This window comes from Dendrobates tinctorius, unplaced genomic scaffold, assembly GCF_039654945.1.
Source record: "Dendrobates tinctorius isolate UK_male_01 unplaced genomic scaffold, ASM3965494v1 ptg000083l, whole genome shotgun sequence".
NCBI classification, from domain to species: domain Eukaryota; kingdom Metazoa; phylum Chordata; class Amphibia; order Anura; family Dendrobatidae; genus Dendrobates; species Dendrobates tinctorius.
The window spans coordinates 10,128,099-10,704,814 of record NW_027361751.1 but is presented as its reverse complement, the minus strand read 5'-3'; the positions used below and the strand labels follow the sequence as shown (position 1 = coordinate 10,704,814).

The following is a 576,716-nucleotide window of genomic DNA, read 5'->3' as shown; positions in this document are numbered from 1 at the left end:
GTGCTCACTATGCATCTAGATAAGTTCCTTATGGGGTCTAGTTTCCAAAATGGGGTCATTTGTGGGAGAGCTCCAAAGTTTAGGCACACAGGGGCTCTCCAAACACGACATGGTGTTCGCTAACAATTGGAGCTAATTTTCCATTCAAAAAGTCAAATGGCGCTCCTTCCCTTCTGAGCCATGCCGTGTGCCCAAATAGTGATTTTCCCCAACATATGGGGTACCAGCGTACTCAGGACAAACTGGCAGCAGCTTTTGGGGTCCAATTTATCCTGTTACCTTTGGGAAAATAAAAAATAGCGGGCTAAAAATTCATTTTTGAGGAAAAAAATGATTTTTTATTTTTACTGCTCTGCATTATAAACTTCTGTGAAGCACTTGGGGGTTCAAACTGCTCACCACACATCTAGATAGGTTCCTTGGGGGGTCTAGTTTCCAAAATGGGGTCACATGTGGGGGAGCCCCAATGTTTAGGCACACAGGGTCTCTCCAAACGCGACATGGTGTATGCAAATGATTGGAGCTAATTTTCCATTTAAAAAGTCAAATGGCGCTCCTTCCTTTCTGAGCCATGCCGTGCGCCCAAACAGTGGTTTTCCCCAAAATATAGGGTACCAGAGTACTCAGGACAAACTGTACAACAACTTTTGGGATCTAATTTATCCTGTTACCCTTGGGAAAATAAAAAATAGCGCACTAAAAATTAATTTTTGAGGAAAAAAAATGATTTTTTATTTTCACTGCTCTGCATTATAAACTTCTGTGAAGCACTTGGGGTTTCAAACTGCTCACCACACACCTACATAAGTTCCTTGGGGGGTCTAGTTTCCAAAATGGGATCACATGTGGGGAGCCCCAATGTTTAGGCACACAGAGTCTCTCCAAAAGCGACATGGTGTACGCTAGCGATTGGAGCTAATTTTCCATTCAAAAAGTCAAATGGCGCTCCTTTCCTTCCGGGCCCTGCCATGAGTCCAACCAGTGGTTTATGACCACATATGAGGTATTGTTGTACTCAGGAGAATTTGCCCAACAAACTTTATGATCAATTTTATCCTGTTGCCCATGTGAAAATGAAAAAACTGAGGCTAAAAGAAAATTTTTGTGACAAAAAAAGTCATTTTTTTATTTACGGATCAATTTGTGAAGCACCTGGGGGTTCAAAGTGCTCATTATGCATCTAGATAAGATCCTTGGGGGGTCTAGTTTCCGAAATGGGGTCACTTGTGGGGGAGCTCCAATATTTAGGCACACAAGGACTCTCCAAACGCAACATGGCAACTGCTAAATATTCCAGCATATTTTCCATTCAAAAAGTCAGATGGCGCTCCTTCCCTTCTGAGCCCTGCCGTGCGCCCAAACAGTGGTTTATGATGACATATGAGGTATTGGTGTACTCAGGAGAAATTGCCCAACAAATTTTAGGATCCATTTTATCCTGTTGCCTTTGTGAAAATGAAAAAAATTGATGCTAAAAGAATATTTTTGTTGGAAAAATTAAAATGTCCATTTTTTCCTTCCACGTTGCTTTAGTTCCTGTGAAGCACCTGAAGGGTTAATAAACTTCTTGAATGTGGTTTTGAGTAGCTTGAGGGGTACAGTTTTTAGAATGGTGCCACTTTTGGGTATTTTCTGCCAAATAGACCCCTCAAAGTGACTTCAAATGTGAGGTGGTCCCTAAAAAAAATGGTTTTGTAAATTTTGTTGTAAAAATGAGAAATCGCTGGTCAACTTTTAACCCTTATAACTTCCTAACAAAAAAAAATTGTCTCCAAAATTGTGCTGATGTAAAGTAGACATGTGGGAAATGTTAATTACTAACTATTTTGTGTCACAAAACTCTCTGGTTTAACAGAATAAAAATTCAAAATTTGAAAATTGCGAAATTCACAAATAAATGCAAAAATTTACCACTAACATGAAGTCCAATATGTCCCAAAAAAACAAGCTCAGAATCGCTACGTTCCATTGAATACGTTGAAACGTTCCTGAGTTATTACCTCATAAAGGGACACTGGTCAGAATTGCAAAAAATGGCCAGGTCATTAAGGTCAAAATAGGCTGGGTCATGAAGGGGTTAAAAACAATGTGATAGGTAAATCTCTCAGGGTGACCAGGTAAGGTAGACCAAAATTAAGGTGACCCCCTCTGTATAACACGGTGAGCTGGGATATCTGCAATCAGAAATAGTATCTTGATTTCAGTTATATCACTCACTTCTTTCCATTACAGGAATAAATGTCTTCAACAATCCATCGTAATAAACAATTCTAGACAACATAATTAGCAACTGCTAAGTCAATTACAGAAAATGCATAGAAGTAATTCTGTGAGGTGATACTTGTTGAACGTATAGTGCTGCTAACAACAATAACAATATCTTTGCCGAACTTCATACCCAAGAAATTTAAAGAACAGTTGACAGTTCACAGAGTGCTTTAAGAACAAACATAAAGCATAAGGATCAATAGAAACCAAAACAACCAAGTATCAGCAAGTCCATAAGGGTATTCTCAAGTCTTTAATTAGCATTAATTAGTTAGACAGCATGAAAATAAGCAAGTTTGCAATTGACTTGCTATTTTGATCTGCTGTTATTCTCCTACAGTTAGAGCTTTTATAGTGTACAGCTGGGTTTTTCTGGAGACTGGCATCCAGAACATGGTGTGAGCAGTAGTTACATTAACTCTTACTATACCAGCTACATTTATCCAACCCATTGGTCAACTGTTCACCTCCCTCATTTCCTCACCAGCCTGGCAGCTTTCAGAACAGGTCTGCTAACCTTGGCCAAAGGACTTGGCGCTGAGCTATGGGCTAGTTCAAATGCCTTGCTTTCTCTCTATATATGTACAGCTATATTCCCTTTCCTGAGTCCCTATTCTTTTGCATGTTTGTCACATTTAAATGTTTCAGCTCTCCAAACAAACTTAAACATTAGACAGCGATAACACAAGTAAACATAAAATGCAGTTTTTAAATTAAGGTCTTTATTATTAAGCGAAAAAGAACTCCAAACCTACAGGGCCCTGTGTTAAAAAGTGATTGCCTACTAAACCTAACAACTGGCTGAGCCACCCTTAGCAGAAACAACTGCAATGAAGTGTTTGCGATAACTAGCAATGAGTCTTTACAACGCTCTGGAGGCATTCTAGCCCATTCATCTTTGCAGAACTGTTGTGATTCAGCCACATTAGAGGGTTTCCGAGAATGTGGCCTTTTTTAAAGGTCATGCCACAGCATCTCAATTGGATTATGGTCAGGACTTTGAGTAGGCCACTCCAAAGTCAAAATATGTCTCAAGTATCAAGACATTCCATAAACCACCAAAACAATAGTTTAGAAACTCTAGAAAATTTATGCCATACAACTATCACGGTCACGCGCGGCTGGACACAGCGCCCCCAGCAGGGCGGATTTAGATGACATGCGTGACCCTGAATACACTGCCTCCAGTTGGGCGAATTTAAATAATAACACGTGCAGCTGGATATGCCGCCTCCAGCAGACGAATTTAGGTAATACACGTAACACGTAATCTGGAAACCCCGCCTCCAGTAAGGCGAATTTAAACAATAAGGGAAAACCTGGGTAACAATAATAATGGTGGCCCTGCGATAGGGAATGGGGACATGGAGACCTCATGCACTCCCCTGAGTCAGTGTCTCTACACTCCTAGCGTTTCCTAGGCCGCTTCCGCACCGGGCGCCGCTCAAGATACCTTTAAACCCTAGCTCGCCCTTCACCAAAACCCTCACTAGTGAAGTGGACGGTGCGGAAACTAATCCCACCACTGCACTAAACACACATAAGGAAAAGAGACAAAACAGGGGAACACCACTTAGTTTTGCTCTGTTGCTTACGCTCCCAGCAATAGAGCCCACCACCTGCGAGCATCTTTTCCTCTGACTGGGTCCAACACCATAGTGCAGCCTTGGAGCAAACAGAGTCCACCACCTGCGTGCAGCTGTCCAGAGAACAGAGTCCAGCTTTCCGCAAAGAGTCCAGCATCTTGAGTCCAACTTTTCAGCAACCGAATCCAGCATCATGTGTGCAGCTCTACACCATAGCTGCCACTCCACAAGCCATGCAAGAACTCCTTGCTGACACCATAGCTGCAACTCCACCAAGCCATGCCAGCCCTCCTTGCAGACACCATAGGTGCCACTCAAGGACTCTCACTGAGCTGCCCGGGACTCTCCTTCAGCTCCATCCTTCACCCAGGCTTGCATGTAACTGAGGACTAATCACCAACAGTGATTGACACACCTGACACTCTCTTATAGAGCAATCACACCTGTAACATAATTGTGTGCACAAACTAAAGTTACCAAGTGCAATGACGCTCACCACCACCGGGGGGCAAATTTAGAACAAAAGACACCACAGTGCAATAATCCTAATGGCCACTGGGGGCAAAAACCAAACCTTGGCACACAGCCAAAGGAAAAAAAGGTTACTTTGTGCATTTAATCTGTCAGATCCAACCTGGATCATGACAACAACAAATCAATAAGTGTGCCAGAGGAGGAGCCATAGAAGGCATATCGAGAAAGAGGGAGGCATAGTGGATTTTTAAACTTAACACCAGCTTGACCCTAGGACTCAAGTTAAGAAGAGATAGTATGCCACACTATTAATTCTCCCCTATGCCTTCAAGTAACATTCCATCAAAACATATGTTTAAATAAATGGTATTACTAATAAATATTTTTCTATTTGTATTTCCTTTGTGAATTTATAACTTAAACCATCAAATAGCATAATGGTGAACATGCACTAATTTGATCAATGTTCATACACATTCAGCTTTCCGGATGTCTAATACATCGCACAAATAGAACATTATTGTAAAGCAAATTAAATACAAATCTTACATTGAGTTTCCTTCATAAGGGTTCCCTTACAAAAGCACACAACAGTCGTTTTCATCAGAATTCTGACAGTTTGAATATTTTATTCTATTTCTGCTAATCTGTTCCGATTGTGACATTCGCAGAATTTTTAAAATTATAACTTGTATTAGTCAGCATGTTTTTATTGTTACTGTATGTTTGTCAAATCACTAGTATCAGTTGTGTGGATCTCACTTTTATGAATTGGAGCTAATTAAATAGCAAACAGATGTGTTATCTGGATCAAGAATAGTTTACTTATGCAAAGCATCTAAAGATACCTGAAACGCGTAGATGCTATCAATGCTATCACTGATATGAAAATGTTATACTTAATCCTTTGTATCTAAAGGCCCCGTCACACATAGCGATCTCGCTAGCGAGATCGCTGCTGAGTCACAAGTTTTGTGACACAACAGCGATCTCACCAGCGAGATCGCTGTGTGTGACAGCGATCAGCGACCGGCCCCCCTGCCGGTATTGCTGATCGCTCTGTGAAACCTCTGGACATTTCTTTCGTCGCTGATCTCCCGCTGTCCAGCACGCATCGCTGTGTGTGACAGGCGGGAGACCAGCGATCAGCGATAAAATAATAAAAAAAAATAAAAAATATTACAATTCTCACCTTCCGACGTCCCGCGCAGCATTCCCGCCTCTCTCCACGCTCCGGTCCCAGTAATCCTTTGCAAGAATGACCGCGAGACGTCGCGATCCCGCGAGAACGGACATCATCGCGGTCATTCTCGCAAAGGATTAATGGGACCGGATCATGGAGAGAGGCGGGAATACTGCGCGGGACGTCGGAAGGTGAGAATAGCAATATTTTTTTATTTTAATTCTATTTTTGACATGAATCAGCGCTGAACACAGCGATGCCGCATGCGCGGCGTCGCTGTGCTAATCGCTGGTGAAGCTGTCTGTGTGACAGCTCACCAGCGATCACATAGCGATTCACCAGCGATCCTGACACGTTGATATCGTTGTCGGGATCGCTGGTAAGTCGCTATGTGTGACGGGGCCTTTACTTAGGGTACTTTAGTAAATAGATTGCTTGCACGTGAGCTGAATGAGCCATCCACAACCGGAGTCCTCCATACATCTGTGACCTCATCTCCCAGTACTTACCTGCACGAAACCTCCGATCCTCACAAGATCTTCTGTACTCCCCTCTTATCTCCTCTTCCCACAATCGCATACAAGACTTCTCCCGCGCATCCCCCCTACTCTGGAACTCTCTACCACAACATATCAGACTCTCGCCTACCATGGAAACCTTCAAAAAGAACTTGAAGACCTACCTCTTCCGACAAGCCAACAACTTGCAGTAACCACCGATCCACCAAACTGCTGCACGACCAGCTCTACCATCACCTACTGTATCCTCACCCATTCCTTGTAGATTGTGAGCCCTTGCGGGCAGGGGCCTATCTCATCCTGTACCAGTCGTGACTTGTATTGTTTAAGATTACTGTACTTGTATGTATTATGTATACCCCTCCTCACATGTAAGACGCTATGGAATAAATGGTTCTATAATAATAATAATAATTCCTCCATTTCAGCCAGTATATTGGACATGGTTGAGATCATTTTGTATCTGCTGGTGGCTGTGCCCCACCTGAAATAGTGATGATAATGATTGTGTTTTAGACAAGACCTTGGAACCAGATTGGGGTGTTCAGGAAAAGATGTCATCGGAGGAGGAGAGTGGTGGTGTCAGCCATAAAGAGCTAAGTTGACACCCAGCCAAAAGAACTTTTTCGAGACAATATGCTTCTTAGCAGGTCAGCTCAGAAGTAGACCTGACCAGGACAGTAGGACATCTCCCTGAATATGGGACTGTCCCACTTGATCCGTGACATTTGCAATGTATGCATATAGTGTATTTAAATATTCTATTATTTATTTAGCTATGAATATATATATTCACTAAATGCTGTTAGGCAAAATTAATCTAACACACTGTATTTTTATAAATGGCAGTCCAAATGCAAATGTGCAGTATATGTAAAAAGTTTACCTTCTTGCAGGTCACATTATGAAGCATTCGCTCTACTGTACTGTATAGAGAGGTGAAAAGTTGTTTTATGTTTGTTGTTTGAAGGGGGAATTTAATAAAGGAGTTATCTTGCATGATATTGATTAAAGAGAATAGGAGTTGATGTACCGGACCCAGCTGTGGTTACTAAACATTGATAGGAATGGTGCAGGACATCTCCGTTTAACATGTATGTAACACCTCTTTAAGCTGCCTCTGTTGTCAGGGTGTCCGGTAGTTTTCACCTTCAATATGGCGCAGTGCTTCTCCTTGAATCTTGCTGGGAGCTCTAAGGGTAAGCAGGACGATCTTCCCCTTTTGCCAGGGGGTCGACTTATCGTACAGGGAATAACAGGTGTAAAAAGCAAGGGGCATAACAAAAATAGCAAAGACATTATATCACAGAAATGGTACAGATATGTGATATTCTACTCTTAAATGTAAAGGATATGCTTTGCATCAGGTCTGAATGTTGTGCTATCACAAGGCAAACCCAGAGAGATACAACAGTACATCTTTCACACCATAAATTCCCCAATTCTACTGATGTTGTTGGTCCACAGTTAAAGAAGACACTCACCCTTTAAGTGACAACACACTCCTAACAAACAATACTTTATCCACAATGTTGGCACGCTTTCAGGAATCGTTGGTGCACTTAACTCAATAAATCCAAAATCTCTTTTCTGGATGGTTCTCCAAGCACTGATTAGGCAAGAATGGGTTGTCATCAGTCAGTATTTTTTCCCAGAAGCTGATATCCAGCTAACAGGGCAAAGCGCAGAAGTCTTGAAAACTAAGGGTCAGTGCTGTACATATTGAGTCTTTGCATAAACTTGATGTATTTGTCAATAAGTGTAAAATCTTATGAAATGTTTTCAATTGTACTTCAGTAACCATAAAATAATCTAAAAGATCTAAAACATTGAAGCCGCAAACTTTATGAAAACCAAAATTTGTGTCAATCTAAGAACTTCTAGCCATGAGTGTAGGCTGGGGATCTTACAACAGGTATAACAGTGTGTCAAAAGATCTCAGAGTGAAAAAAATGTATCCTATGAAGTTTTTCTTAACTAAACTTGCTTATATGTGCATGTAGTGCACTCTCAGTGTGTTAATATATTTCCCTACGGCTACCTTCTCAGGGATCCAGTGGCATTCTGCTCTGCTTCTCAGTGACGTTACGCTGCATTTTGAAGTGGCTTTTACAATGTAAACGTCAGAATGAGGTTCCATAGACTTACATTATAAAAGAGACTTCTGACTCACATATAGAATCTGAAGCGCAATGATGTCACTGAGATAAGGAGCAGAACAGCGCTGGATCCCAGAGAAGGTGGCGGTAGGTGAATATATTAACACGTACACAATACATTACATACAGAGATTTATTTTAGAAACATCTTCATGGGAGCGCCTCTTTAAGAATTCTAGAGGAGAATGAGGATGGGGAATATTTTAATTTCAGTATTGGGTTCTCACTCCTCTGTATACTCATCTATGGTCTTCACATTTTCAGCTTACTTTCTAGATCTGCCGATGTTTATGTTTACAGAAGGATCCACTTTGTGATCGATACGTTGTGATTTCTATCTTCAGCACTTCATGCTATAAACTAATGTTGACTCATCAACTGTTTTTAAAACAGCAACTACACCCCAAGGAGCTTTTTAACAAAGTCGGCGTTTTGGGAATCTCGGTGACATCACAGATTTAAAAACAGAACCAAATGAACCTTGTCAGGCTGGATGCACAATGCGCAGCCAACCAGCTGTGGAAACAATAGTTGTTCATAGACAGGCACCAGCTGTTTTAGCAAGTCAGCCGGAGTGTTCCTGGATGCTTTATTTGACACTTGGAATGTATCCCAGTGGTTTTCTTGGATTTTTAAAGCAGAAATTTCTGCTCTCAGAGACATCACTCATAGGATTAAAACCCGCTATTTCAATATTTGGCTTTGGTATTAATATGATTTAACAATGAAGAAATGAGATGTGAGTAATGTGTCTGAAGTACCTGCACATTGAAAATGACAAACTAATCATTATTAACAGTGTAATCACTGCTGAAATATTAGCTATAAAATCTTCTGGACTATTTACATACATATAAGATACTAGATTAAGGCCCGATGCTATCGCATCGAGAAGATAGTGACACACCTCTTGCCATGTTAACCCTCAATACACACACACCTCCTCAACACACCACACCGCCTCAACACACACTCCTCTCACCTTTCACCATCTCCACTCACATCCACTCACTCTTTCACTGCACATACGACCCTTTCTCTCACTCCGTCTCTCATACTCACACTGTCATCGTCGCTGCTCCATGATCCCCGACATCTTCTTCCGCCGGCGCCATCCTGGATCCCGACGTTGTCCACGCCGGCGACATGTTCTTGCGGCCATGCCATCTTGAGTATTCTGAAATCCTGCGAGTGGACATTAGTGGAGATAGTGAAAGGTGAGAGGAGTGTGTGTTGAGGAGTGGTGTGTTGAGGGTTAACATGGCAAGAGGTGTGCTGTGACGTCACCAGTTACAACTGGACGGAAGTTGTTACAACCCGGAAGCTGCTTAGCGCATTTATTATAGTAGATTAAGGCCCGATGCTATCGCATCGAGAGGATAGTGACACACCTCTTGCCATGTTAACCCTCAATACACACACACCTCCTCAACACACCACACCGCCTCAACACACACTCCTCTCACCTTTCACCATCTCCACTCACGTCCATTCACTCTTTCACTCCACATACGACCCTTTCTCTCACTCCGTCTCTCATACTCACACCGTCATCGTCGCTGCTCCACGATCTCCGACATCTTCTTCCGCCGGCGCCATCCTGGATCCCGACATTGTCCACGCCGGCGACATGTTCTTGCGGCCATGCCATCTTGAGTATTCTGAAATCCTGCGAGTGGACATTAGTGGCTCACCATTGTCATTTTGAAACACGACTGCTACTTCACTGACAGTGGGATTATTGTAGCGTCGAGGGTCTTGAGTACGATCTTGTTTAATAGCCATAGTGATGTTTGGCATGACAGTTCCGTTTTGTAGAGATTTAATTTTTTTCTTGTTCTTCCACATCACGTAACATTTGATAAGCTTCCACAAAAGGATTAATAGTTTGGATTTGAAGGGCAATAATGTTCATCAATGTAGGATGACATTTTTGATTTTCTTTACATCGTAAGCGTTGTTCGTTTGCGGTAGTGGTATCGAGAATGTAAAGTTGGGCAAATGCGCGTTGCTGGTCATCTGAGGGATGTAGTGTTTCAGTTCTATGATAGATCTGGCCATGTATGCGGAAACAGTATGGGCCATATCCAGGAGGTGGTGAAATATTTGCACCCATGGAGGCAAAAGCAAAGGAACTGTTAATACTTCAAATATTATCCATGAAATTTTTGCTAAATTCACTTTGCCCTTTCAGCAAACGTGTAAAGACATCAGGATATTGTAGTATGGGTACATGGACTTTACCCTTCTGACAGCAGAGCGTAAAGTTGTTATCAGAAGGTATCTCTGCTACAAAATGCAAAGCTTCGCAATGCTCACATACATGGGTCATGTCACCACAGCTGTGTTCGGTAATACTATTTTCATCATTAGTGAAAATGTGAGGTTGTAGTAGAAGTGCATGTCCAACCGATGGGGTGCGCCTAGTTTTGAGACCAACGTATATTTGTCTTGGTTGCACTTTCTGCGGGCTAACTGCAGCTTGTATGTGAAGAAACTGTGCGTTGGTATTGACTAATGGTGGTATTGATAGGGAAGAAACAGATTGCTGATTAGTTATGTCAGTGAACGGCATATAGGATGAAGTGTGGTAGTAACTTGTTCCACATGCTGATGTGGAAGCATCCTGTTGTGAGTCTACTAATAATGATGAGGAAGAAGCCGTCTGTTGTTGGCGGTGATGGCGTGTAGAGGCTTCTTCAGCCAATGTAATAGATTTAGAGTTAGGGGATTCGTGTGTGAGACGACGGAGTTTATAAGCCTTAATCTTGTCAAGTCGATGCTGTTTTTCCTCAGGAGTCTCATTAGCACGGCGTTGTTTTTGTCGTAGTGCTAGAGCTGCTTTCCTTTCACTGGCATTGGCATACTGTGCATCGGTATTGGATGGTGGTATTGATAGGGCAGAAACAGATTGCTGATTAGTTATGTCAGTGAACGGCATATGGGATGAAGTGTAGCAGTAAATTGTTCCACATGCTGATGTGGAAGCATCCTGTTGTGAGTCTAATAATAATGATGAGGAAGAGGCCGTCTGTTGTCGGCGGTGACGGCGTGCAGAGGCTTCTTCAGCCAATCTTATGGATTTAGAGTTAGGGGATTCGTGTGTGAGGCGACGGCGTTTATAAGCCTTAATCTTCTCAAGGCGATGGTGTTTTTCCTCAGGAGTCTCATTAGCACGGCATTGTTTTTGTCGTAGTGCTAAAGCTGCTTTCCTTTCACTGGCATTGGCATACTTTTTGTTATGACTCATGTTGGCACAGGTAAAGGAGTCTATTTGGCAGTTATCTGGCAGTGAAGAAGGCGTCCTGGAGTATTGTAGAGTAAACAGATACTAATTGACCCTGTAATTGCCCAGCAGTAGTTATGAAGTGGTAGTGGCAAATTGGCCCTGTAGTTAGACACCGGCAGAGGAGCAAGGCAGCAGTAGTTATGGCGGTAGAGGCAAATTGGCCCTGTAATTAGACACCGGCAGAGGAGCAAGGCAGCAGTAGTTATGGCGGTAGAGGCAAATTGGCCCTGTAATTAGACACCGGCAGAGGAGCAAGGCAGCAGTAGTTATGGCGGTAGAGGCAAATTGGCCCTGTAATTAGACACAGGCAGTGAACAGTCAGAGGAGCAAGGCAGCAGTACTTATGGCGGTAGAGGCAAATTGGCCCTGTAATTAGACACCGGCAGAGGAGCAAGGCAGCAGTAGTTATGGCGGTATTGGCAAATTGGCCCTGTAATTAGACACCAGCAGAGGAGCAATGCAGCAGTAGTTATGGCGGTAGAGGCAAATTGGCCCTGTAATTAGACACCGGCAGAGGAGCAAGGCAGCAGTAGTTATGGCGGTAGAGGCAAATTGGCCCTGTAATTAGACACCGGCAGAGGAGCAAGGCAGCAGTAGTTATGGCGGTAGAGGCAAATTGGCCCTGTAATTAGACACAGGCAGTGAACAGTCAGAGGAGCAAGGCAGCAGTACTTATGGCGGTAGAGGCAAATTGGCCCTGTAATTAGACACCGGCAGAGGAGCAAGGCAGCAGTAGTTATGGCGGTATTGGCAAATTGGCCCTGTAATTAGACACCAGCAGAGGAGCAATGCAGCAGTAGTTATGGCGGTAGAGGCAAATTGGCCCTGTAATTAGACACCGGCAGAGGAGCAAGGCAGCAGTAGTTATGGCGGTAGAGGCAAATTGGCCCTGTAATTAGACACCGGCAGAGGAGCAAGGTAGCAGTAGTTATGGCAGTAGAGGCAAATTAGCCCTGTAATTAGACACCGGCAGAGGAGCAAGGCAGCAGTAGTTATGGCGGTAGAGGCAAATTAGCCCTGTAATTAGACACCGGCAGAGGAGCAAGGCAGCAGTAGTTATGGCGGTAGAGGCAAATTGGCCTTGTAATTAGACACCGGCAGTAAACAGGCAGATGACCAAAGCAGCAGTAGTTATGGCGATAGAGGCAAATTGGCCCTGTAATTAGACACTGGCAGAGGACAAAGGCAGCAGTAGTTATGGCAGTATAGGCAAATTGGCCCTGTAATTAGACACCGGAAGAGGACAAAGGCAGTAGTTATGGCGGTATAGGCAAATTGGTCCTGTAATTAGACACCGGCAGAGGAGCAATGCAGCAGTAGTTATGGCGGTACAGGCAAATTGGTCCAGTAATTAGACACCGGCAGTAAACAGGCATAGGACCAAGGCAGCAGTAGTTATGGTGGTACAGGCAATGCCAAGCGTCCGCACAGCAAGTCGGCGTGAGGTAAATGACGCAATTTCACGAATGCAAGATGGCGTCGGCGAAATCTCGCGAGATTTCGCCGACGTCGTTAACACCTCTTGCCATGTTAACCCTCAACACACCACACCGCCTCAACACACTCCTCTCACCTTTCACCTCCACTCATGTCCACTCACTCTTTCACTCCACATACGTTCCTTTCTCTCACTCCGTTTCTCATACTCACACCGTCATCGTCGCTGCCCCGACATCTTCCTCTGCCGCCGCGATCCAGGATCCAGACGTTCTCCAGGCCGCCGACATGTTCTTGCGGGACGCCATCTTGGATTTCGTGAAATTCCGCGATATTCAAGATAGCGTCGCCGCAACAACATGTTGCTGGCGTGGACGACATCGGGATCCAAAAAGATGGCGTCGGCGAAATCACGCCAGCGACATATTCTTGCGAGACGCCATCTTGGATGTCGTGAAGTCCCGCGATATTCAAGATGGTGTCGCCGCAACATGTCGCTGGCATGGGCGACATCGGGATCCAAAATGGCGTCGGCGTAATCTCGCGAGATTTCGCCGACGCCATCTTTTTGGATGCCGATGTCGTCCACGCCAGCGACATATTGTTGCAGCAACGCCATCTTGAATCTCGCGGGATTTCACGACATCCAAGATGGCGTCCCGCAAGAACATGTCGGCGGCCTGGAGAACGTCTGGATCCTGGATCGCGGCGGCGGAGGAAGATGTCGGGGCAGCGACGATGACGGTGTGAGTATGAGAAACGGAGTGAGAGAAAGGAACGTATGTGGAGTGAAAGAGTGAGTGGACATGAGTGGAGGTGAAAGGTGAGAGGAGTGTGTGTTGAGGCGGTGTGGTGTGTTGAGGGTTAACATGTGCGTGTGTGTGTGGTGACGTCACCGGTTACAACTGGATGGAAGTTGTTACAACCGGAAGCTGGTTAGGGCATTTATTATTATAGATGGAAAAGCCTCCATTGATCCTACTAGCCTTAACTTCCCTCTAAATTTGTTCCGTCCAATTATGATTACAGTTTAGATAAAGGAACATGAACAGATTTACATCCAATTTGCTTTCTCAATCCAATATATTAAACTTGAACATGAAACAATACTATGGAGTCTCCCTGGCTTCAGTTAAGGGCCTGTCACACTAAGCGATATCGCTAGCAATATCACTATAACGTCACTGGTTTTTGTGACGCAGCAGCGATATTGCTAGCGATATCGCTATGTCTGATACTTACCTCCGACCGCTCCCCCGCTGATTATCGCTGATCGCGCGAGAACGTCCTGGACCGTTTCTCGTCGTCAGATTCCTGCTGTGACGACGAGCGACGCGTGGATGCGGGCGGGAGGATGTCAGGATCGCCTCGTCTGACAGGTAAGTAACTACCCCCGACCCCTGCTATGTCGCTGGTGAGATCTGCCTGTGTGGCAGCTCACTAGCGACCACTTAGTGATGTACCAGCGATCCTGACCGCGTCATATCGCTGGTCGGGATTGCTGGTGCAACACTAAGTGTGACAGTACCTTTAGATTTCTGCAATCTATGTGACTGCAGATTTCAACATGCACACTGTCAGGATTCTGGTCTGTTTTCTGCTCGAGCAGGCTGTTACATGACTGCAGGGAGGTGATTTGCATAGTTGCAGACTGTCATGTGCATACTTGAAATTTTTCGATATTCCCTCATTGTTCTATTCTGTGACTGCTGTAATACATAGTCATTGCATGGACCAGCATGATAAGGTGCTGGTTGTGGCATAGAAATCCAACCCTTAATGGAAAGCTCAGGAAAATACTTAATAAACCTTTTTAATAGGTTGAAACGTTACCGTTTATATCCCAGAACAAATTTTGTTTTACTTTTTCACCATGGACTTGGATGCCATTTCTTACCACCTACTGGATTATCTTCAAGTGGGTTCCTTGGAGCTTTTGTACTTTGCGTCTGTTGATAGAGTGCCGTTGGTTGCATTCTTCATTCCTGTAGAGCCCTGGAAAATGCAACTTGAGGGGTTTTCTCAAGTTGTATCTTGTGCAGCTCAGATTGAGGCTATGGGCCCACGTAGCGTTTAAATCCGGACACTGAAAACCGGACTCCTTCCCAGAAATCGCACAGTTTTTTCTGTGCGATTTTACCGCGATTATGTTCGCGATTTTGCCGCTATTTTCGCGTGCGATATTTAAGCACTTTCCAAGCAATTTGAAGCATCGCTTGGAAAGTGATTGACAGGTTGGTCACACTCGTCAAGCATAGTGTTTGACAAGTGTGATCAGGTTTTTACTATTGAGGCTGCCTATGCGGCATCAATAGTAAAAGAAAGAATGTAAAAAATAATTAAAAAATAAAAAATCGGGGTATATTTACCTTCCGACGTCCCGCGCTGCCATCCCGGGCCTCAGCGTTCCCAGTAATGCCTTGTGAGACCTGTGATGACGTTGGTCTCGCGTTGCTATAGCGATCTCACGAGACCGCTAGAGTCACGCGAGACTACGTCATCACAGGGCCTTGCCGCAAGGCATTACTGGGAACGCTGAGGCCGGGAAGGCAGCGCGGGACGCCGGAAGGTAAATATACCCCGATTTTTTATTTTTTATTCTTTTTTTTACAGGGCTATGGTACCCAGGGCCTGGAGGACAGTCTCCTCCACACCGTGGGTACCAACCGCACATGAGACGCTTAACTTCGCGCATGGTGGGCATAGCCCCATGCCGGAAGTAAGCGGTTCTCATGCATTCCTATAGGTACGGAATCGCGGCAATTCTTTGCGATTCCGCACAAAAGAATGAGCATGCTGCGATTTTTTCCGCGATGCAATTCCGCCGCGGAAAAAAGCGCAGCATTAGCACAGCATGTGCAGAATGCCATAGGAATGCATGGGGGGCGTTCTGTACACAATTTTTAAACGTTTTCGCAGTGTTTTTGCACCGAAAATCGTGGCAAAAACGCTTAAAAATCACATCGTGGGCACACAGCCTAAAGCAGTCTCCTTACGGTTTCCTTACTTCTTGGTTTCTTGCAGGGTGGGCTTCCCTCCTTGAGTGATGGTTCTGGAGAAAAGTTGAACCGTAGGGTTGGTAGAAATATAAATCTCAGCACAAGTTCTGTTGTTAAACATTGAGCCATCAATTATTCTGGAGTCTATACTGTTATCTCTATATTTATACATACAGGATGTACTATAGAGGGGGGGAAGAAAGTGCACACAATAGTGACCCTATCAGAGGAGAAAAAATATCTAAAAAATGGTATTGTTCACACAGGAGGATATGGGGTACCACCTAAAAAATAACAGTTGCTGCTGCCTCTTGCCTGGGAGATAACTCACAGAATAGATTAATCAGCAGGAAAGAAACACTGTAAGAATAGGCTGCGTGGCTGGATTAACAGCTCTTGCTGATGTAGCAGTACAAAAAAGTTGTTTTATTTAACCACACTTTTCAATGCCAAACTGATATCTTTTTCAAGTAAAAAAAAACCCCTGACGAAGACGTCACCAAAATGCGTGTCGGGGTGGTCGCATCATAAGGGAGTCCCGGCTGCCATTGAAGTATGTATTATCCATGTGCAATTGTCTTGTACTTATGTTGACTACTGTGAACATAGTATATATACCAGGGCTGTACAACCTACAGCCCGTGGGACACGTGGCCCGCCGAGGAATGTTGTGGGCCTGAGGAGTTGACTAGGAGTCGCCGCTCCTTTCGTCATATAGTCAAATCTGTTCGCGTTTAAAAGACGAGAATACATTTGAATACTGTGTTGCGCCAGCACTGGGACAGAGCAGAGTGACTGTCAGCCCTAGCCCCAACATGCAGCAGCGTGATGATGTCCACACACTAATGACCTCATCACACTGGTCTCTTTTTCAAGTTAAAATAAAAAATTATATAAATATACACACACAGTGATGTGAAAAAGTGTTTGCCCCTTCCTGGTTTCCTATTCTTTTGCATGTTTGTCACACTTAAATGTTTCAGATCACCAAACAAATTTAAATATTAGAGAATGAGTAAACACACACACACACATTGATCCAGGTTTTCATCCTGATGAAGAGGTCCTGTGAGACCTCAAAATGTTTTGACTTTTAAAACCTGCCTAAAAAATGTTATTAATGTATACATCGCTGATCCGTCATCAGCAGCGCATGATTGATACCTCCAACCTTTCTCCCATAATCGGTTTGTGAGGTATTCCCATTAATTTCAAAACCAAGAATTCTATAATCTGCTTATGATGGTGAAAAGTAACACCTAGATTGAAAGGCTTGCAGTAAAAGTAGTGTGCTAAGTCTTTGATGGCAGATACTTTAGACTTCTAAATGAAGATCATATCGTCGACATATCTGCCGTGCTACCATATGTGTTCAGTGAATGGATTCGCAATATTATAGATGTAGGATTCCTCTCACCAACTAGGGAGTAAATTAGACAGAGAGGGGGAGTGATAAGCTCCCATTAAATCTTCGTTTTTCTTTAATATATAATAACCATCAAAGCAGAAATAGTTCCGAATTAAGAACTGAGTGACATCTAAAATGTATTGTTGAAGTTCACATGTGAAGTCACTATATTTCTTTAGATGAAAACTTAATGCTTCAACAGCCACTTTATGATGGATAGACATATATAATGAGACAACATTTGATACCACCCATGAAAAGTCAGGTTGCCATATCATGTCTTTCATGATATTTAACACATTAGTGGTATTATTTAGGTAATCAGGGACTCTCTGGACAAGAGACTGGAGATGCTGGTCTAGCCACATCACCAGCCTCTCGCTCAGAGACTTGAATCCCGAGACAATGGGACACACAGGTGGTTATGTGTTTTCGGTAGTGCGCAAAGTATTGGTGTAACAGGATTGATAATTTTAAATATTTGATTTCTTTCTTATTGAAGCACGCAATACAGTGGGGCAAAAAAGTATTTAGTCAGTCAGCAATAGTGCAAGTTCCACCACTTAAAAAGATGAGAGGCGTCTGTAATTTACATCATAGGTAGACCTCAACTATGGGAGACAAACTGAGAAAAAAAAATCCAGAAAATCACATTGTCTGTTTTTTTTCCATTTTATTTGCATATTATGGTGGAAAATAAGTATTTGGTCAGAAACAAGCAATCAAGATTTCTGGCTCTCACAGACCTGTAACTTCTTCTTTAAGAGTCTCCTCTTTCCTCCACTCATTACCTGTAGTAATGGCACCTGTTTAAACTTGTTATCAGTATAAAAAGACACCTGTGCACACCCTCAAACAGTCTGACTCCAAACTCCACTATGGTGAAGACCAAAGAGCTGTCAAAGGACACCAGAAACAAAATTGTAGCCCTGCACCAGGCTGGGAAGACTGAATCTGCAATAGCCAACCAGCTTGGAGTGAAGAAATCAACTGTGGGAGCAATAATTAGAAAATGGAAGACATACAAGACCACTGATAATCTCCCTCGATCTGGTGCTCCACGCAAAATCCCACCCCGTGGGGTCAGAATGATCACAAGAACGGTGAGCAAAAATCCCAGAACCACGCGGGGGGACCTAGTGAATGAACTGCAGAGAGCTGGGACCAATGTAACAAGGCCTACCATAAGTAACACACTACGACACCATGGACTCAGATCCTGCAGTGCCAGACGTGTCCCACTGCTTAAGCCTGTACATGTCCGGGCCCGTCTGAAGTTTGCTAGAGAGCATTTGGATGATCCAGAGGAGTTTTGGGAGAATGTCCTATGGTCTGATGAAACCAAACTGGAACTGTTTGGTAGAAACACAACTTGTCGTGTTTGGAGGAAAAAGAATACTGAGTTGCATCCATCAAACACCATACCTACTGTAAAGCATGGTGGTGGAAACATCATGCTTTGGGGCTGTTTCTCTGCAAAGGGGCCAGGACGACTGATCCGGGTACATGAAAGAATGAATGGGGCCATGTATCGTGAGATTTTGAGTGCAAACCTCCTTCCATCAGCAAGGGCATTGAAGATGAAACGTGGCTGGGTCTTTCAACATGACAATGATCCAAAGCACACCGCCAGTGCAACGAAGGAGTGGCTTCGTAAGAAGCATTTCAAGGTCCTGGAGTGGCCTAGCCAGTCTCCAGATCTCAACCCTATAGAAAACCTTTGGAGGGAGTTGAAAGTCCGTGTTGCCAAGCGAAAAGCCAAAAACATCACTGCTCTAGAGGAGATCTGCATGGAGGAATGGGCCAACATACCAACAACAGTGTGTGGCAACCTTGTGAAGACTTACAGAAAACGTTTGACCTCTGTCATTGCCAACAACGGATATATCACAAAGTATTGAGATGAAATTTTGTTTCTGACCAAATACTTATTTTCCACCATAATATGCAAATAAAATGAAAAAAAAACAGACAATGTGATTTTCTGGATTTTTTTTTCTCAGTTTGTCTCCCATAGTTGAGGTCTACCTATGATGTAAATTACAGACGCCTCTCATCTTTTTAAGTGGTGGAACTTGCACTATTGCTGACTGACTAAATACTTTTTTGCCCCACTGTACTTAGTCCTTCATCTATTAACTTGGAGAGACTCAAGAGACCTAGCCATACGAGATTTGTTTTTTTTACGTACATTGTTACGACATCGAATTTGTAATCCCTGATTATCTGTTTGTTAATATTTGCTGTAATTTTCTAGTAAGAATATAGAGAAATTTACATTTTCATAGTCTCTATTTGTTTGCAGTGTTATGGCTCTCTCTAGTGGCCAGAGTCATAATCTCAATCTTATCGTGTTGTTTTTTCCATTCTTAATGTCTGAATCTCCTCCCTTTTGCAAAGCATTATGGTAGGTTTTCCTCCACTTTCCTCCATTTTCCTTCAGCCTGTATCTGAGAAGGATCTCTCCCATTGCTTCCCACTTGCAATTGCATTGCAGGTAGGTGTTTATGTTCTTTGTAGCTAATTCCTGTCCTAATTTCAGCCTGGTTTAGTCAGTCCTGCTCCCTGGTCAGCTACTAGTGTGTAAATGTTCATTCACAATGTATGTCGTGTATAATGTGTATATGTGTTGTACTCTGTACTGATTATGTGTATTATATTGTTTTCAGTTTCACTACATCATTATACCATCAAGTTCAATAAAAGCACAGACTCAACTACAGTCTCCATATTGGACCCCGATATAGCGGTTTAGCTGTCTGTTTAGCTGCAATAGTCTGCTTCATTCAGTGAGGACAGAACAATTGTACTGAAAACTGGGGGAAAAATCCAAGTAGTATGAATTCGTGATTTTTTGTTTTTTCATTTTTTGAGGGTTTTGTTCATCATTTTCTAACATTTTCTTTATGTTGCGGGGGGAAAATGAAATAGTAAATTTGTGTTTCTGGGGTTGTGCTTAAAGCTATGGCCTAAAATATTGCAATGGCATGCTTTGCGCACAGTATCATGTGTCCCTCTTTTTCTTCTTGGAAGGTTCGGAGGTGTGTATACACCAAAGAAGCACAGTACAACATAACATGATATTTAGCATTTTTAAATAATGCTTCATTACAAAACTCCTGCCCCAGGCAAATCTTGCAAAGTTGTAGAAAGTCAGCACAGTTGAAAAAGTCAGTATATCTACAGTATCTTATCTCCTGCATCTGTTAGTCCAAACCATAGTAAACATTTAGACCCGAATTAAAATACATAGAATTTATGCTTGATAAGGTAACTTCATCCAAAATATACATTTTGTATTTTATTCCTATAGTAATTTACTAATCACATATTAGGGTCGCGTCACACATAACGACGCACCAGCGATTCCGACAACAATATGACCTTGTCAGGATCGCTGCTGTGTCACTACATAATCACTGGTGAGCTGCCAAACAGGCAGCTTCACCAGCGATCAGCACCAGCGACACGCGGGTAACAAGCAATTGAATTGCTCGTATTAAAAATAAATCTACATCATTGTTATTAAAAGTTATCACTTTTGGAGGTCTATATACCATAGGCATACATTGATATGAACCTAAAAGCTGAGATGTAACCAGGACAATCAATGTGGTTCCAGAACTAATGGTGTAACAAGTACCAATGGGGCTGGCTACAATATTCTGATTGCCTACAACATGTCTTTAAAATAAGTTCTAACACCAGAATTCTTAATACAAATAGCATACATTATTAAACAGATCTGTAAATCCTAATGAGGCTAGTGTACTTACTTTGAAAATCCTTGTTAGATTGACCTTAAAATTGTTTATTATCGCCTTCACCCCAAAGTCTGTTTTCACCTTCTTGACCAGGCCAATTTTTCAATTGTGACTAGTGTCACTTTATGAGGAAATTTCTCTGGAACATTTGAACGGATATTAGTGATTCTGAGATTTTCTTGTGATCTCGTAATATTTTGTACTTCATTATAGTGGTAAAATTTGTTCGATTCAACTTGCATTTCTTTTTGAAAATATCAGAAATTTGGCAAAAATTTCACAATACTCAAACTTTTCATTTTTATGTCCCTAAACCAGAGCGTTATGTCACACAAAATAGTTAATAAATAGCATTTCCAACATGTCAACTTGAAACATAATTTTTTTTGTTAGGAAGTTAAAAGGGGAAAAAAGTTGATCAGCAATTTGTAATTTTTCCAACAAAATTTACAAAACCATTTTTTTAGGGACGGTCACAGGGGGGCATTCTCTGCGTCTGGAGGAGAAAAGGTTTTTCCACCAACATAGAAGAGGATTCTTTACTGTTAGGGCAGTGAGAATCTGGAATTCCCTGCCTGAGGAGGTGGTGATGGCGAACTCAGTTGAAGGGTTCAAGAGAGGTCTGGATGTCTTCCTGGAGCGTAACAATGTTGTATCTTAAGGGCCTGTCACACTAAGCGATATCGCTAGCAATATCGCTATAACTTGTGACACTATAGCGATATTGCTAGCGATATCGCTGTGTGTGATACTTACCTATGATCCGCTCCCCCGCTGGTTATCGCTGATCGCGCGAGAACGTCCTGGACTGTTTCTCATTGTCAGCTTCCTGCGATACCACATGTGTGGTAGAAAACTATTGTTTGGGAACATGGCAGGGCTCGGAAGGTGAGGAGAGACAACTGACTTTTGGAGCACAAAATTGGCTGGAACAGATTGCGAATGCCTGATATTCACCCATGTCTGGCACTTCTACGGGTCCAGGTGTGGACACACCTAGACCCATAGAAGCACCAGACAGGTGCGAAACGGTCGTAGTCCACAATCTCCTCTGCACCCTGCATTCTCATGCCTCCCCAATGGATGTCCCGATGCATTGAAAAACAAAGGACTTTCCATTTTTAAAAGGAGTGGTGAGTGCTGTCCTTTCTGTTTCTTCAAATGAGTGTCGCATTTTATTTGTTAGCTAGCACCATGATCTTCCTTGCTTACAAAAGCAATAAAGGGAAATAGTTTAACATGTGTGGCAAGTTGTTGGCTGGTGTCTAAGCTCTTCTGTTGACCAAAAAAAGAACCACTACCAGCTTCCGTCACCAATCGTTTATACATACCGATTGGACACCCATTACAGGTAGCGTATGGCTTCAGGAGTGCGGTTTACAGAGCAAGAGGAACAGAGCTATTAAATTTTATATATTATATAGTTTATATATTTCATCTGGAAAGGTAAGTAGTGTTTAGCAAAAATATACAAAGATGATACAAAATGGGAACAAAACATTACAGTATATTACATGAAATAAGAAGGAATAACTAAAGAGAATAACTAAACCTGATGTTGCAGTAATGGCTCCTACCTTTGTGAAGGGAAGAACTCCAATTAGAAAAATGTTACACTCAGATGGCAAATGAATGTCTTCCAGAATGAATAAAGACAGAGACCCAAACTTTCATTTTTATTAGCTCAATGCTACGCCACACATACCTTGATAAGCACATATGCGATGAAGCCCTTAAACATTTTTTAAGCAAGCCTTTATACCTTTATGAGTCACATGCTTACATGCTTAGTGAAAGTCCACCTGTGTGCAATCTAAGTATCACATGGTTTGTCAGTAAATGCATACCTTTTCTAAAAGGCCACAGAGGCTGTAACATCTTTAAGCAAGATGAACTACTAACCAAGCAACACCATGAAGACCAAGGAAATCTCCAAACAAGTCAGAGACAAAGTTGTTGAGAAGTACAAGTCAGGGTTGGGTTATAAAAAGTATTCCAATCTTTGATGATACCCTGATCACCTGTAGCACCATCAAATCTATTATCATCAAATGGACAGAACATGGTACCACAACAAACCTGCCAAGAAAGGGCCATGCACCAAAACTCTGAGCCCGAGGCAAAGAGTGCATAAATCAAAGAGGCAGAAAAGAGACCAAAGGTAACTCTGAAGGAGCTGCATAGTTCCCAAGCAGAGACTGGAGTATCTGTCCATATGAGCACAATAATCTGTATACGTCCATGCAGGTGACCTTTATGGTAGAGTGGACAGAAAAAAGCTTTTACTTACATGCAAAAATTGTAAGGTTCCTTTTGAGTTTGTTAAAAGACGTGGGAGACTCATCCAATGTATGGAGGATGGTGCTGTGATCAGGTGAATCCAAATTGACCTTTTTGGCCACCAAGATAAATGATATGTCTGTCGCCATACCAACACAGCTCATCACCCCATGAACACCATCCCCACAGTGAAACAGTGGCAGCATCATGCTGTGGGGATGTTTTTCGGCAGCAGGGACAGAAAAATGATCTGAATCGAGGGGAAAATGGATGGTGCGTAATACAGGGATATTCTTGAGTAAAATCTGTTTCAGTATGTCAGTGATTTGAGACTGGGATAGAGGCTCGCCTTCCAACAAGACAATGACCCAAAGTCAAGCCACGGTGTATGTATGTATATATATCACAAAGTTGAGTCCACCCCTTACATTTTGGAAAATATTTTATTATATATATATATTCATGGGACCATACTGAAGATATGACACTTTGATACAATGTAAAGTAGTTAGTGTACAGTTTGTATAACAGTGTAAATTTTGAGTGACCTCTAAATAAGTCAACACACAGCCATTAATGTGTGAACTAGAATAAAAGTGAGTACACTCCAAAGTGAAAATTGCCAAATTGTGCAAATATTTTGTGTGGCCACCATTATTTTCAGGCACTGCCTTCCCTCTCTTGGGCATAACGCTCACTATAGCTTTACAGGCTGCCACTGGAATAATCTTCCACTTCTCCATGACGACATCACGGAGCTTGTGGATGTTAAGAGACCTTGATGCCCCACAGGTGTTCTATAGGGTTTAGATTTAGAGACATGCTTTGCCAGTCCAGCACCTTAACCCTCAGTTTCTTTAGCAAGTCAGTAGTTGTCTTGGAGGTGTGTTTCAGGTCATTATCATGTTGGAATACCAGCCTGAGGCCCAGTTTCCCTGCTCTGCTTCAGTATGTCACAGTACATGTGTTAGGAACGGCGGAACGCACCAAATATAAATAATAGGAGGTGCGTTTGCCGCCCGGGGTCCACCGTGCGGTAGGTGACTAGACCGCTGCTGGACAATGGCAGATGCACCAGAAGGTGCCGTAGTGCGCACGGGTTAACGACACCCAAACACTAGGAGCGGCTCTGTTCAGACACAGAGTCGCTTGGCAAAAATATATGCAAAGACGCTGGCCCTGTTAACGTCACAGGAGCCGGCGTGTGGCGTCGCAGCCGCGAACACCAATAGCTGCTGATATTGCAGGGCAGCGGCAGCTAAGGCCGCAAGCATCAGCGCCAAGAACCGGGCGCCGACGGACGCTAGTGTAGGCGTGGAGCAAGTGGCGTGTAGCTTGCCACAACCCTGGAGCTGACTATGCACACTCAGTCACCACTCGTAATATCAGAGGGTAGGGGTTTCATAATGAGTCAGACACCAGTCCATGCATCCATCACCATACACACAGAATAATATGCTACACTAGCGCATGGCCGAGCCGCCATGCGGGGCTTTTATAGCCATGCGCTTCCAGGACCGTCCAATACTTTAGGAAGGACCAATCAGATCCGACACAGGACCTGCACATGTGACCCCTGCTCTCCAGTGAGAGGGCACGTTGCGGGCATGCCCAGTAGCACGGCACGAGGACTTAGTCTCTGGAGCGGTTCCCTGCAAAGCAGGTTGCGCTACCATTGCTGCACCGGAGGTGGCAGCAACATCCAGGCTCACAGAACGAGTCTGAGAAGAATGCCTGGTTCGCCGTGATTGCTGAGCAGGAGTCCGAGCGGTCAGAGGAGAATGGGAGACCGCAGGATGTCTGGCTCTGGATTCCCGCTGTGCAGTGCCAGGAATCCGATGCCTAACAACATGTTGGCATTCATGGTTCCATGAATGAACTGTAGCTTCCCACAGCCAGCAGCTCTAATGCAGCCCCAAATTGTGACACTCCCACCATCATATTTGACTGTAGGCAGGACACACTTGTCTTTGTGCTCCTCACTTGGTTGCCGCCACACACACCTAACAGCATCTGAACTAAGTAGGATTATCTTGCTCTCATCAGACCACAGGACATGTTTCCAGTTATCCATGTCCTTAGTTTGCTTGTCTTCAGCCAAGTGATTGCAGTCTTTCTTGTGCATCATCTTTAAAAGAAGCTTCCTTCGGGGACTACAGCCATGCAGTCTAATTTGAAGCAGTGTGCGGCGGCGTATGGTCTGAGCACTGACAAATTGACCCCCCATTACTTTAAGCTTGGAAGCACTCATACATCTATTATTGAATAGACATCCTCTTTATTTGATGTTGAGCACGTGTACTCAATTTTTTTGGTCAACCATGGCAAGGCCTGTTCTGAGTAGAACCTGTCTTGTTACACCGCTCTATGGTCTTGGCAACCATGCTGCAGCTCAGTGTCAGATTGTTGGCAATCTTTTCTAGCCTAGGCCATCTTTATGTAGAACAATTCTTTTTTTTCAGATCCTCAGAGCGTTCTTGGCCTTGAGGTGCCATGTTGGACTTTTAGTGACTAGTATGAGAGAGTTTGAGAGCGATAACACCAATTTTATCAACTGTGCTCCCCAATCACAGCTGAGACCTTGTACCATTAATGACTCACATGACAGGGAGGGAAAATGGCTAATTGGCCACAATTTGGCCATTTGTTATTTAGAAGGCGCAAAAAATTTACTCTGCCTACTTTACATTGTATCAATGTGTCATATCTTCAGTGTTGTTCCATGATAAGATATAATAAAATAGATACAAAAATGTGAAGGGTGTACTGTATGCATGTGTATATATATATATATATATAATATATATAATATAATATATTTGCTTTGTAAGAGAGATAAACAGAATTTGTCACTCCTCACATAAGGAATGTCTGCCACAGCACCGAGTCAGCTCATTTACTCAAATTTTGCCCTTTAGCATGAGACAAAATCACTGAATCAGGGAGAACGTAGATCTAAAAGAAACACCATCTGTGCTTTCTCATAGGGTCAGTATATTAGAATTGAGTCAAAAGAATAGTTACTGTACACATATACTTTGTAGAAGACTTTGTTCATATTGTGAGTGTATCTTTGGTTAGCTATATCCATAAACTTCTATGAACCTGACATATGCCAAAACTGTGGCTATTATGTTCTATTCACACATCAGTAAAAAGAACTGTTTTTATCTCATTTTGCTTCCATGTCGAAATCCGGTTTTTATTCACAAATACTTTTAAAAGCTGAAGGAGATAAAATGTCTAAACATTTTTATCAACTGACGCTTAACAATGGATCATTTATAAATGGATGGATATGGGATGGAACTCTGATGTTCAGAGACTGTCATCAGTTTTCCATCTTTTTAACACAGATGCCCATAGATTTTTTATTTTTTTTTAATCTTTTCCAAATAATTTTATTGAAGCGTTTTAACAATGATGGGGTAGGATAGGGAGATTGGGAGAGGGAAAGGGAGGGTGGGGGGGAGGGGCATGGTACCAAGTGGTCCTATCATATTCATGGTAAACTGATAGTTTATGTTTCAAACAATAACAATAACATTTTGCAATCATGTATGCAAATCTAGCAACCACATAAGACAATAGCTTGATGAACTTTAACTCAGAGGAAATAAGATGATCCATCTGAACCATTTACTTGTGAATTTATCAAGTTTGTTGTTAACAGTAGCCATTTTTATCTCAAAGGACTTGTGGCGTGAGATTCTCTCTTTAATGTCCAGAATTTTCGGAGGATCAGGTCTCTTCCAATGAAAGGCTATGGAGCTTTTTGTGACTAGGAGTATATGGATGATTAACGGGATGGCCGAATGTTCTATATCTTGAGAATTGAGGGACAACAAGGCTAATTGAGGAGAGAGTGTGATGGGTTTGGGGAGAAGAGAGTTAATGAGGAGGGATATATCTCTCCAGAGGGGTTTCACTAAAGGACAATACCAGAACATGTGTAGAATGTTTCCATAGTGACCGCAACCTCTCCAACATAGTGAAGAGTTTTCTGGGTTAATTTTAGATAGTCTAGCTGGGGTATAGTACCAACGAGACAGGATCTTGTAGTGGGTCTTGTAGAGACATTGATATAGTGGCTGACATGGAGATAGAACAAGCGTGTTCCCAATCTGGTATGTTAGGAGTTAAGTGGAGTTCTTGCTCCCATTTCAATAAGTTACTAGTTTTGACTAGTTCGTGGTTTTTATTCATCCACATGTAAATGTAGGGTATGCTCCAGAAGATTTTATGGTTAATGTTATTGAGCATATTAATGGTGGGATCTGAAATTTTCGATTTTATCCCTATGAATTTTATTATGATATCTTTTAGGATTATATTTTTGAAAAATAAGGAATTCTAAATTTTTCCTTTATTACGCTAAAAGGGGCATTAGAGTGTTCTCCGTAGAGGTCTCCAAGTTTTCTTATGCCATAGTCTGCCCATACCGGAGCTACTTCTTGTCCAAAAAGGGATGTAATGATGTGGAGTGAAAGGGATCTAAGTGGGTTATTATTGTTAGATCCTTTTTTTGTTTTAGCAAGTAGCTTCCAAGCGTCCAGTGTGGCACGGAAGATGGGGTGTGATGGGGAAAGGTCCCTCTTTAGCAGAATTGATTCCAATACGAGACGAGATGGAGAATTGTTGTTATTCAGAATGTATTCGAGTTCGTACCATGCTGGAGGGTCAGGGATTGGCCACCAATAAAGGCTTTGCTTAACTAAGAAGGAGGAATAATACGCCGATATGTTAGGCAGGCCAGCTCCACCGAATCTCCTCTTGCTATAGAGATTGTTTGCCGCAACCCTGGGTCTCTTGCCTCCCCAAATGAAATTGTTGATTTTGATTTGTAGATGTGTTAGAAATGAGGTAGAGATAGGCAGGGGTAGTGATCTGAAGAGATATAATATTTTTGGAAGGATGTATGCTTTGAAAGTGGTGATTTTGCCCCACCATGATAAGCTTTTTTTACCATAGATAAGCAAGTCATCAGAGATGGTTTTATTGAGGGAGTTCATGTTAAGCGGAATCATCAGAGATGCGATATTGTTTGAAAATTTTAGTCCCAAATATGTGATGTGCTCGAGTGACCAGCTCCAGGAGGATAGATGTTTAATGGTTTCTGTTTGATTGTCATCCAGATTTAGGGGGAGAATTTTGGATTTTTGTTCGTTGATCTTGAAATAGGACACTTTTGAGAATGTAGACAACAGGTCTTGGATTTTAACTATGGACTTGATTGGGTCGGATATGGTTAAAATTATGTTGTCAGCGAAAAAGCTGACTTTGTAATCTTTATGGCCCACTTTTATACCTGGGATGTCGGGGTCTTCTCTAATTAGTTGGGCTAGGGGTTCCATGGCCAGGGCGAACAGGAGAGGGTATAGAGGGCAACCCTGTCTTGTGCCATTTGCTATCTGAAAGGGTTGTGACAAGTGGTTGTTCACATAAATCTTGGCCAAGGGATTATCATAGAGAGCATTAATACTTCTAATGAATTCTTGGCAGAGGCCGAATTTTCCTAGGGTGGCGTTTAAATAATCCCAATTTAGTCGATCGAAGGCTTTTTCTGCATCTAACGAAATTATTGTAGCTTTTGTTTTCCTTGATTAGTTTGATTAGGTTAATCAGCCTTCTCGTACCATCTGTTGATTGCCTATTAATGACAAATCCTATCTGATCGTTGTTTACTAGTTTCGGTAGGAGTAAGCTTAATCTGTTTGCAAGGATTTTGGTGTAGATTTTTATGTCCGTATTAATCAAAGAGATTGGCCTGTAGTTTCTCATTGATGTTGGGTCTAAATTTGGTTTGGGGATCAGAACGAGGGTGGCTTTGAGCATTTCCTTGGGGAAGTGTCCGGAGTTAGAAGCGGTATTGAAGATTTTAGTTAGATGTGGGGCTAATGTATCAGCGAAGGATTTATAATAGTCGTTGGAGAACCCATCTGGGCCTGGGGCTTTGAATGATTTAAGGTGGTTTATAGTATCCAAAACTTCTTTTACTGTGAAGGGAGCAGACAAAAGGTCTATATGGGTTTCTTCTAATTTTGGGAGGTTTGTTGATGCCAGAAAAGCATTGATATCGGATTGTTTGGGGCGGGATTGTGGGGAGTTCTGGTTAAAGTTGTACAGGTTTTTATAGAATTCTGCGAATGAATTAGCTATGTCTTGTGGGTGGGACGGGAGGATGTTATTAGTGGATGCGATAGCGTCTATTCCATGCCTACGTCTATTGTTTTTGAGTCTGCATGACATGTACTTTGAGGGACGATTCAGGTTTTGGTACTGTTTAAATTGATTGGTTTTGATTGCGGAATCGTAGAACGAGAAAATTAATGCTCTGAGCTCTTATCTGAGCTTGGAAAGTTCTGTTTGGATATTGGAGCTGGAATTGGGGTTGTTGGTTAGGTGTGTTTCTTTACCTTTTATTTGGTTCTGTAAGTTTGTTATTTTTTCCCTATTTTCTTTTTTTAATTTTGAAGAGATCCGAATCAGAACTCCTCTTAGGACTGCTTTATGGGCGATCCAGCAGGTGTAAGGACTATTGAGACCTGCTTCATTCTCCTCAAAGTAATTTGATAATGCTGAACCAATTTCTGATTTTATTTGTGGGATATTTAGTATTGATGAATTACACTTCCGTAGGAAATGGCGATTGGTGGCTGGGCCTTGTGTAAACATTGCAGTTACCGGGGCATGGTCAGATATTGTTTTTGGGAGTATGGAGACCGAATGAAATTTGGGGTGGAAAAAGATATATGCTAAGATCAAATCGATTCTTGAGGCAGTATGGTGGGGGTCAGAGAAATGGCTATATTCAATAGAAGAGGTATTTATGCACCTAAATAGGTCGAATAACTCATTACTATACAGCCAATTGTTGAGTGATTTTGTTTTGTGCCTATTTTGGGCTGAGGAGTCCATCTTTCCGTTAGGGACCATACTAAAGTTGCCCGCAAGGATCAATGAACCCTTTTTTACTTTACTGATTTTTTTGAGTAATTTGTTCAGTAATTTTATTTGTCCTTGGTTAGGAACATATACATTCACAATGGTGTAAATTGAGTCATTCAGAGAGCATATCAAAATATGGAAATGTCCTTTTTCGTCCTTAATTTCCTCGATAAGTTTGAAAGTAATGGTATTTTTAACTAGAGTAATTACTCCAGCTTTTTTCTTGGGACCTGAGGCTTCAAAGGTATCTGGGAAATTTTTATGTGAGAAGCTTGGGTGTGAGTCCTGTTTGAATTTAGTCTCTTGTAGACACACAATGTCAGAGCCCAACTTGTTTTCCTCATGACGGATTGCATACCGTTTTCTAGGGCTGTTGAGTCCTCTGACATTGTAGGTGAACAAGCTGATCCTCATGTCTGAAGGGTGCTGTGTTGTGATAGATTGAACCAAAAGTTACTGTGGTTACCAGACACGTTATAGCATATATTAAGTGAAACCTTAGATTTGTACCGGTGTGTGTATTGGTAGATACCTGTTAGAACAATAGAACAGAGAAAACACAAAGTAATACAATAGTAAACTTAGCTGAAAATTTTTAGGGCCACCTGAAGTAGGCCGCACCAGCGGTCACTACTTAACCTTTAGGGGGAAAAGTTCGTGGAAGAGTGTCCCCGATGTCATCTTCTATGATATTGGTGGTAGGCATCTCGGGCCCAATGGGTGAAGTGACGAACCTATAGTCTATGGGAAATAAACTAGACAAGAAAACTGTTATATGGTAAGTCCTGTTTTGTTTTACAGGCCAAAAGTGAGAAAAACTTGGGAAACTAGGTGCTGAAATGCAATGCAAATTAGGTTATCATACACAACACTTTGACGCAATGTTAGACTTTTTCAACAAAGAGTTCCAAGCAAGACGATGGATCAAGTTGTCGCTTTAGCATCCGGGAAGGAGGTTGGTTTGTTCGTGGGCTTGATGTTCAGGTCTTTGAGGAATTTCCTGCCATCTTCTATGGATAGTAGGGATGTGGTCTTGCCGTTGATGTGGACCAGTAGCTTTAATGGGAATCCCCATTTGTATGGGATGTTGTTATCTCTAAGTGGGGTGGTGATGTCTCTGAAAGACTTTCTTCCCTCAATCGTGGCCTTTGAGAGATCCGCATATAATTTGAGGTGTGAGTATGGATCAGGGAACCCACCATTGTCTCTGACTATGATTTGAATTCGTTCTTTAATGTGGAAGAATTGGATACGAAGGATAGTATCTCTTGGGAGGTCTTTTGGTAGATGAGTGGGCTTTGGCAGCCTGTGTATGCGGTCAATGGTCATGTCATGACTCATGAGCTGACAAGGTTGGGTCAATTTTTTTGAAGACCTTTTTAACATATTCTTCTAGGTTACCAGGGGTGACAGATTCAGGTGTCCCCCTGATTTTTATGTTGTTCCGCCTACTTCTGTCCTCCAGGTCTGCTAGTTTGTTTTTTAGCTGGGTGAGTTCAGCTTTGATTTGCTGGTTTTCTTCATGGTTTTCCTCAGTTTTCTTTTCCATGGTTACCATCCTAGCTTCGTGACTCTCTAATTTTTGATTGAAAGTCTCAAAAGTAGATTTAAAGATCTCCATCTGGGATTCCAGGGTTGACTTCAGGGTGATTTTGAGGTTGCTGTTTATTTTATCTGCCAGAGGGGCCATGTAGGCCTCGATGGTGTCGTGGTCTATTTTGTCCGATGTGTCCAATTTTAGCCTCGATTTTTCGGGGCTTAACTTTGGCGATGATGACCATGAGTCGTCTTCATTTACAGAGTCATTTATGGGGTCATTTAGAGATGAAAATTGTTCGCTCCAGGCCCCTGGTTTTCCCCTTTTCGCGGAGACTGATGTGTCCATGTTGGTGGTTGTTTTATGAGGGGTTCTGGATCTAGTAGGGCTGGTCGTATTGTTTAGATCATCAGAAGGGTGTGATTTATACCCCTTGTCCTTGTCGGACCTGATTGGTATAGAAGAGGTGGAGGCAGATGTTTTGTTTTTGGCTGTTTTGTTTGTTTTGCCTCATTTTGTCGTTGTAATTCCCTACTCAGGGTTACCGATAAAACAGATAAGTAAAGGTAGTTGGTATTGGTAGTTGGGAGTGTCCGGAGGATGTCAGAAGCGCAGACTGTTATTTAATGGTTTTTAGACCCTTAGAAGGTAGTGAAGATGGGGGTCGGATATCCAGGAGATCTATATGACCCTTATAATCCGAGTATGGATAGATTAGGCAGTTCTGTTTTAACAGTGGTGGTGTTTGGAAATTAGGATGTAGCAAGGCTTATTTAGTATGCCTTCGTGTTTGTTGTCTGCCCAAGAGGTGATATGTGCCTGTATAGGGCTTGTATAGATGCAGCGGTTAGCCTGTGGTATTTAATGTGTCTGAACTTCTGATCTCTAATTGCTATTAGCAGGGGTGATGACCAGCAGCAGCGGTGGCTGTTTTTGTTTGGGGTCTGAGACTGTTCAACTCCCATGTGAGTTTAATCAGTATTTTATTAATATTTTAATAATGTTTTAATAACACTTTATTAATATTTTATTTCTTTGTTACTTTGTTATTTTATTATTACTCCCCCGGGGGATGCTGTTATGTGGCGCCGCTTGGAGCTGAATGGACTGGTCAGCCTGTGAAGGAGTGGGGGCTGGGCGCGTCTGCGCAGTGAGAGTCATTCAGTGGCTTGGCTGCTGCAGCAGGATCCCCTGCAATCAGTGGTAGTGCGGGTGAGGAGATATGCGCCTGTGCACTGGCTGAGTATAACTAGCCGCTTTGTCACAGCGGCTGATTTGGCGGTAGCCGCGGCTGTTTCTGAGGTTCTGTGCAGGCAGAATTGGCCGCGGGGAGGTGAGTCCTAGGGCGGGTATGGGCCTCGGGGCCCGCTAGTGCCGGCGGTGATTGCGGGCGGCTTGAATTGGATTGAATTGCGGGCCGCTTCAGTCTGGGGGGGATCAGCCGGGACCCGAGACCAGTGCGCCTGCGCGTAGCATGGGTAAATCCAGCCACGTTACACAGCAACAGATTCCACTGCTGCCGCGGCTCTCATACAGGCTCCGTGTGCTGTGGGCGGCTTTGTTCCGTGGATTGGCGGGGAGACTGAGACCCTCCAAGCCCTGTGATAGCTGCGGGCAGTTGATGTCTGAACCCCCGATTTGCCGCTATTGTCTTGCGGTGCTCGGGGTTATCCGCCAGGGCAGGAGCTAGTGCGCCTGCGCAGTGGCTTTTCTCTCAGTGAGCGCCGATGCGCCTGCTTCTGTCAGCTTAATATAATAGCGATCCTTACCGTGGACGGTTGTGGGGAGGATCTGGGTCTCAGAGGTTGTTGCGCAGGTTGATGGGGGATCTCGGTTTTCTTTTTTTTTCTTTTTTCTCCTTGCCGCGGGGGCCCCCGGGGGAGCCGCAGTGTGGGAGGGAGGTGGGTGCAGCTGGAGGATGAGGCACTGGAGGCTGTATCTTCACATATACGGATCCAGTCAGTGTAAAATTGAGAAGTAAAGTCTTTTATGGACCGATGTGTGTCTGGATGGATGTTGAGGGTGGTTTATCCCAGATCTTCTTATCCGTTTACAGGTCCAGAGGATGCAGATTTGGTAGGCCTCAGTAGGCCTCTTTGGTGCAGCCTAGTCTCCTGAGCACAGGCAGAAACCTCTTGAATCCTTGTAGGATACAGTTCAAAAAGGCCTGGTGTTGGACTGGGGGTATACCCGTTGGCTCCTTTGTATGGATATATCCAAAAAGCGTTTTTTTAACAGTGGATGTGTATAGATTTAGATGATGAGCACCGGGAGCACTCAGACTCCACGTCCTATGCCATTAGCAGTCCAGGCCACGCCCCCCATACCCATAGATTTTAATGACTGAGTCTGATCTGCAAAGCGGAGGAGAATAGGACAGGCTCTGATTCTCATAGATAAGACATGTGGATCTATTTTTAAAATGGATAAATGAACCAAAATGGGTCTGTGTGCTGTTTGTTTAAAAACTGGACAGGGTATGGACATGTACAACGGATATGTGACTGTAAACTTAGAGAAAACCTGACACCTCCAAAACCACTATTTACCGGCCCATATAGTGGAAATCTGCAGATAAAAAGCTTTTATATCATGTCTGGCTGCCTCACTGGAGCAGTGGGTACAGGTTGAAAATGAAATTGTTTTCTCCCTGCAGCCAATCATTTTGACAGTTGTCAGTCACATGATTGTTCAGTCAACAGCTATCCAATGTCTTAGTTTTATATAGTGATTTTTGCAACAGACTAGAACAAAGAGAAACTTAGGCTACATCTCCACGAATAGGAATAGCAGTGTTTTGGAAGCAGCACATTTTGCTGCTTTCTAATTGCCACATTTGTTTGTCAGTACATGTGGATTCACCGCATACAATGACATTCAATAGGTCAAAATCCGCAGTGGAGAGTAGTGTCTCTCTACAGAAATTGACATGCCAAACCTACAAAAGACATGATGAGAAAAACCCTGCTGTAATTAAATAAATAAAAAGCAAAAGTGCATTTAAGTAATACAGAGTTCTAAGAAATACTGTATTTGATCAAATATAGCATAAAAGCTGTCCCACCATCGAAAAGTTGACTCTGTGGTCAGGGCGGTCCTACACTGTCTAATATTAAAAACCTTATCATGTGTCAAATTTGATGACAGTGTGTGAATAAGGGCAGACAAAAGGACCGGGTCCCAGCCATTGGACACCAGTCGGGGAAGCCTTTAAATATAATTTCCAGCTCAGGAGAGGGAGGCCACAACCTGGCTTGCACAGAATGCAAAAATACAAAGAAAAAAACACAAAAATTGAGCTTGGTTTGATCTGGTAGACATGCAGCACATAAACACATGTTCACATTGGTCTTAAAGCATACAAAACCTACAAAAGACAAAATGACAAAAACCCTGCTGTAATTAAATAAATAAAAAGCAAAAGTGCATTTAAGTAATATAGAGTTCTTAGTATTACTGTATTTGATCAAATATAGCATAAAAGCCATTCCACCATAGACAAGGTGACTCTGTGGTCGGGGCGGTCCTACACTGCACTTTTGCTTTTAATTTATTTAATTACAGCAGGGTTTTTCTCATTTTGTCTTTTGTAGGTGTAGGGAAGGTGACCTGATGTACGAACTTGTCTGTAGGGAGAAGAGGTGGTTGGTGCACTTTAGATGGATGTTTGTATTAGCAGAAGGGGAACAGCTGGTAAAAGTGGAGAATGAGTGTAATACCAGGGTTTGACCAAAAGATGGCAGGAGAGAGCTGTGAGAACAGGGCTAAACAACAGCTTAGGGCTTAGGAAACTGTACAGTCATGAGGGCGGGGTTACAGGAACTCTAGAGGGAAATCCCCAGGGTGAGAGAGGGGATAAAAAGGAGAGAGAGGGTTCCAGAGGGAGTCCAGGGAGAGGAGCTCAAGAAGAGAGGAGGCAGAAAGGCGAGGCAGACATCGGAGGGGAGCTTCTAGAAGGGACTGAGGAAAACAGATGCTCAGGGGGGGTGGCCCCGACAAGAAGAACCGCAGGACAGACAAGGCCCCGGGGGTACCAAACAGATGACGTACTCGGACTGGTGAAACGCTGGCGGTAGATAGGCCTAGGGCAGCAATAGTGGAAGAGCCGCAAGGGACGCCACTACAAAAGGGAAGAAAGGTGCAGGTACCCGGGCCTGTGTATGGAGAACTGTGGAGTTGCTGCGGTGTATTGCTACGGTTGTCGTGAGGACAGCCAATAAAGAAGACCTGCTGGACGCAATTCTGTCTCCGTCTCGAGTCTGTTCGCGGCTTAAAGCGGACCACCCCCCGGTCGGCTCATGTACCTACATTTGGCGTAGTCGGCAGGATCATCACCGCCAGTACACCATCTTCAGCGGTAAGCCTGCCCTGAAGATCTAAAGGACCCAAGCGGAATGGGTTGAAGATTTCCCCTGTGGATTACAAAATTGGACTGTGATCAGGACTGCTGGTTGTCATCAGGCGGATCCGGAGCGGAAAAGGACTGGACAAAATGGCTGTGGCATTTCAGAGCCAAAAAGAAGCCTAGGAGTTTGCTGCTGGATTGGACTGTCAGGGGCTGTACCGGGCCTTCCCCTGGACACCTGCCAGAGAAGAGGAGTGACCCCGGATCCTGCTGGAGCAGCCTCCGAAAGAACCACAGCGGAGTCTCCCCGCAGAACCATCGGGCCTGGAAGCTGGCCCTGCCGGATGGCGGGGTGAAGAACATCGGCTGCTGGAGGAGCTGCGGGATGTACTGTCAGGAGCCGCGGCTCCGGGGAAGGTGAGCATTACCCCGGCTCAGCTGCCGCCGCAGGCAGTTCCTGCTCCCACGCCCCGTGCACGAGACAGGCCCCAGGGCCTCGACACTGGCCCTCGGCCTTTTCGCTCGGACTACTGCTCTCCAGCGACCCCGGCTCCTGATGACTTGGCAGCTCCTGCCGGGTCGATCACCGCTTCCTCCCCTGGCCCCGAGCCACCCCGCCCGGCGGCGCATCAGCCCGCGTCGCCGGTGCAGAACCAACCCGCGGCCTCCCCTGCTGCGCTCCATCTTTCAGCGGCGGCCTATCCTTCGAGGCCTACCGCCACTTCGGCCCCGCTCCATATCACCACGGCGGCGAGCCGCCAGCCTCTGCGGCCTACTCATCGGCATCCGCCGCCGCCGCTGCTCCATCCTTGGCTGCGGCCTACTCCACGGCAGCCGCTACAACGTCCTTGGCCCTGGCTGCGGCCGACTTGCCGGAGACAGCGGCCGCCTTTGCCCCGTTCCTGACCCTGGTGGCGGCCTATTCTCCGGCACATGTGGCTGCCCCTGCCGCACTCCAGTTCGCGGCTGCGGCCGGGTCTCCTGGCTCTGCGGCCTATGCTGGGCCTGTGGCCGGGTCACTGGGCTCTGCGGCCTATGCGGGGCCAAATGCCATATGCATTATCAGGCCTCAGCTTCCCCGCTCCGCCTCACACCGGCCGACCTCCCCGGCGCCGCACCTGTGGCTGGATCTACAGGAGCTGGGGGCCGGACGGAGTGGAACCACCACATCTCCGGAGATGAGCGTACCCCTGCCGCTTAAAGATGCTGTGACGGGGCTCTCTTCAGCCAATGCCAGGGACTGGTTTCCACGTAAAGATATGGTGCAGGATGCGTGCCGCGGAACTATCTTTGGCCCCTTCTTCCCCCTTCTAATGCATCTCTCAGGAGGGAGATGTACTCCTAGGTCCTGGGCAATAAGAACACTCGGGGGCCCAGAGACACTTCAAGCATCCCGGAGACTCCACGGCTGTGGAGTTCCCTGCTGATTGGTGAGACATCAGTCACCAGGAGGTGGTCCGGAGTATCCTTCAGAATGGACTACCGGGACTGCTGTGCACTGTTGTGCAGCCTGGGGACTGTTCCGCGTCCCCTCGGGGTAAAATACCCTACTCCTGATGCAGCGGGGATCCAGCGAAGGAGTGCTCTCCTTAAAGGAAGGGGGAGCACTACTGTCCTCATATGTTTACCAGTTTGAAAAGTATAATGTTTTACTTAAAAAAAAGTTTGAAAAAAAAGAGAGTGTTCTGATAAATATGTATTGCGGTACTGGTAGATATAAGTAATAGAATCAGTAAGCAGTTTAAATATAGTATGATAATTAATATAGAATATTGCAAGAGATAGAGCAAATGTTGTAGGAGTAGTGTCTATTGAAACTATATGTAGTAAATTTGAAATGTTAAAGTGTTGTTTTAAAAAAAAATGTTCAACAGGTCCCGGGTACTCGCAGTAAGAAAAAAAGACACCGACCATGACTATTTAAAAATTACGGGACAGAGAGGCAGAAGAAATTGAACCAGACACTGGTCCCTAAGTCAGGTCCCCAGTACCACGTATACCCCAGAAGGATAGGAGGATGCTGACCATGACCTGGTAGGTTAGGGCCTCGGTCATGGAGTTCCGAATAGAAGAGGGTGAGAAGGGTGTAAGGGGAGAGCAGTGGGTGGTACGCACCCATAGAGTAGTCCAGGTGGACCTAGCCCAACCAGAAAGGAGTTGTCATGTTGCGTGCATGTCGGTGGGCAGCTGTAGGCTGCTCGGAGCATGGTGCTCCCGGTTGGGGTCGGCCCCCCCACGTATGGTGGGTTTGGCTCAACAACCGGTCCGACAAAAGACAGAGGAAAAGCTTCAAAATGACAAAGGTAGGGAATGAGATTGTCGAGGATGACAATAGACAAAGGAAGGGGGAGTGTAGGGAAGGTGAACTGATGTACGAACTTGTCTACAGGGAGAAGAGGTGGTTGGTGCACTTTAGATGGATGTTTGTATTAGCAGAAGGGGAACAGCTGGGAAAAGTGGAGAATGAGTTTAATACCAGGGTTTGACCACAAGATGGCAGGAGAGAGCTGTGAGAACAGGGCTAAACAACAGCTTAGAGCTTAGGAAACTGCACAGTCATGGGGGGTGGGGTTACAGGAACTCTAGAGGGAAATCCCCAGGGTGAGAGAGGGGATAAAAAGGAGAGAGAGGGTTCCAGAGGTTTCGAGTCCAGGGAGAGGAGCTCAAGAAGAGAGGAGGCAGAAAGATGAGGCGGACATCGGAGGGGAGCTTCTAGAAGGGACTGAGGAAAACAGACGTTCAAGGGGGGTGGCCCTGACAATAAGAACCGCAGGACAGACAAGGCCCCGGGGGTACCAAACAGACGACGTACTCAGACTGGTGAAACGCTGGCGGCAGATAGGCCTAGGGCAGCCACAGTGGAAGAACCGCGAGGGACGCCACTACTAAATGGAAGAAAGGTGCAGGTACCCGGGCCTGTGTACGGAGAACTGTGGAGTTGCTGCGGTGTATTGCTACGGTTGTTGTGAGGACAGCCAATAAAGAAGACCTGTTGGACGCAATTCTGTCTCCGTCTCGAGTCTGTTCGCGGCTTAAAGCGGACCACCCCCCGGTCGGCTCACGTACCTACATAGGTTTTGTTTGCTTTATGGCCATTGTGAACATGCGTTTATGTGCTGCATGTATGCATGTATACCAACTCAAACCAAGCTCAATTTTTATATTTTTTTTTTTAGAAATTGACATGCTGTGGCTCGTAAACCGCTTCCGCACCAGTAAATAGAAAAACAATGGGCATGGGATTTCTATAAATCACATCCACTGAGCTTGCCATACAGAATGCAGCATTTTGGATGCAGCACAGGTGCGCTGCTTCCAAAAGGCTGCTATTCCTGATCATAAATAAATCATTATCACCCAAGGGTATAATATACTTGCAATACAAATATATAAGCAATCATCTTTAATTTTTCGGGAAACTTAATGTTTAAAATTCCTGCAGCGCCACCACTGAGAAAATGAAGCATTACATGATACTGCTTTAAAATCAACGGGCTATCCATTTAATACTTGGAAATGTGGGGTCCTATTTTGGGTTCTCTTAATTCTGGATAATACAGTAAATAAAATCACCCTCCCTCATTTAATTCTTAATTTGTTAAAATAATATTTGAAAATAGGTCTTCCAAACAGGGCAATCCATCTACCTATATCCTTTCCTATAAATAATGTAGTACCCGGTAACACAACATTAGCAAATGGAAGTTTGATGACATAACAGCTGGCGTAGCTGATGCTTTCCTAGTGAAATCATCTGCAATGATCTGATGTCATTACGACTGCATGCATTACTTTTATCAAGCTTTTACCAGCAAATCTTTTTATTCAAGAAAAGACATAAAAGATGGTTGTTCGGTTTGGCTTTCTTAAGCTTCGTCTAGATCTGGAAGCTTAGCGTTACTACTGAATGGCTTTGTCATTCCTGCTTCTCCTTTCTGTGTTCAATAGAAGAATGGATGAGATTCCGCTGAAAAGATTGGCTGAGGTCATCAAACCAAGCAAGAACTTAAGCACTGCAATGTAAATTTTTTTTTACGCCTTAACAGAACAGCATGTAAAGTTATTGCTAGTATTAGTCATTCATTTCAGCAATACAGATAGCATTAATATTTTTTTAAATAAATAAATAACCTTGGTTCCAAGACTTTTTATAATAACAGACCTTATAAAAAAAAGGCCCTTGGCTGGTTGATGGTCCAAAACAGTCCCTGCATTTCTATTTGTTCAACTGTGTCAGCCAAGGGTAATGGCTCATTGCAGACTTCTGTGAGCACCAGAGGCAGGCTGGCAAATTTAAGCCTGGGGCGCATTTACAAAGCAGTGGCCCTGGAGTTGCAGCAGCCCATCCTTAGCTTAGCTTGCTTATCTCTGGCTGCTGTATTAAAGCAGAAGAGGTAATTGGATTTAAAAATAACGGTTGCTGCTTTAAAGATATGGGAACAAAATCAAGTTTATTACATAGATACAAAATGGGAGGAATAGGGCTAAGCAATAGCACATGTGAAAAAGACTTGGGTATACTAAGAGATCATAAATTAAACATGCGTCACCAGTGTGATGCAGCAGCAAAAAAAGAAAAATACAACTCTGGGATGTATTAACAGAAGCATACAGTCTAGATCATGTGAAGTCATTATCCCCCTCTACTCCTCTTTGGTCATATCTCATCTGGAATACTGTGTCCAGTTTTGGGCACCACATTTTAAAAAGACGTCAACAAATCGGAGCAAGTTCAGAGCAGAGCAACCAGAATGGTGACCGGTCTGCAAACCATATCCTATGAGGAATGGTTACAGGATTTGGGACTGTTTAGCTTGCAAAAAGAAGACTGAGAGGAGACTTAAAGGGAATCTGTCACCTATTTTTTCGACTATAAGCTGCGCGTCCACCGCCATCAGGGGCTTATCTACAGCATTCTGTAATGCTGTAGATAAGCCCCGATGTAACCTGAAAGAGAAGAAAAATGAGTTGTATTGTACTCACCCAGGGGCAGACCGGGTCCGGTTTTGGTCCGGAGGGTTTTGCGGTCCAGTCCGGTGCCTCCCATCTTCTATCGATGACGTCCTCTTTTTTTTCTTTGCTTCCCGTCGCAGTGCCAGCGACTTTGTCACAGCTCCTATAGATTTAGTGAATGTGCCCTAAACATATGAATGCTTTTACACACATTCACACCCCAATACACTATTACATACTATTCCACAGACATGTACATATACAAACATATAAATATACACAGACATACACATACTGGCAAATAAAATGCAGCTTCTTCCCTGCAGAAAAAAGAGCAGGAAAAAAAAAATGCAAAAACACAATGTGTGAACTTAGCCTAACTGTGCCTGCATGACCTCTCACTGTACTGATTGCTCTTCATACCTCTTCCCCACTATCCCTCACCATATCCCTTGTTTAATATGTTCTGTAACCACACTGTACCATCTTACTATGACCAAGACAGATTTGAGCTGGATTTTTTTCAGAGTGTGTGATATATGCATAAAGCAGGGGCCTACTTCAGCTGGATCAGTGTCTGAGGATGCACATCCAGCTGAAGCGTATTGCAGCACAGGGACCCTCTGGCTCCCTGCGCTGCAATACATGCAATCACAGGCCGGCAGCTGATGTCGGCATGCCAGGCATTGGCGTCACATGGCAGTGACATCATGCATCACCATAGCAGGCATGCCAATGTCAGCTGCGGACCTCTGCGCTGGCTATAGAAGAGGACTTTGAATGTTGTGGGATAGGAGGAAGTTGAAAATAATACGTGTTTTTTCTTCAGAGGCGGAACAGGGGTCATAAATATCAGAAAGGAATCCAGGGTGGGGGACATATATTCCAGGAAGAGGGACATATATACCAGAAGGGGGCCCTCGATGGTGGACATATCTAAATGGATGGGAGACATATATACCAGGTCGGAGCCCAGGATGGGCAACATATATATAATGATGGGGATTATGCATACCAGGTGTCTGGAAGGGGGACATGTATATGTAGCCCTAACCCTAATGGGAAAATGGAAATAAATATATTTTTAATTTTATTATTTTTCCCTAACTAAGGGGGTGATAACGGGGGGTTTGATTTACTATTTATGGCGGTTTTTATTCTTGGCAGCTGTCACACGTTAAAAGACGCTTTTTATTGTAAAAGTAGTTTTTGCAACACCACGTTTTGAGAGCTATAATTTTGCCATGTTTTGACCCACCGAGTCATGTGAGGTCTTATTTTTTGCAGGGCGAGTTGATGTTTTTATTGGTACCATTTTCGGGCATGAGACTTTTTTGATCGCTTTTTATTCCGATTTTTGGGACGCAGAATGAACAAAAACCAGCATTTCAAGAATTTCTTTTGGGGGGTGCGTTTACACCGTTCCGCGTGCGGTAAAATTGATAAAGCGGTTTTATTCTTTTGGTCAGTACGATTACAGCGATACCTCATTTATGTCTTTTTTTATGTTTTGACGCTTTTATGCAATAAAAACAATTTTATAAAAAAAATAATTATTTTTGCATCGCTTTATTCTGCGAGCTATAACTTTTTTTTTTTTACTGATGATGCTGTATGGCAGCTCATTTTTTGCGGGACAAGATGACTTTTTCAGCGGTATCATGGTTATTTATATCCGTCTTTTTGATCTCGCGTTATTGCACTTTTTGTTCGGCGGTACGATAATAAAGCATTATTTTTATTTTTAATGGGTTTGCTAAAGGGGTTAACTAATGGGACAGTTTTATAGGGCGGGTTGTTATGGACGCGGCGATACTAAATATGTGTACTTTTATTGTTTTGGTTTTTTTTATCTCCAAAAAATGAATTTATTAGGGAATATTTTTTTTTTTAAATTTATTTAGTGATTTTTTTTTTTATAAATTATTTTTACATTTTTTTTTAACTTTATTACAATGTCCCAGGGGGGACATAACTGTCATGTGACAGATCGCTGATCTGTCACATCACAGATCGCTGTGACAGATCAGCGATCTGTCACAGGCAGTGCTGCAGGCTTCCTCATGCCTGCGCTTTGCCGGCAGTGAGGAAGCCGCCTCCCTGCAAACCCCCGAAGGTCCCTGCCACCATTTTGGATCCGGGGACCTGCAGGGAAGGAGGCCCCCGCAGCAGCGCTGCACATTGCGCTGCTGTGGGGGTCTCAGGGAAGCACGAAGGGAGCCCCCTCCCTGCCAGTGCTTCCCTAAACCCCCGGTACACTGCGATCGTGTTTGATCGCAGTGTGCCAGGCTATAAAGTGTCGGGGGCGGTCCGTGACCGCCCCTGACACATAGTGCCGGGTGTCAGCTGTGATAATCAGCTGACACCCAGCCGTGATCAGTGGCGCTCACCATGTGAGCTATGACGTACTATCCTGTCCATGGGCATAGGGGCCCGGGTCCCATGGACGGGATACTACGTCAGATGTCAGAAAGGGGTTAAAATAAAAAACAAAAACCGGAGTTTGATCACTGATGTGCGTCAGCAATCAACGCTCAACGGCTGTAGGGGTCACGGATTGCTTTCCGCGCGGACACTAACTCAATTCAGTAAAAATACTGTAGTAGACAATGATTACTACAGTATATTTTACTGTGCATAATCTAAATGGTTTTTTGATTTAAAGAAAAATAAAAAACTCCTAAAAAACGAGAAGGTGATCACTGATGTCCGTCAGCAATTAGTGCTCAATGGCTGTGGGACGCACGGATTTATCTATTCCACGCGGACACTAACTAAATTCAGTAAAAATACTGTAGTAGACGATGATGACTATGGTATCTTTTACTGTCCCTTACCTAAATTATTTTTTGATTCTTTTTTTAAAATAAAGCAAAAGCTCCCAACAACCATAGGATGATCACTGATGTGCGTCAGCGATCGGTGATTCACAGCTGTTTATCATGTGATCGGGTCACCAATGGGCGGGATTAGTGACGCGCTACCGGTAAGCGCAAGTTAAATGCCACTGTCAGAAATTGACAGCGACAATTAAACAGTTAACAGCCACTGGTGTATCGAAATTCCACCCGCAGCTGTTGCGGGCACATGTCAGCTGTATTGATCAGCTGTCATTTGCCCGGAAAGGTGCATGTTCAGCGCCGGAGCCCACACCAAACAGGGGGAATCTAACATTGGTGTACTATTGCGTCCATGTCGGAAAGGGGTTAAACTGCAATGCTCCTCTGGGAAATATGCAAATTGTCTCTTCGCAGAGGACTAGAGCTCTAATGCCACCTATAGAAAGTAGCAATTCTAAAACTCAATATTAACTTTCTAACGAGCCTTGCAACATGACTTTGGATAAAAGCCAAAACCGGAATCCTATTTTGCAGACACTGTGTTTCAGGGTACTGAACCTCGTCAGTGCAAAGTGTATTATCTGGTTTGGCTGGGTGAGAGGCATCTGACAGATATCCAAGGGGTAACGTTTCTCTTTGCGGAGCGTGTCATGTTAAGCCTGACATGCCGAGTTAAAGAGACTCATGCTGCAATGCTCCTCTGGGAAATATGCATATTGTCTCTGTAAGCAGGTTGCCGGATGCAGTTACAGACAGAAGGCAGAGCAAGGGTTAACAAGTTTAATAACAGGGGAATACTCCACGCAGGGAGGTAAAGGATTAAACAGGGGATTAAACAGGACACTTAGCAAAGGATATTTTGAGGTAAAGAATAAAGGATCTAGTAACGGCAGTTACTGTGAAACACTTGTGTCAGAAGTTCCTCAAACTGTAACTCCTGCTGGGAACTCTATAGCGACGGCAACGGCTGGTGCGGTGTCTTTTTCAGGAAGTCCTGTGGGCATCAATGCCCCGTCATCTGGCGGCAGAGGTCGGTATCCAGTACCTTCTGCTGAGCCTAGTCCATATGCTGCAGTGGCTGAAAAGGGACTACAGAGTACTATGTGAGCCCAACGTGGCTCAGCAAACATAAACTGGCAAAACTCAGGGCACAAGTGTCAGTCCCGTACCCGGTCCTTCTAGTATGGCACGTGCATTGTACTCACAGACCCAAAGCGTTTGGCACTTTGTTCTCTGTAGTCACCACGCACTGCACCTCGATCTCTGTCAGCTACGGGGCTACACTTCTCTCTCTATGCTGCTTGTTCCCGCCAAGACTGAAACTCCAAAAACAGCTGGCGCGATGTTTCTCCAGCGAGGTCATGCAGACCATGGTTCGGCGACGAGGGCATCAGTGAACAGTCCTGAACTCTGCCCTGGCTTTTAGGCTGACGTGCGGCACTTAGCTGAATGGGTCTCACACTCTACGTCTCCTTCTCTCTGGTTCCCACAGCTGGCGGTGGGAGACGATAAACACTGACCTGCACGTGACAGGTGCTCCCAGGACGGAGCATTTCTCTTCCTGGCTGTTACTGAACACACGGCTTCCCTGAGCGCAGCAGTCCCTCTCTCTCTGGATTGCTGCAGCACTCCCGGCTCTGCGCGCTGCTCTGGGTTCGCGCCAAACTGTCCTGCTGTGCGCGCTTTCCCCTTTTATCTCCCCGCCCCCCTCGGTCAGCAGGAAGGCCTGCCTCGCTCGAGATTCCCTCAGGCAACAGGGGAAGGTCCGCCTTGCTAAAGCTCCCCCTCCGGAAACTGGGGATGCAGCCTTTCTAGTTCCAGACCCAGCATGCAGGTACCTGCGGTCTCGTCGTCCCCCTTACATCTCTTCAGAGAGGAAGAGAACTAGAACTCTAGTGCCACCTATAGGAACTCTAACCAAAAAACTTGGAGTACAAAGTTCAAATATCAATAAAAAGATATAAATTTATTGAACTCTCAATATATTCAGAGATTATTAAATGAGTGCACACATCAATCAAATAAATTCAAGATCAACCCGACATTAAAAGTGCTTACCCATAGTAAATGCTGTCAGGACACGACCCACTTCGCCACCGACGCGCGTTTCGCCTCGCTTTCTCAACTTGTACGTCAAGTTTTTTGGTTTGACATTATATTTAGGAGTGTCCTTTCTATATATGCCTGAGACCTAACCACATGCTTAGTTGTCTTGTGGCATTTCTTTGTATATAGTGTCTTATATGGTCCTAAACTGCCACCTATAGGAAGTAGCAATCCTAAAAGTCAATATCGACGCTCTAAAAAGCCTTGTCACATGATGATAAAAGCCAAAACCAACAATTTTACTTGCGGAGGGTGATGTGTAAAGCCTTGCTTGCCAAGATGAGGAGACTTTTAAGCCTTGCATGCCAGGCTTGACATGTTACTCTTCGCAAAGAGAAACGTTACACATTGGATCATGGTCAGACACCTCTCACCCAGCCAAACCAAATCTGACTATTTAGTTTAAGGTTATAAGCATTGAAAGTTTGAAAATCGCTAATGTTTCTAAAATATTCATCAAATTTATGATACAGTACTTTAACAAGAAAAAGAAAAAACTTATCAACCTAAATTTGCCTCTAATAAAAAGTACAATGTGTTATCTGGGAAATGTAGAAACATTCCAGAGTTATTACCACATAATATGACACAGGTCAGATTTGGAAAATGGGGTTTGGTCATTAAAGGGGTTGTCCACAACTTGGACAACCCTGTCTTGATCTAAATGTTTGGTCCTGATAAAATAATAAAAAAAACTAAATTCACCTCCCGTTCTGGCGCTGTTCCAGCTCCCATCCCTGATTCGCCGCTAGTTGACAATGCACAGTAGTGTATCAATGAAGCTGCCAATCAGAATTGTGGGTGGGGTAATACACAACTCAGCATTCTGACTACTGCTACATTTACAAAAGAGAAAACAGATTCTTTCAAAACTACAGCAAGCAGCCCAGTAAGTAGCAGATAGCTGGAAACAAGGAAACAGGGTCTCTGCTCCTATATCCTGCTGATATCAGATTACATAGCAAAAAGCTGGGGGCAAATTCTTTTAACCCCTTTCTGACATCAAGCGTAATAGTACTCCGATGTCGGACTCCCTTCCTTTGATGTGGGCTTCGGGACTCAGCCCACATCTTTCCCAGGACATGTCAGCTATTTTGAACAGAGAAGCAGCAGCCAACAGCACATCAGATGATCATTAGGATGCACGCTCAAAGTCCATAGACCCAAATGGACAAAGTACTCACAACAGAAAATAAAAAAGGAGCAGCATCCAGTCGAGGTGAAAAAATAGAGAAAAGCTTTATTCTGCCATCATACAGAGCAGCTGACATGTGCCTGCAATAGCCGTGGGTGGAATCGCAATCTACCCGCGGCTATTAACCAGTTAAATGCCGCTGTCAAACGCTGACAGCGGCATTTAACAAGCGCTTCCGGCAATCACGCCAGAAATCCGCCCACCGGTAACCAGCGTTACGTGATTGTGGTTCACCGGTGTGTTGGCATGACAACCGGAGGTCTTCTGGAGACCTCTATGGTTGTCAGTGCTGGCTTGCTGTGAGCACATAGTCGGCGCACATAGCAAGTGTGATCATCGCTTCTATGTAACAGAGACGATCGGGTAGTGGCAGCTTCTAGTCTCCCCTGGAGACTATTGAAGCATGCCAAAAGTAAAAAAAAAATGTTTTTAAAAATATAAAAAAATTTAAAAGTTCAAATCACTCCCCTTTCGCCCCATTCAAAATAAAACAATAAAAAAATCAAATATACACATATTTGGTATCGCCGTGTTTAGAATTGCCCGATCTATCAATAAAAAAACGTTTAACCTGATCGCTAAACAGTGTAGCGACAAAAAAAGTAAAAACGCCAGAATTCTGTTTTTTAGGTTGCTGCAACATTGCATTAAAATGCAATAACGGGCGATCAAAAGATCATATCTGCACCAAAATGGTATAATTCAAAATGTCAGCTCGGCATGCAAAAAATAAGACCTACCCAACTCGAGATCACGAAAAATGGAGATGCTGCAGGTATCGTAAAATGGTGCAATTTTTTTAACAAAGTTTGGAATTTTTTTTCACCACTTAGATAAAAAAGAACCTAGACATGTTTGGTGTCTATGAAACTGTAATGACCCGGAGAATCATAATGGCAGGTCAGTTATAGCATTTAGTGATCCTAGTAAAAAAAACAAACAAAAAACAAGTGTGGATTGCACTTTTTTTTGCAATTTCACTGCACTTGGAATTTTTTTCCCGTATTCTAGTACACTACATAGTAAAACCATTGATGTCGTTCAAAAGAACAACTCGTCCCACAAAAAACAAGTCTCATATTGACAGAAAAATAAAAAAGTTATGGCTCTGAGAAGAAGGGGAGCAAAATACGAAAAAGCAAAACCAAAAAAAAAGCTCCGGGGTTAAGGGGTTTAAGTTCATGGAATTTAAATTGCCATAACTGTGCATACATTATATCTCACTACATCACTACCCTCACCAAGCGCACACTAAATAACTTCCTATAAAATTGTCCTTTTTATGCTTGATATCTGTGTCAAAGGCTGTGATGCAGGCTCATTTTTGCCTCAATTCTAGAGAGAGGCACCAAACAACATGTAAATGAAATCTAAAAGTATGTGCATATGGTATCTGCATAGAACATCTTTTTCAGGTGGCTGCGCTCCAAAACTCGCCTGAAAACGTGTTTGCTTAAGAAATGCTGAAAAGAATGAACATATGCACTGCAATGTCAAAACGACTAGCTGATCATATGTTCAGTCTTTTTGAGCTCATTTCAACCTCTTCAGGCTTTGAAAGCTGCAAACTACTGAGTTGTAACTGTTTTTATGCTTTTCCCATGTTTGATGTATTCTTGGTGCAGACTTATTACATATTGAAATGCGTCCATTCTAAACGGGACTGCTAGAAATTGCCAAGCACAGATCTAGACGTTTCTCACCTGTCCGCAGGATAACTGGAATACCCTTTTAAATGTATTCTTCCTGCTTGACTCACTTCAAAGACTGCATGTGAAATGTAAAAAGATAAAAAAGATGTTTTTCGGTGCTTGCGGTAATCTATTTGAGATCAACGGAATTCATTGGGCAGCTTAGGGTACCGTTACACTTAAAGATGCACCAGCGATCCCGACAACGATACGACCTTGTCAGGATCGCTGGTGCATCGCTACATGATTGCTGGCAAACAGGCAGCTTCACCAGCGATCAGCACCAGCGAGGACGCTGGTATCTAAGGTAAATATCGGGTTACTAAGCCGCGCGTGTCACTTAGTTACCCAATGTGTACCTTAGAAACTAGCATCCTCACACCGGGAGCTGCGAGCACGCAGGTTTCTAAGGTACACATCGGGTAGCTAAGTGACACGTGCCGCTTAGTAACCCGATATTTACCTTAGATACTAGCTCCCAGCGCCTGCTTAAAGCGCTGGGAGCTTTGCTGATCGTTGGCTCCCGCTGTCACATGCGCACTTGCCAGCGGGAGAGCAACGATCAAAAAATGGCCCAGGACGATAGTGCACGATCAGTGATACCCGGCGGGGGGACCGGTCGCTGATCCCCATCACACACACAGCAATCTCGCTGGCGAGATTGCTGTGGCGTCACAAAATCAGTGATCTCGCTAGCGAGATCGCTGTGTGTGATGTGGCCTTTACAGTGAAGTGTGGGTATGCAGCTTCAATGACCGGTGGTGAACTCTATGATTAAGATCTGCGCTCTCAATTCCTTATTGTGTCCTGCTCTTCAGCCTGGGCAGTCGCATCTTGGCACCGTTTAGATTGTAAAGCAGTTATCACGGAGCTGGATTACGATGTGGGATAGTATATCAAACAGGAGAGGGATATTGTGGTTTATTATTTTTCTTTTTTACAGAAGACAAAGGCTTCAATAGAGTGGGTGTGAGATGGTATTATAATTGTTTCTTTTTCTGTTTTTTCCAGGTTCTAGGTCTTCAATGGAATGGGAAGGTGAGTGTAAATGTGTTTTATTTTTAAATAAATGTGTTAAATAGGGTGATTTGTATTTTTGAATAAATGACTTTGTTCTTGCTGTGTTTATTTACAATATAAATATGGGGTTAGTAATGGATAGGCTTCTTATAGATGCTTCTCCATTACCAACTCCTGGGATTGATGTCACCTGACAATACAAAGGTGAAATCAACCCCCCAACCCTATTACCCCACTTGCCACCACCACAGGGCAACAGGGAAGAGCAAGGCTAAGCACCAGATTTGACTATTCTTATGGATGTGCTGTTTCTGGGGCAGCTGAAGGCTGATGTTCGTAGCCTGGGTTTGGGGGCCACATCTCTGAGCCCTTCCCAGGCTGTTAATATCAACCCACAGCTGTCTGTTTCTTTAGAATTTGTTGGTTTGAAATCATGGGGGGACCCTAAGTCATTTTTTTCTGTAGTTCCCCCATAAATTCACCAGTAAAAGCTGCACAAACAGCTGTGAGCTGTTATTCATAGCTTGGGAACCTTATGGGGTATTGACCTGTGTCCCAAGTTATTAACATCAGCCCCCAGTCGTGGGCTTTCCCTCTGCTGGTTATCAAAATTGCACAGGAGCCCACACCTTTGTTTTAATTCATTATTTATTTTATATAGGAGGAACATGCCTGCAGCTGAATACAACTCCCATCAATGTCTCCTGGTTGCGCTGATCTCCCTTCAGCAGCCGGCCGGAGCCTGGGAACAGTGCATTGTACCTCTTCTTCCCAGGCGCCAGTACGTGTCATGTATGTGTGCAGCTTACATTTTGTCGGTGCTGCGCAAAAAAAACTGACATCTCTGCCGGTTTTTCACACGGACACACAGTCTGTATGAAAATTCTAACATGTGCGCACCTCCATTGAATACAATGTGTGTGTATGTCCGTATTTGCGGCCCATTAAAAACGACCGCATACGGACATACAAAAAAGACGTATGAAGAAGGCCTTAAACAGATTTTATTTGTTTCCAAACAAAGCTTCACTTTCTGAGATTTGTTTTTCACAAGAACAAATGATTCTTTTGGACTTTAATAGCTTTGCACTACTTAGGTCTGGTTAAACCATCCTCAATATATCAGGACAAAATTAGTAGGTTTCCACACAAATAAATGAGTTACATTCCGTAGACAAAAGAAATAACTCTAGTATTCAGACCAATGACACTGCTCCCCATACATTTATTATGTAGAAAATGCTATTTTTGAAACTCTCTATCAGGAAAATATTACAAAATATATCAGGCAGAGTTCACATTGCATTGACATTTCCCAGCTTCCAACAAAGTACCTTGGGCATTCAGCCATCTTTTCTGTCTCGTTAATGAATTCCTCAGTGACGATCAGTTGCCTGCTGGTCTTGCACTGAATATAATGTATTGTTTGCCAAAAACATCTGCTGCCAAGTCCGAAAAAAACATTCCTTGTATTGTTTCTGCATCCAAAAAAAATAAATGATGGAATCTTATTAACACCTTGGTTCCATCCAAATAGTGAATAACGGAAGCATCGTGACACGCTATCTCGAAGACTTTAAATACTTCTGGAATACAGTAAAATATTTGTTAATTCCAGAAAAGCTATGTTATTTATTAGGTAATACTTGTTGATTCTATCAGCAGATATATACTGAATGAGACTGTAACTACTGCAAAATAAAAAAGTAGTGTACTTTAGTGGTGAAGCGTAATAGGAAATGCTAGGTGAAATGCCGAGAGACAAAGAAGAAAACTAATACTAATACTAAGAGAACTAAGTAATGTAATAGACAAACCATTATTTCCTATATTTAGAGACTCTATAGTGACGGGGTCTGTTCCACAGGACTGGCGCATAGCAAATGTGGTACCAATATTCAAAAAGGGCTCTAAAAGTGAACCTGGAAATTATAGGCCAGTAAGTCTAACCTCTATTGTTTGTAAAATATTTGAAGGGCTTCTGAGGGATGTTATTCTGGATTATCTCAATGAGAATAACTGTTTAATGCCATATCAGCATGGGTTTATGAGGAATCGCTCCTGTCAAACCAATCTAATCAGCTTTTATGAATAGGTAAGCTATAGACTGGACCAAGGTGTGTCACTGGACATGGTACATCTTGATTTTTCCAAAGCGTTTGATACCGTGCCACACAAGAGGTTGGTACACTAAATGAGAATGCTGGGTCTGGGGGAAAATGTGTGTAAATGGGTAAGTAACTGGCTTAGTGATAGAAAGCAGAGGGTGGTTATAAATGGTATATTCTCTAACTGGGTCGCTGTAACCAGTGGGGTACCGCAGGGGTCGGTGTTGGGACCTATTCTCTTCAACATATTTATTAACAATCTGGTAGAAGGTTTGCACAGTAAAATATTGATATTTGCAGATGATACAAAACTATGCAAAGCAGTCAATACAAGAGAAGATAGTATTCTGCTACAGATGGATCTGGATAAGTTGGGAACTTAGGCCGAAAGGTGGCAGATGCAGTTTAATAATGATAAATGTAAGGTTATACACATGGGAAGAAGGAATCAGTATCACCATAACACACTGAATGGTAAACCACTGGGTAAATCTGACATGGAGAAGGACTTGGGGATCCTAGTTAATGATAAACTTACCTGGAGCAGCCAGTGCCAGGCAGCGGCTGCCAAGGCAAACAGGATCATGGGGTGCATTAAAGAGGTCTGGATACACATGATGAGAGCATTATACTGCCTCTGTACAAATCTCTGGGTAGACCGCACATGGAGTACTGTGTACAGTTTTGGGCACCGGTGCTCAGGAAGGATATAATGGAACTAGAATGGGTACAAAGGAGGGCAACAAAATTATTAAAGGGCATGGGGGAACTACAATACCCAGAGAGATTAGCAAAACTAAGATTATTTAGTCTAGAAAAAAGACAATTGAGGGTCGATCTAATAACCATGTATAAGTATATAAGGGGACAATACAAATATCTCTCCGAGGATCTGTTTATACCAAGGAAGGTGACAGTCACAAGGGGGCATTCTCTGCGTCTGGAGGAGAAAAGGTTTTTCCAACAACATAGAAGAGGATTCTTTACTGTTAGGGCAGTGAGAATCTGGAATTCCCTGCCTGAGGAGGTGGTGATGGCGAACTCAGTCGAAGGTTTCAAGAGAAGTCTGGATGTCTTCCTGGAGCGTAACAATATTGTATCTTACAGTTATTCTTAGGTTCTTTAGAAGGACGTAGATCTGGGGATTTATTCTGACAGAATTTTATAGGCTGGACTGGATGGACTAATGTCTTTTTTTCGGCCTTACTAACTATGTTAGGAGGTGCAATTTCACAGTTAGTTATACAGGAAAGATGTATATCTTTGTACCGTGTTAGCCAGTAGATAAGGAGACCCCAATCAGAGGACTATAAAACATCCGGACTCCTTATCTATGTACTGGTCCAATATTTATGTTTCTCCCTCTCCCATATTGATAGTTCTGCTTCACGTCACTTGTCTTATCCATTGCATTTTTTCTGTGTTGTATTGTGCATAAATATGTGACTCTTCAGATTTTGTATTAGTCTAGCCTGAAGAAGACACCTGAGTAGTCTCGAAAGCTTGCAATGTGTTACCATCTTTTCAGTTAGCCATTAAAAGGTATCAACCACTGAGGACTCTCAATTCTTAATATTTTTCAGTTAGTTATAGGAATCATTCAATGTTTGTGGACCATTTGCACAGTACCAAAGATAAATAGTGATATTCATCCCTGATATCTCATGTTTTAAATATCAAAGCCAAGGATAGTCATGAAAACTAATAAAGTTTGACTATAATGGTTGGTTTATCATTTGACAAATACCCTATTTGAAACTAAACTGACCCAAACCTAATACAGATAAAGGTATACGTCTGATGGTGTTTGCTTCTGTCGTGGGACAAATACAGCTTGCATTACAGTCGTTGCGGTGGTGCATTAATATGGTAATGGTGGTTCTGGTGCTGTATTTAACACCAGAACCACTACCAGTAAATGAATACAACATAACAGCTATTAATAGTACATATGACTCTGGTACAATCATCAGTACATGAATATATATGAATACAGCACCAGATCCACCCTTAGTATATGAATAGAGCACAAGGATCACCATCAGAACAAAAATACTGCACATGAACCTTCATTAGTATATGAATATGGCAGCAGAGTCATCATCAATACATGATTGCACTGCCACAACCCCAATCAGTACAGGCATAAACATAAATAAAAATAAATCATCTTTATTTTCATATAACACTAACATATTCCGCAGCGCTTTACAGTTTATATATATGCAGAACCACCATAAGGTCTTGATTACAATAATAAAGCTTAATACAGTGATATGTTGCAGTGTCAGGTCATACTGTGCTCTGCTTTACCCTTCTCTCTGTCCATATTACTAATGTGCCACTTCTTTACTCTATGCTCTCATTCTTCTCTCCATACTACCTTCTCCAAACTGTGTCTTTTCATATTGTTCCCCAACAAAGTATGATGTGGTTACCACAGCCGGACATACATTATGATATCCACATGCATATACAATACGATGTCCACCACAGTCCCAATATGTAGTATAATGTTCACCACAGGGCCCCATCGGGTAAGATGGCCCCTACAGCTCCCCATACAGTATGATAGTGCCCATAGTCCCCACACAGTATAATGTCCCCCACTGCCCCTCTTACAGTATGAGGACAAACACAGTTCCCCATTGAGTATAATGTACACCACACCCCTCAAATATTCAGTATGTTGTCCACCACAGCCCCATAAAGAACGGTCATGACAGTCCCCACTAGTGATTAACGAACGTGCTCAGATAACGTGTTATCCAAGCATGCTCGGGTGTTATCCGAGTACCTTCGGCATGCTCAGATAATATGTTCGAGTTCCTGTGGCTGCATAGTTTGGGCACTGGGTGGCGTGATGTAGCAATGTCATCATGCCACCTGACATACCTTTCATGGCACCGGCCTCAAGCACAAGTTGGAAGTAGCCTGCATCTTTTTGGACTAATGGCAGTCCACGGAGATGATTAGAGCTACTCTACTTCTGTCCCAGGTGGCATTCACATCATCGATTGTATTCATGTCTTGAAGACACAAAGGAAGTTGAATGCCAGGACAGAATACCAGCAGGGGTGCAGCAGAGAGAGCAGTGTTATTGACTCACTGACACTGCTCACCTGTTTGCCTGTACTCAGTCATCACTGTGCTGAAAGTCAGTGGTCATAGGAAGGTGTTGGGTGGCACAGAACTGTTGAGATGTTTTGTTTTATTTTTAATTGTGCCCCCCCTCAGGGAGGCTCTAGGCAGGTGAATAACCTCGCCTACCCTTTGGCCTGCCCCTGGAGGGGGGTCCTTTTTTCTGTCCAGCATCACAGAGATTTACAGAAGTGCATTATTTAAAAGATCTCTTAGGCTAGTTTCACACTAGAGTATTTCACATGCAGTGCATGGCGCCACTAAGCCCCGCCCCCTGCCCACCCCGTCCGGTCATCTCCTCCTACTATCGCACACAGCTGCATGCGATCTGCGCACCCTGTCTTTAGCATAGGGTGCGCTGACCATGCGCTGGCCGTGCGCTAGTAGGATTTTTGCGTGCGCTGTGCACTTTTGAAGGTGCGCCGGTGTGCGCCGAACGCACCATGTTGCATTTTGGCACGCTCGACGCACATTGAAAAGTACGCAGCGCACGCAAAAATCCTACTAGCGCATGGCCAGCGCACGGTCTGCGCACCCTATGCTAAAGATAGGGTGCGCAGATCGCATGCAGCCGTGTGCAAGAGTCGAAGGAGATGACCGGATGGGGCGGGCAGGGGGCGGGGCTTAGCGGCGCCGTGTGCTGCATGTAAAATACGCTAGTGTGAAACTAGCCTTAGAGTTGATGAGGCTTGAAACGCTCCCGGAAGAAGCGAGCAGCAAAATGGCACCTGTCGGATGTGAGGGGAACACAGCTTGTCCTACAGTCTCTTAACTTATTCTTATTTCAGGTAATACACCCCTGTTATTTATAGCAGTCTGCTAGGTGTACATTTGGTTATTGGAGTCTTTTGGACATGTTGTATTAAGGGAAGACTTCATTGTATGTCTACTAAGTGTGCAGAGCATGCGGGGACACCGCCACTACAGAATGTTCTTCACACTGCTTCTCCTTCTGGTGGTCTTAGCATGGAGAGATATACAGCTCTGGCAAAAATTAAGACCACCACATCAAAACCCTGTCATGGGCAGCCCATTCTCCAGACCTGACCCCCATTGAAAACCTCTGGAATGTAATCAAGAGGATGATGGATAGTCACAAGCCATCAAACAAGGAACTGCTTAAATTTTTGCGCCAGAAGCAGCGTGAAAGACTGGTGGAATGCATGCCAAGACACATGAAAGCTGTGATTAAAAATCATGGTTATTCCACAAAATATTGATTTCTGAACTCTTCCTGAATTAAAATATTTGTATCATTGTTTCTAAATGATTCTGAACTTGTTTTCTTTGCATTATTTGAGGTTTGAAAGCTCTGTGTTTTTAATTTTGACCATTTCTCCTTTTCAGAAAAAGAAAATAATTTATTGCTTGGAAATTAGGAGACATGATGTCAGAAGTTTATAGACTTAAAGAACAATTTACATTTTACTCAAAAATATACCTATAAAGAGAAAAATCAGACAAACTGAACATTTGGAAGTGGTCTCTTAATTTTTGCCAGAGCTGTATAATGGCCATGTTTACATTAATTTTCCTTCATTGTTAACCAGCCTTTAGCATACTTTAGGAACCTTTCCTGTAAAATACCTTGTGTAGGTTATAGCTATTTTTGCTGATCATTGCATATTGCATAGCACATTCCATTGGCTTAATATTCTATATCCCCATTGGCCCTTTATACATAATCATGCTGTGTCTTTTCCCCTCGATTTTTGGAAGTCTTTGGCCTGTCTTTTTTTATTGCTTGTTTTAATGTTGAAGTACTAATGAAATAGTATATTTTTATATTAATTCTTGTTGGAATCTCTTCCTATCTATCGGTTATGGGCTGTATAAGATTTTGTTGCGTCATAAATTTTGAATTGTCTAAGATTCATTATTGGACATCTGGGAACCAGAATGGTCATTATATGGTGTAGGACTGGAAATGGGTGTGGCATTTGGGAGACGGAGCCATCCAATATTATCATAACTATATATGTGTGCGTAGAACTGTGTGTACCAATAAAATAGAAAAAATAATGGTGGAAGATATTATTAGAATGACATTGCTGGAATGGCGTTGCTGCAGGAGCCGAGTGTGAAACAGGACGGGGGGTGGTAGCTGCGGGTGAGGCACTCGTCTTCTCCTGTCATGCCCCGACACTCTATATTAAAGAGTGGGTTCTGGCTACGTGCTGGTGTTACTGCTTTCTGGGCTGCCGATGGTGTTGGCTGTTCTGGACCACAAATTTCACAGATTAATAAAAAAAGAAACTTCCATTCCAACATGGGGACCTTACTAAATTTGATTGAGATAGTGGGTACACAGCATTAACCACGTTTCCTTCTCAGTAAGAAACGTTTTCGTTCTAACTCTATCCTTCCTATGCAGGTTACTCCAGGGCTCTGCAGCTTCTAGGCCACAGCCCTGATCAGCAAGTTTCTCTCTACTTACACAGCAGTTCTGTGTCCTATCACTATGGATAACTTGGATTTACCGCTCGGGAACTCCACTAGTCCCATTCTCTCAGTCCCCGGTTTGTTACCTTCGGCACTAGCAAGCGCTCGGGTTTTTCGTGACTGGAGGTCTTAGCTAATAAGGCCTTCCAGAAGGTCTCTCAGTCTTTTCAGTAACTCTCTCTAGGATCTCGCTATTCCTCGCTCCAGTCTCTTCTAACTGTGGATCACCCCTTGGCAGCACTGCACACTTGTTATTCTCCAAACTCTATCTAACTCTAAGCAGGAAGCACAGTCCTGTCCCTATCGCTAAGCTCTGCCCCTTAAGTCTCAATACTTAACTACTTCTGACCCTGCTGTCTGTTGCTGGACAGAACTAAGTCCATTACACGCAATGCACTACATTACTTATCTTACACTATACATTCTCTATAAAACTAATACACACTATGTATATTATACTAACAATACTTATCACACTCTATACATTACACAGGCAAACACCACAATGCAATACATGACATAATATATGCAAAAATGCATTACATAATACACATGATGCCATTGATAGTAACATAGTTTTGAGGGCTGAAGGAAGACCTTATGTCCATCTAGTTCAACCTATTTTTAGTGCAGCTGTTCTGCATTGTTGATCCTGGGGAAGGCAAAAAACCCACAGAATAGAAGCCAATTTTCTCCATAGGGAAAAAAATTCCTTCCCCTAAGCTGGGTCAACCATCTACCTATAATATTATGTTATTCGTAGCCTTCTATACTGTTACTCACAAGAAAAGCATCCATTCCTTTCTTAAGTTCATTCAGTGAGTTGGGCATCACCACTTCCTCAGGAAGAGAATTCCAGAGCCTCACTGCTCTTACTGTGAAGAACCCTCTTCTATGCTGGTCCAGAAATTGTCTTTCCTCTAAACGAAGAGAATGCCCCCTTGTTCTTGTCACAGTCCTTGGTACAAACAGTTCATTGGAGAGATCTCTGTATTGCCCTCTGATATACTTGTACATGTTATGAATGGGTCACCGAGGAGGAAAAAACAAAACAAGCTAAGTCACAGAAAACCAGAGAGGTTGGTAACTATGCAGATTGCAGATCCCTGATCCTAACCACACAACTAGCAGCAGCCGTGGAGCGTTCCTACTATGAACCTAGACGCTTCGTCACAGCGGGAGGACTAAATAAGCCAAAAGCAAGAAAAGGGGAAAACTAACTGCCCCAGAGCAGACCCCAAAGGAAAGACAGCCCCCACACATGTATTGACGGTGAAACAAGATGAAAACACAAACACAGGCAGGAAAATAGGGGCTGAGCAAACGATAGGGCCCAAACTAACTAGAAAGGATAGGAAACGAAAGACACTGTCTGCAATCTGCCAAAAACCCTACAAAATAAAGTCCAACACTTCTGATAAAATTAACCCTGAAGTCACTAGACTTCTCCCACTATATCAGCACTCTGAAATATTCTGAGACAGAGCAAAAAAGGCCAATCTAATAAGGGACAAAAAGCAAATTGGCAAATACAGATAAATAAGAGTGGAAATTCAGCACAGCCCCAGCCGGGGCTGGCTGACCACAAAAAACTGAATAGACCAATAAAATCAAGAGTGAACATTAGCAGAAAAACTTAGCTTGAGCAGACTGGAACACAGTTGAGAACCAAGACCTGAGAAGCAAGAAGGAATCACCAGCACCAGAATAGGGCGTCGGCTGTCTTAAATCCAGTCTGAGATTCCTGAGGTCCAATCGTCATCCTCCTTATCAGGTGGCAGATCTCCACTGATTAAATCAGTCTCACTACCTCCTGTTACCACCAGAAGGAGCCTGGAAGGAGAACTCACAACTGGTAGACCAGAAAATGAACTCATAACAGTACCCCCCTTGAGGAGGGTTCACCGAACCTTCATCCATGCCACCAGGCCGATCAGGATGGGCCCGGTGAAAAGCACAAACCAATCTATTGGCATGAATATCAGAGGCAGAGACACAAAAATTATCCTCCTGGCCATAACCCTTCCATTTGACCAAAGACTGGAGTCTCCGTCTAACCAAACGAGAATCCAATATTTTCTCTACCTCATATTCCACATTGCCTTCAACCAACACAGGGTCAGGAGGTGCTGCCATAGGAACCACTGGCTCATCAAACCTCTTCAACAGAGATTTGTGAAATACGTTATGGATCTTGAACGTAAATGGAAGAGCCAATCAAAAAGAAACAGGATTAAGAATCTCCAAAATCTTATAAGGTCCAATAAATCTTGGCGTAAATTTTGGAGATGCAACCTTCATAGGAATATTCTTAGATGACAACCAAACCATATCACCCACTTTAAACCGGGGACCAATGGTCCTACGCCGGTTGGAAAATCGCCGGTCCTTTTCCTGAGAGAGTGACAACTTATCCACCACTTGGACCCATATCTGCTGCATTCTCTCAACCAGTGTCCACACCTGGGCAGGACGAAGATTCCACTTGCCCTGAAGAGAATCGAGGATGAAACCTAAAATTACAGAAAAAGGGTGACATCAAAGTGGCAGAACTAGCTCTATTGTTCAGCGCGAATTCGGCCAAGGGCAAAAATGAGACCCAATCATCCTGATCAGCAGATATAAAACATCTTAAATAAGACTCCAAGGTCTGGTTTGTTCTCTCAGTCTGTCCATTGGTCTGGGGATGAAATGCGGAGGAGAAGGATAACTGAATTCCCAGATTGGAACAAAAGGCTTTCCAGAATCTGGAAACAAACTGGACTCCTCTGTCGGACACAATGTTCTCAGGAATCCCATGTAACCGAACCACCTGTTGTAAAAACAAGGGTACCAACTCAGCGGAAGATGGCAACTTTGGGAGTGGTACAAGATGGACCATCTTCGAAAATCTATCACAAATCACCCAGATAAGTCATTCTCTGAGAGACAGGAAGAACAGAAATAAAATCCATTGAGATATAGGTCCATGGCCTCTTGGGCACCGGCAGGGGCATCAGCAACCCACTAGAATGAGAACAGGGTTTAGACCGAGAACAAGTCCCACAGGACTGTGCAAAATTCCTGACATCACAAGATAAGGCGGGCCACCAAAAAGACTGACTCACCAAATCTCTGGTACCAAAAATACCTGGATGACCAGCCAATGCGGAGCAATGAATTTCAGACATCACTCTCTTTTTCCACTGGTCAGGAACATACAATTTTCCCATAGGGCAACGCTCAGGTTTATCCTCCTGAAATTCCTCCAGGGCGCGTCTCAAATCAGGCGAAAAGGCAGAAAGAACTACCCCCTCACCTAGGATAGTAGTAGGCTCGGTCACATTAAGAGAATCAGCAACGAAACTCCTAGAAAGTGCGTCTGCCTTAACATTCTTAGTGCCCGGAAGAAAAGAGACCACAAAATTAAAACACGTAAAAAACAAGGCCCATCTAGCCTGTCTAGGATTCAAGCGTTTGGCCGACTCCAGATAAATCAAATTCTTGTGATCAGTGAGGACCACAACTTGATGTCTAGCTCCCTCCAACCAATGTCTCCACTCCTCAAACACCCATTTCATGGCTAACAATTCCCGATTCCCCACGTCATAGTTGCGTTCACATGAGGAGAACTTTCGAGAAAAGAAGGCACAGGGATTCATCTTAGAAGTCACAGGGTCTTTTTGGGACAAAACAGCTCCTGCACCAATCTCAGAAGCATCTACCTCCAGCTGAAATGGAAGTGAGACATCAGGTTGCCGTAAAACTGGAGCTGAAGTAAATCTCCGCTTAAGCTCCTGAAATGCTGAGACAGCCTCAGGAGACCAATTCAGCACATCAGCGCCCTTCTTGGTCAGATCAGTCAGTGGTTTGACAATACCAGAAAAATTACCTATAAATTTCCAAAAAAAATTAGCAAAACCCAAAAACTTCTGGAGGGCCTTCAAAGAAGTAGGTTGAACCCAATCATAAATGGCCTGTACCTTGGCAGGGTCCATTTCAATAGTCGACGGACACAAGATAAATCCCAAAAATGAAATCCTCTGTACACCAAAGAGACATTTCGATCCCTTAACAAACAGGGAATTCTCCCTCAAAATCCGGAACACAGTCCGGATGTGTTCCACATGAGAATCCCAATCACTAGAAAAGATCAAAATATCACCCAGATAGATGATCAAAAACTTATCCACAAAGTCACGGAAAATATCATTCATAAAGGACTGGAAGACTGAAGGGGCATTAGTGAGCCCAAAAGGCATCACCAGGTGCTCAAAATGTTCCTCCGGAGTATTAAACGCGGTCTTCCATTCATCCCCGTGCTTGATGCAAATAAGATTATATGCCCCCCAGAGGTCAAGCTTAGTAAACCAGCAGGCACTCTTAACTCTGGAGAATAAATCAGACATCAGAGGTAACGGGTACTGATATTTAACCGTCATCTTGTTAAGGGAACGATAATCAATACACGGTCTTAATGAACCATCTTTCTTGGCAACAAAAAAAAAAACAGCACCTAAAGGTGACGAGGATGGTCTAATATGACCCTTCTCCAACGACTCCTTAATATAGGATCGCATAGCATCATGTTCGGGTACTGATAAGTTGAAAAGCCGACCCTTGGGAAATTTACACCCAGGCATCAACTCAATTGCACAGTCATATCTCCTATGAGGAGGCAAAGACGCAGACTTACTCTCACTAAATATGTGACGACTCCTGGAGTGGACCCTCTTGGTCGTGACACCAACCCTCCCAGGGCGAGCTGACCTAGTGAAGACCACCCCCTATACAGGGAGTGTCAGGAGCAAGCCCCAGGGGGTGAGGCACCACGACTGCTGGCACCAGGCGGCCGGCTCACAGGAGACACGAGTGGGTGAGTGTGTCTGCAGGAACGTGTAAAGCGTGGACACGGGAACACGTGGTATACAGAGACTTCGTTTGTCCGGGTGTGAGTGAAGCAGGATGCGTGCAAGGAGCACGTCAGAGCACTGAGTCAGGCAGTAGGTGTGCCAGGAGGTGTAACAGAGTACAGGAGCAGGGTGTGTGCCAGAGGGCACAACTGAGCATAAGACAGAGCGCAGGATTGGTAAGTGTGCCAGGAGGCACAACAGAGTAAGAGACTGAGTACAGGATCAGAGCATGTGCCAGGAGGCACAACTAGTATGAGACAAAGCACAGGGTCCGAGTGTGTGCCTGGAGGCACAACTGAGTATAAGACAGAGCAGAGGGTCAGAGCGTGTGCCAGGAGGCACAACCAAGTACAAAGCAGAGTGCAGATTCAGAGTGTGTGCCAAGAGGCACAACAGAGTGCAAGGCAGGGGACCTGAATACAGCGCACAGCCAGGCAGGGACACGGCAGACCAAGCCAGGAAGCACAACAATAATCAGGCACCTCCCCTAGGGGGAGGTCGTCTGATATAGCACATGACTACTACTGGTTCCGGGTCAGGACCTAGCCAGAAAGCATATGACCACTACAGGTTCCAGGTCAGGTCCTCCATTACCACAGAGAGGACCGAGCCCTATACAGCACTGACAGGAGCGCGCAAGCGCAAACGTGACATGTAGGAGGAGACCCGGGGACGAGAGCTGCGCGTGCGCACCCGACGGGACCCCCGGAGTGACCGCGGCTCCGGAAGAGATGACGTCGGGACCGAGGTCCTGCCCCCAGGTGAGCACGGCGTGACAAAATACATCAGAAAAATTGGCCAGATAATCAGGAATATCATGAGACTGAGGAGAGGTGGAGAAAACAGGAGCGTCCCTAAGTACACACTGACAACCCCAACTCTCCACAGTCCCAGATTTCCAATCCAAAACTGGATTATGAGTTTGCAACCAGGGAAAACCTAGAACAATAGTATCATGCAAATTATGCAGCACCAAAAATTTACAATTTTCTTGGTGGTCTGGGGCAACTCGCATTACCACCTGGGTCCAAAACTGAGGTTTATTCTCCGCCAAAGGAGCAGCATCAATTCCCCTCAAAGGAATAGGCATCCGCAGAGGCGTCATAGAAAAACCACAACGTTTAGCAAAGTCCAAATCCATCAGATTCAACGCTGCTACTGAATCCACAAAAGCCTTAGTGGAAAACGTGGATAAGGGGCAGATCAGAGTAATTGCCAAAAGGAACTTAGTTTGTAAACTGCCCACAGCAAATGTGTGTGCAAAACGTTTCTCTCGTTTAGGGCAGACAGAAATACTATGAGAGGCGTCACCACAGAAAAAACACAGCTTATTACGCCTTCTAAACTCCTGACGTTGCGCCCTAAACAAAACCCCATCACATTGCATAGGTTCAGACATTTGTTCAAAAGGTGGCAGCGCCTCCCGTGTAGTTTTACGTTCACGTAAACGCCAATCAACTTGAATGGTTAATGACATAGAATCATCCAGACCAGAGGGAACAGGAAATCCCACCATAACATCTTTTACGGTCTCTGATAAACCCTTCCGAAAGAGAGCTGCCAATGCACTATCATTCATTAACTATCATGTAGTAAGGACCTCCCACTTTTGGAATTTTTGACAGTATAACTCTGTAGAATCCTGACCCTGGTTTAATGCCAACAGGGTTCTCTCAGCTTGATCAACAGCATTAGGTTCATCACACAACAACCCCAAGGCTTGAAAAATGCATCCACATTGGTCTGAATAGGATTTTCAGGTGTCAGTGAAAAAGCCCAATCCTGGGGATCGCCGCGCTGCAAGGAGATGACAATTTTAACCTGCTGCACAGAGTTCCCTGATGAGTTATGTTTCAAGGCAAGAAATAATTTACAATTATTCTTAAAATTCAGAAATTTAGACCGATCCCAGAAAACACATCAGGAGTAGGGATCTTAGGTTCAGCAGCATGTGACTGAATGAGGTAGGTGGAAATTCCCTGCACTTCAACAGCAAGTTGCTCCACACGATCAGACAATTGCTTAATCTCCATTAGGAAAAAAAAATTCTCCTTCGGCCCCAGAAAAAAAGAGGAAAAAATACATAAAACAAAAAAAATTCTGACACTTTTTTTTTCTTCTTTTTTAACAATTTTCTCCTGCTTTTGAGTACCCTAGAATCTGCGGTATGTCTGGTGATTCTGTTATGAATGGGTCACCAAGGAGGAAAAAACAAAACAAGCTAAGTCACAGAAAACCAGAGAGGTTGGTAGCTATGCAGATTGCAGATCCCTGATCCTAACCACACAACTAGCAGCAGCCGTGGAGCGTTCCTACTATGAACCTAGACGCTTCGTCACAGCTGGAGGACTAAATAAGCCTAAAGCAAGAAAAGGGGAAAACTAACTGCCCCAGAGCAGACCCCCAAAGGAAAGACAGCCCCCACACATGTATTGATGGTGAAACAAGATGAAAACACAAACACAGGCAGGAAAATAGGCTGAGCAAATGATGGGGACCAAGCTAACTAGAAAGGATAGGAAAAGAAAGACACTGTCTGCAATCTGCCAAAAACCCTACAAAAATAAAGTCCAACACTTCTGATAACAAAATTAACCCTGAAGTCATTAGACTTCTCCCACTATATCAGCACTCTGAAATATTCTGAGACAGAGCAAAAAAAGGCCAATCTAATAAGGGACAAAAAGCAAATTGGCAAATACAGATAAAGAAGAGTGGAAATTCAGCACAGCCCCAGCCGGGGCTGGCTGACCACAAAAAACTGAATAGACCAACAAAATCAAGAGTGAATATTAGCAGAAAAACTTAGCTTGAGCTGACTAGAACAGAGCTGAGAACCAAGACCTGAGAAGCCAGAAGGAATCACAAGCACCAGACTAGGGCGTCGGCTGTCTTAAATCCAGTCTGAGATTCCTGAGGTCCAATCGTCATCCTCCTTATCAGGTGGCAGATCTCCACTGATTAAATCAGCCTCACTACCTCCTGTTACCACCAGAGGGAGCCTGGAAGGAGAACTCACAACTGGTAGACCAGAAAATGAACTCACAACATGTACATATATATTAGGTCTCCCCTAAGTCTTCTCTTTTCTAGAGTAAATAGACCTAATTTTGATAACCTTTCTGGGTATTGTAGTGAACCAACTCCATTTATCATTTTAGTAGCCCGCCTTTGAACCCTTTCAAGTTCAGTAATGTCTTCCTTGAGCACCGGCGTCCAAAATTGCACACAATACTCCAAGTGTGGTCTGACGAGTGATTTGATGTCTTCAGGGGTAGGAATGTGACAGCATAGTCCACCACCCTTACAAGTATGTAAGTGGTTTTATATTGAGCTCCAGAAAGGATTTGTTGGTGTTGTCCAGTAGTGAACAACCCCTATAACCTCTACTTATCCATTTATATCTTGTCCATATACAGTAGATGTTCATAATAAAGTCTGGGTCTCATATATATTTAATTTTTCTATCTATAGATCAGCTGATCATCTTCTGGCTGACTTCTGACTCTCCCTAACAGTTGATGTCATGGGGAAAGAAGGATCAGGCATGTTGAATTTCAGCTCTTCATCCTTTTGTTCCTGTATGAGATTCCCTGACGTGTCTGGCCTAATTCTTCTTTAGAATCCTTTGCCTATTCTGGCTCCAAACCGAACATGTCACAATATCACATTGCTGTAAGAGAAGTGAATGTTATGTTCCCTCATTGAGAAAAAAAGCTGTTTCACTTTGAATGGATAGGGCCAAATCAGAAGAACGTGGCAGATGATTGACAATTTCAAAGCTGATTTCATTGAGTTTTTGCTAGGCAATAGAAGACTTGTGGGCGGACACATTGTACTGCAAAAACACGATGCCTTTGAAAAGTTTTTACTGAAGTTCCAGTCTTCACCTGACATAGTTATCTTTTTTAATCACAATTTCAAAATGAAATAATCTTTTCTGATAACACTTAGGACATGTCAAAGTTAATACTTGTTTCCATGACAATAAAATCTATTATTGCCTTCTAGAATTATTCAAGGTCAGCTATTTACCACTCAGACCTGTCAATAGTTGAGAGATTGATGGTATCCTGGCTATCAGCTGCAGGAATCCCTGCCAACATGAGTGTAGGCCTTTGTGTCTTTTGTCTGCCTTGAGGTGTTAAAGACAGTTCACCTATTATCTAGATAGCAGGGGGTCACTTAAAGCACCTCATCAGTATTTTTTTATTTCATTGCTGGATTGGTGCCATTAAGTTACCTTCCCCTAGTATTATGCTTACCAGCTTCTGTCCTTAGCTCTTCCCGCCTGCAGTCTTGTGACCCCATCTTTTAACTCACTGGAAGTCAGAAGTAACAGTCACAAACTTTTAATGTAGGGCTTTGGGGTATAAGGGGTAAGGTTTCTCCTTGTGGAGAGCGATCACTGCTTCCAACAGGTGGCGCTAGAGAGTTCTCTTTCTCTCTGAAGAGGCAATTTGCATATTACATTTCCCAGAGGAGCATTGTATGGCAAATAAGCCTCCTTACCTTGACAAGTCAGAGCTGATATGTCACTCTCCATAAGGAGAGACCTTACCTCTTAGACCCCAGTTCAGAGCCGCTCACCTTGCCTAATCAATTCTCATACTTTGTACTGATGAGGGCCAATAGACTGAAACACCGTACCTGCAAATTCTGATTCTGATTTGGCTTTTATCCTAAGTCATATTGCAAGACTCGTTAAAGCTTTGATTATGACTTGTAGGATCGCTGTTTCCAAAAGGAGGCGCTATAGAGTTCACATCCTCTTTTTCTCTGAAGAGGCAATTTGCCATGTAAGGCTGTGAAAGCCTTGTCATGTCTCTCATAGACTTACACTGAGCTGTGACCTCTTGCTCTCCTAGCAAGCACTAGGTCATAAACTGCTGTAGACCAACCAGACTGGCACCGATAGCAGATGAAAACAGTGTGTATGGTACTAGGGGCAGGGAATTTAGATTAATGGCACCACGCCATTAAAAAAAAATGATGGAGTGATGTTTTAAGTAGTTATCTCAATGCTGAGATCAGATGTGGTAGTTGGTTCAATTGCCATTAATGCTAGGTTCACATTGCATTAGGGGCATCCGTTTAACGGATTCGTTAAATGGATGCTCTAATGCAGATGTCATTTTTTACATCATTTTTGCCCATAGTGCTAACGTAACGTGGTAGCAGCTCATTACCATGCGCTACCATGAGTTAGCCATACAGGTCTATGCACAGTGCATGCGTCCGTTCACTGTGCGCTAGACCCGACGCACTCGAAAATGCTGTAGACCGCGTTCGAGGGTACGTCATAAAGTAATGCATCATCGCTAACGCATGCTAAGGATGCGTTACTCTAATTGTGGCCAACGGGTGCGTTAATGCATCCGTTACATAGAGTTAGTGCCTCTATGTAACGGATGCGCTCAACGCATGGCCCCTAACGCAATGTGAACCACCCCTAATACTGAGAGAAGTATTGTGAAGACAACATTGTCCAGAGGCTTTAGTGACATAAACAATGGCCAGTTTTGAAATAATCCTTAACCGTTCCTTGCCACAAAAAGTGAATAGCAACCACGAAATGTAATTTTCCTAAAATGCATTGCAACTTCAAACTTTCGTACCCAAAAGAATGAACTTAAACAGTTACGTATGGTGTAACACAGTTGCTTGAAGAAAAGTAGAATCATGTTGTTTAACTAATACTTGTCTATTACTGTCTCTTTAAAAAGAAGTTGTCATCGGAAAATGAACTTTTATTGAAATCAGGTTTTAAGTGCAACATATACTGTATATATTTTAATTTCAGCAATTTTTTTTCCATATCGCAAACTGTATTAAAACTTAAAAATAGAAATCTTGCAACTTTCACATTGGCTTTTTTAGACACTAACTTCATGTTGTGGCAGGATACGCACACGTACATGAGCAGACTCTTACCTTCTGTTTTGTTCTGAGGCATCTAATGAGCTTTTTGAAAGCCTCAGTGTCCACTGTGAAAAATACAGGATTACTAATTTTGTTTTTTTTTTTTATAAAGATTGTGAAATGAAAAAAAATTGCCAAAAGTTTGTGTTTTTCTTTAATGTTACACAAACCTGAGTGAAGCATTTAAATGGAAACTTTCAACCACAATTGTATGCCACTAAAGTGATGCTAAGAATTGGATCAACGCTGCGCATAAGGAATTCAATAGATTTAATGATTTAATGCAGTCTAAAGTCTAAAGGGCCTGTCACACTAAGAGATATCGCTAGCAATATCGCTATAACTAGTGACGTTATAGCGATATTGCTAGCGATATCTCTGTGTCTGATACTTACCTCCGACCGGCTCCCCCGCTGATTATCGCTGATCGCGCGAGAACGTTCAGGACTGTTTTTCGTCGTCAGCTTCCTGCGGCGCTTCCTGCTGTGAGGACGAGCGACGCGTGGAGCCGGGCGGGAGGACGCAGGATCGCCTGGTGTGACAGGTAAGTAGCGACCCCCGTCCCCAGCGATGTCGCTGGTGAGATCTGCCTGTGTGGCAGCTCACTAGCGACCACCTAGCGATGTACCAGCGATCCTGACCGCGTCATATCGCTGGTCGGGATCGCTGGTACATCGCTAAGTGTGACAGTACCTTAAGAAAACTTGTAAAATGTATGATTTCTCTAGGTAATTCCCAACGCTGAAAGGAATGAGGGCTTCCTTGAATTGATATAGGATACACATCATATTTTGCTTGGAAAATTAAATACTGTCATGAAAAGGCACCATACAAGACCAAATATGTTAAGAATCCAAACAGTATGAGAAGTTATTAAATCTGACACCTCATTGTGTTTGTCAAGGCTGAAAATCTTGCCGAGTATTTGGATGCCAGATTAAGAGCACATGTTTTAATGCTACGAGAGGGAAGAATAACCCAAAACAATACTTCATTAAAATTGTTTTTTTTTTTATTATTTGATGACATTTTATTGGACCGGTTCATGTTCTGTGCACAGAACTTAATTTGTAATGTGTCAAGCAGGAAATCCTCAGCAGATCTTTAAAAATAAACTAAAACCAATCTAAACCTATAATATTCCCAACAGACCTGGGTCATGCTCAAAAGTTTGGTCTTATAATATTTCAGCCGTTTAAATATATAATAGAAAAATGTTGCCTTAAACGCAATGGATTTCTACTGGATGGCCATCCTCTACCCCACGACTACCAGGACATGAAAGATATGTATTGTTTTGACAAGTAGTAAATATATAGTTACTTCTTTATCGTTCTAGGCCCATGTAATAGAAAAAAGAACTAGACAATCATGGCAATTAGGCAGCAAAATACCATTTTTTAATATTTTTTCAGTGCAGCACATACCTGCACTATTGCTATCTTATATATGTACACAAATAAATAAAAATCACTCTATGATGAAGGACTTCCAAACTATATATCACATAAACCCAAGAGAGCAACAAACTGAGCATATAAATATAGGAAGTAAAGAAGTAAACAGTAATAGTTCATTTAAATAACATCGGGGACTTGGTTAACATTATTTTGATAAAAAAGTGTAAAGGCCGTCCTACCACAACAAGGTGTACCCAGTCTGGACGGTTCTATCCTGTCTCTAGCATTTTCTTGGGTTTTGTCTTTGAAATGGTAACAATTTGAATGTGCTCTTACACATTGCATGTATACCAATTTATATTCCAGCTCATTTGTTTGGTTTTGCTGTAGTTTCTTGTACCTTGTACAATCAGGAGCCTGGGCCCTCTTTTGAGTTAGGCAATTCATCTATATAGCTCCCCATGAACAGGTGGCTGGACAGTCAGGCCCCTGTTCTGTTCAGCCGTTATTCACACTGAGGTTGGCTGACACAGGGGAAATTTTTAATACAAGAGACAGGATAGGACCGTCCCAACTGGGTACGCCTTGTCGTGGTGTGATGGCTTTTACGCTTATGGATCAAGATAGTGTTAACCAAGTAGCCTATGATATTTACATGTACTATTACTATTTACTTACTATAAGGTATATGATTATTTTGTTTCTTTTCTTGGGTTTTGTCTTTGAAATGGCCACAGAGTAAACGTACTCTTACACATTGCATGTATACCAACTTATGCTCCTGCTTATTTTTTTGGTTTTATTGTCGTTTTTGTATTTTGCAAAAAGGGGACATGGCTCCCATTTTTGAGCTATGCATTTAATCGAAATAACTTCCCATGGACAGGTGGCTGGATAGTTGAGCCCCTGTCCTGCTCTGCCTTTATTCACATTGAGGTCGGTTGACACAGGGAAAGATTTTAATACTAGTGTCATAGAACCGTCCCGACTGGGTTCACCTTGTAGCGGTGGGCTGGTTTTCAGGCTGTTTGATCAAAATAGTGTTAACCAAGTACCATATGTTATATGGATGTACTATTACTATTTATTTACTTACTACAACTACATCGTAGTTGGTCATTTTGTTTTTTCTTAGGTTTTCTCTGTGAAATGGCCACAGTGTGAATGTGCTCCTACACATTGCACGTATATCAACTTAAGTTCCGGGTCATTTATTTGGATTTTTTATCTATATATATCACACAAATGAAATAAGATGTGTTCCCGTGAGATAAGGTTGTGCATATGTATCAGGCACAACATTGATATTAAGCTTAAAGCTGATATAGAAAATTAGTCATGGCTGCTCCTCCTGCCATCAAAAGAAGGGAAAAAATCCAGTAAACTGCAAACCAAATATTAGGCAAAAAAGGATATAGTCAGGGTGTGGCCATCCTATCAGAGGGTCATTAAAATCATGTTGAGAAAACCTGGGATAAAAAACTCCATTTATTAAAGGAGGTATAAAGGTTTATTACGAAAGTCTGCAGCCACTTTATGTGAAGGAAAAGAAGTTTGTAGTGAAAACTTAGAGTTGTTGAAATAGAATGACACATAAAGACACAGGGCACAATTCATCACTGCACGTCCAGCTTTTTTTGGAGTGTGAATACCTCTCAATTAGTGACATTTTGTGACAAAGTCATCAAATAATTTGAGCCTTTTTTCAAGTTGTCATTTGTGGTTTATTTAGTTTTATGATTTTTAAATCAATAAGGTTTTTCTCGATGTTTGCATAGATTCATGAAATCGGATTTTTTGGAAAAGTCACAAAACTTAACTGTACCCCAGACCTACTACTATGTAACTCTACTCTTCTGTCACAGAGCATGACTAAAGCACGCTGGCCGAAACGAGTTGTTTTTTTCTGTAGTGCTGCGCTGTGTCATGCTGATATGATATGACTTTTAATATGCTTAAATAAATGTGAAGTTTTATAATTAGCTGTTTTTCCCTCATTGCTGGAGAACCACTTATTTCCCTGCATGATTATATCTGCCAAAGAAGGGCGGCTCCATGCGGTGTATTCTGTTGATGAAGGGCTTCAGATTGCGGACAGCTCACTTGTCTTTGTTCCCTCTTCTCCTTTTATGAGTCTCAAACATTAAATCCTTACCCTAACGTTACTACCTAAACTACAGTCAACTATCTTATACTAGCTACCTTATGTACTAAACCCTAATCTATATGTCCCTACATTACCTGTTATACTCTAAGCATAACCATATCACAATACATTACAATATATACAAAGACGCAGGACGTAATACACAACGCGATTGGTGTCTCCAGGGGCAGGAACGCGACAGCACAGCCAAACATCCTTACAATAAGGCCGGTTTCACACGTCCGTTTATTTCCAGTACTGGAAAAAATGGCACCTGAGATATCCATGTCCGTGTGTCCATGTGTGTAATACGTGTGGTACACGTGTGGCAACGGTGTGCCGCATCAGAACCACACGGACGGCTGCCGGGGGAAAGCGCTACAGTAAGTGCTGTTACGAAGAGAAATAGACATTCCAGCTTCCCAAATTAATTCCTTTATTCATGCATACGTTAAAAACTTAGCAGGCAAATGTGCTCCTCCATAATACAGTGGATACACTAGTACAGCATAGGGTAAACAGCAATGCGTTTCGACCCCACAGGTGGTCTTTGTCACAGCTGAGTACTAATAATTATCCACAATACTTATAGCTGTAAGGAGGCAATCAATTTGCATGAAAAATATCACATGATCTCACTACGAAGGTCCTAAAACAGCCAGGTGTATGTTACAAAGAGTATCAATATTGTTTAAATCACACCTATTCATCCATAATATCAAAAAACATTTAAAAAAAACAAAAGCAAAGACAAACATATAATATAAATGAGAACAAGCTAATAATTTTTGCCAATGTATCATCTTCATAAAGAATAGGCAAACATTTATGAATAATTTTTTTGATTTGATTAAATTGCAAGCTATACTGTAAACTAACAAAAGTTTTTCTCTCGTTTACATTATTCTTCTTTTTGTTTTTACTGCTAGTTTGCAATAATTCCCTTCTGTCCCTGTTTTGCACTATAGCTCTGGCTCTTTTTATTGTCCAATTTGGGTAGCCTCGCTTTACAAATTTTTCTTGAAGTGCATTAAACTCCTCTTTCATGTTTTTTCCTCTGGAACAATTTCTTTTATGTGTTATATGTTCCCTTACAGGTATCAATTTAATAACATGTTTTGGATGGCCACTCTTAGCATGAAGTATTGTATTGCCGCTTATTGGTTTGGAATGAGTTCTAGAAACCAAGTCAGAACCCACGATACCCTGCAATTCCAGATCCAGAAAGGAAACATTTTCTTTGTCATATTTATGGGTAAATCGAATGTTCATGTCATTAGAATTCATATAATCCACAAAGGCTGGTATGGCAGACACATCCCCCTCCCATATAATGAGGGTATCGTTTTTGTATCTACCATACCAGCCAATGTACCTCCCAAACGGATTATCCAAAGAGTAGATATATTTTTTCTCCCAATAAGCCATAGTGAGAATCGCCAAAGATGGTGAATATTTTGTCCTCATCGGAACTCCTGATTTTTGCAGATAGATATTCCCATCAAAAGAAAAAAAAATTACCGTATTTTTCAGATTATAAGACGCACTTTTGTTCCCCCAAATTTTGGGGGAAAGTGGGGGGTGCGTCTTATAATCCGAATGTGTGCTGTACAGGGGGGGCGGCTCTGGAGTGGTGTCAGGGGGCTGGGGTGGGCTGGCTGCGGGCTGCAGAGACAGTGGGTGGTCAGTGCTCCTGCTCATTAGGCTCATGTAATATTCACTGCACCCGCTGTCCATCACCTCAGTGCTCTCCCCTGGCTCTTCCTGTGTCTGTGGCAATAGGACCTGCGGTCACGTGACTCCCAGCGTGCAGCACTGCGGTCATGTAATGGAAAGTCCTGAAGCTACAATGAAATGCCTGTATGAGCAGCTCCTGGACGTCAGCACAGACACAGGAAGAGCCGTGGGGGAGCTGGGAGCAAGGAGCCATCATCGGAAGGTGAGTTAACTGTTTGGTATTTTATCAAGTGCAAGCCGGCAGCACAGGGGTGCATATCCAGGATGGGATGGGGGGCCATGTGAGTGCCAGCAGCACAGGGGGGCATATCCAGGGTGGGATGGGGGCATGTGCGTGCCAGCAGCACAGGGGGGCATATCCAGGATGGGATGGGGGGCCATGTGCGTGCCAGCAGCACAGGGGGGCATATCCAGGATGTGATGTGGGGGCCATGTGCATGCCAGCAGCACAGGGGGGGGCATATCCAGGATGGGATGAGGGGCATGTGCGTGCCAGCAGCACAGGGGGGCATATCCAGGATGGGATGGAGGGGCATGTGCATGCCAGCAGCACAGGGGGCATATCCAGGATGTGATGTGGGGGCCATGTGTGTGCCAGCAGCACAGGGGGGCATATCCAGGATGGGATGGGGGCCATGTGCGTGCCAGCAGCACAGGGGAGCATATCTAGGATGGGATGGGGGCATGTGCGTGCCAGCAGCACAGGGGGGCATATCCAGGATGGGATGGGGGCATGTGCATGCCAGCAGCACAGGGGGGCATATCCAGGATGGGATGGGGGGGCCATGTGTGTGCCAGCAGCACAGGGGGGCATATCCAGGATGGGATGGAGGGGCATGTGCATGCCAGCAGCACAGGGGGGCATATCCAGGATGTGATGTGGGGGCCATGTGCATGCCAGCAGCACAGGGGGGCATATCCAGGATGTGATGTGGGGGCCATGTGCGTGCCAGCAGCACAGGGGGGCATATCCAGGATGGGATGGGGGTCATGTGCGTGTCAGCAGCACAGGGGTGCATATCCAGGATGTGATATGGGGGCCTTGTGTGTGCCAGCAGCATAGGGGGGCATATCCAGGATGGGATGGGGGGCCATGTGCATGCCAGCAGCACAGGGGGGATATCCAGGAAGGGGTGGGGGGGTCATGTGCGTGCCAGCAGCACAGGGGGGCATATCCAGGATGGGATGGGGAGCCATGTGCATGCCAGCAGCACAGTGGGGCAATGTGCCAGTGTGCCAGCAGCACAGGGGGACCATGTGACAGCACAAGGGGGCCATGAGCCAGGATGGGGGTTTAATAGATGCCAGGATGAAGGACATATATATGATTTGTAAGACAGACACTGGCATTATAAGACAGACCCCCATTTAACATAAAAAAATTCTCTTTTTCTTCAACAAATTTGGGGGTGCATCTTATAATCAGGTGTGTCTTATAAAGCGAAAAAAAAGGTAATGTTTTAACAGAAAAAAAAACACTATCAAGAGGTATTCTATCAATTCAGCTGTATAGTTACTTTGATTTTCCAAAGAGAACCAAAGAGCTTCCTTGGTCAGCTCATGTGGGATGCATGTATATAATGAGATGACATCGCAGCTGAGCCATGTAGAATCTTTAGACCAAATTTTGTTATCTAGTGCACTTAAGACATCCCTAGAGTCTTTTAGGTGTCCAGGTAATTTGAATACAAAAGGCTGCAGGAGAGAATATGTAGCTCTGTGTGACCATTCTTCTGCAGATGTCTTTTCCACAACACCCCTGATTTTCAGGGCTGCTCTCAATTCACCACAGGAGCAACCACAGTAGGCCCCTATCTCCTATTGGGTCCAAATCCCCAATCCTCTCACCTTCAGTAGACATCATGTCCTCCTGCAGCGGAGGTACATGCTTAAGTAGACACACATGCCAGAATTGCTCTCATTTAGACTAATTTTGCTTAAAGGATATCTACACCTTCGCACAGAACTGTTTTTGTTTTTATTGTTCATTTACTTACTAGATGGAAAAGTTAAGCATAAGCAACTTTCTAAATAGTCTTCATTAAAAATTTTTTGAAAATTTTGCTTCTGCAGTGTCTGTAAAACCTTAACAAGAATCTGTCAACAGGTTTTTGATATTTAATCTGAGAGCGGCATAATGTGAAGGCACAGACACTGCAGAAGCAATCAGTGTTTTATTAGCAAGAGATTATCATTACAGGACTAGGTTTCAGTGCAGGGTAGTCAGCCTTATCTGTGAAACCCCACCCCAGCATTGATTGGGAGCTTGCTGAGAATGTACACAGGGAGCTGCCAATCAGGATTGTGGGTGGGGTTATATACTGCTCAGCACCCTGACCATTGCTATGTCTAGAACAGATGTAAGGGGGTCATAGAAGCTGTCTTGAACCTCCAAACATGTCCCGGTTTAGTGGGTATAATTTTATATATATTGTTGGCTCGTAATGTGTAAAGATGTGTAAATAATACTGATTTGTATATATTTCTAACGTGTAATATAAAGAGAACGTAGTATTTTTATTAGGCCACTAGATGGAGACATGATAGTGTATATAGTATAGGACAAGAGTTTGATAGACAGTAAGTAGTTAACATAGGAGGGGTTAGCTGAGGTGTAAGGCAGGAATAGTACCTGATTAGAGTCAGTCAGGGCTAGGTAGCCTGAAGTGCTCGGGTGGGCTAAATGCCCAAGCTACTCAGCACCCTGCAACATATAAGGAGAAGCTCAGCCATCCAGAGTCAGTGGACTAACTTAGCTACAGATACAGCAGCGGCAGCAGCTACAGGAACTTGGGCTACAGGAGAAGTCACCGCAGCACAACAGGGCAGGTCGATCACCATGTGGCAGGTCATTGCTTGGGCTGACGCCCTCAGATCCGGGGCGAAACAGCTGAGGGAACACCCGTATGCAGTGAGGCTGGCCAGGGAGGACGCTGAGGACCCGTTGGAAATGGTCCGACCCAGGCACGTGCAGTGTGACAAGGAGTGCTGGGAAAGAAGAAATAACGTTTAACGTACAAGCTGTTTTTGAGTTGCACCTGGACTGTATCTCTGTTTATTCAGAAGTGGCCAGAGGTGAATTTAAAGAATGGAGAACAGACCCTGATGGTGCAGGGGACGAATAGGCAAGTGAGCTGACAGTGAAACATGATTTTTATGTATTGGAAAGCCAGGTCACACAAGACCTGATGAACTCAGCCACGAATACGGCCCTGGCTGACCTCCACACAGAGAAGACAGAAATTTTATCCAAACTACACCAAGCAGCCCAGTAAGTGATATATCTATGGATTTAGGAACTCTGCACCAGCATCATGCTTCTCTCAGATTGCAAATCAAAAATCTGCTGAAATATTCCCTTTAGTTTAGCTAACTGCTTTTGCAACACTGAAAGTATCTAAAGTCTAATGGTCATCACATAAAACCAATGAGGAGGAAAACATACAGTATTCAGAGGACATAAGTACACTATTGTGCTTTGCCGATACATGAAAGCAAGTAAAGACAACCCTGGATACACGGAACTCAAATCTAGCCTATATTAAAGACAGAGACACTCCCACAAGAGATACAGTGGGGGAAATAAGTATTTGATCACTTGCTGATTTTGTAGGTTTGCCCACTGACAAAGACATGAGCAGTCTATAATTTTAAAGGTAGATTAATTTTAACAGATAGAATATCAAAAATAAAATCCAGAAAGTCACATTTCTCTTCCTCAAAACAAGGCGAGTTGAGTTAATGCCAAAGACCCAATAACTCACAGAATCATCCAGGTTTTCATTGGCAAACTTCAGACGGGCCTGCACATGTGCCTTCTTGAGCAGGGGGACCTTGCGGGCACAGCAGGATTTTAAACCTTTACAGTGTAATGTGTTACCAATGGTTTTCTTGGTGACTGTGGTCCCAGCTGCCTTGAGATCATTAACAAGTTCCCCTCATGTAGATTCAGGCTAATCTCTCATGTTTTTCATGATGTCCCAGATCGATGTTGATTGACAGTCATTTTGTATTTCTTCCATTTTCTTACTATTGAATCAACAGTTGTCTCCTTCTCACCTGTCTTACTTTATGCTATTGTAGCTCATTCAAGATTTGTGCAGGTCTATGATCTTGTCCTTGACATCCTTATAAAGCTCTTTGGTCTTGCCCATGTTGTAGAGGTTAGAGTCTGACTGATTAATTGAGTCTGTGGACAGGAGTCTTTTATAAAGGTGACTATGTAAGACAGCTGTCTTTAATGCAGGTAACAAGTTGATTAGGAGCGTCTTACTGGTGTGTACGAGCCAGAACTCTTAATGGTTGCTGGGGGATCAAATATTAATTTCTCACTGCAAAATGCAAATATATTTATAGAATTTATACAATGTGATTTTCTGGATTGTATTTTTGATATTCCATCTCTCAATGTTAAAATTAATCTACCCTTAAAATTATTGACTGTTCATGTCTTTGTCAGTGGGCAAACTTACAAAATCAGCAAGGGATCAAATACTTATTTCTCCCACTGTAAGTCTGAAACTTGGATTAGTCAGCAAGCTGCCTAACGGGATGTCTGAAAATGAATGAAGGAATGACAATTGCAGACTAAAGCAATTTTAATAATTAAAAGTGTCCTTAGGCTCTATAGTGAATGTATCATCACAAAGGATGTATTGTTTAAATCAGGTTCTTGAATTTCTTAAAAAAAAAAAAGAGTCCGTACTTTTTTTTCATATCACAATATGTATTTACAAAAAATGACAACTTACGATTTTCAGAGTGGCCATTGTGGCTATAGTAGAATTAGACTTCTTGTAGTTTGTAGAAGACAATGTGATACTCAGAGGTGGTCGCATAGTTCTGTGTCATCTGCAATAGACTGTGCACCTGGAATGGGTAAGGCTTTATGCATAGTCTTTGGGTTGCGTTTTTGGAGTTGAAACTGAGCAGAAATTCCAAGTTTTTGAGGATTTTTGCTTTTTTGAGAAGGATTTGAATGTTACTGCTAAAAAAAAAAATGCCTAAAAACCTTCAGTGTGGACATACCCCAACATTTTTAGGTAGTGGGTAAAATATTAGGTTAAAGGTGAAGCCTAGTAAAAGTTAACATTGTTATTAATATTTTTATTCTAGTTCAGTACGTGACTTAAAATTAAAGGAGAATTTCCCATCTCGGTCATTTATCTCAGCCATGGAACATATGCCTCTATGTCCCTTGGCCTTCAGATCTATGGACACAGCCAAACAGGCGGAGTTATGTGCCTTTTACTGCTATTAGTAGGAGTTGCAGAAATAACATAGAACAGCCAGGGATGGCTATTTCAATAACCCTGACCACTTGTGGTTAGTACATATTTATACACAGATATTCCCAATGAGAATACCGCATTAATAACCACCCAAATATCCTCTGGTCTTCATTGATGTACTGGGAGAGGACATGACATAAAGGCTTTATATATGAATAATTGCTCTATTTAATCTGACAAAGTATTGAAACAGCAGAGTATTGCTTATGTTGGCAAACTAAAGAACTAGATAACATTATGGAGGCATACAGTCATATGTTAGTTTGGGCACCCCTATTAATGTTAACCTTTTTTCTTTATAACAATTTTGGTTTTTGCTACAGCTTTTTCAGTTTCATATATCTAATAACTGATGGACTCAGTTATATTTCTGGATTCAAATGAGGTTTATTGTACTAACAGAAAATGTGCAATCTGCATTTAAACAAAATTTGACCACTGCAAAAGCATGGGCACCCTTATCATTTTCTTGATTTGAACACTCCTAACTACTTTTTACTGACTTCCTGAAGCACTAAATTGGTTTTGTAACCTCATTGAGCTTTGAACTTCATAGCCAGGTGTATCAAATCATGAGAAAAGGTATTTAAGGTGGCCACTTGCAAGTAGTTCTCCTATTTGAGTCTCCTATGAAGAGTGGCATCATGGGCTCCTCAAAACAACTCTCAAATGATCTGAAAACAAAGATTATTCAACATAGCTTTTCAGGGGAAGGATACAAAAAGTTGTCTCAGAGATTTAACCTGTCAGTTTCCACTGTGAGGAACATAGTAAGGAAATGGAAGAACACAGGTACAGTTCTTGTTAAGCCCAGAAGTGGCAGGCCAAGAAAAATATCAGAAAGGCAGAGAAGAAGAATGGTGAGAACAGTCAAGGACAATCCACAGACCACCTCCAAAGACCTGCTGCATCATCTTGCTGCAGATGGTGTCACTGTGCATCGGTCAACAATACAGCGCACTTTGCACAAGGAGAAGCTGTATGGAACAGTGATGCGAAAGAAGCCGTTTCTGCAAGCACGCCACAAACAGAGTCGCCTGAGGTATGCAAAAGCACATTTGGACAAGCCAGTTACATTTTGGAAGAAGGTCCTGTGGACTGATGAAACAAAGATTGAGTTGTTTGGTCATACAAAAAGGCGTTATGCATGGAGGCTAAAAAACACAGCAGTCCAAGAAAAACACTTGCTACCTACAGTAAAATTTGGTGGAGGTTCCATCATGCTTTGGGGCTGTGTGGCCAATGCCGGCACCGGGAATCTTGTTAAAGTTGAGGGTCGCATGGATTCAACTCAGTATCAGCAGATTCTTGACAATAATGTGCAAGAATCAGTGACGAAGTTGAAGTTACGCAGGGGATGGATATTTCAGCAAGACAATGATCCAAAACACCGCTCCAAATCTACTCAGGCATTCATGCAGAGGAACAATTACAAGGTTCTGGAATGGCCATCCCAGTCCCCAGACCTGAATATCATTGAACATCTGTGCGATGATTTGAAGCGGGCTGTCCATGCTCGGCGACCATCAAACTTAACTGAACTGGAATTGTTTTGTAAACAGGAATGGTCACAAATACCTTCATCCAGGATCCAGGAACTCATCAATAGCTACAGGAAGCGACTAGAGGCTGTTATTTTTGCAAAAGGAGGATCTACGAAATATTAATGTCACTTTTATGTTGAGGTGCCCATACTTTTGCACAGGTCAAATTTTGTTAAAATGCAGATTGCACATTTTCTGTTAGTACAATAAACCTCATTTGAATCTAGAAATATAACTGAGTCCATCAGTTATTAGATATATGAAACTGAAATAGCTGTTGCAAAAACCAAAATTGTTATAAAGAAAAAAGGTTAACATTAATAGGGGTGCCCAAACTGTAAGAGGAGAACAGTTTGCAGTTTTGATTATGCAACCATTTAGCTAAAATCATTGGTATCACTCTGCCATCTAGTGGTCGGGCTTATGTACTGCGTAAATTACTGCGCGCAAGCAGTTTAGTTTATAATGATTTAGAAAAGCATTTATGTTAAATCATTAAACACATTTAGTCAGGCATTTGTATCAATAAGGGTACCATTCTCTAGTCTGTTACAGATTTTTTTAAGTCTAAATGCATACAGAAGTTTGTTAACACGAAAATTGGAACACTATTCAGGTGTGTTTTTAAGGATCACATGGGCCGAGGAGCCCAAACACCAGTGAAAATGGTTTCCATCGCTATGATGTTTCATTCTCCAGAGAGTCGCAAAGTGTTTGCTGGCACGGAACTCAGGGTCCCTCATATACTTCAGGAACAGAGAGACTTCAGTTTATTTTCTTTACATACATTACAACTGACTACCAACTTTTCACTAACTCTGCCCTGGAGCTGCCTTATGGACCCCTTCCAGTGAGTCTGCAAATGTTGACATGTTCAATAGCAATCATAGTTATATCAGACTTCTAACTCATTCATAAATGAATATAACCCAGTCCCACCCATATCTGTGGGTTCGGGAAATATTAAACTCATAGGTGAGTATTAGAACATCATGGTCAATCATCGGAGAAGAGTTTCATGCCTATGATTAGGTTCGAAGTGTTGTGTGTTTATTCTCCTCTGTTATTCTCCAGTACCTTCTTGTGCTTTGGCTTGTTATTTAGATTACGATTGAAGTGTTGCAGTTTTTTTTACGCTGCGTAGTTTAAAAAAAAATGCAAGTAACCTATTTTACTTACAACAAATGCTATTTGCACTTACTGTGATGTAGAAAAGACTAAAACTTGTCCATCAGAAGTTGCTAAAAAAAACCTTCCACATTAATAATTAATCACACGCGCACACTGCAATATGCAGCATGTCGGCTGTACAACAGAAATATTATAAATACCTATCAGGAGACATCTTTCAGATGCTGTAAATCTAATAGATGTGCCTTTTCTTGGTGGCTGTGGGCTGCTATTTTTAAGCTGGGGGGGCAATATCTATGGCCCCTTATCAGCCTGAGAATGCCAGCCCCCAGCTGTCTGCTTTAGCAAGGTTGGTTGTCAAAAATGGGGGGACCCAACGCCGTTATTTAAAATTATTAATTAAAAAATATGGCATGGGTAACCCTCTATTCTTGATAACCAGCCTTGCTGAAGCTGACAGCTGAAGGTTGCAGCCCCCAGCTGTGAGTTTTTCCTGGCTGGTTATCAGAAATACAGAGGAACCACACCATTTTTTTTTTTAAATTAATTATTTACAGCGCAGGCGCCACCTGATGAATACTCTCAGTAGTCCATCAGCTGACAGCAGTGACTGGAGGTAAACTTTATATCTCCGATCACAGCTGAGCACTCACGCTGTCCTTTGACAGGGTGGGAACCATGGCTCTCTAACCGGTGGGGATGATTTCACTGCCGATCAGAAGGCTATATAATATATACAGTTGCTATCAGGATCCTGTCAGCACCGGCGAACTGCCACGGCTGAGCAGGATGACTCACCCACACTGCAGGAGGGCCCGGGGTCAGATGCTGCGGGGGGAAGCTTAGGCAGACGGGACCTGGGACACTGAAGGTAGCTGGAAGCAAAAGGACCTACGATCATGTGACCACAGGGGGCGGGGCTTAGCATTCTGCTGCTGGAGATGAGTGCAGAACACTACAGGGACCCTGGAGTAGAGGAGAGGGGAACTCAGGTCGGACAAACGGGGGTCATACATGGAGAGGATGGCGCGGTACAGGAGGGGCGAGCAGAGAATAGTCAGAACGTAGTCAAGGAGTCATACACGGAGATAGCAGCATAGTACAGGAGGGACAGGCAAAACTCATAACGGGAACAGAACCAGATCAAAACTAAGCAAGCATAAAGCAGCACAGGCACAAAGCACAGGCACAAGCATACCAGGGTCACACCCACTCCGCCAAGGGTCAAAGTATAAGTGATGAGGAATGACTACACAATGAGGCTATAAGAAGCCTCCCAGAATCTTACAATGAGGCCATCCAGATTAACCTCTGAACTACCTAATCCCACAAACTAAGCAGATAATGACAGTTGCTTCTAACAAAATTAGAATATCATCAAAAAGATAATGTATTTCAGTTCTTCAATACAAAAAGTGAAACTCATATATTATATAGAGTCATTACAAACAGAGTGATCTATTTCAAGCGTTTATTTCTGTTAATGTTGATGATTATGGCTTACATCCAATGAAAACCCAAAAGTCATTATCTCAGTAAATTAGAATACTTTATAACACCAGCTTGAAAAATTATTTTAAAATCCGAAATGTTGGCCTATTGAAATGTATGTTCAGTAAATGCACTCAATACTTGGTTGGGGCTCCTTTTGCATCAATTACTGCATCAATGTGGCATGGCATAGAGGCAATCAGCCTGTGGCACTGCTGAGGTGTTATGGAAGCCCAGGTTGCTTTGACAGCAGCCTTCAGCTCATCTGCATTGTTAGGTCTGGTGTCTCTCATCTTCCTCTTGACAGTACCCCATAGATTCTCTATGAGGTTAAGGTCAGGCGAGTTTGCTGTCCAATCAAGCACAGTGATACTGTTGTTGATAAACCAGGCATTGGCACTTTTGACAACCAGGCTTGCTAAAGCTCACAGCTGGGGGCTGGTATTCTCAGGCTGGTAAGGGGCCATGGATATTGAGCCCACAGCCTAAAAATAGCAGCCCGCAGCCACACAGAAAAGGCGCATCTATTAGATGTGTCAATTCTGGCAGTTTACCTGGCTCCTGGCTCTTCCCACTTGCCCTGTAGCATTGGCAAGTGGGGTTCATATTTGTGAGGTTGATGTCACCTTTGCATTGTCACGTGACATAAAGCCCATGGCTTAGTTTTGGAGAAGCGTCAGTAAGACACCTATCCATTACTAATCCTATAGTTACTTGGTAAATAAAGACATAGCCAGAATAAAGTATTTTATTAGAAATAAAACAAAGCACTCTTTTCCATTTTTATTTAAAAATAACAAACACAGTTATACTCACCTAACGCCTAATTCCACCGAAGCCCTCGTTCTCCTGTAATAAAACAAAAATAAAAAACAATATCCCTCACCTCTCCGTTGTTCTGTCCCACGCTGTAATCCATGTCTGGGGGATAATTAGTTTTCAACCTGGACAGTGCCAAGATGCGACCGTCCAGTCTGAGAACCAATGGTGAATGAGCTGCTGCAAGCGCAGCGTCAGGGACCCGCACTGACGTCATCGAGGTTACTGGCGGTCACTGAGGCTCTGTTTCCAGCCGGGCTGAACCTTGGTGAGATTTCCGTTAGCTCACGGTGCTAGCAGGAATCTCACAGAGGTCACCGGATCTCACTGGTTGAGGGGTATAGTTCGTAAAATGGAGTCACTTATGGGAGGTTCTGCTGTTCTGGCACCTCATGGACTCTCCCTTTGGGTCATGGCACCTGCAAAACGTGAGTAAAATATGGTGCTCCTTGCCTTCTGTGCTTTGCATTGTGCCTGGAAAATATTTCCTGATTACATGTAGGGTATTGCCACACCTCAGTTGGACCTCAGTTTGTTGTAAAAAAAATCTATTAGGCCTTAGAAAAATTAAAAACTTGGGGCTAAAACAACATTTTATTGGTAGAAATGTAATTTATTCTTTCTTCAACACTCAGTGGTATAAAATTCGGTGAGGCACATGTGGTGTCAATATGATCTCTGCAACCATTGGGGAGTTTAGTTTGTAAAATTAGTTCACATATAGCGAGTTTCTGTTGTTCTGGCACCTCAGGGGCTCTGCCAATGTGTGTCACGATCCAATTTTGGATCTGTGGCAGCTTTGGCTTTTCTTATTAAAACTTTTTTCCTTTCAGGCCATCGTGGTTTAATGTCAGTTTTTCCCCCCGGTGGCTGCTTGTGTTATTACATTGCTGCTATATTTGCTGATGTCTGTGGTGACCACTCCCACCTTCCTTCAAAAGGTCACCTGATGCATCAGCTGACTGTTGGTGATACAGGTCCTTTTGGATACCAACCGTGCTGAAAACAGGAGGTTGCTGGTGCAGTGGTGCTTCAGCTGAATGCTGTGATCTGGTGCCTTATTCTGCTGTGCGGCGCATTGCAGCAGAGAAAGCTAAGTGTTGTTTTTGTGTTTCCTATTCCCTGTGGTGTTTGTCTTACTTTACCTTGTGTTGTCTTAGTGCAGCAGTGGGACCAGTGTCTTCACTTGCGAATTCCCTACTTAAGTGAGGGTTTAGGTATCCTGCTCGGTGACGGCTTGAAAAAACCCAAATAGGGACGTTAGTAAGAGCAGGGCACATCCTCAGATGAGTGCAGGAGGTGTCCATTTCCCCATCCCCTATCACAGGGTCCACCGTTTAAAGTTTCCCTGGTATTTCCCAGTGTGTTTTTTGTTTTGCTGCTTAGTGACCGACCGATTGGTGGGTCGTGTCACACTGGGCCAGTCACTCCGTGACAATATGACATGGCAGCCTCAAGCCATTCCAGCAAAATCTGAACTCCAATATGACGCCTCTTCCCTTCTGAGATTTCCTTTGTGCCTCATACATATGGGGTATCAGCGTACTCAAGAGAAATTGCACAACAAAGTGTACAGTTCAATTTCTCTTGTTACCCTTATGAAAATGCAAAATTTGGGGCTATGATTTTATTATTTTCACAACTCAACATTATAAACTTCTGTGAAGCACCTGGGTGTTCAGGGTGCTCACCATGGCTCTAAATACATTCCTTGATGGGTCTAGTTTCCAAAATGGGGTCACTTGTTGGGGGTTTCCTCTGTTTAGTTAGATCAGGGGCTCTCCAAACGACATGGTGTGCTATCTCAATATCTCAATTGCAGCTCTGCCATGCACCCCAAACAGTGTTTTATCCCCACATATGAGGTATCAGTATACTCAGGACAAATTGCACAACAACTTTTGGGGTCCGACGATCAGGGAGACCTGCGCTGAAGGGCTAAACAGAGGCTGCCAAATGGACAATTCTAGGTCATATGCACCACTTAAATAAATGAAATGCCGGTACAGCAATAATGCAAAGATAAATACAACGTACTAATGCACTTAAAAAATGATAATAGCATAAAGTAATCCTGAATCAGACAGGAAAGCACTCACCAAAAGACATGATGATGACATGAGTTGCAGAGGATGATTAGCATGAACGTGGTGCCAGTGCTGGCCTAGAAGTGTAGAGCTGCAAGGAGAAATGAGCTGAGCGTGCTCTGTGATAAGCAGGGGTGCAAGCTGCAGCAGCTGTGGCAGTTACATACCAACAGTGGTGACCTAGGCACAATGAAGAGCGGTATTGCCATAAAGGATCTGTGCACAATGGGCGTCCTTCCAGATAAGGAACGTGTGCGCGAGGCACAGGGGAGGACAGGAGGTGAGGGAAGCGGGAAAGGGAAAGCGTCCATAGAAACCCGCTTGGAGACGGCCGCCTGTGAGTACCTATGCGTGTGACGTCACAGCCTATACAGGGCAATGTGCAGGCCAAAAAGCTAACCAACGCGTTTCGAAGGCACAGTCAGCCTTCTTTATCACCCTTCTTCACCTCTCCTCCTACACTCCCCCATCCTGTATGCTCGCCAGTCCTCTGGCGAGGGTCTTCATAGGCTCGGGTTGGCCTTTTGAGACAAAAGTTCCTGTTGCCATACGAACTCATCCTGTTCGTAGCGTTCGGGGGGTTTGCTGGCTGTTGACCGCTCGGAGCGTCTTAGTTCGACTCTGGTGGAGCTTTCTGGGGTGGTGGCCAGTGGTGGACTGGCCGATTCTGGTGGGCTGGTGTGACTTGCTGAGATATTGTTCCTTGGATGGCCCGCTTGTACCGCTGGGCTATCTTCTTCGTCATCTAGGTCCCAGACCGTAGGCATTGGTTTGGGGGCCTGAGGAGTGGGTTCGGGTTGCACGGGATCATTGGATGTACAGGGCCGCAACATGTTACGGTGCACAGTACGAGTGGGAAGTGCCCCGTCCCTTTCAGGTCGTATCTCGTACACAAGTATAGGAGTAACCCCGGCACACTAATAACATGAAAGTAAAGTCTTCTCAACGACAGTCTTTAATTGTTGTGATTTTATTGATTGTGAAAAAAAAGGGTGGTGTTACAATCCAAAAAAGGGTGGTGTTACAATCCAACGTTTCAGCTCTACATCTCGAGCTTTCATCAGGGATATGACTACAATATATACAATAAAAGAACAAAAATCAATAAATAAACTTTATAAAGTATTATAAAACCAAAAATCTAGTGATAGGTGATACATAAGGTGGGGACAGTGTCAAACTTCCTTTGTGAAGGTGTGTATGGATCTATAATGATGTGAGGCCAGTGAGTATGTATTGTGGTGTGATACGGTGAACATGTGAGAGGTTGAAAAGAGGAATAGAGTGAAGGTGTAAGGAGTTGAAAAGCATGAATGTGTAGGTAGTGTTGAGAAAGGGCATTAGGGGACAGTGAAGTGGAGTGGGAATAAAGGTGAGGTCATCTAAGGAGGCAGTGTGTAAGGGGTACTCTTGGAAATGTTAAGGCATAAGGTATAAATACCTAGATCCTTGGTTTTGAGGTGTGTGTATAAGTGGTATAGGTTTGCCTTTGTAATCCAGCTGCTGGAACGGTACCTATAGTAACCACTGAGAAAGGGTATAGGTTAAGGAATAGCAAGGTATATAGAAAGAAAAGATATAAAAGAAAGTTTTAGGGGTCACATACCGATGTGTAGGGTCAGCACGTGACTCCCGTCCTAAGGACAAAAATCTCGTACACAGGCCCATCGGGGCTTATTCGGCGCAATACTCGGTAAGGACTCTCTTCCCACCGGGGTTCTAGCTTGTTCTGGGGGCACTGGTCTTGTAAGAGTACTCGATCCCCAGTCTGAAAGTCGGTTGGTGGAGGTAGAGTCCCCCCTGGGTGCTCTAGGTCCTGGAGTTTTGTCTGGACGATGCGGTGAAGGGTCTGTAGCCGGTGTCGGTGGTTTCGGACCCATGATGACACTCCAGACCAGGCTTCGGGTTCCTCCGGGTTTAGTTCTACCTCTGTGATCCCTTTGCCTTCTTGCTCGAATAGCAGTGAGTAGGGGGTATAGCCGGTAACTCGGTGCACCCAGTTGTTATAGACCCACACTAGTTCAGGGACTTACTCAGGCCAGCGGGCCTTCCGGTCACTCTCCATGGTACGCAACATTTGAATTAGTGTCCGATTAAAGCGCTCGCAGGCCCCGTTTCCCTATGGGTGGTATGGTGTGGTCCGAGATTTATTGATACCATAGAGACGATGTAGCTCCTCCATGACTTTCCTCAGGAAGCATGCTCCCTGATCTGAATGTATCCGTTGAAGGCAGCCGTACACTTGGATAAAGTTCTTGCAGATTGCATAGGCGAACCGCTCCGTCATGGCCCACACTACCGCGAGGAGCTCGAGCTTAAAGGAGCTGTAATTGTCAGGGTTTCGCTCGGAGTCATGAAGTGATCGGCTACCATACACGATCACTCTCTCCCGGACGTCCTGAACTTGTGACAATACAGCCCCTAGCCCGTGGAGGCTCCCGTCGGTGTGTAGTATGAATGGTTGCGAGAAATCCGCATAAGCTAACACTGGGGCACCCCAGAGCGCAGCCTTAAGGTCTTGGAAGGCCTCTTCTTGCGGTTGTTGCCACTGGATTTTCCATCCATTCGCCTCGGCAGGAGCCCCCTTTAGCAGGTCCTGCAGGGCTCGGGCCTGGCGTGCAAAATTCTTTATGAAACGACGATAGTATCCAGACAGCCCCAGGAAGGCCCTCACGTCTTCTATCGTCTCGGGGGTAGGCCATCCCTGGATGGCAGCAACCTTTTCCAGGGACGCTCGGCAGAGACGACATGCCCCAGATATTCAAGCTGGGTACGAAACAGGTGGCAATTCTGGGGCTTCACCTTCAACCCGTACTTCTGCAGCCGGCCGAGTACCTGCCCCAATTGCCGCAGGTGGTCCTCAAATGTGGCGGCATAGATGATTATGTCGTCCAGGTATATCAGCGTGGCCTCGAAGTTGAGATCCCCCAGACACAGCTCCATCAGCTGCTGAAAGGTCCCCGGGGCATTGGCCAGCCCAAACTGCATTCGATTGAACTCGAACAGTCCCATAGGAAGAATGAACACCGTCTTAGCCCTGTCTTCTTCCGACATCAGCACCTGCCAATACCTGCTGGCCAGATCAAACGTTGAAAAGTACTTCGCCTTTCCCAAGGCGGACAGGGATTCTTCTATACGAGGCAACGGATACGAGTCTTTGATGGTATAGACATTCAGCTTTCTATAGTCCACGCAGAACCGCAGGGTGCCATCCTTTTTGCGGACCAACACGATGGGAGCCGCCCATGGGCTCTGACTCTCTCGTATGACCCCCTTCCGCAGCATTTGGGCCAGTAAAGTTTTTACCTCCTGGTATAGTTGTGGGGGAATTTGTCTGTATCATTCCCGTATAGGGGCCGTTCCTGCCGTGGGAATTCCATGCGTGATGGCTGTGGTGCATCCAAACTCATCCTCGTGGCTAGCGAATACCCCGTGATACTGTCCTAGTAGTGTTTCTACCTGGAGAAGTTGGGCAGGAGCCAGGCCAGAGAGTTCAGCCCACATTCTTTCCAGGATGTTTCGGCCCTTTTCCTGAGTCGAGGACTCGGGAGCCTGCAGAGTTCGAATAGTCAATGCCCAAGGGTCCTTGGGTTGCACCTTCAATTGCACCGTAGGGGCTTTTCCAACGACGTCACCAGCTTGGCCATCTCGACCCAGGGCCTTAAGACGATGTCTTGGTCTTCTAGGTTGACATAGCGCACCAAGACGGTCCCTCTCCGCACAGTGGCCAGGGAGCGGGCCACCAGTATGCCAGGAGGCAGGCGTTCCGAGTAGCATGGCTCCACCTGCATCTCCACTACCTCCAAAGGCACCGGGGCCCGGATGGGCAGGGCCACCATTGTCTGCCAGGGGGGCAGTATGAGCGGGGGAGCCGCTGGCGCAATGACTTTACCCAGTGCCTCGCTCTCCTGGCAGTTCTCCTGGAGAACTCGAGCCTCCCGCACCAACTGCTGGAAGACCTGCCCTTGGGCCGTGCGGGAACCCCACTGGTTCAGAGTCTCTTGCGTGGGGTCATTGAGGAGTAAATTGCCAAACTAAAGCAGGATGTTCATGCCCAGGATAACTGGATGTTTGTCATTGGTTTCTTAATGAGTCAGGACCACTCCCCGGCATCCATATGCCCTCCGGGCCGCTTCCCCAGCAGCTGTGCAGGGCCGACCGCCTGATGGCCCTGCACAGTGAACTGCGTGCGGCCGTGTCTGCTGTGCTGTGATGTGGCCGGCAGCAGACACGGCCGCGCACTTGTCTATCTCAGCTGCAGTCTGTGGCTTTAAGCTTATGAGACAGACTGTGTTGTGCTCACAGGCGGCGCGATGACATCATTGTCTCGCGTCGCTCTACAGGCCAGAAGAGGACATGGAGGCCGTGGTGCCAGGAATCAGAAAAAGGTGAGTATAAACTTTATTATGTTTTATATGAACGGGCTGTGGGGCCATCATACTGTATATATGGGGTTGGGTTGGGGCCATCATACTGCATATATGGGGGAAAACGGGGGCCATCATCCTGCATATATGGGGGTTGAGGCCATCATACTGCATATATGGGGGCTGGGGACATCATACTGCATATATGGGGGAAAACGGCCGGGGGCCATTATACTGCATATATGGGGGGCTGGAGACATCATACTGCATATATGGGGGAAAACGGCCTGGGGCCATCATACCGCATATATGGGGGCTGGGAACATCATACTGCATATATGGGGGCTGGGGACATCATACTGCATATATGGGGGAAAACGGCCGGGGGCCATCATGCTGCATATATGGGGGATGGGGACATCATACTGCATATATGGGGGAAAACGGGGGCCATCATACTGCATATATGGGGGCTGGGGACATCATACTGCATATATGGGGGAAAACGGGGGCCATCATACTGCATATATGGGGGCTGGGGACATCATACTGCATATATGGGGGAAAACGGGGGCCATCATACTGCATATATGGGGGCTGGGGACATCATACTGCACATATGGGGGAAAACGGGGGCCATCATACTGCATATATGGGGGCTGGGGACATCATACTGCATACTGTATATGGGAGATAACTGCGGCCATCATACTGTGTATATGGGGAGAAACTGCGGCCATCATACTGTATATATGGGGGGAAACTGTTGCCATCCTACATTAGCTTCGCAAGTGGCCTGCCCTTCGCCACCCCAGATCGCTGCAGCTTGCCCCAGTCTGGGGGCTGCGGCCCATCCGTCCAAGGACTCCACCAGGGCCTGTGGGGCTCCCGTGTCATCAGAGCGCCGGAGCGCGTGAAGACTTCGTCAATGCCTCAGCAACTGGGCCCAGCGACTGCTACGCCGAAAGACCACCATCCCGAATGGCGAGGGACGTCTGGACAGCTAAGTTGACTATATAATTAAGGACCCGTAGTCGGCCATATCGCAGCCCTATAGTGACCGGCTATTGCCGGACGTAGTCGTGTTCTACCCCGTTTGTGTTTGCTTGTATAGAGCCCCTGCGAGGGCAACCCTTGTTACCCCTTTTGTTGATCATGCCGTTACTGAGGAAAGTTCCCTCTAGTCCTATAAACGTTATTATAGAAAGCACCAAATCGTCTCGCGACTCGCCACTGCATCCTGCGTACCTGCAAGTACCACAGTAGTAAGCTCGGTTCTGCCCCCATATATCTGTAGTAAGCTTGGTTCGGCTCCCATATCTCTGTAGTAAGCTTCAGTTAGTTTCCTTATCTACGCAGCAATCTTGGTTCCGGTCTTGTGTCTATGTTATCATCTTGCTTCTGTTACAGTATCTATGTAGGCAGCAAACTTGGTTCTGCTTCCATATATATGCAGCTAGCTCCGTTCTGTTCCCATATCTATGTACCACCCTGTTTTTAAAGCCTGTTATCTCTGCTTCTTTAATGCACCGGCCAGAGATAAGCAGGGCAAAAGCACCGCAACTGGAGGGCCACTGCCTTGTGATTGCCCCCCAGGCTGAAAAGTGCCAGCCAGCCCCTGCCGGCGTCCGAGGGATTTGCCACACAGCATCATCTGCACCCAAACCACCCCGGCGACAGGGACTGGTAATTGATTGGCGGCTACCAGTTTTATCATGGGTCCTCACTGGGGTCTCACTGTCTCAGGGAAATGCTGCCGAAAGTAAGTTGCAGGCATGGTCGTTACTTGCAACCCCGTGTCCACTAGGCACCGTATGGCACGGCCCTCGACTTCTGCCCATACCACCGGACACTTTGCAAACAGATCTTCGGGACTTCCACCAACCCATGTCGTGGCCTTTGGCTCCGAGCGGCTTCCCCCCAGCCCAGAGCCCTCTAGTTTAATGGCGGCCAGGGTGGGTGCTCCCACGCTGCAGACATTCTCGTGAGAAGTGACCCAGCTCCCCGCACTCATAGCACTGGGGCTGTGAGGGCCGGCCGCTCCGAGCATTGCGAGGCCCTCAGGGCCCGGGATTGAAACTAGGCCGCTCAGACGTGACCTCGGTTCTTCTCTTCACTTTGGCCAACTCGCCCCTGATGTTCTTCAGCTCTTGTTCCATCTCTTCTATCCATTGGGGCTCTCTGACAGCAGTCACAGCGGCCTCCACACTCCGGACCTTCCCCATGGGGACCGTCATTCCCTGCTCCTGCTCTCGTGCACGCGCCTGACTTCCCACCTCAGAGAAAGCTAAATGTGAGTTCACTCGAACCTGTTCCCGTGGTGCCTGCTTTATCAACGGGTCTTGGAGTCCAGTCACTAACAAGTCTCGTAGGGTAATGTGTTATGAATGAGTCACCATAGGAGGCAAAAACAGAAATACTAGCTAAGTCCAGAAAACCAGAGAAGTTGGCAGCTATCGGATTGCAGACCCCTGAACCTATCAACAACAACTAGCAGTAGCCGTGGGGGGTTCCTACGGTGCCCTAGACCCCTCGATCACAGCCGGAGAACTACATAGCCTAAAGACAGAAAGGGAAATCTAAACTGCCCCAGAGCAGACCCCAAAGCAATAGGCAGCCCCCAACATATAATGACGGTGAAGCAAGATGAAAAAACACTCACACAGATAGAAAGATAGGCTGAGCAAATGATGGGGCCCAAGCTAACTAAATAGGACAGGATAGGAAAGCTGCTGTCTGCAATCCGCCAAAAACCCTATCAAAACAAGGGCCAACAGGCTGATAGGGAAAAAGGCCCTGAAGACGCTAGGCTTCAAAAAGACTATATCAGCACTCAGGTATTTTCTGAAGACAGAGCAAAAAGGAATTCAACTCACCCCAGCAGGGAATGGCAGAAATTCAGAAAAACAAGGCAAAAACAAAACAAAACACAAATGCAAAAAGCAGTGCAGAAAACTTAGCTTTTGAGGAGCAGGAATCAGTCTGGTCTCCTAGAATCCCTCAGAGAGATCACCAGCAAGGCAGAAGGGCGTCGGCTGCCTTATATCCAGTCAGCAATTCCCGTCACCCAGTCATCATCATCATACCCAGGTGCTTGGTAATCAGCCTCACTACCTTCCTTCACCAGAAGAGGGAGTTCATCAGACCTCAATGGTGAAGGGGAAAATGAACTCACAACAGTACCTCCCCCTTGAGGAGGGGTCACCGAACCCTCATCCACGCCACCAGGGCGATCAGGGTGAGCATGATGAAAGTTACGCACCAATCTTTTGGCATGAATATCAGAGGCAGAGACCCAGGAATTATCCTCCTGACCATAACCCTTCCACTTAACCAAATACTGGAGTCTCCGTCTAGCCAGACGGGAATCCAGTATCTTCTCTACCTCATATTCCATGTTACCTTCAACCAATACAGGGTCCGGAGGTGCCACCCCAGGAACTACTGGTTCAACAAACCTCTTCAACAAGGACTTATGAAACACATTATGGATTTTAAATGTGACAGGAAGAGCCAAACGAAAAGAGACCGGATTAATAATCTCCAAAATCTTGTAAGGTCCAATAAATCTAGGCTTAAACTTAGGAGAAGCCACCTTCATAGCGATATTTTTTGATGATAGCCAAACCATATCACCAACCATAAACTGGGGACCAATGGTCCTATGTCGGTTGGAAAACCGCTGGGCCTTTTCCTGGGAGAGAGATAACTTATCCATCACTTGGTCCCAGATCTGGTGCATTCTCTCCACCACAGTGTCAACACCTGGGCAGGCAGAAGGCTCCACCTGCCCTGAAGAAAATCGAGGATGAAACCCAAAGTTACAAAAAAAAGGTGACATCAAAGTGGCAGAACTAGCTCTATTATTTAAAGCAAATTCGGCCAAGGGCAAAAATGAAACCCAATCATCCTGATCAGCGGAAATAAAACATCTCAAATACGACTCCAAGGTCTGGTTTGTTCTCTCCGTCTGCCCATTGGTCTGAGGGTGAAAAGCAGAGGAGAAGGACAACTGAATTCCCAGCTTGGAACAGAAAGTCCTCCAAAATCTAGACACAAACTGAACTCCTCTGTCAGATACAATGTTCTCAGGAATCCCGTGCAAGCGAACCACCTGTTGCAAAAACAGGGGCATTAACTCAGAGGAAGATGGCAACTTAGGAAGTGGTAGAAGATGAACCATCTTAGAAAACCTATCATAAATCACCCACATAACAGTCATTCTCTGAGAGACAGGCATATCAGAGATGAAATCCATTGAAATATGGGTCCATGGCCTCCTGGGGACTGGCAAAGGCATCAACAACCCACTAGAGCGAGAACAAGGTTTAGACCGGGAGCAAGTCCCACAGGACTGCACAAAATTCCTGACATCACGAGACAAGGCGGGCCACCAAAAAGACCGACTCACCAGATCTCTAGTACCAAAAATACCTGGATGACCAGCCAATGCAGAGCAATGAACTTCAGACATCACCCTCTTCTTCCACTGGTCAGGAACATACAACTTTCCCATGGGACAACGCTCAGGTTTGTCCTCCTGGAACTCTTCCAGAGCACGTCTCAAATCGGGCGAGATGGCAGAAAGAACTACCCCTTCGCCTAAGATGGTAGCAGGCTTGGTCACCACAGGAGAATCAGCAAAGAGGCTCCTAGAGAGAGCGTCAGCCTTGACATTCTTAGTGCCAGGAAGAAAAGAGACCACAAAATCAAAACGTGTAAAAAACAAGGCCCACCTAGCCTGTCTAGGGTTCAAGCGTTTGGCCGACTCCAGGTAAATCAAATTCTTGTGGTCAGTGAGGACCACGACTTGATGTTTAGCTCCCTCCAACCAATGTCTCCACTCCTCAAATGCCCATTTCATGGCTAACAGTTCCCGATTCCCCACATCATAGTTACGTTCAGATGGAGAGAACTTTCGGGAAAAGAAAGCACAGGGATTCATTTTAGATGTTACAGGATCCTTTTGGGACAAAACAGCTCCTGCACCAATCTCAGAAGCGTCCACCTCTACCTGGAACGGGAGTGAGACATCAGGTTGCCGCAAAACCGGGGCAGAAGTGAATCTTCGCTTCAGCTCCTGAAAGGAAGAAACAGCCTCCGGAGACCAATTCAACACATCAGCACCCTTCTTAGTCAGATCAGTCAATGGCTTGGCAATACTAGAAAATTTTGCTATAAATTTCCGATAAAAATTAGCAAAACCCAAAAACTTCTGGAGGGCCTTCAAAGAAGTGGGCTGAACCCAATTATAAATGGCCTGTACCTTGGCCGGGTCCATTTCAATAGTTGACGGAGACAAAATAAATCCCAAAAAAGAAATCCTCTGTACCCCAAAAAGGCATTTCGATCGTTTGACGTACAGGGAATTCTCCCTCAAGATCCGGAACACACTCCGAACATGTTCCACATGAGAATCCCAATCCTTGGAGAAGATCAAAATATCATCCAGATAGATAATCAAAAATGTATCCACAAAGTCTCGGAAACTGTCGTTCATGAAGCACTGGAAGACAGAAGGGGCATTAGTGAGCACAAAAGGCATCACCAGGTACTCAAAATGTCCCTCCGGAATATTAAACGCCGTCTTCCATTCATCCCCATGCTTAATGCGAATAAGATTATACGCCCCCCTGAGGTCAAGCTTGGTAAACCAACAAGCACCTTTAACTCTGGAGAATAGATTCGAAATCAGGGGTAACGGATACTGATATTTAACAGTATTTTTGTTGAGGGAACGATAGTCAATACAAGGCCTTAATGAACCATTTTTCTTGGCCACAAAAAAAAACTTAGCACCTAAGGGTGAAGAGGATGGTCTAATATGACCCTTCTCCAACGACTCCTTAATATAGGATCGCATAGCCTCGTGCTCGGGTACAGATAAATTGAAAAGTCGACCCTTCGGAAATTTACAGCCAGGGCTCAGCTCAATTGCACAGTCATAACTCCTATGAGGAGGCAAAGGCGCAGACTCATTCTCACTAAATACATCATTTAATAGTAATTTTGTTGAGGGCACGATAATCATTACAAGGCCTTAATGAACCATCCTTTTTGGCCACGAAAAAAAAAAACCCAACACCTAAGGGTGAAGAGGATGGTCTAATATGACCCTTCTCCAACGCCTCCTTAATATAGGATCGCATAGCCTCGTGCTCGGGTACAGAAAAATTGAAGAGCCGACCCTTGGGAAATTTACACCCCGGGCTCAGTTCAATTGCACAGTCATAACTCCTATGAGGAGGCAAAGACGCAGACTCATTCTCACTAAATACATCATAAAAGTCCGCCAAATAGTCAGGAACATCATGCGACTGAGGAGAGGTGGAAAAAACCAGAGCCTCACTAAGGGCAAACCGACAACCCCAACTCACCACAGACACAGATTTCCCATCCAAAACTGGATTATGAATTTGCAACCAGGGAAACCCCAGAACAATGGTATCATGCAAATTATGCAACACCAAAAATCTGCAATTTTCTTGATGGTCTGGGGCGACCCGCATTACCACCTGGGTCCAAAACTGAGGTTTATTTTTCGCCAAAGGAGTGGCATCAATCCCTCTCAAAGGGATAGGCGTCCGCAGAGGTGTCATCGGAAATCCACAACGTTTAGTAAAATCCAAGTCCATTAGGTTCAGGGCTGCTCCCGAATCCACAAAAGCCTTGGCAGAAAATGTGGACAGGGAGCAGATCAGAGTAATTGCCAGAAGAAACTTAGGTTTAACACCACCCACAGAAAACGTGTGTGCAAAACGTTTCTCTCGTTTAGGACAGACAGAAATAATATGCGAGGCATCTCCACAAAAAAAACACAGCTTATTACGCCTTCTGAACTCCTGACGTTGCTCCCTGGACAAAACTCTATCACATTGCATAGGTTCAGACACTCGTTCAACAGGTGGCAACACCTCTCGTGCAGTCCTGCGTTCACGTAAACGCCGATCAACCTGAATGGCTAATGACATAGAATCGTCAAGACCCGAGGGAACAGGAAATCCCACCATAGTATCTTTTACGGCTTCTGACAAACCCTTCCGAAAGAGAGCTGCCAAGGCATCATCATTCCAGGTAGTAAGGACCGCCCACTTTCAGAATTTTTGACAGTACAATTCTGCAGAATCTCGACCCTGGCTCAATGCCAACAGGGTCTTTTCAGCCTGATCAATAGCATTAGGTTCGTCATACAACAACCCCAAGGCTTGAAAAAATGCGTTCACATTAGTCAGAATAGGATCATCTGGTTTCAAAGAAAGCTCCCAATCCTGGGGATCGCCAGAGATGACAATTTTAACCTGCTGCGCGGAGCTCCCTGACGAGTTAGGTTTCAAGGCAAAAAATAATTTACAATTATTTTTGAAATTCAAAAATTTAGACCGATCCCCAAAAAACACATCAGGAGTGGGGATCTTTGGTTCAGCAGCATGTGAATGAGCAAGGTAGGTGGAAATTCCCCGCACTTCTGCAGCGAGCTGCTCCACATGATCAGACAATTGCTTTATCTCCATTGAGAGAAAAAAAAATTCCCCCTACGGCCTCAGAGATCTAGAGGAAAAAATATACACACTTTTTTTTTTTTTTTTTACAATTCTTTCCTGCTATTGAGTACCCTAGGATCTGCAGTATGGCTGGTGATTCTGTTATGAATGAGTCACCGTAGGAGGCAAAAACAGAAATACTAGCTAAGTCCAGAAAACCAGAGAAGTTGGCAGCTATCGAATTGCAGACCCCTGAACCTATCAACAACAACTAGCAGTAGCCGTGGGGGGTTCCTACGGTGCCCTAGACCCCTCGATCACAGCCGGAGAACTACATAGCCTAAAGACAGAAAGGGAAATCTAAACTGCCCCAGAGCAGACCCCAAAGCAATAGGCAGCCCCCAACATATAATGACGGTGAAGCAAGATGAAAAAACACTCACACAGATAGAAAGATAGGCTGAGCAAATGATGGGGCCCAAGCTAACTAAATAGGACAGGATAGGAAAGCTGCTGTCTGCAATCCACCAAAAACCCTATCAAAACAAAGGCCAACAGGCTGATAGGGAAAAAGGCCCTGAAGATGCTAGGCTTCAAAAAGACTATATCAGCACTCAGGTATTTTCTGAAGACAGAGCAAAAAGGAATTCAACTCACCCCAACAGGGAATGGCAGAAAATCAGAAAAACAAGGCAAAAACAAAACAAAACACAAATGCAAAAAGCAGTGCAGAAAACTTAGCTTTTGAGGAGCAGGAATCAGACTGGTCTCCTAGAATCCCTCAGACAGATCACCAGCAAGGCAGAAGGGCGTCGGCTGCCATATATCCAGTCAGCAATTCCCGTCACCCAGTCAACATCATCATACCCAGGTGCTTGGTAATCAGCCTCACTACCTTCCTTCACCAGAAGAGGGAGTTCATCAGACCTCAATGGTGAAGGGGAAAATGAACTCACAACAGTAATATCGATGGGTCCTACCCCAATGCCGTCCTTCCGCTCGATGGCTGTGTATAACTCTTGAAAGACATTCATATACTGGGTGATAGTCTCCCCCTCTCCCTGCATTTGACTGAACAACCGGGTCCTCAACTCTCCCACATCTGTCAGATCCCCATGGGTCTCTTCCAGTATCCGCAAGGCCCTAGCAAAGGTGTTGCGGTGTCCCGGGGGCCTCAACATTACTGAATCCCGGGCCTCCCCTTCTAATGCCATGAGAGCTACCTTGGCTTCCAGGTTAGGGGTCATCGGAGGCATTCGGAAGAGGCCTCGCATTCGCTCTGCCCAGCTCCACAGCATGGTGTTGGAGCCTGAGAACCTGGGCAGGTTGTTTGGCATAGCCCCCAGAGAAATGCTGGACCGGGGTCCCTGGTTGCTTGCTGTCCACAACGGAGGCAGCGGGATACCGCCTGGGAGTGGGAGAGTGGAGGCCGCAACTCCCTGACAGGGACTGGCAGCGGCGGTGATAAGTGGTAGTTGATAGGCCACAGGCGCAGTCTGAGGCCGCACTGGAGGATCCGCAGCGGGCACAGGCCCAGCCTCTACCATGGATTGGAGCGGGGCGGTGGCAGCTGCAGGCGGCAAAGGAGGAGTCACCGCCGTGGTCAGGAGTGAAGTGGCGGTGGCTGCGGGCAGCAGCGAAGAGGCCGCAGCCGCGAGCTGGAGTGAGGCGGCGTCAGCCGCAAATGGCTGCGAGTAGGCCGCAGCCGAGAGCTGGAGTGAGGCAGCAGTCTTCTTTTGTCGGTAAGCTCGGCGCCGTCTCCCTGTGGTCCACCAAGAGTCTCCCTGCGGTCCACCAAGAGTCTCCCTCCTGTCGCTGTCTTCCTCTCTGAAAGCTGCTCGTGACTCTCGCTCTCTGGCCCTCCCCAAGTCTTCACCTCCTTCTCCCTCGTTCTGCTGACTCACCCAGTCTGGCCCTCTCCGCCCCTCTTCTCTGGACTCCTACCCCAACTGCCCTGTCAGTCTCAGCAGTCCATCCCCTAGCTCTGCTCCCTGGAAGCAGATACCCCAGGAACCTGGAAGATGGTCCCCTTGGTTCCGGCATGGGTACTCAGCGGAGGCCTCTCCTCCTACATACACACGGTCAGTAATCGGCAGCACTGCGTCCAAAGTGCTGCATGCTTTTGAACACAGGTGATTCCTCGTGTGTTCATTGAACCATGCGGAATCATCACATCCAATACATTGTCCGGGTGAAATTTATCTTGTGGAGACTGAGGATCTCCGCAAGATAAATTATTATTTATTTGAATAGCACCATTGATTCCATGGTGCTGTACATGAGAAGGGGTTACATACAAATTACAGATATCGCTTACAGTAAGCAAACTAACAATGACAGAGTGATACAGAGGGGAGAGGACTCTGCCCTTGCGGGCTTCCATTCTACGGGATGGTGGGGAAGGAGATGGTAGGTTGGGTGGTTGCATCAGTTCCGATGTTGGTGAGACGGTAGCTCTGATAGTGGTGAGGAGGCAGCGGGGTCATTGCAGGCTGTAAGCTTTCTTGAAAAGGTGGCTTTTCAGGTTCCGTCTGAAGGATCCGAATATGGTTGTTACTTGGACGTGTTGGGGCACAGAATTACAGAGGATGGGGGATATTTGGAAGAAGTCTTGTAGGCGATTAGGTGATGAGCAAATAAGTGTGGAGGAGAGAAGGAGGTCTTGGGAGGACCAGAGATTACGTGAGGGAAGATATTGGGAGATTAGTTCAGAGATATATGGAGGAGACAGGTTATGGATGGCTTTGTAGGTCAGTATTAGTAATCTGAACTGGATACACTGAGGGAATAAGAGCCAGTAAAGAGATTGGCAGAGTGCAGAAGTGGAGGAGTAGCGAGGAGAGAGATGAATTAGTCAGGCAGCAGAGTTAAGGATGGACTGAAGAGTGTTAGCAGGGAGGCCACAGAAAAGGATGTTGCAGTAGTCGAGGAGGGAGATGATTAGAGCATGCACAAGCATTTTAGTAGATTGAGGGTTAAGGAAAGGACAGATTCTGGAAATATTTTTGAGCTGGAGGCGACAAGAGGTGGAAAGAGCTTGGATGTGCGGTTTGAAGTACAGGGCAGAGTCAAGGGTTACTCTGAGGCAGCGGACATCCGGTATGGGGGAAAGCATGATGTCATTAATTGTGATAGATAGATAGATAGATAGATAGATAGATAGATAGATCAGGTAAGGAAGATCTGTGAGATGGAGGAAAGATGATGAGTTCAGATTTGTCCACATTGAGTTTGAGGAAGCGAGAGAAGAAGGAGGATATTGCTGATAGACACGGGGATTCTGGACAGCAGAGAGGTGACGTCTGGGCAGAGAGGTGCATCTGAGTGTCATTAACATAAATGTGGTACTGGAATCCGTGGGACTTTATAAGTTGTTCCAGCTCAAGTGTATAGATAGAGAAGAGTAGGGGACCTAGAACAGAGCCTTGGGGAACTCCAACAGAGAGAGGGTGGGATAAGAAGGTAGTATGGGAGTGGGAGATGCTGAATGTGTAGTTGGAAAGGTATGAGGAGATCCAGGATAGGGTGAGGTTTTGATGCCAAAGGAGGAGAGGATCTGTAGTAGGAGGCAGTGGTCAATTGTGTTGAAAGCAGAGGACAGGTCTAGAAGGAGCAGTATAGAGTATTGTCCTTTAGCTTTGGCTATAAGTAGGTCATTAGTAATTTTGGTCAGGGCAGTCACAGTGGAATGATGGGGACGGAAACCAGATTGTAGATTGTCAAAGAGCAAGATAGTTGAGAGGTGGGAAGAAAGTTCAACATGGACGTGCTGCCTCTCCCTTGTGCCAGTCATTACACTTGCTACCCATCCACTCCAGAATCCAGTACAAACTTATTACCCTCACCCACAAAGCCCTCCATGGCTCAGCACCACCCTACATCTCCTCCCTCATTTCAGTCTACCACCCTACCCATGCCCTCCGTTCTGCTGATGACCTGAGGTTAGCATCCTCAATAATCAGAACCTCCCACTCCCGTCTCCAAGACTATATATGTGCTGCGCCAATTCTTTGGAATGCACTTCCCAGGTCAATACGATTAGTCCCCAATCCCTACAATTTTAAGCGTGCCCTGAAAATGCATTTAATCAGACTCAGCACCACCCTACATCTCCTCCCTCATTTCAGTCTACCACCCTACACATGCCCTCCGTTCTGCTGATGACCTGAGGTTAGCATCCTCAATAATCAGAACCTCCCACTCCCGTCTCCAAGACTATACACGTGCTGCGCCAATTCTTTGGAATGCACTTCCCAGGTCAATACGATTAGTCCCCAATCCCTACAATTTTAAGTGTGCCCTGAAAATGCATTTAATCAGACTGGCCTATCGCCTCAACACATTAACCTAACTATCCCTGTGTGGCTCAGTCAAAAGTTTTACCATAACCAGGTTCCCTGCATCATGTTCCCACATGCTTTATGCATCTATTAGCCCTCTGTGTCTGTACTGTTACACACTTAACATTATGGCTGGTCCAAGCAATCAGGGCAATTGTTACCACCCTCCTTTCGTGTCTACCTTTTTTCCTCATAGATCGTAAGCTTGCAAGCAGGGCCCTCATTCCTCTTGGTATCTGTTATGATCTATGTGATTATTGTTATGCTGTAATGTCTACCGTCTGTACAAGCCCCTCTGAAATGTAAAGTGCTGAGGAATATGCTGGTGCTATAGAAATAAAATTTATTATTATTATACTATTATGCTGCTCCAGGAGTTTGGAAGCAAATGGGATGAGCGATATTGGGCGATAGCTGGACATAGCGGTTGGGTTGACGGTTGACTTTTTAAGGATAGGTGTGATTGTAGCATGTTTGAAAGCAGGCGGGAAGGTAGATGAGATGAGAGAGTGAGTAGATGGTGGTCAGAGAGAGAGAGAGAGGGGAGCTTGTGAAGTTAGGTAGAGAGCAGAGACGGGTGAAGATTAGGTCTAATGTCTAATGTATGTCTGTCTGGGTGGGTGGATGAGGAGGACCACTGAGTAAGTCCAAAAGATGAAGTAACGAACAGAAGTTTGGAGGCTGTTGACTGAGGGGTATCAGTGGGGATGTTGAAATCACCTATGATGATAGTGGGAATGAAAGTGGTAAGAAAGTGAAGAAGCCAGGTAGAAAATTCATCAATAAAGGTAGTGGCCGGGGTTGAAGGGAGAGTAGATGCAGACAGAGTGCACTTCAAAAGAGGGGAGGATAAATGAGGGTAGAGCTGGGATTGGGTTAAATGTGCAGTTAGCAGAAAGGAGAAGACCCACTCCTCCACCATCAAACAATGTAGGATAGATCTTCAGCTCACCTGGTTCAGCCTGCCCAGTCCTCCTTTCCATAATCTCGGTGCACGGAGTGGATCTATCCCCATCTGGGAAAAATGCTCAATGAAAAAAAGTTTTTTATAGTTCCAGCACACGATGTGAAAAAAATTAAGAAAAGCCTTTATTTAATCCATAATTAAAAAATGCAATTCCAGTGATGATAAAAGCATGTGTAGGCTTACGCGTTTCGGATCATATTTGACCCTTAATCATAGCATAAAATACTGAATAAATGTTGCACTTATCAAGGAAAAGCAACCAGAGAAGGCTGCCTTGGGTAACACCCACCAAAATCAGCTGTGAAACTGACATCACTAATTCAAAGTTAACAATAGTACCTCACTGGTTTAACCCTATGATGCATTCATCTTATACAAACATATTACAATGTGAATTCTCACTTAATAATAATCTGATGATTAAACCAAAAACAAAAACAAACAAACTTCAGCCTCCCTAGTAGCTGGGATTAAAGGCACATACCACCGCACCCGGCAAAAAAAACTCCAAAAAAAAAAAAAAAACCTCCAAAAAAAAGAGAATTCACATTGTAATATGTTTGTATAAGATGAATGCATCATAGGGTTAAACCAGTGAGGTACTATTGTTAACTTTGAATTAGTGATGTCAGTTTCACAGCTGATTTTGGTGGGTGTTACCCAAGGCAGCCTTCTCTGGTTGCTTTTCCTTGATAAGTGCAACATTTATTCAGTATTTTATGCTATGATTAAGGGTCAAATATGATCCGAAACGCGTAAGCCTACACATGCTTTTATCATCACTGGAATTGCATTTTTTAATTATGGATTAAATAAAGGCTTTTCTTAATTTTTTCACATCGTGTGCTGGAACTATAAAAAACTTTTTTTCATTGAGCATTTCTCCCAGATGGGGATGGATCCACTCCGTGCACCGAGATTATGGAAAGGAGGACTGGGCAGGCTGAACCAGGTGAGCTGAAGATCTATCCTACATTGTTTGATATTGTTACTGTCTGAACTTTTTTCGTGCTCCCTGGTTTGTTAACGCTGAAGGAATTTTTTATCCTTCATCAATAACAGCGTTACAGCTGCCCATAGGAGTTATAAGTGTTTGTTGCACTCTCCTAATTCCCCTTTCATTTGAATTATATATTTTCTGATAAAATGGAAGTCACTTTCAAGGACACTTTATTCCTGAGTTTAAATGACAAATCCAAATTGGAAAAAGTGGCAACTATAGTCTCCAAAAATAAGGGAAATCCCAATATGGAAGGTCAGGCAGATTTAAGACATAACATGCAACAATTGGAAAAATTCTTGTCTACACGCCTGAGAACCTGGTGGGATCATATCATGCTTGAAAAGTATGTAGAAAATTTGATGATTCCCAGAGGACTGAGAATAAAAAAAACAGTCTACTGTTCGATTTGATGAAGTTTTCCAAAAAGAATGGAATGACATTTTGACGGGATGTTCCCTTAAGCTTATGGAGCTTCTTATAGATTATGAACAAAAAAAAGTGAAAGATCTTGATTTAAAAATTAAAGAAATTGAAAATTCTTTGACAGAATCTTTTGATAATGCCACATATAAGAAACTGAGATCTGACATTATGGATAGATTGGATAAATTAGAGGACATTATTGTTGAAAATAAACAGAAAAAATATGAAAGAGATGTCAAAGATTTTGAGACCGGACATGTGTATGACTGGCGACCCCCGCAAAGACCTTATAGAAATTTTAGGTTTTCTAAGAAACCAAAATCTATTTTGAAAGGTCAAAGAGTTAATAGGATTTCAGAAGGTGGAGGAACATCACGAGTTACTTTCAGCTCCTCTGAACTTGAAACGACTGATGGAGAAATGGAAGAAGATGAAAATGATCGCTATAGTTCAGGGGAAGGATCTAGTGGGGCAAAAAACGGTGTAACCCCAAATATAGATCCAAATCAAAATTCTATAGAAGAGCGGGGCGTAAGCACAGAGTTAAAACACAGAAAATACAATTACAGAATGAGGTATCGCAAATAAATCAGTTTACGGTCCTAAATCAATCTGCATGTATCCTTACTAATAATGAATTGAAAGTACTGCGCAAAGGGCTCAATTTTGTGCCTAAGAATAATGGAGATTTTTTTTCTACAATTTTGGATGTCAACAAATTTGTGAGAAGATTAACTATCAAGAAACATTTTTTTGATCAGGATCAATCAGCTGCTGAAATCAACACTCCTCTCTTACCAGTTAATGAATATGCAGGACTTACCTTCAGAGAACAATTTGCCTTGACTGAACTTAATTCCTTATCTGATTCTTCACAAAGGGACAATTTTGTCAGTGACAATAGTGTGGTCTCTAGAGTGCCAAATGTGGATTTTTATCCCTTACAATCAAGAGTCCACATTATGGATGAATTTCAGCTCTCTGTGGAACGGGAATTAAAATCTGTATTTTCTGATAATAACAAGGGGGATAATTTATCTAATGGAGAAAGAAAAGCTCTAAAAAACATACAAAATAATCCAAACATTGTAGTGAAGAATGCTGATAAGGGGGGATCAGTGGTAATATTGGATAAGACCCTATATGTAAGAAAGGTTAATAGTATTTTAAATGAAAGTCATGCTTACAAGAAAATAGATGGAGATCCAACGGAAACTATAAAAATTAAATTGGAAAAAATTTTACAAGAAGGATTTGATCTAGGCATTCTTAATTTAAAACAAAAAGAATTCTTATTACCAGTAAATCCCAAAATTCCCATTTTTCATGCCCTACCTAAAACCCATAAAGGGCTTTTTCCTCCTCCTTTCAGACCTATAGTGTCAGGTGTGGATTCATTATTAGAAAGACTAGGTTCTTGGTTAGATGAGAGATTGCAACCATTGGTAGCTATGTCACCTAGTTATTTGAAAGACAGCAAACATGTGCTATCAGTAATGTTAAATCAGAATTGGGATGAGAATTTCATGTGGATGACTTGTGATGTTAAAACACTGTATTCTTGCATTCCACATAATTTAGCTATGCAAGCATTGACAGATCAACTAAATATATATTCCAATTATTCTGATGTAATGAAAGAATATATTTTAGATGTTACTCTATTTTTGCTTCAAAACAACTACTTTAGATTCTCCCGCCAGTTCTATGTGCAGTGTCAGGGTTGTTCCATGGGAGCTAAATTCTCCCCATCCCTGGCTAATCTGTACATGAACTGGTGGGAGTCGAAATTTATTTATTCTGAATTTAATCCTTATTCAGATTATATAGAACAATATTTACGATTCATAGATGATATTTTGATAGTGTGGAAAGGATCAGATGACCTAGTGTCCAGCTTTAAAGATTATATTAATGATAATAATCTAAATCTGTCTTTCGTAGTAGATACCAATAGGGATATGATTTCCTTTCTCGACATACAATTGGGTGGTGATAGTCTGAAGAAAAAAGTAGATTGTCAGCTTTTTCGTAAACAAATTTCAGGAAATTCCATTTTGCATGCTTTTAGTCAACATCCACAACATGTGATTAGGAATATCCCCACAGGGGAATTTATCAGAGTCCGTAGGTGTTGTACCGATGACAGCAAGTATAAGGAAGAATGTGATAATATTAAAAAAAGGTTACAACACAGGGGTTATAATCTTAAAATGGTTAAAAAAGCTGAAACTAAAGCCAATGAAAAAAGCAGAGATCAGTATTTATTCCAGTCGAAAAAATCAGATAAGAAAGATTTTTCTAATGAAATGATTTTTTCTACTACATATCATAGTAATTATTACAAAGTAATTAATGTTGTTCGTAAACATCTACCATTATTAACTACTGATAGTACACTTAGGGAAATTTTGAAAAATGGTTGCAAATTTGTCCCCAAAAAATCTTTGACGATAGGAAATATAATCTCTCCTAGTGAACTCAGTGAGAACACAGATAAAATAGGTTGTACATGGTTATCTACTAAAGGTTCATTTAGATGCGGGCAGAAGTTATGTGGTTTATGTAAATTCATGATAAATAATAATAAGTCTGTTATAAGTAATGAGGGTCAAGTATTTAAGCTCAAAACTTTTATGAATTGTGCCACTGATTACTGTGTTTATATCATCTTTTGCACGACATGCAGAAAACAGTATGTAGGATCCACAAGTCGTAGCATAAGAAAAAGATTGTCAGAACACATTTATGACATCAATAATATTACTACCCGTAGTCTTTCGGGGGCTTCTAAACATTTTTTGCATGAACATAAGGGAGAATTGAATAGCCTGCGAGTAAGTGCTTTGGAATTTGTTCCTGCTCCTCGGCGTGGTGGCGATAGAATTAAATTACTCCAGATGATTGAAGCTCGATGGATACTAAAACTTAATACTAGATATCCAGCAGGGTTAAATTTGAAGCATGAATTGATGTATCTATATTAATATGGTTTTTTTTTTTTTGGAGTTTTTTTTGCCGGGTGCGGTGGAGGCTGAAGTTTGTTTGTTTTTGTTTTTGGTTTAATCATCAGATTATTATTAAGTGAGAATTCACATTGTAATATGTTTGTATAAGATGAATGCATCATAGGGTTAAACCAGTGAGGTACTATTGTTAACTTTGAATTAGTGATGTCAGTTTCACAGCTGATTTTGGTGGGTGTTACCCAAGGCAGCCTTCTCTGGTTGCTTTTCCTTGATAAGTGCAACATTTATTCAGTATTTTATGCTATGATTAAGGGTCAAATATGATCCGAAACGCGTAAGCCTACACATGCTTTTATCATCACTGGAATTGCATTTTTTAATTATGGATTAAATAAAGGCTTTTCTTAATTTTTTCACATCGTGTTCTGGAACTATAAAAAACTTTTTTCCATTCCTCCACCATGTCTGTTGCCGGGCGAGGAGTGTGGGTGAAGTGGAGGCTGCAGTGACACAGCACAGTAGGGGAGGCGGTGTCAGAGGTTGTCAGCCATGTTTCTGTGAGGCCGAGGAAGGCAAGAAAAAGAGGTCATGAATCACATGAAGCTTATTGCTGATGGAGCGGGCATTCCAGAGTGCTCCAGAGAGAGTAGGGGAGTGGACGTCAAGGGCACAGGTTTTACATTGGAGAGATTGTGGTAGCTCATATTAAATAGGGAGCAGTAGGAGGGGGAATTAATCAGAGGTATGAGCTGTGGGCGTCCAGGATTGGGAGATATGTTGCCAGCAGTGAGGAGAAGCAGAAAGAGGGAGAGCAGGTGGGAGAAAGAGTGGCCTGCTTGTTTTATGTTTTATTAGGACAGATCTGAGGTTAAGGAACAGGTTAAGGAACAGGTCAGCAGAGGAGGTCAGATGGGGATGTAAGAGGGAAGGGGAGATGAATATTTGGTTAGACGGTGCTGGGGTTTGGGGATAGCAAAGGAGAGTGAGGATTAGTGGAGCAAACACTGTGAGGGCATATGTAAACATGGTGAAGGAGTAAGATGGGTTAATAGAAAAGCTAGGTCCAAGTAATAAGAAATGCTTACTCGGCAGACATACCCAAAAGAGACAGATACATAGTGTGTGTTACGTGACTCCTGCCGTGACTAAATACTGTTGAATTAACTGCAGCTTCTGGATACTTAGCTGCACGTATACTTTTCTGCAGGGGGACGCGTGCCAGACCCCACATGCGTGCAACCCTTAGAATGCTACTAAATAGACATGCTACAGCCTGCAATGATTCTCGGTCTACTGTACCACCGCACAACCTGCTCTACCCTCTCCTACTGTATCCTCACCCATCCCTGTAGACTGTGAGCCCTCGCGGGCAGGGTCCCCTCTCCTTATGTACTTGTGTGTCACTTGTCTTACACATGTTTATTATTATACTTGTCTATATTTCCCCTTTTCACATGTAAAGCGCCATGGAATAAATGGCGCTATATAAATGCATAATAATAATAATAATAATAATAATAATAATAATAATGCTGCGGTCTGGAAAGACGCGCCATATGTCCGTCTCCGCAGGGAAGCCGCGGGTGCCAGTGCACGCATAGTGGGCATGGGATTTCTTGAAATCCCATCCACTATGCTGCAACATCTAGATGCTGCGAATGTATGCAGCATCCAACCTGCAGCATTTACTGACCGTGGAAACATACCCTAAAAGTAAATCCTTGGAGACATGTTCCAAGCTCTTACAAAGTAACTCTGATAACACGCACATGCAGATTAACCTCTTCATGACCGGAGGTATTTTTGTTTTTGCGATTTTGTTTTTTGCTACCCTTTTTCCCAGAGCCATAACTTTTTTCTCACTTGGTCAATATGGCCATGTGAGGGCTTGTTTTTTGCAGGATGAGTTGTACTTTTGAAAGACGCCATTGGTTTTAATATATTGTGTACTGGGATACGGGAAAAAATATTCCAAGTGCTATGAAATTGCAAAAAAAAGTGCAATCCCACAGTTGTTTTTTGTTTGGCTTTTTTTAATAAGTTCACTAAATGGTAAAACTGTCCTGCCATTATGATTCTCCAGGTCATTACGAGTTCATAGACACCAAACATGCATACATTGTTTTTTATCTAAGCGGTGAAACAGAATTCCAAACTTTGTTAAAAAAAAACAATTGCGCCATTTTTCGATAGCGATCAGGTTAATCCTTTTTTTTTATCGATAGCAGCGATAACAAATATGTGTATGTTTGATTTTTTTTTTAATTGTTTTATTTTGAATGGGGTGAAAGGGGGGTGATTTGAACTCTTTTTTTTTTATTTCTTTTATATTTTTAAAAACTTTTTTTTTACTTTTGGCATGCTTCAATAGTCTCCATGAGAGACTGGAAGCTGCCATAACCCGATCGACTCTGCTACATACAGGCGATGATCGCCTGCATGTAGCAAAATACCTCACTTGCTATGAGCGCCGACCACGCGATGGCACTCATAGCAATCCGGTAGTGACAACCATTGAGGTCTCCAGGAGACCTCTGGTTGTCTTTCCAACCCATTGGTGACCCGCGATTATGTGACGGGGGTCACCGATGGGCGGATTTCCGGTGCGATTGCTGGAAATACATGTTAAATGCCGCTGTCACCGTTTGACAACGGCATTTAACGGGTTAATAGCTGCGGGTGGATGGCGATTTCACCTGCGGCTGTCAGAGGCACATGTCAGCTATTCAAAACAGCTCACATGTGCCAGGAAAGATGTGGACTCACCGCCGGAGCCCATATCAAACGAAGGGAGTCCGACGTGGGTGTACTATTACGCCAAACATCGGAAAGGAGTTAACGTATGGAAGTAAAGCAGATTAAATAGTAAAATTAGTTTATTTCAACTTGAAACAAAAATGTCTATATTCTTAAATACCTTTCCTTCTGATTATGCACTGCAATTCCCAGCAAGTCAAACAGAATATGGCTACAGCACTGGTTACATACTAACTTTAGTTACAGTAAAGTTATAGTAATATTCATTGAGGTAGTATTGCATGTAGAACAGATTTAAAGAGGTGTCCACAACTTTAACATTGATAGCCTTAGGGCTCATACAAACATGCGAGAAACTCGGGCGAGTCTCGAACATCAATACTCGGCACTGCCGCCGGCACTCGGATCAGAGTGTTCAGCTGCATGTATTTCTATGCAGCTGAACGCTCCGATCCGCGTGCTGGCGGCAGTGCCGGGTATTGACGTGCGAGACTCGTCCGAGTTTCTCACATGTGAGTGTGAGCCCTTAGGATCAATGTCTGTTCTGTGGTGATGCAAAACCTGGCACCCCTGCCGATCAGCTGTTCTGTGTTGGCGGTGGCCAGAACTGACCAGTTACAGAGCTTCTCCATGTGCTGTATCATGGCTATGGCCAGATAGAACACATCCACCTGCTATTCAAACAAATAGGAGGCAGTTATACAATACCCCGTCGTTCACATAAAAAAAAATTATTTAATGCTAGAATTTTCTGGTTTTGGTCACAATGCCACAAAAAAACTGCATTAAGAAGCAATCAAAGCATCATAGGTACCTCAACATTTAATATATATAAATACCAGATGTTTTGGAAAATTGCAACTCAAGTAATTTTTTTGTTATGAATTTCTCAATTTTTCACCTCAATAAAATAAAATAAAAAGAACACAAGCCCAAGCAACATTTTTTATTTTCCTGCTGACAAAGTTAAAGTTACAGCCATGGCCGGACTGGCCATCTGGCAATTCTGGCAAATGCCAGAACGGCCTGTCTGGTCATGGGTTACCTTGTCTGCAACGTTAGCAGAATCAGTGTTCTCAAGACACCCATACTGTTAAGAGTTGTGGCGGAGCACAAATTCGCTGACTCCGTCACTTAGCCCAGCAGGCCACATGTATCATTACAAATATTAGTCTTGTAATAAATCTTCCTTTCCTCCATCCAGGGTAATATTAATAATATATACGCATCTGGTGCTTTAGGACAGGGACAACATGGGCCTGTGTGATTTCAAATGCCAGGGCTGAATTTCAGTCCCAGCCTGTACCTGTGTATCTGGTTACAGCTCTTAGAAGAAGGGGAGGGAAAAATGAAAGAGCAGGAAAAAAAAAGGTAACATTCCATGATTGCACACTAAAGGGGTTAAAAGCTTGGCCATGTCAGTTAGAGGCCGTGTGTGTGTGTGTGTGTGTAAGTCAGTGCTGCTGACTTCTTATACTATTATTTTACTTAGACCAGGGTCACACATGCAAGAAACTCGCACAAGTCTCGCATCTCAATTCCCGGCACTGCCGCCGGCACTCTGGACTGGAGCGTTCGGCTGCATAGAAATACATGAGTCTGGCGGCAGTGCCGGGTATTGATGTGCGAGACTCGTGCGAGTTTCTCGCAAGTCTGACCCCGGCCATATACCTGGATCTGTTCACATTTTTTGCCTCAGATTTATATTATTACTTTCCCACTGTAGAGCAGCAGGAACTACAGAAATTAGTGAGAGGTAGAAATCTTCCTCCTTTTATTAACCTAAGACTTCAGTGCCTCTGCTCATCCTGCAGCTGCCAGACATCAACCACTGTCCAGTCTCTGTGACTGCACTCACTACACTGAGCAGCCAATCACAGTTATGTATGTGTTCATTTGGGAGGAGCCCAGTCACAACAGAGCATTACCAATCATTCCCCACTTGTACACACTGCTCTAAGTTCTCTTTGATTCCTCTCAGCCCCCAGTTAGGCGGGAAGAAACAAAGCAAACAGCAGGGGGGGGAAATATTGGCTCAGCTCCCAGTGGTGAGCCAGTATAGGGGGGATGAAGAGGCAGCGGCTACCTGCATGCCGGGTCTGGAACTTGAGAGGCTGCATCCACTGTTCCCAGGGGGAATCTTTAGTGAGGCAGACATTCCTCTGTTCCCGATGAGAAGTCTGAGTGAGCTGGACCTTCCACCTGATCAAGGGGGGTGGGGAGAGCCAGAAAAACACATGCATCAGCGGAGGAATAAAAGGAAAAAGTGTGCGAAACAGGTCTGTGTGGTGCCAGCGTAGAGCTCTGCTTTAACCTCCAGAGAGTGCCGGGGCTGTGATAGGCTGTTCTGCAACAGACCTGAAGGTCGGGCACTGCTGCATTGAGGGAGGTAGTGTGCCCAGTAGCAATCTGGAGAGAGAGATCACTGCAATGCAGAGCCATTCAGAGCAGAGCCGTGCAGAGCAGAGCCGTGCAGAGCAGAGCCGTGCAGAGCAGTGCACACAAAGCAGAGCGGGTGTTGCAGCAACGACAGAGAGGAGTGCTCCGGCCAGAAGTATTGAGTTCGCAGCAGGAGCTGCAGTTTAAGGACTTCCTGACATACAGCACATGCTAACGAACTACCATTATCTGAAATTTAGCTCTCCACTTCACCATATCTTTTGCCTTTTATTCTGTTTAATCCCCTATTTTACCCTTTACCTCCCTGCGTGGAGTATTCCCCTGTAAATAAACCTGTCAACCCTTGCTCTGCCTCCTGTCCGTCACTGGATCCCGTGTTCCTGCTGTAACCTTACACCGGCCCCCGTCATTCACATCAAGAGCCGGCTCTTTGTCTCGGATTGTTCACCAATTTTTATTTATTTCTATTTTTTGTTAAGTATTTTTTGGATTGTTCACGAATGACACATCACTACTCCAAATGCGACATGGCGTCCGATCTCAATTCCAGCCAATTTTGCATTGAAAAAGTCAAACAGCGCTCCTTCCCTTCTGAGCTCTGCCATGCACCCATACAGTGGTGTTGTGAGTTCATTTTCCCCTTCACTACTTAGGCCTGAGGAACTCCCTCTTCTGGTAAAGAAAGGTAGTGAGCCTGATTATCAAACACCTGAGTCTGATGATGATGACTGGCTGAGTGGAGTTACTGACTGGATATAAGGCTGCCGACGCCCTTCTGCCCTGCGGGTGATTTCTCTGTGGGATCCTTGGAGACCAGTCTGAATTCCTGCTCCTCTAAAGCTAAGTTTTCTGCTCGGCTTTTTGCATTTGTGCTTAGACTTTGTTTTGCTTTGTTTTTCTGGATTTCTGCCATTCCCTGCTGGGGTGTGCTGAATTCCCTTAGCTCTGTCTTCTGAAAATACCTGAGTGCTGATTTAGTTTTTGAAGCCTAGCTGCTTCAGGGTCTTTTTCATATCAGCTTGTTGGCTTATGTCTTTGATAGGGTTTTGGCAGATTGCAGACAGCAACCTTCCTTTCCTGTTCAGTTTAGCTAGCTTGGGCCCCATCGTTTGCTCAGCCTATCTTTCTATCTGTGTGAGTGTTTTTTCATCTTGCTTCACCGTCATTATATGTTGGGGGCTGCCTTTTACTTTGGGGTCTGCTCTGGGGCAGTTTAGATTTCCTTTTCTGTCTTTAGGCTATTTAGCGCTCCGGCTGTGATCGAGGGGTCTAGGGCATCGTAGGAACCCCCCACGGCTACTGCTAGTTGTGTTGATAGGTTCAGGGGTCTGCAATCTGATAGTTGCCAACTTCTCTGGTTTTCTGGACGTAGCTTCTATTTTTGTGTCTGCCTCCTACGGTGACTCAATCATAGCACAGTGGTTTACCCCCACATATGTGGTATTAGTGTACTCATGATAAATTGCTCAACAACTTTTGGGGCCCAATTTCTCCTGTTACCCTTGGAAAAATAAAAAAAAATTGGATCTGAAGTAAATTTTTTGCGAAAAAAGTTCAAAGTTGATTTTTGAAAAAAAAAAATTTCAAAAATTCCTGTGAAGCACCTGAAGGGTTAATAAACTTCTTGAATGTGGTTTTGAGCACCTTGAGGGGTGCAGTTTTTAGAATGGTGTCACTTTTGTATATCTTCTATCATATACACCCCTCAAAGTAACTTTAAAAGTGATGTGGTCCCTAAAGGTACTGTCACACTAAGTGATATCGCTAGCAATATCGCTATAACTTGTGACATTATAGCGATATTGCTAGCGACATCGCTGTGTCTGATACTTACCTACGACCCGCTCCCCCGCTGGTTATTGCTGATCGCGTGAGAACGGCCTGGACTGTTTCTCGTCGTCAGCTTCCTGCGGCGCTTCCTGTGGAGAGACGAACGACGAGCGTGGAGCCGGCAGGAGGACATCAGGATCGCCTAGTGTGACAGGTAAGTAGCGACCCCCGTCCCCAGCGATGTCGCTGGTGAGATCTGCCTGTGTGGCAGCTCACTAGCGACCACTTAGCGATGTACCAGCGATCCTGACCGCGTCATGTCGCTGGTCGGGATCGCTGGTACATCGCGAAGTGTGACAGTACCTTAAAAAAAATGTTGTAAAAATGAGAAATTGCTGGTCAACTTTTAACCCTTATAACTAATGTCATCTTCAAGTTGTTTAACTTTTCAGAATAACAGTAATTTTGACCAGGGGTGCCCAAACGTTTACATGCCAGTCAAAGATCACAGCCAGGGAGGTCATAACTGAACCACTCACGCTGTTTTGTTTTTATAATGAACAGCCCTCTGCTGCCCCCTATCATCCAGGCACACAATTAATCAACAATTAACGTAGTAGGCTGTGGCTGTTCCTACTAAGGCCAGTTATTGTCAAAATAATAGTGAGCAAATGGTATATACATATCCAATTCCCATTCATGGAATATGCGTATATATCCCCGATAGGGTCACTACTAGCTCCACGATAACCCAAGAACTACTCGCTGCCACCCTCAGTTATTTTTATACAGGTTGACTTAATGTCTGGTTCTGGTAGGGTATGGCTTCTGGTTGTTGGTTAAAGAACAAAAGGAACAGAACTATTAAATTTTATATTTTAGCCAGAATGATAGACAGTGTTTATAAAAAATATACAAAAGATTTTACAAAGGGGACAAAATGATACAGCACAGAGAGCTAGATAAAATAAAAGGAATTAACAGAGAAACTTACTACACTGGTCACAGAGATGGCTCAGCTAACAGATGGAAGCAATTTGATTGAAAATGTCTGGTTAACAGGATCAAGCCTACACTACAGGATTTTATGAAATTCCCAGAATCGCAGAAGTTCAACATTGCCGCCATATTGTTTATCCCGGTTTTACCTTTCCATAGATAGTAAACATGACATGGCTGATGTCAGCGATCTCGCCATTTTTGATTTGGGGCTTATAGGCAGGTATCATAGTTATGAAAAAATATGCATATTGTACCCGAGTAGTCCTGATGTTGAAGATGTATGTCCCATCACTATTGAATTTATTCAAATTCCTAACTTTCTGTCAGAGTCACAAAGTCTGGGGGGAAGCGCTTTCATCATACCAGCTTTTACAGAAGGAACAACAGTTAATCTGGATCCTGGTTTAATCACCTGTCGAATCTATAAATTTCAGTCTCCCGCACAATAGACATCCTCATTGGCACTGCAGGGGTCTTCTGCTTCAAAAGAAATTTGAAGCTGAAGCTTTTTGCATTTTAATTAGGATTTGTCACTTCCCAACTATACGAAATTTACCCACTTCCCCATGTCCATAGTGCAGTTCTGTTTCTAAGAGACTCGCTGGTGAGTCGCTAAGTGTGACGGGGCCCTTAGACTGTAAGCTCTTCTTCCTACTGCGATTCCATGTGAGACAGGAGGACAGAGGGGGGTAAATGCCCCCTCAATAGTGTGATTTTAAGGATTTTAATCTTTTCTATGACAATGCCATTTATGTGAGAGTCCTGATAAGATATCAGACTTGATATAGCCTGTAAGAGTGTAACTTGCAAAACTCGCACCATATTTGTATTTGATATGGAGAGGGACTTATTTGTTCCCCTTAGGCAACAGGGCCCAGGTGTACTCTCAATTAATTCTCAGGTCTTCTGTAGGCAATAGGACCCAGGTGCACTCCCAAACCTTTCTCTGGTCCTCCTTAGGCAACAGGAACCTGGTTCACCCTGAAAGCTTTCTCTGGTCCTCTTTTGGCAACAGGAACCCTTCAAACTTTTTATTCTGGCAACAGGAATTAGGTTTACCCCCAAATGTTTCTCTGGTCCTCTTTAAATTCTGCTCCCGTATCTATTAGCTCACTTCAAATACAGACGGTATCACAATGCTCATTATAGAATCAATCTTTATTTGTATGCAGCAGAAGGAAAAATACTCTTTTCTTTGTTTGCTGTTCATTAAATATCTTTGTGTTTAATTACAGGTAGGATGGATGTCTGTCAGGTAAACTTATACACACAGGATAGATTCATGTACATACGGTCAGGTGACATAGAGCATGCCCTTTCACAATTATACACACAGCATCAGCCCATGAAACATCTGTAAAAAGGTTGTTTGGTTGGAAATTGGACACACAAAGTGGCAGCATACAGTACAATGGGTTCACAATTGTAACATATATACAACAAGCAGGCAGGTTGGGATGTCCACAAGTAGGCAACTGAGCTTAAAGACCTAAACATTAGGCCAACAGTAACTCTTAAACTTAAAGGGCTTGGTAACCCTAAACCAACATTCTCATAATGGAACATTCCTGCTGCTAAATGGATCCTCACTTCTCGGAACAGAATGTTTTTCAGAATGGATTAGTCCAATGATTGGTATCTCTCACATTTACATACATTTTATGCCTCCATTTAGGAACATAATAATAATAATAATAATAATAATATATCCCCCAGTCATTTATATCTGGCTGACAAGAAAAAAATGTAAGTGTTTGAATTCACACGTCCACGTCATGCTGGAACATATATTGGGAAGCATGGCGCCTAGTGAAGCTTGCTTACTTGGATGCAGAGCTGGAGTCGTAAATATTGGTAAGAACCTTGCCGAAGTGAAAGGCGAAACCTACAAAACTGTGTTGAAAAGACTGTCTCCTAAGATTAGTAGTTCTATGGTTCAGAATAACATTAGTGTGAGATTACAAAAATAGTTTTGCTTCCTTGTGACAAAATAGAAGGAACAGAAATGAACAACGCTTGTCAAGATAGACTGAACAAGGTACGAGACGCAGAGGTGGTCATGTAGGGTACAAACGACAAATCTGGTCAATTTCATGTGAATTGTCAAAAAAATTTCCATTTATTTTCTGACTTCTAAACCTTGAAACAAAAGTAATTTTATATTTTAGGTGATGCTGGATATTTTTTTTCAACATTTTTGAAGGATATAAGACTTGCATTAAATCAAGGCGTCTCTGCACCCTCCTTTATTATCTCCATCAAAGATGATGCACATGGTAAGGTCGTCCATTTAGGTGACCTTCTTTCATTTAATATCAGGGCTTAAAGGGATTTTCTTTGATAAATACATGTTTATACAGAAACACAAAGAAAGTAAGAATCATACTATATGTACTGTACATATATAGTTATATAGGTCCATCTATTGAAGGGGACATATCCGTAGTTCATAGGTGATATCCAGTGTATCAACAGGCTGCAGCTTGATTTTCTGTTTTTCTGAAGTTTTGTACATGTGGTTGCACAGCAGGGCATCCACACTGGCTATATAAGTAAGGAGTGATTGAGTCATATAACTACTGTATATTGCAGGGCCACATCCACATAAATTCACAAGGATGACGCATCAAGTTGTGGTCAATGTTTATAATGGATGCAATCCACGGAGAGTAACCTACCAGAACTTTGCAGTGGAGGAGATCTGGATTTATTTTTCATATTTTGGAAACAATTTGTAATTTTGAAAAACACCTTTAAATATTAAAGGTGTTTCACCACCTGTCCTACTCATCACATCCCACAAAAGCCTGATACCTAATGCAAAGCGTCCGTCTGGATATGGCTACAGGCACTATTGGTTGATTTGACTTGTGGAATTGGTTTCAGGGGACCTCTGTTTTCTTAATACTCACTACCTATCAAATTTATGGGCTGTCTTGTATACTGGCCAGGATGGGGAAATCCTTGTAGACAGTTTCCCTATGTGTTATTATCTAATATATTTGGAAGCAGAAGCAATGTGAAAATCCAGCATGGAAACGGCTAAAATGCTTAGCTTCTTGAATATATATATATATAACATTGAGTCAGTGACAATACTCCTCCTCCATAATAATGCAATTATAAATGAGAAGATTCTGGCTGCCAGGAGCTGCCACAAGGGGGAGCACACCGAGTACAGAAAGGGACAAAGGTGGATATAGAGCTCCATATCTGAAAAAACGTATTGGTTATAAATAAATAAATATATATATATATATATATATTTTTTACCACTTCCACTCCCTCTTTATTAACTAGTTGCTTTATTTCATGGTTTGAAATACAAAGTAACAATTTGTGATAAAATCGTTCGCTTATAATTTAAAGACATTGCACATAGGTCCCGGCAAATGGAAACTGTTGGCATATTTTTAGTTCACAAAAAAAATGCGTAATCAAGAGAAAGTTATAATAATTTTGATCAAAATAGTTGAAAGGGATATATTACATGCTGGTAGCTTTATTGAGGACCAGTTCTAATATTACGGTTGTAGATCGTAGATATTGCTACATAGATTTACTGAAATAGCCATCAATAAACATGTGGGGACATTGGTAACAAATGGAAAATTAATCCAGCTATTGTTGAGACTCTGTGTTTTGATCTATTTTTCATGTTCTTGGAAGAGGGATGGGTTGATGCTCTTTGGTCTCAGTGCAGAATCCAGATCCCCCCCCCAATATTATTGGGTATTTATGATGAAATGTCAACATGCCTCTGTATTACTCATCTGGGCCTTCACTCTCACCAGAGACTAAACTATGCCACTGAATCTTTTCTTAAAGGGGTTATCCAAGAATATAAAAAAATAGCTAAAAGAAATGTCATTGTAAATAAATTCCAAAATACATTCAATTAGCAAATCACAATTCTTTAGTCTAGGGAGGCTCTCATTATGGAATTAAAGTGGCCACCTTGTTATACTGTCAGGTACCTGACCTAGAATGTTAGGACAGGAGCCTCTAAGCATGTGCAGTATGTAACTCTGCCCCCTCCCTTCATATGTAGGATTATCTGCATCACTAATACTAGTGGGGATACCACAGGTGCTGGAGTAATATCAGGCTGCTTACACTGCTGTCCACCCTATCCATCTGATCTAATAGTGGAGATACCAGGGGTGTTACAGTAATTTTAGACCACTCACACTGCTGTCCACCCTGTTCATCTGATCTAATACTGGAGATACAAGGAGTACTAAGGTAAGAAGATCCTGCTCACACTGCTGTCCACCCTGTCCATCTGACCTAACACTGGAGATACAAAGAGTACTAAGGTAAGAAGAGCCTGCTCACACTGCTGTCCACCCTGTCCATCTAATCTAATACAGGAGATACAAGGAGTACTAAGGTAAGAAGATCCTGCTCACAAGCCTGTCCACCCTGTCCATCGGATCTAATACTGGAGATACAAGGCGTACTAAGGTAAGAAGAGCCTGCTCACACTGCTGTCCTCCCTGTCCATCTGATCTAATACTGGAGATACAAGGAGTACTAAGGTAAGCAGAGCCTGCTCACACTGCTGTCCACCCTGTCAATCTTATCTAATACTGGAGATACCAGGGGTGTTACGGTAAGAAGAGACCATTCACACTGCTGTCCATCCTGTCTATCTGATCTAATACTGGAGATAAAGACACCAATTTACATCCCAGCAGCCGTGGCTCACAAAGCCAATATACCATATAGAACACAAAAAAACAGGCTAAGATACCACCGAAATAATAAAAAATTAGTTTTATTAACAATACATTAAAATATAACTAAAAAAGGAAAAGATAGCACAGGTACAGTATCAGTAGGTGGGTAACCCAGGTAATATCATAGATAGTTCCATATTATTATAACACAGGCACAGAACATCGGTTACTGATACAATGACATCATATATAGTCCATCTTGGCACCGTCGGGTGTGGTGAGCTCCCGGGTGTTTCAGGTAATTATATCAGAATAATGTCCGGGTTATAAATTCTATTATATTTGTTATTATGTATATGAACTATCATGTTATAAAGGGGTAGCGTTGATAACATGACCATATTGGCACTGGACTTTGTAGTTTTTCTTTCACTGCTTGTACTATGCACTTATTTATCAGATGCACTTGTTTCTGCATAGAGTTGTGTGATGAATTTATTTATTAGTACTACAACCCTAGTGCCAATGTTATGGATTATATATAATGTAATTGTATCAGTACCCGATGTTCTGTGCCTGTGTTATAATAATATGGAACTATCTATGATATTACCAGGGTTAACCACCTACTTATACTGTACCTGTGGTATCTTTTCCTTTTTTAGTTATATTTTAATGAATTGTTAATAAAACTAATTTTTTATTATTTTGGCGGTATCTTAGTCTGGTTTTTTGTCGGTGTTATACTAACATTGGAGATACCAGGGGTGTTGTGATAAGAGGCTGATCACTCTGCTGTCCATCCTATCCATCTGATCTAATATTTAAGATACCATAGAGGTTGTGGTAAGAACAGGCTGCTCCCACTGCTGTCCATCTGATCTAATACTGGAGATATCAGGAAGGCTGAGATAAGAAGAGGCTGGTCACACTGCTGTTCATCCTGTCCATCTGATCTAATACTGGACATACCAGGGGTGTTATGTTATGAAGAGGCTGCTCACACTGCTGTCCATCCTGTCCATCTGATCTAATGCTGAAGATACCATGGGTTTTGTGGTAAGAAAAGGCTGCTCTCACTGCTGTCCATTTGATCTAATACTGGAGATACCAGGAGTGCTGAGGTAAGAAGAGGCTGCTCACACTGCTGTCCATCCTATCCATCTGATCTAATATTTAAGATACCATAGAGGTTGTGGTAAGAACAGGCTGCTCCCACTGCTGTCCATCTGATCTAATACTGGAGATATCAGGAGGGCTGAGATAAGAAGAGGCTGGTCACACTGCTGTCCATCCTGTCCACCTGATCTAATACTGGACATACCAAGGGTGTTGTGTTAAGAAGAGGCTGCTCACACTGCTGTCCATCCTGTCCATCTGATCTAATGCTGAAGATACCATGGGTTTTGTGGTAAGAAAAGGCTGCTCACACTGCTGTCCATCTGATCTAATACTGGAGATACCAGGAGTGCTGAGGTAAGAAGAGGCTGCTCACACTGCTGTCCATCCTGTCCATCTGATCTAATACTGGACATATCAGGGGTGTTGTGGTAAGAAGAGATAACTCACACTGCTATCCATCCAATCTTTCTGAATTACCATACATGGTATAGATTATCTCCAGTGCACAGCAGAGAAATACCCTACTGAGCATGCTCACTGTCACTTGTGCAGTAGACTACTAATAGTAGTAGTAGTTCTAACATTCCAGGACAGGTTTCTGTCTGTGTAAAAGGACAGCAGCCATTTTAATTCTATAGTGATTAGCTCCCTAGGCAAAATTATTTTGATTTGCTAATTAAATGAATTTGGGAATTCACTTATAGAGACATTTACTTTAGTTATTTTTTATTCTGTTCCCAGAGAACGCCTTTCATTGTCATATTACAACTTTTTTGAGCCAGCCTAAAGGTCCACTTCACTCACCAATTGCTGAATTACTGATCTGCTAATTTTTTTTTTTAAAATGTTCCCTACTACCATTAAAGCAAGAATTTTATCATTTAGCTGTTTTCATAGAATCATAATCTTATGGTCAGTATTTAACACCCCATTCTGACATGGATTTTCAAAGTAAGAATACCAGCCTCAACAGGTCTAAGATATCCATTTAATAATTTATACAGTTTATATTAAAGAAGTCAAGTGATAGAGCTGCTTTAATGATACACGTGGCACATCTATTTTAGTTTATATGCAAGATTTACTTTTCTAACTAGAGAAAGCCACCATCTACTGTATGGCACATAGCTGCTTATCTGGGCACCAGAACTGTAATATGTGGCATTACTTTTCTGTGATAATGAAACAATACGAATTAGATTTTACCTAAAATGTGTCTGATATTTTTCAGCCAATAATTTTGAGGGCCAGACAGACACACAAGCATAGACATGTTTATTTGGATGACACACAATGTGTAGAACCATGTTTTCGGCCTGACCTTTGGCATTATTCCTACGTGCCTGATTTCCAAGTGCATATTAATGGGCCCATGGTGAGCTAGCCATTCGAAAATAAAAAAGCTAAAAAGGCATCATAAAATGGAAATCCTATGTAAAAATCTACTTAACTGAAAATAATTTGGACAGCTCTATTTCTACACACATAGCACAGCAAGGACATCTACAGTACATTTTGTTAACATGATGTGTTCGGGCTCCTCAATGACATTTTGAGTATATTATTCCATTTTTTTTTTCAGGGAATACATAAAAAATTGTATCCACAATGGCTTTTGTTTCCATTTACATCAACACCTGGTTTCTTGTGTCTGGCAGTCGAAGTCCTACCAGACCTCCGCATACTAGCACAGCTGAGGCCAGTAGTATAGGTATGGCTTTAGTGATTCCCACAAGTGAACCGAATATTAAATTTCCAAGCACTGCCGCTGCCTTACATACTGCATTCAGAAAGCCGAAGCCGGTGGACCTGCAATAAAAAACATATTGTAAGACCAGACAGATTCAAGAACTGGATACAGCCATAATGGAGAGGGGGCCTTATATATAAAATCTCAGTGTGGATCTCCAGTGTTTGCCATCTTGATTTTTATTTTTTTCCTCGAGAAATTATCTAAAAGCCACAGTAAAATCTTTTTTTATGGACACACTGGATTTTAAGTGATACATATCCACAGCCTATAACACTGATATGAACACAGTAGCAACCTTCACCGTGAATTGTAAAATGTTGATAATTACCATCATAAAAATCTGTGCAAGCTCTTCCAGCTAAAAAGTCATGTATGCAACAAATGTTTGCGAAAAAAGTGGCCTATGCTTTACGTTATGTCCAGTAATTTCTGGACAGTTATCAACCCTTGTTGTCGGTTCAGTCATCAACTTAACCTAAAAAGTCTTGTCCAATTTTGCCCCTTCCTACATTTTTTCTGTAATTAATAGATACCAAATATTTCCTTTGCTTGTGCCTTACCTCCATAAACATGTTGTGTGAAAATGAAATTTTGATATATCCCTGTATTTTTTAATAAAAGAATTATTGCCCAATCACACTTGATATCATTCCATTAATTGAAAACACTAGACTCTAATTTCACCTTAAAATTGTATGCTAATCCTAAAGGTTCACATACTTTTGTCACTCACAAGCATGCGATACTGAAAAATTTTTCCTCAATAATAAAATTACAGTCTTTTTTTTGTTTTCACTTATTTGTTTGATTTGATTCTCTCTATCTACTATTAGGACTTGTGTGAAAGTCCGATCTAATCATCTTTCATCCATCTCGCATATCTTCCCTACCTGATCTATCTATCACTATCTAATAAATGACATTACACTTTCCCCTGTACCGGAAATCATCTGCCTCAGAGTAAAGGCCCCTTTACATTTAGCAATGCACCAGCGATCCCGACCACGATACAACCCGGTCAGGATCGCTGGTGCATCGCTAAATGGTCGCTAGTGAGCTGTCACACAGGCAGATCTCACCAGTGATGTAGCTATGCTTGGCGGTCGTACTTACCTTTCAGACGAAGCGATGACCGCCGTCTTCCGCCCGCGTCCATAGCTCGCTCGTCGGCCCCACCAGGAAGCCGACAACAAGAAATGGACGTGGACGATCTCGCGCGATCAGCGATAGCCAGCGGGGGAGCCGGTTGGAGGTAAGTATCACATGTAGCGATATCGCTGCTGCGTCACAAAATCGGTGACGCTTTAGCGATATCACTAGTGATATCGCTATGTGTAAAGCCCCCTTTACTCTTGACTCTGCCCTGTCCTTCAAACTGCACATCCAAGCTCTCGCCACTTCCTGTCTCCTCCAGCTCAAAAATTTTTCCAGAATCCTTCATTTCCTCAACCCTCACTTTAACAAAATGCTTGCACATGCCCTAATTATCTCCCGCCTCGACTACTGCAACATCGTCCTCTGTGGCCTACCTTCTAACACTCTCGCAGCTCTCCAGTCCGTCCTTAACTCTGCTGTCCAACTAATTGATCTGTCTCCTCGCTACTCTACTGCTTGCCTTCTTTGCAAATCCCTTCACTGGCTCCAAATTTCCCAGTGTATCCAGTTCAAACTACTAACACAGACCTATAAAGCCATCCATAACCTTTCTCCTCCATATATCTCAGAACTAATATCAAGATATCATCCCTCACTTAATTTCCGGCCGTCCCAAGACCTCCTTCTGTCCGCCACACTTATTCATTCCCCACCTAATTGCCTCCAAGACTTCTCCTGAATTTCCCCAAACCTCTGGAATTCTGTGCCGCAACAAGTCCGATTATCCACCACGTTCAGATCCTTCAGACAAAACCTGAAAACCCATCTCCAAGAAAGCGTACAACCTGCAATGACCACACTGCCACCTCAACACCATCGAAGCTACTGGAACCCCTGACCTACTGTCTCCTTCCCTATCATCCTGTAGAATGCAAGCCTGCAAGAGCAGGGTCCTCTTCCCTCTGTATCAGTCTACCATTGTTAGTTTGCCTACTGTACGTGATATTTGTATTTTGATGTAACCCCGTCTCATGTACAGCACCATGGAATCAATGGTGCTATATAAGTAAATAATAATAATGTAGTTTTTGGCCAAATTTATACAGGAATATAAAAATTTTGAAGGGTTCACAAACGTTCAAGCACTATAGTTAGTATACTATAGTTACAAATGATATGTACAGTATCTGTGCTGAAATTATGTGTTCTGTATCATAATGTTAGCCTATAACCCAACACTTCAGTCATCCTCTTGATCATGCTTTATTTTATTTATTTAGTTTACTCATTTATATAGCGCCATTAATTCCACAGCGCTTTACCGACATTATTGGCACTGACCCTGATGGGGCTCACAATCTAAATTCCCTATCAGTATGTCTTTTGAATGTGCGAGGAAACCCACACAAACACAGGAAGAACATATAAACGCCTTGCAGATGTTATCCTTGGTGGGATTTGAACCCAGGAGCACAGCGCTGCAAGGCTGCAGTGCTAACCACTGAGCCACTGTGCCGCCCTGTCTTTTTTATTGCCTTTATTTTTATCTCTCATCTTGAATATGCATGTCTTGCACTAACCGCAAAGTCTGTCATCCAGACGTTGTCTGGATCCAATTACTTTGACAGATTGTCACATGTATTTTTGGATAGCCTGTTTGTGTATGGTTTATAAAGGAGATATGTAAATTAAGACAATGATGTTAGCCAATAATTAAATGATCCATCAGGATTGAAAAAAATCAATCACTCATAACGGAGCGCCAGATGCTTTTTTCTAAATTGAATAAAAGAGAAAATTAAAGCAGAACCTCCAGGGCTGTCAATCTCGTTTTGCAATGTTCCCAAAAGTAATTTAACCAATACGGGCGACCAATCAACAAAATGTAGGACTTTTGCTTTGACGTCTATACCGCGACTCTACTAATGAGATTATATTTCAGATTGCAAGTTTGTCTTGTCTGTAGCCTTACCTCTTGTCTGTCGGGTATAGCTCCACAGTCACCACATCCAGAGAATTCCAGGCAGAAATAGTAAGACCATTATAGACACACAACATTCCCACCATCATGGACTCACTGGTACCGAACCAGAGGAAGAAACAGCTTATGCCAGACAAAACCATGGATCCTCCTGAAAGGAAATTCAGCAGGGAAAATATATTAGACATATAGGACCCTATTCATTAAGATTAGCATTTCATAAGCTTGTCTTAATGAAGGTTCATGCAGGAGTAGAATCATAGAATCGTAGAGTTGGAAGGGACTTCTTGGGCCATCTGGTCCAACCCCCTGCTCAAAGCAGGATTCGCTAAATCATCCCAGTCAGATGTCTGTCCAGCCTCTGTTTGAAGACTTCTATTGAAGGAGAACTCACCACCTCTCGTGGCAGCCTGTTCCACTCATTGATCACTCTGTCAAAAAGTTTTTTCTAATATCTAATCTGTGTCTCCTCCCATTCAGTTTCATCCCATTGCTTCTAGTCTTTCCTTGTGCAAATGAGAATAAAGATGATCCTTCTACAATGTGGCAGCCCTTGAGATATTTGTAGACAGCTATTAAGTCTCCTCTCAGTCTTCTCTTCTGCAAGCTAAACATTCCCAAATCCTGCAACCTTTCCTCATAAGACAGGGTTTGCAGACTGGTCACCATTCTGGTCGCTCTTTTCTGATGCACCCGATTCATTAAGAGGAGCACACGACTTAATGAATTCAGCTCATCTTATCAGTAGCGTGCACCTCCATGCACCTCACCAAAATGTTACTCCACAAGTACACTTCTGGCATAAGATCCACCATCAGTGTAACTCTTAAAGAATTTGTTGGGCAGACTTCGTCATGCCCTGTCCGGTCCATGCTGAATACACCAAGAGTCACAAAAACAGTTTTGCAATGTTTCAAAATTTGTACACTAGAAATCTATAAAAAACACTTTGATAAATCAGGGTCATTATTGCATTAGCGCCTTTTTTGTCTAGTTTTAGGTGTTTTTCTGCAGTTTTTCATTTGCTCCTTTTTCTAATTTTAATTTGCAACTTTTTTAAAAGTCATACATTGTTTTGTAAATGTACTTCAGAGTGATTTTATGTATGCCAGAAAAGTTGTGCAATGTTTGCACCATTTTTCCAAGTGTGTGACTCTTTACACTAAAAAGTCCCCCGGCCAAAGAAAAATAATTTTTACTTTGCACAAAATTTGTCAATTGCGTGAACTTGGTTTAAAAATTGACAATGAATACCAAAAGTCAAAGAAGAAATGTGACTTAAAAAAGCATAAATTATAAATTTTGACCTTAATATTTAATTGTGGGGCAGCCTCTGAGCCATACTGAAATATCTGAACCAAGTCCACTACAATTGCAATGTAACTTGACCTTTTACTATAGAGTGTTTTGAAAGATGTGTTTGGGCAACAAAAATATGCAGTGTTAAAAAGGACCAAATACTCATCATGTCATGTCAACTTATTCTTAGATTACCATTCCAAGCAAAGTTAATTTAATATGGGATGCCTCCTTTTATCACTACATAAGGGGCAGCAGCCTCATATTCCCATCGAGCCATCAACTCCATAGGATCAATTCAACTTTCAATCCTTTGATCAACAAATTGACTATGAAGGGTATATTTATTGCAGGTAGCCTTCAAGAAGTTGTTCGATAGTTCAAGATGGATGGCTTAACCTCATGATTAGAGTTGAGCGATACCGTCCGATACTTCAAAGTATCGTATCGGATGGTATCGGCCGATCTTTAAAAAAAGTATCGGTATCGCCGATTCCGATACCGGAAGTCCCATTCAAGTCTATGGGACTTCCGGTATCGGAATAAGAAAAACCCTTTCCTGCCCTTGTACAGCCTCTCTGGGGTCTGTACGGGCCTTTCGGGGGGCTGTGCCGGCCTGCCAGGGGGTCTGTGCAGGCTCCGGTGGTCTGTGCCGGCCTGCCGGTGGTCTGTGCAGGCTCCGGGGGGCTGTGCCGGCCTGCCGGGGGGCTGTGCCGGCCTGCCGGGGGGCTGTGCAGGCTCCGGGGGGCTGTGCCGGCCTGCCGGGGGGCTGTGCCGGCCTGCCGGGGGGCTGTGCAGGCTCCGGGGGTCTGTGCAGGCATCGTCCGATGGGACTACAAGTCCCATCGGGCGATGCCTGCTACCATGACAGTGATTGACACATTAGCCAATGATGGGACAGTAGTAGTCCCATCATCCGGCTAATGTGTTAAATGTAAAAAAAAAAAAAAAAAAAAAAAAAAAAAAAAAATTACATGCTACATACATACAACATGCATACTACATACATGCTACATTCATACTACATACATGCTACATTCATACTACATAAATACTACATGCAACATACAGTACATACTACATATATACTACATGCATGCTACATACATACTGCATGCTACATACATACCACATATATACTACATACATACTACATGCATGCTACATGCATGCTACATGCTACATACATAACACATATATACTACATGCATGCTACATACATACTACATGCTACATACTACATATATACTACATGCATGCTACATACTACATGCTACATACATACTACATATATACTACATGCATGCTACATACATACTGCATGCTACATGCATGCTACATACATACTACATACATACTACATGCTACATACATACTACATACATACTACATACATACTACATGCATGCTACATGCATGCTACATACATACCACATACATAACACATATATACTACATGCATGCTACATACATACTACATGCTACATACATACCATATACATACTACATGCATGCTACATACATACTACATGCATGCTACATACATACTACATGCTACATACATACTACATATATACTACATGCATGCTACATACATACTACATGCTACATACATACTACATATATACTACATGCATGCTACATACTACATGCTACATACATACTACATATATACTACATGCATGCTACATACATACTACATGCATGCTACATACATACATACCACATACATACTACATATATACTACATGCATGCTACATACATACTGCATGCTACATGCATGCTACATACATACTACATACATACTACATGCTACATACATACCACATATATACTACATACATACAATACATTCATACAATACATACATAGACATACAGTACATATAACATAGAGTAACATACTTACCAATACTTGTCACATTGTTCCCCGAAGCCATTGTCTTTTCCGGAATAAATATTAACATAACAAACCACAAAAATACTCACCCACGATCCGAAGCAGTCCACGAGTGTGTCCCACGACGATCTTGGGTAGAGAACTGCAGCATCAGCTGTTGCTGCCGTTCTCTACGGGCTGCAGGAATCCAATGACGGAAGGTAGGTATCCTTCCGCACTGTATTCCTCCGCCACTTAAAAAAAAAAAAAGTCCCTAGTCTCACTTTATGCCATTGCTGTGTGGGAATTTCCCACGCAGCAATGGCATAAAGTGAGACTAGGGACTTTTTTTTTTTTAAGTGGCGGAGGAATACAGTGCGGAAGGATACCTACCTTCCGTCATTGGATTCCTGCAGCCCGTAGAGAACGGCAGCATCATCTGATGCTGCAGTTCTCTACCCAAGATCGTCGTGGGACACACTCGTGGACTGCTTCGGATCGTGGGTGAGTATTTTTGTGGTTTGTTATGTTAATATTTATTCTGGAAAAGACAATGGCTTCGGGGAACAATGTGACAAGTATTGGTAAGTATGTTACTCTATGTTATATGTACTGTATGTCTATGTATGTATTGTATGAATGTATTGTATGTATGTAGTATATATGTGGTATGTATGTAGCATGTAGTATGTATGTAGTATGTATGTAGCATGCATGTAGTATGTATGTAGCATGCATGTAGTATATATGTAGTATGTATGTAGCATGCATGTAGTATATATGTAGCATGTATGTAGTATGTATGTGGTATGTATGTAGCATGTAGTATGTATGTAGCATGCATGTAGTATATATGTAGTATGTATGTAGCATGTAGTATGTATGTAGTATGTATGTAGTATGTATGTGGTATGTATGTAGCATGTAGTATGTATGTAGCATGCATGTAGTATATATGTAGTATGTATGTAGCATGTAGTATGTATGTAGTATGTATGTAGTATGTATGTGGTATGTATGTAGCATGTAGTATGTATGTAGCATGCATGTAGTATATATGTAGTATGTATGTAGTATGTATGTGGTATGTATGTAGCATGCATGTAGTATGTATGTAGCATGCATGTAGTATGTATGTAGCATGCATGTAGTATGTATGTAGCATGCATGTAGTATGTATGTAGCATGCATGTAGTATGTATGTAGCATGCATGTAGTATGTATGTAGCATGCATGTAGTATGTATGTAGCATGCATGTAGTATGTATGTAGCATGCATGTAGTATGTATGTAGCATGCATGTAGTATGTATGTAGCATGTATGTAGTATGTATGTAGTATGTATGTAGCATGTAGTATGTATGTAGCATGCATGTAGTATATATGTAGTATGTATGTAGCATGCATGTAGTATGTATGTAGTATGCATGTAGTATGTATGTAGCATGCAGTATGTATGTAGCATGTATGTAGTATGTATGTAGTATATATGTAGTATGTATGTAGCATGTAGTATGTATGTAGCATGCATGTAGTATGTATGTAGCATGTATGTAGTATGTATGTAGTATATATGTAGTATGTATGTAGCATGTAGTATGTATGTAGCATGCATGTAGTATGTATGTAGTATTTTTTTTTTTTTTTTTTAACATTTAACACATTAGCCGGATGATGGGACTACTACTGTCCCATCATTGGCTAATGTGTCAATCACTGTCATGGTAGCAGGCATCGCCCGATGGGACTTGTAGTCCCATCGGACGATGCTTGCACAGACCCCCGGACATCAGCACAGCCCCCCGGCAGGCCGGCACAGCCCCCCGGCAGGCCGGTACAGACCCCCACAGGGTGCACAGACCACCGGCAGGCCGGCACAGCCCCCCGGCAGGCCGGTACAGACCCCGGGCAGTCCACACAGCCCCCCGGCAGGCCGGCACAGCCCCCCGGCAGGCCGGCAGAGACCCCCGGAAGGCCCGAAATGACGGCGCATCATGATGCGCACACACCGCGCATCATGATGACGTCAGGCCGTCAATCAACTGAACTTCCGATTCCGATGCCGAATTCCGATATTGAAAAAATATCGGAAGTCGGTATCGGAATTCCGATACAGCAAGTATCGGCCGATACCCGATACTTGCGGTATCGGAATGCTCAACACTACTCATGATAAGCCATCCATATTGTGATGGACGAGGGAGACTCCATTTTGATTTTTTAATTTCAGGCTCAATAGATTATCCAGAGATCTCCCTCCACTTCTGAATTATGACCCCCATCCATGGGATAAGTACACAAATTCCCAAAAGAACAGGAACATGCCATATGGCCAGAGAATTAGAGACCCCATGTCAATTAATGTGAGGAGGAACACAGCTGGGACCCCCTGCTGTCTTTTGTGCAAGGCGGCCCACATCAATCAGCTATCAATGGAAAGCATAGACAGTTAAGCACCGATACATAGAGATGAATTATGAGAATACCGTGAATCTGAGGGTTGAGTCCAATATACCACCAGAATCCTGGGAGCCCTCTGCACACCCCCCTGTGTCTCATCTTGTCTAGCTGTCCCAGATACTGAGCTATTGAGACTGACTTTCCAGAACCACTTAGCCGACTCAAGTTTGGACACTCCATATCGGTCCAGGCCCAACTAACCCGTTGAGACGTCAGTCGTCCTTGGACCTCCCACTAGGAAGTTATGTCCCATCCTAGATATTGGGAATTATTTCAGCTTGGAGGTCAAGGGAGGAGATTTCAGTTCGACCCAGAGGGATGGTGCAAATATGAGAGGGGGTGAGCTAGGGGTTAAAAGCTAGCTACACACCATTAGCCAGTGTCATTATTCTGCCACAAAAGCCGCGTCACATCATGCGTGGAGACGGACCAGAAACTAAGAAAGTACCTGTGGACTCGACTTCCCTGGGCCCACATGCTATAACAAACTGTAACATACAGCTAACTGTAATCACATACCTGGACCCTACTTTTATCTGCACTTCTGGCTATAATATTTGTATATTACCCTGTATATATTTGCATTATCCAGTGCACCTTTCGACAATTAAAATATCAATTAATTTTGGGCTCCTCTTTTATCTCAAATCCCGATTTCCCATGTCCTTGAATACGGCTAGTACTTATACACTACCTGGGGTTGGTTTCTGACCCGACAAAAGCTTGTTAACAGACCAGGCTTGTATCTAATGAGGAACTGGTGGCAGCATACTATTCTGTTGTTATTGGGGGATACTGGCTGTGACGGATCAGAAGTTTATATATACTGTATATATGTATATATATATATATATATATATATATATCTGGCCAGGGACTGGGATAACCAGTACATAACAGGGCAGCCTGTCCGGCGACTACTTATCCTAGGTGCAGTTCCCTGACTGACCTGAGGGTACCGGTGGCACCGGAGTGCTGTAACTGTGTAAGCTTCGTCACAGATTGGTGATGGCAGGGGGATATCTGTATCCCCCGGCTCTCATTTCCTCACACATATCATAATCAATATGCTTGCAGCGCTGCCAGCAGGCGGCAGTAAATCGCTCCATACACTGTGTAATGGCTATTCAGCTTCTATTCAATTTATTCCTAAGGACTCATGCACACATCCATGGATCTCAGTCCAATCACGGACCAAAAAAACACAGAATGGCTGCGGATCTCCCAAGAATGACAGCTTTATAGAAATATATGAAGCTGTCATGCTTGGGTTGGCAGACCCGCAGTCACTCCGGGCATTGCGGTATGTGATCGAACCGAGATCCATGGATGTCTGCATGAGCCCTAAGGTTTGTCCAAAAGTGTCTAATTAGTGGACAACCCTTAATTAGTCCATTTGCGAGAAGACTAATCTTAGTGTAACATACCCAGCATGGTTAATCTCCCAATTTTGTCCATCAACAGTGCAGAGACTATGTTGCCAGGAAGGACAGCAAGCGTTCCCAGGAAATTCACAAAGTAGATCCAGTAGGCACTGTAGTCGTCGTCAAATGTGATCTGACATCCCACCTTTGGATCATGAAATGTGCAGTTTATCAATTCACTATCAGTGAACTTGTATTTTTCAAGGTCTGGAAAAAAACAGATGCATATCAGAATAAAGGAGATTTCCTTTTAATTATAATATTCAGACTTTCCAGTTTATATGTCTTACAAGTAAGCTGTCAGCAGGGTTTCACCCAAAAAACTATTTACATGCTCATGTAGCTGTTTCAAAGACAAGTCCAGAAATACCTTTATATGGCCAGTCCATTCCTCCATAACTGAAAAATCAGACTTTTAATTGATATGCAAATGGTGCTTGAAGAGCTATGATAGATGTGAAGTATCTGACACTCCTGCTCTATTCCCCACGCAGTGCTGCCTCCTCATGCTTGACTGACAGGCCTCTATGTTGTGTGTCTTCAGGCAAAAGAGCCATTGGGCAAGCAAGAGTAGGCAGTGTTGACTGGGGAATAGAGCTGGAGCGACAGAGGCTTCAGATCTACCACAATCAATTTAAGTGCTCATCTCTCAGTATTGGAGGAGTGGACTGATCACGTAAAGGTCATAGAATCATAGAATGGTAGAGTTGGAAGGGACTTCCTGGGCCATCTGGTCCAACCCCCTCCTCAAAGCATGATTCACTAAATCATCCCAGACAGATGTCTGTCCAGAGTCTGTTTGAAGACTTCTATTGAAGAGAACTCACCACCTCTCGTGACAGCCTGTTCCATTTATTGAACACCCTAACTGTCAAGAAGTTTTTAGTAATATCTAATCTGTGTCTCCCATTCAGTTTCATCCCATTGCTTCTAGTCTTTCCTTGTGCAAATGAGAATAAAGATGATCCTTCTACAATGTCTTCTCTTTTGCAAGCTAAACATTCCCAAATCCTGCAACCGTTCCTCATAGGACACGGTTTGCAGACCGGTCACCATTCTGGTCGCTCTTCTCTGAACTTGCTCCAGTTTGTTGATGTCTTTTTTAAAATGTGGTGCCCAAAACTGGACACAGTATTCCAGATGAGGTCTGATCAAAGAGGAGTAGAGGGCAATAATGACTTCACGTGATCTAGACTGTATGTTTCTGTTAAAACGCTGTTGGCTCATGTTCAGTCTGTGATCTATTAGTATATGCAAGTATTTTTCACATGTGCTGTTGCTTAGCCCTATTCCTCTCATTCTGTATATGCTTTTTTCATTTTTATTGCCCAGATGTAGTACTTTGCATTTTTCCATGTTAAAAACCATTCTGTTAGTTGCTGCCCACTGCTCCAGTTTATTTATATCTTTTTGAATCCTCTCTCTTCTCTAGTATTAGCTACCCCTCCTAACTTTGTGTCATCAGCAAATTTAATCAGTGTACCCTCGATTCCTTCATCTAAATCAATGATAAAGATGTTGATTAATACAGGGCCCAAGACAGAGCCCTGTGGTACTCCACTTGAGACATTCTTCCAACTGGATGTGCAACCATTTACGACCACCCTTTGGATCCGATCACTAAGCCAGTTATGAATCCATCTAACAGTTACCTTGTCCATTCCATACTTAGTCATTTTTTCAATAAGGATTGTGTGAGATACTTTGTCAAATGCTTTGCTGAAGTCAATATATACTATATCTACAGCATTTCCCTGATCCACCCAGTCAGTGATTCTATCATAGAAGGAAATTAAGTTAGTCTGACATGACTTATTAGTTACACACCCATGCTGACTCTGTTTCACTTCACTCTTATCCAGTTAGTTACATACATGTTGTTTAATAATTTGTTCAAAGATCTTTCCTGGTATAGATGTCAGACTCACCGGCCTATAGTTCTCTGGATCCACCTTCTTCCCTTTTTTGAAGATAGGAACAACATTTGCTCTTCTCCAGTCTTCTGGGACTTCTCCTGTTCTCCAAGAATTTTTGAAAGATTATGAAGAGTGGTTCAAAAATTTCTTCTGCTATCTCCTTCAGTACTCTGGGGTGTAATTCATCTGGACCTGGAGACTTGAATTCATTTAGGTTAGCTAAGTGTTTCCTCACTATCTTTCTGTTTATAGATATCCTGGATTCTTCTATTCCCTTAATAGGACAGTGAACATCAGTTGATGTTACATTTCCTTTCTGAGAGAAAACAGATGCAAAATAGGAATTTAAAAGTTCCGCCTTCTCAACATCCTGTCTTACTATTTCATCATTTTCATCCTGTAAAAATCCTATAGCATCTATGACTTTTCTTTTACTTTTGACATATCCCCCAAATCCTTTTTTATTGCTTTTGACATCTCTTGCAAGCCTTAATTCATTGTAAGATTTAACTAATCTGATTCGTGCCCTGCAGGTTCTGCAGACAGCATTATATTCTTCTTTAGATATGCCTCCCTCTTTCCATTTTATAAACATTTATTTTTTCCTTTTTAGCATGTGCTTAAGTTCTGTGTTCATCCATCCTGGTTTTTTAACAATTGTGATTTTAGAATCTCATTTTTCAAGATTTCCCATCCTTCCTGATTATTTCTCCTTAAAATCTGTCTTTCTGAAATCTAACCTTGATGTCTGAGTCTTCAAAGGTCTTCCTCCTCTAATTATCCAAATTTCTATAAAAGCATGGTTGCTACCTCCTAGGGTCACAGCCACTCTTACCTCCTCAACCATTTCCTCCCTGTTTATAAGGATTAGATCCAAGGTAGCGGTTCCCCTTGTTTTCTCTCCTACCTTTTGGAAGATAAAGTTGTCAGCAAAAGAGGATAAGAATTTCCTTGACCTGTTTGTTTTGCCCGAGAGAGATTCCCTTCAAATGTCTGGATAATTGAAATCTCCCATGACAACTATGTCATATTTTTTGGAGAACTTGGCCATTTGATGCATAAAGAGTTCATCCATATCTTCAGCTTGCATAGGCGGCCTATAGTAAATGCCAACAATGGTGTCCTTTCCATTGTTCTGTCCTTGTATTCTTACCCAAACAGAACTCCCAGTCTCTGAAGCTTCAATCTCTGTGCAGATATACACTTTTCTAACATACAATGCGACACATCTTCCTCTTTTAACAAGTCTGTGTCTTGCACATAAGTTGCATCCTTCTAGTCTTGTATTCCAATCATGTGTATCATCCCACCAAGTTTCAGTGATTCCAATGACATCATATTTTTTTTCCTGCGTTAGTAGTTCCAGTTATCCTTGTTTGTTGCCCATGCTTTGTGCATTTGTTTACAAACATTTTAGTTTGTGATTGGTTTCTCTTTCTTCAATATTTTTATTATTTAGATTTTTTTTGTCTTTGTTCTTCCTTTCCACTTCTAATAGCAGAATTCTCAATAGTGTTTGTCAGGTGTATGGCTTTTTCTGGCCTTTTGCTTCACTTCCCGCATTGTTCTAGTTTAAAGCTCTCCTGATGAGTGTAGCAAGGCGACTTCCAAATACATGCTTTCCAGTCTTCGTAAGGTGCACCCCATCTCTAGCAAGTAGTCCATCGTATAGGTAATTCACTCTGTGATCCAGAAATCCAAATCCTTGCTGACGACACCATCGACAAAGCCAGTTGTTCACCTGCAGAATCTTATTCCACTTCCTTGTTCCATGGCCATCCACTGGGAGGATGGAAGAGAAGACCACCTGCGCTCCCAGTTCTTTCACTTTCTTACCTAAGTTTTCCAAGTCTCTGCAGATGGTTTCCAGGTCGTTTCTCGCACAGTGTCATTTGTCCCCACATGTAGTAGCAGGAATGGGTAGTCATTTGTAGGTCTGAAGAGTCCTGATATCCTGTCAGACACATCTTTAATTTTTGCACCTGGAAGACAGCACATTTCTCTTGAAGTTATATCCGTTCTGCAGATAGCGGCCTCTGTTCCTCTCAATAGGGAATCCCCCATGACCACAACTCTCCGTTTATTCTTCACAACATTTTTCTTTCTCCAACCAGGAGGAATCTGAGGGCGTACAACGTTGTTGTATGTGGGCAAAGTACCAAGAAATGCAGCTCACCAAGGTGTTGTTGAACTTCTCTTTGAAAGAACTACATGCACATAATAGTTTGAGGAGTGAAATCCTGCTAATAGATTCCCTTTAAATGATTAAATTAACCAGCTTTATTTATGCAAGTTAGATTTTGGTCTAAAGCTATATGAAACCATCATACGCACTATAAAATGCAGTTATTACATCTTGGTTAATTTAGTTTCCATTCTACAATTCTTGTAATTCTGTTGTACACCAGATGTCACTGTTCTCATATGGACCATAAGTGGAATATTACTGCAGTAATAAAGGAATATGATATATTTTAATATATATAAACGTATATGAATATATATGTGTATAAATATAATACAATACTGTTCAAATGCTTTTAACAATACTTTTAAAGGTATTCTTAATTAGCATTTTTCCATATCTGCCTAAAGCTATTTGTTTATACTGTATATTTCCTTTTTCATATAAATATAACTTTATTAATATGCCCACTACTAAGAATTATGTTTGATTACAATAAATAAGGTGAACAGCAGCATGACTGTATTGAATTTTTGCTTGCAATTTCGCTCGTAGCAGTGAGGCAGCACAGTGGCTCAGTGGTTACCATTACAGCTCTGGTGTTATGGGTTCAAATTCACCCAAAAATGACATCTGCAAAGAATTTGTATGTTCTACCAGTGCTTCTGTGGGTTTCCACCCACAGTCCAAAGATATAATGATAGGGGATTTAGATTAAGATATCCAATGGGGTGTAAGGATTCACTTGCTTTTAGCCTGCTGGCAGTGTTCACCCAGGCACGAAACTTCTCAGTGCAAACTTGAAAGTTTATTAGAGTTCATAAACTGTCCAAGTGAAAACAAAACAGCCTTTTCCTAGCAAAAATAATAAACAGGACAAAAACAGTCCATATAGCAGTTATGACTTCATGGAGCTGGCTCGCCCATTCATAAGCACATTCATTCTTAATTAGCCACTGGCAGAGACTGCCCAGTTTACAGCAGGTATTTCACCTTCACACAGATAATTTCCCAGAGGAGCATTGTACGGTGAATAAGCCTCCTTAACTTGGCATACCGAGGTGGGTATGTCACTCTCCACAAGGAGAAACGTTACCCTTTACACCTCAGTCGAGAGCCTGTCATCCAGCCAAATCAGATCTCATACTTTGCACTGATGAGATGCAATACCAAGAAACACCATGCCTGTAAATTGAAATTCTGATTTGGCTTTTATCCCAAGTCATATTGCAAGGTTCATTAAAGGTTTCATAGTGACTTGCAGGATCGCTGCTTCCAACAGGTGGCGCTATAGAGCTCTAGTCCTCATCCTCTAGGAAGAGGCAATTTGCATATTTACCTTCACACTCTGAGACAAGTCCCAGAGGTGTTCCGTGCGAGCCATGACATCAATGCACTTCAGCTCATCATTCAAACTTTGATGGTCATGACTGCTGCCAGTGGAGCGTGACGGAACTGACATACAGCCCCACCCACATGACTGCAAACCAGGAATTTACATAGAAGGAAACTAGAGATTAAAGTGTTTTGTGTTACTTTTCAAGTGGGGCATTTAGCTGTACAGAAACACGATAGGTATGCACGTTACATGACCTCTGCAACATTGGGAACAGTTTAGTTGATCAAAATGACGTGATAGGTTCCCTTTAAAACAGTCGGCCATATTTTCACAACATAAGCTGGGCTAACTTTAGAGATCACTGACCATCCTACACAACTGTGTCTGTAAACTAATCAAGAGTTAAATGGGTTGTCTGGTAAAATAAAATGTACCACCTGTCCACAGGATTGGCGATAACTTATAGATTGGTGGACCATCACTGATATATAAGATAGCAACTATTTCTTGGATATGTCACAACTTTTTTTCACCGGACAACCACTTTATGCCTATGTGTAGCTGCAAAGGATTTCTGTACATATCGTGAAACTAACAAAATCTGTGTCAATAAAGACTGAGATGTTGCATCCTATTCCGGTCTCCCTTGTTTGTTTGTTTTTTATGGTCACCTCCTCCTACTCTGTAGCATTACACCATGTGGTGTAGTGACCACTGTGTCCACTAGGGGGCACTGTATGAATGTCCCAGGAGAGAGGATGAATGGCAGAGTACTGAATGACCGTTGTGTATCTCAAGGTGGGTGGCCTTGAGATGGAGACTTATGTGTGTGTTGATCAGCAGTGATACTGCTGAGGTGCTGTTTAAATGTGTCCAGGAGAAGTCTCCAGGTAGCTGGGGAGATGGGCAGGACTAGTTACCTACAAATCCACCCAGGGGTGTGGTTAAGAACGATAGTGTAAAGAGTGTGAGAATGGTTCAAGGACCTGTGATGAGGTCATAGCCATGTGACCCGGTGGGCGTGGCTACAGACCATATAAGGTGGCATGGGTAGGTCACATGGATGAATGCAGGGACCCGGTTGGTCCGTTTGGAAGGTCTCGCTGGGAGATGTGTCTGCCTCCTTGAAGTGTCTGTGTGTAATGGCTGCACGTGTCTGAGAATTCCCAGAGGAGGGAATGGACATCTGCAGCATGGAGAAGCAGCCATGAGGTAAAACCCTGATGGGGTGAGAACTGTGAGGCTAGAAAGCCTGCACAATGGACAATGCATAACCTGTGTGAGTACAGGATAATCAGAGTGGAGCTCTGTCATGGACGCTATGCCGTTTGATATGAACTTTATGTTGCTGGTCATGGTTTATGATGCGTAAATAAACCGCTTGGACCATGATTGTTTTATGGAAAACCTGTGCCGGATGTGATTTATTGGCTGCCAAGCGAGTATCCCCTACCCGAATGACAGCGCTACCTCACATTTGGTGGAGATTGCAAAGGGCAATGTTGTAGCCTTGTTGCTAGGGGCAACGGAAGAGGACTGCAAAACTCAGTTGCTAAGGGCAACGGTTCCAAAGCACTTGGTGCAGTGCTGGCAACGCTGAGCCAGGAGGGCGGACGGTTGTGAAAGCCGTGTAATATGCTGACCGGCCACGTGTGTGAGCAGAGCCTGTGACAGCCTGTACTTGGGGAAGCCACTGCCCGACTGTGGTTCTGGAACCGTGGGGCGGCCAAGTGAGTAAGGCACTGTCCAGATCGGTGAGCCCAGTGCGGCCGCTTCCCAAGGAGAAAGAGACTGGTGATTGCTAGGGTGCCTCTGCGGAGAAGAGGTACCCGAGGACCTGTGTGGCCGACACAGGTAACGGACAGGTGTTCGTGTGGTACTGACCTGGGTCAGTGAGTAAGACTGTACCTGGAGGGTTCAGTGAGGAAAGGTCCTGGAGGGTCAGTGTTGGGAGATTCTAGGAGAAAGAATCAGATCCCGGGAGCACGTGGTATGCCCTTGGACCTGGTGAGGCGCGAGTGTTGGGCAGTCTCAGGCGGAGACGGATGTCCTGAAGAGCATCCGCCGAGCCCCTGGACCTGGTGAGGCTGGTGTGTGGGGAGACCCTGGGAGGAGGGTCGCTCCCTGAATCGCACCCGGTGCACCCTGTGTGTTGGACGGTCTCAGGCGGAGACAGAACATCCTGAAAGCACACAGACAGGACACGTGAGTTTTGTGTGGTGTTTTTTTTTCTCTTGTCTCAACTCAGCTTGCGGTGGCTCAGTGGGAGTCAAGAAGGTGACAAGCGGCTTGCTGTAACTCAGCGGGGTTACGAAGGGGACAAGCGGCTTGCTGTAACTTGGCGGGGTTATGAAGGGGACAAGCGGCTTCCGGTTACTCGGCGGGGTTACGAAGGTGACACCAGCAGCTGTGTGTGAATGGCAGCCGGTGGTGTCGAAGATTGGTGACAGCAGGAGCTGTGGTGGCGCCAACAAGGACTTGGTGGTATCGTAAGTGACATAAACTGTGTGGTGTGAACTGTGGTCTGAGAAGACCGGTATAACGGACATGGGGAAATCCCGAAAGAGGGCGGTGGCCCGGGTGGGAGCCCAAAAGGGGGTGGAGTCCCAAATTGGGGTGGTAGCCCAAAACGAGGTGGAGTCCCAGAGGGGGCGGTGACCCAAATTGGGGTGGTGGTCCAGAAAGGGGCCGGTGGGGCAAAAGAGGAACTGCAGTGTTCGTGTATGTTGTTTCCAGAATGTGGGATATTCTTTCCGGATGATGACTGGCCACAAGTGTGTACCGTGATGCTGCACCGGGAAGGAATCTCGGGAAGGTTGGACTCAAAGAGTCAGGTGACTCTGACAGGAACTCCTCTCACTTTCTGTCTGACCGAGAAAATGGTCCAGGTTCGCTGTAAACATGGGGTCATGGTGAACTATGTGGAAGACAGAGTAATGTTTGTGGGGTTCGGAGGCAGTGAGGGCCAAGGTGGAGGTATACCACCAGACATAGTGTATGCCTTGGAGTGGGGCCGGGACTTTGTCAGGTTTGATGACATATGCCAGGAGGTTGGAGACGTTCCTACTGTTGGGCTAACCGATATTAAGACGGTGATGGCTCCTGACGTGGAGAGGTCAGAGGTAGAAGTGACCAGGAAAAGGAGTACGTCTGCCCCACGGACGGACCTGACGTCTCGTGACAGGACTGACGTTGACCTGGTTGATAAGATGGTTGAAGTATTAACACGGTTAATGGGTAACTGGAGGGATTGCTCGGCAGGTCGGGGTGACTCAGACTCTGGGGGTGACTGTGGCTCTGAGAGGGAAAGGGAGCACAGACTAGAGGAGCTAGAGAAAGAAGTCTCTGAGCTCAAAGGTCACATGGTAACGTGGCCAGGACTGAATAAGGCCCTCAGAGAAGAGGTGGAAGAACATGTCAAACGAGAAGGAGTCCTGAGACAAACGGCCGAGCACAGGGTCGAGGAGCTTGAGAAAGAAGTCTTGGAGCTCAGAGGTCACCTGTCCACCTGGCAAAGTGTGAACAAGGCCCTTAGGAAAGAGATGGAGGAACTCAAAGAAACTGTAAGAGATCTTCGGCGGTAGAGGAAACTGGAAGAAGACTTACAGCGGTTGGGCCTGAGTGACAACAAGACGGAACTGCCAGTACCAATCGTGGCAAAGGGTCATGAAGAGATAAAATCTTATGAAGTTGGTGAGCAAAGAGCTGAAGAAGACTGTCATCCGGTCGGCTCATCTGTAGTGAGGGAAGTGTCCGTTGAAAAGTCAGAGCCTTCGGTCCAGGAAATGAGCAAGACCACGACCTTCAAGTCTGTGATTGATGTACTAGAAGACATGCAAGAAGAATGCACTGAGGAAGGTGTGCATGAGGCTTTTAAGGAGGCGGTCAAGGCATGTAAGGTGCACTGCGCACCTGAGACTCGGCAGTTGGTGATAATATCGGCCAGGGAAGATACAGCAAACCGGGTAGCTGTCCTGAAAGAGATGTATATGCAATGTCTCCACACCAAACAGTTGGTCAGGCGGAGTAATATGAAAGCTGCTCGTCGCCTAGAGTTAGCAAGAGAGGCTATGGATCAGCTGGGTTTGCAGAAAGATGTAGTTCCGGTTCCCAAAGGTCTGATTGGGAGAATCATTGGAAGATTCGGGAAGGTAATGCAAGACCATGTGAATATCTCCGGTGTGGCGAGGGTGAGGATCCCTCCTGATGATGAAGACCAGATATCCAGTGAAGAGGGTAGGATTCCCATCATGTTGGTTGGCTCCGTGGAAAGCCTGAGAAACTTTCGGATGCTATTGGAGTATTGAGTGGGGTACCTGCAAGAGATTGAGCAGTTGAGGCTGGACCATCGGCGAATCAATAAAGAGGTACGGAACACCAGGTGGCGGCCGCCTTCAACCCCAGATGTAAGGACCCGAAGGTTCCTTCAAGAAGTGACATGGCAGATGGCCGAAGAATGTCAGCAAGTGGTAGTTCAACTGGCAGGATGATGTTGAGAGACCGTAGTTCCTGTGAGACACTGAATGAGTCAGACTCAGGTCAGACAGTAGGCTTAACTAAGACTTATGACCGTACTGACTGGGGGTGCTGGTCGGGGAACGGAACAAACAGGGAGAGGAATGTGGTGACCAAACAGTGTCTGATGATGCAGACAGGCTGTGACTGGAGGGCCAAAGATCAGGGCTGATATTCTGACCGCTGGGGGCGGGGGAGGCCTAACGTAGGAATGAGGCTGTATGACAGATGGAGACGGTTCTCTCGCCCTGGGGGGCAAGATGTAGTGAGTGCCCGGTCTCGAGATCCTGGGGTTATGCTGTGTGTTCAACCCCACAGGTTTGAACAGAGGGGGATGTATGTGGTGTAGTGACCACTGTGTCCGCTAGGGGGTGCTGTGTGAATGTCCTAGGAGAGAGGATGAATGGCAGAGTACTGAATGACCGTTGTGTATCCAAAGGTGGGTGGCCTTGAGATGGAGACTTATGTGTGTGTTGATCAGCGGTGATACTGCTGAGATGCTGTTTAAATGTGTCCGGGAGAAGTCTCCAGGTAGCTGGGGAGACGGGCAGGACTAGATACCTACAAATCCACCCAGGGGTGTGGTTAAGAACGATAGTGTAAAGAGTGTGAGAATGGTTCAAGGACCTGTGATGAGGTCATAGCCTTGTGACCCGGTGGGCGTGGCTACGGACCATATAAGGTGGCATGGGTAGGTCATATGGGTGAATGCAGGGACCTGGTTGGTCCGTTTGGAAGGTCTCGCTGGGAGATGTGTCTGCCTCCCTGAAGTGCCTGTGTGTAATGGCTGCACGTGTCTGAGAATTCCCAAAGGAGGGAATGGACATCTGCAGCATGGAGAAGCAGCCATGAGGTAAAACCCTGACGGGGTGAGAACTGTGAGGCTAGAAAGCCTGCGCAATAGACATTGCATAACCTGTGTGAGTACAGGAAATTAGAGTGGAGCTCTGTCATGGACGCTTTGCCGTTTGATATGAACTTTATGTTGCTGGTCATGGTTTATGATGCGTAAATATACCGCTTGGACCATGATTGTTTTATGGAAAACCTGTGCCGGATGTGATTTATTGGCTGCCAAGCGAGTATCCCCTACCCGAATGACAGCGCTACCTCACAACCACCAAACCAATACAAACAGAACGATCATAAAAACTCTAAGTAGATTTTACCATAACCAAAGTTTAATTATAAGCTCAACAATGTTTTAGTTAACTAGTAATATTACAAATGCATTTAATTATTATTTTGAACTGTTAAACTGTAAAGTGCTGTGGAATATCTTGGCTCCCCTTTTTTTTTGCCTCTCTTGGCTCTACTTATTTCCCCCCACTCTCTTTTTTCGCTTCAACTGCTCTCCTTCTTTTTCCTCTGCTCTGTCTTTTCTTTCCTATACTGTTTGTTAAAAGTTAAAAAAAGACCTTCCAAATTGACCTCTACTACCAGGTCCCCGGATGTTAAGGACTCATGGACGATTCCTTGGTTGGGAGTTAAGTTGTATTGCTTGCATTCATCTACATGTCTGGTTTCAATTATTATGTTAACTTGGATTTCGTTGTGAGTCTTTAAATAAAGAATTATAATATATACTGTATATATATATATATATATATATATATAATAAAAAGTGGCATAACTTGAAGCCATAGAATAAAATTTATACTATGAGTAATTTATAGTTCTGGTTTCCCTGAATGGGACCATTTGGGCCCTCTTGGGCTCCAGCGATGAGTGCGGTCACTACAGCTGCACATGGCCGAAGGGCGGTATGCTGATCAGCACTCTCTTCCTGTAGCACCAGGGTCCTGGAAACATCAGTGTGAGGTTTGTATGATCTCCCCAGGATTTGCATATGTGGAATATAAGGAAAGTAAGTTAGATTGTGAACAGTTTGGGATGGAGTGGCACTGTGTAATCACTAATACATATACGGGCAATATTCTCACCTGTGTTTACAAAATGTGATTGTATGATGGTGCAGTTTCTAAAGTAGGTGTTCAGCGACGTCACATCCTCAAAATAACATCTCTCAAACAGCGAATCTTGAAATACAACTGATTTAAACTTCATTGAAATGAATCTGTGAATACAACATTATACAGAATGTAACTTAACATTAATAGAACAAAGTAAAATAGATGTAAAATATAAATTAGGTAAGATATGATTATTGTACATTTCTAAGATGTAACAGTATACTGTGATCTGATATGTTTTTGTACAGTATATTATGTTATGTTCAGACAATGATGTTGTAAAGAGGAGCTGATAGACAACTTAATGCAACATGAGACGCTTCCCAGTAGTAACCTAATCAAGGTACATGACTATTTAATTAAAAGCTATACGATGAGGAACATAAAATTGTGAAGGAGAAAATGAGATCTTGGGAGGAACAGAGATTACGTGGTGGGAAGGTATCAGGAAACTAGTTATGAGAATTGCAGAGGAGACAGACTGTGGATGGCTTTGCAGGTCAATATAGTAGTTTGAATGGGATGCTATGGAGAATTGGGATTTTCAGAGGGGAGAAACAGAGGAGTAACCAGGTGGGTTATTCAGACAGCAGAGTTAAGGACGCACTGGAGAAGGTGCAAGAGAGTTAGCTGGGAGGTCACAGAGGAAGATGTTGCAGTAGTCGAGGTGGAAGATGATGAGAGCATGCACTAATATTTTAATAAATTCAGCTTTGAGGAAAGGACAGGTTCTGGAAATAGTTTTGAGTTGGAGGTGGCATGAGGTGGAAAGAGCTGAGAGGTGACGTCTGAGCCAGAGAGGTAGATCTGAGAGTCATGAGCGTATAGCCGACACTGGAAGTCATGGAACTTTATGAGTTGGAATCACAGAGTGGGGTCCTAAAACAGAGTCTTGCAGGACACCAACAGAGACGGCGGGATGAGGAGGTAATATGGAATGGAGGATGCTAAATGTGCGGTTAGAAAGGTAGGATGAGATCAAGGAGCGGGCAAGGTCTTTAACACAAAGTGAAGAGAAGATCTGTAGCAGGAAGGAGTGGTCGATGGTGTCGAAGGACGAGGACAGGTTTAGAAGTGGGAGTATAGAAAATTGTCTGTTAGCTTTGGCAGTAAGCAAGTCATTAGTATTTTTGGTTAGGGCAGTGTCAGTGGAGTGGTGGGGACAGAAGCCTGATTGTAGGTCTTCAAAAACTGAGCTACATGAAAAGTGGGTAGAAGGTTCATCATACACATACTGTTTGAGAAGTTTGAAGGAGAACAGAAACAGCGATATGGGAAAATAGGTGGAAATAGAGGTCAGATCAAGGCATGGGTTTTTCAGGGTAGCTGTGATTGTGGCATGTGTGAAAGCAGAAGGGAAGGTACCAGAAGTTAATGATAGGTTGAAGAAATGGGTTAGGGCTGGGATAAGTTTGATGGTGAGGTTGTGGAGGAGGTGGGATGGGATCAAGTGCATAAGTGGTGTGGTCCAATTTTGAGAGAAGATGAGTAAGTTTTCTTTCAGTGATGTTGGGGGGAGGAAGGTTATGTGGAAGGGCAGTGTTCTGTTATACACTTTGGTTGTGGTAGTTGAGTAGTAAAAACTTGCCTGGTTTGGCTGATCTTGTATTTAAACTGTGAGTAAAAGTCTTCTGCAAAGATGAGGGAGGTTGGAGTGGGCAGTCGAGGGTGGAGGAGGGAGTTAAAAGTATTGAATAAGTGTAGAAATCGCAGGAACGTGAGATATCATGGACAGGAGACAGACCAAGAGTTAACAGGGATTTATTAACAAAAGGGATACTCCATGTAGGAAGTGTAAGGACATGGGGGGTATGTTAGGACGGAGGACAGGTCAGGGAGTTTGGAAGGGGAAAGGCAAGAACGAATGAGAGTTTGGTAGGAGGGAGAAGGACTTAATTGCAGCATCTCGGTGCCCCAACAGTGACACCGACAACAGCGGCGCGTGACGTCTCAGCGATGTCTGCAGAAGACGGGGTTCTAGTCCACGGGAGGGGCAAAGGATCCTTGAAGGTTGTGGGAGATTCCCAAACTCATGAACGCCACAAGCTTTGCTCAGTCCAGTACGAGGGACCGCCAGAATGAGGCTCCGCTCCACTGTGTGTGCAGGTATCTGGCTAAGGGGCTCTGGCCTAGTCACCTGCTTCTCACTGTCCTGCGCACACGTTACAGTCTCTGGTTGAGGATGTGAGTCACCTCCAGACACGGAGGTAAGTGGGATGCTCACAGTCTGTAGTCCACCCACAGTAGAACGGTACACCAGGGATCTGTCAAGTCAGCCTGCGCCCAATGAATGCTCTGCTCTCACAGCTGACACTGCGCCCGACTGTCCGCTTAGCTTTTCTGCCTGGACTCTGACCTTTTTCCCCCACACAGCGCTTTTTAGCATGGCTCCGCCTACCGCAGCCATATGGAAAGGTCGGTCCTTCTCTGAAAGACTTCCCCCCTGCAACATTGGTGACAGTCCCGGTAGTTCTGGAATCGGTGCGAGCAAGATATGCCCAATCTTGTCCTTCCTCTTACATAAGTGTTTGAGATTGTGGGATAAAGATATGAGGGTTGTGAAGTAGTTGTGTTCAGCAGAGGTGAGGGCCAACTTAAAGGTGAAAGTTTCTTGTTTGAAAGTAGTGAAATCATATTGTAAGTGTGTTTTCTGTGATACTGGGCAATTGCCAAAGCTTTTTAGTGAGGTTTTTGTTCCAGGGTTGTTTATTGATTTCCCATACTTTGCCATGTCTGAGAGGGGCAACCAAGTCAATAGCTGATGCAAGGGTGGCGTTGCTCAAAATGGTGGCACTGTAAGGCTTCTGCAGGGGTGTGCTCATTGCTGGACATGGGGGGCAGGTGACGAGGACTCAGATGAGAAAGTGAGTAGATGTTGGTCAAATAGGTCAAGAGGTGAGGTTGTGACTCAGAGGCTAGATATGGAGCAGAGGCAAGTGAAAATAAGCTATAATGTATGTCTGTCTGTGTAGGTGGCTGTGGAGGACTACTGAGTATGACCAAAGGATGAAGCAAGCGCCAGGAGTTTGGAGGCTGCTGAATGGTGGGTGTCAGTGGGAATGTTGAAGTTACCCATGATGGTAGGAATGACAGCAAAGAGAAAGTGTAGAAGCCAGTTGTATAAGTGGTCAATGAAGTTGTCAATGAAGGCAGTGGCAGGCCCGGGGGCCGGAATGTAACACCCACTTGGAGGTTGGAGAGAGAGTGAAGATGGACAAAGTGTAGATGTGGTATTGGGATGAAGGTGAGGTTCTTAGAAAGGTGTGTAGAGAAAAAATGAGATATACTGTATATATATAATTTTTTTTTAATATAGATAGTGATATAAACAATAAATATAAAAACAAATATTTAAAATGAAAACTTAATTTAAACAATATTTCATTTTCTGATTTCCTTTAACCCCTTCACCCCCAAGGGTGGTTTGCACGTTCATGACTGGGCCAATTTTTACAATTCTGACCACTGTCTCTTTATGAGGTAATAACTCTGAAACGCTTCCATGGATCCCGGTGATTCTGACATTTTTTTCTCGTGACATATTGTACTTCATGTCAGTGGTAAAATTTCCTTCAAATAACTTGCGTTTATTTGTGAAAAAAATGGAAATTTGTCAAAAATTTTGAAAATTTCGCAATTTTCCAACTTTGAATTTTTATGCCCTTAAATCACAGAGATACGGCACACAAAAAACTTGATAAGCAACATTTCCCACATGTTTACTTTACATCAGCACAATTTTGGAACCAAAATTTTTTTTGTTAGGAAGTTATAAGAGTTAAAAAATTGACCAGCACTTTCTCATTTTTGCAACACCATTTTATTTTTACGGACCACATCACGTTTTAAGCCACGTTGAGGGGTCTATATGATAGAAAATACCCAAAAGTGACACCATTCTAAAAACTGCACCCCTTAAGGTGCTCAAAACCACATTCAAGAAGTTTATTAACCCTTTAGGTGCGTCACAGGAATTTTTTGAATATTTAAAAAAAAAATGAACATCTAACTTTTTTTCACAAAAAAAATACTTCAGGTTCAATTTTTTTTATTTCACCAAGGGTAACAGGAGAAATTGGACAACAAAAGTTATTGTGCAATTTGTCCTGAGTACGCTGATACCTGATATGTGGGGGGGAACCACTGTTTCGGCACATGGCAGAGCTGAGAAGGGAAGGAGCGCCGTTTGACTTTTTCAATGCAAAATTGGTTGGAATTCAGATCGGATGCCATGTCACCTTTGGAGAGCCCCTGATGTACCTAAACAGTGGAAACCCCCCACAAGTGACCCCATTTTGGAAACTAGACCCCCCAAGGAACTTATCTAGATATGTGGTGAGAACTTTGAACCCACAAGGGCTTCACAGAAGTTTATAACGCACAGCGGTACAATTAAAAAATCATTTTTTTCCACAAAAAAGATCTTTTCACCCCCAATTTTTATTTTCCCAAGGGTAACAGGACCCTAAAAGTTATTGTGCAATTTGTCCTGAGTACGCTGATACCCCACATGTGGGGGTAAACCACTATTTGGGTGCATGGCAGAGTTCGGAAGGGAAGCAGCGCCATTTGACGTTTTTGGCTGGAATTGAGATCGGACACCATGTTGCGATTGGAAAACCCCTGATGTACCAAAACAGTGGAAACCCCCCACAAATGACCCTATTTTGGAAACTAGACCCCCCCAAGGAACTTATCTAGATGTGTGGTGAGAACTTTGAACTCCCAAGGGCTTCATAGAAGTTTATAACATACAGCTGTACAATTAAAAAATCATATTTTTTCCACAAAAATGATCTTTTGACCCTCAATTCTTATTTTTCCAAGGGTAACAGGACCTTAAAAGTTATTGTGCAATTTGTCCTGAGTACGCTGATACCCCACATGTGGGGGTAAACCACTATTTGGGCGCATGGCAGAGCTCGGAAGGGAAGCAACGCCATTTGATGTTTTTGGCTGGAATTGAGATCTGACAACATGTCGCGTTTGGAAAGCCCCTGATGTACCAAAACAGTGGAAACCCCCCACAAATGACACCATTTTGGAAACTAGACCCCCTAAGGAAGTTATCTAGATGCGTGGTGAGCACTTTGACCCCTCCAGTGCTTCACAGAAGTTTATAACGCCCGGGCGTGAAAATAAAAAATTCGTATTTTTTCCACAAACATGATCATTTAGTCACCAATTTTTTTATTTTCCCAAGGGTAACAGGAGAAATTGAACTCCAAACGTTGTTGTCCAATTTGTCCTGAGTATGCTGACACCCCACATGTGGGAGAAAACTACTGTATGGGCACACGTCAGGGCTCGGCAGCGAAGTAGTGACGTTTTGGAATGCAGACTTTGATGGAATGGTCTGCAGGTGTCATGTTTCCTTTGGAGAGCCCCTAATGTACCTAAACAGTGGAAACCCCCCACAAATGACCCCATTTTGGAAACTAGACCCCCTAAGGAACTTATCTAGATATGTGGTGAGCACTTTGAACCCCCAAGCACCTCACAAAAGTTTATAATGCCCAGGCATGAAAATTAAAAAATTGTATTTTTTCCACAAACATGATCAATTAGTCCCCAATTTTTTTATTTTCCCAAGGGTAACAGGAGAAATTGGACCCCAAAAGTTGTTGTCCAATTTGTCCTGAGTACACTGATACCCCATATGTGGGAGAAAACTATTGTATGGGCACACGTCGGGGCTCGGAAGGGAAGTAGTGACGTTTTGGAATGCAGACTTTGATGGAATGGTCTGCGGGTGTCATGTGCGTTTGGAGAGCCCCTGATGTACCTAAACTATTGAAACTCCCCACAAGTGACCCCATTTTGGACACTAGACGCCCCACGGAACTTATCTAGATGTGTGATGAGCACTTTGAACCCCAAAGTGCATCACAGAAGTTTATAACGCCCGGGCGTGAAAATAAAAGAATTATTTTTTCCACAAAAATGATATTTTTGCCCCCAATTTTTTATTTTTCTAACGGTAACAGGAGAAATTGGACCCCAAAAGTTGTTTAGCAATTTGTCCTGAGTAGGCTGATACCCTACATGTGGGGGTAAAACACTCTTTGGGTGCATGGCAGAGCTTGGAAGGGAAGGAGCACCATTTGACTTTTTCAACTCAGAATTGGCTGGAATTGAGATCAGACGCCTTGTTGCATTTGGAGAGCACCTGATGTGCCCAAACAGTGAAAACCCTCAATTCTAACTCCAATCCTAACCCCAACACACCCCTAACCCTAATCTCAGCCCTAACCCTAGCCCTAACCCTAGCCCTAACTCTAGCCCTAACCCTGACCCTAATGGGAAAATGGAAATAAATACATTTTCTTTTAATTTATTATTTTTACCTTACTAAGGGGGTGATAACGGGGGGTTTGATTTACTATTTATGGTGGGTTTTATATTTGTCAGCTGTCATACGCTAAAAGACGTTTTTTATTGTAAAAATAGTTTTTGCATCACCACATATTGAGAGCTATAATTTTTCCGTATTTTGACCCACTGAGTCATGTGAGGTCTTATTTTTTGCGGGACGAGTTGATGTTTTTATTGGTACCATTTTCGGGCACGTGACAGTTTTTGATCACTTTTTATTCCAATTTTTGGGACGCAGAATGAACAAAAACCAGCGTTTCATGAATTTCTTTTGGGGGGATGCGTTTACACCGTTCTGCGTGCGGTAAAATTGATAAAGCGGTTTTGTTCTTCGGGTCAGTACGATTACAGCGATACCTCATTTAGGTCGTTTTTTTGTTTTGTCGGTTTTATGCAATGAAAACTATTTTATATAAAAAATAATTATTTTTGCATCGCTTTATTCTGCAAGCTATAACTTTTTTATTTTTTTGCTGATGATGCTGTGTGGTGGCTTGTTTTTTGCGGGACAAGATGACGTTTTCAGTGGTACCAAGGATATTTATATGCGTTTTTTGATCGCGCGTTATTGCACTTTTTGTTTGGTGGTATGATAATAAATCATTATTTTTTGCTTCGTTTTTTATTTTTATTTTTTAAGGGGTTTGCTAAAGGGGTTAATTAATGGGACAGTTTTATAGGGCAGGTCGTTACGGACGAGGCGATATCTAATATGTGTACTTTTATTGTTTTTTGTTTTTTTTATTTCCAAAAAATGGATTTATTGGGGGAATTTTTTTTTTCTAATTTATTTGGCGATTTTTTAAAAATTATTTTAACACTTTTCTTTTTTTTTTTTAACTTTATTACATAGTCCCAGGTGGGACATCACTGTCCTGTGACAGATCGCTGCCCCCCCGCAGCAGCGCTGCGCATTGCGCTGCCGTGGGGGGCTCAGGGAAGCATGGAGGGAGCCCCCTCCGTGCCGATGCTTCCCTTTAACCCCCGTTACAACGCGATCATGTTTGATCGCGGTGTGCAAGGGGTTAATGTGTCGGGGGCGGTCCGTGATACTTTCTAGAGTCTATAACCTTAAAAGTAATGGATGATTCAGCCGGAGATTTCTGCCTATGCACAGTGTACACAGAAAGTGGCCAATCAGTGGGCAAGGTTATACAGAGCTCTGCATTCAGAGAACTGGTAGATCTGCAGCAGAGAAAACAGGAATTGTATGAAATTGCAGGAAGCAGTCCAGTAAATCATACATTGCTGAGATTAGGGTTTCTACTCCTACATCATGATGCTCCCAGATGGGGTAGCAAAAACCTGGTGAGAGATTCCCATTAATGGTTGTTCGAGAAATGTACAGTAACATGCAGCCTGGCATTGTCGTGTTCACAAACGGGTTGTGACAGAGTCTGCTTAGGCTGAGTCGTTTTCTTGAGCGTGGACCCTCTGGGTCGTGGCACCCACCCACCTAGGGTGAGCTAACCTTGTGAGGAACCACCCCCTATGCAGGGAGTGTCAGGGGAAGACCAAGGGGGTGAGCCACCATGACTGCTAGAACCAGACGGCTGGCTCAGGTAGACACTAAGTGTAAGTGTCTGACGACAAAGGACGTGCAGGAAACAAGAAAAGACAAGACGTGAATTCAAGGTATCTTCATTAAGGCAAACTCAGGGTAACATCAGGTGCAAGATGTGATAACAGAGAAAACACAGCAAGGTGCGTGCGTGGCACGCCAAGGTCCATGGCATGGTACGTGCTAGATGGCACACCTAGGTACAAGCAAGGCTCAATGGCATCGGACTCCGGACAGCTGGCAACGATCGACAGGATCAGGGCATCAGGCTGCGGACATCAGCTCCAGACATCAGGCCGCAGTCGACAGGCTTGCGATCTCTGGCAGCGATCGGCAGGTTCCGGGCATCCGGCAGGCAAAGCAGGGTTCAGGCAAGGAGGCACGACAGAGCTCCAGACATGGTGTGTGTTAGGGAACACGCCAAGGTCCAAGGCAAGGTTCCAGGCAGGGTGCATGCTAGGGGCACACCGGAGTCCAGGGCAAGGTGCAAGGCAAGGTGCGTGTGTAGGGGACACGCCAGGTTCAAAGTTCACACACACACACACACACACCGTGTTTTGTACTTTGTAGGGGACACGCCAGGGTTCAAAGTTCAAAGTACAAGACATGGCGTGTGTGTAGGGACGCGCCAGGGTTCAAGGTCCAAGGCAAGGTCCTGCGCGTGCCAAGGGACACGCCAGGGTCAGGGTACAAGGCATAGTCTTGCACGTGCAGAGGTGCACGCCAAGGTCAGGTTCAAGTCAAGGGCCTGCGCGTGCTAGGAGGCACGCCAGGGTTCAGGCTAAGGCCTGTGCGTGCAAGAGGGCACGACAGGGTACAAGGCAAGACCTGCGTGTACTTTTACAGAAGCACGGGGAGGTATGCCAAGGAGCAGGCTAGGGCCTGCGCGTGCTATTAGAGAAGCACGCAATGCACAGTGCGGGGCAGCGTGGGTGCAAGGAAGCACAGAGCACGGCTGGGGCACTGGCTAGCTGGTCGGGCTGAGGCTCAGACTGTCAGGCAAGACTGAGGCGAGCACGGCTGAAGCACAACAGGCGGACACAGCTTGGTCACTGGCCGACGAGCACGGCTGTGGCACAAACAGGCAGGCACGTATAGCGTGGCACGGCTGAGGCACAAACAGGCGGGCGAGGGAAGGCCAGGCATGTGCATAGGGCATGTGAAGAAACAAGGCAAGGCAAGAAACAAGGCAAGGTACAGAACAAGGAGCAGAACGTAGGTGGAAGCACAGAGCCGGGTCAGAGAGAGTATAGCGCTAGCAGCAGAGCGTAGGCCGAAGCCCAGAGCCGGGTCAAGGGAGATCCTTGAGACTAGCCAGGAAATGTGCTAGAGAGCACCATAGGACAGAGTCTAGCAGCGGAGCGTAGGCCGAAGCCCAGAGCCGGGTCAAGGCAGAACCTTGAGACTAGACATGGAATGTGCTAGAGAGCACCAGGAGACAGAGTAAGGAGAACCAGGCAAAGACAGGGAACATGAGAAGTACTACAAGGCTCAGAATAGCAAAGACCAGACATGGTGAAACAGGCAAAGCAGAGAACATAGGAAGTACTGCAGAGAACATAGGAAGTACTACAAGGCAAAGCATAACAAGGACAAAACACGGCATGAGAGACAACACAAGACATGGCACGAGACAAGAGGCAGAATACAAGCACAGAGCATGTGCAGAGAAGCACTACAGGGCAGACTGCAGGGGCACAGAATACAGGGAGCGACCGAGCAGACCAAGCAGCCATGCAGGGAAGCAACACGAAACTCAGGCCCCGACCATAGGAAGGGGCGGTCTGATATAGGGCATTAGCACCTGCACTTCTGGGTCAGAACCAGGAGAGGACTTCCGGTTCAGATCCTCCTGGATCATAGAGAGGCTAGCTAGATCAGATTCTGCTGGACCATAGAGAGGGTCACATGATCAGGGCCTCCAGGACCATTGAGAGGATTGCTGGATCAGATACTGCTGGACATAGAGAGGGTCACCTGATCAATGAGTCCAGTACCATAGGGAGGATTGCTGCAGGCAGAGCAGAGACGGATGGTCACATAACAACGGCGTGCAGCCATGAGGTAAAGCACACATGCGCACTAGCAATGGGAGGCATCCATGAGATGAGGCGCGTGTGCATACTGCTCCAGGCATCTTGCAGCACAACAGTCACGAGGTGCGTGTGCACACTGCTCCATTGATCCTGCAGCATAAGACATAATGGGCATAATAGTTCGGTGCGCGTGCACACTGCTCCAGGAGTCATGCGGCATACCAGACATGGCGGGCATGACAGTTCGGTGTGCGTGCACACTGCTCCAGGGGTCATGCGGCATAACAGACATAGCGGACATGACACGGGTCCTGGGACACTTTTATGTTCATTCATAAATGTCTCTTCATGACATTGTCCACAAGGACTACAGACTAAACTCTGGTTATCGTTGTATCTAAGACAAAAGTGGGCATATCGCCGAAGAGGATAGACCTCTTTTCCAGCCTATATTGCCATCTTGCTCCACACCAAGATAGCCTTTGAGAGCAGTAATGTGAGATCAATGGAACACCTGTAGCTGGATGACTTATTTCACTTTTTCTACAGATTAGGGTCAATAATAGCTATTCTTCAAATCTGACAAGATCACGTGGGCAATACCATAAAGAGGCCTTCATGAGGGAACGTCGCACTCTCTGGATTATGGTGTGGGGTTTCTCAATGTATGGTAGCAATACCACCTCTTAACTTCATTCCAGGTACAATAACAGCTCAGCCGTACATTGATTTGGTCATGGAATGCTGCAGTCATTTCTCCAAAATGTGCCACGAGCCATTTTTCAACATGACAATGCCATGTTTCTTGTGTTACTGTGAACAGCCTAGATGGCCTAAGCCTGCTGGCATGGCCTGCAGTGTCTTCGGATTTGTTTCCCATCTATCACGTATGGGACGTCATTGGTCAGCAATTGCAAAGATAGGGGCCATCAGTGGATCTTGATGATTTTGTGCCCAAATACACTCAGAGTGGCAGAACATTCCTCAGACAATCATTAATAACCTCAATGATAGCAGCCAAGATGTATAACTATTTCTGCACATGGAGCTCAGATTCCATACTATATAAATCGAGATGTTTTAAAAATGTTTTCATTTTTTTTCATTTGCATATCATTAACATGTCAATCAAACCTGTGATTTCCATAACTCCACGACTTTTCTTACTTGGTGTTGCAATGCTAAGGAATGTATATTTCCCATCATTTTAGCATACGGGTGGTCTGTTACCTGGGTTCCCCATATTTGTAACCGGTTATGTGCATTGCACTAAGGAAAATAAGATTACTATACTATTGATGAAAGGAAGAAATGAAGATTAATACTTGTCATTGATGAAATCTCCATTTTTATGGACTTGGTTTTCAAGAGTAAAGTTAAAATGATAGTTGGAAATATTCTCTCCAGTGAAGTATTTCACTCTCAGTGCGTATTCATCCGCTTGCAGGTGTTTAATGACGTCGGAGAACCAGACAGACAACCCGTAGTATCTGAGGAGAGAGAGAAAGAACCCTATGAGATAATAAAGCCGTCCGAATGATATTGGTTGTGGTCTGACTATGCAGGTGCGCTAAGCTCAGCAATGCAGCAATATCTTACACAGGTGCTTAAAAAAATACATTGTAGGTAAGTACGAGCATCGAGGGCTCTTCAAACAGCCGGTTGGAAAGCATGCTGATAGATGGACCCCTAGGACCTAATATTGGTGGCCTGTTCTAAGGATAACTGGCCAATTTTTAAATAGTAGAAGAAAAACTTGGCAATCAAGTATGAGTGCCGAGTTTTTCTTCTACTATTGTCGAGATTTGGAGCCCTACTCTGGAACCTCATTACGTGCTACCGGCATGCCATATATTATTCAATCATTGACTAATTTTTAAAGGCTGGATAACCCCATTAAAAGAGCCTGTGACCCTGATTCATCTATGGAGCGTGTAGGAGTGAAATCCTGCTGATTCATTTAGAGACAAACTGATTAATCTTACAAGCGGCATGGGCATATATGCCTCGTCACAAATCCTACTCCTGTCAGCAGCTGGAGTAAGATTTCTGGTGAAAGTAACGTCACAGTTTGTAATTAATTAGATGAACTGTGGTGTCTTGCCCACCTTGTGTACAATTCCACCTCATTTTGGAGAAGCTGGAAGAAACTGGCGTGAAAACTCCAAAAGTCACATTTCTTTTTTTGTGCAACTCCATGTTTTGCAGCTTTTCGAAGCAATTTACGCCAGAATTCTGACATAATTGCTTCAATGAATTGGGGCCTACGTCTCCAGAAACTGTGTCGCTCCTGTTCATTAATTCTGCGCTTTTTCAGCTTTGTTCTTTTCAATTTAACGAAAGATGAGCGGCAAAGCAGACACGGAAAAAAAACGGAGCAGGTCTTATTTCCTAATAAAAAAAAAACCTGTATTTCTATTTCATATATAGTATTCCTACTGAGAAAATTAAAAAATTAAAAAACCTTTGAGGATAATTAATATTTGGACATTTATCAAGCTAAATTTGATAGATTTTTTGCATAATTGAGGCACAAAGAAAACCCTGTCCTTCTTGACTTGCACTATATTTATGATGCACCATAGAAACTTTTTAAAACTTTTCTAGGAAAGTGGTCCCGCTAAACAGAGGTATTACTTTATGTATGACATCATGTGTCAAAATTAAAGCGCACATTTTGGCACAAAATAAGCCAATTAATCGGTGGTGTAAACTTAGGGGTCAATTTGACAAGCACTTCATCTTGATTGACAAAAGTGCCAAGATTACGACCGAACTTTCGACTGTCGACAATTCCTCTTACTCCAGAGCACACTTCATCAAGACCGGCATCCACGGCCATGAAGGCTAGACAGTCTTAAAATCTTAAAATTAGACAGATTTCTCAAACAACATAGTGAATTTTAAGACTGTCTAGTCTAAGCTTGAATTTTCTAAGAATTAGACAATTTTGATAAATTTGTTCCATTGTGTAATAGATGGAAATTTGGCAAAAGAGTAAAAAAAAAAAAAAAAATATTTGTTTTTTTTCTGTGTATACTTGTTGAACAGAAAGCTTTAAAATGGATCGGTCACCAGATTTTACAATGCAAACTGCACACATTATTAAACAGATAATATATTATATCTGATGAGGCTTATCTCTTTATTTTGAAAATCCGTGTCAAAATAGCTGTTTAATCCTGATATTAAAATGAGTATTTTATGAGTCTAGCTGTGGGAAGAAATTCCTCATAAAGACTTCACTGATGACAGCTGCAGCTTGTACTGAGCAGTGTGAGATTTCAGCAGCAGCAACAGGAGGAGGGACACTGAGGAGCCATCAATCATTCTAGGTGGGCGAAGTTTGAGTTAAAGTTTCATAAAGAATTTCATAGCCAACAAACTTATAAGGCTTAAAAGATCTATTGAAGGGATTGTCTCTCAAAATAATGTTTTAAATATTTAATGGAAAGTGTGAAAAGAATTGCAATACACATTGATTAAAAAGTGTGTGGAATTGTAAATACATTACATTTTATTTTCAGAAGTGCCATAGAGTGTTTTTCCTCTTGATGAAGCATAGGGCTACTCTCATTGGCGGATGTACATACTCAGGGGCTTCTGAGCTCTGTCCTTGCTCATGCTGCATATTGATTTTACTGTGAAAAGGCTGATAATTTGTGATAATGAGAGGAGGAAAACTACAGTATGCGGAGTAAATGTAACAAGCGGGAAGGAAAGAGAGATGAAAGCTAAGAAGATGATAGAAAATAAATAGATAGAAGGATAGATAGATAGATAGCTAATAGATAGATATATAGATAGATAATAGAAAAATAGTTAATAGATAGATCTATAGATAGATGGATAATAGATAGATAGAAGGATAGATAGATAGATAAAGAGATATATAGATAAGTAATAGATACATAGATAATATATAGATAAGAGATAGATAGATAGATAGATAGATAGATAGATAGATAGATAGATAGATAAGGCGTTATAGGCTGTTGCTTCTGAATTAAAAATGGACAAGCTCATAGATACCAACATTGGAAAGGAGTGATGAGTAAAGAGGTAGGACGTGGTGAAAATTACACTGGAGAGGCATTTTTTTGCATTGATAATTCAAAATAAGTAAATGATGTATATTATTGCAGAGTTGTATTTATTTTTTAATTCGTTGGCTAACCACTGTAATGAAGTTTGCAGTTTGTATTCTGAAATCTGGTGACAGATGCGCTTAATCTAATTACCGTAAGTGGTCAGTACTCGGGGTGATGATAAATAAGGATTAATGGATGAGTAGAGCCGTTTCTTGTATCTTCATGACTCTCGTGCCAATATTTGATGATTTTGAAATCCCTACAGCGTTTTCATGCAACATATAAAAAATACAATAAATTGCAGTTTTTCTAAACGTAAAAGAACTTTATGGGACCAAAGGTAAAACCTACCCGAACGACAACGAGAGCCATACTACTGTCAGTTTGATTGTGTTTTCCTTGACAGGATAGTCAAAACATTTCATGAACGTTACCCAAATCTGTAAAATAATGAATAATATCAACAATAATGTAAGTAAATGATAGATCGCATCACAATACAGCACATTTCACATGAGAAGATAAGGGTAATTAGGGGGCTAGGAAATTACAGGCTTTCATTTTAATTAATTTTCATACAGAATGTGAAAAGGAAGAAGTGTAGGAGGGACCGTCATCTACTGGCTTATTAGTGAGATTAAGTATCTTCAGGTTAAGTTACCCTGCCACTCATTACACAATGCTTCTGCTCTTACAGAGAGATAAGTACAAGTTTGGGGAAATTTCGACTGGATGCAGAAAATAATTCTTTAGTGGGCACTTTCCGCAAATCTTAATTTTTCCTTCTATATACATTGTAGCTGTGGGAAACAGTTGAAGCTGTGGGGTGACCTACAATGGGTATTATACTTTAGGGGGGCGTAAGGGCACTTATACTAAAGAAGATTCTGTGATAGTGTAAGAAGGAGGAGGATTCTTGAATAGTGTAAAATCTGTGACAGAGCTCATTATTATTATTATTTGACTCAATTATATAGCGCTATTAATTTTCAGTGTTTAGTAGACATCATTGTTGTCCCCATTGGGGCTCACACTCTAAATTCCCTATCAGTACGTGTTTGGAGTGTAAGAAGGAAACAGGGAACTCACATAAACAGGGGGCGAACACACAAACTCCTTGCAGATTTCATCCTTGGTGGGATTGGCCAGGACCTCAGCCCTGCAATGCTAACCACTGAGCCACCGTGCTGCTCGTCTACAGTTGGGTCCCATTAAGATGTGTGACTGCATCGTGTGCATCCCTTGTTGTTATGTACCTGGTTATTTATAAACTTAAAGGGTGTATCTATTTCAGTCTTTCGTGGTTGAGATTAATATTAATGTGCCAGCCACAATTTGTCTCGGTTACAGAAAAGTGTGATTTTTGCAAATTTTGAATTTCTAAATGAAAAGAAGTTGCTATCTTCATGGCTTGATTTTATTTTCAGACTGTTTATTATCTCTCTACAAAGATGTGATGATGTGTGAGTATCTCTGGTATGTTCCGATGGTGTTGTTAAAACTAGAGGAGCGAACTTGTCCGGAAAACGTTCGCCAATCTCAAATTCGGCACGAATGTTGCACATTCGGATTCGTGTTCGGAGTCTCAAGCTTTTTTCCTAAAAATCGGCAAAAGTCAGCCAAAGTTCTGTAAATGACCAAGTTCACTAAGGACTCTTTTAGACATCAGTGTTTCCGGTAGCAGCACGGGCCGCAAAACGTCCTGCACTCGTGCACACTGATGACACACGGATGACATCCCTGTGACATCAGTGTGACACATGCCGGCACCAGGGAATTAGCAGTACTGTTCACGCTGTTCCCTGATGCCGGGTGCTAAAGTGAAGACAGCTCCCATCGTGGTATCCTGCTCGAGCCGTAAACCATGTCTGGGGATAAACAGTTTTCAAGCTGGACGATACCAAGATGCAACCATGCAACTGGCCGGAACGGTTTGGTGAGTTTTTTCAGCCAAGTATTTTTGCTGGACAAAAAAATGCAGCTTCTTATGTCACATGCACATGTTGAGTTTTTTGCCTCAGTAGAATCATAGAATCGTAGAGTTGGAAGGGACCTCCTGGGCCATCTGGTCCAACCCCCTGCTCAAAGCAGGATTCGCTAAATCATCCCAGTATTTGTAACCTAAAACCACAAGTGGAAAAATCAGAGGAAAAGTATAATAGAAATACGTCACCACTTCTGTATTTATCACCCACTCCTGGTTTTGGGTTATAAATACTAACCTAAAGTAACCTAATTTATTTAATTAGAGTAGGAATTCTGCAGAAAATCTACAACATAAAAAACTCACCCAAAACTCATCTAAGGGCAGAGTCACACTGGCGAATTTTTCATTCGAGAATCGGATCGTAAACCTCGCACTGGCTATCTGCTCTCCTGATCTGAGCTTGACAGCTGCATAGTAATCCATCATGCTGTCATTCTCAGGTCAGGAGAGGTGCCGGCCAGTCCGTGCTATGCGATGCGATTATCGCAGGAGAAATTGGCAGTGTGACACCAGCCTAAAGCATTGATCCAGCTATAGCAATAGTGATTTCAGCTGTGAGTACTAACTTTGCACTCATGTAACTATGCCCCTGGTTATGGGTTCCAAGCATCATTCTTGCCTGCCAATGTCCTGGCCATATATCTTCCTCCTTGGACATATTACTGTGTATGATATGGTATAATCACTCACCTCCTACCTATCCTCTTGCCCAGATTGTTTTATAAAGAAGCCAGTTCTAGAACCTAATAGGTTTGAGAAAATAATGTGCCGGCTGGCACGATGCCCTTCTATTTGGACTGCCATCTGCTTAATATTTTAAAGGATGAATGCGCTGGACTTAGTGTAACTTGCAGTTTTGGTAGCTAATATTAGCTAATGCTGGGCTTGCTTTTTAAGACTGCGGGCAGATTTTATCTAAGTAAGCTTGATTTACCTAGTCAAACAGAAGGAATGGATTTGTTGATATAATCACAAAAGATAACATTGCTGGTATCTGGCTAATCACAGATTAAGCAGACCTCTGATGCTGTAAATCTAGATGACTTTAATACTGGTAGATCTGTATCACTGGTTCCATACTGGACTGAATCCAGAATAGCATTAAAGAGGATTATATCAGAGATTGTATTTTGCTTTGGGATGATGTAAAGGATAGACCCATGTTTTATTGAGTGCTTAAAAACAAGTTATCGCTAGTGATGAGCGAGCGTGTTCGCAACTACTTGGTACTTGATCGAGTATCAGGGTGCTCAGGCATGCTTGATACTTGAGGGAGTATGTTGGGTGCTCGAACGCCATGCTCGAGTCCCCGTCTCGCATGTTTTGCGGCTATTAGACAACCTATAAACATGCAGGGATTACCTGCCATACACGGTAATTCCATAGCCATGTTGACTACAGGCATTACTGTGATTGGTTGGCCGCATTGCATCATCAGGTCTTATAGAAAACCTAGTGACGTGAAGCTCGGCACACTGTCCTCTCTGGAATCAGAGGATAATCCCACCTACCGCTCCGTGCCTATGAACATTTTTACTATCAATGATGCTGGCACCGAGAGATTGGCATGGGTAGCAGTGAATATTCATTTTGAATTTACATCTGCTTACCTGGCCAGCGCATGGCTCTCACTTCTCTGAAGCTGACATCAACTGGAGAAGTGAGGGCAACAAACGTTACATATCATGAAAAGGTTGCCCAAGCCCTATTTCAGGATACCATTAGTTTAGTACAAAATAAAGTCAAGTGACAGATTCCCTTTAGCATATTATATAAATACATTTAAAAAAAACAGCTAAGGTAAAGCAGACAGTCAAAGGCCTATATTATCAAGCTGGGAAGTTCCATACTGTTTGGCCCTTCCCAGCCTAAAAATACCAGCCCACAGCCACTCCAGAAGTGGCGCACCATATATTAGATGCATGGATTCTAGTGCTTTACCTGGCTCTTTCCAATTGTCTTGGTGCGGTGGTGATGAGCAATAACTATTGTCATCACAGTCTCTGGCTCTTGAGGAGTGCAGAGTGAAACCTGGCAGAGGCTGCAGATAAACCTAATGTCAGGAACACCACACTACACTCGCTCACTGAGCCAGTGCGCATGTCCTGAGTACAAAAAAAAGTGCGCAAAGATACTGTCAGAGACACCGCACTACACTTGCTCATAGAGCCAGTGCGCGTGTCCTGAGTACAGAAGCAGTGCTAAGAGTTACCTGGGGAGCAGGGCAGCAGAGGTGACAAAGCGTGCTTCAAGCTAATAGTGTCAGGGTCCAGTCAGCGCTGGAAAGTAAAGAGGCACGGGACCTGCGGACACTGAAAATGAACAAGCTTGCACAGGACCTATGGTCATGTGACTGCAAAGGGGCGGGGCTTAGCGTCCTGCTTTCAGATATGACAGTACACCATACAACAACTCAGAGTCAGGCAAAACGGAGGTCACAACAGTACGGGCAAACGAAGTACAGGAGGGACAAACAGATGGGAGGTCAGACAAAGCCAAAGGTCATACACAGGATCGCAGTACAGTACCAGGGATGAGACAGAACGGATAATCAGGGCCAAGCAGAGATCAAGACCAAACAGACATAGGAGGTACCAGGCAGAATCCAAAGCGATATCCAGGGAACAGACCGAGTCATACACAGAGAATCAAGTAACCAGAACACAGCACTAACACACTCAGGGGTCACTACACAATGCCAAGGGCAAGAGTATAACTGACAGGGATGGGAGCGTCCTGAGGCTATAAGAAGCCTCCCCCAGAACCAAGGAGAGGCCACAATCATAGCCCCAGGTGTGCAGGTAAGCCTGCATCGGGATCACAACCTTTAACCCCAGAAATGCCAGTCATCAACACTGGTTCCAAACATTAACCCCACGTGTGAGAGTCAAACCCGCACTGAGATCATGACAGATACCTGTGGAGCAGGGCAGCAGTGGTGACAATGTGTGCTTCAAACTATCAGGACCTGAAGCATGTGACTGCTGGGGGCGTGGCCTAAGCTCCACAGAGCTTGGAGCTGCAGGGAAACTCCTAGAAAGGTAACTATGGGACAAGTTACCAAGGGGCATTGACAGGGGCGGAAACCAGGTCAAGCAGGGGTCAATGCATGAGATAGCAGGACAGTACCAAAGGGTTAGACAGAGCCGATAGTCAGGGCGTAGCAATAGATCAAAAAACCAGAACGGGCAATAGACGGTACAATAGGGGAAAATGGTAGCGGAGTAACAATAGCCAAGCCAGGAGGTCAGAACCAGAGAAGACAATAGTACCTAAAACGTGAGACGGAGTTCAGAGTGAGGGGACAGGCCGGGTCATACACGGGAATCAAGCAAGCAATGCAGTACACGCACAACAGGGGGGTCGGTCAGACACACAGCCATAATAACAGTATAGCTGATAGAGAATGCTAGTCTGGAGTGAGCATAAATACCCCTCCCAGATCAAAAGAGAGGCTGGCAAAAGTTAACCCTGTGAGAACAGGGCATTAACCATGTCCTAACCATGACAGTACCCCCCTCTTAATGGGGGGCCACTGGACCCCCAGGTTTCTCAGGGTATTTGGCACAAAAAGCCCGCACCAGTCGATCAGCGTGCACCGAACCGGCCAGAACCCATGACCGATCCTCAACGGAATATCCCTTCCAATGGATAAGGTACTGAAGTCTCCGGCGCACCCACTGCGAATCAATGATGCACCCTACCTCGTACTCCAGTTGACCCTCTACCAACACTGGTGGAGCCACAGATGAGGGATCTTCTCTAACTGTTCCCACAGGTTTTAATAGAGACCTGTGGAAGACGTTAGAGATTTTGAAGAAGGTGGGCAACTGTAATCTGTATGCCACCGGGTTGATCACCTCTACAATCTTGTATGGGCCACTAAATTTGGGGCCCAACTTCATAGAGGGTATTTTAAGTTTGATGTTACGGGTGGACAACCAGACATTTTCCCCCACTGTCAACGCAGGAACCACCCCTCTTCTCCTGTCTGCAAAATGTTTGAACTTCTTCTGGGCTTTGGAGATGTTCCCCTGCACCTCCTTCCAGAGGGTTTTTAATTGTTGTACCATCCCCTCAGCACCAGGGCAATCCGAATCCATATGGGAAAATTCCCCCAAACTGCGGAACAAACCCATAATTGACCTGAAAGGGAGACTTTCCGGGAGACTGATTAATCCGACAGTTGAATGCAAATTCTGCCATGGGTAATACCTCACACCAGTCTTCCTGTCCGGAGGAGGCCAGGCATCTCAGAATCTGGTCCAATGACTGGTTGGTGTGTTCAGTTTGTCCGTTGAATTCTGGGTGATAGGCAGAGGAGAATGACAACGTGACCCCCAACTTCATACAAAACACTCTCCAAAACCTGGCCACAAATTGCACACCCCTGTCCGACACCACGTTCACAGGCACTCCATGCAGTCGAACAATGTGCAGTATAAACAAGCGGGCCAAGTTTTCAACAGATGGTAATGCAGGTTATGGCACAAAGTGGGCTTGCTTAGAAAATCTATCAACCACTACCCATACCACTGAGTTGCCCTTCGAAGGTGGAAGATTAGTGATAAAGTCCATGGACAGGAGTGTCCATGGTTTATCCGGAATTGGCAAAGGCACCAATTCCCCGGCCAGACCTGAGAGCTTTTAGAGCGCGCGCACACCCCACAAGTATTCACAAACCTTTTTATATCAGTACCCATAGAGGGCCACCAAAAACCCCTAGCTATTGCCCCCCGGGTAGCTGCAATACCAGGGTGTGCACTTAATACAAAAACATGAAATTCTTGAAGGAGTGTGGGATGGAATTGTTTGGGTACAAACAATTTACCTGGGAGTTTATTCCTGGGAGCTTGTGCTTGTGCCTCCAGAATCTCTCTCTGTAACTCAGAGGAGATTTTGGCTACAACCACTCCCTATTGAAGAATGGCGGAAGGAGGTTCTGGAGGGGACACAGAATCAAGACTTCGGGATAAGGCATCCGCCTTTACATTTTTAGACCCTGGTCGGAATGTGATGGTAAAATGAAATCGAGAAAAAAAAGTGCCCACCGAGCCTGTCTGGGGGTCAATCTCTTAGCAGACTCGATAAAGGCCAGGTTTTTATGATCAGTGACGACCGTAATGGGATGAGCGGCCCACTCCAAAAAATGCCTCCATTCTTTGAAGGCCAATTTAACTGCTAACAATTCCCTGTTACCGACATCATAGTTTCTCTCGGCCGAAGAGAACTTCTTAGAGAAAAAGGCACAGGGTTTGAGGTTAGTCAGGGTAGAGGGGCCCTGTGACAATACTGCCCCCACCCCCACCTCCGAAGCGTCGACCTCGACGATAAAAGGTCTTGAAGAATCGGGTTGTACCAACACAGGGACTGTAGTAAAACACTTCTTTAATGCCAGGAATTAATTTTTTGCGGCCACGGACCAATTTTTTACATCTGCCCCTTTAAGAGTGAAGTCCGTCAAGGGTTTCACCACTTGCGAGAACCCTTTAATGAACTTCCTATAATAATTAGCGAAGCCCAGAAATCGCTGCAACCCCTTCAGGTCATGAGGCTGCACCCAATCTGTAATGGCCTGAACCTTCCCTGGATCCATGCGGAATCCCTCCCCGGATACAATTACACCCAGAAAAGATAGTTCTTGCATAAAAAATTAGCACTTCTCCAGCTTAGCATACAAATGGTTCTCCCGGAGTCTCATAAGAACCGTACGCAGATGGTGCAAGTGTGACTGACTGTCCTCAGAGTAAATCAAGATGTCATCCATGTAAATGACTACGTAACGTCCAATCAAGTCAGAAAGAAACACATTAATAAAATTCTGAAAAACCGCAGGAGCGTTAGTGAGGCCGAAGGGCATAACCAGGTTTTCAAACAGCCACTCAGTTGTCAGGAATGCTGTTTTCCATTCATCCCCCTCCAGGATCCTTATAAGGTTATAAGCCCCTCATAGATTGAGCTTAGAAAACCATTTGGCTCCCATGAGTTGATTGCATAGATCAGGAATCAACGGGAGAGGGTACGTGTTCTTAACAGTAATTTTGTTCAGTTCTCAAAAGTCGAGGCACGGTCACAACCCACCATCTTTTTTCTTTACAAAGAAAAACCCCATTGCCATGGGTGAGACCTAGGGCTGAATATGCCCCTTGCGAAAGCTTTCTTTAATGTACTCTTTCATAGCTTGGCGCTCAGGCCCGGACAAATTAAACAAACGAGCCTTGGGTAATTTGGCTCCAGGTACTAAATCGATAGCACAATCATATGGTCTATGTGGTGGGAGCGCCTCAGCCTCGCTTTCGGAAAACACATCTTTAAAGTCTCTCAGGTACTCCGGAATACCCTCCAGACCGACAGATGACACAGATACAGATTTTATCGGATTGACAAAAGGAACCGGGTTACAACACAGATCAATATCATTACATCCCCATCGGGTGATCTTCCCCTTCACCCAATCAATAAGAGGAATGTGGCATTGCAACCAGGGCATTCCCAGTACCAGTCCTGCAGGCAGATTATTCATAATGAAACAACATAAATTTTCCACATGAGTGGAACCCACTTTCATAGAAAAAACTTCAGACATAAAACAAATTCCATCCCGGGTAAGAGGGGATGAATCCACAGCCACAATTTTAACAGAGTCTTTTAACCTGACTGTCCCTATCTTATTAAGAGTCACAACTTGGGCATCAATCAGATTAATGGAGGAACCACAGTCGACAAAGGCGGTGGTCATAACAGGACCGCCAGCAAGTTCCAATTCAACCTGGAGCACCATTTTTATATGTGAGAAAAAATGTACCTGGGAGTCTGGACAACCTCCTCAATTGTTGCCCAGACTCAGTCGTTTCTCTGATGTTTTCTCTGAAGAAGGAGAGGAGGGGCAATTCCTTTTCCAATGTCCAGAGGCTCCACAGTAAAAGCATAGTAGGTTGTCTCTACGGTGCCTTCTCTCTTTCTCCTTAACTGAGACTGACCCAACCTCCATGGGCTCAGATACAGGTGCAGTGTCACACAATTTGGGGTACAAGGGAGACTCTTGTTGCATCATTTCTCTAGCACGGAGTCTCTGGTCCATATGGACCGCCTGCATCATGGTGTCCTCCAGAGTATCAGGAGGCGGATTAATGCCAGAGTGTCCTGCGGACAGTCAGACACGCCCCTGCGAAACAACCCTCTCAGGGCAGCATTGTTCCAGGATACTTCGGATGTCCAACGTCTAAACTCTGAGCAGAACCATTCAGCAGAGTGCCTCCCCTGTGTCACACTCATCACCATATCCTCTGCCAGACGCACTCTATCAGGCTCATCATAAATGTGCCCCAGAGCCTCAAAGAACAAATTCAAAGACATACGTTCAGGAGCAGAGGAAGAGAGAAAGAAAGCCCATGCCTGTGGAGCCCCTCGAAGTAGAGAAATGATGACCCCCACCCTCTGGAACTCATCCCCGGAGGAACGGGGCCTTAGAGAAAAAAAAAGCTTGCATCCTTCTCTGAAAGACCTGAACTCCTTTTTATCCCCAGAGAAAGGGTCTGGCAATTTGACCGGAGATTCGGGGGACGCTAATGACACATCTCTACCCCCAGAACTAGAAGCCCCTGCATCGACAGCCCCCTGCACAGTGACCACCAACTGTTGCTGGGTATGGGCCATCGTGCGCTGTTCCACATTGAGTTTATGGAACATTTGGGTCAGGTGCTTGACCTGATCAGCCAAAGTTTGTATGGGATCCATGAGGGCAACACACTTTTTTTGTTTTCCTTCAGAGAAAAAAAAAAGAACTGAAACGGTCAGCTATAATGTCAGGAACACCGCACTACACTCGCTCACTGAGCCAGTGCGCATGTCCTGAGTAGAAAAAAACCGTGCTCAAAGATACCTGTGGAGCAGGGCAGCACCGGTGACAATGCGTGCTTCAAACTATCAGGACCTGAAGCATGTGACTGCTGGGGGCATGGCCTAAGCTCCATAAAGCTAGGAGCTGCAGGGAAACTCCTAGAAAGGTAACTACGGGACAAGTTACCAAGGGGCATAGACAGGGGCGGAAACCAGGTCAAGCCGGGGTCAATGCACGAGAAATCAGGACAGTACCAAAGGGTTAGACAGAGCAGATAGTCAGGACGTAGCAATAGATCAGAAAACCAGAACGGGCAATAGACGGTACAATAGGGGCAAACAGTAGCGGAGTAACAATAGCCAAGCCAGGAGGTCAGAACCAGAGAAGACAATAGTACCTAAAACGTGAGACGGAGTTCAGAGTGAGGGGACAGGCCGGGTCATACACGGGAATCAAGCAAGCAATGCAGTACACGCACAACAGGGAGGTCGGTCAGACACACAGCCATAATAACAGAATAGCTGACAGAGAATGCTAGTCTGGAGTGAGCATAAATACCCCTCCCAGATCAAAAGAGAGGCCGGCAAAAGTTAACCCTGTGAGAACAGGACATTAACCATGTCCTAACCATGACAGTACCCCCCTCTTAATGGGGGGCCACTGGACCCCCAGGTTTCTCAGGGTATCTGGCACGAAAAGCTGCACCAGTCGATCAGCGTGCACCGAACCGGCCAGAACCCATGACCGATCCTCAACGGAATATCCCTTCCAATGGATAAGGTACTGAAGTCTCCGGCGCACCCACTGCGAATCAATGATGCACCCTACCTCGTACTCCAGTTGACCCTCTACCAACACTGGTGGAGCCACAGATGAGGGATCTTCTCTAACTGTTCCCACAGGTTTTAATAGAGACCTGTGGAAGACGTTAGAGATTTTGAAGAAGGTGGGCAACTGTAATCTGTATGCCACCGGGTTGATCACATCTACAATCTTGTATGGGCCACTAAATTTGGGGCCCAACTTCATAGAGGGTATTTTAAGTTTGATGTTACGGGTGGACAACCAGACATTTTCCCCCACTGTCAACGCAGGAACCACCCCTCTTCTCCTGTCTGCAAAATGTTTGAACTTCTTCTGGGCTTTGGAGATGTTCCCCTGCACCTCCTTCCAGAGGGTTTTTAATTGTTGTACCATCCCCTCAGCACCAGGGCAATCCGAATCCATATGGGAAAATTCCCCCAAACTGCGGAACAAACCCATAATTGACCTGAAAGGGAGACTTTCCGGGAGACTGATTAATCCGACAGTTGAATGCAAATTCTGCCATGGGTAATACCTCACACCAGTCTTCCTGTCCGGAGGAGGCCAGGCATCTCAGAATCTGGTCCAATGACTGGTTGGTGTGTTCAGTTTGTCCGTTGAATTCTGGGTGATAGGCAGAGGAGAATGAAAACGTGACCCCCAACTTCATACAAAACACTCTCCAAAACCTGGCCACAAATTGCACACCCCTGTCCGACACCACGTTCACAGGCACTCCATGCAGTCGAACAATGTGCTGTATAAACAAGCGGGCCAAGTTTTCAGGAGATGGTAATGCAGGTAATGGCACAAAGTGGGCTTGCTTAGAAAATCTATCAACCACTACCCATACCACTGAGTTGCCCTTCGAAGGTGGAAGATTAGTGATAAAGTCCATGGACAGGTGTGTCCATGGTTTATCCGGAATTGGCAAAGGCACCAATTCCCCGGCCAGACCTGAGAGCTTTTAGAGCGCGCGCACACCCCACAAGTATTCACAAACCTTTTTATATCAGTACCCATAGAGGGCCACCAAAAACCCCTAGCTATTGCCCCCCGGGTAGCTGCAATACCAGGGTGTGCACTTAATACAAAAACATGAAATTCTTGAAGGAGTGTGAGATGGAATTGCTTGGGTACAAACAATTTACCTGGGAGTTTATTCCTGGGAGCTTGTGCTTGTGCTTCCAGAATCTCTCTCTGTAACTCAGAGGAGATTTTGTCTACAACCACTCACTATTGAAGAATGGCGGAAGGAGGTTCTGGAGGGGACACAGAATCAAGACTTCGGGATAAGGCATCCGCCTTTACATTTTTAGACCCTGGTCGGAATGTGATGGTAAAATGAAATCGAGAAAAAAAAAGTGCCCACCGAGCCTGTCTGGGGGTCAATCTCTTAGCAGACTCGATATAGGCCAGGTTTTTATGATCAGTGACGACCGTAATGGGATGAGCGGCCCCCTCCAAAAAATGCCTCCATTCTTCGAAGGCCAATTTAACTGCTAACAATTCCCTGTTACCGACATCATAGTTTCTCTCGGCCGAAGAGAACTTCTTAGAGAAAAAGGCACAGGGTTTGAGGTTAGTCAGGGTAGAGGGGCCCTGTGACAATACTGCCCCCACCTCCGAAGCGTTGACCTCGACGATAAAAGGTCTTGAAGAATCGGGTTGTACCAACACAGGGGCTGTAGTAAAACACTTCTTTAATGCCAGGAAGGAATTTTTTGCGGCCACGGACCAATTTTTTACATCTGCCCCTTTAAGAGTGAAGTCCGTCAAGGGTTTCACCACTTGCGAGAACCCTTTAATGAACTTCCTATAATAATTAGCGAAGCCCAGAAATCGCTGCAAACCCTTCAGGTCATGAGGCTGCACCCAATCTGTAATGGCCTGAACCTTCCCTGGATCCATGCGGAATCCCTCCCCGGATACAATTACACCCAGAAAAGATAGTTCTTGCATAAAAAATTAGCACTTCTCCAGCTTAGCATACAAATGGTTCTCCCGGAGTCTCATAAGAACCGTACGCAGATGGTGCAAGTGTGACTGACTGTCCTCAGAGTAAATCAAGATGTCATCCATGTAAATGACTACGTAACGTTCAATCAAGTCAGAAAGAAACACATTAATAAAATTCTGAAAAACCGCAGGAGCGTTAGTGAGGCCGAAGGGCATAACTAGGTTTTCAAACAGCCACTCATTTGTCAGGAATGCTGTTTTCCATTCATCCCCCTCCCGGATCCTTATAAGGTTATAAGCCCCTCATAGATCGAGCTTAGAAAACCATTTGGCTCCCGTGAGTTGATTGCATAGATCAGGAATCAACGGGAGAGGGTACGTGTTCTTAACTGTAATTTTGTTCAGTTCTCGAAAGTCGAGGCACGGTCGCAACCCACCATCTTTTTTCTTTACAAAGAAAAACCCCACTGTCATGGGTGAGACTCAGGGCTGAATATGCCCCTTGCGAAAGCTTTCTTTAATGTACTCTTTCATAGCTTGGCGCTCAGGCCCGGACAAATTAAACAAACGAGCCTTGGGTAATTTGGCTCCAGGTACTAAATCGATAGCACAATCATATGGTCTATGTGGTGGGAGCGCCTCAGCCTCGCTTTCGGAAAACACAACTTTAAAGTCTCTCAGGTACTCCGGAATACCCTCCAGACCGACAGATGACACAGATACAGATTTTATCGGATTGACAAAAGGAACCGGGTTACAACACAGATCAATATCATTACATCCCCATCGGGTGATCTTCCCCTTCACCCAATCAATAAGAGGAATGTGGCGTTGCAACCAGGGCATTCCCAGTACCAGTCCTGCAGGCAGATTATTCATAATGAAACAACATAAATTTTCCACATGAGTGGAACCCACTTTCATAGAAAAAACTTCAGACATAAAACAAATTCCATCCCTGGTAAGAGGGGATGAATCCACAGCCACAATTTTAACAGAGTCTTTTAACCTGACTGTCCCTATCTTATTAAGAGTCACAACTTGGGCATCAATCAGATTAATGGAGGAACCACAGTCGACAAAGGCGGTGGTCATAACAGGACCGCCAGCAAGTTCCAATTCAACCTGGAGCACCATTTTTATACGTGAGAAAAAATGTACCTGGGAGTCTGGACAACCTCCTCAATTGTTGCCCAGACTCAGTCGTTTCTCTGATGTTTTCTCTGAAGAAGGGGAGGAGGGGCAATTCCTTTTCCAATGTCCAGAGGCTCCACAGTAAAAGCATAGTAGGTTGTCTCTACGGTGCCTTCTCTCTGTCACGGGGGCTTAGTTCAACTAAGGCTGAAATACCTGGGGCCCCTGTGGTGTCCCTTTACTAGGGGAAACCCTGTCTGACCCTCAACCCAGGGTTTTTGCTGAAGGTGCAAATGCCTGAGCCTCCAACCTTTCCTTATCTCCTGCTCAGCCCTGCACTTAACCCTCCACCCTCCACCCAGTGAGAAGTCACCACCAAAGCTCCCACACAAATAATGACAGACAGGGAGAACTTAAACTGCACTGCGCCGCACACACACAGGAATAAACAGTAATGTGAACAGGGCACAACTAAACACAAATATGGGAAGGAGAAAGGATAACGACGGATCATACGACACCAGATATGAATCTCTCTCTCTTGAACACCTCCACTCCAGACCGGAACCACTTGGTATGAAACACAAGCTATAATCGGCGACGCCCATAGGCCAGCATGACTATTTAAAGACCGTGGGCGTGACTAACCATCCAACCTGGTCTCCAGCAGGATTAACCCCCGAGAGCCTGAAGATCAGGCCGGCGCCACTGAGGCTATAGTGGCTGGAGGTGGAACTACCTCTGCCTGCCGGATGCTGTGGTGTGAACAGCGTCCGACATGACAGTACCCCGTCTTCTACGAGGGACCCCAGGGCCCTCAAGACTCATAGGACCCGGCTTGTCCGGATGACGACGGTGAAAAGAACTGACCAGCCGATCCGCATGTATGTCTGAGGCTGGAACCCAAGACCTCTCCTCTGGACCATACCCCGCCAGTGCACCAAATACTGAAGAGTACGGCGTACTACTCGAGAGTCCACTACCTTGGCGACCTCGAACTCTAACTCGCCATCCACCATGACTGGAGGTGGCATCGGCGTCGTGTCCACCAAGCCTACCACCTTTTTCAATAAAGCCCTGTGAAACACGTTGTGTATCTTGTACACCGCGGGAAGTTCCAACCGATAAGCTACTGGGTTAATGATGGCAGAAATCCTAAAAGGCCCAATAAACCTTGGACCCAGTTTTAAAGAAGGGATTTTGAGTTTTATGTTCTTCGTAGCTAACCACACCCATTCACCCACACACAGGTCCGGACCTGGCACGCGTCTACTGTCAGCCACCCGTTTGTACCTGGCACTCATGCTCAACAAACGCTGTTTCACCCGCCTCCAGACTGATGACAATTGGGCTCCTAGCTGATCCTCCTCCGGGACACCCCCGGAGTTACCCTGACGTAAGGTACAAAACTGAGGATGTTGACCGTACACACAAAAGAATGGAGACTCTCCTGATGACTCTTGGCGGTGATTATTTAATGCGAATTCGGCCAGAGGAAGGAAAGTAGACCACTCCTCCTGGTTGTCGGACACAAAGCATCGTAAATACTGTTCTAGATTTTGGTTCATGCGCTCAGTTTGTCCATTAGACTGTGGATGAAACGCCGATGAATGTGACAACTTGATCCCCAACCTTGAGCAAAAAGCTTTCCAAAACCTCGCCACAAATTGCGTACCCCTATCAGATACTATGTCAGACGGTACTCCGTGGAGTCTGACCACCTCCTTCACAAATACCTGAGCCAACGTCTTAGCATTGGGCAAAGAGGACAACGCCACAAAATGCGCCATCTTTGAAAAACGGTCAACCACCACCAGGATGACCGTGTTCCCTGCCGAGGCTGGCAAGTCAGTGATAAAATCCATGGAGATTTCTGTCCATGGCCTATTGGGTACCCCCAGAGGCTGTAGCGTGGATTTTGGGCCACCAGAAACGACGCAATACCAGCTCTAAGGTGCCCTTCACCCCTGGGTGACCAGCCAGTACCGAATCGTGGTGTTCCTTCAACACCTTAGGCCGAAGATGCAGGGGTACAAATGATTTGTTGGCGGGAAGTCCTGGTGGTACCTCCTCTTGGGCCTCGGCAATCTCCGCCTCTACCTCAGTCGTGAGAGCCGAGACCACTACCCCTTTCTGGAGGATGGGTACCGGCTCTTCCCGAGGTTCTCCCCCCGGAAAACACCTAGACAAAGCATCCGCCTTGGTGTTTTTAGCCCCGGGACGGTACGTCACAAGAAAATTGAAACGAGTAAAAAACAATGCCCAGCGAGCCTGCCTAGGAGACAGACGCTTGGCCGACTCCAGGTAGAGCAGATTCTTATGGTCGGTGATAACTGTGACCTGGTGAGCCGCCCCCTCCAAGAAGTGTCGCCATTCCTCAAAAGCCAGTTTGATGGCCAACAACTCCCTGTTGCCGATATCATAATTCCGTTCGGCCGGCGACAACTTCTTGGAGAAGTAGGCGCATGGATGCATCTCGCTCAAGGACGAGCCTTGAGACAGTACTGCCCCCACTCCCACCTCCGACGCATCAACCTCTACCACAAAAGGTTTAGACACGTCTGGTTGCACCAGAATGGGGGCTGAAGCAAAACTATTCTTCAGACGCTCAAATGCACGTATAGCCACCTCAGGCCAGTTCGCCAGATCGGCACCCTTTTTTGTCATGTCCGTGAGCGGTTTGGCGACAGTCGAAAAGTGTTTTATAAATTTCCTATAATAATTCGCAAACCCAAGGAACCGCTGGAGTGCTTTCAGACTCTCCGGCCTCTCCCATTGCAACACCGCTTGCACCTTAGCGGTGTCCATTTTAAAACCAGCTGCGGACACAATATATCCCAAAAAGGGCAACTCCTGGACAAAAAATAAACATTTTTCCAGCTTAGCATAGAGCTGGTTCTCCCGGAGCAACTGTAACACCTGCCTAACATGCTGCAAATGAGTGTCCCGATCGCTAGAATAAATGAGGATATCATCCAGGTATACAATCACAAATCTCCCCAGGACATGAGCAAAGACATCATTAATAAAATGTTGGAAAACGGCAGGCGCGGTGGTCAACCCAAACGGCATAACCAGACTCTCAAAATGACCCTCAGGAGTGTTAAACGCCGTCTTCCACTCATCCCCCTGACGGACCCTTATGAGGTTATACGCCCCCCTGAGGTCCAGCTTGGAAAACCATTTTGCCCCCGCTACCTGGTTGAACAAATCCGGGATCAACGGCATTGGGTAGGGATCACGGATAGTAATCTGGTTTAACTCTCGGAAATCCAGACACGGGCGTAACCCCCCATCTTTCTTCTTAATGAAGAAAAACCCCGCGGCTACAGGCGAGGACGAAGGCCGGATGTGACCTTTGCTCAGACTCTCCGCGATGTAGTCTTTCAGAGCTTGTCTCTCAGGACCAGAAATATTAAACATCCTGGCCTTAGGTAATTTGGCCCCGGGTTTTAACCTAATAGCACAGTCATAGGCTCTATGTGGAGGCAGTTCTGAGCAACCCTTCTCAGAGAAAACATCCGCGAAATCCTGCAAAGCCTCCGGCAGGCTGGGCGTCACGGCGGACACACATGTGGCCAAGCAATTGTCTTGGCAGAAACCACTCCATTGTACTATGTCCTGAGTTTTCCAATCAATTACCGGGTTGTGCCTGGACAGCCATGGAAAACCCAGGACCATTTGAGCTGGGAGATTACGGAGGACCCTACATGTAACCGACTCAGAATGTAGGACCCCAATGTGGAGTTTCACCTCTGCCACAAACTCAGTAATCTCCCCTTGAGGGAGGGGAACAGCATTAATGGTCACCACCTGTATGGGATGAGGAAGTTTTTCGATCTTAAACCCGGCGGTGTGTGCAAACTCCTCATCTATGAGATTGGTGGCGGAACCGCTATCCACAAACACTGATATAGGTAGCTCTCTGCCGGCGACAATAACCTTGGCAGGGAGCATACATTGAGATACCATCATGGAGGATATGCATACGCTCAGTTGGGTCTCCTCCATACCCTCTGAGCTTAACAGTTTTCCGCCGGTGTGACCCTCTTAGGTAGTACCGGGCAAACGTTAACATAATGACCTCCTTTACCACAGTAGAAACATGCTCCGGACTTCCGGACTCCCGGAGCGCGAGGCTGAACCTGTGCCACGCCAGCAATCGGCATAGGTTCAGGGGACTCATCTACTTCAACCACACCTGCACCTCTGTTTTCCCCCAGAGGTAGCGTCTCCTGTGCCCCCTGACGAAAACGGCGATCAATACGTATCACCAAACTCATGGCAGACTCCAATGATGCCGGAGTCTCATACATCAGGAGGGCTTGTTTCACCCTCCCTGATACTCCATGAATAAACTGGCTCCGCAGTGCTGGGTCATTCCACTGTGTGTCTACAGCCCAGCGGCGAAATTCCGAACAATAGTCCTCTGCCAAGCGCTCCCCCTGGCGGAGGGCGCGGATTTTAGATTCCGCTAGAGCCAGTCGGTCAGGGTCATCGTAAATGAGCCCGAGGGCAGAAAAAACATTATCGACCGAATGAAATGTAGCAGAGTCAGGTGGTAAGGAAAATGCCCATGCTTGGGGGTCACCACTCAGTAATGACAACACCAGCCCTACTCGCTGGGCCTCATTACCTGAGGATATTGGCCGCATGCGGAAGTATAATTTGCAGGCCTCCCGAAATACGACAAATTTGCTGCGATCGCCTGAAAATCGTTCTGGCAGCGGAAACTTCGGCTCTGCACCGATACCTGCAGATGCCGTTTGCACCTTTGCTACTACCAGGCCCTGCTGCTGAACTGCCCCATTCAACTCGGAGACCTGTATGGACAGCGCCGCCAACTGGCGGGTTATGGAATCTAATGGATCCATGGACTCCTGAAAAAATGTGGGCCGATTATAATGTCACGGGGGCTTAGTTCAACTAAGGCTGAAATACCCGGGGCCCCTGTGGTGTCCCTTTACTAGGGGAAACCCTGTCTGACCCTCAACCCAGGGTTTTTGCTGAAGGTGCAAATGCCTGAGCCTCCGACCTTTCCTTATCTCCTGCTCAGCCCTGCACTTAACCCTCCACCCTCCACCCAGTGAGAAGTCACCACCAAAGCTCCCACACAAATAATGACAGACAGGGAGAACTTAAACTGCACTGCGCCGCACACACACAGGAATAAACAGTAATGTGAACAGGGCACAACTAAACACAAATATGGGAAGGAGAAAGGATAACGACGGATCATACGACACCAGATATGAATCTCTCTCTCTTGAACACCTCCACTCCAGACCGGAACCACTTGGTATGAAACACAAGCTATAATCGGCGACGCCCATAGGCCAGCATGACTATTTAAAGACCGTGGGCGTGACTAACCATCCAACCTGGTCTCCAGCAGGATTAACCCCCGAGAGCCTGAAGATCAGGCCGGCGCCACTGAGGCTATAGTGGCTGGAGGTGGAACTACCTCTGCCTGCCGGATGCTGTGGTGTGAACAGCGTCCGACATGACACTCTCTTTCTCCTTAACTGAGACTGACCCAACCTCCATGGGCTCAGATACAGGTGCAGTGTCACACAATTTGGGGTACAAGGGAGACTCTTGTTGCATCATTTCTCTAGCACGGAGTCTCTGGTCCATATGGACCGCCTGCATCATGGTGTCCTCCAGAGTATCAGGAGGCAGATTAATGCCAGAGTGTCCTGCGGACGGTCAGACACGCCCCTGCAAAACAACCCTCTCAGGGCAGCATTGTTCCAGGATACTTCGGATGTCCAACGTCTAAACTCTGAGCAGAACCATTCAGCAGAGTGCCTCCCCTGTGTCACACTCATCACCATATCCTCTGCCAGACGCACTCTATCAGGCTCATCATAAATGTGCCCCAGAGCCTCAAAGAACAAATTCAAAGACATACGTTCAGGAGCAGAGGAAGAGAGAAAGAAAGCCCATGCCTGTGGAGCCCCTCGAAGTAGAGAAATGATGACCCCCACCCTCTGGAACTCATCCCCGGAGGAACGGGGCCTTAGAGAAAAAAAAAGCTTGCATCCTTCTCTGAAAGACCTGAACTCCTTTTTATCCCCAGAGAAAGGGTCTGGCAATTTGACCGGAGATTCGGGGGACACTAATGACACATCTCTACCCCCAGAACTAGAAGCCCCTGCATCGACAGCCCCCTGCACAGTGACCACCAACTGTTGCTGGGTATGGGCCATCGTGCGCTGTTCCACATTGAGTTTATGGAACATTTGGGTCAGGTGCTTGACCTGATCAGCCAAAGTTTGTATGGGATCCATGAGGACAACACACTTTTTTTTTTTCCTTCAGAGAAAAAAAAAAAGAACTGAAACTGTCAGCTATAATGTCAGGAACACCGCACTACACTCGCTCACTGAGCCAGTGCGCATGTCCTGAGTACAAAAAAAACGTGCTCAAAGATACCTGTGGAGCAGGGCAGCACCGGTGACAATGCGTGCTTCAAACTATCAGGACCTGAAGCATGTGACTGCTGGGGGCATGGCCTAAGCTCCATAAAGCTAGGAGCTGCAGGGAAACTCCTAGAAAGGTAACTACGGGACAAGTTACCAAGGGGCATAGACAGGGGCGGAAACCAGGTCAAGCCGGGGTCAATGCCCGAGAAATCAGGACAGTACCAAAGGGTTAGACAGAGCGGATAGTCAGGACGTAGCAATAGATCAGAAAACCAGAACGGGAAATAGACGGTACAATAGGGGCAAACGGTAGCGAAGTAACAATAGCCAAGCCAGGAGGTCAGAACCAGAGAAGACAATAGTACCTAGAACGAGTGACGAAGTTCAGAGTGAGGAGACAGGCCAGGTCATACACGGGAATCAAACAAGCAATGCAGTACACGTACACCAGGGGGGTCAGTCAGACACACAGCCAGAATAACAGTATAGCTGACAGAGAATGCTAGTCTGGAGTGAGTATAATTACCCCTCCCAGATCCAAAGAGAGGCCGGCAAAAGTTAACCCTGTGAGAACAGGACATTAACCATGTCCTAACCATGACACCTATGAGGTTTCATTCTGAAAACAAGGCTCCATAGGTTTTGGATGATGTGGAACCTTGTTGTCATCCATGTGCTATGGCAGACCAGCGTGGTAGTTTTATATTTTTCTTTAATAAATTGGTGTACCAGGGAAAGAATCAAGGAGTTCTTTTAAATAAAGATTTTAAATATTTTTTGTGTATTTTTTTACTGCTGGGTTAGTAATGTGGGTGTCTGACAGACACCCCTCCATTACCAACACCAGAGTTTGATGTCAGTCAGCTGCTGACATCAACCCCAAACCTAGTACCTCAATTGCCACCGCACCAGAGCAGTTGGGAAGAGCCAAGGTAAAGCATCAGAACTGGCACATCTAATGTGATGCTCCACATCTGGGGAGGCTGTGGGATGGTATTTTTAGGCTGGCAAGGGCACAATAACAATGGACTTTCCCAGCCTGATAATATCAGCTCTCAGCTGTCTACTTTACCTTGAGTGGTTATCAAAAATAGGGGAGACCCCACATCATTTTTTTCATTTATTTAGTCATAAAAAGCTGTCCGATAAGCTCCACACACAATAACAATGGACCTTCCCAGCCTGATAATATCAAGTTTCATTTGTCTACTTTATTTTAACTGGTTATCAAAAAATAGGGGGGACCCCACGCATTTTTTTTTTCATTTATTTATTTAGTCATAAAAAGCTGCCTGATAAGCTCCACACACAATACATTAAAGGGTGCAATGTCATATGTTGTGGTGTTGTGAAATAATCTATCTATCTATCTATCTATCTATCTATCTATCTATTCTAATCGATCTCTTTAAGTAAGCTTTTTTTCCCCTTTTTTGAACTAGCTTGTATTGTACTCTGAAATACTTTGGTGCCCTTACACTCCTTCAAAAATGACAGAATCCAGTTTCTGTCACTAGTTCGTAATCACTCAAAGATCATCCATGTATTTTTTTCTGGCATCAACTTGCCTAGTATACTGTGTGCAGTCTATTGACTGGTGAAAATGTCTACAATGCAGATTGTACATTAAAGCACAGATTACCTTTAATTAGTGAAATAACCAGCCATAAATGACTTATCCAGAGGTACAGAGAATATAAAATTAAGAGATCCACTAACTGAAGACCAGGATTTTATTGCTTACTAAAGACTTAACATAAAAAAATCCCACAAAGTATAACCTTAATTAGATTTGTATTCAAATTCTACCAAATTCACAATGAACTCCTGCATGAACGGCAATAACCCAGATAAATCACCTGACATTGTAGAGTAGGTGTCATGGTTTCTCTTATCTGAGTGTCAGGATGCAGCGAATGACAGTTCTATGTCAAATCTAGGAATAGAGCATGCTGAGCTGTCAGTGTTTGGAGTGACAGTTTAGCCGTCCAATCAGGACTAGGGTGTGTCGGGGGGTGTTCATCCATGTGTCTCTTGCCCAGAGTAATTACTTGGCTATGTACTCAGCTCTCTGCCTTTGATTGCTGCCAATTGTAGCTTTGCACTTGAGGATTTGTCTTGACCGTCAGTTTGCCTAGACCTTTTGAGACTCATTATCTGCTACCTTCTTGGAATATTGACCTCGAACTGTTTCCTGACTATGCTTTAATCTCACCCCTCTGTCTTGTCTCACCCCTCCATGAGTAGTGACTAGCGCCACAGTAGGTTATTGGAGGTATTAGTGTAAGTACAGTAGGACATAGGACTAGGTACCAGGGCTCAACAGGTAACATACATACAGTATCTTAGGCATAAAATAAAGGAAGCGATACGCACCTGGAAAGTACATAATAATGAACAATAAGGAAAAATATAAAGATCTCTTTATGTTATACCCTGTAAAATGCCCTCAACACATAGAAGAAACAAGTGTTGAGTTGACTGAACAGCATCACTATACAGTATGTGCCAATTAGTGATGAGCAAACAAGCTTGGATAAGTTGTTATCGGAGCATGCTTTGGGCGTGCTCGAATAACATGTTGTGCCTGTTTCATAGGCAATACATGCATGTGTTGCATCTGTCGAACAGCCACGAGACATGCAGGCATGTGAGCTCGAACATATTATTCGATCACGCTGAAAACACTCGGTTACTACCCAAGCATGCTCAAATAACACCTTATCCGAGCACATTCGCTCATCACTAGTGTCAATCCAGAATAAATTACATCAATTTTTTAGGATTTAGTAGGAAGTCATATCAGATATTTTTTTCCTCACGGTTTATTATTAGGTTATTTTCCCAGTGTGTATCGCTTCAATTTTTACACCTGAAATATGCATATTACCTAATTTTGTGTCCCTAGTGCTATTCTTAATTTATTTTTGTAGTCTATCTAATTATTTATTAACCTTTATATCAAGTTTATAGTTCTTGCTGGACAGTAGCAAGGTTCTTAGTGTAGGAGTATACAGCAGCTGTAGGCTTATGTTGTTAACTACTTGAACTTTAAGCAAACAGCAGAAGGCGCTGTGTGAACTTTGAGAGTTTTGGAGTGTTCTATATGATCTCTCTTGTTTTGTAGGTATCACTTCTTTTCTTTTATCCTCCATGATGAGATGAAGAGAGCACTGGTAATTCTGCTGAAAGCTAAAATATGCAATACTTAGTTGGATTTAATCAGTTCACTATTCTTATTATTTAACTTACACCATACAGTTCAGTGCGAATCCTTACAAAACCTCTTCTGTACCATGTACCCGTGTCTGTCTCAATTTCAATGAGCTCATCGATTTGTTTTGGAGTTTTGATGCTATGAACCTGAAAAAGAAAAACAGGCCAACATATTGTAGAAATCCAGAACTATCGGTGAGCAGTCAGCATTCCGTTACAGACTGAAAGTATTTTGTATATGGCACCAACATATTCCATGTTGAACAAAATTGTCACAATTCACATCAGTCACAGTTCCAATGGGGCTCAAAATAGAATTTCGGGCACATTAGAGCCAATTACTAGGGAAGTGACAGTAGGTTCCCTATCAGTATGTTTCTGGATAGTGAGAGGAAACCTGAGTACCCACAGAAACGCTTACAATCATATGGAGAACATACAGTTTGAGAGAAAATGGTTTGAGAGAAAGCACTGGAGACTTCTAAGGTGGCCAGCAATGAGTCCAGACCTGAATCCCATAGAACACCTGTGGAGAGATCTAAAAATGGCAGTTTGGAGAAGGCACCCTTCAAATATCAGGGACCTGGAGCAGTTTGCCAAAGAAGAATGGTCTAAAATTCCAGCAGAGCATTGTAAGAAACTCATTGATGGTTACCGGAAGCGGTTGGTCGCAGTTATTTTGGGTAAAGGTTGTGCAACCAAGTATTAGGCTGAGGGTGCCAATACTTTTGTCTGGCCCATTTTTGGAGTTTTGTGTGAAATGATCAATGTTTTGCTTTTTGCTTCATTCTCTTTTGTGTTTTTTCATTTAAGACAAATTACATGAAGAAAATAATACCAAAGAATTTGTGATTGCAATCATTTTCAGGAAGAAACTGAGTATTATCTGACAGAATTGCAGGGGTGTCAATACTTTTGGCCACAACAGTATAAATTCCACACATTACCTTGTCTTTCTGTTACTCACCTTACATAAATGGCAACTAACAACAGAAAGTAGTAAACATGGGGCACCTTTAGACACCCTGCAATAGGATTCTCTTATAGGGAGTCTGTCACCAACAAAACACTAATTATATCACTTATAAATATACAGTATGTATGGGACTAAATCCTTTAGTATACATTACAGTGGTTGTATTTGCAAAAAAAATACGGTATTTCAGATGCAAATGAAGGGGTTTTGGCACACTAGGGGTGGCCAAGGGCTTAGTGTACCGTTACACCACTTCAGTTGACATACTGAACACTTTATCATATCTTGATTGACATAGCTACCTGAACCTTGAAGGAGCGTAGCAGTACACAGAACCCTCAGCCATGCCAAGGGTGCAACAAAGCATACAAAATATTGTTTTTCTGATAGCTAAACCACTGAAATCTATACTACAGTAATGCTTTTTTATAGGGGCTTACTTCTCTGCATACCAGTATAAGTGGTTTAATTAACCTTTAAGGGATGCCAGACTTCTTTTATATTGAACACATAACACACAGAGCCATATTACAGATCCATGTTTAAGGGGTTATCCACTAATTAGACAACCCATTACTAAAAATTCCCTAATGTAGGATCAAAAGAAAAGACAGTCACCTCCCGCACCAGCGGCGTGCCAGCGATTCCAACACCAAGTCTCTTAGCGCTCGAGTGACTTTGACATTATTAATTATACATTGACATTATTATATCGAGTGAGTGCTGAAGCCAATCTGATCAGCACATTTCTCACACTTCTATCAGACGTCCAAGTTTCGTCCAAGGAACGTGTGAGTGAAGTGGCCGCTGATTGGCTGCAGCACTCAGAGGGTATGGTAATGACTCGCGAAAACTAGGAGACCTTGTGCCCATATCACTGGCTAGGCACCGATACGGGGTGAGTATCTTTTAATACTCTTTTAATTTTACACTGGAAAATACAGGATTTAAGAAGAGGTGTGCAAATAGAAAACTACTCCTTAAATGTATCAACATTACAGTGCCCATAACACTGGCAGATATTCCAGGTATAGTGCATAAACAGTTACCGGTACTTGTACCACATATTTATGTAATTTTGGATTGGAGCATATAAGATAAAACTTACTGTATATCTAGACAATTGTATTTAATGTCTACTTAATATGGGCATAGGTTGTGAATTTGTAACTTAAGGATCTGTTACATGGGTCAATGATTTGCTAAACAAGCTTTTCTACAAGTATTTGTTCCCAATCACTGCCCCATGTTTACATGTTCACCAGCCATACAACAAGAATCATCGTTGGGGGGCATCACATTGCCTTGAGAAAGCAGGAAAGTGGTGGCTCACTAAGGCGACTGAATGAACAGCCAATGACAGATCCATGTAAGACCTCATTCACACATCAGTATTTTTCACATACACAAAAGAAAAATACTACCGGTATCATTAGTGTTATAGCTCTGGGTGTCATCACTGATCTTCACAAATGGATACATAGATAAATTACAGAGCTTTTCATCCTTTCAGTGTTAACTATGGACAGCAGACGGATGACACACAGATGTTTTTTAAGGACCTATAGATTGGTATTGACATTTTTCATCAGTAATACTTTAGAAAAATGGACATGTCTCTGTGAATTTTAGGGTTCACTCCCATTAGCATATAATAAAAAAATTGGTCCCATTGTCATCCAGGAGAGTGGGGCGATTTTTTCTCACTTGTCATCCGTGTGCTCGCTGTATGAAATCCGCTTTTTTACTCAGCAGCAATTACTCTTTTACAGGACCATTTACAGTTTCCTATGCTACAAAATTGCAATGTATCTGTAAAAATTGAATGTCATACATGTTAGGGCAAGTTAGGATAGGATATGGGTTGAACTTGATGGACTTAAAGTCTCCCTTCAACCTTAATTACTATGTTACTATGTTACTATGTTATACTGATGGTCCGTATGGCATGCAATTTTTTTTCTCGCACAGTCTAATTTGAAAGTTTAATTACAACACGCTACGTTTTTCCTCACACCGAGTACATGTTGTATGTGTGAAAAACATGGATAGAACATGCGTGTGCAACATGGACATGTGAATGAAGCCTAAATGGAAGCAAACATGCACTGATGTCTGTTATTATCTGCCCCTGTAATTGAGCCTTTAGTGTACGTTAACATGATCATAAAAGCAGTTAGTGATGAGCAAATGTGCTTGGATAAGGTTGCCAAACAAACAGGCAATCCCTGCTTGTGTTGTGTCTGTCTGTCGCCAGAAAAGATGCAGCTGCAGGGACTCGAATATATCATCCGAGCACGCCCAAGATACTCAGATAACACCCGAGCATGCTCGGATAACACGTTATCCGAGCATGTTCGCTCATCACTAGCAGACACATAATAGGAGATGTTGAGATATATACTGCAGATGCTAGGATATATATTACCAACTAATTGGTAGGAAGAAAACGTTTCATGACACTCACAGTAAATACTTTCTCTGGTTGTCCGCGAGCCCTCATATTTGTGTCATGAATTTGTTTCAAGATCATCCAAGCTTCATCATGTTTTCCAATCTATAAAATGAAATAAATTACAATAAAAAAGACTAACTGGATGCAGCTAGAAAACTTTTTTTATATACATATATATATATATATACAGTACAGACCAAAAGTTTGGACACACCTTCTCATTCAAAGAGTTTTCTTTATTTTCATGACTATGAAAATTGTAGATTCACTCTGTGGAATTATATAATTAACAAATATTGTGAGACAACTGAAAATATGTGGGCAAAGCCGTAATCAAAGCAAAAGGTGGCTACTTTGAAGAACCTAGAATATAAGACATATTTTCAGTTGTTTCACACTTTTTTTGTTAATTATATAATTCCACATGTGTTAATTCATAGTTTTGATGCCTTCAGAGTGAATCTACAATTTTCATAGCCATGAAAATAAAGAAAACTCTTTGAATGAGGTGTGTCCAAACTTTTGGTCTGTACTGTATGTAATGTATATACCGGTAATATATAATTTTGGTCTAATAGATCAGCTATAATGGGAAAAGGGGCATATCAAGGGGAAACTGCATAGAATAAATCTCTAAAATCTAGTCGGGTAAAAACTTATCTTCTTTATTTCAACATGTCCAGTGAAACTCCTGGAAAATCACTACACAGAATGAAAACTGTAAACATGATCCTGCAAGGGCTAAGGACTTGGCACTGAAACGCATCTGCGGTTTTAATTTTGTGTGGTGATTTTTAATATGACGGAATAAAAAAGATTATTTTTATCTGAGTGGATTTCAGAGCTGGATTTATGAATTCTATATATCTTATGGCACTTAAGGCACCTCAATTCCTGAGCGCGGTTCCTAAGATCATAATTGGCTGGCATTTGTTCGGTGAGCTGACAATCTCCCTTTTTCTATTTGTCTAAATTTTGTAAAATCCTCTAAATCTGCATAATCAGTGTCACCTATAAATCTGACTACAGACATAAAATAGATCTAAGAATATGTTATATTTAGAAAAATTACAATAACTCAACATTTAGCTATCGATGTTCCTCATTAACATTTCTACAGTGGTAAGGAGATAAGGGGCTGCCAAATACCTCTGGCCCAGTTTATTTTGGCAGAGTCGAATAATTTTTCAAATTATAATCTGGTCTGCAAAATATCTGTTTTCCTCAAGTTGATAGTGGACAGAATAGTGGATCCCGAAGAAATGTGACTGTCACCAAACCCTTGTCTAATTTTGCAGGTCCACAGTATCAAATCTTCTATTACCAGATACTGGACTTCTTGTATATCTTATGGAAGGAAGGGTAAGGCCATGAGAATAAATTGAGTATTTGGTGAGTTTCTTACCTCAGTATTTATAAGTCAAAACCAGGAGTGGGACAATCAGAGGAAAAGTATAAGAGAAATGTGGTAGGGGCCGGGGTTGGGGGGTAGACCGCTGCTTACCAGATTAGGCAAAGATGAGACGGAGACAGATTCCACTTGTAACAGTTCCGGATTTTATTCGTCATCCTCCTGACGACCACAACCATGCACCGCAGCTTCTTTACAGCACTCTATCTCCAGGCCCTTTGCTCCAGTCGAAGTGACGTCCCTCGTGGATCTTTCACTGGGGTTGTCCTAGACCAATCTACCGCCAGCTCTTCACCTGCCCGAGGTCGTCGTCCAATCGGTACCCCCGGAGCCTCGTCTGTCCTGCGGTCCGTCGGGTCATGGCCACCCCCCTGACTCTCTTCTCTGTCAGTCCCCTGGTCGAGCTCTTCCACTGTTTCCGGTCTTCTGTCCTGAGTCTTCCTTTCCTGAGCTCCTGCCGGGACTGGCCTCTCTAGAACCCAAACCAGTTCTATTTATCCCCTCTCTCACTGAGGAATTCCCCTCTTGGGTTCCTATCTCCCCGCCCCCCATGACTAAGCGTTTTCTTGAGCCATAAGCTGATGTTCAGTCCTCAACTACTTTCCCCTGCCATCTTGTGGTCATTTCTCAGTACTACACCCTCCTATCTACCTTTCCCAGCTGTCACCCTTCTATCCTGTCAATCTCCGTCTCTGGTGCACAAACCGTCCCCTCCTACTGTCAGTCACGTCTGTCCGTCAACTCACCTTCCCCACAGAAACACGTCACCACTTCTGTATTTATAACCCACTCCTGTTTATTTCTTACAAATACTGAGGTAAAAAACTCAGACGCTCAAATGTGTGCACGTGGCCTAAGTATTCTACGACACCTGTAGTTCATATTTCAATTCTCACCTCTAAAAGGAATCGTGGACTTTCTGGCATAAATGTAAGAGCCACGACTGCAGAGACACATGGTAGTGCACATACGATGACAAAAACTCTCCAGCTGTGGAACTGATAGGCTGATCCCATACTAAAACTCCATCCTGAAAAAAATCAGAAATTCAGCCAGATTAGTATTATATGACAAGCACACTTACTACGGCTGTGTAATAATTTGAACTCTAACCAGTGACAAGATCATATATAACCCAGGTCTGGATCCAATAGATCCTTACACACGAAGAGGGCTATGTATTGAAGTTGGGGCAGAAACAGAAAGATTCTCATCCAACCTAGACCAGTTCACATATAACATTTGCATCAGGCCTATACAGATGCCAACACGTATGCAAAAATGTGTTAGTAGCTGTCGGTAGGTATTTTCAAATGGTGCTGGTCCGGATTTCAAGCTGCATTGAAAAAAAAACAAAGCATACAGGTCCGGTGTAACAACTAATGAGCCAGACATGAAAGAGCAATCCTATTGAAAACAATGGTGGTTGCAGGTAGTAGCAGATGGAGCGTTTCCTATACAAATTACTGAATGACTTATGACACCTTTGCTAAGTTTTTGATGATGCCATGAAAATATATTCTGCTTTAAAGCAGGGTTCACATATTTCCACTGCATTAGGCGCAGTATCATCACTGATGACAATTACACATCAGTTGCCAACAGGATTTCTTGTCTTCCTGATGAATCAGTCTACCGAACCGACACTTGCACTTGTCCAGCATAACAACTGATGCAACGGACAGGTGGGAAGAATCTCATTGCAAACAATGAAATATGTTTATCTCTCAGTTTCCATCTGGTGTTTTATTTAAATGTCAGATCTAAATGGCAATGCAGTGTCGTATGTATGTGCAGGGGGTGAAGAAGCCAATACCCTACCCTATGCTGTTAGCCGGAATAATCAATAATGCAGCAGACCAAAGGGCAAGGCTCCATATGCATCTTCCTGATCGCTTCCTGGCTTTTGGGAGATTTTATTACTTCATCTCTTCCTAAATACTGTATAAGTCTACATTCTCATGATGAATATTTGGTGGCTTTTTGATGTTGCAGATTTTCTCCAGCATTTCTGTACTGCACCTATTAGCTTAATTAGGTTACCGTACTTGTTTTTTTTTTCATTACATTTTATTTCATTTTATCTCTACTTTTGTCTTTTTGCTGTGCAGACCTGGTTGGCCTTCATCTGCACTTGCTTTTTCTGGCTTCATGGGAGTGATCCAGAAATGCTCAGGTACGGATTGCACTTAAAGTGGTCTTGCTTTTAATGTATCTAGGAGGCCGTAATGGCACAGTGTTTATTAAAACGTAGAGAAGGACCCCCCACAGGAGATTACCTTGGCGCGGCGGGGTGGCTCAATTGAATTGATCAATTTTTTTGCCAAATATCTCATTATCTCATCAGACTGTAAGCTTGCGAGCAGGGCCCTCACTCCTCTTGTTATTTGTTATAATCTACTGTATGTGATTATTGTTATGCTGTAATGTCTATTGTCTGTACAAATCCCCTCTGAAATGTAAAGTGCTGCGGGGCTGGTTTCACATTTGCGTTTTTTTTCGCGGTAATTTAGCGCTAAATAGCGCATGCGTTTTTTTTCCTATACTTTGCATGGGATGCGCTTATGTGCGCTTACACATGCGTTTGTACGCGTTTTACCGCGCATGCGTTTTTTTGCGGTATGCGCTCGGGCGCACAAAATGCAACTTGTTGCATTTTTTGTGCGTCCGATTTGCCTCAAAAAACGCATGCGCGCGCAATGCGTTTTTTTACAGCAAGACACCCATTATAAGTCTATGGTGAGCATATGTGCGCATTGGCATGCTTATGTATGCGTTTTTTTGCACATGCGTTTTTTTTTTTACCATTAGTTTAGACAATGGAATTTAGGGGTTTGGGTAAAGTTAGGGTTAGTTAAGGGGGTTTAGGGTTAGGGTTAGGGTCAGGGTTAGGGTTAGGGTTAGGGTCAGGGTTAGGGTTAAGTATGGTTTGGTTAAGGGTTAGGGTCAGGGTTAGGGTTAGGGTTAGGGTCAGGGTTAGGGTTAAGTATGGTTTGGTTAAGGGTTAGGGTCAGGGTTAGGGTTAGGGTTAGGGTTAGGGTCAGGGTTAGGGTCAGGGTTAGGGTTAAGTATGGTTTGGTTAAGGGTTAGGGTCAGGGTCAGGGTTAGGGTCAAGTATGGTTTGGTTAAGGGTTAGGGTCAGGGTTAGGGTTAGGGTTAGGGTCAGGGTTAGGGTTAGGGTTAGGGTTAGGGTCAAGTATGGTTTGGTTAAGGGTTAGGGTTAGGGTCAGGGTTAGGGTTAGGGTTAGGGTCAGGGTTAGGGTTAGGGTTAGGGTTAGGGTCAGGGTTAGGGTTAGTAAAGTCATGGTTTGGGTTAGTGTGAGGGGCCACCTAATGTTGGAAAAAAACGCAAACGCGGTAAAAACGCACTAAAAACGCATACAAACGCATAAAAACGCTGCGTTTTTTTCATGCATGCTCATAAAAATGCTTGAAAAAAACGCAGCAGTTGTATGCTTTTGTATGCGTTTTTCAATGCGTTTTTTTGCGGGAAAAACGCGCTGCAAAAAAAAGCAAGTGTGAAACAGGCCTAAGACACGGCATTTTTAGCACAGTGAAAACACACAGCATCAAAAACTCACCAAAAAATCGTGGAAGCTTAACCTTACTTTATTGACATTTTTCTGTCCATTAGTTCCCACTTATAAGGCTACATTCCCATGATCAGAAATGGAATTTGGTGAGTTTTGACGTTGCAGAATTTCAACACCATTTCTGCACCTACTATGTAAATCATATTTCTTGCATTTTTCATTACAGTTTTGTGTATTTTTTTTTAACATGCATTTTTATTGAGTTTTTCATGCTGTGTTTTTTTTGTCCCTGGTGTGTCATGCATTAAATAAAACTGCTTTGCTTTTAAAACTTTCTGGTATTTGACATTCTCAGGTGCGGATTTTTTGCATCTAATGTAACTCTATGGTGAAATTCCGCACAGAAAACTCTACGTACCCGCAAGAGAAATGCACATGCTGCTGATTGGAAAAATGCACCGCAGGTCACTTTATGCAACAAAAAAAAAGAAGCACAGTGGACATGAGATGCACCAGTCCCAGCAATGCAGAAGAACTGAAGGCTGCTATCAAAGCAACCTGGGCTTCCATAACACCTCAGCAGTGCCACAGGCTGATCGCCTTCATGCCACGCCACATTGATGCAGTAATTAATGCCAAAGGAGCCCTGTCCAAGTATTGAGTGCATTTACTGAACATACATTTCAGTAGGCCACTGTTAGCGTGGGTAGTCTGGAGCCGGAAACTCCACGAGTGGACCCTCTGGACCGTGGCACTGAGGGGCCCCGGGCGAGCTGCCAGGTAGAACCGATCCCTATACAGGGACCGTTAGGAGCAGGCCCAGGGGTTCGAGTACTACGGTAGCCGGTACCGAGAGGGGCGGCTCAGGATGGACCGGAGTAGGACTGTGGGACAGAAGTATAGATGACGGAACAGGAACACTGGAGGCAGGACTGGAGTAGGACGGCAGGACTGGAGTAGGATGGAACAGGAACACTGGAGGCAGGACTGGAGTAGGACGGCAGGACTGGAGCAGGATGGAACAGGACCACTGGAGGCAGGACTGGAGTAGGACGGCAGGACTGGAGTAGGATGGAACAGGAACACTGGAGGCAGGACTGGAGTAGGACGGCAGGACTGGAGCAGGATGGAACAGGAACACTGGAGACAGGACAGAGAGGCTGCTGCGGAGAGCAGGCAAGAACGGAACTGCAGGAGCTGAGAGCACACGATGCAGCGAGGCCAGTGCTTGGAAACACAACAATCAGGCACCTCCCACAGGGGGAAGCGGCCTGATATGCTCCTGTCTGGTCTGCCATTGGTCAGGGAGGTGCTTCCAGGTCAGGGCATAGCCAGAGCACAAGAAGCTGGAGGGAGGCGTGGCCGCGGCCTATGGCGCATGCGCATTGCATGCAGGGATGCCGCCGACCGCGCACCTGCCAGAGGCGACCTCCGTGGATGTCGGGCGGCGGGGGGCTGCAGCGTGGGAGCGATGGCCGGGTGAGTACGCAGGGACGGTGTAACAGTACCCCCTCCCCTAAGCCGCCCTCCCCGGACATTAGCAAGAAATCTCTTGAGGATGCGGGGAGCATTGATATTCTCCTGAGGCTCCCAGGATCTCTCCTCAGGACCAAAGCCCTTCCAGTCAACAAGGAAAAATGTCCTACCTCTAACCTTCTTCATGGCGATAATGTCCTCCACTTCAAAGACATCATCGGCACCCACCGGCTGAGGACCAGAAGCAGGCAAGGAATGGAAGCGATTCAGCACCACAGGTTTCAGGAGAGAGACATGGAAGGTGTTCGGGACCCGGAGCGAAGCAGGCAACCTCAATTTGTAGGAGACTTCATTGATACGTCCAAGAATTTCAAACGGACCGATGTAGCGTGGCCCCAACTTGTAAGAAGGCAGTTTCAACCGGATGAATTTGGATGAGAGCCAGACCTTGTCCCCAACACGATAGGGTGGAGGATCCAATCTCTTCTTGTCGGCAAAGTTCTTCATCCGATCAGCGGATTTCTTGAGTGACGTTTTGGTCTCGGCCCAGATCTTGGAAAACTCGGAGGTCAAAGCATTGGCCGCGGGTACCTCGGAGGCAGGAGTTATTGGCAGAGGAACACCAGGATGTCTGCCGAACACAATGAAAAATGGAGACTTGGCCGAGGACTCACCGGCATGGTTGTTGTAAGCGAACTCTGCCCAGGGAAGTAAGTCAACCCAATCGCTCTGGTGTGCGTTGGAGAAATGACGTAGGTACCCAGTCAACGTCTGGTTGGTGCGCTCCACCTGCCCATTGGACTGTGGATGGTAGGCTGAGGAGAAGTCAAGGGAAATGTTCATGAGCTTACAAAGCGATCACCAGAACTTGGAGGTAAACTGAACCCCTCGGTCCGACACTATGCGTTGAGGTAGTCCATGGAGTCTGAAGATTTGGTGGACAAAGACTTTAGCCAGCTCCGGAGCCGAGGGGAGACCGGGCAGAGGAATGAAGTGGGCCATCTTGGAAAAACGATCCACCACCACCACCAAGATGACTGTGCAGCCAGAAGAACAGGGGAGGTCGGTGATGAAATCCATGCCAATGTTTTCCCAAGGGACCGCAGGAATGGGCAACGGCAGCAGCAAGCCGGACGGAGGTCTTCGTGGCACTTTGTTTTTTGCACAGGATGGACAAGAGGCCACAAAATCGAGTACATCTTGGCGAATTGTGGGCCACCAATAGTGACGCGAGATAAGATCCAGGGTCTTCTTGATCCCGGCATGGCCAGCCAGTTTGGAGGAGTGCCCCCATAGGAGGACTTTTCGCTTGAGGTTCTCAGGCACAAGCGTCTTGCCAGGAGGAGGAGCAAGCCAGTTCATTGGAGCCACTGTGATGATCCTAGTGGGGTCAATGATATGCGAGGGTTCCTCCGTGGTTTCGTGTGGCTGAAAGACCATGGACAGGGAGTCGGCTTTGGTATTTTTGTTGCCAGGATGGAAACGGAGCTCAAAGTCAAATCGGGCGAAAAACAAGGACCATCTGGCCTGACGAGGGTTAAGTCTCTGGGCAGACTGGAGATAGGCCAGATTCTTGTGATCCGAGAAGATGACAAAGGGATGGACAGCTCCTTCCAGGAGGTGACGCCACTCCTCCAAAGCCAACTTGATGGCCAGGAGTTCCCGGTCGCCGATTGAGTAGTTACACTCGGATGGAGAAAAGGCCTTTGAGAAAAAGCCACAAGGGTGCAGACGACCGGAGGCGGATCTCTGGGACAATACTGCCCCAGCACCTGTCGAGGAAGCGTCCACCTCGAGTACAAAAGGTTGGTTGCTCTCGGGGCGATGCAGAACCGGAGCTGTGGAGAAGGCCCGTTTTAGGGTCAGAAAGGCCTCTTCAGCCTCCGGAGGCCAATCCTTGGGAGTAGCCCCTTTACGGGTGAGAGCAGAAATAGGTCTTGTGATGGCGGAAAAGTGAGAGATGAATTGCCGGTAATAATTGGCGAATCCGAGAAATCGTTGAATTGCCCTTACTCCAACGGGGCGAGGCCACTTGAGAATGGCAGACAGCTTCTCGGGATCCTTCCTTAGTCCAGCGTTGGAGATAATGTATCCCAGAAACGGCAGGGAGGTCTGTTCGAAGAGACATTTCTCAATCTTCGCATACAGGCGGTTCTCCCGAAGACGCTGTAACACCAAGCGGACACTCTTTCTGTGGGACAAGATATCCGGCGAGAAGACGAGGATGTCGTCCAAGTATACGACCACACAGGAGTACAAGAGGTCCCGGAAGATCTCATTGACGAACTCTTGAAACACCGCAGGAGCATTGCAGAGGCCAAAGGGCATGACCAGGTACTCGTAATGGCCGTCTCGAGTGTTGAAAGCCGTCTTCCACTCGTCTCCAGCCCGGATGCGGACCAGATTATAGGCTCCTCTGAGGTCCAGCTTGGAGAAGACCCGGGCTCCTCTAAGACGATCAAACAGCTCCGGAATGAGTGGAAGGGGGTACCTGTTCTTAATGGTAATTTCATTCAGACCCCTATAGTCAATGCACGGCCGTAGAGCTCCGTCCTTCTTTTTGACGAAGAAAAACCCGGCTCCCGCGGTTGACGAGGATTTCCGTATAAAACCCTTGGCGAGGTTCTCTCCAACGTATTCGGACATAGCTGTGGTCTCAGCGGGAGACAGGGGGTAGATTCTGCCCCTTGGGGGAGTTGAACCAGGAACAAGTTCAATTGGGCAGTCAAAAGGCCGGTGTGGAGGAAGGACCTCTGCTTCCTTCTTATCAAAGACATTGGCGTAGGAACTGTAGGCTGGAGGAAGACCCAGAAGGTCTGGGAGCGGCCGAGGAGCGGCCACCAGGTGGACAGGAATCAGACAGCGAGCTTGGCACTGGTGCCCCCAGTGGAGTATCTCCCCAGAAGACCAATCGAGGACAGGCTGATGAGTCCTTAACCATGGGAGACCGAGTAGAATGGCATGGGAGAGCTTAGGCAAAACGTAAAAGGCTATCTTCTCTCGATGTAAGGCACCAACTTGCAACTCCACTTCCTCAGTGACCAAGGTGACGGTCACCTGTAGCGGTTTGCCATCCACCGCGGCAATCTGGAGAGGGTTAGATAGGGCAACCATGGGAATTTGATATTTGTCCACCTCTTCTGGCCGAATGAAGTTACCTGCCGAACCCGAATCCACGTAGGCCACCTCGGACCCACGTCTCTCCCCTGAAACCAGAAGCACAGAAATAGTAAGAGGTTGAGAGGGACCATCGTCGCCTAGGGAGGCCTCTCTTACCTGACCTAGGCGGAGGAGTTTCCCTGTCTCTTAGGACAGGTGCGGATATAGTGCGATAAAGCTCCGCAATAGAGGCACAGACCTTGTGCCCGCCTCTCTTGCTGACGTAACTTGGTCAAGTTGAGACGGTCAATCTGCATGGGCTTGACTGGCCGAGGACTGGCAGAACGGATGCAAAAGGGGACTGGCCTGGTGAATCTCCTCTCTCTCGCTGACTCCCGAGCGCGCTCCTGGAAGCGTAGGTCAATGCGGGTAGCCAGCGAAATAAGGTCCTCTAAGGAGTTCGGGGTCTCTCGACCTGCGAGTTCATCTTTTATTCTGCCTGAAAGACCGCGCCAGAACGCCCCTACCAAAGCCGTGTTATTCCAGCCGAGCTCGGAGGAGATAGTGCGAAAGCGAATAGCGTACTGACCGACCGTGAGAGAACCCTGATGTAGATTAAAGAGTGATTCAGTGAGGACAGCTAACCGACCCGGCTCATCGAAGACCCTGCGAAAAGTATCCAACAAAACCGGAAGACTCGAGACAACGGGATCGTCACGTTCCCAGAGGGGATTCAACCAGGACAGGGCCTCTCCCTCCAGATGGGACATAATGAAGGCTACTTTGGCCCGGTCAGAGGGATATTGCTGCGGCAACCATTCAAAGTGGAGACTACACTGATATAAGAACCCCCTGCAGCGCTTAGGGTCCCCAGTGAAGCGAGGCGGTTTGGCGAGGCGGGGTGTTGGGAGAGCTGTAGGAGCGGGGGGAGGAGTCAAAGCTGTGGCAGCAGAACATAGGGCCGACAGGCGGCTATCAAATGAGGCCATGTGAGACAAAATATGGGCTTGGGTATCTTGTTGCTGGACCAGCTCCTGTTGAAGACTGGTCAGTAACGTGGCAGTTCCAGGATCGGTCACCTGCAGGGCCGACAAACGGGTGTCCATGGACTTCATGATGGACATAATGCGTCCCTGATTTTCCCGCAGGAAGAGTAACTCTTTCTGGGTGGCAGCTGTGGTACCGGTGGGATCCATGGCCTGATTGTACTGTTAGCGTGGGTAGTCTGGAGCCGGAAACTCCAGGAGTGGACCCTCTGGACCGTGGCACCGAGGGGCCCCGGGCGAGCTGCCAGGTGGAACCGACCCCTATACAGGGACCATTAGGAGCAGGCCCAGGGGTTCGAGTACCACGGTAGCCGGTACCGAGAGGGGCGGCTCAGGATGGACCGGAGTAGGACTGTGGGACAGAAGTATAGATGACGGAACAGGAACACTGGAGGCAGGACTGGAGTAGGACGGCAGGACTGGAGTAGGATGGAACAGGAACACTGGAGGCAGGACTGGAGTAGGACGGCAGGACTGGAGCAGGATGGAACAGGACCACTGGAGGCAGGACTGGAGTAGGACGGCAGGACTGGAGTAGGATGGAACAGGAACACTGGAGGCAGGACTGGAGTAGGACGGCAGGACTGGAGCAGGATGGAACAGGAACACTGGAGACAGGACAGAGAGGCTGCTGCGGAGAGCAGGCAAGAACGGAACTGCAGGAGCTGAGAGCACACGATGCAGCGAGGCCAGTGTGCTTGGAAACACAACAATCAGGCACCTCCCACAGGGGGAAGCGGCCTGATATGCTCCTGTCTGGTCTGCCATTGGTCAGGGAGGTGCTTCCAGGTCAGGGCATAGCCAGAGCACAAGAAGCTGGAGGGAGGCGCGGCCGCGGCCTATGGCGCATGTGCATTGCATGCAGGGATGCCGCCAACCGCGCACCTGCCAGAGGCGACCTCCGTGGATGTTGGGCGGCGGGGGGCTGCGGCGTGGGAGCGATGGCCGGGTGAGTACGCAGGGACGGTGTAACAGCCAACATTTCGGATTTTAAAATCATTTTTCAAGCTGGTGTTATAAAGTATTCTAATTTATTGAGATAATGACTTTTGGGTTTTCATTGGCTGTAAGCCATAATCCTCAACATTCACAGAAATAAACACTTGAAATAGATCACTCTGTTTGTAATGACGCCATATAATATAGGAGTTTCACTTTTTGTATTGAAGAACTGAAATAAATTAACTTTTTGATGATATTCTAATTTTGTGAGAAGCATTTGTATTTGCCCCCAATATGGCCATAAACAGTTTTGCAAATAAATAAAATAAAACATAAAAAATGATCTGCAACATCTAGAATAAGTTTGATGAATAAAACTAAAATGAAATGCATATTCATTGCCTATAAAAGAGATTAGAAAAAGGTGACTCATCACAAAAAGTCTTTCCATTTAAGATTTCTACATTCCCTTCTAGTCCATTGTATTTATTATCCTGTGTCCTTCAGTGACATGTCAGTAATGCCTGCTGAGCACTGCTACCATAGTACCCTGACTATTCTCCATCCAGACGATATCCCATCTATCACTAAGTCTACAGTGCATGTTTATCTCCGTCACCCCATAAGTGCACTGAATGTAGATTTCTACTTGGCTATAATCACGGCATATTGCAGAAAGCGGCCTTGATACAATGATTAATGAGCTGTGACTGAGTCACTTTTTCCATCCAAATATTGAGGCTGCAGAGAACGTGTTTCAGCCCTTTGTGTTACGTGTTTATCTTATCTGCTACAGTCATGGATTCAACCATTTAATTACTTTTCCTTTTACACTTGCAAAGGGCTTTTTCTCTTATGGTCTACCAACTGGCTCCAGCTAGTTAATACACCGAATTTATGGAATATTATCAGTGAGGGTCCTCAGTGAGGATAGCATCAAATTGGCTTAATGACCATATTCTTTAGCTTCCTGATATGCTTCTTTTTTATTTGATCCTCTATTTATTACAATGGTTTTCTTTTACTCTCAGCCAAAGAAACATTGGGATGCCTGACATTATCATTGGACACATAATTGGATTCCGACCACTGCTCATCCATGTACAGCAAACTTTCCTCTCGTTGTCCTACCACTGGCTCTGCTGAGCAATGGTGCATATAGAAATCTGCCCCCCCACCTCTCTCGAATTTGTTCCAAGCTGTCATTAAACAGAACATCTAGTTCCCTGGGCATGACAGAGGGGTGTCTCGCCTAACCAATTAGATGCCAATGTCATTGTTCACCATGGCATCTAAGGACCTAAATTGCTGCAATCAGAGCTCTCTCAAATCTCTGCAGTTTCCGGCAGGTGTCTGCTCTGCTGTGTAAAACAGATGGCACCTGCTGGGTATGGAGCTGGATTGGCATGTAATCTGAATCCTCCCAACAAGAGATGAGTGAACCCAAACTTAAAAGTTTGAGGTTCGTACCAGACAGATTTCTCACGGAAGTCTGGAGAGAGGGAGAAAGAGAGATTCAGGTTCTGGTTGAAGTTTGGGTACGGTTAAGGTAACTGAACCGAACTTTGGAATAAAGTTCTGGCTGGGTACCAAAACCCGAACTTCCATGGGTCCACTCATCCCTACATCTGAATTCTGGCCTACAGATACGGCATATGATGGGTACAGTGTCTGTAATTCAGGCAGGTGATGAGATCCACTGCTGTTGACATTTCTATACTGATGCATATACAAGCTATCAATCATCTTAACGGGACAGGTCTAAGTTAACTGATAAGTCTAAAAACATCTCCTGCAAGACACCAAGTTTGTTCCTAAAGACTACTCCAAGGACATGATCTGGGAGTTCCTTGCACAAAGTTAATACTACTGCTCCCCGTTAGCGTTGATAGTTCACACTCTGTAGAAAGTTCTTAATGTGTTTGGGGTCATTGCTCCTCATTAGCATTCTGTTTTAACTATTTATTTTTCAAACTGCACAGATTAGAGGAACCTGGACCATACCCTTCCTGAGAGGCACTTCAAGGCGAATATTACAAAATCCTTTGCATCATATCCTTTAGTTTAGCCCTAACCACATCCAATACTGACATAGTGGAATCGTGCAATTTTAATAAAGGAGCCTCCACTTCCAATATTCTATATGGTTTTAAGCCTACTTTGTATAAAAAAATTACAAAAATGACAGACATGCATACCATCAATGGAAGTCAATTTGCATTCTGTTAGTTTAACATTTGCCACTGTCGACTACTGTAATTCAGAAATTGGCAATGTAAAATATTTAGTGTAGGCTAGCCTCATTTAAGCAACTACCTGGCTTGCCAACCATCCAGAAATTCCTGGACAGTCTGTACAATAGGCTGTTCAAACCAAGTACATGCACTCAGTGCACCATGGCATTGCCAAATATTTAAGTGCACCTTCCCACATTCTTGTTTTACTTTTACCTCCACTCCCCCTTCTATGATTGGCAGCTTGGGCTTCATAGAGCCAGAAAAAAGTCTCCACCTTTATATGGAAGCCACGCAGTTGGGAAGGTGTCGTTAAATGTTTGGCCACGCCATGGTGAAACAAGCTCCTGTACTTACTTTGAACAGCCATGTTGTGGAGATAAACTCCCTTTAATTAGAGGAAGTTGTACAGATTATAATGATTGTGGTCAGAATTTAACAGTTAGAGTGAATGTCTTCATATAAGAATAAGGGTCTGTAGAGTTACATATTGTAAAATCCTAATGATTTACTATGACTTTCCGATGTGTCCTTGAAAAATTTTGGCTGTCCTTTATTTTTTGACAAGCTATCCTGAGAAAATGAAAAACAAAAATTGGCAAATTTCAAACCCCAACCATGTAGCTCTATATATACAGTACCTTCGTAGATACATACAATTTAAAGAAACCATTATTATATCGCAATTTTAAAAAAAATAAATAATAAATCCTAATTTTATAGTATATGAGCACAATAAACCCCTTAACTAGTAAAACAACAAAGTTTTGCAGAGATTTACCCGTGATAAAACTAATTCACTGCAGAAATTCAATATCACCTTCTCAGTCCGCTGCCTGCATGGAATGACTAAATGAATCACAAGGAATCACTAATCAGTCAAAGTGTTGGATTTTAAAGGAGAAACTTTGAAGCAAATATAGTAAAACAAATTACAGTAACGTCTCATACATATTGATGAGCAGGTCCGTGGATGTTCGGGTTCAACAGGATCGAAGTTTTTTTGGTTGCCACGACATTGCATTAAAATTAGAGATGAGCGACTTTGCCTTTTTTAGGGCCGAGTCAGGTTTCATGAAACCCGACTTTCTCAAAAGTCGAGTCGAACCAAATCGACTGACTATCGGTAAAAGTCGAAAGTCCAACTGAAACATGAAACCCAATGCAAGTCAATGGGGAAGCAAAGTCGGCAGGGAGTGGAGGACAGTAAACACACCTATATGCCGGACCGCTTTTTTAAAGTGTGCGAAATCAATCTCTCTCTCTCTTTCCCTCTCTCTTTCTCTCTCTCCCCGGACGCTGCACATGTCATCTCGTTACCCACAGTGTACGTCCTTGCTCAGTGGCTGAAATATCTCACATACAAGCATTCTGGGAAATCCGACAATGGCGCGCGTTTTGCCGACCGAATGGCCGACTTCACGCTGTGGTCGGGTTTCGGTCGGCGAAACCCGACTTTCCCATAAGTCGGCGACTTATGAATCTGGCCGACCTGTTTCGCTCAACTCTAATTAAAATACAATAACGGGCGATCAAAAGAATGTATCTGCACCAAAATGGTATCATTAAAAGCGTCAGCTTGGCACGCAAAAAATAAGCCCTCACCCAACCCCAGATCATGAAAAATGCAGATGCTACAGGTGCAAATTTTTTTTTTTTGTAGCAAAGTTTGCAATTTTTTTCACCACTTAGCTAAAAAAAGAACCTAGACATGTTTGATGTCTATGAACTCGTAATGACCTGGAGAATCATAATGGAAGGTCAGTTTTAGCATTTAGTGATCCTAGCAAAAAAGCCAAACAAAAAACAAGTATAGGATTGTACTTTTTTTGCAATTTTTTTCCCATTTTCTAGTACATGACCTGGTAAAACCAATTATGTCGTTCAAAAGAACAACTCGTTCCGCAAAAAATAAGCCTTCAAATGGCCATATTGATGGAAAAATAAAAAAGTTATGGCTCTGGAAAAAAGGTGAAAACACAAAACTTAAAAAAGCTCTGGTCATGACGGGGTTAAGAAACTTCTTTACTGCCAATAGAGCAGTTTTGCCTGCAGAGAAAAATGGAGCAAAAACGCAACATGTGAACATAGCAGCAGATTTGGCCCTGCGGATCCACAGTAGGTTCTCATGCGGTGTACAGTACCATGTAAGTCTATGTAAAACAAAAACCGCAGTGCACATGCTGCGGAAAATTCCGCGTGGAAACTCAGCTGTTTATTTTTCGCAGCATGTCAATTCTTTGTGCGGATTCTGCAGTGTTTTTACACCTATTCCATTCTAGGAATCCGCAGGTGTAAAAACGCAGCCCAAATCCGCACAAAAAATGCAGAAAATCTGCAGTAAATCCGCAATGAATCCGCAGGTAAAAGGCAGTTCATTTTATCTGTGGATTCTGAAGATTCTGCGCGGGAAAATCTGCACAGGAATTTGCAACGTGTGCACATACCCACAGTGATCTACATTTTGTTACTGTAGAGTTGAGCAAAAAAGAGTTTTAGGACTCTGGCACAGTATGCAAGTCGGAAGTCATATTGCTATCGTAATAGTTCACACACCCAGCCAGGATCCCCATTTTTCTGCAGCGCTGCGGCATGGATGCAACCTCTGCCCAAGGATGCCCTGCCCATTACACTGATTGAAAGATAAACACGGCACTTCTGGTGGCTGGTGGCGGTCTACAAGTTGGATCCAATCCCATCAAGATATACGAAAACTTGTCACTCGGGTGTGATAAATAATGGTGACTATGTATTACGCCTGAGTGTAAAGTTTTCATATCCTGCCCATTACACTGGCCACCTCTTGTAATTACTAGGACCCCCATATCATGACTAGGCATAGGGTCCCATTACATTTAGCGATGCACCAGAGATCCCGACAACGATACGACCTGGTCAGGATCACTGGTGCATCGCTAAATGGTCACTAGTGAGCTGCCAAACAGGCAGATCTCACCAGTGATGTAGCAACGAAAAGCGATCCGTCGGCGGTAGCTCTTACCTGTCACACCTCAGCGATGATGACGACTTCCGCCTGCATCCATGCATCGCTAGTCGGCGCCAATGGGACGCCAATGAGGAAAATATGGCCCAGGACATTCCAGCGCGATCAGCGATATCCAGCGGGGGGGCCGGTCGCAGGTAAGTGTCACACAAAGCGAGATCGCTAGCGATATCGCTGTTGCATCACAAAATTGTTGACGCTTTAGCAAAATCGCTAGCGATCTCGCTATGTGTGAAAGGTCCTATAGTCATGACATTGTGAGATAAGATTAAACTGTGCAGGATGCTGGCATCTGGGTGCCGGACGAGGACTAGGTCAGGCAGTGGCTGTGTATCAATGTGGACTCTAGACCAGGGATCTCCAAATCTTTTTGCCCAGCTTTATTATCAAGAGATTCTCCTACCAAGAAATAATTGTTCGCAGAAAAGTACTGTGTAAATGAGTGTGTGTTAGGCTCATGTCGCTGGTTGGGAGGTGAAGATGAGACAACATTACAACAGGTCCATATTATAAATTACACTCTGATTCCAGTGCTTAGTGTAATTTTACAGTACGTTTGCTACGTAACAAACTCTGGGAAAATGGTCCTAATTCTGATGAAGTCTGGCGGCATAATAACCCCACCAGGAGCGAATGATAAGCTGGTGGAAATCTCATTAGAACAATGTGGTCATGTGAGGCGACTGCACTGACTTCATGGCTTACTGAGTCAGCGGCTCGGGAGATTTATATACCCACAGCTCTGCAGAGTCCTTGATTGGGTTTGGTTGAATGCCGCCATTCAGTGAGAATGCGTTACGCTGAGAGGGAATTAAAATTTCCCATGAATCAGCAGCAGACCTGTCATTGTACAGGCTGGCAGGCGCCATTAATGTGAGGGCTATTCTAGATGCTAAGTATACAGTGTTGCTTGAGGAATCGTGTACAAAGCAATTCATTGCATGATGTAAGCTACAGCTTTAATCGCACTCAGTGAAGAAGACATTTATAGGCTAAACTTAATGGCGCTCAGATATGGAGCTTCTCTAACATACCTACTTACCACTGACATTCCCAGGGCATAAAGTTCTTAAAGCAACCTGTCAGGTTGAATAACTCTAATAACTACAGATATAGGGTTAATAGTATTGGAAAGGTTTCCGGTCACCTTATAGAAAGTGTGGCACCCGGGAAAAAGTTAACTTTATTACTCATGGGAGCCGCCGGCTTTCAGTCATATAGGTATACCATCACAGCTATAGTCATCGCTCAAAGCACTGTGAATGGCAGCCTTAAGAACACTCCGGAACCGTGACTGAAAGCAAGCTTTGTAGTGCTTCAATGCAGAATTGACTGTCAAAGTGCCAGTTCTGTGAGCGGTGACAGTAGTCTGTATGATGAAAACGATCGACTTTTATTATTTATACATTTGTATTAATTATATTAAACCTTTTGCGCTTTCATAATCAGTAGGCAGAAGAGAATACATGATATGTGTCTTCCCTGCATTTCTGAGCATCTACTGTAGGTTATTGATTACCAACACTATCTATATTGGGACTTTCAGAGTAGACAGACAGAAGCTACATGAAGGCAAAAAGAATCTTTCCACCTGTGTATTTTATTGTATTTCATTTTTTCCTTAATAGTTTTAACAAAAGCACGCAAAGATTTGGTGCTACGTATCAAAGCAAAAACTTGAACGCAGAGGTGGATGAGGTCAAATAAGGACAGGACAACAAAAAAAAAGCGAGAGCAAACGGCAAATAAGATTAAAGGACAGCGTCTTTCAAAGGCATGAAGAGGGCACATATCAAAGGGAGGCACCACAAATGCAGGACGTGTATACTGACGAAAGAAATGACCTGGCCTGAGGTTACATATTAGATACTGATGCAGTCCTCACAAAGAACATTACAATTCTGCCAGGCAGTCAGACCTGAATAAAGAATAAAAGACAAATGTTTGTTATATTGAAAAGCGATTTTTCACAATAGTTGATAACAAATATTCTACCTAATTCCTTGCTATGTCTGTAAAATATTTAGACAAGTGGATCAGGCATGTATGTATATGATGGTACTACAGTTTCCACCCTTTACCTTTCCGTGAATTACGTTATTGACTCCAATTTGTCCCTATACGCAGAGGCGTATCTAGGCTTCCTGGCACCCGGGGCAGGAATTTGGTTCGGCGCCCCCCCCCCAAGTACATATGCGACTTGCACTCTTAGCCATGTACCCACGAGCTGCTCTCCCTAATGCTCTCAATGTTCAGTAAAAAACTGTAAGCAGGAAGAGAAGCTCGTTGTCAAGTATGAAAATCGCATATGAGTGAAGTGTCCGTGTGATGACTACTGGAACCTGCAGAGCTGAATCCTGACATTGCAGCTTCTGAATTCTCACAACGAATGCACTGCACACTTTTAGGATTCTCCCTTGCCGATATACAGTCATGTCAGCACAAGCATGTGATTTATATACTTCTGGCCACATTCCGACTAGACGTGCCCGGCCTCGCTCCGTTCATTTTCATTGAGTGAGGCCACACATGTCTAGTCAGCATTTGACCGCATGTATGTAAATTACCAGCATGATAGAATCCTAACAGCGTTCAGTGAGCACTGTGAGAATTCAGAAGTCTGCAGTCACATAGAATGACTGCAGACTCCGTACAAACCTGGACAACCCCTTTAATGTTCCTAACAAATAAAAACATGAGAATAAGTCAGCATCACAAATAATATTTACATCCAAGTACCTTATAGATGACGTCTCTGGAGTCGTTCTCCTTTTCTTCTTCTTGTCCATACCCCATGATGAGTTTTCTCACCCACATCTTGTCTCTGCAGACTTCCATAATCTCCGGTCTTCTGCAGCAAATCTCCACATGACGTCCTTAAAGATAGAAGTGTCATTATAATGCCCCTAAATACAAATATCTGCAATATACTGTGGCCTCACACTATTCCCCTCCCTCCTCTAACATCCCTCAGTTCACCATACTGTCTCATCATGTATTTTCCCCCTCACTCTCTATACTGTCTGCTCACACATACCCCTGACTCCCTTTACTGTGTCCACATATATTAACCCGTTCGCTCCCCATACTGTCTGCACCCAACCCCCATACTGTTTCCTCATACATACTCTGTGTCCTCAAATCTCCCCACACACATTAAATCCCCCCATCCCCACTCCAAATCCCTCACACATTAATAACCCCCCATCCACACTCCAAATCCCTCACACACATTAAGTAACCCCCCATCCACACTCCAAATCCCTCACACACATTAAATAACCCCCCATCCCCACTCCCAAATCCCCCCACACATTATGTACCCCCCACTCCAAATCCCCCACACATTAACCTCCATCCCCACTCCAAATCCCCCACACATTAAATAACCCCCATCCCCACTCCCAAATCCCCCCCACACATTATGTACCCCCCACTCCAAATCCCCCACATATTAACCCAATCCCTACTCATTAACCCCCCAAACAATAACCCCCATCCCCACTCATTAATTCCATCCCCACTCATTAACCCCCGTCCATACTCCCAAATCCCCCAACACATTATGTACCCCCCCACTCCAAATCCCCCACACATTAACCCCCATCCCCACTCATTAACCCCCCAGACATTAATTCCATCCCCACTCATTAACCCTCCACAAATTAATTCCATCCCCACTCAATAACCCCCATCCCCACTAATTAACCCCCCCACTCAATAACCCCCATCCCCACTCATTAACCCCCCACACATTAACCCCCATCCCCACTCATTAACCCCCCACACATTAACCCCCATCCCCACTCATTAACCCCCCACACATTAACCCCATCCCCACTCTTTACCCCCACACAGTAACCCCATCCCCACTCTTTAACCCCCACACAGTAACCCCCCCACTCATTAGCCCCCATCCCCACACATTAACCACCATCCATTAACCCCATCCCCACTCATTAACCCACTCACTACACATTAACCCCATCGCCACACATTAACACCCCCCATCTTCGGTGGTTTCTTCAGCTCCACATTGGAGCAGACTTACCACCAGCGGTCCAGCGCTGAGCGTTCACTGAGCACTCTGGGCGCCGGGGAGTGACGTCAGCAGCGTGATCACATGACATGTCACGCTGCTGACGTCGCTCTGGCCCGGCGGTCAGAGCTGCAATTGTACTGACGTCTATACAGACGCCAGTACAATTGTTCCCTGGGAGCCGGCACGCGCACCTTCTCTGCGCCAGCTGTCAGCTTGACAGCTGACACAGAGGACCGCCGACTCTCAGGCCGGGGGGCGGCAGAACGCAGCCGCCAGGGAGGACACTGCGGACCACTGCATTGCGGCCCGGACTGCGCCCCCTGCCGGCTGCGCCCGGGGCAACTGCCCCGGTTGCCCCCCCCTAGATACGCCCCTGCCTATACGAATTCAATGTGTTATAGCAGCGCACTAGGCAAAACATCGACTGACCACAAAACACATAGAAGTACATAGCATAAACATCTCCTAACAGAGTATTTCAAAATTGCTTTTTTGAAAGTTAATTATCTTTCGCCATTTATCGAAGTAATGCCAACAGTGAAAATAGGGAAGGACACATCCATATAATATAACACATATAAAAGTCTATGGATCCATATTGTACCTCTATTTTCCTCATATTTTATGCTCCTGATAGTTTTCCGCAATGGTAGTCTCAGGAGAGCCACATAGTGGACTTTAGACTTTATCATTAGTATCATGGTGTAAGGTACCAAGCGAGGTAGTCGTGGACGATCTGCTGCTCCGGCACGCTACAGGAAAAGCGTGTTCCAGTCCTGAAGTGCTGTTAGGTGTGAAGTGCATCACATTCACTTATGGCTCATGGGCCTCCGCTAACTCCAGGCTTCCATCTTCAGGAACTGCCGCACACAATCCAGGGGACACCAAGTGCTTTTCAACAGTTAAACTTTTACTGAACAGTTCACAGTGATTCCAGTGGAGCATGTGGGTTAGAGCTCAACAGGTTACAGTCTTGCCCTCAGGTACCGGACATAACTTCCGCCCAAGCACTGATTCCCAATAGAGCATTCTTTTCCCTGGTGTCATCATCTAGGGATCCCTCTCCACCAATGACAGTGCACCTGGATTCCATCATCCTCCACCTTTGATGATCCGTGTAAATCTTCCCCTGCAGGTGCGATGTGCCAATCATGAGGTCCCAGACCCGACGAATGGATTCGCATGAATGAGTTGTATGGCAGTCCACTGCCCAGAGTCATAGGCCCATGTTGGCCATAGCGATCCACTGCACTTGAACTCCACGAAGAACTTGCTTTAACCTTCCACTACTCGTAACCACGCACAACCAGGAAGTACCACTCCTTTTATTAACTATATTCCCATCCCGTATGTGGGCCTGTACCTGACAATAACTATTTCTTATCTATTTCCTATCTCCTACTTTATATAACTTATAATCATTGCTTACTTTTACCTATAAACACTTGTCTTTATACACTATCATGGGGTTTTTGCATTTGCCCCGCTTTTCTACACATTACCATGACGTATTACATAGGGATTATTCACATAGACATTAAATGCATAAAAACGCATAACACTGTTCACATAACACATAAGCATATGGCATTTGTTTTCAGGGTAGGGACAGGGTAAAATAGTCCACATCCTCACAATAGTACAGCAGTGCATTTATAGAAAAGCACTGGCGGACACAGACAGAAGAAAGCCCCTGTACAAAAACAATATATGGGCCCTTTGCAGTCCAATAATTCATCAGAATACAAAATTCCACCTGCTTTGAGCTAAATGTGGGCCCCCATACTTCTTGGACCCCTGTGCAGCTGCACACATTACATCAATGGTATGTCCGCCCCTATATAAGAGGTCCTCTTGTCCATAAGCATGTGCACATCCATTTTCAGATGTGTCTTTGTCCTTAGAATAAAGCCTACCTTACTCTCATTTTGTTTAATAATATCCTCTATTTTCATGGCAACATGCCAAAATGAAGTGCCAACTGCACAGAACCACAGTTTTTGCTCTTCCAGACATTTGATTTTCTTCATTTCTGCACTGAACTTGAAGTGTCAGCTGGAAAAAAATGGTTTGTTTCATTTTCACCCATACCCCTACTCTGGAACAATAATGCTCTATCCCATAGTCCCCACCATATTAGCTCCTATTGCTGAAACAACATTTGGTGCATCTTCTCAATGGTGGGTGGTGGCCCAGAAATACTATTCCAGTCAGGAACTAGAGTAGCCTTTCTGCTGTGCAAAACACCGGCATTTTTGATGAATTCAAGAGAAGGACCTGGTCACGAGTCGACCCATCCCTCCCAGACTTAACCCCAGTATTTCTGCAAAGCTGGTTCAAAGTGGCGTGAAAATGACAAAAGTGGCAAAATGTTTACTCATCTAACACTTTTCTGGCGTAAAAACTTTGATGAATTTGCCCCAAAGTCTATCACAAATGTAGACAATGAGGTTAATTTGTTACCTCCCACTAGGTCGAAGGGCTATAGAGATTCAGAGAAATCTGAGCCACCATAAAGTAATGCTTAAAAAACTTCCACCTTAATTCCAATATTGAAAAAAAATCACGAAAGTGAGGAGACAAGGTGAGACAATGTTTCAGCCATATTTGGCCTTTCTCAAGCCTAAAAAATACAACAATGATTTTTGGAATAAAGATGGACGTTTTTGAGGATTACATTATGGTGCCTCAGATTTCTCAGAATCCTCATTTAAACGCACAAATGGATAAGCTAAGAGACAGTCATACACTTACTCTGCACAAACAGTGTTAAGAAGAGAAATTAGGTATACACAGTAAATGGAAGGCACCACCAGAAAAATTTATATTTATATGTAAGAGCAAGAGGTCTCACCAGGGTATGCAAGTAGACATGTAATAGAGCAAGAAAAAGTCAAACCCATAAAAGGGAGCACCTCAATTGCATAAGAAATATATATATATATATACCAAATATACTGTATGTGTAATACAAAATTTGAATTTTTATTATTCACCAAAAAAATACATACAGAGACAGAACAAAACACATGCAATATAAAAACAATTAAAATTGCATCTGTGTGCAAAGGAGACTCAAGACCAAATGCCACACCTCAGTATAAAGGCAATGGCAAACCACAGCAGGCTCCCATAAAAGGCGCTGAATGAATAAATATAACTGGCTTCAGAAATGTATGCCTACCAATGTACAAGCATGTATCACAAAAAACTTATATAAATATAATATGGGCAAAAAAATTGCAAATATAGTGACAAATGACAAAATTTAACAATGAGTACACAATACCAAAAGAGGGTCCAACAGCATTTGTGATCAAAAAATTGGTTTGAAAAAATATCCAGTTGCTAATATGAAACAATGGTAACCCCTCAAAGGGGGGAATTTTATCACTGAGTCAAATGTGAAGGACATATAACGAAGAGAAATGTCCAAGAGATGGTAAGACTGAATAAGTGTGTAAAAACACACTAAGGTGCAGAGAAGCTATTTTTCCCTGAGGAAGCCACCTCTTGTGTGGCGATACGCGTGGGATCTCATCCCACACACTGGCTCCCCTTATCCCTGGTGGCGCTGCTGGCTTTTTTTCATGTTTCTGGGACATACCATTGGCCTTATTCTCAGCTTCTCTGCACCTTAGTGTGTTTTTACACACTTATTCAGTCTTACCATCTCTTGGACATTTCTCTTCGTTATATGTCCTTCACATTTGACTCAGTGATAAAATTCCCCCCTTTTTTTCATACCAATTTTTGATCACAAATGCTGTTGGACCCTCTTTTGGTATTGTATACTCATTGTTAAATTTTGTCATTTGTCACTCCCTATACAGAGGGGCAAAAAAGTATTTAGTCAGTCAGCAATAGTGCAAGTTCCACCACTTAAAAAGATGAGAGGCGTCTGTAATTTACATCATAGGTAGACCTCAACTATGGGAGACAAACTGAGAAAAAAAAATCCAGAAAATCACATTGTCTGTTTTTTTTCATTTTATTTGCATATTATGGTGGAAAATAAGTATTTGGTCAGAAACAAAATTTCATCTCAATACTTTGTGATATATCCTTTGTTGGCAATGACAGAGGTCAAACGTTTTCTGTAAGTCTTCACAAGGTTGCAACACACACTTGTTGTTGGTATGTTGGTCCATTCCTCCATGCAGATCTCCTCTAGAGCAGTGATGTTTTTGGCTTTTCGCTTGGCAACACGGACTTTCAACTCCCTCCAAAGGTTTTCTATAGGGTTGAGATCTGGAGACTGGCTAGGCCACTCCAGGACCTTGAAATGCTTCTTACGAAGCCACTCCTTCGTTGCCCTGGCGGTGTGCTTTGGATCATTGTCATGTTGAAAGACCCAGCCACGTTTCATCATCAATGCCCTTGCTGATGGAAGGAGGTTTGCACTCAAAATCTCACGATACATGGCCCCATTCATTCTTTCATGTACCCGGATCAGTCGTCCTGGCCCCTTTGCAGAGAAACAGCCCCAAAGCATGATGTTTCCACCACCATGCTTTACAGTAGGTATGGTGTTTGATGGATGCAACTCAGTATTCTTTTTCCTCCAAACACGACAAGTTGTGTTTCTACCAAACAGTTCCAGTTTGGTTTCATCAGACCATAGGACATTCTCCCAAAACTCCTCTGGATCATCCAAATGCTCTCTAGCAAACTTCAGACGGGCCCGGACATGTACAGGCTTAAGCAGTGGGACACGTCTGGCACTGCAGGATCTGAGTCCATGGTGGCGTAGTGTGTTACTTATGGTAGGCCTTGTTACATTGGTCCCAGCTCTCTGCAGTTCATTCACTAGGTCCCCCCGCATGGTTCTGGGATTTTTGCTCACCGTTCTTGTGATCATTCTGACCCCACGGGGTGGGATTTTGCGTGGAGCACCAGATCGAGGGAGATTATCAGTGGTCTTGTATGTCTTCCATTTTCTAATTATTGCTCCCACAGTTGATTTCTTCACTCCAAGCTGGTTGGCTATTGCAGATTCAGTCTTCCCAGCCTGGTGCAGGGCTACAATTTTGTTTCTGGTGTCCTTTGACAGCTCTTTGGTCTTCACCATAGTGGAGTTTGGAGTCAGACTGTTTGAGGGTGTGCACAGGTGTCTTTTTATACTGATAACAAGTTTAAACAGGTGCCATTACTACAGGTAATGAGTGGAGGAAAGAGGAGACTCTTAAAGAAGAAGTTACAGGTCTGTGAGAGCCAGAAATCTTGATTGCTTGTTTCTGACCAAATACTTATTTTCCACCATAATATGCAAATAAAATGGAAAAAAAACAGACAATGTGATTTTCTGGATTTTTTTTTTCTCAGTTTGTCTCCCATAGTTGAGGTCTACCTATGATGTAAATTACAGACGCCTCTCATCTTTTTAAGTGGTGGAACTTGCACTATTGCTGACTGACTAAATACTTTTTTGCCCCACTGTATATGCAATTTTTTTGCACATATTATATTTATATAAATTTTTTGTGATACATACTTGTACATTTGTAGGCATACATTCCTAAAGCCAGTTATATTTATTCATTCAGCGCCTTTTATGGGAGCCTGCTGTGGTTTGCCATTGCCTTTATACTGAGGTGTGGCATTTGGTCTTAAGTCTCCTTTGCACACAGATGCAATTTTAATTGTTTTTATACTATATATGTTTTGTTCTGTCTCTGTATGTATTTTTTTGGTGAATAATAAAAATTCAAATTTTGTATTACACATATATTTGGTATATATAAATATTTCTTATGCAATTGAGGTGCTCCCTTTTATGGGTTTGACTTTTTCTTGCTCTATTAGGCTAAGTGCACACGTACCGGAACTCTCGCGGAAATTACCGCGAGAATTCCGGAATTCCAGTCCGCGGGAAAATCGCATTTTAAATTCCCGCGATTTTCCCACGGAAAAACTAGCATTTTGCAAGCGTAATTAGCTTGCAGAATGCTAGCGTTCTCCAAGCGATCTATAGCATCGCTTGGAGAACTGATTGACAGGTTGGTCACACTCGTCAAACATAGTGTTTGACGAGTGTGACCAACTTTTTACTACTGAGGCCGCCTATGCAGCATCAGTAGTAAAAGATAGAATGTAAAAAAAAAATAAAAAACGGTGCTATTCTCACCCTCCGACGTCCCGCGCATCCGTTCCCAGTAATCCTTTGCGAAAATGCCCGCGATTACGTCAGTTCTCGCGGGATCGCGACGTCTCGCGGTAATTCGCGATGACGTCGCGCGAATGACCGCGAGACTTCGCGATCCCGCGAGAACGGACGTCATCGCGAGCATTTTCGCAAAGGACTACTGGGACCGGAGCGTGAAGAGAAGCGGGAAGACTGCGCGGGACGTCGGAGGGTGAGAATAACAATATTTTTTATTTTAAATTCTATTTTTTGCAGGGATATGGTACCCAAAGCCCGGAGGACAGTCTCCTCTCCTGCGGACCGTGGGTACCATCCGCAATTGTTCTGCTTACTTTCCGCATGGTGTGCACAGCCACATGCGGGAAGTAAGCGGAACAATGCATTCCTATGGGTGCGGGATCGCCGCGATTCCGCAAATTAATGAGCATGCTGCAGTTTTTACCGCGAAGCGATTCCGCCGTGGTAAAAACCGCAGCATTAGCACAGCATTGCGGAATCCCATAGGAATGCATGGGATGCTTATTTTTCGCGTTTTCGCGGCAAAATCGCGCGGTTAATACCGCCGCGGAAACGCGAAAAAAATGCAATGTGTGAACTCAGCCTTACAAGAAGAGAAATTAGAAGAAAATAAAAAACCGTGGGATGCACAGCTATTATTTTCAAGAGGACTCGCACACTCTGATGTCTTTTACGATACAATGCATTGAAAGCGGGTGATTATTATACCTCAACCCACGCAGTGTCAGTTATAATTTATCACACAATACCTCTTATGCAATATAATTATGCAGATGAGCTTCAAGTAGATAGAGTAGATAATGCAGACACGAGATGACATGAGGCATGACTTAAAAAAAAATGATAGCTTCAGCATACCTTAAGAATAATGCTTTTAGAAAGCTGTTTAGAAGTAAGTTTCTGACATCCTTTATTGTCACATATCTTATCTGGTATAATGAACATTATTTCACCTGCTTATAGTTACATGTTACTGGACTTTCAGACATCTTGACTTCATTCGATGAATAAAGTGATAATTAGACATTCTCTCTTTGCGCATCAGCTATGTTCTCTTACCTTTAGAGTAAAATGTGCCTTAATGACGACCTGTCACTTGCACAAAAATTGAGTTGAACCCTTTGCAAAAATACTCTATTTGCGCTATGTTGCGCCTTTGCTTTCGGAGTGCAGTATGTGAAATCTTTGCTTGCACAGTTCAACTGGGGTCCACACCCTCCCAGATGCTGTCATTCACAGCTGACCAGCTGATCTAGCAGTATCATGCGCTGTTGAGATTGGCAGCATTTGGACGGGAGAGGTGAAAGCACCAACCCAGAGAAGACTGAAAAAATGCCCAGCTGGACTACAAGCAGAGATTTCACATAGTTCACTCCATAAGCAATGAATGTGAATATCTCTGCAATGGATCAATGCTGTCATTGCTCGTCTTCTGGACTTGATCCGTTCATCTCTGGCTGTTGGTCGGTTTCCATCCCCACTGGACCACAGTCTGTGTTTTCTCTGTCCATTTGCTAATTATGCTCTTGTCTTGCTTTGCCTTTTTTTTGCGTGCTGCTTCTATGTACAATGAAGGAAATAATTATTTGATCTCTTAATGATTTTGTAAGATTGCCCACTGACAAAGACATGAACAGTCTATAATTTTAAGAGTAGGTTAGTTTTAACATTGCGAGACAGAATATCAAAAGTAAAATCCAGAAAATCACATTGTATGAATTATATAAATTTGTTTACATTTTGCAGTGAGAAATTAGTATTTGATCCCCTACCAACCATTAAGAGTTCTGGCTCCTACAGATCAGTTAGACGCTCCTAATCAACTCGTTACCTGCATTAAAGATAGCTGTCTTACATAGTCACCTTTATAAAAGACTCCTGTCCACAGACTCAATTAATCAGACAGATTCTAACATCTACAACATGGGCAAGACCAAATAGTTTTCTAAGGATGTCAGGGACAAGATCTTAGACCTGCACAAAGATGGAATGGGCCTCAAAACCATAAGTAAGACGCTGGGTGAGAAGGAGACAGCTGTTGGTGCAATGGTAAGAAAAAGGAAAGGAAGAAATGCAAAATGACTATCAATCGACATTGATCTGGGGCACTATGCAATATTTCACCTCGTGGGGTATCCTTGATCATGAGGAAGTTGAGAGATCAGCCTAAAACTACACGAGGGGAACGTTTAATCATCTCAAGGCAGCAGGGACCACAGTCACCAAGAAAACCATTGGTAACACATTACGTCGTAACGGTTTAAAATCCTGCAGTGCCCACAAGGTCCCCCTAGTCAAGAAGGCACATGTGCAGGCCTGTCTGAAGTTTGCCAATGAAGACATGGATGATTCCGTGAGCGATTGGGAGAAGGTGCTGTGGTCAGATGAGATAAAAATTGAGCTCTTTGGCATTAACTCCAACTCGCCATGTTTGGAGAAAGAGAAATGCTGCCTATGACCCAAAGAACACTATGCCCACTGTCAAGCATGGAGGTGGAAACATTATGTTTTGGGGGTGTTTCTCTGCTAAGGGCACAGGACTACTTCATCGCATCAATGGGAGAATGGATGGAGCCATGTATCGTAAAATCCTGAGTGACAACCTCCATTCCTCTGCCAGGACATTAAAAATGGGTTGTGGCTGGTTCTTCGAGCAAGACAATGACCCAAAACATACAGCCAAGGCAACAAAGGAGTGGCTCAAAAAGAAGAACATTAAGGTCATGGAGTGGCCTAGCCAGTCTCCAGACTTTAATCCCATAGAAAACTTATGGAGGGAGTTGAAGCTCCGAGTTGCCAAGCAACAGCCTCAAAATCTTAAAGATTTAGAGATGATCTACAAAGAGGAGTGGACCAAAATTCCTTCTGACGTGTGAACAAACCTCATCATCAACTGCAAAAAACATCTGACTGCTGTGCTTGCCAACAAGGGTTTTGCCACGAAGTATTAAGTGTTATTTGCCAGAGGGATCAAATACTTATTTCTCACTGCAAAATACAAATAAATGTATATAATTTATATAATGTGATTTTCTGGATTTTATTTTTGATATTCCATCTCTCAATGATAAAATTAACCTACCCTTCAAATTATAGACTGTTCATGTCTTTGTCAGTGGGAAATGTTATGAATGGGAAACCGAGGAGGAAAAACAAGACAACAAGCTAAGTCTCAGAAAACCAGAGAAGTTGGTAACTATGCAGATTGCAGATCTCTAATCTTAACCGCACAACTAGCAGCAGTCGTGGAGCGTTCCTACGCTGGTCCTAGATGCCTCGTCACAACCGGAGAACTACATAAGCCTAAAGCAGGAAAAGAGGAAAACTAACTGCCCCAGAGCAGACCACAAAAGGAAAGACAGCCCCCCACATGTATTGACGGTGAAACAAGATGAAAATACAAACAAAGGCAGGAAAATAGGCTGAGCAAACGATGGGGCCCGGCTAACTAAAAAGGACAGAAAAGGAAAGACACTGTCTGCAATCTGCCAAAAACAACCCACAAAAATATTGTCCAACACTTCTGATAGCAAAATTAACCCTGAAGTCACTAGACTTCTAAACCTATATCAGCACTCTGAAATATTCTGAGACAGAGCAAAAAAGAGGCCAATCTAAAAAGGGACAAAAAGCAGATTGGCAAATACTGAATAATAGGAGTGGAATTTCAGCATAGCCCCAGCAAGGGCAGGCTGATTACGCAACAAACTGAATTGACCAACAAGCGCAACTGTGAACGTTAGCAAAAAACAAACTTAACTTGAGAAGACTGGAAGAGAGCTGAAGTCCAGGACCTGAGAAGCAGACTGAATCACCAGCACCCGGATAGGGCGTAGGCTGTCTTATATCCAGTCTGATACTCCAGAGATCCAATCTTTATCTTCTTCATCAGGTGGCAGATCACTACCTCTTAAACCAACCACACTACCTCCTGTCACCACCAGAGGGAGAACGGAAGGGGAACTCTCAACTGGTGGAGCAGAAAATGAGTTCATGACAGGGCAAACTTACAAAATCAGCAAGGGATCAAATACTTATTTCCTTCACTGTAGGTATTTTCACTTTCTCATTTTGGTTTTTCCTGGGATGGACTATTTATACTCTTATGGCACTTTTGCTGGCTATATTCCAAGTTTGATGGTGTTTAGAAATCCAGTTTGGTAGTTACGGATTATCTTCCCTTACTAATCTCTGTTGCTTTTTTTTACAGTTTGTTTTGTGTGTCTTCCTCACCAGTTCCCATTTTATTTCTTTTACTTTTAGGGTCTGTGAGGTTTTCCACGTATTCTGTTTGTTGTATGGTTCTTTTTATTTTCTTCCATCTTTCCTGTGTGACTATATAAGCATACTCTCTGATTCTCACACCCAGAGGAGACAGGACAGAGACGAAAGCATAACTTGCATGAAGCCGAAAAAATTGAGAACTTACTTCTATCCCTGTCGAAGCAGTCCCTTAACTTTACCTTGTGCTCCACTGCTTCATTGGGATTAGTGAGTTGTTGATGACACCCTGATGTCCATAACTTACAGGTACATAGTTTGAAGTTGTGCAGCCAAAGCTTTCATAGAATCCATGATGACGCACCTGCACACACTAAATGGACTGGCTAGGCTGTTTATAATGTTATCACTGCATAAGAACTGTCATGATCCATGCTGGATCAGGACTGATATAAAGCACAGGTAACCTTCTTTTTTCCATAAGCTGTGTTTAAGGTGTTTTTGCCCCGGTTGGCCATTAGGATTATTGCACTGTGTCGCTTGTTCTAAGTTTTCCCCCCTGTGGTTGTGAGTGTCATTGCACTCTAGTTTCGTTAGTTAAGTGCACATGATTATAATGCAGGTGTGATTGCTGTCTGCTATAAAAGAGTCACAGGTGTTGCAATCAGGGTTGGTGATAGTGTTCATTTCAACCATCCTTGGTGGAGGAAGGAGCTGGAGAGCAGCTCTGACAGAGCCTGGTGTGAAAGGATTCATAAGGGATTCTGTTATGAATGAGTCACCGAGGAGGAAAAAACAAAAAGCAAGCTAAGTCCAGAAAACCGGAGAGGTTGGCAACTAGCGGAATGCAGACCCCTGATCCTATCCACAACAACTAGCAGTAGCCGTGGAGAGTGCCTATGGTGGTCCTAGACGCCTCGTCACGGCCAGAGAACTAAATAAGCCTAAAGAAAGAAAGGGAAAATCTAAACTGCCCCAGAGCAGACCCCAAAGCAATAGACAGCCCCCAACATGTATTGTCGGTGAAACAAGATGAAAACACAGACACAGATAGAAAGATAGGCTGAGCAAACGATGGGGCCCTCACTAACTAGAAAGGACAGGAAAGAAAAATGATGCTGTCTGCAATCACGCAAAAAACCATGCCAAAAAAAATGTCCAGCACGTCTGATAGAAAAAGGCCCTGAAGTCGCTAGACTTCAAATCACTATATCAGCACTCAGGTATATTCTGAAGACAGAGCAAAAGAGATCAACTGATCAGAGACAAAATGGGGATTCAGCCCAGTCCCAGCCAGGGCTGGCTGAACACAAAAACTAAGTAAACCAGACAAAAACTCATATGAACAATAGCAGAGAAAACAGCTTTAGGAAGGCAGGAACCAAACTGGAAACCAGGAGCCACAGTCAGGAAAAATCACCAGCAAGAAACTAGGGAGTCGGCTGCCTTAAATCCAATCAGAAACTCCTGATGTCCAATCGCAGTCCTCTTCCTCAGGTGGCCGGTCTCTGCCATTTAGATCAGCTTCATTACCTCCCTTCACCAACAGAGGGAGTCCAGATAGAGAACTCACTGCTCCTCTGTCAGCACAGCCAGCTCCATAACCCTCACCAGAAGCCAGAGGCAAACACGAAAATGAGCTCACAACAGTACCCCCCCCTTGAGGAGGAGTCACCGAACCCTCATCCACGCCACCGGGCCGATCAGGATGGTCCCGATGAAAAGCATGAACCAATCTATTGGCATGAATATCAGAGGCAGAGACCCAAGAATTGTCCTCCTGGCCATAACCCTTCCACTTGACTAAATACTGGAGTCTCCGTCTAGCCAGACGAGAATCCAGTATTTTCTCTACCTCATATTCCACATTACCTTCAACCAATACAGGGTCAGGAGGTGCAGCCATAGAAACTTCTGGCTCAACATATCTCTTCAACAGCGACTTATGAAGCACGTTATGGATCTTAAACGTAACAGGAAGAGCCAATCGAAAAGAAACCGGATTAAGAATCTCCAAAATCTTGTAAGGTCCAATAAATCTTGGCTTGAACTTTGGAGAAGGCACCTACATAGAGATATTCTTTGATGACAACCAAACCATATCACCCACTTTAAACCGGGGACCAATGGTCCTATGCCGGTTAGAAAACTGCTGGGCCTTTTCCTGGGAGAGAGACAACTTATCCACTACTTGGTCCCAAATCTGATGCATTCTCTCTACCACAATGTCAACACCTGGGCAGGCTGAAGATTCCACTTGCCCTGAAGAAAATCGAGGATGAAACCCAAAGTTACAGAAAAAGGGCGACATCAAGGTGGCAGAACCAGCTCTATTATTTAAAGCGAATTCGGCCAAGGGCAAAAATGAAACCCAATCATCCTGATCAGCAGATATAAACCATCTCATATTGGACTCCAAAGTCTAGTTTGTTCTCTCCGTCTGCCCATTGGTCTGAGGGTGAAACGCAGAGGAGAAGGACAACTGAATTCCCAGCTTGGAACAAAAGGCTTTCCAGAATCTGGAAACAAACTGAACTCCTCTGTCCGATACAATGTTCTCAGGAATCCCATGCAACCGAACCACCTGTTGTAAAAACAAGGGTACCAACTCTGAGGAAGATGGCAACTTTGGGAGTATTACAAGATGGACCATCTTAGAGAATCTATCACAAATCACCCAGATAACAGTCATTCTCTGAAAGACAGGAAGATCAGAAATAAAATCTATTGAAATATGGGTCCATGGACTCTTAGGCACCGGCAAGGGCATCAACAACCCACTCGAGCGAGAACAGGGTTTAGACCGGGAACAAGTCCCACAGGACTGCACAAAATTCCTGACATCACGAGATAAGGCGGGCCACCAAAAAGACTGACTCACCAAATCTCTGGTACCAAAAATACCTGGATGACCAGCCAATCCGGAGCAATGAACTTCAGACATCACTCTCTTCCTCCACTGGTCAGGAACATACAATTTTCCCATAAGACAACGCTCAGGTTTGTCCTCCTGGAATTCTTCCAGAGCACGTCTCAAATCGGGCGAAATGGCAGAAAGAACTACCGCCTCACCTAGGATGGCAGTAGGCTTGGTCACAATAGGAGAATCAGCAAAGAAACTCCTAGAAAGGGCGTCTGCCTTAACATTCTTAGTTCCTGGAAGAAATGAGACCACAAAATCAAAATGCGTTTGGCCAACTCAAGGTGAATAAAATTCTTGTGGTCAGTGAGGACCACAACTTGATGTCTAGCTCCCTCCAACCAATGTCTCCACTCCTCAAATGCCCATTTCATGGCTAACAATTCCCGATTCCCCACATCATAGTTGCTTTCAGATAGGGAGAACTTTCGGGAAAAGAAGGCACAGGGATTCATTTTAGACGTCACCGGATCTTTTTGGGACAAAACAGCTCCTGCACCAATCTTTGAAGCATCTACCTCCACCTGAAAAGGAAGTGAGACATCAGGTTGCTGCAAAACCGGAGCAGAAGTGAACCTCCGCTTCAGTTCCTGAAAGGCCGAAACAGCCTCTGAAGACCAATTCAGCACATCAGCACCCTTCTTAGTTAAATCAGTCAGTGGTTTAGCAATACCAGAAAGATTAGCTATAAATTTACGATAAAAATTAGCAAAAACCAAAAACTTCTGGAGAGCCTTCAAAGAAGTGGGTTGAACCCAATCATAAATTGTCTGTACCTTGGCCGGGTCCATTTCAATAGTTGACGGAGACAAAATAAATCCCAAAAATGAAATCCTCTGTACACCAAAAAGGCACTTCGATCCCTTAACATACAAGGAATTCTCCCTCAAAATCCGGAACACAGTCCGAACATGTTCCACATGAGAATCCCAATCCCTGGAAAAGATCAAAATATCATCAAGATAGATGATCAATAACTTATCCACAAAGTCCCGGGAAATATCATTCATGAAGGATTGGAAGACAGAAGGGGCATTAGTGAGCCCAAAAGGCATCACCAGGTACTCAAAATGTCCCTCCGGAGTATTAAACGCCGTCTTCCATTCATCCCCATGCTTGATGCGAATAAGATTATACGCCCCCTTGAGGTCAAGCTTAGTAAACCAGCAGGCACCTTTAAGTCTGGAGAATAAATCAGAAATCAGGGGTAACGGATACTGAAATTTAACCGTAATTTTGTTGAGGGAACGATAGTCAATACAAGGCCTTAATGAACCATCTTTCTTGGCCACGAAAAAAAACCCAGCATCTAAGGGCAAAGAGGATGGTCTAATATGACCTTTCTCCAATGACTCCTTAATATAAGATCGCATAGCCTCATGTTCAGGTACAGATAAATTGAAAAGTCGACCCTTGGGAAATTTACACCCAGGTCTCAACTCAAATGCACAGTCATAACTCCTATGAGGAGGCAAAGACGCAGACTTGCTCTCACTAAATACATCATAAAAATCAGCCAAATAGTCAGGAACATCATGCGACTGGGGAAAACAGGAGTGTCGCCAAGAGCACACCGACAACCCCAACTCACCACAGACACAGATTTCCAATCCAAACCCAGATTATGGATTTGCAACCAGGGAAAACCCATAACAATGGTATCATGTAAATTATGCAACAGCAAAAATCTGCAACTTTCTTGGTGGTCTGGGGCAACCCACATTATCACCTGGGTCCAAAACTGAGGTTTATTCTTCGCCAAAGGAGTAGCATCAATACCCCTCAAAGGAATAGGCGTCCGCAGAGGTGTCATAGGAAAACCACAGCGTTTAGCAAAATCCAAGTCCATTAGATTCAAGGCCGCTCCTGAATCCACAAAAGCCTTCGCGGAAAATGTGGATAAGGAGCAGATCAGAGTAATTGCCAAAAGAAACTTAGGTTGTACACCACCCACAGCAAATGTGTGTGCAAAACGTTTCTCTCGTTTAGGGCAGACAGAAATAACATGAGAGGCATCTCCACAGAAAAAACACAGCTTATTACGCCTTCTAAACTCCTGACGCTGAGCCCTAGACAAAACTCCATCACATTGCATAGGTTCAGACATTTGTTCAAAATGTGGCAGCGCCTCCCGTGTAGTCTTGCGTTCACGTAAACGCGATCAACTTGAATGGCTAATGACATAGAATCGTCAAGACCACAGGGAACAGGAAATCCCACCATAGTATCATTCCATGTAGTAAGGACCGTCCACTTTCAGAATTTCTGACAGTATAACTCTGCAGGATCCTGACCCTGGTTCAATGCCAATAGGGCTCTCTCAGCTTGATCAATAGCATTAGGCTCATCATATAACAACCCCAAGGCTTGAAAAAATGCATCCACATTAGTCAAAACAGGATCTTCAGGTGTCAAAGAAAACGCCCAATCCTGTGGATCGCCACGCAGCAAGGAGATGACAATTTTAACCTGCTGCGCAGAGCTCCCCGATGAGTTAGGCTTCAAGGCAAGAAATAATTTACAATTATTCTTAAAATTCAAAAATTTAGACCGATCCCCAGAAAACACATCAGGAGCAGGGATCCTTGGTTCAACAGCATGTGAATGAGTGAGATAGGCGGAAATTCCCCGCACTTCAGCAGCGAGTTGCTCCACACAATCAGACAATTGCTTAATCTCCATCAAGGAGAAAAAGAAAAATAAAGAATCCTCCTACGGCCCCAGAGGAAAAGAGGAGAAAATATACATATAAAAAAAAAAAAAAATTCTGACACTTTTTTTTTTTTTTTTTTACAATTCTCTCCTGCTTTTGAGTACCCTAGAATCTGCGGTATGGCTGGTGATTCTGCTATGAATGAGTCACCGAGGAGGAGAAAACAAAAAGAAAGCTAAGCCCAGAAAACCGAAGAGGTTGGCAACTAGCGGATTGCAGACCGCTGATCCTATCCACAACAACTAGCAGTAGCCGTGGAGCGTGCCTACGGTGGTCCTAGATGCCTCGTCAGGGCCAGAGAACTAAATAAGCCTAAAGAAAGAAAGGGAAAATCTAAACTGCCCCAGAGCAGACCCCAAAGCAATAGACAGCCTCCAACATGTATTGTCGGTGAAACAAGATGAAAACACAGACATAGAGAGAAAGATAGGCTGAGCAAACGATGGGGCCCTCGCTAACTAGAAAGGACAGGAAAGAAAAGCTGCTGTCTGCAATCACGCAAAAAACCCTGCCAAAAAAAATGTCCAGCATGTCTGATAGAAAAAGGCCCTGAAGTCGCTAGACTTCAAATCACTATATCAGCACTCAGGTATATTCTGAAGACAGAGCAAAAGAGATCAACTGATCAGAGACAAAATGGGGATTCAGCCCAGTCCCAGCCAGGGCTGGCTGAACACAAAAACTAAGTAAACCAGACAAAAACTCATATGAACAATAGGAGAGAAAACTTAGCTTTAGGAAGGCAGGAACCAAACTGGAAACCAGGAGCCACAGTCAGGAAAAATCACCAGCAAGAAACTAGGGAGTCAGCTGCCTTAAATCCAATCAGAAACTCCTGATGTCCAATCACAGTCCTCTTCCTCAGGTGGCTGGTCTCTGCCATTTAGATCAGCTTCATTACCTCCCTTCACCAACAGAGGGAGTCCAGATAGAGAACTCACTACTCCTCTGTCTGCACAGCCAGCTCCATAACCCTCACCAGGAGTCAGAGGCAAACCCGAAAATGAGCTCACAACAGGATTCCCTTAGCTCTGACAGAGCTTGGTGGCAGCGATACAGGAGGAGAGCTGCATGCTGGTGGTGGACTCTGTTGCCAGGAGCAAGTGCAACAGAGTGAAGCTAAGTGGTGTTTCCCTGTTTGTGTATTTTCCTTAGTGTGAATTAGTGCAGCGGTGGGGCCAGTGCAGGCGCCACCCAGCTCCCTAGCAAGGGATAGGTGCAGCGTGTGCTAGGTCAACAGGTTCATGATCGGTGCCCGATGCGGAACCGGCATAGGGAGCGTTAGGAGCGTTAGGGACACTGACTCAGGGGAGTGCAGGAGGTCTCCACGTCCCTTTTCCCTTTCACAGGGCCCACCGTTGTAAATGTTTCCCTATCCCCTGTGTCTTGTTGTGTTAGTTACCGGCCTGCGGGCCGCGTCACACTGGACAATTACACGTGCCGTGTCCTGTTGTATTAGTTATCGGCCTGCTGGCCATGTCACACAGGACGGGGCACGTGACAAGAACTCACACAGGTTACATATAGCCCAAGAGAAATGATAAATGTGCACACTACCGGTACCTAATCAGACTAGGCAATCCCTAACCTGGCCCTGATTTGTACTTGCCTGACCACAGAGGGTGGCACTCTAAGATTATGCAATGGCACCCCCAATCAATGTCAACTGACCCTGTTTGACTGTGTGAGCAGGTCCTTAGCCTTTCTTCTCACCCTCGGCTTGTTTGCACAACTTGCAATTTACTGGATATCTATATATAGTGTTATATATTTTTCATTACTTACTTAATAAATTTTCTATTAGTTACTATTTTTTGCACTAAGCACTATATATTTTTACATATCTACTTTCACTAGCAGTGACATTGTACTATTGTAAAATAGAATCTAGATAAAGAATGTTCACCATTTTTAGGGAATTCATACTTCTCCTATTCTCTAATCATTAAACTGTTCTTTTCTTCCTGTAACACTACATCAATTGCTGTATTTTGGCAACATTTTTTTTTACATATCTTTTGATTCATAGGAATAATGTAACCATAACCACTCATTTCTTAGGTGATATTCGTAAGACTACCTCCATGCAAATGTTTAAAATGTTTTTAAACGTCAATAATAATAGATCTATACATTTATAAATTACCATATTTATGGTATGTGCAGTCTTTTTATGTTCAATAATTGTATATTTGACTACAACCAGTATACTTTTTTTTAGTGGATCTTCAGTGGATTAAACTTATTCTCCATTCATTTGCAAAGTACTTGAAAGTACATAGTACAAAAAAAGTTGTATAGTGGGGTTTGGGGTAGATAAATAGGTTCAGAGTGTAGCTTTAAAGGAAATATGACAAGTTGCCTCAGTCCCCAAACTGCCACCAAATATTTATGAATTAATATTTATTAATATATTTCCTTTCTATTACTTTATATTGTTTAATGGATTTCTGAATATTGCAAAAAACTATTTTAAAATTGCAGTGACAATATGCTAGTTAATGGCTGACTAGTCATGGGGGCGTTATTTTCTCCAGACATGATTAGCTTGGGGAAATAATGCCCCCACCAATATTCACCCACTAATTAGCTTATCACCAGCACAATTATAAAATAGTTCCAATATGCAGAAATCAATTAGATAATAAAAAGACTTGTTAGGAATAATAATAACATAGCAATGAATGCATAATGGCGGTTTGGGGTACTGGGCAAACTGTCTGGTTCACTTTAAAAGACAAAATTTCATTTAAAAAAAAAAAGGTTTTAATAGATAACATTTTATAATATCAGAAATATTTTAATTTATTACAGTATTAAAAGGAATTTATATTATTTTTCTCTTCTATTGATGGAGATTATATTGAACCAAAATTAAAAATACCACTCTAACATACTCACTTTCTTTGTATTGTCTTTGTTATTTTTTGCATTTTTCTTATTACAAAAGAAAAACTTGAATGAAAAAATTCTTTGGGGTATTGAGTACACTGGTCTCGTGTTATGGATAGGTCAGATCCCCTAAGGCTCCAGGTTAATTGTTATACTCGATTTTGTTTGACTCTTGCCTTGGGTCTTCCCGTAATACACCTACATTCCCCATATGAAAAGCAAGAAACACAAAACAAAGGCTTATTTGAGTTTTCTCACGAACCAGTAAAAGAATCAGATTTGATATCTTGTTTGGAAGTCTTCCCTTAGCTTAAGATACTCACATTCTGTAGTTTACTGATGATAATAATAATAATGGCTTTTTTGGGCAACCAAATGTCCTATGTACAGTGAATACTATATACCGGTAAATGTAGTAAAATAGCTCAGAGAAGTAAAACTCAGAACTAAAAACTCGGCATGGTTTATTTCCATTCAGTACATTCTTCATTCTGACCCATCCAGGTCCCTTATGACATATTAACCAGTGTGCCTTGAAGAAAATATTTCCACTAATGGAAGCTCTGTATTGTATTTCAGAAACCTTTGGATGTGCACTCAGGCAGCTGCAGAGAAGAGAAAAAGCGCTGCGGCCTGAGCTATGTGTAACGAACCATATCATGCTTGAATGATTTCCTACAGAGTAGCCACTTCGGTAATAACACTCAGGAGATGGTATTGACTCAGCGTACACTAGCTCTTCCAGAACCGGGTATTTTCCTTAAAAATACCAAAGTATTCAATTATATTCCAAGTAAAGAACATACAAACCTTTCTGAAAATTCTAAAAATGAATTTAGATAACAATTAAGATTTTGCAATGTATCTAATAAATATTTTTACTAATAACATTTTTTTTTATTCAGTAGAGTTTTGCTGTGTAAGGAGGTCGAGGAGATCGCCGGTACCTGCGTGCTGGGTCTGGAACTAATAGGGTTGCATCCTCTGTTCCCGGGGGGGGGGGGAAACCTGAGTGAGCCGGACCAACCTCTGAACCCAGGAGGGCAGGCAGAACCTGAAAAGGGTGCACAGCGTCGGAAGCATAAGAGGAGAAAACGCTCAAAGCAGGGGAGTCTGGCGCCGGCAGAGAGCAGCGCAGATGGCAGCGTGGTGAGCGGTGCGCAGAGTGGTGAGTGGCACGCCCTGCTTCCCCCACCAGAGAGGACTGGCTTGGTGACGGGCCGTGTAGATGGAGCCCCCGTTGCCTGCAGAGAGAGCTGAGCAGAGGAGAGCCGTGCCAGGAGAGCAGAGCCGTGTGAGCAGAGCAGAGCCGTGCCAGCAGAGAGAGCCGGGCCAGAAGAGCAGAGCCATGCAGAGCAGAGCCGTGCCAGCAGAGCAGAGCCAAGCCGGGTGCAGCAGCAGCAGCCAGGGAGAGTAGTGCTCCATCCGGGGAGCACCAGCGTAACACAGACCAGCAACCGCTGGTGCCCACCATCAACAGTGGGGACCAGAGAGAGAGAGAGACAGGCAGTGTATGCCCGGTGACCATCAAAAAGCCAGGTGCCAGACTCTCCAGGATCGTGAGTATCGTGCGCGGGCTGCCTAGAAGAGACCGGGAGCATGACCATTATCCACACCACGACTGTGATAGAAAATATCTGCCCAGACACGTTGACCTGACTTTACCAGCACATATTTTGCGGAGCCACGCTGGGCTCGTATAGGACTGAGGCCCTCACCATTGTTTAGCCACTGCAGTATATGGACTAGGTGCAGTGGAAGGTACCGGAGACCAACCACTGTCACCAGAAGACGGGGTATTGTCGTTTGCCAGACCCCACTAGAAAAGACACCTTGCCCACCATTGCCGGCACTCTTAAGTTGGCAGCAGGAGCTACAGTGTTAGGACTTCCTAACACGTTTACTACCGAATTGCCGTTATTTGAACTGTTGCACTTCACTTTGCCATTTATACTGTTTAACTCTTTACCCCCCTGCGTGGAGCATTCCCCTGTAAATAAACCCTTGCTCTGCCTCCCTCCACTGCATCCCGCATTCCTGCAATTTCTACAGCTGGACCATTTTTTTTAAGGAGTGAGCAATAGGTCTTAGACATGTTGTTAATTCTGGACAGATGATTACATTGAAGATCCATGTCCTTGTAAGAGGTGCGCCAAACTTGTGGTAGGCCAAAACGTCAGTATAGCTAACAGGAAAGAAATTACCTGGCTGGGGATTCTTTTTTTGGGGGACATGGAAGCACAAACACAACAATGTGTCTTTTAAAGGAATCTGACAGGTACCCCCTGCCCCCAAACCACCAGCATATGTGTATTTCTATTTTTACAACAGGTGAAATAAGTATTGAACACATCATCAATTTTCAAAGTAAATATATTTCTAAAGGTGCAATTGACATGAAGTTCTCATATGTTGATAACAACCAATCCAATACTTATTTTACCTTTTATATGTTAACACCCTACCTAACAAACCCTTTATCATAGAATCATAGAATGTTAGAGTTGTAAGGGACCTCTAGAGTCATCGTGTCCACCCCCCTGATCAAAGCAGGATTCAATAAACCATGTCAGACAGATATCTGTCCAGCCTCTGTTTGAAGACTTCCATTGAAGGAGAACTCACCACCTCTTGTGGCAGCCTGTTCCACTCATTGATCACCCTTTATAAGTGATTACAGTTTATGACAAACAAGAATGTTAAAAATCTGTTTCCAATATGCGAATTGGTTTCAGACAAGTTGAGGGGGTGTTGGTTTCCCCAAACTAGTCATTACAATATTTATGTTACAGACAGTACCCCTGAGGGCATTAATAACATTATTTGCAAAAGATGGCATCACCGCTGGCTCTCTGCAAGTCTTGCACATGCTTGGGGCTTTAAGCATTTCATGTCAGTGCGCAGTAAAGACAGGTGTACATTTCTCGCCTTCACTGTGCACCGTAACATGATTATTGAGACCAATATGTGAAGTGATAGGGAATATGACCGTCACCTACCATTAATCGTTTGCATGTTCTAATTTGTTAGTAATGTAGAATATTATTGCCAACAGTACTAATCACCAGCCTCATGAGGCCATTGTTTCTCCTGCAACAGATGGATGACTGTGGCTTAAACTGGTTTGTGCAGGATTTTTATTCTGAGGCGGTGACCCCTGTTCTTTGAGGAGAAATAAAGGCAGCAATTCTGTTGGCAGAGACTGGTGTTTTGTTACATGGACTCTGTTCTACTGGTTTGAACTGCAATTTGGACAGGACGAGACAGAGCCCCAGGGGGCAGTACAAGCAATTGGGAAGAAGTGACTGACAGGAAGGGGTTGGTTCGGTGGCCATCTTGGGAGAGCTTGGTGCTAGCTGTAAGAAGGAGGATGTGTGACGTCTCCATCGAGTGCCATCCGCAGAGCCAAAATCCCCAGGATCCGACATCTGTGACACACCCTCCAGCAAGTCAGCTGGGGTACCACACAAAGATTAGAAACATGTCATTCGCTGTTCACACAACCGTTGTCCAGACGGGCTCATCTCTACAATGACACAGAGACTAAACACAGGTCAGAAAAACCTGAGCTCAGGCCCACTGCAAGGATTACGCTGGGAGCATGCATGTGTAAGGAAAAGGACCGGATCAGGGGTACCCTTTCCGTTGCGGATTCGGAACTGTCGGGGCTGTCACCCAAGTTGCACGGGGGAAGGTAAAAAACCCCGGACCGACCTTTGCATTCAGTGTTAGGGGGCGCTGCTACACAAAAGGAGCTGCAGCATGCAGGAAGGGAGGCAGACTTGTCGGGAACGTGCAGCGCACAGGAAGACATAGGGCTCCGACCTTCGTGCAATGGGATGGAGCAGGCCTAAACCTTACAGGCCTCAGACTCTCACCTAGAGACTACCAAGGGATATCAGTGAAGTGTATGCTGACACCTGGGACCCTGAGTAACAAAGTTCTCTGTCAGGACATAGATGCGCGCGTGTTGCAACCAGAAAGCCGGGTGACCAGCTGTAAACTGAAACCTGATACACCCGCTGGCATCTGCTGAGTAATAGCATACTCTGGCAGTGTTAGAGACTGTGATTGACTGTACCTCGAATTCTTCTCCTGGACCCAGGACTCCCATCAGGACAACGAGGATTCACAGTCACTGCCAGGACCCTATCAGAGCAACAAGGATTCACTGTCGCCGCCAGGACCCGGAGTGCCATTTTTCTCAGGACGACACTGGACCCCTTGTGCGCCATTGCCTTGGTGACACTGCTTGAATCCGGGATTTCAGAATCTGTCATCGTCAGACTGATAAGAGTTACATTACTGAAATTCCCCTTTAAATTTCCTGTACCTGTTTCATTGCACATTAACATTTCCTGTCCAAATCAGTTTTGTCCTCTTCCTCACTGCGTAGAGCATCCACTGTTAAAATAAATCCCACGTTAAGCCTTGCTCTGCCTCCGGTCCATTACTGCATCCCGCAACCTGCTCACACATGCACACACAATTAGTTTGGCGCCAATCTGTTAGATTCCCTTTAAAAGTGCTAACTTTACTCAAAATGATACCTCGAGGTGAAGAAAAAGATTGCAGCCTTGGCCCAGAGGTGCTAGTGTACATAAGATGTCCAGAGTTTCAATAAAACCTTTTTTCTACTCCATCTCTGGATACTATCTATCCACTTGCAGCACCTGGTCAATGGCGCAGTCATTTTTCTAAGTATCTCTTCAATCCTGGTACTCTGCATCAGCAGATGGAGCTGCAGACGTTCATTGTGAACCCACTTATACCTTTCACAGTGTTGTGCCTGCCCTGCACAACTTAACCAGGTGAGCATTGCATAATCATGCACTTAATACCCTGGTTTATTGATCCACACATGGAGTGCTTTTCTTTATTTTACTCAAAATGAGGCACAGTCCTTAAATGTTTCTGCAAAAATAATTATGCAATTAATTCTTCTACGTAGGCCTCTTTTGGTCACTTCATCACTACAGGACTCACATACACTCAGTCCAGTCCTCTGGACCTCTCACTCTGGGCTGGTTCCTTTGTGAGTGCTGAAGCTCAGTCTTCAGCAGTTGTTTGAATGTACACACATGCAGCTGTACCTCAGGCCCCCAATCTTGCAATAACTTACTTTTTACTAGGAGTAGACGACTTCTATACTGCAAAACTCCTCATATGGCCTTTCTCCTGCCAGCTCCTTCAGTCAGAAGACATTCTTCACTCCCTGGTTGCTAAATCTCCGTCTTCTCAGGAGACAAATTCTCCTCGCCTTACCTGAGGGTATGTGCGCACGTTGCGGATTTGCCTTTGTAAAATTCTGTGCAGATTCTGCCTCTCTTGATAGAAAACGCAGTTGAAAATCTGTGCGGTTTTGATGCGGATTTGTTGCAGATTTTCATGTGGTTTATTTGCGGATTTGTCTGCAGAATTGCAAACTAAAAAAAGATATATTATTTAGGAAAAAAAAAAAAGAATTGTGGTGTCAGCTCATTGTCCAACCTCTTCTTTTACATTCTCCATTGAAGACCATAATATCATTACATACCATGTTCAAATATAAGGTTTACACACGCAAAACAAATATAATTGAATATATGTGTATGTGTGTCAGCCAGATACTCTCATTAATAAAATGGTACATAAAGAGTTAAAGACACACACACACAAAATTTGTGTGAAACGCAATATGTTTATTTAAAAAAAAAAATGTAAAAAAAATTTAGTGGGCTCCCGCATAATTGTCATAACAAGCAGAGGGAAAGCCGATGACTGAGGGCTGATGTTAATATTCTGAGAAGGAGCCATCAGTCAAAAAGGTTCCCAGGCTTTTAGTATCAGCTCACAGATGTTTGCTTAGCCTTTACAGGCTAGTTTACAGGGGAACCCCAGAAAAAAATTGACAAGGGGTCCCCCTATAAAATCAAACCAGCAAAAGCTAGGCAGACAGTTGTGGGTTGATATTAATAGAAGGGGAAGGGGTTATGTATATTGGCACCCCCTAGGCTAAAAACATCAGCTCTCAGCCGCCCTAGAAATGGCACATCTTATAGATGCACCAATTCTGGCACTTAGCCTCACTCTTCCCTCTTGCCCTGTAGCAATGGCAAGTGGGGTAATATTTCTGGGGTTGAGTTCACCTACGTATTGTCCAGTGACATCAAGCCCACGGATTAGTAATGGAGAAGCGTCAATAAGACACCTATCCATTACTAATCCTATAGTGATATGGTAAATAAAGACACAAGTCCTTTAATTGAAATAATCACACAGACTCCTTTACTGAATCTTAATTTACCATACTTACTGCATCGCCTAATCACCGACTCCCTCGATCTCCTGCAACAAAAATAAAATAATAAACCAACACAAATACTCCCTGTCCGACGTAGTCCATTTACCGAATGTCCCTCCCTCAGTGTATCACTAAGAGTTCACCGGAGTTCAAGCTCTCACATACGGCACTACTGCTGTGTGAGAATTTTCTCAGGCAGCGGTGCCGCAAATGACAGCACAAACACCGGTGACCTCTGACGGCAATGCAGTGATACACTACGGGAGGATACCTCAAGTCAGTATATCACCGGGGGTCGAGTAGAGTGGTCACATCTCCTGATGTGACTGTTCTACACGTGGGATCGTCGTGGGACACTCTTTATTAAATGGACTACGGCGGAAAGATAAGTATATGTTGATTTATTATTATGTTTTTGCTGCAGAAGATCGAGGGAGTTGGGGATTAGGTGTTTGGTGAGTATGAATGTTTTACAATTGAACACAGTCACCCTATGATGGGACTAATACTGTCCTATCATCGGCTCATGCTGTCACTGTTATATGTCACAGCAGACATAGCCAGATGGGAGTGGAAGTCCCATCAGACGAGGCCTGGCTACACACAGACACCCGCAGACAGATGACACACACACAGACACCGCAGACAGACACACACATAGACATCCACAGACAGACACACACTGACACTGCAGACAGACTCAAACACCTGCAAACAGACACACACGCACATATTCTCCGCTGACATATATTCTCCGCTCACACAAAGTCTCCACCCACGCACATATTCCCCTCCCAGACACTCTTCCTCCTTCCTTTCCACAGCATTTTTAGCACGGAAATCCGCAGCAAATCAGCAGACCTTTCTACACCTGCGGTTTAGCTGCGGACTTGACTGACTCACTGCAAGTCAATGGGTGCAGAAACGCTGCAGATACGCAGAAAGAATTGGCATGCTGCGGAAATTAAGACACTGCGAATCAATGTGGAATTTTCCAAAGCATGTGCACACCAATTCTGAATTCTCATTGATTAACATTGCATGAGCTACCCTTTGCATATTTGTTGCAAATCTGCGCGGAATAAACACTGTGGATCCGCAACAAAATCCGCAACGTGTGCACATAGCCTTATGGCTCTGTCTCTCTGTTATCAAGACATCACCAGCTCTTATGTTCCTAAAGGAATGGCTCTCTATTAGTATGGTCTTTTCCTCAGGTATTTACTGGTGTGTAGAATTTCCAGGACAGTCATAAAAGCAGTCTAACTTCCAGAACATGGAGTGATATCACATTTACATGTTGCTCGCTTTATCAGGCAGTGTAACTAGACTCACGCCATATGCCCTCTGCAACTGATCACTTGGCCCAATGGAGAAGCTCAGAGAGCTAGGCTGCAACCATCCAATCACCAGGCCCATGGAGACATTCGGTGAAGCCAGGTTGGGATAATCAGGTCACCTGGCCACGTACCTCAATGGACTATCAGCTTCCTAAGCTTGTCGTTACATGATCTCTGTGGGTGCCCGCCAAAATCACAATGCCACTGGTGGGGTTAGTCAGCTCTGGAATCTCCAAAGTCGCAGCTGCTCTAATCCTGGCGAGCCAGCGGAAGGGTGACACTCTGTAATTTGCTGGGAGTCTTCTTTATTTTATTGACTGTTGGTAGCTAAAAAAGTATTGTCACACTGTTTTGCCCTCACTGTTGTGAGTTCATTTTCCCCTTCGTCACTGAGGTCTGGTGAACTCCCTATTCTGGTAAAGGAAGGTAATGAGCCTGAGTATCAGGCACCTGAGTCTAATGATGATGACTGGCTGAGTGGAGTCACGGACTGAATATAAGGCTGCCGACGCCCTTCTGCCCTGCGGGTGATTTCTCTGTGGACTTCTAGGAAACCAGTCTGATTCCTGCTCCTCTAAAGCTAAGTTTTCTGTTTTGCCTTTTAGTATTTGTGTTTTGTTTTTGTTTGCCTTGCTTTTCTGGATTCCGCCATTCCCTGCTGGGGTGAGCTGAATCTCCTTTTGCCGGTTGCTCTGTCTTCAGAATATTCCTGAGTACTGACATAGCTTTTTGAAGCCTAGCGTCTTCAGGGCCTTTTTCACTGTCAGTCTGTTGGCTCTTATTTTCATAGGGTTTTTCACGGATTGCAGACAGCAGCCTTCCTGTCCTTTCCTATCTAGTTAGCTTGGGCCCCGTCTTTGTTCAGTCTATCTTTCTGTCTGTGTTGTGTTCTTTCTTCTTGCTTCACCGTCATTATATGTGGGGGGCTGCCTTTTGCTTTGGGGTCTGCTCTGGGGCAGTTTAGATTTCCCTTTCTGTCTTTAGGATATTTAATTCTCCGGCTGTGATCGAGGGGTCTAGGGCATCGTAGGAACCCCCCACGGCTACTGCTAGTTGTGTTGATAGGTTCAGGGGTCTACAATCCGATAGCTGCCAACCTCTCTGGTTTTCTGGACTTAGCTAGCATTTCTGTTTTTGCCTCCTACGGTGACTCAATCATAACACCTCACCCTGTGTTGTCTGAGTAGTATTCTGCCCATGGGGAAGAAGAGCAGACATTCGGTGGGATGAGCCCTGAGCCATGCGGTCTTTCTAAAGACAGTTGGGCCAGCGGATGAGAGCACCCACTGACCCTCATTTCTCCACACTAACTTTACAGATTAATCTGTCAAAATTATTTTTTTACTATTCTGACTCCATTACTAAGCTGAAAGTGTAGGGCGCTTGAGTTACCATTTCTAGGCTATCTCCTTCAACCGTTACTCACTCAGAATGATGTCCACAAATAGCTTGAGCTTGACAGTAGGAGGCACGTAGGAAGATTCCAGAAGAAGGTTTATTTTTCAGCTGAATTTTTGTAGATATGCACACATACAGATAAGGCTACTTTCACACTAGCGTTTCTTTGTGCTGCGCCTCGTGCACATTCCAAACGCATGCAAAAAAACGCATTAAGCGTTTTGCATTCGTTTGCTTTTTTTGCGCATGTGATTTAACCAGTTTGTCGCCATGTTAACTCTAAAAACGCATATGATTTTAAACGCATGCGTGCGCATATACTAGCGCACGCGTGCAATCATATAGACTGTAATGTTGTTTTTTTGCGCATTCTGTGCGCATGCGTTTTTTGGCAGTAGTTGGGCGCACAGAAAAATGCAACATGTTGCGTCTGGCGCGCCTAGGCGCACAACTGGAAAAAACGCAGAGCATGAAAACGCACATGAACGAATACAAGCGCTATACCATGCGCCCGCCTTGTTAAAGATAGGGGAGCAATGCGCATGCACACGATAGCGCATGAGGCACAGCGCTTAAAAACGCAAGTGTGAAACCAGCCTAAAAAAAGTATTTTCAGAAACAGGGATACAATCACATGAGCTTCTAAGATGGCTGGGGTTCACCAAAAAAACTAATTTCATTAAAAATTAACTCTTATTAACCCCTTTCTGACATGAGACGTACTATCCCGTCCATGGGACCCGAGCCCCTAGGCCCATTGATGGGATAGAACGTCTAGCGCGATCAGCGGCGCTCACAGGGTGACAGCTGACACCCGGCACTATGTGTCAAGGGCGGTCACGGACCGCCCCGACACGTTGACCCCTGGCACACTGCGATCGAACACGATTGCAGTGTACCGGGGTTTAGGGAAGCATCGGCAGGGAGGGGGCTCCCTCCGTGCTTCCATGCGACCCCCGCAGCAGCGCGATTTGCAGCGCTGCTGTGGGGGCCTCCTTTCCTGCAGGTCCCCAGATCCAATATGGCGGCGGGGACCTTCGGGGGCCTGCAGGGAGCCGGCTTCCTCATGCCTGCAAAGCACCGGCATTAGGAAGCCTCCAGAAGTGGCTGTGTCAGATCGCTGATCTGTCACATGACAGTGATGTCCCCCCTGGGACAGTATAATAAAGTTAAAAAAAGTGTAAAAATAATTTATAAAAAAAATCGCTAAATAAATAAAAAAAAAAATCCCTAATAAATTCATTTTTTGGAAATAAAAAAAAAACCAAGACAATAAAAGTACACATATTTAGTATCGCCGCGTCCGTAACTATCCGCCCTGTAAAACTGTCTCATTAGTTAGCCCCTTTAGAGAACCCCTTAAAAAATAAAAATAAAAAATAATGCTTTATTATCATACTGCCGAACAAAAAGTGCAATAACGCGTGATCAAAAAGACGGATATAAATAACCATGGTACCGCTGAAAACGTCATCTTGTCCCGCAAAAAACGAGCCACCATACAGCATTATCAGTGAAAAAATAAAAAAAGTTATAGCTCGCAGAATAAAGCGATGCAAAAAAATTATCTTTTTTTATATAAAATTGTTTTCAGTGCATAAAAGCGCCAGAACATAAAAAAAGACATAAATGAGGTATTGCTGTAATCGTACTGTCCTGAATAATAAAACTGCTTTATCAATTTTACCGCACGCGGAACGGTGTAAATGCACACACCAAAAGAAATTCTTGAAATACTGGTTTTTGATCATTGTGCGTCCCAAAAATCAGAATAAACAGCGATAAAAAAATGTCACGTGCCCGAAAATGATACCAATAAAAACGTCAACTCATCCCGCAAAAATAAGACCTCACATGACTCAGTGGATCAAAATATGGAAAAATTATAGCTCTCAAAATGTGGTGATGCAAAAACTATTTTTACAATAAAAAAGCGTCTTAGCGTGTGACAGCTGCCAACTATAAAAACCCACCATAAATAGTAAATCAAACCCCCCTTTATCACCCCCTTAGTTACGGAAAAATAATAAAATTAAAAAAAGTATTTATTTCCATCTTCCCATTAGGGCTAGGATTAGGGCTAGGGTTAGGGTTAGGGATAAGGATAGGGCTAGGGGCAGGGTTAGGGTTAAGGTTAGGGCTGAGATTAGGGTTAGGGTGTGTTGGGGTAAGGGTTGAAGTTAGAATTGGGGGGTTTCCTCTGTTTGGGCACATCAGGTGCTTTCCAAATGCAACATGGCGTCTCATCTCAATGCCAGCCAATTCTGCATTGAAAAACTCAAATGGTGCTCCTTCCCTTCCAAGCTCTGTCATGCGCCCAAACAGTGCTTTAACCACACATATGAGGTATCAGCCTACTCAGGACAAATTGCAAAACAACTTTTGGGGTCCAATTTCCACTGTTACCCTTAGGAAAATAAAAAATTGGGGGCAAAAATTTTTGTGGAAAAAAATATGATTTTTTTATTTTCACGCCTGGGCGTTATAAACTTCTGAGAAGCACTTTGGGGTTCAAAGTGCTCACCACACATCTAGATAAGTTCTCTGGGGGGTCTAGTTTCCAAAATGGGGTCACTTGTGGTGAGTTTCAACAGTTTAGGCACATCAGAGGCTCTCCAAACGCAACATGACACCCGCAGACCATTCCATCAAAGTCTGCATTCCAAAGCGTCACTACTTCCCTTCCGAGCCCCGACGTGTGCCCATACAGTAGTTTTCTCCCATATATGGGGTATCAGCCTACTCAGGACAAATTGGACAACTTTTGGGGTCCATTTTCTCCTGTTACCCTTGGGAAAATAAAAAAAATTGGGGACTAAAAGATCATGCTAGTGGAAAAAATATGATTTTTTTATTTTCACGCCAGGGCATTATAAACTTCTGTGAAGCCCTTGGGGGTTCAAAGTGCTCACCACACATCTAGATAAGTTCCTTGGGGGGGGTCTAGTTTCCAAATTGGTGTAATTTGTGGGGGGTTTCCACTGTTTTGGCATATCTGGGGCTTTCCAAACGCGACATGGCATCCGATCTCAATTCCAGCCATAAAAGTCAAATGGCGCTGCTTCCCTTCCGAGCTCTGCCATGCGCCCAAATAGTGGTTTACCCCCACATATGGGGTATCAGCGTACTCAGGACAAATTGCGCAATTACTTTTGGGGTCCTGTTACCCTTGGAAAAATAAAAATTGAGGGTGAAAAGATCATTTTTGTGGAAAAAATATGATATTTTAATTGTACGGCTGTACTGTAATGATTGGGTCATCGAGGAGGAAAGCAAGACCAAGCTAAGCCACAGAAAACCAGAGAGGTTGGTAACTAAATGGATTGCAGAACCCTGATCCTATCCACACAACTAGCAGTAGCCGTGGAGCATACCTACGGTGATCCTAGATGCCTCGACACAGCCGGAGAACTAAATAAGCCTAAAGCAAGAAAGGGGAAATCTAAACTGCCCCAGAGCAGACCCCAAAGGAATAGATAGCCCCCATACATATATTGTTGGTGAGATAAGATGAAAACACAAACGCAGATAGGAAAATAGACTGAGCAAAAGATGGGGCCCACACTAACTAGACAGGACAGGAAAGGAAAGACTCTGTCTGCAATCACGCAAAAAACCATGCAAAAAATGCCCAACACATCTGATAGAAAAATACTGAAGTCACTAGACTTCGCCCACTATATGAGCACTCTGGTATATTCTGAAAGCAGAGCAAAAAGAGGCCAATCTAATAAGGGACAAAAACAAACTGGCACAAGCAGTAACATAAGGATGGAAATTCAGCACAGCCCCAGCTGGAGCTGGCTGAACACACAAAACTGAAATAGACAAAACCAGATCAAATGTGAACAATAGTGTCATGATCCATGCTGGATCAGGACATATAAAAAGCACAGGTAACCTTTTTTTTCCTAAGATGTGCTTAAGGTTGGTTTTTGCCCCCGGTGGCCATTAGGATTATTGCACTGTGGTGTCGTTTGTTCTAAGTTTACCCTCGGTTGAGAACTTACTTCAATCCCTGTCGAAGCAGTCCCTTAACTTTACCTTGTGTTCCACTGCTTCATTGGGATTAACGAGTTGTTGATGACACCCTGATGTCCATAACTTACAGGTACATAGTATGAAGTTGTGCAGCCAAAGCTTTCATAGAATCCATGATGACACACCTGCACACACTAAATGGACTGGCTAGGCTGTTTATAATGTTATCACTGCATAAGAACTGTCATGATCCATGCTGGATCAGGACTGATATAAAGCACAGGTAACCTTCTTTTTTCCCTAAGCTGTGCTTAAGGTGTTTTTGCCCCGGGTGGCCATTAGGATTATTGCACTATGTCGCTTGTTCTAAGTTTTCCCCCCTGTGGTTGTGAGTGTCATTGCACTCTAGTTTCTTTAGTTAAGTGCACATGATTATAATGCAGGTGTGATTGCTGGCTCTGCTATAAAAGAGTCACAGGTGTTGCAATCAGTGTTGGTGATCGTGTTCATTTCAACCATCCTTGGTGGAGGAAGGAGCTGGAGAGTGTTCCTTGCAGCACTGTCTTAGCCTGGTGTGAAAGGAGTTATATGGGATTTCCTTGTACCTCTGACAGAGCTTGGTGGCAGCGATTCAGGAGGAGAGCTGCATGCTGGTGGTGGACTCTGTTGCCAGGAGCAAGTACAGCAGAGTAAAGCTAAGTGGTGTCTCCCTGTTTGTGTTTTTCCTTAGTGTGTATTAGTACACCGGTGGGGCCAGTGCCTGCACCACCCAGTTCCCTAGCAAGGGATAAGTGTAGGGTGTGCTACGCCGACAGGTTCCTGATCAGCGCCCGGTGCGGAACTGCCATAGGGAACGTTAGGAGCGTTAGGGACACTGACTCAGGGGAGTGCAGGAGGTCTCCACGTCCCCTTTCCCTATCACAGGGCCCATCATTGTAACTGTTTCCCTTCCCTTTGTCTTGTTGTTTTAGTTACCAGCCTGCGAGCCGTGTCACACAGGACAGTATCACGTGCAGCGTCCTGCTGTTCTAGTTACCGGCCTGCTAGTCGCGTCACACAGGATGGGTCCACGTGACAAATAGCAAAAGAACACTTAGCTGAGCATGCAGGCATTGAGCTGGAAACTAAGACCTCAGGAGGCAGGAAAAAATCACCAGCAGGGATAGAGGGAGTCGGATGTCTTAAATGTAGGCAGAAACTACAGATCTCCAGTCATCCTCCTCATTATCAGGTGGTAGGCCTCTGTTAATTAGATCAGCTCCATTACCTCCAGTAACCACCAGAGGGAGCCCGGAAAGAGAACTCACGACTAGAGATGAGCGACTTTGCCTTTTTTCGGGTCGAGTCGGATTTCATGAAACCCGACTTTCGCAAAAGTCGGGTCGAACGAAATCGGCCGACTATAGGGAAAAGTCGGAGGCCGACTGAAACACGAAACCCAATGCAAGTCAATGGGGAAGCAAAGTCGGCAGGGAGTGGAAGACAGTAAACACACCTAAAGTGCCCATTTCAATGCCAAAAACATCAATTCTTATAACTGAATCTTGTCAACCTTAATTTACTTCCTAATAATAGTTACGCATTGAAAACTGGGGGTTATTTGGCTAATGTTGTGGGGGGGTTGGGCTGGCTCCAGGTTTTCGTGTTCCCTGGGCCAAAGAGTGTCAGTGTGCCCCTTTAACACATACCACAACTCATGATACTCCGATACACCACAGAAATATAGGTATAGTACAATGACACATACTTCACTGCTTACATGACATGACTGATCTCTTTTAAATTGTACAATAGCTCAAAAACAGGACAGTACAGTATATTACTCCATACAGTGTTATGGCAACCACATTGTGCGCCATACAGAATAATGAGCCCCCTATATTTCTCCATACCAAATAATTAGCCACATATAATGTTCCATACAGTATCTGATGAGCTCCACATAATGCTCCATATATAATGGACCCCATTTGTAATGCTCCAGTGTATAATGTGCCCCTTAGATGCTGCTCCAGTGTCTGATCTGCCCCATTTACAATGCTCCAGTACATGATTGGCCTCGTGGATGATGCTCCAGTGTATGATGGGCTCCAATAATGCTCCATATATAATGGACCCCATTTGTAATGCTCCAGTGTATAATGTGCCCCTTAGATGCTGCTCCAGTGTCTGATCTGCCCCATTTACATTGCTCCAGTACATGATGGGCCTCATGGATGATGCTCCAGTGTATGATGGGCTCCAATAATGCTCCATATATAATGGGCCCCATTTGTAATGCTCCAATGTATAATGTGCCCCTTAGATGCTGCTCCAGTGTCTGATCTGCCCCATTTACATTGCTCCAGTACATGATGGGCCTCATGGATGATGCTCCAGTGTATCATGGGCCCTAATAATGCTCCATATATAATGGGCCCGATTTGTAATGTTCCAATGTATAATGGGCCCCTTAGATGCTGCTCCAGTGTCTGATCTGCCCCATTTACATTGCTCCAGTACATGATGGGCCTCATGGATGATGCTCCAGTGTATGATGGGCTCCAATAATGCTCCATATATAATGGGCCCCATTTGTAATGCTCCAGTGTATAATGTGCCCCTTAGATGCTGCTCCAGTGTCTGATCTGCCCCATTTACAATGCTCCAGTACATGATTGGCCTCGTGGATGATGCTCCAGTGTATGATGTGCTCCAATAATGCTCCATATATAATGGACCCCATTTGTAATGCTCCAGTGTATAATGTGCCCCTTAGATGCTGCTCCAGTGTCTGATCTGCCCCATTTACATTGCTCCAGTACATGATGGGCCTCATGGATGATGCTCCAGTGTATGATGTCCTCCAATAATGCTCCATATATAATGGGCCCCATTTGTAATGCTCCAATGTATAATGTGCCCCTTAGATGCTGCTCCAGTGTCTGATCTGCCCCATTTACATTGCTCCATTACATGATGGGCCTCATGGATGATGCTCCAGTGTATCATGGGCCCTAATAATGCTCCATATATAATGGGCCCCATTTGTAATGCTCCAGTGTATAATGGGCCCCTTAGATGCTGCTCCAGTGTCTGATCTGCCCCATTTACATTGCTCCAGTACATGATGGGCCTCATGGATGATGCTCCAGTGTATGATGGGCTCCAATAATGCTCCATATATAATGGGCCCCATTTGTAATGCTCCAGTGTATAATGTGCCCCTTAGATGCTGCTCCAGTGTCTGATCTGCCCCATTTACAATGCTCCAGTACATGATTGGCCTTGTGTATGATGCTCCAGTGTATGATGGGCTCCAATAATGCTCCATATATAATGGACCCCATTTGTTATGCTCCAGTGTATAATGTGCCCCTTAGATGCTGTTCCAGAGTCTGATCAGCCCCATTTACATTGCTCCAGTACATGATGGGCCCTATTTTTAATTAACCCAGGCATGGTATGTGAAAAGAGCTCCATGGAGTAATCTGAGGTGTGTGCTTCCACATCCTTCACTTTAGGTGTGGGTGAAGGACACAAGGAAAGGGGTTGCTCCTGACTAGAAGCCTGCAGTTACGACTCAGTGCTTGCATTTTTTACAACTTCAGAAGAGGAGGCGATAGAGCTGGAGGCTGTTTCAGCAATGTAAGCCACAAACAGTTCCTGATACTCCGGCTTTAAAAGCAGTCTACCTACTACACCATGACGCTGGCTCAACACCTCCTGCCTTAGCAGCTATTGTGTTTTTGGCACTACCAGCAGATGCACCACCACCACCATCAGTACCAGGTGGCCCTCCACGCCCACATCCGCGTCCTCTTCCACCATAGTTCCTCATGTTTTTGAAAATGGACCCAAAATACCAGTAGATATATGGTACTGTATCAGAAGCATACCGCTCTATACAGTCTATGGATAACAGTAAATCTCCGTATATATTTCGTGAAGCATACACAGACGCTCACAAGCTCAGTATGGATTACCCAATAAAATAACAAGTTGACAAAGGGTACAGTATCACCAGATACAAGGTATATATAGTATAGTGTAAACATTCTGATTCTCCGTATACATTTCAGGAGGCAGACACAAACGCTCTCAGGCCCAGTATCGATTACACAAGAATATGAAAAGCTGTAAATGTGTTATGTAGCACAAGAGTACAGCTATATACAGTGTTTGGGTAATCTTAAAGTTTCAAATATATTGCCGGAGTAACAGACAGACGTTTACAGGCTCATTATGAATTACACCAGAATCTAAATAGCTAAAAAGGTTACTGTATCAGAAGCATTCTGCTGTATACAGTGTTGGCCAAATTGAAAATATCGGTATATATTTCCGTAGTCACCCTTAGACGCTCACTCAGTTTGGCTTTGACCATAATAAAAAATGTTGTGAAAAAGGTCCTGGATAACAAGATAGCAAGTATATATTTTTTAGGGTACAATTGAAATCTCCGTATAAATAGTCCCGTAGTCACTCTCAGACGCTTACACAGTATGGATTTGACCGTAATGCTAAATGTCGAACAAAGGTACTGTATAACAAGATACAAACTGTATCTAGTATAGTGTAAAAATGTGTTTCTCCGATTCACCGTATATATAGAAGGTGTAACCCACACATGCTCACTCACTATGGATGATGTAGGGAAGGTGGACTGACAGACAAACCAGCCTGTAGTGAGAAGCAGAGGTGTAGCGCAGTGTAGGTGTGAAACCGCTAAGATAAAGAGAAAGGGTGCAGTGTTTTAGCTTGCCCATTGGAGGGCAGTGGAGAGTGTAGGAGTGGGACTGAATAACTGCCATTGGTCAGAGAAACTGTTAGGTGATGGTGGGCGGAGTTACCAGAACTGGAAGTATAAAAGGCTGAGGGAAGGTTCTGGAAGAGTCAGTCAGCGAAGGGAGCACAGTAAAGAGGAAGTTCTGCTGAGGAAATAGAGACAGTGGAAAGGCTCCACAGAGGACTGACAGTTGAGGCGGTCACGGGGGAGTGGCCCAGAGTACGGTAACCGCAGATGAAGACGGCCTGGGGCTATCATACGGGCGGTGTACTCAGACCGGTGCAGCGCTGTGGTGGTTGGGCCTAGGCCATCCACAGTGGAAGAGCCACAGAGGACACCACGATTATAGTTACAAAGGAAGTGAAGGTACTGGGGCCTGTGTACAGAGAAATGTGAAACGGCTGTGGTGAATTGCTGTTGTCGACAGAAGGGTGGGCACTAAAAACGGACCTGTTCAATACAAACTCTGTCTCAGTCTCGTGTTTGTCAGCTGCAAGAAGAGGGTCCCCCCACAGTTGGTTATCCTACAGATGATACCTTAATGCAAATTTTTGAAACAAGGTACTGTATCAGCACATACCAGGTGTGTCCAGTCTAGGGTTAAATTTCTGTCTATACTTCCAGAGTCAGACACAGACACTCACAGGCTCACTATGTATTACACCAGAAATAAAAAAGTAGAAAAAGGGAAAGGTATTCATAGCATACACCAGTATACAGTGTTGTGGTACTTTTAAATCTTCATATATATTTCAATCTCAGTAAGCCAGTCAAGAATCTCCGCTACTGGAAACTACATGGATACAAGTATAGACGCAAAGTCGAGTGTTAGCAGAAATTTTGGACTTAATCATCACGGGAAAACCTCCCAGAAGATGTTGGAGAGGCGATGCAGACCTTCAATTACTGTGTCTGTGGAGAAAGCGAAAAAGGTTCTTTGTGAAGAAAGGATGGCTTTATCGCAGTAGCGTGGACCACATCACCGTTACTCGTCTTCATCAAATTGTGATCACAGGGAGAAATGTACCCATGGTCCTCACTGCCTATCATGATGTTTCTGGTTATTTTGGAGTGCAAAAGACAGAAGCCACAGGCCGTAGGCGATTCTATTGGATTGGCATGAGAGAGACATTGAAAAATGGTGGCAGGAATGTCACAACTCTGTGACTATCACAACTGTGAAAGGTGATCATAAACCACCATTGCATCCGCTTGTAAGTTGACGTCCATTTCAAATGGTAGCTATTGATCATCTGAAGGTAGAGGCCAGCAGGACAGGCCATAGCTACATCTTAACCATCATTGATCAATACACCAAATTTCTAGTGGCCGTCCCTGTGAAGGATTTAACTGCCCAGACTACACAGCGGTGGAGCAGGGAGAGGAAGTATTGCAACCTGCAAGTGCTGTGGCCATGACAAAGCAGGGGGGGCACAATCGTGGTCGACGGTACTAGCACAGGGCCCCTCATAGTACGCTGGTGTGTCTGACGGCGAGTGGGCTCTCCCACCGTCTGAGACACTGTATTGTGCTATGAGGGGCCCTGTGCCATTGCCGTCGGCCATCAGTGGGCCCATCCACCTATTCAGAGCAACGGCACTTGCCTGGGTGAGCCAGGTCTTAACCCCAGCCGTTGGGGGAGGGGTGGGCAGCCCAGTTAGGGAGGTTTAAAAATTCGCATATGTAGATGTGTTGGCTGGACATTCAGCTGCTGCAAAGGACGTAATTGGGCAAGTCCGAGGAAGAGGAGGAAAAAACCGAGGCTCTTTTCTGGTAATCTATGTGTCATCAGGGGAAGGTGGGACAAAATCCTTTGAAACCCATGCATGGTTCATTTTAATGAAGGTTAGATCATTTGGGTCGACAGGATTGTCAGGATTGATCCAGCAGCACTGAAGACTAGAGTTGAGCATTCCGATACCGCAAGTATCGGGTATCGGCCGATACTTGCTGTATCGGAATTCCGATACCGACATCCGATATTTTTTCAATATCGGGCATCGGAATCGGAAGTTCAAAGTTGATTGACAGCCGAAATGACGTCATCATGATGCGCGGTGTGTGCGCATCATGATGCGCCGTCATTTCGGGCCTTCCGGGGGTCTCTGCCGGCCTGCCGGGGGGCTGTGCCGGCCTGCCGGGGGGCTGTGTGGACTGCCCGGGGTCTGTACCGGCCTGCCGGGGGGCTGTGCCGGCCTGCCGGGGAGCTGTGCACCCTGTGGGGGTCTGTACCGGCCTGCCGGGGGGCTGTGCTGATGTCCGGGGGTCTGTGCAGGCATCGTCCGATGGGACTACAAGTCCCACCGGGCGATGCCTGCTACCATGACAGTGATTGACACATTAGCCAATGATGGGACAGTAGTAGTCCCATCATCCGGCTAATGTGTTAAATGTTAAAAAAAAAAAAAATAAAATACTACATACATACTACATACATACTACATGCATGCTACATATATACCACATATATACTACATGCATGCTACATACATACTACATGCTACATGCATGCTACATACATACTACATGCATGCTACATGCATGCTACATACATACTACATACATACTACATACATACTACATATATACTACATGCATACTACATACATACTACATGCTACATTCATGCCACATACAGTACATACTACATGCTACATACATACCACATATATACTACATGCATGCTACATACATACTACATGCTACATGCATGCTACATACATACTACATGCTACATACATACTACATATATACTACATGCATGCTACATACATACTACATGCTACATACATACTACATACATACTACATGCATGCTACATACATACTACATGCTACATACATACTACATATATACTACATGCATGCTACATACATACTACATGCTACATGCATGCTACATACATACTACATGCTACATACATACTACATACATACTACATGCATGCTACATACTACATGCTACATGCATGCCACATACATACTACATGCTACATACATACTACATACATACTACATATATACTACATGCATGCTACATACATACTACATGCATGCTACATACATACTACATATATACTACATGCATGCTACATACATACTACATGCTACATACATACTACATACATACTACATGCATGCTACATACATACTACATGCTACATACATACTACATACATACTACATGCTACATACATACTACATACATACTACATGTTACATACATACTAAATGCATGCTACATACATACTACATGCTACATACATACTACATACATACTACATGCATGCTACATACATACTACATGCTACATACATACTACATGCATGCTACATACATACTACATGCTACATGCATGCTACATACATACTACATGCTACATACATACTACATACATACTACATGCATGCTACATACTACATGCTACATGCATGCCACATACATACTACATGCTACATACATACTACATACATACTACATATATACTACATGCATGCTACATACATACTACATATATACTACATGCATGCTACATACATACTACATATATACTACATGCATGCTACATACATACTACATATATACTACATGCATGCTACATACATACTACATGCTACATACATACTACATACATACTACATGCATGCTACATACATACTACATGCTACATACATACCACATACATACTACATATATACTACATGCATGCTACATACATACTACATACATACTACATGCATACTACATGCATGCTACATACATACTACATGCTACATACATACTACATACATGCTACATACATACTACATACATACTACATGCATGCTACATACATAGACATACAGTACATATAACATAGAGTAACATACTTACCAATACTTGTCACATTGTTCCCCGAAGCCATTGTCTTTTACGGAATAAATATTAACATAACAAACCACAAAAATACTCACCCATGATCCGAAGCAGTCCACGAGTGTGTCCCACGACGATCTTGGGTAGAGAACTGCAGCATCAGCTGATGCTGCCGCTTTCTACGGGCTGCAGGAATCCAATGACGGAAGGTAGGTATCCTTCCGCACTGTATTCCTCCGCCACTTAAAAAAAAAAGTCCCTAGTCTCACTTTATGGTAAAAGCTGTGTGGGAATTTCCCACACAGCTTTTACCATAAAGTGAGACTAGGGACTTTTTTTTTTAAGTGGCGGAGGAATACAGTGCGGAAGGATACCTACCTTCCGTCATTGGATTCCTGCAGCCCGTAGAGAGCGGCAGCATCAGCTGATGCTGCAGTTCTCTACCCAAGATCGTCGTGGGACACACTCGTGGACTGCTTCGGATCATGGGTGAGTATTTTTGTGGTTTGTTATGTTAATATTTATTCCGTAAAAGACAATGGCTTCGGGGAACAATGTGACAAGTATTGGTAAGTATGTTACTCTATGTTATATGTACTGTATGTCTATGTATGTATTGTATGAATGTATTGTATGTAGCATGCATGTAGTATGTATGTAGTATGTATGTAGCATGTATGTAGTATGTATGTAGCATGTAGTATGTATGTAGTATGTATGTAGTATGTATGTAGTATGTATGTAGCATGTAGTATGTATGTAGCATGCATGTAGTATATATGTAGTATGTATGTAGTATATATGTAGCATGTAGTATGTATGTAGCATGTATGTAGTATGTATGTAGTATGTATGTAGCATGCATGTAGTATATATGTAGTATGTATGTAGTATGTATGTAGTATGTAGCATGCATGTAGTATATATGTAGTATGTATGTAGTATGTATGTAGTATGTATGTAGCATGCATGTAGTATGTATGTAGTATGTATGTAGTATATATGTAGCATGTAGTATGTATGTAGCATGCATGTAGTATGTATGTAGTATGTATGTAGCATGCATGTAGTATGTATGTAGTATGTATGTAGCATGCATGTAGTATATATGTAGTATGTATGTAGTATATACACTCACTGGCCACTTTATTAGGTACACCTGTCCAACTGTGTGTTAAGACTTAATTTCTAATCAGCCAATCACATGGCGGCAACTCAGTGCATTTAGGCATGTAGACATGGTCAAGACAATCTCCTGCAGTTCAAACCGAGCATCAGTATGGGGAAGAAAGGTGATTTGAGTGCCTTTGAACGTGGCATGATTGTTGGTGCCAGAAGGGCTGGTCTGAGAATTTCAGAAACTGCTGATCTACTGGGATTTTCACGCACAACCATCTCTAGGGTTTACAGAGAATGGTCCGAAAAAGAAAAAAAATCCAGTGAGCGGCAGTTCTGTGGCCGGAAATGCCATGTTGATGCCAGAGGTCAGAGGAGAATGGGCAGACTGGTTCGAGCTGATAGAAAGGCAACAGTGACTCAAATTGCCACCCGTTACAACCAAGGTAGGCAGAAGAGCATCTCTGAACGCACAGTGCGTCGAACTTTGAGGCAGATGGGCTACAGCAGCAGAAGACCACACTGGGTACCACTCCTCTCAGCTAAGAACAGGAAACTGAGGCTACAATTTGCACAAGCTCATCGAAATTGGACAGTAGAAGATTGGAAAAACGTTGCCTGGTCTGATGAGTCTCGATTTCTGCTGCGACATTCGGATGGTAGGGTCAGAATTTGGCGTAAACAACATGAAAGCATGGATCCATCCTGCCTTGTATCAACGGTTCAGGCTGGTGGTGGTGGTGTCATGGTGTGGGGAATTTTTTCTGGGCACTCTTTGGGCCCCTTGGTACCAATTGAGCATCGTTGCAACGCCACAGCCTACCTGAGTATTGTTGCTGACCATGTCCATCCCTTTATGACCACAATGTACCCAACATCTGATGGCTACTTTCAGCAGGATAATGCGCCATGTCATAAAGCTCGAATCATCTCAGATTGGTTTCTTGAACATGACAATGAGTTTACTGTACTCAAATGGCCTCCTCAGTCATCAGATCTCAATCCAATAGAGCATCTTTGGGATGTGGTGGAACGGGAGATTCGCATCAGGGATGTGCAGCCGACAAATCTGCGCCAACTGTGTGATGCCATCATGTCAATATGGTCCAAAATCTCTGAGGAATGCTTCCAGCACCTTGTTGAATCTCTGCCACGAAGAATTGAGGCAGTTCTGAAGGCAAAAGGGGGTCCAACCCCTTACTAGCATGGTGTACCTAATAAAGTGGCCAGTGAGTGTATGTAGCATGTAGTATGTATGTAGCATGCATGTAGTATGTATGTAGTATGTATGTAGCATGCATGTAGTATATATGTAGTATGTATGTATGTAGCATGTAGTATGTATGTAGCATGCATGTAGTATATATGTAGTATGTATGTAGCATGTAGCATGTATGTAGCATGCATGTAGTATATATGTAGTATGTATGTAGCATGTAGCATGTATGTAGCATGCATGTAGTATATATGTAGCATGTAGTATGTATGTAGCATGCATGTAGTATATATGTAGCATGTAGTATGTATGTAACATGCATGTAGTATATATGTAGTATGTATGTAGTATGTATGTAGCATGCATGTAGTATATATGTACTATGTATGTAGCATGTAGTATGTATGTAGCATGCATGTAGTATGTATGTATGTAGTTTTTTTTTTTTTTTTTTACATTTAACACATTAGCCGGATGATGGGACTACTACTGTCCCATCATTGGCTAATGTGTCAATCACTGTCATGGTAGCAGGCATAGCCCGATGGGACTTGTAGTCCCATCGGACAATGCCTGCACAGACTACCGGAGCCTGCACAAACCCCCCGGCAGGCCGGCACAGCCCACCGGCAGGCCGGCACAGCCCCCCGGAGCCTGCACAGACCACCGGCAGGCCGGTACAGACCCCGGGCAGTCCGCACAGCCCACCGGCAGGCTGGCACAGCCCTCCGGCAGGCCGGCAGAGACCCCCGGAAGGCCCGTACAGACCCCCGAGAGGCTGTACAAGGGCAGGAAAGGGTTTTTCCAATTCCGATACCGGAAGTCTCATAGACTTGAATGGGACTTCCGGTATCGGCATCGGCGATACCGATACTTTTTTTAAAGATCGGCCGATCCATTCCGATCCGATATTTTGAAGTATCGGACGGTATCGCTCAACTCTACTGAAGACTCTTTCAGATAACACACTAGCAGCAGGACAAGCGAGCTCCTGTAAGGCATATTGTGCCAATTCAGGCCAGGCGTCCAGTTTAGAGGCCCAAAAGTCGAAGGGGAATGACCAGTGAGGGAGAACATCGATATGGGAGGAAAAGTAGTTTGTAACCATAGTTGACAAACTGCTGCCTCCTGTCACTTTTAATCGATGCAGTATTAGCAGTCGTGTGAGCGGTACTTGAGAAATCATTCCACAACATGGTCATTAAACTCCTGTCTCCAACACCACTTCTGCTGTGTGCACCATGAACACCTCTTCCATTGTGCCCACTACGGCTCGTGGGAGAACCAGCACCGCTGCTGTGTGCTGAGAAAGCCTCAAACGAACGGTTTACCAGAGTTGCTTGTTTGTTTGCCAATATTATCTCCAGGTTCTCCTGTGGCATGATGTTGTGTAATTTGCCTTTGTAGCGTGGATCGAGGATGCTGGCCAGCCAGTAGTCGTCATCTCTCATCATTTTGGCAATGCGGGGGTCCCTTTTTAGGATCCGCAAGGCATAATCGCACATGTGGGCCAATGTTCCAGGTGTCAATGATGCACTGCCCATGGTGGGTGGAGGAGCAGTTTCTGGCAAATCCACATCCCTACAGTCACGCACAAACACTGTCCCTGACCTTGAAATGCCAAAATTTTCTCTTGCCCCCTGAGAAACATCCTCCTGCCCAAACTAATCATCCCCCTCATCCTCATCCTCCTCCTCTTCCTCTTCCTCTTCTTCCTCCACCTCGTCCAGGACAGTTCCCTGAACAGACAATGGCTGACTGTCATCAAGGCTTCCCTCCTCCTCCTCCGCTGCAAACGCCTGATCCTTAATGTACGTCAAACTTTGCATGAGCAGACGCATAAGTGGGATGCTCATGCTGGCATCGTTTGTGCTTACCAGCCGTGTGCATTCCTCAAAACACTGAAATACTTTACAGAGATCTTTCAGCTTTGACCACTGCACACCCGACAGTTCCATGTCTTCCCTCAAACTGCCTGCCCCTGTATCCTCCCACAAATGCATTACAGCTTGCCTCTGTTCGCACAGCCTCTCAGCCATGTGCAGGGTGGAGTTCCACCTTGTTGCAACGTCTATGATTAGGCGGTGCTTGGGGAGGTGGAGCAATCGCTGCAGCTTCTGCATACGACCGGAGTGTACGGCCGAGCGACTGATGTGCGAGCATAGTCTTCGCACCTTATGGAGCAGGGATGTTAACTCCAGATAATTATTAAGGAAGCACTGCACCACTAGGTTCAAAGTGTGAGCCAGGCAAGGTATGTGTGTGAGTTTTGCATGGGCTATGGCTGCCACAAAATTACGGCCGTTATCACTGACTACCTTGCCTGCCTCAAGATGTAGACTGCCCAGCTATGTCGCTGCAAGTAGTCGGCCAGTACCTCAGCGGTGTGTCTGATGTCGCCCAAAGAGATCATCTTTAACACAGCCTGCTGATGCTTACCACTAGCTGATTGTCTGTAAAGGTTATGTTGAGGGCTTCCGATTTTGTGGTATTAATTTTAAAATTAGACAGTCGTCTAAATTGAGGAAGTATATTAAGGATATTTGGGAATGCCTGTGAAGGGTTGGTTATGAGGATAGCCACCGGTTTTCCTAAGGGTAACAGGACCCTAAAAGTTATTGTGCAATTTGTCCTGAGTACGCTGATACCCATATGTGGGTGTAAACGACTATTTGGGCGCATGGCAGAGCTCGGAAGGGAAGCAGCGCCATTTGACTTTTTTGGCTGGAATTGAGATCGGACACCATGTTGCATTTGGAGAGCCCCTGATGTGCCAAAACAGTGGAAACCCCCCACAAATGACACGATTTTGGAAACTATACCCCCCAAGGAACTTATCTAGATGTGTGGTGAGAACTTTGAACCCCCAAGGGCTTCACAGAAGTTTATAACGTACAGTGTTGTGAATTCGCTCTCTGGCCTACCTCTGGTTACTAGTGAAGGTAGTGGAGCTGGTTATATTGACAGAGGGGTCGCGAGTAGAGTTGAGCGAAACAGGTCGGTCAGATTCAGATTAATGTTACCCAGGTTCCCCCTCGCTGAGGTGAGTGGCGAGCGGCAAGGTGTGTTAGAGCCGCTGCAGCAGCAGTTATCAGGGTCTGGGGCCTCTGCTCAGGCAACCAGGAAATCAAAATGGCGGCTTTGGCAAATTGTGGGTCTGGCAAAAGCCCCTTGAGTCATTGCTGGGGAGCGGGACTTGTTCATACAATCGGTCGTAACCAGACAGGTGGGTGGAGTTGGTGATCCCCATGGTGCTGTCTGGGGTTCCCCGAGGTGAAGGGGTACGTCCCTGTAGTGAGCAGACTGGTGTATGGTCCGCGGGGCTCACGCCAAATCTTCCATACCATTGAAGAACCCGCCCCTCCTGGTCGTGTGGAGGCGACCAGCGAGTGTATTTTTCCTCCATATTCCTGCGGCTCTGGCAAAGTGCCCCCTAGAGTCGCTGCTGGGGAGCGGGACTTGTTCATACAGGCGGACGTAACCAGACAGGTGGGTGGAGTTGGTGATCCCCATGGTGCTGTCTGGGGTTCCCCGAGGTGAAGGGGTACGCCCCTGTAGTGAGCAGACTGGTGTTATAGTCCGCGGGGCTGACGCCAAATCTTCTATACCACCGAAGAGGCCGCCCCCTCCTGGTCGTGTGGAGAAAGGCGACCAGTGAGTGTATATTTCCTCCATATTCCTGTCCCCTTCTCCTCCAGGTGTGAGCGGCAGGTGTGCTGCGGGGGAGTAGGGACAAATCTCAACCCTCACCATTAACCAACCCTAGGAGGCGCAGACCTCATGGTGACAGGGTAGGAGGGTGGTGTCCCTTGGTGAATGTCGGGAGAGTGAGTGTGGTGACAGCAGGGGGATGCCTCTGTTGTCGTGTCCAGAAGGAGTTCACCAAATATATGACAAACGAATGTGTGCAATAAACGTTCAGGTCCGGACCTGTGTGTGAACGAGCATGTATGGGTGGCCACCAAAAAACATCTTGTGGAAGTGTGTTGTGGAGTCTGATCAGCTCATAGCAAACATACACATACATAAACTCGTTCCCCAGGTCGGCGCTGTGGAGATGAGTGGTGCCTCCAGAACATACATTGCCAATACCAGCGGTGCGTTTGTCATTAACCTGAAGTGTCAGGTAGTGGAGGGGTGAACTCAGGATCTGGGCGTCCCCGCTGTAGGTGTTTCCCTAATGAGGAGTGGTCTTGAGGGTCCAGAGGCCCCTCATTAAGGAGGGGGTACTGTCATGATCCAGGCTGGATCTGACAGTTTAAATGGACAAAGTTGAACTTTTTTTCATTTGGCTAGGTGCCAAAGTGATGTGATTGCCCCTGGTGGCCATTAGAATTATTACACGTGGTGTTTCATTCTAAGTTGCCTGGTGGTGGTGAGTGGTATCGCACCTTAGTTTTAGGGTTAATGTACACGCAATTACAAATCAGGTGTTAGGCTCTATAAAAGGGAGCCAGGTGGGTTCAATCACTGTAGGTGATATTGTGTGTTAGTCATTCACAAGGAAGCCTGGGTGAAAGAAGGAGCTGAACATGAGTCCTGCGCATCCCAGCCAGAGGGGACGAGTGGCAGCTAGGTGGTCTGCAAGAAGGGCTGGCATGGCGTGGTGGAGTCACAGTTTATGGTGTCGGCAGGAAGTGCTTGCATGGCTTGGTGGAGTGACGACTATGGGGACAGCTGCAACGGGTGGTGGCATGACGTGGTGGAGTCACAGTTTATGGTGTCGGCAGGAAGTGCTTGCATGGCTTGGTGGACTGATGACTATGGGGATCGTTGCACTCAGCATGCGGGACTTGGTTGTTGAGAGCTGGACTCAAGCATGCTTGACTTTTTGGGCAGGAGCTGAACTCATCTTTGGGACTCTGTTACTGGACTTCTGCAACTGGTGGTGGACTCTGCTCCAAGGCTGCACTATGGTGAAGGATCCAGTTATGGTGATGGATCCGGGTGGAGGAGAAGATGCACGCAGGTGGTGGGCTCTGTTGCTAGGAGCATACGCAACAGAGCAAAGCTAAGTGGTGTTTCCCCTGTTTTGTCATCTTTCCTCATGTGTGTTTAGTGCAGTGGTGGGATTAGTTTCCGCACCGACCAATTCCCTAGTGAGGGTTTAGGTCAGGACGAGCAAGGGTTTTTAGGTTCCTGTTGCGCGCCCGGTGCGGAACTGGCATAGGGAACGTTAGGAGTGCAGGGACACTGGCTCAGGGGAGCTCAGGAGGTCTCCACTTCCCTATTCCCTATCGCAGGGCCCACCATTGTTAATGTTACCCAGGTTCCCCCTTTATTATTTAAATTCGCCTTACTGGAGGCGTGGGTTTCCAGACTTGTATATGTGTAATGTCTAAATTCGCCAGTTGGAGGCAGTGTATCCAGCTGCACGTGTTTATTATTTAAATTCGCCCCACTGGAGGCGGTGTATCCAGGGTCACGTGCGTCACATGGGTTCGCCTTGCGGTACTCGCTGCGTCCAGACACACGTGACAGAAAGCAGATTTCCTCACAAAGGATAAGCATACAATATCTATGTCCTCAAGGTTGGGGAATGTTTAATTGAACTAGGAAAAAATATATATGGATAGTGAATATGGTTGAGAAAATATGTCATGCCAACTAGTACAGTGTCAACCATCCAATTAACAAACAGAAATTCAATAAGCCAAAGATACACATTAGTTGTCATTAGCAATGGACAGTCAGATAGTCAGTAATCCAAAAACCATTAATTTTGTTAGAAGGGGGTTAAGGATAATTTAGCTGTAATTCACTCTCCAATCTTCCTATTAAGAGTCCCTTCCTTGCTGCGGAGGTTGGCACCCTAAACTTAAGCGCAAATAGTGCCCCCGCTCACCGACGATTCACCCTCACTGGCCCTTTTGTATCTCCCTCCAACAGTAATGCCCACCAATAGGTACAAGCATAAGCATAAAAGGGGGGATTTGAGTGGGTGGATGGGGTAATAGTCTTGGTGTATACCCCATCTCCTGCAAGATGGCTGGACCATCATTGTAAATACACCATTGTAAATACACACCTGTACTCTGTATCTCCCTCACCTCATTGTAGATTGTACGCTCTCACGAGCAGGGTCGTCTTATTTCGTCTTATTTTGCTTTAATTATTGTATTGTTAGCGTTGTTACTTATGACTTGTGTTTTGAAACTGTTAAACTGTGAAGCGCTGCGGAATATGTTGGCGCTATATAAATAAAGATTATTATTATTATTATTATTATTATCTCTGGATAACTCAAGAGTATTGAACCCCTTAAACAACATCAAATTGCAAGGAGTATGGGACTCTTATTGACAAAAAACTCCTGAGTTATTCCATTAGGTGCATAGCATAAGTAAATAGAGTCATGCAAACACAAAAAGGATAACTATCCTGGTTTCTCAGTATATGTAAAAATATCAGCAGATGTGTACATACCACTAAATCCTGGTTCCAGTAATCACCATGATAATGTTTCAGCAGTATCCACAACCTGTTAGTTTCCTATCCAAGCAAACTCTGGATCCTTGTCAAGTAGAAACTGATCTTACAGAAATCAGTGTGGATAGCTTCACCAACTATTGTACAGTACCCAAAGTTTAACGACACATATAATCAAAATCAATGATAGCTGATAGACTTATCTGATATGTTCATAGAAATATGAAATCGGCCTCGACGCGTTTCCTTCCCATGATTAGAGTTCATCAGGAGGCACATGGGGATTTCAGTGTTCATTCATAAAATAAGAGGTAGATTTGACTTGAATTTTCTTAGACCATAACTTGTATTTTTTTAGACCCACAGCTCTCAAGACTTGGCTGACACTTTGCTTTCCTGGAAACCCATAGGGTTTCTCCCAAGTTGCTGAACCAAGGTTCCCTTATACAACTCACCTGCTAAAAGTATTCTGTGGCCACCACATAAACTCTTCTCCTTTGTTGTTTTCCTTCCCTGTCTGTTTGCTTCTCCTCTTCCACATACACACCCCTGGTGAAGATCACCTTGACCAGAGTGGATGTCCTGACTTCTTTCTTTCTCTAAACTTACTTACTAACTGAACTTCCTATTCCTGTCACTAACCCACAATCCCCAATCCTCCTCCCCAATGTGGTCTGGCCTTTATAGTTAACCTTGTCTACACTACCAACGGGAAACTGCAGTCCCAGGAGGATTACTCATAAATATAATACAATACTGTACAATACATGTAAAATAAATTTAGCCACTAGGGAATGTCAGAAGATTGGAACACCATCCCCACCACTCTCACAAGCTGATCTGTATCGATGCCAGGTTTTGGACCCCACTAAGCTTATACCGATGAGCTATCCTATGCCCCTTTACTGAGTTCAGCCCAGGTTATAGATTTCCTTAAATTAATGGCCTTTGTTGGTATGTATTATGATTCAGCAAGAAAGAAATAACTAGAATATTACACCCCAGATATATAGTCAAGATAGTTTCCACAACAAACAATCTATATGCCATCAGTTCAAAATGAGAAACAGCTGGAAATGTTGGTTTGAGAACAAGACAATTTGGGAAGTAATATCTGCTCTGAATTCTGAGTATGTAGTTTAGAATGCAAGGGAAGATTCGCTGCAGAAGCACTGGCTGACAAATTAGCAAAGTCCAATATAATCTTTCAAACAAATAACTAAAGTCTACTAAGTTATTTGAAAATGTATTAATTCCTATTTAAAGAGGTTATCTGGAGTAGAATTTTAGCTCTCTGGTAGCTGATTGGATACGCACAGACACAGGGTTTTTGTTTTCTTGGCCTTTTTCCAGAGAATATGAATGACAACATCAAAATGTTTTCTTCCACTCATGGTTAGTGGTTGGGTGAAGCCATTTATTGTCAAACTACTATGTTTTCTCTTTTTAAATCATAATGACAACCCAAAACGTCCAAATGACCCTGATCAAAAGTTCACATACTCCATTTCTTAATACTGTGTGTTATCTCCTCTAACATCAATGACAGCTTGAAGTCTTTTGTTGTAGTTGTGGATGAGGTTCTTTATTTTCTCAAATGATAAAACTACCCACTCTTGTTGCAAAAAGCCTCCAGTTCCTGTAAACTCCTGAGCTGTCTAGAATGAACTGCGAGCTTGAGATCTCCCCAGAGTGGCTCTATGATATTGATGTCAGAAGACTGAGATGGTCAGTCCAGAACCTTCACTTTGTTCTTCTGTAGTCAATGACAGGTAAACTTGGCCTTGTGTTTTGGATCGTTGACATGTTGGATAGTCCAAGTATGTCCCATGCACAGCTTCTGGGCTGATGATTGCAAATGTGCCACAAGTATTTGCTGATAACGTGCTGCATTCATCTTTCCTTCAACTTTGACCAAGTTTCCTGTGCCTTTGTAGCTCACACATCCCCAAAACATCAGCGATCCACCTCAGTGCTTTACAGTACGAATGGTGTTCACTTCATCATAGGCCTTGTTGACCTCTCTCCAAATGTAACGTTTATGGTTGTGGTCAAAAAGTTCAATTTTGGTCTCATCACTTCAAATTGCTGAAGGACTGTATTGTATTATTTACTATAAGCTGGAACAGGAACTCATAACAATAGTGGCTACAGAGAACCGAGTTTGGTTATTCAGTGACCAAAAGATTTACACTAACGAATTATAAAGACACAGACCTGAAAACACAGTTCAGGAGCTTAAATTGCCTGCAGTTCTTCCCACGGCTTACTGCAAGGAGCCAACAGAAACCAGAAGTTAAAGCCCAAGTTCCTAGCCTAGACAACACTGAAAGTTCTAGTGACGTACACACGATGTCACCCTGCATAATTCACAACAAAAAGGTGGCACCACCCAGACACAGAATCAAAAACAAAGGAGGTAGGTATCAATGCGGATGTCACAGTATCCCCTCTTACTGGGGGACTCTAGACACTTAAAGGGGTATTCCCATCTCCAAGAACCTTATCCAAATATATAATAGGTGTAATAATAATACTTACAAATACCTCCAACTAGAAATGTAGTATAGTTCTTCTGATTCACTAAGATACTGCAGTAGCTTAGTTATACATGGTTAAGACCACTTGTATAGTGACAGTTAATTTGTTAGCTTTAAGTGGTCATAACTATGGATGTCACGGTACTGTTGCAGGACGTCCTTGGGCTAGGGGCTCCTTCCCTTTCCCTAAAGCTCTTGACACCCTAGGTATCCTTGATCCCCGGATTACGTCTATTGGTGAAAACGCCAGGGCCTCGTGCCTTGATGAGCTCTTAAATCAGCCCTCATCTGTCCCCTTCCCAACCCAGGGAAGTTGGGAGTCGTAGAGCATAAGAATACACAAACCCGACTAACATGGAAAGATGTTAAGAGATAAATGAAAATATCAGGAAAGCTCCAGGAGCGCTCAACTGAACAGATTAACCCCTGCACTGCTAGCAGAGACCTACACTGTTTAATATGATGGTGTGGTGCTTCTAATCAGTGTAGGAGTATGTGAAATCAGACACCACGGTCTTCTGACCCCTCTCTGTCATGGTAAACCTGTGGCAATGAATTCCTAAGCTACTGCAATGATCTGCACATGGGTGTAGTGCTGTGGTAGCACATTATACAGTGATGAGGCAGTGACCCAGCAAAGTTCAAAGCAAAATGTCCCTTTAATGTTCAACTCACAAAAACACAGCACACGACATTCTCCGGATCGTAGCCGTGAACCATATCCTCTGGATTACAGTCACTAAACATGCCAGTCCACCTCCGGTTCACACCCGGGCACAAGACAGTTCATCTCCGGATCACAGCCATGCGCAGGACAGTCTACCTCCAAGACCTGTTGTCGTGGGCAACTACACCGCCATGTATCTCTTTAATGTTCAAATCACCGCTGTTATGAAAGAGTCACCAAGGAGGAAATTCAAAAACAAGCTAAGCCACAGAAAACCAGAGAGGTTGGTAACTAAGCGGATTGCAGACCCCTGATCCTATCCACACAACTAGCAGTAGCCGTGGAGCGTACTTACGATGATCCTAGATGCCTCGTCACAGCCGGAGAACTAAATAAGCCTAAAGCAAGAAAAGGGGAAATCTAAACTTCCCCTAGAGCAGACCCCAAAGCAATAGACAGCCCCCAAACATGTATTGTCGGTGAGACAAGATGAAAACACAAACACAGATAGAAAAATAGGCTGAGCAAATGATGGAGCCCACACTAACTAGAAAGGACAGGAAAGGAAAGATGCTGTCTGCAATCACGCACAAAACCCTGCCAAAAAAAGTCCAACACTTTCTGATAACAAAAAACCTGAAGTCGCTAGACTTCAATTCCCTATATCAGCACTCTGGCATATTCTGAAGACAGAGCAAAAAGAGACAAATCTGATCAGGGACATAAAGCAAACTGGTATAAACAGAGACATAAGAATGGAAATTCAGCACAGCCCCAGCAGGGGCTGGCTGACCACAAAAACTGAGTAAACCAGACCAAATCTCATGTGAAAAAATAGCAGAGCACACTTAGCTTGAGAGGGCAGGAACAGAACTGGAAACCAGAACCTCAGGGCAGGAAAAATCACCAGCACAAAATTAGAGAGTCGGCTGACTTAAATCCAGTCAGAAACTCCTGATGTCCACTCACAGTCCTCCTCCTCAGGTGGCAGGTCTCTGCCGTTTAGATCAGCTTCATTACCTACTGTCACCACTAGAGGGAGCCTGGATGGAGAACTCACGACTCCTCTGTCAACACAGCCAGCTCCACCACCCTCACCAGAAGCCAGAGGTAAAACAGAAAATGAGTTCACAACACACCGCATTACAAAGTACAACATATCCTCCAGATCGCAGCTGGGAACCATATCCTCCAGTTTGCAGCCGATAAACAAGCTGTCCACCTCTGAGACCAGTTGCCATGGGCGACTATACCGCTGTGTACGCTGTGGGTGCCAGGTCTTCTAGCTGCCTTGGCTGTTTGGCTCCGCTGGCCTGTGTTGCCTCACACAGGTGGAGCTCTGCAGAGCCTCCTGCTCTGTACTCCTACCAACACCAGACTGACACTGACACTGAACCAGACACACCCAAACCCTATACTACAGGGTTTTTGTCTAGAATATGAGGCCTTCAGCCACATGGAAAACCTGGGCCGGGAATCAAATGGACTGCACAACTATCATCCTGCAGTCTGTTTCAAAACACAAAAGCCCAGAGCAGGTTTTCTTACATCTGTCCTGGCCTGGACATAAAGCATGCCCAGGACCAATACTCTCTTTTATTCTGCATTGCAATCACAGCTACACCTGTGGCTGCAAATCACTCCCATGGCCTCAATATGCCACCGTGCGCATCCTGGGGGGAACATACAATGACCCCTACATGTAACACCGGTCACTGCCACACATATCCCCCTCTGTTCAAACCTGTGGGGCTGAACACTTGTCACTCCACATGGGTGCATGACAGGGCATCCGCGTGACCCTGTGACACCCCTACCCGACACTGTACTGAGAAACCAAATTCGGGACCTGAACCATCAGTTGACACAAGCATCCATCCCCTTTGTGCTTCTCCTCCATACTTTGTTATGTGACCACTCACCTCCCCATTCTCCGTTGCCGAAGGCATGCTCATTTTCCTGACTAACAGTAGATTAGGGCCAGTTTTGGGTGGTCTTTACTTTGTTTATTGGGGTTCACAAACCCCACTGCTCATCCTGTGACCTAAGTACCTGCCTTCGGGCCCTTAATACCATTTCCTCTGTACTCTTACCCATGCCTCGGTGACTATGTCATGCCAAAATGCCAAGGTCCACCCCGGCCACCCCAGGCATACATCTGTACCACGTTGCACCCGAACCCAAGCCTCCTGACGCTGCGGTTTAGCTAGAGGTCTATCTGATTTTACCCTGAACCCTGGTCACATCCTTGGCCGGTGTCAGAGGGTTCCTCGTGCGTACATACCTAGTCACCTCCATGACCACACGTTCCTGATTCCGCCAAGTTTTCTTTTTATATGTGCGATATTTATACCTGCGTCTCTGCGTGGTACCCTGGACCTGAGCTGTCCATAACTTACCAGGGGACATTTCCAGCTCAGGGTTCGATGGGGTCCCCACGACCTCTTCTGCCACAACCTCTAAGGGGAACCTATCAGGGTTACACTCTGTCCCTAAGTTGGTGACCCCTATGGCAGGTATCCCTGACTCGGGATCTTCGGGTTCTACCCCTGGAACAACATTTACCTTGAGAGGGTTGACCCTTGTCTCCCACAGGGACCAGAACAGGGGCAAGTCTCTTCCCAACACAGTTGCATATGTAAGGATCTTCACCACTCCTGCCACATGTTTAATGTCCCCACATGATGTAGAAAAATTAACCTCCATGGTCAGGTACTCCCGGATTTCCCCATAGATACCCATCATCTCCACTTTCTATCCTTTGGGGTTGTCCCCAGCAACAAGGGACCCATAGATCAAAGTCACTATGCTTCCCGAGTCCAGGAGAGCCTCTGTTTGTTACCCGTTCACGAGTACATGGCACAGCTGGACATCGCTGTCGGCAGTGCCCATAGTGGCGGTACAGACTGGCTGGGTATACATAGACACCCGGCGAGCAAACCTGCAGTCCATGGACTCAAATTTCAGGGGGCAGTTGACAGCCACATGTCCGGGTCCTTAGCACTGCCAACACTTAATCGCTGTGGCATGACTATACCTTGGAGCCGCTTTAGGGGAAATGGGACTTTTATTACCCCTTCATCAAGGGCTCGGTCCTGGTTAGCCCCAACAGTGGTTTGTGGACTTTTCCCAATACTGCTGTACAAAGGCCTGAGTGGCTGTATACCACTCAATCCAACTTATCAGCTGGTCCAGAGTGCCCAGGTCCCATTGTGCAACCCAATGCCACAGGGCGGCCGGCAGAGCCCTCACCAGCCAGTCAACCACCACCCTCTCTACTATCTGGGTCGGGGTCAAAGTCTCAGGCTGGAGCCATTCCTCCACCAACTGCAATAAGTCAAACACCTGAGACCTGGCGGGATGAGTCTCTTCAAAGGACCACTGGTACACCCTCTGATCGCCCATTACCTTAGGGGTCTCTTCTTGACACCGCAGATCGCCCCTCACCTTAGGGGTCTTCTCTTTACACGGCTGTTCACCCCTCACCTTAGGGGTCTCCTCTTTACACCGCTGATCACCCCTCACCTTAGGAGTCTCCTCTTTACACCGCTGATCAATCCTTACCTTAAGGGTCTCCTTTTTGCTCCGCTGATGCTCCAGTAGCTGCCACTGCAGCGCCTCTTGCTTCTGCTGCAGCAACTGCAGCATCTCTTGCCGCTGCTGCTGCTACCGCAGCTCCTCATACTGCTGCTGGTCAAGTAGCTCCTACTGTTGCTGCTGGAACTGCAGCACTTCTTGCTGCATGAGGACCACCTGTTTCAAAAACTCCTCAAATTCAACAGCAGACTTGTTCACTGACATGTAGCACGCTTTGGGGGTATGACTCAGTTCACACTGCCTGCATTATCCACCATATGTAGTGGTGTGGTAGCACCCTATGCAGTGATGAGGCAGTGACCCAGCACAGTTCAAAGCAAAACATCCCTTTAATGTTCAACTCACAAAAACACAGCACACGATATCCTCCGGATCGCAGCCAGGAACCATATCGTCTGGAATGCAGTCACTAAACATGCCAGTCCACTTCTGGTTTACAGCCGAGCACAAGACAGTCCACCTCTGGATCACAGCCGGGCATAGGACAGTCTACCTCCGAGTCCTGTTGTTGTGGGCAACTACACCGCCATGTATCTCTTTAATGTTCAACTCAGCGTTACACAGTACACGATATCCTTAGGATTGCAGTCGGTTCAGTCCCTTCAGTTTGCAGCCGATAAACACACCAGTCCACCTCCGAGACCAGTTGCCATGGGCAACTATACCACTGTGTACGCTGTGGGTGCCAGGTCTTCTAGCTGCCTTTGCTATTTGGCTCCGCTGGCCTGTGTTGCCTCACACAGGTGGAGCTCTGCAGAGCCTCCTGCTCTGTACTCCTGCCAACACCAGACTGACACTGACACTGATCCTGACACACCCAAACCCTATACTGCAGGGGTTTTAACTAGAATCTGTGGCCTTCAGTCACATGAAAAACCCGGGCCAGGAATGAAAAGGACTGCACGATTAACATCCTGCAGTCTATTTCAAAACACAAAAGCCCAGAGCAGGTTTTCTTAAATCTGCCCTGGACACATAGCATGCCCAGGACCAATATTCTATTGTATTCTGCATTGCAATCACAGCTACACCTGTGACTGCAATGCACTCCCATGGCCTCAATACGCCTCCGTGTGCATCCTGGGGGGAACATATAGCGACCCCTACATGTAACACCGGTCACTGCCTCACATGGAGTAAGTGTCATAATGAATTAGAAGAACTATACTACATTTCTGATTGGAGGTATTTGCTAATATTATTATATCTATTGGGAGATAGGAATACCCATTTAAGGCCAGGTTTATCAGTGAAAGACTGATGGAATTTCCTGATAAACTTGTCATTCTTGTAACTTTTCCAGTGTACTAGAAATTGCAAGGATCTACGTGACCCAGCAATCAAGGATATTTTTAAATTTATCCTCCAAACTGTCTCTAACCAGCAAAGGAGGTTTACTTATTGGATTACCAACAGGATGCACAGCTAAATGGTATCTTTTGAGTTGTTAAAGGAGAATCTTTCGTTAGGATCAATCTTCCTAAGCCATCTATATGGGCATGTAGGTCCTAGAAAGTTAAATAAAATGATACCTCAATATCTGCAATCTGATATTTTAATCAAGAAAAATTCATGTTTTTCATATATATGTAAATGATCTTATTTTAAATAAAAGGGGGCGTTACCATTGTGAGACATGTAACTAACACAAAACAATAAAGCTGAACTTTGTCTTCTTGCAAAAACATTTTTGCAGCTCTGCTGAATTGTAACTGCCTATGAGATGGAAGTTGAAGCTGAGAGGAACCTGCAGATGTGTCAGGTATAATCACACATAGCTTACACGGCTTTGCAATGAGATCAGGAGAGCAGAGATTGGTTATCACACATCACTTTTGTAACTCCCCCTTCATGTAAAATGACCTTTAGAGGCAGATTCTCATGAGGATCAGTCTCCGGTTCATAGTCCTGAACAGCTCGTTTATTTATAAGAAAAATGTGGACTTCTCTGGAATAAGACATTGGATCGCAGACATCAAGGTATAATTTTATTCAGCTTCCTACGACCCACATGCCCATATAGACTGCTTTGGAGGTTTGATCCTACTAACAGATTCCCTTTAAATACATTGGTTATCTGTAAGGAACAGAGAAGATTTAAACAGCATGCCAAGACCTCAATTATTTCATATGGACAAATATACTTGGGGCCTAGCTTAGCAAAGAGTACCTTAAGTTTAATATTTTTAGCTAACAACCTCACCTTATCCCCCAACCCCAAAATAGGGTCCAGTTTTTTAATTTTCTAAATGCAATGAAAATACACAATGTTTTTAATGAATAACTTACTTAAAGCAGTTGTCCACTACTAGGACAACCCCTTCTCGATCTAAATGTTTGGCACCAATTAAATAAAAAGCTTATTCTCACCTGACACATGAGCCCGGCACCCAATCAGCGCTCACGTCAGTGTTCCTGCCTTCGAACAAATTTGAGGGAATGAGAGCAGCGACAGCCCTGATTTCCTCTTGATGTTTGATTTGTGCAAAGGCGGGGCCAGTGAGGCAAGCCCTGATTGGGTGCCAGGTTCGCGTGTCATAACATCCGCATGGGAAGGCAAGTGCCAACATCACTGGAACGACATCAGCACGGAAAGTGAATATGAGTTTTGACAAAATAACACTGTTTATTGAACCTGTCCACCACTACCCAGATAACAGTCTACCTTTCACTGGCAGGGGGGAACAAGGAAATCAGAATCTTAAATAGCCAGCAGCCAAAAGTTAACCCTTAAGTTCTCAGCCTAGATGGCCCCACAAGTCCCAGAGACTTAAGGTCCCGTTACACACAGCGATGTCTCAGCGATCCCACCAACGATCCGACATGGATGGGATCACAGGGACATAATTAGGCTGATCGCTGGTGACCTGTCACATAGCCAGACTCACCAGCGATCAGGACCAGCGAGCAAGCTGGTATCTAGGGTAAACAGCGGGTATCCAAGAGCTGCGCGGCTCTTAGTTACCCGCTGTTTACCCTAGATACCAGCGTGAAGCGTCGCTGATTGTTGGTCTCCCGCTGCCACACGCAGCGATGCGTGCTGGGAGACCAACGATCAAAAAATGGCCCAGGACGATCCTGCACGATCAGCGATACCCGGCGGTGGGCCGGTCGCTGATGGATGTCACACACAGCGAGATCGCTGGAGAGATCACTGATGCGTCACAAAATCAGCGACCTCGCTAGCGATCTCGCTAGCGATCTCGCTGTGTGTGATGGGGCCCTTACACAGGACCATTGTAATTTTGCCCAGTATGGCCTGCAATGAAGCCACGGTGCAGGGTAGCAAAAGAAATAGAGGAGGCAGGCACCACCATGGATGTCACGTAATAAGAGAACCTGTCCCTTATTCATGCTGGCTTGGATTTAGTCAGCATCATTCTTCTGACAGGTTCTTTTAAATGGGGTATTTCCACAGCAGGCACATGATTTACCATGATTGTCTAATAGATTCTGGTCCCACTAGACATGAGTGAAACGATTCTTAATGAATCAGTCGTCACAAATTTCACAAAAAATTTAGAATTCACCATAGAGTTCTGTGAGAGGCCTAATGCCATACTGTAGACTCTGATAAGTGGCCAAAGAGATGACATGAAGGAGTGAGCGGAGGGCTTGTCAGTAAGCTGAAGCAGCAGGACAGGTGAGGGGCAACTCTAGGACAGTGAATGCAAGATTTTATTATTTCTAATCCCTTCTTTACCATCCATTTATTATGCTTTGGGATCTGGAGAGAGATCGGAGAATAATAAATCTCTTTTCATGGCAATTTAATTTTCCATTCAATTCAAGTGAATCTGCCCAAAAAAAATTTAGGGAAATTTGTTCAACTCTAGGTCCCACTTCAATGGGACCCTACTTGTCTTGAGAACGAGGTGCTGTCTTGCACTACTGGGAATTCACATGTTTATGAAACTCTTGCCAATGATTTCTAGGGTCATTTTGAAAATATTTTCTGAACTCCCATCAAAGTAAATGGAGTGAGCCATGTATGCGGGCCACTCTCCACCGATAGTCTCGCTAGACTAGGTCCTTTTCTCAAGATGGGTGTGTGTCTCACATAGATGGGATCTGCATCGATTAGACAATTACGGTCAATCCTGTTAATATGCCATAAATGTCTGCGCTTCGAAACTATATATTTAGCTGTCGAAAATGTATTCAAAACCTTTATGCAACTGGAAACAAAACTGAAAAGGCACAAAAAATGTATTTTACTATAACCTATCAAAATAATGTATGGAAATACATATATAATAATTTATGGAATTAGCAAGTACTTTGAGCTTTAGTTGTGGAATATTAAATGCAGTGACTATAAATCTCACAGACTTTATTCCCAGCAGGAGTTATACATCAGTCAGTAAACACATGTACGATATTATTTTCATGCTGTTCACATTTCCTCAACATTTTTTGATAAGCATCGACTGAATGCATTTTCCAGAATGTTATATTTTTTCCTTTAATAAAACATCTGCCCAACATTTTTCATTTCACTTTGGGCTTTACAATCTGGACATTTAAATTCCTTATTACCTTTTTTTTTCTCGAGGAAACATTTGGTGCTTTTCCATTAATTTAGCTTCCTGTAGGCTACTGGTGCCATTTTTACAACTGGGTAAATTAAATTGAGCATAAAGTCATGAAAACAATATTCATCAAACATGAAAGTTGTATTAAACTTTACATATTAGATCGGTTTTATGCAACATAAAAAAAATCTCTGTTGTGTCTGCAATTTTGCTCAGTACATGTAATTAACATACATTTTCAGAAAATAAAGATATATAGCAATTACGGTACTGCTAATCCAATATTCCTGCTATTCCATAATACCTGTAGCGACCTCACCACTGTCAGGTGAGTTCGCCCATGCATTTCAAGAAATGCCTATATACTTTAATAGGAATTGTTGTAATGCTTCATTTTTCCTTTAGGGGTGCTGCAGGAAAACAGAACATTTGCTACCAGGTTCTCTCATATATTTCCTACAAGCGATACGGAGTCAGAGTCCACCAATATGAGTAAACATAACAATATGTTTATTACAAAATGCAATGTACAGGCCAAAAACAAATAAGTAAAAAAGTCAATAGCTACGACAGGGATGTTGGTAGCTACTGAAGTGTAAAAGGTACAAGTAATATAGGCGTCCTATACATATATACCCTAGTTTAAAAATATACTCATATCCAATAGTAGTGCATATAATAAAGGGATATCAGTATAAATCAATAAGAACTGTATTTGTTATGCATCCAGTGTAGAATAGCCAGTGCAAAAGAACTAAATCCCTAATAGCCTGTAAGCAAATAGAGTAGGAAATAACATAGTAACATAGTTAGTAAGGCCGAAAAAAGTCATTAGTCCATCCAGTTCAGCCTGTAAAATTCTGTCAGAATAAATCCCCAGATGTACGTCCTTCTAAAGAACCTAACAATAACTGTAAGATACAATATTGTTACGCTCCAGGAAGACATCCAGGCCTCTCTTGAACCCTTCGACTGAGTTCACCATCACCACCTCCTCAGGCAGGGAATTCCAGATTCTCACTGCCCTAACAGTAAAGAATCCTCTTCTATGTTGGTGGAAAAACCTTCTCTCCTCCAGACGCAGAGAATGCCCCCTTGTGACCGTCACCTTCCTCGGTATAAACAGATACTTGGAGAGATATTTGTATTGTCCCCTTATATACTTATACATGGTTATTAGATCGCACCTCAGTCGTCTTTTTTCTAGACTAAATAATCCTAATTTTGCTAATCTCTCTGGGTATTGTAGTTCCCCCATCCCTTTATTAATTTTGTTGCCCTCCTTTGTACCCGCTCTAGTTCCATTATATCCTTCCTGAGCACCGGTGCCCAAAACTGTACACAGTACTCCATGTGCGGTCTAACCAGAGATTTGTACAGAGGCAGTATAATGCTCTCATCATGTGTATTCAGACCTCTTTTAACGCACCCCATGATCCTGTTTGCCTTGGCAGCCGCTGCCTGGCACTGGCTGCTCCAGGTAAGCTTATCATAAACTAGGATCCCCAAGTCCTTTCCCATATCAGATTTACCCAGTGGTTTACCGTTCAGTGTGTAATGGTGATATTGATTCCTTCTTCCCATGTGTATAACCTTACATTTATCATTGTTAAAATGCATCTGCCACCTTTCGGCCCAAGTTCCCAACTTATCCAGATCCATCTGTAGCAGAATACTGTCTTCTCTTGTATTGACTGCTTTACATAGTTTTGTATCATCTGCAAATATCAATATTTTACTGTGTAAACCTACTACCAGATCGTTAATAAATATGTTGAAGAGAATAGGTCCCAACACCGACCCCTGCGGTACCCCACTGGTCACAGCGACCCAGTTAGAGAATATACCATTTATAACCATCCTCTGCTTTCTATCACTAAGTCAGTTACTTACCCATTTACACACATTTTCCCCCAGACCCAGCATTCTCATTTTGTGTACCAACCTCTTGTGTGGCACGGTATCAAACGCTTTGGAAAAATCAAGATATACCACGTCCAATGACTCACCTTGGTTCAGTCTATAGTTTACCTCTTCATAAAAACTGATTAGATTGGTTTGACAGGAGCGATTCCTCATAAACCCATGCTGATATGGCGTTAAACAGTTATTCTCATTGAGATAATCCAGAATAACATCCCTCAGAAACCCTTCAAATATTTTACCAACAATAGAGGTTAGACTTACTGGCCTATAATTTCCAGGTTCACTTTTAGAGCCCTTTTTGAATATTGGTACCACATTTGCTATGCGCCAGTCCTGTGGAACAGAGCCCGTCGCTATAGAGTCTCTAAATATAGGAAATAATGGTTTGTCTATTACATTACTTAGTTCTCTTAGTACTCGTGGGTGTATGCCATCCGGAGCCGGAGATTTATCTATTTTAATCTTATTTAACCGGTTTTGCACCTCTTCTTGGGTTAGATTTGTGACCCTTAATATAGGGTTTTCTTTGTCTCTCGGTATTTCACCTAGCATTTCATTTTCCACCGTGAATACCGTGGAGAAGAAGGTGTTTAATATATTAGCCTTTTCCTCATCATCTACAACCATACTTTCCTCACAATTTTTTAAATGGGTCTACACTTTCACTTTTGATTCTTTTACTATTGGTATAGTTGAAGAACAGCTTGGATTAGTTTTACTCTCCTTACCAATGTGCTTCTCTGTTTCCTTTTTGGCAGCTTTAATTATTTTTTTAGATACTGAATTTTTCTCCTTATAGTTTTTTAGAGCATCAATGGTGCCATCCTGCTTTAGTAGTTTAAATGCTTTCTTTTTACTGCTAATTGCCCCTCTTACTTTTTTGTTTAGCCACATTGGGTTTTTCCTATTTCTTATAGATGCCGAGAGACATAGAGTGTCACCGGATGTGGATCATTATAAACATCTAAGACATTCTAAACAAGATGGTATCATAAACATACAAAGTGAAAAGATTCACCCACTCAGACCATATTTCCCAACATAACCCATGTGGATCAGAGCAATTAGCAGCCCCAGGTTCTCTCATATATTACAGTTAATCAGTGGAGGTACTAGCAACTTGAAACTCTATGCTTGTCTAATTATCGGGGTATTGTTCTAATAAAAAAAAGTAAATACTAATTGAAAAACCTGTGTGGAGACAGAAAGGAACATCCCAACGCGTGTTTCGCATTTAGCTTTAGCAAGGTGGTGTGGGGGTGTACTTTATGAGCTGCTAGGCTCTATAGGTCGGAGATGTTACCAATGTGAGACAGGTAGATCAGGACTGTCAGTCATTGCATAACGCCTCCTTTCATTTAAAATCTCTGGAGGCAGATTCTCAGGGAGATCAGTGTCCGGCCCATAGATCTCAACAGCTAATTTTACATATTAAGAAATATAGATTAAAAACATATGCGACATGCACAAGTGTGAACATGTTAAGAAATATTAAACATAATTAAACATAATTAATAATAATTATAAACAATAATAATATAATATATAATAATAGATATAATAATAATATAATAATATAATATAATAATATAATAATAATAATAAACAAATCTTAAACATAATTAAACATATTAAGAAATTTGTGGATTTCTCTGGAATTAAACATTGGATTGCAGATATCAAAGTATCACTTTATTCAGCTTCCTATGACATACATGCCAATATAGACGACTTAGGAGGGACAATCCTACTGATAGATGCCCTTCAAGGTAAGGTTACATCTTGTTCCGAGAAACGTATAAGTTGCAATGCAATACACAGCTAAAAACACTGAATTGATTTAGTTTGCTCCTGTTGTAGTTATTGCCCCCACCCTCTAAAAAAACATATTTGCCACCATCTGAAACCAGATGCAAATAATTAGATTAATGAAGCTCAATGAGAAAGTGTTCTGTCATAATAAGACACTACTAGGTTGCGTTCACATATTGAGATTGTGTTGCTTTTTTTTGTTGGTATCTCAGTAGAACAAGAATATTTTTGCCGTGATTTTGGAAAATCGCAGATATGGCTGCAATGTGTGAACACAGCCTTAAAGAGGTTATATAAGTTTGTAAAATTGCTGACTTATTCTGTCATTCGGCTGTTTGAAGAAGCTGCAATGTTCGGGTGAAATTTGCAACCTCTTCATTGCTTACTTTTCGTTCCTTGCGTGCTTAGTATTGCAGCTTTGTTGTATTCACGATAATGAAGCAAAGTTGCATTCCCTAGCACAGCCTGTCCAAATTATACGTCATTCTGGTGTATGTAGCAATGTACGTGGTACATGGAACAATATGTCCCAGCGCTCACTGAATGCTAAGGCTCCTTCAAACAGATGAACTTTGCAGGCAATGGAAATGGGATAGCAAAAAATAACTTTCTTTGAAACCAAGTATAGCATAGGATTGTACTGAACTTTCTACTGAAAATATGATCATCCAGTGTCTTTGGTTTTGAGGCGATGATTTTAAAATTGGTTAAACCACTAGAACACAAATAACACCTTACCATAATGTGGAATTATGGCCCACGCCATGGCTGAAGCATATATTCCTCCAATCATCCAAAACATACACAGCCAACTGAGATGTTCTCCTCGCTTTTCTCTTGCAAGGACTTCTGAAAAGTAGGAAAATGCTGTTGGAAGTGCTCCACCAATCCTGTAAAGATTATGAGATATGTCAATTCTAAATACTGTTTACAGGAAATATTCACATTCTGTGCATTAATTTTAGACATGCAGCAAGCTTAAGCCATTCTACAAAAAATAACTTAGGAGTTTATAGATTAATATTGACGTTGAATTCTATGTTATTTATCACCTGTCCAAATTCCCATTATCTAAAACATGAAAAATTGGTATTTTCGAGCCATCACAGACACAATAAAGTAGAACTCCACATCATTAATCATAGGAGAAGATCCAATATTATGTGACAGCTATTATTGCAATTAATTATTTTGGGAGTAGATTTGTCTGTGAGCTATAAGAGCCATGAAGTCTTGTGACAATCTAAAAGATCGCATTGATCATTTGCCAAGTATTTTACCCACAACCCTCTGTGATAGACAAAATATCAAATATGGCTAATGTTCAGATCAAGCGATGAAGCTATCACTCACAAATCTGATTAATGCATGAATCAAGAAAACCTTCATGGACAGCGGCATTTTTACCATGGCTATGGGACATTGATGCATATCCTAGTTATATGCTATAAGGTAAAAAAAAAATTGTAATAGCCCTTTAAGCCTGTTTTCACCTTCCTGACCAGGCCATTTTTTTCAGTTCTGATCAGTGTCACTTTATGAGGTAATAACTTTGGAAAGCTTCTGAAAATGTTTTCTCGCGACATATTGTACTTCATGATAGTGATAAAATTTGTTCAACATGACTTGTGTTTATTTTGAAATTTTCAAACTTTTCATTTTTATGCCTCTTGTGTCTTGTGTGTATATTCGTGTATAAACCGACTCGAGTAAAAGCTGACACCCCTAATTTTGCCACAAAAAACTGGGAAAAACTTATTGACTCGCGTATAAGCCTAGGGTGGAAAAAGCAGCAGCTACTGGTAATTTTCAAAAATAAAAATAGATACCAATAAAAGTAAAATTAACTGAGACATCAGTAGGTTAAATGTTTTTGAATATCCATATTGAATCAGGAGCCCCATATAATGCTCCATACAGTTCATGATGGGCCCTATAAGATTCTCTATACAAAATACACCCCATATAATGCTGCACAAAGGTTAATAATGGCCCCATAAGATGCTCCATAGAATGATATGCCTCATATGCTGCTCCATAAAGGTTATGGCCCCATAAGATGCTCCATAGATTATGCCCCCATAAAATGCTCCATAGATTATGCCCCATATGCTGCCCCATAAAATGCTCGATTATGCCCCATATGGTGCCGCTGCTGCAAATAAAAAAAAATGACATGCTAACCTCTCATCGCTGGGGGCCAGGTGCCGGTGTCCTGAGCAGGCGGGGACAGGTGATGGTGTCACCGCTGGCTCAGGGCCCCGGTACCTGCAATATTCACCTATCCCCGGTCCATCGCTGCCAGCCGCTCTGTCTTCCAGGTCCTCTGTCAGTGACGTTCAGGCAGCAGAGGGCGCAGCATGCACTAACTGCATCATCATGCCAAATGCAGCCTGAACGTCACTGATAGAGGACGCAGAGGACAGAGCGGCGTGCAGTGAAGGACCGAGGACAGGTGAACATCGCAAATACCTACCCCCTCCCGGCACGGTCTCTGCAGCCCCTGCGTCTCCGGCAGCTCTTCCTTCCTTCAGCGGTCACGTGCTACCGCTAATTAAAGTCATGAATATGCGCATATTCATGACTTTAATGAGCGTACCACGTGACCACTGAAGGAAGGCGTAGAAGAAGCCTGGGGGCTGCAGAGATGCACTGGGTGGGAAGTATGATCTGACACCCCCGCTCCCCTTCCCCCCACCAACCCCCAGTATATGACTTGCGTATAAGCCAAGAGGGGGACTGAGCCCAAAAAAATGGTCTGAAAATCTCAGCTTATACGTGAGCATATACGGTACAATATTTAATAAAGAATATTTCTCACATGTCTATTTTATAGAAGCACAATTTTTGAAACATCATTTTTTTTATCAGGAAGTTAGAGGGGTTAAAAGTTGACCAGCAATTTCTTATTTTTCCAACAAAATTTACAAAACTATATTTTATAGGACCACATCACATTTGAAGTGATTTTGAGGGGCCTATATGACAGAAAATACCCCCAAATTACATAATTCTAAAAACTGTACTCCTCAAAGTCCTCAAAATCACATTAAAGAATTTTATGAACCCTTCAGGTGTTTCACAGGAATTAATGCAATGTGGAAAGAAAACATGAACATTTTGTCATTTTAATTTTTTTTCACAATAATTTAAATTTATCTTCCCTTTTTTTATTTTCTCAATGGTAACAAGACAAATAAAAAATTGTTGTACAATTTCTCCTGAGTATGAGGATACCCCATATGTGAGGGAAAGCTACTGTTTGGGCGCATGGCAGGGCTCGGAAGCAAAGGAGCACTGTTTGACTTTTTGAACGCAAAATTGGATGGAATCGAGAGCGGACGCCATTTCGAGTTTGGAGCGCCCCTGATGTACCTAAACAGTGAACCCCTCCCCCTTCAAGTGACCCCATTTTGGAAACTAGACCCCTCAAGGAATTTACCTAGATGTGTGATGGGCACTTTGAACCTCCAGTTGCTTCACAGAAATTTATAACGTTGAGCTGTGAAAATAAACAAATCACATTTTTTCCACCAAAATGTTCTTTTAGCCCCATTTTTTTATTTTTACAAGGGTAAAAGGAGAAAATGGACAACAATAATTATTGTGCAAATTCTCCCGAGCACACCGATTACCCATATGTTGGGGAAAACTATGGCTTGGGAGCAAGGCAGGGCTCGGAAGGGAAGGAGTGACATTTTGTAGAGCAGACTTTGATGAAATGGTCTGTGAGAGCCATGTTTTGTTTGGACATCCTGTAATGTGCCTAAACAGAAGAAATCCCTAACAAATGACTGTATTTTGGAAACTAGACCTCCCAAGGAATTTATCTAGGTATGTAGTGAGCACCTTAAACCCCCAGGTGCTTCACAGAAATTTATAATGTTGAGCCGAGAAAATAAAAAATCAAATTTTTTCCTCAAAAATGTTATTTAGCCTTAATATTTTTATGTTCACAATGGTAACAGGAGAAAATTGACCCCAATATTTGTTGTGCAATTTATTCTGAGTCTGCTAATATCCAATATGTAGTGGAAATCTATTGAATGGGCACATGGCAGGGCTTAACATTTTGGAGCGCAGACTTTGATGGAATGGTTTGTATGCGCCATTTCACTTTTGGAGTGCCTGTGATGTGCCTAAACAGTGTAAATTCCCCACAAGTGACCCTATTTTGGAGACCACACCCTGTTACGGGCTTGCGGAACCACAAAATAATAAAGATGGAATAAAGTGTGTTTGCAGCCCGGGTGTCATGATCCATGCGGGATTATGACAGATAAATGCACAAGTAACCTTTTTTCTTCCTTAAGCTGTGTGCTTAAAGATAGTTTTGCCCCCGATGGCCATTAGGGTCATTGCACTGTGGTGGTTTCAGTTCTAGTTTTGCCCCCGGTGGCCGTTAGGGTCATTGCACTCTGGTTACTTTAGTTTAGTGCACGTGATTATAAACCAGGTGTGATTGCGGTGTTGTTGGTACAAAAAAGGGGGTGTCTGTGGCTCGTCGTGGTGGTGGGGTATGCTTTTCCTGTGGGAAGCCGGGCCATTTCTTGGGAGCCTGCCCAGTGCGTGCCAAGTCTCCAGGCGAACCTATGAAAGTAGGAGGTGCTAGTTTGTGTTCAGGCCTGCCTACGGTTCAGGGAGTGGTGGTGGCATGTTTTTTCTGTGGGCAGACTGGTCATGTCCTTAAGGCTTGCCCAATGAGCGCCAAATTATCTGTGTCATCTCAGAAGCCGCATGCCCCTGGTCGTTTGGAAGGGGACGACCAGGGAGTGTATATTTCCTCCAATTTGCCCTCCCAATGTACTATGTCAGCAGAGGTGTTGGCTGGCGGGGTATCGGAGGTAATAGATTGGCGGGCGAGGGAAGTAGTCGGCTGGGGCAGTCGTGTGAGGGCTGCTGCCTAGGGACTACTGTCTCTGCCGTCTCTCTTCAATCGACCCCTTCCTCTCCAGTGAGAGCAGCAGGTGCGCTGCAGAAGAGTAGGGGCAAGTCTCAACCCTCACCATTAGCCAACCCTGGGAGGCGCAGACCTCGTGGTGGAAGGGGTTGGAGGGTGGCGTACCCCTTGGTGAATTGCAGGGGTGTGAGTGTGGTGACACAGGGGGACGCCTCTGTTGTCAATCCCAGAAAGAGTTCACCGAATTGTGACAAACGAATGTGTGGCAATAAACGTTCAGGTCCGGACCTGTGTGTGAACGAGCATGTATGGGTGGCCACCAAAAAAGTCCAGTGGAAGTGTGTTGCAGAGTCTTACCAGCTCGAGTTACCCCCAAACATGCACATACACAACTCGCTCCCCAGGTCAGCGCTTTGGAGATGTGTGGTGCCTCCAGAACATACATTGCCAATACCAGCGGTGTTCGTTTGTCATCAACCTGACGTGCAGGTAGTTGCAGGGGTGAACTCTGGATCTGGGCGTCCCCTCTGTTGGTGGTTCCCTGATGAGGAGCGGTCTTGAGGGTCCAGAGGCCCCTCATTAAGGGAGGGCTGTTGTGAGTTCATTCTCTGGTTCACCAGTTGTCAGTTCTCCTTCCAGACTACCTCTGGTGGTGACAGGAGGTAGAGAGGCTGATTTGATCGGTGGAGATCTGCCACCTAAGAATGAGGATGACAATTGGATCTCAGGAGTCTCAGATTGGATTTAAGACAGCCGACGCCCTATTCAGTTGCTGGTGATTCCTTCTGGCTTGTCTGCTCTTGGTTTTCAGCTCTGTTCCAGTCATCTAAAGCTAAGTTTTTCTGCTAATGTTCACACTTGATTTTGTTGGTCTATTCAGTTTTTTTGGTGTGATCAGCCAGCCCCTGCTGGGGGCTGTGCTGAATTTCCACTGTTAATTATCAGTATTTTGCCAATTGGCTTTTTGTCCCTTACTAATTCGGTCTCTTTTTGCTCTGTCTCAGAATATTTCAGAGTGCTGATATAGTGGGAGAAGTCTAGTGACTTCAGGGTTAATTTTGCTGTCAGAAGTGTTGGACATGATTTTTGTAGGGTTTTTTGCAGGTTGCAGACAGTGTCTTTCCTTTCTTTTCCTGTCTAGTTAGTTTGGGCCCCATCATTTGCTCAGCCTATTTTTCTGCCTGTGTTTGTGCCTTCATCTTGTTTCACCGTCAATACATGTGTGGGGGCTATCTATTCCTTTGGGATCTGCTCTGGGGCAGTTAGTTTTCCCTTTTCTTGCTTTAGGCTTATTTAGTCCTCCGGCCGTGACGAGGCGTCTAGGAACATCGTAGGCACGCTCCACGGCTACTGCTAGTTGTGGGGTAAGATCAGGGATCTGCAATCTGCATAGTTACCAACCTCTCTGGTTTTCTGTGACTTAGCTTGTTTTGCTTTTTTCTCCTCGGTGACCCATTCATAACAGAGGGTACTGTCATAATCCATGCGGGATTATGACAGATAAATGCACAAGTAACCTTTTTTTTTCCTTAAGCTGTGTGCTTAAAGATAGTTTTGCCCCCGGTGGCCATTAGGGTCATTGCACTGTGGTAGTTTCAGTTCTAGTTTTGCCCCTGGTGGCCATTAGGGTCATTGCACTCTGGGTACTTTAGTTTAGTGCACGTGATTATAAAGCAGGTGTGATTGCTCTGGCTCTGAGCTATAAAAGAGTGTCAGGTGTTGCAATCACTGTTGGTGACATTGCTCATTTCCAACCAAGTCTGGTGGAGGAAAGAACTACAGAGAGGAGTTCCTTGCAGCTCAGGAGAGCTCCGGTGTAAAGTCTGGTGAAGGAAGGAATTACAGAGAGGTGTTCCTTGCAGCTCTGACAAAGCTTGGAGAAGTAGCAGCAATTCTGGAGGAAAGCTGCATTCTGGTGGTGGACTCTTGCTGTGAGCAAGAGCAACAGAGCAAAGCTAAGTGGTGTTACCCCTGTTTTGTAACTTTCCTTTTGTGTGTTTCAGTGCAGTGGTGGGATTAGTTTCTGCACCGTCCATTTCATTAGAAAGGGCTAGGTGCACGGCGAGCTAGGGCTCTTAGGTTCCAGCTCGGCGACAGGTGCAGAGCCTGTATAGGGACTGTTAGGAGTGTAGAGACAGTGACTCAGGGGAGTGCATGAGGTCTCCACGTCCCCGTTTCCTATCGCAGGGCCCTCCATTGTATCGGTTTCCCTGGTGTTTCCCCTTATTATTTAAATTCGCCCTGCTGGAGGCGGTGTATCCAGTTTCACGTGTAATTCTGAAATTCGGCTGCTGGAGGCGATTTATCCGGCTGCACGTTATATTATTTAAATTCGCCCTACTGGAGGCGGTGTATCCAGGGTCACGTGTGTGAGAGAAATTCGCCCTGCTGGAGGCGGTGTGTCCAGCCACACGTTGACCATCACACCGGGGTCCACCGTGCAGAGATGACAAACTGCTGCTCGGTAATGGCGGACGCTATAAGAGTAGTACTAACACCGGCGGGTAACCACTGGCCCAGTGTGAAAGGAAGCAGACTCTGTTACTTCACAGAGCCGCACTACCACACAAAGTAAATGCCGGAGCCTGTTAACCTCACAGGACTCGGCATGGTGAACACTAGCTAAGAGACACAGGACTCTGCCCCAAGGACACAGAGTTAGAGTCCCTCTAGTCCCACTAGCGTTCGACACCGCAACTGCGATGCCAGAACTAATAATTTAATTGCACCACGTACGCACTGCACTGGTTCAGCGGGACGCCACTAGCCACCATGAGCAGGGAGGTAAGCGCTTGACATGCGCACGGCGCCGCTGCGAGGAACGCTGCTGCTCTTGCGGTGCAGTGGTGTCTTGTGCTGAATGGCACTATTTGGCCCTAACGCTCGTGTGGATAGCGGGATGCTCTGTGGCACAAAGCTTATGCCACTACTGGCGCTGACTCTATCACCCTAAACCCTAACTCATACACAACCGAGGGTAGGAGTTTCCTTATTGAGTCAGTCACCAGTCTCATACATCCGATCTGGCGAATTACTTCAAAGAAAAAATTGACCAGATGCGACAGGAAATTATCTCCCAATCACCTCATACCATATACTGTCCTCCCTCCCCCACTGCATCTAGCTCACTCTCTGATTTTGAACCAGTCACAGAAGAAGTAAGCAAGCACCTTGCATCTTCTCGCCCAACCACTTGCACCAGTGACCCATTTCCGTCACATCTACTCCAGTCCCTTTCCCCTGCTGTCACTCCTCACCTAACTAAAATATTTAACCTCTCTCTTTCTTCTGGTATCTTTTCCTCCTCATTTAAGCATGCCATCATACATACACTACTTAAAAAACCATCCCTCGACCAAAACTGTGCCGCTAACTATAGACCTGTCTCTAATCTTCCCTTCATCTCTAAACTCCTGGAATGCCTGGTCCACTCCCATCTTTTCCGCTATCTCTTTGATACCTCTCTTCTCGACCCTCTCCAATCCGGTTTCCGCTCTTTACACTACTGAAACTGCCCTCACTAATGTCTCTAATGATCTACTAACAGCTAAATCAAATGGTCATTACTCCATGCTAATTCTCTTGGATATCTCTGCAGCATTCGACACTGTGGATCATCAGCTCCTCCTCACTATGCTCCATTCCATTGGCCTCAAGGACACCGTTCTCTCCTGGTTCTCCTCCTATCTCTCTGACCGCTCCTTTACTGTATCTTTTGCTTGTTCCTCCTCCTCTCATCTTCACCTTACTGTTGGGGTTCCTCAAGGATCAGTCCTAGGCCCCCTCCTCCTCTCTTTGCACACTACCGCTATTGGTCAAACAATCAGTAGATTTGGTTTCCAGTACCATCTCTATGCTGATGACAGCCAATTATATGCTTCTTCTCCTGACATCACGCCTGCCTTTCTAGAAAACACCAGCGATTGTCTAAATGCTGTGTCTAACATCATGTCCTCACTATATCTGAAACTGAACCTGTCAAAGACTAAACTCCTTGTGTTTCCTCCCGCTACTAATGTACCTATACCCGACATTGCCATTTCCGTGTGTGGTTCCACTATTACTCCCAAGCAACATGCCCGCTGTCTTGGGGTCATACTTGATTCTGAGCTTTCCTTTGCCCCCCACATACGATCACTGGCTCGCTATTGTTACCTGCACCTCAAAAACCTTTCTAGAATTCGACCTTTTCTTACTTTTGACTCCGCAAAAATTCTTACTGTTTCTCTTATTCATTCTCGTCTCGACTATTGTAACTCTCTTCTAATTGGTCTCCCTCTTACCAAACTCTCCCCCCTCCAATCTGTCTTGAATGCTGCAGCCAGGATCATATTCCTCGCCAATCGTTACACCGACGCCTCTACCTTGTGCAAGTCATTACACTGGTTACCCATCCACTCCAGAATCCAGTACAAACTTATTACCCTCACCCACAAAGCTCTCCATGGCTCAGCACCACCCTACATCTCCTCCCTTGTTTCAGTATACCACCCTACCCGCACCCTCCGTTCTGCTGATGACCTGAGGTTAGCATCCTCAATAATCAGAACCTCCCACCTCCAAGACTATACACGTGCTGCGCCAATTCTTTGGTATGCACTTCCCAGGTCAATACGAGTAGTCCCCAATCCCTGCAATTTTAAGCGTGCCCTGAAAACGCATTTATTCAGACTGGCCTATCGCCTCAACGCATTAACCTAATCTATCCCTGTGTGGCCCAGCCAAAAGTTTTACCATAACCAGGTTCCCCGCATCATGTTCCCACATGCTTTATGCATCCATTAGCCCTCTGTGTCTGTACTGTTACATACTTAACATTATGGCTGGTCCATACAATCAGGGCAATTGTTACCACCCACCTTTCGTGTCTGCCTTTTTCCTCATAGATTGTAAGCTTGCGAGCAGGGCCCTCATTCCTCTTGGTATCTGTTATGATCTATGTGATTATTGTTATGCTGTAATGTCTATTGTCTGTACAAGTCCCCTCTGAAATGTAAAGTGCTGCGGAATATGTCGGTGCTATAAAAATAAAATGTATTATTATTATTATCCGTCATCACACACTACTATCAGAGTCTATACTAGCGCATGGCCAAGCGGCTATGTGACTCTTTTATAGCGGCGTCCTTCCGGGACCTTCCCAGTGGACCAATCAGAGCAGGAATGGGACCTGCGCATGTGACCTCCGACCTCCAAAGAGAGGTCGTCCCACGGGCATGCTCAGTAGGCAAAACACAGGATTTAGTCCCTGGAGCACCTGCTTGCTGCTGACTCAAACGTGGTGTTACAGCAGAGCCTGAAGGAGCAACCAGACGCCTAGCATTAGCCTGGGCAAGACGCCTGGACCGACGTCTCTACTGAGCAGGAATCTCTGCGGCCGCAGAGGAATGGGAGACCGCAGAGGACATGGCTTGAGATTCACCCTGTGCAGTGGGGGAAACTCAACGCCTAAAATTCCCCCCCCTACGCCCCTTAGCTTTGCTACGCTCAAAGGCCGCAATGAGTAGTGGAGCGCGGATGTTCTCCACTGGCTCCCAGGTCCGATCCTCTGGGCCATGACCCCTCCAATCCACCAAATAATACTTTTCTCCACCACCATGCAGCCCACAATGGCACTCACCTGTTAAAGAAATGGTTAATCTTAGTTCTCTAAAGCCTAGAAAAATATCAGAAAAACAAGTCTTCGTAACCCATGACACCATTTTAATTGTAATCATCTGTCTACGTGGTTAGATGCTTCTGCCAGTGGTCAGCTCCAAATTCCCCTCATCTATATTTGAATAATGTCTGAACATGCCGAGGCCAAGTATCTTCTTGGCCAAAAAGCACTAACAGGATATGGTTCCACGAATTGTTAAATTGACCTAAGGGAAATGCCAAAACCCCCACATATTCCCGTCACCGCCAATTAAAATAATCTCATAACTCATGATATAATTGACATATCATTATATAACTTATCTTTCTTGCCAATTATTGTACAACAGTATCTGTATTTTGCCAATTGTTACACAATGTTATGGAATTGTCCATATTTGTCCATTTCCTCTTCTGATTTACTATATAAGATCAAGCCTGCCCCTTTAATAAAGGAGATTTACTTGATAGACAAGCAACCTGCATCTCTCATTTTATTTCTCCCAATCCTAGGTACCTAGGCAAAAGCTCCTCCTGAGCTATACCCGAGGAGACATAGAAATCCCTTCTCTGAAACACCTCAGACTCATCCAAGGACAAGCTTGATGTCCCAGCAGATGACTCAGAGAACCGGGACATGTGAATGGACTTAAGGAGAGAAACATGGAAGGTATCAGTGATACCCAGGCGTGGGGGAAGCGCCAGCCGGTAGACTACAGGGTTGACCTGTTAGAGGACCTTGAAAGGACCAATGTAGTGAGGTGCGAACTTAGTGGACTCGACCCACAGCCAGATGTTACGGGCGGAGAGCCACATTAAATCGCCAGGGGAGAAGGTTGTAGCAGGGCACCGGTGTGCATCGGCGGAGGCCCTCATTCTCTCCTTGGAGGCCAAGATGGCATCCTGAGTGCGGTCCCAATTGTCACGTGCCTCCAACCCCCAATCTGCCACCCTAGAATCGGTGGAAGACACGGGCATGGGAACAGGGACGCGAGGTTGCTGGCCATAATTGAGGAGGAATGGGGTCTGACCGGGGGAATCGGCCACAGCGTTGTTCAACGCAAATTCTTCCCATGGTAGCAGGGATGCCCAGTCATCCTACTTTGCTGAGACAAAGTGTCATAGGTATGTGACCAGGGTCTGGATGGCCCTCTCTACCAACCCATTCGTCTCGGAATGATAGGCCGAGGAGAGATTAGCTCAATGCTGAGGAGACTCCAGAACTGAGACACAAATTGTGGGCCCCGGTCACTGACTACCTTATCCGGCATACCATAAAGGCGAAAGATATGTTTAAGAAACAGCACTGCCACACCCCGTGCACAAGGTAACCTTGCAAGAGGCACCAGATGCACCATTTTGGAGAAATGGTCGTTGACAACCCAGATAACCGTGCTGCCCCTGGACTTGGGCAGACCCACCACGAAGTCCATGCCAACCATCTCCCAGAGCCTGTCCGCCATTGGCAGGGGGTGAAGTAGCCCAGCGGGTCGTTGCCGGATAGACGTGTTCTGGGCGCAGGAGATTACGAATGTAGTCTCCGACGTCCCGGGCCACATGTGGCCACCAGTACGTTCTCGCCAAGAGCTCAGTTGTCCGCTTCGTCCCGAAGTGTTCACCTACCCTGGGTGCATGAGCCCAAGAGAGGATCTCCGGTCGCAGACCGGCAGGGACAAAAGTCTTGCCAGGAGGCACCGACTCTAGGGCAACCAGAGCCACGGTCCTCAGGCTCTCAGATGGGGCGATCAGCCAAGGCTCTGTCTCCTCCTCCTCCGATGACACTATGGAGCGAGAGAGAGCATCAGCCTGGACGTTCTTCTCACTGGACAGGAAATGAAGGGTGAAGTGGAACCTGGAGAAAAAAAGCGACCATCTGGCCTGGCGAGAATTTAGCCGCTGGGCCGTCTGCAGGTACACCAAGTTTTTGTGGTCGGTATATACCTGGAAGGGGAACCGAGCCCCCTCCAGATGTCTCCACTCCGAGAAGGCCAACTTCATTGTCAGCAACTTCTTGTCCCCAATGGAATAGTTCCTCTCCGCCGGCGAAAAGGTCTTTGAGAAAAAGAAGCAGGGTTGCTTCTGACCTTGAGCGTCCTCCTGGAAGAGGACCGCTCCAGCACAAACGGAAGAGGCATCCACCTCCAAAATAAAGGGTTTGTCCACATCGGGACAATGTAGAATGGGAGCGCTGGCAAAATGAGTCTTGATGAGGAGAAGGCCTTTGAGACCTGTTCCGACCACACCATGGGATTGGCTCCCTTCTTGGTGAGGGCGACCAAGGGAGCCACCAAGGTGGAGAAGTGGGGAATGAACTGGCGATAGTAATTTACGATCCCCAAAAAGCGCTGCACCGCTTTAAGGGAATGGGGTTCTTGCCAGTCCATTACTGCCTGCAGTTTGGCAGGATCCATAGCCAAACCCTGGGCAGAGATCAGGTATAGCCCAGGAAAGGCAAGGACTCCTGCTCAAATAGGCACTTCTCCAAGTTGGCGTAGAGGGAGTTAGCTCGTAAACGGGCAAAGACTTTGCCAATCTCTCTCCGGTGGGAGTCCATATCTAGAGAGAAGATGAGGATGTCATCCAGATAGACAACCACCAAGGTGGATAGCATATCCCGAAAGATATCATTGACAAAGTCCTGGAAGACAGCCGGCGCATTACAAAGACCGAAGGGCATGACCAGATACTCATAATGGCCATCCCTGGTGTTAAATGCCATTTTCAATTCGTCCCCCTCACGGATGCGTATCAGGTTATAGGCCCCTCACAGATATAATTTGGTGAAAACTCTCGCTCCCCGTAATCTATCAAACTGTTCTGATATCAGGGGTAAAGGATATTTGTTCTTAACGGTGATGGTGTTAAAACCAGTGTAATCGATGCAGGGATGCAGTTCTCCATTCTTCTTCTGGTCTAAGAAGAATCCCGCCCCCGCTGGTGATACTGACTTCCTAATGAATCTTCTTGCCAGATTCTCCGTGATGTATTGAGACATGGCCTCTGTCTCCGGGAGAGACAAGGAGTAGACTCGACCCCGGGGAGGCTCAGCACCCGGCAAGAGTTCAATAGGACAGTCATAGGGGCGATGCGGTGGAAGGGTCTCCGCCGCCTTTTTGGAGAACATGTCTGCATACTGACAATAGTGTTTAGGGAGCGAGGAAAGATCTGCGGGGACCTCGGTGGAGGCAACCTGAACGCACTCCCTCATACATCTACCCTCACATGATTTACTCCAACCAAGAATCCTCCCCGAGGACCACTTTATATGGGGAGAGTGATACCGCAACCAGGGGACCCCTAGAAGAACCTGGTCGATACCCTCTGGCATGACAAGGAGGGATATCGTCTCCTGATGAGATGGAGACACCGAGAGTAATAAGTGGGCGGTCTGGTGGGTAATCTGTGAGGGTAGAGTTGCGCCGTTCACCACTCTGACGGTGACTGGTTTAGGTATCATAACCAGGGGTATTGCATGCCGTTGAGCGAAGGCAGACGACATAAAATTGCCCTCCGCTCCGGAATCCATGCAAACCTCCACCGCCAGAGTGGAAGAACCAAACTCAAGTGTCCCCTTAAAGGACAGCTTGGAGGAAAACGCCGCTAATTCTAGTGAGCCGCCTCCTACGGCCACTAGGCGTGAGCGTTTTTCCAGCCTCTGTGGGCACCGGTTGGCAAGGTGACCGGACTGCCAGCAAGCATGACAGATCACAGGAGCTCGAGCGGACTAGGGCCTGGATCCCTCACAGGAAGCCCCCTGACGCTTGGACGCCCGATCGGGAGATTCCAGAGGTTTAGCAAAACTGGGTGCCAACCTAAACCTCTGCCTACACTGGGACTGCTCCAACCTTCGCTCGGCAAAGCGAAGATCTATACGGGTGGAGACGGTGATAAGCTCCTCCAGTGTGGCGGGAATCTCCCTGGTGGCAAGGGCGCCCTTCACATGGTCAGCCAAACCTCTCCAGAATGCTGGAATGAGGACCTTATCTGGCCACTCCACCTCAGAGGCCAGCGTCCGGAACTGGATGACAAAGTGGCTGACCATGGACGAGCCCTGTGACAATGCCAGCAGCCGGAGCGCGGTGTCATGGGTGACTCGCGGTCCCAGGAAGACCTGCTTCAGAGTGCCCAAAAACTTCGAGGCACTCTGTACCACATGATCACCACGCTCCCACAGTGGTGTGGCCCACTCCAAAGCCCTGCCCGACAAGAGGGAAATAATAAATCCCACCTTAGCCCGCTCAGAGGGGAATCGTGCAGCCAGCAGCTCCAGCTGTACAGTGCACTGGATCACGAAACCCCTACAAGCAGCACTATCACCTGAGAACTTCTCGGGCAGTGGGAGACGGGGCAGGAATGGCAGTGGGCACACGGGAGACAGCCTCCGTGGCTGCCTGAGCGACCGCGGTAAGATCCACAGCTGTGGTTGAGCACTCGAGAGCAGCCAACCTGCACTCCAGCTGCTGGATGAACCTGTGGAGTCGCTGCTCGTCCGCCATTACTAGCCAGACCTTGGCGCTAGTATAATGTTACGGGCTTGTGGAATGCACCAAATAATAAAGATGTAATAAGGTGCGTTCGCAGCCCGGGGTCCACCGTGCAGAGATGACAAACTGCTGCTCGGTGATGGCGGACGCTATATGGAATAGTACTAACTAACACCGGCGGGTAACCACTGGCCCGGTGTGAAAGGAAGCAGATTCTGTTACCTCACAGAGCCTTACTACCACTAAACGTAAAAGCCGGAGCCTGTTAACCTCACAGGAGTCGGCAAGGTGAACACTAGCTAAGAGATACAGGACTCTGCCCCAAGGACACAGGGTTAGAGTCCCTCTAGATCCACTAGCGTTCGACACCGCAACTGCGATGCCAGAACTAATAATTTAATTGCACCACGTACGCACTGCACTGGTTCAGCAGATGCCACTAGCCACCCTGAGCAGGGAGGCAAGCGCTCGACTTGCGCACGGCGCCGCTGCGAGGAACGCTGCTGCTCTTGCGGTACAGTGGTGCCTTGTGCTGAATGACACTATCTGGCGCTAACGCTCGTGTGGAGAGCGGGATGCTCTGTGGCACATAGCTTATGCCACTACTGGTGCTGACTCTATCACCATAAACCCTAACTCATACACAACCGAGGGTAGGGGTTTCATAATGAGTCAGTCACCAGTCTCATACATCCGTCATCACACACACAACTAACCATCAGAGACTATGCTAGCGCATGGTTGAGCGGCCATGCGACTCTTTTATAGTGGCGTCCTTCCGGGACCTTCCCAGTGGACCAATCATAGCAGGAACGGGACCTGCGCATGTGACCTCCAATGAGAGGTCGTCCCACGGGCATGCTCAGTAGGCAAAATACAGGACTTAGTCCCTGGAGCGTCTGCTTGCTGCTGACTCAAACATGGTGTTACAGCAGAACCAGACACCTAGCATTAGCCTGGGCAAAACGCCTGGACCGACGTCTCTGCTGAGCAGGAATCTCTGCGGCTGCAGAGAAATGGGAGACCGCAGAGGACATGGCTTGAGATTCCCCCTGGGCGCCTAACACAACCCTCAAGGGATTTATCTAGAGGCATAGTTATAGTAAAGATCATAATTAGAGATGGGCAAACCCGAACAGTAAAGTTTGGCATCTGAACACCTACTGTTCGGACACAAGCACCAAACATGGACTTCACTAGGAAGTCCATGATACTGTTTGGCTTTGGCCCCTCGAACACCGGGTGTTTGACGTCCTGTGCATGACAGCGTGGTAAACACTGGTTCTGATTGGCGGAAAAATCATCACTGCCGGTCAGACAGACTGTCAAAAGACAGTGTGAGGAGGCATAAACTTTACCTCTGGTCACTGGTGTCGGCTGATGGGACTACTGCTCCCATCAGCTGACACCTGCTGCTGCTAACAACAGTGAGAGCAGGAGTGACTGATAGGTGTATTCATCAGCTGCCGCCAGTGCTATAACTGAAAAATTAAAAAAAAAAACGGCATGGATTCCCCTGTATTTTTGATAACCAGCCAGGCAAAACTGACAGCTGGGGGCTGGAACCCTCAGCTCTAAAGTTTAGTAAGGTTGGTTATCAAAAAGAATGGAGACGTGGGGTCCCCCCCCATTTTGACAATCAACCTTGCTAAAGCAGATGGTTGGAGGCTGGTATTCTCAGGCTGGTAAGGGGCAATGTATATTGGCCCCCCCCAGCCTAAAAAATAGCAGCCCGCAGCTGCCCAGAAAAGGCGCATCTATTAGATGAGCAAATTCTGGTGCTTTGTCCGTCTCTTCCCAATTGCCCTGTAGTGGTAGCAAATGGGTTGATTTCACTTTTGATTTGTCCGGTGACATCAAGCCCACGGATTAGTAATGGAGAGGCGTCTATAAGACAACTATCCATTACTAATTCTATAGTTGTATGGTAAATGAAGGCACAGTTATCAGCTGGGCTTCTGAACTACGGCCACTGAAATTTCTCACAGTGAACTGTGGTGAACTCTTTGAGCTGAGCACTGCACCGTGAGACTTTCTCACTGTGCCAGTGGTGATCTCACTGAGGTCACTGCAGTTCATTTGCCCGGCTGGGAACGCAGCTTCAGTGACCTGCATTAACCTCGATGATGTCTCCGCTAGTCACTGATGCTGCGCTCGCAGCAGCTTATTCCTCAGTGGTTCTCAGACTGGACAGTCGCATATTGGCACCGTCTAGGTTGAAAACTGTTTATCCCCCTGACATGGATTACGGCGGGGGACAGAACGATGGACAGGTGAGGGATATTGTTGCTTTTTATTTTTGTTTTATTACAGAAGACAAGGGGTTTAGGGCGTTAGGAGAGTATAACTGTTGAATGTTATTTTGAAATAAAAATTGAAAAGTGTGTTTTGTTTTATTTCAAATAAAGAACTTTTTTCTTGTGTGTTTATTTACAGCACAACTATAGGATTAGTGATGGATAGTTGTCTTATAGATGCTTGTCCATTACTAATCCATAGGCTTGATGTCACATGACAGCCCCCCATTCAAATGAACCCAAACCCGACCATCCAGGTTTTCGCCCATCTCTAATTATAACGCTTTTGATTTTACTGGTGTATGAATTTATAATGTGGTGGTATATGTAAATTGTGCAGAGTACATCAGATTATAAAAGTGTATTGTGTTAACGGCGTAAAACCAAATGTTATTAATTTATGGACGTATGGTATGCCTCAGGTTTCTCAGGGCTTGTTTCACAATGGTAAATTGTGTCTTTTCGTATTCACTTCTTGGTGCATACTCTGCATCTTTTTTGTGTTCTGCCCTTCTTCGCTGTTTGGCAAACCTCTCCGGGGGGACCAATAAGCTCCAAATTTTTTTCTCCTTTAGGAACTTTAACACTATTTTAAAAAATTGGCATGGGAGTCCCCCCATTTTTGACAACCAGTAAAGCTAGTAATGGGACATGGATATTGATCTCCCTCAGCCTAAAAATAGCAACCCGCAGCCTCCCCAGAAAAGGCACATCTATGTAACCCTTAGCTGTCAGCTTTAGCATGGTAGGTTATCAAAAATAGAGGGGTCCCGAAAACTTTTTTGTTTTATTATTTAAGTAAATATTTTTTTTAAAGAAAAACTATTCAAGGCAGGATGACCAGGGAATGGCGCTGTCCTTGCCGCCGAGAGAAATCAAGATGCAGAAATTTCAGGTTGTTTGCAAGTAAAATTTTATTCAAACTGATAAAAAAACAAATAAAAACACAACGTGTTTTGGCTGTTTGCAGCCTTCTTCAGGTGTATGGAGAAAATGAGTTTGTCCCTTCTTATATAGCCCTTTCCCACAGTGTGAGAGTTAATAATAATGAACCTATTTCTAAGAAACATATCAATCTAATTGAATTCCCATTTGAAAATGAAAATGTATTGCATTAAATATTCTTCAGTTCTTTAAAATGAAAGGGGAAAAAAAACTTTTGAGAAGTAAAAAACTATACACAGTACAGTCCTCTGAGGTGGCACCCCATTTACCCTTGTTCCCCCCGCATCACAACTCTCCAACCACCCAACTGACCCAGATTACAAATAGTATAATTAAGCAGCATGGATGCATGGGACAGGGCATGGAGTAGCATTTCCAGCTTAAACATTGATCAGTAACAGGTGGATGAGCGGCAGGTGTAGGCCTGGTGCTCTAAGAGCTCTGCTATATTCAGGCAACACACAAAAAGGAGACCCAACTTCAAGTCCAATCATTTCCAAAAATTAGGGCCAGCACGTGGAAAAGTCGCATTAATTGACCCACAGTAGAAATTTTATAATGGTACAGCAGCAGTCAAGCATGGGCCATTTATGAGACAGGATCTGGACTAGCATTTACAGCTTTGAATTTAAGTTTAAATTAAGACAAGATTGGTGAGGGACCAATGTAGGCCTGCTGTGCTGGGAGCCCTGATACCTCATGCAACAACAGCTCAAATTACTTTTCTGCTCAGCCACACTCAGGTGGCGCAAATATCAGCTTTGTAGACTACTATTGTTTAAAAAAATTAAGAATAATAGCACAGATAGTTGACTGAAAGTAAGTGCAGGCCTACTGGTCTGGGAGCCCTACGGCTACAGGCAACACACATGAAGGAGACCCAACTTTGGAATCCAAACATTTCCAAAAATTAGGAGGAGACACCACTAAAGTGGCATCAATATCCCCAGTGTAGAAATAGCATAATGGGGCTCTGACACCCCTACCACTACAGGAAACCCACCAGGTGGAGACACAATTTGGAGTCTCCAAATTTCAAAATGTCAAAAAATTGTTAATATCAGCACTGCAACAATAGCAAAAGCAGACACAGAAGCCACAACAAAGGTGTCACAGACTACAATAATGCAAGATCAATGCAGCACACTAAAAATGACACCATGACCTTATCTACCCAGTCTGCCACTGGGGTGCCAAAGTTATTGGAGATCCATGACTTGTTCATCTTGATGAAAGTTAGGCAATCTACACTTTCAGGGGACAGCTGGCTGCGCTTATCCTTCAGGACACCACCAGCAGCTCTGAAAGCAAGTTCTGAGAGAACGCTGGCTACTGGGCATAACAAAACCTGCAAGGCCACACTTCCTTTTTTGAAGATCAAAATGCAAAAGAAATAAGGATCCAAACCCCCACTGATGGCATTGATATTGAGTTTGAGATACTCCTGCACCATCTTCTCCAGTCATTCACTCTGTATCAAACTTGTACTCTGTTGTGATGCATGGGCTGGTCTAAAAAATGTGGGAAATGACTCGCAGAAATTGCTTCTGCCACTTACACTGCTGCTAATGTTTTTGCCTTGATGACTTAATGTTCCCGGGGTTTGAAGTCTTTAACTGTGATGCACACTGTGTGCCCCACTGCTGTCTTGGGGAAAACTAGTCTTAAGATTGTCTACAAGCGTGGTTCGATACTCCAGCAGGCGCGCATACCTTTCCAGGGGGGAAGCATTTGGCAAAATGTACTCTTGTTCCATGGATCTATCAGAGTGGCAACCCTGTAGTCAACACTATTTTTAATATGGAAATCATTTTGCAGATAGTGCAGCAAGAAGGTGCTCATATGTCGAGCGTTTCCATGAGGTGCAAGTCCATGGTGTTTTGGTGGCTGGGTAACACTCAAGCTTGTTCCCTCCCGCCAACCACAGATGACAGGGAGGGGATCATTATCCTCTTCATCTCCTGATTGTTGCCTGCCCATCACCTCTTCCTCCTCATCCTACTCCATTTGTTCCTCGGCTCCTGCACTCACAGTTTGTCTAATACTATGAGCCCCCCTCGATCAATGTAATCCACCCTCCCATGGCAACTGCTTGTGTGACGACAGACCACAACTTAGAGATTTTATCATCCCTTCTGCATCCTCCTCTGCTTCCTTCTCTTCCTCTGGGACCACCACCTCCTCCCGCAGACTATTCAAAGTATGCTCCTACATGTAGATGACCGGAATAGTGATGCTGATAAGAGTTGAGCAAACCTTTTAATGTTCGGTTCAGTGAAAATTTGAATGTTCGCCGACTTGTTCGATGAACATAACCGAACGTCAAAAGCCAAGTCCTACCGCACCTCTTCAGGCACATGGCAGTTGATCTGATGAGTTGCCTGTAGAGGAAGGGGTGCCAGAGTCCCTATTATACTATTTCTACTCTGAGTAAATTGCTGCCACTTTAGTGATGTCTGCCCCTAATTTTTGGAAATGTTTGGACTCCAGGATGGAATGAGATAATTAAGCGACTGCAAACATTAACAGCGTTCAAATCCATCTGTTATATATTTGATAGCATGGGATCTGGACCAATTTTAGGCTGTGAAAACTCTGGAATCACAACCCAAGGTGAATATAGATTGGCTTTTTACATCCTAATAGAAAATGGCATCCTCATTAGGAGGTGAACAGCCAGTGCGGTGATGGAAAGTGGTTAAATAGCATTCATCCTCTACAATTATCACAGAATATCCGCAGAATAGGTGAGATAGATGAGCGGATCTGCAGAGATTTTAATTTAGTAATCCACCTGCATTTTACAGGGAAGTTCAATTCACAAAGAAGTTGTTGTTTGTGAATTCAATGTCTCCTCTTTATTATAATCTGAGGTCTCTCCTGACAAAAAAAAAAACTCACCGCTCACCTATCCACCTGTCCCTGCAGCACACAGTTCGATTCTCTACACTTTTTCTCTATACTTTTCTCATTCCTTGTCAGATGGATTTTCTTTGGCTTTTTCACTGCAGGCCAAGACTTCCAGCACAGGTCTCAGACATCACTGCATGGCAAGATGTTACTCAGGTGACATACGTTGTCGTGACGTGAGCCACACAAGGATGTCAGAGGCCTAGTTACACTGGAAGTCCAGGCCTGTAGTTATTAGATCAAAGAGAATCCATGCAATAGGGAAAAGGGAAAAGCAGAAGACCCGACAATGAGCTTGGAGAATGGCAGGATCGGTAAGCAGTGAGGTGAGTATTATTAGTATTGTTTAACAATTTGCCTGGCCCTTTACAGTTCAGGAAAATGAAGGCTAGATTTGGCGGGCATTTTGCTGAATTTGGGTGAAGCGAATTACAAACAAATCTGTATTCTGTAAACTACACACATTTCATCTAATTAAAGGAGAAATCAGTTCCACCCTAATAATCACTCAAATATAGTCATAAATGTATGATCAGAGAACTCCGACCCCTTAAACTCTCACCAACCCAAAAAATGAGGGTCCCACAATCGACTTTAAATGGATTGGTGTGACCACTACTTCATTCACTTTTTGTGCAATACTGGTCCACTCACATGGGGACACAGAACCACTGTTCTTGGAGACTTTGGTGGTCTCTGTAGACGAACCCCCACCGATATATAGAGTATATACTGAAACCTATTTTGTGAATAGGAGACAAAGTCTATTCATAGCAAGATGCATTTCACTCTTTCTTGAAAACCACTGCCTCATGATAACACTTTAAGAATGCAAAATAATTTCTTATAACAAAGAAAATATTAGCAAAGGTTAAAATTATTCAATATACTGTAGACTAACATATCACATAATTCAAAAAGCAATACATGTGCTGATTGCATAATCAGAGTATTGATAGTACATAGTCAATCGAGTAATATGCTTTCATTATGATATAATAAAATATGGCCCTTAAAACCAAGGTATAACAAATCTTATGTATTAAGTAATATTCTAAAATAAATCAATGATCCACACTTCTTGCAAATCAAAATTGTGGAATTGCATGTAAAGAGCCGAGCCTAATAAAAAGAAATAAATTAGTCTAGTAAAATCACCTGGGTTTCTATAGTTAGAAAAGATTGACGACTTGTTGCGTATCTTAAAGCAGATTTGTCACCAGATTTCACATTAGGAATTAATCTGAGAATACTTTTATTAAGATGGGTGACCCAGTAACTAAAGAACAGCTTTCAAAGTCTAGTAAAATGAAGGATTAGGCAGTGTTCACATGGTGAGCTGTTTTTGCCGCGATTTGTTTTTAACATACAAACCCTCCCCCTAACAAAATATAAAATTTGAGGGAAGAGAACACCCAAGAATACTCCATCAGCTTGACTTGCAAGCTGTAAAAGTAATGGCTTTGTGTGGTGTAAGTGGAGAAAGAGTTCTTGGTCCTTATTTCTTTGCTCAGGCACAAAACGCTTGTAAGGCAAATTTTTGGACAGCGGATAATTTCGCCAAACTCTGAATTCTATTGGCCTCCACGCTCACCCGACCTTACCGACATAATCTACAAAACTAATTTAAAATAATTTCCAAGAACTAAATTTATTGTTTATAAAGAATAAATGTGATTTTTAAATATATAAAATAGTTATTCTATATTGAAATGGTTAAATGACCTTTTGGCCACCCTATACAATTTGGAAAAAGGAAAAAAGCCAACACACAGCAGCTGCCTAGTACCTCCTGAGCACAGAATGAATATTGCTGCCACCAACTATGATTATCAGAATTTGGTAGAAGAAATCCAGCTCAATGGTATACAATCATCAACTTTATTTATTTAAAACTTCAGCACATGCATTATTTGTCCATAGATAGAAACATCTACATGTTTCTGGTGCTCTCAGCATCCTTACTTATGACATCATGATTTAGAGCGTTGAGGGTACCAGAAACGCATAGATGTACTTATTTATGGATTAATGATGCATGTGTAGAAGTTTAAGGGTATGTGCACACGTTGCGGATTTGCTGCGGATCCGCTGCGGATTCTCTGCTGCGGATCCGCTGCAGATCCGCTGCAGATCCGCAAGTGATTTACAGTACCTTGTTATTCTATGGGGGGAAAAAAACACTGTGTCAATTCTTTGTGCTGATTCCGTAGCATTTTTACACCAATTCCATTATAGGTGTCACGCTCGCGCCTTGGCTGAATGGCGCGAGCCGGGGGGTTGTGGCCCCACTGTGCCACAAACCAGACTACCCTGGAAGGGGCGTAACTACGGCAGCTTCCTTGGTCTTCACTGGAGCCTCTGATGGTGAGGTCAGGCTTGTGCGGCAGGTAGCTGCCGGGTGCCACTCCAGGGTGGTGTCTGGCTGTGGCTGCTGATCCCACTCGGGAACAGGACACCTTGACAGAGGCTATAGACAGGCAGGCAGGTGGATACGACAGGCACGGCTGAGACACAGGGCAGGCGGGCACGGCTTGGAGACACAGGACAGGCGGGCACGGCTTGGAGACACAGGACAGGCGGGCACGGCTTGGAGACACAGGACAGGCGGGCACGGCTTGGAGACACAGGACAGGCGGGCACGGCTTGGAGACACCGGACAGATTGGCGTGGTATGAAAAGGAGCAGGTAGGGACCTGTTCACACAGCAGGTGTAGGCAGGAGGGAGTGGTGTATGCTGGAACAGGATCTGGACCTGTTCACACAGGAGGTACAGGGATGGATCTAGGCAGGAAGGAATGGAATATGAAGGAACAGGTTTGGGCCTGTTCACACAGGAGGTGCAGGTAGACAGAGCCGCAGGAGTGCGGAGCAGGCAGAGCCACAGGAGGTGCAGGTAGACAGAGCCGCAGGAGTGCGGAGCAGGCAGAGCCGCAGGAGTGCGGAGCAGGCAGAGCCGCAGGAGTGCGGAGCAGGCAGAGCCGCAGGAGTGCGGAGCAGGCAGAGCCGCAGGAGTGCGGAGCAGGCAGAGCGGCTAGGGAGCCGTGCAGGCAGAGCGGCTAGGGAGCCGTGCAGGCAGAGCGGCTAGGGAGCCGTGGAGGCAGAGCGGCTAGGGAGCCGTGCAGGCAGAGCGGCTAGGGAGCCGTGCAGACAGAGCGGCTAGGGAGCCGTGCAGGCAGAGCGGCTAGGGAGCCGTGCAGGCAGAGCGGCTAGGGAGCCGTGCAGGCAGAGCGGCTAGGGAGCCGTGCAGGCAGAGCGGCTAGGGAGCAGTGCAGGCAGAGCGGCTAGGGAGCCGTGCAGACAGAGCGGCTAGGGAGCCGTGCAGAAGCACAGATAAAGAGGACACAAGGAAAGACACGGCAGGGAAGGAACCACAAACAAGGAGACTGACAGACAGAGGTAAGACTGAGTTCAGACAGAGGCACAGGGACAAAGACACAAGGACCAGGATATTCAGCCTCCTGGCAGGCAGACAGAGTATGGACAAGGTACAGGGAACAAGACTCAAGGGCCAGGATATTCAGCCTCCCGGCAGGCAGACAGGGTACAAAGCAAGACTAGAGTAATCCTCCAAAGAAGGAGACAGACAGAACAGGGCCTGGCTTCCTCAGCAGCGGAATACTAACTGAGTATAGACATTGCTCAGGCAATGTTTCAGTGGGAGTGGCGAAACTAAATAGTCAAGGGCTCCAGGTGGTTGGTCAGGGACAGATTACCCAGGTGCACCCAGACTGCATAAGAACCAGAGAGTTCAGGCGCCGCCCCCCTATACACACAGTCAGGAAACATGGAGAGCAAGCAGGAAAACAAGAGGCATAGCACATGGAGCTCAGGGCTGGCAACAGACAGATTTCACAGCATGGTTTGAAGGAGAAAGTAAGTTGGTGTGCGGGGGATGGGAGGCCATGTAGTGATGCCAGCAGGGTTGTTACAATAGGAATCCACAGGTGTAAAAACGCATGCCAAATCTGCAATAAATCCACAGGAAATCCGCATAAAAAACGCGAGGATTTTGACCTGCAGATTCTGCCAAGAGATGCAGATTCCGCACAGAAAATTCCGCACAGGAATCCGCAACGTGTGCACATACCCTTAAATGTCATGACACAGCTGTCGGGTGACCTGGAACCAGGGGCTCCTTTTCTGTCCCTGACACCAGGGGGCGCCCTGGCTCACCCTATTTCCCAGGATACTTCTGAAGGTGAAGATGACGGGGCCGCCACCCTTGTCTTATCTTCTGAGCTAGCCCTCCATCTGTTCTCTTCCCCCACCCAGGGAAGAGGGGCTCTACCGTGCACCACAGTACACCAACCCGACAAACAAGGCAACACAAATGAAGGTTAACAGAGAACACCAGGCATACAAAATATTCACTCACATATAACCGAGGAATGCACCTGGGAGTGGAGGAAGGGGAATAAACCAAAGTAGAGTAGGGAAAGGAATTACCACACTTACAAACCATGCAACAATCACACATTACTCCTCCAGAACTCCTTCTCATATGAACTACTCTCCTTCTAAGCCATGCAGCAAATGCTAGCTCTGACATGGATTTGAATCAAGGGAACGGGAGAGGCTAACTCAGCTCAGCTTAGAGCTCAGTTTTTTCCAACATGGCAAATTAACCCTGTTCTGCTAAACGGAATAAACACTATTTAAAATGCTTCTTCTCAGCGCAGGAGTAGGAGCAATCAGACGCTGTGGTGTTCTGGCTCCTCTCTGTTGCTGAAACCCCGTTACATCAAATATATGCAAATAAAGCTGAAGATTTTATACCATTGAGCTGGATTTCTTCTACCACACTAAAATAAATAGCATTAAGATATTAAGTGAAAAAATAGTTCTGAACAACCTGTTTAAATAACATATGCCTGAGGCCCCACCATACAAAAGATGAACATCTCTGAAGCCCAAATTGCTGATATGGGGAGGAGGACAGGATCATTTATAAGAACTGGGTGTAAGTTTTATTACCTGGGCCAGAAATAAACTATTAAGGAAAATATAAATGCAGTTTGCTGTATGTATAGCTCCATTGATCCATTAACTATTCAGGAGTCTGTTATTTATTAGCTTTAGTAACATGTGTAAATCAGGTAAGTAGTAACATCCAATCAGCCTCTTATATTGACTTCATATCATGACACTTGCACTACATAGATAAAATGTATTTTCCCATTGTTTGCTGTATGCAGTAAGACTAACATACAACCCAATGACAGAAACAGCCTACCATAGTCTAGAAATAGGCAGACGGTGTATACTGTGTGGATCTATTGTCATTTCTTTCACATGCTTCAAACCACACAAATCACAATCAATGACTCCATTTAATTAAACCACATACGATCAATATGCCTCTAAGAAAGTCAGTTATCAATATATTCATTACTGAGCTGTCTCCATTCCATGGGAATTCATTGGCCTTATGCTAATTTGTAGTGGTGCACTTACTGTATCGCTCCTGGCTGCAATCCAACATTAACACACTTGTTACTGCTCCAAAAGAAAGTCCGGGTGAATGCACAACAGTAGTTGTAGTGGGAACTTAGTACTGGTAATTCTGAGTATTATTAGATGTTGATACAGACAGTGCCTTAGGCTATGTGCACACAGAGGTTTCTTGAGGCGGTCAAAGATGAGGAGTGGAAACCACCTTAGAAAATGCTCGTTTTTGGGTATCTTCACGCTATGTCTTTTTCAGGCGGGTTTGAAGCGGTTCTACTGCTAAAGACACCAGAAAAAGTGCTCAGAAAACTTTTCTTTGTAAATACAACTTGCTGTTCATATGTTCAGGCTTTTGAACATCTTTTACCTGCTTCAGGTTTCCAACGAGGCCAAGCAGATGAAAGAAGTGACTTTTGAGGTGTTTCCCCTCTGAAGAAGCTCTACATTGTTTCACTAAAATCAGTGGGGAGGCGCTTGGTTGTCTGCTTGATCATTTTGTCAGTGTTTTGCTTCAAAAATCACTAGCGGTTTCTTCACTGTTAAATGGAGTAAAATAAAAAATTCTGGAAACCACCACTAAAAAAAAGCCTCCAAAATGCTGAAAAAACACCAGCAGTCATTCAAAAAAGTGCCTCAAAAACATAATTTGCACATAAACTTTGTGAATTTTTTGGAGGAGTCTCTTTTCCTGGAACGTTTTTTCCTGAAACAATTTTTACAGGAGTTGCTGTAAAGGGGACCTGTCACAATGGAAAATGTCACTATCCTGCAGATATAGTAACGTCAAAAAGTTGTCTGACTGCCATACTGAAAGCGTGCCCCCGGGAGAATATTAACTTTAGTCTTCCTGGGAGCCACATACTTTCAGTCATACAGGCGTGCCGATGCAGCTACAGTCACATCTCACAGTATTCAGAGCAGAGGATGTAAGCATGACCCAGCACTGACTGACAACCAGCTTTGTACTGATGAACTATAGTGTTGGATGTCAGTCAAAGTGCCGAGGCATGCTTACAGCTCCCGCTCTCACTATTAACTGTGCAGGCACACCTGTTGACAGGTACAAGGATGCAACGGAACAGAGAATAAGACAGTAGTATTAAACTAATAATAATTTAATTGATTACCAATATATAGGTACTTAGTGCTTATGTCACAATATCAAATGTAAAAAAATAAGTGGTAGCAATACACTGAATTATGACAAGTTAATAAAATGATAATACAACTAACAGGATATATATACAATATTATTTACACACCACCACTCTATTTTCACAAGTAAGCAACTATTGTCGTGAGTAATGTCTTGGTCTTAATTCTTCGACAAAGGGTGCCTCATCGTCACCAACGGACCCGTCGCCACTTCCCAAGAGATATAAATCCCAAGAGATGCCTCTACAGGCATCTATGTTACTTCCCGTTAGGCCACAAGTCTCATATCGATTGGTAACGCGGCATACTTGACACACTGGCAGCCTCCTTTTCCTGCAACACAGTCTCGATTCTTTTTCTCCTCTTTGTACTGTATGTTGTTGTGGCTCTTACAAATGTACCTCTCCGGCAGCCCGATCGCCTTGGCTCTACTGACATGACTTGGATCACCAACTCGGGTCTTTCGTCTTCGGGTCTAGTCTCGTGGGTCTTCACTCAGGTCTGGTCTCTCAGATCTTCAATCAGGTCTGGTCTCTTGGATCTTCACTCAGGTCTGGTCTCTCTCAATGGCAGCTATAAGCCAAATCTGCTGCTCACACGGCCATTGTGCTACAGGTGCAGGCACCAATTTCTCTCCTTGTCAGCCTTTTCAGCCCCTTTAGAATTATTAGCTGTTCAACAGCTGTCACCTTACTTGGCATCTCCTCCAATCTCTTCCCTCAGGAGATGTGTACTTCGCTCTTCAGTTCCTAATAATGTAGTTATCTCTTTCTTATCATCTTTATTCAGCAGATGGCAATGTTCACGTGCAGATTCTTGGCTTAGGCATTACTATGTTTGTCTTCTCACTCATTCTTCCCCTTACATGCCTGTATGACAGAAAACTGGTGGCTTCTGGGAGGAATAAAGTTCATTAAAGCCAGGTTTTCAGCATGGTGGCTGGACACCTTCCTAATAGTGTTAGCCTGCAGACTAACCCTACATTTGCATGTTAATACCATTCCCTTTAAGGAAGTGGCATGCATTTTCTTTTTCCAAAAAGCATTCTTCAAAACCTGAACCAAAAAAACGCTAATGACCAGGGAGTGTCTTTCAATAATTTTTTAAGCATTCTTTTTTTTCAGGAATTTTTTTAAGTGGATTTGCTAAAAAAAATCCCCACAAAAGTGCACAAACCATAACTCATGCCGTTGTCACACTTGTGAGAAACTTGTGTGAGTCTCTTGCCTCAATACCCGGCACTGACGCCGACACATGGGACCAGAGTGTGCGGCTGCATGTCTGCTTTTTCACGAGAGCCGGCGGCAGTGCCGGGTATTGAGACGAGAGACTCGCGCGAGTTTCTCTCATTGCACACGCAAGTGTGACCCCGGCCTTAGTAGTGGCATAGCAGAAGTGTGAAATAGGGAAAGGTCGAATGTTACATAGTTGCATTTTAAGGAATAAAGATGTCAACTAACAATTTATTTAGGGAGACTTGTAAAACTCTGAAAGGTTTCTAAACGATTCATTTTCTGAAATGTCCCCTGTAGGATAAATGTAAAAATTAAGTTATAAAGTAGGAAATGCTAGTTTTAAGGTTAGGTCACACCAGCATACATTCTCTCATCAGAGAGAATTGTGCCGATTATGCTAATCACACTCTCATCAGACTCTGATCAATGTTTGATTGAGTGTTCAGAATAATGTGATCTGACTCTCCCAGATGAGGAGATGGAGAAAAAAATACATGCATCTTCTCCAGTGTGTCAGTCCGTGACAGGGCTCATTGACTTGCATGATCGAGTCCGATCTGAATATCAGATCAAATGCTGGCATTCTGCTATTGGACGTGTGCATGGCCCCGTAAAATAACATTGCTCCTTGTGCGATCCGATGTTTTCTTGAATCGCACTTAGACCAAAAAAAGCTGTTTGTTTCAAACCCACTCCGGGTCCAGAACCAAGTTTCTGCCGCAGCACCCGGTGTCTATTACTGTGTATGGTACTGACATCATATCAATAGCGCTGCACCCAGTAACTGAATTCAGTGGCTCTGTTAAGTTGACGGCAAAAGCCACTTAGGCCATTGAGCCTTATGATTGGTGTCAGTGCTGTCCATGTGATGTCAGCACTGCAGACAATTACATTCAGTGGCCGCAGGGTCAGAGACTTAGTGCTGGACCCAGAGAGGATGACTAAAGTACAGGTTTTTAAAACAATATGCAGGCAGGGGACAATTGTTTTAAAAAACCAGTAAACTGATTTAATTATGATTTTTTAATTCTATAGAGCAAACTAGGGGTTGTTCAGTAGTGGAGAACAGCATTAAGAGTGATTTTACACAGGCAGACTTGTGTCATAGAATCATAGAATCGTAGAGTTGGAAGGGACCTCCTGGGCCATCTGGTCCAACCCCCTGCTCAAAGCAGGATTCGCTAAATCATCCCAGTCAGATGTCTGTCCAGCCTCTGTTTGAAGACATCCATTGAAGGAGAACTCACCACTTCTTGTGGCAGCTTGTTCCACTCATTGATCACTCTGTCAAAAAGTTTTTTCTAATATCTAATCTGTGTCTCCTCCCATTCAGTTTCATCCCATTGCTTCTAGTCTTTCCTTGTGCAAATGAGAATAAAGTTGATCCTTCTACAATGTGACAGCCCTTTAGATATTTGTAGACAGCTACTAAGTCTCCTCTCAGTCTTCTCTTTTGCAAACTAAACATTCCCAAATCCTGCAACCTTTCCTCATAAGACAGGGTTTGCAGACCAGTCACCATTCTGGTCGCTCTTTTCTGAACTTGCTCCAGTTTGTTGATGTCTTTTTTAAAATGTGGTGCCCAAAACTGGACACAATATTCCAGATGAGGTCTGACCAAAGAGGAGTAGAGGGAAATAATGACTTCACGTGATCTAGACTGTATGCTTCTGTTAATACATCCTAGAATTGCATTTGCCTTTTTTGCTGCTGCATCACACTGTTGACTCATATTCAGTCTGTGATCTATTAGTATACCCAAGTCTTTTTCACATGTGCTGTTGCTTAGCCCTATTCCTCCCATTCTGTATATGCTTTTTTCATTTTTATTGCCCAGATGTAGTACTTTGCATTTTTCCCTGTTAAAAACCATTCTGTTAGTTGCTGCCCACTGCTCCAGTTTATTTATATCTTTTTGAATCCTCTCTCTCTCTTCTCTAGTATTAGCTATCCCTCCTAGCTTTGTGTCATCAGCAAATTTAATCAGTTTACCCTCAATTCCTTCATCTAAATCGTTGATAAAGATGTTGAACAATACAGGGCCCAGGACAGAGCCTTGTGGTACCCCACTTGAGACATTCTTCCAACTGGATGTTCAGCCATTTACGATGTCCTCAACAACCATCTATCAACCATATCAAAAGAGCCAATGCAAACTATGGGAATGAACAATATCACATACAGTGTCCATACACAGGAAGATGTGATGCCATTAAAGGGAATCTGTCACCCCAGTCGTAGCTCTTGCACAGGCGCACTGCTCTGCCCTCAACAGGGCAGAGCAGTGCGCCTGCGCAGGAGCCACGACAGGCAGCAAAGAGGACATCACCATTAGAAGATGGGAGGCGCTGGACCGGACCGCGACACCCATCGAACCCGACCCAGACCGCCCCTGGGTGAGTATAATATAACTCATTTTTCTTATCTTTCAGGTTACATTGGGGGCTTATCTACAGCATTACAGAATACTGTAGATAAGCCCCTGATGGCGGTGCTGGCAGCTGATACTCGAAAAATGGAGTGACAGAATCCCTTTAATAGTGATGAGTGACCGTGCTCGGAGAAGGTCTTATCCGAGCATGCTCGTGTGCTAACCAAGTGTCTTCAGCATGCTCGAATAATCTGTTCGAGTCCCCGCGGCTGCACGTCTTGGGGTTGTTTGACAGCCCCAACACATACATTGATTGCCTGTTTGTTAGGCAATCCCAGCATGCGTTGCAGCTGTCTATCAGCAGTGAAACATGCAGCCTCTGGGACTCGAACATATAATTCCAGCATGCTGAAGACAGACTTTTAGCATCCATGCATGCTCGGATAAGACCTCCGAGCACATTCAGTCATCACTAGCCATTAACTATTATTTGTTTTGGTGGCATAAAATATACAAGCAGCCTATAAATGGCTGACCAGTGCCAAATTTATATGAGTGTTCTTGCAAATGCTTGTTCAGCTCGTGGTGTAAAAGTGTCATAAAGGATATGGACGCTTTTGGGGACTAAAATTTTTTAATTTGGGTTTCCTTAGAAATTATGAGCCATTTGGCGTTATCAGGCACTGTGTTTCCCTGTACTTTGCTGGCTTCTGATTGAGTTAGTTGAGAATCCATCAGTCTGCACTTTCTGGCAGGAGAGTTTGTAACTCTTTTGTCTTTTTCTTAGCTTTTCTCAGCTAGTTTATGACCACAAAATTTAACTCAACGTCAATATCATCTGCGGTCATAAATCAGTGAGGAGCAGCTCAGAAAGAAATACAAATAAGAGTTACAAGCTCTCCAGAACAAGTCGACTGATGGATTTTCAGATAACTCATTCTACAGCTATCAATAGACAGTGCAACAGAAAGCTATAGAAGACAAGGGGCAACATTTTTTAGTGAAAGTAAATTGCAAAAATGATGCGTAACCCAAAATGTATGAATTTAAGTAAAAAAAAATTGTTGTGCATATCATTTAAGGTTCACATGTCCATTTATCTTCTAAATTTGTCTGTCTGCTTAGAATAATCAAATGGCATATAAAAACGGAATCAGCATCCTGTACGTATTTTATTTATCATAAAAAAATTGGCCTCAGTTTATTTATATCAGTCTGTCTGGTTTGTATATGGTTTTTTTATTTTTAGGCTAGGATCAGACGACCGTAGATTCTTTCATCCAAGAGAATCGCGTTGATTCTCTCGGATGAGGAGAAGATGGAAAAAAACATTTATCCATGTTTTCCATTGTGTCAGTGTATGGAAATTGGACTGCACCCAGATGTCATCCGAATGCAGTCCGATGTTTTTCACGGACTCAATGACGTGCATGACCAAGTACTATCCGAATATGGGATCAAACTCAGACATGCAGCAATTTTTTAATCGGACCGGCTCAGTCCAAGTAAATAATCTTACATGTGCGCAGCCCCATGGAATAACATTAGTCCGAGTGCGATCTGATGTTTTGTTGGATCGCACTCGGACGAAAAAAGCAAGGGTGTGAGCGAGCCCTTAGAATGAAAGAAAAAGATCTGCATGCAGGACTTTCTGTTCTAAGAATATAAAATAAACAGAAAAAATCTAGAAAGACCCTATATAACTCAATGTGGACTGATTACTTTCGTTTGAAATAGGAATGTCCGGGATCTTAATTCCGTTTATCAGTTCAATTTATCTGTTCTAGATGGAACAAAAAAAACGTAAAAGATAAACTGTCATGTGAGCAGAGTCTTGGTTTTTCCTGAACCACTTTAATGTCAGTACTCGCCATAACTTATTAACTTTTTTTAACTATCATATGAACTGCTTACTCATATACATAAAAATGTGTTTATTTCATATAAAAAAAAATAGTTTAGAAAGTACTTAAAGATCGAAGCAAAAAAACATTCAAAAAATTCAAAAAAAGAAATCTCGCTTTACCCAAATCCAGAAAGTAATCGGCAGAGTAGAAATAATCCATATCCTTGGACAAATGAGGAGAGAAAGGCAAAAAATCCATTGACAGACATACAGATCAGGAGAGATTGCTTCCGCCCCACTTTATCTGCTAGGCCTCCCCAGAAGAATGCTCCAACCATCATTCCCAGATACACTATACTCCCTGCAAGAAAGAAGGAAATTCACAATTACCAAATGTTTTATAACAAAGCAGTAATGGTTGTCTGTCCAGCCAGTGACCCATGAACCATGCATAGTCTGCACCTAAGAACTGTGGGGCCTCGTTTTCCTACATAGCCCTTGGCCACACAGTAGACATGCTTGTCCTGTTCGGTCAATATTTCATAAAAACTTAGGTATGATAATTCAATGCTTCTGTATTCTATATCTATAGCATATAAACATCTCTAACATAACCTTCAGAGGATCAGACATATTTTAGAAATATACAACGAACTTGTTGCACACTAAGGTAGCTACGTAGGCAAGATGATAGGCAACGTCTAAGGTCGGCCATTAAGTGTCAGTCAGCCAACGAATGCTTCAGATGATCGTTTTACTGACAGTCATCTCAGCTGACAGTCCCATACACAGGAACAGACAAGAAAAAGAAAGTAATGCCAGCTCACCGTTAGGGAGAATAAGCATCCAGTATGCATGGAACCACGAGCTGACCACTCGTGCTGGCAAATGTAGAAAAAGGAGAAGAAGTCCCAGCTTCTGGTAAAATATCAAATGTAGTATTTATTCCATCAAGGATTAAAAAATCAGAGGCAGGATGGTCAGCAAGCAGCGAGGCTTGACAAAGAACAACCATGTTCGAAACGCGTTGCTTGCTGACCATCCTGTCTCTGATTTTTTTAATCCTTGATGGAATAAAGACTACATTTGATATTTTACCAGAAGCTGGGACTTCTCCTTTTTCTCCACACATAAAAACGCTCATTCGGCCTATCGCTCCTGTGTTCTCTTTGAGAAAGCTTCAGACTGACACATCGGCCGGCAGCTTATCCCAGGGAGAACAACGTGATCAGCAGTCAGATATGCATGATCCACATCTCTCCCAACCGTCAGTTTGCTGGCGCCCCCAAACACATTAGACCATCAATAACGGTGGGATCAGCTGACTTTAGTCTAATTTATTTGGTGGCCCTAAATCACAAAACCACTTGATGTGCAATGATTAAAGGGAATCTGTCACCTCATTTTTGGCATATGAGATGCGGCCACCGCCATCAGGGGCTTATCTTCAGCATTCTGTAATGCTGTAGATAAGCCCCCGATGTAACCTGAAAGATAAGAAAAAAGAGTTAGATTATACTCACCCCAGGGTCCGGTCCGGTCCGATGGGTGTCGCAGTCCAGTCCGGCGCCTTCCATCTTCTATCGATGATGTCCTCCTCCTTACTTCTGCCGCGGCTCCTACACAGGCGTACTTACTCAGAGAAGAGTACTGCAGTGCGCAGGTGCCGGGAAAGGTCAGAGAGGTCCGGTGCCTGCTCACTGCAGTACTTTACTCTGCCCTCAACAGGACAGATAAAGTACGCCTGCGCAGGAGCCGCAGCAGAAGTAAGGAGGAGGACGTCATCACTAGAAGATGGGAGGTGCTGGACCGGACTGCGATACCCATCGGACCGGACCGCACCCGGGGTTAGTATAATATAACTCTTTTTTCTTATCTTTCAGGTTACATCAGGGGCTTATCTGCAGCATTACAGAATGCTGTAGATAAGCCCCCGATGGCGGTGGCCACATCTCATATGCCAAAAATGAGGTGACAGATTCCCTTTAAAGGACAGAATCTGTCCGAGGAAAAAAATCACAGCATGCATCATTTGCTTCCGATATTCAGATCGCAATCGGGCATGCAAGACAATGAGTCCGTTGAAAACATCGGACTGCACTCGGATGACATCTGAGTCTGGTCTGATTTCCACGGGCTGACTGAATGAGAGAGATGGAGAATCTTTTTTTTTTCCAGCTTTACATCATCCAATAAAATCGGATTACGCTATGATCACACTCTGATCAGTGTGATTAACATAATCAGACCGATTTTCTCAGACTAGCGAAAATGCTGTTGTGTGATCCAGCCTGCATTATTATTATTAATAATAATACGGTAATAAATATAATAATAATAATTAATATTAATAATACTATTATTGTTTTTATTAGCATTAGAAATATTGCTATTATTAATCATTATTATCATCATCACTTTGCACCTATCAGGCAGGGAGTTAGCGCAGGATCTGAATCCTATATTTGCAGAGCTGGTTATTTCCGGCCTCCATTGATCTGTGCCAGTGTTTGGTAACAGAGGTATGGCCGTGGATGTCATCGGAGTAATAGATTGTACTGTCACAAGAGAACCTTCCTGCTAACAGCTGTTTGCTGTGATAAGGAGAATACATATGAGCGTAACAGTGAACTAGTGAACCAGCGACTGTATTAAATGAGCTTTACAGCTTAGTTTTCATGAATGCTATCTATTCCACTAATATTATTTGTAGACAGTGCTCAGATCAGAGCCCACTCACATGGTTCAGTTACTTATCCCCCTTTTATCCCCAGGATCAGCAACATAACTTCCTTTTGTTTTAATTGTGGCCATACCCAATGCCAGGCAATCAATACCCATCTGAATTGACTGTGTGCGTTTTATCATTATTTTTCCCCCCTTGCCCAATTCTCATATCCTTCACATTTCTGGTCTATACACAAAAGATAATACTGATCTATTTAATCCAGCCAAATACTGCGGCTAATACTAGACTTCATTCCCAGAGGTGAAAACTGAGACTCTTATAACGATATGGCTTTATCTTGCTCTAGTATGTATTCACTTTGAAAAACAAAACAAAAAAACCACCAGACTGAGTGAAGCGTGTTAGTTGGTATTTACAAGACTATAATATAAGCAGCAAATCTTGATCCAACCGCAAATCTAGTGTCCTAAGCTAACAGTAGGATACATTGCTTAAAAAAGCAGTCTTATCAAAGTTTTATCCTCTTAATACATTGCAATCAGCATATTATACAGCACTGTGTACTTACAATTGCTCATTTTGCCCTTCTACCCAGTTAATTTTTCTGTTTTCCATTAGGTCTATGATATCACGTGATGACTAATAGACTACCTAAGGGTCCCGTTACACATAGTGACGCTCCAGCGATCCCAACAACGAAACGACCTGGTAAGGATCGCTGGTGTGTCGCTATATGGTCGCTAGTAAGTTGTCAAACAGGCAGGATCTCTTCAATGACGCAGCAACGATCCGGCGATCCGTATAACGACGTCGGCGGTCGTTGGGACCTTGTCACGCAGCAGCTATTCTGACAGCTCAGACCTCGATAGGCGTGCTTCAGCGTTGCCTTTTCCACGCCCCTCTGCTCCGATTGGTGGCCACTACTGCGCTATCACTACGCGGTTTACTTCAGCGTCCCTGTCTGAGTCGCTAGTGCGCTATTTATTCATGGATCCACAGTCACTGACACGGGGACACGCGATTATTATAACTGTACATGTTAAATGTTATGATTGCATATAATTGATGGCTGACCTATAAAAGGAAATGCTACAAAGATCCTAATTTGAGACCACCAATCGGAGCTGAGGGGGCGTTGAAAGACAAAGCAAAATCACGCCTGCGTCCCTGAGTTCTGAGTCGCCAACGAGGTCGCTCGTCGATGTTATGTCGTCAAACACAGTGATGCATGCTGGCCAGCGGAACACCAACGATCAAAAAATGGCCTAGGACATTCGAGCACGATCAGCGATATCGCAGCGGAGGGCCGGTCGCCGTTATATGTCACACATAGTGAGATCGCTGGTGAGGTCGCTGTTGCATCACAAAACCTAAAGATCTCACTATGTGTGAAATACCCTTTAGTCTTTCTAAGCTTTATGTAGAAATAGCAAGTCTCTTTTACCTGCATGAGTCATCATTAGAACTACAATTCTACATCACTGTAAAGTCCTTGGTACAGGGGAGCAGATGGGTCAGGTGTTGAAGAGGAGGTGGAGCTGGGCTGTTAGTGACCTTGCAGTGTTGCAGAATTGTAATTCTAATGATGACTCAACCAGGGAAAATTGACCCCCTGTTTCCACATAGAGCTTAGAAGAATTCAGCTAGTCTGTTTTTATCATAGACATATGATAAAAACTTATGACATATGACATACTGATGTCATAGACCTAATGGAAAACAGAAGAATTAACTGGGTAAATGGGCAAAATGAGCAATTGTAAGTACACGGTGCTGTATAATAGGATAATTTCAATATGTTAAGAGCATAAATACTTTCATGGGAGGAGGGCTTCTTTAAAGTCATTAGTTTAGTTCATCAGACCAGGGGATGGACATAAATTTGTTCCTTCAAATTATAAAGGCAAAAATGCATCTGAATTCTATTTACACGGAAAAAAAAATGAAATATTTTCCCGTGGCACTCCCGCTGACGTCAGAAAAGTAAAGTGAGTTCATTGGCTGTGAACTCGCAGGATCTGTCTGATGGCACCGTGAGCAGGAGAACTTTCTCACTCTTGCTACGCAGTATCTTTGCACGTTTGTCATTCTGTGCTTTCTTTTTGTGCTTCAGTCAGTGGGTGGTGTGAACACTGTCCGACCGACCTGTTCACATATGTGCATGTCACATGTGCTTTTAAGAGAATAGGAGTTCACATGGAAACACTGAACACACGCTGCTCAGTGTCTCTGTTGGATGGCAGGCTGTATGGTCGCATCATGCAACCATGCAGCCTGCCATCTAGATGTAGCAAAGCTAGATCCGTCATGGGACAAATGGATTATCATCATCTCTGCGGAAAGGTCAGGAATATTGTGGTTCGTTTTTTAACTCTTTTGCAGACGACAATGGCGTCGGTGGAATGGGCGAGGTCGTAGGCATGGTTTAATTAAGAAAAAACACAAAAATTGAGCTTGGTTTAAATTGATACACATGCAGCATATTGCATTTCGGCACGCACGGCGCACCGTCAAAAGTGCGCAGCATGCTACTTTCACACGGGCAGCGCATGATCTGCGCACCCTATGCTAAACATAGGGTGCGCCGATCGCATGCGTGCAAATGCGATAATAGGCGGTGATCCCGGATGGGGCGGGCAGGGAGCCGGATCGGGGCGGGGCTTACCGACGCAGTGCGCAGCGTTGTTTTAAAGCTAATGTGAAACCAGCCTAATATATACAGTATACATATGTTTTGAAGAATATTGAAAATGATGTGTAAGTGACTTAGAGAATTGCTCTATGTAAAAGCTCAAGTGAAAATCACATTGCAGTCGGATAGCAATCACACTGTATTCGAATGTAAATCGGATGCTAGGTGTGAAAAATCGGATTGTACCCACATAAAAACCTCATGATACTCGCATGACATTTGCATTATACTCGTCCGACACTCCTGCCTCAAAATAGGACCGATTTTAAAATCGCTAGTGTGTCTCCGGCCTTGGGCCAGGGTCACACTTGAGAGTGCAATGCGAGAAACTCACACAAGTCTCTCGCTTCAATACCCGGCACTGCCGCCGGCACTCGGGACTGGAGTATGCGGCTGCATGTATTTCTATGCACCGAGTGCCGGCGGCATTGCCGGTTATTGAAGAGACTTGCACGTGTTTCTCGGATTGCACTAGCAAGTGTGCCCCAGGCCTTAGTGATACATTGTTGGAATCAGGATCTTTGCTGCTATATTATGCTGCTCTCAGATGGGATAGCAAAACCCTGCTAACAAATTCCCTTTAATGAGCCTTGGCACATAATTAGGGATATTTAGTAAAGCTAAAACTAGAACCTTCTCTAAAATTATACAAAAAGAAGTTAAAGGAGACAACTGGCTTAGCAACACTAAAAGTATTGTATATGACCCCCGATCTCATGCTAAACATTCTGAAATATAATTCAACTGCAATTGGATTGCACTAATCACATGACATTGGGCAGAAACAAAACTGAAATGAAGCAGAATAAATGAATCTTAAAACTCTTAAGTAAGTTTTTGATGAAGCACTTAGTTGGAGAGTGTATTATGTATATAGAAATATGTGACAAGGTGTAGGCTGTACTGTGACAACAATCGAGCAGGGAATTCAGCAACTTGGCAAGTGCAGTAATTACACAACCCACATCCGCTGTCAAATTCTGCTTCAAAAATTCTTTTAACAAAGACATTTAGGGTTTTACTGCCGAGCATAAACTTCTTAGTTTATCAGAAGCAGAAATGATGCATAAAGTTTTAGAAAAGAGAAACTATGAGAGGATGTTTTCAGAAAGCATTACTTGTGTAGGGGAAGTGGACTGACCTATGGACCTGTCTGCAGAGGAAGGGTTAATGTACACTGTGCTGGACATGGACTGCTGTAAATGAAGGTGGGAGATAGCTAGACAGAGGAGAAGGGTGTTGTAGTACAGGGTTTTTGCCACTAGGGGGAGACCAAGGACAGCAGAAGTGTAGGAAGGTGTAGTACTGCAGTTTGGCCACAAGATGGGAGCAGGGAGCAGTGAGAGCAGGGCTTGACATCAGCTTATGGCTACGAAACCACACAGTCAAGAACTCTAGGGGGAATTCCCAAGGAGGGGGATAAAAGGAAGAAAGAGTTCTAGAAGCAGTCAGTCCAGGGAGAGGAGCTCAGGAGAGGAGAAGACCTAAGGGAGAAGCAGACAGAGAAGGAGCTCCGGAAGGGACTGACAACAGAGACAGTTGGGGAGTAGCCCTGACGGGAGAAGCCGCAGACGGAGAGAGCCTGGGGTACCACAAGATGGATGGACTCGGGCAGGCAAAGCGCTGTGGTGGTAGGCCTAGGGCAGCCTCAGTAAAAGAGCCGCAAGGGATGTCAGACAGGAGAAGGAAGGAAGTGAAAGTACCCGGGCCTGTGTGCGGAGTCGAGCAGCTGCTGTGAGGTGCTGCAGAGGCAAGCAGCTGCTGTGTGGTGCTGCGGGTCATCGAGAGGACGGCCAATAAAGAGGACCTGTTGGACGCACTTCAGTCTCTGTCTCAGTCTGTTCGCGGCGGTAAGAGGAACACCCCCTGTCGGCACACGTACCTACATTTGGCGTAGTCGGCAGGATCATCGCCGCCAATACACCATCTTCTGTGGTCAGCCTGCACCGAAGACCCAAAGGACCCAAGCTGAATGGGTTGAAAATTTTCCCTGTGGATTACAACATTGAACTGTGACCAGGATTGTCGGTTTTCATCAGGCGGATCCAGAGCGGAAAAGGACTTGACAAAATGGCTGTGGCATTCCAACGCCAGAGAGAAGCACAGGAGTTTGCAGCTACATTGGACAATCTGGGGCTATGTCACACCCGCCCCCGGGGGGAGCGGCGTACATCTGGAGACAGCCGCCCCCTCATACTGGACCTTGAAAGATGGGTGAAGAGGCTGACCAACGCCCCACCCAAGAGCGGGAGTGGCCCAGGTGGAAAGGCTGGGTGCGGCTGCTTGGCGCCATTGAGCTTCTGGACATCGGGCGAGATGTGATGCTGCAGCTGCCATGGTCTCAGACGCCTGGAATGGAGGTGGCATCAGGAGATTGAGTCCCATTGGGAGACCTGCCTCTGGGAGCCATTATCGGTGCCCTGGACATGTACCAGAGAGGAGGAGCGACCCCGGACCCTGCTGGAACAGCCGCTGGAAGAAGCAGCCTGGAATCTCCCCGTGGAACCATTGGGCCTGGAGGCTGGCCCTGCCGGACGGCGGGGTGAAGACCATCGGCTGCGGGAGGAGCTGCGGGATGGCCTGTCGGGAGCCGCAGCACCGGGGAAGGTGAGCGTTCCCCCGGCCCAGCTGATGGCACCACAGGCAGCCTCCCTGCGCGGCCTCCTGCTCTCCAGCGACCCCGACTCCTGATGGCTTTGCGACCTCCGCTGGGCCGACCGACGCTCCCGCCCACGACCTGCCCCGCGGCGCCCTGTCCCGCATCGCCGGCGCGGAACCGACCCACGACCTCCTTTGCCGTGCCTCACCTGTCGGCGGTGGTCGATTCATCGAGACCTGCTGCCACTGTGGCCCCACTCCAGGTCACCGCGGTGGCCGAGCCGCCAGCCGCCACAGCCTACTCACCAGCACCCGCGGCCGCCGCTGCTCCATCCTCGGCCTTGGCTGCGGCCTACTTGCCAGTGGCTGCAGCTGCTTCAGTTCTGGCTGTGGCCTACATGTCGGGCCCCGCAGCCTCCATGCAGGTGACTGCAGCCGCCTCCGCCCCATCCGTGACTCCGGTGGCGGCCTGTCCCTCAATGCCGGAGGCCGCCTCTGCGCTGCTCCAGGCTCCGGTTGCGGCCTACTCACCATGACCCGCGGCTGCCCCTGCCCTCGCCTGGCCCCAGCTGCAGCTGGTCTGCCGGCACCTGCGGCCGCCTCTGCCCCGCTCTCGACCCTGAACGTGGCCCGCTCGCTGGGCTCTGCGGCCTACACCGGACCCTCCACCTGGGTTGCGGAGGTCATTGAGCAGAAGGCCAAAGAGCAGGAGGTGTGGGCGCTGCTGCACAAGAAGGGGGAGGCAGCCATGTCTACCCCTCGATCGTACGGGCGGCTCGTGCATACCAACACCGTGAAGGGCTATGGATTCATCCGGGAGCTCACCACCGGCCACAAAGTCTACCTCAATGTGGCTTCCATCAAACACGGGCAGGCTCTGCGGGAGGGAGATCTGGTCTCCTACTACAAGGAGTACTGCCCCCGCAGTTACTATGCGGTGGCAGTCATCACTTACCCCGAGGGGTATGAACCCTCATAAAAGAGGACTCCTGGGTCTCGGGCATCAGGGACACTCGGGGCCCAGAACAGTTCAAGCATCTCGGGGACTTCACAGCTGTGGAGTTCCCTGCTGATTGGCGAAACATCGGCCGCCAGGAGGTGGCCTGGAGTATCCTTAGAAATGGACTGCGGGGACTGCTGTGTGCTGTTGCATAGCCTGGGGACCGTTCTATGTCCTCAAAGTGGGTGAAGTATGCCCACTCCTGATGTGGCGGGGATGCATTTGGGGGAGTGCTCTCTTTAAAGGAAGGGGGAGCACTAATGTTCCTGCTTTGGTTAAAACAATAGATCCCTTCAAGACATCCGCTGTACACGTACAACACATGTCAAAAGCGGCTGTATGAAGCGTGCTCACCTCACCCCATACTAGGCAGGTGATGGCTGTGTGTTACAGCCAGGACCTGCCTCTAATAATTGCGGGTGGAACAGAGTTTCGTTCGTGACTATTAACCTGTTAAATGCCGCTGTCACTCTCTACCAGCAACATTTTAATGTGCCAGCATGGGGACGCATCATTCCATGTGCCCATTGGCGCACCCCTGACACAATCGTGGGTCAGTGATGGATTGCTATGACAGCCGGGGGTCTATTGAAGGCCTTCATGCTTGTCATTATGGAGCTCCCTTGATACCCTGTCTGTGGCCAGGCTTCAAAGGAGATCGTAATTTCTGCTATATACAGCGATGCAGTAATAACAGATTAGCAAATACAGTGAAATGTAAAAAAAACAAAAGTTTAAAAAAAAAATAAAAAGGCAAGTTTAAATCACCTCCCTTTTCCCCCATTAAAAATAAGGATACTCTAGAAAAAAAATGCACAACTGTAGTATCGCAGAGTTCAGAAAAGTCCGATCTATCAAAATATAAAAATAATTAACCCGATCGGTAAACACTGTAAATGAAGAAAAATCAAGAACCCCAAAATTACATTTTTTTTTTGTCTATGCAATTCCATAGAAAATGCTGTAACAAGCAATTAAAAAGTCAAATCTATGCCAAAATTGTATCCATAAACAAGCTCCCCTGAGAGACATGGAGAATAGAGCATAAGGTCACAAGTAGGTTAGTAGACCATAAAAAAACAAACAAAGCACTACATATTTGCCAAATTAGAGAACATTACCTTGGACTTTAGGCAGTCGCTAATGTTATGCTATTGAGTGAAAAATTCAGGGCCCGATTTATCATATCATTTATGCTACAAAGTGGCGTAAAAGCTTTGAAGTTGCAAAATTTTGGCACAACTTTTGGAATTTTTTATGCCAGCTACTCCCAGCTCCACCAAAACGGGCAGAGCCTGACTGAAGTAAGATTTCTAGTGTGGTACACAGAGGCACACATTCCTCATCAGACACTTCAGATTCAGAAGGGTGCGCCTTTTTATAAATCAAGAGCATCTGACTTCAACACATCCTTTCATTAAGACCAGTGAGAAAGTCACCACTTTTGATGAATTGGGGATTTAGCCTGTATGGAGGCATAGAAAGCGTTTTCTGCTTTTTGTGCCACTCTATGATGTCTCCTTGTGGCTCAATATTCTCCTACAGAATCTAAGACTCCATATACCTTTGCATAACTCTGGAAAGGTCGATTTTCCGTGACCTACTCCTTAATTCCACTCCCACCTCTCCACGGAGGATCCTCCCCCCTCTCTCCCATAAAACAAAGGACAAACAACCATTTTCTTTGGATAATAACGGCCACATCGGCCAACTTCTGCCCCCCCCCTCGCCTCCCAGCTTCCCCCAATTGTCACTCACTCCCTTCCAGTGTCATGCCCGCTTCCCTCTATCCCTGCGTGCGCGTCCGGCAGATACTTGAAATTGCTTTACAAACAGAGGTGAAGTCCATGAATTGGAAATTGAATAAAACCTTCAAAAAGGTTAAAGATTTTAGGTGGACTTTCTTCATCTTGCTACTAGGGAGAGTTAGGTCAGCTTGTCTGTATGCAATCAAATTAACAATTCCATAGTATTCAAACCTCAGTACACTTTATTTAGCAATATTACATTTTTATTCAAAATGTTTATCTGAAAAACTCTAAGGCATATCTGGCACCATTTTCTCTTGAACTTTTCTGGTACATTATATCTGATGCACGTCCCCCAGTGGGATTCCAAAAAACTAATTCATGCTTACATATTTGAATGTTGGAAAAGTGGAAGGTTTGAATTTAAAATCCAGCCATGTTTTTAATATTAAAAACAGTATTAGAGCTTACATCAGTTAAAAACAGTTTTGGAACCATGTAAACCAACTAAATGTATAAGGTCTTTGTGTGATGTGTTATGCATACATTCTCAGCATGAGGGGATTAAAACTAATTTTGCAGACCGAAAACAGCAGAATTTCCATTGGCAGTAAGTTCTAATTTTTAGGATTGCAGGTGGTGAATGTTACATGGTAATTGAACTATTACTTTGTTTGTGTTCTTGCCAAAAGGGGCCAATATTCTTCTCTAATTGATTCAGTCTCTAATTAAATGCTCTCATTTATTTTATAATGCCCACAAGCGCCCTCTCCAGTGAAAGCGTGGCACACTTGCCTGTCTCTGCGGAGGTATTTTATAGCATATAAGGTTCAGAAAGTAGGGCCCTGCCTTCAGAGTAATTAAAAGAAAGTTCTCAGGGTAACATTGTTTTTATAGCAGGAAAACGAAAACAGTGTTTATTTTTGTTACCGATTGAATAATGTAGAACGGAGAAGCAAGACATCTTTTTCTATATTTTAAATTATGGAGAATCGTCAGGGGTGGGCATTCCATGGGTGGATCATTGGGAGCCGCATAAGAGCCCAGGGTAAAAGGGGTCACTTTCACCTCCAAAGCAAGTTTTGTGTATTATGATGAACTATTGGACTGAAAAGGGTCCATATATTGTTCATGCACAGGGGCCCTCTTTTGCCCTTTTCAGCCAATGAAAACCATAGGTACATAAATTCTTGGTTGGAGTATTATAGGGTTTTTTCCAAAACATTAAGCAGTCAAGTTGCTGATAGTTGGGGTTCAACCTCTGGATCCCTAAGCAGAGCCCTGTCTGTAATGGAGTTTTAGGTGCTCAAGCTTTCTGACACTCTAATCATTGTCATTAAAACTGCGAGAAATAGACATGTACTCAGCTTTCAGCAGTCTCTATCTCAGGTTCCAGAGTCCCGTTTTCAGGATCATTTGTGGTCTCACTGGTCTGACCCCTTTTGATTAGCAAGGTATCCCTTATTCTAAAACTTGGGGATAACTTGCAATAGTGGGAAAATCCTATTTCTTACTTTGGATTTCAGTGCAGTATGAGAGTCACCATGGCATAGAAATATATATTCTTTTCTGGTGGAAAAGCTTTGATGCATCGCCCCTATGTCTTGTCCTGTTTTGCTGCAGCAGCTCTCATTCATTCAATTGGCAGCAAGTCATAAAGCCTCACATACAACTGTTACAGATCCATGTGATACAGTTCCATAAAACAGTGCCCATATATCATTATGGACCTATTTTAATTCTATACTGTATGGACCTATACTATATAAAAATCACAGCTTGCTCCACCACATGATGCAGGAAGAACATGGTTTACAATATACAGTGGTTTGTGGCATGACTAAAGGTTTTATTACATGGACTGATCAGAGGCATGGTACAATTACCGATCGGTAAACCTTTACCCATTGGTGGTCGTTTAATTGCATGTTTACATAGGACAGAACAAAAGCAATTTACACTGAATTATTTTTAATAGATCGCTCAGTGCACATGTGTTGCCATGGTTCTCGCAGTGTGAGCCCTGTTTACATAGGACAATATTACAGAACGATGATTGTTTTGCACTGCACAAAAGATCATTTTGCACAATGAACAAGCGTTTTGCTGCTCCATCAGGTGATCGGCAGTCTATTTACATGGCAAGATAATACTGAAATTAGCATTTTTAAGAATTTCTGTTCATGATTATCTTGCAGTATAAATGCAACTTAAAAGTCTGACTCTGTGCACACAGAGCTTTACAGGGTCTTCAAGTAATATATTTTTTCTGTATCAACACATGCAAAGAGTGCAGAATGTCTGCAATTTTTAGAATATGCTGCAAATATTCAGGTTTACTTTCAGAGAAATCAAAGGTGGGTGATGGTACTGAAGTTGAGATGTATGTGTGTTATTATGTGTTCCTGTGTATGTTGTAGCTGAGCTTTATGTTGTAACTGAACTGTGTGTGTTGTTGCTGAGTTGTTTGTGTGAGATCTGTGTATATGTATGCAGTGTAAGGTAGAGCTCGCTGAGTGTATTGGGGGACACTCACTTGGCTGCAGATAAACCAGGTCCGGCACAGGCTTTTCACATAACATAGTCCATACGGTTTATTGTACACGGCATAAACCATAGCAGCATGAAGAAACGATAACAGTCTTACAGCAGACCAAACGAATGTTCAAAGTGGAGCTCCGCTCCCTTAGCCCTGTGTTCACACAGGCTGTGCTTTGTCCAGCAATCAGGATCTACAGTCTCTCAGTTAATTCCCCCTTGTCCGGGGGGGGTTACCTCTTAGTTGCTTCTCACGCCGGACATCCATTCCCTCCTGGGAACTGTCACACACTTGCAGGCCATTATACACAGGCCTCCCCGGGTCAGCGGCCTCGGCATGTGGTCATCAGGAAGGCAGCTCACCTTCCAGCACGTCGACCTTCCGGGACCTTCCACATGGACCAATCAGATCCAGGCACTCTCCCCCATGTGACCTACCCTGGTCACCTTATATGGTCCATAGCCACGCCCACCAGATCACGTGGCTATGACCTCATTGCAGGTCCTATTTCAGGCACCCAGCCACACATATATATACAGGCTTACTATGGGCGTTTAGACACATGCCCCTGGGTGGGTTTGTAGGTGACTGGTTCCACCCATCTCACCAGCCACCTGAAAGCCTTCCCTGATAAATAGTAACAAACAGTCAGCATTACCTCTGCTGATTACCACATATTTCAGGTTTCATCCCGGGACCACCCACCCTGGCATACAAAACAGTCATTTACCATCCTGCCGTTCATCCTTTCTCCATCACAATAATGGAGATGCCTGTGTGCATGACCAAGACAGCGCCCCCTAGCTGTCACAGCGGTCACTGCACTACAGTAGCAAATCTAGATGTGTATGTAGCAAAGCTGTGTGTATGATTAACAATTATAAAGGTACTACGGAATCTGATTGCGTGGGATAACACAAGACTGAAACCAAAGGTGATGTAAATAAGTATATTAAGAAGTGAAACAAAACTAACAGAGCACTTTCTGCAATAGTTACGAAAACACAGCACAATATAGTAATGTCCAGGGCGCGACCGCTAATATGAACCAGTCCAACTGTAAACGTGACAGTCCAGCAGTATATATGAGAGGAAGCACACGGCCCTTAATGAGGTCCAGCGATATTATGGATGAGCATGCACACCGCACTAATGTGTAGAATTCCAGCAATCATATAGGTGAAAATGCACACAGCAACTAGAAGTAGAAGTTCAGCAATTCACAGGAGTAGCATTAACAGAAAGGTCACCACATGTACCTTTTGGGTTGAAACTCCCGCCCAGTCCAGCACAAACACAGACCAAGAGGAGATGGTGACGTCAGGATTCCTTACTGGTCACAGCAGTTCCAGAAGCGAACAGCTCCTCACTAGAAATCCAGATAGCAGTTATCGGGGAGAAGCACAGGGGACTGTAGGCAGCAGAGCATGGAGAAGCGGAGAGCCGAGTAATGAGCAGCAGCAGCAGGGAGTTCACCAGTAGACAGGCAGGAGCTTAAGAGCCAACAGCAACAAAATACTCAGGCAAAGAGGAACGCGCGACCCGGACTTAAATCACAAAATAGACAGGAAGTTCCATGACAGGGCGAGATACAAGACTCCATCTTGAATAAGGTCAAACAGGCAGGAAGGAAAGTCCGGAATCCTTACAGTATGTAACAGAGCAGTGTGCATGTTTGTAGCAGGGTTGAGTCTGTGTACCAGAGCTGAGTGTGTAGGTGGCAAAGCTGTGTGTATATAGGAGAGCTGTATGTATGTAGCAGAATCATGCATGTATGTAGCAGTGTTGTGTGTGTATATACAGCATAGTTGAGGGTGCATATACAGTATGGTGTCTGCAAGAGAGACGTATACATGTGTGTGTTGCTGAGAGGGTACATAATGTGGATGTTGTGAAGCTAGCTGTGAATCAAGCACATTAAATCACTAACAATAGATATATTACCTCTCTTTTCTACTGTCGTAGAATTAGTGATATTGACATTTTCATTTCTTTATACTGCCAAGGAAGTTTTTATCATTAGAAAGTATGTTTTATCAATTTTCTGTCTAAACCTGGTGTGCGTCATAGGATAGATTCACACGAGCGTATAAAAAATTGCTCAGCGTTTCATCTGAAAAAAACTTGTATGATTTTTTCTCACTTGTCATCCATGTGCAATCTGTATACAATCTGCTTTATTACCGCAGCCGCAATTAATAATTTACATGACCATTTACAGTTTCCTATGTCACAGAATTACAGTGTAACCATAAAAATCGGATTGTATCTGTGGCTCCATGCAGCGTCCAAATGTATGGGTTAGTCTCATCCGATACATGAAAGAAACTATTGCCTGCCTATTTTTTGCACACACAGATTTTGTCAGTGAAATCTAAATCTGCACTACCCCACTGAATAACATTGATCTGAGTGATGTCCGTTTTTTCCATAGACAGCACAAATGAGTGCAGGTTATGCTCAATATAGGTAGACTAGCTATGAACCCATTCTACACCAGGGTGGTGAGCATTTCTATTGGTATATGGTCTCCTGTCCTGCTATGTGCTGCCACCCTCCTATCCTGGTATGCATGGCACCCCTCATTCCTATCCTGGTATGCATGGTACCCTCCCCCCCCAATCCTGGTATGCAATGTACCCCATTCTTCATCCTGGTATGCATGGTCCCTTCACCCCCAATCCTGGTATGCGTGGTCCCCTCACCCCCCTTTCCTGGTAAGCATGGCCCCCTCACCCCTATCCTGGTATGCATGGTTCCCCTCATCCCCAATCCTGGTATGCATGGTCCTCTCACCTCCCAATCCTGGTATGCATGGTACTCCCTCATCCCTATACTGGTATGCATGGTCCCCTCACCCCCTATCCTGGTATGCATGGTACCCGTCACCCCCAGTCCTGGTATGCATGGTACCCCCCATCCCCAAATCCCAGTATGCATGGTCCCCTCACCCCCTATCCTGGCATGCATGGTACCCCTCATCCCCCTATCCTGGTATGCATGGTACTCCCTCATCCCTATCCTGGTATGTATGGTCCCCACGCCCCCTATCCTGGTATGCATGGTACCTCTCATCCCCCAATCCTGGTTTGCATAGTACCCCTCATCCCCCAATCCTGGTATGCATGGTACCCCTCATCCCCCAATCCTGGTAAGCATGGTCCCCCTCATCCCCCAATCCTGGTATGCATGGTATCCCTCATCCCCCAATCCTGGTATGCATGGTACCCCTCATCCACCAATCCTGGTATGCATGGCCCTCTTACCCCCCTATCCTGGTATGCATGGTCCCCTCACCCCCTATCCTGGTATGCATGGTACCCCTCACCCCCTATCCTGGTATGCATGATACCCCTCATTCCCCAATCCTGGTACGCATGGTACCCCTCATCCCCCAATCCTGGTATGCATGGTGCCTCTCATCCCCCAATCCTGGTGTGCATGGTCCCCTCACCCCCCCATCCTGGTATGCATGGTACCCCGCATCCCCCAATCCTGGTATGCATTGTTCCCCTCATCCCCCAATCCTGGAATGCATGGTCCTCTCACCCCCCTATCCTGGCATGCATGGTACCCCTCATCCCCCAATCCTGGTATGCACGGTCCCCCAGAAATCCCCAATCCTGGTATGCATGGTACCCCTCATCCCCTAATAATGGTATGCATGGTCCCCTCACCCCCTATCCTGGCATGCATGGTACCCCTCATCCCCCTATCCTGGTATGCATGGTACTCCCTCATCCCTATCCTGGTATGTATGGTCCCCACACCCCCTATCCTGGTATGCATGGTACCTCTCATCCCCCAATCCTGGTTTGCATAGTACCCCTCATCCCCCAATCCTGGTATGCATGGTACCCCTCATCCCCCAATCCTGGTAAGCATGGTCCCCCTCATCCCCCAATCCTGGTATGCATGGTCTCCCTCATCCCCCAATCCTGGTATGCATGGTACCCCTCATCCACCAATCCTGGTATGCATGGCCCTCTTACCCCCCTATCCTGGTATGCATGGTCCCCTCACCCCCTATCCTGGTATGCATGGTACCCCTCACCCCCTATCCTGGTATGCATGATACCCCTCATTCCCCAATCCTGGTACGCATGGTACCCCTCATCCCCCAATCCTGGTATGCATGGTGCCTCTCATCCCCCAATCCTGGTGTGCATGGTCCCCTCACCCCCCCATCCTGGTATGCATGGTACCCCGCATCCCCCAATCCTGGTATGCATGGTTCCCCTCATCCCCCAATCCTGGAATGCATGGTCCTCTCACCCCCCCTATCCTGGCATGCATGGTACCCCTCATCCCCCAATCCTGGTATGCACGGTCCCCCAGAAATCCCCAATCCTGGTATGCATGGTACCCCTCATCCCCTAATAATGGTATGCATGGTCCCCTCACCTCCGCTATCCTGGTATGCATGGTACCCCTCATCCCCCAATCCTGGCATGCATGGTCGCCTCACCCCCCCTATCCTGGTATACATGGTACCCCTCACCCTCCAATTTTGGTATGCATGGCCCCCTCACCCTACAATCCTGGCATGCATGGTCCCCTCACCCCCTATCCTGGTATGCATGGTACCCCTCATCCCCCAATCCTGGTATGCATGGTACCCCTCATCCCCCAATCCCAGTATGCATGGTCCTCTCACCCCCTATTCTGGTATGCATGGTACTCCCTCATCCCTATCCTGGTATGTATGGTCCCCACACCCCCTATCCTGGCATGCATGGTACCCCTCATCCCCCAATCCTGGTTTGCATAGTACCCCTCATCCCCCAATCCTGGTATGCATGGTACCCCTCATCCCCCAATCCTGGTATGCATGGTGCATCTCATCCCCCAATCCTGGAGTGCATGGTCCCCTCACCCCCCCATCCTGGTATGCATGGTACCCCGCATCCCCCAATCCTGGTATGCATGGTTCCCCTCATCCCCCAATCCTGGAATGCATGGTCATCTCACCCCCCTATCCTGGCATGCATGGTACCCCTCATCCCCCAATCCTGGTATGCACAGTCCCCCAGAAATCCCCAATCCTGGTATGCATGGTACCCCTCATCCCCTAATAATGGTATGCATGGTCCCCTCACCCCCTATCCTGGCATGCATGGTACCCCTCATCCCCCTATCCTGGTATTCATGGTACTCCCTCATCCCTATCCTGGTATGTATGGTCCCCACACCCCCTTATCCTGGTATGCATGGTACCTCTCATCCCCCAATCCTGGTTTGCATAGTACCCCTCATCCCCCAATCCTGGTATGCATGGTACCCCTCATCCCCCAATCCTGGTAAGCATGGTCCCCCTCATCCCCCAATCCTGGTATGCATGGTCTCCCTCATCCCCCAATCCTGGTATGCATGGTACCCCTCATCCACCAATCCTGGTATGCATGGCCCTCTTACCCCCCTATCCTGGTATGCATGGTCCCCTCACCCCCTATCCTGGTATGCATGGTACCCCTCACCCCCTATCCTGGTATGCATGATACCCCTCATTCCCCAATCCTGGTACGCATGGTACCCCTCATCCCCCAATCCTGGTATGCATGGTGCCTCTCATCCCCCAATCCTGGTGTGCATGGTCCCCTCACCCCCCCCCATCCTGGTATGCATGGTACCCGCCCCCAATCCTGGTATGCATGGTTCCCCTCATCTCCCAATCCTGGAATGCATGGTCCTCTCACCCCCCCTATCCTGGCATGCATGGTACCCCTCATCCCCCAATCCTGGTATGCACGGTCCCCCAGAAATCCCCAATCCTGGTATGCATGGTACCCCTCATCCCCTAATAATGGTATGCATGGTCCCCTCACCTCCGCTATCCTGGTATGCATGGTACCCCTCATCCCCCAATCCTGGCATGCATGGTCGCCTCACCCCCCCTATCCTGGTATACATGGTACCCCTCACCCTCCAATTTTGGTATGCATGGCCCCCTCACCCTACAATCCTGGTATGCATGGTCCCCTCACCCCCTATCCTGGTATGCATGGTACCCCTCATCCCCCAATCCTGGTATGCATGGTACCCCTCATCCCCCAATCCCAGTATGCATGGTCCTCTCACCCCCTATCCTGGCATGCATGGTACCCCTAATCCCCCTATCCTGGTATGCATGGTACTCCCTCATCCCTATCCTGGTATGTATGGTCCCCACACCCCCTATCCTGGCATGCATGGTACCCCTCATCCCCCAATCCTGGTTTGCATAGTACCCCTCATCCCCCAATCCTGGTATGCATGGTCTCCCTCATCCCCCAATCCTGGTATGCATGGTCCCCCTCATCCCCCAATCATGGTATGCATGGTCTCCCTCATCCCCCAATCCTGGTATGCATGGTACCCCTCATCCCCCAATCCTGGTATGCATGGTGCATCTCATCCCCCAATCCTGGAGTGCATGGTCCCCTCACCCCCCCATCCTGGTATGCATGGTACCCCGCATCCCCCAATCCTGGTATGCATGGTTCCCCTCATCCCCCAATCCTGGAATGCATGGTCATCTCACCCCCCTATCCTGGCATGCATGGTACCCCTCATCCCCCAATCCTGGTATGCACAGTCCCCCAGAAATCCCCAATCCTGGTATGCATGGTACCCCTCATCCCCTAATAATGGTATGCATGGTCCCCTCACCCCCTATCCTGGCATGCATGGTACCCCTCATCCCCCTATCCTGGTATTCATGGTACTCCCTCATCCCTATCCTGGTATGTATGGTCCCCACACCCCCTTATCCTGGTATGCATGGTACCTCTCATCCCCCAATCCTGGTTTGCATAGTACCCCTCATCCCCCAATCCTGGTATGCATGGTACCCCTCATCCCCCAATCCTGGTAAGCATGGTCCCCCTCATCCCCCAATCCTGGTATGCATGGTCTCCCTCATCCCCCAATCCTGGTATGCATGGTACCCCTCATCCACCAATCCTGGTATGCATGGCCCTCTTACCCCCCTATCCTGGTATGCATGGTCCCCTCACCCCCTATCCTGGTATGCATGGTACCCCTCACCCCCTATCCTGGTATGCATGATACCCCTCATTCCCCAATCCTGGTACGCATGGTACCCCTCATCCCCCAATCCTGGTATGCATGGTGCCTCTCATCCCCCAATCCTGGTGTGCATGGTCCCCTCACCCCCCCCCCATCCTGGTATGCATGGTACCCGCCCCCAATCCTGGTATGCATGGTTCCCCTCATCTCCCAATCCTGGAATGCATGGTCCTCTCACCCCCCCTATCCTGGCATGCATGGTACCCCTCATCCCCCAATCCTGGTATGCACGGTCCCCCAGAAATCCCCAATCCTGGTATGCATGGTACCCCTCATCCCCTAATAATGGTATGCATGGTCCCCTCACCTCCGCTATCCTGGTATGCATGGTACCCCTCATCCCCCAATCCTGGCATGCATGGTCGCCTCACCCCCCCATCCTGGTATACATGGTACCCCTCACCCTCCAATTTTGGTATGCATGGCCCCCTCACCCTACAATCCTGGTATGCATGATCCCCTCACCCCCTATCCTGGTATGCATGGTACCCCTCATCCCCCAATCCTGGTATGCATGGTACCCCTCATCCCCCAATCCCAGTATGCATGGTCCTCTCACCCCCTATCCTGGCATGCATGGTACCCCTAATCCCCCTATCCTGGTATGCATGGTACTCCCTCATCCCTATCCTGGTATGTATGGTCCCCACACCCCCTATCCTGGCATGCATGGTACCCCTCATCCCCCAATCCTGGTTTGCATAGTACCCCTCATCCCCCAATCCTGGTATGCATGGTCTCCCTCATCCCCCAATCCTGGTATGCATGGTCCCCCTCATCCCCCAATCATGGTATGCATGGTCTCCCTCATCCCCCAATCCTGGTATGCATGGTACCCCTCATCCCCCAATCCTGGTATGCATGGCCCTCTTACCCCCCCTATCCTGGTATGCATGGTCCCCTCACTCCCTATCCTGGTATGCATGGTGCCCCTCACCCCCTATCCTGGTATGCATGATACCCCTCATTCCCCAATCCTGGTATGCATGGTACCCCTCATCCCCCAATCCTGGTATGCATGGTGCCTCTCATCCCCCAATCCTGGTATGCATGGTCCCCTCACCCCCCCATCCTGGTATGCATGGTACCCCACATCCCCCAATCCTGGTATGCATGGTTCCCCTCATCCCCCAATCCTGGAATGCATGGTCCTCTCACCCTCCCTATCCTGGTATGCATGGTGCTCCTCATCCCCCAATCCTGGTATGCACGGTCCCCCAGAAATCCCCAATCCTGGTATGCATGGTACCCCTCATCCCCTAATAATGGTATGCATGGTCCCCTCACCTCCGCTATCCTGGTATGCATGGTACCCCTCATCCCCCAATCCTGGCATGCATGGTCGCCTCACCACCCCTATCCTGGTATGCATGGTACCCCTCACCCTCCAATCCTGGTATGCATGGCCTCCTCACCCTACAATCCTGGTATGCACGGTCCCCCTCATCCCCCAATCCTGGTATGCATGGTCCCCTCACCCCCGCTATCCTGGTATGCATAGTACCCCTCATCCCCCAATCCTGGTATGCATGGTCTCCTCACCCCCCCTATCCTGGTATGCATGGTACCCCTCATCCTCGAATCCTGGTATGCATGGCACCCTCACCCCCTATCCTGGTATGTATGGTCCCCTCACCCCCTATCCTGGTATGCATGGTACCCCTCATCCCCAATCCTGGTATGCATGGTCCCCCTCATCCCCCAATCCTGGTATGCATGGTCTCCCTCATTCCCCAATCCTGGTATGCATGGTACCCCTCATCCCCCAATCCTGGTATGCATGGTACTCCCTCATCCCTATCCTGGTATGTATGGTCCCCACACCCCCTATCCTGGTATGCATGGTACCCCTCATCCCCCAATCCTGGTTTGCATAGTACCCCTCATCCCCCAATCCTGGTATGCATGGTACCCCTCATCCCCCAATCCTGGTATGCATGATACCCCTCATCCCCCAATCCTGGTATGCATGGTACCCCTCACCCCTATCCTGGTATGCATGGTTCCCCTCATCCCCAATCCTGGTATGCATGGTCCTCTCACCTCCCAATCCTGGTATGCATGGTACTCCCTCATCCCTATACTGGTATGCATGGTCCCCTCACCCCCTATCCTGGTATGCATGGTACCCCTCATCCCCCAATCCTGGTATGCATGGTACCCCTCATCCCCCAATCCCAGTATGCATGGTCCCCTCACCCCCTATCCTGGCATGCATGGTACCCCTCATCCCTATCCTGGTATGTATGGTCCCCACACCCCCTATCCTGGTATGCATGGTACTCCCTCATCCCTATCCTGGTATGTATGGTCCCCACACCCCCTATCCTGGTATGCATGGTACCTCTCATCCCCCAATCCTGGTTTGCATAGTACCCCTCATCCCCCAATCCTGGTATGCATGGTACCCCTCATCCCCCAATCCTGGTAAGCATGGTCCCCCTCATCCCCCAATCCTGGTATGCATGGTCTCCCTCATCCCCCAATCCTGGTATGCATGGTACCCCTCATCCACCAATCCTGGTATGCATGGCCCTCTTACCCCCCTATCCTGGTATGCATGGTCCCCTCACCCCCTATCCTGGTATGCATGGTACCCCTCACCCCTATCCTGGTATGCATGATACCCCTCATTCCCCAATCCTGGTACGCATGGTACCCCTCATCCCCCAATCCTGGTATGCATGGTGCCTCTCATCCCCCAATCCTGGTGTGCATGGTCCCCTCACCCCCCCATCCTGGTATGCATGGTACCCCGCATCCCCCAATCCTGGTATGCATGGTTCCCCTCATCCCCCAATCCTGGAATGCATGGTCCTCTCACCCCCCCTATCCTGGCATGCATGGTACCCCTCATCCCCCAATCCCCAATCCTGGTATGCACGATCCCCCAGAAATCCCCAATCCTGGTATGCATGGTACCCCTCATCCCCTAATAATGGTATGCATGGTCCCCTCACCCCCTATCCTGGCATGCATGGTACCCCTCATCCCCCTATCCTGGTATGCATGGTACTCCCTCATCCCTATCCTGATATGTATGGTCCCCACACCCCCTATCCTGGTATGCATGGTACCTCTCATCCCCCAATCCTGGTTTCCATAGTACCCCTCATCCCCCAATCCTGGTATGCATGGTACCCCTCATCCCCCAATCCTGGTAAGCATGGTCCCCCTCATCCCCCAATCCTGGTATGCATGGTCTCCCTCATCCCCCAATCCTGGTATGCATGGTACCCCTCATCCACCAATCCTGGTATGCATGGCCCTCTTACCCCCCTATCCTGGTATGCATGGTCCCCTCACCCCCTATCCTGGTATGCATGGTACCCCTCACCCCCTATCCTGGTATGCATGATACCCCTCATTCCCCAATCCTGGTACGCATGGTACCCCTCATCCCCCAATCCTGGTATGCATGGTGCCTCTCATCCCCCAATCCTGGTATGCATGGTCCCCTCACCCGCCCCATCCTGGTATGCATGGTACCCCGCATCCCCCAATCCTGGTATGCATGGTTCCCCTCATCCCCCAATCCTGGAATGCATGGTCCTCTCACCCCCCCCTATCCTGGCATGCATGGTACCCCTCATCCCCCAATCCTGGTATGCACGGTCCCCCAGAAATCCCCAATCCTGGTATGCATGGTACCCCTCATCCCCTAATAATGGTATGCATGGTCCCCTCACCTCCGCTATCCTGGTATGCATGGTACCCCTCATCCCCCAATCCTGGCATGCATGGTCGCCTCACCCCCCTATCCTGGTATACATGGTACCCCTCACCCTCCAATTTTGGTATGCATGGCCCCCTCACCCTACAATCCTGGTATGCATGGTCCCCTCACCCCCTATCCTGGTATGCATGGTACCCCTCATCCCCCAATCCTGGTATGCACGGTACCCCTCATCCCCCAATCCCAGTATGCATGGTCCTCTCACCCCCTATCCTGGCATGCATGGTACCCCTAATCCCCCTATCCTGGTATGCATGGTACTCCCTCATCCCTATCCTGGTATGTATGGTCCCCACACCCCCTATCCTGGCATGCATGGTACCCCTCATCCCCCAATCCTGGTTTGCATAGTACCCCTCATCCCCCAATCCTGGTATGCATGGTACCCCTCATCCCCAATCGTGGTATGCATGGTGCATCTCATCCCCCAATCCTGGTGTGCATGGTCCCCTCACCCCCCCATCCTGGTATGCATGGTACCCCGCATCCCCCAATCCTGGTATGCATGGTTCCCCTCATCCCCCAATCCTAGAATGCATGGTCCTCTCACCCCCCCTATCCTGGCATGCATGGTACCCCTCATCCCCCAATCCTGGTATGCACGGTCCACCAGAAATCCCCAATCCTGGTATGCATGGTACCCCTCATCCCCTAATAATGGTATGCATGGTCCCCTCACCCCCTATCCTGGCATGCATGGTACCCCTCATCCCCCTATCCTGGTATGCATGGTACTCCCTCATCCCTATCCTGGTATGTATGGTCCCCACACCCCCTATCCTGGTATGCATGGTACCTCTCATCCCCCAATCCTGGTTTGCATAGTACCCCTCATCCCCCAATCCTGGTATGCATGGTACCCCTCATCCCCCAATCCTGGTAAGCATGGTCCCCCTCATCCCCCAATCCTGGTATGCATGGTCTCCCTCATCCCCCAATCCTGGTATGCATGGTACCCCTCATCCACCAATCCTGGTATGCATGGCCCTCTTACCCCCCTATCCTGGTATGCATGGTCCCCTCACCCCCTATCCTGGTATGCATGGTACCCCTCACCCCCTATCCTGGTATGCATGATACCCCTCATTCCCCAATCCTGGTACGCATGGTACCCCTCATCCCCCAATCCTGGTATGCATGGTGCCTCTCATCCCCCAATCCTGGTGTGCATGGTCCCCTCACCCCCCCATCCTGGTATGCATGGTACCCCGCATCCCCCAATCCTGGTATGCATGGTTCCCCTCATCCCCCAATCCTGGAATGCATGGTCCTCTCACCCCCCCTATCCTGGCATGCATGGTACCCCTCATCCCCCAATCCTGGTATGCACGGTCCCCCAGAAATCCCCAATCCTGGTATGCATGGTACCCCTCATCCCCTAATAATGGTATGCATGGTCCCCTCACCTCCGCTATCCTGGTATGCATGGTACCCCTCATCCCCCAATCCTGGCATGCATGGTCGCCTCACCCCCCCTATCCTGGTATACATGGTACCCCTCACCCTCCAATTTTGGTATGCATGGCCCCCTCACCCTACAATCCTGGTATGCATGGTCCCCTCACCCCCTATCCTGGTATGCATGGTACCCCTCATCCCCCAATCCTGGTATGCATGGTACCCCTCATCCCCCAATCCCAGTATGCATGGTCCCCTCACCCCCTATCCTGGCATGCATGGTACCCCTAATCCCCCTATCCTGGTATGCATGGTACTCCCTCATCCCTATCCTGGTATGTATGGTCCCCACACCCCCTATCCTGGCATGCATGGTACCCCTCATCCCCCAATCCTGGTTTGCATAGTACCCCTCATCCCCCAATCCTGGTATGCATGGTCTCCCTCATCCCCCAATCCTGGTATGCATGGTCCCCCTCATCCCCCAATCATGGTATGCATGGTCTCCCTCATCCCCCAATCCTGGTATGCATGGTACCCCTCATTCCCCAATCCTGGTATGCATGGTATCCCTCATCCCCCAATCCTGGTATGCATGGTGCCTCTCATCCCCCAATCCTGGTATGCATGGTCCCCTCACCCCCCCATCCTGGTATGCATGGTACCCCACATTCCCCAATCCTGGTATGCATGGTTCCCCTCATCCCCCAATCCTGGAATGCATGGTCCTCTCACCCCCCCATCCTGGTATGCATGGTGCTCCTCATCCCCCAATCCTGGTATGCACAGTCCCCCAGAAATCCCCAATCCTGGTATGCATGGTACCCCTCATCCCCTAATAATGGTATGCATGGTCCCCTCACCTCCGCTATCCTGGTATGCATGGTACCCCTCATCCCCCAATCCTGGCATGCATGGTCGCCTCACCACCCCTATCCTGGTATGCATGGTACCCCTCACCCTCCAATCCTGGTATGCATGGCCCCCTCACCCTACAATCCTGGTATGCACGGTCCCCCTCATCCCCCAATCCTGGTATGCATGGTCCCCTCACCCCCGCTATCCTGGTATGCATAGTACCCCTCATCCCCCAATCCTGGTATGCATGGTCTCCTCACCCCCCCTATCCTGGTATGCATGGTACCCCTCATCCTCGAATCCTGGTATGCATGGCACCCTCACCCCCTATCCTGGTATGTATGGTCCCCTCACCCCCTATCCTGGTATGCATGGTACCCCTCATCCCCAATCCTGGTATGCATGGTCCCCCTCATCCCCCAATCCTGGTATGCATGGTCTCCCTCATTCCCCAATCCTGGTATGCATGGTACCCCTCATCCCCCAATCCTGGTATGCATGGTCCTCTTACCCCCCTATCCGGGTATGCATGGTCCCCTCAACCCCTATCCTGGTATGCATGGTACCCCTCACCCCCTATCCTGGTATGCATGATACCCCTCATCCCCCAATCCTGGTATGCATGGTACCCCTCATCCCCCTATCCTGGTATGCATGGTACTCCCTCATCCCTATCCTGGTATGTATGGTCCCCACACCCCCTATCCTGGTATGCATGGTACCCCTCATCCCCAAATCCTGGTTTGCATAGTACCCCTCATCCCCCAATCCTGGTATGCATGGTACCCCTCATCCCCCAATCCTGGTATGCATGGTCCCCCTCATCCCCCAATCCTGGTATGCATGGTCCCTTCACCCCCAATCCTGGTATGCGTGGTCCCCTCACCCCCCTATCCTGGTAAGAATGGCCCCCTCACCCCTATCCTGGTATGCATGGTTCCCCTCATCCCCAATCCTGGTATGCATGGTCCTCTCACCTCCCAATCCTGGTATGCATGGTACTCCCTCATTCCTATACTGGTATGCATGGTCCCCTCACCCCCTATCATGGTATGCATGGTACTCCTCATCCCCCAATCCTGGTATGCATGGTACCCCTCATCCCCCAATCCCAGTATGCATGGTCCCCTCACCCCCTATACTGGCATGCATGGTACCCCTCATCCCCCTATCCTGGTATGCATGGTACTCCCTCATCCCTATCCTGGTATGTATGGTCCCCACACCCCCTATCCTGGTATGCATGGTACCTCTCATCCCCCAATCCTGGTTTGCATAGTACCCCTCATCCCCCAATCCTGGTATGCATGGTCCCCCTCATCCCCCAATCCTGGTAAGCATGGTCCCCCTCATCCCCCAATCCTGGTATGCATGGTACCCCTCATCCACCAATCCTGGTATGCATGGCCCTCTTACCCCCCTATCCTGGTATGCATGGTCCCCTCACCCCCTATCCTGGTATGCATGGTACCCCTCACCCCCTATCCTGGTATGCATGATACCCCTCATCCCCCAATCCTGGTATGCATGGTGCCTCTCATCCCCCAATCCTGGTGTGCATGGTCCCCTCACCCCCCATCCTGGTATGCATGGTACCCCGCATCCCCCAATCCTGGTATGCATGGTTCCCCTCATCCCCCAATCCTGGAATGCATGGTCCTCTCACCCCCCCTATCCTGGCATGCATGGTACCCCTCATCCCCCAATCCTGGTATGCACGGTCCCCCAGAAATCCCCAATCCTGGTATGCATGGTACCCCTCAATCCCTTATTAATGGTATGCATGGTCCCCTCACCTCCGCTATCCTGGTATGCATGGTACCCCTCATCCCCCAATCCTGGCATGCATGGTCGCCTCACCCCCCCTATCCTGGTATACATGGTACCCCTCACCCTCCAATTTTGGTATGCATGTCCCCCTCACCCTACAATCCTGGTATGCATGGTCCCCTCACCCCCTATCCTGGTATGCATGGTACCCCTCATCCCCCAATCCTGGTATGCATGGTACCCCTCATCCCCCAATCCCAGTATGCATGGTCCTCTCACCCCCTATCCTGGCATGCATGGTACCCCTAATCCCCCTATCCTGGTATGCATGGTACTCCCTCATCCCTATCCTGGTATGTATGGTCCCCACACCCCCTATCCTGGTATGCATGGTACCCCTCATCCCCCAATCCTGGTTTGCATAGTACCCCTCATCCCCCAATCCTGGTATGCATGGTACCCCTGATCCCCCAATCCTGGTATGCATGGTCCCCCTTATCCCCCAATCCTGGTATGCATGGTCTCCCTCATCCCCCAATCCTGGTATGCATGGTACCCCTCATCCCCCAATCCTGGTATGCATGGCCCTCTTACCCCCCTATCCTGGTATGCATGGTCCCCTCACCCCCTATCCTGGTATGCATGGTGCCCCTCACCCCCTATCCTGGTATGCATGATACCCCTCATTCCCCAATCCTGGTATGCATGGTACCCCTCATCCCCCAATCCTGGTATGCATGGTGCCTCTCATCCCCCAATCCTGGTATGCATGGTCCCCTCACCCCCCCATCCTGGTATGCATGGTACCCCACATCCCCCAATCCTGGTATGCATGGTTCCCCTCATCCCCCAATCCTGGAATGCATGGTCCTCTCACCCCCCCCTATCCTGGTATGCATGGTGCTCCTCATCCCCCAATCCTGGTATGCACGGTCCCCCAGAAATCCCCAATTCTGGTATGCATGGTACCCCTCATCCCCTAATAATGGTATGCATGGTCCCCTCACCTCCGCTATCCTGGTATGCATGGTACCCCTCATCCCCCAATCCTGGCATGCATGGTTGCCTCACCCCCCCTATCCTGGTATGCATGGTACCCCTCACCCTCCAATCCTGGTATGCATGGCCCCCTCACCTTACAATCCTGGTATGCATGGTCCCCCTCATCCCCCAATCCTGGTATGCATGGTCCCCTCACCCCCGCTATCCTGGTATGCAAAGTACCCCTCATCCCCCAATCCTGGTATGCATGGTCTCCTCACCCCCCCTATCCTGGTATGCATGGTACCCCTCATCCTCGAATCCTGGTATGCATGGCACCCTCACCCCCTATCCTGGTATGTATGGTCCCCTCACCCCCTATCCTGGTATGCATGGTACCCCTCATCCCCAATCCTGGTATGCATGGTCCCCCTCATCCCCCAATCCTGGTATGCATGGTCTCCCTCATTCCCCAATCCTGGTATGCATGGTACCCCTCATCCCCCAATCCTGGTATGCATGGTCCTCTTACCCCCCTATCCGGGTATGCATGGTCCCCTCAACCCCTATCCTGGTATGCATGGTACCCCTCACCCCCTATCCTGGTATGCATGATACCCCTCATCCCCCAATCCTGGTATGCATGGTACCCCTCATCCCCCTATCCTGGTATGCATGGTACTCCCTCATCCCTATCCTGGTATGTATGGTCCCCACACCCCCTATCCTGGTATGCATGGTACCCCTCATCCCCCAATCCTGGTTTGCATAGTACCCCTCATCCCCCAATCCTGGTATGCATGGTACCCCTCATCCCCCAATCCTGGTATGCATGGTCCCCCTCATCCCCCAATCCTGGTATGCATGGTCTCCCTCATCCCCCAATCCTGGTATGCATGGTACCCCTCATCCCCCAATCCTGGTATGCATGGCCCTCTTACCCCCCTATCCTGGTATGCATGGTCCCCTCACCCCCTATCCTGGTATGCATGGTACCCCTCACCCCCTATCCTGGTATGCATGATACCCCTCATTCCCCAATCCTGGTATGCATGGTACCCCTCATCCCCCAATCCTGGTATGCATGGTGTCTCTCATTCCCCAATCCTGATATGCATGGTCCCCTCACCCCCCCATCCTGGTATGCATGGTACCCCGCATCCCCCAATCCTGGAATGCATGGTCCTCTCACCCCCCTATCCTGGTATGCATGGTACCCCTCATCCCCCAATCCTGGCATTCATGGTCGCCTCACCCCCCCTATCCTGGTATGCATGGTACCCCTCACCCTTCAATCCTGGTATGCATGGCCCCCTCACCCTACAATCCTGGTATGCACGGTCCCCCTCATCCCCCAATCCTGATATGCATGGTACTCCTCATCCCCTAATACTGGTATGCATGGTCCCCTCACCCCCGCTATCCTGGTATGCATAGTACCCCTCATCCCCCAATCCTGGTATGCATGGTCTCCTCTCCCCCCCTATCCTGGTATGCATGGTACCCCTCATCCTCCAATCCTGGTATGCATGGCACCCTCACCCCCTATCCTGGTATGTATGGTCCCCTCACCCCCTATCCTGGTATGCATGGTACCCCTCATCCCCAATCCTGGTTTGCATAGTACTCCTCATCCCCCAATCCTGGTATGCATGGTACCCCTCATCCCCCAATCCTGGTATGCATGGTCCTCTTACCCCCCTATCCTGGTATGCATGGTCCCCTCACCCCCTATCCTGGTATGCATGATACCCCTCATCCCCCAATCCTGGTATGCATGGTACCCCTCATCCCCCTATCCTGGTATGCATGGTACTCCCTCATCCCTATCCTGGTATGTATGGTCCCCACACCCCCTATCCTGGTATGCATGGTACCCCTCATCCCCCAATCCTGGTTTGCATAGTACCCCTCATCCCCCAATCCTGGTATGCATGGTACCCCTCATCCCCCAATCCTGGTATGCATGGTCCCCCTCATCCCCCAATCCTGGTATGCATGGTCTCCCTCATCCCCCAATCCTGGTATGCATGGTACCCCTCATCCCCCAATCCTGGTATGCATGGCCCTCTACCCCCTATCCTGGTATGCATGGTCCCCTCACCCCCTATCCTGGTATGCATGGTACCCCTCACCCCCTTTCCTGGCATGCATGATACCCCTCATTCCCCAATCCTGGTATGCATGGTACCCCTCATCCCCCAATCCTGGTATGCATGGTGCCTCTCATCCCCCAATCCTGGTATGCATGGTCCCCTCACCCCCCCATCCTGGTATGCATGGTACCCCGCATCCCCCAATCCTGGAATGCATGGTCCTCTCACCCCCCCTATCCTGGTATGCATGGTACCCCTCATCCTCCAATCCTGGTATGCATGGCCCCCTCACCCTCCAATCCTGGTATGCATGGCCCCTTCACCCCCTAATCCTAGTATGCATGGTCCCCTCACCCCCCTATCCTGGTATGCACGGTACCCCTCACCCTCCAATCCTGGTATGCATGGCCCCCTCACCCTCCAATCCTGGTATGCACGGTCTCCTCACCCCCCTATCCTGGTTTGCATGGTACCCTTCATCCTCCTATCCTGGTATGCATGGCCCCCTCACCCCCCATTCCTGGTATGCATGGTCCTCTCGCCCCCCCAATCCTGGTATGCATGGCCCCCTCACCCTCCAATCCTGGTGTGCATGGTCCTCTCACCCCCCCATCCTGGTATGCATGGTACCCCTCATCCCCCAATCTTGGCATGCATGGCCCCCTCAACCCCCAATCCTGGTATGCATGGTTCCCTCACCCCCCTATCCTTGTATGCATGGTCCCCTCACCCCCCAATCCTGGTATGCATGGTACCCTCATCCCCCTTTCCTGGTATGCATGGTCCCCTCACCCCCTAATCCTGGTATACATGGTCCCCTCACCCCATATCCTGGTATGCATGGTTCCCCCATCCCCTACACTTGTATGCATGGTCCCCTCACCCCCCAATCCTGGTATGCATGGTCCCCTCACCCCCCAATCCTGGTATACATGGTCCACTCACCCCCTTTTCCTGGTATGCATGGTCCCCTCACCCCACTTTCCTGATATGTATGGTCCCCCTCACCCCTATTAAACTACACACATACAAAAAAAAGCATTTATACTCACCTTTCTTTCCTGTGCTCCAGCGCTGTCACGTTCTGCTGGAGGCCGGGGAAGGAGTGTGGCACCGGAGTACGTGCATGCCCATAGCGCTGTCTGGCGCCATATTGCTGAAGACACACTGCAAATGTGTCTTCAGTAAAATGGCGCCGGATCACGCTATGCGCGATTCCGGCCGAACTCCTTCCCCGATCTCTGGCCGAAGAGAAGCGCCGCGGAAACGCTCCTCACGTCAGGTAAGTATGTAAGTACGACACCGGAAATAGCGGTATGCAGTGTGTACACGTACCGCCATTTCCAGCGGCATACACACTCCTCACCGCTGGATGCCTCATTCTGTCTGGAGCCAGACTGCGCAGGTGCATTGCGCTTGCGCAGTCTATAAAGGCTTCGGACAGAGTGACGCTTAGAGCGTTATATTATAGATATTATTATATATATTACATATAATGATATATATTTTGTGAGGTGGGGTGTTTGTAGGTTACAGAGCGGACTCTAAAGGCTCAGCCTGCTCCATAAACATACAATAAGATAGAGGAAGCATGTAGCCATAAAATCACATAGCTTTATTAAAGTCAATACAAAAAGACATAGACAAATCTAAAAGGAGATACATATCCAATATAATACCACAAAGTACATATGTCAATAGGTAACAAGCAATGGTAGGCTTATTGCCACAATATATTCAAAAAGAACACCACCATTAAACCAATGCAAAACAGAGTAACTGCTGTGAATTTAATCTTGAAATAGCTGCCATAAATCCTGCACAATGGTGTGCAAAATTGGTCAAAAAGGCACAAAAAACCCTAAAATGTGTCCAGAAACATAGAAAGGTATAATACCAATAGGGGGACAAATAAGTCCTGTTAAATATCTATAGTGTCACCCTCTTAGCTATAAATATTAGTAAAAGGCTGGAACTTACTCGTTTAGAAAAATGGTGCAAAGCATGTGCTCCTATTATATCAAGTAGGCAGTGCCTATAGTACAGCAATAATTGAACATACAATAATATAAAGCAGTGCTCCTATTATATGCATTGCCCACAGCCAAACAACATTAGGGCAAATATATTTGCATCAAACAGGTAAGATTACATATATAAAGGTATAGTGCCTATAAGGAACAAATATGTCCTATTGAATAGCTGTTATTTCAGCCCTGGACTGATGTCACAAGAGGTTACACAAATGGCGACTATGAAAAGGTAAATAGCAGTGCTCCTATCTTTTCAAAAAGTAATACCTACTATATGGCAATAATTAAGTATAAGAATATATTGCTGTGCATCTATCATATACAAATAATGCCATCATAGCAGCAGTGGGGCATATGCATCATGAAATGGTGGATGCACTCACAATTGGCATAAGTGCCGAAATAGACTGTCCATTGGACCCGTGATATACACCGCTACCACTCCTAATGCATATGTGCACAGCTCCAAAGTACAGAATAACGGAAAACATACGACCTTGTGGCATCCTGATCCCCGACGCGCGTTTCGCGTTAGCTTCGTCTCAGGGGGTAAGTGAGTGTGGTTACGTGTCTGTATTAACAATTTATACATGTCTCCAGCCATTAAATTACCTTTCACATGTGTGGGAATAATGTCGCGGCTCCCTGTGTGTGACGTCAGCCCAGAGTGCATCCGCTCAGCCACACCCCCTTCCGGCACATCAGGACAAGGAAGTAGCCGAAGCGGGCAGAGCAGAACGCATCTCCAAGGCAACGCACAACATAGTGAGGTAACATCACCAGCCGCTTAGCCACTCCTTCGTTTGACGTGTCAAGACAGAAGAGCCGCATCAGCTAGCCGGCGAACGTATCCCTCACAATGTGTACCGGATGAGATAACGGGCCAAGGGATCAAACACACTAATTATATGTGGTGTCAATAAGAGTGTAATGTGTACGAAAGATATATATATAATTTATATAAAATAATTAGCAGCACAAAGTGAATAAAATCAATGCCTATTGTAGGGATTCAACTCGCTCAGGAGCCATGGGAGTCAATCAGGAGGCACGTTCCTTTAAAAGTTCATAGGATTTATTGCTTCATAACCCATAAAGCAGCACATAACATAAGGAATAGCCTTCAGGTCAGGCGAAAACAAGCATAAATGTCCATTATTTCAGGCTCAGTTCTGGAGCCTCAGCAAAACACAGGAGGCTTATCCGTCCTCACATACAGCCAATATACATAGGCCTCCCCGGGTCAGCAGCCTCAGCACGTGGTCTTCAGAAGGTAGCACACCTTCTTCCACCTAGGCCTGCCGGGACCTTCCACATGGCCCAATCAGATTCATACGCTCTCTCTACATGTGACCTACCCTAGTTACCTTATATGGTCCATAGCCACGCCCACCGGGTCACATGGCTATGACCTCATCACAGGTCCTTCAAGCATTCATACACATATATTTTATTATGACACCCCCTGGGTGGGTTTTGTAGGTAACTGGCCAGCCCATCTCCCTAGTTACCTGGAGACTTCTCCCTGACACATTAAAGCAGCACCTCAGCAGTATCACTGCTGATCAACACATAAGTCTCCATCTCAAAGCCACCCACTTTGAGATACATAACGGCCATTCCATATTCTGCCATTCATCCTTTCTCCTGGGACATCCACACAGCGCCCCCTAGTGGACACAGTGGTTACTACACCACACTATAAATTATTTTAACATATGAAAATATAAATATAAAATAAAATAAGTAAATACAGTGCCAGTGCAAAATGCCATATTAATATTGCTATGCATTTGCCTCTCTGTTGCTATGATGACATTATTTGTATATGATAGATGCATAGCAATATATTCTTATACTTAATTATTGCCATATAGTAGGTATTACTTTTTGAATAGATAGGAGCACTGCTATTTACCTTTTCATAGTCACCATTTGTGTAACCTCTTGTGACATCAGTCCAGGGCTGAAATAACAGCTATTCAATAGGACATATTTGTTCCTTATAGGCACTGTACCTTTATATATGTAATCTTACCTGTTTGAGGCAAATATATAGTGTTGTTTGGCTGTAGACAATGCATAAAATAGAAGCACTGCTTTATATTATTATATGTTCAATTATTGCTGTACTATAGGCACATCCTTTTACTAATATTTATAGCTAATAGGGTGACACTATAGATATTTAACAGGACTTATTTGTCCCCCTATTGGTATTATACCTTTCTATGTTTATGGACACATTTTAGGGTTTTTTGTGCCTTTTTGACCATCTTTGCACACCATTGTGCAGGATTTGTGGCAGCTATTTCAAGATTAAATTCACAGCAGTTTGTCATGGTCCCTGCCGCGACTTCTCATCAGCGAGGCCCCGTCTCCCGGCGTGCTCCTGCTTCTCGGCGCGTCCCCGTGCCTGACCTCCGGGTACCCCGGCGCCGTCCCTGCGCGCCTGCGCACTACTCTGCTGCTGACACGCCGGCCTCTAGGAACTATGACGCGGTGGCTCCGCCCCCAACATGGCGGCGCCCACCGGCTATTTCTGCTTGGCATCAGGCCAGGTAAGATGCCTGACTATCACTTGCGGTGACGCTGCTCTACCTGTCAGCTCTCGCTTTGACTCAGGACCTGTCACTGTTTGCGCTACCGCCGGTAGCTTCCTCGCTGCACCTTCTGCTGTGCTCAAAAGCTGCCCTAGCTCCTGTGTCTCCCTCTGTCCTACCTCTCCTGCCTACCAGTCTGTGCCTCCTATTCCCTGTGCACACCTGTCGTTCGCCGCAGTCTTCCATTGTTGCCTTACCTGTACCCACCCTTTCTCTTGCAGCCTCCAGTCTCCGCCATCCTCAGTGCCCCGGTGCTGTGTCCTTCCCTCGCTCCGTGGTCCCCGTGTTTCTTCTGTGCCCTAGCAGCTCAGATTCCTCTGTGCCTCAATTCCAGTGTTTTGCCCCAGTCATCCCTTTGGCTCCAGCTGTCGCGGTTCCATCCTCCGTGGGCCTGCCCCTAACGCTCCCTGTATTGGGGGTGGCTACACCTGGCCCACTCGCCCTCGGGGGCTCTGGGGCCGTGACCCAGAGGGTCCACTCCGGGTTGTCGTCACATTTCCTCTCCGTGACAGCATACCATAACAGCATAGTCAGGCCATGGATCCCGTTGGAGCCACGGCTGCGCAAAAAGAGTTAGTTTTCCTCCGGGAGAATCAAACGCGCATAATGTCCTTTATGAAAACTATGGACTCGTGTCTCTCTGCTCTCCAATCCTCTGACCCGGGTAACGCCGGCCAGCTGGCTGGCTTGCAACAGGAGTTAGCTCAGCAGCGTGACACTCAGACACATATCCTCAGTTATATAGCGTCGGTGGACGGTCGATTGCTTTCCTTGCAGTCGGCTGCTTCTGCTCCTCCCCCAGCCATGGTTTCTCACCCTCCTCCGCGGTTGGCCAAACCACCCCGGTATAACGGGGACGCCAAATTATGTCGGGGTTTTTTAAACCAATGCCGCCTCCATTTTGAACTTCTGCCTCAGTAGTATCCCACGGAGCGAGCTAAGGTGGCCTTCATCATTTCCCATCTGGAAGGAGACGCCTTGGCTTGGGTGAATCCCCTCTGGGAGCGTGATGACCCCGTGGTCACCCAGTTATCCGTTTTTATGGACACCTTTTGTCGGGTGTTTGACGAACCGAGTCGTCTAGCCTCTACCACTGAGGCTCTGTTTAATCTTTGCCAAGGTTCTCAAACCGTGGGCCAGTATGCCATCCAGTTCTGGACCTTGTCCTCTGATTTGGGCTGGAACAATGAAGCGCTGGTGGGTGCTTTTTGCTGAGGTCTTTCGGGCCGTATAAAAGATGAGCTTGCTGGTCGGGACACTCCCACGACCCTAGAAGATCTCAGTTCTCTAGCCACCCGGATTGATCTCCGGTTTCAGGAACGGGCTCGTGAGAGAAGACTTTCTCAACCGTTGCCTTCAGCTTGCAGACCACCCAGTCCCCGACCAAGGACCTTCGCTCCCGCCTCTGCACTCGAACCAATGCAGTTGGACCGCCTTAAGCTCTCCGACCAGCGTCGTAGGGAGAGGAGCCTCCAGGGTCTTTGTTTTTATTGTGGCAGCAGTTCCCATTTGCTCTGAATCTATCCCGAGCGTCCGGAAAACTTCTCCGCCTAAGCCAGGTAAGAGAGGCCTCCCTAGGTGCATGTGATACCTCTCAACCCCTCACTTTGTCTGTCCTCTTGCATGTCGGTGGAAGCGGGCTTCTCTGGATGCCTATGTGGACTCGGGCGCCGCCAGAAATTTTATTAGGCTTGAGGAGGTCAACAAATTTTCTGTCCCCGTGATGACCCTGGAAAATCCCCAGGTTCTCGCATCTGTAGATGGTCGACCCCTGCAAGAGACCGTTACGCTTGTTACCCAGGAAGTAGAGCTGCAAGTTGGGGCCCTGCACAAAGAGAAAATTACGTTTTATGTCTTAGCAGGTATCTCTCACCCCATCCTACTCGGTCTTCCTTGGCTGCGGCTCCACGAGCCCTCCTTAGATTGGCATAACGGTAACGTCTTGTGCTGGGGGGAGTCCTGTCGGGCTCGGTGTCTGCTGTTGGTGCGTCCTGTACGTATAACCCGTCCTCCCTCTGTTCCCTCGGGATTGCCTTTTGCATACAGTACTTTTTCGGATGTTTTTGACAAGAAAGAAGCTGAGACTCTTCCTCTGCACCGTCCCTACGACAGCCCCATTGAGCTCGTTCCAGATACCACTCCTCCTCGTGGAAGGATTTATCCCCTCTCCCCGGCAGAGACCCAAGCCATGTCAGAGTACATTCAGGACAATCTGGCCAGAGGCTTCATTCGGAAATCTTCATCCCCTGCAGGAACAGGCTTCTTTTTTGTGAAGAAGAAGGATGGGTCTCTTCGCCCGTGCATCGACTATCGTGGCCTAAATCGCATCACGGTGAAGAACAAATACCCACTGCCACTTATCTCTGAGCTCTTTGATCGCCTGAGGGGAGCACGAGTATATACCAAGCTCGACCTACGGGGAGCCTACAATCTTGTTCGCATATGTTCCGGGGATGAGTGGAAGACTGTGTTCAACACACGAGACGGCCACTACTAGTATTTAGTTATGCCGTTTGGTCTCTGCAACGCACCTGCAGTCTTCCAGGAACTCGTTAATGACATCTTTCGAGATCTCCTCTACTCCTGTGTAGTGGTCTACTTAGACGACATCTTAGTCTTCTCCCCCAACCTGTCCACGCATCGTCGAGATGTCCGCCAAGTCCTCCAACGCCTCAGAGAAACCACCTTTTTGCCAAGTTGGAGAAGTGCATCTTTGAGCAAGCTTCGTTGCCTTTTCTTGGGTATATCGTCTCAAGCTTGGGGTTGGAGATGGATTCTGAGAAAGTCTCGGCTGTCCTCAATTGGCCACGTCCCCTTGGAGTAAAAGCAATCCAGCGTTTCTTGGGATTTGCCAATTATTATAGGCAATTTATCCCCCACTTTTCTTCTCTGACTAAGCCTATTTCTGCCCTTGTCCGTTAAGGAGCCAACCCCAATCTTTGGCCTCCCGATGCGGGGGTCGCCTTTGAGGCTCTGAAACAGGAATTTGCAAAGTCTCCTGTGCTCCATCGCCCGGATACCAATAGGCCATTCATCCTTGAGGTTGACGCATCTTCAGTTGGAGCAGGAGCAGTCCTTCTGCAAAAATCCTCCTCTGGCCATTTACTCCCCTGCGGTTTTTTTCTAAGGCCTTCTCCACTCCTGAACGAAATTATTCCATTGGAGACAGAGAGCTGCTGGCCATAAAAATGGCTCTCGAAGAGTGGCGCCATCTTCTCGAGGGAGCCGTCCATCCGTTCACCATATTCACAGATCATAAGAATTTGGCCTACATTCAGTCCGCTCAAAGACTCAACCCACGGCAAGCCAGGTGGTCCTTGTTTTTCGGGCGTTTTGATTTTGAACTTCACTTTCGACCCAGTGATAAGAACGTCAAGGCTGACGCCCTATCACGGTCATTTTTGTCAGTGGATAAGGAAGATGGACTAGCATATCTTATCGTCCCTGACAAAATCCTTACCGTGGCCCCACTAAGCGTGGTTTCCCCACCGGCTGGTAAAACCCTGGTTCGAAGTGGAGATAGACGGAAGGTCCTACATTGGAGCCATTCATCTAAGTTTTCTGGACATGCAGGAGTTAGAAAAACTCTCTCTCTCGTCTCCCGCCATTAGTGGTGGCCTTCGCTTCACAAAGACGTCCAGGATTTCTAGCTATGAAGACAGTTAGAGGGAGAACTTTGTTTTTGGTCGATTGGAAAGGTTTCGGTCCTGAGAAGAGATCTTGGGAACCCCGAGAAAATATTAATGCTCCTCTTATTATGTGATGATTTCTCACCAGCATTAGGAAGAGGGGGAGTAAAGGGGGGGTACTGTCACGGTCCCTGCCGCGACTATTCACCAGCGTGGCCCCGTCTCCCAGCGCGCTCCTGCTTCTCGGCGCGTCCCCGCGCCTGACCTCCGGGTACCCCGTCGCCATGCCTGCGCGCCTGCGCACTACCCTGCTGCTGACACGCCGGTCTCTAGGAACTATTTATTCACATAAACCTTGCCATAGGGGTATTTGAACAAAATGGATGCTGCAAAGCTGAGAAACAAAACTAAGTCTCAAAAAAATTTGCGGTCCCACATGGGAGCAGTTTCAAAGTCATTTCAAGACTTCCCTAGCCTGTTAAGCCTGGGCAGGTTGAGGCCTCCACAAAAGGGAGAAGAGTCGGGGTCTTACTTTTTCAAACAATCCCAGAACCCAAACTATAGTACATCTAATAAGGGGGGGGTAATGGCTCTGGCTTAAAATATTCAGTGTCAAAATCTCAAACTAACTTGCCCTCCTCTAAAGGTAATTCTAAAGGGGCAGGCAGCCCTCCAGACCAGATTAATTCTCCTTTAGAGGGGATAGACACCATTATTTCGGCCAAACGAAAGGTTCATAATGATCAAGAGAGTACTTCTCATTCTTGTACTCCGGAATCTGAAATTTTCTTGGTCGATTATTCCCCTAACAATAGTCTGGAGAGACAAAGGGTTAAAAGAACACACGAAACTGTGACAACAATTATGGCAGTTGCACCTCCTTCACTTGATCTAGACCAATATCTTGGTTCCAGTAAACAAGTTACAGAAGGTTTTCTAGCAAGTGTCTTCAAATCTTTCAGTGACGCAATGAAAATAGGGTTCGAAACACAAACCAGGACTCTACAAGAAACATGTAGCAGTTTTAACCAAAAGCTTGAAAAACATGAAAAAAGATTGACCACAGTAGAGGAAGACACTAGATTCCTCTCTAAACAGAATTCGGTCCTTCAGGAAGAGGTCTTACTTATTAAAAATAAAGTAACCGATCTCGAAGACTGAAATAGACGAAACAATTTGAAGATAAAGGGTATCCCAGAGTCCATTTCACCAGATAGTCTTTCAGGGTACACAAAGAACCTATTTAAGAAACTGGTCCCTAACTTAACAGACCTTGAGTTACATATTGATCGTATGCATCGTCTCCCTTGCCCACGGGGGATTTCTCAAGATAAGCCTAGGGACACCATTCTTAGAATCCATTTTTTCGGTACTAAGGAGAAAATTTTGAAGGCCATTGGGGAAAGGGGCTCCTCTCCAGGTCCTCACGGAAATATCAAGGTTTTTTCCAATTTTTCTAAAGCCACGATGGATGCTCGCAGGTCTTTTAAAGATACTACCATAAAACTCAGGGACTTCGGAGTGTCCTACAGGTGGGGCTTTCTGATTATTTGGTATAATAGTAAAAACTATACAATAAACATCCCTCAGGAGGGACAGCGGTTCCTGGCATTTCTCAGGGAGGAACCAGCTTTTAGGGAAAAAGATTAGGAGTTGAGACGTTTATGCCTGTTGTCTTTAATACCTATCTTTGTTCCCACATGTTTTTTTTTTAGTATGATACATTATATCTCTAAATGTAAGATGTCTTTCTGGGATTTCGGCCACTTATTTGTAGTCTTTTTTTGCTCCAAATTTAGGTGAGACTTCAGCTGTGTTGAAGTCCGCCAGGAGAACTTTTGCTACCTATTATTAGATAGCTCTCCTTTTCTTCTTTTTTGGTTTAAATTTCAGGCAAGATAACCTATTTGTTTCTTGTTTTTTAATTGTTTGTTAACTTGCTGGTCCTTTTCAGGAAGTGTTATGAAGATTTTATCTTACAACGTCAGGGGTCTTAATAGTCCCCATAAGAGATTTGCAATATGGAAGGAGATTAATTGTATTCACTTTGATATCGTTTGTTTACAGGAAGTTAAGATGGCGGTCGACCACCAACCATATTTCCAGCACAAAAACTACCCTCATTAATTCAAGTCTTTAGGTCCCTCTAAGAAAGCTGGAGTCATTACTTTGGTAAGTGGCGATGTCCCATTCAAATTGCTCAATGAGGTCACTGATTCCCTGGGGAGATAGCACATCCTTGTCTGTCTCCTCAATAATAGGCTCTGCACAGTAATGAACACCTATGTTCCCAATAAAAGACAAATTTCTTTCCTAAATAAACTCCAATAGAAAATTAACAAAACTAAATCTGGGAACCTTGTTCTGGCTGGAGACTTTAATATAAACATAATACCCGACAACAGCATGGATTCTACATCATCGGTTAGGTATGGGGCTCCAGTACTAAAACATTGGCTTATTCAAAATGAATACTAAGACACGTTTCGCTGCCTTAACAAGTCTTCAAGGGAATACACCCACTATTCCGATGTCCATATGACATCCTCACGAATTGATCTGATTCTCACAAATATTTTTTCATTAACTAAGTTTCAAAGTATTAAAATCCTGAATAAGTCCTTATCTGATCACTCCCCTGTCTTAGCCCAATTCACACTAGGCCCATCTCTAGAGAATACCCGTCTCTGGAAAAATAACCCATCACTTTTTAAAATACCTGAGTTTAAACAAGAGATTGCCAACTTCTTCAATGAAAACCAATCAGACGAAATTGATATTTTCACACTGTGGAACGCCCACAAGGCTGTATTACGGTGAACTCTCATCCAGATTTCCTCGAGGTATAGAAAGAAAAACAGAGAAAAAATTGCCACTTTGCAAAAACAGATCAATGTGAGAGAAGAACAACAAAATAATCTGTCACTTCCTTCCCCTGCCCTTCAAGGGGAAATTTTAAAACTTAGACAAAGCCTAAAACTCGAAATTAGCCAACAATATGAGGCAGTAATCAAAGCCTCAAAATTTAAGACACACATCATTGAATAGACCTACCAGATACATGATGGCGAAACTGAAACGGGAATGAGTCAACAGAAGGATAAGCAAGATAGTCTCCCTCTCGGGCAAACCCAAAACATACCCTAGAGATATCACTAAGTCATTTGCAGAATTTTACCAGCATTTGTATAATCTTAAAGACGACCCTCGGGCCCCTGTTGTGAACCACAAATCTATTAATAGTTTTCTGGCGGACATTAACCTTCCCAGGCTGACTCATTATGACCTGGAACTCTTTGATTGCCCCTTCTTGGAGGGAGAATTGTTGTCCGTTATTAATAAATTAAAAGCCCCAAAACTCCCGGGACCGGATGGTTTCTCCTCCGAATACTTCAAGTCCTTTTCTAAAGCCTTGATTCCACATATGGTCTCAGTGTTTAATGCAGCATCCTCTCGGGCTCCTTCCCAAAGGAGATACTTGAGGCTGTAATTGTTCTGATTCCAAAAGCAGGGGGGGGACTCGGAGACTATGCAAAATTACAGGCCAATATCACTCATAAACACTGACATTAAAATGTATTCTAAATTGCTTGCCGAAAGGTTAAAAGGCATACTCCCTCGGTTGTTATCCGATGACCAGATTGGCTTTGTCGAGGGACGTCAGGCGGCAGATGGAACGAGGAGAGTTTTGAATCTACTTACCAGGGCAAATTTATTCAATATACGGAAAGGACGGTCCAGCTCAAAAGGGTAAAATCCAAAACATTTTATTTAGATATCCATAAAATAGGTATGCAGAATACAAAAATGTATGAACCCGACCGCAAAACCGGAGGGAAGGTTGAGGAGACACTGTACGCGTTTCAAACGAAAAGTTCTTAAACTCAGTATCTATCCAATACTAGATTGGCGTTTCTGGCATTGGATGCAGAAAAGGCCTTTGACAGGATAAATTGGTCTTACCTGGAAGCGACTTTAACTAAATTTGGTTTCAGCCAAGGATTCCTGTCATCGGTCTTCGCATTATATTCTCCCCCCACTGCCAGAATCTATGCTAATCATTGCCTCTCAAACCCGTTCCTTATTTCAAACGGAACAAGACAGGGGTGCCCTTCGTCACCCTTACTCTTTGTGTTGGCAATAGAGCCACTGGCGGAGAAGATCAGATCCAATGAGAATATAGTAGGATTTGATTTCCCCTCCCGTCATTTTAAAATTGGATTATTTGCTGATGACCTCTTTTTGACCCTACTGGACCCCTTGAATTCCATCAGAGCACTTGCTGCAGATTTGGAAATGTTTTCAAGGGCCTCTTATTTCAAAATTAATTTTCACAAGTCAAAATTCTTAACCCTCAACATGACTTCGGTAGAAATCGAGGAGCTAAAGAGAAGTACTGAGTTTGCCTGGGAAGATAAAGGGATAGTTTATCTTGGGATCACTATAGCTAGTTCTGTCACGCCGTTCTGTTTGTATTTGATTGCCGGCGTGACAATGCATGTTTTTTGCTTTAACCCCTTACTCTTTTCCCCCTAATTGAGCTGAGATACTGCTGGCTTACCTGTGTGGAGCCTGCTCAGTTCCCTGCTCTGCTGCGTAGCTGCACATGTGGTGTTAGGTCTTTGCTCTGCTGCTTGACCATTCACATGTGCGGTCCCTGGTCGCCGCTGTGGAAGCTGTCCGCGGGTTGTGAGGTCATTTGCAGCTGGTGCATGACTTTCCACGTGTGTCTAGGCTTGCAGACAATGCCAGGTGCTCTAGGCTGCAGTTCCTGCACTGATTGTGCTGCAATGGTTTCTGTGTGTGCTTAGGGCGTGCGCAGCCACACCTGACCTGCTTTTATCAGGGTTAGTGTGTGTACTTGAAATGCTGTCCCCAGCCAATTGCTGAGGGGCAGCTCCTTTATAAACTTACCTGCCCTATGGGCGGGGCCAGAGCTACTCACAAAGCTCCTGAACCTTGCCATGTGTGTCTCGTGTCTGTGTCACCGGACCTCGTCTGTCTCTGTTTTGGTACTAAATTCCCTGCCTTGATTCCTGCTTTGTCCTGTTCCCTCGCCCTGCCCCGGAGGCGGTATATCCAGGCCTGAATCCCTGATCCTGTACCTGACCCTGTCTAAATTCGCCCTGGCCTGGAGGCGGTGTATCCAGGCTTGAATCCTTGATCCTGTACCTATCCCTTACCTGACTATGTCTGAACTGTCTGCTGTGTTATGTTCCTGGAATCCCTCTGTGTTTGGAGCCCCGTACCCAGTGACTCTGAGACTCTTGCCACCGGTGTTCCTGCTGAGCATCAATTATGCTGTGCTCTGACTACCATGCGGTGCTAGCTCCATGCAGGCCCAGCAATCCTGCAGTGTTAGTACCATCACGCTTGAGTTCCTTCCTAGGTCCGATGCCTGGAGCCTGACGACCGCAGTCTGGAACCTGATGACCGCTGCCTGGAGCCTGGAGCTGGATGACTGCAGTGGTGCCTGTAGGTCGTGTTGGATGTCCGGAACCAAACGACTCCCGTCTGATGTCTGCCGGTGACTCTGATGTCCTGTGGGTGACCCTGATGTCCTGCCTGCGTCTGGATGACCTCATGTGTCCTGATGTCCTGATGACCTTGTGTTTCCTGATGTCCTGATAACCTCATGTGTCCTGTTGTCCTGATGACCTCGTGTGTCCTGATGTCCTCATGACCTCGTGTCTCCTGATGTCCTCGTGTATCCTGATGTCCTGATGACCTCGTGTGTCCTCATGTCCTGATGACCTCGTGTGTCCTGATGTCCTGATGACCTCATGTGTCCTGGTTTTGTCTGTGACTTTACTTTAAGTAAACTTTACTTTATTTATACCTGAAGTTGTGCGGTGTCATCAAGTCCTACGTGTCTTCTTTGTCCACATTCTCAGTTGCCACAGAATCCTGGTCGCTGCTCTTCCCTAGTTCGGGTAGGCCCGAGTCCCCCTCTGTGGTATAGAGGGTCCTTATTGCGTCCCCGGGGGATGCCCGCCCCTCGCCATCGGCATGGAGGCACCTGCTGGGCCGCGTCTGCGGCTGCAGTCGTGACAGTTCTATCCAAGCAACTGTCAAGGCAAATCTAAATGGGATCCTTGCAACTGTCTCCAAGGATATTTCCTTTTTCAGACAAATTGAACTCTCTATATTTGGTAGGGTGGTGGTTGCGAAATCCATCATTCTGCCCAAGATACTCTATTTTTTCAGGACACTCCTGATCACTCTACCATTTCAATCTATACAAAATTTACAAAATTTGCTAAAATCATTCGTGTGGAATGATAGGAGGCCTAGAGTGTCATCAGAAATTCTATATAAACATAATAGCAGAGGAGGTACGAGCATGCCTAACTGGAAAGTGGACATAAGTAAATTTGGCTCTCTAAAAGAATTGCTTTTCTATTGCTTGTTTCAAGAGCCTCAAAAGGTAACTTCTCAACCTATTTTCAGTCCCATCATTTCTGCATGGAGATCACTGATTAAACCATATAAAAAATGTAACAAAGTTGAACAGGCTTTGAGGTTTCTGCTTCGTGTAGTGGCTTTCATTTTTGACTTCCCTCTCTCAGAAATCTGGAATAATTTGAGTATTAAAAAAATAAAAAACATACACGATGGGTCTACTTTTCTCACATTCAGCAAATTAAAAGCCAAATATAAAGTCCCCTCCTCTGAATTTTGCCCTTACTTAATGTTAAAAGATAAGGTACAAAAAATCCTTTTAGGCAAAGCATTTAATTATGAAATTGTGTCTTCACTGCTGCGCAGCCTAAATAATAAACATACCTGGAGCCTAAGGAATGTGTACTCTTTTTTCAATAGAGAGGATCTCTCTTGTAAGAGTATATATTTAAGGAGATGGGAATCCGAGCTTGGGATTGTTATTCTGATTGAGCAATGGGACATTGCCATAAAAAATACGTAAAACTCTAACATATCAATCACTCTTTATGAGTCTTATTTTAAACTACTTACCAGGTGGTATCTCACGCCTATTAGACTCTCTCACATTAACAAGGACTATTCCCCCCCCGTTGGAGAGGTTGTGGTCAACCAGGGAATCTTTACCACATCTTTTGGTGTTGCCCGAAGCTTAAACGTCTCTGGCTCCAGGCTTCTCATCATACTGAATCCTTCACTGGAAACTTTACTTTGACTCCCCAAAAAGCATTGCTTTCCTTGGATATGGATCAATTGCACCCGTCGGTGAGACGGGTAGTCATTCATATCCTCCTGGTAGTTAAAAATAATTTGGCTTACTTTTGGAAGAAACCTGATCCTCCTAAATTCTCAGACATTTTAAATAAAATCTACCAACATAATGCTATCGAATGGAGGTTTGCAGTTATTAATAATACTATTCCTGCCCACACTAAAAAATGGAAGGTTTGGAACAGTAAATTTAAAAGATTTTAAATTTAAATTCTTCTCATATACCTCCTTACATGGTTGGTTTAGACCACCCTCTTGCCTCTCCTTCTCAAAGGTTCAGCATTTTGTACCGCTTATTGGTATTACTATATTGTATACTTATTGATGTATGCTTTCTTACAAAGGTTCTCTATTTTTTATGACCTTTACATTTATCCTTTTCCTTCCCCCTTCCCCCTCCTTGTTCCCCCTCCCTCTCCACATACCAGTTTTATAAAAATTTTAATAAAAATATTTAAAAAGAAATGGCTAAATAAATTAGAGTGGAATTTAATTCTACTTGTATTTTATAAAAATCTGCTGTGACTAGTCTACATTTCTGGAGTAAGTTATGTCAGTAAAGTGGCGAAATTTTTCATGAGTTTGAGGAAAAAAAGAACGGCAAAAACTATGGCAAGGTCACTTGAGGAAAAAGACCTTTGGACAGTGTCTTAAAAGGAACCTGTCACCAGGTTTTCCCAATATAAAGACCGGCCACCACCATTAAAGGGAATCTGTCACCTATTTTTTCGACTATAAGCTGCAGACACCGCCATCAGGAGCTTATCTACAGCATTCTGTAATGCTGTAGATAAGCCCCCGATGTATCCTGAAAGAGAAGAAAAATGAGTTATATTATACTCACCCAGGGGCGGACCGGGTCCGGTCCGGGTCCAGAGGGTGTTGCGGTCCGGTCCGGCGCCTCCCATCTTCAAGTGATGACGTCCTCTTCTTTGCTTCCCGTCGCCTCCCATTTTCTAGCGATGACGTCCTCTTCTTTGCTTCCCGTCGCAGGAGCCTGACCTCTTGAAGGAAAAGGAGGAAGAGGATCAAGACCACAGACGCCCATCAGCCTGGACCGTGACGTCTGTGAGTATAATAAAAGGTCTTTTTTGGGATCTGCAGACTGTTTTGGGGACTTTTTACAGCATGCAAGTATTCTATTAAAGAAGTCTTAATAGCAGGGGCTGTACTTTTATTTTGGCAAAACCTGAAGGCAGGTTCTCTTTAAAGGTGCCATGTGCACATACTCTAAGGCCTGTTTCACACATCAGTTTTTCACAATCAGTCAAAATCTGCCGTTTTGTGAAAACGGATCCGACAATTTTCCTTGCGGATCCGTTTTTTTCCCGACAGACTTTCATTATTGGCGGATTTTGACTGATGACTGTCCGTTGCATCCGTATTTTTGCGGATCCGCCAAAATTTTGGCGTCCGCAGAGATCACCGAACGGACCATGCAACGTTTTTTTGCAGTCCTTATCCGCATTTTTCCCTTTTAACCCCGAAAACACTGTCGCTGCTGGTTGAAAATCTCTCTCTCTCTCTCGTGATGGGATCTCCTACCTCGCATCTCTGATCGCTCGATGACCGATCTCCAGCCCCATCCCTCCAGCCACATCGCACGAGATGATCGCGCGATCTCCAGCCACATCGCGCGATCTCCAGCCACATCCCGCGAGATGACCGCGCGATCTCCAGCTACATCGCGCGAGATGACCGCGCGATCTCCAGCCCCATCCCGCGAGATGACCGGTATTTTTTTTTTCCTGCCGCGGTTCCTTTAAATTTGCAAGATTGGTGGATCCTTTCATTCGCCGATCCACTGTCCCCCGTTTCTGTCAGTCCACCTGCGGATCCGTTTTCCGCTATTTTGGCGGATTTTGACTGACAAAAAAAACTGAAATGTGAAACATGCCTAAGAATCCTGATTTTGCCCAAAGGATATATTTAATGTGCATTTATAGGAACATTTGAAACACTAGGAACATTAACTTGATGTTAAAAATGCAATAACTTTAGGGCTATCCGATGCAACTTGGGCACTTGAAGTCTGCCAGGGTTATGTAGTCATATTAAGTGTAAAGTTTCTCTTGGGTCCTAATACCTTTTGGTCATAGAGAACATTCTCCTGCTGTGACTGCCCTCACTCATCTGACTTTCTCTGCAGAATGAAACGGTTTCCTGCTGTGATAATGATAAAGGCAAGCTGATGAATCTATTTCACCGAACAGAACTTGTTTCTAAGTACAATTTGGGTGCAATCCTACTGCCATGAAAATAAAGATATCTCAGACACTGAATTTCTCTTTATCTTCTGAGCACAATATTGAGCGAGTCCATCAAATCAAGCCTCGTGAAATAAAATTCTGACGTGCAGAAATGTCTACCTGGTAAACAAGAAAATATTGTTATGCTTCAGCTAGATCCTCACAGAGGCAAAACGTATTGGACTGAAAGATGACAATTTTTATTTCCATAAATTACTGTCAGAATGATTTTCTCTTGTTTTCTTCATATCCACATACATCACCACCTGAAATCTGTCAGAGGGAACAAGGCAGTGGAACAAGTGTTGACCGTATTAAACATGTTCCACTTTCCGTAATTTCAGCTTTTACTGATATTATACAGGGACGTATTAAAGGCAACACGTGTCCTAAAATATGGTTCCCATTTTCACTAATACAATTCCAGTATTTCATGTAATGAGGAACACATTAGGTTGCATTTACACAGCGACTAGATCACATTTTTGAGGCATTTTAGTGTTTTTTTTAACCAGCTATTTTAGTGGCTAAAAACACTGCAGTCAAATGAGAAGTTTTCTATGCACTTCTGATGACATTTTTTCTTTGACTTAAAGCGGCATGTAAAAGTTTGGGCACCACTGGTCAAAATTACTGTTCGTGTAAACAGTTACGCAAGTTGAAGATAAAATGATCTCTAAAAGGCCTAAAGTGAAAGATGACACATTTACTTTGTATTTTAGGCAAAAAAAATATCTATATTGTCATCTTTTACATTTTTGAAAAATTGCAAGAAGGAAAATGGGTCTATTCAAAAGGTTAGCCACCCTTGGAGATTTGTGCGCTCATATAACTTTGACCAAGATTTTAGATCTTAATTAGCCTGATAGAGTTATGGCTTGTTCACTATCATCATTAGGAGATGCAAAGTGATGCAAATTTCCCAGCTTTAAAAAACTCAGCGTCCTCTAACCTTATGCCAAAGAACAGTAGCCATGGGTTCTTCTAAACAGCTGCCTTGCACTCTGAAAATGAAATGGTGGAGGCCGACAAAGAAGGAGAAGATTATAAGACGATAGCAAAGTATTTTCAAGTTGCTCTTCCCTGAGACCGAAATGTAATTATGAAATGACAGTTAAAATGAACATATGGCCTTCATGAAAGAGTCATCAGAAGAAAACCCCTTCTGGGTCTTCACCATAAAATTCAGCATCAGAAGTATGCAAGAGAACATCTGAACAAGCCTGATACATTTTGTAAACAAGCCCTGTGGACCGACAAGGTTAAAATGGAACTCTTTGGCCACATTGATGGAAAGTATGTGTGGAGAAAAAAAGGCACAGAATTTCAGGAAAAGAACATCTTGGCAACCATTAATCAGGGGGATGGATCAATCAAGCTTTGAGATTGTTTTGCAGCTAAGGGCACGAGGAACATTTCACAGGTAGAGGGAGGAATGGATTCAATGAAATTTAAACAAATTCTTGATGCAAACATAACACCATCTGTAAAGAAAAGCTGAAGTTGAAAATAGGATGGCTTCTACAAATGCATAATGATCCTAAACACATGTCAAAATTCACAATAGACTACCTCAAAAGGCTGAAGATTTTACAATGGCCCTCATAGTCCCGTGATCTGATCATCGTTGAAAATCTGTGGTTAGACTTCAAAATAGCAGTGCCTGCATGACTACCCAGGAATCTCACAGAACTGAAAGAATTTTCCAAGGAATAATGGATGAAAGTACCTCAAACAAGAATTGAAAGATGCTTGTCTGGCTTCAAAAGAGGATTTACAAGCTGTGATACTTTCAAAAGAGGTTGCTGCTAGGTACTAACCATACAGGGTGCCCAAACTTTTCCTTTTTGTAATTTTGAAAATGTAAAAGATGACAGAATATATATATTTTGCTTAACATGCTAAGGAAATGTGTCATCTTTAACTTTAGCCCTTTTAGAGATCATTTATAGTGATGAGCGAGCATACTCGTTACTCGAGATTTCCGAGCATGCTCGAATGATCGGCGAGTATTTGAATGTGCTTTAGTTTCTGTCACCATAGCTGCATGATTTGCGGCTGCTAGACAGCCTGAATACATGTGGGGATAACCTGATTGTTAGGGAATTCCCACATATATTCAGGCTGGCTAGCAGCCGCAAATCATGCAGCTACGGTGACAGAAACTAAATCTCGAAACATATCCAAATACTCGGAGATCAGCCGAGCATGCTCAGAAATCTCGAGTAACGAGTATACTCGCTCATCACTAGAAATGATCTCTAAAAGGGCTAAAGTCACATGTTACCACTTGATCAACTTGAACTGACTAGTAAACATTTGCTTGCTGCAATGAACTTGGCGTCCCCTGAATTGTGTGAGGCGGAGGACTGTGCCCTACAAGTGAGTGTGATGCACCCCACACCTGACAGCACACTGGGTCAGGGACACTGTTTTCCTTTAAATTTCCTGAGTGTAACGGAACAGCAACTCGGTAATGACCACCGCTCTTGGCAACTTTACATAAGTAGTGTAGCATGGGGTTTATATATACAGTGGGGCAAAAAAGTATTTAGTCAGTCAGCAACAGTGCAAGTTCCACCACTTAAAAAGATGAGAGGCGTCTGTAATTTACATCATAGGTAGACCTCAACTATGGGAGACAAACTGAGAAAAAAAAATCCAGAAAATCACATTGTCTGTTTTTTTTTCATTTTATTTGCATATTATGGTGGAAAATAAGTATTTGGTCAGAAACAAAATTTCATCTCAATACTTTGTGATATATCCTTTGTTGGCAATGACAGAGGTCAAACGTTTTCTGTAAGCCTTCACAAGGTTGCCACACACTGTTGTTGGTATGTTGACTAGAGTTGAGCGATACCGTCCGATACTTCAAAGTATCGGATCGGAATGGATCGGCCGATCTTTAAAAAAAGTATCGGTATCGCCGATTCCGATACCGGAAGTCCCATTCAAGTCTATGGGACTTCCGGTATCGGAATAAGAAAAACCCTGTTTTTGCCTTGTACAGCCTCTCTGGGGTCTGTACGGGCCTTTCGGGGGGCTGTGCCGGCCTGCCAGGGGGTCTGTGCAGGCTCCGGTGGTCTGTGCCGGCCTGCCGGGGGGCTGTGCCGGCCTGCCGGTGGTCTGTGCAGGCTCCGGTAGGCTGTGCCGGCCTGCCGGGGGGCTGTGCCGGCCTGCCGGGGGGCTGTGCAGGCTCCGGGGGGCTGTGCCGGCCTGCCGGGGGGCTGTGCCGGCCTGCCGGTGGTCTGTGCAGGCTCCGGGGGGCTGTGCCGGCCTGCCGGGGGGGCTGTGCCGGCCTGCCGGTGGTCTGTGCAGGCTTCGGGGGTCTGTGCAGGCATCGTCCGATGGGCCTACAAGTCCCATCGGGCGATGCCTGCTACCATGACAGTGATTGACACATTAGCCAATGATGGGACAGTAGTAGTCCCATCATCCGGCTAATGTGTTGAATGTAAAAAAAAAAAAAAAATTACATGCTACATACATGCTACATACATACAACATGCATACTACATACATACTACATTCATACTACATACATGCTACATTCATACTACATAAATACTACATGCAACATACATACTACATATATACTACATACATACTACATGCATGCTACATACATACTGCATGCTACATACATACTACATGCTACATACATACCACATATATACTACATACATACTACATGCATGCTACATACATACCACATACATACTACATACATACTACATGCATGCTACATGCATGCTACATGCTACATACATAACACATATATACTACATGCATGCTACATACATACTACATGCTACATACATACCACATACATACTACATGCATGCTACATACATACTACATGCATGCTACATACATACTACATGCTACATACTACATATATACTACATGCATGCTACATACATACTACATGCTACATACATACTACATATATACTACATGCATGCTACATACATACTACATGCTACATACATACTACATATATACTACATGCATGCTACATACATACTACATGCTACATACATACTACATATATACTACATGCATGCTACATACATACTACATGCTACATACATACTACATATATACTACATGCATGCTACATACATACTACATGCTACATACATACTACATATATACTACATGCATGCTACATACATACTACATGCTACATACATACTACATATATACTACATGCATGCTACATACATACTACATGCTACATACATACTACATATATACTACATGCATGCTACATACATACTACATGCTACATACATACTACATATATACTACATGCATGCTACATACTACATGCTACATACATACTACATATATACTACATGCATGCTACATACATACTACATACATACTACATGCATGCTACATACATACTACATGCTACATACATACCACATACATACTACATATATACTACATGCATGCTACATACATACTACATGCTACATACATACTACATATATACTACATGCATGCTACATACATACTACATATATACTACATGCATGCTACATACATACTACATGCTACATACATACTACATATATACTACATGCATGCTACATACATACTACATGCTACATACATACTACATATATACTACATGCATGCTACATACATACTACATGCTACATACATACTACATATATACTACATGCATGCTACATACATACTACATATATACTACATGCATGCTACATACTACATGCTACATACATACTACATATATACTACATGCATGCTACATACATACTACATACATAGTACATGCATGCTACATACATACTACATGCTACATACATACCACATACATACTACATATATACTACATGCATGCTACATACATACTGCATGCTACATGCATGCTACATACATACTACATACATACTACATGCTACATACATACCACATATATACTACATACATACAATACATTCATACAATACATACATAGACATACAGTACATATAACATAGAGTAACATACTTACCAATACTTGTCACATTGTTCCCCGAAGCCATTGTCTTTTCCGGAATAAATATTAACATAACAAACCACAAAAATACTCACCCACGATCCGAAGCAGTCCACGAGTGTGTCCCACGACGATCTTGGGTAGAGAACTGCAGCATCAGCTGATGCTGCCGTTCTCTACGGGCTGTAGGAATCCAATGACGGAAGGTAGGTATCCTTCCGCACTGTATTCCTCCGCCACTTAAAAAACAAAAAAGTCCCTAGTCTCACTTTATGCCATTGCTGTGTGGGAATTTATCTGGCCCCTGGCCAGGCTGATATTAACCGCACTGATTGCACCGCCCTCACTGCCGTGGTGAACCAATCAGCGCTGCAGCCGTGATGCACCAATCAGCGCTGCAGCTCACAAACACTGCCACCCCCCTGACACGCCCACTAAAGAACTAGACTGCAGAGTGCAAACTCGCGGGCAGGACGAGGCGCCGAGGAAAGGCGTTGTGAAGCCCTCAATATGCAGCAGAGACCACACAGACGACGTGATTGTCATCAAGCCGCCTGCTCGGCCTAATGACGTCACGCCGCCTGTGCCGGAAGAAGACTGAGACGAGCCAGCGCCTCTTCAGAACAGCGGGGGACATAGGTGAGTACTGTTTTATTTTTTCTTTTTAACTCCGGGTCCTATTTGGGACCTGTGCTGCAAAATGTGGACGTTTACCTGCCTACTAGGGACCTGTGCTATGTATTGGGGACCTGTGCTACCTACTGGGGACCTGTATCTGCCTATTGGGGACTTGTACCTGCCTATTGGGGACCTGTGCTACCTACTGGGGACCTGTACCTGCCTATTGGGGACCTGTACCTGCCTATTGGGGACCTGTATCTGCCTATTGGGGACCTGTACCTGTCTATTGGGGACCTGTGCTACCTATTGGGGACCTGTATCTGCCTATTGGGGACCTGTACCTGCCTATTGGGGACCTGTACCTGCCTATTGGGGACCTGTACCTGCCTATTGGGGACCTGTGCTACCTATTGGGGACCTGTGCTACCTATTGGGGACCTGTGCTGCCTATTGGGGACCTGTGCTACCTACTGGGGACCTGTACCTGCCTATTGGGGACCTGTACCTGCCTATTGGGGACCTGTACCTGCCTATTGGGGACCTGTGCTACCTTTTGAGGACCTGTGCTACCTGTTGGGGACATTTTCCTGCCTATTGGGGACCTGTACCTGCCTATTGGGGACCTGTGCTGCCTATTGGGGACATTTACCTGCCTATTGGGGACCTGTGCTGCCTATTGGGGACATTTACCTGCCTATTAGGGACCTGTGCTGCCTATTGAGGACCTGTGCTACCTATTGGGGACCTGTTCCTGCCTATTGGGGACCTGTGCTGCCTATTGGGGACATTTACCTGCCTATTGGGGACCTGTGCTGCCTATTGGGGACCTGTACCTGCCTATTGGGGACCTGTACCTGCCTATTGGGGACCTGTACCTGCCTATTGGGGACCTGTGCTACCTTTTGAGGACCTGTGCTACCTACTGGGGACCTGTGCTGCCTATTGGGGACCTGTGCTACCTACTGGGGACCTGTACCTGCCTATTGGGGACCTGTACCTGCCTATTGGGGACCTGTACCTGCCTATTGGGGACCTGTGCTACCTTTTGAGGACCTGTGCTACCTGTTGGGGACATTTTCCTGCCTATTGGGGACCTGTACCTGCCTATTGGGGACCTGTGCTGCCTATTGGGGACATTTACCTGCCTATTGGGGACCTGTGCTGCCTATTGGGGACATTTACCTGCCTATTAGGGACCTGTGATGCCTATTGAGGACCTGTGCTACCTATTGGGGACCTGTTCCTGCCTATTGGGGACCTGTGCTGCCTATTGGGGACATTTACCTGCCTATTGGGGACCTGTGCTGCCTATTGGGGACATTTACCTGCCTATTAGGGACCTGTGCTGCCTATTGGGGACCTGTGCTACCTATTGGGGACATTTACCTGCTTATTAGGGACCTGTACCTGCCTATTGGGGACCTGTACCTGCCTATTGGGGACCTGTACCTGCCTATTGGGGACCTGTGCTGCCTATTGGGGACATTTACCTGCCTATTGGGGACCTGTGCTGCCTATTGGGGACATTTACCTGCCTATTGGGGACCTGTTCCTGCCTATTGGGGACCTGTGATGCCTATTGGGGACCTGTTCCTGCCTATTGGGGACCTGTGCTGCCTAGTGGGGACCTGTGCTGCCTATTGGGGACATTTACCTGCCTATTGGGGACCTGTGCTGCCTATTGGGGACATTTACCTGCCTATTGGGGACATTTACCTGCCTATTGGGGACCTGTGCTGCCTATTGGGGACCTGTGCTGCCTATTGGGGACATTTACCTGCCTATTGGGGACCTGTGCTGCCTATTGGGGACCTGTGCTACCTATTTGGGACCTGTGCTGCTTACTGGGGACATTTACCTGCCTTTTAGGGACCAATGCTGCCTCTTGGGGATTCTTGCACCACACTAGTCTGAGCCTGAGGTAAAAGTGGAGTTCCACCAATATGGGCATTGGTGAGGCTGCATTGATGGGCACTGATCAGGCTGCATTGATGGGCACTGATCAGGCTGCATTGATGGGCACTGATCAGGCTGCATTGATGGGCACTGATCAGGCTGCGCTGATGGGCACTGATCAGGCTGCATTGATGGGCACTGATCAGGCTGCTTTGATGGGCACTGATCAGGCTGCATTGATGGGCAGTGCAGTCTGTATGTCTCTGTATGGGCAATTTTATTGCTGGTATATTGTTTTTGTAGCGCTGTATATATGTTGGTATTTTACTAATAGCAATTTTGAATCCCTAGGAAACAATGATATCAAGAAAGAGAAAAAATTGACTCGAAGTGTAGGATATTCGAAGAACCCAAAAGAATCGGTAAGTTTGATGATTTAACTTTACTTCTTCATTTTTAATATTGTATTTGTTCCTATTTTGTTTTATGATTTCTAAATAAGATATGTGCAGTGTGCATATGAATTTGGTGCTAATTTTTTTTTAAACTATATTCCGGCCCACCAATGGTCTGAGAGACCGTGAACTGGCCCCCTGTTTAAAAAGTTTGAGGACCCCTGGTATAAAGCATCACTGGATATATTTATTCTTACAATTTGATTGGTAATTATTCTCATGGATGAACTGTAGACATAAGCACATTAATTCAAAGCAAATCTAATTTATGACGAGTTTTAGGAAATTTGCTAGACCCAGGAAATTCAAACAATTTGCAATTTTATTCACACAAATCCCTCAAAAAATGCTCACCATCATTTTACACAAAGCACAAGACTACATTAGCCAGAGAAGGCTCACGTGACATTAATAATGATCTGCTTTACACACTGACCAGCAGCACAATACGACCGCTGATCCAGTCCTTTTGTAAATGCTAATAGAGAATATGCCATTACTATCTCCTATGGTCAGGCATCCATAGTCTGATAGCTTTTTTCTAAGCCAAACAAGCCCAAATTTGTCATCTTCTTATCATACGAGAGGTTTTTAATCCCAAGTAATAATCTACAGGTGCTTCTCACAAAATTAGAATATCATCAAAAAGTTAATTTATTTCAGTTTTTCAATACAAAAAGTGAAACTCATATATTATATAGAGTCATTACAAACAGAGTGATCTATTTCAAGTGTTTATTTCTGTAAATGTTGATGATTATGGCTTACATCCAATGAAAACCCAAAAGTCATTATCTCAGTAAATTAGAATCATTAACAAAAACCTCCTGCAAAGGCTTCCTAAGCGTTTAAAAAGGTTCCTTAGTCTGTTTCAGTAGGCTCCACAATCATGGGGAAGACTGCTGACTTGACAGATGTCCAGAAGGCAGACACACTCCACAAGGAGGGTAAGCCACAAAAGGTCATTGCTAAAGAAGCTGGCTGTTCACAGAGTGCTGTATCCAAGCATATTAATGGAAAGTTGAGTAGAAGGAAAAAGTGTGGTAGAAAAAGGTGCACAAGCAACCGGGATAACCGCAGCCTTGAAAGGATTGTTAAATAAAGGCCATTCAAAAATTTGGGGGAGATTCACAAGGAGTGGACTGCTGCTGGAGTCATTGCTTCAAGAGCCACTACACACAGAGGTATCCAGGATGTGGGCTACAAGTGTCACATTCCTTGTGTCAAGCCACTCATGACCAATAGACAATGCCTGAAGCGTCTTACCTGGGCCAAGGAGGAAAAGAACTGGACTCTTGCTCAGTGGTCCAAAGTGTTTTTTTCAGATCAAAGTAAATTTAGCATTTCATTTGGAAATCAAGGTCCCAGAGAAGCACCTGTAGTTGCTGCCTTTGAACTGACTCTAATTTCTCAATATTCCTTTTAAATGTGGAAAACTGGATCTTTTGTTCAAGATGTGGCCTCACAAGTGATTTAGAGAGGGTTAAGAATACACATGGATCATGGGATTTTATGACTCTTTTTATACATCCTAAAATCCTAAAAAGTTTGCTTTTTCAGCTGCTGCCTGACATTGAGAACTGCTGCTCAGCTTACATGTAACAAGAATAGCCAAGTCCTTCTCCTGTTCTGTACTCCCGAGAATATTTTGATTTAAAGTATATGCAGCACCAGGATTACTCCATCCCAGGTGCATTACTGTACATTTATCAACATTAAATCTCAATTGCCAAGTGTTTGCCCATTCAGTCATTTTATCCAGATTGTTCTGTAATATTATACTGTTAAGCTCGGTTTTTATTGTCCTCCATAATTTTGTGTCACACATAGTTTTGTATCATCCTTGTGGTTCTCACTGCTGATCCTTGCAGTTCCCACTGTTGACTTCATCCCATTTAGAGAATGTACCATTTACAACGACTCTTTGTGTCCCTTAACCGAATCCTTACCGATTTGCATAAAGTGTCCCCTAGTCACTGCTTCTGAAGCTTTAGTACAAGGCTGTTGTCTGGCACATTATCTGGAGATTTTCCACTTTTTTTTGAGTGGGTGGGCTCTTTTTTCCTGTTGCCCCTATATTATTCAATGTTGCTTTCAACTAGAATTTCCTTAATAGAACCTGTCACCAGGGTTGACCGATGTGAAATATGGCCACAACCTTTCAGGGCTGATATACAGCATTCCATAATGCAGTATATCTACCCCCAAACCGACCTGCAAAATAAGAAAAAGACGTTTTATTATACTCACCTGCAGGGTAGTCTGGTCTGAGGGGTGCCGCTGGCTTTTGCCCAGCGCTTCCCTTCTTCTTAAGCGGGTGTACTTCTGTGCCCTGACGGATGCACAGCTAAGTACTGTAGTGTGCAGGCACTGGGAATGGTCAGAGAGCCCCAGCTCATGCACACTACAGTACTTTACACTGCCCTAATGAGGTCAGGGAATTACGACTGCGCAGGACGCTATCCCGGGGAGACTGTGTGGATGACGTAAGGACGCGTCACCCACATGAAGCAAGAAGGAGGAAGACATGGCAAAAGAAGTGAGGAGCTGGAACAAGACCAGAAACATCCCTTGGACTGGACCGCCCCACAGGTGAGTATAATAAAAGTTTTTTTTTCTTGTCTTTCATGTTGGGTTGGGGGCAGATAAACAGCATTATAGAATGCTGTATATCAGCCCTGAAAGGTGATGGTCGTATCTCATATCAATCTTGGTGGCAGGTTCCCTTTAAATGCTATGATTTTCTTGTAGTGGTTTCGACATGTGATGTGAACTTCTCACAAAGACAAATATCTACACTTTTATATAATATTATCAAGGAAGTAGATATTTTGTTCTGCTAAGTTGATAATGTGTTATTTTTGGATAATTATAGTAGACTTAATGTAAATTTGATTTTTATGGTGCTCGTGACCAAAATTTTCCATTGTTCCTAAACGCATGCTTATCAAAACTGTTATTGAAATATTAAAAATACAAAGTAAGTAAAATGAAAATGTGAGCTCCATGTGGAGTTATTATTTCCTTAATGTTTGTCATTATGAGCATGGAATTATATGTTGGTGCAGTACATTATATTATTATATTAGGAAACTATTATCCAACTACCTTCTCCATATTCATCTCCGTCACCTCCTCTTCCCTCCCCAACAGACACAACTTCTGCAGACAGATTTCTGCGGTCGTTCACCAACTTTACTTTCCTGTTGAACTGAACACTGCGCGGTTATAAACTACAGAACTTCTTCCTTTACTACTTTATTTTCTGAAAAAATTGGATACATTTAATAGTGGTAGCATGCAAGCAGGGCTGCCACTAGGAAATTCGGGGCCCCATACTGGCAAAATTTTCAGGGCCCCCTTGAGACTCCCCCCAGGCTCCAACCCTCAAACTATTCACAGCCCCACCGCGCTCTCTTGGAAAAACTCCACTTGTCACCAATCACACATTAACAGTTCCCATCACCAGATCACACATATAGCCAGCAGCTTTTGTTTTGGCCAAAAGATTTTTTAAGCCGCCACCACAACAAGATAGACTCTTTTGGCCAAGCTCTACTTTTCTCTGTCTTATTAATCATTTGTAAAAATCTCCAATACAATTTAGGTATATTTTTATTTATTTTTAAATGACCAATAATATCATATACAAGGAACAAATACCACCACACCATGACCAGACACCATATTTCCACCACATAGAGACCTATAATACCAAATACAAGAAACAAATATCACCACACCATGTCCACACCATGACCACATATTACCACCACAGTGACCGACTAATATCACATACCACAGTACCATGACCAGACCACATATTACCACCACATAGTGACCAAATAATAGCACATATAAGGAACAAATACCACCACACCATGGTCAGACAACATATTACCACCACATAGTGACTGAATACTACAATACTGAACAATGATAAAAAAACACAATGCTAATATCATCATAAGTGCCATTATACACAGGAGATCTGTACTTAGTATGCAGTGTCTGTGTACAGGTAATACAGTGATTACTTGTGACATTATACCCAGGAACTCTGTATACAGTATCAGTGTACAGGTAACAGTGATCAACAATGACATTATACACACGGGTGCTGTATATATTGTACAGGTTATACAGTGATCAATGACATTATACACAGGAGCTCTGTATATAGTGTCAGTGTAAAGGTAATACAGTGATCACTGGTGACATTGTACACAGGACCGCTGTATATAGCATACAGTGTATAGTGTCAGTGTAAAGGTAACACACTGACTCACCAGTGACGTCTCTAGGTGAAGTCCTTCATCTTTGCTTTTCATCTTCATCCAGCCAGGGCTCGTCTCTGCAGGAAATAACAGTCATGTAGAGTACCGCTTGCAGAACACATTACTTAATTTTTTCCCAACTTCTATTCTACACTAGATGAAAAAAAAAAGGTGACATAGTGTGGCTCTGCACAGTAACAGGGCAGCCTCCTCCATTTAAAACAGTATCCTCAAAAATGAAATAAATACATCACTGCAGTAATAATATCCCTTAATTAGCCCTTATGGTAATAATATTCCCCAACCTGGTCCCCTTGTGTCTCATTCCTGGCTCCAGCCATATGTTCTCCCATCCTGGTTCCATATGTTCTCCCACCCTCATGAGTATCCATTCTGCCCCCATGTAATGTCCCTTCCTGCCCCATCTGTCCCATGATCCTGCCCCATTAGTCTCCATTATATCCATCCTGCCCATGATCCTGCACCATGTGTCTCCATCTTGCCCCATGATCCTGACCCATCTGTCTCCATCCTGCCCCATCTGTCTCCATCCTGCCCCATGATCCTGCCCCATCTGTCTCCATCCTGCCCCATGATCCTGCCCCATCTCTCTCCATCCTGCCCCATGATCCTGCCCCATCTGTCTCCATCGTGCCCCATGATCCTGCCCCATCTGTCTCCATCCTGCCCCATGATCTTGCCCCATCTATCTCCATCCTGCCCCTGTGTCTCCATCCTGTCCTGTGTCTCCATCCTGCCCCATGTCTCCATCCTCCCTCCGTGTCCATTCTGCCCCCTGTGTCCATTCAGCAACTTGCCTCCATTCTGCCCTGAGCAGGATGGAGACACATGGTCCATATGTCTCTATCCTGCCGTCAAAACATATTGCGGCTTGCTGCTTTCAATAAAAATTTAAAAAACCTCTCTATTGCCTGACCGCACCATCTGTCTTCCTGCCCTGAATTTCTGCCCCATCTGTCTCCATCATGCCCCTGTGTCTCCCATCATGCCCCCATGTCTCCCATCCTGCCCCCGTGTTTCCCATCCTGCCCCCATGTCTCTTATCCTGCCACCATGTCTCCCATCCTGCCCCCGTGTCTCCCATCTTGTCCCCGTGTCTCCCATTCTGCCCCTGTGTTTCCCATCCTGCCCCCGTGCCGCTTTCATAAAAATGAAAAAAGCTTTTTCCTCACCTGGCTGCGCTCCTGCGGCGATGCTCCCTCCATGCAGTTCAAGCACACACTCGCCAGCGAATGACAATGACGTCATATGCCGGCAACGTGTGGACTGATGTCACCTGCCAGCTTCAGATTGGCTGGAGGCTTTTAATTATTGCCGTGCTTCTGCATCTCGAATGTAGGTTCAATTAAGGCACCGGCAGAATCCTGCTGCTAGAGCCCGGTGAGCAGATGAGACGGGGCCCGATGCGGGCCCCCTCTGTTCATCGGGCCCCATACGTCAGTCAGGGCAGTAATGCCCTGATGGCGGCCCTCCATGCAAGTTCAGTTCATGCTTCAATATTGCAATTTTAATGTGGGCACCATGATTTAGGGTTGCATCTTTTTATGTGCAGGCCAGGAATAGTTGAAGATAATTGTACACCATCCGTTTCTTGCTTGTCTGACTTTACCTGTGATATGTCATTACTATGCTGCACCAGAAGAATAAACTGACGGAAGTTAATGCTGCTGGATCGGCATGCGTGCAAAGCTGTGATTCAATCCCGAAAGGGGTTATGATAAGTCTCAGCTGAATCATGTACCTGTCTGTCTCTGCTTGGCTCAGCTAAGCTGACACATCTGACCTGCGGGGAAAGACGGGAAGCTGATCTGACAAGGGACACCTGCCTGCCAGTGGTGAAGAACTGCTGTAATCTTTTCTCCAGTGCCTATTTGTGCTGAAGTGCATCAATGAAAATTGGACAGATGTCTGGAGAATACAGATTGCCTAAATGAATGCATGAGACTCTCAACAGCAATCACACATTTAGCATGCTGCAAATATCATTTGTAATGGTAAGAGGACAGTTTTTGTTAGGGTCATTGTATCATTTAATGAACAATACTTCAATGTTATGTTTAGGATGTCTGACTGTTATCGACTGTGTGCAGCCAGCCACGGGGAGGAAACAAGAAAAATTCCAATATTTAGAATAAAATACCATACATAGTTCTATTCAGGTCTAATGTAATTTTATATGAATGGCTATGTATATATTTACTTTATTAAATGTTTTGTCTGTAAAAAAGTCTCTTAATAAGGCCGGGGTCACACGGCCATAGATTCTGTCATATGAGACAATCAGGCTAACGCCACTCAGCTAAAACTCCGATCAGTGTTTGAGCCCAGTGTCATCCTAGTGTGATCCGATGATCGTGCATGAGAGAATCATATCACAGATGTGGAAAAGACAGAGAATTTAATTTCCCCATCTTCTCCATTGTCTCTGTCTGAAATAAGACTGCATGCAGATGACATCCGAGTTCAGTCTGATGTTTTACACGCACTCATAGACTTTAACGGGTGCACATGGTCCAATCAGATGCACTTACGGCATGCTGCAATTTTCTTTCTCAGGCCAAATTGGAATGAGAAAAAAAAGCGTGTATTGGCACTGTCCCATGGTATAACATTGGGCTGAGCGCATTCGGACAAGTTAAACGCCAATGTCATTGAGCCCTAAGAGTTCTAGCTTGCAAGTTTGGAGGTTGATCAATTTCCAGATTTTAGGCCGGGGTCACACGAGGGTATATGCTCTCCTCCGAGAGAATCGGATCCATTATGTAAATGACACTCGGATCAAACTCTGATCAGACTTTGAGCCCACTGGCAGCTTACTGTGATCCGATGACAGAATCGTCTCACAAGTGAATACAAGATTAAGAACAAAACTTCTCCATCTTCTCCATTGTATGAGTGGTTATTCTAAATTACAATGTACAGTGGATGCGGAAAGTATTCAGACCCCTTTACAGTGGTGGCGAGTGGGTTAATCTAACAAAGGGTTAATGTCAGCATTCGGTTGTACGGTGACATTAACCCTTTGTCAGATTAACCCATTCGCCACCGCTACAGGGCAATGGGAAGCCCACGCATTTTTTAACAACGAATTAACCCCTTAAAATAACAACTACAACTCCCAAATTTTGCACACAAACCCTCATCTAATTATTAGTCAGGGACATATAAAAAAACATGAAATGAAATGCTTTACTGAATGTAAACCATGTGTCATTTCATGTCGGGTTGGGGAATGATTTGATAGAAGCCGGCAATTTATTTAGCGGCTATTCTGCTATGAAGAACTCTGTGAAATATAAATATATATATGTATGTTTGTCACAATGACATGTATGTGTATATATATATATATATATATATATATACAGAGTATATATATATATGCATTCTATGTGTCTATATCTATTATTTCGTTTCTGTTAGAAACCCTGTCATAGGGCTCCATTATATGTCCATTCTGCAAGGTGGCGAGAAAATCTCGCCATACGGATGGCATACGGATTACATACAGATGCTTACATGCGCAAAATATGCGACCACACCTTGCTTACGGATGACATACGGAGCACTATTTAGGGGTCATTCATACGTATTACGCCTGTAAACTACGGACCGTATTTTGCGTCGGTTAGTGTGACCCCAGCCTTATAGTCATCATCAGTAGTTGACTCTAATTCCCGACAAACAATAATACAGGTATAATGACGGACATAAGTTCAACAAATTGTCACATATGATAATCCAGCAAAAACGTGGCACTATCAGCCATGAGTAGCTCTTCTTCCCGATGCGTTTCCCCTTCTCTAAAATACAGTGGTTCATCAGGGCATCCAGAGTGAAAAGCTTCAATGTCCCCCAGTGGCCGAGATGAATGGTGTCTGCGAATACCCTTGTATTCTAAAGAAGGGGGAAACCTGCAATGAAACAAAGAGTGAAACATTTAAAGGGGTCTGAATACTTTCCGTACCCACTGTAATTCTTCGATTTTCCATTAGGTCTATGACATTATGTGATTAAAATCTGACTAGCTGAATCCTTCTGAGCTCTATGTAGAAACAGGAAGTCTCTTTTCCGAGCGTGAGTCCGTCACTGAAAAAGTTCATGGCAGAGATGAGGAGGGAGCATCTAGGTCAGGAGTTGGAGGGTTTTCGTGATATATGGGGATTAGAACAGAACATCATACTGTATCTACACCGTTCATGTATGGTTCGCTAAGGAGTCAACATATTGCAGCCTGTATACAGTGTGCGGGTAGCAGGGGTCCTTGCTCCTACACCAAACCTCTTTGAGGTAGAAATGAAAGTTCACTGGAGTGGAAACAATGTGGACAATTTCCAAATAAAATAGAATTGGCTTATGTGTAAAAGGTTATATGTGATAGGGGAAAACTAAATTCCAATCCAGTCTACTGGAATCCCATCAAAGTTTTTATCCAAACTACTAAATTATTAAGAAATATTTAAACAAAGTGACAAAATATATTACATGATATTTCATCATTTGTCAATATCGATTAACATTATTATTATTATTATTATTATTACTAATATTTTTCAATAGGATGGTAGAATTTTTATTTATTTATTATTTAGATTAACCCCTTAATGGCCGGAACTTTTTTTCATTTTCGTTTTTCACTCCCCTTCTTTCCAGAGCCATAACTTTTTTATTTTTCCGTCAATATGGCCATGTGAGGGCTTATTTTTTTGCGGGACGAGTTGTACTTTTGAACGACACCATTGGTTTTACCATGTTGTGTACTCGAAAACGGGAAAAAAAATTCCAAGTGAGGTGAAATTGCAAAAAAAGTGCAATCCCACACTTGTTTTTTGCTTTGCTTTTTTGATAGGTTCACAAAACGCTAAAACTGACCTGCCATTATGGTTCTCCAGGTCATTACGAGTTCATAGACACCAAACAAGTCTAGGTTCTCTTTTATCTAAGTGGTGAAAAAAAAATTCAAAAGTTTGCTAAAAAAAAACAACACAATTTTCCAAGATCCGTAGCGTCTCCATTTTTCATGATCTCGGGTCGGGTGAGAGCTTATTTTTGCACACCAGGCTGATGTTTTTATTGATACCACTTTGGTGCAAATGCGTTCTTTTGATCGCCCATTATTGCATTTTAATGCAATGTCGCGGCGACAAAAAAAAGTAATTCTGGCGTTTTGAATTATTTTCTCGCTACGCCGCTTAGCGATCAGGTTAGTCCTTTTTTATTGATAGATCGGGCGATTCTGAATGCAGCGATACCAAATATGGAGGGTGATGTAAATTTTTATTTTTTTTAATTTTTAAACACTTTTTTTCACTTTTGGCATGCTTCAATAGCCTTCATGGGAGGCTAGAAGCATTCCATACTTGATCGGCTATGCTAAATATAGGCGGTGCTCAGATCGGCTGTTTGTAGCAGATTTACTGCATTGCTATGAGCGGCGACCTCAGGGCGGCGCTCATAGCAATGTGCCGGCAACAACCATAGAGGTCTCTATGAGATCTCTGGTTGTCAAGGCAATGCGTCGCTGACCCCCGATCACGTGACGGAGGTTAGCGATGCGCTCATTTCTGGCCCGGCGGCCGGAAGCGCTAGTTAAATGCCCGCTGTCGGCGCTTGACAGTGGGATTTAACTAGTTAATAGGAGCGGGCGGATCGCGATTCTGCTTGCGCCTATTGCGGGCACATGTCAGCTGTTTAAAACAGCTGACATGTTGCGGCTTTGAGGTGGGCTCACCGCCGGAGCCCACCTCAAAGCAGGGTACACCGACCGCTGACGCCGCTGACGTCAGCGGTTGTAATGGCGGTAAACAATAAAGACAAGGTTTATATGCCACATGAATTGCTTTAGTAAATAATCGAATGCAAATATCTCTCCTTATTAATATGTAAATGACGGATTGTCAACATATATTACCCAAATTGCTCTGTGGTATCAGACAGTGAGTGACAGTAAATGGCTGAAGTAAATCACTTCATTACTGAACATTTCTCGCATCATGTATGAAAAAAGCAAAAAACAATATGCATTGAAGTGGTAGATGTTTGAAGTCCACTCTCCTACAATGTGATAATAAATAATTAAATGGACAGTATATTTAGAGCATGCTTTATATTTCCGACAGTGCAAAAAAAAATGTTATCTGATTATAAGCTGTGTTGGATTTGTGATGGGCAAACCTGTGGATGTTCGGGTCCGGCAGGTTCGGCTGAACTTTTTTTTAGAAAGTTTGGTACAAGTATTAGAACAGTACCCAAACCCAAACCTGGACCCCATTCAAATGAATGTGGGGCCCAAACATGCCATCTGTGTGACAGCGTCTCTGACCTGAGGCAACATGTCACAGAACTGTGGTTCCCACACTGTAAAATGGATGACAGCGTGTGCGCCAGCCCAGCAGCTGTGACTGACGGTAAAAAAAGGTTACTACTACTCTCATCAGCGTACGCCTATTCTTGGAGAAAGGAGCGCAAGCAAATAACTCCCATGAGTGAAGTACTCTCATCAGCCGGCACCTGTGTGTTATCATAAAGATGTCAGTGTGATATAGTGCTGTAAGTGCCTGTGTATTTTACTGTACAATGTATTTATTGAATAAATAAAAAAAATAAATGAAAAAAATGGCGTGGGGTTTCCCTTAATTTTCCTAACCAGTTGAAGGAAAAGACGATGACTGGGGGCTGATATTAATAATCTGGGAACGGGACATTATCTACAAAGATTCCCAGGCTATTAATACCAACACTGCTATCAACGAGACAGGGCGTACGATGATGGGAGTAGTACAGTACTCTCATCAGCAGACACCTGTGACTGGGGGTAGCCTTTTTTCCGTCGTTCACAGCTGCTGGCTCATGCGCTGTCATCTGTATGACAGTGTGGGAACTTCAGAGCTCTGACCAGCGGTAACAAACTTACCACAATGAGAGCTGGTGTACAGATGACAGTAACACCGGAGAAGTCCGTGTTCGGAGTTCCTGCACGGACACTAGGTGTTCGGTACGGACACCGAACTTACTGTTCACATTTGCCCATCCCTAGTTATTAGGCTTGGTGGATAAAGTTATTAGCTCGTATCTACTGTATCTGATTGCCCTCTAAATGAGATTAATAAGCTTCAATGATATAAGGACTAATCCTCATTCCTCGTATAAGAATAAAGACCAGAGTTTCATACACCAGTATAGCATAAAGTAGCACTATCACTTTTTACATAATGGGCTTATCTTGGACTATATTTTTTTTTTACTGTGGGCCAAAGAACAGGCAGGTAGTTGTTATCTACCTGACTGTTGTGTCCAGTGTCCATCTCTGCTGACACAGAGTGGTCATAGACTGCTCCTGCTGTCAATTCAGTGGCTTCTCTGATGTCACATCAATAGAGCAGTGACTTTTCTTTCGCTCTGCCCAGTTGACAGGGCGTGACTGCAGATGTCATGCTCACTGACAGCCAGCTCAACATTTCCTAAATGCAGAGAGCCAGCTTTCAATCAGCATGAGGTCGGCTGTAAAGCCGAGTCAACAGAGCAGCCAGGAAGAAAGAGATTTGTTCTATTGTCATGGAGCAGCTAAATTGCCAACAGGAGCGGTTAGTGACTGATCTGGGCCAGAGTTGGGTAAAACAGGCATGTAGTTATAAATGAACTACCTGTTGGTTTTTAGACCCACAGTAAAAAAAAAAATATTCCTGGATAAACCATTTAATTTTCCAGATACACTGCAGTTGTGGCCAAAAGTTTTGAGACTGACACAAATTTAGTTTTTTACAGTTTGCTAATTCAGTGTTTTTACAGATGTTTCTGTGGCTACTGAAGTACAATTATCAGCATTTCAAACGTTTTTACATTTTTATTGACAAATACATGAAGTTTGCGCAAAAACTCAAAATTTAGAGTGCTGACCCTTACAGTGGGGAATTAAGTATTTGATACAGTACCGATTTTTCAAGTTTTCCCACCTACAAAGAATGGTAAGGCCTAGAATTTTTATCGTAGGTGCATTTCAACTGTGCGAGACAGAATCTAAAAATAGAAAACAGAAAATCATATTGTATGATTTCTAAATAATTAAATCTAATTATTATTATTATATTTTTGCATGAAATAATTATTTGATCACCTACCAACCAGCAACAATTTTGGCTCCACAGACCTGTTAGTATCCTATTCTGCACTAATTACCTGTATTAATTGAACCTGTTTGAACTAGTTACCTGTATAGAAGACACCTGCCCACACATGCAATCAATCATACTGCAACCTATCCACCATGGCCAAGACCAAAAAGCTGTCTAAGGACACCAGGGAAAAAATGTAGATCTGACAATGCTGGTATGGGCTACATGATAATAGGCATGCAGCATGGTGAGAAGGCAACAACTGTTGGCACAATTATTAGAAAATGGAAGAAACACAAGATGACTGTCAATCTTACTTGTTCTGGGTCTCCTTGCAAGATCTCACTTTGTGGGGTAAGGATGATTCTGATAAAGGTCAGGAATCAGCCCAAAGCTAAAGAGGAGGACCTGGTCAATGACCTGAAGAGAGCTGGGATCACAGTTTCACACATTACCGTTAGTAACACGCTACACCATAATGGGTTAAAATCCCTCAGGGCACAAGGTTCCGCTGCTCATGACAGCACATGTCCAGGCCCATTTGAAGCTCACCAATGACCATATGGATGATCCAGAGGAGACATGGAAGAAGGTCATGTAGTCAGATGAGCCCAAAATAGAACTTTTTGGTATGAACTCCACTTGCAGTGTTTGGAGGAAGAAGATGAATGACTACAACCCCAAGAACATCGTCCCAACCATGAATCATGGTGGGGAAAACATCATACTTTGGGAGTGATTTCCTGCAAAGGGGACAGGACAACTGCACCATATTAAAGGGAGGATGGATGGGGTAATGTACCGCAAGATTCTGGCCAATAACCTCCTACCCTCAGTAAGAGCATTGAAGATGGGTCGTGGCCGGATCTACCAGCATGACAATGACCTGAAACACACAGCCAGGGCAGCTAATGAGTGGCTTCATAAGAAGCATTTCAAGGTCCTGGAGTGGCCTAGCCAGTCTCCACACCTGAACCCAATAGAAAATCTTTGAAGGGAGCTGAAACTCAATATTGCCCACCAACAGCCCCGAAACCGGAAAGATCTGGAGAAGATCTGTATGGAGGAATAGGCCAAAATCCCTGCTGCAGCATGTGCAAACTTGGTCAAGAACTACAGGAAATGTCTGACCTCTGTAATTGCAACCAAAGGTTTCTGTACCAAATATTAAGTTCCGTTTTTCTATTGTATCAGATACTTATTTGATGCAATAAAATGCAAAGTAATTATGTAAAACTCATACAATGTGATTTTCTGGATTTCTGTCTCTCACAGTTGAAGTGTACCTACGATAAAAATTACAGACCTCTTCATTCTTTGTAGGTGGGAAAACTTGTAAAATCAGCAGTGTATCAAATACTTATTTTCCTCACTGTATTTTTCAAGACTTCTGCAATTCACCCTATCAGCTTCTGGGCCAAAACCTTAGTGATGGCAACACATTCTTAATAATAATAGTACTATTTTTTTTTCTATGGCGTCAATATATTAGGCAGCACTTTGCAATAAAGATGCAATTCATAGTCTTGCCTAATCAGTGCTTGGAGTTTATCACAATTTCTGTGTATTGGTTTGTCCACCCTCTATTTAAGGATTGACCACAGGTATTCAATTTTATTGAGATCTGGGGAGTTTCCTGGCCATGGACTGAAAATGTCAATGATTCATTCACCCAGAAGCCTAGTTATCACTTTTGACTTCTGACATGATCTCCATCCTGCTAGAAAAAGCATCGGTCATCAAAAAATTACTACTGAATCATTAGGAGAAGTTACTGTCATGATCAAGGTTGGATTATGACAGATTTTGCAAAAAGTAACCTTTTTTTTCCTTTAAGCTGTTTGCTTAAAGTTAGTTTTGCCCCCGGTGGCCATTAGGGTCATTACACTGTGGTTGTTTTATTTCTAGTTTTGCCCCCAGTGGCCATTAGGGTCATTATACTCTGGTTACTTTAGTTTAGTTACCCCCAGTGGCCGCTAGTGTTATTGCACGTGATTATGAAGCAGGTGTGATTCCCTGGCTCCTACCTATAAAGGAGTTGCAGGTGGTTTCACTCACTGTTAGTGATATTTCTCATTTCCAACCAAGTCTGGTGAAGGAAGGAACTACAGAGAGGAGTTCCTAGCAGCTCAGGGGAGCTCTGGTGTAATAGCTTCAGGCGGAAGCTGAATTCAGGTGTCGAGCTTCAGGGGTGAAGATGAACTTTGGTGTCGTACTCTGTTGCTGGGAGCAATAGTAACAGAGCTAAGCTGGAACTACAGAGAGGAGTTCCTGGCAGCTCAGGGGAGCTCTGGTGTAAGAGCTTCAGGCGGAAGCTGAATTCAGGTGTCGAGCTTCAGGGGTGAAGCTGAACTTTGGTGTCGTACTCTATTGCTGGGAGCAATAGTAACAGAGCTAAGCTAAGTGGTGTTTTTCCCTGTTTGTTACTTTCCTTGTGTGTGTATTAGTGCAGTGGTGGGATTAGTTTCTGCACCGTCCAGTTCACTAGAAAGGGATAGGTGCAGGGCCACAGCTATAATGAGGCAAGTTGAGCCAGGTGCTGAACTGGCAGGCAGCAGGGGCGGCATTATGCGCTCCTCTACCTGCAGCACCTACAATTTAGCCTCTGCACGCTGGTGCTGTGGTCGTGCAAGAGACTGTAATTGATGAGATCACAGGAGGGAAGGAGTCAGGGCCCCCTGATCATGTGACCACTGACTCCTCCCCTCCTGTGACCTCATCACAGGTCCTGTAGTCGCTCCTCTCCTCATCTGTAGCGTCTTCAATCCGGATATCATGTGACCCTGACTCCACCCCTCCTATGACCTCATCACAGGTCCTGTGCACATCAGTCCTTGTTTTATGCAGGACTCTGCTGTCTGTGTTGCTGTTATCATCCTGGATGAGGGAAATTTATTTGTGGGGTCAGGGGGGTTTACAGGAGGTATGTGGCAGAGCCGCGAATGTGTGAGGTGTACGGAGCAGAGTGCAAGTGTACGAGGTGTAAGGAGCAGAGATGTGTACGGAGTGGAGCTGTGTGTGTGTATGAGGTGTACGGAGCAAAGATGTGTACGGAGTGGAGCTGTGTGTGTACACAGAGTGGAGCCGTGTGTGTGTACGAGGTGTACAGAGCAGAGCTGCGAGTGTGTGAGGTGTACGGAGCGGAGCTGTGTGTGTGAGGTGTACGGAGCACAGCCGTGTGTACGAGGTGTAAGGAGCAGAGCCGCGTGTGTACAAGATATAAGGAGCAGAGCCGTGTGTGTATGAGGTGTAAGGAGCAGAGCCGCGTGTGTACAAGATATAAGGAGCAGAGCCGTGTGTGTATGAGGTGTAAGGAGCAGAGCCGCGTGTGTACGAGGTGTAAGGAGCAGAGCCGTGTGTGTACGAGGACCGAGGTGCATGGAGCAGAGCTGCACGTGTATGAGGTGTACGGAGCAGAGCCGCACGTGTTCGAGGTGTACGGAGCAGAGCCGTGTGTGTGTGAGAGGTGTACGGAGCAGAGCCTCGAGTGTGTGAGGTGTACGGAGCGGAGCCGCGTGTGTACGAGGTTACAGAGCGGAGCCGCGTGTGTACGAGGTGTAAGGAGCGGAGCCGCGTGTGTTCGAGGTGTAAGGAGCGGAGCTGCGTGTGTACAAGGTGTAAGGAGCGGAGCGCGTGTGTACAAGGTGTAGGGAGCGGAGACGCGTGTGTACGAGGTGTAAGAAGCGGAGACGCGCGTGTACGAGGTGTAAGGAGCAGAGCGCGTCTGTACAAGGTGTAAGGAGCTGAGTGCGTGTGTACAAGGTGTAGGGAGCGGAGATGCGTGTGTACGAGGTGTAAGGAGCGGAGGCGCGTGTGTACGAGGTGTAAGGAGCAGAGCCGCGTGTGTACGAGGTGTACGGAGTGGAGCCGTGTGTGTGTGTACAAGGTGTATGGATCGGAGCCGCGCATGTGGGAGGTGCATGGAGCAGAGTTGCACATGTACAAGGTGTACATTGTAGAGATGTGTACGAAGTGGAGCTGTGTGTGTGTACGAGGTGTACGGAGCAGAGACGCGAGTGTGTGGGGTGTGCGGAGCTGTGTGTGTGTGCGAGGTGTACGGAGCAGAGCCGCATGTGTACGAGGTGTAAGGAGCGGAGCCGCGTGTGTACGAGGTGTAAGGAGCGGAACCGCATGTAGGGTGTAAGAAGCGGAGCCGTGTGTGTACGAGGTGTAAGGAGCAGAGCCGCGTGTGTACGAGGTGTACGGAGCGGAGCCGTGTATGTACAAGGTGTACGGAGCGGAGCCGCGTATGTGGGAGGTGCACGGAGCAGAGCTGCACGTGTACGAGGTGTACGTTGTAGAGATGTGTACAGAGTGGAGCTGTGTGTGTGTACGGAGTGGAGCTGTGTGCACGAGGTGTACAGAGCAGAGCCACGAGTGTGTGGGGTGTGCAGAGCTGTGTGTGTGTGCGAGGTGTACGGAGCGGAGCCACGTGTGTGCGAGGTGTAAGGAGCAGAGCCGCATGTGTACGGAGCAGAGATGTGTACAGAGCAGAGCCGTGTGTGTGTATGGAGCGGAGCCGTGTGTGTACACGGAGTAGAGCCGTGTGTACGGAGCGGAGCAGCGCGTGTGCGAGGTGTACGGAGCGAAGCAGCGCGTGTGCGAGGTGTACAGAGCAGAGCAGCGCATGTGCGAGGTGTACAGAGCGGAGCCGCACGTGTACGAAACAGAGCCGCACGAGTACGAGGTGTACGGAGCAGAGTCGCGTGTGTGTGAGGTGTATGGAGCGGAACTGCGTGTGTACGAGGTGTATGGAGCAAAGCCGCATGTGTACAAGGTTTACAGAGTGGAGCCATTTGTGTACAAGGTTTACAGAGCGTATCCACGTGTGTACAAGGTGTACGGAGCAGAGCCGCATGTGTACGAGGTTTACGGAGTGGAGCCATGTGTGTACTGAGTGGAGCCGTGTGTGTGAGGTGTACAGAATGGAGCCATGTGTGTATGAGGCATAACAAGCAGAACCGTGTGTGTATGATGTATGCGGAGCCATACGTGTACAAGGTGTATGGTGGGGAGCATTCATACCTCCCAGCGGAACAGTCCCGATTTTGAGAGAGATTCTGCCCCAATGCCCCAGCTGGGAGCTTACTTTTCCCGCGGACACAGGAGTACATGGCAGAGCCCCGAGGAGCACTTTAAAATTCGCACGTGACGTTCCACCGGAAGTGATGTGCTAGAAGCTGACTGGAAATGAGGTAATTTCGGGAGGAGATTGTGACGGAACCATGGAGGCACTTCAGGGAATGCTTCAGATCCATCACCATATCCTCCCCCAACAGCACGGACAGCAGGATCGTCATGGACTCGGGATGCCGGCCATGTGAGCGGAACATGATATGTCCTGCATTGGGAGGCTCAGGTGGGCACTAAAGTGGGAGCTGGGCTGCTCTAGTATCTTTATAGAATCTTTCTTTCTCTCTCTGTTTCTTTCCTTCTTCTTTCTTTCTTTCTTTCTCTGTTATTTATTTCTTTCCCCTCTTTCTTTCTCTCTCTCTTCTTTCTTTCCCCTCTTTTTTTCTCTCTCTGTTCTTTCTTTCTTTCTCTCTCTGTTTTCTTTTTCTCTCTGTTCTTTCTTTCTTTTCCTCAGTACCAGTCAGTGTGCCCACAGTACCAGTCGAATAAGAGGGGTAGGAAACTAGGTGGCACTGGTCACATTGAGCCTCTCATACTTTTTACTGGTGTATAATCATATGCCCTGAGCACCCCCATAAAGTGGGCCAGCGCCAGAAAACAGGGTACAAACAAATCACTATTACTATCAGTCCAAGTGGACAATTATATGGGTAAAGTTAATGATGTCCCTGTGCCAAGCACTGTGGATGATCAGAATACACTGAGGAGACTAGAACAGCGGGGTTTGGGTAGAAGAATTATATGGGGCCCATTACACTGTATGAAGTAATATATGGTGCCCATTATGCTGTATGAAGTAATATATGCTGCCCATTATACCGTATGAAGTAATATATGGTGCCCATTATACTGTATGCAATAATATATGGTGCCCATTATGCTGTACGAAGTAATATATGGTGCCCATTATGCTGTATGAAGTAATATATGGTGCCCATTATACTGTATGAAGTAATATATGGGGCCCATTATGCTGTATGAAATAATATTTGGGGCCCATTATACTGTATGAAGTAATATATGGTGCCCATTATACTGTATGCAGTAATATATGGTGCTCATAATACTGTATGAAGTAATATATGGGGCCCATTATACTGTATGAAGTAATATATGGGGCCCATTATACTGTAAGAAGTAATATATGGGGCCCATTATGCTGTATGAAATAATATTTGGGGCCCATTATACTGTATACAGTAATATGTGGGGCTCATTATACTGTATGAAGTAATATATGGTGCCCATTATACTGTATGCAATAATATATGGTGCCCATTATGCTGTATGAAGTAATATATGGTGCCCATTATGCTGTATGAAGTAATATATGGTGCCCATTATACTGTATGAAGTAATATATGGGGCCCATTATGCTGTATGAAGTAATATATGGTGCCCATTATACTGTATGAATTAATATATGGGGCCCATTATACTTTATGAAGTAATATATGGGGCCCATTATACTGTATGAAGTAATATATGGTGCCCATTATACTGTATGCAGTAATATATGGGGCCCATTATGCTGTACGAAGTAATATATGGTGCCTATTATTCTGTATGAAGTAATATATGGGGCCCATTGTACTGTATGAAGTCATATATGGGGCCCATTATACTGTATGAAGTCATATATGGGGCCCATTATGCTGTATGAAGTCATATATGGGGCCCATTATGCTGTATGCAGTAATATATGGGGCCCATTATACTGTATGCAGTAATATATTGGGCCCATTATACTATATGAAGTAATATATGGTGCCTATTATGCTGTATGAAGTAATATATGGGGCCCATTATACAGTATGAAGTAATATATGGGGCCCATTATACTGTATGAAGTAATATATGGAGCCCATTATACTGTATGAAGTAATATATGGTGCCCATTATACTGTATGAAGTAATATATGGGGCCCATTATACTGGATGAAGTAATATATGGGGCCCATTATACTGTATGAAGTCATATTTGAGGCCCATTATACTGTATTAAGTAATATATGGTGCCTATTATGCTGTATGAAGTAATATATGGGGCCCATTTTACTGGATGAAGTAATATATTGGGCCCATTATACTGTATGAAGTCATATATGGGGCCCATTATGCTGTATTAATTAATATATGTGCCTATTATGCTGTATGAAGTAATATATGGGGCCCATTGTACTGTATGAAGTCATATATGGGGCCCATTATACTGTATGAAGTCATATATGGGGCCCATTATGCTGTATGAAGTCATATATGGGGCCCATTATGCTGTATGCAGTAATATATGGGGCCCATTATACTGTATGCAGTAATATATTGGGCCCATTATACTATATGAAGTAATATATGGTGCCTATTATGCTGTATGAAGTAATATATGGGGCCCATTATACAGTATGAAGTAATATATGGGGCCCATTATACTGTATGAAGTAATATATGGAGCCCATTATACTGTATGAAGTAATATATGGTGCCCATTATACTGTATGAAGTAATATATGGGGCCCATTATACTGGATGAAGTAATATATGGGGCCCATTATACTGTATGAAGTCATATTTGAGGCCCATTATACTGTATTAAGTAATATATGGTGCCTATTATGCTGTATGAAGTAATATATGGGGCCTATTTTACTGGATGAAGTAATATATTGGGCCCATTATACTGTATGAAGTCATATATGGGGCCCATTATGCTATATTAATTAATATATGTGCCTATTATGCTGTATGAAGTAATATATGGGGCCCATTATACTGTATGAAGTAATATATTGGGCCCATTATACTGTATGGAGTTATATATGGGGCCCATTATACTGTATGAAGTAATATATGGGGCCCATTATACTGTATGAAGTAATATATGGGGCCCATTATACTGTATGAAATAATATTTGGGGCCCAATATACTGTATGCAGTAAAATATGGGGCCCATAATACTGTATGGAGCATTATGTGGGGATAGGGGATGACTTTCTGTTTGTTGTGGATCAGACCGCTGGGACCCCCATGATCCTGGGAAACGTAGCTTTGAAGAGCACCATGTAAATGGAGCTGTGGTCAGTCATACGCACTGTGGTGTCATTCACATGTGGCTCTCCAAATAACTCCTTAAAGAGAGTGATGAGGGGATGACAAAGTATAGCAAAAATTCACTGATCGGGGTGATGAGTGCTATAGTTTGTGGGCTAGTGGGGTTTGTGTGGCAGGGCTGCATTTTTGTCCCAGTCCGGCCCTGTGCCAGGCCTACCATTGCCATTATTGACCCTTGTTCTGGATACTTACGTGTTTTTCTTGTATGTGCGTCTGATGGCGCTGACATCCTTGTGTTTTGACACTTTTTTCCTATTTATCTAAATCAAAATGTCCAATATTGTACTCAGTTTTACAGGATAGATATGAAATTTTACTTTGTGTGCGGGGGGGGGCGTCATTTTGCTGTTTGCCTCAGGCAGCAGATAGGCTAGGTTCACCCCTGAGGGCGAGCTAGGGATTTGAGTTATCCAGCTTGTCACCAGGTGCAGAACCTGCTTAGGGATCGTCAGGAGTGTAGGGACAGGAGGTCTCCACGTCCCCGTTCCCTATTGCAGGGCCCTCCATTGTAATGGTTTCCCCGGTGTTTCCCTTAACTCTGTTTAAATTCGCCATGCTGGAGGAGGTGTATCCAGGTTCACGGGTGTTATAGAAATTCGCCCTGCTGGAGGCGGTGTATCCAGGTTCACGGGTGTTATAGAAATTCGCCCTGCTGGAAGCGGTGTATCCTGTCACATGTGACATTACAGTTACTCTTGAAGGCTTTTAAGATACCATTCTTTATCAACGACAGTGTTCTTGGGCAATATTGTCACTCCACTGCCTTGGATGAAAATCAAGCTAACATATGAATGGTCTCGGGATGTTTTATTGCTCTCATGACGCAGGATTCATAGAAGTCCTCACCTTTTAGTTTCATTATAATCATTCTCCCAGATGTCCCCAATACAAACTGAAGGGGGCTTCATCAGAGAAAATAACTTTGCTGGAATTATAGAGATTGGACTGCAGAGGACTGGGGTAATGTTATTTTCTATGATGAAGCCCCCTTCAGATTGTTTGATGAGCGCTATCATATGTCCTGTGTCATACCAACAGTAAATCTTCCTGAGACCAGTCATTTTTGAGTTTCAGCCAAGGGAGTGGGGTTATTCTCAATTTTGCCTAAAAACACTGTCATGAATAAAGAATGGGATCTAGACGGCATATGGGACTAATTACAATGTACTAACTCAGATCCTGACAATGAGAAAGACACAACATTGTACCCAAGAAGAGTAATTAACCCCATCATAACTAATGACGTATATTTTCGTCCTTTGCGGTGTCCCTGCCATGTCCCAGTGTGTGAGCCCACATCTTTCCCTGCACACCAACCCCGATGGCTGACCTAATCAAAATTAAAGTTTTTTAGTTGCCACAAGATTGCAATAAAGTGCAATAACGAGGCTACGAAAACCTTGTATCTACGTGGTAAATGGATAAAAGTGTTGAGCATCAATAATTTCAATAGTTTAGCAGTAAAATGTTGTTTTGTCTAAACTTTTTTATAAATACAAGGGCATGCAAATCATAGTACTGCCCCTGTTTAACCCCCTTTATCTTTCTTTACCATCAGCAGGTCTTAAAGGCAAAAATATCACATATATAGCAATTTATATACAAACAGACAGATAGATAGATAGATAAATAAATAGATAGATAGATAGATAGATAGATAGAAACAGTGGTCATAAAGGTCAACTTTTTGCATTTATTGGACTATACTATATGTACTATTACTTTGTGAATTGCAACTAAAATACTATAGCAAAGTGTTACTCACCGAGCCAGCCAGAGCCTGAGTCTGGTATACACATATCAGTTTCTGCACTTGGCAGCACAAATCCAACTACGAACACCTCAACTCCGTCAGCCATTAGAGCCATTCCAAGCACAAAGAAGAGGGTCCACTGAAATCGGCCATGTCCACATTCTTGAATAATGAGTTCATATTGCTGCGCCAACTCTTCTTCATCAGCTTTCCTCTCAGTTTCTAGCTCATGACGAGCCTTGAAAATATCCGAAATGGGTTCACCTAGAGCAACCATGCCATCTTTCCCCTCACCAGGAATTCCTTGATACTCTCCATCATATATTTCATCATCTTCATCATGGCCTTCTGTTGCCTCACTGGAGCCTTCTTCATCATTCACCTCTTCATTGTAGTTGCCATGTGTATAGTACACCTCTTCATCTGGGAAGTGATCATGGACTCGGTGGACATACCCATCCTGCTCTACTTCTCTCGGTTTATTGGCCGTTTTGGCTGTGTGTCTCTTTGCTTCCCTAGCTATGTCCTTAGCACCTCTCACTAGTGAAGTCCTGTCTCTGTAGTTATCTTCCATTGTGTAGAATTACTTAATATTCCACAAATGGCGGCAGACGTCTGTGGGTGATAGATTACGTTCCTTCTCTATATCACAGATGATGTATTACACCAAATTTGAAGTATGCATCTGTAATATAAACAAGAAGAAAGAAGTTTAGTTTTGTAGAAACCTCCAAAAAGCATTTACAAAACTCATCAAATGTCTCTTGAATACTTTAAAGGGAACATATCTCATTGAGCATAGCATCTGATCTGCAGGCTGTGTGTGATTGAGCAAAACAAGCATAACAATAGGAAACACTTTTGTGGAGAAATAATCAGTATAACTTGTATTTTATTCATTTAAATCCCTGCTATTCCTATGTTAGGGGTTCGGTGGGTGATCCTACTTAATGACTGACAGCTTTCTTTGTATGATACTATGAGCCAATTAGGAACACGTCCTGGTCTCCTAAGCATAAAAAGAACAGGGATTTAGATAATAAATGCAAGTTATAATAAATCTTTTCCTACTAAGATATATATACATACACAGACATGACTGTATATAGTACATGAGAGGCTCTGTTTAATTCAAGACTGTAGCTTAAAGGGGTTGTCCGGTCTAAAGTTACAAGTCTGCAGTCACTCTATGCATGAAGGCACTCTGTGCACACACTGCACGTTTTGGTAATTCCCAGGGATCATGTGACCACAAGAATGCCATATGCATACTCCAGGCCACATTTCGACTAGAGGGACGCAACCTCTCTCAATGCATGCAGTCTAGTCGGAATGTGGCCAGAAGTATGCAAAGTCCTGTATGTACAGTATACTTATAGAAAGAGAACAGTTAATCACTTATAGGACCACCCACTGGACTAAAAATCACAGAAAGAGCAGAGGTTTAAATGATGAAAACACAAGTTATACTGAATCTTTTCCAACAAAAGTATATATCAATCTACTCACCTCATCCTACCCTATAACATCGTGACTGCATTTTTGCCTTTAATTAATTGGACATATCTTACTCCATCACATTCTTCATTAAGACTGACACACAAAACTCCAGTCTAAATTAATTGGGGCCTATGTTTTTGTTCCACACAATCCTACTTTGGCTAAAGGAAAATGAACACAAAATATTGTTTCCCTGCCCAAGCCATCATCAAGGGTCATAGCTAGCGGCTAAATTTCAGCTACAGCCGATGGTCTTGAATTTGTCATAATCTTCTTTTCATATATTTAGCTTTGTTCTGATAGATCATGTTGTAAAAATGAATTCTATACACTGGTACCATTCCTAGTCTTTATATAAACTCTATATACAATAGTGGACAATGCTGCATAAAAATTTAAAGTCTACACATTCACTGACAAAGAATGTAAAAAGTTCACATTACCAGAAGGGAGAAAAACTATTTGTTATGTTTATGGTATTTTCTTGTAGAATGTAATGTTTTATTAATACCCAGTTCTGCTTTATACCACATTCTCCTCATGTGTTTTGTTATATTTATTGATTGTATTATTCTGTGTACAAAACACACTGGAATAATTTATTTTATAGCATTACTATGCAGCTGCAGGGCCTTTCCTTACAATTTTTTTCTCTTTTTCAGTATTCAATTATGGAAGCTCAAAAAATTGCTGTTTGGCATATAAAGCATGATTCCGAATATTTACTGGGCTCTCACTTCCATAGTAACTCACACTAGAGTTATAAAATGCAGTCACTATAGAATGACTCACAGGCACCGCTCCAGAAGGGTCAGTGGTCAGGGCACCCCTGCTTTCCACATTGGTGCAGGACATCTGTAGACATACTTAGTCCATTGTGGGAATATTTCTATAATGACATTCAGATATATACTTTGCAGCACATGCTCCATGGGAACCTATAGTCCATGTGGCCCGCGGTACCCTTCGGTGTGGCCCTCAACCATCTGCATAATGTCTGTTTCCATGCATTTTCTATGATGCTGGTATTGTTGATTCTTCGGTGGTCAAGATAACTTCTCTCACCTCTTCCTGTGCACTCACTCACCGCTACAAAACAACCTACTTGCCCCAAATAAAGACTGAGGCGTTAGGTTTGGATACTTAGGCTACAGGAGCCTTTATTATAATAACTGAAAAGCATTTAGGAAAATGGTTAGTAAAGGTAAGGTCCTTGAAGCTACAAAAGCTGGTGACACCAAAACAACCATAGTAAATACGATTACTCCCAGCCGTATGTCACAGGCCCAAGGGCACTATAATCCAAAAGGTTCCTTCATGAGTTATTGATACCCAGGGACCCAACATTCTCTTTCTGTAAATCCCACAAATCTGTAGACCAAATAAAATAAACTTATAATTGAGGTATTCATATCCTGTTGAATCCCCCAGACCAATTTAAACCAACTTCAAGGACCCCGCGAAACGCCACCAGCCACCGTGATCCATAAGCTACCACCACCTTTGGAATGAACTGGAAAATGAGGGAGGGCAGGTGAGACTCAGGCTGTGACCCAGGAAGTGGAAGAATTAGCGATTCTGCCCCCAAACTCACCTTATAAAGGCTCCCTGACTACCCCACTCCTCTCAACTAGGAGTTGCTCCCTCCTCCCGGCAAAGACTAGTCATGCCTGCCTCCGCCCATTGTCCAAGCCTGGGACTCTGGTCTCTACTTGTAATGGAGAAGATCAGTAGTTTGTCGCCACATAGAGAAGGGTAATTATAAATGGTCTGCTGTGTGGTCATTTCTGAGCCAACCATGTTTGGCAGAATGGATGATTACTGACTCCTACACAACAGAAAGGAATAAATGAGGTAAAGAAATGATCATACATGAATGCTGGTGTGAGCAGGTTGCAGGATGCAGTGACAGACATAAGGCAGAGCAAGAGTTAATAACTTTACCTTAACAGGAGAATTCTCCACACGGGGAGGTAAATGGTTAACAGGGGACATAAGCAGTTCAAAGTGTAAATAGTATGCAGAGTTAAAGAACAGCAGAAAGGGTGTCAACAGTACTTGTAGGGGGTCCCTTATCCTGTCAGATGTTTCCTATGTTCGGATGAGCCACAGAGCAGGTGATGATGCCAAAAACGGCTAGCGTGGCACTTGTCCGCTGGGGGTCCTGAAGATAACGCGGGTCCGTCTTCTGGCGGCAGCGATTAGTCTCCGGTACCTTCTGCTGCCCCTAGTCCATATACTGATGTAGCTGGGTGAGTGCGAGCCACCACATTGTCTGTGCCCACCGTGGTCCGGCGGTTATACACTGGGGAATCAGGGCCCAAATGACGGTCCTGCACCCGGTCTCTCTTAGGCGACATGCGCACAGTACTCACGGGCCCGGTTCGTTTGGCACCTCTCTTCGTGGCGACCAACGGGCACTCTGCACTTCTCCCTTACAGTCTCTGTTAGCGGCAGTGGCGAAGCGCGGGCCTGCGCTGTACAGATGCTACAGGGCTGGAGCACTCACTGGTCCCTGCTGCACACAGTCTGTGCCCGCCAAGTCTGCCTGTTTCCGTGCCCACTGAAGCTGTACCCCCTTAATCACGCCCAAGGCTTCCGCATGCAAGGATTTTTCCTGTCCCTTAAGCTTTCCCGCAGACAACAGAGGAGACAACCCCGACAGTTCCAGAACCGGCACAGAACAGGTACCCGCGGCACAGTCCTTCTTCTTACACTGGTATATTTATTGTAGTTTATGAGTTAAAGGAAAAACTCGCCTGTTTCCGAATCTGGCATATACTACAATGTATAGAGCTGAGTATACAGTTGTGGCCAAAAGTATTGACACCCCTGCAATTCTGTCAGATAATACTCAGTTTCTTCCTGAAAATGATTGCAAACACAAATTCTTTGGTATTATTATCTTAATTTAATTTGTCTTAAATGAAAAAACACAAAAGAGAATGAAGCAAAAAGCAAAACATTGATCATTTCACACAAAACTCCAAAAATGGGCCAGGCAAAAGTATTGGCACCCTCAGCCTAACACTTGGTTGCACAACCTTTAGCCAAAATAACTGCGACCAACCGCTTCCTGTAACCATCAATGAGTTTCTTACAATGCTCTGCTGGAATTTTAGACCACTCTTCTTTGGCAAACTGCTCCAGGTCCCTGATATTTGAAGGGTGCCTCCTCCAAACTGCCATTTTTAGATCTCTCCACAGGTGTTCTATGGGATTCAGGTCTGGACTCATTGCTGGCCACCTTAGAAGTCTCCAGTGCTTTCTCTCAAACCATTTTCTAGTGCTTTTTGAAGTGTGTTTTGGGTCATTGTCCTGCTGGAAGACCCATGACCTCTGAGGGAGACCCAGCTTTCTCACACTGGGCCCTACATTATGCTGCAAAATTTGTTGGTAGTCTTCAGACTTCATAATGCCATGCACACGGTCAAGCAGTCCAGTGCCAGAGGCAGCAAAGCAACCCCAAAACATCAGGGAACCTCCGCCATGTTTGACTGTAGGGACCATGTTCTTTTCTTTGAATGCCTCTTTTTTCTCCTGTAAACTCTATGTTGATGCCTTTGCCCAAAAAGCTCTACTTTTGTCTCATCTGACCAGAGAACATTCTTCCAAAACGTTTTAGGCTTTTTCAGGTAAGTTTTGGCAAACTCCAGCCTGGCTTTTTTATGTCTCGGGGTAAGAAGTGGGGTCTTCCTGGGTCTCCTACCATACAGTCCCTTTTCATTCAGACGCCGACGGATAGTACGGGTTGACACTGTTGTACCCTCGGACTGCAGGGCAGCTTGAACTTGTTTGGATGTTAGTCGAGGTTCTTTATCCCACATCCGCACAATCTTGCGCTGAAATCTCTTGTCAATTTTTCTTTTCCGTCCACATCTAGGGATGTTAGCCACAGTGCTATGGGCTTTAAACATCTTGATGACACTGTGCACGGTAGACACAGGAACATTCAGGTATTTGGAGATGGACTTGTAGCCTTGAGATTGCTCATGCTTCCTCACAATTTGGTTTCTCAAGTCCTCATACAGTTCTTTGATCTTCTTTCTTTTCTCCATGCTCAATGTGGTACACACAAGGACACAGGACAGAGGTTGAGTCAACTTTAATCCATGTCAACTGGCTGCAAGTGTGATTTAGTTATTGCCAACACCTGTTAGGTGCCACAGGTAAGTTACAGGTGCTGTTAATTACACAAATTAGAGAAGCATCACATGATTTTTCGAACAGTGCCAATACTTTTGTCCACCCTCTTTTTTATGTTTGGTGTGGAATTATATCCAATTTGTCTTTAGGACAATTCTTTTTGTGTTTTTTCATTTAAGACAAATTAAATGAGGATAATAATACCAAAGAATTTGTGTTTGCAATCATTTTCAGGAAGAAACTGAGTATTATCTGACAGAATTGCAGGGGTGTCAATACTTTTGGCCACAACTGTATGGTCTCTTGTTTTCTTCACTGTAAACTCATGAGAAGGGTGTCTCCACTTTTAAGATATGTGGGAACCCTGTAAATGTAACCAGCACATATTAGATATTTGTAGCACATACAGTACTTTCAATATGCATCAAATGTCTCAGAAGATAATACTTTGGAATTATTGCAGCTCATGGGATTGGTCCAATCTGACAATGTAGTCCTCGGAACCAAAATAGTTGTCTACCCCTGTTATAGTTTATAGTGTCTTCTAGAAACCTATGGAATAATTTTCTAGGCAAGGTGTGTGATTTCTGCAGACACTGTCATGCAGGGAGGGGAGGAGGTGAGCTTTGTTCATTGCCTATTGGCAGAGGTGGAGCCTGTGTTATCTACAGTGGCGACCAAAAGTTTTGCATTTTTTTAAAAGTGTGATTACCTCTGCCTGGTTGTTGTGATGCCATTTTCCTAGTAATGAACTGAAAGTGTATAAAGTTGTCATCAGACCTTAATTATAACCTTAATTTTAACCAAAACGCTTTAGAATATAGGTATGGTCATTTACTTAAGGAAAACTGACTGCCAAAAGTAATTAATTGCTTACAATGCCATAACGTAGTATTTTGTAGCATAACCTCTTGCTTGAATTACTGCACATCACCAACAGAGCATTTAAGCCACTCGCTTATTCAAGACATCCTGAGGGATCTTGCTCCATTCCATTTGCAAATCGGTAAACATTTCATCTTTATTGCTATGGGTACGGGCCCCAGCTCGTCACCCTAACTCATCCCAAAGGTGTTCTTTGGGGTTTAAATCAGTTGATTGGCTTGGACATTGCAACAGGCAAACATTTTTCTTTGCTAACCAATTTTTGACTATGTGATGTGTGCTTTTCTTAGGATCATTGTCTTGCTGTAATTTCCAGCTCTTGCGTACTTTGGGTTTACCATGTGGCAGCCTAACATTCTCCAGTATATCCTTGTGCATAGTAGCACCATGATTTACTGTCGGTGTTTGGAACCTTAGATCATTCCTTTTTCCAACTGGGCGGTATAGTGCTTGCCATCACTAACAAACAGATTGAACTTGGATTCATCCGACCACAACACCTTAGACCAATCTGTCTCTCTCCATTGGCTGTGCTCTTTGGCAAATTCACATTGGAGCTTTTTTTGCAGAGATGAAAGGCTTTTGACTGGAACTTGTACATTCAGCCCTACTGCTCTCAGCCGTCGCTACACAGTTTGGTGACTCACTTTGACCGCACATTATTTGTTCATTTAATGCGAAATCTGTAGAACACTTCTATAGACCAGATACTGACTTTTTCTTAATAATGTGATCAACTTTGGAGGAAGTTTTTGGTGGTCGTCCCTTCTAGGTTTGTCACCTGTTCCATAACCTTCTTTTTCTTTCTTTATTATATGTGACACTTGACTCTGAGAACAGCTGAATTCCGTATCAACCTCTTTTTGCCTTTTGCCTGATTTCACTCTCAGAATAATAAGCTTCCTGACATCTGATGATAAATTTGGCTTTGTCTTTGCCATGTTTTAACCAAAAAACACACAAATAAAAAAAAAGTTTTAGACAAAATTTTACTACCCATGACAAAATATGAAAAACACTTGTGTCACGGGGTCCTTCTCCGATACCACACAATCAACAGAACGAGGGAAGTGTGAACAATCCCAAGACCTTTATTACAGGCTAAATTAGAAGGTCCATAAACAATCCACCACACTGAGGATACAATAGTCCAGAACAAGAATGCAGTCCAATAACAGGATAAAATGTCCAGGGAGATGAGAGTCCAAAACTGTAGCACCAGAGGATAAAATGGGTCCTTCTCTCTGAGGTGCAGTCTTTACATGATCCTCTCCACACAGGAACTGACTTGTCCAGCTCCTGTCCTCCCCACCCCCTTCCTTGTGTCCAGAGGTAGTCAAACAGGTTGGGGCGGTTTGCAGGCCTCCCAGAGGAGAACAAAAGAGCCTTGGGGATTAAGGAACTACAGGGGGTCATCAAGAGACAGATACAGTCAGGCTGTAGACATATAAGGCAACAAGAAAAATGTGGCGCCCCTGAGGCTTCAGTCGCCACAGAGGTACTGAACCTTCTCCTAAGGTGTAGTGCCCCACCATCCACGTAAGGTGGGAACTCCTGACCTCGCTCCACACCTGCATTCCACACACAGGATAGTTCAGTGGGGCCACCTAACAGCTTCAGGCTGGGGGTTAGCAGAGCACCCCTCGTGGAACCCTGCTTCGTAACACGAGATGTGCTGGGAGGCGGGTGGAGTGAGATGATATAAAAGAGTGGGAAGAGTGAGAGTTAGGAGGAGTTGGAGAGTTGGTGAGAGGAGAGAGAAGATGGGTGTCTGAGGGACGTGCTGCAGCAGGTCCCAGTGATCTGGGCTGCTGGCACGAGAAAGACCAGAGAAAGAGACTGATAAGATTGATAACCTAACCTTCCATAAGAGAGATAGAACAGATCGGAACGAAGGAGAATAGAAGGATGGTGGGAAGCTGGTTGAAGAAAGATAGAGAACCCTTCCAGTCCACAGAGTGCAAAGGCCGGGGCCCGGTCCCCGAGGTTGATTGGATCTTTATGTCCGGCAACAGACACCGGAGGAGTAGTGAGCCGCTAACGCCTTGCTCCCATCATAGACTTGGGACACAACAGCAACTGAATAGAGAGCCGGGACGCAGTGAGGTGTCCCCGAAGCAGGCTACAGCTGTCTGTCATACAAGTAAAGACTAGGAACACCTAGAGAGAGGCATTCCAGGATAACTAAGTACTGGAGTGCTTCGCATCTAAAGGCGCATTGGAGGAGTCGTTCAGTAAGGTACATGTTGGCGGAGTGTGGAAGGGAGAATCCTATCCTGCCTGGAGGTTGGCTGGAGCCCTGACCTGGAGAACATGGTACGGAGGCAGGCAGTTGAGTGAACTACAAACAGTGAGTAAAGCTTTGGAACCGCATACTCTGGTGTCCTCCAGTTATTCCCGCACCACTACACCTGGGTACCAGCCTCCATACCATTCTGCACCTCTCCTCATCCATTGCACTTACACTGTCCTGGGACTACAGTTCCACCTGTGGGGAGCTACACCATCTTTGCTGCACCACACCATCAGTCCCAGCGGATCTGCATGTAGCGTTGGCTCAACATCTTACTTGCCAAACACCACAGGTGGCGTCACAAACTATTTTAATAAACTTTAACACCATTAACATCACCGCCATTGATATTGGGTGCCCAGGGCCACGGACCGGGTCACCGCTGCTGTGACACATTCCCACCATGACACCGGCCCGGTACCGAGTACCCCGCTGCCCTGGGTGTGCGAGGGCGACCCAAAAACACTATGAAAATAAGTGAAATAGAAATATACACAAAATGATATCCGCATAGCATATCACACCATCACAACCTGGCCATAGCAAAAACCTGTTGACAGATTCCCTTTAACCACGGTATAACAAAAAATATTTCTATAACTTTCTGTGTACTCGCGCATATAGTTCCATACGTAGTGAAAATGTATAAAAGGATGTGGAATAATAAATCTGAGAATTGATTGTGTTATTTTACATCATATCACAGTAATTAAAATGTGCTGTGCTCCTCTCTTTATACACTTCATTATGGTTAGTGGTATGGTTAATATGAAGGACATTGGAGTTAAACATTGGCCCATCCAAAGCACAATTACAGACAATGTAATGAACTTTATTAATCTTTAGCTAATCAAAAAACTTGAAAATGTATTCTAAGCTTCCTGATGTCTTAATTAAACTCTTTCATTAAAAGAATAACTTGAGGTTTATTTACTTATTGACTCGTAACGCTAATGATGCATATGAGTGTTTCCACTCATTTGTAAGGGTACCGTTAAACTTAAAGATGCACCAGCGATCCCGACAACGATACGACCTTGTCAGGATCGCTGGTCCATCGCTACATGATCGCTGGTGAGCTGCCAAACAGGCAGCTTCACCAGCGATCAGCACCAGCGAGGGCGCTGGTCTCTAAGGTAAATATCGGTGTTAGGGATGGCAGAATGCACCAAATATAAATAATAGAAGGTGCGTTCGCCGCCCGGGGTCCACCGTGCGGTAGATGTAAAGACCGCTGCTGGATAATGGCAGACTCGCCAGGAGGCGGAGTACTGCGCTCGGGTTAGCGTCACCCGAGGTGCTAGGACCGGGTCTGTTTAAGACACAGAGACGCCCTAGAGTGAATTAGGATAAGACACTGTGCCTGTTCACTTCACAGGGCCAGCCGGCGTGTGGCGTCGCAGCCGCGAACGCCAAGAGGTGCTGCAGGACGCAGCGTGGCGGTAACCACGGCCGCTAACAGCGGTACTGTGAAACCGGTCACCGTCGGGCACCAGTAATAGGTGTGGAAAGCACAGTGGCGCATAGCTTGCCACTACCTGGCGCTGACTAATATAAACACTCTGTCACCATTCGTAATATCAGAGGGTAGGGGTTTCCAATAAGTCAGTCACCAGACACATGCATCCGTCACCATTCATACATAGCAGATAATAGACTACACTAGCGCATGGCCGAGCCGCCATGCAGGCTTTTTATAGCCATGCGCTTCCGGGACCTTCCAGTACTCAGGGACGGACCAATCAGATCTGACACAGGACCTGAGCGTGTGACCCCTGCTCTCCACTGATAGGCCATCTTGCGGGCATGCCCAGTAGCACGGCGAGAGGGCTTAGCCTCAGGAGCGGTTCCCTGCAAAGCAGGTTGCACTACCATTGCTGCACCAGAGGTGGCAGCAACATCCAGACTGACAGAGCAAGTCTGAGCAGCATGCCTGGATTGCTGGGATTGCTGAGCAGGTCCCTGAGCGGTTGGAGGGGAATGGGAGACCGCTGGATGTACAGCTCTGGATTCCTGCTGTGCAGTGTCAGGAAACCGATGCCTAATATTACCCCCTCTCCTAGGGCCCCCCTCTGAGCCTTGCCGCGATCAGGGGCGGAGCGTGGATATTCTCCACTGGCTCCCAGATCCGAGCCTCTGGTCCATGACCCTTCCAATCCACCAAATAAAAATTTTTGCCACGGACAATCCTGCGTCCCACAATGGCGTTAACCTCGAACTCATCAGACGACAAGTCCGATGACCCGGCAGATGACTCAGAAAACCGGACCATATGAACTGGCTTGAGGAGGGACACATGGAAAACATCTGAAATGGCTAAGTGTGGAGGAAGAGCCAGGCGGTAGACTACCGAGCTGAGACGCTCGAGAACCTTAAAAGGTCCAATGTATCGCGGCGCGAACTTGGGAGACTCGGCTCACAGCTTGATGTTTCGAGTGGAGAGCCACACCATGTCGCCGGGGGAGAAGCTTGGAGTGGGTCGCCGATGTGTGTCTGCGGACGTCCTCATCCTTTCTTCAGAGGCCCGAATAGCATCCTGAGTGCGATCCCAGATATCGCGAGCCTCCACTGCCCAGTCTGCCACCCTGGAATCAGCGGAGGACACTGGCATCGGGACAGGGATGCGTGGATGTTGGCCGTAGTTTAGAAGAAAGAGCATCTGACCAGTGGAATCGGCCACTGCATTATTCAGGGCAAACTCAGCCCATGGTAGCAAGGATGCCCAGTCATCCTGCCTGGCAGAGACAAAATGCCGCAGGTACGTGACCAAGGTTTTTTTGGCTCTCTCCACCAAGCCGTTCGTCTCGGGATGGTAAGCGGAGGAGAGGTTTAGCTCGATGCTGAGTAGACTGCAGAGCTCCCTCCAAAACCAAAACGCGAACTGGGGACCTTGATCACTAACGATTTTGTCTGGCATGCCATGTAAACGGAATACGTGCTTTATGAACAGAGTGGCAAGACCACGTGCGGAAGGCAACCGTGCGAGTGGCACCAGATGCACCATTTTGGAAAAATGGTCGGTGACCACCCAGATGACTGTACTGCCACCAGACTTGGGCAGGCCAACTACGAAGTCCATGCCAACCATCTCCCAAGGTCTATCCGCCACAGGCAGAGGATACAACAGCCCTGCCGGCCTCTGTCTAGAGGGTCTGTTCCGCGCACATGAGACGCATGCTTGTACGTATTCCTTAACATCTCAAGCCATATGTGGCCACCAGTATGACCTTGCCAGGAGTTCAGTGGTCCGCTTATTGCCAAAGTGACCACCTACCCTGTAGGCATGTGCCCAAGCGAGAACCTCCGGCCGTAGCTGGGGAGGCACCAAGGTTTTGCCCGGTGGCACTGACTCGAGAGCAACTGGAGCCACGGTCGTAAAACTCTCCAGCGGGAGAATTAGCCGAGGCTCAGCCTCTCCTTCCGCAGAAACCACCGAGCGTGAGAGAGCATCCGCACGGATGTTCTTTTCCCCTGAGAGATAATGCAGGGTGAAGCGGAAGCGGGAAAAGAAGAGCGACCACCTAGCCTGACGAGAGTTCAAGCGCTGGGCCGTCTGCAAATAGACCAGATTTTTATGGTCCGTATATACCTGGAAGGGAAACCGAGCTCCTTCCAGGAGAAGTCTCCACTCGGAAAAGGCCAACTTCATGGCTAGCAACTCCCTGTCACCGATGGAGTAATTCTTCTCCGCCGGTGAGAAGTTCTTTGAGAAGAAGAAGCAGGGATGCTTCCAAGCTTGAGCATCCTTCTGGAAAAGGACTGCTCCTGCACCGACGGAAGAGGCATCAACCTCCAGAATAAATGGCTTATCTACATCAGGACGATGTAAGATGGGAGCGCCAGCAAAATGAGATTTTATAGACGTGAAGGCCTTGGAGACCTGTTCAGACCAAGTGTTGGGGTTAGCTCCTTTTTTAGTGAGAGCAACCAAAGGAGCCACCAGTGTGGAATAGTGCGGTATAAACTGGCGGTAGTAATTCACGAACCCTAAAAAGCGCTGCACCGCTTTGAGTGAATGGGGTTCCTGCCAATCCAACACCGCCTGCAGTTTGGCAGGATCCATAACCAACCCCCGGTCCGAGATGATATAGCCCAGGAACGGCAAGGACTCCTGCTGAAACTGGCACTTCTCCAACTTGGCAAAGACAGAGTTCGCCCGCAGATGGTCAAAGACCCTGCAGACGTCTCTCTGGTGGGTGGTCAAATCTGGCGAGAAGATGAGGATGTCACCCAGATAGACCACCACCGAGGTAGAGAGCATGTCGCGGAAGACGTCGTTAACGAAATCCTGGAAGACAGCAGGCGCTTTACAAAGGCAAAAGGGCATGACCAGATATTCGTAATGGCCATCCCTAGTGTTAAAAGCTGTCTTCCACTCGTCTCCTTCGCGAATGTGGATTAGGTTGTACACCCCCCGTAGATCTAATTTTGTAAAGATCCGGGCCCCTCGCAACCTGTCAAATAATTCAGAGATCAATGGGAGAGGGTATTTGTTTTTCACCGTGATAGCATTGAGACCTCTGTAGTCAATGCAGGGGCGTAAGTCCTCATTCTTCTTCTGTACGAAGAAGAAGAAGCCTGCACCAGCCGGCGACACCGATTTTCTGATAAAACCTCTAGCCAGGTTCTCCCGAATATATTGAGACATAGCCTCTGTCTCAGGGAGTGATAACGGATACACACAGCCTCTAGGAGGTTCTGTGCCTGGCAGGAGATCTATCGGGCAATCGTAAGGACGGGGCGGCGGGAGCGTCTCCGCAGACTTCTTAGAGAAGACGTCCGCATACTGGTGGTAGGGTTTCGTAGGCGCGGAAAGATCTGCAGGCACTTTGGTGGAGGCTACCTGAACACTGCCCCCCAGGCACCTTCCCTCACAGTCCTTGATCCAACCCAGTATACTCCCCGAAGCCCAATCAATATGAGGAGAGTGGCAACGGAGCCAGGGAACCCCGAGAAGCACCTGGTCGATGCCATCAGGCAATATGAGCAGGGACAGGACCTCACGATGAGATAGTGAGCCCGAGTGGAGCTGTCTGGTGGGTCACCTGAGATGATAAAGGTGCACCGTCAACCACCCTAATGGTCAGAGGTTGGGGCAGTAACACCAGTGGAATAGCATGTTTCTGGGCGAAGGTCAATGTTAGGCGTCGGATTCCTGGCACTGCACAGCGGGAATCCAGAGCCAGACATCCTGCGGTCTCCCATTCCTCTCTGACCGCTCAGACTCCTGCTCAGCAATCTCGGCTGGCCAGGAATCTCCCTCTGACTCGTTCTGTGAGCCTGGATGTTGCTGCCACCTCTGGTGCAGCAATGGTGACGCAACCTGCTTTGCAGGGAACTGCTCCCAAGGCTAAGTCCTCATACCGTGCTACTAGGCATGCCCACAACTTGTCCTCTCAGTGGAGAGCAGGGGTCACATGTGCAGGTCCTATGTCGGATCTGATTGGTCCTTCCTATAGTACTGGAAGGTCCCGGAAGCGCATGGCTATAAAAAGCCCGCATGGCGGCTCGGCCATGCGCTAGTGTAGCATATTATGCTGTGTGTGTATGGTGATGGATGCATGGACTGGTGACTGACTCATTTGAAACCCCTTCCCTCGGTTATTACGAATGGTGACAGATTGTTGGGTAGTCAGCTCCAGGTTGTGGCCAGCTACACACCACTGTGCCTCCTGCATGACACACTATCGTCCGACGGTGCTCGGTCGTTCCGGCGCCGTCGCTCAGCAGCGATAGTTATTGCCGCGCTGCGGTTGCAGCGTTCTTGGCGTCTGCGGTTGCAGCGTCATTCGCTGGGCATCCTGTGAAGTAAACAGGGCCAGCGTCCTCATACAACGCTATTGTTTTAGCGACTCTGTGTGTGAACAGAGCCGTACTTAGCGTTCGGGTGACGTTAACCCGAGCGCAGTACCTCACCTTTCGGTGCATCCGCCATTACTCAGCAGCGGTCTTGTCACCTACCGCACGGTGGACCCCGGGCGGCAAACGCACCTCCTATTATTTATATCTGGTGCGTTCCGCCGACCCTAACATTACACTAGCGCCAGGGTCTGGCTAGTAATGGCGGATGAACAGCGACTGCTGCAGCACATCCGGCAGCTGCAGGGCAGGTTGGCGGCTCTCAAGCGTTCAGCCTCAGCTGCGGATGTTACTGCAGTCGCTGTTCAGGCAGCCACAGAGGCTGTTTCCCGTGTGACCACTGCCATCCCTGCCCCGACTTTGTCCCACCTCCCGCTGCCCGAAAAGTTCTCGGGTGATAGTGCAGCTTGTAGGGGTTTCGTAAGCCAGTGCTCTATACAGTTGGAGCTGCTGGCCGCCTGATTCCCCTCCGAGCGGGCTAAAGTGGGATTTATTATTTCCCTTCTGTCGGGCAGGGCTTTGGAGTGGGCCACACCGCTGTGGGAGCGTGGTGATCATGTGGTGCAGGGTGCTTCGCGGTTCTTAGACACTCTGAAACAGGTCTTCCTGGGACCACAAGTCACCCATGACACCGCGCTCCGGCTGCTGGCACTGTCACAGGGCTCGTCCATGGTCAGTCACTTCGCCATCCAGTTCCGGACACTGGCCTCAGAATTAGAGTGGCCAGATAAGGTCCTCATTCCGGCGTTCTGGAGAGGTTTGGCTGGCCATGTGAGGGACGCTCTGGCCACCAGGGAGATTCCCGCTACACTGGAGGAGCTTATCTCTGTCTCCACCCGAATCGATCTTCGCTTCATCGAGCGAAGGTTGGAACGGGACCAGTGTAGGCAGAGGTTTAGGTTCCCACCTTGTTTTTCTAGACCTCTGGAATCCCCCGATCGGTCGTCCGAGCGTCAGGGGGCTTCCCGTGAGGGATCTAGACTCCGGTCCACTCGAGCTCCTGTGAGCTGTCATATTTGTAGGCAGGCCAGTCACCTCGCCAACCGGTGCCCACAGAAGCAGGGAGAACGCTTGCGCCTAGTGGCCGTAGGAGGCGGCGCACTAAAGCCAGCGACGTTTTCCTCCAAGCTGTCCTTTAAGGGGACTCTTGGGTTTAATTCTTCCACTCTGGCGGTGGAGGTTTGCGTGGATTCCGGGGCGGAGGGCAATTTTATGTCGTCAGCCTTCGCCCAACGGCACGCTATACCACTGGTTATGATGTCTACACCAGTCACCGTCAGAGTGGTAAACGGCACCACTCTACCCTCGCAGATAACTCACCAGACCGTCCCCTTGGTACTCTCTGTGGCTCCGTCTCATCAGGAGACGATATCCCTCCTCGTCATGCCCGAGGGTATTGACCAGGTACTTCTAGGGGTTCCCTGGCTGCGGTATCACTCCCCCCATATAGAGTGGTCCTCAGGGAGGATTATTGGGTGGAGTAAGTCATGTGAGGGTAGATGTCTGAGGGAGTGCGTTCAGGTTGCCTCCACCGAGGTTCCCGCTGATCTCTCCTTGCTCCCCAAACACTATCGGCAGTATGCAGACGTGTTCTCCAAAAAGGCGGCGGAGACCCTTCCACCGCATCACCCCTATGACTGTCCTATTGACCTCTTGCCTGGTGCTGAGCCTCCCCGGGGTCGAGTCTATCCCCTATCTCTCCCGGAGACTGAGGTCATGTCTCAGTACATCAGGGAGAATCTGGCAAGAGGATTCATTAGGAAGTCAGTGTCACCAGCGGGGGCGGGATTCTTCTTCATCCAGAAGAAGAGTGGGGAACTACGTCCTTGCATTGATTACAGGGGTCTTAACGCCATCACCGTTAAGAATAAATATCCACTGCCCCTGATATCAGAACTGTTTGATAGGCTACGAGGAGCGAGGGTATTTTCCAAACTTGATCTGCGGGGGGCTTACAACCTGATTCGCATCCGTGATGGGGATGAATGGAAGACGGCTTTTAACACCAGGGACGGGCACTATGAATACCTGGTGATGCCCTTCGGGCTCTGTAATGCCCCGGCCGTCTTCCAGGACTTTGTGAACGATATCTTCCGGGATATGCTTACCACCTCGGTTGTAGTCTATCTGGATGATATCCTCATCTACTCTCCAGATATTGACTCCCACCGGAGAGAAGTTTGCAAAGTTTTCGATCGCCTGCGGGCGAACTCCCTCTATGCCAAGTTGGAGAAGTGTGTGTTTGAGCAGGAGTCCTTGCCTTTCCTGGGCTATATCATCTCGGCCCAGGGATTGGCCATGGATCCTGCCAAGCTACAGGCGGTGATGGATTGGCAGGAACCTCATTCTCTCAAAGCGGTGCAGCGCTTTATGGGGTTCATAAATTATTATCGCCAATTCATCCCCCACTTCTCGACTTTGGTAGCACCCTTGGTAGCCCTCACCAAGAAGGGTGCAAATCCCAAGTTGTGGTCGGAACCGGTCTCCAAGGCCTTCTCCACCATTAAGTCCCATTTCGCTAGCGCTCCCATTCTACATCGCCCCGATGTAGACAAGCCCTTCATTCTGGAAGTGGATGCCTCTTCCATCGGTGCTGGAGCAGTCCTGTTCCAGAAGGACACGCAAGGTCGGAAGCATCCATGCTTCTTTTTCTCCAAGACCTTCACACCGGCGGAGAGGAATTATGCCATCGGGGACAGGGAGTTGCTAGCGATGAAGTTGGCCTTCTCGGAGTGGAGACACCTCCTGGAGGGGGCTCGTCACCCTTTCCAGGTGTTCACCGACCACAAAAACTTGGTGTATTTACAAACAGCCCAGCGGCTAAACTCTCGCCAGGCTAGATGGTCCTTGTTCTTTTCCCGGTTCCATTTCACCCTCCACTTTCTCTCCGGGGAGAAGAACGTCCGGGCCGATGCTCTCTCCCGCTCCGTGGTGTCATCGGAGGAAGAGGAGGAGGAGCCTCGGCTGATCGTCCCATCCGAAAGCCTGAGGACTGTGGCTCCGATTGCCCTTGAGTCTGTGCCTCCGGGCAAGACATTTGTTCGTGCCCGTCTGCGACCGGAGGTCCTCTCTTGGGCTCACTCGTCCAGAGTGGGTGGACATTTTGGGACAAAAAGGACCTCCGACCTTTTGGCGAGGACGTACTGGTGGCCACATATGGCCCGTGACGTCAAGGACTATATTGAGGCATGCGTCTCTTGCGCCCGGAATAGGTCCTCTCGGCAGCGGCCCGCTGGGCTTCTTTTCCCTCTGCCGATAGCAGACAGGCCCTGGGAGATGGTCGGTATGGACTTTGTGGTGGGGCTACCCAAGTCCAGCGGCAGCACGGTCATTTGGGTTGTCACCGACCATTTCTCTAAGATGGTGCACCTGGTACCTCTCTCCCGGTTACCATCAGCGCGGGGCCTGGCAGTCTTGTTCATCAAGCACGTTTTCTGCCTGCACGGCATGCCGGACAAGATTGTCAGTGACCGAGGTCCTCAGTTTGCGTCCCGGTTTTGGAGAGAGCTCTGTTCTCTACTCAGCATTGAGCTGAATCTCTCCTCGGCCTATCATCCCGAGACGAATGGGTTGGTAGAGAGAGCCAACCAGACCTTGATAACATATCTTCGACATTTTGTCTCAGCCAGGCAGGATGACTGGGCATCCTTGCTGCCGTGGGCAGAGTTCGCGTTGAACAATGCTGTGGCCGACTCTACCGGTCAAACCCCATTCCTCCTAAATTACGGTCAGCATCCGCGCGTTCCTGTGCCCATGCCCGTGTCTTCCACCGACTCCAGGGTGGCAGACTGGGCGGTGGAGGCACGTGACATTTGGGATCTCACCCAGGATGCTATCCGAGCTTCCAAGGAGAGAATGAGGATCTCCGCTGACGCACACCGGCGTCCTGCTCCAAGCTTCTCCCCTGGCGACATGGTATGGCTCTCTACCCGAAACATTAAACTGCAGGTTGAGTCGCCCAAGTTCGCGCCACGATACATTGGCCCATTCAAGGTCCTTGAGCGACTTAGCTCGGTGGTCTACCGTCTCGCTCTTCCCCCACATTTGGCCATCTCGGACATGTTCCATGTGTCCCTCCTCAAACCAGTTCACATGGCCCGGTTTTCCGAGCCATCTGCCGGGTCATCAGACTTATCGTCTGACGAGTTTGAGGTTAATGCCATCGTGGGGCGCAAGTTTGTCCGTGGCAAAAAATTTTATTTGGTGGACTGGAAGGGTCATGGTCCCGAGGCTCGGACCTGGGAGCCGGTGGAAAACATTCACGCACCACTCCTGATCGCGGCTTTTGAGCGCAGTGAGGGGGCCCTAGGAGGGGGGGTAATGTTAGGCGTCGGATTCCTGGCACTGCACAGCGGGAATCCAGAGCCAGACATCCTGCGGTCTCCCATTCCTCTCCGACCGCTCGGACTCCTGCTCAGCAATCACGGCTGGCCAGGCATCTCCCTCTGACTCGTTCTGTGAGCCTGGATGTTGCTGCCACCTCTGGTGCAGCAATGGTGACGCAACCTGCTTTGCAGGGAACTGCTCCTGAAGCTAAGTCCTCATGCCGTGCTACTAGGCATGCCCACAACTTGTCCTCTCAGTGGAGAGCAGGGGTCACATGTGCAGGTCCTATGTCGGATCTGATTGGTCCTTCCTATAGTACTGGAAGGTCCCGGAAGCGCATGGCTATAAAAAGCCCACATGGCGGCTCGACCATGCGCTAGTGTAGCATATTATGCTGTGTGTGTATGGTGATGGATGCATGGACTGGTGACTGACGCATTTGAAACCCCTTCCCTCGGTTATTACGAATGGTGACAGATTGTTGGGTAGTCAGCTCCAGGTTGTGGCCAGCTACACGCCACTGTGCCTCCTGCATGACACACTAGCGTCCGACGGTGCTCGGTCGTTCTGGCGCCGTCGCTCAGCAGCGATAGTTATTGCCGCGCTGCGGTTGCAGCGTTCTTGGCGTCTGCGGTTGCAGCGTCATTCGCTGGGCATCCTGTGAAGTAAACAGGGCCAGCGTCCTCATACAACTCTGTTGTTTTAGCGACTCTGTGTGTGAACAGAGCCGTACTTAGCATTCGGGTGACGTTAACCCGAGCGCAGTACCTCACCTTTCGGTGCATCCGCCATTACTCAACAGCGGTCTTGTCACCTACCGCACGGTGGACCCCGGGCGGCGAACGCACCTCCTATTATTTATATCTGGTGCGTTCCGCCGACCCTAACAGTCGAAGACATAAAGTTCCCTTCGGCCCCAGAATCCACGGTAACCTCTGCCTCCCAAGAGGACGCGCCACTATCTAAAGTGCCCCGGAATACCAGTTTAGGAGAAAAGGCTTGCATATTGGACTGACCACTGTCATGTCCGCCATGTTTGTCATGTCTGCCATGTCTGTTTTGTCTCAAGAACTCCTGGAGCGATGTGCATGTGCATCTTGTCTGCTGTCCTGCATGTTCGCTAGAGCAGTGTGCACACTCACCTCATGTCTGAGCTGCAGGATGCCTGCGTTTCTGCTCTGCCTTCTGTGATCTTCTCGTCTTCTCTAGAGTCCCTGATCATGTGTCCCTGCCTGGATCCTGCACTGTCTGGTTCTGCAATCATCTCGTCATGTCTGGAACGCTGATCATGTGACGTTTCCTAAAGATCCTGCACTGTCTGGTTCGGTAATCATCTCGTCATGTCTGGAACTCTGATCATGTGACCTGTCTAGGTTTCAGCACTGGATCTGCAGTCGTCTCGTCATGTCTGGAACTCTGATCATGTGACTGTGCTCTGTTATCCTGTGGATCTGAACCCGGAAGTGCTCCCCTGGTCCTGACCTGGAAGAGGAGGTGCTATGCCCTATATCAGGCCGCCCCTTCCTATGCTCTGGGCCTGAGTATTGTGTGGTGTCCCTGCATGGCTGATTGGTCTGTGGGGCGCTCCCTCTATTCTGTGCCCTTGCACTCTGCTCTGTCGTGCATCTCCGCACACGCTCCGTGCTCGTATTCCGTCTCTTGTCTTGTGCCATGTCTTGTGTTGTCCTTTGTGCCATGTTCTGTCCCTGCTCTGCTTTGCCTTGTAGTCCTTGTCTGCTTCTGTTCCGTGTCTCTGTCCCTGGCGTGCCTCTCTGCACGTGCAGGACTCTGCCTCGCCTGTCTCTGGCGTGCCTCTCTGCACGCGCAGGACTCTGCCTCGCCTGTCTCTGGCGTGCCTCTCTGCACGCGCAGGACTCTGCCTCGCCTGTCTCTGGCGTGCCTCTCTGCACACGCAGGACTCTGCCTTGCCTGTGTACCCTGTCCCTGGCGTGTCTCTACACGTGCAGGCCTCGCTCTGTCTAGTCCCAAGGTCCTTCCTTGGCCCGGCTCTGGGCTTCGGCCTACGCTCCGCTGCTAGACTGTCCCTGTCCCTGGCATGCTCTTTGCATGCGCAGGTCTCTGCCTTGTTCTTTGTATTGTCCCTGATGTTTCGTGCACCCTTGCACTTTTCGCACTAGGCTTTGCCGTACTGTCTGTACGTGTCTCTGTCCTGTGTCTTTGCCTAGCCCTGTCTTGTGGCTCCGTGCCTCCTTGCACGTGCCTGGTCGTCTGTGCCTGCCTGGTGTGCCTCAGCCGTGCCCCGTCCAGTGCTATAGTAGTCTGGCTGCGTGTCGTGGTGGCTCACCCCCTTGGTCTTGCCCCTGACACTCCCTGTATAGGGGGTGGATTCTCACAAGGTAAGCTCGCCCTCGGTGGGTGGGTGCCATGACCCAGAGGGTCCACTCAAAAAATGGGCTCAGCAGGAGCTGAGCCCATCACAACCACCACCTATGGCCACTGGATGAGGTCGTTTTTTCGAGCGCTGTGGACACTTGCTAGCCAAATGACCAAGCTGTCGGCATTGATAGCAACGTACGGAGCCTCGCATCGGACGTGGCTTAGGGCCGGTGCGAGACACCTCCATAGGTTTGGAGGATGAGAGCTCCTGTGTGGGATCACTTAGCGGCTCGGTGAAGGTGGGAGCCAAGTTAACCCTGCATCTGGACTGTGCACGTTCCAGCCCGCGCTCTGTAAACCGGAGGTCAATGTGAGTGGAGACGGCATTCAGTTCCTCCAAACTTGTGGGAACCTCCCTGGTAGCTAGAGCATCCTTGACGTGCTCAGCTAACCCACTCCAAAACACCGGGACTAATGCTTTGTCCGGCCACTCTAATTCGGAAGCCAATGTCCGGAACCGGACGGCATAATGGCTGACCGAGAGCGACCCCTGTGTTAGGGATAATAATTGGAGTGAGGTATCGTGCGTCCTCCGTGGCCCCAAAAAGACCTGCTTCAGGGCCACGAAGAACTGAGCAGCACCCTGAACCACGGGATCATCACGTTCCCACAATGGCGTAGCCCACTGTAATGCCCTGCCAGACAACAGAGAGACAATAAAGCCCACCTTAGCCCGCTCTGTAGGGAACCATGCGGCCAGTAACTCAAGCTGAATAGAGCACTGGCTCACGAATCCCCTACAGGTGGCGCTGTCACCTGAAAATTTGTTGGGGAGCGGGAAGCGAGAAATTGTCGGCGTGGGCAGAAGTGTGGGCACCCGTGAGACAGTCTCAGCGACTGTCTGAGCAGCAGCTAGTGCAGCATTCGCAGCTGAGTTGGCGCTCTCAATAGCCGCCAATCTGCTCTCCAGCTGCCGAATGTAGCGCTGCAGCTGCTGCACGTCCGCCATTACCAGCCAGACCCTGGCGCTAGTGTAAAGTTAGGGATGGTGGAATGCACCAAATATAAGTAATAGAAGGTGCGTTCGCCGCCCGGGGTCCACCGTGCGGTAGATGTAAAGACCGCTGCTGGATAATGGCAGACTCACCAGGAGGCGGAATACTGCGCTCGGGTTAGCGTCACCCGAGGTGCTAGGAGAGGCTCTGTTTAAGACACAGAGACACCCTAGAGTGAATTATGATAAGACGCTGGGCCTGTTCACTTCACAGGGCCAGCCGGCGTGTGGCGACGCAGCCGCGAACGCTAAGAGGTGCTGCAGGACGCAGCACGGCGGTAAACATGGCCGCTAACAGCGGTACCGGGAAACCGGACACCGCCGGGCGCTAGTAATAGGTGCGATAAACACAGTGGCGCATAGCTTGCCACTACCTGGCGCTGACTAATATAAACACTCTGTCACCATTCGTAATATCAAAGGGTAGGGTTTTCCAATAAGTCAGTCACCAGACACATGCATCCGTCACCATTCATACATAGCAGATAATAGACTACACTAGCGCATGGCCGAGCCGCCATGCGGGCTTTTTATAGCCATGCGCTTCCGGGACCTTCCAGTACTCAGGGACGGACCAATCAGATCCGACACAGGGATCCACTGAGAGGCCATCTTGCGGGCATGCCCAGTAGCACGGCGAGAGGACTTAGCCTCAGGAGCGGTTCCCTGCAAAGCAGGTTGCGCTACCATTGCTGCACCAGAGGTAGCAGCAACATCCAGACTGACAGAGCGAGTCTGAGCAGCATGCCTGGATCGCTGGGATTGCCGAGCAGGTCCCTGAGTGGTCAGAGGGGAATGGGAGACCGCTGGATGTACAGCTCTGGATTCCTGCTGTGCAGTGTCAGGAATCCATCGCCTAACAATCGGGTTACTAAGTGGCGCGCATCACTTAGTTACCTGATGTGTACCTTAGAAACCTGGGAGCTGCCAGCAGGTTTTTAAGGTACACGTCGGGTAACTAAGTGACGCACGCTGCTTAGTAACCTGATATTGACCTTAGATACCAGCTCCCAGTGCCTGCTGGGAGCCTCGCTAATTGTTGACTCCCGCTGCCACACGCAGTGATGCTAGCGGAAGAGCAACGATCAAAAAATGGCCCAGGATGATAGTGCAAGATCGCTGTGTGTGACGTGGCCTATATATATATATATATATATATATATATATATATATATACACTGTGTTAGGAAATTAGCATTTGTGATAAATGTTATCATTGAACAATTACAGTGCTGTATATCAATCCAAAATGTTAATAAACCTGAATATCTCAGAAAGTGAAGTTTTGTCTTTTTTAGGAGAATATATTTGTGTGCAGAATTATTGGACAACTATAGCCAGTGAGTAATTCTACTAAATAGAGGCGATGTAATCATCGCCTGTATGTAGCAGAGCCGATCGGATTATGGCAGGTTCTAGTCTCCCATGGAGACTATTGAAGCATGACAAAAGTAAAAATATAAAAAAAAATAAAAAATACATAACTTCAAATCACCCCCCTTTTGCCCCATTCAAAATAAAACAACTAAAAAAAAAAATCAAACCTACACATATTTGGCATTGCCGCATTCAGAATCGCTCACTCTATCAATAAAACAAAGGATTAATCTGATCGCTAAACCACGTAGAGAGAAAAAAAGTCAAAACGCCAGAATTACGTTTGTTTGGTTGCCGCGACATTGCATTAAAATGCAATAACGGGCGATCAAAAGAACGTATCTGCACCAAAATGGTATCATTAAAAACATCAGCCTGGCACGCAAAAAATAAGCCCTCACCCAATCCGAGATCACGAAAAATGGATTCGCTACGGGTATCGGAAAATGGTGTATTTTTTTTTTTTTAACAAAGTTTGGAATTTTTTTTCACCACTTAGATAAAATGAATCTAGACATGTTTGGTGTCTATGAACTTGCAATGACCCGGAGAATCATAACAGCAGGTCAGTTTTAGCATTTAATGAACCTAGTAAAATAGCCAAACAAAAAAATAGTGTGGGATTGCACTTTTTTTGCAATTTAACCGCACTTGGAATTTTTTTCCCGTTTTCTACTACATGACCTGGTAAAACCAATGGTGTCATTCAAAAGTACAACTCGTCCCGCAAAAAAATAAGCCCTCATATGGCCATATTGATGGAAAAATAAAAAAGTTATGGCTCTGGGAAGAAGGGGGAGCTAAAAAAGAAAACGCTAAAACAAAAATACCTCCAGGGGTTAAGGAGTTAAAGTATTAAAAGTTAAGTTTTATTCTCAGTAGGATATTTTATACTGTAGTTTACTTAGCAAAATCCTGATGACAGGTTCGCTTTCAGCACTAACTTACAGGATTGTGATAACAGATGACATCTATGAAAACCTTTTTTTCTTTAAGGGAAACTGTCACCTATTTTTTCATATATAAGCTGCAGCCACCACCACCAGGGGCTTATCTACAGCATGCTGTAATGCTGCAGCTAAGCCCCTGATGTAACCTGAAAGAGAAGAAAAACGAGTTATATTACACTCACCCGGGGGGCGGTCCGGTGGGTGTCGTGGTCCGGGTCTGACGCCTCCCATCTTCTAGCGATGACATCCTCCTCCTTGCTGCCTGTCGCGGCTCCTGCGCAGGAGTACTTTATCTGCCCTGTTGAGGGCAGAGTAAAGTACTGCAGGCACTGGGCCTCTCTGACCTTTCCCGGCACCTGCGCATGCGTAAGGAGCCGCGACAGGCAGCAAAGAGGAGGACGGCATCGCTAGAAGATGGGAGGCGCCGGACCCGGACCGCGACACCCATCGGACCGGACCCCGGGTGAGTATAATCTAAATTGTTTTTCTTCTCTTTCAGGTTACATCAGGGGCTTATCTACAGCATTACAGAATGCTGTAGATAAGCCCCTAATGGTGGTGGCTGCAGCTTATATAGGAAAAAATAGGTGACAGATTCCCTTTCATTTTTTTTTTTAAGCTCCTCATCATATTACTGCATCTCATGAAGAAATGAAAGTGCATGGTAACTCACAATGTGAAAAACAAGCTGTGCTCACTTGGTCTAATAGAGGAAACATTATAACAATATATGATAATACTAAAAAAATCATTCAAATTGAGCTGAAAAAGCCATGATTAATAATACACTATTTGAAAAATGAATAGAAAATTTTAAATAGAATTATTGAAACAATCCAGTACATCCACTTTTTAGTGGATTTCTAATAATTTATTTTGACAGTTCAAAAACTCACATCCTACACTGATTAAGCAAAAAGACACGTGAATTCTACAGGGAAAGTCACATTGATTTATAGGGCTCTTTGACCCAATCTTTCCAAACACATATAGTATCTCTTTTAATGAAATAGCTTTGCAAAGAGATGACTTGACTCAGTAAAATTGCATTTTCCCAGCAAGAGACCAGAAAACATGAAATAATGGGGACCCTAAGCAATACTGAACCATTTGTGAAAAATGACCGCACAGCTCAAATCTGAGTTTTAAACAGGATCATTTATTATATGCTGAAATAAAACATTTTTCTTGCTATTTTCTTCTAATATGTATTCTATGTGAATAAATTTGTACTTTGCATGCAGTGAATATCAAGATATGTGTATGTCAGATTATTCTGCTAAACTGCATGTGCTATACACTTACGGAAATTGGATTATTACAATGGATGTGACAGTAATGGAATACATGATTAAAATATGACACACTTTTTAAATCAGGATTTTGTTATTACATTTTTTACAATATTTTTTTTCAAATATTGCAGTTCTATCACTGGGCACGAGAACAGTCAAAGATAATCTTACAATTTCTGTTTTTGTTTGCCAGCGTTAGGCTGGGGTCACAATTGCGAGTGCAATGCGAGAAACTCACGCGAGTCTCTCGCCTCAATACCCGGCACTGCCACCAGCACTCGGACCGGAGCATTCAGCTGCATAGAAATACATGAAATACATGCAGTCGCACACTCCGTGCCGGGTATTGAGGCGAGAAACTCACGCGAGTCTCTCGCCTCAATACCCGGCACTGCCGCCAGCACTCGGACCGGAGCATTCAGCTGCATAGAAATACATGAAATACATGCAGTCGCACACTCCGTGCCGGGTATTGAGGCGAGAAACTCACGCGAGTCTCTCGCCTCAATACCCGGCACTGCCGCCAGCACTCGGACCGGAGCATTCAGCTGCATAGAAATACATGAAATACATGCAGTCGCACACTCCGTGCCGGGTATTGAGGCGACAAACTCACGCGAGTCTCTCGCCTCAATACCCGGCACTGCCGCCAGCACTCGGACCTGAGCATTCAGCTGCATAGAAATACATGAAATACATGCAGTCGCACACTCCGTGCCGGGTATTGAGGCGAGAAACTCACGCGAGTCTCTCGCCTCAATACCCGGCACTGCCGCCAGCACTCGGACCGGAGCATTCAGCTGCATAGAAATACATGAAATACATGCAGTCGCACACTCCGTGCCGGGTATTGAGGCGACAAACTCACGCGAGTCTCTCGCCTCAATACCTGGCACTGCCGCCAGCACTCGGACCGGAGGATTCAGCTGCATAGAAATACATGAAATACATGCAGTCGCACACTCCGTGCCGGGTATTGAGGCGACAAACTCACGCGAGTCTCTCGCCTCAATACCCGGCACTGCCGCCAGCACTCGGACCTGAGCATTCAGCTGCATAGAAATACATGAAATACATGCAGTCGCACACTCCGTGCCGGGTATTGAGGCGAGAAACTCACGCGAGTCTCTCGCCTCAATACCCGGCACTGCCGCCAGCACTCGGACCGGAGCATTCAGCTGCATAGAAATACATGAAATACATGCAGTCGCACACTCCGTGCCGGGTATTGAGGCGACAAACTCACGCGAGTCTCTCGCCTCAATACCTGGCACTGCCGCCAGCACTCGGACCTGAGCATTCAGCTGCATAGAAATACATGAAATACATGCAGTCGCACACTCCGTGCCGGGTATTGAGGCGAGAAACTCACGCGAGTCTCTCGCCTCAATACCCGGCACTGCCGCCAGCACTCGGACCTGAGCATTCAGCTGCATAGAAATACTTGAAATACATGCAGTCGCACACTCCGTGCCGGGTATTGAGGCGACAAACTCACGCGAGTCTCTCGCCTCAATACCCGGCACTGCCGCCAGCACTCGGACCGGAGCATTCAGCTGCATAGAAATACATGAAATACATGCAGTCGCACACTCCGTGCCGGGTATTGAGGCGACAAACTCACGCGAGTCTCTCGCCTCAATACCCGGCACTGCCGCCAGCACTCGGACCGGAGCATTCAGCTGCATAGAAATACATGAAATACATGCAGTCGCACACTCCGTGCCGGGTATTGAGGCGACAAACTCACGCGAGTCTCTCGCCTCAATACCTGGCACTGCCGCCAGCACTCGGACCTGAGCATTCAGCTGCATAGAAATACATGAAATACATGCAGTCGCACACTCCGTGCCGGGTATTGAGGCGAGAAACTCACGCGAGTCTCTCGCCTCAATACCCGGCACTGCCGCCAGCACTCGGACCTGAGCATTCAGCTGCATAGAAATACTTGAAATACATGCAGTCGCACACTCCGTGCCGGGTATTGAGGCGACAAACTCACGCGAGTCTCTCGCCTCAATACCCGGCACTGCCGCCAGCACTCGGACCGGAGCATTCAGCTGCATAGAAATACATGAAATACATGCAGTCGCACACTCCGTGCCGGGTATTGAGGCGACAAACTCACGCGAGTCTCTCGCCTCAATACCCGGCACTGCCGCCAGCACTCGGACCGGAGCATTCAGCTGCATAGAAATACATGAAATACATGCAGTCGCACACTCCGTGCCGGGTATTGAGGCGACAAACTCACGCGAGTCTCTCGCCTCAATACCCGGCACTGCCGCCAGCACTCGGACCGGAGCATTCAGCTGCATAGAAATACATGAAATACATGCAGTCGCACACTCCGTGCCGGGTATTGAGGCGACAAACTCACGCGAGTCTCTCGCCTCAATACCCGGCACTGCCACCAGCACTCGGACCTGAGCATTCAGCTGCATAGAAATACATGAAATACATGCAGTCGCACACTCCGTGCCGGGTATTGAGGCGAGAAACTCACGCGAGTCTCTCGCCTCAATACCCGGCACTGCCGCCAGCACTCGGACCGGAGCATTCAGCTGCATAGAAATACATGAAATACATGCAGTCGCACACTCTGTGCCGGGTATTGAGGCGACAAACTCACGCGAGTCTCTCGCCTCAATACCCGGCACTGCCGCCAGCACTCGGACCGGAGCATTCAGCTGCATAGAAATACATGAAATACATGCAGTCGCACACTCCGTGCCGGGTATTGAGGCGAGAAACTCACGCGAGTCTCTCGCCTCAATACCCGGCACTGCCGCCAGCACTCGGACCGGAGCATTCAGCTGCATAGAAATACATGAAATACATGCAGTCGCACACTCCGTGCCGGGTATTGAGGCGACAAACTCACGCGAGTCTCTCGCCTCAATACCCGGCACTGCCGCCAGCACTCGGACCGGAGCATTCAGCTGCATAGAAATACATGAAATACATGCAGTCGCACACTCCGTGCCGGGTATTGAGGCGTGAAACTCGCGCGAGTTTCTCGCATTGCACTCACAAGTGTGACCCCGGCCTTATTGTGTAGACGGGAACCGACTAGCAAAATTATGTCAATCGAGGAGAGGAATAAAGACTGTTCTGTTGTACTATTTAAGGTCTAGCTAAGGCGAAAAAAGCTTGAATGGTTGTCTTTCAACTAACAGCTATTCTTCTTAACTCCTACATACACATATTCACTAGGTTGGAATCAAGTGCGTCTGTGTAATCCAAATGGAGAGAAAAAGCCACTTGCAGACTCCCTGGCTAGAAGGTAATCTGCTGTTGGTGAAAAGCCTCGGGCTTGTAGAAATCCATATTGCATGATCGTTGTTTCCCCTGAAAGCTGTCATAGGGAAAAGTCAGTATCGCTCCATACATATGAAATAGCTGTCCTTGCTAAAATGGGATAGTACGCCATTACTTTAATCATCTGAACACTCTTTTATTGCACCTCTCAGATAATATACAGTGGGAGAAATAAGTGTTTGATCCCTTGCTAATTTTGTAAGTTTGCACTCCATCATCAACTACAAAAAACATCTGACTGCTGTGCTTGCCAACAAGGGTGTTGCCACCAAGTATTAAGTCTTGTTTGCCAGAGGGATCAAATACTTATTTCTCACTGCAAAATGCAAATAACTGTATATAAATTATACAATGTGATTTTCTGGATTTTATTTTTGATATTCTATCTCTCAATGTTAAAATTAACCTACCCTTAAAATTATAGACTGTTCATATCTTTGTCAGTGGGGCAAACTTACAAAATCAGCAAGGGATCAAATAATAATTTCCCCCACTGTAAGTTGGATATGTGTGGAAAAAAATTTTTGCCGATCTTTTCGTGCACCCAAAAATATCATCTGTTGGCACTCATGGACATTAGCCTCATAACAAAACTAAGATGAGACCGTGAGATCTGCAAACAAAGATGTATGCAAATGTAGCAGAGTTTAGGGGGCTGTACAATTCATTTTCTAAGACATTACATTGTTTAAAGGTAGAGTTCTATTTCTAAGAAGTTCACCTTTCCTAATTCTCATTTTTAATTCTCATCATACAGATTCTTTAAAGGGAATCTGCAATCAGGATTTTGCTACCTCATCTGAGAGCAGCGTAATTTAGGGACAGAGATTCTGATTCCAATGATATATCACTTAGTTTACTGGGTGCAGCAGTTGTGCTACTATCATAATTTTTAGATGTAGCAGGTAGCAGAGCTCAGAAAGCTAACCCCAACCACACTACAGTTTTCTGTGTACATATTCTATTCACACTCAGCAGCGTATCACAGGAGAAGGCGTGGTGGGACCACAAATCACGTGGACTATGACCCTGGAGTGATAATCTCCTGGTGATAAATCATTCATTGTATGGAAACAACAGCAAACAGCCTAATTAGTGGCATATTACTGAAATCAGTGTCTCAGCTGCTACATTATGTTGCCATCAGATTACAGTGAAAACCTGTTGACAGTTTATCTTTAATAGATCCATGCTAACCAGTATTCTAAATGGTGCATTGTATGCAATATTGGAACCAACCATAAGATCTATGCTTTCCACAACAACATAAGAAAATAAATGGATATGCACTGAGCTGTATTGGATATTATATCTTTTGTCTTTATCCCAGCAAGAAAATACTGGTATGATGTTTACATTAATGTAGAAGGCCAAACATAATATATTTTGACTGAATCCTCCACAATCTTATTCCTATGATTAATAGTGAAACTAGGAGGGAACCTGACCGACATGAGCCATGGGTGCAGCCAGTGTAGGAGGAAGGGCCCCCTGCCGAAGTGTCCAGGCCAGAACCAAAGGGACCGTCATCTAGGTTCCTAGTGGTTCTGTTTCCGGGGAGCAGAGTTAGGGGACGGACCGCTGAGATTTCCTGGATGGTTGGGGCAGGAGCCTATATAAAAGGGGCGGAGGAGGCCAGTCAAAGTGAGTCAGCAGAACGGGAGAGAAGGAGCAGGAGACCAAGAGGGCGCCAGGGAGCCAGAGCCTCCAGCAGTAACCAGAGAGGAGGACAGCAACAGGAGGGAGACTCTCGGTGGACCGTAGGGAGACGGTGCCGAGTCAACTGACAGAGGACCACCGCTTCACTGCAGCCCGCGGCCTGCGGCCTGCCTGCAGTCACCCTCGACCATTGCCGCCTCACTCCAGCTCACAGCTGCGGCCTGCCCGCTGCCACCCATGGCCGTTGCCGCTCCACTCCAGTCCGCGGCTGCGGCTTGTCCATTACCGCCTGCAGCCGCCACCGCTCCGCTCCGGTCCGTGGTAGGGGCCGGGCTGTCACCTTCCGCTGGTCCGCTAGTGCAGCCTGGGGCTGCGCCAGTGGCCCACCAACCGCCACTCAGCACCGCTGCTGCCCACCCCTGTCCGGGGGCTGCAGCCTCCACTCTCCCACTCCCAGGCAGTTTCCCGCTGCCTCCGTTGGGGGACATCCCACCAGAGATCTCTTCTAGGGCCTGTTGTGCCCCTGCCTCGCCGGGTGTAGGAACGCCCGAAAACTTTGCCAGATCTTCTGCAGCTGGGCCCAGCGGCTGCGACGCCGAGGCACCATCGATCAGCACGCTGTTGGACGTCTGGATGGCTAGGCGGCTAAGTGACACATAGTAACTAAGGCCCCGTAGTCGGCCATACCACAGCCCTATAGTGACCGGCCTTTGCCGGGGTAGTCATGTTCTCCTAATAAGTGTTTGCTTGTATTTGGTCTCTGTGAGGACAATTGCTGTTATCGTGCTTGGTTGCTTAGCATCGCCCCACGAGAATCCATCTATAAAAGTTACTACCTAAAGTTCAATCCATCTCATCACTGCATCCCACGCACCTGCCATGACCACATTTGGCGTAGTCGGCAGGATGCAGTCTCCTAGCGTGGACAACGGTACCCCGGACCAGAGCGGGGCCGTAGACTCAGCAAATAACGAGGGACCCCGGTCCAGCATCTCTTTGGGGGCTATGCTAAGCAACCTGCCTAGGTTCTCCGGCACCAACACCATGCTGTGGAGCTGGACGGAGCAGATGCGAGGGCTCTTCCGAATGCATCCGATGACCCCTCACCTGGAAGCTGAGGTAACGTTCATAACCCCGGTGTTATGAGAGCGGGGAGCTGGGCCACTTCGCATGAGAGTATCCATGGTGTGGGAGATGCCCACCCTGGTGGCCATTAAACTAGAGGGCTCCGGGCTGGGGGGACGCCACTCGGAGCCAGAAGCCACGATATGGGGTGGTGGAAGTCCCGAAGATCTGGTCGCAAAGTGTCCAGTGGTATGGGCAGATGTCGAGGTCCGTGCTGTACGGTGCTGAGTGGACATGGGGTCGCAAGTAACGACCATGCCTGCAACTTACTTTCGGCAGCATTTTCCTGAGGCAGTAAGACCCCAGTGGGGGTCCATGATAAGACTGGTAGCCGCCAATCAACTACCGGTCCCCGTTGCCGGAGTGGTTTGGGTGCAGATGACGCTGTGTGGCAAATCCGTCGGCCGCCGGGGAGTGATCCTGACCCAAGGGGAAACCAATAACAAACACCCAGTCACCCTGGCTATGAATAAACTGCGGGAGTTACTCCTTAATGACCCCACGCAAGAGACCCTGAACCAGTGGGGTTCCTGCATGCCCCAAGGATGGGTCTTCCAGCAGTTGGTGCGGGAGGCGCGAGGTTTCCAGGATTGCCAGGAGGGCGAGGCACTGGGCAAAGTCATCGCGCCAGTGGCTCCCCCACTCGTACTGGCTCCCGGGCAGACAATGGTGGCCCTGCCTATCCAAGCCCCGGTGCCTTTGGAGGGCGCGGAGATGCAGGTGGAGCCGTGCTACTCGGAACGCCTGCATCCTGGCATACTGGTGGCCCACACCCTGGCCACTGTGCGGAGAGGGACCGTCCTGGTGACCTGCGTCAACCTAGAAGACCAAGACAACGTCCTAAAGCCCCGGGCCGAAATGGCCAAGCTGGTGAGGCCTAAGGAAGAGGTGTTGCCAGCTCCTGTGAACCAATTAATGTTGCAGCCGGAGGACCCTTGAGCAGTGACTATCCGAACTCTGCAGACCGCCGGGTCCTCGACCCAAGAAAAGGACCGAAGCATCCTGGAAAGAATGCAGGCCGAACTCTCCGGCCTGGCTCCAGCCCAAATCCTCAGGTGGAAACACTACTAGGGCAGTACCAAGAGGTCTTCGCCAGCCACGAGGATGATTTTGGATGCACCACAGCCATCACGCATGGAATTCCCATGGCAGGATCGGCCCCCATCCGGGAACGATATCAGCTAATCCCTCTACAGCTGTACCAGGAGGTGAAAACTTTACTGGGCCAAATGCTGTGGAAGGGGGTCATGCGAGAAAGCCAGAGCCCCTGGGCGGCTCCAATTGTATTGGTTCGCAAAAAGGATAGCACCCTGCGGTTCTGTGTGGATTATCGGAAACTGAACGCCTGCACCATCAAAGACTCGTACCCGTTGCCCGCATAGAAGAGTCCCTGTCCCCTTGGGGAAGGCGACGTACTTCTCGACTTTAGATCTGGCCAGCGGGTACTGGCAAGTGCCGATGTCGGAGGAAGACAGGGCCAAGACGGCGTTCATTCTTCCCATGGGACTGTTTGAGTTCAAGCGGATGCCGTTCGGGCTGGCCAACGCCCTGGGAACCTTTCAGTGGCTGATGGAGCGGTGTTTGGGAGATCTCAATTTCGAGGCCACGCTGATATATCTGTACGACATCTTCATCTATGCTGCCACGTTTGAGGACCACCTGCGGTGGTTGGGGCAGGTGCTCGGCCGGCTGTGGAAGTACGGGTTGAAGGTAAAACCCCAGAAATGCCACCTGTTCCACACCCAGATCGAATATTTGGGGAATACTGTCTCCGCCGAAGGAGTTAGACCGCCCCTGGAAAAGGTTGCCGCCATTCAGGGATGGCCTACTCCTGAGACAGTAAAAGACGTGCGGGCCTTCCTGGGGTTGGCCAGATACTACCGTCTTTTTGTAAAGAATTTTGCACGCCGGGCCTGAGCCCTGTAGGACCTGCTAAAGGGGGCTCCTGCCAGGGCGAATGGGCGGAAAATCCAGTGGCAACAATCGCAAGAAGAGGCCTTCCAAGATCTTAAGTCTGCACTCTCGGGTGCCCTGGTGTTAGCGTATGCGGATTTCTCGCAACCGTTCATACTGGACACCGAAGGGAGCCTCCACGAGCTAGGGGCTGTATTGTCACAAGTCCAAGACGGCTGGCAGAGAGTGATCGCTTATGGCAGCCGATCACTTCATGACTCCGAACGTAACCCTGACAATTACAGCTCCTTCAAGCTCGTGCTCCTTGCGGTAGTGTGGGCCATGATGGAGCGGTTCGCAGAGTACCTGGAGGGCTCCGAGGTGGTGGTGCGGACTGACAACAACCCGCTGGCCCACCTTGAAAATGCCAAACTAGGAGCCCTGGAGCAGCTATGGGTGGCCCGGATGGCAAAGTTCAACTATAAGATCATTTATAAAAGAGGAGCAGAGAATGTACACCCTGACACCCTCTCCAGGATCCGGCATAGAACTCCAGGAAAAATGCGAGATGACGAACTAGAAGGAGAAGAGACGCCGTTCGCCCTCATTGCCGCTGTGCTCACGGCTGCCACATAGGAACAATCCCATCTAGGTCCCCCAAAGGGTATGCTGGAAAAATCACGTGATAAATGGATCCAACAGCAGCAAGAAGACGAGGAAATTGGGTCCCTACACCGATGGGTGACCACCGGCAGACTACCTACAGACTCCCAAAGGCAGACTGTTATGATTGAGTCACCGTAGGAGGCAGACACAGAAGCTACGTCCAGAAAACCAGAGAAGTTGGCAACTATCAGATTGCAGACCCCTGAACCTATCAACACAACTAGCAGTAGCCGTGGGGGGTTCCTACAATGCCCTAGACCCCTCGATCACAGCCGGAGAGCTAAATAGCCTAAAGACAGAAAAGGAAATCTAAACTGCCCCAGAGCAGACCCCAAAGTAAAAGGCAGCCCCCAACATATAATGACGGTGAAGCAAGATGAAAAAACACTCACACAGATAGAAAGATAGGCTGAGCAAACGATGGGGCCCAAGCTAACTAAACAGAACAGGAAAGGAAGGTTGCTGTCTGCAATCTGCCAAAACCCTATCAAAGGCATAAGCCAACAAGCTGATATGGAAAAAGTCCCTGAAGCAGCTAGGCTTCAAAAACTAAATCAGCACTCAGGTATTTTCAGAAGACAGAGCTAAAGGAATTCAGCACACCCCAGCAGGGAATGGCAGAAATCCAGGAAAACAAAGCAAAACAAAGTCAAAGCACAAATGCAAAAAGCCGAGCAGAAAACTTAGCTTTAGAAGAGCAGGAATTCAGACTGGTCTCCAAGGATCCCACAGAGAAATCACCCGCAGGGCAGAAGGGCGTCGGCAGTCTTATATCCAGTCAGTAACTCCACTCAGCCAGTCATCATCATCAGACTCAGGTGTTTGATAATCAGGCTCACTACTTTTCTTTACCAGAAGAGGGAGTTCCTCGGGCCTCAATAGTGAAGGGGAAAATGAACTCACAACAGTACCTCCCCCTTGAGGAGGGGTTACCGAACCCTCAACTATGCCACCAGGGCGATCAGGGTGAGCCCGATGAAAGGCATGCACCAATCTTTTGGCATGAATATCAGAGGCAGAGACCCAGGAATTATCCTCCTGACCATAACCCTTCCACTTAACCAAATACTGGAGTCTCCATCTAGCCAGACGGGAATCCAGTACTTTATCTACCTCATATTCCATGTTACCTTCAACCAATACAGGGTCTGGAGGTGCCACCCCCGGAACAACAGGTTCAACAAACCTCTTCAACAAAGATTTATGGAACACATTATGGATTTTAAATGTGACAGGAAGAGCCAAACGAAAAGAGACCGGATTAATAATCTCCAAAATCTTGTAAGGTCCAATAAATCTAGGCTTAAACTTAGGAGAAGTCACCTTCATAGCAATATTTTTTGATGATAACCACACCATATCACCAACCTTAAACTGGGGACCAATGGTCCTATGTCGGTTGGAAAACCGCTGGGCCTTTTCCTGGGAGAGAGATAACTTATCCACCACTTGGTCCCAGATCTGGTGCATTCTCTCCACCACAGTGTCAACACCTGGGCAGGCAGAGGGCACCAGCTGCCCTGAAGAAAATCGAGGATGAAACCCAAAGTTACAAAAAAAAGGTGACATCAAAGTGGCAGATCTAGCTCTATTATTTAAAGCAAATTCGGCCAAGGGCAAAAATGAAACCCAATAATCCTGATCAGCAGAAATAAAACATCTCAAATATGACTCCAAGGTCTGGTTTGTTCTCTCTGTCTGCCCATTGGTCTGAGGGTGAAAAGCAGAGGAGAAGGACAACTGAATTCCCAGCTTGGAACAGAAAGTTCTCCAAAATCTAGACACAAACTGGACTCCTCTGTCAGATACAATGTTCTCAGGAATCCCGTGCAAGCGAACCACCTGTTGTAAAAACAGGGGCACCAACCCAGAGGAAGATGGCAACTTAGGGAGTGAGATGAACCATCTTAGAGAACCTATCACAAATCACCCAAATAACAGTCATCCTTTGAGAGACAGGCATATCAGAGATGAAATCCATTGAAATATGGGTTGATGGCCTCTTGGGGACAGGCAAAGGCATCAACAACCCACTAGAGCGAGAACACGATTTAGACCGGGAGCACGTCCCACAGGACTGCACAAAATTCCTGACATCACGAGACAAGGAGGGCCACCAAAAAGACCGACTCACCAGATCTCTAGTACCAAAAATACCTGGATGACCAGCCAAAGCAGAGCAATGAACTTCAGACATCACTCTCTTCTTCCACTGGTCAGGAACATACAACTTTCCACTGGGACAACGCTCAGGTTTGTCCTCCTGGAACTCTTCCAGAGCACGTCTCAAATCGGGCGAGATGGCAGAAAGAACTACCCCTTCGCCTAGGATGGTAGCAGGCTTGGTCACCACAGGAGAATCAGCAAAGAAGCTCCTAGAGAGGGCGTCTGCCTTGACATTCTTAGTTCCAGGAAGAAAAGAAACCACAAAATCAAAACGTGTAAAAAACAAGGCCCACCTAGCCTGTCTAGGGTTCAAGCGCTTAGCCGACTCTAGGTAAATCAAATTCTTGTGGTCAGTGAGGACCACGACTTGATGCTTAGCTCCCTCCAACCAATGTCTCCACTCCTCAAATGCCCATTTCATGGCCAACAGTTCCCGATTCCCCACATCATAGTTACGTTCAGATGGAGAGAACTTTCCGGAAAAGAAAGCACAGGGATTCATTTTAGATGTTACAGGATCCTTTTGGGACAAAACAGCTCCTGCACCAATCTCAGAAGCATCCACCTCTACCTGGAACGGAAGTGAGACATCAGGTTGCCGCAAAACCGGGGCGGAGGTGAATCTTCGCTTCAGCTCCTGAAAGGAAGAAACAGCCTCCGGAGACCAATTTAACACATCACCACCCTTCTTAGTCAAATCAGTCAATGGCTTGGCAATACTAGAAAATTTTGCTATAAATTTCCGATAAAAATTAGCAAAACCCAAAAACTTCTGGAGGGCCTTCAAAGAAGTGGGCTGAACCCAATCGTAAATGGCCTGTACCTTGGCCGGGTCCATTTCAATAGTTGACGGGGACAAAATAAATCCCAAAAAATAAATCCTCTGTACTCCAAAAAGGCATTTAGATCCTTTGACATACAGGGAAATCTCCCTCAAGATCCGGAACACAGTCCGAATATGTTCCACATGAGAATCCCAATCCTTGGAGAAGATCAAAATATCATCCAGATAGATAATCAAAAATTTATCGACAAAATCTCGGAAAATATCGTTCATGAAGCACTGGAAGACAGAAGGGGCATTAGTGAGCCCAAAAGGCATCACCAGGTACTCAAAATGTCCCTCCGGAGTATTAAACGTCGTCTTCCATTCATCCCCATGCTTAATGCGAATAAGATTATACGCCCCCCTGAGGTCAAGCTTGGTAAACCAGCAAGCACCTTTAACTCTGGAGAATAGATCAGAAATCAGGGGTAACAGATACTGATATTTAACAGTAATTTTGTTGAGGGCACGATAATCAATACAAGGTCTTAATGATCCATCCTTTTTGGCTACAAAAAAAAAAACGGCACCTAAGGGTGACGAGGAAGGTCTAATATGACCCTTCTCCAATGCCTCCTTAATATAGGATCGCATAGCCTCGTGCTCGGGTACAGATAAATTGAAGAGCCGAACCTTGGGAAATTTACTCCCCGGGCTCAGTTCAATTGCACAGTCATAATTCCTATGAGGAGGCAGAGACGCAGACCCATTCTCACTAAATACATCATAAAAGTCCGCCAAATAATCAGGAACATCATGCGACTGAGGAGAGGTGTAAAACACCGGAGCCTCACTAAAGGCACACCGACAACCCCAACTCACCACAGACACAGATTTCCAATCCAAAACTGGATTATGAATTTGTAACCAGGGAAACCCCAGAACAATAGTATCATGCAGATTATGCAACACCAAAAATCTGCAATTTTCCTGATGGTCTGGGGCGACCCGCATTACCACCTGGGTCCAAAACTGAGGTTTATTTTTAGCCAAAGGAGTAGCATCAATCCCCCTCAAAGGGATAGGCGTCTGCAGAGGTGTCATCGGAAATCCACAACGTTTAGCAAAATCCAAGTCCATTAGGTTTAGGGCTGCTCCCGAATCCACAAAAGCCTTGGCGGAAAATGTGGACAGGGAGCAGATCAGAGTAATAGCCAGAAGAAACTTAGGTTGAACACCACCAACAGAAAACGTGTGTGCAAAGCGTTTCTCTCGTTTAGGACAGACAGAAATAATATGCGAGGCATCTCCACTAGAGTTGAGCGATACCGTCCGATTCTTCAAAATATCGGATCGGAATGGATCGGCCGATCTTTAAAAAAAGTATCGGTATCGCCGATGCCGATACCGGAAGTCCCATTCAAGTCTATGAGACTTCCGGTATCGGAATTGGAAAAACCCTTTCCTGCCCTTGTACAGCCTCTCGGGGGTCTGTACGGGCCTTCCGGAGGTCTCTGCCGGCCTGCCGGGGGGCTGTGCCGGCCTGCCGGTGGGCTGTGCGGACTGCCCGGGGTCTGTACACCCTGTGGGGGTCTGTACCGGCCTGCCGGGGGGCTGTGCCGGCCTGCCGGGGGGCTGTGCACCCTGTGGGGGTCTGTACCGGCCTGCCGGGGGGCTGTGCCGGCCTGCCGGGGGGCTGCGCTGATGTCCGGGGGTCCGTGCAGGCATCGTCCGATGGGACTACAAGTCCCATCGGGCGATGCCTGCTACCATGACAGTGATTGACACATTAGCCAATGATGGGACAGTAGTAGTCCCATCATCCGGCTAATGTGTTAAATGTAAAAAAAAAAAAAAAAAAAAAAAAATACTACATACATACATACTACATGCATGCTACATACATACAACATACATACTACATATATATTACATGCATGCTACATACATACTGCATGCTACATACATAGTACATATATACTACATGCATGCTACATACATACTACATGCTACATATATACTACATGCATGCTACATACATACTACATACATACTACATGCATGCTACATACATACTACATGCTACATATATACAACATACATACTACATACATACTACATGCATGCTACATACATACTACATGCTACATACATACTACATACATACTACATGCATGCTACATACATACTACATGCTACATATATACTACATGCATGCTACATACATGCTACATACATACTACATGCATGCTACATACATACTACATGCTACATATATACTACATACATACTACATACATACTACATGCATGCTACATACCACATATATACTACATACATACTACATGCATGCTACATACATACTACATGCTACATACATACTACATACATGCTACATACTACATACATGCTACATACATACTACCGTGTTTCCCCGAAAGTAGGACCCCCCGAAAGTAAGACAGGGTGGGGGTTACGGGGGGGTCCTTCAATGTAAGGCCTCCCCCGAATGTAAGGCAGGGTTGGGGGCCGCTGTGAAATGTAAGGCCCTTACCTTTGGGCCGCCGCTGTCCCCCATTGGGTCCCCAGGCTCCAGAGGTGTCCTCAGGTGCAGCTGGGTGGGTCCAGCGCTCATGGGGTTAACTCGCCGTGTTAACCCCGCAATCCGCCCAGCTCAACAGCTCATTGGCCGCCCCTGTTCCCCACGTCACCGCCGGCCCCCGGCTCGAGCACTGATTGGTCCAGCAGCTCGGGCTGTAATTGGCCGCCCCAGCCCCACGTCACCGCTGTTTCCCTGCTGATTGGCACAGCGTTCCCTGCAGCACAGGCCTTCCGCACCCACAGCCGCACCGCAGAGGAAAACGTCCAGCATTTAAAAACCAAGTAGGGAAACATGTACTGTATAGGGTATGGGGCTGTGTGCAGTGGGATACGGCACTGTTATGGGGTGTGGGGCTGTGTGCAGTGGGATACGGCACTGTTATGGGGTGTGGGGCTGTGTGCAGTGGGATACGGCACTGTTATGGGGTGTGGGGCTGTGTGCAGTGGGATACGGCACTGTTATGGGGTATAACAGCATGTTAATAAATGTTAATTTATTGGTTAAAAAGAAATTGTCATTTTTTTTTCGGCTAATGTAAGACCTCCCCTGAAAGTAAGACAGGGTGGGACTTTTTGGGGTAAAATTAATGTAAGACAGGGTCTTACTTTCGGGGAAACACGGTACATGCATGCTACATACATACTACATGCTACATACATACCACATACATGCTACATACATACTACATGCTACATACATACTACATGCTACATACATACTACATACATACTACATGCATGCTACATACAATACATTCATACAATACATACATAGACATACAGTACATATAACATAGAGTAACATACTTACCAATACTTGTCACATTGTTCCCCGAAGCCATTGTCTTTTACGGAATAAATATTAACATAACAAACCACAAAAATACTCACCCATGATCCGAAGCAGTCCACGAGTGTGTCCCACGACGATCTTGGGTAGAGAACTGCAGCATCAGCTGATGCTGCCGCTCTCTACGGGCTGCAGGAATCCAATGACGGAAGGTAGGTATCCTTCCGCACTGTATTCCTCCGCCACTTAAAAAAAAAAAGTCCCTAGTCTCACTTTATGGTAAAAGCTGTGTAGTATGTATGTAGCATGCATGTAGCATGTAGCATGTATGTAGCATGCATGTAGTATATATGTAGTATGTATGTAGCATGTATGTAGCATGCATGTAGTATGTATGTAGTATATATGTGGTATGTATGTAGCATGCATGTAGTATATATGTAGTATGTATGTAGCATGTAGTATGTATGTAGCATGCATGTAGTATATATGTAGTATGTATGTAGCATGTAGTATGTATGTAGCATGCATGTAGTATATATGTAGTATGTATGTAGCATGTAGTATGTATGTAGCATGCATGTAGTATGTATGTAGCATGCATGTAGCATGCAGTATGTATGTGCATGCATGTAGTATATATGTAGTATGTATGTAGTATGTATGTAGTATTTTTTTTTTTTTTTACATTTAACACATTAGCCGGATGATGGGACTACTACTGTCCCATCATTGGCTAATGTGTCAATCACTGTCATGGTAGCAGGCATCGCCCGATGGGACTTGTAGTCCCATCGGACGATGCCTGCACAGACTCCCGGACATCAGCACAGCCCCCCGGCAGGCCGGCACAGCCCCCCGGCAGGCCGGTACAGACCCCCACAGGGTGCACAGACCACCGGCAGGCCGGCACAGCCCCCCGGCAGGCCGGTACAGACCCCGGGCAGTCCACACAGCCCCCCGGCAGGCCGGCACAGCCCCCCGGCAGGCCGGCAGAGACCCCCGGAAGGCCCGAAATGACGGCGCATCATGATGCGCACACACCGCGCATCATGATGACGTCATTTCAGCTGTCAATCAACTTTGAACTTCCAATTCCGATTCCGGAATCCGATATGACAAAAGTATCGGAAGTCAGTATCGGAATTCCGATACCGCTAATATCGGCCGATACCCGATACTTGCGGTATCGGAATGCTCAACACTAAACTCCACAGAAAAAACACAACTTATTACGCCTTCTGAACTCCTGACGCTGCTCTCTGGAAAAAACTCTATCATATTGCATAGGTTCAGACATTTGTTCAACAGGTGGCAACACCTCTCGTGCAGCTTTGCGTTCGCGCAAACGCCGATCAACCTGAATGGCTAATGACATAGAATCGTCAAGACCAGAGGGAACAGGAAATCCCACCATAGTATCTTTTACGGCTTCTGACAACCCCTTCCGAAAGAGAGCAGCCAAGGCATTATCATTCCAGGTAGTAAGTATGCCAGCAGGGTCTTTTCAGCCTGATCAATGGCATTAGGTTCGTCATACAACAACCCCAAGGCCTGAAAAAATGCGTTCACATTAGTCAGAATAGGATCATCTGGTTTCAAAGAAAACGCCCAATCCTGGGGATCGCCACGCAGCAAAGAGATGACAATTTTAACCTGCTGCGCGGAGCTCCCTGACGAGTTAGTCTTCAAGGCAAAAAATAATTTACAATTATTTTTGAAATTCAAAAATTTAGACCGCTCCCCAAAAAATACATCAGGTGTAGGAATCTTTGGTTCAGCAGCATGTGAATGAGCAAGGTAGGCGGAAATTCCCCGCACTTCCGCAGCGAGCTGCTCCACACGATCAGACAATTGCTTTATCTCCATTGAGAGAAAAAAAAATTCCCCCTACGGCCTCAGGGATATAGAGGAAAAAATATACACACTTTTTTTTTTTTTTTAATTTACAATTCTTTCCTGCTATTGAGTACCCTAGGATTTGCGGTATGGCGGGTGATTCTGTTATGATTGAGTCACCGTAGGAGGCAGACACAAAAATAGAAGCTACGTCCAGAAAACCAGAGAAGTTGGCAACTATCAGATTGCAGACCCCTGAACCTATCAACACAACTAGCAGTAGCCGTGGGGGGTTCCTACGATGCCCTAGACCCCTCGATCACAGCCGGAGAGCTAAATAGCCTAAAGACAGAAAAGGAAATCTAAACTGCCCCAGAGCAGACCCCAAAGTAAAAGGCAGCCCCCAACATATAATGACGGTGAAGCAAGATGAAAAAACACTCACACAGATAGAAAGATAGGCTGAGCAAACGATGGGGCCCAAGCTAACTAAACAGAACAGGAAAGGAAGGTTGCTGTCTGCAATCTGCCAAAACCCTATCAAAGACATAAGCCAACAAGCTGATATGGAAAAAGTCCCTGAAGCAGCTAGGCTTCAAGAACTAAATCAGCACTCAGGTATTTTCAGAAGACAGAGCTAAAGGAATTCAGCACACCCCAGCAGGGAATGGCAGAAATCCAGGAAAACAAAGCAAAACAAAGTCAAAGCACAAATGCAAAAAGCCGAGCAGAAAACTTAGCTTTAGAAGAGCAGGAATTCAGACTGGTCTCCAAGGATCCCACAGAGAAATCACCCGCAGGGCAGAAGGGCGTCGGCAGCCTTATATCCAGTCAGTAACTCCACTCAGCCAGTCATCATCATCAGACTCAGGTGTTTGATAATCAGGCTCACTACCTTTCTTTACCAGAAGAGGGAGTTCCTCGGGCCTCAGTAGTGAAGGGGAAAATGAACTCACAACAGCATACCTTGACTCAGGATATGTTGTTGATGCTGCGCCAATGGGAGAAACTAGTCATCAAGAAAGGACTATTGTATTGTAAGGCAGTATCATGGGCGACATCTGCAACAACTTGGCAGGTAGTCGTGCCCGTAGCCCAACTCAGTGAACTGACTCGAGGAGCCCACGAAAAGGGGGCTCATTTTGGAACTCAAAAGACCTTTCAGTGGTTGCAGCAGATTTTTTACCATCTGCCCTTACAAGCTGCTGTGGAAGAAACTTGCCGGGCCTGCCACCTATGCGAGCTAGCTAAACCACCCGCACAATGGGCCCCGGTACAAATGGTAGTGACATCAGCACTCCTCGAGCTCTTGATGGTGGACTATTTGACCATTGGCCCCGCACACCAGGGGTATGAACATTGTCTTGTCATGGTGGATCATTTCACCAAATTTGCCGTGTTAACCCCCAACTGAGATCAAACTGCGGAGTCGGCCGCCTATGCAATCTGTAAAAACTTTATCCAAGTGTACGGCTGCCCTCAACGGATGCATTCAGACCAGGGAGCATTCTCCTGGGAAAAGTCATGGAGGAATTACATAATCTCTATGATATCAATAAATCCCGTATCACGCCGTACCACACGCAGGGAAACAGGGCCTGTGAACGATTTAATCGAACGCTAATTCAAATGTTGCCTACCCTGGAGAGCAACTGGAAGGCCCGCTGGCCTGAGTATATTCCTGAACTAGTGTGGGTTTATAACAACCGGGTACATCGGGTTACCGGCTATACCCCCTACTCACTAATATTTGGGCGGGAAGGCAAAGGGATCACGGAGGTATAACTGAACCCGGAGAAACCCCAACCCTGGACCGGGGTGTCATCATGGGTCCGAAACCACCGGCATCGGTTACAAACCCTCCACCGAATCATCCATACCAAACTCCAGGACCTAGAACACACAGGGGGGACTCTGCCTCTGCCCACCGACCTCCAGACCGGGGATTGAGTACTCGCACTAGACCAGCGCCCCAGAACAAGTTGGAACCTCGGTGGGAAGAAAGTCCCTACCGAGTGTTGCGCTGAATAATCTCCAATGGGCCTGTATACGAAATACAACCCGAAAAAGACAGGGCCCTTCCCACTCACACTGTGCACCGCAATATGTTGCTGCCCTGTACATTCACCGACCCCAAGCGACCCGAGCCTACTCCTCAGGTCCCCGAACCACTACCAGCAGTCTCGGACCTGGATGATGAGGACGACTGGCCAGCGGTACAAGCGGGCCCTCCAAGAAACAATATCTCAGCAGGTCCAGTCAGTCCTCCAGAGTCGACCAGCCCACCACCCCAGAAAGCTCCACCGCAGTCGAACCAAGACGCTCTGTGTGGTTAACAGCTGGCAAACCCCCCGAACGTTACGAACAGGACCAGTTCATATAGCAACGAGAACTTTTGTCTCAAAAGGCCAACCCGAGCCTACCAAAGCCCTCGCCCGAGGACTGACGAGCATACAGGATGGGGGAGTGTAGGAGGAAGGGCCCCCACCGAGTGTCCAGACCGGAACCAAGGGGACCGTCATCTAGGTTCCTAGGGGTCTGTTTCTGGGGAGAAGAGTTAGGGGACGGACCGCTGAGACTTCCTGGATGGTTGGGGGAGGAGTCTATATAAAAGGGGTGGAGGATGCCAGTCAGTGTGAGCCAGCAGAACGGGAGAGAAGGAGCAGGAGACCGGGAGGGCGCCAGGGAGCCACAGCCTCCAGCAGTAACCAGAGAGGAGGACAGTGACAGGAGGGAGACTCTTGGTGGACCGTAGGGAGACAGAACGAGCCGATTGACAGAGGACCACCGCTTCACTCCAGCCCACGGCCGTTGCCGCCTCACTCCAGCGTGCGGCTGCGGCCTGCCCTCAGCCACCTGCGGCTGTTGCCACCTCACTCCAGCCCACAGTTGTGGCCTGCCCGCGGCCACTCGCGTCCGTTGCCGCCTCACTCCAGCCCGTGGCTGCGGCCTGCCTGCAGTCACCCACGGCTGTTGCCGCCTCACTACGGCCCACGGCTGCGGCCTGCCCTCAGCCACTCGCGGCTGTTGCCGCCTCACTCCAGCCCACAGCTGTGGCCTGCCCGCGGCCACTCGCGGCCGTTGCCGCCTCACTCCAGCCCGCGGCTGCGGCCTGCCCGCAGCCACTCGTGGCCATTGCCACCTCAATCCAGCCTGCGGCTGCGGCCTGCCCGCAGTCACCTGCGGCCTTTGCCACCTCACTCCAGGTCGCGGCTGGGCCCAGCAGCTGCGACACCGAGGCACCATCGAACAGCATGCTGTTGGACGTCAGGACGGCTAAGTGACACATAGTAACTAAGGACCCGTAGTCGGCCATACCGCGGACCTATAGTGACCAGCCTTTGCCAGGGTAGTCGTGTTCTCCTAATAAGTGTTTGCTTGTATTTGGTCCATGCGAGAACAATTGCTGTTATCGTGTTTGGTTGCTTAGCATCGCCCCAGCGGCATCCATCTATAAAAGTTACTACCTAAAGTTCAATCCGTCTCGTGTCTCGTCACTGCATCCCGCGCACCTGCCATGACCACACCAGCATAGGAGTGGTGGGGGCGCTCTCAGGTCACCTAATGTGACCATTCAAGGTGACTCCCAGGGAGTGGTATTTTGCCCCTTGAACCCTCTTCCATTCTGAGACTAGGATTTCTTCAGCCATCTAAGCCAAGATTCATAAATATGGATGCCACGCCTATGGGAGTGGAGTTGCATCCATATTCATGACCTTAATGAGCGGTACCATGTGACCACTCAATGCAGGAAGAAGCTGTCAGCCCTGGGACAACGGAGGCTGCAGGAGACATTCAGCAATGGCACAGGAGGGTGAGTATGATGTCCCTGCCTCCGCTCCTCCTCCCCCGCTGGTTTCTGCACAATGACTCGTGTATAAGCCGAGGGGGGCATTTTCAGCACAAAAAAAGTGCTGAAAATCTTGGCTTATACACGAGTATATACGGTAGTTTGAATAACAGGAATATATCTGCTGAGTCTAAACACTTTATTGTCTGTCATTCCAGACACTTATCTTCATTTCAGGTTTTTGCATTTGAAAGAGTGAATTTACCACCTCGGGGCGGGGATCTTAAAAGACTTTTACTCACTAGAGAAGCTTTCTGGATTTTTCAGCTGGGAACAAGTTATCCAGATGGCTTAAATTTACGTCGAGATGTTATGTGTCATTATTAGATGCTGTTTTTCTCATGATGTTTAATTTTTTGTTTTGATTTTTATCTAATGTCTGGTGAGACTAAACAATTGTTTTGTATTTTGCATGTATTTTAAATAACATGTGATCTTTCACCAATGGGAGTGGTTTACTATTGTATATAAGGTTTCTGGGAATTTTTCCCAATAGGCTTTGAGAAAGAGCGCTGTTTGCACTCAAAACGCGTCACCATGTGTTGTCCTGCTACCCACTGTTTGTATTTGGATTTTTAATCATTTTTGGAATAAAGGAAATTTTTATGGAAAAAAATTGCTTCTCTACCAGAACCTGGACTCTCCTTTCAATTTAGTTCAGCGCCATGTACTTACCTTCCCCTTGGAGTGATCTGGACCACGAGCAGTCTGCCCACTCCTGAAAGCAGGTATTTCAGTGCCCAATACTTACCACCCCCCCTTTGGAATGTTAGAAGAAACATTAGAACTCCACGGGATCTCCGCAGCATATCCCCATCTTGTCCAAGAAAATGAATAGCCCTGGCTTCAGCCTATCATATTGTACTATTAGGATCTCAATATCCAGATTAACGATCTAGTGGGTCGGCTACGGTGTCTACTATCTTTGGCAGTATTTATTTTTTTACTATTTATTTGTTTGACAATTTTTATCATAATCTTATAAGTCATCACTCTCACTACGGATCTCTGTCCACAGTCACATTATACAGCTCAACACTAGTGGTTATCCTGCCATACCGACCACACTTTCAGCAGGACTGTAGTGAATCATGCGATTATTTTCAGGAATCATCTGCAACAAATCAGTGCATAATTGAAGTAAGGCACATACGTTATCTATCGCCTCTACCCCGAATATCTAAATATACTGTTTCTAATACTGATAACACTGAAAATCCCTTTTATATCTCTACTATATGTATACCTCATATTCCTCCTGTAGCGCCATTTTAAATTTATTCAAATATAACACTATGTTATCTTCTGGCAACAGGTGGTAGTTGCCTATCAAACTAGGCAGCTGAGTGGGTATATAGTGTTAGGTGCCAGTGCATCTATTCTTGTTTTCAAAGAAAAGAACATTGTCCACAGAGGTGAATAACCCCTTTAAGTGTGTGTGTGCCAGTTGTCTGTTGTGCTTGTGTAAGGGACACAAAGGAGTGTCCGTAAGTGTGCAGATATATATGTATATATATATATATAATGTCGGATGTTATGTACCCTTTCCCTTTAACGTTATTCGTAATTATTGTACATGCCATGTAAATGTCTATTTATTGTATCTGTTATATGTATTTAACATTCGACACTGTTATATAGATAAGGAAAGTGTAGTACCCTAGTTAGCCCACTAGATGGGGTTAGAGATGCTCAGCTTATAAATAGTTAAAGTAGGAGGGGATAAGAGCTGTTAAGCCAGGGAGCATTTGGAATTTGAATCAGTTGGGCGGGAGCGCCCTGACAGGGCTGTTGGCTTCGTAACGTTAAAGTCTAGAGCCCAGTCATAGTGAATTCGGGCCAATATCTCATCAGGGAGTAACACCAGGAGAAGTGCTGACAGTGCAAAATTAGTGGGTCTGCAGTTGCCAGAAGAAGACTAAGGCTACTTTCACACTTGCGTTTTTTTGCGCTGCGCACCGTGCGCAGTGCAAACGCACATAAAAATGCATCATGCATTTGTGTGCGTTTTTTTGCGGGTTTGGGTGCATTTTTTAAAAACGCATGCTTTTTTGCGCATAAGTGCGCATTACCATGCGCACGTATGCACACCCATAGACTATAATGGGTGTTTGGCTGTAAAAAACCGCATTGCGTGCGCATGCGTTTTTTGGGGGCAAGTCAGATGCATTTTGTGTGCCCGAGCGCACACTACAAAAAAACGCATGCGCATACAAACACATGTGTATGCGCACCTATGCGCACCCATTTAAAAGATAGGGAAAAAACGCATGCTTTTCTTGCGCTAAAAAATAGCGCAAAAAAACGCAAATGTGAAACCAGCCTAAGCAGTATGGGCAGGTCACTCAGAATGCGGCGGCATATTTCATCTGTGGATATTCTTGACACCGGGGCTAAACGGATAAGAGGGTCCCCTACTGGAGTAAGACTGAGGAGAGTTAATGCTGAAAGACCAGAGAGCACGGTCCGTCCCGGAAGCGAGCTTAGTGGGAGAAAGGGAAAGACAGGGACAGAGGAGAAAATGTCTATTGCCAACCCTGATGCTGATGCTGGAGTGAATATGTATGCGCTGTGTAAAAGAAACAGTAAAGTTGATTGTTCAAGTATTGAACAGGACTGTAACTCTGTTTGTTCCACATCGTCTGAGGAGAATGTGCAGCGCATAACAGAAAGCCCTGAGGGGGAGCTGGAGAAAGCGAGGGGTATGCTGACAGAAAACTGTCATGTCTATGTGAGGAGAGGCCAGAACTCTGTTGCCTCGGAGTCCTCGGCCACGACTACAATCCTGGCTGAACCTTACACTTGTGTGAGTGTTTGCATGCGTGCTTGCATGTGTGTGTACTATTAGGGTATGTGCACACGCTGCGGATTGGGGTGCGGATTTGGCCGCGCGGATTTTGTAAAATCCTCAGGTAAGTCTGCAGGTCAAAAGACCTGCGGTTTTACCTGCAGATTGCTCTGCGGTTTTGCCCTGCGATTTTTCATCTCCACAATGGAGGAGATGGCAAACCGCAGCGGAATCCGCAGAAAGAATTGACATGTCAATTCTTTCTGCGGTTTAGAAACAGCAGGAAAACCGCACGGAAAAATCAGCAGCATCTGTACTGCGGTTTTTAATATCCATAGGATATTATGGTACTGTACACCGCAGCAAAAACTGCTGCGGATCCACAGCAGTCAAATCCGCTGCGGAACCGCAGCAGAATCCGCAGCGTGTGCACACACCCTTACTATGTTATATTGCATTTTCTTGCCACTTCCCTTACCACTAAAGCAATTCAGAGTGTATTGGCCTCTTGTTCAGTGGATGGATTAGTCCCTAGGGTGTCATAAACCTTACCGCATTTCTATCGATATGTTGATGAGCTTTTTATTGTAATGGCTCCATTGGTGAGTAAAGGAAATTTATTATCATTCAATTCTCATTTTCTTTTTACTGATAAACCTTTATATGTTTCTACTCATGAAGAAGAGCATAAGAAATAAAACAAGTTCTTCATATATTTGAATTTCATATATCAGGCCAGGACTGTTCCTAGTAAATCGGTGCAGTACTTGGAGTGGGATGAAATATTTGAACAGTGTGAAATAGTTAAGCATTGGCGAGTATAAATAAATCACACACGTTCCTGTACATGCTGTAGTTTCCACTGCAGAATTAATAATTTAACATATTAAATTATACATCTTTATATGGTACATTAGATTTCCGGAGCTTTGATTTTACATTTTATTACATTGAAAAAAATTTTCATCGGCTGTTGCAATATCAGAGCGGAACTATTTGTTTTCAAGGGTTTAATTTTTTTTATATTTATACCATTTGTAATGTGATTATTTCCAGTCATTGATGTAAATTTATATTATTCCAGTTGCCTCTGTTTGCATTACTTTTATTTTACTCACTCATTTATCTTCTTTTGTAATTCATTTCATGGAATACTATACTTCATTTTGACATCAATTTGTATATTCCATCATCTTCTATAAAATATGTTGGCATTTCTAAAGGCCCTTTTTCAAACGTTGCTGAAAGGTCAAATGATTGTTCATAGAAGTGTTCACTCTTGATCATCATTCACTACTGATCCACGAGGAAATTATTGTTTCTTGCCCAATTGCACACTTAGGGGTTATCCAATAGGACAACCCCTTCTCATTCTGAATGCTTGCCCCCACTGAAATAAAAACACCTATAATTATCTCCCTTGTCGGCGCCGTTCCAGTGGTGTCAGCGTTCACGTTCCAGGGGCTCACGTCAGGTTGCTATCTCATGTGAACCCTGCACCCACTCAATGCTGGTGTCACAGTCCACTCCTCTGGATGTATAAATAATCAAGAGGCAGTGAGCAGCCAAAGAACAGCTCTTACTTCTTGTTGATTACCTATATGTCCGAAGGTGGGGACAGCAATGCCAGTGCTGTTTGGGTTCAGGGTTCACGTGACCTAACAGCCTCACGTGAGCCCTGGCAACGTGAGTGCTGACAACGCTGGAACAGCACGACACATGAGATGAGTATAGGTGTTTCTATTTTAATGGAAGCAAACATTCAGAATGAGAGGGGGTCGCCCTAGTAGTGGACAACCCCTTTAAGTGGGCCTAGAAATTAACACATCTGCTCATGTAATTATAGAATCATAGAATGTTAGAGTTGGAATTGACTGCCATCGTGTCCAACACACCGATCAAAGTAGGATTCACTAAACCATCTCAGACAGATGGCTGTCCAGCCTCTGTTTGAAGTCTTCAATTGAAGGAGAACTCACCACTTATCATGGCAGCAGGTTCCTCTCATTTATTTGTTTGCTCCTCTCATTGACCACACTCACTGTCAAAACGCTTTTTTATTATCTAGTCTGTATATTCTCCCTCTATACTAAGACATCAACTCAAAAATTTAAAGACAGTTATTAAGTCTCTTTTTAGCCTTCTTTTTTACAAACTAAACATTCCCAGATCCTTTAACCGTTCCTCGTAGGGCATAGTTTTCAACCGCTCACCATCCTGGTAGCTCTTTTCTGAACTTGCTCCAATTTTTCAGTGTCTTTTTCAAAATGTAATGACCAGAACTGGACACGGTATTCCAGATGAGGTCTGACCAAGGAGGAGTAGAGGGGATAACTGTTTTAAGTGATCTAGACTCTATGCTTCTGTTAATACATCTCAGAACTGTGTTTACCTTTTTTGTTGCTGCATCACACTGTTGACTCATGTGCAGTCTGTGATCTAGTAGTATACTCAAGTCTTTCTCACACGTGCTGTTGCTTAGTTCTATTCCTCCCATTCTGTACATGTAATTTTCATTTTTATTGCCCAGATCTTGCATTTCTCCATGTTAAATACCATTCTATTAGTCACTGCCCATTGTCCAAACTTATCTAGATCCTTCTGAATCCATTCTCTGTCTTCTCTAGTGTTAGCTATCCCTCCTAGCTTTGCATCATCTGCAAACTGGATCAGTTTACCTTCAGTTCCCTGATCTAGATAATTTATAAAAATGGTGAACCACATTGGGATCGGGACAGAGCCTTGTGGTACTCCACTTGAAACAGTCTTCCAATTGGATGTGCAATCACTTATTACCAATCTTGGAGTACGACCACTGAGCCAGATATGAATCCATCTAACCGTAGCCTTGTCAGTACTTGGATATTTTTAAAAAAAGGATAGTATGAGATTTGGATGCTGCGGAAATACACAGCTTCCAAAACACTGCTCATAGGCACATAGCCTTAGTATCATTTTAGTGTGACCTCTTCAGATGGAGTTTGAAACATTTCTGTTACCGGATGAATATAAGTTGTACCATTAGGATAACTGTGTCAACTTAAAGGCCAATATTTCTCTGTGTGTTGGAAATCCAATCAGGTAATGACGTTCAGATAATCTGCTTCTAGTTACTGATGTGTTCCTAGCAGCAGTTCCCATGATAGCACATGCTGAGATACGACAGTATCTTCTGTGAATGCAATCAAGATGGAACGTGCTCTGTGGCAACACTGAACCGCATCTATTCATCGGTGTTTATTACCCATCTAGACACAGGCTAGCCTCCAACTGGTGAATTTACTATCACAAAACATTACTATGCACATCTTCATTTGTGCATAGCCATTTATATATTGGAATATGCAGTATGATTGATGGATAATATGATGTGGACAGAAACTAACAAAGATCTTTCTAGAAGGCTACAATGGTGGGAAAAGATTTTACATTCTCCAATTGTAAAGGCTCAAACATGTGAATGAAAGGTTGAAGAGAACCCTAAGGAGCCCCATTGTACTTTGTAATGCCACCACTTGAAAATTAAGGAAATCAGAATTGTTTTGTTGGTCTTTATTTGAATTTAGCAGAAATAAGTTTGTGGCGTATTTGATTGGATGAAATCATACAACTGTATTTTTCCTCTAAATGAGGCATCAGATGTCAGCACACACCTGCTGCAGTAGTACAGAATTCCTCTATTTATCAGTGCCCAAGCCAAATGGGTGGAGATATTCCAAAGTCTATAGTAGAATGACAAAGATTATGACTTCTACAGAATAGCTAAAAAAATACAAAAGGCTACGGTCATCTTAAAGAAGCCCTCCCATCTAAATTTCTATTCTTTTAGTATATTGCAGTCATATTATATAGCGCTGTGTATTTACAATTGCTCATTTTTCTTTTCTACACAGTTAATTCATCTTTTTTCCATTAGGTATAAGTCATCAAGTGATTAAAACAGACTAGCTGAATCCTTCTAAGCTCTGTGTAGAAACAGGAGATCAATTTTCCCTGTATGAGTTATGAGTTACTGCAAAAGTCCCTGGCAGGGGGAGCAGGGAGCAGCTGGGTCAGGAGTTGAAAAGGAGGATGATAAATGCAGGAACAAGAGACTTCCTGTTTCAACACAGAGCAGAGAAAAGAGAAGAATTAGCTGGGTAGAAAAGAAAAATAAGCAATTGTGAGTGGCCCCTTTTTCATACATAATATTCACTTGTCATCAGTTTTTTATATCAACAGCTATTAATCATTTACAGGACCATTTCCAGTTTCCTATGATTCAGAATTGTAATGTATCCGTAAAAATCAAATGCTGTGCTGTGGCTCTGTATGGCATCTGATTTTTTTCTTACACCCATAGACTTGAAAGGGTGAGTCTCATCCGATTTTCAGAGGAAAATTGTTTGTGCTGTGATTTTTTTTTCACATGCATATTCTGTCAAAAAAATTGTTCCTCTCTGCTTCCCCATTGAATAACATTGGTCTGAGTGCTCTCCATTTTTTTAACAGGCAGCACTTCAACCAAAAATTTGGTCATGTGCATGAGCCATAATAGTTTATTCTAGCCTTACATTACCAAGCACAATGCAATGTATCAGAAGGAGTAGTGGAAAGCATGGTACAACTGAACTCTAGAGCAACAGAAACATCGAATCACACTTCTTTATCTGACAGTCTATTGGACAAGTATGGTTTTGGTGACTGCCAGGTGAACATTACCTGACTGACTCCATTGTGCCAACTGTAAAAGACGTGATGCCATGAAAGCACCAAAGCTGTTACTCAAGAAAATTGTCGTAAAAATCCCTTGTAAAATTGCAAACTTTTTGCAGAATTGCACAAAAACGGCGTAACACACCAGTTTGAAGCAGTTCCGCTAAAATGGGGAGGAGCAAGGGCAAGACAAAGCGTCACTACGCCCACCCATCAAAATCAGGAAAACTTGGTGCTTCTTATGTGAGAAATGTTACTTCAATCTCTTGTTCTCTGATCTGCTTAGCCAACAGGTGAAGACAAGAGGATGAACACTAAACTAAATATAAATCCAATATATTTAACCAAAATGAAGGCCAAGAGTGGACTGTATTTCCAAATGCAAATACAAACCTACAATGAAGGGAGACTATTCCAAAGTACAAAAAGAAACAATCTTAATAATAATAATAATAATAATAAATTTTATTTCTATAGCGCCGACATATTCCGCAGCACTTTACATTTCAGAGGGGACTTGTACAGACAATATACCAAAAGGAATGAGGGCCCTGCTCGCAAGCTTACAATCTATGAGCTTCATTATGTAATGATAAACATGATTATTAAAACATTAAAAAATCAGAAAGTGAAGCACATGATGGGGTGAGGGAAGAAAGTGTCTTATTGTACACCTCGTTAATCATTAAGCAAATAAACTTAAAGTGCAATTCCATAAATAAGTCCAAAGAATTAAAAGTGTTGTCCGGCCTTAGGGTACAAGTGTGTGGTCAGTCTATGTGACTGTGAATCCTAACAGCGCATGCAACGTAAGCTGTGAGGATTCTTTGCTGCAGGGACTGGCCGGGGGGGGCCATAAGTATGTGATTTGCACACGTGTCCACAAGATGGGCGGGGACTCGCTTGTTGCAAGTGAACTGAGTGACAGACACATCTAGTTTGAATGTGGTCAGAAGTATGCAAAACCCATACTTGTGGTCACATGTCCGCCTGCTCCCGAAACTGGGGAATCATCACAGCTCACAGTGAGGACTCACAAGTCTGCAGTCACATAATGTGTGACCCCTTTAAGTGAAAAAGCAATTGTTGGGTTATAAGTGCATAGAAATGACATTCTCCTTGTAAAAAAATGGGAAGGAAGCAGCTTAGATGAATTTATCTAAGTGGTTGTGTAGTAATGGCCCAGATTGGGGGGTGGTCCACTGCTTACCGCGCACAGCCGACACAGAGACGAGACAGAGGCAGATTTCAGTTGCAACAGGTCCGGGTTTTATTGGCCGTCTTCCTGACGACCGTAGCCATACACCGCAGTTCCGTTACAGCCCTCCATACTCAGGCCCGGGTACCTTCACCTTCCTTCAGTCCTAATGACGTTCCTCGCGGATCTTTCACTGGGGCTGTCCTAGACCTATCTACCGCCAGCGCTTCACCTGCCCGAGGTCGTCGTTCAATCGGTACCCCCAGGGCCTCGTCTGTCCTGCGGTTCTTGATGTCAGGGCCACCCCCCTGACTGTCTCTTCCCGTCAGTCCCCTGGTCGAGCTCTCCACTGCTGTCAGTCTTCTGCTCCTGAGCTCCTCCCGGGACTAGAACTCTCTGGAACCCACTCCTGTTCTATTTATCTCCCTCCTTGGGAAATCCCCTCCTGGGTTCCTATCTCCCCGCCCCCATGACTAAGCGGTTTCTATAGCCTTAAGCTGCTGTCAAGTCCTAAACTATGCTCCCCTCTGCCATCTTGTGGTCAAATCCAGGTATTGCACTCCCTTTTCTACCTTCCCCAGTTGTTACCCTTCTGTCATTGCCAATCCCCATCTATACTGCACAAACCATCCCCTCTTCCTCCAATCAAGTCTGTCCATCAAGTCACCTTCCCACACTCCCCCTTCCTTTGTCTATTGTTGTTCCCGACAATCGTACTCCCTACCTATGTCATCCTGAAGCTTGTCCACCGTCTGTTGTCGGACCGGTTGTTGGGCCAAACCCGCCACATGCGGGGGGCCGAACCAAACCAGGAGCACCATGCTCCGAGCAGCCTATTGCTACTTGCCGGCGCGCACGCCACATTACAACTTCTTTCAGGTTGGCGAGGCCCACCCGGACTACTCTACGGCGTGTACCTCCCACTACTCTCCCCTTCTGTTACCCTCTACTGTCTGGAACGCCATGACCGATGCCTTTCGCCTACCAGGTCATCGTTAGTGCCCGCCCATCCTTTTGGGTATGCGTGTTGTCGGGGACCTGGTTGATGGACTACTGTCTGGTTCACTCTCTTCCGTCTTATTATTCCTTAAATTTTAAAAGAGTCATGGTCGGCGTCTTTGTCACTTCTACCTCGTACCCGGGACCTGTCGCACATTTTTATACATACTACTCATTAATTCAACTTTTAGTCTACCATATATATAGCTACCTCTACTTTAATAACAGTGTGAGTTACCTAACAGGGGTAACCCCCCTCTTTTTTTTCTTTTTTTTTTTCCAACACAACATTTCAAAACAAAGTGTAAGTGCTCCCCTTTCCTTTTACATTAGCACTTCCTCCCATGTATCCCCGCTGTGTCAGGAGAAAACAGTAAACAACAAAAAACATTTTTCTTAACTTGGACGTGTACCTGTCCTTTAGGCTGCACAACGGTGCACCGAAATCCAGGCCATCTCCTGACAGCTGATGTTGCGCCAATCCAGCAGGGCGAACCCCACAGCCCTGAGGTCCCCGGGGTGCTTGAAGTATCTCAGTGAGTCCTTCCACGGGGCTCAGGGCCTTCAGGCTCGGTGATCACGGCTACCGCATAGTAGCCGCGGGGGAGGCCGCAACCGGAACCAAGGCGGCCGCGGGCACCGGCGAGTCGACTGCAGCCAATGCCGCAGATGGAACAGCGGTGACCGCAGAGGCCGGTGAGTCAGCCGCTGCGGCCGGCGGCCCAGTTGCAGCGGTGACCTGGAGTGGGGTCGACATGGCGGCAGAAACGGCCACGGGAGCTGCCGGGCAGGCCGCGGCCGGCGCCGCGAGTGAACCGGAGACGGCCGCGGAGCAGGCCGCAGCCAGGGCTGAAGATGGAGCAGCGGTGACTGTCAGCAAGGAGGCCGCGGAGACAAACAGCCCAGCCTCTGCAGCGGACTGGAGCAAAGTCACGGCAGGCCGAGACAGGTAGGCCACCGCTGGGGTGTGAAGTGCGGCAGGGATGGCCGCTGGTCAGTTCCTCGCTGGCGACACAGAACGAGGTGCCGGACGGCGGGGTGGCTCGGGGTCGTTGTCAGGGGTGACGGTCGGCCTAGCGGGGACCATGTAGTCGTCCGGAGCCAGGGTCACCGAAGAGTGGGATGCCGGGCGGGGAGGCCGAGGTCTGGTGTCGGGGCCCCGAGGCCTGTCTGGTGCACGGAGCGTGGGGACGGGATCTGCCTGAGGTGCCGCCGGCAAGGCCGGGGGATCTCTCACCTTCCCCGGTGCCGCGGCTCCCAGCAGGCTTTCCCGCAGCTCCTTCAACAGCCGTGGATCTTCACCCCACCGTCTGGCAGGGCCAGCCTCCAGGCTCGATAATTCCACGGGGAGACTCCCTGAAGATCCCTTCAGTGGCTGTTCCAGCGGGGCCCGTCGTCGCTCCTCTGATGACATCCAATGAGCCGGAACAAAGTCTCAAATTTGTAACCCACAGGTGAGCAATTCAAGTCCTTTTAGGTTCTTCAGGGTACTTCCGTTGCAGGCTTGCCACTGAGGTTGTAGTATTAGCGGCGGCGATCCTGCCAACTACGCCAAAATGTAGTAATGGCCCTGATTGGGGGGTGGTCCACTGCTTACCGTGCACAGCCAACACAGAGACGAGTCAGAGGCAGATTTCAGTTGCAACAGGTCCGGGTTTTATTGGCCGTCCTCCGGACGACTGTAGCCATACACCGCAGTTCCTTTACAGCCCCCCGTACTCAAGCCCGGGTACCTTCAACTTCCTTCAGTCGTAGTGACGTTCCTCGCGGATCTTTCGCTGGGGTTGTCCTAGACCTATCTACCGCCAGCGCTTTACCTGCCCGAGGTCGTCATCCAATCGGTACCCCCGGGGCCTCGTCTGTCCTGCTTTTCTTGATGTCAGGGCCACCCCCCTGACTGTCTCTTCCCGTCAGACCCCTGGTCGAGCTCTCCACCGTTGTCAGTCTTCTGCTCCTGAGCTCCTCCCGGAACTTGAACTCTCTGGAACCCACTCCTGTTCTATTTATCTCCCTCCTTGGGAAATCCCCTCCTGGGTTCCTATCTCCCCGCCCCCCATGTCTAAGCAGTTTCTATAACCTTAAGCTGTTGTCAAGTCATAAACTACGCTCCCCTCTGCCATTTTGTGGTCAAATCCAGGTATTGCACTCCCTTTTCTATCTTCCCCAGTTGTTACCCTTCTGTCATTGCCAATCCCCGTCTATAGTGCACAAACCATCCCCTCTTCCTCAAGTCAAGTCTGTCCATCAAGTCACCTTCCCCACAGTTGTGATACAATATTATCCACCAGTGTAGTTCTTTTTACTTGGAATTACTATAGCTTTGCTTCTATGCTTCTCAATGTGATTTGTATATTGTATGCTCCACAAGCTGAGATGAGTGCAATTTCATATTATATGTACAGTGGGGTGCAAAAGAGAAACAATATTTTGAACTTTTGACTTTCAGGCTCCATATCTCACCTTCCACTACTGCTTCCAACATGAGACCATTGTATAGACAATCTTGGCTATCTCGTACATAAATTTGACTTGCAACTATTTAGCATATGATTTGTTATGCAAATTCTTGTCATGTCACTGCATTGTTACTGTTTTGCTCCTGGTGGTGGAAAAATCTTTTTCTTCCTGTGTAATACAAATTACAACCTGTTATCACATTCCCTAATAGCTCAGTGTGTTATTAGGTTGATTCCCAAGTAAAAGGTCACTGGTTCTAATGGAGGAGCAGCCAAGAAGACGTTTTCTCAAGAATACAGAAACATCATCATCCGGCTCATCGATAGCGGTCTCTCGGCCAAGAAAGTTGCCAAACTGCGTCGTGTGAGTGTCATGACAGTTGAATCAATACGAAATAAAGTCTGTCCAATCCATGCAGAAGCCAAAGGTGGACATGCAGGCAAAATATCGGAGTCAACAAGCCGGTTCATCACAAGGTTTATGAGTTCTGGCGCAACAAATACAACAGTGGAGGTGGCTCATATGCTTTGTAATAGTGAGATCACTAAAGTCCATGCAAGGAAAAAAGGTAAAGAAGCCTCAACTTCAACATTGTCATAAGAAGCGTTGGATCGAGATTGCAAAAAAGTATGAAAAGTGAATAGTAGAAGATTAGAGAAAGGTGATTTGAAGCGATGAGATGAAAGTCAATAGATTAGGCTCTGACAGGTGCAAATGAGTCTGGAAGAAATAAGTGAAAAAGAGGCTAACTGATCGAGAAATTATAAGAACTGTCAAATTCGGTAGAGGAAGCCTGATATATCAGGTTGTTTCACAGCCAAAGGAGTTGGATATAGAGTTGAGCAAAACGGGTCGGTCAAATTCAAAAATAGCCGACTTTCGCTAAAGTCGGGTTTCGCCGATCGAAACCCGACCATAGCGTGAGGTCGGTCATGAGGTCGCCGATCAGAGCGCCAACATCGCGTTTCAAATAATGCTTCCAGTGCCTTTTCTCAGCCAATGATGGAGGACGCACACTGTGGGCAACGCGATGACATGTGCAGCGGCCACCACCATCTTAGAGAAGGGCATTGAAGTGATTGGCTGGCTTTGTGTGGCGTCACAGTGGGTATAAAAGGCCATGACTGCCGACCGCCATCTTACTTCTGCCGATCTTACAATAGGGAGAGGTGCTGCTACTGCTGAGCTGATTCTGAATAGGGAGAGCGTTAGGCAGGGAAGAAGAAAAAAAAATTGCTTCTGCTGCTAGCACTTTTCACTGTACAGTGAGGCTATGTTGCGGTTTTTGCTGCGGATCCGCAGCAGTTTTGGCCGCTGCGGATCAGCAGCAGTTCGGCAGACAGTGTACAGTAGCATGTAAATCTATGTGATTTACAATCTGCTGTGCACATGCTGCGGATTTTTAACTGTGGAAAAGCTGCGGTTTTGAATCCGCAGAAAGAAATGACATGTCACTTCTTTTCTGCGGATTCTGCTGTGGTTTACCATCTCCTCCATTGTAGAGGTGATAAACCGCAGGGGAAAACCGCAGGCCAATCCGCAGGTAAAACCGCAGGTCATTTTACCTGTGGTTTTACCTGCGGTTCCGCAGATACAAATCCGCAGACCAATCCGCAGCGTGTGCACATAGCCTTAGTGTGCTGTTCAAACTGCTTTTTTCAAAGCACTCCAACTTTTATTATTTTGTTCTTGTGAGTTACTGAGCGTTCATTTTTTCACACACCGTATAGCGGTGTACGCTCCTCACACACTACCGTGTACCGGCTGGTATCACGGACAAAGAGAAGCCATCTGGGTGTGACTCTGGAAAAACAAGCCGAGGAGTTTTTCCATTTTTCCAGACCTACACCATATAGAGCTGTCCGCTTTTCAAACAGTTTCGTATATCTGCTGTTTGATTATGGTCAAAACTAGACAGAGACAGCGTGTGTCAGTCCGTATACAAATAGACGGAGATTGACAATTTTCCATACACACACCGTATAGCGGTGTACGCTCCTCACACACTACCATGTACCGGCTGGTATCACGGACAAAAATAAGCTATCTGGGTGTGACTCTGGAAAAACATGCCGAGGAGTTTTTCCATTTTTCCAGACCTACACCTTATAGAGCTGTCGCTTTTCAAACAGTTTCGTATATCTGCTGTTTGATCACGGTTAAAACTAGACAGAGAAAGCGTGTGTCAGTCCGTATACAAATAGACGGAGATTGACAATCTTCCATACACACACCTTATAGCGGTGTACGCTCCTCACACACTACCGTGTACCAGCTGGTATCATGGACAAATAGAAGCTATCTGTGTGTGACTCTGGAAAAACAAGCCGAGGAGATTTTCCATTTTTCCAGACCTACACCTTAGACAGCTGTCCGCTTTTCAAAGTTTCGTATATCTGCTGTTTGATCACGGTCAAAACTAGACAGAGACAGCGTGTGTCAGTTCGTATAAAAATAGACGGAGATTGACAATTTTCCATACACACACCATATAGAACTGTCCGATTCTCAAACAGTATTGTACATCTGCCGTTCACATTACAGTCACATCTATACAGAGTCAGCGTGTGTTTGTAACACTAGGTAAATACATATACGGAGATTGTTAGTTACACAAAAAACGTATACAGCTGTACACTTCTGATATAGCTCCGTATATCTGCTTGTTGGATTACGGTCAAATACATACTAAGAGCATCTGTGACTAACAAAATGTATACGTAGATTTAATTTTTTTAATACACCTTACACAGGTGGACGCTCCTCATACAGTACCATCTCTCTGCTGGTATTTTTGTACATTTTCCCAAACATGAGGAAGTATGGTGGAAGAGTCCGTGGACGTGGGCAGGGGGTGCAGCTGGTACTGATGGTGGTGGTGCATTGGCTGGTTCTGGCAAAAGCACAATAGCAGCTAAGGCAGGATGTGTTGAGCCTGCGTTATCGTCTGGCCCAAGAAGGCCTGTAACGTTGCCTTTTCTTGGAGTAGGAAAACCGCTTTTAAAGCCGGAGCATCAGGAACAGGTTTTGGCGTACATTGCCGAAACAGCCACCAGCTCTATTGTCTCCTCTTCTGAACGTTCGAAATCTGCAAGCACGGAGTCGTCAGTGCAGGGTTCTGGTCAGGAAAAACACCTTTCCTTGTGTCCTTCACCCCCACCAAAAGTTAAGGATGCGGCAGCCCACACTTCAGATTACTCTATGGAGCTCTTTTCACATACCATGCCTGGGTTATCCAGTCAAATCCTGAATTCCCCAGTCCAAGATGAATCTGACATGGAGTGCACTGATGCACAGCCACTGCTAGATGATTCTGCTGGTACATTGACACAGAGCACTACATTGCCCTCGCAGTCTACTGAGCGAGAATCTGACCCTGATGAAACTCAGGTGCCCCTTCCCGCATACTATACCACCTTACACGGTGACACAGAGGAAGGAGGTGATGGATGACCAGTTCTTGACCCGGATTGACATCCATTGGGGGAGGAGGGTGGCGCTGGCAATAGTTCAGATAAGGAGAAGGATACGCAGCAGGCATTGACATCGTAACAGCGGTTATCTGGCAGGCCCGTAGCTGTCCAAAACCTTGGACCAAAAACTAAAAGAGTTGCAGGAGAGCTTGGCCAGACGGTCAACTTAGCACAGCGTGCAAGACCAGAAAATGTATACCAAAGTAGGAAGAGTGCAGTGTGGCACTTCTTTGTCCAAAATCCTACTGATGAGGCAAAGGTTACCTGTAAGAAGTGCGGAAGGACCTTTAGCCGAGGTAAACAACTCAGAAATTTGAATACCAGTTGCATGCTTAGACATTTAATCAACATGCACTTGCAAGCGTGGACGGACTACAAAACCTCAGGTAGCACATGTGCACCTGCTACGACTGAAGGTAGCCAGCAACGCTCCATCGCTTCCCCCACTGTAAGACCATCGCCACCGTTAAGCACACCACCAACAATTAATGTGGAGGTGTCGTCGCAAGGCCAAAGCACTCAGGGAATCACAATGGTTTTGCAACACAACACTGAATCGAGGCCATCACCACCAATACCATCACCAACCCCCTCTCACTCTGTCCGGTCCACCGCTACTTCCCCCATATGCACCTCTCTAGTCCAGCTCACCCTACCAGACACTCTGAGTAGGACAAGAAAGTACTCATCCTCTCATCTGCGTACACTGTGTTAGAATGCCTACATTGCCAAGCTAATCCCATTAGAGATGAAGCCCTACCATTTGGTTGAAAGTGAAGCTTTCCACGAGCTCATGGCCTACGCTGTCCCATGCTATGACCTACCCAGTCGGCACTTCTTTTCTCGAAAAGCCATCCCTGCCCTCCACCGGCATGTGAAAGACCGCATTGTCCATGCACTAAAACAGCCAGTGAGTGAAAAGGTGCACCTCGCAACAGATGCATGGACCAGTAGGCATGGCCAGGGCTGTTACGTGTCCATCACTGCGCACTGGGTTAATGTGGTGGATGCAGACTCCACAGGGGACAGCGGCGGTGGAACAGTGCTACCTAGCCCACGGTATAGGAAACAGTTGGCTTTAGGCTTTCGACCCTCCTCCATCAGCGAAAGCTCATCCACAGAGCGCAGTTGCATGAGCACTCCATCCGCAGCTGGCAGTGTTGCACATGAGGTGTCCAACTATTGAACAGCTAGTGGTAAGCATCAGCAGGCTGTGTTAAAGATGATGTCTTTGGGTGACAACAGACACACCGTGGAGGTACTGGCCAACTACTTGCAGCGACAAACTGAGTCATGACTGGGCAGTTTACATCTTGAGGCAGGCAAGGTAGTCAGTGATAACGACTGTAATTTTGTGGCAGCCATAGCCGGTGCAAAACTCACACACTTTCCTTGCCTGGCTCACACTTTGAACCTGGTGGTGCAGTGCTTCCTTAATAATTATCCGGAGTTAACATCCCTGCTACATAAGGTGCGAAGATTGTGCTCGCACATCCGTCACTCAAATGTCCACTCCACTCGTATGCAGAAGCTGCAGCAATTGCTCCACCTCCCCAAACACCACCTAATCATAGACGTGGCAACAAGGTGGAACTCCACCCTGCACATGGTTGAGAGGCTGTGTGAACAGAGGCAGACTGTAATGCATTTGTGGGAGGATACACGGGCAAGCAGTTTGAGGGAAGACATGGAATTGTCGGGTGTGCAGTGGTCAAAGCTGAAAGACCTCTGTAAAGTCCTTCAGTGTTTTGAGGAATGCACATGGCTGGTAAGCGCAGATGACGCCATCATAAGCATGAGCATCCCACTTATGCATCTGCTCATGCAAAGTTTGACGCACATTAAGTATCAGGCGTCCGCAGCGGAGGAGGAGAAGGGAAGCCTTGATGACAGTCAGCCATTGTCTGGTCAGGGAACTGTCCTGGACAAGGTGGAGGAAGAAGAGGAGGAGGAGGAGGATGAGGGGGATGATTATTTTGGGCAGGAGGATGCTTCTCGGGGACAAGAGAACATGTGGGCGTGCCAAGGTCAGGTACAGTGTTTGTACATGACTGTAGGGATGTGGATTTGCCAGAAAGTGCTCCTCCACCCAGCAGTGGCAGTGCAGCATTGACACCTGGAACATTGGCCCACATGTGCGATTATGCCTTGCGGATCCTAAAAAGGGACCCCCGCATTGCCAAAATGATGAGGGATGATGACTACTGGCTGGCCAGCATCCTTGATCCACGCTACAAAGGCAAATTACACAACATCATGCCACAGGAGAACCTAGAGATAATATTGGCCAACAAACAAGCAACTCTGGTAAACCGTTTGTTTGAGGCTTTCCCAGCACACAGCAGCGGTGCTGGTTCTCCCACGAGCCGTAGTGGGCACGATGGAAGAGGTGTTCGTGGTGCACACAGCCAAAGTAGCGTTGGAGACAGGGGTTTAATGACCATGTTGTGGAATGATTTCTTAAGTACCGCTCACACGACTGCTAATACTGCATCGATTAAAAGTGCAGGAGACAGCAGTTGTCAACTATGGTTACAAACTACTTCTCCTCCCATATCGATGTTCTCCCTCACAGGTCATTCCCCTTTGACTATTGGGCCTCTAAACTGGACACCTGGCCTGAATTGGCACAATATGCCTTACAGGAGCTCGCTTGCCCTGCTGCTAGTGTGTTATCTGAAAGAGTCTTCAGTGCTGCTGGATCAATCCTGACAGAAAAAAGGACCCGCCTGTTGACCCAAAATGTTGATGATCTAACCTTCATTAAAATCAACCATGCATGGGTTTCTATGGATTTTGTCCCACCTACCCCTGATGACACATAGGTTGCCAGAAAACTGCCTCACTTTTGTTCTCCTCTTCCTCGGACTTGCCCAATTCCGCCCTTTGCAGCAGCTGAATGTCCAGCCAACACATCAACATATGCCATTTTTTAAACCTCCCTAACTGGGCTGCCCACCCCCCCAAGGGCTGGGGTCAACACCTGGCGCAGTCGGGCAAGTGCCGTTGCTCTGAACATGTGGGTGGGCCCACTGATGGCCGACGGCACTCGCACAGGGCCCCTCATATTATAATGCAGTGTCTCTTACGGTGGGGGGCCCACTTGCCATCAGATACACCAGCGTACTATGAGGGGCCCTGTGCCAGTACCGTCGACCATGAGTGTGCTCCCCCTGCTTGGTCATGGCCACAGCACTTGCAAGTTGCAATACTTACCTCTCCCTGCTCCACCGCTGTGTAGTCAGGGCAGTTAAATCCTTCACAGGGGCGGCCACTAGAAATTTGGGGTATTGATCGATGATGGTTAAGATGTAGCTATGGCCTGTCATTCCGGCCTCTACCTTCAGATGATCAATGGCTACTATTTGTAAAGGACATCAACTTACAAGCGGATGCAGTGGTGCTTTATGATCACCTTTCACAGTTGTGATAGTCACAGACGTGTAACATTCCTGCCACCATCCTTCAATGTCTCCTCTCATGCCAATCCAATAGAATCACCTACGGCCTGTGGCTTCTGTCTTTTGCACTCCAAAATGACCAGACACATCATGATAGGCAGTGAGGACCATGTCTACATCTCTCCCTGTGATCACAATTTGATGGAGACGAGTAAAGGTGATGTGATCCACGCTACAGCGATAAATCAATCCTTTCTTCACAAAGAACCGTTTTCGCTGTCTCCACAGACACAGTAATTGAGGATCTGCATCGCCTCTGCAACATCTACCGGGAGGTTTTCCCACGATGAGTAATTCCCAAATTTCTGCTAACACTCGACTTTCCGTCTGTGCTTGTATCCATGTAGTTTCCAGTAGCGGAGAGTCTGGACTGGCTTACTGAGATTGAAATATATACGAAGATTTAAAAGTACCACAACACTGTATACTGTTGTACGCTTTGACTACCTTTCCCTTTTTCTACTTTTTAAATTCTGGTGTAATACATAGTGAGCCTGTGAGTGTCTGTGTCTGACGCCGGAAGTATAGACGGAAATTTACAATTACCCCTAGACTGGATACACCTGCTATGTGCTGATGCAGTACCTATGTTCCAAATTTTGTATTACGGTATCATCCATAGTGAGTGAGCGTGTGTGGCTTACGCTTTCTATATATACGCTGAATCGGAGATACCAATTTTTACCCTGTACTCGATACAGCTTGTATCTTGTTATACAGTACCTTTGTTCGTCATTTAGTATTACGATCAAATCCATACTGAGTAAGCGTCTGAGAGTGACTACGGTACTCTGTATACGGAGATTTCAATTGTACCCTATAATATATATACTTGCTATCTTGTTATCCAGTACCTTTTTTACAACATTTTTTATTATGGTCAAACCCAGACTGAGTGAGCGTTTGAGGGTGACTCCGGAAATATATACCGAGATTTCAAATTTGGCCAACACTGTATACAGCTGTATGCTTCTGATACAGTAACTCTTGTGAATTCACTTTCTAGCCTGCCTCTGGTTGCTAGTGAAGGTAGTGGAGCTGGTTGTATTGACAGAGGAGTCGCGAGTTTTCTTTCCGGGCTCCCTCTGTTGATTACAGGAGGTAATGGAGCTGATCTAATTGACAGAGGCCTGCCACCTGATAATGAGGATGACAATTGGACATCCGGAGTCTCTGACTGGTTTTAAGACAGCCGACTCCCTCTATCCCTGCTGGTGATTTTTCCTGCCTCCTGAGGTCTTAGTTTCCGGTTCAGTCCCTGTACGCTCAAGCTAAGTGTTCTTTGCTATTGTTCACATTTGATTTGCTTTTTTCTATTCAGTTTTGTGTGGTCAGCCAGCCCCGGCTGGGGCTGTGCTGAATGTCCATCCTTGTTACTGTTTGTGTCAGTTTGTTTTTTGTCCCTTATTAGATTGGCCTCTTCTTTCTTTGCTTTCAGAATATGCCAGAGTGCTGATTTAGTGGGAGAAGTCTAGTGACTTCAGAGTTTTTGCTATCAGAAGTGATGGACATTATTGCAGGGTTTTTTGCGTGATTGCAGACAGTGTCTTTCCTTTCCTGTCCTTTCTAGTTAATGTGGGCCCCATCATTTGCTCAGCCTATTTTCCTACCTGTGTTTGTATTTTCATCTTGTCTCACCAACAATATATGTTTGGGGGCTGTCTATTCCTTTGGGGTCTGCTCTGGGGCAGTTTAGATTTCTCCTTTTCTTGCTTTAGGTTTATTTAGTTCTCTGGCTGTGTCGAGGCATATAGAATCATCGCAGGCACGCTCCATGGCTACTGCTAGTTGTGTGGATAGGATCAGGGGTCTGCAATCCGCTTAGTTACCAACCTCTCTGGTTTTCTGTAGCTTAGCTTGGTCTTGTTTTCCTCCTCATTGACCCAATCATAACAAGTAACCTTTTTAGCTGTTTAGATTCTGGTGTAATCCACAGACAGCCTGTGAACGTCTGTCTGTTACTCCGGCAATATATTAGGAGCTTTAAGATTACCACAACACTGTATACAGCTGTACGCTTGTGTTACATTACCCATTTACAGCTTTTCATATTCTTGTGTTTTCCATACTGGGCCAGAGAGCATTTGTGTCTGCCTCCTGAAATGTATACGGAGATTTAGAATGTTTACACTATACTATATATACCTTGTATCTGGTGATACTGTACCCTTTTTCAACTTTTTATTTTATTGGGTAGTCCATACTGAGCCTGTGAGCGTCTTTTTTGTATGAATCATGAAATATATACGGAGATTTACTGTTATCCCTAGACTGTATAGAGCTGTACGTGTCATGGTCACGTGTCTCTGGGCACACAGCGGTTACCGCAAGGTGAACCCATAACACACATGACCCTGGATACACCGCCTCCAGTGGGGCGCATTTAAATAATAAAACGTGCAGGTGGATACGCCGCCTCCACCTGGCGAATTTAGGTATTACACGTTATACAATAATCAAATAATAAAGGGGGAACCTGGGTAACTTTAACAATGGTGGGCCCTGCGATAGGGAATGGGGACATGGAGACCTCCTAAGCTCCCCTGAGTCAGTGTCCCTGCACTCCTAACATTCCCTATACAGGCTCCGCACCTGTCGCCGCACGCGAACCTTAACCCCTTGCTCGCCCTGACCCTAAACCCTCACTAGGGAATGGGTTGGTGCGGAGACTAATCCCACCACTGCACTAATAACACACATGAGGAAAGAGACAATACAGGGGGAAAACCACTTAGCTTTGCTCTGTTGCGTGCGCTCCTAGCAACAGAGCCCACCACCTGCGTGCATCTTCTCCTCCACCTGGATCCATCACCATAACAGGATCCTTCACCTTAGTGCAGCCTTGGAGCAGAGTCCACCACCAGTTGCTGCTGCTTAGAACCAGAGTCGCCACTCCACCAGTCCATGCAGACACTTCCTGCCGACACCATCACTGCGACCCCACCACGCCATGCCAGCCCTTCGTCCAGACACCATAGCTGACACACGTCCCCCCTGGCTAAGCTGCGCAGGACTCCTCTCCAGCTCCATCCTTCCACCAGGCTCTCCAACTCAGAATGAACACAATCAATCAGTCAATATCACAAGCAGTGATTGCACACCCCTAGCACACCTTTATAGGGTGTCACACCTGATCCATAATTAAGTGAACATTAACCTAAACCTAAGGTGCGATACCATTCACCACCACCGGGCAACTTAGAATGAACGACACCACGTGTGATAATTCTAATGGCCACCGGGGGGCTATCACGACACACTTTGGAACCAAAGGAAAAAAAGTTCACTTAGTGCATTTAATACCGCCAGATCCAACACTGGATCATGACAGTACCCCCTCCTTAATGAGGGGCCTCTGGACCCTCAAGACCACCCCTCATTAGGGAAACACCTACAGCGGTGACGCCCAGACCCTGAGTTCACCCCATCATTACCTGACACTTCAGGTTCATGACAAACACCGCTGGTATTGGCAATACATGTTCATTTTGGAGGCACCACTCATCTCCACAGCGCCGACCTGGGGAACGAGTTAATGTATGTGTATGTTTGCTCAGAGCTGATCAGACTCCACAACACATTTCCACAAGATGTTTTTGGTGGCCACCCATACATGCTCGTTCACACACAGGTCCGGACCTGAACGTTTATTGCACACATACATTTGTCATATTTTGGTGAACTCACTCTGGACTTGACAACAGAGGCGTCCTCCTGTGTCACCACACTCACACCCCCGCTATTCACCAAGGGACACCACCCTCCAACCCTTTCACCATGAGGTCTGCGCCTCCCAGGGTTGGTTAATGGCGAGGGTTGAGATTTGTCCCTACTCCCCCGCAGCACACCTGCTGCACACACCAGGAGGAGAAAGGGACCGGGAAATGGAGGAAATACACTCGCTGGTCGCCTCCAAATGACCAGGAGGGCGGCTTCTTCGATGGAATGAAGATTTGGCGTAAAACCCCGTGGACTATCACACCAGTCAGCTCACCACAGGGGCGTACCCCTTCACCTCGGGGAATACCAGGCAGCTCCGTGAGGCACCATTCCTCCCACCTGCCTGGGTGCGCCTGCATGCATGAACCAGTCCCGCTCCCCAGCAGTGACTCTAGGGGGCTTTAGTACCAGAGCCGCAGGAATATGGAGGAAAAAATATACACTCGCTGGTCGCCTCCACACGACCAGGAGGGGCGGCATTGAAGATTTGGCATGAGCCCCGCGGACTATTCACCAATCTGCTCACTACAGGGACGTACCCCTTCACCTCGGGGAATACCAGGCAGCTCCGTGGGGCACCATTCCTCCCACCTGCCTGGGTGCGTCCCCTGTATGAGCAAGTCCTGCTCCCCAGCAGCGACTATACACCTAGTCTGCTCCCCACAGGGATGTACCCCTTCACCTCGGGGAATACCAGGCAGCTCCGTGGGGCACCATTCCTCCCACCTGCCTGGGACCTCCCCGTGCATGAGCAAGTCCCGCTCCCCAGCAGCGACTCTAGGGGGCTTTTGCCAGACCGCCGCCGCCATTTTTTTTTTTTTTTTTTGGTTATCTGAGCAGAGGCCCCAGACCCTGATAACTGCTGCTGCAGCGGCTCTAACACACCATGCCGCTCCTCATTGCACCTCAGTGAGGCCCGGCAGCAATTACCAACAGGTCTCCACATGGCCAAAGCTCGCCAGAAAAAAAAAAACTGTAAGGCTTGTGATAATGTCATGGTCACGTGTCTCTGGGCACACAGCGGTTACCGCAAGGTGAACCCATAACACACGTGACCCTGGATACACCGCCTCCAGTGGGGCGCATTTAAATAATAAAACGTGCAGGTGGATACGCCGCCTCCACCTGGCGAATTTAGGTATTACACGTTATACAATAATCAAATAATAAAGGGGGAACCTGGGTAACTTTAACAATGGTGGGCCCTGCGATAGGGAATGGGGACATGGAGACCTCCTAAGCTCCCCTGAGCCAGTGTCCCTGCACTCCTAACATTCCCTATACAGGCTCCGCACCTGTCGCCGCACGCGAACCTTAACCCCTTGCTCGCCCTGACCCTAAACCCTCACTAGGGAATGGGTTGGTGCGGAGACTAATCCCACCACTGCACTAATAACACACATGAGGAAAGAGACAATACAGGGGGAACACCACTTAGCTTTGCTCTGTTGCGTGCACTCCTAGCAACAGAGCCCACCACCTGCGTGCATCTTCTCCTCCACCTGGATCCATCACCATAACAGGATCCTTCACCTTAGTGCAGCCTTGGAGCAGAGTCCACCACCAGTTGCTGCTGCTTAGAACCAGAGTCCCAAAGATGAGTTCAGCTTCTGCCACGAAGGCAAGCATGCTTGAGTCCAGCTCAGCAGCCAAGTCCCACATGGTGAGTGCCACTCTCCATAGTCACCACTCCACCAGTCCATGCAGACACTTCCTGCCGACACCATCACTGCGACCCCACCACGCCATGCCAGCCCTTCGTCCAGACACCATAGCTGACACACGTCCCCCCTGGCTAAGCTGCGCAGGACTCCTCTCCAGCTCCATCCTTCCACCAGGCTCTCCAACTCAGAATGAACACAATCAATCAGTCAATATCACAAGCAGTGATTGCACACCCCTAGCACACCTTTATAGGGTGTCACACCTGATCCATAATTAAGTGAACATTAACCTAAACCTAAGGTGCGATACCATTCCCCACCACCGGGCAACTTAGAATGAACGACACCACGTGTGATAATTCTAATGGCCACCGGGGGCTATCACGACACACTTTGGAACCAAAGGAAAAAAAGTTCACTTAATGCATTTAATACCGCCAGATCCAACACTGGATCATGACAGTACGCTTCTGATACAGTACCATATATTTGCTGGTATTTTGGGTCCATTTTCCAAAACATGAGGAAGTATGGTGGAAGAGGACACGGATGTGGGCGTGAGGGGCCACCTGGTACTGATGGTGGTGGTGGTTCATCTGCTGGTAGTGCCAAAAACACAATAGCAGCTAAGGCAGGAGGTGTTGAGCCTGCGTCATGGTGTAGCTCTGGAAGGCCTGTAAGGCTCCGTTTTCTGGGAGTAGGTAGACTGCTTTTAAAGCCGGAGCATCAGGAACTGTTTTTGGCTTACATTGCTGAAACAGCCTCCAGCTCTATCGCCTCCTCTTTAACAAAATGCAAGCACTGAGTCGTAAGTGCAGGCTTCTGGTCAGGAGCAACCCCTTTCCTTGTGTCCTTCACCTACACCAAAAGTGAAGGATGCGGCAGTGCACATTTCAGATTACTCCATGGAGCTCTTTTCACATACCATGCCTGGGTTCATTAAAAATGGGGCCCATCATATACTGGAGCATTCCAAATGGGGGACATCAAACACTGGAGCAGCATTTACGGGGCCCATTATACCCTGGAGCATTAGAAATGGAGCCCATTATATATAGAGCATTATTAGGACCCATCATCCCCTAAAGCATCATCCATGAGGCCCATCATATACTGGAGCATTCCAAATGGGGGACATCAGACACTGGAGCAGCATTTACGGGGCCCATTATACACTGGAGCATTAGAAATGAAGCCCATTATATATGGAGCATTATTAGGGCCCATCATACACTGGAGCATCATCTATGAGGCCCATCATATCCTGGAGCATTCCAAATTGGGGACATCAGACACTGGAGCAGCATTTACGGGGCCCATTATACACTGGAGCATTAGAAATGGAGCCCATTATATATGGAGCATTATTAGGGCCCATCATACACTGGAGCATCATCCTTGAGGCCCATCATATACTGGAGTCTTCCAAATGGGGGACATCAAACACTGGAGCAGCATTTACAGGGTCCATTATACACTGGAGCATTAGAAATTGAGCCCATTATATATGGAGCATTATTAGGGCCCATCATACACTGGAGCATCATCCATGAGGCCCATCATATACTGGAGCATTCTAAATGGGGCAGATCAGACACTGGAGCAGCATCTATGGGGCACATTATACACTGGAGGATTAGAAATGCGGCCCATTATATATGGAGCATTATTTGGGCCCATAACACACTGGAGCATCATCCATGGGGACCATCATATACTGTAGCGTTATGTGGAGCCCATTATATACTGTATGGAACATTATATGTGGCCAATTATTCTGTATGGAGAAATATATGGGGCTCATTGTTCTGTATGGCGCACATTGTGGTGGCCATAACACTGTATGGAGTAATATACTGTCGTTTCTTTGAGCTATTGTATCATTTAAAATAGATCAGTCATGTCATGTAAGCAGTGAAGTATGTGTCATTGTACTATACCTATATTTCTGTGCCGTATTGGAGCATCATGAGTTGTGGTATGTGTTAAAGTGGCGCACTGACACTCTTTGGCCCAGGGCACACGAAAACCTGGAGCCAGCCCTACCCCCCCACAACTTTAGCCAAATAACCCCCAGTTTTCAATGTGTAACTATTATTATGAAGTAAATTAAGGTTGACAAGCTTCAGTAATAAGAATTGATGTTTTTGGCATTGAAATGGGCACTGTAGGTCTGTTTACTGTCCTCCACTCGCTGCCGACTTTGCTTCCCCATTGACTTGCATTGGGTTTCGTGTTTCAGTTGGCCTCCGACTTTTCCCTATAGTCGGCCGATTTAGTTCGACCCGACTTTTGCGAAACCCGACTCAACCCTAAAAAAGGCAAAGTCGCTCATCTCTAGTTGGATACTTGACCAGGATCGATGGTGGTCTCAATGCTGAGCTATATGTGAGTAACCTACAAAACAAATTACATCGCACACCTGAGTACTATTGGATTGAAAAGGACGGCATAGTGTTCCAACAGGACAACAACCCGAAGCATATGTGGAGTTTGTCAAAGAAATGGTTCAATGACAAAGAAGTAGAGGTGCTGGATTGGCCCCAGAACTCAACCCAATTGAACACTTGTGGGTAAAGTTTAAGAAAAAACTATATGCATACCCAAGAGAGTTGACCACTTTGGGGAAATGTAGAAGAGCACTAGGATCAGATTGCAGTCAAATCATGTTTGAATCTGATTATTAGCATGCCCAGAAAGATTCAGGCAGTGTTGAAGACAAATATGGATTTGCAGAATAAAAAAAATTAAAATGTATATGTTTATGAGCAAAACAGTAACAATGCATTAACATGACAAGAATCTGCTTAACTAATCATATGCTAAATAGTTGCAATTACAATATGTATGAGACAGCTAAGATGATGGTCTATAAAATGATGGTAGTCTCACGTTCGCAGCAGTAGTGAATAATGAGATATGGAGCCTGAAAATCACAAGTTCAAAACATTGATACCATTTCGCTCATCAGTGTATATCATGTCAGCTATGGGTTTTTCTCTTATTCAAGGATTGAGTAGCTAGCACTTTGCATTTTGTTAATGCCTTGGACTTGCTTATAGAATTGTACTTTGAGGTTATTTATTTAATGATGATCTAGGTGTACAAAGTCTTTTTCTTCCCTCCCCCCTGCATCATGTGCTTTCTTTTTTCCTAATCTAATGTTTTTATAATCATATTTATCAATACATAATGAAGATTGTTATATATTATTATACTTTGAAATAGTCTCCCTTCATTATAGGTTTATAAATATAAATCCATATTATAACCTCCAGATTTAAAAGTGAAAATAATACGCCCATCGTTGAAAGCAAATCTTCCAGAGTTTTGCTCATCTTTAGTCGCATGGTTTTATTATCAAGCCGAGAATACAGTAATGTCTTAATTTTATCACCAGGAGAGATTCTGAAAGTGCTGTCATCATTGTAAATTTATATCATACATGCTTCCATGATTCTGGCTGCTGGATAACTCCCTAAAGTAAATTTGCTGGCCACCTCTGTTATATTCTACCTCTGTATGTAATGGTCATAAAATAAATAACTTCACCAGAGACTTTTCTGTTTGGAATTTTTATGGTATGCTATATTTTATCATAGCTTTCTGACAGTTAATTAAAATTCTACCTCTGCAGTCTGGATCTACAGTAATACTCTCTGAGACTGGATTTACTGTAGCTTGTATTTACTGGTATAGGTGGCATTTTCTATTTGAAATTGATAACAAGATATAATAATAATGTTTTTATAATGTTGACTCGCATAGATTACAGGCAAAGTGAAGGTGCAGACAACCATAGATTTTCTGATCCAGGAGAACTGGGTTGATTATGAAAATGACATTCTGATCAAACTCTGATCAGAGTTTGATCAGCGTGTGCTCATACTCAATCTGATTTTCTCAGATGAAGAGAGGATTTTGAAAAAAATATCTCCATCTTCACCATGGCTCTGGCATTGTCGGTCATTCGTTGTAGTGCCTGCATCATCTGTCCCTAAATATCCCCCCACTCTAATCCCCTCCCCTACCAAAATTTTACCAATAAAAATATGGCACAAAAGTTTTGGATAATTTGGCAAGAGCAGCCTTAATTTAAACAAACAAATAATAAAACTTTAAACATTCAATTAATAAGATTGGTAAGATCGTTGAAGCTACCAAAATCTGGTGATTACCAAAACAAAACCATAAGTATAATATAATAAGACAATACTTTTCTAAATGTGAAATCCATATCCTAATGAATCCCCCAGACCAATTTAGAATCAACTTCAAGGACCCACCAACTGCCACTAGCCACCATGACCCAAAAACTGTCCCTAAGTAACACCAACCCCTGATAGTGAATAAGATAGACAGGGGGTGGGACTAGCACTGATCCTGAGAGCGGGATAATGCAAAACCATCCCCTTCCTGCTATTATAAATCTTCCATATTCCTGACCAAATCCTCCCTGATAATTATCCCACCTCCCTCCAACCAATCATCATGCCACCCTCAACCCACGCATGGGCTGGGGTTCACCTTACTTTGGCGTTGTTAATCATCCAGTGTAATGACTGTATCATTTGTCCCTCACTATCCCCCCACTCCAACTCCCTCCCTTACCAAAATGTTACCAATAAAAACATGACACACAATTTATGGATAATTTGACCACAGCAAACTTTATTTAAAAACAAATAAATAATAAAAGTTCAAACATTCAATAAATAAGATTGGTAAAGTCCTTGAAGCTACCAAAATCTGGTGATTACCAAAACTAAACCATAATTATTCCCAGCCGCTACTCCACTGGCTCAGTAGCAACATAACCCAAAGGTTTCCTTTCCACATCAAAACTTCCAGGGACCTGACATGCCGCAAGTCCCCCCAAAAATCACCAGACCAAAGGCAATCTTTTTCAATTGAGAATCCATGTCCTAATGAATCCCCAAGACCAATTTAGAACTGACTTTAAGGACCCCCCAAACGCCACAACGAGGGCACTTTGTACACCTCTAATGCCCGATACCCCTTTCCCTGCAATATCATAGCCCTTTCAATACCATCTTGTAGACCGAAAGCCCATAGATCAATGCCTACAACATTCAAATGCACCCCATCTGTCAACCAGAAATCCTCACCCCCTTTTTCCAATCAAAGTGGCACACTGCGATGCTTCCATTCCAAGTTACAAAACTGGACACCACCCTATTCACCTTTATATGAGCCTTATTTATTAACCTTCTCAACTGAACAAGCAGCCCGCCAACATTTTCACTGAAAGATTTCTGACCATACTGTAACAATCCCAGAAAAAGACATCCATCAGGGCAAGAAATCATGTTTTACAGCCCTGATCAATTCTCTAAAATGGTGGATCCCAAGGTCATTACCTCCCACATGTAATACTAAAATGTCTGGAGCCCTATCCAATCGAGCACTATGGTGTACTTCCTGCAAAACTCTGTTCCAACCCATACCCCTAAAACCAAGCCACCTAATCACTGCCGCGCTTCTGAAAATACCAAGCTGTGTACCCTTGTTTCTTACATCCACCCGAAGCGCTCCCCAGTACACATATGAGTGGCCAAGAATCCAGATCAAAATGGGATCCAGCCCTTCAATAAAAAAAAGCAGCCCACAGTCAAATGTTAAGTACAATAATAAATGACCTCCCGAATCAAGCCCACCCCCCAACATTTAAGAAGGTAACCCTTCAACTAATCCCTGAGGTCTAGTGTAAGTCCGATAACACTGTGACTTCCATTGTCCAATGAGCTGAACAATTTCCGAGCTTAGTCCTCAAACAGCTGCCTCGGTCACAGCCGCAATGCAAAAAGGGTGTGGCACAAAACTGGAGGAATCTAAGCCCAATCCACTCAAACATTTCTGAAATATTGTGGTAAATTTGTAAATTGGTACTTTGAGAAAAAGGAAGCATCCTCATGACATAACAAAGAACCATCCAGACGAGGTCTGAAGGCGTTAAAACCCTCCAGACAACGTAAAGGACACATAGCAGATTCCAGAACTGCACCTAAAATTACTCATCAGCCTGATCCGTTTTTGATTTCCGAATCCAAAATTTTACCCCCGAGTCGTAGCAACAACATTAACAGCTAAGAGTCCTCCAGCCCGTTTCTTGCTAGGGGTGACAATCTACCCAATTTCCAAAGCGCCAAAAAAGGCAAGTGAAAAGGCCAAATAGAAAAGACGTACCTCGAAATGCGAACTACAAATTGATACCAATTTTCCCCTTAAGTGCTCTAAGCCAGAAGAATCTGGTAGCCTATTATCCTTGCGACTGCTGCCCCTTTGAAATTAAAATCTTTCAATGCTTGTTTTACCAAAAAATCTTTTTGTCAAATCTTTCTGACTACGCATCTTGAACCCAAAGAAGCAACAAGAAAAGGCAGTGCATGAACATCCAAGGTGAATAGAAATATCACAAATCTTTATTAAAGACACAGATAAAAAATGGCATAGTGGCATAACAGAAGTGACACAAAAAACGCACAAAGATACATAGCATCCCTAAGGTGTGTGTATATAGTAAGAAATATCTCCATATATAATATAGGCAGCCGACCAGTCATAGCAGCGTAAAGGGTAAATCCCCAGACAGTCAGCGACCCAATGAAGGGTTAAGAGTTAAATTAAACATGAAGTACTCATGCTTAAAAGGGACACTAGACCTCTGGCGCAGAAAAAACAGCCCAACGTACGTTTCGGAAGCTTTCTATTATTTCTATTCACCTTGGATGTTCATGCACTGCCTTTTCTTGTTGTTTCTTTATATATATATAGTCAGTGTATCCTATACTGATTTGCGTTGGGCTTATGACTATTTTATACATATAGATATTTATTATATTGGATCTATTATATATACTCATTTTAGCCCTATGCACTGTCATCTCTGCTGCTTATCTTGAACCCAAAGGCTAAACTCACGATCAAGCGGGTAACCTTTGCCAAAGACCAACCTTCCAATGGTTCCTTACTTAACCACAGTAACTATACTCCTACCTGATCATCACCTGATAACTTCTGACCGTAAGAGCCCAACCAATGCTCCCATAGCCGCCATTTCAACTGGTATATCACCCATGTGCCTCTGGCGAGAGAAGACCTAATCAGGTATTCAAAGGCTCGGAGACCCTGCTCCAAAGTTCTAAAGAGCATTCTGTTGCTGTCACGGGGGCTTAGTTCAACTAAGGCTGAAATACCCGGGGCCCCTGTGGTGTCCCTTTACTAGGGGAAACCCTGTCTGACCCTCAACCCAGGGTTTTTGCTGAAGGTGCAAATGCCTGAGCCTCCGACCTTTCCTTATCTCCTGCTCAGCCCTGCACTTAACCCTCCACCCTCCACCCAGTGAGAAGTCACCACCAAAGCTCCTACACAAATAATGACAGACAGGGAGAACTTAAACTGCACTGCGCCGCACACACACAGGAATAAACAGTAATGTGAACAGGGCACAACTAAACACAAATATGGGAAGGAGAAAGGATAACGACGGATCATACGACACCAGATATGAATCTCTCTCTCTTGAACACCTCCACTCCAGACCGGAACCACTTGGTATGAAACACAAGCTATAATCGGCGACGCCCATAGGCCAGCATGACTATTTAAAGACCGTGGGCGTGACTAACCATCCAACCTGGTCTCCAGCAGGATTAACCCCCGAGAGCCTGAAGATCAGGCCGGCGCCACTGAGGCTATAGTGGCTGGAGGTGGAACTACCTCTGCCTGCCGGATGCTGTGGTGTGAACAGCGTCCGACATGACAGTACCCCGTCTTCTACGAGGGACCCCAGGGCCCTCAAGACTCATAGGACCCGGCTTGTCCGGATGACGACGGTGAAAAGAACTGACCAGCCGATCCGCATGTATGTCTGAGGCTGGAACCCAAGACCTCTCCTCTGGACCATACCCCCGCCAGTGCACCAAATACTGAAGAGTACGGCGTACTACTCGAGAGTCCACTACCTTGGCGACCTCGAACTCTAACTCGCCATCCACCATGACTGGAGGTGGCATCGGCGTTGTGTCCACAGAGCCTACCACCTTTTTCAATAAAGCCCTGTGAAACACGTTGTGTATCTTGTACACTGCGGGAAGTTCCAACCGATAAGCCACTGGGTTAATGATGGCAGAAATCCTAAAAGGCCCAATAAACCTTGGACCCAGTTTTAAAGAAGGGATTTTGAGTTTTATGTTCTTCGTAGCTAACCACACCCATTCACCCACACACAGGTCCGGACCTGGCACGCGTCTACTGTCAGCCACCCGTTTGTACCTGGCACTCATGCTCAACAAACGCTGTTTCACCCGCCTCCAGACTGATGACAATTGGGCTCCTAGCTGATCCTCCTCCGGGACACCCCCGGAGTCACCCGGACGTAAGGTACAAAACTGAGGATGTTGACCGTACACACAAAAGAATGGAGACTCTCCTGATGACTCTTGGCGGTGATTATTTAATGCGAATTCGGCCAGAGGAAGGAAAGTAGACCACTCCTCCTGGTTGTCGGACACAAAGCATCGTAAATACTGTTCTAGATTTTGGTTCATGCGCTCAGTTTGTCCATTAGACTGTGGATGAAACGCCGATGAATGTGACAACTTGATCCCCAACCTTGAGCAAAAAGCTTTCCAAAACCTCGCCACAAATTGCGTACCCCTATCAGATACTATGTCAGACGGTACTCCGTGGAGTCTGACCACCTCCTTCACAAATACCTGAGCCAACGTCTTAGCATTGGGCAAAGAGGACAACGCCACAAAATGCGCCATCTTTGAAAAACGGTCAACCACCACCAGGATGACCGTGTTCCCTGCCGAGGCTGGCAAGTCAGTGATAAAATCCATGGAGATTTCTGTCCATGGCCTATTGGGTACCCCCAGAGGCTGTAGCGTGCCAGCAGGACGGGTTCGGGGTGACTTAGCCCTAGCGCACGTGATGCAAGCTGCCACGTACGAGACCACGTCCTGCCGGATCTTGGGCCACCAGAAACGACGCGATACCAGCTCTAAGGTGCCCTTCACCCCTGGGTGACCAGCCAGTACCGAATCGTGGTGTTCCTTCAACACCTTAGGCCGAAGATGCAGGGGTACAAATGATTTGTTGGCGGGAAGTCCTGGTGGTACCTCCTCTTGGGCCTCGGCAATCTCCGCCTCTACCTCAGTCGTGAGAGCCGAGACCACTACCCCTTTCTGGAGGATGGGTACCGGCTCTTCCCGAGGTTCTCCCCCCGGAAAACACCTAGACAAAGCATCCGCCTTGGTGTTTTTAGCCCCGGGACGGTACGTCACAAGAAAATTGAAACGAGTAAAAAACAATGCCCAGCGAGCCTGCCTAGGAGACAGACGCTTGGCCGACTCCAGGTAGAGCAGATTCTTATGGTCGGTGATAACTGTGACCTGGTGAGCCGCCCCCTCCAAGAAGTGTCGCCATTCCTCAAAAGCCAGTTTGATGGCCAACAACTCCCTGTTGCCGATATCATAATTCCGTTCGGCCGGCGACAACTTCTTGGAGAAGTAGGCGCATGGATGCATCTCGCTCAAGGACGAGCCTTGAGACAGTACTGCCCCCACTCCCACCTCCGACGCATCAACCTCTACCACAAAAGGTTTAGACACGTCTGGTTGCACCAGAATGGGGGCTGAAGCAAAACTATTCTTCAGACGCTCAAATGCACGTATAGCCACCTCAGGCCAGTTCGCCAGATCGGCACCCTTTTTTGTCATGTCCGTGAGCGGTTTGGCGACAGTCGAAAAGTGTTTTATAAATTTCCTATAATAATTCGCAAACCCAAGGAACCGCTGGAGTGCTTTCAGACCCTCCGGCCTCTCCCATTGCAACACCGCTTGCACCTTAGCGGTGTCCATTTTAAAACCAGCTGCGGACACAATATATCCCAAAAAGGGCAACTCCTGGACAAAAAATAAACATTTTTCCAGCTTAGCATAGAGCTGGTTCTCCCGGAGCAACTGTAACACCTGCCTAACATGCTGCAAATGAGTGTCCCGATCGCTAGAATAAATGAGGATATCATCCAGGTATACAATCACAAATCTCCCCAGGACATGAGCAAAGACATCATTAATAAAATGTTGGAAAACGGCAGGCGCGGTGGTCAACCCAAACGGCATAACCAGACTCTCAAAATGACCCTCAGGAGTGTTAAACGCCGTCTTCCACTCATCCCCCTGACGGACCCTTATGAGGTTATACGCCCCCCTGAGGTCCAGCTTGGAAAACCATTTTGCCCCCGCTACCTGGTTGAACAAATCCGGGATCAACGGCATTGGGTAGGGATCACGGATAGTAATCTGGTTTAACTCTCGGAAATCCAGACACGGGCGTAACCCCCATCTTTCTTCTTAATGAAGAAAAACCCCGCGGCTACAGGCGAGGACGAAGGCCGGATGTGACCTTTGCTCAGACTCTCCGCGATGTAGTCTTTCAGAGCTTGTCTCTCAGGACCAGAAATATTAAACATCCTGGCCTTAGGTAATTTGGCCCCGGGTTTTAACCTAATACCACAGTCATAGGCTCTATGTGGAGGCAGTTCTGAGCAACCCTTCTCAGAGAAAACATCCGCGAAATCCTGCAAAGCCTCCGGCAGGCTGGGCGTCACGGCGGACACACATGTGGCCAAGCAATTGTCTTGGCAGAAACCACTCCATTGTACTATGTCCTGAGTTTTCCAATCAATTACCGGGTTGTGCCTGGACAGCCATGGAAAACCCAGGACCATTTGAGCTGGGAGATTACGGAGGACCCTACATGTAACCGACTCAGAATGTAGGACCCCAATGTGGAGTTTCACCTCTGCCACAAACTCAGTAATCTCCCCTTGAGGGAGGGGAACAGCATTAATGGTCACCACCTGTATGGGGTGAGGAAGTTTTTCAATCTTAAACCCGGCGGTGTGTGCAAACTCCTCATCTATGAGATTGGTGGCGGAACCGCTATCCACAAACACTGATATAGGTAGCTCTCTGCCGGCGACAATAACCTTGGCAGGGAGCATACATTGAGATACCATCATGGAGGATATGCATACGCTCAGTTGGGTCTCCTCCATACCCTCTGAGCTTAACAGTTTTCCGCCGGTGTGACCCTCTTAGGTAGTACCGGGCAAACGTTAACATAATGACCACCTTTACCACAGTAGAAACATGCTCCGGACTTCCGGACTCCCGGAGCGCGAGGCTGAACCTGTGCCACGCCAGCAATCTGCATAGGTTCAGGGGACTCATCTACTCCAACCACACTTGCACCTCTGTTTTCCCCCAGAGGTAGCGTCTCCTGTGCCCCCTGACGAAAACGGCGATCAATACGTATCACCAAACTCATGGCAGACTCCAATGATGCCGGAGTCTCATACATCAGGAGGGCTTGTTTCACCCTCCCTGATACCCCATGAATAAACCGGCTCCGCAGTGCTGGGTCATTCCACTGTGTGTCTACAGCCCAGCGGCGAAATTCCGAACAATAGTCTTCTGCCAAGCGCTCCCCCTGGCGGAGGGCGCGGATTTTAGATTCCGCTAGAGCCAGTCGGTCAGGGTCATCGTAAATGAGCCCGAGGGCAGAAAAAACATTATCGACCGAATGAAATGTAGCAGAGTCAGGTGGTAAGGAAAATGCCCATGCTTGGGGGTCACCACTCAGTAATGACAACACCAGCCCTACTCGCTGGGCCTCATTACCTGAGGATATTGGCCGCATGCGGAAGTATAATTTGCAGGCCTCCCGAAATACGACAAATTTGCTGCGATCGCCTGAAAATCGTTCTGGCAGCGGAAACTTCGGCTCTGCACCGATACCTGCAGATGCCGTTTGCACCTTTGCTACTACCAGGCCCTGCTGCTGAACTGCCCCATTCAACTCGGAGACCTGTATGGACAGCGCCGCCAACTGGCGGGTTATGGAATCTAATGGATCCATGGACTCCTGAAAAAATGTGGGCCGATTATAATGTCATGGGGGCTTAGTTCAACTAAGGCTGAAATACCCGGGGCCCCTGTGGTGTCCCTTTACTAGGGGAAACCCTGTCTGACCCTCAACCCAGGGTTTTTGCTGAAGGTGCAAATGCCTGAGCCTCCGACCTTTCCTTATCTCCTGCTCAGCCCTGCACTTAACCCTCCACCCTCCACCCAGTGAGAAGTCACCACCAAAGCTCCTACACAAATAATGACAGACAGGGAGAACTTAAACTGCACTGCGCCGCACACACACAGGAATAAACAGTAATGTGAACAGGGCACAACTAAACACAAATATGGGAAGGAGAAAGGATAACGACGGATCATACGACACCAGATATGAATCTCTCTCTCTTGAACACCTCCACTCCAGACCGGAACCACTTGGTATGAAACACAAGCTATAATCGGCGACGCCCATAGGCCAGCATGACTATTTAAAGACCGTGGGCGTGACTAACCATCCAACCTGGTCTCCAGCAGGATTAACCCCCGAGAGCCTGAAGATCAGGCCGGCGCCACTGAGGCTATAGTGGCTGGAGGTGGAACTACCTCTGCCTGCCGGATGCTGTGGTGTGAACAGCGTCCGACATGACAGTTGCCCTGTCCTCCGCATTGGAAGCCAACAGCAAAGAGTGCTGCCATTGAAAATGAGAGAGAGAATCAGTAATCAAATTCTGCACACCTGGCATGTCAGACACCATAATATATGCATTAATGGAGAGACATTCCAACACTAACGGAGAACCCGGATCACTGGAAGTGAAAATGCGGAGATACTATTAACATAGTTAGCAAGGCCGAAAATAGACATTTGTCCATCCAGTTCAGCCTACATTCCATCAGAATAAATCCCCAGATCTACTGTACGTCCTTTGAAAGAACCTAATAACTGTAGGATACAATATTTTTAAGCACCAGCAAGACATCCAGGCCTCTCTTGAACCCCTCGACTGAGTTCGCCATCACTACCTCCTCAGGCAAGGAATTCTAGATTCTCACTGCCCTAACAGTAAAGAATCCTCTTCTATGTTGGTGGAAAAACCTTCTCTCCTCCAGACGCAGATCATGCCCCCTTGTGACTATTACCTTCCTTGGTATAAACAGATCCTCGGAGAGATATTTGTCTTGTCCCCTTCTATACTTATACATGGTTATTAGATCGCCCCTCAGTCGTCTTTTTTCTAGACTAAATTATCCTAATTTTGCTAATCTCTCTGGGTATTGTAGTTCCCCCATCCCCTTTATTAATTTTGTTGCCCTTCTTTGTACTCGCTCTAGTTCTATTATATCCCTCCTGAGCATTGGTACCCAAAACTGTACACAGTACTCCATGAGCGGTCTAGCCAGGGATTTGTACAGAGGCAGTATAATGCTCTCATCATGTGTATCCAGACCTCTTTTAATGCACACCATGATCCTGTTCGCCTTGGCATCTGCCTGGCACTGGCTGCTCCAGTAAGATTAACTAGGATCCCCAAGTCCTTCTCCATGTCAGATTTACCCAGTGGTTTTCCGTTCAGTGTGTAATGGTGATATTGATTCCTTCTTCCCATGTGTATACCCTGTATTACATTTATCACTGTTAAACCGCATCTGCCACCTTTCGGCAAAGGTTTCCAACGTATCCAGATTCATCTGTAGCAGAGTACTATCTTCTCTTGAATTGACTGCTTTACATAGTCAATACTATTGATATTTTACTGTGTAAACCTTCTACCAGATCATTAATAAATATGTTGAAGAGAATAGATCCCAACACCGACCCCTGCGGTACCCCACTGGTCACCGCGACCCAGTTAGAGAATATACTATTTATAACCACCCTCTGCTTTCTAACACTAAGCCAGTTACTTACCCATGTACACACATTTTCCCCTAGACCCAGTATTCTCATTTTGTGTACCAATCTCTTGTGTGGCACGGTATCAAACGCTTTGGAAAAATCAAGATATACCATGTCCAGTGACTCACCTTGGTCCAGTCTATAGCTTACCTCTTCATAAAAACTGATTAGATTGGTTTGACAGGAGCAATTCCTCATAAACCCATGCTGATATGGCGTTAAACAGTTATTCTCATTGAGATAATCTAGAATAACATCCCTCAGAAATCCTTCAAATATTTTACCAACAATAGAGGTTAGACTAAGGGTATGTGCACACGCTGCGGATTCTGCTGCGGATCCGCAGCGGTTTTGGCCCTGCAGACAGTACCATTATAATCTATGAAAAATAAAAAACGCTGTGCACATGCTGCGGATTTTTCCACGCGGATTTGCTGCGGTTTCTAATCTGCAGCATGAAAATTCTTTGTGCGGATTCCGCAGCGGTTTTACACCTGCTCAATGATTAGTTGTCAAGCCACAGGACAAAACCGCAGGCTAATCCGCAGATAAACTGCAGGTAATTTGACCTGCTAATTTACATGCGGATTTTGCAAAATACGTGCGGAAAAGTCCGCAGCACAATCCGCAACGTGTGCACTTACCCTTACTGGCCTATAATTTCCAGGTTCACTTTTAGAGCCCTTTTTGAATATTGGTACCACATATGCTATGCGCCAGTCCTGTGGAGCAGACCCTGTTCTGCCTTCTTCCATGTCTGACACTGCGTGGATTTGTCACGCCGTTCTGTTTGTATTTGATTGTCGGCTTGACAATGCATGTTTTCTGCTTTAACCCCTTACTCCTTTCCCTCTAATTGAGCTGGGATAATGCTGGCTGTTACCTGTATGGAGCCTGCTCAGTTCCCTGCTCTGCTGCGTAGCTGCACATGTGGTGTTAGGTCTTTGCTCTGCTGCTTGACCATTCACATGTGCGGTCTGTGGTCGCCGCTGTGGAAGCTGTCCGTGGGTTGTAAGGTCATTTGCAGCTGGTGCATGACTTTCCACGTGTGTCTAGGCTTGCAGACAATGCCAGGTGCTCTAAGCTGCAGTTCCTGCACTGATTGTGCTGTAATGGTTTCTGTGTGTGCTTAGGGTGTGCGCAGCCACACCTTCCCTGCTTTTATCAGGGTTAGTGTGTGTACTTGAAATGCTGTCCCCAGCCAATTGCTGAGGGGCAGCTCCTTTATAAACTGACCCTGCCCTATGGGCGGCGCCAGAGCTACTCACAAAGCTCCTGGACGTTGCCATGTGTGTCTCGTGTCTGTGTCTCTGGACCTCGTCTGTCTCGGTTATGGTACCAAAGTCCCTGCCTTGATTACTGCTTTGTCCTGTACCCTCGCCCTGCCCCGGAGGCGGTATATCCGGGCCTGAATCCTTGATCCTGTACCTGTCCTGAACCTGACCCTGTCTAAATTCGCCCTGCCCTGGAGGCGGTGTATCCAGGCTTGAATCCTTGATCCTGTACCTGTCCTGTACATGACCATGTCTGAACTGCCTGCTATGTTATGTTCCTGGAATCCCTCTGTGTTTGGAGCCCCGCACCCAGTGACTCTGAGACTCCTGTAACCGGTGTTCATGCTGAGCATCTATTATGCTGTGCTCTGACTACCATGTGGTGCTAGCTCCATGCAGGCCCAGCAATCCTGCGGTGTTAGTACCATCACGCTTGAGTTCCTTCCTAGGTCCGATGCCCGGAGCCTGACGACCGCCGTCTGGAACCTGATGACCGATGCCCGGAGCTGGATGACTGCAGTGGTGCCTGTAGGTCGTGTTGGATGTCCGGAACCAAACGACTCCCGTCTGATGTCTGCCGGTGACTCTGATGTCCTGTGGGTGGCCCTGATGTCCTGCCTGCGTCTGGATGTCCTCGTGTGTCCTGATGTCCTGATGACCTCGTGTGTCCTGATGTCCTTCCTGTGTCCCGATGTTCCGCTTATGAGTGCCTCGGTGATCCGATGGTGCCTTGGGGTCCACTGGGTGGTACCCTTCTGGGAGGTGCGGAATCTGGAGCCTGCTTTAGCCCTGTTTTGTGTATGTACTGTGACTTTACTTTAAGTAAACTTTACTTTATTTATATCTGAAGTTGTGTGGTGTTATCTAGTCCTACGTGTCTTCTTTGTCCACATGCTCAGCTGCCACAGAATCCCGGTCTCTTCTCTAATTCGGGTAGGCCCAGGTTCCCCTCTGTGATATAGAGGGTCCATATTGCGTCCCCGGGGGATGCCCGCCCCTCGCCATCGGCGTGGAGGCGCCTGCTGGGCCGCATCTGCGGCCGCAGTCGTTAAAGGATTCCAGCATACGGCGAAACCCTTCATCCACTCCCAGCAAAAAGACTGTATGGGTGCTTAAGTCTATATTTATTGAGATGATATGAACAACAATGGTAGATAATAACAGATGATATAGTGGATGAGATTGGTGAACATAATTGTGGATGATATCGGGTAAAAACTATAAAGAAACAGACAGTACAATATATCAGCACTGGTAGATAACAACACAGCAGCAATGCAGGGTGCTATTATAACAGTAGCGGGCATTATTACAGAGGTTGAGTAATACAACACACAATGCAGTGAAGGAGATATCTAAGCAACTTAAGGCTGCCAGCATTACACTAACTGAACAGGGCATAAACTACATGCAGTGCAAGAGCATTACAATGAGCTGGAAATACATTGCACATATCATGGGAGCTGCATTATGGCTAGCTAACACAGATACAGTACATAGCACATATCACATAACTGCATTAAACCCTCACCGGAATCCGCTTGACAGAAGCACTGATTTTGCAGAGAGCAGGACACATGTGAGTAGCTCAGAGATGTGGCAGAAAATGGCTACAAGCTTCCAAGCCCGGGAAACCTGAAGGGGCGGTTCTAAACAGAATAACTATTAAAGGGAAAGAATTCTAAATCCATGAACAGGAAAGAGAAGGGCAACTATGTCATCTAATGGCCATAGCTGGAACAGCACTTAAGAAATGTCTTGCTGCACATGAATGGCCAGAACAGACCCCATCGGTATAGAATTACATTATGTAACTCTTAGTTCTCGTGGGTGTATGCTATCCGGACCCAAAGATTTATTTATTTTAATCTCATTTAACCGGTTTCACACCTCTTCTTGGGTTAGATTCTTCACCCTTAATATAGGGCTTTCTTTGTCTCTCAGCATTTCACCTAGCATTTCATTTTCCACCATGAATACCGTGGAGAAGAAGGTGTTTAATATATTAGATTTTTCCTTGTCTTCTACAACCATTCTTTCCTCACAATTTTTTAAGGGGCCTACATTTTCACTTTTGATTCTTTTATTATTGATATAGTTGAAGGACAGTTTGGGATTAGTTTTACTCTCCTTAGCAATGTGCTTCTCTGTTTTCTTTTTGGCAGCTTTAGTTAGATTTTTTCATAAATTATTTTTCTCCCTATAGTTTTTTAGAGCTTCAACAGTACCATCCTGCTTTAGTAGTTTAAATGCTTTCTTTTTATTGTTAATTGCCCCTCTTCTTTGTTTAGCCACATTGGGTTTTTCCGATTTCTTATCCTTTAATTCCTACATTCCCACAATGCCTATTTAGAATGTTCTTAAACATTTCCTATTTATTGTTTGTATTCTTATTTCTGAGGACATTGTCCCAGTCAAACAGATTAAGGGCATCTCTAAGCTGATCAAGCCTTGCCTTCCTAAAGTTCAGTGTTTTTGTGACTCCCTGACATGTCCCCCTAGCGTGGTCGCTATTTCCTATATGCCTGACAACCTGCAGGTTTGTAATTCTGTCAGGTCTATTAGATAGTATTAGGTCTAAAAGTGCTGCTCCTCTGGTTGGATACTGCACCTATTGTGAAAGATAATTTTTCTTGGCTATTATTTTTCCCTCCATGTATTTTGACCCATATGGACTCGACATCCTCATTCCGTTCGCTAATATCTTCCCTTAAAGTGGACTTTAGACATGACTTCACATAAAGTCAAACCCCTCCTCCTCTTCGATTTTTATGATCCTTTCTAAAGAGAGTGTAACCCTGTAAGTTAACTGCCCAGTCATAGTTTTCATCCAACCATGTCTTGGTTATTCCCGCTATGTCATAGTTACCTGTAGATATTTCTGCTTCTAGTTCTTCCATCTTGTTTGTCAGGCTCTGGCATTTGCGGGCATGCAGGTTAGAGGATTTTGCTTTGTTCTAATCTCCTCCCTGTGGATTGTTTTAGAAATTTTTTTACTTCCCTTCCAAGTGGAGCAATTCCAATTGGACAATTTTTAAGGATGAGGAGGATTTGCAGTATGGAGGAGACTTTTGAGAAGCAGTCAGTGGACCTTGGGGAGAGATTCCTTTCGCATGGGTATAGTAAAAGAAGTATAAAACGTGGCTATACATTCAAAAGGAATTCTAGAAGATGTGACTTACTTGCTAATCAGAGGCGTACCAAGGTGGATGATCCTAAGATCAGGTTCATCTCCACTTATAACCATCAATGGGGGACAATGAGACAGATTCTAAGCAGACATTGGTCTATTTTAAAAACTGAACCTGTCTTGTCTAAATGTCTCTCTGATGCCCCCCTCATGACAGCTAGAAGGAGTAAGAACCTAAGGGACATTCTAGTTGACAGTCACTATGTGACCAAGACACCTGAGCCCTTTGGGGCGGGTAAACGTAAATGGAGTTTTTATCCATGTGGTCTAGCATGTCGCAATCATGTACGGACTTTGCCCTTCACTTCTGTCGATGGTCGCAGAAACTTCAATGTTACAGATTACATCTCTTGTAGCTCCACATTGGTGGTATACTTGGCTAAGGCTAGTTTCACACTTGCTTTTTTTTGCAGCGCGTTTTTCCCGCAAAAAAACGCATTGAAAAAACGCATACATAAGCATACAACTGCTGCGTTTTTTTCAAGCATTTTTATGAGCATGCATGAAAAAAACGCAGCGTTTTTATGCGTTTGTATGCGTTTTTAGCGCGTTTTTACCGCGTTTGCGTTTTTTTCCAACATTTTTAGGTGGCCCCTCACACTACCCAAACCATGACTTTACTAACCCTAACCCTGACCCTAACCCTAACCCTGACCCTAACCCTTAACCAAATCATACTTAACCCTAACCCAAACCCTAAACCCTAACTAACCCTAACCCTAACCCTAACCCTGACCCTAACCCTAACCCTAACCCTGACCCTAACCCTAACCCTAACCCTAACCCTGACCCTAACCCTAACCCTAACCCTGACCCTAACCCTTAACAAAACCATACTTAACCCTAACCCTGACCCTAACCCTAACCCTAACCCTGACCCTAACCCTTAACCAAACCATACTTAACCCTAATCCTGACCCTAACCCTGACCCTAACCCTAACCCTAACCCTAACCCTGACCCTAACCCTTAACAAAACCATACTTAACCCTAATCCTGACCCTAACCCTGACCCTAATCCTTAACAAAACCATACTTAACCCTAATCCTGACCCTAACCCTGACCCTAACCCTAACCCTGACCCTAACCCTAACCCTGACCCTAACCCTTAACAAAACCATACTTAACCCTAATCCTGACCCTAACCCTGACCCTAATCCTTAACAAAACCATACTTAACCCTAATCCTGACCCTAACCCTGACCCTAACCCTAACCCTAACCCTGACCCTAACCCTAACCCTAACCCTAACCCTGACCCTAACCCTTAACAAAACCATACTTAACCCTAATCCTGACCCTAACCATGACCCTAATCCTTAACAAAACCATACTTAACCCTAACCCTGACCCTAACCCTAACCCTGACCCTGACCATAACCCTAACCCTAAACCCCCTTAACTAACCCTAACTCTAACCCAAACCCCTAAATTCCATGGTTTAAAAAAAAAAACGCATATGCAAAAAAACGCATACATGAGCATGCCAGTGCGCACATATGCGCATCCATAGGCTATAATGGCCATTTTTAGCGCAAAATGTGCGCATATGTGCGCATGCGCTTTTTTGCAGGGCCAAAAAATGCAACATGCTGCGTCTGGAAAATCCCAACGCACACCCCAAAAAAACGCAGCGCATGAAAATCGCATACATGCGCTGACCAGTGCGCAGGTATGCGCACCCATGTTAAATATAGGGGAAAAAACGCATGCGCAGGTGTGCGTTTTTTTCCAGCGCTAAAAAACGCAAATGTGAAACCAGCCTAAAGGGGGTTTTACACATAGCGATATCGCTAGCAATATCGCTAAAACGTCACTGGTTTTGTGACGTTATAGCGATATTGCTAGCGATATCGCAATGTGTGATACTTACCTCCGACCGGCTCCCCTGCTGTCCATCGCTGATCGCGCGAGATCGGGCGGCTCCATTTCTCGTCGTCAGCTTCCTGCTGGGCTTCCTGCTGTGTGAGACGAGCGACGGGTGGAGGCGGGCGGGAGGACATCTGGATCACTGTGTGTGAAAGGTGAGTATCATACGCTGCGTCGCTGCTGCATCGCTGTGAGATCTTTCTGTGTGAAAGCTCACTAGCGATCATTTAGCGATGCACCAGCGATCCTGACCGGGTCGGATCACTGGTCGGATCGCTGGTGCATCGCTAAAGGCCCTTTTACATTTAGCGATGCACCAGCGATCCGACCCAGTCAGGATCGCTGGTGCATCGCTAAATGATCGCTAGTGAGCTTTCACACAGAAAGATCTCACAGCGATGCAGCAGCGACGCAGCGCACGATACTCACCTTTCACACTCAGCGATGAAGACGTCCTCCCGCCCAACCTCCACGCGTCGCTCGTCGTCACAGCAGGAAGCAGACGACGAGAAATGGAGCTGCCCGATCTCGCGCGATCAGCGATGGACAGCGGGGTAGCCGGTCGGAGGTAAGTATCACACATAGCGATATCGCTAGCAATATCGCTATAACGTCACAAAATCGGTGACGTTTTAGCGATATTGCTAGCAATATCGCTATGTGTAAAAGCCCCTTAAATGTAAAAGGGCCTTAAGTGTACGTGTAATCTGTATTATGTTGGATTAACCTCACGTGAACTGAGGGTACGTACCCGAGAACACGTTCGTGACATTCAGGCAGCCAATGAAGTGGAGGATATTTCCAATTTAAAAACTATTCCACGTTATTTCAGACTCTATCACAAATGTAATTCTAAGTATCTTCAAATTTGTGGAATAGATCGTGTGAGATGTGGTATTAGAGGGGGTGATACAAAACACACCCTAGCACAACTAGAATGTCGCTGGATAATAACATTAGGGACTGTGAGTCAATCTGGCTTAAACGAGCAATTAAGTTTTGCGCCTTTTCTGTAGTTTATCCATCAATATCCCTTGTTCTTAGATTTTAACCCCTTAGTGACAGAGCCAGTTTGCAGCTTAATGACCAGGCCAATTTTTACAATTATGAACAACGTTCCCATTATGAGGTAATAACTCTGGAAGGCTTCCATGGATCCCGGTGATTCTGATATTGCTTTCTCGTGACTAGTGTTGAGCATTCCGATACTGGAAATATCGGGTATCGGCCGATATTCGCTGTATCGGAATTCTGATACCGAGTACCGATATTTTTACAATATCAGATACCGGAATCGTAAGTTCCCATAATGCAATGAGCCACTGTTGTGGCTGTGATTGGCTGCTGAAATGATGTCATCATGATGCGCGGTCTGTGCGCATCATGATGCGCGGTCTGTGCGGGCCTGCTGGGGGTCTGTACGGGCCTGCCGGGGGTCTGTGCCGGCTGCCGAGGGTCTGTACGGGCCTGCCGGGGGTCTGTGTCGGCTGCCGGGGGTCTGTACGGGCCTGCCGGGGGGTCTGTGCCGGCTGCCGGGGTCTGTGCGGCCTGCCGGAGGTCTGTACGGGCCTGCCGGGGGTCTGTGCCAGCTGCCGGGGGTCTTTACGGGCCTGCCGGGGGGTCTGTGCGGACTGCCGGGGGTCTGTGCCGGCTGCCGGGGGTCTGTGCGGGCCTGCCGGGGGTCTGTGTGGGCCTGCCGGGGGTTGTGTGTGTGTGTGCAGGCATCGTCCGATGGGACTACAAGTCCCATCGGGCTATGCCTGCTACAATGACAGTGATTGATACATTAGCCAATGATGGGACAGTAGTAGTCCCATCATCCATACTACATACATACTACATATATACAACATACATACTACATACATACTACATATATACTACATTCATACAACATACATACTGTACATACATACTACATACATACTACATATATACTACATTCATACAACATACATACATACTGCATACATACTACATATATACTACATTCATACAACATACATACATAGTACATGCTACATATATACTACATTCATACAACATACATACATACTACATACATACTTCATATATACTACATTCATACAACATACATACATGCATACTACATACATGCTACATATATACTACATTCATACAACATAAATACATACATAGTACATACTACATACATACAACAAGCTACAGACATACAAAATACATACTACATACATACAACATACATACTACATACAATACATTCATACATACATACTACATACATACTACATACAATACATTCATACATTCATACAATACATACATATAGACATACAGTACATATAACATAGAGTACATACTCACCATCACTTGTCACTTTGTTCCCCGAAGCCAGTGTCATCTCACTATAAAAAATATGAAAAAAACAAACAAGCAATATACTCCCTGATCCGCAGAAATCCACGAGTGTCCCACGACGATCTCCTGTACTGCATCACTGAAAGGTTACTATGGTTCTCTGGTCTCACTTTATGGCAAACGCTGCGTGGGAACTTTCTCACACAGCAATGCCAAAAGTGAGACTAGGGACTACTTTTTTACAGTGGCGGAGGAATACAGTGCGGAAGGATACATACCTCCCATCATTGGATTACTGGGGCCCCTAGAGAGCAGTCGCATCAGCTGATGCTGCTGTTCTCCACGGGAGTTCGGCGTGGGACACTCGTGGATTTCTGCGGATCAGGGATTATATTGCTTGTTTATTTTCATATTTTTTATAGATGACACTGGCTTCGGGGAACAAAGTGACAAGTGATGGTGAGTATATACTCTGTTATATGTACTGTATGTCTATATGTATGTATTGTATGAATGTATGAATGTATTGTATGTAGTATGTCTGTAGCATGTTTTATGTATGTTGTATGTATGTAGTATGTACTATGTATGTTGTATGAATGTAGTATATATGTAGTATGTATGTACTATGTATGTTGTATGAATGTAGTATATATGTAGTATGTATGTAGTATGTATGTATGTATGTATGTATGTTGTATGAGTGCAGTATATATGTAGTATGTATGTAGTATGTATGTATGTTGTATGAATTTAGTATATATGTAGTATGTATGTAGTATGTAGTATGCATGTATGTATGTTGTATGAATGTAGTATGTATGTAGTAAGTAGTATGCATGCATGTATGTATGTTGTATGAATGTAGTATATATGTAGCATGTATGTAGTATGTATGTATGTTGTATGAATGTTGTATATATGTAGTATGTCTGTAGCATGTTGTATGTATGTTGTATGTATGCAGTATGTACTATGTATGTATGTTGTATGAATGTAGTATATATGTAGAATGTATTAGTATGTATGTAGTATGAATGTAGTATATATGAAGTATGTATGTAGTATGTATGTTGTATGAATGTAGTATATATGGAGTATGTATAAGGGTTAAAAGTTGACTAGCGATTTCTCATTTTCACAGCAAAATTTACAAAACCATTTTTTTTAGGGACCACATTATATTTAAAATCATTTTGAGGGGTGTACATGACAGAAAATACCCAAAAGTGACACTAAAAACTAGACCCCTCAAGGTGCTCAAAACCACAATCAAGAAGTTTATTAACCCTTTACGTGCTTCACAGGAAATAAAGCAATGTGGAAGGAAACAATTAACATTTAACTTTTTTTTGCAAAAAATTTACTTCAGAACCAATTTTTTTTATTTTCACAAGTGTTAAAAGAGAAAATGAACCACAAAATTTGTTGTGGAATTTCTCCTGAATATGCTGATACCCAAAATGTGGGGGTAAACCACTTTTTCAGCGCACGGCAGAGCTCGCAAGGGTGGGAGCGCCGTTTGACTTTTTCAGCGCAGAATTGACTAGAATTGAGATCGGATGCCATATTGCGTTCGGCGAGCCCCTGATATTCCTAAACAGTGGAAACCCCCAGCAAGTGACCCCATTTTGGAAACTAGACCCATTAAGGAACTTTTTTAGATGTGTGGTGAGCACTTATAAACTTCTATGAAGCACGTGAAGGTTCAAATGTAGAGCTGTGAAAATAAAAAATCATTTTTTTCCACAAAAATGATCTTTTCACCTCCAAGTTTTTATTTTTACAAGGGTAACAGGACAAATTATACCCCCACAGTTGTTGTGCAATTTGTCCTGAGTACGCTGATACCCCATATGTGGGGGTAAACCACTGTTTGGGCGCACGGCAGAGCTCAGAAAGGAAGGAGTACCGTTTGATTTTTTCAGTGCAAAATTGGCTGGAATTGAGATTGGACGCCATGTCGCTTTTGGAGAGCCCCTGGTATGCCTAAACAGTGAAAACCCCCCACAAGTGACACTATTTTGGAAAATAGACCCCTTAAGGAACTTATCTAGATATGTGGTGAGCACTTTGAACCCCCAAGTGCTTCACAGAAGTTTATAACGCAGAGCAGTGAAAATAAAATAATCACTATTTTTCCCTCAAAAATGATAATTTAGCCCGCTATGTTTTATTTTCTCAAGGGTAACAGGAGAAATTGGACCACAAAATTTGTTGTGCAAGTTGTCCTGAGTACGACGATACCCCATATGTGGGGGGAACCACTGTTTGTGCGCATGGGAGAGCTCGGAAGGGAAGGAGCGCAATTTGGAATGCAGACCTGGATGAAATGGTCTGTGGGCGTCATGTTGTGTTTGCAGAGCCACTGATGTGCCTAAACAGTATAAACCCCCCACAAGTGACCCCATTTTGGAAACTAGACCCCTTAAGGAGCTTATTTAGATATGTGGTGAGCACTTTGAACCCCCAAGTGCTTCACAGAAGTTTATAGACGCAGAGCCGTAAAAAAAAAATATTTTTTTTTCCTCAAAAATGATTTTTAGCCCATTATTTTTTATTTTCCTAAGGGTAACTGAAGAAATTGGACCACAAAAGTTGTTGTGCAATTTGTCCTGAGTATGCTGATACCCCATTTGTGGGGAGGGACCACTGTTTGAGCGCATGGGAGAGCTCGGAAGAGAAGGAGCGCCATTTTGGAATGCAGACTTTGATGGAATGGTCTGCGGGCATCATGTTGCATTTGCAGAATCCTTGATGTGCCTAAACAGTATAAACCCCGCACAAGTGACCCCATTTTGGAAACTAGACCCCCAAGGAGCTTATCTAGATGTGTGGTGAGCAATTTGAACTCCCAAGTGCTTCACAGAAGTTTATAACGCAGAGCCGGGAAAATAAGTCTTTTTGTTCTCCACAAAAGAGATTTTTTTTTTAGCCCCCAATTTTTTTATTTTCCCAAGGGTAACAGGAGAAATTAGACCCCCAAAGTTGGTAAATAGTGCAAACCCCTCAATTCTTGCTCCAACCCTAATCCCAACACACCCCTAACCCTAATCCCAACCCTAATCCCTAATCCTAAATCTAACCCTAATCCTACTTCGCCCTAACCCTAATTCCAACCCAAACCCTAATTCCAACCCTAACCCTAATTCTAACCCTAACCCTAGCCCTAGCCCTAATTCCAACCCTAACCCTAATTCCAACCCTAACCCTAGCCCTAGCCCTAACCCTAGCCATAGCCCTAACCCTAGCCCTAACCCTAACCCTAATGGAAAAATGAAAAAAATATATTTTCTTTATTTCATTATGTTTGCCTAACTAAGGGGGAGATAAACGGGAGGGTTATTTATTATTTTCTTTATTTTGATCACTATGATAGTTTATCATGGCGATCAAAATGGAGCTGCCAGCCGGCAGATTCGCGGCGGGCGCACTGCACATGCGCCCGCCATTTTCTTCCAGATCCAAGATGGCGGTGCCCACTGGAGGACGCCGGCGGGACAGAAGACCACAGGGAGGGAATCCAGGACCACCGGAAAGTACAGGGGGGATCGGGGACCCTATTTCTCTCTCCTCTGATGTGCGATCACATCAGAGGAAAGAGAAATTAAATGCAAAATAGGGTTATAGGGTTAATATCGGCGATCTCAAAAGAGGGGTCGGTAAAAACCGACCCGATTCATGTTCTCTGGGGTCTCGGCTACCCCCGGCAGCCGAGACCCCGGAAAAAATCTGACACTGGGGGCGCTATTTACTTTCTCCACAGCGCCGTGAATTAACGGCGCTGTGATTTAAGTGGCCTTAATCACCGCAGTTAAAAGGCGTATCGGCGGTCATTAAGGGGTTAATCCTATGTGTTTTGTTTGTCTTTACTAGTTATTACTGCTCATATGGTTATTCCATCATTGTCTGATGTTTGAAGCGTCTTCTACTTATTTCAGAAAATGAGGGCGAAATAAAAGGGAATTATTGAAGAAAAAAGAAAAGTAAAAAAGCAGTGAAGAAGACATTTGACATCGAGTGCTACTCAGAAAATATTTGCTTATATTTCTGATAAATTGTCTCCTGTATTATTGCTAATATATTTTTGATACAGCCTTTTTCACTTTTTGTTTTTTTAGTCTGGTATTTCTTGCACACAATGTAATATTGAATATTGTATTTCATTGATATTATATCTATATTTTTAATATATATATTTTTAATGTATTTTTTGTATAATTTTGCACATTATTTTCACTTATTACCTTTATTGGTATCATATAATAATAATAATTTCTCGCATTTTCCTCTGCTGTATTACCTTTTCCCTTAGTTTTGCCCACATTTAAGATGGCTGATTGCAGCGTGTGCACATGCCTAGTGTGGCGGCTACCGTGGTGACGTCACAAGGGATTTCCCTCCTCCCCCAGGTCATGTGAGCAGCAGGAGTCAATGCATTAGACGGGCCGATGATGCGGTATGCATGCGCCGATTATAGCGCTGACCACAAATGTGAAATCTGCTATGAGGGATTCCCTCCTCCCCCGGGTCATCTGAGCGAGAGTAGTGAACATATTAGATGGACTGAAGCAGCGGTATGTATGCGCCGATCATGGCGCTGACTATATATGCTAATCTCATCATGAAGGATTTCCCTCCTCCCCCTAGTCACATGAGCGGCAGGAGTTTAACACACTAGATGGGTCGATGGCACTATGCGCATGCACCGATCATGGCGCTGATTACAAACAGCTGCGCCCCCGTTATAAGAGACGCCAGTTGTCCACACACAGGCACAGCCCCCCCAGGAAGCCCACGCAAAACGTGCATCGGGGCTGCTATAGGACACACACTGGCAGCTTTACTATGAGTAAGACATGTATACCTCTAAATCTGATTTCTATTGGGATTGGGTTGGTGACGCAAATTAATTTAAGAGTAATGGAGGATTTAAATTAGCCCCTTTCCCTTTTGCACTCTATATGCACTTTGTATGCACTTGGCACTTTGTGCACATTATTTGTGATAATAAGAATTTATTGAGGTTTGCCTGTTGCTCCCATGCTGTTACAACAGTGTTGTTTTGGTCCTAGCACAAGAGCTTTTGTAATACGCTTTGTTCTATTGAGTCTGTCTACTACATGTTATTTATTTGGATCAATAAATCAATTTTTATTAAATTGTGGACAAAAGTACTCCGTTGTTTTTTGTAGGATCTATCTCCCTTCCAAGTATGTTGCCTTGGGTCTTCTTTGCCACACCTCATATCCTTCATCAGTATATTTTCTGGCTTCATGTTCGAGTCTAATGTTTTTCTTCCCGCACCCTCTTCTTCTAGTTTAATGCCCTCCTGATGAGTGTAGTTAGTCTTCTGGCGAATGTGTGTTTCCCAGGTTTTTTGAGGTGTAGTCCGTCTCTGGCGAGGAGTCCGTCATACAGGTAATTCACACCGTGGTCCAGGAATCCGAATCCTTGTTGTCTGCACCATCGTCTTAGCCAGTTCGCATCAAGGATCCTGTTCCATCTCCTGGTGCCATGACCATCTACTGGAAGGATAGAAGAAAAAACTAACTGTGCATCCAGTTCCTTTACTTTCCTCCCCAACTCTTCAAAGTCCTTGCAGATTGTCGGTAGGTCCTTCCTTGCCATGTCATTGATGCCAACATGTATCAGAAGAAATATGTGGACAGCCTTGGAAGTGATGAGCTTTGGTGTCCTATCGATCACATCCTTGAACTTCACACCTGGGAGGCAGCATACTTCTCTTAAATTATGTCTGCAGATGGCTGATTCTGTGCCTCTCAGTAGTGAGTCTCCCACCACTACCACTCTTCTTTGATCCTTGGCTGTACTTTTTATTGTCACTACTTGGTGTTGCTGTGTGTCCTTTTCTTCCTTGCTTGCTGGTAGTGTCTCATCCTTAGGTGTGCCATCTTCGTCTTCCACAAGGCCTTGGTATTGGTTTCTCAGTTGTGTGATTGGTTATTGATATTGATCGCTAACACCACCCTCATATTATCACAATTGAAGCAAACTCTCATGTTCCGAAGTCCTAATTTCCATAGATTCACTGCTACCAGTATGGGAAAAATTTCAAACAAGGCAATATTTTTAACTAGACCAACCCAAACCCATTCTTTATGCCACCTAGCTGCACACCACTGCTCTATGAAGTAGGCCCCAAACCCAGAGCTGCCAGCTACATCCTTATACAGTTAAAGCTCAAAGTTATCCACAACCTTATCCATCAGCAATGAAATCTATGGAAATTAGGACTTCGGAACATGAGAGTTTGCTTCAATTGTGATAATATGAGGGTGGTGTTAGCGATCAATATCAATAACCAATCACACAACTGAGAAACCAATACCAAGGCCTTGTGGAAGACGAAGATGGCACACCTAAGGATGAGACACTACCAGCAAGCAAGGAAGAAAAGGACACTGCTACCAGTATGGGAAAAATTTCAAACAAGGCAATATTTTTAACTAGACCAACCCAAACCCATTCTTTATGCCACCTAGCTGCACACCACTGCTCTATGAAGTAGGCCCCAAACCCAGAGATGCCAGCTACATCCTTATACAGTTAAAGCTCAAAGTTATCCACAACCTTATCCATCAGCAATGATCAACCGTTATACTGTTCTAAAAAACTCCAAAAACTGCCAAATCTGCTTTGTGCTCAGCCGACAGTCGAACGTAATGATGAGGAGCTCATACCCCAGCAGTGGAACTAACCAACCACTGAGAAAAAACTCTACCCATAGGCATATTGTGGCATGCAAAATAAAGCCTACAAAGCAGAGATTGCACTTCCCTCAATATCAATTTTTGTCTAAAATCAATTTAAAAAATCCCCAAAAACTTCTTTATTCTGCCATAGATGACAATATTATTCAACTTATTAATTAATCATATAGAAGACAAGATTGATAACGTTTCTATTTTTGCAGATGACACCAAACTATATAGTATCGTGCGGTCTATGGAAAATGTTAAAAAGTTACAGTGTTTCTTGGATAAACTTAGTGTTTGTCATCCACGTGGGAGATGAGGTTCAATGTGAAGAAATGTAAAGTTATGCACCTGGATACTAATAATGTGTGGGTATCACATGTTCTGGGAATGTATAACTAGAAGATTCACTTATAGAGCAGGATCTGCGTGTACTTTTACATCACAGATCACATACAATGTCTATCAGCAATTTTTAGGGCCAGCAGATTATTGCTATGTACTAAATGAGTTATATCTTAGATGTATTTTAGAAGAAGGAAACATAAATACTCATGTAAATGTGTATAATTCTTGCCCTGAATGATGATCCAGTTGATCAACACTTGGGATAAGAAGTAAGGTTGCCAACTTGACTTTTATTATTTCTGGACACCTTTTAAAAAAATCATAGACACACAATATTTTTACAGGCACATTGGAAAACCATAATAAATCATTATGATTATGAGTGATACATGTCTACATCAACAAAATTCTGATATGAAGAAATTCAAGAAATCAGTTTTTTCAGCATCAAAAAAAACTTTTTTTATTGACAGGGAAAAAAGTGCCCTATTTTTATGGATTATCTGGAATTTCTGGATGGTTGGCAAGCAACCTTGATAAGGAGGGAAAACTTGCTCTTAATCGAAGACAGGATACTGTATACCTGAACCAAATTCACCAAATCCTTTCCACCTCTGCGCTAAATTTCATGGACGTGTCCTTTTTCAAGCATATTAAATTATTCAACTATGTAAGAACGTTAGTCTTGAGATCCCAATCAAAGAGAGAGAAGAGAGGGTGCTCTTTCCATCATAATAAATGGACAACGATCAAGGAAGAGTTTTTATAACGCACATAGGCCACAAAGTACTGGACAGCTAACTAATGTGTTCACCACTGGAATGCATACTATGGGGTGAATAGCTTGCCTCAATCAACAAGCTTTTGGTGACAGGCCCAACTTTTTTCAAAACTCAGAAGATTTCATGGTTTGGAACTGACACCTATCAGACACTTAAGGTATGTTTCCAGGATATTCTATTAATGTTTATCTTAGGAATATCCCTTTCGAGAACCTTAAGGGGTTATTCTCATAATAAGTTAAGTTATCTCCAATCCATGAAAAAGGGGATAACTTACTCATCACTGGGGGTCCAACCTCTAGGTCCACACAGCACTCAGCTATTTTCAGGAATCCTATAGATAATGAATGGATCTGATATCGAGCATGCGCATGCAAGACGCGGCACTGAAGGGCCCAGTACCTGGGTTTCAGTGCCCTCTTCTCAGGCTCATTGGGAGTTCCAGTAGTCGGACTCACGGCGATAAGTAAGTTTTTACCAACCCATAATAAAGGGGATAATTTACTACTTTGAAAAGAACTCATATGAGTCAAGAGCTTATAAATGTCATGTTATTTTATTTGTGAGGGTTATTAAACATAGGTTTTTTTTACTTCCTGTGAAATGTATGCCTACATGCTATAAAAAACAAGTATTACAATGGAAAAGTGATTGGAATTACGCTCTTTTGGTTAAAATGTTTATATGGAGGGTCCATAAAAAACCACACCGATGACGGCAGACATGTCACTGATTGTATCTGCATTTCTTGTAGGCTTTATTTCACCTCTTAACGAAACCTCATAAATCAACAAAGAGAAATTTAATTTCATGTCCTTGGACAAGCTCATTTTATACTCTCAATATTTATTTCCTTCGTTAACACTATGGCTTAATACACAACAAGACCAATGTTTAAAAGCACATTAAAATACAATTGTTATGTAACTAAAGACATAATAATTACACGTACAATGAAAGCACATGCATGTGTAGGCCCGAGATAAGTTCCGCAGAGTCTTATCAATACTTTAATTATAGATAACAACGTGGTACAAGTTTGCTTTTAACTCTGCGCCATCTCTTCACCTCTTATGTCTTTGCTAATTTATTAGGTTGTGTTGTCAACTGTTTGCATTGCAGAAAATGGATGGCTTGAGAATTCCCAGTTCGTCGTATGTCCTTAAAGGAACATTCCAAGCACAACTGATACACCGTGGGTAGGCCCAGCACTTGACATACCATAATATATAAGTTTTACCTAATATTTATAAATATTTGATTCCTCAAATTGTAAGATTTTTACCTGCCCTATCCCAGCGGTGAACATCCACACATTGCACAGAAACCCAAATTTAAACCCCTTAAAGTCCAATGACGGACATAGTCTGTCATTGGATGCCACCCCGTTTGGTGCGGGCTCCGGCGATGAGCCCACACCTTTTCCGGGACATGACAGCTGATATGATCAGCTGACTTGTTCCCCTAACAGCCGCGGGTGAAATCGCAACTCACCTGTGGCTGCTAACATGTTAAATGTCGCTGTCAAACTCTGACAACGGCATTTAACATGGACGTGCAGGAAGCGCGTTGCTTCCTGCTCCCATCAGCGCCCGAGTAACATGACCGCGGGTTGCTGACGGGTTGGCATGACAACCCGGGGTCAGGAGAAGACCCCTGTGGTTGTCATTGCTGCATGGCTATGAGCGCAACCTAGTGAGCATTTCTGATACATAGAGCAGGGCTGCAGCCCTGCTCTATTTAGCGGAGGTGATCGGACACCTTTAGCTTCAAGTCTCCCATGGAGACTAATGAAGCAAGTTAAAAATTAAAAAAAATGTTTTTAAAAATATTTAAAAATTAAAAAAATATAAAAGTTCAAATCACCCCCCTTTCGCCCCATTCAAAATAAAACAATAAAAAAATCAAATATACAGATATTTGGCACCGCTGTGTTCGGAGTTGCCTGATCTATCAATATATAAAAAGAATTAATCAAATCGGTAAGCGGCGTAGTGAGAAAAAAAATCGAAACGCCAGAATTATGTTTTTTTTGGTCGCTGCAACATTGCAATAAAATGTAATAACGGGCGATCAAAAGATCATATCTGCTCTAAAATAGTAGCAATTAAAACGTCAGATCAGCACGCAAAAAATAAGCTCTCATCCGGCCCCAGATCCCGAAAATTGGAGATGCTACGGGTCTCGAAAAATGGCAACTTTTTTTTTCTACAAACTTTGGAATTTTTTTTCACCACGTAGATAAAAAATAACCTAGGCATGTTTGGTGTCAATGAACTCATAATTACCTGGAGAATCATACGTCAGGTCTGTTTTAGCATTTAGTGAACCTAGCAAAAAAGTCAAACAAAAAACAAGTGTGGGATTGCACTTTTCTTGCAATTTCAACGCACTGGGAATTTTTTTCTGTTTTCAGTTACATGACATGGTAAAACCATGTCATTCAAAAGTACAACTCGTCCCGCAAAAAACAAATCCTCACATGGCCATTTTGACCAAAAAATAAAAAAGTTATGGCTCTGGGAAGAAGGGGAGCAAAAAATGAAAATGCAAAACCAAAAATACTCCTGGTCATTAAGGGGTTAATGTAAATTAGCATAAATCCTGCCAGCCTGAATCAGTTTATAGAATAGTCCCGCAAAATTATGAATGTTGGCATGTTATACGAAAATAATTGTGTTTTGATGATTTCATCCTTTTCCCATGAGGCGCCATTTTTTCAAAATATAAGCAAGGCTTGACTAGCATGATCCATTAAAAAATCCTCTATAGTAGAGTTTAGTGGATATCTGGTCCTTCAAAGCATGATATTTTCCAAGGTTGCTAAAGGCACCTTTACAAAGGTCGATAGGATAGTAGGCCAAACAAGCATTTGTAAGGACCTTCATTCCAGATCATTGGCAGTGTAAATAAGGCAGCAATCAGCCAACAAATAAACAAAACACTTGTTTACCAGCAGTACAGATTGTTCATATGACCCTCAACATTTTTGTTGCCTTCCTGTGCTAATAAAGGACATGCTGTCGACAATATGTAAACTGTATAGGAACTGAATCATAATTTTTCCCCATACAGTTTGCTTCGGCCTATGTAAATGGACCTTAAATGAGTACTGGTCGACTTGTGATGTGGTGGATGTGTAAGGAGAAGGACCGGACAGGGCGTACCTATTCCTTGATGGATCCAGAACTATCGGGGCTGTCTCCCATGTTACATGGGGGAAAGCTTAAAACCCCAGACCGACCTTTGCACTCAGTGATATGGGGCGCGGCTAAGCTTAAAAAAGGGAGTCTTGGCGGGAATGCAAGGCGCGCAGGAGGAAAATGTTGGTGCTCCTATTTCTGAGCATCGGGACGGAGCAGGCCCACGCCATAGGGGCCCAAGATCCTTGTGCATAGACTGCCGACAGAGACTGGTAAAGTGTCTGTTGGCACCCGTGACTGGGAGTGACCAAATCTCCCACCAGAGAATAGACGCGCACGTGCTGAGACAGAGAACATGGGCGACCACCTGTGAACTCTAGGATTCCACATTCTGATGTCATCGGACTGATAAGTTTATCGTTACTGAACTTCCCTTTTAAATTCCTCGCTCTTGTGTTAACCCATTTTGCATAATCTCTTGCAATCCTGATTTATTCTAGTCTCTCCCTGCATGGAGTATTCCCTGTTAAAGAAAATCACTCGTTAACCTTTCTTCTGCCTCCTGTCCATTAAACTGCATCTTGCGACCTGCTCACACTTGGTGTAGTCAGCAGGATGCAGTCCACTCGCACGGAGGCGGCAGACCAAGAGGCTGGGGAGGGTCCTAGGTCCAGTATTTCCCTGGGAGCTATGTTAAACAACCTTCCAAAATTTAATGGGAATAACACTATGCTATGTAGCTGGACTTAGCACATTAGGGGAATGATGAGGATGCATCCTATGATCCCCACCTTGCAGGCGGAGGTCGCCATGATGGCTTTAGACAGGGAGGCGAGAGGCTCCGTTATGCTATGGCCCCCCTGAGGGCGGGACACGTTTGACAAAGTATTGCACATCTTGGAGGAGACACATGAGGACCCAACAGATATAGGGGAACTGCGCATGCGGTTGTTTAGCCAGGTTCAAAGAGACGGGAGACAGTGACTCACTACATGAATGTGCTACAGGAAATTCACACAGCCATCATCAGAAAAGACGGCGTAGGCATAGAGTCTACTGATATAGTGTTACGGGACCAATTGGTGCCTGGATTGAGAGATGCACTGCTGAAACAGGCCCTGCGAGAGCGCTTGTGAGTAAATCCGCACATTACCTTTGCAGAGGTCGGAAGTGAGGCACGCGTGCGCGAGCAAGAGCAGGGGTGACAGTCCCGATGGCAAAGGTCCGGAGCAGAGAGATATTATTATTATTTATTATTATAGCGCCTTTTATTCCATGGCGCTTTACATGTGAGGAGGGGTATAATATAATACATACAAGTACAGTAATCTTAAACAATACAAGTCATGACTGGTACAGGATGAGAGAGGACCCTGCCCGTGAGGGATCACAATCTACAACGGGATGGGTGAGGATACAGTAGGCGAGGGTAGAGCTGGTCGTGCAGCGGTTTGGTGGATCGGTGGTTACTGCAAGTTGTAGGCTTGTCAGAAGAGGTAGGTCTTCAAGTTCTTTTTGAAGGTTTCCATGGTAGGCGAGAGTCTGATATGTTGTGGTAGAGAGTTCCAGAGTAGAGGGGATGCGCAGGAGAAATCTTGTATGCGATTGTGGGAAGAGGAGATAAGAGGGGAGTACAGAAAGAGATCTTGTGAGGATCGGAGGTTTCGTGCAGGTAAGTACTGGGAGACTAGGTCACAGATGTACGGGGAACTCAGGTTGTGGATGGCTTTGTATGTCATGATTAGGGTTTTGAACTGGAGTTTTTGGGTAATGGGGAGCCAGTGCAGGGATTGACAGAGGGGAGAGGCCGGGGAATAGCGGGGGGACAGGTGGATTAGTCGGGCAGCAGAGTTAAGAATAGATTGGAGGGGTGTGAGAGTGTTAGAGGGGAGGCCACAAAGCAGGAGGTTGCAGTAGTCAAGGAGGGAGATGATGAGGGCATGGACTAGGGTTTTTGCAGATTATTGGTTGAGGAATGTACGGATCCATGAAATATTTTTGAGTTGAAGTCGGCAGGAAGCGGAAAGGGCTTGGATATCTGTAAATATGATCGCTGAACCAGGATGGGTAGAAGATCTGCGGAAGGAGATTCAAGTTATGCAGGAAGACCTGACGGAAACTAAAAAAAGTGATGACCTCATTAAATTCACCCGGGGGTAGAACTGTCCCAGAACCGCGACGGGATATGAGAACACCTAGTCGGGAGGAACTCCCTACATGATATATCTGCGGAGAACTGGGACATGTGGCTCAGGGTTGCGCTCATCAAGGCAGCCTCTGCAGTGCCGTATGTTAGACTAGGAAGCTCCGAGGCTGGGGGAACTGCCCGGAGCCAGAACAGCCAATAAGGAGAATCAGAAGTCTCACCAATTTAGTGTCCGTGTGTCCTCTAGCCTGGGCTGAGATGGATGGCCGGGCTGTCCGCTGTCTGGTAGATACCGGCTCACAAGTGACTAAGATACCCAAGACATACTTTAGATGACACTTCTCTGAAGCAATCAGACCAGAGTGGGGCCCGGTGATAAAGCTGACTGCCGCCAATCACTTACCCATTCCGGTCGCAGGGGTGGTATGGATACAAATCACAGTCTGTGGCAAAGATCTGGGCCGCAAAGGTGTGGTGTTAACCGCAAGAGATACAGAACATGGACATGCTGTCACTTTAGGGAGGAATGTGCTTAAAGATTTCGGAAGTCTTCCCATCAATGAGTCTCCAGACGTGTTTTTGAAACAATGGAGCCCACGTATCCCCCAAAGAAGATTATTTCAGCAGTTGATTCGGACGGCTCAAGTGCAAGACACCTCCTGCGATGGAAACGTGCTAGTAAAAGGGATCATCCCAGCTGCAAACAATCTTGTACTACCGCAGGGACAAACCATGCTTTCCTTACCCGTACGGGCCTGCACCCCCCTGGAGGGAGTCGAAATACAAATAGAACTGGCTGTCATGGAGCACTTAACTCCAGTGCTCCTAGTTGCACAGACGCTAGTTCCATACAAGATGGGGTGGTACCCGTGCGTTGTGTGAACTTGAGAGAGGACAATCTGGCACTTCCACCCAGAAGTGAAGTAGCACAAATTCTAGGCATGTCGGAGGAGCTGATACCACCACAGGCCGCCACAGTAGCTGTTGAGACGACTCCAGTGTCAGAACCTCAACAACAGACATCAGGAGATAGCAGAAGAAATTTTTGAACCGCTCTCCATAATCTTTGAAAATTCGTGGAGAACAGGAGAAGTCCCAGAAGACTGGAGAAGAGCAAATGTTGTTCCTATCTTCAAAAAGGGGAAGAAGGTGGACCCAGGCAACTATAGGCCGGTGAGTCTGACATCTATACCAGGAAAGATCTTTGAACAAATTATTAAACAACATGTATGTCAGTATCTGGATAAGAATGAAGTGATTAAACAGAGTCAGCATGGGTTTGTAACTAATAAGTCATGTCAGACTAACTTAATTTCCTTCTATGACAAAATCACTGATTGGGTGGATCAGGGAAATGCTGTAGATAGAGTATATCTTGACTTCAACAAAGCATTTGACAAAGTATCTCACACAATCCTTATTGAAAAAATGACTAAGTATGGAATGGACAAGGCAACTGTTAGGTGGATTCATAACTGGCTTAGTGATCGGACCCAAAGAGTGGTCGTAAATGGCTGCACATCAAGTTGGAAGAATGTCTCAAGTGTTGTACCACAGGGCTCTGTCCTGGGCCCTACATTGCTGAACATCTTTATCAGCAATTCAGATGAAGGAATTGAGGATAAACTGATTAAATTTGCTGATGACACAAAGCTAGAAGGGATAGCTAATACTAGAGAAGAGAGAGAGAAGATTCAAAAAGATATAAATAAACGGGAGCAGTGGGCAGCAACTAACAGAATGGCTTTTAACAGGGAAAAATGCAAAGTACTACATGTGGGCAGTAAAAATGAAAAAAGCATATATAGAATGGGAGGAATAGGGCTAAGCAACAGCACATGCGAAAAAGACTTGGGTATACTAATAGATCACAGACTGAATATGAGTCAACAGTGTGATGCAGCAGCAAAAAAGGCAAATGCAATTCTAGGATGTAGTAACAGAAGCATACAGTCTAGAACACGTGAAGTCATTATTGCCCTCTACTCCTCTTTGGTCAGACCTCATCTGGAATACTGTGTCCAGTTTTGGGCACCACATTTTAAAAAGACATGAACAAACTGGAGCAAGTTCAGAAAAGAGCGACTAGAATGGTGACCGGTCTGCAAACCCTGTCTTATGAGGAAAGGTTGCAAGATTTGGGAATGTTTAGCCTGCAAAAGAGAAGACTGAGAGGAGACTTAATAACTGTCTACAAATATCTCAAGGGCTGTCACATTGCAGAAGGATCATCTTTATTCTCAATAGCACAAGGAAAGACTAGAAGCAATGGGATGAAACTGAATGGGAGGAGACACAGATTAGATATTAGAAAAAACTTTTGGACAGTTAGAGTGATCAATGAGTGGAACAAGCTGCCACGAGAGGTGGTGAGTTCTCCTTCAATAGAAGTCTTCAAGCAGAGGCTGGACCGATATCTGTCAGGGATGATTTAGCGAATACTGCTTTGAGCAGGGGGTTGGACCAGATGGCCCAGGAGGTCCCTTTCAACTCTACGATTCTATGATTATATGATTCTAACAGCAGAGAGGATGTCGTATTTTGGAACAAATGCGGGCTGAATTAACAGAACTCACACCGCAACAAGTACAAGTGGAAGCCTTACTCGGACAATACCAGGACGTGTTTGCACGTCATAAGGACGATTTCAGCTGCACTATGGCAATCACACACAAGATCCCAACCAGTAATGCTACACCCATAAGAGAACGCTATCGACAAATACCTCCACAAATGTACCAGGAGGTGAAAGGGATGCTGACACATATGCTACAGAACAGTGTTATCTGAGAGAGTCAAAGTCTGTGGGCTGCTCCCATCATGCTGGTACGGAAAAAAGACTGTACTCTGCGTTTCTGTGTGGACTACCGCAAACTAAATGCCTGTACTGTGCGATATTCCTATCCACTGCATGAATCGAACAGTCACTGTCCACACTGGGAAGCACAAAATACTTCTCTACATTAGACCTGGCCAGTGGCTATTGCAAGTGCCGATGTCCGAACACGATTGAGCCAAGATTGCCTTTATACTACCTATGGGCTTGTACGAGTTCAACCGGATGCCGTTCGGTCTTGCTAATGCTCTTGGTACTTTTCAGCGTCTCATGGAAAGGAAAGGTGTTTGGGAGATTTGAATTTTAAGCCACTCTCATCTACCTGGACGATATAATTGTGTACGCCACCACGTTCGAAGAACATCTACAACGACTAGAACAAGTATTGCGCCGGCTTCAAAAAAATAGTTTGAAGGTAAAACCTCCCAAGTGTCATCTGTTTCGCACACAGATCGAGTACCTAGGACATGTGGTCTCTCGTTAGAAGATTGTAGCAGGACAGGATTGGCCCATCCCAAAGACCGTGAAGGATGTTCGGGCCTTTTTGGGACTAATTGGATACTATCAGCGATTTGTAAAGAACTTCACTCGCATCATGAATCCATTGTTAGAACTACTGAAGGGGGTGCCATCTGACACAAAAAAACAAGACGATTCAGTGGGCAGAACGTCAAGAGAAAGCATTCCAAGCTTTGAAAGTGGCCTTCACTGAAGCACTGGTTCTAGGCTACGCTGACATCTCTCAACCATTCATTCTCCATACTGATGGGAGCCTGCATGGACTCGGAGCTGTATTATCCCAGGTTCAAGACGGAAAATAGAGGGTGATTGCCATGACTCCGAACGGAACCCGGACAACTACAGTTTGTTCAAGCTGGAGCTGTTAGCATTAGTAGGGGCCATGACAGAGAAGTTTATGGAATACTTGTCGAGTTCTGAAGTCCTGGTATGCACCGATAACAACCCACTAGCCCACCTGGAGAACGCAAAGTTAGGGGCCCTGGAGCAGCGCAGGGTGATTCGAATGGCCAATTACCGGTATAGAATTGCCTACAGGAGGGGAGCCGAAAATACTCATGCAGATGCACTATCTAGGGTGACACATGAGAAGCCTGGTTCCAACCGAGATGAAGAATTGGAGGCTGAAGAGGTTCCCGAGTTCCGTGATTCTGCCAGGACGTTGGCAGCTATGCAGGAACAGGTACACGCAGGTGCGTAACTACCACTGTGACCGGGCCCGGTGGGAGTCAGGGACCCAGCAGGTCAGACCATGATATCTCCCAACCGTCTCGATTCTTGCGGGACAGTCCCGCTTTTGACCCCCCCGCGTCCTGCCCGGGAGTCTATTCTTCCTGCACTGCACTGAGCCGCCATGTCCCCCATGCATCCCATCCTTGCCCTCCCAGATAGAACTACCGTAGCCTCACAGCCTGCAATGACGTCCTAGGCTGTTTTGTGACTGTGCGCACAGGACCTATGATGAGGTCACAGGAGGGGAGGAGTCAGGGGTCAAATGATCAGGGGCCTCCATGTCTGCAGGACTCTGCTGTGCTGGTTGTCATGGTGCTGGATGAGGTAAAGTTTCTGTGTGGGGTCAGGAGGGGTTTACAGGGTGGATGTAGCAGAGCTGTATGTGTACAAGGTGTACGGAGCAGAGTCGCTTGTGTACAAGGTGTACGGAGCAGAGCTGTGTGTATGAAATGTATGGAGCTGAGCTGCGTGTGTACGAGGTGTATGGAGCGGAGATGTGTGTGTACAAGGTGTACGGAGCGGAGCGATGTGTGTACGAGGTGTACGGAGCAGAGCCGTGTATGTACGAGGTGTACGGAGCGAAGCCATTTGTGTACGAGGTGTGCAGAGCAGAGCCATGTGTACAAAGTGTATGGAGCGGAGCCGTGTGTGTACGAGGTGTACGGAGAGGAGCCGCGTGTGTACGAGGTGTACGGAGCGGAGCCATGTGTGTACGAGGTGTATGGAGCGGCGCCGTGTGTGTATGAGGTGTACGGAGCAGAGCTGTGTGTACGAGGTGTATGGAGCGGAGATGTGTGTGTACAATGTGTATAGAGCGGAGCGATGTGTGTACGAGGTGTACGGAGCAGAGCCGTGTGTGTACGAGGTGTACGGAGCGAAGCCATTTGTGTACGAGGTGTGCAGAGCAGAGCCATGTGGTTCACGGTGCGGAGTGAACGAGGTGTACGGAGAGGAGCCGCATGTGTCCGAGGTGTACGGAGAGGAGCCGCGTGTGTGCGAGGTGTACGGAGCGGAGCCATGTGTGTATGAGGTGTACGGAGCGGAGCCGTGTGTGTGTATGAGGTGTACGGAGTGGAGCCATGTGTGTACGAGGTGTGCGGAGCAGAGCCATGTGTACGAAGTGTATGGAGCGGAGCCATGTGTGTACGAGGTGTACGGAGAAATTGAGAAATCCCCGACACCTTATCATCCTCAAGTGAATGGAGCTTGCGAACGGTTCAGTCGTACTCTTATCCAGATGTTAAGGATACTAGAGGAAAACCGAAAGGTGCGGTGGCCAGAATTCGTAGCGAAGCTGGTGTGGGTATATAACAACCGAGTATATCGCCCCACAGAGTACACTCCCTACACCTTACTCTTTGGCTGGCCAGGAAGAGAGATTACAGAGTTGGAGCTGGATCCAGAGGAGGACTACCCACGAATGGGGGTGTCCACCTGGGTTCGAGAACATCGCCATCCACTACAGACGCTACATCGTCTGGTGCAGACCAGGTTTCAAGAACTTGAAAATTCCGAGACAACTCACCTGCACAGGACAGCTCTGTAGGTCGGTGACTGGGTGTTGGTATGAGATAAACATCCGCAAGACAAATTGGTGTGTTGATGGGAGAAAACACCGCACCGTGTGAAGAGATGAATCAACTCTGAAGGACCCATCTATGAAGTTCAACCCAAAGGAGAAGAAAATACCCCTACTCGTGTTGCACATTGAAACATGTTACATCCCTGTGTGTCAAGAGACCCTGTAAGAGAAGAAGAAGATAAACCCAGTATTCCTGAAAATCTTCATTCAGTCACTGATGATTTTGAAGAAGAATGTCCTGAACCGGCACTAGTGAGCCCGGAAGAAGAGCAGATACCCGTAGCTCCTGGGGCTCCTGAGATTCCTGAAATGGCTGTTTCTCCAGTATCGGGTGCATCCACTTTCCCGTCAGTCCAGCCTGACTCAACTACTCAACTTGACTCAACAGCTACTTCTGATTTACGACGCTCTGAGGGTTAGACAGCAGGAAAACCTCCTAACCAATATGATCAAGATCATTTTGTTTGGCAACAAATCATTCAAGGAATAGGAGAATGTCAATGCATACTACAAGAACTCTCGCCTATGGAATGGCGAGCACAAAGAGAGGAGGAATGTAAGGAGAAGGATCGGGCGTACCTATTCCATGAAGGGGCTGTCTCCCATGTTGCACGGGGGAAAGCTTACAACCCAGGACCGACCTTTGCACTCAGTGATAGGGGGCGTGGCTAAGCTTAAAAAGCCACAGCGCAGGGGAAACAAGGGAATCTTGGTGGGTATGCGTGGTGTGCACGAGGACAGTGTTGGTGCTCCTACCTCTGAGCATCGGGATGGAGCAGGCTCACACCATAGGGGCCCAAGATCATCGTGCATAGATGCACACATGCTGAGACAGAGAATACAGGTGACCCGCTGTGAACTGTATCCTGCTTCACCCTCATACAACTGCTGAACTACGTTGAGCTCTGGCAGTGATAAAGACTGTGCATGTTCTTGTACCAAAGTTCCTGGACCCAGGACCCCGTCAGGACAATGAGGAGTCACCGCTGCCAGGAACCGGACCCCCATCTTCTTCAGGACCAAGCCGGACCCCTCACGCGCCACTGCCTTGGCACCACTGTTGGAAACTAGGATTCCACATTCTCACGTCCTGAGACTGATAAGTTTAAAAAGAGGGCTTTTTCCCAAGTGTCTGTCACGTAAAATAGACGTGTCCCTAATTTATATTCAAATTTTCCCTGATTTTTATTGGAGGATTTTGTGATTGTAATTGTCATATTACTACAATTCATAGGTCATCATGTTGCCAATGTGTTCGAATTAGTATTTTAAGCCATAGTCTAAATTACATGAGCTTTGATTTTTGACTGTATGGTCCTAAGTAGAGATAAGCAAATAAATTCACAGGACCCAGGGCCAGTGACCAGGACAATATTCCGTGACAGCTGGATGAGAGCCATGCTAATTATCTCCTACCTTCTGACATAAGTGACTTCTCTTTATTAGCTAGCCTGACATGTGTGCCCCCTAAGATGACATTACACTAGCAAATTAATTAAAAAAGGAGCCATGGATGTTATCAGGTAGAAGGCGGTTCACAGGGTTCCTGTCCAGTCGTCACTGAAAACTGACCTTTCTGCTGGATCAGGGTAATGCAAATACATTCATTCACTCATCTTTAGTGCTGATAAAAAAAAAGGTTTGAGTCCCTGTTTTCAATGGAATTAGGTCAATAATAGGTCTTGAGAGTTTGCATGCAATACTAATGGTCACAGATATATCATAATAATCCATTGTTCCATTGTATTATTTGAGATAGCCCAAAACCTAGCCAATGTACTGTACGCTAATATTGGAAGGCCTTGGCATTTGCCCCTGGTTTAACCAGTTAGACAAAGGTAAAGGGATTGTATAAAGTTAATAGATGTTTCCCCATTGATAGGACAGAGGATTATGTCCTGATTGCTGGGGTGTCTGACTATTGGCATCCCCAGAGATCCTGAGAACGGAACTATGGAGAACTCCATCTGAATGAGAGGAGGTCAAGCATGCACACCTCCACTCCATTAACATTTGTAGGACGACTGGAGATAGCCGAGTATATAGCTCAACTATGTTTGGATATCCCATAGAGAATGAATGGAGGTGTGAATGTGTAAGAAGATGAACCGGACCCGGAGTACCTCTTTTGCGCCAATTCTGGAACTGTTGGGACTGTCACCCTTGTTGCACGGGGGAAAGCTTTCTGGCCCTGACCGACCTATGCACTTGTCAGCAGGGGGCAGGTCGTAGATAAAAAGGGATGCGCGCAGGAAAGAGAGGAGTCCTGGCGGGAAGACAGACCATGCAACAGTGTGAGGTGCAGACCTGGTTAGCGGAGCATCGCGTGAGCGCAGGCCCACCCTGCACACACCTTGTGACCGTGTCCACTGCTCGCGGACGTCAGACTATTACACATCCGATGTCCTTCGTGCCTGGAGGTCACTCACACACGAGACCAGTGACTGCTGCGTGCATGCGGCCTAGCCGGGAACAGGTGACTGGGCCAGAATATTCCGACTCCTCACCCTCATAAACCGCGGAGCAGAGTCACGCTCTGGCACTATTGCATACAGAGCTGAGATCTGTACGAGGAAACCGCAGGTACGGGAACCCGCCTAGCACAGCAAAGACTCTCTGCATGCATCATAGAACCAGACCTCCATCTACCCCGGACGACCCCGAGACATCACGTGCCGCTGTTGTCAGTGCCATCATTGGAGATGGAGATTCTGCAATCAAGAAACAGACATTCGCCTTGCCCCTTTATCTTCCCATTCATTCCTCCAGTTCCAGTATTGATATATACCCTACCTCCCATATCCATTTTTTCCCTGCGTGGAGTATACATCTGTTAATAAATTTGTTTAACTCTTGATCTGCCTCCTCTCCGTGACGACATCCCGATCCCTGCAATTCTACAAATGCATCACTGCTTGAGTAATTTTTGTGATCAGCGAGGGATCCATTGGTCGGATCCCCAGCATTTTCAAGTTATCCCCTATCCTATCAATACAACTTATTAACTTTTTACAAAGCATTAAATTTGACATGTATATTGGTCAATTTGTTCATTACTTATTTTTCCAATAGTAAAGTAAATGAGCATTTCAAATCTAAGGAGCAAGTGATGTGTGAGATATCTGGACTCTTAACTGATGTGACAACTTTCTACCTTGTCTCTCAGCTGGTGAGGGACAGACTTTCTTTAAGAACATGGACATGTTGCAAGTGTCACGTTTCCTCTGCGCAGTGAGTGACTGTTTTGCTGACCTATGGAATCTGGGTCAGGCTGAGTTCTCAGTGTTTGCTTGACAGCTCGGATGTCCAATCTGTGATTGGGAGGTGCTGGGCTTTTCTCCAGGGGTTCTCTGTTCTGGAGAATGCCCAGCTACTTAACTGAGCTGTCTACTTCTCATTCTTGCCAGATGTACAGTAGTCTATGGTTCCTGGTGAGTGTTTGCCTGATTCTGATATATTGAGTTCTGATCTTCAGCTGCCTGACCCTTTGGACCATGTTCTGACAATCCCTTTGTCTTGTCCTTTTGTTTTGATCCGCTATCTCCTAGTATTCGGACCCTAGACCGTGACCTGACTTACATTTTTTTCTTTCCCCTTGGTTTTCTATGTGCTTTTTTGGTACTAACCGAGGAATGTATGTATGTGGGGGCTCATGCTGTATATTGGAGGTAATGTGGGGGCTCATATTGTATATAGGAGGCTATGTGGGGACTCATACTTTATGACGACACAGGCGGATCCGGGGGAGCTGCACGGGACTCGTGCTCTCAGACACCGTCCAGAGCTCCACAACCAGGGAGGCATATAGACAAATCCAGCAGACCATTGATGAGGCACGCACAGCAGGTTTCGGATGCCTCTATGTCCAACCCCACCAGCTCTGCCATGGGAAGAGGACCACAGTGGACGTATAACTGCAACAAGAAACGGCAACTACAGGAGCTGTGCTAGCTTTGATGGATTGAATACCAGGCCACTGACACTCAATCTGATTTAATCCAGTAACCATGTCATGCCGAGGACACCATGTATGGATGCAATGGACACAAGTAGTTTCTCGTCAATCACGTGTGGAATTTATTCGCAAGGGAGATATGGAATATGCTCTGAGGAAACTGGATGATACAAAGTTTTGTTCTCATGAAGGTGAGACCTCTTACATTTGTGTCTGTGCTTAAAGACATGCTAATGGACTGTCCCCGATAAGAGTAGAAGGATGATTGAAAGACTATTAGGTATGGCTAATTAAGATGGGGAGCAATGTGACGATACAGCATTTAATCTTAATTATCCAGATGTCTATTTTCAGTAAGTTAGGAGGCATAGACTTTTATCTTTATGTTGACTCTTCTTGTAGGTTGAATTGATATTTGTAACTTGCTCAATGGTTATTTACCTCTTATATAAGCTCCTACAAGCTCCTACAGTTTACTGTATTGTTATCTTTGCAAAACAGGGATACAGAGTCACTGAACAATGATATTTGCTGATATGTTGATTACACATTATACCAAGCCATGCAGTTTGTTGACTTGCAAACATTGAAGGATGTTCTAAATAATCAAAAAATGAGAGTTAATCTCTTGACCCCTTCCTCTTGACCTGTGAATAATGGCTTGAAGAACAGTTGTGATATATAAAAAGGGAATAACAATATACATGCAGACATCCAAGACACCAAGAGATCCAAAGAATCAGAGACTCTTTACAAAACCAGAGCCAGAACACTACAAGACAGAAGCCAAGACATCATGGCTCCATTACGAGAGACACAGGTTTGACATTCTACAGGTTGTCAGCTTAGGGGACCACGGCCCCGGCTGAAAGAATACAGGTCTACTCCATTGACCATCACTGAACCCATGGATATTTTTGGGGTAGTAAGGACAACGGTCACCTGGCTCCATGGATATGTACGGAGAAGCCAGGTTGTGACCCTCCGGTCACCTGACCTTGTACCTCAGTGGATTGTCAACATTCTAAGCTTGCCTTTACCTCCTCTCTGTGTGTGCCACAGGTGGGGTTAGTCGGCCCTGGAAGCTCTAAAGTCACAGTTGCTTTTATCCCGACTCATCGGAAGGGTGAGACTGTAATTTTGTACCATCTTGGGAATTTTGGTGGGACTCTTCTATGTGTTATTTGCCTGTTTTGGTTCTGCCTTGGGAAAATTAACTACCCATCCCTGGCCTAATTCATTAAGAGGCACATGGTATCTCGTAACTGACATGCGCCATCAACAGAGGTGTTGCTACAGTCAGGGTCTTGAGTACAATTCTGGAGTAAGGCACAACTCAAAAGTGACACAACGTTTATGAATTTGACGACCAAGCCAAGCCACAAGTCTTGCCCCTTGATCTGCCCTTGCTATGCTTATATTGGTGTAGCTGGTCAAGATTGATGTGAAAACACCTAAAGTCACAATATTTTTTCTCAACTTTTATGTTGCGCAAAAATATTGCAACTTATAAAGTTGTTTCATTCCAGAATTCTAGTGTAAACACCCTAATTAAAAGCCCCCTTAATAGAATGAATACATTTACTTATATATAATATATGGTTTTATTTCAAAATGTCCTATATATAATAGATATCAACTACCAGCTGTTACCAGCACCAGTCTTCTACAGATAAAACATTCACCAAAAGTATAAAGGGTAGTATTGATGCCACAAAGGAGAAAGGTCCTCAAGTGCAATTATCTAAATTGAAGCAAATAATTAAGACAAGAAAAGGAGAGGCTCTCAGCTCTGGGAGGATGATGAAAAGCACAAATCACAAATTCCACTAATATTGATCTCCTGTCAAGCCATGAATGGATTATACTGTTCTCTTTAGAAAGTACAAGAGATGCTTTGTACAAAGCAGCTGCGATATTTAGAATTTTAAGAAAGGGTGGAGTAAATTGTAAAGTGCAATTACACACTCATCACCATGTATATATACATATTTCTGGGGAGCGATCCACCCAAAAGAGCTAACCAGTATGCACATATATGGTGGAAGTGGAAATCTGTCACAGGAAATGTAGTCTAGAAAAAGGAAAGGTTTTCTTAAAGAGATAGTTTCTTGGAGATGCTTCAGTGTATATCTATATCAACATCTTCAAAGGAATCTGTCATCAGGTTTTATCTACCCCATCTGAGAGCAGCATATTGTAAGAGTAGAAACCCTGATTCCAGTCATGTGTCACTTACTTACTTGTAGGTGCACTTTTCTGTTGCATATCTGCTAATTATCTTAATACTGACCTTTGTATAACCCTGCCCACACCACTGATTGGCAGATTTATGTGTACACTGTGCATAGGCAGAAAGCTGCCAATTAGTGGTAGGGGTATAGTTGGATTACCTGACATCATTATCTTAACAGCAGGAGGTTATGACTGGAGGACTAGTAAAGTAGTCCACTAGTGATAATCTCCTGTTGATAAAATAATGATTTGATAAAGAAAAACTACAACAAGCAGCCTAGTAAGTGAAACATAACTGGAATCAAGGTGTTTCTACATCTTGATGCAATCAGATTAACTAGTAAAAATCTGGTATCAGATTCCCTTTCAATGTAGACATTTAACATAGCGCAATATCAAAAAATGTCCCAAAGTGTAGTGTGGTTTCCTTGATCTCAGAATGATGAAATGCTGATGCTTCCTGCTGTTTAGACTTTTGGGCTCAAGCACATGACTGTATTATTGCCTGAGCAGTCTCTGAATTGTACAGTATTGTAATACAGTGTTTATAGCAGTCTATGGCCATAATGTCTCCAATTTCTCAGGGAAGCAAAGTTTTCCAGTCAGATTGCACATGTGGTTCACTCTCTACTGAATGGTCTTCCATATACATTGATGCCGAACTAATGAGGTCCATGCACCACCACATTCTGCCTGGAAAGGCTGGACTAGAATAAGCTGGTAAAACCATTATGTTGATAACTGCTTTTCTTGCAATAAATTTAGATAAATTGCTGACAGAAATCTCTTGCTATTTACTAGTTAATTTTTGGATTGCTCAACAAGAAGATTGGGAATAAGTATCCCTAATATTAAGCCAGCTAAGCGCATCCGATTAGTTTTGGTCAAACCCGCCGATCTTGTTGGGAATGCTTGGCCATCTAATGTGCATGGTGGTGTGCTGACCCTCCCTGGACAGCAGATGACAGTGAAAACGAGGATTGGGCTGCGGCCTTTCAACATGTCTCATCCTTCAGTATCAGAGATGTCCGGTGGTGGCTTACTGACCTCTTTTCATTCACTGCTTCAAAGATTGAAATGAAAATGGGCTAAATCTGCGCTGCGCTTATTTTCCTTCCAGCTCTCCATTCTATTCCACTCACACCTTGGTTCAGACGAACACGTGTATCGAGGGTGAGAAGAAATAGCTATCAGGCAAAAGAGCTGACAACTATCTAAATTGTATGCCCATAATTGTAATCCAACAAAGCCCATACACGATCTAGTTCTTTCTTTGTGCTATGATGACCACCAATCAGCACAATGAATCCCACCTCAGATCAGTCCATTCTCATTAACAGTAAACAACTCTTATAGCCATGTTAGTATCTCTGAAAGCACCTTTCCAGCATTTTTGCTTTTTTTTTCAGCACTGGAGTGGTGCTTCTAACCTAAGATCCCTGACCCTAGTAGTACAGTTACCCGTCGCCATCTTCACCTTTTATTGGTGCTGCTCCGGTCCCACCATCCTGTGACCCCAATTTCTGACTATCCGGAAGTCAGAAGTAACGTCACAGGTAGGGATGAGTGAATAGCTTCGGATAAGTGCTTATCCCAATAGCTATAGCGCTTCTCGAATAGTTGCATCGGGAACCCAGATGCCTGGAGTGTTCCCGATGATCAGCTGTTCGGCGCTGCGGCTGCATGTGTCGCGGCAGTTTCACTGTCACAACACATCCATAGAGAGCTCAACAAACAGGCTCTCCATGCATGTGTTGACACGGTCACACAGCCGTTACACATGCAGCCGCGGCGTCGAACAGCTGATTATCGGGAACACTCCAGGATCCGGGTTTCTGATGCAACTATTTGGGAAGCACTACAGCTATTGGGATAAGCACTTACCCAAAGTTATTCGATCAACCCTAGTCACAAGTTCTCATGTGAGAGCCAGAACGAGACAAGAACAAGGCTCTCATAGACTTGTAGTGAAAATTGACCTACACCTCACCCAACAAACATTGGAGCAATCCGACAAGTCACCAACTGCTGGAGGCCGACCGGAGCGGTGGTGATAGAAGATCAGTGTGGCAGCGGGTAAGTATAAGACCGGGGACATGGATCTTAGATTAGTAGCACCACTCCAGTGCTGCAATAAAGAAAAAATCCTCGAGTGATGCTTTAAGAAATCATTGGCATTATGCCATACAACAGACCCATATAATGCTCTGCCTCCATATTTCTCTGTAATGCACCTAACTTTCTGTACATTTACCATCCTTAGAATTTTCTCCGTGTAACAGTTTCTTTACCTCTTGAGAAGATGGACTGAGCAGCGATCAGCAACGTATGCTTCTTTCAACCCTCGGAATAACGACGCTTCCACGCTCGAGTCTCCACAGAACCTGCTTTGTCCATAGGACTGCGGTGCGAGCAATCTATGGCACAATCCAGAATTGTGGACATTTTCTCTGCAGTACAATCTAGTATCGCAAAATGATGTGATGCAGGACTCACACTGACTGGGAATGTTCATCATCAAGCCAACGCCACTAAACACTCCAGTCTCAATGGCAGTTAATAGTCCCAATCTAGTAATACAATTATCATTAGCCCGCTGCAATTCAATTACGCTAGATGACGTCTCAAACGTTTGCTACTAGCTTGCAAAACCTCATAAAGATCTCATGGATGTTGGAAGGGAAGGAACAGAAGACAGGGGACTTATCTCCTTCTCAATAATTCCACCCACTTTCTATTACATGACCGAAGTGAAAATGCGATTAGACAAGGGAAGCACCCAAGATTGAGCAACTAATTCACATCCCTGACAAACAGCCTGTACACCACAAAAAATCTGCAATCAGCAACCTAAAATACATGATCTGTACAGTGGAATTTATATAATGAGCTTCTCTGCACCCTATCTATGCAAATATGTAAAATTTTAAAAAAATTTTGCAAAATTTGCAAGTCAAGGGCCTCTCCAAATTCTATAAGTTTGTAGAGATTTTTTTTGTAAATTTATATGTAAAAAATATCTGCACCAATTTCTCAAACATATCTCTATTCTCCTGTGCCCGATTTAGTGTTTTCAGCAGAGTGAGAAATAATAGGGTCCGCTGCCCTACAATTCCATATATACGGATACGCAATGTCTGACGTGTCCCATATGAAGATAATGTATGCACATACGCAGTCTTGGTCACATGTATTGTCACATTTACTACACTGTATAACCCCAAATTAGGAGGGTAAACTAGTTTGAGGTTACAATTAGTTACCATTAAAAAATACATCTTTTTTTTTACTACCAGTGACAGTCGATTTATTAAAAATACAGTCGTTTGGCCTACCTACAGTCCATACCGCATAGTACAGCAGATGGAAATGGCGCTCCATACATAAAATCATTTGTGCTTATTGGATTCATTTCCCTGTGTTTGCAAACAGATATACAGTAATTGAATAGCTTTTTGTTTAGTCTGATGCTTCCACCGATGACGTAATCTGTATAGTCTCGGGGCTAGGTCTAGAACACTAGAAGCCTCCGAACAAGCTGAATGTAAAATTTCAGACTATTTTAGAACATGGCAACATTATATATAGTATATATTTATTAATGGACTCATTGAATTTGGTAATAAACATGATAGAAAAACATTTGTCTTAATGACCATGAAGGCAAAAAATGAGATTGAAGAGTGATTGGGTCTGCCTTCAAAGCTCGTAAAACTTCCTTCATTGTCATCCCTAAGAAATATCAAGCTACCCAACTGAATATAGGGTTTTTTGGACAGCAATCATATATATATATATATATATATATATATATATATATACATATATATATATTTTGCAGACTGGATCTTGGTATATGAAATGTTTATAACATGCGTCTGCGAGAATTGTTCACGTTTTCAGTTTGTGACTGTGAAATCCATAATTTTCTCAGTGGTAAAGGCTATGAACACACTGCAGAGATCACAGCTAACTAGTCATTTAGAAGAAAAGACTACACGGGGTATATAATCTAATTTGTAATTATTTGATCTGATGGTGGAAGGGAATGTCTCAGAAATGGAAAATCCAAGAAGCCAAGTATACAAGCTCGTAATTCATCATATACTAATGGGACGTGTGGGCTTGACTTATATTCACGATGACCTCCTTCCTGACTTCTGAGGTCACCGTGTATATCGTAATATCTATATATATGTATTTATATCTTGTCTTCTTGTATTCAGAACATCCAATCACTGCAGGAACCTATAAGTTGAGCAGCTGCTAAAATTTATGGTCAACTTTTTGGTTGTCGTAGACATGACTGCTCCGGTAAGACGCCGCCAGTTACAGGAATCCCCCCCACTCCCCTCCTTACGATCCACATTCCTGGTTATCCTCGTCACTCTGCACTGCAGTTGACTGCAGATTATCCTGTGCATGTCCAAAAAAAAAAAATGTTTATCGCTATCAGTGTTTTAATGCAGCCGGTCCATGTTTTATTACCACTTGAAGGAAGAGCGACCACTATCAATCACAGCGCACCCTTTGACGCACACCGACTCCGGTAATGAGATTTTGTTTGCCCTGACACTCTGCATTTGGCTCACTGTGCAGTTGTTTGACAAATGACAGCTCCTGTGGATGACTCAGACTCCGCAGAACCCGCAGGTCTTGTTTAACCCCTATTTTACTGGAGGGACCTTGAGAGCAGAGCTCTGCAGGCAGCCGAGGCAGTGAAGAGTGAAGGCACGCTAGTTCTGCAGCATGCTTCCTGCACTTTGAGCCAAGTAGAAGACTGCAATAAGTTTCCTGATGCAAGATTAACTGTGAGGGTGCAACACCATAATGACAACTGCTCATCGGTTCTACTGCAACTAGCACTACGCATAGTCCGTAGATTAATCCGTGCATGAAGCAGACACTAAATCAAAAATATATCTCAGAGACGTTGGCCGCGTGGTTTAATGCAATCTATTGTTCTCAGTGAGCAGCAGATGACTGTGAAATTCTTCAACTAAATTAATAAAAAAGAACAACTGCCCACTTAAACACTACCCTAACCATCGCCCATCATTTGATATAAAAAAAAACCTCTAGAAAAATGTACACACCATTTAAGGCTAGTATTAGGAGCACATTGAATAAGTCTGTACAGGTAAATACAGTAAAACCTCTCCAGAAAACCACCCTTAGACCAGATTTCCTTCGAAAGATTTTCTTTTTTTTATGCATACCGACTATCTTCTTTAAGAAGACCACCTCTTAGAAGACCACTTTTTTATGTAACTTAGGGCGGTCGTCTCCAAGAGGTTTCGTTCTATGTTTCTATACATTGTAATAAGTCAACCAAAATGATCCCAAACCACTAAAATTCTACCAGGAATGAACCAATGTAGTCCTTGCTAAGCAGTCTCTACATGACACAAGTGAGTTACCTCTAGACCAATAGTAAATCTGTCTAAATGCACAAAAAGTTACCAAGATCACGCAAATCCGATATCTTGTGCTGAGTCGGGGAAGTATAAGCATCCTAAAGATAAGTGATGGACAAGTGACAAAGTATCTGTGAGCCTGGGCACCCTGCTTACCTCGTCCACCTGCTCCTATCCGCTCATTCTCAGCAGTACTGTATTTCTCAGCGTAGGGAGCTGTCCGCTTCTCAGTGCTGAACGGGCCACCAAATAGGGAAGACGGACTAGCACATTGGGTGGATCTTACTCTGCAGTTCTATTCTGCTGCAGTGCTGAACAAGAAGTATAAAGAAGGAAGAAAGTGTCTTGCACACATACACACATGCTTTTTCTTCTGAGTAAGACGAGAAGTAAAGGCGTACAGATGAAACGAACAGGGAGGGAAGATTTGTGTGTAATCAATAATTGAAACGCTGGGAGTGGAGTGGGCAATCCCAGCTCATAGTGGGAAGCAGCCTGGAGCAGCTGTGGGGGTGGAGTGAATGCAGGCATGTGGGGTTATCCGTTTTGCTTGAATAACAATGTATGAAGAGGAGAGAATAGAATAGTCAGCACCTCCTGGGTCGCCTCTGTGTTTTATCGGGGGTATAGATTGATAGAAACCAATAGTTTACTATGACTAAAGCTAAATCCTTATGGCTCCTCAACATACAACTTAATTAAGGCTTTGCACATCTGTCAATGAGAACTTACCATTTAATACTATGTAAACGCACTAAAAACGCATGTGCGCTTTTTTACCTGTGGATTTTCCGCATCTGATGGGGAAATTCTGCACAGAAAACTCAGTGTACCTGCAAGAGAAATTGATATGCTGTGGATTGGAGAAATGCACCGCAAGTGAGTTTATGCAGCGAAAAAAAAAAACAGTGGGTATGAGATTTCTATAAATCCCATCTGCTTGCAAAAATATGTAGCGTCAAAAGCGCGATAAAGGCTCATCGTGGGCACGTAGACTTAGATGGCTGTCAGCTGAACGATGCTTTGGTGGATTGTTCAGTCGACAGCCAACTCGGCCATCTCTCCCTCACACAGGAGCGCTAATTTGGCAAAATGCTCCTGTATTCTCTATGAGAAAGCCACCAACAGACAGCTGCTTATTTCCAAGAGAAAAAAGCTCTGGGCAGTCCAAAATCAGACTTGCTGGATCAACAACTTCACCAGCGATCAGTTAGCTGGAACTTCTATACAACTTAGTGTTGGCCGAGCCCTTTGATATCAACAGGTGTGACCAACATTAGTCTAATGTGTATGTGGGGACTTGAACTAACATCAGCCAGACCTGCTTATATTGGCAGTCTAGGCTGATATCTAAAGTGTACGGGGTTCTCCCAACTCCTCCCCGACAGATCATGTCACTACAGATAACTGTCACGATCCCGCCACTGACACAGGTATGTCACGGACGGAGGGATGCGATGCACTGCCGACACATGGCTATCACAGGCACAGGGGGCTTATCTTAGTTATCCCACCGCTGGCACCATGTGATAAAAACAGCAAGCTAGTCTTTCCCTAACAATTTATCGCAGGGGGGTTATTTTGGATGTCCCACCACTGCTAACAATCTTCCACGAACTGCGGAGATTTATGTATATCCCACTTTTCAGTTCCACTTTGGAACTCGCAGCTCTCCGGCACCCCCCTTACCCTCAGGTCAGTCAGGGAATTACACCTGGGATAATTGGTCGCCGGTCGCTGCCTCAATGAGGTCTGGCCACCCGGCACGCTGCAGTGAGGGAATTACAAATGCTCTGGCCACAGCCACCCAATTAGCTTATAAAATCCCTTCCGTCACTCTCAGCATTGCCCAGGGCCCAGACCACACGTCGCCGCCACCAGCTCCAGCTTTCTCTGCTTAAGTTAAAAACTTAATAGAGGGGTTCGAAGCCAACCCGATTCAGTGGCATAATTATCTTAAAGGCGCGTAAATTCATTCTTAGAGCGTGAAGACAGACTGATAAGTTTTAAAATGTATTCCTAAAAAGCGGGCAGTGATTACACAGTTAAAAGATGTTACAAAGTAGAGACAGTAGGCATGTACAATGCAAATATAAAATAAACAGGTTGAAAAACAGAGGTTAAACACTTACAGTTGTTTAGATGGTCTTAGGCTAACCATGTGGGGAGGAGGCGGAGCCACACTTCTCCCTGCATTTGGGATCGTTTCAGCACGGAATCTCCAGCTAGAATGACTAATTTGTGGTAGGGAATACCTTATCCCTTTGGGTGTGTGACATCACCAGAGGGGCGGTCTGGGGAAGGTCCTCCCCCCTCTCTTGGAGTTACAATTCTGACTACAAAACTTATAATGACTATATCTCACAGAGGGTAGCTCGTATAAACACGCACATAGTCTCATTTTCTGTAGCCTATCCGAGGATATAATTCAAGACCAAACATGCAGTAATTATGTCACACCGTTTAGGAGAAATCCATTTCTCGGTTTCTGTGGGTGCTAGAACTGTGAAAATTATGGGCCAGAACACTGGTTTTGTGCCCTACGCAGATATGTGATTTTTATATCTCTGTCGCGTATTGTTTTCGCGATCCAGCCTCTTTAATATTACCCATACTTATATCCAGTCGCATGGTAGGGAACAAAGGAAATTCTTTTCACTCAGCTAATTAACATTCCTTAGCTGTGGAGAGGAGAATGTTTGCACAGGAAGTGTCTGGTGTAGGGTAACAAGCAGGCACAGAGCTGCAGGTGAAAAGAGGAGGGGTCGCAGCTATGTGACAGGCAAATTCTCATCTGTTGTTTAGAGAATGGATGATTCTGGAATGTTCCAGAGAAGTCATAACTTACTTATCATATCTTACATTATCATTACAATAACGATCTAGCATATCCGATTTCTGACTGCAGATCCTTTTGTTTTGTGGGAGATAAGCCACAATGAGAGGAGCATTCCTGCACATGTATGAGAGAAAGCTGATGACTGAACGTATTTATATTTTTGGATAATCACAACAAACAATGGAGATGAGAATTGATTCTATCCTAAGGGGCCCGATACACAATATCCGTCGTGGATAGGGCCCCTTAGGAAAGAACTAACTCTCTTCTTCCTTATAGAGATTATCCTAATAAAAATCTTACTAGTCCTATCATGTGCTTGTCTTTTTCATATCTTTTTCATATCTTTGATTGGAAGACAACTTTATAAACATCAACACAGCTTGGGGGATGACCACTACATGTAGTTGATTTTGAGGCCGTTTTGTAGTTGGTTTTGAGAAAGGGATTGCAAATCCTCGTGCTTTGGAACAAGCTTCTTCAATTCAGCAGCGTGGTCACTCCTTACCGTTATCCCCCATACCGAGATGATTCTATGTGCAGAAGAATATCCTTCTTTCTGCAGACAGTACTGCAGCAGATGACATTCTACAAGTAGTGTTGAGCATTCCGATACCGCAAGTATCGGGTATCGGCCGATACTTGCTGTATCGGAATTCCGATACCGACTTCCGATATTTTTTCAATATCGGAAGTCGGCATCGGAATCGGAAGTTCAAAGTTGATTGACAGCCTGACGTCATCATGATGCGCGGTGTGTTCGCATCATGATGCGCCGTCATTTCGGGCCTTCCGGGGGTCTCTGCCGGCCTGCCGGGGGGCTGTGCCGGCCTGCCGGGGGGCTGTGTGGACTGCCCGGGGTCTGTACCGGCCTGCCGGGGGGCTGTGCCGGCCTGCCGGTGGTCTGTGCACCCTGTGGGGGTCTGTACCGGCCTGCCGGGGGGCTGTGCCGGCCTGCCGGTGGTCTGTGCACCCTGTGGGGGTCTGTACCGGCCTGCCGGGGGGCTGTGCCGGCCTGCCGGTGGTCTGTGCACCCTGTGGGGGTCTGTGCCGGCCTGCCGGGGGGCTGTGCTGATGTCCGGGGGTCTGTGCAAGCATCGTCCGATGGGACTACAAGTCCCATCTGGCGATGCCTGCTACCATGACAGTGATTGACACATTAGCCAATGATGGGACAGTAGTAGTCCCATCATCCGGCTAATGTGTTAAATGTTAAAAAAAAAAAAAATACTACATACATACTAAATGCATGCTACATACATACTACATGCTACATACATACTACATACATACTACATACATACCACATATATACTACATACATACTACATACATACTACATACATAACACATATATACTACATACATACTACATACATACTACATACATACTACATACATACTACATGCATGCTACATACATACTACATACATACTACATATATACTACATACATACTACATGCATACTACATACATACTACATGCATGCTACATACATACTACATGCTACATACATACTACATATATACTACATGCATGCTACATACATACTACATGCTACATACATACTACATATATACTACATACATACTACATACATACTACATGCATGCTACATACATACTACATGCTACATACATACTACATATATACTACATGCATGCTACATACATGCTACATACATACTACATATATACTACATACATACTACATATATACTACATGCATGCAACATGCATACTACATATATACTACATGCAACATACATACTACATATATACTACATGCATGCAACATGCATACTACATTTATACTACATGCATGCAACATGCATACTACATATATACTACATGCTACATACATACTACATATATGCTACATACATACTACATATATACTACATGCATGCTACATACATACTGCATGCTACATACATACTACATGCTACATACATACCACATATATACTACATACATACTACATACATACTACATGCTACATACATACTACATATATACTACATGCATGCTACATACATACTACATGCTACATACATACTACATATATACTACATGCATGCTACATACATACTGCATGCTACATGCATGCTACATACATACTACATACATACTACATGCTACATACATACCACATATATACTACATACATACTACATACAATACATTCATACAATACATACATAGACATACAGTACATATAACATAGAGTAACATACTTACCAATACTTGTTACATTGTTCCCCGAAGCCATTGTCTTTTACGGAATAAATATTAACATAACAAACCACAAAAATACTCATCCACGATCCGAAGCAGTCCACGAGTGTGTCCCACGATGATCTTGGGTAGAGAACTGCAGCATCAGCTGTTGCTGCCGTTCTCTACGGGCTGCAGGAATCCAATGACGGAAGGTAGGTATCCTTCCGCACTGTATTCCTCCGCCACTTAAAAAAAAAAAAGTCCCTAGTCTCACTTTATGCCATTGCTGCGTGGGAATTTCCCACACAGCAATGGCATAAAGTGAGACTAGGGACTTTTTTTTTTTTTTAAGTGGCGGAGGAATACAGTGCGGAAGGATACCTACCTTCCGTCATTGGATTCCTGCAGCCCGTAGAGAACGGCAGCAACAGCTGATGCTGCAGTTCTCTACCCAAGATCGTCGTGGGACACACTCGTGGACTGCTTCGGATCGTGGGTGAGTATTTTTGTGGTTTGTTATGTTAATATTTATTCCGTAAAAGACAATGGCTTCAGGGAACAATGTGACAAGTATTGGTAAGTATGTTACTCTATGTTATATGTACTGTATGTCTATGTATGTATTGTATGAATGTATTGTATGTAGTATGTATGTAGTATATATGTGGTATGTATGTAGCATGTAGTATGTATGTAGTATGTATGTAGCATGCATGTAGCATGCAGTATGTATGTAGCATGCATGTAGTATATATGTAGTATGTATGTAGCATGTAGTATATATGTAGTATGTATGTAGCATGTAGTATGTATGTAGTATGTATGTATATATGTGGTATGTATGTAGCATGTAGTATGTATGTAGCATGCAGTATGTATGTAGCATGCATGTAGTATATATGTAGTATGTATGTAGCATATATGTAGTATGTATGTAGCATGTAGTATATATGTAGTATGCATGTTGCATGCATGTAGTATATATGTAGTATGCATGTTGCATGCATGTAGTATATATGTAGTATGTATGTTGCATGTAGTATATATGTAGTATGTATGTTGCATGTAGTATATATGTAGTATGCATGTTGCATGCATGTAGTATATATGTAGTATGTATGTAGCATGTAGTATGTATGTAGCATGCAGTATGTATGTAGCATGCATGTAGTATATATGTAGTATGTATGTAGTATGTATGTAGCATGCATGTAGTATATATGTAGTATGTATGTAGCATATATGTAGTATGTATGTAGCATGTAGTATATATGTAGTATGCATGTTGCATGCATGTAGTATATATGTAGTATGTATGTTGCATGTAGTATATATGTAGTATGTATGTTGCATGTAGTATATATGTAGTATGAATGTAGCATGTATGTAGTATGTAGTATGAATGTAGCATGTATGTAGTATGCATGTTGTATGTATGTAGCATGTAATTATTTTTTTTTTTTTTTACATTCAACACATTAGCCGGATGATGGGACTACTACTGTCCCATCATTGGCTAATGTGTCAATCACTGTCATGGTAGCAGGCATCGCCCGATGGGACTTGTAGTCCCATCGGACGATGCCTGCACAGACCCCCGAAGCCTGCACAGCCCCCCGGCAGGCCGGTACAGCCCCCCGGAGCCTGCACAGCCCCCCGGCAGGCCGGCACAGCCCCCCGAAGCCTGCACAGCCCACCGGCAGGCCGGCACAGCCCCCCGGAGCCTGCACAGCCCCCCGGCAGGCCGGCACAGCCCCCCGGAGCCTGCACAGCCCCCCAGCAGGCCGGCACAGCCCCCCAGCAGGCCGGCACAGCCCACCGGAGCCTGCACAGCCCTCCTGGCAGGCCGGCACAGCCCCCCGGCAGGCCGGCACAGACCACCGGAGCCTGCACAGACCCCCTGGCAGGCCGGCACAGCCCCCCGAAAGGCCCGTACAGACCCCAGAGAGGCTGTACAAGGGAAAAACAGGATTTTTCTTATTCCGATACCGGAAGTCCCATAGACTTGAATGGGACTTCCAGTATCGGAATCGGCGATACCGATACTTTTTTTTTAAGATCGGCCGATCCATTCCGATCCGATACTTTGAAGTATCGGACGGTATCGCTCAACTCTATCTACAAGCATATATGCTCCTACACAACCACATCAGGTGAGCGCACGCCCCTTTTTTTCCTACCTATTTGTAAAATATTACCCTATGTGTGAGTTGTCTCAACTTTTTGGTTCTCTCCAACATTATAAACATTATAAAAACATTATAAACATGGCAGATCAATTTTCTGGCAGAAAAGACAGATCAATTTGTCATTTATGGAAAGAAATATGAATTGATATTGGTCTGATTGGACAAAAATTGGTCAAATAAGGCACCCTTACATAAAGGACAATGTAAACATGTCAATGAAAGCTACAGCTGGGTTTACAAGAAAAGGTCCTACAAGTATTGGACAGAGTTGGCAGTTTATACTCACAGATAATTTATTAAGACAGACTTATTTCTTATGTTATTCATTAGGTAGAGCTGGGGAGCAAAGAAGCACAATAGGGTCTTATCTGGTGATAAGTTGGAATTGAATAAAGAAACTTGCTCACCTGATGAAATTGTGCATTGCATTGATGTAGACCAAGGGGTTAAAAAACCAAAGAAGTCAGAATGAGAAGAAATGGGGATCCCCTGCTCTGCTGATAGGGATCTACAGGGTTAATGGAGATCCACAGGAATAATACAGTAAACACAATGGAAGGAATGGTTTATTACTAGAGTTGAGCGAATTTGTTCGGATTCGGTTCTGAATACGATTATTTTTACAATATTCGTCGAACCCAGCTGAACCTCATTAGAGTCAATGGGAGTAGAAATTACTAAATATGTTCAGAACCGATCATCAAACAAACATTCGGCACGAATATGGCACCAATATGGCAAATTCAGATTCGGCGACCGAATCCGAACAAACTCGCTCAACTCTATTTATTACCTACGTGTTTTAAAGTCAACCAACTTCTTCATCGGGAAACAACCACAGTAAGCTTATAAAGAACTGTATATGCTGGAGATGCTATAAATAAAAGTAATCTCATATTTATTTATAGATCCAAACCCATTCCTTGGTCCGTGATAGAGGTGATCCTTTACTTGATGATGATGTGCCATATTGTTGAACAGTGATTGGCCAATGAAAATAAAGACTGAAAGAGAACCACAGAATTACAGGCATGGAAGCTCTGGGGGAATTTAGAAGGAGAGTATATGCCTTACTATTTAATTATTGCCATATGTTATTTATATGGGGTTCTTAAAAGGTGCAAAATTCTGCGTATTCATATAATCATCTGTATGTGTATGTGTGCATATATTAGCAAACATATCTATCTATCTAAAAATTGAAAAAGTAAGAGCAGCACTAGCAATCAGCAGATGGGTGCAGATGCCTCCCAAGTAACCACCAAGTCTAATTTAGGCATCAAGAGACTGGAGGCAGCACACCAATCAGAGTGAAGAAGACTTCTCTTTTATGACCCATTAACAGAAGTCTTTTTCACTCTGAATGGTGTGCTGCCTCCAGTCTCTGGATGTCTATCTATCTATCTATCTATCTATCTATCTGCCTATCTGAACATTACGTGGGATACTTTCTTTCAGTCATCCTAATATAAAGCTTTAGATGCTCAATTACTTTTTCTTTTACAGCATCATAATTGACAGTAATATTAAGTATAATATATTTACAAAGCACTAACAAATATCATGATGTTTTGCAAAACAACATGACAGTTAATGGAACCATTTATGGACTAACCCCTACTCTTTGAGCTTGTGATCTAAGTTAACTCTTCCAAGGAGGAGCAGTCACACGTAAGTAACAGAGACATTACAAATTGTGATGAATAAACCAGTCACGGAGCTGTGACCTGAACAAGCTCATGTATAGAGAGCAGTGATGAGTGCAATGGAAATACACAAAGGTCTATTGTGTATCCAAATGTCTAGCTATTGACCACCTAGGAGCAAGAACTATTTTGTTTATTTTGTATTGTTTAAGATTATTGTACTTGTTTTTATCATGTACACCCCTTTTCACATGTAAAGTGCCATGGAATAAATGGAGCTATAAAAATAAATAATAATAATATTTGAATATATGTGTATATACAGAGAAGAGCAAAAGGGTAGCAATGTTTTGCACTTTTGACTTTTGTATTTGGTTGTAGACAGGAAGAAAAAGATTTTTCCACAACCAGGAGCAAAACAGTAACAATGCAGTGACATGACAAGAATCTGCATAACTAAGGCTAGTTTCACACTAGCGTATTTTCCACGCAGCGCTCGGTGCCGCTAAGCCCCGCCCCCTGCCAGCTCCCTGCCTGCCCCATCCGGTCATCGCCGCCTACTATCGCACACGGCTGCATGCGATCTGCGCACTCTATCTTTAGCATAGGGTGCGCAGACCGTGCGCTGGCCGTGCGCTAGTAGGATTTTAGCTTGCGCTGCGCACTTTTGAAGGTGCGCCGAGCGTGCCAAAATGCAACATGGTGCGTTCGGCGCACACCAGCACACCTTCAAAAGTGTGCATCGCACGCTAAAATCCTACTAGCGCACGGCCAGCGCACGGTCTGCGCACCCTATGCTAAAGATAGGGTGCGCAGATCGCATGCAGCTGTGTGCGATAGTAGGCGGCGATGACCGGATGGGGCGGGCAGGGAGCCAGCAGGGGGCGGGGCTTAGCGGCGCCGAGCGCTGCATGGAAAATGCGCTAGTGTGAAACTAGCCTAATCATATGCTAAATAGTTGCAAGTCAAATTTATGTATGAGATAGCCAAGATGATTGTCTGTAAAATGATGGTAGTCCCACATTAGAACCTGTAGTGGATGGTGAGATATGGAGCATGAAAGTCAAAAGTTCAAAACATTGTTACCCTTTTGCTCATCATTGTACAAGTACTGAATATACTTGTGTGCATGTTCCAGAACTGACTGTGCTGCAATGAAGAACCAAGTATTACTTGTTAAATCCTCTAGACAATGTGACAAATGTGAACATTAAGCTCATTATTCTGCACTATAGGAACAAAAAAGCGCAAATAGGGTCTTATCCAATGATAAAGTTATAAAGGTATATAGAATCTACTCACCTGCTGTAGGAGAGTTAAAGCATATAGAGTTAGTGGTCAGCTGCTGCACATCCAAGGGTCAAACAAGTGACCGCCGACACATCAGATCCTATGGAGCTTTTTTTGGACTTCGTGCGCTGCTTAACATATTGCACAATTACCGATGTATTAAAAGATCAATGTTTTTATTCCCAACACGTTTCGAAGCATGAACTACTTCTTCCTCAGGGGATGACATACATGAAAAAGTGGCATTGCTGCCAGATTAAATACATCTCACATTTGAAATTCGCGCCAATGGTCACATGTTTTTTACAAAAAGTCAAAGTTCATGCTGTGACGTATAAATCAATCACATGATAAAAACACGATTGTAAAATTCTACATAAAATAACAGTATTTCTTTATTAATTTCCCAGATAAAACTTATAAGAAAAAAAAGGATGGAAAAATTGTGAAAAAAGAAAAAAAGCACATCAGAAAAAATCGCGAACTAACTAAGGAAGAAAAAAAGGGAAACCAACAAGACACTCTATTCACCATACTAGAACGGCTGAACGGATCTCCAGGAAAATCCACACTGTCCCAAGAAGGAATTTAAAAATGTATATGTATAAATTTAAAATATATATATATATATATATATATATATATATATATATTATCGCAAATTAAATGAAAAACATATACATGAATGTATGCAAAAAAAGCGTTTAATAAAATATAGATATATTTTATCTAAAAATATGTGTGTGTATATTATTTCTATTCACACCAATAAAGGTACTATTAACAAAATACAGACAGGATTTTATAAAAAGAGCGGACTTGATCTTACTAAAGAGAAGAAATATAATTCAGTCCTTTTACACAAAATCCACTAAAATAACAAATAAGTGATCAGTCATTAGTGGTGTTAATTTTGTGATAAAAGTACACATATTTAGTATCGCCACATCCGTAACGACTCCCCCTATAAAATAATCCCACTAGTTAACCCCTTTAGCGAACCCCTTAAAAAAAAAAAGCAAAAAACAATGCTTTATTATCATACCGCCAAACAAAGAGTGCAATAACGCAAAATCAAAAAGACAGATATGAATAAACATGGTACCGCTGAAAACGTCATCTTGTCCTGCAAAAAAAGGGGCCACCATCATCAGCAAAAAAGTAAAAAAGTTATAGCTCACAGAATAAAGCGATGCAAAAATAATTATTTTTTATATAAAATTGTTTTTATTGCATAAAAGCGACAAAATGTAAAAAAAAACATAAATGAGATACTTCGTACTGACCCGAAGAATAAAACCACTTTATCAATTTTACCGCAAGCGGAACGGTGTAAACGCACCCCCCAAAAGAAATTCATGAATTGCTGGTTTTTGTTCATTCTGCGTTCCAAAAATCAGAATAAAAAGCGATAAAAAAAAGTCACGTGCCCGAAAATGGTATCAATAAAAACATCAACTCGTCCCGCAAAGAATAAGACCTCACATGATGCGGTGGGTCAAAATACGGAAAAATGATAGCTCTCAATATGTGGTGATGCAAAAACTATTTTTACAATAAAAAGCGTCTTTTAGCGTGCGACAGCTGCCAAACATAAAAACCGCCATAAATAGTAAATCAAACCCCCCGTTATCACCCCCTTAGTTAGGGAAAAATAATAAAATTAAAAAAAGTATTTATTTCCATTTTCCCATTAGAGTTAGGGTTAGGGCTAGGGTTAGGGTTAGGGCTAGGGTTAGGGCTAGGGTTAGGGCTAGGGCTCAGATTAGGGTTAGGGGTGTGTTGGGGTTAGGGTTGGAGTTATAATTGGGGGGTTTCCACTGTTTGGGCACATCAGGTGCTCTCCAAATGCAACATGGCGTCTGATCTCAATTCCAGCCAATTCTGCGTGGGAAAAGTCAAATGGTGCTCCTTCCCTTCCAAGCTCTGCCATGCGCCCAAACAGTGTTTTACCCCCACATATAGGGTATCAGCATACTCAGGACAAATTGCAAAACAACTTTTGGGGTCCAATTTCTCCTGTTACCCTTAGAAAAATAAAAAATTGTGGGCAAAAATATCATTTTTGTGGAAAAAATGATTTTTTTATTTTCACGCCAAGGTGTTATAAACTTCTGTGAAGCACTTGGGGGTTCAAAGTGCTCACCACACATCTAGATAAGTTCCATGGGGGGTCTAGTTTCCAAAATGGGGTCACTTGTGGGGAGTTTGAATAGTTTAGGTACATCAGGGGCTCTCCAAACGCACATGACACCCGCAGACCAATCCATCAAAGTCTGCATTCCAAAACGTCACTACTTCCCTTCCGAGCCCCGACGTGTGCCCATACAGTAGTTTTCTCCCACATATGAGGCATCAGCGTACTCAGGATAAATTGGACAACAACTTTTGGGGTCCAATTTCTCCTGTTACCCTTGGGAAAATAAAAAAATTGGAGACTAATTGATCATGTTTGTGGAAAAAATACGATTTTTTTATTTTCATGCCTGGGCATTATAAACTTCTGTGAAGCACTTGGGGGTTCAAAGTGCTCACCACACATCTAGATAAGTTCCTTAGGGGGTCTAGTTTCCAAATGGGGTCATTTGTGGGGGGTTTCCACTGTTTAGGTACATTAGGGGCTCTCCAAAGGCAACATGACACCCACAAACCATTCCATCAAAGTCTGCATTCCAAAACGTCACTAATTCCCTTCCGAGCCCCGACGTGTGCCCATACAGTAGTTTTCTCCCACATATGGGGTGTCAGCATACTCAGGATAAATTGGACAACAACTTTTGGGGTCCAATTTCTCCTGTTACCCTTGGGAAAATAAAAAAATGGGGACTAAAAGATTGTTTGTTGAAAAAATACGATATTTTTATTTTCACGCCCGGTCGTTATAAACTTCTGTGAAGCACTGGGGGGTTCAAAGTGCTCACCACACATCTAGATAAGTTCCTTAGGGGGTCTAGTTTCCAAAATGGGGTCACTTGTGGAGGGTTTCCACTGTTTAGGTACATCAGGGGCTCTCCAAAAGCAACATGACACCCGCAGACCATTCCATCAAAGTCTGCATTCCAAAACGTCACTACTTCCCTTCCGAGCCCCGACGTGTGCCCATACAGTAGTTTTCTCCCACATATGGGGTATCGGTGTACTCAGGACAAATTGGACAACAACTTTTGGCATCCAATTTCTCCTATTACCCTTGGGAAAATAAAAAAAATGGGGACTAAAAGATGATGTTTGCTGAAAAAATACGATATTTTTATTTTCACACCCGGTCGTTATAAACTTCTGTGAAGCACTGGGGGGTTCAAAGTGCTCACCACACATCTAGATAAGTTCCTTAGGGGGTCTAGTTTCCAAAATGGGGTCACTTGTGGGGAGTTTCCACTGTTTAAGTACATCAGGGGCTCTCCAAAAGCAACATGACGCCCGCAGACCATTCCATCAAAGTCTGCATTCCAAAACGTCACTACTTCCCTTCCGAGCCCCAACGTGTGCCCATACAGTAGTTTTCTCCCACATATGAGGTATCAGCGTACTCAGGACAAATTGGACAACAACTTTTGGGGTCCAATTTCTCCTTGTACCCTTGGGAAAGTGAAAAAATTGGTGACTAAAAGATGATGTTTGTGGAAAAAATGCGATTTTTTTTATTTTCACGCCCGGGCGTTATAAACTTCTGTGAAGCACTGGGGGGTTCAAAGTGCTCACCACACATCTAGATAAGTTCCTTGGGGGGTTTAGTTTCCAAAATGTTGTCATTTGTAGGGGGTTTCTACTGTTTTGGTACATCAGGGGCTTTACAAACGCGACATGGTGTCCGATCTCAATTCCAGCCAAAAACGTCAAATGGCGCTGCTTCCCTTCCGAGCTCTGCCATGCGCCCAAATAGTCATTTACACCCACATATGGGGTATCAGCGTACTCAGGACAAATTGCACAAAAACTTTTAGGGACCTGTTACCCTTGGAAAAATAAAAATTGGGGGTGAAAAGATCATTTTTGTGGAAAAAATATGATTTTTTAACTGTACCGCTGTACGTTATAAACTTCTGTGAAGCCCTTGTGGGTTCAAAGTTCTCACCACATATCTAGATAAGTTCCTTGGGGGGTCTAGTTTCCAAAATGGGGTCACTTGGGGGGGTTTCCACTGTTTAGGTACATCAGGGGCTCTCCAAACGCGACATGGCGTCCGATCTGAATTCCAGACAATTTTGCATTGAAAAAGTCAAACGGCGCACCTTCCCTGCTGAGGTCTGCCATGCACCAAAACAGTGGTCCCCCCCCCACATATCAAGTATCAGCGTACTCAGGACAAATTGCACAATAACTTTTGCAGTCCAATTTCTCCTGTTACCCTTGGTAAAATAAAAAAAATTGAACCTGAAGTATTTTTTTAGCGAAAAAAAGTTAAATGTTCATTTTTTTTTTAAATATTCAAAAAATTCCTGTGACGCACCTAAAGGGTTAATAAACTTCTTGAATGTGGTTTTGAGCACCTTGAGGGGTGCAGTTTTTAGAGTGGTGTCACTTTTGGGTATTTTCTATCATATAGACCCCTCAAATTGACTTCAAATGTGATGTGGTCCCTAAAAATAAAATGGTGTTGTAAAAATGAGAAATCGCTGATCAATTTTTAACCCTTATAACTTCCGAACCAAAAAAAATTTTGGTTCCAAAACTGTGCTGATGTAAAGTAAACATGTGGGAAATGCTACATATTAAGTTTTTTGTGTGCCATATCTCTGTGAGAATGTCAGAATCACCGGGATCCATGGATGCATTCCAGAGTTATTACCTAATAATGGGACAGTGGTCAGAATTGTAAAAATTGGCCTGGGCATTAACGTGCAAACCACCCTTGGGAGTAAAGGGGTTAAACCAGACAGTCAAAACATAGAAAACCATTAATAAATAACATTTCCTACATGTCTGTTTTAATTCAGCACCATTTGTAAAATGTTATTTTATTTTGCTTGCATTTTAGAATGTTTAAAAATGTAGCAGTAACTTTTCCTTTTTTCCAAGGCAGGTTACAAAATTTATTTTTTTAGAGACCTATCCAGTTTTGAAATGACTTTGGGGGTCCTATATATTGGAAACCCCCCAAAAGTTACACCATTTTAAAAACAGTGCCCCCTGACATATTGAAAAAGGCTGACAGGTAGTTTACTAACCTTTCAGGTGATTTTCAGAAATTACTGCAAAATGTCATGACAGGAATGAAAAAGTGTATTTTTACCACATTCCATATTTTTTGGATTATAAGATGCCCTTTTTTCCTCAAAATTTGGGGTGAAAATGGGGTGCATCTTATAATGCAGATATACCTTATCGGCCGCGGTGGAGCAGAGTACCAGGTTCACGGCTGGAGGAAGAAAGAGTGGAGCATTGCTGCAGGCTGGGATGAGGGGGCATTCCGATGTGCGATGCGCCGCTGCAGGTGTCCGGTGCTGCTGTGGGTGTCTCCGGTGCTGCTGCGGGTGTGCCCAATGCTGCTGCGGGGGCTCTGCCATCATTTTATGAAAGGCCAGAGCCCCCGCAGTTCTATCGTTTCCTATGCGGTGAACTCCGGGAAAACGGTTGCCGGGAGAGACGCATGTGCAGATGGAGATCTCTGGAGATGAGATCTCCTGAGATCTTGGTGCTGAGATTTCCCTCTGTGCATGCGCCACCCCCGGCAGCCATTTTACCGGAGTCCATCGCATAGGAAACCATGGAACCGCAGCACCGGAAACCCGCAGTGGTGCACCGCACATCCTAACACCCATACATCCCAGCCTGTGGCCTGCAGCAATGCTCCACTCTTTTCTCCTCCAGCAGCAACCCTGGGACACCAGGGATAGCTAACACTGGAGAAGACAGAGAAAGGATTCAGATTGATCTTGATAAGCTTGAACAATGGGCAGCAACTAACAGAATGGTATTTAACAGGTAGAAATGCAAGAATCAAAATCTGGGAAATAAAAATGAAAATTACAGCGTGTCCACCGGTTTCCAAGGTAAACAGCGGGTATCCAAGAGCCGCGGCTCCTGGATACCCGATGTTTACATTAGAAACCAGTGTTACACATAACGATGTCCTAGCAATCCCACCAACGATCCGACATAATGGGATCGCTGGGACATCGTTAGGCTGATCGCTGGTGAGCTGTCCCAAGACAGCTAGCTGGCGAGATCGCTGTGGCGTCACAAAATTAGCGATCGCGCTAGCGAGATCATTGTGTGTGACGGGGCCTTAACTCTTTTTTCTTATCTTTCAGGTTACATCCGGGGCTTATCTACAGCATTACAGAATGCTGTAGATAAGCCCCTGATGTCGGTGCAAGCAGCTGATAGGACAAAAATAGGGTGACAGATTCTCTTTATTTATTCAAATTTACTGAGATAATGACTTTTGGGTTATCATTGGCTGTAAGCCATAATCATCAACATTAACAGAAATAAACACTTGAAATAGATCACTCAGTGTGTAATGACTCTATATTAATACATGAGTTTCACTTTTTGAATTGAAGAACTGAAATAAATTAACTTTTGATGATATTCTAATTTTGTGAGAAGCATCCCTTACATGTACAAGTTACCGATTGTTTCATTTATGCTGTGATATTCATTCTAATACTTTGATTTGTGGTCCTACCGATATAGAGGAGGCCATGTGAGATCATTTTAAGGGATAGAAGATAAACTGTGTCACAAAATCAAATCAATCCAAGATGGACATGTTTTTTCCTGTCTATGGATGAACAATCAATATTTATTACTGAACATCACTGTTCTCACAACAAGCAAGAAAAAAGTTGTCTCTTTAATTGATAGAAAGTCACTTTTTCCTAGGGATTTATTACTGAAAGTTGCATTATTTGCTTTGCTTAAATCATCATTCCAATATAATGTCAGAGGTAGTTTTTATTAACTCCATTATTTGTGCAGAATTGTCTGAGTGTAATGGCCAACTTTTACTACTGTAATTACCAAAATTACCTTTCAACCTTGAGAATGATAATGTTACACAAGGAGGATTTTTTTTTATTCTTGACAAATAAAAGGATCTGCTGACAAAGTTTTGGATCTAAAAAACTAAACAGGTGAACTTTAATGTAAGTTGGTGTGTAAGCGCATGTTCACACTGGCCACTAAGCAGACAAAACCCAAGATAAAAACATAATAAGCAAATACCCTTCAGTAAATAAATGAGTAGCAAAAGTGCAGGAAAATCATAAAGGGTGCTTGGTTAACATAATTTTGATCAAAAAACGTATAAGCCATCCGAACACGTCAAACCTTACTCGTTTTCTCCTTCCCTTCAAATCTATAAAACTGTCAAAAAGAATTCTGTTTTGCTGCCCATAGCAATCAATCACAGGTGTGCTTTCATAATACTAAATGGCAACGTCAGGGTCTCTCCCAGGGTTTACATTGCAATCTTGTTTTTCGGGGACCATGAATGAAACCCTGACGTAGTGCTCAGTAGAGAGCGCTGTATGTGTGTGAACCTGGTTTTACATGTGAGCATGTACTAGGCTGTTCGTCAGACTAGGGGCTCATACTCACTTGCGAGAGACTTGCACGATTCTCGTGTGAGTCTCTCGCATGAAATCCCGGCACTGCTGCCGGCACTGGGACCGGAGCGTGCGGCTACATAGAAATGCATGTAGCCTCACGCTCTGGTCCAAGTGCCGGCGGCAGTGCCAGGTTTTCATGCGAGAGACTCGTATGAAAATCGTGCGGGTCTCTCGCAAGTGAGTATGAGCCCTTAAGATCACATGAAGCAGTTGTCAATAATAAAGCGGATATCTGGCTTCAACTGATCTGGGCTGAAACAAATTGCTACAATAAAATATTGCTGGTAAAATAGCATTAAATTTGCTCCTTTAGTGGTACTTTATATATCTTCATAAATTTCTGTCCAATGGTACCCTAGACAGCAGCCTATTTCACATACCCATTGCCATTAGTAGAAATTACATTTTCCTGCTACTTTTTTTTCTATAAGGGCCAGTTAATGTTCCAGATCACCATCTTATGACTGTGTACTAACTCAAAGGTAGACACACACATGCAGCCTCTTATAAAAGCCATAAAACACAAGTACATTGTTAAATGCAAAAGTTATATCCACAGTGATTAATGATAACATAATATATACGGTAACTATACCTTGAGTGGTAACAGGATTCTTATACCACAAAAGTTTCTATGTAAAAAAAAGAACATTACTCCTGTTGCACAGACAGGGTCTTATTACATGAGCAGAATAATATATATATATATATATATATATATATACACTGTATATATATTTGGATGATGTCCTTGTCATCTGAGTCTTAGATTTAAGTTTTAGAAAAAGAGCAAAGATCATTTAGGTGTATATAAAATATTAGTCAGTATGGAAATTCCTGAATGTATAATAATATAAAGAAAGTGGGATAAATGAAATATTATACTAGAGACGGCAAAGGGCATCTTATAAACATAGTGGGGCGACTACTAAAATGACAAATATATTTCTTTTTAAGAGAAGGTCTCAAAGCAGCTTGTGTTTTTTTTTCTCCTGCAAGGTAATGGCGATAAAAAAAGTTTGTAAACGATCTTCACCAGCTTAGATTTCAGAGTGGTGTTATTATTAGTGTTGAGCATTCCGATACCGCAAGTATCGGGTATCGGCCGATACTTGCTGTATCGGAATTCCGATACCGACTTCCGATATTTTTTCAATATCGGAATTCGGCATCGGAATCGGAAGTTCAGTTGATTGACAGCCTGACGTCATCATGATGCGCGGTGTGTGCGCATCATGATGCGCCGTCATTTCGGGCCTTCCGGGGGTCTCTGCCGGCCTGCCGGGGGGCTGTGCCGGCCTGCCGGGGGGCTGTGTGGACTGCCCGGGGTCTGTACCGGCCTGCCGGGGGGCTGTGCCGGCCTGCCGGTGGTCTGTGCACCCTGTGGGGGTCTGTACCGGCCTGCCGGGGGGCTGTGCCGGCCTGCCGGTGGTCTGTGCACCCTGTGGGGGTCTGTACCGGCCTGCCGGGGGGCTGTGCCGGCCTGCCGGTGGTCTGTGCACCCTGTGGGGGTCTGTACCAGCCTGCCGGGGGGCTGTGCCGGCCTGCCGGGGGGCTGTGCTGATGTCCGGGGGTCTGTGCAAGCATCGTCCGATGGGACTACAAGTCCCATCTGGCGATGCCTGCTACCATGACAGTGATTGACACATTAGCCAATGATGGGACAGTAGTAGTCCCATCATCCGGCTAATGTGTTAAATGTTAAAAAAAAAAAAAAAAAATACTACATACATACTACATGCATGCTACATACATACTACATGCTACATACATACTACATACATACTACATGCATGCTACATGCATGCTACATGCATGCTACATGCATGCTACATACATACTACATGCATGCTACATACATACTACATGCTACATACATACCACATACATACTACATACATACTACATACTACATATATACTACATGCATGCTACATACATACTACATGCTACATACATACCACATACATACTACATACATGCTACATGCTACATACATACTACATATATACTACATACTACATACATGCATGCTACATACATACTACATACATACTACATGCATGCTACATACATACTACATGCATGCTACATACATACTACATGCTACATACATACCACATACATACTACATACATACATACATACTACATGCTACATACATACTACATATATACTACATGCATGCTACATACATACTACATACATGCTACATACATACTACATATATACTACATGCATGCTACATACATACTGCATGCTACATGCATGCTACATACATACTACATACATACTACATGCTACATACATACCACATATATACTACATACATACAATACATTCATACAATACATACATAGACATACAGTACATATAACATAGAGTAACATACTTACCAATACTTGTCACATTGTTCCCCGAAGCCATTGTCTTTTCCGGAATAAATATTAACATAACAAACCACAAAAATACTCACCCACGATCCGAAGCAGTCCACGAGTGTGTCCCACGACGATCTTGGGTAGAGAACTGCAGCATCAGATGATGCTGCCGTTCTCTACGGGCTGCAGGAATCCAATGACGGAAGGTAGGTATCCTTCCGCACTGTATTCCTCCGCCACTTAAAAAAAAAAAAGTCCCTAGTCTCACTTTATGCCATTGCTGTGTGGGAATTTCCCACACAGCAATGGCATAAAGTGAGACTAGGGACTTTTTTTTTTTTAAGTGGCGGAGGAATACAGTGCGGAAGGATACCTACCTTCCGTCATTGGATTCCTGCAGCCCGTAGAGAACGGCAGCATCAGCTGATGCTGCAGTTCTCTACCCAAGATCATCGTGGGACACACTCGTGGACTGCTTCGGATCGTGGGTGAGTATTTTTGTGGTTTGTTATGTTAATATTTATTCCGGAAAAGACAATGGCTTCGGGGAACAATGTGACAAGTATTGGTAAGTATGTTACTCTATGTTATATGTACTGTATGTCTATGTATGTATTGTATGAATGTATTGTATGTATGTAGTATATATGTGGTATGTATGTAGCATGTAGTATGTATGTAGTATGTATGTAGCATGCATGTAGCATGCAGTATGTATGTAGCATGCATGTAGTATATATGTAGTATGTATGTAGCATGCATGTAGTATATATGTATGAATGTATGTAGCATGTAGTATGTATGTAGTATGTATGTAGCATGTAGTATGTATGTGGTATGTATGTAGTATGTATGTAGTATATATGTATTATTATTATTATTATTATTATTTATTGTTATAGCGCCATTTATTCCATGGCGCTTTACATGTGAGGGGGGTATACATAAAAACAAGTACAATAATCTTAAACAATACAAGTCATAACTGGTACAGGAGGAGAGAGGACCCTGCCCGCGAGGGCTCACAATCTTCAAGGGATGGGTGATAATACAGTAGGCGAGGGTAGAGCTGGTCGTGCAGCGGTTTGGTCGATCGGTGGTTACTGCAGGTTATAGGCTTGTCGGAAGAGGTGGGTCTTCAGGCTCTTTTTGAAGGTTTCGATGGTAGGTGAGAGTCTGATATGTTGTGGTAGAGAGTTCCAGAGTAGGGGTGATGCGCGAGAGAAATCTTGCATGCGATTGTGGGAAGAGGAGATAAGAGGGGAGTAGAGAAGGAGATCTTGTGAGGATCGGAGGTTGCGTGCAGGAAAGTACCGGGAGACGAGGTCACAGATGTATGGAGGAGACAAGTTGTGGATGGCTTTGTATGTCATGGTTAGGGTTTTGTAATGGAGTCTCTGGGCAATTGGGAGCCAGTGAAGGGATTGACAGAGGGGAGAAGCTGGGGAATAGCGGGGGGACAGGTGGATTAGTCGGGCAGCAGAGTTTAGAATAGATTGGAGGGGTGCGAGAGTGTTTGAGGGGAGGCCGCAGAGCATGAGGTTGCAGTAGTCAAGGCGAGAGATGATGAGGGCATGGACTAGGGTTTTTGCAGATTCTTGGGTGAGGAATGAACGGATGCGTGAAATATTTTTGAGTTGAAGTCGGCAGGAAGTGGAAAGGGTTTGGATATGTGGTTTGAAGGAGAGATCAGCATCAAGGATTACTCCGAGGCAGCGAGCTTGTGGGACTGGGGAGAGTGGGCAGTCATTTACTGTAATTGATAGGTTCGTAGGGGGGGTCACGTGAGATGGGGGAAAGATGATGAATTCTGTTTTGTCCATGTTGAGTTTCAGATATCTAGTGGAGAAGAAGGATGAAATAGTGGACAGACATTGAGGGATTCTGGTTAGTAGGGAGGTGATATCTGGTCCAGAGATGTAGATCTGTGTGTCATCAGCATAAAGATGATACTGAAAGCCATGAGATTCTATGAGCTGTCCCAGGCCAAAGGTGTAAATAGAGAACAGCAGGGGCCCTAGGACTGAACCTTGTGGGACTCCGACAGATAGGGGGCGAGGTGAGGAGGTGGTGTGTGAGTGGGAGACGCTGAATGTCCGGTCTGTTAGGTATGATGAGATCCAGGAGAGGGCCAAGTCTGTGATGCCGAGGGATGAGAGGGTCTGTAATAATAGGGAATGGTCCACTGTGTCAAAGGCAGCCGACAGGTCCAGGAGGAGGAGGACAGAGTAGTGTCGCTTGCTCTTGGCAGTTAAGAGGTCATTGGTGACCTTAGTAAGGGCAGTTTCAGTGGAGTGGTGTGACCGGAAGCCAGATTGTAAGCGGTCGAAGAGGGAGCAAGAAGAGAGATGGGAGGACAGTTCAAGGTAGACGTGTTGTTCCAGTAGCTTGGAGGCGTATGGGAGAAGTGATATAGGGCGATAGCTAGATACAGAGGATGGGTCAAGAGAGGGCTTTTTGAGGATAGGTGTGATGGAGGCATGTTTAAAGCTTGAGGGGAAAACACCAGTTGTTAGTGATAGGTTGAAGAGATGGGTTAGGGTTGGGATGAAGACTGTGGTGAGGTTTGGGATGAAGTGGGATGGGATCGGGTCGAGTGCACAGGTGGTGAGATGTGATCTTGAGAGTAGAGTGGAGAGTCGATCTTCTGTAATGGTGGAGAAGTTGGTTTTGAAGGTGGAGGGCTGGGAAGTCGGGAGGAAGGGCTCTGGGGGTTGTTGACCAAAACTGTCCCTGATGTTATCAATTTTCTGCTTGAAAAATGAGGCAAAGTCTTCAGCTGAGATGAGTGGGGAGGGAGGAGGTGCTGGGGGGCGGAGGAGAGAATTGAAGGTCTTGAATAACTGTTTAGGGTTGTGAGACAGGGAGGATATGAGAGATGAGAAGTAGGTTTGTTTAGCTGTGGCGAGTGTGGTCTTGAAAGTAGTGAGGGACTGTTTGAATGCGATGAAATGCTCGTTGGAGTGGGATCTTTTCCATCTGCGCTCAGCAGCCCTGGAAGCTCGCCTCAGCTCTTTGGTCAGGCTGGTGTGCCAGGGCTGTCTGTTGATTTTGCGAGTTTTGGTATGTGTAAGTGGGGCAGCGGATTCCAAAGCTACAGCTATTGTGGTGTTATATAGAGCGGCAGCGTCATCCGCATTGTGTAAGGAACTTATATCTGTAAGAGGGAGGAGGGATTCGGAGAATGAGTGTAGGTCAAGGTGTTTAAGATTCCTGCGAGGGTGTGAAAGTTTGTGGGGTGGGGATTGTAGACATGGAGTGAAGAGGGAAGAGAATGTGAGCAGGTTGTGGTCAGAGAGAGGAAGAGGTGAGTTAGAGAGGTTAGATAGGGAGCAGAGCGGGTGAAGATGAGGTCCAGTGTGTGGCCATCTTTGTGGGTGGCTGTAGAAGACCATTGAGTGAGGCCGAAGGAGGAAGTGAGAGATAGAAGTTTAGTGGCAGCTGAGAGGGAAGTGTCAATGGGGATGTTGAAGTCGCCCATGATGATAGTAGGGATGTCCGCGGAAAGGAAATGAAGTAACCAGGTGGTGAAGTGGTCAAAGAAGGTGGTGGCTGGCCCTGGGGGGCGGTAGATGACAGCCAGTTGGAGGTTGGAGGGGGAGTAGATGCGCACAGAGTGCACCTCAAAGGAAGGGAGGGTAACAGAGGGTGGCAGTGGGATTGGGGTGAAGGAGCAGGTATCTGACAGGAGAAAACCAACTCCTCCACCATGTTTGCTGCTGGGGCGGGGGGTGTGAGAAAGGTGGAAGCCGCCATACGAAAGTGCAGCAGGAGAGGCTGTGTCAGAAGGGGTGAGCCAGGTTTCGGTGATGGCGAGGAAGGAGAGTTTGGTAGTAACAAAAAGATCATGGATGTAGGAAAGCTTGTTGCAGACAGAGCGAGCGTTCCACAGAGCTCCTGTTAGTGGGACTGGGGAAGCGGGGGCTGGGTGAATGGGTATAAGGTTGGAGAGGTTACGGAAGGTTGTGATAGAGTGTGGATGGGAGGTAGAAATGACTGTGGGAATGTGGTGAGGAGGACCAGGATTTGGAGAGATATCACCAGCAGTGAGAAGGAGCAGAGAAAGTGTTAGCAGGTGGGAGCAGGAGAGGGCATGAGGGGGCTGTCTGTGTTTGGAGACAGAGGATTGTATGTTAAGGAACAGTTTTGAGGCGGAGGTGAGGTGGATGGGGAGGATTGAAGAAGAGATGAACAGTTCCTTACTAGGAGTAGGGATTAGGGGAATTAGCAGAAAGTGAAGGATTATTGGGGTGAAAGTGAAAACAAACAGAAACATTGTTTACAGTGACTGTGTCCAGTTACCTTCAGTTCCCTTCTGGTTCAATTCTGGTTTTAATTCTTAAATTAATCTTCACACTTCTAGCACACACTTATAGCAATCACAATGCAGACTGAAGTCTATGCAGACTTGTACTCTGCAATATATGTACAACTAAGTGCAGTCAGGTGTGAAGCAGAGAGGAGTGGTCTCTGCTCATCTTGGCCAGACAATTAAGAGTGGACCAGATGTATATGATCAAGCCAGAGTAAACAAGGTCATAAATAACACTGGGGTAAGCTGGGGTTAGCTGAAAGGCATACCATGTGAATGCTAGGTGCAGAGGCAAGTCTATGTGCAAAGCTGGGTGACGCACTGTGTGTCCTTCATAGACAGACAGCAGGAGAGCAGGAGAGCTGGGTGGATGGACATACCATGTGAATGCTAGGTGCAGAGGCAAGTCTATGTGCAAAGCTGGGTGACGCACTGTGTGTCCTTCATAGACAGACAGCAGGAGAGCAGGAGAGCTGGGTGGATGGACATACCATGTGAATGCTAGGTGCAGAGGCAAGTCTATGTGCAAAGCTGGGTGACGCACTGTGTGTCCTTCATAGACAGACAGCAGGAGAGCAGGAGAGCTGGGTGGATGGACATACCTGTCGGAAGAATAGAGATGCTTGTTAGAGTGCGATGATGGCAGGTAGCAGGGCACAGTCTGTATTCATCCTTCTGGTTTTAATGGTCCTTCATCCTTCTGGTTTCATACATACATACATATGTAGTATGCATGTAGTATGTATGTAGCATGCATGTAGTATATATGTAGTATATATGTAGCATGTAGCATGCATGTAGTATATATGTAGTATATATGTAGCATGTAGCATGTATGTAGTATGTATGTGGTATGTATGTAGCATGTAGTATGTATGTAGCATGCATGTAGTATATATGTAGTATGTATGTAGTATGTATGTAGCATGCATGTAGTATATATGTAGTATGTATGTAGTATGTATGTAGCATGCATGTAGTATATATGTAGTATGTAGCATGTAGTATGTATGTAGCATGCATGTAGTATATATGTAGTATGTATGTAGCATGTAGTATGTATGTAGCATGCATGTAGTATATATGTAGTATGTAGCATGTAGTATGTATGTAGCATGTATGTGGTATGTATGTAGCATGTACTATGTATGTAGCATGCATGTAGTATGTATGTGGTATGTATGTAGCATGTACTATGTATGTAGCATGCATGTAGTATGTATGTGGTATGTATGTAGCATGTACTATGTATGTAGCATGCATGTAGTATATATGTGTTATGTATGTAGCATGTAGCATGCATGTAGTATGTATGTAGTATGTATGTAGTATATATGTGGTATGTATGTAGCATGTAGTATGTATGTAGCATGCAGTATGTATGTAGCATGCATGTAGTATATATGTAGTATGTATGTAGCATGCATGTAGTATGTATGTAGTATATATGTAGTATGTATGTTGCATGTAGTATTTATGTAGTATGAATGTAGCATGTATGTAGTATGTAGTATGAATGTAGCATGTATGTAGTATGCATGTTGCATGTAGTATTTATGTAGTATGAATGTAGCATGTATGTAGTATGTAGTATGAATGTAGCATGTATGTAGTATGCATGTTGTATGTATGTAGCATGTAATTTTTTTTTTTTTTTTTTACATTCAACACATTAGCCGGATGATGGGACTACTACTGTCCCATCATTGGCTAATGTGTCAATCACTGTCATGGTAGCAGGCATCGCCCGATGGGACTTGTAGTCCCATCGGACGATGCCTGCACAGCCCTCCGGCAGGCCGGCACAGCCCCCCGGCAGGCCGGCACAGCCCCCCGGCAGGCCGGCACAGCCCCCCGGAGCCTGCACAGCCCCCCGGCAGGCCGGCACAGCCCCCCGGCAGGCCGGCACAGCCCCCCGGAGCCTGCACAGCCCCCCGGCAGGTCGGCACAGCCCCCCCGGCAGGCCGGCACAGACCACCGGAGCCTGCACAGCCCCCCGGCAGGCCGGCACAGACCACCGGAGCCTGCACAGACCCCCTGGCAGGCCGGCACAGCCCCCCGAAAGGCCCGTACAGACCCCAGAGAGGCTGTACAAGGGCAGGAAAGGGTTTTTCTTATTCCGATACCGGAAGTCCCATAGACTTGAATGGGACTTCCGGTATCGGAATCGGCGATACCAATACTTTTTTTAAAGATCGGCCGATACCATCCGATACGATACTTTGAAGTATCGGACGGTATCGCTCAACTCTAGTTATTATCAAACCATCAAACTTCCATTTTAGAAGACCATGATTCAGGTATTTTGAAGTCCACACTGACCTTCTGGAGATGCTGAACCAAGGAAATGTGGAGCAGTTAGACAATATGAATATGTTGCAGATGAGATATGGTAGAAGTGGAAGGATATGCACACATGACTTTTTCCCATCAGCACAGCCGCCCAGCTTTTCTGGTTGAAGCCATCAGATGTTGCAGTGGATTGGAGACATATTTCAATTAGATTCGAGGAATAATCTACCTGAAAAAGACATTGTGTGAACATAATTTAAAGTCATTCATATAAACCTTGAAGGCACCAAATGTAGTGCCTTGCTCAAATATTAAGAAAGTTGAGTTGTTGTACACTCATAAAGGCTCTGCAAAGCTTGAAAAAAATGATAAGGAAGGTCATCTATACACACTTGAAGGCACCAACTGGAGTGCCTCGTAAAAAAATTAAGTGTAGTTGTGGAACTTCTACACTCATAAAGACTTTGCACACTGCAAACCAGGAAAAAATTATAGGGAAGGTCAGAAAAATATTCAGGATTGAGAGTCCTCAGTAGTTGATACCTTTTAATGGCTAACTGAAAAGATGGTAATACATTGCAAGCTTTCGAGACTACTCAGGTCTCTTCATCAGGCTGGACTAATACAAAATCTGAAGTCACATATTTAAGCACAATACAGCCTAGAAAAAATGCAATAGATAAGACAAGTGACGTGAAGCAGAACTATCAATATGGGAGAGGGAGAAACATAAATATAAACATTGGACCAGTTCATAGATAAGGAGTCTGGATGTTTTATGGTCCTCTGATTGGGGTCTAGTTCTGTGTTGCCCCGCAAGGTTTTAAAAGGAAATTCCTTAATTGATGTAAAAAGACATAAATCCATGCGACACATTCATTCCAGCACTCAGAGTGTCAAAGTTCGTCATAAATTTGTACTCCCAAACTCGTCTCTCTCTCTCTGAGATGTGAAGCTACCTTTCAATACCAGTAATTTCATATCCATGCTGCTGTGATCAGGGATACAGAAATGTTTTGCCACAGGTAGATCCATTCTTTTTTCTCTTATAGTGTGACGATGAGCATTCATCCTTGTTCTAAGCTTTTGCCCTGTCTCCCCCACATACAGACCCCCAGTTGGACATTTAGTACAAATAATTAAGTACACCACATTAGATGTAATCCAGGTGAAAGTACCTGGGATCTTGTAGTCCTGATGTGAGTTGGGGATCTTTATCTTGTCCGTGGTCATTATAAATGGACAGGTTTTACATTTTTTCTGGTTGCAAGGAAAGGTTCCTGCAGCTGTTGGAGAGGACAGGGAGCTTCTGACAATGATGCTTCTTAAATTTGGGGGCTGCCTAAAACACAGTAGTGGGGGGTCTGGAAAAATGGATTTTAATCGGGCATCTTTTTGTAGTAAAGGTTGTAATTTCCGTGCAGCTCCCCTTAGCACTTCCAGATTTGGGTTGTAGGTGACTACTAGAGGCACTCGGTTATTTTCTTCTTTAGCTTTGTAATGTAGCAGGTGATTCCTTGACAATCTGGTGGCTCTTGTAATTTGGTTTTCAATTGTTCTTGGATGGTAACCCTGATTCAAAAAGGTCTTTTTGAGGCGACCAAGGTGTTTGTCTCTATCCATGGGGTTGGAACATATACGATTGTATCTGATGGCTTGGCTATAGATAATAGAGTTCTTTATGTGTTTTGGATGGAAACTGTCCCATTTAAGGTATGTTGGACTGTCGATTGGCTTCTGATACAGGGATGTCTCTATTTCATTGTTTTTTAGCTTAATGATGGTGTCCAAAAAATTAATCTCGGTACTGGAGTAGTTGAGTGTTAAATTGATGGTGGGATGAAATTGATTAAACTGTTCGTGGAGCGTCTTTAGCTGTTGCTCAGACTCCGTCCAGATGATTAAAATATCATCAATGAAGCGGTAGTAGGCCAGGGGCCTGATGGGGCATGAGGACAAAAAATCGCTTTCAATCTGGCCATGAAAAGATTTGCATACTGTGGAGCCATTTTACTTCCCATAGATGTGCCAGTCTCCTGTAGATAGATCCTGTTGTCAAATTCAAAGAAATTGTGGGTGAGGATGAATTTTATAAGTTTCACCACAGCATCAGCATCAGTCCCTGTGTTTTCCATGAAGAATTTGCAGGCATGTAAACCATCTTGGTGTGGGATATTAGAGTACAAAGATTCCACATCCATGGTGGCCAGGATGGTTCCTTCTGGTAGAGGACCTATTGCTGCTAGTTTATTCAATAGGTCAGTTGTGTCCTGAATGTAGCTGGATGTATCCTTCACCAGTGGTTTAAGAATACCCTCTACCCATCCAGATACCTGCTCAGTGAGGTCATTCATTCATCCATACACCCTTAAAGGTACAAACTGGAGTGCCTCATTCAAATATTTAAGATTAAAATCACTTTATGTGATGGTGTAATCTGTTGGTGTGGAAAAGTCGGGGCTAATCCACGCTTTGTTCAATTATATCAGAGTGAGCTTGTCAGCATTTTCTGTTGACAGGCAAAAGCGCCTGTCTGTTATGACCCACCCAGGTGACACCAAAAGCCTGCTCAGACAAGACGCAAGCAGCAGGTCAGCACAACAGCTCCAAGACATAGAGGGACAGCTCATGTCAGGTGTCCAGTTTTGAGACCCACTAGTTGAAGGTAACAGAGGAATTAGGGAGTTTTTTGGTTTTGTCAGCCAGGTAATGCTTGACCATCTTTAAAAACTTTTCTCTCCTTGTCAAAAATACCCAGTCATCAGGGAATGGACGCCGGGAAGGTGTCATGAACTCGGACCAGGTCTTTGACAGTGTACCCCTGCTTCTGCTGTACCTGGTGTGTATCCCTCTTCTCTTCTTCTTGGTTGGGTAAGGAAGCTTGCCCCCTGCCACTAGAGCTGTCTGATGGGAATTTTTTAACCATATTTTTCCACAATGGCCTTTTGGTATAGCACCAGTTTAGTAGACCTCTCCGCCTCAGGAAGGAAAGAGGCAAGGTTGTCCTTTAGCATGGTTCTAGCAGGATGAACAACCAGTACTCTTTTTTGGCCAAGATGAATGTAACATGAGGGTCACAGAAAAGGCAGCGGTACTTAAAGTCTGCCATATGTGCCAAGCTCCCTACAGGGAACACTTCCCTGTTTCCACCATGATGAGTACTCTCCATCTCCTTCTCCTCCATAGCTGACTTCTCATTCCCCTCCTCAGCCAATCCACATAGGAGAGATGGGAATAAGCTTGTGTAAGTGCTAGCATCTATTGTGATAGCAACCAGCTCCTGTTCCACCTATGCCTTCTCAGCCTCCACCTCCTCATTGTTTCCAATCTGCATTGAACAAATGAGATGAGGCTGGACTGGGTAGTATCTCCCTTTCACATGTCTTCCTTCATCTCCATCTGGTACGCATGCAATGCTTCAGCTTTAATTGTGAGCATTGATTGTTTAAGTAGACACAGAAGTTGGATCGTTGCCCTGATTTTGGCATCATCATTGCTCACTATTATTGTGGAGTCCTCAAAGACTTGGAGAAACAGGCAAATGTCAAACTTCCATGCCATTCTTCAGATGTTATGTGCAGAGACTGCCCAGAATACTGCATGCGGTGGCAGCTGTAGATGACTTGCGAAATTGAGCAGAAAATCTGGCAAATCTGGGCACGTTTTCAGAAACCGCTGAACTACCAAGTTGAGCACGTGGGCCAAGCATGGTGTGTGTGTGAGCTTGCCAAGCTTCACAGCAGCCACCATGTTTCGGTCATCATCACACACGACCATGCCTGGTTGGAGGTTCAGCGGTGAAAGCGACAGATCTGTCTGGTCTAGACAAATTAGCTTCAACAGTGCCTGCTGCCGCTTCACTAAAGCAGTGCTGCAATGCTTCTGACTGATGTGGACAATGTGCTCTGAGATACCAAATCATAGATGGAGGATTAGGAGAAGCAGGAGGGAGTGCAGGAACTGGTGTAGTAGATGGAGGAAACCCTGACAGAAGTAGGGCCAGCAATCTGCATTGAACAAATGAGATGAGGCTGGACTGGGTAGTATCTCCCTTTCACATGTCTTCCTTCATCTCCATCTGGTACGTATGCAAAGCTTCAGCTTTAATTGACTGTTTAAGTAGACACAGAAGTTGGATCGTTGCCCTGATTTTGGCATCATCATTACTCACTATCTTTGTGGAGTCCTCAAAGACTTGGAGAACCACGCGAATGTCAAACATCCATGCCACTCTTCAGATGTTATGTGCAGAGACTGCCCAGAATACTGATGGCCATGTTGGAGCTGGTTTATCAACAACTGGCCTCTGCTGCTCACAAAGCCTTTCCAGCATGTGCAATGTAGAGTTCCAGTGCATTCTAACGTCGCACACCAGTCGGTGAGTTGGCACTTGCATGCGGTGGCAGCTGTAGATGACTTGCAAAATTGAGCAGAAAATCTGGCAAATCTGGGCACGTTGTCAGAAACGGCTGAACTGCCAAGTTGAGCGCGTTGCCGCTTCGTTAAAGCAGTGCTGCAATGCTTCCAGCTTCTGACTGATGTGGACAATGTGCTCTGAGATACCAAATCATAGATGGAGGATTAGGAGAAGCAGGAGGGAGTGCAGGAACTGGTGTAGTAGATGGAGGAAACCCTGATAGAAGTAGGGCCAGCAATCTTTGGCATCAATAGCACATGTGCAGTCCCAGGGTGGGACTCGGCCCCAGCTTTGACAATGTTCACCCAGTGTGCTGTCAAGGAAATGTAGCATTCCTGGCCACAAGTGTTTGTCCACGTGTTGGTCATTAAGTGGATAATCCTAGTAACTCTGTTGGTACATGTGCTGGTACAAGATGGGGACGTCACACCGGGAGAAATCATAGCGGCTGGGGATTGAGTACCAAAGGAAATTCTCTGTGTCTACAAGCCTAAATGGCAACATTTTCACAGCAAGCAGCCTGGAAATCTGCCAGTTTAGCTTTTGGGCCTGTCACTGTGTGGCTGCGAGCTTTCTTTTTCATTACAATGCCTGGAGTAGGAACAGCTAAATGCTGTGCTGGGATAAGTTTTTGGAAGTGCCTGATAATGGAGCCTCAGAATCTGCAAAGACAGGTGCAGGGCGAGAGTCATCTGTGCCATTGTCATGAACAGGGGATTGGGAAGCACCTAGCACAGGGGAAGAGGCAGTGGTGTTAACTGCTGGCTCCAATCGTGGACCTAGGCCTTTGACTCACCGAGTCAGGTGCTTAGATCACATGTACCTGATTATGCTGCTCGTGGTTAAGCTCTTAGTGGTCAGGCGCTTATCTTGGCATGGCACAGGTTGCAAATGACCATTTGTTTGTCACAGAACTCTTGTTAAAAATAGGTCCAGACAGGGTGTTAGGAACGGCGGAACACACTAAATAAAAATAATAATAAAGTGCGCTCGCCGCTCGGGGTCCACCGTGCAGTAGGTGATATAACCGCTGCTAAGTGGTGGCAGGAGCAATATGGCGGAAATGCGCACAGGGTTAAACTTCACCCAGGTGCGCAGAGCAATCTCAGTTAATTCACAGAGATGCCAAATAAGTACAAACACAAAAGACTGAGCCTGTTGAGGTCACAGTACTCAGTAAAAACACACACACGGTATCAGGTCACAGGAGTAGCCCAAGACGGCGGCACTACGTCCGTCTAGACCTACCATGTGCGGAGCGTCGCAACTGCAGATGCAAAGGGGCTGCTACTGCAGCGCGGCGTGGACGCTGCCGCTAAATGACAAGGCTAAGGCGCAAGTGCAATGTCGGTCGCAAGCAGCTGTGGATGTTGCAGCAGAGGAGCGCTGGTGCTGATTCTAACTCAGTCCCGAACCACATACGTAATATCAGAGGGAAGGGGTTTTTTAATGAGTCATTCACCAGAATCATACATCCGTCCTCATACACACAGCAGCAAGTAAGTCTATACTAGCGCATGGCGGAACAGCCATGCGCGCCTTTTATAGCAGCCGGGACCTTCCGCAAGCTTCCAGATCTCTGAGATGGACCAATGAGATCTGGAGCAGGACCTGAGAACATGACTCCCGATCTCCAATGGGAGATCGTCCCATGAGTATGGTCAGTAGGAGGACAGAAGGACTTAGCCTCAGGAGAGATTTGCTGCAAGGCAATCTCCTCTGCAATCTCCTCTGCAGTAGATAAACAGCAGGAGACTGCAGAATGGGAGGGTCTGGATCCCTGCGGAGTAAACGCAGAAATCTGACATCTAACACTGGGGAACACCTAACTTTTTGACAGAGAAATTCATGAGTGTCATTGATCTTTGGAACAGTTGCCCACCTCCCTCTGGTCACATCACTGTCTCTTCCTGCCTGATTCAGTGCTGCCAATCCCGACCCCTCAGCGTTGCTTGCCTTGCTCTGCATGCCAGCTTCCCAGGTTGGGTCTGTGACTTCGTCTTCCACCATCTTGCCTTCCATCGCTGCACCCTGGTCCTACTGACTTGGTGACTTAACAACAACATGACTTATCGGCAACTGTGTCTCATCATCATCTACCTCCTTAAACAGAATTTGTCATTCCCCACTGTCATCTTTTTGTGATGGTGTCTGCGCTACGTTTTGTGCATCTCTCAACAGCATCTCCTTCTGTCCCTCTTGGAATATTCAGGGTGAGAGGCCACAATCAAGAAATGTTGTAAAGAGCTCCTTAGAGTGTACTAGTGTGGAATCACTGGTTTCCTGGGAGTCAACATGGTGGGAGGAAGGAGGATCAGTGTATGTATCAAGTGATCCAGACTGTTGACTGGTGATACTGGACCTTGTGGAAGACTGGGTGGTGCTGGCAAGCATGTTGGAAGCATTATCTGCTATCCAACCGACCAACTGTTCACACTGGTGTAGTTTCAGAAGTGGTGTTTGATGTCCCGTACATCCCTGCAAAGTGATACAGGAAGCTATGTGTCGTGTATGGGTGTTTTTCTTGTTCTACAGCAACAGGCGTAGTTGCCCCTGCCCCACTTCATCAGTGTCTGCGTGGACCATCATCAACACTTCCACATCCCTGCACGCCTTATGCATTTTCTAATTGCTAGATCTCTGGAAACCAAGTTTCCTTCATTAATTGAAACTACATTTTTTTAATTAACCAAAAAGGTTGATCAACTGTAGCAGGCCAAGCATTTTTTAAAAATTTTAAACCACCGTAATTTTACATAGAGCATGTTAAACAGTATGGATGACTAATTGAATCCAGAAAAAAAATTAAGTTTTTTTTTGTAGTTTTACATATCACCGTAATGTAACACTAGCCACGTTAAACTCTATGGATGACTAATTGAATCCGAAAAAATTTGTAAAATTTTTTTGGGGAGTTTTATATACCACTAATGTAATGCAATACTAAGCAGTGTGTTAAAGTCTCTGGATGAATCCACAAAAAATATTTGAACTTTATTTGGCGTTTACATACTACCGTAATGTAATACTAACAATGTTAAAGTCTATTGAAAACTAATTGAACCAGGAAAAAACATTTTTATTTTTTTTTAGTTTTATATACCACTGTAATGTAACAATAACCTGGTTAAACTGCATGGATGGTTAATTGAATCCAGAAACATTTTTTGAACATTTTATTAGATTTTTATATACTATAATGTAATACTAAGCATATTAAATTGTATGGATGACAATATAGTATTTATTTTCACCCTCCAAAAAAAGAATGCGGTCACGAGCAGCTATATGTTTAGCAACGGACTGCAAAGCTCTAAGCTGTGCATAGAGACTGTATTCTGCAACCGTCTGAGCTTCTGCAACTGTCCCTAGGCTAATTGCAGAACGTATGTGAAACAGAAAAGCACAGGAATAGCCCTTAGAAGTGTAACAGGTGCCAAGCACGCGGGGCAGAGACTCAGGCTATGTGCACACGGTGCAGATTCTGTGCAGTTCTGCAGCAGATTTGGCCCTGCAGAACTGCAAGTGATGTACAGTACCATTTAAGGCTATGTAAAACAAAAAACGCTGTGCACATCCTGCAGATTTTTCCGCGCAGATTTGGTGCAGATTTAAAACTGCAGCATGTCGCTTCTTTTGTGCAGTTCTGCAGCAGTTTTTCATCTGCTCCATTATAGAAATCTGCAGGGGAAATCCGCACAAAAACTGCACTAAATCTGCACTAAAACTGCAGGTAAAACGCAGGTCATTTTACCTGCAGATTTAGCAAAATCTGCGCGGAAAATTCCACAGCAGAATCCGCACCGTGTGCACATAGCCTCAAGCTTCAAATCAGAGCACCAGCCAATGCTCGTAGAGTGCTGAACAAATCGGAGCACGCAGATACTCGAATGATATCCGAGTATCACCGAATATCCCTATTTGTGACTCTTACTAATGGTGGTATAATAAGCATTATTTATTTACACCCTTTCCATTCCACTATAATTTTTCCTACACATTCTTCAACCTGTCTGTATTTTTCTTTTTTGCTATGAAAAAAATCTCTTATTTGGTTTTAAATAGGCATTGTTTCAGATTGTGGTAACCCATTTCAATAAATTTGTTAGTTCCTGACCTCTTTTGTGTTCTAATTTACCTCATTCTTCATTTTCCATTTATTCTAATTTATAAGCTATTCACACTATATACAATCAACTGGTTTCTGAAATTAAAGATATAAAAGTGAACTCTTCATTTAAACATTGTTTTTAATTTAAAAATCCTAATTTTTAGTTGGAATTTACACAAGTTCTTTTCTATTTATCACCCAACACATGAGGTTAAAAATATCATTATTATGCATAATTCCAATATATTTTGCTTATGCTTTACTTGTGGTGTATATTTTTCTTCTTTGATTGCAATCACATGTTCCAATATCTGCCTCCTCAGTACTCTCACTGTTTTTCCAATATATAATTTAAGACAGGTGTATGATATTTCCCGTATCACTCTTATCATCTTGTTGCCAATAAATTCACAGATTTTGTATTTTTTTCTATCCAAAAATTCTTTTATTTATTTCATGAATGTACATGCCTTCAGTCCTAATATGAACCAACTGCATTTGAAAGTATACATGATCCCTATCTCTAAAATAGCTCTATGTTCAAAGTTTTTTCATTTTGTCCCTGTTTGTATAACATTATTTGATTTGAGGAAAGTACTTTAAATGTTCTTTAGAAAATAATAAAACCCAATGTTTCTTTAGGATACATAGTACCTCTTCCATTCCTGAATAAAAAAAAAAATCACAATTCGCTGAATTAGTTTATTCCTATCTAAATTTTCAATCATATTCCACTCTTGTAGGAGGCTACATGTCAAGAAATATTTTGCCCTTTGGTAGGCCTTTTTCAAAACCTTTCTTGGATATCCTCCTTTGTCAAAATATCCCGTATAACTCTTTGGATTCATCATGAAAGTTCCCACTTCAAAGACTCAATCCACAATTTCTTTTCTCATTGAAATATTGTTCTCTTTGATTGTTAATCCTTAAATGGTAAGGATGGCATCTATGCTACACTAACAAATTATTAGGATTGGGTTTTTTAATATCTTTGTTTGTTCTTCAAAATGTCACTTAGTAATATTCAGGAGGTTATTTGTGATTTTCTGATCTCATAGATTATTTGTATACCTATGTGTCTGTAATCAAGTACATGCACATATTTATGCAAAATATTTTCTTATCCTTACCATAAAAATAACATGACTACTATTTACCATATTCAATATATTACACGTTTTGATTATTTTTCCATCTCCTCTGTGAAGACAAAACTGTCTACCCACCATCTCAGGAAGACATTTTCCTATGATGGGGCAAAAGTCGTCCCCATTGCTGTCCCTTGATAATTATGTTAAATAGAACGCCATAACTGTAATTCACTTTATTATACTATGCCAAGTATCTTAGGTTCTAAATGGATTGATCCCCTTTTAACCCTAGTTTATGCCATAACCTGTTGAAAAGAGTTTAACATCTAGGTACTACCAATACTTTAGAAGACACTGTAATATTTTGTACCAGACAGAGGTACCGGCGCCTTGCTGAAGCTACTAAAGGTATTTAAGCCTTCAGCAAGTGTGTGTTAATCAGCAGAAAATAATGGAGATCACCACTAGGTCCTAGAGGGAGAAGGATATTATTCCACAGCATAGATGCAAGATCCACAATGTGTCTGCAGAGCCAGGTGCAGTGACCTTCCACAGAGAGATCCTGAAAGATTGTCTGTTACACCTGACACACCCATGACACTACTAAATAACACTTTATGAATACCCCCAGTGTGCTGAATAAAATAAGAAAAAAGGAAACTTAAGTCTAACACTTCAAATGCTGCCTGTGTTGTTGTGAGTTCATTTTCCCCTTCACCGTTGATGTCTGATGAACTCCCTCTGCTGGTGAAGAGAGGTAGTGAAATTGATTGGGTTGAGAAGAACCTGTCATCTGAACAGGTGGAGCCTGATTGGACTCCTGGAATCACTGAGTGGATATAAGGCAGCCGACGCCCTACAGGGGTGCTGGTGATCCTTTCTGCTCTGAGCTCTTGCAACCAGTTAGTCCTGTCTACTGAAAGCTAAGTTTTTGCTCTCTTATATTTCCATGAGATTTTGTCTGTTTGCTTCATGTTTTGTGTTCAGCCTGCCTTTGTTGGGACGGGCTGAGCTCCATTTTTGTCTCTGATCAGTTTATCTCTTTGCTCTGTTTTCAGAATATACCTGAGTGCTGATATAGTGATTTTGAAGTCTAGTGACTTCAGGGCCTTTTTCCCTATCAGACGGTTGGGACATTTTTGGTAGGGTTTTTTGCGGATTGCAGCCAGCATCTTTTCTGTTCTTTCCTATTTAGTTAGTTGGGCCCCATCGTTTGCTCAACCTGTCTTTCTGTCTGTGTTTGTGTTTTCACCTGCTTTTAACCGACAATACATGTTGCAGATTACTTGATTTTTTTTTAAATTATAGCGCTTCAAATCTATTTAGTAGATACACACTTAAAACATATTATCTACTTTCATTCACCAGAGTAAGCTTAAAGGTACTGTCACACTTAGCGATGTACCAGCGATCCCGACCAGCGATATGACGCGGTCAGGATCGCTGGTACATCGCTAAGTGGTCGCTAGTGAGCTGCCACACAGGCAGATCTCACCAGCGACATCGCGGGGGTCGCTACTTACCTGTCACACTAGGCGATCCTGCGTCCTCCCGCCCGCGTCCACGCTCGTCGCTCTTCTCTCCACAGGAAGTGCCACAGGAAGCTGATGACGAGAAACAGTCCAGGACGTTCTCGCACGATCAGCGATAAGAAGCGGGGGAGCGGGTCGTAGGTAAGTATCAGACGCAGCGATGTTGCTAGCAATATCGCTATAACGTCACAAGTTATAGCGATATTGCTAGCGATATCGCTTAGTGTGACAGTACCTTTAGAGCTTACTTACCTACTGTTGTATGGTGAAATCAATAATAATAGTGTATGTAGTGAGCTCTTGCGGTCCCTCCAGAGGTTGATGTATGCAGCCAATATGTTATCTTTTATAGAGAACCTGCCTTTTGATTCATGCTGTCTAAACTATGGACAGCATGAATCTGAGCTTGGCTGTATTATGTCTTTCTTTGAAATGCTGCAGCCTTTCCAAGAAAACATAGCTTAAACAACCAGGGATTATAGGACAGATCTGACTAGTCTGCTCCCATCCCTGGCTTCTCCCCTCACCGTTCTATTTGATTGACAGGTTTCTCAGGCTTGATGATGGGGTGTGTTTGAGTTAGACCACCCCAGCTCTGGCCATTTCAGCAGAAGTAGAAAAAACTGATGTTAAAATGACAAAAGTTGCAAAACTTTTGCTTAGCACTGAAATGTTGCAACTTCTCCAGGATTCTGGTGAAATTTCTACAGCCTGTGTCTTTTCTGAATGCTGGATCATTTCAGAGTAAAACGTGCTTGGCTGCAGTGGCACATCCAGACTCTGATTCTTGCTGTCCATGGTTTGGGCAGCATATATTGGCTGACAGTTTCCCTTTAAATCTATATCTTATAATGAATTTAGAACTCTGAAACAGGAAAACTAATTAAGGATCGATTTATAAAGAAACAATGCAAAGTAAAATATTTTGTACGTCATTTATTTTATTCACTGACATTCTCACACAAAACTTTTAGTTTTAAAAAGTACATTTCAAATTGCATACCATTTTATCTTTTCTTTATGTCAATTCATAAATTAAAAAAACTATAATTTAATAGTTTAATTCTTTTATGTTTCCTGTATTTCAGGGTACACGAAATATGAGAATTTGCATAACATGATCCATCCTTGATCCATCCTCTGTGTCTATCTATCGCCCGATATCTCTTCTCCCTTACACCTCAAAACTACCGGAACAGCATGTATATCTTGAACTGTCCTCCCATCTCTCCTCCTATTCCCTCTTTGACCGGTTACAATCTGGCTTCCGACCGCATCACTCAACTGAAACTGCCCTAACTAAAGTCACTAACGACTTACTAACCGCCAAGAGCAAGCAACACTACTCTGTCCTCCTTCTCCTGGACCTGTCCTCTGCCTTCGACACTGTAGACCATTCCCTCCTGCTACAGACTCTCTCATCTCTTGGCATCACAGACTTGGCCCTATCCTGGATCTCATCATACCGAACAGACCGAACATTTAGTGTCTCCCTCTCACACACCACCTCCTCACCTCGCCCCCTGTCTGTTGGTGTTCCTCAAGGCTCTGTCCTAGGACCCCTACTATTCTCCATCTACACCTTTGGCTTGGGACAGCTCATAGATTCCTAAGGTTTGCAGTATCACCTCTATGCCGATGACACGCAGATCTACCTATCTGGACCCAACCTCGCCTCCTTACTGACTGAAATCCCACAATGTCTGTCTGCTATCTCAGCATTCTTCTCTGCTCGCTTTCCCAAACTGAACATGGACAAAACAGAATTCATCATCTTTCCCCCATCTCACTCTACCCCTCCACCAGACCTATCCATCATTGTCAATGGCTGCTTTCTTTCCCCAGTCCCGCAAGCTCGGTGCCTTGGGGTGATGCGCGACTCTGCGCTCTCTTTCAAACCACATATCCAAGCCTTCGCCTCCTCCTAACGCCTCAAACTCAAAAATATTTCCCAGATCCACTCATTCCTCAACCATGAAACCACAAAAACACTAGTGCATGCTCTTATCATCTCCCGCCTCGACTACTTCAACTTCCTACTCTCTGGCCTCCCCTCTAGCACTCTGGCTCCGCTCCGGTCCATCCTACACTCTGCTGCCCGATTAATCCACCTGTCTCCCCGCTATTCCCCAGCCTCCCCCCTATGCCAGGCCCTTCACTGGCTTCCTATTGCCCAGAGGCTCCAATTCAAAACCCTAACCATGGCATACAAAGTCATCCACAACCTGTCTCCTCCATACATCTGTGACATAGTCTCTAGGTACCTACCCGCACGCAACCTTCGATCATCTCAAGATCTACTTCTCTACTCCCCCCTTATCTCTTCTTCCCACAACCGCATACAAGACTTCTTCCGTGCTTTCCCCATACTCTGTAACTCTCTGCCGCAACACATCAGACTCTCACCATCAACGGAAACCTTCAAGAAGAACCTGAAGACCCACCTGTTCCGACAAGCCTACAGCCTGCAATGATCCTCAGTCTACTGAACCACCGCACGACCTGCTCTACCCTCTCCTACTGGTATCCTCACCCATCCCTGTAGACTGTGAGCCCTCGCGGGCAGGGTCCCCTCTCCTTATGTACTTGTGTGTCCTTTGTCTTACACATGTTTATTATACTTGTCTATATTTCCCCTTTTCATGGAATAAATGGCGCTATATAAATGCATAATAATAATAATAATAATAATAATAACATTCACAGGATCAAGTAGTCAGCAGTTAACACCCATGACATATGATAAATTATGCCAATAACAAGCACATGCGCTATATAGTAACGCATGTTTACCCCACAGCAAACATTCTCAGGAAGTGTTTCCAGTTTCACATTTACAGACGCAAGCATTTGATTTAACAGAACATATTAATTTGTGTGCTTGCATTTTACAAATTAGATTGAAGACTACACAAGTCGTCAGGGTAATGAAGGGTGAAATTAATTTTTCATGTCTTGTAAAGAATGGCAGAATATGGATTCTTTCACTGCTATTCTACTGGGACCTTACAAAATATTAGGCAATCCAAGTGCCTACTTACTCTGGAATTTTTCCCTTTCCTTCAAGGGCACTGGTATTTTTTGTGATCAAGAATATGAGAGTTTAAAGCACTATTCTAGCTGCCAAAAAATATAAAAATCCAAAACCTGACATCTCTATCATGCACCAAGAATTCTAATAGGATTCATTTTGGATTACTTTGAGATCCTATTGAAAAGTTATCACTCATAGTTGCCGTGGATTCATTCAGAAACAGCACCATGAACGTTATGATAACAACGCAATGCCTGTATGCAGATGGTCTTAAAAGTGAAAAATAAAAGTAAAAATAAGACACAGTATATGTCATTGGTCTGTGAACTACATGATTGTCATGCCGGCGCCGGCAACCGCTATCTTGCCGGCGCCCGCCACTGCCGCCGCTCCCATGTGCACTCCTTGGTCCCCTGCCCTTCTCGTTCCTTGCGCCGCGCTGCTCTCCCAGCCTCCCGTCCTGCAGCCCAGGGGATCCAGCGTGGTGTCTCTTCCCCCCTGCTTCCGTCCTGCTCCAGCCTCGTGCATGTGCCTTAGGGCGCGGACACGCGCTCCCCTCTCCTCTTACCCCTTCTGTGCCTTCCCAGAGAAGTGAGCGCTCCAATCAAGCACCAGCACAGAGTATATTAGGTGGCTCCTCCATCATGGAGGCGCCTGATTATCGTTTGCATATTCTACTCTACTCTGGCCTGTCCTGTCTACCTGTCCCTGACTACCTGCTCCGTGCTCCGTCCTGCCTACCTACTCCTGACTACCTGCTCCTTGCTCCGTCCTGACTACCAGATCTGTGTTCCGTCCTGACTACCTGCTCCGTGCTCCATCCTGTCTACCTGTCCCTGACTACCTGCTCCGTGCTCCATCCTAACTACCTGTTCCTGACTACCTGTCCCGTCCGGTCTACCAGCCCCGCCTTGACCTCATTTCCGTTACGTTCTTGTATCCTTGCCATCGGCCAGGTCATCTGTCTTGGTAGCCTCGTCCTCTCAGCCCCGGTTGGGTTCACTCATTCCTCTTGAGCCGCCCCTCTTGGTACCAGCTGTCACGGTATTTGACTCCCACGGGTCTGCTCCTAACGATCCCTGTATAGGGGTCGGCACCACCTGGTCCGCTCGCTCCTGGGAGCTTCGGTGCCGTGACCAGAGGGTCCACTCTTGCAACACGTCATTCCCTAGACGTCACAATGATTCATCTTTTTTCCTCCAGTGTACTTATTTTATAACCTCTTGTACCCTCTTTTCATACTTTATGTTGCTTTAGTGGAAGGGAAATGAGACAAGTCTATGCAGCACACAACATGAAGTTTGGAGGTATATTTTGACACACAGTGTTGCAAGGCATGTAGCTTGAGGGACTCCATGAATTATTGCACAGTATTAATAATAAAAGAGTTTTTCAATATTCTATGTGCAATAGGTTGTATTATTGTATCACCAAAATATAGCTGCACATCTACTACTATTAGCTTTTAGATTCACTCTTGAAGACGGAAAAATTGGAATCACCCATCGAAAAAAAAGAAGTGCATTTGGGATCAGATATTTCCTTAGCTATGAGCTAGTAAGCAGGTTCAGGTTAAAAAAAAATCCATTTGCACACTTTCAAAATACAGGACCAACTGATCCAATTCTTTCCTGCCACCCACCAAACATTACTTATGCTCTTGTAGGTAAACTATTTCAACAAGCCATAATGTTACTCACCTGTCCTGGCTCAGGCACCGGGCTTTGTTTCCTTCCCATACGACTGATCCCTTTGTGCTAGCTAGTCCATGCTGGGTTACTGTGGTCACGCAGTAACCTGGCAAAAAACACTGTCATCATCACCTAAGGCCTTTTAACGCTGTCTTAGACAGGTTTTGTGCTGTCTGATTATTGAGAAAGCATTGCTCTCAGCATCCATGTGCTTGTCAGTAGAGTTGAGCGACTTTGGTCAGATCGGGTTTCATGAAACAAAATTTGTTTCAGATGAAACTGGGCCGACTAGGGCAGAAAAAGTCGGAGTTTCGTCCGAAACCCGACCCCAATGCAAGTCAATGGGGATTAAAAGTCGGCATTGAGTGGAAGATTGTCATCCGCTCAATGCCGACTTTATGTGACCATTACAGTCATGGTAATTGTTACATATAGTTACATAGTACATTTAAACAAACACTTATAACTATCAAGTTCAACCCAGAGATTAGAGAGGATTAATGGAAAAGATATAGTTAAAACCATAATGAAAAAACAAACATGCCCTAAAAGAGATGTCCTGATCCCAAGTGTCAATCAACTGAATCTGAATTCAGGGCAATAATTTTATTTATATAAGTATTTATGTTATTTTAGTGGGGTAAAAAAATAAGCCTTTTTTGAAGTGTCTTCTCAAGACTAAATAAATCTAATTTGTTGAACCATTTAAGACATTGAACATGCTGGTATGCCCAATGTCAGCTGCCTCTATATGGAGCGGAATCAGTAGCTCAGAACACACTACAGCCGGCTGTTTTACACAGTTAGCGTGTGCATGTGTAAGCAGGTTGCGGGATGCAGTGACGGACAAGAGGCAGAGCAAGGGATAACGAGTTTAATAACAGGGGAATACTACACGCAGGGAGGTAAAGGGTTAAACAATGGAATAAACAGTCTAATTGCAAAAGGATATGGTGAGTGGAAGGACAATGGTTCAGATAACAGCAGTTCTGATGAAAGTCAGTGGTTCCTAAGTCCACAAAGTGAATAGTGCCGACAACGTCTGGTGCGGTGTCTTTTCCAATGCGGTCCTGTAAGCAACAATATTCTGTCTTCTGGCGGCAGTGGTTGGTCTCCGGTACCTTCCATTGGGCCCCTAGTCCATATACTGATGTGACCGGAGGAGCATGGGCCACGGAATTGTATGAGCCCGACATGGCCCCTGCACGACTCTCCTCACAGTCTCCATCAGCAGTGGCGGTGCATGGGCGCAGGCCTATGTGGTACGGACGCTCTGGGATCGGAGCATTCATTGGTTCCTGCTGCTATGACTAACAAGGGTATGGGCCACAGTCCTGTATGAGCCCAACGTGGCTCGGCAAATATAAACTGGCAAAGTCAGGGTGCAAGTGTCTGTCCCAGCCCTGGTCACTCTTAATGTTAGGGTCGGCAGAACGCACTAATAAATAAATAATAATAAGTGCGTTCACCGCCCGGGGTCCACCGTGCAGTAGGTGTTACACCGCTGCTAGATAATGGCAGACGCACAATATGGCGGTATATCGCACACGGGTTGAACATCACCCGGTGTGCACAGAGCGTACTCTGTTATCTCCACAGAGACACTTGGAACATAAACGTAAGTACTGAGCCTGTTGGACTCACAGGCTCAGAGAACTGCACGCACACCTACCGTGTGTGCGGAGTCACTACCGCGGACGCCCACAGATGCTGCTGATTGCAGCACGGCGACTGACTTGGGGCACAACAGCATCTGTATAGAGAGCCGGGACTCAGGATAAAGGGAGTCCCCGAAGTAGGCTACAGCTGTCTGCCGTACAAGGAGAGTTGTTAGGAACATCTGATAGGAGGAACTTCAGAGTACCACGGTACTGGAGCTCTTCACACTACAAGGCGCAAGAGAGGAGTCATTCAGGAGAGGTACATGTTGGTGGGGTGTTGGAGAGGAGAATCCTGACTTGCCCGGGAGGTTGATTGAGTCTCTACCCCGGAGAACACGGCATGGAAGCGGGCACCAGTGTGTACCACGAACTGTGAGTAAAGCTTTGGAACTACAAGCCCTGGTGTCTTCCATTCACTTGTGCGCCAATGCCGTCAGCACCGCTATATCTGGGTACCAACATTCCTCACACCACCTGTGCCTATACACTGCCCTGGGGTTACAGCTTCACCTGTGGGGAGCTACACCATCTATGCTGCAACACACCATCAGCACCAGAGGATCTGCATGCAGCGTTGGATTAACATCTTGCTTGCCAAACACCACAGGTGGCGTCACGAACTATTCCATTGCACCATTACATTTCCCCATTACTTGGGCACCCAGGGCCACAGACCGGGTCACTGCTGCTGTGACACATCCCACTGACACCGGCCCCGTACTGAGTACCCCACAGCCCTGGGAGGGCGACCCACGTGACTAACTAGATGACATTATGACAACGCCACTTCCAAGAGCCAAATTTGAAGAATTCAGAACCACTATGAGACTAACAGGATAAGTAGTTGTTGAGTGGGGATGTTGGAATAATGCTTATTATCATACATACTTTAACAACTACTATTTACCGGTGTTTAGTAGTGCATGAGCTTCTGTATCCAGCAATAGTGTTATATTACCAGTAAAGCGCTGTTAAAAAAAAGCAGCGCTGGAGTGTTTATCTGGAGCACGTCTTACTTTCAGTTTGCAAGCTGATAGAAAAGATGCTAAGATCCTAAGCTGTAAGAAATAGCAGTTACAAGCTATGTTATCTTTGTTCCTGAATAAATATATATTCACTATGGAATCAATAGACAGTACAGTGATTAATCCACTGCCAACAGAAACAGGTCAGGTTGAGATCACTATACAAAAAGGGGGCAGCATGGGGTGAGCTCTGTATGGAAAAGGAGGCAGCGTGGGGTGAGTTCTGTACGAAAAAGTGAGCAGCGTGAGGTGGGCTTAGAATAGAAAAGGGGACAGTGTGGAGTGGGCTCTATATGAGAAAGGGGGCAACGTGGGAGGCTCAGTATGAAGTTTAAAGAGGGGGGGCAGCATGGGGTAGGGATAGTGTGGAAATTGTAGTTCATACATAAGGAAGATGTGGAGGGTATAATTCATAAGGGGGGACAAAGTGATGTTCATAGTATTGTGATAAAACACTCCGGGGCCGCCTTTGCTGGGGTCAAAGGTCACGTGCGTTCCGCATGAAACTCAGGCGCAGAGGTGGGATTCGGGTGTAACTGACCCTGGGTCAGGTTTATTAATAGTGAAAGCAATGCAAAAGGAAATAAAACATAAAACAAATCCTTGCCTGTCCGGCACTAACTAAACAATGGACAACCTACCTACCAACTGGCGGGCTTCTCCCGTCCAGCCAAACCACAGTTGCAGTGGGCACTGCTTTCACTCACGTGTGTGTCTCTCACACAGACAGGCTCTCTGTGTTCCCAGGCTGAGACACTCACACAACCACCTGGCATCCTTTTATATCCACCTCCCATTATCCATTAGTAAGCAGGTGCGATACTGACCAGACTAGGCCACATAGGAAAGGAATCTGGGCGAGATATACCTGCCCTCATCCACTATTCCCACATGATTCTCACATATCCCCCCCCTCTGCTCAGACCACTCCGGTCGAGCAATGACACCCGCCAAACAGTGCACTCGGGACAGGGCATCTGCATTCCCCATCTGTACCCCTGGGCGGTGGTTCCTTGCCCTGCAGGCCTCCACCGTAAAAGTGTAGGCCTGCAGGGCAAGGAACCACCGGGTCACCCGACTATTCCGTTCCTTGTTCAAGTGCATCCACTTGAGAGGGGCATGGTCAGTGATCAGCCTGAACTTTCGGCCCACCAGGTAATATTTGAGGGCCTCTAGAGCCCACTTAATGGCTAGGCACTCTTTTTCCACGACTGCATACCTTTGCTCGTGTTTATTCAGCTTCCTGCTGAGATAGAGGACTGGGTGTTGCACTCCGTCCCTCACTTGTGAGAGTACGGCCCCGATACCGGTATCAGAGGCATCCGTTTGTACCACAAACTCGCTGCGGAAGTCCGGAGTCACCAGTACGGGCTGAGAGCAAAGTGCCCGTTTTAGGCTACGGAAGGCTTCTTCAGCCGCTAAACTCCATTTAATCATGACGGAGTCTTTCCCTTTTGTAAGATCCGTCAGGGGGGTAGCGATGGCTGCAAAATTGGGTATGAACCAGCGATAATAGCCGGCGATCCCCAGGAAGGCTTGCACCTGCTTCTTGTTGACAGGTTGTGGCCAGTCCTGAACCGCCTGAATCTTATCAACCTGGGGTTTAACAACACCCCTCCCAATTACATACCCCAAATACCGGGCTTCTTCTAGCCCGATGTGACATTTCTTGGGGTTCGCGGTTAGACCTGCCTCCCACAGGTCGTCAATCACAGCTTGTACTTTCTGGAGATGAGTCTCCCAGTCCAAGCTGTAAATGACAATGTCATCCAAATAGGCCAAAGCGTACTGCCTATGCGGCCTCAGGACTCGATCCATCAGTCTCTGGAAGGTCGCCGGTGCTCCGTGCAGTCCAAACGGCATATACACATACTGAAATAGACCCTCTGGGGTAGCAAATGCCGTCTTTTCTCTGGCAGCCTCCGCCAGAGGGATCTGCCAATACCCCTTTGTTAGGTCTAGGGTCGTAATATACCGGGCTTTTCCTAACCGATCTATTAACTCGTCGACCCGGGGCATAGGGTAGGCATCAAATTTTGAGACCACATTCAGTTTCCTGAAGTCATTGCAGAACCGGATGGTGCCGTCCGGTTTAGGAATTAGCACAATCGGGCTGGACCAAGCACTGTGCGATTCCTCAATGACTCCTAACTCTAACATTGCCTTCACTTCTCGGGAAACGGCTTCACGGCGCGCTTCCGGGATTCGGTAGGGCTTTACGTGAACTGTGACACCAGGTTCCGTTACGATGTCATGTTTCATTAGCGTAGTCTGCCTGGGTTTTTCTGAGAAAAACTTTTGGTTGTGAAGTAAAAACTGCCTGACCTCAGTCTTTTGCCGCTCCGAGAGAGTCTCGGCAACCCGTACCTCCGGTACGGTATGTGAGCAGACGGGACGGGCCAGCTCCGCTGACAAGGCAGACCGATCCTTCCAGGGCTTTATCAGATTTACATGATAAATCTGTTCAGGTTTCCGTTTACCTGCCTGGTATACTTTGTAATTTACTTCACCAACTCTTTCCTTGATCTCAAAGGGGCCCTGCCACTTTGCCAGGAACTTACTGTCCACCGTGGGGACCAGGATCAACACCCTATCTCTGGGTGCAAACGTACGGATCTTGGCGCCCCTATCATAGATTCTTTTTTGGGCTCCTTGAGCCTGTATCATGTGTTCTTTGACGATAGGCATAACAGCCGCAATACGGTCCTGCATTTGTGTGACGTGATCTATCACTGTTTTAAATGGAGTGACCTGACCCTCCCAGGTTTCTTTTGCAACGTCTAACAGTCCGCGAGGACGTCGGGCGTACAATAACTCGAAAGGCGAGAATCCCGTGGAAGTCTGGGGTACTTCCCTGATGGCAAAAAGCAAATACGGAAGTAAATAGTCCCAGTTCTTCCCATCCTTGTCTATCACCTTTCTCAGCATCTGCTTCAGAGTTTTATTGAACCGTTCAACCAACCCGTCTGTTTGAGGGTGATACACGGATGTGCGTAACGGTTCGATTTGTAACAATCGGCAGAGCTCCTTCATTATCCTGGACATAAAGGGGGTCCCCTAGTCGGTGAGTATCTGTTTTGGTATACCGACCCGACTAAACACATGCACCAGCAACTTGGCAATCGTCTTGGTGGCCGTGTTACGCAAAGGGATGGCCTCCGGGTAACGAGTGGCATAATCCAAGATGACCAGGATATGTTGGTGTCCACGTGCAGACCGTGGAAGGGGCCCAACTAAATCCATCCCAATCCTCTCAAACGGGACTTCAATAATAGGTAGGGGTACCAAAGGGCTACAGAACCGGGGCTTAGGTGCAGAGGCTTGGCAGTCAGGACAAGACTCGCAATATACACGAATATCATGATGCATGCCTGGCCAAACAAAACAGTGTAATATCCTTTCGGTGGTTTTCTGGACTCCCAGGTGACCTCCCATCACATGTCCGTGGGCCAGGTCCAGCACCTGCCGCCGGTAGGGTTTTGGCACGACTAATAGTTGCACCGTATCTTCCCCCTTTTTCTCTATCTGATAGAGTAAATCATTCTCCAGAACCATGTAAGGATATGCCAGTCTAGAGCCAGGTTCTACGGGTACCCCATTTATCACTTTTACATTTGTCCTAGCCAGAGAAAGGGTAGGATCCTTTATTTGCTCGCTTTGGAAGTCATCTTTCTGAACTTCTAAATCCGGCAAACGGGGAGGTGGACGGCTGTCAGCCTCCTCCTCTTCCCCGGTCTCCTTATTATCACCCGCCATGACTGAAAACGGGAACTGCAGGTCATTTCCCGCAGACTCTTCCCCAGAGTCTTCTGGGGAGACCTCTTCCAGGGGTTCGGGACCCACACGCTCCCTGGGAGAAGAATCATGTACCCTATTACCCGAGGGCATCAACTGATTCTCCCACAATTGCCAGAAGTGGGGAAAATCCCGGCCCAGGATAACATCATGCAATAACGCCGGGACGAGTCCCACTTTATGTTGCACAGACCCATAGGAAGTAGTAATACATATGACCGTGGTGAGGTACGAACAGGTGTCTTCATGCACACACGTTACAGAAAATTTGTCTGATGGTCCAGTCGGGGCTGACACCAGACTGGCCTTCACCAGAGTCACCACACTTCCCGAGTCTAACAATGCCACCACATTTTTGCCATCAACAGTTAAATCACACAAGTGTTTTTCCACATCCTTTTGACCGGCATTCACACTCACTACCCGTGCAACCATAGACATGCGGTTTTTAGAGTCTGTGACGTCGCACTGCATGGGTTCAGTAGTGACCGGACAGTTCGCAGCAATATGTCCCTTCTCTTGGCAGCGGAAACACCTAACGGGCCCCTTGCTTAGACCATAGTTCGTTACTCTCGGCCTCGCAGTGCGGGCAGTCCCGTTTTCCTCCCCCACTGTCTTAGGGATTTTTCCATCTCCCCTACTCCCTGGAACAGTCTTACCGGTTCCACGTGGAGATGATGAAGAACGAGGTGGGGTAGCGTCGTCTCGGAGTCCTTCCACCACGGAGTAACGTTCAACCAGATCCACCAGTTGATCTGCCGTCGTAGGATTTCCATGGCTTACCCACTTCCTCAGGGCTGGCGGTAGAGCTCTCAGGTACTTGTCCATGACGACTCTCTGGATTATCTCTGGCGCTGTCAACACCTCGGGTTGTAACCACTTCTTCGTCACGTGGATCAGGTCAAACATCTGGGACCGCGGTGGTTTATCCGGCTGATAAGTCCATTGATGCACTCTCTGTGCACGGACAGCGGTCGTCACTCCCAGCCGGGCCAAGATCTCGGCTTTCAATTTGTCAAAGTCCTGCGCGGCTTCAGGCTGTAAGTCATAATAAACCTTTTGGGCCTCACCGGAAAGAAACGGGGCAATCAGGCCGGCCCATCGTGCCTTCGGCCATTTTTCTCTCACCGCCGTCCGTTCAAACGTGGTCAGGTATGCCTCGACGTCATCTTCGGTCGTCATCTTCTGCCAGTACCGACTCACGTGAATCACTCTCGACTCGGCTTCCAGGTTAAGCTCAGGTAAGCTTGCCAAGCGCTGCGCCACCTGCTGGAGAAGTGAACGATTGGTAACTGTCATGTCCACCAACTCCTTCAGCTGGGCCATCATCACCCGATTAGCTTCTTGCTGGACGACGGTGGACTGTACCAGCGCTTTCACCACGTCCTCCATGCTCATGCTTGCAACGTGATGCCCGCGTTCTCCACCACAATGTGATAAAACACTCCGGGGTCGCCTTTGCTGGGGTCAAAGGTCACGTGCGTTCCGCATGAAACTCAGGCGCAGAGGTGGGATTCGGGTGTAACTGACCCTGGGTCAGGTTTATTAATAGTGAAAGCAATGCAAAAGGAAATACAACATAAAACAAATCCTTGCCTGTCCGGCACTAACTAAACAATGGACAACCTACCTACCAACTGGCGGGCTTCTCCCGTCCAGCCAAACCACAGTTGCAGTGGGCACTGCTTTCACTCACGTGTGTGTCTCTCACACAGACAGGCTCTCTGTGTTCCCAGGCTGAGACACTCACACAACCACCTGGCATCCTTTTATATCCACCTCCCATTATCCATTAGTAAGCAGGTGCGATACTGACCAGACTAGGCCACATAGGAAAGGAATCTGGGCGAGATATACCTGCCCTCATCCACTATTCCCACATGATTCTCACAGTATGTAAGGGAGGACAGGGTAGTAGTCATGGCAAGGAAGGATGGTGTGGTGGTCATATTATATAAGCAGGGATGGTGTGGAGGTCATAGTATATAAGGGGGTGGGTGTGGAGGTCATAATATATAAGGGGGGTGGTGCGGAGGTCTTCCTATACAAGGGGGATGGTGTGAAGTTCATAGAAGACAAGGGGCAAGGTGTGTAGGTCATAGAATACAAGGGGGATGGTATTGAGGTCATAGTATCTAAGGAGGGACGGTGTGGAGGTCACAACATCTAAGGGGTCATAGTGTATAGAGATATGGTGTGGTGATCGTAGTATATAAGGAGGGACGGTGGGTGGTCATAATATATAAAGGGGTGAGTGTGAAGGTCATAGTATATAAGAGGGAATGGGGTGGAGGTCATAGTATATAAAGGGAGATGGTGTAGAGTCCACAGTATATAAGGGAGGGACAGTGTGAAGGGCATGTACAGTACCATAAAAGGGACAGTGTGGAGGCATTTTTTTGTGCAGGGATCACAGTGAGGGGCTGTTTTTATCTGGGTAGCAGTGTAGGACTGATTTAAAGGGAATCTGTCAGATGATTTTTTCATAGCATGCTAATAGTATTCTGAAATAGGGCTTGGCAGTCCTTTCAGAATATGTAACATTTACTGCTGTACCTTGCCCTATTGTCTTGCTGTAAGCAAAAGTAAATATTCCCTCCTATCCCTGACCATAATCCTGCCCACCCCTCTGTGTTGACATTAGTGATAGTTAGGGTGCTATTAGAATGCCGTATTACTCCCATATTATATAAACTAGTCAGCAGCTTCTAATCTGAAGTTACTTGAGGAATGGCCAGGTCCCTTCGTTTAACCACTTCACATCTTTGGAAACCTGAAGTGGTTAAAAGACGCTCAAAAGACTGAACATATAATTAGCAAGTCATTTTTTTAAGAGTTTATCTAGCGCTTTTTCAGGTGGGTTACAGAGTGGATCCACCTGAAAAAGATGTTGAGTCCACGTACCCTTAGTCTGACTTATCACTGACAACTTAAACTTAGATATGGCCCTGCCCTTGATGGAACCATTCACAAAAAGAAAAGTGTAAGTCAAAGGGACACAATTTGTGCTCCTTTGCAGCATTATCCTCCTTTTCAGAAGGACATAAGCATAGTCAACTACATTCTTGGGCCCTTCTGAAAACATTGACATCGCCGCAAAACAGCACAAATGGAGTTTCAAATCCATTTGTCTCTTTGTAGTGAATTGCTTCTTCAGGGGCATGTCTAAATATTTTGCAGGGATTCAGATGGAAGCCATCAAAGCACTGTTGAAAGCCATGTACTGTATAGCCTATGACAAATTTTCAAAAAACTAACCACACCGTCAAACGTATGTCCAGTTTGCATTGCAGTATATTTCACAAAATATCTTCGTTCCACTGCTTCATGGCCAATTAGGAATGCTGGCATATCTGCAGAACATCTGGCTACAATTCGATTATGTGTACTCCTGATTTCTGCTGGAGCTGTAAAACCAGACATGGCTTCTATAACAATGAAAGTCTTGAATCTGGCACTTCTCAATATAGTCAATTAGGTTAAAGCAAGACTGCAATGGAAATTTTCTGAATATAAGTTTTGATAATGAATGTGAGGAGTGAGTACACCAGTATCACCAGCTAGTGCACTAAAGCCAGAGAGAACAAGGTCAAATGAAGGTTAATTTGCTTCTTTGCATTAAGTAGAAATATGGTGATCCTTAAATAGTTCAAGCATATTAAAGTGAATGGCAGACCTGGCACAGCATCACTGCATCGGGATGTAGTAATCAATACACAATCACAATGGAGGAAAAAAAGCCACCAGAAAGACTTAATTAGGACAGTATGACAACGGAAGAGAAAAAAAAATAGGTCTGCAAAGCGGAACAAATGATTCCAGCAAACAAAATTAGAACTACTTTGCTTGTTAAGAATTTCCCTAAAGCTAATGGATTCCAAACAATGAAATTAAAGACTTTAAAAGAATTAGGTTTCAAATGAAATAAATTAGGATTAAAAATGGAGTCATCTCAATACTATCCAAGATAAAAATCGCAAAAAGCTAGGTCGCAATGAAATTACATATGTTGTGTTACTGCATTATGTTAGTGAATGGTGCTCGGCTCCCATGTAGCACCTAAGTCCACCAGCAAACAGTAATGTAATTACTCTCATTGATTTACTGTGTTATAATCAGATTCATTAGTAATCAAATCGCTGTCTCTGTAACGGTATCCGCACTAGAGTTCTGCTTTCATAGAAGGAATAGCAAACTTTAGTCTTTATTTACTATAGCAAACAAATCAGACCTCTTTCAAATGTCAATGTTTAAAGATGTCCATGAAAAAATGGTACAAGTGTCATCAGTGTTTTACATCAGAGTATTTTCAGTGTTTGGTCTGTCGGTCATCGGTGCGTCATCAGTGTTTTGGACCTGAGCGTTTTCAGTGTTTGGTCAGTGTGTCATCGTGAATCATTAGTGTTTTGGATCCAAGTGTCATCAGTGGTCAGTGTATCATAAGTGTTATGCATGTTAGGCCACATTCACACGTTCCGTGTTTGCTCATTATTTTACATCAGTATTTGTTATCCAAAACCAGGAGTGGGTGAAAAATAAAGAAGTGGTGACATGTTTCTACTATACTTTTTCTCTGATTGTTCCACTCCTGGTTTTGGCTTACAAATACTGATATAAAATACTGACGAAATACTGAACGTGTGAATGTTGCCTGAGGCTACGATCGCACTATCGGTATTTGGTCAGTATTTCACATCAGTATTTGTAAGCAAAAACCAGGTGAGGAACAACCAGAGAAAACATATAATAGAAACACGTCACCGCTTCTTTATTTTTCACTCACTCCTGGTTTTGGCCTTCAAATACTGATGGGAAATAGTGACCAAATACTGAGAGTGTGACCATATCCTAACTCACATACACAGGTAACAGGAATAATAAAGCCCACAACACAAAGAAGCCACCCCCACACCCTACTGGTCCTTGTACAGACTAGACCATCCTTAGCAGCCCAACTAAAAACACCACCTCAGACTTGGCTCCCTTAAAGGCCATCAAGGGGTTTCTCGTACCTCCTGAGGTACAAGAGGGGAGAAGGCTGTGCACACCTAACTAGAAGAGGGAAAGTATGCAGAGGGATACAAGGACCCAGGGTGAAGAATCTTAAACCACGTGCACGAAGAGGAAATAAGGAGAACTAAGGAAAATAAAAAATGAAACAAGAATAATCTCCCACCAGAGAAAATGAGGAGAAAGGAAACATGTCAGGAAGGCAGACAAACACACAGTAGAAATACAAATGGTGTTTGCCTAGTAGGGAGAATCCCTTCACTGAAGGACTGGAACTCGTTTGCACTAATCTACTTAGAAGTTTAGCCAGCAAGGAAGTAGAGTGAAGGGAGAATATATAATCCAACCCATAATGTCAAAGGGCTACTAAAACAGGACAATACAATAAAACCATCTGAAGAGGAGCAAACCCAGAAAGGAAAAATAAAGGCAATAGGAACAATCAACATAAGGACAAGAAAATAATAGCTCAGCAGACAGGAGAACCAGCCACGGAGCAAGTGGTCACAGGATGCAATCCCCAAACCGAGACATGACAATCAATGTTTGGTCCGTGTGTCAACAGTGTTATGGATCCAAGTGTCATCAGTGTTTGGTTAGTGTAGGGCAAGTCTCCATAAATTTGCACAGACACATGGTCCACGAAAAAACATGAACACATTGAACAGCCTATAGACTATAATTGGTCCTTTTTCTATCTGTGAAAAAAAAGGATAGAACACAAACATGCAGCACAGTTGTATGAATGCCCATAGTGAGTACTTACAGTATAATATAAACATGATGTGGCATGATGGGATAGCATTTAATTTTTTTTAATCAAAATTATATTAACCAAGTACTAGAGATGGGCGAACTCGAACAGTAAAGTTCGGCATCCGTACCAAACACCTCCTGATCGGGCAATGACACTGAACACGAACTTCACCAGGAAATCCATGTTGCTGTGTAGGTTCAGCCCCCCTGAACCCAGGGTGTTTGTCGTGCTGTCATGTGCATAACAGCGCGGCAAACACTTCTAATCGGCGGTATAATCATTACCACCAGTCAGACAGCCACGATTCCGAAGATGTCGAATGACAGCGTGAGCCCACAGCTGTGATCAGAGGTATAAAATTTACCTCCAGTCACTGGTGTTGACTGATGGGAATACTGCTCCCATCAGCCTAATAACAGAGAGAGCAGGCGGTAGCTGATGCGAGTATTTTTCAGCCAGCGCTTGCGCTCTAAATAAATCATTTAAAAAAAAACTGGCGTGGGGACCTGTTGTGAACTCATTTTCTGGTCTGCCTCTGGTCTCTGGTGAGGGAGCTGGTTGTGCTGACAGAGGAGTTGTGAGTTCTCTTTCTGGGCTCCCTCTGGTGGTGGCAGGAGGTAGTGAAGCTGATCTAATTAACAGAGATCTGCCACCTGATAATGAGGAAGAGGATTGGACATCTGGAGTCTCAGACTGGATTTAAGACAGCCGACTCCCTATTCCCATGCTGGTGATTTTTCCTGCCTCCTGAGGTCTTAGTTTCCAGCTCAGTTCCTGCCTTCTCAAGCTAAGTTGTCTTTGCTAATGTTCACATTTGATTTGGTTTTGTCTATTCAGTTTTTTGTGTGGTCAGCCAGCCCCGGCTGGGGCTGTGCTGAATTTCCACTCTTATGTCACTGTATGTGCCAGTTTGCTTTTTGTCTCTTATTAGATTGGCCTCTTTTTGCTCTGTTCTCAGAATATGCCAGAGTGCTGATATAGTGGGAGAAGTCTAGTGACTTCAGGGTATTTTTTGTTATCAGAAGTGTTGGACATTTTTGCAGGGTTTTTGGTGTGATTGCAGATAGTATCTTTTCTTTCCAGTCCTTTCTAGCTAGTGTGGACCCCCATCGTTTGCTCAGCCTTTTTTCCTACCTGTGTTCGTGTTTTCATCTTGTCTCACCGTCAATACATGTGTGGGGGCTGTCTATTCCTTTGGGTTCTGCTCTGGGGCAGTTTTAGATTTCCCCTTTTCTTGCTTTAGGCTTATTTAGTCCTCCGGCTGTGACGAGGCATCTAGAATCATCGTAGGTACGCTCCACGGCTGCTGTTAGTTGTGTGGTTAGGATCAGGGGTCTGCAATCTGCGTAGTTACCAACCTCTCTGGTTTTCTGTGACTTGGCTTGGTCTTGTTTTCCTCCTCGGTGACCCATTCATAACAGGGACCCCTCTATTTTTGATAACCAGACAGGTAAAACTGACAGCTGCGGGTTGCAACTCACAGCTGTCAGTGTTAGCAAGGCTGGTTATCAAGAATAGAGGAGTCCCCACGCTATAGCCTGACACCTTGGTGGGTGGAAAAAATGTGATTTGGGACAAACAAGCAACCCCAAAGTGAATGAGTGCAGTGGGTATAAGCTGAATGGCATTACCAAGTCAAATGACCCTATAAAATGATATCAGATGCATAATAAGGCATGTTAGTAGCAGGGAGAGGTTTCTTAGAGTAAATAGCATCTGTAGGAAACGGTCAGAATTCAAACCTACTGGTATTAGAGTAAAAGGTTTACAGCTGAGGCCATGTGAGCCATCAAGAAGCTTATGGAGGAGTAGACCCTCATGCACTTTGTGGTTGCTTGTTTGTCCCAAATCGCATTTTTTCCACCCAACAAGGTGTCAGGCTACAGCATTGTGTTGTTAATAGGCGTTCTTATTTCTTTTTCTATTCATCGTGCATTCATGGGTTTGTTGTTGACACATTAAACTTAATAGGATTGCATTTACATGTTTCTAGCCAGTATCTTGTTGAATTTTTGATGCTTTAACCATTTTATGAGAGTCATGTATTACTAATTTGCCAACTGAAACTAGTGGCGGATTGTTATAGCCACATTTTGGGCATAACTTGTTATCTAACCATGTTTTGATTTTTAAAATGTTTTTACTAGTCTGTCTAATTGTTTGTGTTGATGTTAATAAAATTCACATATTTTTTGCTAAATTTTGGGTGTTCCCTATCTTTAGGCATGCATCCTTCTGCCCTTTTACTGTTAAATCAATTGTTAGTTAGTAGGCTTTAGGAGATCCCCTTTTCTCATTATTGCTTGGTGGTGCCCTCCGTATCGAATTCCAGTTTGCCTGCATAATGGATTTTTTAAAATATGTACAGTATATATAATATTCATTATGTAAACTAAGGGACAGGTCACTGAGGGATCAGTGACCTGTCAGAAGCCATACTAATGAATACTTAAGCAGAGCACCACATGAAGACCCCCCACAGGCCGCCCCGGAGCACGAGCATATCATTAACGCAAAACTGAAAATTCAGACAACAAAACAACCACAAGACAGATTTCATCAACCAAGATATTTGAATCAGTATAACGGCGCAGACCTGACACTGCTTGTAGGTTACTGTGCACTATCCTGCTGACAGGTTCCCTTTAAGCCCATATTAATTATATGACTGCATCTTGAATGTGTTTTGGTAAACTGCTAAAATGCCAAAACTTTACTGTCCAATTATTTCTGGCCCTAACAACTGTATATATAGTATAATATCAGTATACTTCAAAATGCTCCATGATCCACTATTAAGTGTGCCTGTGGCTCTGAGACTCTGCACTGCAGGAACAATGATGTCAATACATTGTGTTTATGTAGGTAGGGTAACCGACAGGGGGGTGGTCCGCTTCTTGCCGCAGACAGACTCGAGACAGAGACAAGATCGCGTCCAACAGGTCTTCTTTATTAGCCGTCGTCACGACGACCACAGCAACACACGACAGCAGTTTACACTCTCCGCACATAGGCCCAGGTACCTTCACTTCCTTCTGACTTCTGTGTGATGACCCCCGCGGATCTTTCACTGCAGCCGCCCTAGGCCTATCTACTGCAGCACTTCACCAGTCCGAGTCCGTCCACCTTGTGGTTCTCTCAGGCTGTCTCTGTCTGCGGCTTCTGTCGTTTGGGCCACCCCCCGTGACCGTCTCAGCTGTCAGTCCCCTCCGGAACTTCTTTCCTGTCTTTTCTCCTCAGCAGATCTTCCTGTCTCCTGTGCTCCTCTCGCTGACTGACTTTTCCAGAACCTTCTCTCCCTCTTTTATATCCTTCTCATTCTGGTAACCCCGCCCCCATGACTTGACAGTTTCTTTAGCCAATGGCTGCTGTTTAGTCCTATCCTCGCAACTCTCCACTGGCCTCTTGTGGTCAAACTCCAATATTACACTCTTCCTCTTTATCTCCAGCTGTTTCCCATCTTCTACTAATACAAACGTCCATCTAAAGTGCACCAACCACTCCTTCTCCCTACAGACAAGTTCGTACGTCAGGTCACCTTCCCTACACTTCTCCTTCCTTTGTCTATTGTCGTCCTCAACAGTCTCGTTACCTACCTTTGTCGTTCTGAAGCTTTTCCTCCATCTGTTGTCGGACCGGTTGTTGAGCCAAACCCACCATACGCAGGGGGCCGAACCAAACCGGGAGCTCCATGCTTCGAGCAGCCTACAGCTGCCCGCAGGTGCAAACGCCACATGACAACTCCTTTCTGGTTGAGCTAGGTCCACAAAGGACTACTCTACAGGTGCGTACCTCCCACTGCTCTCCCCTTCTGTCACCCTCTTCTATTCGGAACATCATGATCAAGGCCCTAACCTACCAGGTCATCGTCAGTGTCCTCCCATCCTTCTGGGGTGTACATGGTACCGGACACCTGACTTAGGGACCACTGTCTGTTTCTACTCACTCGTCTCTTTGTCCTTTCAAAGTAAATAAGTCATGGTCGGCGTTTCTCTTCACACCTAGTACCCGGGACCTGTTGAACGTTTTCATTTTTCAAATAACATTTCAAAACAATTATGCATATTATACACCATGTCAACATACACTACTTTGGATGGGTATAACATTAACCCTGCTTGTGACAACATTCTACATTAATTAACATCCTACACCTAAACTATTCATCACCTCCTTTACCTAGTTACTAAAGAACTACGCTTGGTATAAAACTATTCACTCTTTCTTTCTCACTATATCTATGTCTCTATTTATCAGCACCAATATGCAATATTACAACCATTGTCAAAAACATTTTGTTTCTTTTTATATATATATATATATAGCAGTGCACCCCCTTCCTTTGCGGACAGCACCTCCACACAACCCCGCTGCATCAAGAATAGGGTATTTTACCCCGAGGGGACGCAGAACAGTCCCCAGGCTGCGCAACAGTGCACAGCAGTCCCGGTAGTCCAACTTTTAAGGATACTCTGGACCATCTCTTGATGGCCGATGTTTCGCCAAAAGCAAGGGAACTCCACAGCCGTGAAGTCCTCGGGATGTCTTGACTGTCCTGGGCCCCGAGTGTTCTTATTGCCCAGGACCTAGGAGTACATCTCCCTCCTGAGAGATGCATTAGAAGGAGAAGAAGGGGCCAAGGATAGTTCCGCGGCGCGCGTCCTGCGCCATATATTTGCTTGGGAACCAGGCCCTGGCACAGGCTGAAGAGAGCTCCGCCACCGCAGTGTCTTTGTACAGCGGACAAGTCTCAGGGGCAGGGAAGGCCTCAGTCACCCCTGCACATGGATTGGCACCCCTCCGCAGGGCCCAGAGAGTAGGCCGCAACCGGAGCCTGGAGCAGAGTAGAGGCGGCCGCAGGCATTGAGGAAGCAGGCCGCAACCAGGGACTCGAACGGGGCAGAGGCGGCTGCGGTCACCGGCAAGTAGGCCGCAGCCAGGGCCGAGGATGATGCAGCGGCGGCCGTGGAGTAGGCCGCAGCCGGGACTGAGGCGGCCGCAGGTACCGGCAAGTAGGCTGCAGCCGGGAAGGGAGCAGCGGTGGCCTCGGATGTTGGTGAGTAGGCCGCGGAGGCTGGCTGCTCGATCGTCACGGCGATCTGGAGCGGGGCTGGAATGGATGCAGGCCCCGGTGGATAGGCCGCTGCCGGAAGATGGAGCGCGGCAGGGGTGGCCGCAAGTCTGTTCCGCACCGGCGACGTGGAACGGGGCGCCGCCGGACAGGGCAGCTCGGGGTCGCTGGTGGGGGTGTTGGTCGGCCCTGCAGGAGCCACGAAGTCACCAGGAGCTGGGGGCACTGGAGAGTGGGAGGCCGAGCGGGGAGGCCGAGGGCCAGTGTTGAGGCCCTGGGGCCTGTCTCGTGCATAGGGCATGGGGGTGGGAACTGCCTGCGGCGTGGTAACGCTCACCTTCCCCAGCGCCGCAGCTCCCCTCAGGCCGCTCCACCGCTCTTCCAGGAGTCGGTCCGGGGAGTCGCTGGTCTCCGCTCCTCCTCTGCAGCTCCCGGTCCCGTCATCTGAGGTCCGCTGCATCTCTTCATCCCGCCGTCCGGCAGGACCAGCCTCCAGGCCTGAGGACTCCGCACGGACCACAGCTCCTCTAGAGGATGTTCCTGGTAGTCCAAGGTGGCTGCAAACTCCTGGGTTTCTTTTTGGCACCAAATCGCCACATCCATTTTTAACAAGGCCTTTTCTGCTTCGGTTCCACCCGATGGAAAGCAGCAATCCTGGACACAGTCAAATCCTGGCAATTCACAGAGAAAAGCCTTTAACCCGTACAGCTTGGGGTTCTTTGAGGCAGGTTTGCTGTGGAAGATGATGTATTTGCGGCAATGATCCTGCCGACTACGCCAAATGTAGGTAGGGTAACCGACGGGGGTGGTCCACTTCTTGCCGCAGACAGACTCGAGACAGAGACAGGATCGTGTCCAACAGGTCTTCTTTATTAGCCGTCGTCACGACGACCACAGCAACACACGACAGCAGTTTACACTTTCCGCACACAGGCCCGGGTACCTTCACTTCCTTCTGACTTCTGTGTGACGACCCCCGCGGATCTTTCACTGCAGCCGCCCTAGGCCTATATACTGCAGCGCTTCACCAGTCTGAGTCCGTCCACCTTGTGGTACTCCCAGGCTGTCTCTGTCTGCGGCTTCTGTCGTTTGGGCCACCCCCCGTGACCGTCTCAGCTGTCAGTCCCCTCCGGAGCTTTTTTCCTGCCTTTTCTCCTCAGCAGATCTTCCTGTCTCCTGTGCTCCTCTCGCTGACTGACTTTTTCAGAACCTTCTCTCTCTTTTATATCCTTCTCGTTCTGTTAACCCCACCCCCCAAGACTTGACAGTTTCTTTAGCCAATGGCTGCTGTTTAGTCCTATCCTCACAACTCTTCACTGCCCTCTTGTGGTCAAACTCCAATATTACACTCTTCCTCTTTATCTCCAGCTGTTTCCCATCTTTACTAATGCAAACGTCCATCTAAAGTGCACCAATCACTCCTTCACCCTACAGACAAGTTTGTACGTCAGGTCAGCTTCCCTACACTTACATTGCGGAGCCTTACATCTCAGTTCACAGAAGTGGAGCAGTATGTCAGGGGGACGAAGCAAGGTGAGTAGTGTTTTTTTTTTAATGTCAGTAGCTGTGGTAACACTCTTTCTGAGTGGAGAGTAGGCTATGAGGACATCTTACTGAGCAGGGGAGCTGTGAGGGAAATCTTACTGAGTGGAGGCTGTGGGGCCATCATACTGAATGGGGTGCTGGCATTGGGGGCCATCATACTGAGTGCGGGGCTTACATTAAAGGTCATCATACTGAGTGGGGATCTGGCAGCGGGGGTCATCATAGTCAGTGGGAGCTGACATTGGGGGCCATCATACTGAGTGAGAATGGGCTGCAGGGCCATCATACTGAGTGGGGGGTGGGCTGTGGTGGACATCATACTAAGCAGGGTAGGACTGGCATTGGGAGACAACATACTGAGTGTGGGGCTGGCATTAGAGGCCTTCATACTGAGTGGGGGACTGACATTGGGCCCCTTATACTGAGTGAGGGGAGGACTGAGGGGCCATCATACTGAGAGGAGGTTGAGGAGGACATCATACTGAGTGAGGGTAGGTTGTGGGGACATCGTGCCGAGTGGTGGGATGTGAGACAATCAAACTGAATGGGAACTGGCAGCTGGCATTGGGGGCCATTAAACGGAGTGATATTTTAAATATGGAGGGCTTATTTGCTGATTGAAAGTTAAAGTCCATAATAATCTTTCCTGTCCTAACCTCTCTCTGTTCTGTCCACTTTGATAAAAGAAGTCCAGCAGGTTGACATCCGAGTATTCTTCCATGTTTATACCCAATTCTGAACACTATTTTCAATCATGAATCTTAAAAGATGTATGCTATTTGAATCTACTCCTAAATGGATGAAAATCCAAGAAAACAGGTCACATTTAGCCTGTGGAACAAAGGAAAGACCATTGCTGAGTAGTCATATTTTTGTGTTATTAAATGCTTTTTAGATAAATTGAGAATTCTATTAACAATGTTTTTCTATTCATTATTCTGGGTTTTCCCTTCTTTTAGTTGTGTTCTTCCCCTTAGGTTACATTCCCACTATGAGTATTTGGTGAGTTTTTGATTTCGCAGATTTTCTGCAGCATTTCCACACCCATTAGCTAAATTAGGTTACTAGCATTTATTTTACATGCATTTTTATTATGCTTTCGACTTTTTTTGTCTCTTTTTTTGTCTTTTATGTTTTAAATTAATCTGCTTTTGTTTTCATAGTTCCTGGTATTTGGCTTTGACAAAACTTTATTGATACGGTTATGTGCAGATTACATTCGATTTTTATACTTGCGCATTTTCCGAATGTAATGCACATCTGCGTAGAAAATCAATTGTCAAAAATCACCGCCGGGGGGGTCGCGCAGATCCACCTGCTGTAACCTTTTTGTCACAAACAGACCTCTGCTGCCTCCTATTGTCAGGACAATTACGCAATTGACCGCCAATTAATGGATGAGGTCACGGCTGTTTCCTCTACTAGGCCGATTATTGGGGAACTCACAGTGAGCGTATTGTGTATATAAACAACACATGTAAATGCATAGAATATATATACACATTGCTATGGTGACTGCCAACTCCACAATAACCCAAGAAAGATTATCTGCTGACATCATTACCAATCGTTTTACAGGCAGATTGGATACTCATTACAGGTAGTATACTGTATGGCTTTGAGGTACGGTTTACAGAACAAGAGGAACAGAACTATTACATTTTATATTTAATCCAGAAAAATAGTGTCATGATCCAGGCCGAGTTTTGTATCCTGTCTCTCTTTCCAAGTCTGATCATGTCAAGAGTTAACTTTTCTCTGCCTCGTTCTGGCGCCATCCTGGCTATTTCTCTCCACTGTATCCTGCAGGCGATGTCAGTTATTGTCTCTACCTACGACGTGTGTAGCTGACCCTGCGTGCTCTGATTTGTCCTGCTGCTTTTGCTAACTGTACCCGTGTCTGTTTATTCCCCTCTTCCTGTCCCGACTCTGTGTTCCCCTTTCGTGTTTTGACTCCTTGGTATTTGACTTAGCTTGAATCCTGACCTGCTGTTTGTTTCTCGTCTTTGGTATATCTGCTCCTGACCGGTACTACTTAAACATTTGGCTTGTTTATGACACTGTTCTTGTATTATTTCTTTGGTACTGTGCAACAGACTAATATCGACCCAGCTTGTTTGACTATTCTGCTGCCACCTGGTGATAGCCTCGCTGCTGAGTTGCAGGTCTGCTCTTGCTGTGTGCAGTCCTCCCTCCACTCTATTGCCATCTAGTGGAGCTTGCATCTACCTGCAAAGCAGTAGCGTGACATTATAACTGACCGCAGACAGTTTTTTTCTCTTTGCTCCCCTTTCTATGGATCCACTCCGTACCTTGGCAGATCAGATGTCTAGTTTAACGCAAATGATGCAGGGCTTGTATGTGGAACATAGGGCTCTGGCCACATCTCATAACCAACTGCAGAGAGAGCTGTCTGAGATGGTTAAATCTTTTCAGGGTCCTATTTCCCAATCTGTAAGCACTCTGACACTGTTGATGTTTCGCTGCACTTTCCTGAACCTATGTTCAGGCTCCCAGATACCTTCTCCGGAGAAAAGGAGAAATTCCGTACGTTCAGGGAGAGTTGTAAGCTACTGTTCTCTCTTAGACCCCAATCCTCTGAAGATGACGGTCAGCAGGTGGGGATAATTATTTCCTTGCTGCGGGGGGGTCCTCAATTGTGGGCTTTCTGTTTACCTGTGACTGCCCTTGAACGTGTGTCTGTGGATAGGTTCTTTGAGACCTTAGGAGTAGGACTTATTTTTGACAAACCAGACTGGATCAGGGTGGCAGAGGACACAATCACAGGTTTTTTCCAGGGTAAGCTCTCTGCTGAATGGTATTGCTCCGAGTGCAGACGATGATCCACAGAGATGTCTTGGAACGACTCTGCGCTTAGATGTCAGTTCAGGAGGGGACTGTCGGATAATCTGAAGGGCGCTCTGGCTCTCCATTCACCACCCAGCTCCTTGGAGGAGGCTATCACTCAGGCCATCCGTATGGATCGGAGGCTGCGGGAGAGAGGTGTTATGCAGCGAGAGGTTCCTTTGCTTCCTGCTAATCCTAATGTAATGCCACATTCTGAACCTATGGAGGTTGGGGCCACCAACCTCAAGGAGAAGAAGAGGAGACGGTGACGGGAAGGAAAGTTATGTTTCTACTGTGGAAAACCCGGACATTGCAAAAAGGACTGCCCCTAATGCCCACTGACTAACAAGCTGCCAAGTCTGGATGATTGTCAAGGAGGTCACCAAAACTCTCAAGTACCTCTTTCCTCATTTCATAAGATATTGTTGGAAGTGGAACTTTGTTGTGGGAATTGCTACATGCCCACTTAAGCTTTTGTGGACTGTGGGTCATCCATGAACTTTATCAATACAAAAAGGGTGGGGGAACAAGAGGTGCAATAGTGCCCTATCACTAGTGACACTACGATGTGAGTGGTGTAATGCAGTTCCACTCACCTATTCCGGTTGTGTGACCCACAACTGGCTTGAAGACATAACACAGTATCAGCTGCTGCAGGACCTCCACCGACCACTCCAAAGTGGAAAAACTGCCAGAGAATATGGGAAGCAAGATGTGCCACAGTCCGCGCTGCTGAATCCACAAAATCACCTGGGATGCAAGATGTAGTAACAAAGTACTGCTTTAGTCCTTCCTACGCGTTTCGGCGCCCTTCCTGGCACCTTCCTCAGATATCCCTGAGGAAGGTGCCAGGAAGGGCGCCGAAACGCGTAGGAAGGACTAAAGCAGTACTTTGTTACTACATCTTGCATCCCAGGTGATTTTGTGGATTCAGCAGCGCGGACTGTGGCACATCTTGCTTCCCATATTCTCATCCATGAACTTTATTCACTCTAACTTGGTGGCCAAGTGTAAGTTAGGGACAGTTAGGCTTGAGACTCCCATTCATATTGTGGCCATTGACTAAACAACGCTGGCTAAGAATGTTATTAAATTTGTCTCAGAGGAATTTCTCCTCAAGGTTTTTTCCGTGCATCAGGAACGTATTTCATGTTTGATTCTGGACAATCTTCCTGTGAGATTGGCGTTCGGATTTCCTTGGTTACAGTTACACAATCCTGTTATAGACTGGGAATCTCGGGATATTGTTAAATGGGGTCTTATTTGTTCTAAGGATTGTCTTGCTACTGTACTTGTGTCATCCGTTAATCTGGAGTGCATTCCGGAGTACCTGAAGGATTTTGAGGATTTTTTTCTGAAAAGGAGGCCGATGTCATACCACCACACCGCCCTTTTGATTGTACTATCATTCTGTTTCTGAGTGCTAAATTGCCTAAGGCACATCTGTTCAACCTTTCTGGCCCGGAGCGAACCGCGATGAAGGAGTATATGGCAGAAAGCCTACGTGAAGGTCACATCCGTCCCTTTGTCTCTCCTGTGGCGGCTGGATTCGTTTTTGTAAAAAAAAAAAAGATGTTGGTTTGTGGCCGTGCCTCGATTTTCGGGAATTAAATAAAATTACGGTGAGAAATACCTATCCCCTCCCGCTCAGCCCTGATCTGTGCAACCAGTTATCTGTGGCCAAGTGGTTTTCTAAATTGGACCTCAGGGGAGCGTATAACATCCGTGTTCGGGAGGGGGATGAGTAGAACATGGCATTTTCTCACCTCTGAGGGTTTGTTTGAGAATTTGGTCATGCCTTTTGGTCTCACTAATGCCCAGCAGTTTTTCAGAATTTTATTAACCATGTATTTTCTGATTTCATTGGGCACTTTATGGTGGCTTATGTAGATGATATCCTTGTATTTTCATCGGACAAACAAGATCACATGGGTCACCTACGTGCAGTTTTCCAGAGGTTACAGGAAAACTCTCTTTTTGCTAAGGCTGAAAGGTGCTCATTTTTCAGCCAAGAGTTGTCATTTCTGGGGTTTATCATGTATGTCAAGGGGTTTTGTATGTACCCTGGGAATGTACAGGCCATTCTGGATTGGTGCAACCCAGAGACCTTAAGGGTCTTCAGCATTTTTTGGGGGTTTGCCAATTACTACAGGAAATTCATTAAGTGGTTTTCACAGGTGGTCAAGCACCTCACTGATCTTACTCGTAAGGGGGCTGATCTTAAAAACTGGTCAGCTCCAGCAGTGGGGGTGTTTTCTTCATTAAAGAAATGTTTTATGTCTGCCCCTGTTTTGGTCCAGCCCGATCGGTCTGAACCATTCATTGTTGAGGTGGACGCATTGGAGGTGGGGTTGATGGCGGTGTTGTCCCAAGGACTTGTCACTTTAACTATCTTAAGACCCTGTGCCTTCTTTTCTAAGAAATTTTCTCCTGAGAGAAATTATGATGTCAGGAATTGGGAGTTATTAGCCATAAAGTTGGCTTTTTAAGAATGGAGGCACTTTTTGGAGGAGGCTGTTCATTGGATCACGGTGATTACCTGACCACAAGAACCTGTTGTATATTCAGTCTGCCAAACATTTGACTCCTAGCCAGGCAAGGTGGTTGGTTTTTTTATTCACGCTTTCAGTTTTCTATCTCCTTTCAACCTGGTTCCAAGAATGTCAAGGCTGATGCCTTATCTCGCAGCTTGGATCTGATATCACCTCCCGAACCTCTTTCCTCCATTCTTCAGCACGGGCTGGTCGTAGCAGGGTTGTCCTCTGATTTGGAGTGGGAGATTCGTGAGACTCAGTCTCTTGCTCCTCCGTCATTGTTTGATAATGAGCTATTCGTCCCTGTTCAGTACCGGTTTAGGTTGCTCCTGGAGTTCCACGATTCTGCTCTTAGTGGACATCCTTGAATCTCAGCCACTCGAAGAGCTATTGCTAGGCTGTTTTGGTGGTCCTCTATGGCCTCTGATGTTGCAGTGTTTGTGTCTTCTTGTGATACGTGTGCCTGTGCTAAAGCTTCCCATAACTGTCCGGCCGGGGGATTGGTGCCATTGCCAATACCAGATAGACCTTGGACTCAATTGTCACTGATCTCCCTCCTTCCAATGGCAAAACTGTGGTCTGGGTGGTGGTTGACAGATTCAGTAAACAGGCGCATTTTCTACCTCTGGCAGGTCTGCCTAATGAAGAAACACTATCTAAGTTGTTTGTTGAGCCCGTGGTGCGGATACATGGCGTGCCTCTAAGTGAAGTTTCTGATAGAGGTGTACAATTTGTGTCCAAATTTTGGTATTAGCTTGACTTGCTCCTCAGCCTACCATCCTGAGACCAGCGGTCAGACAGAGAGGACCAATCAGTCCCTTGAACAAATTTTACGGTGTCTTGCCACTGCTCAGCAGGATGATTGGTGCTTTTCATTGCCCGTGGCTGAGTTTGCGTTTAATAATCAGATTAATCAGTCCACTGGCACCTCGCCGTTATTTTGTAACTAGTTTTCACCCCCATTTTCGTGAATTTTCCAGGCTGGATTCAAGGTGTCCAGGGGCTGATTTGGCAATTCAGCGGTTGGGGGAGGTATAGAAGGAGGTCCAGAGGAACATTGGGGAGGCTCAGTGCAAACATAAACATTTTGCTGACAAGCGATGGTCTTTAGGGCCGGTATTTATACATTAGTAGGAGATAAGGTTGGTTGTCTACCAAGAACATATGGTTGAAGGTTCCTTCTGTTAAGCTGGGTCCCAAGTTTTTTGGCCCTTATGAGATCATGGAAGTTGTCAACCCAGTTGCCTTTCCCTTGCGCCTTCCTCTGTTGCTTCGGATCCCCAATGAGTTCCATAAATCCCTCCTGAAGTCATATGTACTTTCCTCTGTTGGGTCGCCATCCCTTCTGCCACCTGTCTCTGTGGATGGTCAGACTAAGTATGAAGTGGAACGGATTGTGGATTCTCACATAGTTTGCCGTTTACTTCAGTATTTGGTTCACTGGAGGGAGTTACAGTCCTGAGGATCGATCGTGGGTCCTGGCGCGATCTGTCCATGCTAATCGCTTGGTTTGGGCCTTTCATGCTCATTATCCTGGGAAGCCTGAAGGTCCAATGCCCCCCTTGAGAGGAGGGTACTGTTATGATCCAGGCCGAGTTTTGTATCCTGTCTCTATTTCCCGGTCTGATCATGTCAAGGGTTTAACTTTTCTCTGCCTCGTTCTGGCGCCAGGCTGACTATTTCTCTCCACTGCATCCTGCAGGCAGTGTCAGTTATAGTTTCTACCTACGGCGTGTGTAGCTGACCCTGCGTGCTCTGATTTGTCCTGCTGCTTTTGCTGACTGTGTGTTTATTCCCCTCTTCCCGTTCCGACTCTGTGCTCCCCTGTCGTGTTTTGACTCTCTGGTATTTGACTTGGCTTGGACCCTGACCTGCAGTTTGTCTCTCATCTTTGGTATAGCTGCTCCTGACCGATACTGACTAGGGATGGGTGAACCCAAACTGTAAAGTTTGGGACCATACCGAACCAGTGTTCGGTCACACAGTCCTGAACAT

The 576,716-nt window shown here is 45.2% G+C and overlaps 1 protein-coding gene across 3 annotated transcripts; it reads right to left on the bottom strand.

Annotated features, from left to right (window-relative positions):
* Window positions 1-122,692: 122,692 nt before the first annotated feature.
* On the bottom strand, window positions 122,693-508,258 carry SV2C (synaptic vesicle glycoprotein 2C). 3 transcript variants are annotated; one of them, XM_073584110.1, is made up of 13 exons: window positions 508,028-508,258; window positions 383,809-384,481; window positions 304,685-304,865; window positions 272,012-272,163; window positions 188,423-188,556; window positions 186,128-186,217; window positions 182,721-182,831; window positions 159,668-159,756; window positions 156,551-156,715; window positions 145,224-145,357; window positions 133,329-133,532; window positions 126,255-126,414; window positions 122,693-123,243 (listed from the first exon to the last, which is right to left on the bottom strand). In XM_073584110.1, the coding sequence occupies exons 2-13, from the start codon at window positions 384,368-384,370 to the stop codon at window positions 123,060-123,062; spliced, it is 2,166 nt and encodes a 721-aa protein (XP_073440211.1). In that variant the 5' UTR covers window positions 384,371-384,481; window positions 508,028-508,258; the 3' UTR covers window positions 122,693-123,059. The 3 variants fall into 3 exon arrangements, with proteins under 3 accessions (XP_073440211.1, XP_073440212.1, XP_073440210.1); XM_073584111.1 differs by lacking the exon at window positions 508,028-508,258 and adding an exon at window positions 469,669-471,489; XM_073584109.1 differs by lacking the exon at window positions 508,028-508,258 and adding an exon at window positions 403,948-404,318.
* Between the last annotated feature and the right edge of the window lie 68,458 nt (window positions 508,259-576,716).

Bases quoted from the DNA above. Each gene is read 5' to 3' on its own strand.
- SV2C (XM_073584110.1), bottom strand. From the start codon at position 384,370: ATGGAAGATAACTACAGAGACAGGACTTCACTAGTGAGAGGTGCTAAG. The intron at 145,358-156,550 runs GTATTAATCTTC...TTGTATTCACAG, and splicing joins GGAGATTTCATCAATGACAA to ATTCATTTCAATGAAGTTTA. The intron at 123,244-126,254 runs GTAAGGCTACAG...TTTTTATTGCAG, and splicing joins CTATACCCGACAGACAAGAG to GTCCACCGGCTTCGGCTTTC.